Source organism: Hippoglossus stenolepis, chromosome 18, assembly GCF_022539355.2.
Source record: "Hippoglossus stenolepis isolate QCI-W04-F060 chromosome 18, HSTE1.2, whole genome shotgun sequence".
In the NCBI taxonomy this organism is placed as follows: Eukaryota; Metazoa; Chordata; class Actinopteri; order Pleuronectiformes; family Pleuronectidae; genus Hippoglossus; species Hippoglossus stenolepis.
In genome coordinates, this window is record NC_061500.1 from 9014588 (window position 1) to 9588525 (window position 573938).

General features: G+C 42.8%; 25 protein-coding genes and 1 long non-coding RNA gene across 59 annotated transcripts in view; 18 read left to right on the forward strand and 8 right to left on the reverse strand.

Annotated features, from left to right (window-relative positions):
• myo1hb (myosin IHb) overlaps positions 1–6863 on the forward strand; it is an 8852-nt gene extending 1989 nt beyond the window's left edge. Inside the window, exons 5-32 of the mRNA XM_035184214.2 lie at positions 72–152; positions 251–430; positions 515–613; positions 703–816; positions 1008–1079; positions 1169–1288; positions 1471–1538; positions 1637–1742; positions 1837–1917; positions 2012–2103; positions 2233–2327; positions 2631–2677; positions 2894–2974; positions 3063–3168; positions 3286–3403; positions 3570–3683; positions 3776–3852; positions 3945–4013; positions 4119–4203; positions 4285–4447; positions 4532–4615; positions 4916–5009; positions 5318–5373; positions 5452–5587; positions 5694–5764; positions 6056–6153; positions 6243–6342; positions 6412–6863. Coding sequence (XP_035040105.1) covers positions 72–152; positions 251–430; positions 515–613; positions 703–816; positions 1008–1079; positions 1169–1288; positions 1471–1538; positions 1637–1742; positions 1837–1917; positions 2012–2103; positions 2233–2327; positions 2631–2677; positions 2894–2974; positions 3063–3168; positions 3286–3403; positions 3570–3683; positions 3776–3852; positions 3945–4013; positions 4119–4203; positions 4285–4447; positions 4532–4615; positions 4916–5009; positions 5318–5373; positions 5452–5587; positions 5694–5764; positions 6056–6153; positions 6243–6342; positions 6412–6441 — 2637 coding nt within the window. The 3' untranslated portion in view covers positions 6442–6863. The remainder of the gene's footprint in view (positions 1–71; positions 153–250; positions 431–514; positions 614–702; positions 817–1007; positions 1080–1168; positions 1289–1470; positions 1539–1636; positions 1743–1836; positions 1918–2011; positions 2104–2232; positions 2328–2630; positions 2678–2893; positions 2975–3062; positions 3169–3285; positions 3404–3569; positions 3684–3775; positions 3853–3944; positions 4014–4118; positions 4204–4284; positions 4448–4531; positions 4616–4915; positions 5010–5317; positions 5374–5451; positions 5588–5693; positions 5765–6055; positions 6154–6242; positions 6343–6411) is intronic.
• Positions 6864–7797: 934 nt separating this feature from the next.
• LOC118098178 (sushi domain-containing protein 2) lies at positions 7798–18185 on the forward strand. 2 transcript variants are annotated; one of them, XM_035141737.2, is made up of 17 exons: positions 7798–8161; positions 9355–9469; positions 9840–10038; positions 10375–10526; positions 10617–10784; positions 10871–11045; positions 11232–11433; positions 12790–12875; positions 13538–13806; positions 13898–14032; positions 14129–14284; positions 15037–15285; positions 15601–15784; positions 16238–16332; positions 16418–16597; positions 17411–17507; positions 17610–18185. In XM_035141737.2, exons 2-17 carry the CDS (start codon positions 9409–9411, stop codon positions 17653–17655), a joined length of 2454 nt encoding a protein of 817 aa, XP_034997628.1. In that variant the 5' UTR covers positions 7798–8161; positions 9355–9408; the 3' UTR covers positions 17656–18185. The 2 variants fall into 2 exon arrangements, with proteins under 2 accessions (XP_034997628.1, XP_047200479.1); XM_047344523.1 differs by lacking the exon at positions 7798–8161 and adding an exon at positions 8262–8353.
• An 818-nt stretch (positions 18186–19003) lies between these two features.
• Positions 19004–20588, forward strand: LOC118125928 (heat shock protein beta-1). Its single transcript, XM_035185012.2, has 3 exons — positions 19004–19615; positions 19753–19816; positions 19950–20588. Exons 1-3 carry the CDS (start codon positions 19243–19245, stop codon positions 20107–20109), a joined length of 597 nt encoding a protein of 198 aa, XP_035040903.1. The 5' UTR covers positions 19004–19242; the 3' UTR covers positions 20110–20588.
• Positions 20589–22643: 2055 nt separating this feature from the next.
• On the forward strand, positions 22644–30549 carry taok3b (TAO kinase 3b). Of its 3 annotated transcripts, none has more exons than XM_047344355.1 (9): positions 22644–23029; positions 23214–23514; positions 24809–25105; positions 25231–25359; positions 25474–25677; positions 25989–26228; positions 26859–27071; positions 27313–27495; positions 28718–30549. In XM_047344355.1, exons 3-9 carry the CDS (start codon positions 24920–24922, stop codon positions 28877–28879), a joined length of 1317 nt encoding a protein of 438 aa, XP_047200311.1. In that variant the 5' UTR covers positions 22644–23029; positions 23214–23514; positions 24809–24919; the 3' UTR covers positions 28880–30549. The 3 variants fall into 3 exon arrangements, with proteins under 3 accessions (XP_047200311.1, XP_047200312.1, XP_047200310.1); XM_047344356.1 differs by having other exon boundaries at positions 25477–25677; XM_047344354.1 differs by having other exon boundaries at positions 24869–25105.
• A 2482-nt stretch (positions 30550–33031) lies between these two features.
• m17 (IL-6 subfamily cytokine M17) lies at positions 33032–34781 on the forward strand. Of its 2 annotated transcripts, none has more exons than XM_035184912.1 (3): positions 33032–33131; positions 33614–33762; positions 33897–34781. In XM_035184912.1, the coding sequence occupies exons 1-3, from the start codon at positions 33077–33079 to the stop codon at positions 34359–34361; spliced, it is 669 nt and encodes a 222-aa protein (XP_035040803.1). In that variant the 5' UTR covers positions 33032–33076; the 3' UTR covers positions 34362–34781. The 2 variants fall into 2 exon arrangements, with proteins under 2 accessions (XP_035040803.1, XP_035040804.1); XM_035184913.1 differs by having other exon boundaries at positions 33900–34781.
• Positions 34782–36940: 2159 nt separating this feature from the next.
• tescb (tescalcin b) lies at positions 36941–40254 on the reverse strand. 2 transcript variants are annotated; one of them, XM_035184750.2, is made up of 8 exons: positions 39993–40232; positions 39144–39213; positions 38855–38935; positions 38630–38769; positions 38483–38544; positions 37779–37886; positions 37654–37701; positions 36941–37548 (listed from the first exon to the last, which is right to left on the reverse strand). In XM_035184750.2, exons 1-8 carry the CDS (start codon positions 40054–40056, stop codon positions 37471–37473), a joined length of 651 nt encoding a protein of 216 aa, XP_035040641.1. In that variant the 5' UTR covers positions 40057–40232; the 3' UTR covers positions 36941–37470. The 2 variants fall into 2 exon arrangements, with proteins under 2 accessions (XP_035040641.1, XP_035040642.1); XM_035184751.2 differs by lacking the exon at positions 38855–38935 and having other exon boundaries at positions 38630–38808; positions 39993–40254.
• Positions 40255–40945: 691 nt separating this feature from the next.
• On the forward strand, positions 40946–51974 carry LOC118125439. Of its 2 annotated transcripts, XR_004698848.2 has the most exons (5): positions 40946–40989; positions 42076–42211; positions 42429–42482; positions 46305–46354; positions 48874–51974. It is a non-coding gene; the product is annotated as an uncharacterized LOC118125439 (long non-coding RNA). The 2 variants fall into 2 exon arrangements; XR_004698847.2 differs by lacking the exon at positions 46305–46354.
• A 27306-nt stretch (positions 51975–79280) lies between these two features.
• Positions 79281–95648, forward strand: cabp7b (calcium binding protein 7b). Its single transcript, XM_035185120.2, has 5 exons — positions 79281–80158; positions 91271–91414; positions 91517–91629; positions 92287–92434; positions 92529–95648. Exons 1-5 carry the CDS (start codon positions 80050–80052, stop codon positions 92654–92656), a joined length of 642 nt encoding a protein of 213 aa, XP_035041011.1. The 5' UTR covers positions 79281–80049; the 3' UTR covers positions 92657–95648.
• Positions 95649–96001: 353 nt separating this feature from the next.
• On the reverse strand, positions 96002–98647 carry zmat5 (zinc finger, matrin-type 5). The gene is made up of 6 exons (XM_035185121.2): positions 98489–98647; positions 97568–97738; positions 97272–97334; positions 97091–97171; positions 96749–96857; positions 96002–96640 (listed from the first exon to the last, which is right to left on the reverse strand). The coding sequence occupies exons 2-6, from the start codon at positions 97692–97694 to the stop codon at positions 96493–96495; spliced, it is 528 nt and encodes a 175-aa protein (XP_035041012.1). The 5' UTR covers positions 97695–97738; positions 98489–98647; the 3' UTR covers positions 96002–96492.
• LOC118125999 (cytochrome b-c1 complex subunit 9) lies at positions 98636–99343 on the forward strand. Its single transcript, XM_035185122.2, has 2 exons — positions 98636–98807; positions 99008–99343. Exons 1-2 carry the CDS (start codon positions 98667–98669, stop codon positions 99056–99058), a joined length of 192 nt encoding a protein of 63 aa, XP_035041013.1. The 5' UTR covers positions 98636–98666; the 3' UTR covers positions 99059–99343.
• A 525-nt stretch (positions 99344–99868) lies between these two features.
• On the reverse strand, positions 99869–102300 carry gal3st1b (galactose-3-O-sulfotransferase 1b). The gene is made up of 2 exons (XM_035184905.2): positions 102173–102300; positions 99869–101743 (listed from the first exon to the last, which is right to left on the reverse strand). Exons 1-2 carry the CDS (start codon positions 102292–102294, stop codon positions 100576–100578), a joined length of 1290 nt encoding a protein of 429 aa, XP_035040796.1. The 5' UTR covers positions 102295–102300; the 3' UTR covers positions 99869–100575.
• Positions 102301–105693: 3393 nt separating this feature from the next.
• Positions 105694–113581, reverse strand: prodha (proline dehydrogenase (oxidase) 1a). The gene is made up of 14 exons (XM_035184456.2): positions 113158–113581; positions 112642–112850; positions 111246–111280; positions 110354–110503; positions 110099–110163; positions 109603–109719; positions 109370–109449; positions 109008–109089; positions 108697–108789; positions 108403–108549; positions 108068–108243; positions 107882–107980; positions 107526–107614; positions 105694–106777 (listed from the first exon to the last, which is right to left on the reverse strand). Exons 1-14 carry the CDS (start codon positions 113479–113481, stop codon positions 106587–106589), a joined length of 1857 nt encoding a protein of 618 aa, XP_035040347.1. The 5' UTR covers positions 113482–113581; the 3' UTR covers positions 105694–106586.
• Positions 113582–115066: 1485 nt separating this feature from the next.
• Positions 115067–119881, forward strand: srsf9 (serine and arginine rich splicing factor 9). 5 transcript variants are annotated; one of them, XM_035184758.2, is made up of 5 exons: positions 115067–115214; positions 116397–116807; positions 116996–117264; positions 118689–118861; positions 118951–119881. In XM_035184758.2, exons 2-5 carry the CDS (start codon positions 116650–116652, stop codon positions 119227–119229), a joined length of 879 nt encoding a protein of 292 aa, XP_035040649.1. In that variant the 5' UTR covers positions 115067–115214; positions 116397–116649; the 3' UTR covers positions 119230–119881. The 5 variants fall into 5 exon arrangements, with proteins under 5 accessions (XP_035040649.1, XP_035040650.1, XP_035040651.1 ...); XM_035184759.2 differs by having other exon boundaries at positions 115068–115214; positions 116607–116807; XM_035184760.2 differs by having other exon boundaries at positions 115076–115214; positions 116630–116807.
• Positions 119882–120489: 608 nt separating this feature from the next.
• sgsm1b (small G protein signaling modulator 1b) lies at positions 120490–133157 on the reverse strand. The gene is made up of 25 exons (XM_035184755.2): positions 132983–133157; positions 132831–132874; positions 130832–130907; positions 129916–130078; positions 129601–129753; positions 129256–129323; positions 129007–129149; positions 128764–128895; positions 128456–128580; positions 128301–128368; positions 128051–128214; positions 127799–127928; positions 127422–127548; positions 127272–127336; positions 127028–127173; positions 126796–126924; positions 126545–126718; positions 126325–126393; positions 124285–125496; positions 124074–124198; positions 123918–124000; positions 123689–123798; positions 123507–123603; positions 123230–123397; positions 120490–122704 (listed from the first exon to the last, which is right to left on the reverse strand). The coding sequence occupies exons 1-25, from the start codon at positions 133119–133121 to the stop codon at positions 122616–122618; spliced, it is 3999 nt and encodes a 1332-aa protein (XP_035040646.2). The 5' UTR covers positions 133122–133157; the 3' UTR covers positions 120490–122615.
• Positions 133158–134492: 1335 nt separating this feature from the next.
• git2b (G protein-coupled receptor kinase interacting ArfGAP 2b) lies at positions 134493–149992 on the forward strand. Of its 9 annotated transcripts, none has more exons than XM_035184691.2 (21): positions 134494–134743; positions 135548–135681; positions 135969–136081; positions 137594–137699; positions 138483–138569; positions 138663–138793; positions 139875–139969; positions 140062–140107; positions 140328–140333; positions 140420–140471; positions 140589–140661; positions 140746–140843; positions 140936–141047; positions 141460–141617; positions 141713–141865; positions 144174–144383; positions 144547–144636; positions 145212–145294; positions 145787–145942; positions 146860–146923; positions 147219–149992. In XM_035184691.2, the coding sequence occupies exons 1-21, from the start codon at positions 134692–134694 to the stop codon at positions 147426–147428; spliced, it is 2229 nt and encodes a 742-aa protein (XP_035040582.1). In that variant the 5' UTR covers positions 134494–134691; the 3' UTR covers positions 147429–149992. The 9 variants fall into 9 exon arrangements, with proteins under 9 accessions (XP_035040591.1, XP_035040582.1, XP_035040583.1 ...); XM_035184692.2 differs by having other exon boundaries at positions 140423–140471; XM_035184693.2 differs by having other exon boundaries at positions 134495–134743; positions 141460–141611.
• A 76-nt stretch (positions 149993–150068) lies between these two features.
• LOC118125756 (glycolipid transfer protein) lies at positions 150069–153617 on the forward strand. The gene is made up of 5 exons (XM_035184701.2): positions 150069–150322; positions 150647–150705; positions 151364–151497; positions 151595–151745; positions 152764–153617. Exons 1-5 carry the CDS (start codon positions 150220–150222, stop codon positions 152944–152946), a joined length of 630 nt encoding a protein of 209 aa, XP_035040592.1. The 5' UTR covers positions 150069–150219; the 3' UTR covers positions 152947–153617.
• A 1586-nt stretch (positions 153618–155203) lies between these two features.
• Positions 155204–176053, reverse strand: LOC118125387 (protein FAM222A). 2 transcript variants are annotated; one of them, XM_035183893.2, is made up of 3 exons: positions 175602–176053; positions 166344–166509; positions 155204–157778 (listed from the first exon to the last, which is right to left on the reverse strand). In XM_035183893.2, exons 2-3 carry the CDS (start codon positions 166471–166473, stop codon positions 156370–156372), a joined length of 1539 nt encoding a protein of 512 aa, XP_035039784.2. In that variant the 5' UTR covers positions 166474–166509; positions 175602–176053; the 3' UTR covers positions 155204–156369. The 2 variants fall into 2 exon arrangements, with proteins under 2 accessions (XP_035039784.2, XP_035039783.2); XM_035183892.2 differs by having other exon boundaries at positions 166344–166512; positions 175602–176013.
• A 6432-nt stretch (positions 176054–182485) lies between these two features.
• On the forward strand, positions 182486–200809 carry cplane1 (ciliogenesis and planar polarity effector 1). The gene is made up of 50 exons (XM_035141698.2): positions 182486–182694; positions 183019–183172; positions 183259–183394; positions 183488–183607; positions 183918–184150; positions 184273–184376; positions 184458–184614; positions 184727–184830; positions 185008–185190; positions 185442–185691; positions 185812–186012; positions 186123–186913; positions 187069–187259; positions 187525–187605; positions 187695–187859; positions 188064–188231; positions 188307–188538; positions 188654–188790; positions 188875–189092; positions 189180–189344; positions 189614–189761; positions 189849–189958; positions 190053–190202; positions 190299–190410; positions 191004–191319; positions 191405–192514; positions 192855–193006; positions 193094–193167; positions 193256–193317; positions 193647–193902; positions 193993–194367; positions 194466–195140; positions 195234–195415; positions 195507–195594; positions 195690–195774; positions 196021–196155; positions 196303–196365; positions 196473–196543; positions 196961–197210; positions 197319–197569; positions 197720–197819; positions 197991–198155; positions 198541–198583; positions 198678–198809; positions 198895–199075; positions 199178–199233; positions 199315–199482; positions 199676–199818; positions 199955–200193; positions 200329–200809. Exons 2-50 carry the CDS (start codon positions 183092–183094, stop codon positions 200482–200484), a joined length of 9765 nt encoding a protein of 3254 aa, XP_034997589.2. The 5' UTR covers positions 182486–182694; positions 183019–183091; the 3' UTR covers positions 200485–200809.
• A 598-nt stretch (positions 200810–201407) lies between these two features.
• LOC118125419 (WD repeat-containing protein 70) lies at positions 201408–236725 on the forward strand. The gene is made up of 18 exons (XM_035183950.2): positions 201408–201476; positions 202266–202325; positions 202433–202516; positions 202600–202690; positions 202807–203011; positions 203779–203838; positions 204288–204421; positions 205698–205851; positions 208744–208820; positions 215370–215544; positions 222688–222787; positions 223151–223235; positions 223333–223471; positions 230277–230377; positions 231443–231522; positions 233178–233294; positions 235098–235260; positions 235896–236725. Exons 1-18 carry the CDS (start codon positions 201452–201454, stop codon positions 235981–235983), a joined length of 1938 nt encoding a protein of 645 aa, XP_035039841.2. The 5' UTR covers positions 201408–201451; the 3' UTR covers positions 235984–236725.
• Positions 236726–238833: 2108 nt separating this feature from the next.
• Positions 238834–246506, reverse strand: gdnfa (glial cell derived neurotrophic factor a). Its single transcript, XM_035183964.2, has 3 exons — positions 245482–246506; positions 244341–244571; positions 238834–241623 (listed from the first exon to the last, which is right to left on the reverse strand). Exons 2-3 carry the CDS (start codon positions 244543–244545, stop codon positions 241064–241066), a joined length of 765 nt encoding a protein of 254 aa, XP_035039855.1. The 5' UTR covers positions 244546–244571; positions 245482–246506; the 3' UTR covers positions 238834–241063.
• Positions 246507–264343: 17837 nt separating this feature from the next.
• On the forward strand, positions 264344–275486 carry opn4xa (opsin 4xa). Of its 3 annotated transcripts, XM_035183963.2 has the most exons (10): positions 264344–264620; positions 268153–268288; positions 272049–272182; positions 272519–272722; positions 272810–272981; positions 273128–273289; positions 273836–273943; positions 274036–274210; positions 274438–274586; positions 274704–275486. In XM_035183963.2, exons 2-10 carry the CDS (start codon positions 268155–268157, stop codon positions 274735–274737), a joined length of 1272 nt encoding a protein of 423 aa, XP_035039854.1. In that variant the 5' UTR covers positions 264344–264620; positions 268153–268154; the 3' UTR covers positions 274738–275486. The 3 variants fall into 3 exon arrangements, with proteins under 3 accessions (XP_035039854.1, XP_035039851.1, XP_035039853.1); XM_035183960.2 differs by lacking the exon at positions 264344–264620 and having other exon boundaries at positions 268092–268288; XM_035183962.2 differs by lacking the exon at positions 264344–264620 and having other exon boundaries at positions 268092–268288; positions 274438–274581.
• Positions 275487–279238: 3752 nt separating this feature from the next.
• On the forward strand, positions 279239–315943 carry pdlim5b (PDZ and LIM domain 5b). 9 transcript variants are annotated; one of them, XM_035183954.2, is made up of 16 exons: positions 279240–279418; positions 284077–284182; positions 294435–294586; positions 302636–302669; positions 302964–303113; positions 305613–305635; positions 306447–306470; positions 306593–306619; positions 307270–307424; positions 308777–308804; positions 311204–311367; positions 313736–313916; positions 314015–314195; positions 314301–314421; positions 314518–314633; positions 314735–315943. In XM_035183954.2, exons 2-16 carry the CDS (start codon positions 284084–284086, stop codon positions 314822–314824), a joined length of 1545 nt encoding a protein of 514 aa, XP_035039845.2. In that variant the 5' UTR covers positions 279240–279418; positions 284077–284083; the 3' UTR covers positions 314825–315943. The 9 variants fall into 9 exon arrangements, with proteins under 9 accessions (XP_035039842.2, XP_035039843.2, XP_035039844.2 ...); XM_035183955.2 differs by having other exon boundaries at positions 306450–306470; XM_035183951.2 differs by lacking the exon at positions 305613–305635 and having other exon boundaries at positions 279239–279418; positions 302964–303448.
• A 748-nt stretch (positions 315944–316691) lies between these two features.
• Positions 316692–363876, forward strand: bmpr1bb (bone morphogenetic protein receptor, type IBb). Its single transcript, XM_047344425.1, has 15 exons — positions 316692–316802; positions 320574–320643; positions 323110–323275; positions 347249–347337; positions 347749–348143; positions 357610–357775; positions 358438–358540; positions 358876–358978; positions 360420–360516; positions 360605–360749; positions 361080–361272; positions 361423–361720; positions 361832–362007; positions 362119–362249; positions 362347–363876. The coding sequence occupies exons 5-15, from the start codon at positions 348053–348055 to the stop codon at positions 362470–362472; spliced, it is 1629 nt and encodes a 542-aa protein (XP_047200381.1). The 5' UTR covers positions 316692–316802; positions 320574–320643; positions 323110–323275; positions 347249–347337; positions 347749–348052; the 3' UTR covers positions 362473–363876.
• Positions 363877–364468: 592 nt separating this feature from the next.
• unc5cb (unc-5 netrin receptor Cb) lies at positions 364469–485118 on the reverse strand. 3 transcript variants are annotated; one of them, XM_035184516.2, is made up of 17 exons: positions 484463–485118; positions 418765–418995; positions 408982–409125; positions 403459–403562; positions 391073–391253; positions 388471–388638; positions 388031–388195; positions 384407–384463; positions 381571–381762; positions 379306–379668; positions 376355–376442; positions 376034–376205; positions 370539–370772; positions 369797–369946; positions 369533–369697; positions 367673–367851; positions 364469–365799 (listed from the first exon to the last, which is right to left on the reverse strand). In XM_035184516.2, exons 1-17 carry the CDS (start codon positions 484590–484592, stop codon positions 365640–365642), a joined length of 2883 nt encoding a protein of 960 aa, XP_035040407.2. In that variant the 5' UTR covers positions 484593–485118; the 3' UTR covers positions 364469–365639. The 3 variants fall into 3 exon arrangements, with proteins under 3 accessions (XP_035040407.2, XP_035040408.2, XP_035040410.1); XM_035184517.2 differs by lacking the exon at positions 384407–384463; XM_035184519.2 differs by lacking the exons at positions 384407–384463; positions 388031–388195.
• Positions 485119–543161: 58043 nt separating this feature from the next.
• glis3 (GLIS family zinc finger 3) lies at positions 543162–558436 on the forward strand. The gene is made up of 10 exons (XM_035184339.2): positions 543162–543590; positions 544143–544281; positions 544368–545496; positions 550694–550855; positions 550977–551087; positions 553302–553440; positions 553608–553680; positions 556231–556388; positions 556928–557101; positions 557248–558436. The coding sequence occupies exons 1-10, from the start codon at positions 543224–543226 to the stop codon at positions 557367–557369; spliced, it is 2574 nt and encodes an 857-aa protein (XP_035040230.1). The 5' UTR covers positions 543162–543223; the 3' UTR covers positions 557370–558436.
• A 2741-nt stretch (positions 558437–561177) lies between these two features.
• The window catches only part of rfx3 (regulatory factor X, 3 (influences HLA class II expression)), a 17209-nt gene continuing 4448 nt past the window's right edge, over positions 561178–573938 (forward strand). The window contains exons 1-17 of one of the 3 annotated variants that reach the window (XM_035184343.2): positions 561178–561326; positions 565904–566016; positions 566149–566237; positions 567143–567401; positions 568684–568758; positions 569049–569230; positions 569352–569471; positions 569568–569692; positions 569812–569927; positions 570646–570761; positions 570887–571041; positions 571144–571241; positions 571393–571542; positions 571710–571918; positions 572004–572157; positions 572356–572398; positions 572901–573938. The exon at positions 572901–573938 is cut by the window's right edge and continues 4448 nt beyond it. In XM_035184343.2, the coding sequence (XP_035040234.1) occupies positions 565909–566016; positions 566149–566237; positions 567143–567401; positions 568684–568758; positions 569049–569230; positions 569352–569471; positions 569568–569692; positions 569812–569927; positions 570646–570761; positions 570887–571041; positions 571144–571241; positions 571393–571542; positions 571710–571918; positions 572004–572157; positions 572356–572398; positions 572901–573181 (2280 nt within the window). In that variant the 5' untranslated portion in view covers positions 561178–561326; positions 565904–565908 and the 3' untranslated portion in view covers positions 573182–573938. Of the gene's footprint in view, positions 561455–565903; positions 566017–566148; positions 566238–567142; positions 567402–568683; positions 568759–569048; positions 569231–569351; positions 569472–569567; positions 569693–569811; positions 569928–570645; positions 570762–570886; positions 571042–571143; positions 571242–571392; positions 571543–571709; positions 571919–572003; positions 572158–572355; positions 572399–572900 lie in introns of all 3 variants that reach the window. The other 2 variants (XM_035184341.2, XM_035184342.2) reach the window with 2 other exon arrangements.

Sequence of the window (573938 nt, forward strand, 5' to 3'; positions counted from 1 at the left end):
GTTGCTGCCGTGTAAATCCAGTTCTGAGAAAAATGTCATTTTAAAAATCGATTGTGTTTTATATCTTCCAGGCTTTCGGAAATGCCAAAACCTTGAAGAATGACAACTCAAGCCGCTTTGGGAAATACATGGATATCCAGTTTGACCACCAGGTGGACTGATTTACCGTCTTTACATTACATTACATTGCACAATCACAAACTTGGTATATAACACAGACCGGGGGTTAAAGATGATCTTTCTTCCTCAGGGTGGTGCGGTCGGTGGCCACATCCTCAGTTACCTGTTGGAGAAATCCCGAGTGGTCCACCAGAACCACGGAGAGAGAAACTTCCACATCTTCTATCAGCTGGTGGACGGAGGAGAGGAAGATCTGCTCCTCTGGCTCGGCCTGCAGAGAAACTGCCAGCACTACAGTTATCTGGTGCAGGTCGGAGTGAAAACAAAAATACTTGTTATGTATCTGGTGACAAAAAACTTGAGTCTGACCTTTTGTTTTTTTTATCTTCTTCAGGGAAATTGTGCCAAAGTTAGCTCCATCAATGATAAAAGTGACTGGAGGACAGTGCGGAAAGCTCTCTCTGTCATAGAGTTCAGTGAGAGTGATATTGAGGTGATAAATTACTTTACACACTAACGCTGGACAAAACCTCACGTAAAACCATGTCTAATAAACTGGGTTTCTCTCTGGGTGTAATGCAGCACCTGTTTGGAATCATTGCCAGTGTGCTCCACCTGGGTAACATCCGGTTTGAAGCAGACGGTCGAGGGTACGCCTCTCTCAACACCAACCAGGAGATGCACTGGGTGTCAAAGGTGAGTCCCAGACAGACAACAGAGAGTTTAGATCGTAGACTGTCTGTCGGCAAAGATAAACGACCTGTCTCCACTACCTCGTCATCCATCTTTACATGCGTTCTTATGGTTTATAACTTTCATCTAAACCTCCTGATGTAAAACAACAAAAGCTATTTCATGTCCGGTTTTGTTTTGCCTTTGCTGTGCAGTTGCTGGGGATTCCTGCTCAGGTGCTACAACAGGGCTTAACCCACAGGAAGATTGAAGCCAAAACGGAGGAGGTGACTTTATTCTTTATAAAGTGTAAAATCTGTTGGACTGTTTATTATTGTGTTAGTGTTAAATCATCTCCCTCGTCCTAATGTTGAAGGTGCTCACTCCCTTCTCTGTGGACCACGCAGTGTATGCCAGGGATGCCCTTGCCAAAGCCATCTATGGCCGCACTTTCAACTGGCTGGTCAACAAGATCAATGAATCGTTAGCCAACAAGGTGGGTGGGAAAAAAAGATCAACAACTACTGTCTTTTTTTAAACTCCCCTTAACCTGAGCGATCTCATTAATCTCACTGGAATCGGGAGACAGTTAGTTTACAAGACTTTAGCAAATTTTGTACAATCTACAGTTAAAAACCAGAAAGCCTGATTTTTTTCCCCCTTGTAAACTAAATCCAGGATTCCTCCAGAAAGACAGTGATCGGTCTGCTGGACATCTACGGGTTTGAGGTTTTCAATGTGAACAGGTGAGACCAGCAAAAAAAAGAATCTGATCATTAATAACTTAACAGAAAAAGTGTGAAACGAGGAATCTGGATACTGACGCGCTCGTGTTTCATTTCAGCTTTGAGCAGTTTTGCATCAACTACTGCAACGAGAAGCTGCAGCAGCTTTTCATCCAGCTGACCCTCAAATCAGAGCAGGAGGAGTACGATATGGAAGGGATTGAAGTATGAACATCAGTTTTCCTCATATTTTTCACTACATTAATGACTCACACTGCTACAAAACACGATAACACTTTTATCATATTTCTATGCTCAGTGGGAACCGGTGCCATATTTCAACAACAAGATCATATGTGACCTCGTGGAGGAGAAATACAGAGGAATCATCTCTCAGTTGGTAAAGCTGGGACTGAGTTATGGTCATTTGAAAAATGTCGACAATGCTGTGGCACAACAACAAAGTAAAACATGATGCTCGTCCTCTCACACAGGACGAGGAATGTTTACGTCCGGGAGAAGCCACAGATCTCACCTTCCTGGAGAAGATGGAGGAAAAGATGGGCGGCCACCCGCATTTCGTCACGTGAGTCCAGCACCTTTTGATTTACAGGAAATGCACACGGTTAAAAGGTGACCCAGCAATCAAGCCAGCACATCCCATAACCATAAACATCCTAATTACCTACACTGACTCTCCCTGTCCTCCATGCAGACATAAACTCGCAGACCAAAAGACGAGGAAAACATTGGACAGAGGAGACTTCCGCCTCCTGCACTACGCAGGGGAAGTTACCTACTGTGTTGTTGGTGAGAGATGAAATACTTTATTTTTGTTCACGTCTTTTCTATAAAAATCCCATTAAATGAGCCTATGAATGAAATGTAGTACAACAGTAGCAGAAGTAGAGAAAGGTTCATATGCTATGCACCATATGCTACTAGTTATTCTGTCATTTTAGGTAGTTTCACACTAAATAATGTTATAGTTCTCATTTTTACAGCAAGTTTGGTTTTCAATAGTCACTATTGATTGCATGTTATCTATGAGAATAGGAATGTGTCGTGTTCTCGTAAAATTTAAAATATTTTCTTTGCTCTTTAAACTTTCAGGATTCTTGGACAAAAACAATGATCTCTTGTATCGTAATGGGAAAGAGGTAATTTCATTTCATCTGAATCCTCTGACACCAGGAGTTTGAACAAGTGTATTACACAAATGCAGAATTCTTTCTAAATGTGCTCAATGACTTCTAATGTTCTCCACTTCAACACCAACGTAACTGACAATATATTGAGATTAAAAGAGCAGAACTCTTTTCTCTTACATTAAGGGACATGTTGGCTGATGGTACATATTTCCTGTTCCTCCTCAGGTCATGAGACAATCCAAGAACACCATCATCAAGCTCTGTTTTCCTTCTACTGAGCCGGACACTAAGAGGAGACCTGAGACTGTAAGATGATGATTTGAAATGACCTATTTACAAAGGAAAAATAAACAAACTTTTAGTCCTCATATCCCGTTTCCCTGTTACTCCTTAGGTGGTGACTCAGTTTAAAAGCAGCCTCGTGGGCTTGACAGAGATCCTAATGTCCAAAGAGCCCTGGTACGTCCGCTGCATTAAACCCAATGAAGCCAAGCAGCCAGGTGAGACCAGGTGTCCCATAACACCTCCGACCTTAGATACCTCAGAGTCTTAGTTAAATGTGCACTGTAAGTTAGGAGGAGACACTTGAACTCTTAGCACTGCGGTGTCCCCTGCAGGACGCTTTGATGACGTGTTGGTGCGGCATCAGGTGAAGTACCTGGGGCTGATGGAGCACCTGAGGGTCAGGCGCGCCGGGTTTGCTTACCGCCGCAAATATGAGATCTTCCTCCAGAGGTATCAAGCACCCATTCAATTTCACTGCTCTTGTTTGCATTCAAAATACACATGGTGTTACTAATTTTCTTGCAGATGACATTGGATGCATTCCCTTATTTTAATGGCCACATAAACTGCTTCTGCTGCTGGTATCAAATGTTTCTGTGTGTTCCTCTGTGCTCAGGTATAAACCTCTGTGTCCTGAAACCTGGCCCAACTGGAAAGGGACGGCAGCAGAGGGGGTGCGGTGCCTCGTCAAACACTTGGGCTACAAATCTAATGAGTACAAGATGGGCAGGTACAAACAGACGCTAATGGATGGCTGTCACAGACTCTCTATGGTGGATTCAGGAATTACAGTAATGAGTGTTTCATCGTCTTTTCCCGAAGGACAAAAATCTTCATCCGCCATCCCAGAACTCTGTTTGCAACAGAAGACGCCTTTCAGGTCTGCAAACATAAGCTAGGTGAGATGTTGTTCTGTAGATAGGTTTTTATTGACGGAGTAAAAGCATCAAAAAGCTAAACGGGGTGAAGCTACTGACTGTTTCTGTTTCAGCGACAAGGATTCAGGCCAAGTACAAAGGCTACAGGGTGAAAGGAAACTACATGAAACAGAGAGACGCTGGTGAGAGGCAGCATTTGTCGTCATGAGCACAAACTATAATTTCACTCTTGACTGAATGTTTTATATGATGATTTGACCTTTTGTTTACTTGTCTGATCTAAACAGCCACTAAGATTGAGAACTGCTGGAGAGGCATCATGGCCAGAAAGGAGCGAGAAAAGAGATCATGGGCTGTCAAGGTCATCAAGAAGTAAGTTGATCTTATGTGAGTGTGGCAGTGAGGATACATTTGTTTAGAGTCTGTGCTGTGACGTCTGTTGATCTCTTCCAGGTTCATCAAAGGCTTCATGACCAGGAATCAGCCGGCCTGCGTTGACAACAGCGAGTACCTGGCGTACGTGAGGCAGAACTACCTCACGCGGCTGAAAGACAACCTTCCCAGAACAGTCCTGGAGAAAGACGCTTGGCTCACGCCTCCGCCTGTAATGCAGGAGGTGGGTTGTTTCTCCAAAAGGCTGCATGCACCAGTACACAGGCTGGAAATCAAACAGCTCATTTGATTTCTTTTTTTTGTGCAGGCGTCCCAGCTCTTGAAGCAGCTCTACATCCGCCACATGGTACAGAAGTACGTTGGAGGAATTACTCCACAGAGGAGAGCACAGGTACGATCCACACTCTGTCACACACGAGGGTAAAACACGTCATATTAGTATGAAGGGTGTTCAGTCACATTTGCAATAACCCATCATTCCCATGTATGTCTGCATTAATGGAATAGTAAGATATTAACATTCACTTTTATACAAACAGTTGGGTTTTTGTATTTTATTTCTTGAAGCAGTTTGTGGAAAACACAAAACCAGGAAAAATTTCCCAAATGAATAAAGTTACATTATACAGTACATATGCAGTATATTACTATAATCTTACTTTATGTATTAACATATTTTCCCTGTTTGCAGCTTCTGTTAAAATTACAGACGAGCTCCATGTTTAAAGGAAAGAAAGAAAACTACTCATTCAGTGTCTGCAGACCGTTCCTGGACACCAGGATCAGTAAGACTGCAGAATTGTTTCATAGCCTCTGAATGTACTAACATGAATATTGTCTTTAAACATTTTACTTTTATTATTTTATGTATAACTACGACACAGCAGCACTGTACATTCGATTTTTTAGCAGATGTAGAGTGTTTCCAAATAATAAAAAACTAATAATGGCATATTTTCATTCACAAATTAAATGACCAAATTTTAATATGCATGTTAAAATACTGTCAATTGGCTTCTATCCATACTATAGTATCCAATTAGTGTGGAACCCTCTCTCATGGATTCTCAAAATCTTTTCTTATTTTCTTAAGGTACAGACGACATTCACATCAAAGTGCTTCAGATGATACGACAGGAGCAAGTCAAGGTAAACTGACATTATTTTAACTTTGCATTAACATGTTTTTTTTCATCCCCTCTCACCTCGTGCACTTTCTACCCACAGTACAGCGTTCCAGTCGTGAAGTACGACAGGAACGGCTTCAGGCCTCGTGTCCGGCAGCTCATCTTCACCCTGGAAGCCGCCTACCTGGTGGAAGAGGCCAGGATCAAGCAGCGGATAGATTACAGCTCTCTGAAAGGTAACGAGTGAGGAGACAAAGTGAGCGACACACACAGACACACACTTGAAACCTGCATTTGTTGTGTGATTCATGCTTTAAAAAAGGTTGCCCTTTTTTAAAACAGGCGTATCCGTGAGCAACCTGAGCGACAACTTCCTGATCCTTCATGTTACAAGTGATGACATCAAGAAAAAGGTACCGTAGAGCTATCAACAGGCTGGTGTCTGTGGTAGATAACGATGTTTAACACAATCACAGAATCATGTAAATCACGCTTCTTAAGACAAGTAGTGGATTTGTGAATTCTTCAGAATAAATTTCAGAATTGATTTTAATCTTAATAACATTTAAGGCTCACACCGTGCAGATCAGACTGGCTAACTCCTGGATCAGACGTGAATCAGACCTGGATCAGACCACAGACGTGACTAAATGGGTTTGTAAAAATCACAAGACGGATCAGTTGATTGACCTTTGTTCTTTCAGGGGGATCTGGTGCTGCAGTGTGACTTCCTGTTTGAGGCCCTGATCAAGCTGAGTGTTATTGCCAACAAGCAGAACTGCATCAAAGTGGTGCAGGGCAGGTACAGGATCCAGAGTTATACGTGTATATCTAAATGGTAAAAGACCAGTGAGTTTATTCTAATGTGAAATGGTTATTGCCATTTTGCAGTGTGCGATTCGACATCCAGCCAGGCCGAGAGGGCTTTGTGGACTTTAAGAGTGGTCAGGAGTTCATTGTCTACAGGGCAAAGAATGGCCACCTGATGGTGGTGAGTACAGACACTGTTAAATTATCATCAAAGCCGCCAACAAGTGACCAAGCTCTTTATGTTTTTCAGGAATCGACGAGAACCAAGACGAGATTATGATGCGAGTACGATGCTGAGTCTCAGAGCTGCAATAGCCATGATTGTTCTAATAATAATCCTGCTGCAAATAAAAGTAACATTTTTTGCATTTTGCATCCGAAACACTTAAGTTGTAGATGCTACTATTGCATAATTACTGCCAATACCTCGACTGTAAAGAGAAAAAAACATGTTTATAGCAGAGCCCAATGTACAGAATATCAGTGGCTCTGCTTGTTCTTAATATTTGGAGTTTAAAACCATCTAAATGTGAACAAACTAAACCATCCCTAATATGAAGAGAAGCACTTTTTGTATTAAATGTATCAGAAATGTTAGATTACACCAGTAGAGAGACATAGTACATGTGTGCAACCATTAGTGTATTCTTGTTTATAATACCTCACAGATGCTGTAACTTTACATTAAAACATGTTAAACCACCACTGACTCTGTATCAACATCAGTACTGGAAATATCAGCATCGTTTGAAGTGGGTGTTTGACATAATATTCACTAAGAGCCTTTGAGACAGTGTTGATGATTTCTGAGGCAGCAGCTCCACCTACTGGCCTTTTTTATTATATCAATACTATGGATCAGTGGTGGAGGTACTCAAACATTTTATTTGAGTAAAAATACAAATACATAGTGAACAATTAAATAAAGTAAAAGTAAGCACTTGAATAAAAGTACATACTTGCTTTTAAATATACTTAAAAGAGTGTGACCTATTCCCAGATGCAATGGTCTACTACTACATCAGTTCCTGTGCTTAATGTATAGTTGGTTTAATACAATAGAGACTCTGTCATATCAATAACTAATGTTGCAGATGATGCTGTATTTTTCATGGCTGAGACTTGGTGAATCCATTTCAGGTGATTCTTCACCACTGAGTCCTCGTGATGCAGGAGGCGGGGTCTACGAATACCCTGCCCTGCTCTGATTGGATCAGTGGAGCAATTACCCCCTAATTTTTTAATACTTTTTGATTTGGTTATGTCACACAATGCTCAAAATGCAATGGAGTAGAGAGTAAGTTCTTGCTTAGCTAATAACCCCCCCCCCCCTTCGTCGCCCTTCATTCCTCAGGTCATGACTCAGCAGTTTACTTACACGTGAAGGATCAGGGACACTTCCTTGATGACGTCACGTGCATGTTTTAGTGGATAGGTGAGGACACGTGGTTTGAGAGCAGCGTGGAGGAGAAGAGGAAGCGTTCCTTAAAGGGATAGTTCACCCGAAAATCTAAATTCCCTCACCACTATGTCGATGGAGGGGTGGGAACTGTTTGAGTCCCCAGAACACTTCTGGAGTTTCTGGGGTAAACAGCGTTGCAGCCAAATCCAATTCAATTGAAGGAAATGGTGACCACTTATTCAAGCGTAAAAAAACAAACAGAACATTGTTGTCCTCTTAGGCCGGAGCCAAGTTTTGTTTGTGCACAGACACACACACCGCACAAGCTCTCCCCTCGAGCTTCAGGACAAGAGGATGATTTAAAACATGATTTAAATGAAGACGTTTCGAGTCAATTTAAATGCCGGGGCTTACGGACACCACAGGAGCAGTGTGGAGGCATGTTGTGTGTTTTTTCTGTTGTTTTATTACGTCTGAAGGAGGAGTCCCCATATCCTTCAATTGTATTGGATTTGGCAGCAACGCTGTTTACCACTGAAACTCCAAAAGTGTTTTTCGGACTCTAAGACTTCACCCACCCTCCTCCATCGGCACAGTGGTGAGTAGATATTGAGTGAATTTTCATTTTTTTAACGATATCTCAAAGACCGGAGGAGGCTCTGTCCTCTTCATCCCATCTCTCTGACAACAGTCACCATAACGTCTCCAACATTACAAACAGCCAGGAGCACTGTAACCAACCAGGTGACATCACCTGGTCACCAGCTGAAGTGGCCACTATACTCCTCAGGTACATTTGCTTTCTCACATACTTCTCTTTTCAAAGAAACTCTGGAGAATCCCAGAGTTCCGTGCATGTCTGAAAGCAGCATGTGATAAGTTTTCAAACTAAAACGTTGTGTGGATGTAGCCACTTCACCTCTGAGCTCTTAAAAGAGTGTGACCTATTTCCAAATGCAATGGTCTACTACTACTACTCAGTTCCTGTGCTTAATGTATAGTTGGTTTAATACAATAGAGACTCTGTCATATCAATAACGAATGTTGCAGATGATGCTGTATTGTTCATGGCTGAGACTTGGTGAATCCATTTTAGTTGATTCTTCACCACTGAGTCCTAGTGATGGAGGAGGCGGGGTCTAATAAGACCTGCCCTGCTCTGATTGGATCAGTGAATATATCAATATATTCTTATTCCAATAGAAGAAAACGTTCAATTGCTCCCGCATGCAATGTGACACACTGACGCCAAATCTGTTCCAAATATTATTATTATTATTATTATTATTATTATTATTATTATTATTATAACCTGGAAAATAGCTCACACGTCAGTTTATTGGATTTTAGTATGACTCTATTTTATATGAATATGAATATGTATATATAGTTATATATTTAATAGCTTCATGTGACATACTGATTACAAATCAATGCTGAGTTTTATTATTACCTAATTTAATTGGATTTAATATCATAGCCTATATTATATTCTATATTGGTATAGGAGAAGCACTGAAATCCTCCTCGTCTGCTGCTACATCCGGTGTAAATGTCTGTCGAACATCCAACCTAAAAATAGCTTGACTGTGTCGTTGCACCAGGTTCAAACTTGGGTTGTCTGTGTCAAGATGAGCCTGAGATGGTGACAGATGATAGGGGAAACAGGGCATGTAGAGCTGGACTCCTGGCTGATGATTAAACCAGTGTTAGTAAATGCATGTGATAAAAGGGCCAAGGTTTGTAAAACTGCTGAGTGTACTCTAACCAGCTGAGTTGTTGAAGACGCAGGCTGCAGAGGAGCGTGGAGCAGAAGCCTTGGACAGACAGAGTCACTGTGGCACGATGGAAAGATTCCCAGCAGTAATATTTGTCCTGCTGGTTTCATGTGTCTGCAGGACATCAGGTTAGTACCTGCACACCTCTGAGATGTTAAAACTCTATTGTGTCTAATGTCTTACATTGTATTGTTTTGCTGTCTAATCAGAGTGAGAGGAGGATCAAAACAGAGACAGGAAACACACTCATTGACTTAAAGCAATCACAAAACAGAAAATCTAAATGATAAGGCAAGAGATACCTCAATTACGTGGTGAAACATTATATAAAGATGGATAACGTCAATTAATGAATTTTAAAGATTCAATAAATGATACATTTTCAGCTGCGAAATTAAAAGTCTAATTTAAAATATTTTTAGGTGTAGTCATTAAATGCTAATTAAATAATAATACAATGTATTGATCGTCACCTAAAACCTCTATTTCATTGGACAGGGCAGACATGTGAGAGAAACTGTGGAAACAAATTCGAAGTCTGTTCGTGTCACCCGACGTGCACGTCTCTGAAGACCTGTTGCACGGACTATAAAGAGTTCTGTGTGGAAATCTCTCCGTATTCTGGGACCTCGTTCGGTGGGACGGATTTTATCATCCTTGATGCAACTTTCAATCAAAGTTCCCAGGTTGTATGCAGGTAACATTTTCTTTTATAGCATTTATATGTCACTAAACCTATGATACCTTTTTTAATTGACTGATTTTGGTAAAGTGTAATGCAGACAATGACTTCATGGGCATTTGTCACAGAGCAAAACAACCATGATAGTATAAGTTCCACTCCAGTAGCTTAGTACAGCCCCTTAAACTCTTCTTCATTCCCAAAATGACATGTTCAAAAGGGTTGTCATGAAAAAAGCCTCCTAATGACCTCACAGTGGCTTAAACTTTCATTTAAAATGCAGAAAAAAGCATGGAAACTTAATTATTAAATATTCTATAAATGATAATAATAATTCTTTTGAAATGGCAGGTTCACCATGCATACCGAAACTGTGGGGTATGTGGATGAAAACAGTCGTGGACACTGTATCTCCCCATTGCTCTACCAAACAGGATGGACCCCTCTGCACATCTCCTCAGATAATGGCACCACATTCAATAGAGTTGGAGCCTGGCTTTCAGGTACTGTGATTATCATAGTAATTTAATACACTTGCTCAGAATTTAAACACAATTAACACAAAGTATGTTTTTTTGTATGTGTTGCTACAGTACACACTGGCAAGTTAGATTCTATGTTCAAGGCGACTCTGGTCAACTCGACCAAATGGCAGTACTACGGCACGCCTGGTGTCGGAGGCTCTCTGGAGATGACATGGAACACGTCTCTGGTCAGAGCTGCGAGGGTCAACGTAGAGCTGTGGGGATACAGGGAGACCGGTGAGTACGACTGTATTGTGCATAAACACCTGAGCTAACTCATAGACATAGAAAACCCTGAGCATCTGTGTAATGCCTCTCTACAGGAGAGCCTTACTCAGCCAACTGGCAGGGTGAATGGAAATATCTGTACTCGCTCGCAAGGGATCAACCCAACAATGGATCCTTCAGCTTTTTGCCCAAACCAGCAGAGAACGGCTTCTCCAGCTGGGAGCTCGGCTCTGTGCGCATCAGCTCCAGTAACTACACCGATGGCATGTGGTATGACTGAAAGAAATATTCTTCTTCTTGCTATTTAATAATGGTTTCATAACATTCAAATACTCCAATATGTACTTTTAGGAAAAAACAATTATTTACATCTCATATTTCCTCAAAAATGCTCCTGTCAATACAAACAATTGCTGAATATAAAAAGTATTTAATAGCTGTATTTGTTTCATTTAGGAACGTGCAAGCTGCGTGGACTGAGGATCACGCTCTTGCTTGGCACCTGGAGGAGACGTTCAGGCAGAACTCAACAGTTTGGGCCCTGGACAAGTGTGTAGCCTGGGACCAGCTGGAGAACAAGCTGCCCAACTTCCTCAGTGAGGTCATCGACTGCCCCTGCACCCTGGCTCAGGCCAGAGCCGACACGGGGAGGTTTCATGTGAGTGTGAAGAGCAGCACAGTTTCTATATCTACCTGCAACCAATTTGAAACAGCTTTGCGATAAAGACACTTATTTTAAATGAAATCATCATGGGATGCTCCGAATGAACTCACACACACAAAAACAATAAAGTACCGTAAGAGAGACAAACAGATGCTGTGCTGGGCTGTAAATGTGCTGGAGCCAAAATATAATCAATATTATAAATCAAATATAAAAAGATAAAGATACCATCGTAATAAACTTGTGAGTCAGGTGTTTGGTGGCTTTTGAAAAATGGCTTGGGTTGCCTGATCAACTAATCAGAAACTAGAATAGTACTCGGTCGAGATCTGTGCCAAATACCCCCCCCCATGAAACCAATTTTTTTAAATCCATTAGATCCAGATTTTTATTATCTGCACTAAATTTCGTAATCCTGCTCACAGACTAAAGGTCAGGGGTGAAAACATAACCTCTCCGACCGAGGCAGTTAAATGTGCGTGGACCCAGATGCTCACATGGATCCACACCACACCCACTTTATCTTTCTTTATGTTACTGATTCAAGATAAAAGTGTTTAATTACTTTATGCGTTTATGAGGATTGTACTTAAGTTGCTGTGGCCTCCTGCTAATACTCACATCTTATGTCAGTTCAAAGTCAAGAAGTCTCTTCTCTAGCATTTACATGTTTCATCACAGACCTTATATGACCTTTTTTTTTATCTTAGTCATTTACAGTGAGGGACAGGCAAAGACATTAGTGTTACAGACAGGTGAAGGAGAAACATGGTGTTAATAAACCACTCGTCGTTAAAATCATGGACGAGCAAACAGAATAACAGCGCGCACACTAAGTTTGCTTGTAAAGTTACATTTTAATTCAGTTTACACCATTAAACCTAACTTAGTCAAGCCTCTTAAATCTAAACTGGTGTCGTGGCCCAAATCTGAGAACACGTCACACATATCACATAAATGTTCTACTGGGACACAGTGTTCAGCTGTCCTCACTTTCCCCCGATGGCCTCAAGCATTAGGACGCAACAAAACCAGAACGCACACAAGCCGAGGCCCCGGGGCCGTCACCCTGCCGATATGTTTTCTTAAGCCGATGTTAGTTCAGCTACGCAACAGTTTAAACGTTAAAAGTCTGTGTGTAAATAATTAGTGAGTTCAAACGAGTTTGTTTGGCGCAACATGTTTTTATTTTAGTCATTTTGTAATCTATCTCCACTGAGCAAACAGTTAAGGTGCATCAAGGCTGCATTTTATGAGCCGGTGCAACCAGTTCCTGAACACGAGTTTAAACATTATTACAGTGAAGTGTACGATCGTCCGCCTGCTCACAGACTCTCTCTCTCTCCTCAGACGGATTATGGCTGTGACATAGAGAGAGGGAGTGTCTGCACCTACCACCCCGGGAGTGTTCACTGTGTGAGGGCCATACAAGCCAGGTGAGCGCTCCACTGACACTGTGAACACACCCTCAACCTCACAGCTCAACATGTTGTTCTGTATACGTTTATAGGATGGAGGGAACTGGTACCCACCAGTGTCTGTGTCATTTAGCAAAGACGCCAAACCTATAGTGTCCACTGATTCAGATTAAATTAGAGATGTGCCGACCAACTGTCTATCAGCAGAGCAAAAGATAAGCTCTGTCTTAACGTGCTAAAAAAGATTCACAACTGGCAAACACTTTGAGTTTTCTTTTTTTTATTGCAATACTATTAAAATTAAGAAAAAGCAAACAAAAACAATTCTTATACTTGCCGACTTTCTGCTCCCTTAATAAAATTGTACTCTTATCTATTACCATCAAAGACATTGCGATACCTGACCATTAATACATTACCTTGACAGTAAGTAGCAGTAAATTCCCTCCTTATCCTGCTACTCTGATGGGGCCAATCCCAGCAGACATTGGGTGAAAGGTTGCGTACACAGGTCGGCAGTTGTGGCCGTGTGATGGGTTTGACACTGACCATGGGTTCCGGCCCCCCCGCCTCTGTTCAATTTCAGCTAGGATTGGCTCCAGCCCCTTAAACACTAGAGCGGACGGATATTTGCTTTATCATTGTAAACTCAACATTGTGTTTTGTAAACCCACCCACAGTCCCATGTACGGGGCGGGACAACAGTGTTGCTATGATAGCACCGGTGCCCAGGTCCTGACGGCGGACTCCATCGGGGGGAGCACTCCGGACCGAGCACACGACTGGGGCTCGCCTTACTACCAGAGACCCCCTCGCATCCCTGGACAGTCCCACTGGGTGTATGACGTGCTCAGCTTCTACTACTGCTGCCTGTGGTCGGACAACTGCCACTACTACTTCAAGCACCGGCCCTCCAGCGACTGCAGACGCTACCACTCACCCAGCTCGGGTCAGTGACTCACTCACCGCGGAACAGTTTACGAGTTTGTTTTCAAGAAAAGTGTCCTGTGGCATGACATAATGGTTTGTGTGTGAAACAGCTGTGGTGTTTGGAGATCCCCACTTCATAACGTTCGATGGCATCAGCTACACCTTCAATGGTAAAGGGGAATACACTCTGGTGACCTCAACAGAGAAGAACCTGACAATCCAAGGGAGAACAGAATCTGTGAATGGTGAGTGACTGAAGAGCCTGAGCCTTTAGACCTGACTGTTGTTTCTGAATATAAAATACACACCTATAGTCACTGATCTGCTTCTTTCATGATTAGGAACCATAAAAGCGACCCAGTTAACATCCGTGGCCATGAAAGAAGCATTCTCTGATGTTATTGAGGTGCGTCTCGCCACGGGACACAACGAGCTCCAAGTGCTGCGGAACCAAAGAACCATGTCCTTCACTGAGCAGAGCTGGATGGACCTGCACGGTGAGATTCACCCGACTGCATCTGATCATTTATTTTACTGATCCTGCTGACATCTTCTGAAATACTTTCTTGAGTTAATTTTTGGGGAGAATTTGAACACAATCCTCATATTTGGGACATCATGATTCTCACTTTGTGGTCAACCGTTGGATTTGTGACTGATAACAGAGTGTAAATAAAGCAAAAACTGAGAATTTATACCTCAGTTGAGATGGTAAACCAGACGCTTGGAGGCTTTTTGACTACAGAGAAGTGTTCTGCCCTGAAACAAGGTTGTTGTGACATCCTAAAGCCCCAAAACACATCTCTTGACCACATTAAGGGACTGCGTTACAATTATTCAGGTGGAAAATCCTGTATTAAATTATCCACACCTATATTATCCCAATTATGAATATTTCCTTTATCATTATCTGTTTGACTTAGAAAATAAATAGTAATACCTGCTTTCCTTGACTTAAATATGACCCAATACATTTATGGGTGTGTGGCCAAGATCCATCCATTCATCCATCAATCCAACAGTATATAAAGATGTTAAAATCACCTTCACCCTGACCAACTACAACAGTAAAGTACTATGATAGGCGCTTATTGAGGCCAATAATACTTCTACTGTTTTCGTGCTGCTGTGAGGAAACTAGAAACTGTGATTTCATATCACATCCCCATGGCTAATAAATACATTTTCTTTCATGGCCTTACAATCAAGTTCTTAAGTTCTTATTACTTTCACCGAATCTCTCTTGCAGGCGTGTTTGTGTTTTCTCCTGCCTCGACGAGCGTGACCGTGATGTTCCCGACCGGAGCCGGGGTGGAGTTGCGACTGATAGGGGGAACCATGACAACCACCGTGCTCCTGCCAGAGGCGTTCAACGACTCTACCCTCGGCCTGTTGGGAAAGATGAACGGTGACGCCGCGGACGACCTCGTCCTCAGCAACGGTCAACTTGTGCGGGACCACAGCAATGCAGAGGAGCTGTTCAGCTTCGGGGCGAGCTGTAAGAAACCAATGAAATCAATGAAACCTTTGATTATTGGTCAGAATTCCTGTGATGGTTGCATCCGATGTGAATCTGTTTTTATAACAGTTGCATATGTTACACTCTTCATGCTCCAAAAAAGAGAAAACATGAGATATTTATGTATTAGACGTCTAATGTACAAATAGTAAACTGTATATATTCTTCTCTCACAGAAAAAATGATGCTCTTTTATGAAACATCAGTGGATAATGTTACTTTATGTTTCTACCTTGATTCCAACATTTTTACTATTTGTATTAACTGTGCATCTTTCTTTTCTTTTTCTTACAGGGGCCGTATACAACGCGTCTGCCTTGTTCACATATGACACAGAGCATCTTTTGGACACATACTACCACGTTCCGAGACACGACCACACTTTTATTCCAGAGTTTTCTGTCCCTGTGAGTCCAGACGATCCGTTAGGTGAACAGGCGTCTGAGATTTGCTCTGGAGAGGGAGCTCGGTTCTGCAGGTGCACAAAGAAAATATATATTTACTCATTATAATACCCACAAAATTTGGAAGTACAGTGGAAATGATTGATGATAAACAATTAACTGTTTTAGTCAAGGAAAAATATACCCATTATTCTGTGATCATCTTTAGTTGTACTGTCCGAAAAATATATATTGAATATTTAAAATTTATGAATATATAATTGACATCTGACAAAATAATCCTGATATTGCCATGGGGATGTCATCAGGGTTATTATGACCTGGACTACAACAACCTGTTATAAACTGGAGATATGACTTTTGAAAGAAATGGCCATTAAGCATGTTGTATTTTTAGCCCATAAAGGGACTAAAAGTCATGATAATTTGATTTCTGGTGATTCACCTTTCAACTTGACAGGAATTTCTATTGTCTGTTAAATAATGTTACAGCAGATCAATTCCTGATCACTTCCTCTGCCCCACAGGTTCGATATCCTGGTGGGTCGCAGTCCAAGGATGGGAAACGCCACTAAAGTGTCTTACCAGAGTCACATCTCTCTTGTTGGGGATCTGAAGCCAGGTCAGTGTTCACATGATGAAGACGTCTAAGTGTGGCATGTTTAGAAACATTTATAAGGTGTAATAGTTTCTGTCACACTCTGCAGTGACATCCTGTGGCTGGCTCTCACCACCGGACAACGGTCAAAAGGAGGGGACCACGTATTTACAAGGAGCGAAGGTTCTGCTCTCCTGCAACGACGGCTACACTCTCAAAGGCTCAGCAGAGCGCGTGTGCCAGGAGGGCGGCCAGTGGTCCGGAAAGCAGACGAGCTGCGTGGTTCCCAGTATGAATAAACTATGAAATCAGTCTTCTCCATTGATTTTTATCTTTATAAATCATGTGTGAATGTGATCCATGGAATCAGCTCTGTGATTGAAGTGTTGAATGGAGAAAAAATAAATCTCTTTCATGACCTTTGATTTTGAGTCGAATAAAATGCACACAACAAATTGGAAATATGAAAGAAATTGAAGAAGTCCATCTGTCATCTAATCGCTATGAGGAGGAGACTTATGAAATGCAGAAAAGTGACAAAATTCTAGGGACATAAATTTAGTTTTTTGGTGTTATACGAATATCACATAAAATTTGGTCAATTTTGCATTTGATAACTTCCCTCCTTTCTCCTCTCGTATCATCACTGGACTTTTCGTAAGTTTTCGTTCAATAGTTTTTTACTTTCATCCTCAAAAACGGAAAGCTCGACCAAATTAAATAATTGATCCCTTGTTTCTTTTAGAAATTTTGTTTAGTTTTTAAAAAGAGGGCCTCAGGTTCACAGCGTAAGGATATATAATATATATATAATCTCTGCTGCTTGGTTCCTCACCACTAGAACCACCATTTTCCATAAGAGACAGAAGTAACACACTCATGTGCTTTGTGCCACTTGAACAAGAAAACAATGGAGCTTGATTCAGTGTATGTGTTGAAACAAATGTTGGGGGATCCTGGTGACCTTTGCCCTCTGTCTTTCCATCCAAACCTATATAGTTAAAATAAAATGAATGCATTTAATCAAACCCACTTCATCTTATGAAATATTGTTGCTTCTGTTGAGAGCCTCTGGTTCAAATGCATCTTTGTCATATTTCAGGTAATGTCGCAGGAATTGTGGCCGGTTCAGTCATCGGAGCTCTGGCGCTGATTGTTATCATAACCACAATCGTACTCAGCTCCAGGAAACAGAAAAGGTGCGGTACAGTATCGAAAATCGTATGAATGAATTAACTCTATACGCTTTGAATTGACAGATGTGTATTGTAGTTCAATGAAAGTGAATTTTCTAATTTCAGGAAAGATGCAAGTGCAAATCTAACTGTGACGAGTGAGGCCTTCTAACCACAGTTTGTGCTTCACTGTGGCCTACATGTTCATATCTCCACCTACTGATACGATAACAACTTAATTTGGTACATAAATACCTTCTTATATAATATAGATGAATATATCATCAGACTGAACAAAGGGAGCAGCACAGGTAATACTCCACACAACATCCTCCATGGCAGAAAAGTATGCCATGGAGGATGTGTTGCACTTTTTTTTTTAACCTCACCCAACACTACACGGCACTCTAAGCTAAAAACTACAGATTTATTTTTTAACATAAAGCAACTTACCTCCTGCAGCTGTTTGAACACTCCATTTAAGTCAGGAAGTAAAAATATCCATAGAGCTTTAAGTGTTTGGGCTCCTGATGAAATAGTCTTGTTTACATCCATGTATTTTGCAGAAAACAGAAGTAACAACTGTAAAGTTAATTGTATTGTGCGTGCGTTGTTTGTGTATCGTCCTCAAACGCTGATCAATATTATTTAACTGTTTATTATTCAAAATTGTCTGACAATAAAGTTATTCTCATACACTAATACTGTGCAGCTTGAATCTCTTTGTATGACTCACAGAAGCTGTTCCTATTAAAAGGAGACTCCTGTAGTTAATGTAGCAGATACAGACTAAGATTTTTCTTTACAGGACACAAATCAGTATTAGCTCCAATCTATATAATTCTTTGGTTTAAAAACAAGGTCATTTGAATTGATGGTGTCTGATTGCATTATGTATTAACAACCTCAAAACACGATGTCATCCCTGTTATTGTGTTTATCTGGTTAATACCTGTGACTCATGGGTGCTGATGGAAAAGTTACAGATATTGCCTCATTAATAAATATCATTCCTCTCTGATGGCGAAGAGCTCATTGATTTATTCCTCCAAAGCTCCTTTCATTATTTGTACGACATAACATGAGGATGCTGCAGATGTCAAATTCCTCAGCTCCACTTCACCGCGTCAGTCTCTCAGCCCGTCACTTTGTGCTGGACGTGAACACAACCTATCATCATCATATAGAATTATTTTACCTATATATATATTCATCGAGTAGTAATGTTTGTTTGGTCTTGAGTTTTTAATTTTTTTACTTCAGTGTTGGGTTTGGAAACAGGGTTTAACTCGGTTGTTTACTGTGTGACTGGATGTACGCGCTGTTCCCTCACATAACACAAAGCTGTGATTTCTATGGACAAAGAGCACCGGTATGTGACAAGACTGTAGAGGCCACCGCTTGAATAAACTGTCCCGAGTCATTCGCCAACAACTTGCCACGGACACTCCAGAGATATAAATACAAATAATTTGCATTTTCCTACCCAGGCTCCGGGGGAACGGAGGAGTAACCTCCCAGCTGAGGACATACCGAAAGCTTCTCATCACCTAGATCCCACTCGCTGCTGGACAAGTGTTAAAATGAGTCAGCCGGGTATATATGCCAAATCAGGCCCCTGCTCACCCAGAGAGTAAATATACAGCTGCTCTATTGTTCGGTGTGCAGGTCATCAATTCAGACTTGTTTGTCAGGGTGGAGCTACGGGCTTTGCAGTTTCAACAACCCTCTCATCCACTCTGAGCTTGTTTTCTGGGATATGGGCGAACAAAATAAAATGCTATCCCGTCCCATTTTCCGCCGGGATGTCAGCTGGGAACCGTTCCCAAACTGGACGCAGCCGAACCGCGTCTTCGCGCAGGATTTTGGCCTCCCTCCTTTCCTGGAGCCCGGCGATGTGGACTGGATAGACTGGGCAAAGAGGAGGCTGGCCTCGTTCTCCTGGCCCGGCAACACACAGACTCCACTCCTGCCTCCGCTCGGTGGTCAAGCGAAGGGCCCGAGACCACTGACGAGTGGGGTGTCGGAGGTCCGCACGGGGCAGGACAGCTGGAAGATTGACCTGGACGTCAACCACTTCTCCCCTGAAGAGATCACAATCACAACCAAGGAGGGCTACCTGCAGATATCAGGTGCTGCCTGTGCTTCTTTCATTGAATCGTGTGATGGAAACTAAGTAAAAGCATCATTTGCAAGTTGTGAATGGACGGATATGTTGAGCACTGTTTTTGTATCGTGTTTTTCTTACCACTTGTTTTGTTATTTGAAGGAAATCATGAAGAAAAGCAAGATCAGCATGGATCGGTTACAAGATGCTTCAACAGGAAATACAAGTCAGTTAAATAAATCTGTATGATTTCACATCTCTGGGTGATTTCCATTGCAGTGTGTTGTATCAGAAATCAACAAAAGGTCATTAAAAAGACATGATTTTGAGGACTCAGAGGTTTGCTTCCTCTCTTCCAGGCTGCCGCAGGGGGTGGACCTGCAGCACATCAGCTCGTCCCTGTCTGGTGATGGAGTCCTGTCAGTGGAGGCTCCCGTTCCCGGGACGTCCGTCAGCGAGCCGCCCAGTGAGCTCGTCATACCTGTTCAGATCCGACAGAGGCAGGACGGAGACAAGTGAAACCAGCCAGCAGAACGAGATGTAGCCCAAGTCGTGCGTAGCGACACTAGTAGCACTGAAGAAGAAGTTTGTTACAGCTTAGTAAATGTGATTTATATGAGGTACTATCTGCTACTATAATGCACCATCACCACTACAGTAACAAATTAATGCAAACTCATCCATGTAAAAAAAGGAACTGATTTTGAGTCTTAGCATGACGGCATTTTCTAATTGAACATATGTATTAGTGATTTATGCATTTCCAGTGTTGCCATGTCCTCTACAGGGCAGAATAGCTGAATATAGAAATGACTTGGTTTGAGTTTTAATTTGCTTTTAAGGCAGAGAATCACTGGAAAAGCTGCAATCTTCAATTCTGATTTTAATATTGTTTTCAAATGTATTAAACAGCTCCTTCCATAAGAATAATAAAGAATGTATTTTTCCCTTTCATTGCTGATGCATCTATTAGCAGATTAAAAGAATAGAAGGAACCAGTTCATTCTGTTTTATTTCATCCATTGCTCATCTATTTCTAAAGGTAAATGGTCGACTGAAGGTGACCCCTGAAACCCTGTTTACTCTGATAATCAGCCATGTATTTCCTCTATATGAGAAGTTCAATGTAGATTTGAATCAGCTGTTCGTGGTTTATCACAAGAAAAATAAACAATCAGCTTCATCCCTGAGAGACACCGAGTCTGTCTGATGAAGACCGAGTCATTCAAAAGTGAACAGTGACATCTAGTGTTTGGAGTATTATATGATAGAAGTTATTGTTCAGCCGTTTTCAGACATGACCTGCGGATCAAGTGTCCTGTATGACATCACAGGGATTAATGTACTAATTGAAAATAAAGAAGGTAAAGTAAAATAATTATTGAACAGAATATCAATATGCACACAAATATAACTTATTATGATTACTTGATTGGCTTCTTGACTATTTGTTTACAATCCGACCAGGGGTCAGCTATAAAGAGTGAATTCTAATTTGTTTGTGTTTTTTAGAAAACAGCAACATTGTATTGTCGCCCATTTCACAGTGTGTGTACACTTTGGTCTGCGACAATATCTCTAAGCTGAATAGGGGTTTGTGCAGGTTGTACTACAGTGATTTTAAATGTGTAATTTATTAAAGCATACCTGAACCGCACAACATTGTATCACTGTGACATCTGAAACAATTGTTGTACATCAGTTCTACCAACTGCAGCACAAACAAGAAAAGTAAAAAACTAACTTCAGAGGAAATTTCAAGCACACCCTCTTTCTGCGGGATATGAGTTTTACTAACGTTTAGTTCAAAAAATGCGATTGATACGGGGCTTCTATACGGGTGGTGGCTATATGTATAATTTTGTATGTCACTATATGTTCTCTGTGTTTAGTTGAGTTGCTATAGGGTCAGTAGTAGTCAGTAGTATTTTTAGTCTCTGGCATTGTAAAGTAGCTGCTAGCTGTTCTGCGAGGTTGCTAGAGTTGTACTAGGTGCTTGTTAAAGGTTCAGTGTATAGAATTTAGTGACATCTAGTGGTTAATTTGCATGTTGCAGCTGAATACCTCTCACCTCACTCTCCCCTTCCAAACATGAAAGAGAACCTGTGGTAACCTTCAGATGTCATAAAAACTCAAAAGGTTTAGTTTTGTCCAGTTTGGGCTACTGTACAAAACATGGCAGCCTCCATAGAGAGATGTAAAAATTAGGTATCTAGATATAAAGGCCCCATTCTAGGGTAAAGAAAACAACAAGAAAACATCACTAGGATTATTTTATACTCAATTTCTGCCAGTAGATCCTTTCCCCCTAAATCGAACACACTGGACCTTTAAGTGTTGCACTATGCAATACTCCCAGCAGCCACAGGGAAGCCACTGAGCTGATATTAATAATGCTGTACATAGCAGCAGAAGTAATGACAGTATACATTTGATAGAGATATATTCAGAAGCAGAGAGACTGTATTTGAATATTTGTCTGTTGCCTCATGAATCAACGATAGGAATGATAAGAGAGGTACAAATAGTCATGTTTATGGTCTCCGCTTTATTACTGCAAATGAATTTTTTATCTGAGTGTTGGTAGCATGGGTCTTATGCTACCAAGTTTCTTTTTTTTAAGTTTATTTATTTTTACACTTAGCATTTACATTTAGCATTTATATTTAACATAGAGATATATATTTAACATTTATATTTACATTTAATATTTACATTTAGCACTTACATTAAGCATTTACATTTAACCTTTAAATATATATTTGCCATTTACCTGTATGGGTTAACATTTATATTTAAATTCAACATTTACATTCAACACTTACATTTATAGTGTGAGATAAGATATCATTTTATAATTTTTACTTTTTACATTACTCTCGGGAAAATGCATTGAATGATTTTGTGACAGTTGAAATCACTTTTTTAAATCTGGCATTGCTCAAATGTGTTTAAACTGGGAAACGAAGATGATATTTTACAAACATCATATATATATAAAAAGGGGAAACTGTTCTTCCCACAGTCACACCTGATTACTGACGGGTGTTCTTCCCCCGACCTGTGATGTAGAAGTTTGGTCCTGCTGAGGGGAGGCTGTAGTATTGCGGTGTCTCTTTAAAGGAAGGGGGAGTGTAGCAGGGGACAGAGGAACGAGATGAATAGAAGGCACCAGAACCACCTACCATGACCAAGTGCGCTGTAAATGTAGGACAGAAATTCGAGTGGAACACAAGCGGATCGTCGGGCGACAGATTCGGGGAAATAAAAACATGTTCGGATGCGCCTCACCGTCTGACTCCAGCGTTTTCACCCGCGGCACCACATGCGATCATGGGCGCACAGGAGAAGTCTTTATCCTCCCAAACATTTCTTGCGTTTTGAGGCGGAAGAGAAGAGTGGCAGCAGAACACGTCCCCGTGCTCTCCGATTATCAATGGTAGGCATTGCATAATTCACCCTTATCCACCGGAGCCATTTGGTTCCTCCTCTGTGGGAAGAGAGGGGGGGACGCCAGAAAGCAAAAAAAAAAAAAAAAGAAAACCCGACTCCATCCTGTGGCTGCCTCTTTTTTTTTGGTGCTGCCTTGCACAATTGTTTGGCAATGCCCTCTTCTCTCTTAGGAAGGACTTGCAGACAGTAGCCGGGGGGGATGATGCATTTGACGCTGGATGTGTGCTGCATTCAGGGAGATTCGCCAGTGATCGCGGCTCAGGCAGGAACAGCGAGTGCGGAGGGCCTGGGAAGCACCCAGCCCCACGATCTCCCCCTTTTCCTCCCCCCCTGCAGGACCATGCTTGCGTGAGGGATGAGGCTGTGCACGGGGACACCAGGCCAGAGCTGCGGCCTACTTCTCACAAGAGCCGGTCTCCCGACTGCAAGACCCGTGAACACATCGCCACCACCATCGAATCAGCATCTTTGGTACGCAGCTCCCCTCTCCCTGCATGGAAAATAGGGCTACGTGTGCGAGTGCACGCGGACGGGGCGCGCGCGTGTGTGTGAGCCAGTGTGTGCGTGCGTGCGTGCGTGCGTGCTGGTGGAGGGGTGGGGGGCTGGGGGTGAGGTGGATGAGGGGAGGGAAGGGGGTGTCTGTGTTCTCAGCTGTACATCTGTAGTCATGGCAACCGTATCCTGTTAATGGATGTCATTTTTCCATCCTCAGCTTCCCTCTCTCTGCCTCTGCCTTTATGCATTCGTACGTACGTCCATGTGCAAATCGCCGCTCGCCGTCTGCCGCTAATGGGATTTAGTTTGTGTCAGAGATGGTGTTAGAAGGTGCTTTTCCACACGTCGTCTCAGGTTGTCGGGTCACGGATCCTGATGTTTGAAATGGTGTGGATATTCCTTGCTGATTGGGAAGCACACTGTGGAGGGTAATTGACTGATCGGTGTAGAATTTTAAATGGGATCTAATAAACTTTATTTATGTGGCACCTCTCACAACAGAGTCACAAGGTGCTTTGCAAGTTCAAGTTGGAAAAATTTAAGGCAAACAAGGAAACGGATACAAAAGCAAACAATAAGAAACAGTTTAAAAGCAACATACAGAAATGGAGAAAAGGTTACAGATGAGAAAAGAGGAAAAACGAGATGTTGCCAGAAAAGAGCCAGTCACCTCTGGAGGTCATGTGTGGTGTCAAAAGAAATGAACTTGGGTGCAAGTCCAGAACGGTCCTTAAAAGTCTGCAATCAAATCTTAAAACTATTCTAAAATTCCCTGGAAGCCAATGAAGAGAAGCTAGAGTCGGAGTAATATGCTCTGTTTCAGCAGATTTGGTGAGGAGTCTGGACGAGCTGTAATTTATGTGGACTCTGTTGGCTCAGGCAGGTGAAGGGAGAATTTCAATAATCCAAACAAGAGGGAATGAAGGCATGAATGACAAATCTCTAAATTTCTTCTGGATCAAAACACGCTGATCTTTTGAAAGTTTCCTGAGCTGCAGGAACATGACAGGACGACTGGGTTTTTGTTGTCAATGGGATTGAAGCAGTAGATCCTTTTTTTCATTGATTACACTATAAGTGAGACGTCTGTATCACCTTTTAAAGTCTTCAGTTATCGTGGATGTGTAGTAATCTGACGACTCATTACTTTTCTTTGAAAGAGCTCTTCTTTGCCTCTGTGGTGCATGTGGTCTGTTTTTAGGCCACAGCCTCTGACTTATCAGCTGTCCCTCTTCCTTCCCTCCCCCCCCCCCTGTCTCCTCCATGGCAGTTGTGTCTCTCTGCCTGCTCTGTGTCTTTTACTTCCCGCCTCCTGTGTTCCTCTGTCTAGGTCATCAGGTAGATCCAGGAGCATGAGCAGGACTTTGAGCTGCGGGAGCAGATGTCTGGGTATAAGCGCATGCGGCGGCAGCACCAGAAGCAGCTGATCGCCCTGGAGAACAGGCTAAAGGCCGAGATGGATGAGCATAGGCTCCGGCTGCAGAAAGAACTAGAGACACATGCGAACAACACTTACATTGAGCTGGAAAGACTGGCCAAGCGGCACGCTGCTCAAACGGACAAAGAGGTACAGCCCTCTAGGTGTTTCTTGTGAATGAGGTGGAAACTACACAGTGATTCAGTTTGAGCTAAAAACAATATTTGTCAAGGCATTTTGGGTGAAATGTTCACTTTTTAAATGTCTCCTCACAGATGAAGTCAGTTGCATCAGAAGAGAGGAGGATCCAGCAACAGATTGTTGCTCAGCAGAAGAAAGAGCTGACGTCTTTCTTAGACAGCCAGAAAAAGGAGTACAGGCTTTGCAAAGACAAGATCAAAGAAGTAAATATCAAGAACAAAGTTTATGAACCTACTCGTCAGACACACGTTCTCGGAGGATTTAATTGTGTTTTGTTTGTGTCTTTTCTGTGTATCTGTGTTTCTGTTTCCGTTAAGGAGATGAGTGAAGACCCTTGCACACCCAAGGAGGAGAAGCAGGAGCGTCTGTCCAGGCACAAAGAAACAATGCAGCGCTCTCAGGCTGAGGAGGAAGCTCACCTGCTGGCCCAGCAGAGGCTGGTCTACGACCGGAGCTGCAGGGCCCTCAAACGCCGGAGTCTGTTCAGGAAGCACGAGTTTGAACAGGAGCAACTGAGAGAGGTAGTGAATTTATAGTGAATTTTAGGATGATTATTGGTGTTTTCACAAGGTGTGTGGACATTTAAAAAAAAGACCATTAAATAGTAGCAAACCTCCAAATCTTCTCAATCTGTTTGGACGTCGATCATTCCCTCTGACATTGCAGCTATTTTTTAGAATGGAATCTTGTATGTCATCTGCATAGTGCATACCAAAAACAATGATGTGAAGTTAAATAGGAGAGGACACTAAAATGATGATGCTCCCATGAAGCAAAACAAGTTTTAAGATTTCTAAGTAAAAGAATCAAATGAATCAACGTCTTGTTCCAGGAGCTGAACAAGAAGAGGACCCAGAAGGAGATGGAGCATGCCCTGATGATCCGGCAGGACGAGTCCACACAGGACCTGGAGCGCAGGCAGCTGCAGATGCTGCAGAAGCTGCGCATTGAACTCATGCGGCTGCAGCATCAGACGGAGCTGGAGAACCAGGAGGAGTACAACGGCCGGCGGCAGAGGGAGCTGCACAGGAAACACAGTCTGGAGCAGCGGCAGCAGCCCAGAAACCTCAAGGTGCCTGAAGAGTTTTCTTTACCAGTGTTTTTGGTTATTTAGTGATTTATTATCCAGTTAACTTCATGCCAACACAGGTTGGCTTATAAAAGGAAAAGGACATGGTTCATGACAAAAGGGGATTACATTTTAGGTTTAAAGTGGACGCTCCACAGGTACTGTACATCTGCCCTGCACGTCTACCATTGGTTAATGTACCTTGTATCTTATTGTAAAGTTCCAAATAGAAAACTATTATTTCTAATTAAGTTGTCATGAGAACTGCATTTTTCCAAATGTGAATGTTTCCACTTTCTCAACCTACCAATTGACAATATTGTTCAGTTTGAGCAGCTGCACAGTGAAGAGGTCAAAGCACATCTGTGCCACCTGAAATATTCAAGGTCACTGCAAACAAATAAATGAATTACTGAATTAATTGTTATTACGATAACACTTCAAAAGCATTTGCTCCACATTGGGGGTAGATTCAGTGTGGAACTAATGAAATCAGTCAAATTAAGAGACATATTGAACAAAAACAATTTTTTCCATCTTTTTTTCCATATTTTTATGAGTTTTGTGTTTTACCATCTGAATGTACAACACGAAAGAACAGGACACTAAACTGCTTTCTGTCTCCCTCTGCAGGCGCTGGAGATGCAGATCAAGAAACAGTTCCAGGACACTTGCAAGGTGCAGAACAAGCAGTACAAAGCTCTTCGGAACCATCAGCTGGAGGTCTGTCCCAAGGGCGACCACAAGAACATCCTGAAATGCCTGAAAGAGGAGCAGACGCGCAAGCTGGCCGTGCTGGCCGAGCAGTACGAGCAGAGCATCAACGAGATGATGGCGTCACAAGCGGTACGAGGATCCTGAAGCCTCTTGTCATGAGTTGCAAACGTGGACCTCAATCATCATTTGTATGTTGCATATTCATCATGACCACCATATGTGCATCAGTTGTTTCCAGCTTCATCTTGAATTTAAAAATCGAAAGTGCTGTCAACAGTTTTGCCGAAATCTCGTCGTTTTGATAAAAGTGGCCCGGCTTAGGCTCGCGGCTGATATGATTGTGACCGCTTCTGTCTCGCTGCGTCTCTAGATGCGACTGGATGAGGAGCAGGACGCCGAGTGCCAAGCTCTGAAGCAGCAGCTGAAGCAGGAGATGGAGCTGCTGGACGCCTACCAGAGAAAAACCAAGTCGCAGATGGAGGCCCAACACGAGCGAGAGCAGCAGAAACTGGAGCAGAAGGTCTCCATACGCAGAGCGCACCTTGAACAGAAGGTAGGTTTGAGATGGACACCGTTCTGAAACACCAAGCTACATGAAAGAATGACCTCAGCATAGGTAGCAGACAGATAAATGTGCAGAAGGAGATTTATTGCTCCTGTGGTGGCAGTTGAAGAAGATTTGAATGGCCCCTAGAGGCTGCAGTGTTCATTACAACCCCAGATATAAAAGTCCCAACAAACCCACAACTTTACTAGTCTGACTGTACCGGTAGTGTAGCTACAATACAAATGTTGGTTCCAGTTAATTCTAACCTGGATATGTTTTGGCTGACATTGGTGGTTTGCTGGGATATCTGCTGATTATATCTGTCCATTATGTAAAATGTGGTGTGCAAAGCTTCATTTTGTTTGTCCTAAAGGTGACAGTGCAGAAAAAACCAAAAGTACATAAAAAATGAATAGGGAACATCCTCCAGGGGGCATGAGCAAGCAAGCAAAGAGTATCATAGTAATCTTCTAATTGGAAAGATTGGTACAAGTTGAAATGTCAGTTTGAGGTGGCTAACAATGCAACTAACATGTTTTAATAATGATAAATGATAAATGGTCTGAATTTATATGGTGCTTTTCTCTCAAAGTGCTTGACAGTACAGTGTTTACCCATTCACACACATATTCATGCAGTGCAGCTATGGGCAGCACTCGCTCTGTGAGAACAGCACAGCCATCAGGGGCAATTTGGGGTTGCTAAAGGTCAGGAGAGCTACCCCTGACTGTTTTAAGTTTAATCCTTAAAGAACCATGAATATCCACAATAATTATCATGGCAACCTGTATGATTTCTTACTGTTAAAGTCACTGGCAACAGTACTGACATGCCAGTGGGACGAAACCATAGACTGTAAAAAAGGATGGACGACGTGTCTTCATTATCCAGAATTAAGCCAAAATATTCAAGATACGAGAGCTGCCATCTTGCATCAATAGGAGCCGGAGTTTTCACGCTAGCAAACCGAGGATGAAGCCATGAGGTCAAAATTTATTTGTCATCTATTGAGATTTATTTTTGTTTGGTCCGTGTCCCAGCCACTAACATGGAGGAGACGGTGTTTATGACCTATACTGCTGCCAGCCACTAGGCTTCGATCAAGGCGCTTTGGGCTTCACTATTGGGAAGCTGTCATGTTTTCCGTGTTAATATGTAGTCGATGGGCCAAACACAAGTCAAATTTCCACTTGATGAAATATCTGCCGTGATATTTTTCGATTTGCAGATTGAGGAGGAACTGGCCGCACTTCAGAAGGAACGTACTGAGAGGATCAAGCACTTGTTGGAACGTCAGGACAGAGAAATGAACACCTTTGACTCAGAAAGTAGAAGTCTCGGCTTCGGAAGCCTGGGATCTCTGGACTTCGCCAAAGAAGACAACAGATGAAAGTGGACTTATCTCTGGAGGAGAACATATCCACGCCCCCTTTTCACGTCCACCCCGCCGCTGGTCGCGCCCCACGGTGACGAAGCTGGATAACTTTCTCTTATTGCTTTTTCTTCTCTCGCAGATATTGCATCTTTGAATCGAGGTGTCTCGTGCAATGAGAACTTCTTTTGTGAAACTTGAAGGGGGAAAGTAAAACAAAAGAAGCAACAACAACAACAACAACATGTCAATAAAAATCAAACCTAGTCAGTGTAACTCAAAACCTACGTGTTCAAAACAAACAACAGACTCTTTTTTCTTTTGGTTTTCCTCCATGCCATTTCCTCCTTTTGGTATGAAATGAATAAATCAGGAAATTTTAGTAAAATGGGCACTTTGATATGTTTAAGTAGAAACCCATCATGTTCATATGATGCTAAATGTGTGTGTTACATGGAGGGACATTGTGGAATGTGAGCTGCGGACTCCCCCGTGGTGTTAAGCTGCTTTGTCTTTTAATTTACGAGGTTAATTTCATTTAGTTTTATTTATTTTATGCTCTGAATGTGGATAATATTACTGTATGGGGTCACTGGATAAAGTCAGAGTTTATTCATTATTTTTATTTTTTTTACATTTTCTTCGGTCATACTTCCATATTGTGCTTATGCATACAGTATACTGTGGTCCCTCACTTTTCTAGGCAACAGTTTTTTTTATTTGATATGTAGGATCGATTGGCATCAGCTTGATCAGCCCGTTTCTCTTTATCACAATTCAAGATCCCACTTGGTAAAACTGCTTATTATTGCATGCACTTTAAGGACAAATTCAGGTTGTGAAGTGAAGCATGAATCTGTCAGAGATTTTAGCTGTTTGTAAATAAAAGTGGTCATAGCATTTTTTTTTTTTTCAGTTTTCGTTTAAAGCCTATGGGTACTGGACATGAGCTCCATATTTGATATGATAATTTCACAAATGCCTTTATTTAAGTTGTGCCTGAAGCAGATTTGAGTTTTTTTGTGTTTCTCTATGTTTTATTTCCTGAGGCCGGCACCATTTTTTGTTTTGGTTTCATCTAAACTTTGTGAATCATTTAATGTTCACTAATCAAAGTTCTTGTAAAGGAAAAATGGTGAGAATTGTGCTGTATAACTTTTGATATCAATATTTGTACATGAGAATAATAGCTAGGACACACAGAGACACTGGTCTATTACCGATAGCAGAGCTTAACGATAAAGGTTTTTGCTTCGTTTTTGTTTTATAACATGAAGATACGGTCAAACGATAGCTCAGTATATTGCTAAGTGGAAATCACTAGACTCTCAGATTGTATAAATGCTGGTGAATGGAACCACAGACTTCTTGTAATATCATTCCGATTGATCTTTTATCGATCAGCGGTTCTAGAAAAAGGAAAAAAAACACAACACTTGAATCCAGATTGCATTTGAGTGATTTGTGTCTAATGATCAGATTTACATATTTTTTTGCCATGTTCATTAAGGTCATTGAACAGGTTGCACAATGTTTCCATTTATACCGAATGGGACGATAATTGTTTGGTGCTTAATTTCTAATACCACATTTAGCCTTGTAGTTTTGTGTCTTGGAGAGAGACGATTGATTTTTACAAAATGTGAACATGAAGCATTTTGAAGCCCCCCCTCCTCCCTCCCTCCCTCCCCCCCCCGAGTCAAAACACTACTAAGTTTTTTCAGACACTCATGACATATTTAGAGTACCCCATGCAGTGAAACCCTCTAAAAATGAAGTATATGTATGAAAAAATAAATACTATTTTATCACGGGTCAGTTTTTTGAAACATTGTTTAATTAATGTCTTGAATGCAACCCTGTTATGTTTGGACAGGTATTTCCTGTTTCTTTTGATTTCGTAGCCGCGGCTTGTATTGATGTTCAGTCGTATTCCTCACACGATGAAAGGCGGAAGACGTCCCCTGAATTAACACAGTATTTTAAACAGAGGAATATATTGAGTATCATTTCTGATGGAAATCGTTTTACAGACAGAAATCTAATTTCTGAACTTGTTGTGTTTGACCAGAATGTGCTGATGAAGTTGAATGGCTCCTCGAGATTTTTCAGCCTTTTACATTTTCATAAAAGTTTTTGGAAATTTGATGAAAAAGTTTCTCATATGCAGTAAGGCCTTTTTGTCTGGTCACATATGAACTGAAGCCTTGTGGACGAACCCGTTCCAGTGGGAAAATAAATAAAGTGCTACTGGGCTGCTGGAGTAAGGTTTGTCTTGAGAACAGTGATGAACCTTAACAATTTGTGTGAATTTTAAGTTGCCAGAAAGATGTATTTAGTTAGAATAAAAGGGGACTTTCCTGAACAACCGTTTCCTGTGCAGATAAAAGACAAAATAAAAGAGATTCTGTTGAAAAGAAAGTCTCAGTCAACATCCTGCATCTTATGACTTTGCATTTCATATTGTTTGTGGTTGAGTTTCCTTGTAATGCTTTGTTGTGGGGTTCAGGACTTGTTACTTTTGCTTTTCTTTGGTACCACATCACCGCCGTGACCCACATTGTGTCAAACACTTTCATTTTAAGTCACTGTAAATCTACAGGCAATTGCAGGTCAATGACGACTTGTGAAAACCCCATCTTTGAAATGGGAACAGGAGGTGAGAGGGAAGTTAAACAGCGTAGGCCTGTGCTGGGTTTTATAGGCCACTTTTAAGTTTCGGGTAAACTTGAATCTTGCTCGATTTAGGTGTTGATTGGTGTCTTTTTTTGGGGCACGTCTGCTGGCAGGAATCCGGCTGTAGTTTCCTTGAACCTTCGACGTCTGTGGCTCCATCTGCAGCAGTTGCCTGCCTCACCACAACCCCCCTATTATCCCCTGGGGCAAGTGGAAAGCCCCGAGGGCAGCAGAGAAGGTGGTTTTGCCTTTACCTGAAGTAATGCTGACAGGGTTGTGGTGCGTCGAGTTCCCCTTGGCTTTTCTCAAGCAGTCGGTGGTTTTTGATAACAATACAGCATCGAGTGTGGACGCTTGATACCGAGACATGAAAAAAAGGAGATCATGTCAGTGAGCTGTGGCATTGACCTCTCACCAACCCTGTGATGCAGACGGCTGACTAAACACATCATAGCGTGTCTCCAAGCAGAAGTGACCTCAATTCCTAGAGGTTAGTGTTAGTGAGACAACACATGAAAAACCCCAGTTTATCTTCATATTTCCCCCCAACAATCACTGGAACTGAGGACGCAACACCTCATGATGTCAGGATGAAATCATCCCCTGAGTTACATGCACTCAGTCAGTCAGAAGCTTCAGCTTGGTGGCGTCGTGAAGCATGCTTGAGTGACGCGGTCCCGCCCCTTTACGCACATGTAAAACTTTCTGATTGAGAAATGCGTTTCCTGTGACCTCGCCAACTTCCTGCACAGTGCCCACATGAGAATATTGCTGCAAAAACACGAGCACTGATTCAATTTAAATTGTAAAAATACAGTTATATTGATAAATGTTCAGTAAAAGCAGGAGAAATGGATGAAAATATGAAGATAAAGTTTTAAAAACTTTGCTTCTAAGAATGCAACTTGTACTTTCCAGTTACTTTTGGATGAGTATTAGGTGTATTAATGTGGCTCTGTTGTTAGTTTGTCATTTAAATCAGTAGAACCACTGATCTTTCCACACTTATCCCTCCGATTAGTTCATTAGAGGATGAATGCCTCAAATTGAGCTTTGCAGGTTTCTTAAGGTACATTTTTAATAATGGAAATCACCACTATCAAAGGGGGGGCTGAACCCGGTGCTTAAATTTATTTCCATGCATGTCTGACACTAGTTTCTAAATGTTGCAGGTTTATCTTCCTCAAGCGATTTAAATATATCACAAGTGTGACTAGTTTCCATGCAAAATAGAAAGGAAGTGCTTTTCAAGTGTCAAAAAGATTTAAGTTCACACCTGTGACAACAAGTGGGCAACGTCCCAACATGTCTGTGCACTGAGGCAGGCATGTGGGGACGTTGACCACTTGTTTGATGCAGAAGAAAAAAAAATGCACATGTGAAAAAAAAAGGAGGAAATTCTGGGAAATTTGGTTGCCTCACAAAGTGCACGTCATTTCCTCCTATGACAAATGTGTGGTTTCTGTCTTTTAAAAAAAAGTTTTAAAGCGGTGTGATTATGACAAGTCCGTGCAATTTGCCTGAGATACCGAGGAGAGAATGAATGGTCATGTAAAGAGAATGAGTTTTCAACAATATATGGAACTGACAACAAGTAAGTTTTTTTTTCAAATCTCTTCTTTTCTATTGGAATATCACACAGCAATTAAACATTGTCACATCTTTTCTTGCCATTGTGCATGTTTTGGATATTTTTTGTACCTGTTTCATATTCAATTTTAGTGCTTCACAGTGTTATATTTATAAGTTTTACAGCCTTACAGTCTATTATAAACTTACAAATTCAAGATTTATTCCTGCATGAGTAAATTTAATCAGTTTGTAAAGAGTTTGGAGAATCTGACCTTTGTTTAAAGAGACAAGTATGATGACAGGTCAGCATAAGTACATGAATTAAATGTGTAAAATCTCAGAACTGATAACATGACAGACCTGTCGTGTTCCTTCCTCGACTTGCTGGATGTTTTCCAGTCTATTTTTACCTCCTCTGCTCGCCGCTTGTGGCTTTAACGCCAAAGTTCCCCCTCGTTGATGTGATGTAGGATCATGGTAACTGACCGGTTCCTTTCTCCTCAGCGCTACTCTCTCTCCTGCTGGTTATGGCTGTTGATTCAACGAGGACTGTGGCAGCCAGCAGAAGCCAGCAGTGTGGGAATTCTCTGCAGCAGACTTTGAAGCTCGCCAGACTCGCACAGAAGGAATCCGTCGACCTCATCAAAACATATGTGAGTACGGGCGCAAAAGTGCTGCAGTTTGTTTTGCTGTGTTAAAATCCCCATGTGCTCGTGCAGTGTTTTATATAGCACATGGTGACTGTTCATGTTCCTCTTTGGGCTAATTGAATTATCTTTTTCTGCAGAAGGCCGCTCAAGGAGAGATGTCAGAGCTCTTCTGCAAGGTGTCGGTCAACAACGTCCCTGACCCCAACATCTCCGGCCTGGAGCCCTCAGAGAGGATAGCGAGCATCTACACGCACCTCCAAACCTTCATGGCACATTTCAAACGGGTGTACGAGCAGCAGACGGACTTGCAGTTACCATCGAGCCCGCTGCTGGCTGAGCTCACCGGTGTCAGCGGCCGCAGCAGGGGCCTGGCCGCTCTCATAAACGGCTTCTACCAGAGCCTCTTCCCGAACCTGCCCATGCCGGAGCCGGCGGGGGGTCCCACGACGCTACCTCCACCTCAGAACGTCTTCCAGCAGAAGGTCTACGGCTGTGTGGTCCTCAAGACCTACAAGGAGTTCCTGTCGAACGTCTCCCGAGAACTGAGAACCCTAAAGGGCAAAGTCTGCAGGAGGAGGATAGAGATGAACACCTTCTACTGAGGATGACCTAAGGCTGGCCTTAGACAGTCAGTTTCCAACAACACCTGTTCTCACCGGGTTTTGATAAAGACTTGTAAAGAAGTTTGAAGGTGGCTGGTACATCAGGGTAATTGATACTATTTATGGTATTTAATATTTATTTTCTTTTGTGTTCCCGATAAAATGGAGTCATGTTACAAATGAAGGGTGTGAAATCTCTATGAAAGTCACGTATATTTAATACATTTGATGTTATATAAGGATTTATTTTGCTGATGTAAACTTATTTACTGCCTATGGAATTATTAAAAGCAAATTTACAGCTGGACTTCTTTGTGATTGTTGATTTTCTACGTGTTGTTGCACAATTTGAGCGACACAGCAACACAAGTGTCTGGAAAAATGAGGATCTCTAAAGAGTAAACAGATTTTCATGCATTACACTTGTCTTCCCATTTGTTGAACTCATTTAAAGTGACACTATATCTGATTCTACATTGTTAGAAAGTTGAGAGAAACAGTTTAACTCATGTTTGAGGCGTAGTGTTTTCTGCACAGAATCACTCCATCAAAAGGAGTTAAAAGAAAATCAGGAAGCTGCTGAGACGCTGACCGAGCTGATATCAGCTCAGAATGACGCATGTGTTTGACACAAGGCTGCATCAGATAGGAAAGATTTCATGACACTGGCGGGACGTCTGGCCGGTCACAAGGTGCGGGTGAGAATACTGTACGTGTTAAACGCTTGCATCTTCATCAAGATGGAGGTGCAAGCGTGTGAAGGGTTGGTCGGAGAAAACAAGAGCAAAGTTGAAATTATGCAGAAAACCCTTATTTTAGTTGATGAGTAGAAGCGTGTAAACGTATCACATGTAAATCACAGATACTAGAAGTTTTGGTTGAAATGAAGTGATGCCAACTTAACTTTCCTAAAATCACAAGCTCTCAGGAAACTGGAAGTAGATGTGGGGGATTCACTCTAGGTCATGAATCAAGTTCCTCGTTATAACTCTGCTTTATTTAAAGCACAAACACAGAGGGTACGTTAGGACAACGCCAATTCTTCAGTCTAGGTTATTTATTCCTTCTCACTTCACAGGACCTGATCTTGGGGTGAAGTCTGCTGACATGCAGAGGCTCCTCAGACTGGTCATGTAAGGCCTCATGTAAAACAGATAACCTGAACAAGCCCGGACCCTTTACAGGTCCTTTAACCACTGACCCACCTGCCATCAGTCTACTGCACATTACTATGAGAGTGTGTTGACTTCTGCTCAGCACAGGTCGGTAATCTCATTTCTGAAGGGAGGAGGGATGCAACAAATTATTTCTCATTTGGACAATCAGCTTTTCATTTGGATTTGCACCAAATTGCAGTCCCCCAAATATGCCTGATCTATATTTTTCATCAAGACCCATGAATTATTCTCTGAGAAATCAAGGAAAATGTTGAAAACAAAAATCCCTTAAAAACTACTATTCTCTGAGCCGTTTGCTTTCAATTTGCACATGCAACTGCTTTAGGGATTTATAGTAGGATCCAAAGGTTTGAGGCCACTTCCCCATTTGTGGCTTCCCGCAGTTTAAAAAACAAAATGATATCATGTCATGGGCCGTGACAAACGTAAACATTAAAATAGTGAAGAACCAGGAAGAAAATGACTCAAAGTGTATCATGTTTAAAACCACTGCATCACAGATTTCACATAATCTGAAATTACACCCAAAAAGAATCAGGTGCAAGTTCATCACGCTTTAACTTGCTTTCCATCTTTTGTCCTGCAGAGGGCAGTACACTGCAGAGCTGGGCTGGAGTCTGACGTCACAGTGCATGAGCAGTGCTGCTGGCTATTTTCCATTCTCTACATTTATAGCTCGACTAAACAGACAACGTTTAGTTAACGTGCGAGTATTAAAGCAACAAACAACACAGATGCATCAACACAGTACAGTCACAGGAAAAGCATGTGGAGTCAGTGCAGGCCAGTGGAACAGCAGATCTCCATGAAAGGAAAAGAGTATGGAAGATTAGGGGAACTGCTCCTGATCACACTTTTATAACTCACCTGCATTTATTATTTCTGTCTTTGCCCCTTCTACCCTCCTGTAAATGATTTTGATTCCAGTGGGATTTCAGTCCTCAAAGTTTTTAAGGAATAGGAAGTAATTAGAGTAACAGGATTAAAAATAGCTCTTGAGACTTCTGATATGATGAATATGTAAACGCTTTGCTCACACTTGTGTTAAATGTTGAAATAAAAAGGATCTGGTTAATTGTAGGATTTACGATAAAGAAATATCACGAGGGAGGATATTCTCTAAATCACCTTGTGTTGTGACTTCTCTGCATTCTTCAAGAGACGTTTCTAATTTTAAAATGTTGTAATTAGATCATATACCACAGATCGCACATTTAACTTAGTGTGCGACTAGTTCAAGTCACACTCACACACGGACTTTTCTGAGAAAGCAAAGTGTGACCTGCTGAAAGTTCTTAGAACTAATCAGATTGTGCCGTTTAGCATTTTTAATCTCGCATGAATGCACACTCCCGTTTCCTTTTTATCAGAAATGCACATCATCAAATAGAGTCAGGCCTGTTTTCATGGGGGTTTTTTTATTGTGCAAATGTCGTGTGCATAGCATGAGCCATGTTAAATATGCTGCAGTGTCAGCGTGAAGGCATTTCTTATTGTTGTCCTATTATTTCTAGACATATACATTTAAAGACAAACTCTTTTATCCCTGATTATTGGGTGCTATTGATAAATGGCATTAACAGTTATAGCATCCATATTCGCATGCATAGTCGTACCGTCTGTTACTCCAGACATGGATATTTGATTATTGCTTTGTCCAACTACTAACAGGCTGGTTATTATATCATGTAGTGCCTCATATTATTGCTTACAGTCAAATAAAAATAATCCTAAAACATAAATAATATAATATATAATAATATATATATTTTTTTCTTTGGATCTGCATAGTTATTCCAACATGAGTAAGGCATAAAGTCAGTGCAAGCGACAAACGTTGGTGTAGGAAACAGGCGAGAGTTGCTGTTATCATGAAAACAACGATGTGTGTCCTCAGAGTCTTCGCCGAGTCACCGACTAACGTACCAGCGTCACTTACACAGGGTCGACGTGTCCATGTTCAAAAAGCGAATGTTCATTTTGGATTCAATTTCAAAGCCATGCAGCAGCTGCAAAAAGAGTTTGACTTTAGTTCCACATGACAATTTAAACTATACTTGTATGTATTGGAAATGGTATTATAGTGTATTATAGTGTATGTTCTGGTTACCAACCTTGAGGAAATGCTCAAATGTGATCCCCTCATAGAATTCATCAGGCTCCTGCGTAGGACAAAGAGTTTACAGACACTGTGCAGACAAACTTGGATTTAAAACTTGTCATCTTATAGCTTACGCACCATGTGACCCATTGAAATGCTGGCCACCTCCAACATGGCTGCATCGGCAATGCTTTTGGCCGTCTCCTTCTCCAAAGCCCCGCTCCGAGATAACAGCTCCTCCACCACCTGGACAGATGTAGAAATACAACAGTTGAAATACTAGAAGGGCACTTAGTAGAGCGTACACTCCACCAAGGCCCAACAGTCCGCTATAACTCAAATGTAATGGATTCTTCCTTGACCCACACTGCCTCTTTCCACCAGGTTTTGTGTAAATCAGTATATAGTTATTTTTGTGGAATCTTGCTCACAAACAAGAAAACAAACAAACCTCCTTAGCGGAAGTCATAACATTACTACATTGAGTTCTATGACACTCCGATCTCCGGGCTGGAGGAAATGACACCCCTCCTCCCTTCACTCATTATCTGCCAATCAAGTACATTGCAGGAAGTCAGTTGACTCTTGAGCGGTAGAGTGTAGATGTCCGATAACCAGAAGTGGAGTTATATATATATATATATATATATATATATATATATACTGTAAAACATAAAGAAGACTTTGTTCTGCTTTGCTGAATCAGCATCTTAAATTATAATAATAATAATCAGGACTCAGGAAGATTTTCCCCAAACTGTGCACAAACATTCTTGTAATTTTCAGTTAAGTTTATTTAAAAGTTTTAACAGGGCATGAGTGGAGCATTTTTTTTGTCTTACGTGTCTGTATTCCTCCAGGGTTATTGTCCCATCGTTGTCTGTGTCGTGCATGTTGAATAAAACTGTGGAGAAGAACACAACCATCAGCTGCGTCTCGGTCACAGATAACTTCGAGCACATGATCGTGTGGTTTGTGCTCAGACGCACATCTCAGTTTCTCCCTCCTGACGTTCTCACGCTGCTCGTCTGTCATGTGCAGAGACGGGGGCCTGAAATGGGACATGACCACCAGGAACTCCTCAAAGCCGATCTCCTGGACCGTGCCCTCGCCGTTCTGATGGTAGTTTCTATAGAAATGCACGGTGATCCCATTAAAACCCTGACATCTACAGGAGAGATAAGTTTCAGACTCAAAAGGTATGGTCACTGCACCTTCTGTCAAAGAAAGCCTCTACGATCTGTGCACGGATGGGGTTGCACGCGAGATCTGGGATCTCATTGAAGTGATCTCTCCTGAGGAAAGAAGGCTTTTAAAGGAGTGGCACAAGGTGTCACACAAGACATCAACAGAGGTCACGTGCTACAGGCAGCCTGTGGCCACATGGAGCCTGTTAGGCAGGTTTCCATTTCCAAGGAAGAAGGTGGAACAGCGAGCCATTTTATTAGGAAAAGTTGCTTAAAAAAATAAATAAATGAAAATTACACCACAAGGTCAACTTACCGCAGAGTTTCTTCATGGTGGCTCAGCTGTTTGAATCTTTTATGCAGGACTTTGATCTGTTCAAATGAAACTGAAAGAAGCAACGTTAGGTCTAATTCTAATTTGAACGAATGAATCATTTTGACATTTTAAAAAGGTCCAGTGTGTAAGAAATTGAATATAAAATAATCCTAGTGATGTTTTCACGAGTGTGTTTCATCTAAATTGTACGAATTGTTGTTGTCTTTACTCTTTATATTTAAATACTTTATATTTACATCGTGAGTGGCTCCTCTCTACGGAGGCCGCCATGTTTTTTACAGTAGCCCAGACTGGACAAACTAAACCTTTTGAGTTGTTATGACAACTGAAGGCTACCACAGGTTCTCTCTCATGTTTTAAAGGGGAGGGTGAGGTGAGGGGTATTCAGCTGTAGCATGCAACTTCACCACTAGGTGTCACTAAACTCTACACACTGAACCTTTAACTATGCAATGTGTTTGTTCTCAATGAACAAGCTCTTTAAGTTCTACAGGAAACTTTCATGGCAACAGATTTGTATATTCATATTTTATGTAAAACATTCTGGTTTTGCCTGCTGCTATCCCCCATCCCTGAAACGTACACTCCTGTGAACTTGAATTATTCATCGGTGCTGCAGCAGACCAGCAGCTTCAACCTGACACACATAGAGAGGCTGGACATGTGTGTTTATATGATAAAGACAAATAACAGGCCTGATCACCTTTCTGCTCAACAAATGTCAGACACTGGATTTCAAGATAAAACTGGATTAAACCTGTAATTCCAACAGTGACCTCATGTTTTTCCTGATGTCATTTCAAAAGTCAAACACACATTAACACTCACATCCCGTCTTCTCCGCCAGACCAACGTATTCTGGATGACCGGACGCAGACTGGAGAGCACCCATTCCTCCACAAGCCTCCCGACCCGTCCACCTCCAGACGGGACGTGTCCGGGGTCGGATCTCAGAGGATCGTGTTCCGGGGATCCTCCATCTCCACCGGGCTGTGAGGGAAACACAGCTGAGCTCCTCCACCGCCTCCTCCTCCTCCTCCTCCTGCTCCTGCAGGTCCCATCCTCTGCAAACACCAGCGACCACTTCCTGGTGACGACACACCGCCACGGGAACAACAGGCTGCACTTTGAATTATTCATCCTCACTCTGTTTATTATGTGTTATTTATTCAGAGGCTGCGACCGGTGACTGTGTGTTTGTTTACTGCAAAGAAAGATGAGGAGAGACACAAACATGGTTCTCAAATATCAGTGTACAGGATTAAATGACTGAGACGTGAGGGATGTTGTTTCAAACACTAAAGAAAGTGTTTGAATTTTACATATTTTAACATGAATTATGAGAATACCAATGAACTAGTTCCACAGGTGGGACATTTTCTTATGTACAAATACTTCAAACATTGACACACTGACAACTGTTTCTTCTAAACAATGTTTTAAATGCTTTTATTTTGTTGATACGTACGTTTCTACGTGTTCTCCCTGTTAATAGGGTTCTTCTGGTAGTTTTTCCTGACTCTTGTTGAGGGTTAAGAACAGTTATTAACAATTATTCAAATGAACAACAATAACCTGAAGCATGACCATACATATCTTTAACTAACACGACAGGCCACTAAAAACTAATGAATCAACAATTTCAAAACCACCATTGTGAAAAAGATAATGACAAAAAAAGAGTTAACTGGAAACATCCCCCCCTCCCCACGATGCAGCAGGAACATGGTACGGTCCAATTAGCAAACATATTTAAGCAGGTCTGACACAGCTGAGCCTCCTTTTGCTGATCAGCCAGGGAACACAGCTACAACCCACAGAACTGGTGAGTCAAAGAAAACTGATTCAAATAAAAAATGTAATGTCAAATTTCTGCTAATAAAATTGACTATCTTATATGAAACCAGTATCTGTGTGAAGTTATTTTGTTTGTGCATTTCTAAGTGTTGTGCTTAAAAAAAACAAGAGTTGCCTCCATGCTGTTTCATTGTGGCTGTAGAAGCAGCCGTCAGCTAAACACAGATCGTACACATACAAAATCTAACTTTTAATTTGTGGACATGTCAAGGCTTTCAGACTTTTGACTGTGGCATCCTTATAAAATAAGATGTGTCCGTGTGAAATGATTTGTGTGTAACCATAAAAGCACAGTTTGATGGATGTATGTTCATAGAATATTGGGATAAGAAAACAAGCCCTAAATTTATTAACTGTTGTGGAGCTTTAAATTATTTAGCGTAAAACATTTCTCAGGGCTTTGGTTGTTTGTGTGTGAATGTTTTATTGTGAATAATATATTTCATGTGTGTGCTGAAGGGTTAATCTATTGGTGTGGAGTATTTGTTCTCTTGAGCTTGTCTGTTTCACTGTAAAGCACACGGCGTGTACCTCTGTATGAAATGTACTTTATAAATGAAATAGTTTCACATCCTATGGTCTTCATCAGGTGTATCAATGTTATTTTTACAAGGCCACATCACTTGGTCTTCAATTGTGGGGACGTGTAATATAATATGTTAGGTTTTAAAATTCATTAATTATTATCTTAAAACCTGCAGTTACCCTGTTTATACATATGTATTCTGTATGGGGGGCTGTAAAGTTATTCTATTGGTGTTGAGTATTTAAATCGATTGATTGTTGTTTTGCATGTTTTACTGTAAAGCATGTGGAGTCTGCCTCTGTATGAAATTTACTGGTCTTCATCAGGTGTATCAATGTTTAAAGTATTTGTATAAAAGTAAATATCTGACAGAGATAGCAGTATGGCCAGTAATGGTCAAATGTCAATGATAGCTGGATGATCAGTAGTAAATGTGGGCAGGCATATTGTGTGATAAGCAAAATGTCTGCAATAATAGTCCACCACGATCCTGCTCTCTCTAAAAGTTTCTTCTCTCTTGTCCATCAGTGTCTTCGTCAGTGTCTTTCAACAGCACCAGTTCGTTTCCAGGATCTAAACTGGGCGCAGTGTCAGTCTGACAACAACTTTTATCACGCCTCTTCATGGTTTGATGCTTTCCAACAATGTGTCACTGTTAGTTTGTGTGAGTGAAAGCTTCAGTGTGAATAATGTACTGCATTTAATGTGTGCTCTAAGTTTATTGTATTGGTCTGGAGTATTTTCTGTTTAACTGTAAAGCACATGGAGTCTGCCTCTGTATGAAATGTGCTATATAAATTGATTTATATCCAACTGTCTTCATCAGGTGTTTGTCTAATTGTTACAGAATGAAAGTAATTAATTTGTATTTTTTCTCCTAGGATTTTAACACCAATGATTGAAGGCTCCAGAAAAGCTTCTAAATGGATCTTGAGGTGAGAATTTATAATTTTTTGAAAGAGTAAACTTTGAACCTCACTGATAAAAGTTGGTCATACACTGCGGGGGGTTTATTGTGGCCCGTACTGCCAAACTGATGGAGCGTGACTTTTTTGCATCTTTGCTAGTAGTTGAAATATTTGTGGTGGTTATTAGAAGTTGGAAATTTAAACTTCTGACCTCGGCTACTGAGTTGACATCCACCAGAGCAACAACACACATATTGTGAGACATAAATGAGGCCTTCCAGTTCCCACTGGCTTTGTTTCATCATTTTTTAACAAATTAAGTAATAACTGTAGTTGCTTACAAATGAAAGCTTTGTCGGTGGGTTAACGGTTAGACCATCAGGCGTGTTGCAATTCGAGTTATTGTGACATCACTTCTGGGGGCGTGGCCTTGAAGTCAAAACATGTCAAACCCCAGATCGGTCAGCAGAAAATTTGCTGAAGAGCCTGAACTACTCAGAGAACCTATTGAGACACAACATGGAGGGACTGTTATACCCTCACATGTTTCATCAGGATCTTAAATGAGCTCACTGTCATTTGTCGTCGAGCCCAGTCAGCATTTGTTGAGACCGTCATGTGATTGCATTCAAAGCCTGTTGTGTTTTTACAGACCTGCAACGTGATGATGCAAATAAAGATGTGATCCAAACAGTTCCTGGTGACTGAAATGTTTTCATCAGTGATCTCTCCTCACCGACACTAGTCCTGGTTCGGCTTTGAGAGGAAACCTACTCGTGAACATTTTGTCACTGGATTGATCAAAGTGACAAACTAAATGATGTATTGATCAAAACTTTGTAGTGCTCACGTACACCACATGGTGGCAGCATTTTATAAAGAAAAGGGTGGGCATTGGTTCCTGACTAAAGAAACATCAGTTATTCTTGATGTCAGTTTGATTTGTTTTCATTTGGGCCGAGGTATAAAACTTCACGTGTAGCACTTGTGGTTCTATATTGTCATCCTCTCTGTTAATATACAGGGTTCTCGTTTTCAGTATTGTAGCAACGCTCTCCCTTCTCCTCCCTCACCATTCATACGCCTTTGTATGGGTTCTCATCAAATTACTGTAAGCCGATCCCAACCTTTCCTGTTTTCCATCCAGTCCTGAAGAACTGGTTTCATCGCTGCTAATGTTAAATCAACAGGCTCATTAAACACAACTGACCGGCTTAGAAAACAAGATGGCAATCAAACCATTTTCTCCTGGTATGTCAACCTACTTTTCTTTTACATGCTAGCTGAATGAATGACTGAATGAATTATTTCTTTTTGGGGCATTTTAGACAAAACAAAAAGATTTAAGTGCATATTTCTGTCCAAAAGGAGAAGGAATAAAGTGAGAACTTAACTGACAAAGGATGTAAACTAAGAAATTTGTCATTCTCTACATGTGTACACGGTTGGTCTCAGAAATCCACTCGGAACGAGTCCAATCAGACTCAAATGTGAGCAACTGTCCTTAAAGAGTTTATGGAAATTGGGAGTTTTTAAGTTGAAGCGCTCAACCTTTTTTTCACGCAGACGATTGGCAAATCTGAAAGCCTCATTATGGCACCAGTCGATTATGAAGTAAATTAAGGTGCAGTCGCAGAATGTCATGAGCACTGGGAAATTTCCTTGGGCTCTTTCTTCTTGTTTCAATATAAGTGGTCTGATTGGTCCCACTCCATCCCCTCAAGCCACAATCAACTGCTTGTGAGCTTTTTCAGGTCTGTGTGCCACGATTGTGTGAATCTGATGAAGTGAAACCTGAGTCAAAGCATTAGACCTTAACCCATGACCAGACTAACAAGTTGGGGGGGGCCCTGAAGGTTTTGTTGACACTGTTGCTAACCCCTCCCCACACAAACCAACAAACACTCCCACACTGGACTTGACCCCGTGAGATGGCTTTATTTTAAATTACCAATATACAATGTATGAGCACAATAGAAATTCCAAAACCAACATTTTGATACAAGATTAAAACAATACAGGGCACTCTGTGGATAATGTACTTGAGTGGTGCAAATTTCTACCTAAATTTTAAATAAATCAATTTACAAATAACCAGTTTAACTGAGTCTCGAGGGGAATCTGGTCCCCAGGGTGAGAAATCCAGTCATCTACAGCCCGAAGTTACTATTCTTCATAAGCCCTGAGAATGTTAGATTATAAGACTATAGCCTCTGTCAATGACAAGTAATGAAACAAAGAATATTTAAAATATAAAGTATGTACACACAGGAGATCCATCACTGTCTGTTAGGGGCCCACAGGGTCTCAGTCAGTGTCTGACAACAGCACCAGTTTATTTCCAGGATCTAACCTGGGAACAGTGTTGTGAGTCTGACTAACTTTGCGTCTCATGGTTTGACCACTTCTAATAACATGCTACTGGACCTGGTGAGGTGTGGATGACGGAGGGATGTAGAACCACAGGAATAGTTTCTGATGAACACGCTGTCACCTTGTAAGAACGTTTTCTGTTTGCGTCACGGGTGTTTTTCTGTTAGATTTGATTTCCCTTCTGTCACGAGCTCGTCAAGTCGGAGCCGAGTCTCTGTGACATCCTCAGCTCTGCAGTCGACAGGATGCTCGTCACATGGGGTTTGATGTGATAACCGAGCGGGTATCTTGACAACCTGGTTTGCACTTTATCACCTTTCATTATTGTCATTCCCTCCATGAAGGTCTGAGCCTCCCTCTCTGTCAGTAGTTAGACGATTGGGTGCAACGGTGCTGACCTCACATTTCACAAAACATTCTGACTCGTCAACAACTATAATTTGGCATTTGGGAAATAGGCTCAGTTGTCTGATACCAACAGTTTGGTTGGACAGTTTGTAGCCTGTGATGTGGTCGTCTTTGCTCCAGCTGAATCCTGGACGACTCCACTCATGGGTGTGATGGTGCAGGAGGTTATGACTTGTGATGTTTTTGTCTTTTTCCACATCCTGATTGATTCCTAATCACCACACATGAGATCCAGCAGGTCGCTCTTGACGTGTTGTGTGGATTTGTAGTAACTTGAATATTCTATCGGTGTGAGTGTAGCATCTCTTGAGTGCATTTCTAATTCTCGCTTGTCTCCCAACAGCTTTTCTACCTGTTGCAGAACATGCATTCAAGCTTTGCACAGTGTAGTATCGCCCCCTAGTGGAACTCTTTATTAGTGCCTTTATTCTATGCAAGGCACACAAATGCAGTATTTACTCAAAGTTGACACTATTCAATTCCCATTATAATTTTCATCATTAATGCAATTGTTACTATTACCAACCATTATCATTGCTACTATTATTAGTTGGTTCTATCATTAATATCAATATCTTTAAAGTTCCATTGTGTAAGCTCTAGATAAATGGGATCTATTGGCAGAAATTGAATATAAAATAATCCTAGTGACGTTTTCACTAGTGTTTCAACTAAACGGTACGAATTGTTTTCTTCAACGTAGAATTGGCCCTTTTATATTTAAATACTTTATATTTACATCAGGAGCAGGACCTCTCTACGGAGGCCGCCATGTTTTTTTTACAGTAGCCCAAACTAAACACCTTTTTGAGTTTTTATGACAACTCAAGGCTGCCACAGGTTCTCTTTCATGTTTGGGAGGGTGAGGGGTATTCAGCTGCAACATGCAACTTCACCACTAGATGTCACTCAATTCTACACACTGAACCTTTAAGTATCATTTTTGTTTTCATCACAAGATCCTGTTCATGCTTAAATACGATTGGAGACTCTGGTCCTTTTCTCTCCTCTCCCCCTTTCCAAAATACTTCTCTCTTTCGCCCCACATTTTTTTCCTCTCACCCAAAGGGTCAAGGCAGATGTTTGCCCACACGGAGTCGGAGGATTCTCCCAGTTAAGTGCGTTGTTTTGTTTTTTCTCTCTCCACCATCTCAAAGTGTTTGCTCGCTGTGGGTTTCTCTGTTATTAGGTCTCAACCTTAAAGCACCTTGAGATGTTTGTTTTGATTTGGCGCTATACAAATGAAATCCCAGATACGATACAGATGTAGGCTACTCCATACAATGATACAGCACTTCTTACCTTCTTGTGGCCTGGACAAAATGGATGTGAGCCTAAAGTGATCCACTTGTAAAATAGCAAATGTGGCCCAAACATCCTTAAACAAATGTGAGCCTTTTTGTTGGCAAACATGTGGTGCTCTAGACAAGGTGTAATCTGGACGGAACCTAAAGTGGCCCATGGTGAATATGGCCCAAATTGCATAAAACAAATTCGGGCCCCCCCTTTGGTTGACATGAAGTATTGCTATGGCTTAGTTATGGCCCAGATGAAAAAGGAGCAGGCCGCCCAAGTGCCATCATTCCGTGTGGTGTGGGGGCCGGGTGTGGGATGTACGCCAAATCTGGGCAGAAACAATTTTGTTATGTGGGATGAAGTTGAATTAAATCACAAGCATTATTGACAGAGGCATGTATAACAGCATCAGCAGGTCAGAGTTTTTATAAGTTAACAGGCTTTAATGGCGTGGTTACAACACAGTTACTGGCCCCTGGCGTTTCAGAATAAAATTATTTTTCAGTGGTTGAAAGAGCTCGACCAAATGAGACCATGCTCATTTATTTTCTCTGTGCAGAGGAATTGATGCGTCTGCTCCTACAGAATCAATCTGGTCTGAAAAAACAATACATTTTCTTTTCTTTATCACTCTCTGCCCTTGAGATGCTCTTTCTCATAAAATTGGCTCACTTGCTGCGTGTGTGTGTGTAAACCATTACCGAGCGCACTACGTCTGATGGCTGGGAATTGATTTGAATAAAGACTCGGCTTCGGAGAGAGAGAAGGGGGGCCAGAGTAAATATAAGGAGGTGCCGGTTATTTACAAACACAAAAAAATAGGGGGCGGAATAAGCGTGGCCAAGGAGAGAGGGCAGCCTGAGCCTGCTTTGCATGCATGGGGGCTTGTGTGGGAGAGGGGAGTTGACAGGGCGACGCAGTGCTGCCTCCAGCTCTCAGACAACAGCTGCTCAGAAAGAGGAGACGTCCTGAGGGTGCTGCGACATGTCTCGCTCTCTCTCTCTCCATCTCACTTCACCTGTCTGCCTCTTCCTTTCTCACACACACACACACACACACACACACACACACACACACCTTTCTCAATGATGCACACACACTGGGGCAAGTGTGTTGTGAGATTCATAAGAAATTGGCAGGCTGCCTGCGCTCAAACAAAACACTCCACAATAAACCATGAGGCTGAATTTCTGATGGAATCTCTTGTTTGTTCTTGTTATTCAGAAAGATGTTTATAAAGAGTAATTACCTGCAGTTTAATGGAAATGAAATCGTCTCCCTCCGCTGCTGTCCAAGCTGCTGATGAGACGTTTGAGCAGACGAGCGTTTGTCTTGACTTCGAAAACAAGACTTTTCAAAATTTGCATCAGTGTAATTTGGTTAATTTTCTGTGTTTTGATCTATTTTATTCTGCAAAGAATAGAAAACCAATTTATGCTGAGTAATTTTATTCAGGACCACACACACACACACACACACCACACTAACACTGAAGATTGTTTGATGTGACAGCTCCTGTTTTTATGAAAGTTTTCTCCCCCATTAAAGAGAGAATCGCTTCAAAGTTCTTCGTCTCACATGAAAACTTGAGAGATCATTTAATCACCAACTAATCCAAATGAGTGCATGACAAATTAATGAATAGTCGCCCTGCATCGATAAAGCAGACTGTACATTAATATAAATGGAGCTGAAATGAGACCGAAAAGCCACTTTTTGTTTTGAGTATAGTTTTAATTACTTTCATCAATTTGGAGGTGAAAACATCCAGAAAGGACGATCGGGGGGGCTGAGGATTGAGTGAGAAATAATCCTGTCATGAGGGACACTCGCTGAAAATACCTTCTGTCTGAGGCTAAAAGACAAAATGTATAGAAAATGTATTTTTGTTTAAATTTAGCATCGAACGGTGAGGAGGAATTTCAACGCTTAATTAAACTTATTAGTCTGTCTCATGCAGTACATCAGGAAAGTCGTTTCATTTCTCTTTTTTTCCAGTTTGCTCATGTATTGATGGCATAAAAAGGGACAAAGAACTGTACCTTTAGCTTGTTGCCCTTGGTTTGTCAATAGAGAAAAGCAGAAGGGATTGCAGAGGCATGGACGGGGCAGGGTTTGATCTCCAGACAGAGAGCAATCAATTTTCAGAGTACAAGCGGTTCAGACGCGGACAAAGACGATGCTAGGTTACACTACGAGACAGTATGCTTGTCGGAAAACGTTTTTAAGTGAAGTTGGGAATCATTAGTTATTAAAATCAAGATCAGGAAGACTTATTCAACCTGTTATTTTCAAGTGATGTAGAAATAGTAATATTCTTTCCTGTGTCAACTTCCTCCAGAGTCTCTGTGGGATCCCTCATCTTTCCCAGGGGCCAGATGGACGATGTAATCCCTCCAGTGTGTCCTTGGTCTGTTCTGGGGTGTCGTCCCAGTTGGTCATGCCTCAGGACGTCTCCGAACCGAGGAGTGTGGCCTTTTCAACCACGCCTGTTGGCTCCTCGCACAGCGAAAGGAGCGGTGATTCAGCGTCGAGGTTTTTCAGAATCACTGAAGCTCAGTTTAACAGGCAGACACCAGCCAGCCGGCGGAGAAACCTCATTACAGCCGCTCCTACCTGCGATCTCATTCTCTCTGTCACTATTCAACGAGGACGTGAACCAGGGCCGACGGTTCAATTGAGAGTTTTACTCTTTGGGCTCGGCTCCTGACTTTCCCCACCGCATTGTGATGCAAAGCCTCGCCGGCCAGTGGCCCTAACCGACCATCAATCTCACAGCCCCCTCCGTTGCTCCACAGTACGCCGCCGCTCTGTGTGGCAGCTGCTCCCTCCTCGAGGAGAATGAGAAATCTACGCCCCAAACCTCCCAAATCCCCAACACTCCACTTCCCATTTCAGTGAAGCCAACAGGAGAAAATCCTCCTCCAAAAGTAGAAATGCCTCCACAGATGTCAAATGCCCCCCCCCACCCCCGAGGTACATTTACATGTAATTTGCTCAGTGTATTAAGTTAACTATTAAGACAGATAGAGTTGAACTGACTGTTCAGTGTTCCCCACTTTCCTTTAGTTGAGTTAATTAATCTTGATAACTGATAAACGGTAGCACTGTAAGAAGGGTCAGAGTTTGAATTCCGATTTGCCCGGGGTCTTTCTGTGTGGTCGTTGCAAAGCTCTCGTGACCCTTGACATCCAATATTGAATCTGTTCATGAGTCCAAATTTCCTCGAGGCATTACTGAATGTCACGGGACCAAAAACGTGTTTTGTGAAGCCACCTTGACCTTTAACCTTCCTCCAGCCCAATCATTTCAATGAAACCATAAGCCTGAGTAAACATTTGGGCTGAATTTGAAGAAATTACCTCAAGGCATTCTTGCAATTTCATGTTCACAAAAATAGGACAGATGATGGACAGACGACCATAAAACGTCGTCAGCTCGACATCCTAAAACTCATGTGATTAACCAAGGTATAATTATCTCTATAGTGACATTGAGCCAGAGTGAGTGTTTTAATTTGACCTAATTAAAACTTTCTATTGCAGTATTCCTACTTGTTCAGACTAAACAAATCAGACGCATCACCTTATGGGACGCTATGTCGTCTGAAACATTGTCTGTCTGAAGGTCGGTGTCGCTGTTAAGCAGACTTCTCGTAACCAGTGTCCTCCAGTCACGCTCGGGGCTTTTTAGTGAAGTCTTATTTATCTAAATACCAAATGCAGAAAATGTTTAATGTAGCTTAAGTGGCTGAAAATGGAGTTTCCAGAGATTTATTGGCGAGGGAATAATGATATTGAAAAGGTCTTATGTGGGGAAACTGATGGTCCATTAGGAACCTTGCAGTTGTAGATGTTATGGATTCAGGGCCACGACTGTGACCTTACATGTAATCAAAGTCTATCACCGAAGAGTTTACGACCTCTAGGCTGTGAATGCCAACACATTAACTTTGCCTCGACGTTAATTTAGGACTTGGATGCTTTAACCTATTTATCCTCATAGACCAACCGGCGGTCTCATTAGAAATCCAAATGATCAGCCCAGACTTTGTGCAAGTCTACTGAACTTAAATGTCAAAGCAAGTCATCAACCCAGTGATTGATGCAAAATAAGCCCCACAAAATAACAAGGAAATAAACATAAAATAATGACAACGCATCAAATTTTCCACCCGAAGTGATGGTACAGCTAAAATAAAATGGCATATTGGATTTCACTGAGCAGATACAGTACGTGATATGCATGGATTTTTTTTTTTAATGAAAAAGCAAGGACAGCCGTCCAAGCCTGAAGATGGAATGTTGAGTAGATGTGGGGCGTCACAGAGGTGGTCGACTGTACACTGCAGATGAATATGTGATTATGTCTCCCTGACTTATTTTAAAAGAGACCACAGCTTTTTGTCCGTCAGGTTGTTTTTAAAAATACATCAGTCTTCCTCTGGTCTGATGTGAGCCCCCCCCCCAAAAAAATTGCATCTGAAGTAAAAATAAAACCACAGATGAAAATAAAAGACTAGAAATTTCTCAAACCATATTGTTTTCTAAAAGAGCTTTGAACCACCCTGCATGAACATTTATGATCAAGGACGTGCACAAATATTCTGGAGGAAAAGAACAAAACAATTAAACAGTAAAAGTTGTGAGAAAAATTCTGGAAAATTGCAAAAACAAAACAGGAAAATATGGTATTTTTAATTTCCCCAAAAAGTGATTAGGAAAAACACTAGAAAAACTGAGGAGAAAATTCCTACAATCTCGGAAAAATCCCCCCCAAATTTCAGAAAATGCTGTCACTTTTATTGTTGGTAAAACCTGAAGGACAATTTACTCATGAGAATATGCATCTATTTATCCTCCGGGACACGAGACCTTGACTTGACAAGACTGGATCATGCAAACGGCTCTGGATCATGGTTCCATGTTTAATAAACATCACCATCACCACTCAGGCCAAACACAGAACTGTTTACTGCAGCGTAAACAAACAGGGACTCTGGGATCCGTGGATCAGGAGTCAGAATTTCTGTTAACTGTGGCACCAAGGTCAGAATCCTGACAGGTGATTGTTGTTGATGAGCTTTAACTTAAACCGTTGTTTCCTCCACCACTTTCTCACACAGATGTAATCAAAGTGTTTTTCATGACGTTTGCTGTCAGTCAGTCCTCAGGAGATGAATCTTAATGATGCTGGTTGAACCTCTGAAGTTTGTTTTCTTTTTACCCAGAGCTGCGTCATGGTCCAAGTGGCAGATTTAATACGTTCAGCAATAAATATTTTTGTTGCAGATTTTTAAAGCCATTTTTATTCGACTGTTACTGTGAAAATACGTTGTCGTACACGTTTGCAAAAGGTGATTCATTTCCCTTAATCCATTTCATTACAATTTGATTTACAAACATAAAAGGCCATCGTAAAAAATAAACATAATTAATTGTATTATCAGTGTAACATCCCATTGCTCTTCTTAAACACACACACACCGTGTTGTCTCGGTTTGAGCACCACTGCTCTTTGTATCTGACCACACAAAGTAAACAACACACTCGTGTACGCCGACTTAAAAAATGCACCGGCATGAGCCAAGGTCGGCGCCGTGTTAGTAATCACTCCCCAGACATATCTGTCTGTAAATTGTGGTTCTACAGGAATATAGAAGCAAAAAGGATGCTGCGTTTCAGACATGAGGCAAAATATGCCAAGTTGGGGTTATTTTTAAAAACTCTCAAACAAAAGCTACAGCAAAAACATTACTGTACATTATTATTATTAAGAACAAAGTACTACAAATATCCTAAATCATCGCTGTAATTTATTCAGCGCTGGTTTAAGCGGATGTGACCTGAAGTTAACGTCGTCTTTCTTCATCCTGATCGATTCCAACACGTGCGTCTCCCCGAGGCCTCGAGAGGAAGCTTCAAACGAGGTTCTACCGTTGAGGGAGTTTTACCCCGACTCGTTCTCGCCTTCCTGTTCCTCCCGGTTTTTTTTTGTTGCACGTCGACGAGGGATCGTTCCGCAGGGATGGCAGCTTTGTAGTTTGAAAGGGTCTGTGAATGATATTCAAATCAAATGAGAAATAATCAGTATATTTTTATCCTCTTACTTTTCTCAACTTTTCCTGGCTTTAGACGCTGTAAAAGTAAAACCTGTCGTGAAGTCGAGAAACTCTGTGAAAGAGCTTTGGTTTTTGGTTTAAATAAAAGGATGATAAACAGGTCTTTACTCTGGTTATTTCTTGGGGCCTTGAAAATAGATGTGTGCCCGGTTAATACGCGGTCTGTGGAGAACAGATGCTGCTTTGTATTCTCACCTGGAAGAAATTCTTGGACCGGCTACAGACAGTGAAATTGGTTCAGCTAAAAGATGCTGACTCGCTGAGAAGAGTTGAGAAGAATCTCCTTTTCTCTCCCGGCACAGCGGCGTGGTCCCGCTGCGTCCCAGCATCTTTCTTCGTGACCCCGAGTCTCCTCCATTTTCCTTCCATTTGCTCTCCTGTCCTTTGAAGACGGCTTGACAGTCAGTTCTAAGAAGGACGGGCTCCTCAAGCAGTTATATTATGTGACCTGCAGCTCAGTCTCTTCCCAGGTCTCCGCTTCACACTCTAGCACCTGTTGTGTTGAGATGAGGGCCTGAGTCACGCTGTGCCGGGGCGTGGCACCGATCAGCCGATGCTCACCTGCTGCGTTAAAGTCAAGGTCAGAGGATGCGAAGCCTGTGGCCCAATTTGCTGGGATCAGGGTGAGGCTGTGAATTGTTATCGCACTGACACCAGCTTGTATTGGTTATTTCACCCTCCGCTGCGGACTACAGGGATTTAGTGTTGTTTCTCAGTGATTCTCCTGCAGGGTGACCATCAATCAAACTTGACAGAAAGTGTCATATCCGTGAAAACAATTTTACTCCCCAGCAGCAGCAACGAGACGCTCCCTTCATAAATTCTCCTTCGGAATATGGTTTCAGCGTCCTGGCCGTCAGTTGGCTCACATTCCTGCACAGCACGTTCTTGTGAAAGCAGCTCGCCGGGCTCCCAATATTTGCCGAAACTTAATCAGACTTAACTTGATCAAAGTGTATTTGTCCTTGAAACTCAAAGCATGTTTCCAGCTGCAATGATGCTTGAGATTTACCTTTTTCATTACTGTGAACCCATCCCCGTCTTGGAAAGCTTGATACTTTGCATCTACTTTTAATTTCTTGATAGTTGCCATGATGGGCGGTTGTTATACCTAAAGGTCAATCATGGAGTCATCATTTTGAAATGGCAATGAATTATAAAACATGCCATTCCTAATATAATCGATCATCAATTTCCTTTATGGAGGATCAATAAAGGTAAAACTCTTTATGTAGCTTGTTTAAAACCCAGTTGATGGGGCACGTGATCTTCATGGCAGGAGTAATGCTCGGCAATTACACATGACAGCTATGTGTGTTTTTTTGTTCACCCTGACCGTTAACAGGCTCGAGTGTGACTCAGGCAGCAAATTCCAAATGTCAAAGCCCAAGAGAAAACTAACGAGCCCGACCTGAACCCAACAGTGTGATGTTTTCCCAGAAAAAAAATCAAGTAGATAGCCGAGCAGACATCATTTCAAAGTCTGGCTTGTGTCAGGTATCCAAACTCTGTTTAAGGCATACGACTAGAGCGCACCACCCTGAAGGTCGTTGGTCTGCTATCTTATTTTATTATATTTCCTATTTTATCCACACCTGAGGTCTCCCACCCAGAGAGCTATTTAAGTCTATCTATGTCTGAGATGTGTATAATGTTACACACTTTAAACTTAACAACACTCCTAAAACCATCATCTCTGGTCACCTCAGTGTGTACATGCAAACTATGGGATGCAGAAAACACGAGGAATCGGGTCGGTGACCTTCGCTGTCATTGCTGTCTGACATCTGTCGGGTTCTTGCCGCAAATACAGATTTTAATTGTTTATCAGGGTCATTATCATTGAGTCACAGACTGTGACGCTGGCAGTAGATCCATAATAAAGTAGCAGTTGGGTAATCAATCACACTGAGTCGGGCAGCAACACTTGACTCGTGACATCTAAACTCCAAAAGCGCGACAGCCCCATAAACACATCTCTGCCTCTTTGAAGCTTTTCCAAATTAGTTTCAAGAAGAAGCTTCAAGGAGAAAATTTGCAGTGATCTTCAAATCACAGCTCTCTTTCATATGGCATCGCATCTGGCTGATCTGATTCAGGCTCCAGGTTTATAGATGCAAATACAAACTTTGGAAAACTGTCACACTCCTCACATCCCCACTCCTCCCAGAAAAGAAAGTTTACAGAATAGTTTTATTCCCAGAAAGTTTTATACATATAAATATTACCACATTGATCATTCACACAAGAAAACAGAATTATAAAACTTGAATAATTTTTTTAAATTTACATTTATTTATCAAGAAATGCACTAAGTACCTGTTTACAATTCAGGCCACATTTTCACCTGCATGTATCAGAGTCCTGCTCTATAATAAGCAGAATAAGAAATAGAATATTTACTTTTAGATGTTTTATCTGATTATTTACTCCACCACTCTGTTGTCCCAACCATCATTTAATGTGATTCATATTGTGGTGCAACATTGCGCCGATTAAATATATTGATTTTAATTCAGAGTTGCACTGAATGTAACAATTCATTAGTTGAGTGCCATTGCACATGTGATGCTCTGTCAGATCACATTGTAGAATGTTACATCCGAACAGATGGAACATTATCAACATGGGAAGAAGAGGGTGTCTGTTTGTGTCCGTATAAGCACATCCACAAACTCTGCAATCATTCATTATTCATTCGGCAGTTCACTCCTGCAGGGTGTTGGACAAAGATTGGACAAACTATCCCATAATGCAACGTGTGGTGAGCAGTTGTTTGTCACATAAAAGATGTTTGTTTCTATCTAAAGAGTCCAAATGGTCTGAGACTTGTGGATTCATCAGAGGTCGTTTGTGCGTCTGTCAACCAATCAAGTTGCTGTTTACAAAAGGTGGTCAGTGTATTATTTTCATAAATAGTGTGTTAATTCTTGAGCTGGGCCAAAAACAAATTGTGTGGTCACTGTGACCTTAGACCTTTTTACCACAAAAATCAAATCGTATCACTCGACTCTTAGTGAACATTTATTTCGAGCTGTTCCTGAGTTTGACCTTTGACCAAGAAAACCGATTGCACACACATGTCTGGAGTCAAGGATGAAGGCAAAGTTTTAAGAAATTCCCCTAAGATATTGCATTTAGGAGAATGGGACAGACGGACAACTCAAAAACATTATACATCCGGCCACAGCTGCCCATCTCTGGCACGGATGAATAACTCGATGGCTGCCAGATATGAAGAATCACCTGAGTAGTGTGACATTGCTTTGATCTTACCAAATGACATAGTATAGTCCTCTATATATAGTTTACCCCATACTGTGCAGTGTATGGTCCATGGGCCAAAGCAGGACACAGAACTGTCTGTGATGATAAAGCAAGACCAAGAGTTGTTGTGCGTTAGTCTGCTTACTGTTGTCTGTCATTAGAGAATCTTGTAGTCTACCCATAAAGCCAAGTTGTAATATTTTTTGACAATACGTTTAAGCAACAGCTAGAAAGTTTGACGCCTGTGACGCTGCGTCACATCAAAATGATTTAAAAGGGAAAATCAGCTGGTGGATTATTGAATACGAGTGTTGTGCTGCTGTGCGTTTGCCGCCCAGTCAAACAGGTGGCGGAGGAGGATTTCCTCCACAGTCTGTTATCTCCACACGGTGTCATTTTGCGTCTGTTTTTAGTTTTCCAAGAAAAGCAGAGAGATCGGGCCGTTCCACCGTGCAGCTGCAGCAGATTGTAGGTTGAGACACAGCAGGTCGTTTTATATACGTCAGGTTTCAGTCTGGATTAACACCTGCTGCTGAGTGAGACAGGTCTCTTTGTGGCGTATTTAATGGGACTCATGAATAATTTGTCATTCCTTTCCTCAAGGTGAGGAATTCTTTCAGATAAAAGCAGTCGTGCAGGAGCGTGACTGAAAGAAGAAAATAAGAAAAGTTTCTCTGTCATCAGAATTAGAAATGCTTTGTTGGTCAAACTAATTTGTTTAATGCAAGATGGGATTTCCCTCAAGTATCATGAAATCAGTGAGGAGGATATAATATCTCTTGATAACTCGCACATGGGCTGCACCGCATCAACAGAGGAGCGGCCGTCTAACTGCTCACCTAATGCATTTAAATGTACGCCGTGGTTAGTGTGGAAATATCAGCGCAGGAATTATACATTCACATCCAGCGAGAGAGGCTGGAAGTTTAATTCAACTAATGCAGGTAATTTCTCCCTGTTAACCTTCCTGTGGTTGGTTAATAAGCTACGTGATCAGCAGCAGACGCCAGGATCAAGGTCGAGTCCTGTTTCCCAATTTTGTAAAAAGGACACAATGTCGCCGACAGGATGTGTCAACATGTTTGTCTGAGGCTCGAGTCTGCGTCTGGAAAAATGTAACATTGTTGAAAATACTGATGACATTTGACGTCATAGCTGTGTAAACACCTGAAGCTGAAGGGCAAATGTTAAATCCAGAAAACAGAATACGACACAAATGCAGACGAGAGTTTCTCAACACTTAAATGAGACGCATGGGTTCGAAAAGGCATGGTGATAAAAAACAAAGGGAATAGAAGACTGAGCAAAAGAGAACAGACTAAATACACAAAGTAAACTAGACACAGGTTGGGACAAGTAATCAGCATTGAGGGAAAGACGACAATGACGGGAAGCAAAGACAAAGAGGCAAACGAGGGAAGAAGCTACAAAGTCAACGTGAAATTCGGATATAAAATGGATATAAATCCAAAACGCAAACAGACATACATTTGTTTGACGGAGGTCCAACACTGGGGCTGAATTGTGACAGTAGCAAGGTTCAGTATTAAGGTTGTTGGTTTGAATCTCCATTCAACCTGGGCCTTTCTGTGTGGAGTTTGCATGTTCTGTTCGTGTCTGCGTGGGTTTTCTTCAGGTACTCCGGTTTCTTTACACAGTCCAAAGACATGCAAATTGTCCGTCAGTGTGAGCGTGAATTGTTTGGCGCTGGCGTGTGTCACCCCCATCCAATGTCCGCTTGGATTGGCTCACCCCCCTTGCAACACTTAAAAGTAAAGAATAGATAAAGGATGGATAAAGGGAATCAATGTGTGCATAATATTATTTAAGAGTACAATACGAGTTTATATCTGCACACTTTTGAATTACCATACTGCAAAAATAGGCAATTCTTCTACATGTCTGTTGTTTGATACTGAAACATGCACACACATTTGAGTCTAAAAGGAACTGCAGCTTGTGCATCCAATCATATCTTTCCAGATCATTGTTTGCACTAACTTTAGCTGATGCTCTACGGTCTCACCTTTACATTTTAAGCCCAGTTAAAGTGGCAGTATCCCGACTGTGAAGAGAAATTGATGGGACGCCATGCAGACGATGCTACATGGTCAAAATCTTGATTTTTGCCATAATGTAATGATTGAAAAGTGTTGTTTTTTTTTATGACAACTGTTGAGATAAATGTGCAAACTTCATAATCGGTTCCATTCTGCAATAAGGCACAAGCGCAGGGACAAAACACAGGGAGGCTCAACACAATGTGCAGGTTGACACATAATCTGCAATTCAAATTCTGAGTAGAATTTGAATTTCTCTGAATATGTCATTGGAGTTTTAAGTATATTTGACGTAGGTGACTAATGCCCAGTTTGGAACCGTCATCCCCACATGATGAATATAAACCAGCCAGAGGTATTTAATAATATTCAAGCGTGTAAATAGGCTGCGGTGGCAGCGAAGCAACCCGCACCTGTAAACATGACAGATGGACTGAGAGGGGGAGCAGTGACCCCCGCGCTTGTTTGGAGGGGAACCACACTAATGTGGCAGGAAACAGATATTTTGAGAGACAGTTTATGATTAAATTAGTGGGCAGAGCAGAGGCAGGAAGAGGCAGGAAGCAGAAAACACAGACTGGATGTTATCGATGCTGGAAGCAAAACCAAACACTGCATCAGACTCTCTGCATTTCATCCCTGTGTTTGTAAATCTCTGTTGTCGCCTCAGAGTTTGTCATTATTGTTTTTCCTATAGAGGATTTTAATTAGTAATTTAATGCTGATGAATGCATCCATTTAGGATGATGAGGTGGTTCTGTCCGAAGGAATAAGTGTTATGTGCTTTATGAGGACAAATGAAACAGCCCCTTCACAGAAAGTGGAAATTAAATAGAGGATTTTTGTATTGTGATTTTCTTTTCATGATTTTTTTATCTTAGATTGCTTCTGCATCGGTGGTGTCATCTTGCATGAGCCTAAAGCTTCTGATTTCAGGGGAGGAAAATGGAGAATCTGAATTAGCTGCATCACTCTGACTCAGGTTTTTCATCACTTCAAAATAAACAATGCTTTCTTTTTTTTTTTTTATCGGTCGACTCTTGAAACTTTAATGTCCTCGTTTCAAGTCACTTTCAGAAATGGCCAAAAAAACATTGACCTCAGGTAACAGTGTTTAAACACAATACAAGATGTGAAATCCAGCTACGCACATGCCATCTACATGACAGCAACACACACATCTGCGAGGATTACATGAGCGGCCGCTCTCGGAAAACTAATCTCCCTATGTGATGTCTGGGATAATGTGCGTCGAGGAGCTTAACATGGCAATTGTGTTGAAATACCAGGCTATTCATGAGAAGTGGACTAATAGCCCTGATGTATCTAAATCGCACGGCCGCTGTCTGCACATAAATCTTGCGATGCCACGCCGTAATTGGCAGCGGTAGTACGAGGGGAATATAATCACCTGCAGGATGCGTGGTTGAAAACTATGGGATGTTCGGACAAGTGAACGTGAGTGTGAGAGCAGTTTAAGGATTTACATCTTAAAGTTGGTGAGATATGATAAAGGTAGAAATAAGGGATGAAGCAGATGGACGGGGATGTTGGAGTAAAGTCATGAAAAGCAAAAAGAAAGGGGGGGAAATAAAGAGGAAATTATTGACGGAGAGATATAATGGATTATTCAGGATGGAGTTTCACCATTGTTATTCATAGAATTGCATGCTCGGATTAGGAGAGGTTTCTCACCCACATAACATTCTCAAGGCCTGAAATTACCACAATGATGGTTCAAAGAGATCGGGAATGATTAGAAGAGACGGCACTCACAATGAGCTGGATGGAGCTAAGGAAGAAGATAAGCATATTTTAATTCAATTAAATCTTTGTCACATTTAACTTTGGTTTCTGAAATGCAACTTGTATTTCTTTAATATTTGTCTGCTTTTTTTGTAAGTAGAAGTGGGCACAGCCTGGAAACACTAGGGGAGAAGAGATTACCGCAAAGTACCTGGACCACATTCAAACCCATGTCACAGCTTCATGGTTTGTATTTCAGCCCAGTGAGCAGCCAGGACACAATAATCTCTTCCCTCACACACTTCCCCTCGAAATAAAAAAAAACACTGCCATCATCAGCTGCCAGAGCAAACACACTTCTCCAAATCCACTGACAGTTAAATCGTATTTAATGCATCTTTAATGATTTCTTAATTCTTTAATGATCCTTCTCCTGATGCACGATTGACGTCTCAATATTTGACCCTGTGAAGCGAGCACATTCCAGAGGGAGGATGTGTTATTGTGGACATTTTAAATCTAGTATTTGCATTGAAAAGGTTTTAGTTTGGGTAAGTCTGTCTCTGTTGGCTGCAAAGTATATCAGAGGAAGGGTAACGGCAGCTCTGTTCATTTGAAAAAGGACATTTGAGCTTTTTATCCTCACGTTTCTGCACATCCACCTCAGCCCAGCTCTCAGAAATAAATCTCTGTATCAATCAAACACGGTCTTGCAACTTTTGATGCCACTGATCGGTGTTCGAGTCGATCCAGGGACTTATGAGAGCGAGTCTGTAAATCTCAAACGCAGCCAGATAATCTTCACTGACCCCCCCTTCCCCTCCCGCCACCACCACCTCCCCCTTGTGGGTACCGATGGCCGGCGTCCTATCAGGAGCAGTCCTTGTCCGGAGGCATGTTCCAGAGATAAGGGAGCAGGAGACAAAGGCCGATGAAAAGGTCTGGGAGGAGCTGAATATACACTGAACTCAATAATATTGAATTTGCTGAACAAACTCTGCATCTGTGAGAAACCTTATAACACATGCAAGAACTGTGCATGAACAGAAATCATGATTCAAGAGCTGAACAAACGATTTTTTTTATTATTGACCAGTATCGTCTGCGTTCAAAATGATCATAACATGTTGGTGACTCTGCAGAAAACTATTATCCTTCCTGGCAAATGCATAAAATTTAATGAACAAAAGGGGGAAATTCCTGTAGCAAAAGGCAAATGGAAAAAAAATACTCTATTTACATAGTTTATCCAGAGAAATGTTTTTACTCTACAAAAATACAAAGGACACAAAAATGTCCTGGGGCAGAATTTAAATCCACAGTTTTTCTCCGAGTCTGCGGCAAATATAAATTTATATGCAAAAACAGCAACTTAAGACTTGGCTCTAAATCGAACACATAAAAAACATTCATGCATAAATGCATAAACGCATGAATAAATGAAACTATAAATTGACTCCAGTCTTCCTCTAAAGTAATCTTCATACAAATAAGTGTTCAACCTGACACCCCAGCTCAATCCCGGCTGATGTATCACCCTCCAGTTCATGGAGTAACTACGTCTCGTTTGCGACGCGCGTGCGTCTGCTTCGTCCGTGAGCCTGCTGGCTGCACCGGCGCTGTCGGGATTTCCCATCCTGCCTCGCTGTGGTAATTGAAACTGTGCAGGTGTGAGGCTCGGTGCACTGGGACTTCATTAGTAAAGAGAGAGGTTTTACTTGACCCATTTTCCCGAGACCCGGAGAGCTGCACGGAGCTTTTCTGACATCCCAACTGCCGCTTTGACGGAAAAAGAGGAAAGGCAATTAATGTAGTGCTTTGGCATGTTTGATCCGCAAGAGAAAGTCTCCGGGGTAATTTCTAGATCTGGAGTCCTAGAGGTGTGAAAGGCCAAGGTCTGTCGGACTGGTGATCAATCATGTTAAATTCACGTTACTGCTTATATCGATGACATTTGGTGTTTGTTCTAAAAAAAAAAAACCCAGAGACAGATGCAGATTGTTCCGAGATCTCCCTGCTGATGGATTAATGCAGATGAGCGATGGAATCGTCTAGTTTGGAAATCACTTTGCTGCGAGCTGACTGTCCGCTCGCTGGAAGGCATGAGCGGAATATCAAGTGTTGCACAGAGAGATGGGAATCACCGCTGCTCTTGTGCGAATAGCATCTTATGAAATTGAAATCAAGGAAATTATACAGGTATTTTTCGTGAATACATAAGAACTCCACTGACGGGATAAAATGAGTTGCTGTTTATCGTCAGAGAGGAATAAATTGACAACTCGAATAACTCACCCCTCTGCCTTATCTTGCGATGTCAAAGAAAATTTATTAAAAAATATATATATATGACGGATACGTCCCTTTGTCCTTTTATATACGGATCTGGGCCAAAATATGACTGTAAAGCAGCTGAAAAAACCCCAATCAAACCACATTTAAATCTGTGAGATCCAAACTTTTTCAGGCCCTTAAATATGCTGGATTTTTCTCATCATGGTATCTGCAAAATTGGTGAAAATATGCACATGAGCCCTGATATAACCCTCTGTTGTCCGGATGTGAGTCAACATCTAGTGGCTTCTTTTATTGTCCCATGTCTCATCCTTCCTCCGAGTTTCATGGAAATCCTTTTAGTGTTTTTTGCGTAAAACCTGCTGACAAAACAACAAACAAACCAAAGCACAGTGGTGACAACATAACCCCCTTGGCAGAGGTTTTCCACCCGGGTGGAGGTAACCTGATAAGATTTCCACTAACTGAATAACTGGAGTTATCATTTAGCTGCAGAGGGGAATAAATCAATTGACAATGACCTTGGGGCTCGATCTTACTCCAGTGCGAAGCGACTGGGGACTCATAAGAGCTCAAGTGCATTCGCTATCTAAATAACATGCACGCTGGGAAGGAACATTACAGAATGCAAAAATAGCAAAGACACCTGTGTGGTGCTCGGCGGTGGCGTGACAAGAAGCCATAACTCATCCCGGAGAGAAGAGACACATCAAAGAAGTCGATTTCATTTGTTTCTTTGGTTAATGTGAAGGAGGACGACGCTCTATGACAGCATGTCGCGGAGATAGAGCTGTGCATATTACAGGTGTGTTTGCAAGCTCCAAAATAATATGATTAACTGAAAATCACCCAGTTTCAGACAGTAACTGTCAACGGTGACTAACATCTGAGGCTTGTGACTTGTTTTGTGAGGCGGCGAACACGATGCCGCCTCCTCCTCCTCCTCCTCTCTGTCCTGCAGTGGTGTGTCCAAACCTTAATGAGCCTGGAGTTGACAACACGGCTCTGCAGACATAACGGGTCACGAGGAGATTATTTCACTCTGTGTCGACCAGGGAGGCAGATTTTAATTCATCCCAAATCTCCATACTCCATTTGCATTTCAAAAGGCAGCAATCCTTTAATTTCCATGAAATTGGGTGTCTATTAGAGGATGACTTGGATACATGGAATACAGGAGTCACTCCAATAGGATTGTGACTTGAAGAATATCACGCGTGGGAAATTACCATGGTGATTATTGATGCGCATGAGTTTTTTTTTTTTTAAACCATCAAGCAACTTTATCCTCCAAGTATTCATAACCAATAGATTTTCAGACAAATGAATATTTAAACATACTGATACTGTCTTTTTCACAACCATCTAATCAAAGCCAGGTGCTCTGTGCTGCAGAGCTGGAAACTATTAGATACAGAGAGAGAAAAAATAATCATCTTATCTGTTGTTTTTGTTACATTCTGGTTTTTGCAGGAGCCTTCAGTGGCTGGATTACGGTTTTAATAGTCGCTGAAATATTTAACACAGCATAATGTTATATTGCCTTTTACTTCTGTTGCCCTGGGATCTGAGTCCATTATGTAACTCCTCATTCTGCTCAGACGGATCATGCTCTCAATTTCCCTGGGCAAGGCGGAAATATTTTGTGACCTAATTCAGAGCTGGTGGATCCGCGTGTGTAGGTAAACTTTCATGTGTCAGTTCTTGGCTGCAGAAAATAGGAGAAAAATATAAATTTTGCATTAATAGGAAACTGACGGCCCCGATTGAGTTTTCAGAAAACAAAAGTATGATAATCAGGATCAATCAAGCACATGAACTGTCTGTAATATCACTGACCCAGGAGCTTGTAACCAGATGTAATGTTTTTTGATTTCTTTGTTTCTCACATGACATGACCTCCCACACAAGTTCCTCTTTCTTTCCCTCCGAGACACTGTCACCACAAAACTGCTCTGAGAGGTCACAGATTTAGTTCACCCCTGTGTCCTGTCACATTGCATTTCATTTAGCGCGTGATCTTGTTGAGTCTAAAAATATTTATATCCATCTCTTAACTCCTGTCAGGGACGGTTGTGTCCAATCATCTGTTTTGCTATTTTAAAGACAAATGTCCCTTGTTGAGATTGTTGAAAAGTTGAGTTTCCCAACATCAACCGTACGCAGTGCGAGCAAAAGACACACAAGGAAGTTGGGCAGCACAAGCAAATCAAGGATATTAAAATGATACTGTCAGAGAATCAAAGACGGACTTCGTCACGTTTCCATAAGGTGCATATTGCACATGCTGGGTTAAGACACGTGGTTTTCAATTTATTGTCAATGTCCAGACCCTCTCAACTCCTATCTCCAAAAACATCATATCACAAAAGACCTGATTTGGATTCAAAAGAGCGACTTTGCCTAAAAAGGTGACCAGCACCCCTTTTAAAAGCTCAGACAGGTTTTCTAAGATTTGTGAGTGGACTTATGGGCGTTTATTTATGCTGGAGACCATGACGTCACAGTGAAATTAAGAATATGTCCCTTTCACCTCCCACTGTGACTTTGCCTTGTGTCTCCCTCTGTGTCTCCCCTTCAACTAACCCTCACAGTATGTGCTGACCGTCTCCTCCACGTTCCTTCATATTTAGCATACTAATCTGGGCCACATTTTCGTCTATTGTCTCAACTGGTTGAGCTGAAGAAAAGTTAAGAGAAACAATCGCGTTTGTTGTAGAAGTTTTTCAGGGCCTGATTGGCGGAAAAACACTGATGACGAAAGATAAGAGAGCAGCGCAAACTGGAAACAATCGCTTGAAGGGCAGAGGATGGTGGAGAGAGATTGAAAACAGTGACAGTTCCAGGAGAGGGAGTTTCTGCTTAATAGACAGAAGAGGTTAATTAAACAGAGGAGGTTAATCAAAACACACAATAACATCTTCGTGGAGATTCCCCGTGTGTGAATCTAAACAATGTTTAATTTTTCCAATTAAATCCCTTTGACGAAGACGAGGGACGCTGAGACGGAAACAAAGACTGCTTCGGAGAAGAAGGATAAAAGAAAGCAAAAGTACGCAATTCTACAAGTTTGTTTTTAAAAAAAAAAAGGAAAATTAAAACCCTTAGTTTGAAAGGTCATCCGTAGCTGCAAACCTTTCACTCATGACAGAGCTTTCCATCTATTGCTGTTAGACGTCTTCCTCCTCCTAACGTATTTTGAGACAAACCATCAAAACCGCGCCTGCGGGCAGAGGAGTCGCAGGTGTTTCTGTTCACATCAGTCAGAGATCTGGAGAAAAATATCAGTGGGGAAGAAGTCATCACAGTCCAAAGGCCACATTCGCTATAAAGAATGGGCCTTATAATGGTTTTGGTTGTTTTCCTGTCATTGGGACAAAAATACGAGGGTTTGTTGTTCATGTTGCAACAAGAAAATAATATTATCCTCATCCTTGTTGTACAGACACGTCAAATTTTTTAAAACCTGTTTTCCTTGATGGTATCTGATGAGTAAAACTTTTAAGTCAGTGTCCTTCAGAGAGAGTTCTTGTCTCTTGATGAGATCTGCATGAAGAGGACGTGATTACTGATTATGATAAGAGGTCAAATTTAAATATGGGGAGCGTCCTTGTCTGGCCAAACAGCCGAGCCAACCTCAGCACTGAGAGACAGCGGGATCCTCGTAACCTCAGAGGGCAGATTCATGTTTTATGACTCATTTACGGACAATCGTTAAAGTGAAATAATTCAAAGTACATTTTTAATCATCATTTAAAAGCGTTTTAATTGAAACGTATCCTTCAGCTTCCTTTGGTTCTTTGAGTTGCTCAAAAACAGGAAATTGAATTATGCTGAGTCAGAAATGATTTCACTCAATGCCCACAAATATTTGATGCTGGAAAAAAAAGTTTTTCTATCAGAAGTTGCACTGATGCTTCATAACAGGTTTTTTTTAGGTTGAAGGATTTTTTGCTGCCTATTTGCTTCACTGCTCAAAAATAGATTTATCTGAAGAATCATCCTGCAGGTGAAAACACACTCAAGTCTTTCAAACACAAGAAGAGTCCACATTGCATATGGCTTCTGCTCCTAGTTTTTGCAGTCAGTAAATTCAAATGCTAATGTACATCAAACTTTATTATTCTAATACGACAAAGACTTTTCATTCTGAGGCAGTTTGAAGTTGCAGTTTGATTTGAATAGGAAATACTAGTAAACTTGTGAATTATAAAGATGATACACTGAAAGAAATTACTAAGAGTGATATCTGTACTCTCTACAAATCTTCACAGCTCCTCTTACAATAATCTTTGCACCCTCAGCTCTGTCCCTGTGCTGCAGCTTGGTTCCACCTCAGCACACCGTGAGGGTAGAGACGAGCTCGACCATGTCCAGGTAGCTCTGGATGTCCTGCACGTCTCCCCAGTGACGTAAGACCAAAGCCCAGTTTCAGGAACCCTGGGTGCATTGGACCAAACACTGCTGTTCCTCTCCCTGCAGGTCACGAGGCTGCAGCCAGTCAGAGGTGGGTCACCACTCTGGAGACCTGGCGATGAGCTTGAGTGAGCCAGACAACACAGTTCATTATGTCACTGAGGCACACGGCTGTAAGGTGTCCAGTCTGAGAGGACTCCTTGACCCACCTTGAACTGAGATAAACACACAAGCGGAAAGATATAGCTCAGCTACTTTTTGACCTTTTAAATACTCTTAAACTGTTTTTTGTGAATTGAAAAATTGACGACATCTACACAAGTCTGTGGCGATCCCTTTCAACTGCTATAGTCATATCGACTGACCTATGCTATCGTTATATTGACCTTTTTTATGTCGGTCAGCGGCTACCCTGCCAGTCACCTGATTACCACAACTCCCTGCACACCGGCTCTTCATTCTTAAATGATAAATCCCTTCCCTCTATGGTCCCATCAGTGTGTCAGGTTGTTTATTGCACCTCCAACGCTGTCTTGTCTCTTGCCTGCTTTAGCTTTGACTGCTGCCTCTCTGCGTTCGCCCCGTTGGACCTGTGTGTTTTATCCCCCCTTGTTTCTGCTTGTTCACTTAATCATAACATCGACTCAGTACATTTTACTACAAGTGTTCTCCCTATGAGTTGTGCTTTTGGGTCCACACCTTGCCAAGATAGTTACACAGATACTGTCACACACTAAGAAAAGGCTGCTGACACCCAAAGTAACTTTTAAAGTTTTGCTCTGCTGGAAATTGAGGCCAACGCACAACACTCTTTTCCTGTTATCTACCTACAGGGCCAATGTTGTAGCAATATTATCTCTCTGTGTGTGTGTGTGTGTGTGTGTGTGTGTGTGTGTGTGTGTGTGTGTGTGTGTGTGTGTGTGTGTGTGTGTGTGTGTGTACAGATATATTTGTGAGGACCATTTTGAGCCTACAACCTACAGAGTGAGGACATCCCGGCCAGCTCTCACTTTCCGACCTGCTTTAAATTGGTTGATTCGGGGTTAATACTTGGTTTTGTGGCTAGGATTAGAACTAGGTTTAGATTAGGGTGACAAGTCCCTTGATCCGCTCCTGACTTGCGAGAAAAGTTTCTTCATACATTATATTGGAATTCACATTGTTTCGTGTTCACTTTCAGGAAGAAGAACTGCAACTGAGACTCTGAAACCAAATCGCACAGAGGTGACTTCACTCTCAGTTCCAGTTTGGCCATGAGTTGGCATTTCTCGAGAAACAAAACATTAGATCATAAGTCTTGCTCCTTTTAGATGGAAATTTAAAAAAAGAGGAACAAGGAAAAAGTTGCAAAACTGACAAAAAAAATTACATCACATCATCCTTTTGATGGGAATAAGCAACCGGGAGGAAGTTTCCCAAAGTGCTTAGTTCTCTAAAAATTTCAATTACAGCCTTCAATTTTCTATTTATCGAAAAGTGCAGTCGTGCTCATTTGTATGCAACATTATCAAATACTATTCAAAGTAAGGGAATTGCATTTTACTCCATGGAGTGCGGCTGAAAGAAGGGGATCAAAAGTGTGTGATTAAATGGGAGGTGAGGGAGTTTATAAGAAAACAGCCTTTTGTGTCCTGTCCACATAACATTACCAACTTTAAATCAGCCTCCATCCTTCCTGTGCTCGTCAGACAGCGTCTCGTCTGAAACACGCCACACACTTAATTCTACATTTCACCCCCGGGACCAATCTGTAAGTGCATGAGGGTGGTATTTGGGCAATGGGTTGTTTGTTCTAATAAAAGTCATCAGCCTGGAAAGGCATCGCGATGAAATCCCGTATCCGAGCGTCGTCCCTGCAGTTTGCTGTTGTCACTTTGGACATCTTGACGGGAGGAAAGCAGTTTATCGCAGCTTCCTGGGTCGTAGCAACCGATTCAAATTGGATGGGAGCATCTGCTGCTTCATTAAGAAATTCTGCCAGAGGATGTTCATTCTGTGAAATGAAGAAGCACCAGGGCTTATCTTGCAGAAAATTCTTTCTAAACAAAGACTGGTTTGTTTCAGTTCAGTGGTTCCTCAGCAAATATGTTGTGTCCTCGAGGCCATATTCACATATTCATTTCATTTCCAATCTGATAAAACATTTGTTAAGCCTTTGTTTCCCGCAGTGTTTACATCTGCTTGTGGTTTTTTTCTTATTTTCATTTCCTATTGGACGGCTTCAGAGAGATGATAGTAAATCTGCCCCGTGCTTGTGATGTGCATGTACATCTTCGTGCATGCAAACAATACAAAGAACCACCAGTGATCTTTTAACCTCCCACTGCCAAAATCCAATTTGACGCAGCTCGGGGTCACCTTCTTCGTTTTCCAAGGACAACCTCCGGCGTGTCATCTGCGCCCCGTGTTTATGATTGGCCGTCTGCTGACTCCACAAACGAGCTGCGTGACATGAGGGCAAAGAGGACGAACAGGCCGGCGACCGACCCGCTGCAAAAGAAACCATCTGCTCAAACGAAACCTCGCTTTAATAGACACTGCTTACTCGGCAAAATTAAATCAAGAGCTGGTACCTCATCACAAACACACTCCTCAGATTATCTTCTGGAAAAGGGAAAGGGGAAAATAAAGGGAAAATCAGAAACTTGGCAATTACAATTGGATTTAAATTGACATTTCCGCACATACGGTACATTTCCTGAAAGCCGCTGAGATCTGTCTGATCAAGTGCAGACCAGAACGTGTTGACATGCCCACAGGATGATCAAACACGTCGCCTTAATATTTCCACCAGTGGCTGCACAGCGACAACTGGGGGTGGAGAAAACAGCTTCATTACACTAGAGGCAACCAAGCCTAAGAACTGTAAAATTGGTCACAGAAATGGTATTGATCTGGTATTTCAAAGCGCTGCTGTGACCAGACTCATAATGCTCCTCTTGTTAATGCTCCCGCTCTGCTCTGTCTTTAAGTGAATCCACGAGATATCATGTTGCAGTGTGTGAGAAAGAAGGATTTTGATTGACACGCAGAGTATTAATTAATTTGCAAAAGTTTAATTCAACCTCAAAAAAAGAGAAGGACAAGTCTTTGGGTTTACACATAGAAACCTTGATAACATCAGCCAATTTAAGAGCTTGTCAGTGAAGGAGAACACGTTTGCCAAGATTAAAAGTTTTCATCATTGATCCTGAGTCATGCATCGGTAAATGTTCCGTACATGGGACTGCCCATTCAGAGCAGGGTGACCTTGTCAGAAGCAGCAATGGTCCTTACCCACAACCACCTGGGTTGCAGGGTAATGAAATGGGAGATGGGGAGGATGAGCCAGTGCGACCAGCCTGTGCAAGACAATGACTGATTGTCTGGGGAATGCTACCCAACATAATGCATTACCCCCACGTAATAGACTTTAGTGCAGGACAAGATCCCCAGAGGACTAACAAGGTCACGGGTTTTTGGGAAGAAAGCGACGCGAGTGTACGAAGGTTTGTGTCATGACCAGGTGGACAAAAGAAGTGGAAAACACATGGGTCCATTATCCTTAACCTTGCTTACAGCAGCTTGAATAGAAAAAAGCACGTTTACCTGCATCTCACGACAACAAGCCTGACCTTCTATTCAAGAGCTTCTCCGAGGCTGTGATATTTAATTTCCAGGGGAATATCAATCTTTACAGGATAGCCAAGAGATTGTTCCGAACATAAAGTAATGCAGAAAGACATAAATAAATTCCTGCCATATGATTAGTCCATCAGGAAATATGGCGGCGGAAGCTGCTCCTGACATTTAATGAGGCCCGCTGACTGAGTCTGGCTTCAGTCTCTGGCCAAGCGACAGCATATTTAGTGCCATCACCCATCAAGCATCTGTCAGTCCGCTGTGCCTCTTACCCTGATGGATGGTCACCCCCTGGTGTATAGCCATCCGACCACGGTGTCACCATCGGTGGTTAATGACCCGCTCGGAGGCTTCCATGACGGAAGTGAGAGCGGAAGTTTTGACCAGTAACACGCGTGTCCAGAAGGAACATGTGAAGAAATGGTACAACAACTAAATATGATTATATAAGGTCAGGGGGTATTCACTTGAAATTCAGGTCCAGATAGAGAAGTATCACAATCCCAACACCATAATCTTAGATGTTACATATTAGCATTATCAACACCTGACAGTCTAATCAAAGAAAGTATAACGCAATAATATGTTACAGTTTTCACATTGAACTGCATGGAGGGATTATAATCAAGTATTCTAATAAAAAATAAATGTCAAGCAAAAAAACAAATACAGAAAGTTTTTTTTACAGTGCTTGATTTTTTTGAGAAAATTACATAAAAAGTGTAATTTAAGTTAAACTTTTTCTTTGTTCTTGTCTATTCTCTCTCATCCCGTTTAGGGCTCAGCCACACACACGTTGATTCAACCTTCGCCTCCCGTTTACTTCCAATCTGTGTGAGTGAGGACACAAACAAAACCCTCACTTCCTGTCAGCAAATCAGCAAGTGTGGCTTCGCCTGTAGTTCAACTTTGGTAAACTTTGACGTTTGCCTGCAGGCGTGATGCGTGACCATTGCACTTATGCGGGTCTGCCCACCGACTCACTGGTCTGATTGGCTGAGCGGCGTCATGTGAGATGATTTTAAAAGCCGTGCAGTTGGTCCTGTTGGCTGTAAAGGCAAGAAAAAGGTGCGCCTGTTATAAAATAGGTCGTCTGTGTGAAACTATCTTCTCCAGCACTGAGGCGTATCCTGGCATTTAATCCTGGGATTAGTCAGTGGCACAATAAATCGAGCAGGAGGTGGATTCCTGTATTTATTTCTGTGAAGTAAAAGCCAGACAGCTCCGTGTGTGGGCTCGTGATGGATGTGCACTTAATGCTCATTCTTGGTGAAGGTTATTAGCTGCTATCAATGTTTCAATGCTTGATGCGGTGGGTTATGAAGATAGACAGCCGCTCACTCGTGTCCAATAACTTGTCTCGCTGGTAAAATGTTTATCAACGGAATGATCCGTGCCGTCCTTTGCTTGTTGTGAGGGACGCAGACATTACGCTTCAGCAGCGACCCATGAGGAAAGAACAGTGGTGATGTTTTAGTCTGATTGTCACACTATAAACGTGGAGGAGGAGGATTAAAGTTTTACTAGAATGTGACGAGAGGAATCGGTCTTAAATCATCTGTAAAACGAGCTCAGATCCTTAATCCCTGTTTGGTGAAACCTGTGACTGTCCCAGGAATGAAGAGCAGGAGCTCTCATTGGATATTGGAGTTAAGTAGGAAAATGATTTTCACTCACATGGAAAGTCAGATATAAGTCATATTGTTTCCATTTAAATGAGATCAATGTCAGAGAAGTGGAGGCGTACCAGCTTAAAGATTATGTTTTATACTGATGAGTTATTCATAAGAGTGAAATACAAGTACGAGATTTAATAACCGAGCTGAGAGGCGGCTCTTCCTTACCCAGGTGTTCTCTCCTTATGTTTCCCCAGACGTGTGTCTCGCGTCAGGGCCTTGCTATTGAACATGAAGGTCCCCTTAGAGCTGTTTTCCACCTGTCAGGCTGTGTTTAGGTCTGCTGGCGGGGCAGCTGCCATGTTCTCCTGATTGCCGGATTAAAGGGACGAGAGTAAGGATGCCAGCCGAGAGAGATAGCATCGACACTCAGCAACAACATGGTGGCAGCTGACGGGTGAGGCGCGGGGACTTCTTCATTTCTTTCCCGCCAGACTGCTCCGATGTATAAACCGTTGATTGGACAGAGGAGACGGGAGGGAGTACACTCAACCCTGTCGGAATCCAATTCAGCAGGGAGGCCAGACGTCTCACACAGTAGAACACCGAACACATCGCTCCCTTGAATGTGTGTGTGATTGTTTAAACTGCTGGTAAAGGATCTTTGACATTATTTACTGAATTGACTCTTAAGGCATTTTATTAATACATACATCAGGTGCAGGAATAAGCATTTAAAGAAGCATAGATCCAGTCTAGTCATTGTATTGAACCATAGACTGTTTATAGACGTGAGAAGATGTGTCTTCACTTTCCTCTTGTGGTGTCATTTTGAGCCGGAGTCTGCTCAGTCGTGGTTGTGATGTGGAGCCACAATATATTCTTATATATTTTTATACAATCAGAAAAAAATCTTATGAATTAAACTTTATAAATAGTAATTGCAGGAAAAATACTTTATTCATCTGTAATGGATACTTATACTGTAGATTATGTTTGGACCAATAATGTAGATTTTCTTACAAATCTCAATGAATAAATTGTATATTTTGATATTTAAGTAAGACCTCAGTGTGTTTCTAGACTGAAGTGAAATTTTGTCGTCGTCATGGCCATCAACCAATCACAACTCTGGATTTTAAAGGTTGCATCAGTGGCCAATCAGATTTCCACGCCGCACCTTCGTCAGTCCTCAGACAGGCCTCAGGCGGTCAGAGATATTCAGAAGGGTACAGCATGATGTCCTCGTTATATTTTAATACATCACTTGAATACGTGATGATTTAAAAATTCAATTAGAACTCCTTGGCGCTCTTCTCGCCCCCGTTCGGCTCTCACAGGGGCGCGAGAAGAAATGAATTACGTCACTAATGGTCACGAAGATTCGCGATTAATATTTCATCGGGATGCCAGGGAGTTGTCGCGACTGCTGGTAATGACAAAGCGGGCCATCTGCCGCAGCAACAGGTAATTCCGGGAATCCATCATAATCTCAGAATGATACAGTAACACGGCAGACCGGCTGCAGACGACGCCCAAATGTCTGGTTTGTCTGTTCTCTGACAACGAGCCAGAAGTTTAATTCCTGCACTTCAGATGTTGTTGCAGTCGGGTCTGAGGTCTTCCAGCAGTGGCAAGTGGAAAAAAAAAAACGCATGAATAAAACATTCAAGAGCTGAATTTTTTACATCTCATTTTCATTGAACCCTATGTTCTAAAGCATGATGACATCATAACCTTCCTCATTGAATTGGACCCCCGGTTCACGTATGAGCGGGAGCGTGGCACAGCCTGACCCCCGCCAAGGACAAATTAGTATTAGTTAGTTGTCCGAGCCAGAGCAGGGTACTCGTGGTGCATGTGAATTGCGATAAAGGGTTTATTCCATCAAATATTCATGAATCGCCGTGCATTAGAGCCCGTGACGTACGCCGCCGATGTCTAATTGCCAATTACACCTGCAGCTCTCGGAGCACGATGGTGAAAAGTGATAGTGAGCGCGACAACACAAAAGAAACTACTGTCGGGTCGGTTCTTAATGCGTTTCTCATTAAAAAAACGTGAACAATAAAAAATAATAAATATCCTAATAATCGTGCTTTGAAGGACAGTGAAGGATCTGTGTTGTGAGAAGATAAGTGTGGGAAGGTGACCTCAGGAGGAATTAAATAGAGAGTGCCACGTCCAGGACAAACACCAGCCATGGAGATTAGGAGATATAACATCTATACTGATGTTTTAACAGACGACTTTATACTGGTGAAACAAGTAATCACATAACCCTTCTTCGTGTGTGTGTATCCAGGACAATTTTACACCCTATACTTCATGAGTACTCCTCGGCCAGAGGGTACTTAAATCGTGCCCTTAAATTAAGAGTACCTTACATTTATCCTGAACAAATGGTCAGGAAGAGATTTAAAGCACAGGTGACGTCAGAAAACATGCAGGTCATTTAACTGATTGACTGAGCTATGAAAACCGTTCATCATCTGGTGTCAGGTTTTCAACATTTACTTATTTACTACTGGTTGTCTTTACATGACCACAATATAATAAAGTATACAACTCATGGACAAACTTGATAGAAAATTGTGTTTTAAGTCAAAAGTCAAGGTCTCACAAATCACATTTTTGCCTTGTGAGCACAATATCTGAAGAACACTTCAGGGAAAATCTTCAAATATCCTTCAAATGTTCACTTGGACCCACAGATGAACCGATTAGTATTAACTGGTTGAAGGTCAAAGGTCAAGGTCACGATAACGTCACATATTACCAACAGCCACAGAGAGTTTCATTACATCTTGTACAGGACTCAAGGATGATTTGAATTTGGAGGTCAAAGGTCAAAGTCACTGTGATATAACAAAACCCGTCTTGCTTCATGAATGTGTTCTTTTAAGAACGCCGTGAGAATTCTTTCAAATTTGGCAAAAACGTTGGTCATAGATCAAGGTCACGTTGACCTTGCAAAACATTTGTTTAGCCTCTTGGACATGATATCTCAAATCTGACTTTGGGTACTTTCTTCAATTTGATCAGTTGTCACAGAGATGAATTAGAATCAGATTGCAGGGGTCAAAGGTCACTGTGACCAGATATGAATCTAAATAAAATCTTAGGTAGACTGAAACTGAACTGGTTGTCAGAGACACATAATTCCAGTAATTCAGGTTTTCTGTCTGTGTGACATATGTATATGCAGAGGGATTCCTCCTGTGTTGCTCTCCCTGACGTTTCTTCCCTTTTCAAGTTAATGTGCAGCTTTTTTCATCCTGTTTGATTTCAGATTTTGACGGATCGCTCAGTCACAAGTGTATCACAGTGATTACTCAAACCTCTCTTTGAGCCAAGCCTCTTTACGCCCAGATGAAGTAAAAGGGTGCAAGGAAATAAAACAATAAATATCTGAGACATTTCCTTTGTGCACATCGGGGGAGCTGTTTCAATTCTGAGCACATAAAAGCTCTCCGTGGTGTAACCTTGTATCGTCAATTTCAAAATCCCAAATGAATCTTTGACGGTAAGCTGTTTGGATGTGGGGCCATTGATGAGATGTTTGGAACTTCTTTATGGGCCGTTAGTTTAATAGATTGCATTTTCCATGCAGGGAAAACCCTGTAGGTTTAAAAAAAACAATTGACCTGTGTTTCCTTAAGATAAACATGAATCTCATCACAAGAGTGTTTGATAGACTTCACCTCAACACTTACAAAGAAGTGGACTAAATAACATGCAACAGCATCTGAATAGCAAGTAGAGGTGCCTGTGGGGTTTGGTGCAGGTTTTGTACCTAAATGCATGAACCTCGTGAGATAAGACACCAAGTGATATAAATCCAATGAGATGTGTAATCACCTCCAACATATTTCACAGCAGGAGATGCAAAGACTTGGACTGTCGCTTAGATCAAACCAGTTTTCAGACTAAAGGGAAGCGTCTAAATTAATTAACTGCACAAAGCTGTCCTCTTCTTTTACCAAGTGAAACTTCAAGTAACTGGAATTTCAGCTCAGTTCTGAACAGTAGCAGAACCACAGACTGTATATATACTATTATCATTATTCATTCATAAGCCTGTATTTGACCAGTTTAGTCCCATTGAGATCAAACAAACACTCAGATAAATAACATTAAAACTTGATCATAGTAAACACTTGCACACAGACGACCTGGGCTCAAGAGATTTTACCAAAGTTTTAAAATGATTCAATGTTACAAGGCGCTAAAGCTGAAAAGCATTCTGTAAATAATTCCGTGCTTTAGGTGCTAAAAACAACAAATTGTAAAAAGGTGCAAAGAATGAACATCATGTCTTCAATGATTCTAGTTTTAGAGAGAAGATAAATAGGTAGGAATTTGACCTATTTTTTTGTATGCGTCACCACGACTTTTGATGTCATCTGAAGCCAGAGTCAGTGCAGTAGTGGTGCTGGGGTATTGATGTCTTGCTGACTCATACCCTTGACAAACATCACAGTGATAAGAACAACCTAGAGTGAGAGAAATCATCTTTGAGAAATATGTATTTAAAAGTGTACTTTGATATTTCTAGATTGGCCCATGTCCCCATCTGCCAACATGGATGTATAACTTATACTGCAGCCAGCCACCGGGAGGCAATCAAGATGATTTGGCTTCACGTTTGGGGATCTGTCGCGTTGTCCGTCTTTATGTACAGTCTGTGGGTGAGACTGACTTCAAACAGAGACAGTGTCCTCACTGCTGTACATTTCCAACAGATTAATTTGGTCTCTATAAACTCATTTCTCGCTCCACAACTCCACAATACAACAGAAATTATGAGCCATGTTATGCTCTTTTTTTGTCTCTTTGCTCAACAGGTCGGCTCGTGTCACAAATGTTACCATGGAAACAAGGCTCTCTTTGGCCTGGGGATAAGGCTGCTAACTCTGAAAGCTTAGAACTAAGTTTCTTTAGTCTTTTTTCTGAGACTTGTAAAAGACGTGTAGGAGCAAATACAAGTATCCTCGTGAAATCCGCCGCAGCCAACAGACACTCTTTATTTTATATCATAGTCTTAAAGTGCAGCTTTACTGATCCTGTGGTAAATGATCCTCACCCAGTCGACCTTGTTTTTCTGAGACTGTGGTCATGACTGGACGTCGGGAGGAATTTACAACAGTTTTCCTCAAGCTCGACCTCCTGGACGTCAGCAGCCGTGGGTTCGATGTCTCTTTCCTCCCTATACTTTCAGGTCTGTTGCCTCTGTAGACGACCCTCCGCCCCCCCTTGATGTTTAATTTGATGATGAGAGGATGGATGTCAGGACCGAGGTCCTCTCCACCAGTAGAAGCCCCCAAGCTGGGGCGATCTCGCTCTCTGTGATCCCCCCATGAATGACCGTCATGTCTTCTTTTGAACCCTGGGAGGCTTATATAGTGTTAGCTCTATACTTATAGTTGCAACTGCACAGGCTTCCATAGCAATACAGAGGTGACTCACACTTCTCCTATCTCATGAAATAGTCTGGTTTGAGTTTGACAAGTCTGAAAGTGACTCAGACATTTTTTCTGCACAGCATGAAGAGTAAAGGTTTTTTCTGATTCAATTTCAACAATTTTTACAGTTTGTTTTTCGTAGATTATTGTGTAATAAAATACTTTAAATTGAGGAAGCTGTGTTGGTTTTAATAATCTTTTAAGTGATGAAATGTTTAATAAAAGCTCTGAGTTGTGTAGTCACATTTAAAAGCAGTGCAAGTGTATTCATAGGCCTGGAGCAACATCCAGACAAAAAGCAATTCAAACAACATCGCCTGGCTACACAATTACTGGATATCTATGCTTCTCCTCGCCGTGTGGTTCCAGAGTTTTGTAGTCTGCGTTAAAATGATTAAAGTCTTAGAATCTGAGTCATCACAATGCCATCATATTGCCGAGGAGAAAGAACAAAGCCTGCTATTCAGGTTTTAAGTAGTGTGTCTGTGTGAGCACGGAGCCAGCGGGAGGCTCAGGTGCAGCAGAAAGAGACAATTCCTTCACATTCCGAGGGGAATAGACCTGTCATTCCCGTAAACCCCTCGAAGAACCAACCAGTGGAACCACATGCAGCGCTCTCAGCACACGTCACACTTATCTGACGTGTACCAGGCTGGAGAGATACCAAAGCGGGGGGGGAATCATTATGCAAGATGCAAGAATTGTGGGATGTTTGTGTTTTCAGAGGGTTGACTGTGTTAGTGAACACACATCACATTTCAGCCTCAGAGTCGTAGAAACACAAAGCTGAGGGGGTGTGCTGCTGCTTGGTTTTGGGGTTTAAATAAAGTCTGCAGTCTGTAACACTCTCTCTTGGCTCACTCACTTTCCACGATATATGTCATGAGCAAATTCAGATTTCGCCCCTAAACCACAATCATTTTTAAAAGACATTTGTGTGTCATATCTACAATAAATCTGTGGCCTTCACGAGATTCCTAGAAAATAAAAAAACTGCATTGTTCCCATGGGAAATTCTGCCTGCAGGGATGAGTGAGCAACAAGGTAGTTTGCTTTGGGTGGTATGCTGCCTTCCACTTCCTCTGAGTAGTTCAGGTTATTTTTTCATATTAATAAGTCCCGGCATCAATACTGTATAAAAGGAATTGATTGACATTTTTGCGAAATATGCTTATTGACTTTCTCGTAGAGAAATAGATGAAAAGATTGACACTTGTGTCCGCAGGGTAAATATGAAGCTACAGCTGCACCTGTAATATAAAGTAATTATAAAAGACCAAGATGCTGACGCCCAAATGGCTTTAAAAGCACCATATACAATAAATACAGCCCCAAAAAAATGATCAGCTTAGCTTTGATCTTCTCTTTGTTGGTGTGTTGAGTAAACATCTCAAATCCACGGATTCAATTTTATATGTGATTGAATTCTTGTTTGCCCGTGAACCGTTAATTAAATGCCCGAAATACGCTTCACATGCACTAGCCCTAGGCTTAAGTTAATTTTGTTTCAGTCATCCAAATGTAGTAGTCTAGTGTCAATATTGCAGCCAAACTAAAAGCAAAAAGCCCAAAATGGTCTGTATCTATTACACTTTTCTAGTCTTGATGACCACTCAAAGTGCTTTACACTACCGTTTTTGCCATCCACCCATTCACACCCATTCACACCCATTCACACAGTGCATCTATGTGCAGCACTTTCTCTACCACACATCATTCATGCACTGGCGGCGCTGTCAGGGGCAATTTGGGGTTCAGTATCTTGCCCAAGGACACTTGGGATCAAACTGCCAACCTTTGGTTAGAGGACAACCCGCTCTACCCCCTGAGCCACAGTCGCCAAAACCAATAACTGGCCTCAAGAGCATCACTTGTTGCTGCATTCACACATTTCTGCGCCATTAAACGCTGCCAGCCGACTCTCTGTATTATGATCCAACAGGCTTTTGACTTGGAGAAAATCTCATTACAGGTTTTGAGAGAGTGTGTGTGTGTGTGTGTGTGTGAGAGAGAGAGAGAGAGAGAGAGAGAGAGAGAGAGAGAGAGAGAGAGGGGGTGAGTGAGTGAGAGAGAGAGGTGTGTGTTAGAGCGAGAGAGAGGGAGAGAGAGAACATCAGTGTCTCCTGCAGCGTGTCGTCTGTATCAGATGAGAAGGGGGGGTCATCTAGGAATCCCTTGAATCTGCTCTCAAGGAAAAATCTCCAGATTTTATTTCCCTCTCTCTCTCTCTCTTTCTCTCTCTGGATAGAATCAGCTCGTGCGCGCTGCTGCTTTATTTTCTATATCATCGATTCGTTCTTTTCCATTTTTTTTTTTAAGAAGATGCCGAAACGGGAAAGAAAAGTGATGCAGAAAATATCGGGAATCGACCGTTTGACAGCACAAGACTCGCAGTAGGAATCAATCATCGATTTGTTGCAAATATTTTTACTTCATCTACATTTTTTAGATTCTTTTTTATCGTTATTTTATTTTTACCTCGTGGGATTAAGATTTTTGAATACGAGCTAATCGAGCCGTGACTGGTCAGTGAAGGCATCATCACCGACAGTGTGGAGCTTTGCGCATCGGGCTGCACGAGAGTAAAAAGTTTTTAAGATGTCATTTTTATAAGATCGCCTGTTCGCTTCACGTCCTGCTCCCAGTCGGCTGCTGCAGGCTATGCATTGAAAACCAGAGGCGATTGACAAGCTGCACTACTGATCAAACACGAAGGAGATTTTCTTTTCTTTTTTTTGGACGATATCCTAAAACGCGACGAGGGGTTTGAAGTTTGCTGAGGGTTTTGCTGTGTTTTTGCTCGAACTCTTCTTTTAAATTGAGGACAATAGCAAAGGGTCTCTGTTGCAAACTCTGGAGAGCCGGGCTATATGAAGATCGCCACACAGTTGTTGGTTTCCCCTCGCAGAAATGCCAGTGCGTGCTGTGACCACCAGGTTCATGTACAAGGGACTTTGCACTATTCCAGATATCCTCACCTACCGGACTCCTGTAATCCTGCCTGAGGATGAGGTGGAAGGTGAGTCTTTGTTGGTTGGTTGGATGGATGAATGGATGGATGTTAGGTCGGTTGGTTGGTTGGATTCTTGGTCGATCAGTTGGTCGGCTGGTTGGTTGGTTGGATGGATGGATGATTTGTTGGTTGGTTGGATGGTTGGATTATTGGTCTGTTGGATGGATGGTCGGTCAGTAGGTCGGCTGGTTGGTTGGTTGGATGGATGGATAATTTGTTGGTTGGTTGGATGGTTGGATGGTCGGTCTATCGCTTGGCCGGTTGGTCGTTTTCTTGGTTGGATAGTTGCAGTGTGATTTCAAGTTGTGAGTGACTTGCTGCATCAGAATCCAAGGTCCGGCTTGTGAACCAGTTCAGGACCCTGGAGAGATCCTGCCAGTGTGCACTTCTTTTCCTCATCTACACATCTGGGTGCACGGTGGGCTGTAGGTCTGCATGTAATAAAGCTTCAGTACTAACTTACATATGTTCCACATCATGGTGACAGTTCACATATTCCATAATATTCAGCACATTCTGCTTTATATGCTTTATGGTCACTGATTTATCTCTTCACCTGTCTATTTTTTTGATAATTTCTATTTCAGTTCAAAATTTCACATCATTCCCAAAGAATGCAGTAACTAATAACTAACAACACGCATCTATTGGTCCCCCATACATGACATGTTGTCTTAAACTTGTGCTTTCAGACAGTACAAACATAAAGCTATATTATGGCACCTGTGAGACCTGATTTCACCTGGTATCCCAACCTGTAGGTCATTTGTTTTATAAAAGACAAGGCTTCAAATTGGTCCTAAAAAAAGCGCAGCCTCAAATGGAGAAAAATGACTGTGATGAACGTCAGTTTAATAAGAAGCAGATGAACAATACCTCTTCAGGAAAATCTATGCCAAGATAAAAAGCAGTTATTAAGATGGAAGATTGATTCATTTCCAGACTTGAATTGTATCTTGATATTAATTAATAAAAAAGAAAGGACCCATCTAACACACAGCGCCGCACTTAAACCACATAAAAGATTCATGGGAGCATTAAAATCAATCTTGCCGTTATAAATGTGGTGCATAGCTGTTAAGATTGGACGTCTCGTTTTGGCAAATGGGCTCCACAGCGAGAGCGCAGCTGGCTGTGATTTGGAACAAAGCCAGGCAGACTAGAATAAAGAGATAACTCCATCAGATTCGATATCAAGAAAATCTTTTATGAGAAGGGAATTCCATTTCCCCTTTATCTGTCCGTAGGTTTACCCGGGCCCACAAGTGGCTGCGTGCCCTTGCTTTGAGCCACTTATTTGACATTGAAAATGCTATGACGGCATAAATTTAATTAAAAAAGGTTGGCAGTGGAAAAGCAGGAATTAGAGCAAGAGCGAAATGACAAGGGTGCTGTTGTGTTGCAGGAGAAGTTGCGTAGTCAATGATGACAGAGCTTTTCGGGTAATGAAGGAGTCAAAGAATGTAGCTGGCTAATTGAGTTGCATTAGATATTCAGGACATAGTGTGACAGAGCATCCAAGCGTGAATGTATTTATCCAGGGACGACTCGCCGAGCGCATAATTCACTGCTTCAATTACACGGCCTCGCACCTCAGCAGGGTAAACACCGCTCTACCTTGTTTTCCACCCAGCAGCTCCACCCACGCAGGTTTACTAAACAAGTTTCATTTACAGATCCGCAACCAGGCTGAGGGTTTGGATCAGCAACCTCCCACGTACAGGTCGTCTCCCCCTTTACAGCACTGCTGCTCCACCTCAACACGCAGTGTGGGAGCTGCAGGGCTGTTTAAATGCACATTGTTTGTCTGTGAAGTCTGCTGCAGTCCACTGTGTCTCCAGAGAGGTCTGAAAATCAACCTATACAAATTGTTTCATCTACAAAATACTTACAGTAATTACCTTGGGGCAGAAGCTCCTTTATATATATTTATTCATATATATATACACACATATATATATATATATATATACCCCTCTGAGAAATAGATTATAAACACATTACTGAACTGCAACACATTAAGCTTTGGAAAATGGCTGTAAAAATGACATTAGGAAAAAAGCACGGTAATGGCGGATGTTGTTTTTGAGAATCCATCATGAAGCGAAGACAAGTGTAGAGAAAGGGGAAAAGACAATAAAACCCCAAACACCAAATTTTGTGTCGGATGAGTTTCATCCCTGCACCATAAGGAAAATAACTGATTCAAAGAGCCAAACATCGTTATCCTCAACAAGCTCATTGATATTACACAAACACAATAATAGGAAATTAATGTTGTTTTTATTAGTTTTTATCAGTAAAGAAAATGGAAACACGAGCTATGTCAAATTTTCTCAGTGACATTGTTTCAGGGACTTTTACTCTGAAGTCCACACTGACAAACACAGAACATATCTTTTCTCTCTTTGGAATGTATAACAATCACTTGGATTCATTACTTAAATTATTATAACTACACATCTTTGTAAGAATATTCGTAACCCGGTCATCTGACGCCCTTCACTATCTTTAATCTGACGTTTAATAAAGATTATAATTTGATCTATTGACAGTGTCATGAAAACTGGACATCAGCTGCTGCTCTGTCTCGTACAACAAAGTGTGAGATTCAATTTAAATCAAAGAAACTCGGTTCACGATGCTAAAGTCTCCTTTGACAGGAATTGTTTTATTTGCAGTGATAACGGGACGACAGAAGCTTGCAGTGAATGGGAAGACATTGTTTATAGAGGGTGAGGTGTAGGCCGAGTTATTAAGTACCTCAGCTCCTAATGGATCTGCTTCCAGGGGGTGTTTTTTGAACAGATGGTTGCTTATAGCAGGCAGGTCAGTGGCGAGGCTTCTTTGCCCTTGCATCATGCAGTTGTCATAAACCCTCATATGTATTCAAACCAGTACTGCTGTAAAACCAACTCTTCTCCTGCTTCATCTAAAGCTTGTGGATTTAATATACTTCTCATTCAAAGCCTGATTTGTTGTGATTCAGTCTTTCACACTTTTAACTTTGGCTCTATCTCTTATTTCTCCGTGTTTCTGTGGCAGGGACAATCCATCACAAATTACCTCCACACCGACGCTACTTTAGCCATTCAGACTGTTTATGTCAATGACAGCAGTCGCCACATTATTCATGCCAGCACATCCATTAAACGTTTATGTGCGTAGTCAACCTGTGTGAAAGAGTTCGACCCACTGAGTTTGGTGAACGTCTATGTGGACGTTACGCTGTGCCAAGTGTCTCCCTGTGTCATGAGCGCCGTATTAAAACCAAGGTCCACAGCCAAGTTCAGCCCATTTACGCATGAACGACTGGGATTACCGAATACGGCCATGATACCTTGACTTACGAGCACTGACATTTGTCCATCACCTTTATAGAGTCCACTCTGAAATGTAATGCATGATCATGTGATGATATATATCTACGCTTTATATGAAATGAAAGACATCAATCTGTATTTAACACGATGCACTCGTCTCAGCTGTCAATCACGACTTTTCACACCATTCTTAGAACACTTTAAATAATTGATTTAAACCAAACTTACCAGAAAAACCCTTGATGTGTACTTTTACTTTTTGTTTCGGTCCACATCCCATCTGCTAACATGGAGAAGGCAGGGTTTATGACCTATACTGCAGAATCGATCCCATATGGGGAGCTGTCATGTCGTCCATCTTTATAAACAGTCCATGATGTTAAATTTGAAATAAGTCATTGATCATAATCACTAATCATTCAAATCATAATCATTCAAAATGTCCATAATTAGATCTTTAATGTAATTTAAATTTATTTATCTAATTCGATTTTTATGCTGACATCGACCCACGAGTCCGAAATAAAGCCTAACTTATATTTCTAATTACTTCCAGCCATTTCATTTCATTTTCATTCATGTCATCAAAAGTCAATCTCACCTTGTTAACATTACAAATGTACTTACAATAAACTGGCAGTCTCTTTCACCGCACACATGCTGAAACTGATAAGACCCGTGTTTTATGGCTCAACAGTCGCATCTTTCTGGCAGTTACACTCTTGGCGGTCGCTGCGAGCTCGTATCATATCCTCGGTGCATCCCTGACAGAGGATGTGAGCAGTGTTTGTGGATCATAGCCAGCAGGAGAATCCCCCAGAAACCAGGCATTATAGTGGAGTGTGCACCGGCTTCCACTTTGTAGCTGTCGTCTTTATGGCTTAAAAATGTAGCAGGATTCTGCAGCAGTATTGTAGCAGGTGGGTGTGTGTGGGGGTGTGTGCGTGTGTGTGTCAGGGATCTATAACTGCAAATATATTCTGCACACAAACAGAGGAATATTTGTCAGGCCAGATTTGCAATGGTTGGATGCACTGTTTTATTGAAAGGGCCACACTAGTCCAGTTGAGTTCAGTGAATATAAATGCGGAATATTCGCGTGTTCATCTTTGATTTTGAGCAAACCAACAACAGAAAGGTTACAAAAAGAAAAAGAAACTCTTCTCCAGACCCCTCGACACTCCATTATCTTTGTTTGATGCGTCTTCCTCTGTGGCCAAAGACAAATCACTGCTCATCACCGTTGTAGCCGCCGGGAGAGATTCACACTTTCAGATAACATTGTTTAACGTTATGAGAAGACGTTAATTATGAGACTGTGTCTTTTACTGTCCCCTCGTCCGTCCTTCTACATCCGCCATATTTTATTTACATCATCGCGCTGAGTCGGGACACAAAGCAAATGTTAACTGATGAAACTGGTGCAGATGAATATTTATGAATATACAAAATTCATGCAACTTCTACCCTTGAGTCTCCCTTAGAAGTGAGAACCCCTTCAGGTAATGTTCAACAAAGACTCGACTTAATGCGCTTTACTGTCTGAGGGGTCTGAAGTGCATTACTGAAGTCTGAGGGATCTAACTTGTCCTGTTTCATTGGAGAATTGATCGTATTCTCAACAGAACACATCGGTTATGTCATTGCCACATGTTTGTTTTCAAAGTAACCATTAATATATCTTGTAAAACGAAGAAAAAACAGCGTATGAGGGATGAAGTGGATACATTTCATTATAATCAAACAACAAAAGCCAGACAAACTAATTTATCTGATCTGTTTATATGAGCATGAGGTCATATGAATTATTATTCCTGCAAAATAGCAGCAGCAATATAAAGTCCTGCTCTAATTCATAATAGTAATAATTCTTAATAGTTCTTTCCCAAAATAATGGAGTCACGTAATTTAAGGTGTGTGTGTGTGTGTGTGTGTGTGTGTGTGTGTGTGTGTGTGTGTGTGTGTGTGTGTGTGTGTGTGTGTGTGTGTGTGTGTGTGTTAGAATATAATAACTGTAAATCTCCTGCAGCAAAGAAAGGTAGAGATGAAGTGTAAATGTGTCGACTGGTTATGGATTGCTTTGTGTGTGTGTGTGTGTGTGTGTGTGTGTGTGTGTGTGTGTGTGTGTGTGTGTGTGTGTGTGTGTGTGTGTGTGTGATAATAGGATTCTCCACATGGAAAATAAAGTATCATGTTCTGGTTCATCATATTTTAATTTGGACTAATTCAGTTACATATTGGTGACAGACATTGAAACTATGAACTACTCTGAATACACGTTTGTGGTTATTGTGTGTTTGCAGATCCCAACTGTGTAATTTAAATGGCACATTCAACATGTCGGAGACTTAAGCAACTTATGGAGCATCTGAGCTAAAGTTAAACCAGAAGTAATTAAAACAAAAACAATGTAACTTAAAGATAGCAGGTGACAAACCTACAAATCTCTATTACGCAAGTTCCTGTGTCAGATGTTGTCCTTATGACCTGAATGTTCCCTTCCACCCATGACCACTAGGGTAGGAAAAGACCCCTGTGTGGGCGTCAACTGGAACATGTACACAACTCTCACCGGACACAGAATGTGCAAAGTACCTTTTACGTTCCTGCCAGTGGGTTCTCTTAAGAGACGAGTGCGTGTGAATGTGACTGAGCTGTCTGCTGGATGATGCACTGATCTGAATTCTGTCAGAGCTGTGAAACAAACCCGGTTGTGAAAAGCATCTCAAGTTCTGTTGACTTAGAGAAACTTTGGAGACGGAGGACTGCAGCTTGTTATTATTCGATTCTCTTCACTTCACTTCCCGCAGAGCGAAGCGACCTCTTCATCTGCCTCCCGCTGTGTTGACTCTGTTACAGTTTCCTGTGCAAAGTCATGATCATGACTGGAAGGGGAGAGGGGTTTGGCAGTAAAGCTGGACAGTCACGGTGGGGAGCTCCCAGTGGTGGTAAACATGGTGGATGCCTTTTCTTCAAGGATACGGTTGTTTGGTTCCTGGTTCAGAAGAACAACAGGAGTTTATCCTCTATCTTTTCACAAAGTTTCCTGGAATTGTGGAGGAGATTTTTGCTGAAAAAAGAGCAAAGTCAACTGGTCGTTCTATAAGTTTAATTATTGGATCGAGGAATTTACAGGAAAGTATCTAATCTCCGGTGCATAGAAATCATAGGAACATGGGTTTTCTCAACATGTGATAGTCAGATGGAAATAAACACTGCGGCAACAATGGCGTTGATGTGACTTGTTGGTGATATTACAGTCAGTGGGATTTTACCAGTTGTGGGATGTAATGAGGTACTTTTACTTTTATTATATATTTTTCCTGTATCTGCACTTTTCTCAGGTAGATGTATTTACAGGTACTTGTTACTCAATTACACATATCAGCAAATATCTGTACTTTCTACTCCACTGCATTTTTATAATAGATTGCATTTTCTATTTATTTGTACTTTTACTGAAGTAAAATGTTTGAGTACTTTCTCCTTACAAACAAGTGGTAAATCAATGCAATACCCACTCTGCATTCTTGAAACAAATCCTCTCAGCTGCACTTGGAAAGGAACCAAATGTTGTTTATTACAGGGTTTGTCACAATAATTTAGCAAAAGGTATTTTTCAAAAATACATTTTAACACATGATAAATAAGATTTACTATACTCACACTAAAAAGTACACAGGTAAATGGGAAATTAACAGTTTTAATATAGCGCTCCTCTAGTATTATCGACCACTCAAAAAAAAAACACCTTGACCATTTCACACACACATCCCTACAGTGTTTCTATACACAGCATATACTGCAAGCAGGGGGGTTTGTTCAGTGTATTGCTCAAGGACACTTTGACATGCAGACTGAGGGAGCCAGAGATCGAACTACCAACCTCCTGGGTAGTGGATTATTTATTATATCACAGATGTTGCAGCTTCTTTGAAAAGAAATCTTGGTTCCATAGAAAAAGAATAATAACTCCCACATATGTTATAATTAATACCTCCTCTGTTTAGCCAAATCATGAATGTCTGGTTGTATGATTTTTAATCAAAAATGTAATATCATCCTCCTCTTTCACACAATCTTCTCTATCTCTCAGCCTTTATTTGGGATTTCCCTTGTTATTGAGAGGGGAAGGTGGCCTTTCTGCCAGAGGCACTGACACTTTGCCAGGGTGCAGCAGCTTCTTGGCATCAGACTTTCCGTTCATGGCAGTTTTCAGCTCCACCGACGACCAGCGTGATCCATCAGTGGGTCAGAAAAGTCGGGAGGATCTGCTGCACCTCATCCTCTGATCCGGGTCACTTGGAAGGTCAGCGGACTTTTAAGTGCTGGGTTCAGATCTGGAGGTTGGCAAAAAAAAAAAGACAAATCCGTATTACAAAGTGTACACAGGCTCCTGAAAGTACATCTCCTCACAGGGGAGGGATGAGGATGAGGTAATACGTGATTTACTGAGATGTTGACTGAAGGACAAAGGTGATAATCCAACTGTAGGTCAAATAACAAACAGCTCCACATCGAAGAATAAATAAACATCAACTGTCTTCTCAAGGAAACAATCAGCGGCATAATTCTTTTGGCAGCTGTTGGTCTAACCGTGAAATTGTCAGTCAATATTTCATTTTGTTCTTGCGTGGCAAAATCTGATGAAGTGGTGATATCACGTTTGTTTCCGTAAAATGCAACCGCTGCTCCATTTAAGGAAATTTGCTATTCTCCTTCTTGCCTCAAGTGACCCAGTCCTCTGACGTAGAGCGCACCACTTGCATGACAAGCATGGCTGGTAGGAAGAGAGCGACCCAAATAAGAAAAACAACACTAAAAACTAAATATTCTTGTGCCACAAAAAGCAATAAAATGCAAATGTTCTTTCTGTGGTCCCCAGAATCCTGTTTGAGATGCTGCAGCTCCTGTTTTGAGGAAGTGAAGTCTGCACACTGTCAGAAATAGAAAAGATTATTCATTGGCTTGAACACAGGCAGCCACACTCACGACTCAATGCGTTTGGACCATCCATAAACCAGCATTCAATAAACGGCGCTGTCAGCATTAGATTTGTATCTGACAGGGACTGTAGCTGGAGTGAATCACATTTGTTTCGCTATGGGAGTATTCTTTGTGTCCTTATAAGTGAGGACGTATCATCGGTTACACCATGGGTCTGTTTCTTTGAATTTCCCGGAGAGCATTTTTTCACATGAGTAAAAATAAGCGAATCATATTGTAAAATAACAAAAGGGAGAATGGACATTTGTTTGTGTTTGTGTTTTCTTCAATCCAAGCAGATTCTGTACTTTGGAATTTAAAAAAAGTTGGGTTATTTTTTTCTTCTTAAACCAGACGATAAATATAAGATCATAATGAACTCTTTCTTCACGGAGAAGTCGTAGTTGTGTGCTGTGGATGCGTCTGTACACGTTTCTAATATTCACTCTTGTGTGAAATAATCAGTAGTCCGGCCACTTCTCGGCTGGCTCGGTGAAATTCATTATTTGTCACGGGCACCGGAGGTCGCGACACTGACACCGGTGCTTGAGGAAGATTGTGGAGCCGGAGCCTGTTGCACGCCGGCTGTAATTTAGACAAACACGCTGTGTCTGATGTGTCAAGGTACAGTTCAGACAATGTCACATGTCGAGGAGGAGCTCAATTTATGCACCTCAGCGGTTTCTTATTGTCTGTGCATAGACGGCCACTGTTGACAAATCACTTGGAAACTTCGTGCACGCAAGATGGATGACCGGTGCCCGTCAACTTGCAAGGCTGCATGCAAATTTCAGGGGGGGCTCGCCCAATCGTGTTCTCGCATGCAAGGTACTTTTCTCCATTGTAGAAGCACTTAGTATAATGTCATGCTTTCAATGCATGAGGTTCAAATAAGGTTCTTACAAGCTGTTGAGTTTAATGTTAAAATAAAACATAGCTGAAGAAAGAGATGTTGAGAATGAATGACTGAATGTCTGAGCCTGCATAGACTTCAGTACAAGGAGGAGTGAGCGGTTTTGTTAATGTTTATTCTGTTGATTGCCGTTTAATTTAATTTGTTTTTTTTGATTTAATCACTGCTTCAAGTATAACAGGCAAATATTGCTCATGTATTGATTTACATTGTGTGATGAGATGATACCTGCTCGGCGGCTTGTCTCGATTTATCAAACATACATATCAGGCAACACTTGACTACTGAGACAGCATCTTCTTCTTCTTTGTTCGGTTTATTGGCGGGTGGCAACCAAGGTCAAACTGCATTACCGCCAGCCTCCAGATCTGCCTCTTCATCCTGGCTCTTCTTCGATACATATCGTTCCAACTCCCTGAGAAATCATGGAGGGGTTGTGTATATTTGAGGCTCTTCATCAAAAAGAGCCACCAACATTCAGCCTTTGATGTGCAACTGCTCTTTTTCCCCACTTCAAACAGAATCCAGTGATGCATGATGAGGGCGGGAGCCAAATGGTGATGTTTATGGATTATTTACCAAAAGTCGGAGTTAATTATAAACACATGAACCTGTGCACCGCTACCAATTGGGTTGTGGTCATGGCTATTAGTTCTGAAGGTGCCTGCTAGTATACAACTATACTGATCAAGGAATTTTCTCTTTTATAATCTTAGCTGAAAAAACATTTATACGATATTGATATAATAAGTCGGGCCAAGGAAAGATTTGTGGCCAAGCATCCAATTACTTTTGATGCCGAGCATCTTGGGAACTACGGGTTTTTTAGGACTGTCTCTCACACAGTTCTGTAATTATTGATGTAAACCCACTCAAATGATAGTATTAATGTACTATCAATTATTTTATTTGAAACTAAATGTACAACTGATGCGTCTATATTCAACCACCGTATCCCTGTCTCTATCCGTGGTGCTGAAACACTCAACTACAGTATTTCATCTCTCTTTCCATGGAATTCATCATATTCACTATGTCATGCACTATTTTCTTTACACCATTTTATTTGAGTTCAAATTCTGTGTCAATATATGCACTGTAATATGTCCTGAAAGTTTTTCTGTGTAAATTGAAAAGAAAATTGTGTCCATGGAAGGAAGGCCGGATTAGAGCAGATTTAAAAACAACTATGGGAAACTTAAGTCTCAGTTTTGTGTATATAAAAGAGAAAACTACAAACTTACTTCAATAAGTACCCATCCTTAAATCCCAACTTTAAAACTGCAAATTTAGATTAACTATTTTGACCTTTAACAAAGTGCTAAAACTGTTATTAGGGAAGAAGAGCAGGAGACCAAAACAAGTGCAATGACGTGGATCACTCTCTGGAGAGATACGGTACATTAATAAACTGGAGTAAATCCTGATTTGGCTGCTCAGATAATGTCAGGATCAAATTATTATCGGTCTGTGTCTTTTTTTAAGGAATTGTTGAAAATAGGAAAATGCAAAATATCCCCACACTTTTTAATAGGACCCTCTGTGCCTCTGCGGTATTTTGAAACTTCTCGTAGTCTATCAATTTTTCCTCTTCAAACACAAAAATATATTAAAATATGCTTCTCCTTTCTCAAAAGGAAGAATATCCCGATAATATCTAAGAAACAGCAATAACTATGAGTCAGACTAACTTTCTGAACACATTTATAAACTTTAAACTACTTTTCAGTTTTGCTATAAACACTTCAAACACACATTATAAATCAACACGTTCAACTGAGCCAGCTGTTGCTCTCAGTGGGAAAGTGATAAATCTGTATTCGCCTGTTTGCTGTTCCGTGCATCTCTCCTTTTTCCAAACTTTTCACTCAATCATCGCCCTCCTTCTTCCAACAGAGATTCGTGAGGCTTTCAAGGTATTTGACCGAGATGGGAACGGCTTTATCTCGAAGCAGGAGCTGGGGACGGCCATGCGCTCACTGGGCTACATGCCCAATGAGGTGGAGCTGGAGGTCATCATCCAAAGACTTGACATGGATGGTATGTTTCTTTCTCCTTCGCTCTCTGGTTCAGATCATGAGTGTTCAGGCTGCTGCATAAAATCCTGCAGTGACATGTCCGTGTGCTCTTCTGTCTCATCAGGTGACGGCCAGGTCGGCTTTGAAGAATTTGTCACTTTACTTGGACCTAAACTCTCCTCTGCTGGAATGCCCGATAAGTTCCACGGAGCAGACTTTGATTCAGTGTTTTGGAAGGTAAATCATCAGCAGCAGCATCAGTCAGGTCTAATCAAAGTCTGTACCTTCTCCCTTATCAGCGTAATGCAACTTCTTTCTTCTCTTTAGGACGTTTTACAGAAGGCTTCTCTGGGTTTTTTCAATAAAGAGCCATGTGATTTGATTTCGTGGGGCATGGTGGTGCAGTGGTTAGCTGCTCTCACCTCAAAGCAACTCTCTGCATGTCGGCCCTGTGATGAGCTGGTGATCTGTCCTCTCGCCTAATGTCCAATGGGATTGACTCCTGCCCCCACCCCCCACCCCCCAGAACCCTAAAGGATAAGTGATAGGAAAATTGCTGAAGTAGGATCTAATCATTTCAACATCAATAATGTTTTGCAGTATCATATTGACAGACAACACCTTGCTGAGTACTACACCACCTGCTGTATCTCCGTGCCTTGCATCCAGTTGCGTTATGAAATAATTTATTGCGGTGTCTGGTTTCAATGGAAATTATTGTCTGTTTTGACGGAACAGCCCAGTGAATACTTGCACTCTCTAACAAGCACTCATGACCGGGAGCCAACAATATTTATAGCTGATCTGCAGCTTGCGTGCGTCACTTTGGGAAATTGAGACGGAAGTTGTTGTTTTTTTCTCCTGTGTTAATTAACCCTTTTTTTCTCCTCCCAGTGCGACATGCAGAAACTGACTGTGGACGAGCTGAAGAGACTTCTTTACGACACCTTTCGTGACCACCTCACTATGAAGGACATCGAGAACATCATCATCACTGAGGAGAGCCACCTGAACAGCCCAGAGTCCCACGTGGACATTGACAGTACGCTGCATTTGAAAGATTTTATTTCACACATTGTTGATCAGACATTAGGACATTGGCTAATATTTCTTTTTTCTACAATTTTTTTCCACAGCAAGCCCAACGCAACAGGAAAAACACACGTGTGTGCGCAAAAGCCTGATTTGTGCCTTCGCCATTGCTTTCATCATCAGCGTTATGCTCATCGCAGCCAATCAAATGCTCCGCAGAGGGATGAAGTGAACGTGCCGCTGATTTCAATAAGGTCGGACTGAAAAAGCTAATGTTAACCCAAATACGTTTCTGTTATTGGTTTTGTTTCAGTGTTTTCAACGGCCGCAACGATGCTACAACAGCTTCTCTCCATAACGGATTACTTGATGTCATGCAGTGATTCTCTGTGACCACAGCGTAACATGGTAAAACAAAAAAAGAAACTCATTTCAAGGGCTGGTTAGTACCCTAAAGCAGTCAGACTCCAATCTCTGATGTTTGTAATGAATTAGATAGTGAAGCAGACTGTAGAACACGTCCATGTAGAGTATGTGCTGTAGTGATAGCTGTGCTGTGTCTAATATCTCAAAAACAATCAATGTTATGGATTCGAGCTCAATGCAATTTGGAATGCGCCTAATAACGATTATAGTGCTAAAGCAATACAAAGGTAGTGATGGGATCAATATTGATGTTTTAAATCACCTGCTTAAAACACAATGCAGTGTGTCTCTTTTATTTTAGTGTTGCTATATTGTGTGTGTGTGTGTGTGTGTGTGTGTGTTGTTGTGTGTGTGTGTGTGTGTGTGTACTTGTACAGATATCTTTGTGAGGACGAGTTAGAACCCTACAAATTTTGGCCACCTCCCACACACAAGCATTTAGTTGGGTAAGGGGTTAGGGAATGCATTATGCCAATGAGGGTCCTCACGAAGACAAAAGTACAAACGTGTGTGTGTGTTTATTTTTTATATTTTAATTTGTCCAATACTGTGACTAAATACCGGTGCAACCAAAAAAACATTCCCATATCTGTACTTTGTCTTTTGTGCTTGTACAATGCTTATACCTGCTAAACATCAGCATGTTAGCATTGTCAGTGTAAACTGTTATAGCTGAGTACTCACAGAGCCACTAGCTTGTCCAGGACAAAGTGCATGTAGTGTAGTTATATACAGCTTTAGGACTACACATGTGACATCACACAAATCTGTCAGATTGCACTGATTTGTCATTTTAGTGAAAGAACATTTTGTAAAGCATATATTGATGTAAAGAAGCAAAAGCATCAAAAGAAGAAAAGTGCATTGCCCAAGTTACTAAGTACAAAGAACCCAAGAATTTGAAAAGAGACTACGACCCTCAACCACATGCTGTGTTCTCCAGTCAGCCGTTCTGCAGAAAAACGCTGTCACGTAGCTCTAAGGATGTGACAGTCTTCTAAAAAAAGAAAAACCTAATTGGCTTGTTTTTTATGCTCAGAGTGAGACCTCTCAGCGGAGCAGCTGGGGATTCCTCTGTAAGTCACACAGCTGTTTACCGAGCTGAAAGGTGGAGAGCCGTCAGTTTAAGATGGCGGTAAACAATGAACTACAAATTAAAAGAATGACACCGAAGGCAAACATCAGATCCCTGAAATGTCAGACATGAGTGTGTATGTGGGTATTTATGCAAAGATTCCCAAGATTAACAGTAATCCCCTGCAACTGGTGAAACATGTTTCCATCTGCCTGTGATACTTCAAATGTTACATATTTCAAATATCTTTGCATCCAAGGCACCAAAATGAGAAGCTGTGTAACCTGGACAAGCAGCCGTGAGTAAAAACAAATCATAACACGCGTAGAGTCAAATTAAACTGTAATATTTATAGCAGACGAGTTAGTTCACACAACACACCTGCATGAACATTAAACCTGAACTAAATGTGTGTTCTATGTGTATGAGGTCAAATCTTGAATTCCAATGTACGTATTCAAATAATTATGCAATTTGTATAGTGGTCATTGAAGGAAATAAACTCAGTATATGACATTTTCCAGTAAATGTCGAATTATGTGGACGTGCAAACAAATACTCAACACTCTGCAGTATGCTGTGAACGATAATTTAACATATCATGAGAATGTTGTTTTCCGGCTTTTACATGGAACACCAAAACAACATATTGTTTAAAGTATAACATGGTTATATTTTCTTACTTGGAAAAGTGAAACGTTGAATCTAAGTGATTTTATTATGAATGTAAGCATAATGTTTTGTAAAAAAACAAACTATATCCATATATAATGTACAAAAAAATCAGGTTTCTGATGTATCATTTCCAGTTTAACTGGACATTCAAATACAAGTTGATGTGTGTATTAAGCCCATGCTCTTACATTCATTTTTCTGATTTGTTAAGATTCATTTTTCTGAATGTTTTCTTTTACAAATGTTTGTCAAATTAGACGAGTTTTACAAAATGCTATATATTTTTCTCACTCTTTATATCTTAAAGTTTATCGAAGCTCGACCGCAAGATGAGACAGTGGCAATAAAAGTGATATTTGATCTCATAGTAGCTGTTTATGTATGACATATTACATATTCAATCACATTACCTCTCCATGTGGACATATCACATAATGGGTTTGTGCAAATATAAAATATATTTAATGTGTCAAATCTTGTCTAAAGACATATAAGCAGATATTGTGTCCTATTCTGTGTTAGTGTTTTAATGAGTGGATTTCTGTAAACTCTGTTGATGGTTGTCTTAGTTCATTTGATTTAAACCGTTCGATATCTTCGGTTCTGTGCCTTTGTCATCTGGAGAATCAAAACCTGCATTCTCACGCCCTGTCTGATATTAACTTTAGAAGATTTTAGAAAGATGCAAAACACATTTAATAAAAATCCTGAATTCTAATCTAATGTTAAATGTATTTTTGAACTGTAAAATATTATGCAGTGGGATTACTAAACTGAATCGTTGGCTATGTGTATGAAGTATTTGGAGGAAGAGTTGCAAATGTCAAAGAAAAGGATGAAGAATGTGAATTCCAATAAGCTAAATAAGAGTCAGACATATTTTGAGCTTCTGAAATAATGTTCAAAAAAATATTTGTTGTATATCACCTTTTGTGTGCATGTAAAAAAAAAAAAAAGAACTACACTCACGCATCTGAATGTGTGAACAAGAAAAGTTCTCACGAATTCAAGTTTGTGGATGTGTAATAAAGTTTTGCAGCTGTAGAAATATTTTGTGTATGTGTTGTATATAAATGTACGCAGGAATATTTTCAACGGTGAGGTTTTACAAAGCCTTATTTAATTCCATGGACACTGGGCTATTGAACAAATTGGCCATATAGCTGTTTGACATGACTGCAGACTACATCAAATACTAAAGACTCCTGTGCTTAAGCATTTAATAGATTCTGACTGAGTAAACTAGTGCATGTTTTTTGTAAAAACTCATGTAATATTTTCCCACTTCCATTTATAGAGATTATACAAGTAAAAATACTGCTTCATAGTGCAACACGTAGTTAAATAGACATCACATGGTACCTTTAAGTAGCAGCAGAATGAGACACAGTATTGACAAAATTGTACCTCACACACAAAAACACATTTTAATGAGGATTTTGGTGTCAACACTGTATTGGGTAATGAATGTAGAAACAGTGTTAACATCTCAGCACAACCTCAGATAAGAGGAATACATAAAACTGATGTTTTTGAAAGGCAAATGCCATTTAGAAAAGCATAAATCCAACATATCTGCATGAGGCTTGTTGCAAAAAACGTATTAACAAGAAACTTTACGGGGCTGAATCTTATAATTTCCTGTTGCTGGTTTAAAGAATGAGGTCATGAAATCTGTTATTCCCCCAGTGACACAACACAGGATTAAGTAGAGTTAAAATAAAACAAAAAATAAATTTCCATCTGCTTAGCGATCCTGCATTCCTCTCAGGGCATCAATTGTTACCCCCGGAGAGGAGCCTTGTTTTAAAGATAGCTCTATAGAAACAGCTAGTCTCAGATTCTGTAGAAAGAAAAAAATTAAGTTTTATGCAAATACAAACTTTTAAGCATCAACCCCATTCAGTGTTCACTTTGACTTTCCATCCGCCCAGAGGAGGAGGAATAAGTGATGGTGGAAGGTCAGGAATGGAGAAGAGCTGTGGAGGTACGTCACTTTCTGATTGTTCTTCTTCACTGTCTTCCTTATGTTTCAGATCTCTGTAAAATATAAATAATTGAGCAGATGAATACTTCATCAACAGAAATAACCATTAATCATGTAAAACGGGTATGACCAAGTTCTGAAACCGAAAAGAGGATGATTACCCTTTGCTACCGAGGGCACTTCGCCTCTTCTCCCTCCTAGAGAGCCATTCTTCTACACTTCGCCCCTTCTTCCTTCTGTCCAGAGAATCCTCTCTGTGCTGTCTCTCATCTGAAAGACAGGAAAAATGTCACTCCCCTCAACATGGAGTTATTCACGCACTCATTTAGATCAAGTGGACTGATGATGAGGCTTGAATTTAACAGTTTAGCTATAAACTTTATTATAAATAACTATATATATATAAAGATATTAAAACTTAGCATAATTTCCGTTAATCATAATCTATTTCCAACACTTCTCAAACACGTGGTAGACTTCACTACACTTCGGTCACAGCTTACCTTCCACATGTCTTTTTAGGTTATACAGATCGTCTTCGGACATGTGAGAAAACCTGCAGTTTGGCCCAAAATCACAAATTCCTAAAAGAAAAGAAACCCAGGAAGTAATGAGGTTTATAAACATGCATTTCATAAAATGTGTTGGTTATAGCATAAATGTTTGGTTCGACTGTTCTTTTACCTTTTTGGAGAAACTTCCTGCATGGTTTCTTTGCTTGCTCATCATTCAGAATGGCTGCTGAATCTGTAAAAACAACAAAAATAGTGTGTCAATGCTTGTTTATCTAACCCTACACTGTGAAGGGAACAGGTGGGAAGCTGAGATGGCATATTAAAATGTAAGCACGCTTCATTCTCCAATCACGGTGTCATTAATTGGTTTAGATAGGAATCCTTTAACAGGGATTCTGTACACAAAACAAACAGAAGAGAACATCGTGTGTAATTTCATCAAAACACAACAAACACAGGTCTCACCTCTGAAATGATCATACCAGGCCTTCTTAGCTCTGTGATGCTGGACTCCATTCAGGTGTTTCTTCCTGTTGTGCATGTTGTCCTGAAAGGACCTGTCGCAGTAGTCACAGTAGTACCTCCTCCCCATGGTGCAGGTTCTGTGTTCCAACCACAATGTCACCTTTTAAACCTCTGAAACACCAAAAGCAGAAACAAAACAGCTTTAGACACAGTAGCTGCTCTGCCAACACATGGTGAGAGAGTAACCTTGCTCGTGTGAATACTTCTCATTATATCCAGTATTACATTTAAATGCTAATGTTGCCATACAAATAAGCTCTCTGATTGGAATCTATGCTTCAATGTTTTCGTAAGAGATGCCTGCAACAAACATATTTGTATCATAATCACTTGATTTATCAATTCTTTTCTCTGAAAGCTTTATTAACTGTTAATAAAATGTCAAAAATCCTCACCACAATTCCCTGAAGCTAAATAATTTGAATGCAGATCTGCCGTAAAAGTAGAAAATACAAAGTGGGAAGCACAAACCTCAACCAATCCAGTCTGCACTAACTAGAAGACATCACCAATATAATGTATACATATAAAACCATATATAAAGCTATGTTTATATTGAGTGTATTGGTTTGACTTTCGTTTGCTGCCATCTCCTGGTTTGTACTTGCCTTTTATTTTGAAAACCCCTGTATATGAGACTTCCTGTTTTCAGTGCGTTTCAGCCTTTAATCTGCCAATATGGAGTTTTAATATAAACACACTGATGGTGTAAACAAGGGATCTGATACAATTCACAGATTAACAAAACACTAACATCGCTGAATATCTGTGCGTAGCGATGATAAACAGCTGGACAGTTCAGCTCACGTGGCTACAACCAGTCAAATAAACCCCTACATTTAAACAGCGAAGATCTCGTACCATTAATAAAGCTGTGATGTCCTCCTCTGGGGTTTCATCTTTCTTCTTTAAAGCAAAGAAGACGGAAATCCCCGCTGTGTCCCTGCAGGATCTTTATTTACGTCTCCCGGCCACTTCCTGTGCCCGGAGCGGAAGTAGAGAGCCCGGACTTCCGGTCCTGCGCACTCTCTCGTCCGTCATGGCGCTGGCTAAGAACGTTTACAACCTGCTCTTCAGGAGAACGTCCACTTTCGCTGTAACCATCATGGTTGGAGCGGTTTTCTTCGAGCGACTATTCGACCAAGGCGGCGACGCGATCTTTGAGCAGATGAATAGCGGGGTGAGTGACTCCGGTGTTATCTTAGAGCCTGTTTAATTCTGACCTTGTAAACAGAGGGCGAAGCGGCCGGGGTGTTAGCTAAGTTAGCTCGTTTGTTAGCGTAGCCCAGCGTCCTTCCAGTGTCTGTAAACTGAACCTCGTACGTTGCTAAAACGTGTTGTCATGGAGCTAACCTCATCAAATCTGTGTTTTTACTGTAGAAACTATGGAAACACATCAAGCACAACTACGAGGTGAAGGAGGAGGAATAAGGACGTGACTCCGGTGTCATCTGAGGCTGACGTGCAGCTGTTGTCACACTTCCCATCATCCATTCTTCCTGGACTTCACACCTCGCACGCATCAGCAGTCAACATGGACAGTGAGCTCAGGGCTGGCGACCAGAGGAGCTGAGGGAGCTGATCCACTGTCCAGACCATCACGAAGCTGGAGCAATGGTTCCTGACACCTTCGCCCCCCCTCCATCCCAGTTGTTGTTTGTCATGTCTTTTCATCTTTCAAATTGTAAATGATTAAATTAAACATGTATTACAGTACACACTGTTTTGATTTGTTTTATCAAACATGGCCTGCATGTCTAAGTGCAATCGTTGGTGAAGTATAGTGATAAGATTTAGTCTTTTTCAAATGTAATATGACTAGTATTTTCATAGGTATAGTTGCATTAATGCCTATCAAACTATCAAACTATCCATATACACGTAAAATCAGTTGAGCGCTTACCGCCACAATCTTTCACGTGATTGTGTAGTTCCTTTATTAGAACTACAAAAGGAAAAAATGGAAGTGGACTGAAAAACTAAACTTGTCATACATTATGGTAAATGAAGTCTGCACCCACATTTCACTGACTTTTCTTTGACCCTCCACCAAGTTTGGTGTAGATCAGTTCACTTGTTTCTGTGTAGGAGAAAAGGATTTTCAAATATCTTGTTAAAGGGCATTGATATACAATGGATAGATAGTTGTGTCCTTGTCATAGAGCTGATTACATTTTTATTACATATTCCTGATATTTGATGCTGAAACAGAGGAGCATTTCAAAGAGGGCAGATGGTAAGTTGGTGTTCCAGGGCAAAACAGTGCTGTGTGTGATCTTTATTAAATACATAACAGTTTAGTAGACGTCATTGGGCTTTTCAGACAGAATTGAATGCTTCATTTGACACCTTTATTGAGGTGAGGTTTTTTGGAAAGCGGCCAAACTGAATATCTCATACCTGAATTTCAGTTTTTTGCTTTTTGTGTAACCAATAATACTGTAAACAATGATGATATATTAACCACAGCAACAGGGTCAAGCTAGACCACAACTATTCAAATGCAACACAAACGACTCCTAGAAAGTTTCAGGCCTTTACATGGCACACTAACGCTACTACACAGCAAACAGCCAGTGGCTAGGTGGTAGCTCTCACACCCTATTCTCAATGTTGGCTCAACATAAAATTTGCTCCATTAATGCAAAAAAACAAGTATGTTATATGCTATGAAATATATATACTTCAGTCAGAAACATTTAGACTTGTAGTGAACAACAAAGGTTAATTTTAAAATAATTCACAATTTCGAAATAGACAAACGAAAGGTGAGAAGCAGTTTAGGGTCAATAGATGATGAGTGAGGGTATCGGAGGTGATAATTAACATTATGGAGGTATCGTTCAGAAGAAAACTTGCAAACTGTACTAGAATAACAGGAAAACATTTGTTACAATAAGAATCATATGTACATGTTGCAGGATTACTGTAGTTTAGTTATAAATGTGTCAGTTCCAGTCAAATGTAAAAACAGCATCTTTTACCCAACCCCATAGTCGAGTGAGCCACAGACTCACACCCAGGTCTGACAGGTACTGGATCTCAGGTGTGAGCATTTTCTCACACAGTGTCCTGAATTTGGGATCGATATCTTTCTTCATGTTGTACCCCAGGATGGAAGACTCTCCGACCGGCTGCCAGGGCAGGAAGCGACTGTCCTGAATCTTCTGGGCTTCGACTGGATTCCCTCCCTCGATACAAATAGCCTCCATCTCTGCATTTCTTCTCCTCAGCTCATCTACCTCCTGTTTCATTCTCTCCCTCCCAAAGGACTCCACTCGGGCCCAGAAGGTGGCGTTGAAGTGCTGATAGAGTCTCCAGTCAGCCCCATTCCACTCCAACGCTTTGGCTCTGAACTCAGGGCTCAGTTTAGATACAGATGACCTCTTGCGAGAGTTGAGCTTAAAATATATAATGTCCTCTGTGCTCCAACACAGTTTGTGCTTCAACAGGATAAGAGACTCCTCAAAGTATTCTGTTATGAGGACCAAATGTAAATATTTGGATAAGTAATGAATACCCCTCATCACACTAGGATCATTAGCTTCAACGTTGTTATCAAGACCAAAGTCAAAGAAGAGCAGGTTTTTAAGGTAGAATGAGTTGTAGGCCTCCGGGCTGTAGAAGGCCTCAGGATTCTTCAGAAACTCCACCAGCTTGTTCTCTCCGGTGATTCTCCATGTGAGAGGAACCGCCCTGTGATAATAGTGGAAGGATGACTCGAAGAGATCCACCGGGTCTCGTAAGATGGTGATGTACGCAGCATCTGGAGGCAGCAGCTTGGATACTTCTCGGGGCTCAAAGCGCATGTGGTTGCAAACAATGTTGAAACAATCTCCAGGCCTGTAGTCCTTCACCTGGGAGCACTGGAAAGGCGATGGGTAGAGGAAGTCATTGCGCCCATTGGGGAAGGCAAACTTGAGCTCGTGCTTTTCTCCAAATCTGAAGAGGATGTTGAGTAAGGTGCTACTGGCAGTTTTATGGGTCTTCATGAACATGATGTTGACTGCAGGGTGGCACTCGTCTGACTTGGGTTTGCTGCGTTGAGAAGGCCTGGTCACATTTTCCTTTAATATTTTGACCATGCTGTTTGGACACGTGTCTTCTTGGGAGCCCCTGTAAATTAAGCACAGGCATAAGTAAAGGGAATAGAGCACGTACCTCCACCAAGGCCAAACAGTCCCCTTATGAAACCACATTTAGTTTTTATACAAGTATAATAATGTACATATTTATAAATATCAGTCCCCTAAACATGTTGTTTTTTTTCATCAAGATCCATGAATTTTCCCCTGAGAAATCAACAAAAATGTTTAAAAAATGTCCTATCTCGCAATGTTAATGAAAAAATGTAAACAATTCCTGGATCCATCCTCCTACTCCAGATCCTAACCTAAATTGAATGGTTATTTTCGGACCCATATCGCATCCTTCCATCAAGTTTTGTGGAAATCTGTTCCGTAGCCGACAAACAGAAAAGCACACAAACAAATTCATACAAAAGCATAACCTCTTTGTCAAAATCTTTGCTTTTGAAATATTTACCTCATCTTCACTTGGGTTGGCTTTGTCAAGCAGTAGAGCAGCAGCATGATGTTGGTCAATAAAACCCACAGAATCACCCTTCGTACTCCATGTGTGCACTTGTGTCCGATGATGCCAAACATGATTAAAACCTGGAAATGAAATCAATATTATGGAGGAAACCTTTACAGGGAAAACACCAGTGTGGCTGTGAAGGTTTGAAATACACCTGTCTACATTTTGTTGTGTTACCGTGGTGCTCTCATATAACCAATGAGCAGCTGAAATGCCCTCCAGCCATTCTCACACACAGGGCCACAAATGACTCCATATAGCCTCCCTCCATAGTACATATTATGCATTGGCTTTAGATTGAATGTAACCTACAGCACCGCTTAACAGGAGAGGTCAAAATCTATATAATAAACTGTATAAGGGATATATTCAAGCAAACTGCTGACTTTCGATCAAATAAAACACACAACCCCCATGTTTACACTGTAAACATGCTTACGGTTGTAGAACTGCTCCAAACACAGTTAAGGTACAAGCCGAAGTTAAAACAGCACAGTGTTCACACTGGGAAACAACAGAAGACTAAAAGAAAATGGCTCAGTTGTTCTTGAACGTTCTCAGAGAGGCATTGTATAGAGATAATATCATGTTGAAAGATATGCCCCTGAGAATACAAGCTGGGACTTCTTATCGCTGACAGTCATCTCCATTTGTCTCGTACAGTCGTTGCAGTGGATGACTAAGGAAATTCAATTAGTTTAAAGCCGACAAGAAATACATTTAGCTTGGAATAACAATTCTGTATAACTCAATATCAAAACATCAAAACAAAACAACATATAAATGACTTGGTGAGACAATGGCAGAATGAAAGAGCAATACACCTGTGGAAGAAATAGGAGAGGAGCGTTCCTCACCTGCAGAGGACAGCATGAGCAGGCCTGTGGTGCAGGAGAGCCCTTTGTTGTCCAGCAGTCTACAGAGTGTCTGAAGGTCCTGTCTCATTGGCTGTGAAGACTGAGGAAGGATCTGAACTCTCCTCCCACAGGGCCAGGAAACTAGATGGTTGAGTCTGATGGGAGACTGCTGGAAGGCTCAACTCCACAAAACTGTTTTAATAGATTTGAAATTTATTTAATCAGCTATACAAACATCAAGGAGACCTCTAAATCGAAATATATCCTGCTTAAGTATGTCGTTTTGTCAGGATTTAGATTGGGGTTCTGGTTTTGTCAGTTTTGGAGAAAGATAAATATGACTGTATGGTGATATTGGCTTACACACATGTATTGCATATTGGATGATGGTCCTTAGATTCAATTCAGAGAGATAGATAGATAGATAGATAGATAGATAGATAGATAGATAGATAGATAGATAGAAACATACATACATACATACATACATACATACATACATACATACATACATACATACATACATACATACATACATACATACATACATACATACATACATACACATACATACATATATACATACATACATACATACATACATACATACATACATACATACATACATACATACATACATACAATATATACACACACATACATAAACATATATACACATATACATATATACATACACATACACGTGTTTATATACTTCATATGCTGTGAAGGATCAGTGGTCTATTGTAAGATCTAACATGCACTGTTCCTCCAAATGAAAACACTTTCGATGTTCTGGCCATCATATCATACACATTACATATATATAGATATATGGATAGATGTTAACATACACACCCAGAGGGGTCTGCCTGCCTCCTCCCAGTTGTGTGCTGTGTTGTGTGGACTGGCGGGATGTCTCTCTTCAGTCTCCAGACACTTGGATGCAGGTGCTGTTGACTTTGCGCAGCTGCTGTTGACTTTGGCTGCGGCTGAATCATTCGTGTATGATTCAGTCGGTCCCATCGATTTGGCATTGGCAGCCCACCAGCTTCCTGTGTGACTGTGTGATTTTGTTTTGTTTTCCACACAGGAAACTGGAACCAGGGAGGATTGTATATCCACTTTGGAGTTTCTATAATCAGGAGGGAAGGTGAAGTTTTGTTAACTCTAAGGCAGCAACAGACTTGTCTTGTAATATCATGTCAGTCATGTTGTGTAACTTGTCATGTGTAACTTGTCATGTGTAACTTGTCATGTGTAACTTGTGTGTGTAAATGCTCCACAAACAAACATAACCTATGTTTAAATGTCAGTTTTGTTTGGGACTTGCAATATTCTCAACACGAGTTAAATAAAACAATTTTTTGTTTACAATAACTGCATTTTATTGTCAAATATTTTACAATTGTACAAAAACAGAATATATTGATAAACTAATCAAGAGGAAACCAAACCAACACAAAAGTAAATTCATCAAACTAAACAACAGATATGCTGCTTTTTTTAAAAGCTCTCTATTGAAAGAGAGCAAACATTTGTTTCTGTTAAAACTGGAGCTCAAACCACTCAGAGCTGTTATTGTAACTATCAACACTCCAGTCCAATACATGCAGCTTGTCTGTAGTCAGGTTTGTAGACAGGTTCTCAATTACCTGTAGTCAGGTAACCTACAGGCTTAATATGTGTGTATCTGTGTTTATGTAGCCTAACAAAATTCATGAAATACAAAATTACACACAACTTTGCCGGTGTTCATTATACAGATGAGGGATAGAAAAAACAATTTACCTTAAAATAGCAGCTTCAAAATCATTCTAATGGTAACGACTTGTAACAGGGAGAATGGCATCTCTTTCACCCCCATGCCGCACCCTATTCGTGCACCATTCCAACCATATGATTCTTATCGTCTGTCACTGCTGGTATCAGGCCCCAACAGTAATGTCGACCTGTAGATCAGATATAAAGAGCCAGAAGTCTAAGTAAAAATGTCTCTCTGCATTAAAACAGGTTCCCAAACCATTCAGACTGCTTATTTACCCATCAACCCTCCAGGCCCGTAAAGGCAGCTCGTTTATGGACCGTTGTCAGTGACAACATGGCAATGAGGCAGTTGACATACATTTGAATGAGTGACAGTGTCACATGAGGAGTTCATAAACACTGCTGTAAATACAAGCAACAACATTTTTTAATTATCCTCCAGCTGCAGTGAGAACCAACTCCATTCAAGGAGATGAACTTTTTTTAATTTACCCTGTGTATATTATAGTTTTACATGTTATAACTTGTTCGTTCAATCCCCCGGGCGACACCACTCACAGATGACTGAAAGGTCATGGACAGCATCGAAACCCGAGATACTGACACAACCAAATCGAATTCTCTACAATAATAAACTGAAGCGAGGGGCACTTTCTGCTCACATGCAGCTTATGCAACAGGGCAGGTGAAATCACAGCATGACTCACGGCTTTGTTTTTGGAACATGTCAGAGCAAAGAAAATAAGTTGCCTGACTTCTGCTTTGGAGATTTGTCGTCAGCGTTCGATGAGGAGAAGAGGTTCTTGATTTCAGGGAAAACTGAACAGACAGATTTCTGCTCAGTAGAGAGTGAAAGGAATTTAATCAGAAACAGACTGAATCAAACAAACCCTCCGAAGACACGTCAGGAGAGAAGGGATGGATGACTTTTATGCAAAAATCCACAGTTTACACATCATCTATTCTTTGCATCAATATACGTCATTAGAGAAGAACTGATTTTCTTGTTATTGCCGCAGTTGTTGTTGATATGCTGTTATGTCTTAAAACAAGACATATGAAGATACATTCAAACCATTTTTATATCATTAAAACCCTGGTGGTTTACAGTAATCGTCAAATGTTAACACATTTACATATAATTCCAGCAATAAACATGCTAAAATAATTTACAACCCTGCTGGAGGAGTGTACAGTGACGACAAGTTGTACAGTAGCTGATTGCTTTCAGTAAATCTCATGACAACCATCATAAGGCACTTTGAGTGACAACTATGACACAAATGAACACAACATCTTTCATCATCAAAGCACTTGAGTTATAAATATATACAAATAAGCCACATCTGGTAAACATACAATATCATTTTCTTAACCTCTACTTAATAATTCCTTGTTATGAGGATACATGTCTACAAAGGTCCATTAACAAAAGCAGGTTTTTATGCTTTTGCAGATTGAATCTGAGGATCACAGTTGCCGGGTTTAACTAAAATAAACTGGTGCTGAAATATCAACCACTTCTTAAAGGATCAGCAGTGTTTTTAACACTTTTGTAATTAGATATCCTAAAATAAATCCCATCACAGACGAAAAACATTCTTCAATACCTCGAACCCTAACCCTAATCTTCCTCTACTCAGAGCAGCTATCAGGTGGTGGTTCAGCTCAGCTCAGTTCAGACGCTGGAATGTTTACAGAGATGTACCCCTGTTAGCATGTTGCGGTGCTGTAACTCAGTAGACAGGCGTGTAGAAAATCTGGCCACACAGCAGCCTGCGTTTCAGCTCCTTCCACAGCAGGGTGCGCTCTCGCTGCGATCCCTTCATGAAGCCGCGGTTCTCCTGAGCGCGGCGGGACAGATAGGGAATGACCTCGTTGACTGGGCCATATGGAACATACTTGTAGACTGGGAAACCTGCCTGACCTGTTTTTATCAATGCAGAAAGAAGAGACCATTATTAAAAACAGGGGCCATTATCTCCACCATGAGTGTGTTTGCATGTCATGACTTTGTATGTAAAGTCTGATCACAGCTTTTAAATACAGATGTAGCAGAAATACAGTCAGGAAAAATTACCTGACTGCTTTTAGAGTTATAGTAGATTTATAACTGCAAGTTGGTGGGAAGAAGTGAATAAATATCGCGTTAAGATAACTGATATGTAAAATTTGCCTTTTGAGATTAGATATCAAGTGATATGACAAGGTCAAACTGGCCCTTCTGTTACGCTAGTGGAAAAAAGATTAGGTCTGTTACAGCATTAACTTCTTTTTACATGAGGATGAGTGTCTCACTTTTATCAGTGTGCCATGAATAATCTGGTTTCACCTCAGAGACAAACTATTGTTGTCTGACTATTGTTTCATGCTGTTACATAAAGAAAGTACAGAGCGATCCCAATTATCTCTCAGACAATATTGGTTGGTGATGTGTTTATCTTGATAGCGTGCATCCCGGCTGCAGCAAACACAAGAAAACGCTTAGTAACAGACAGGTAAGAACATTGAGAAACTGGAGTTGTTTGTTGCTAAGATATGTTAAATCATCTCTAAGGTCAGTGGCCACCTGAGTATTGAAAAGCTGACGTCTGAGTGCATACGTCGGGGGCCACGACTTTTGGAACCCGCCGTATGTTTTACTGGAACCTCACCATGTCGTGCGCACAACATACCTAGTGGGAAGCTGATCTGGTCACACATCCCCAGCAGCTGTCCAAAGTATACTTTATTCTCAGCGGGTGAAAGGCCCATCTCATTCATCCTGAAAACAAAAACAGAAAGGCAAGCAGGTTACATAAGGGGAGGTGCCGTGTGGTGTTTGTCCACTCATGTGGCAAATCCTCGAATTGCTCTGGCAAGTTGACAAAGACGACCTTTTGCTCAGAGAAATATCCAGAGCTTTGGTTTAAACCATTAGGAGTAATCCTTGCTGAATGAGGTGGTTTACAGCTTCCGTGTATGCTTAAACCAAATCTGGACTTAGTACATGTTGAGTGAAATCTTCATGCAGGCCTGAGACTGGACGTACTTTTCGAGGGTGAATTTCACCGTGTCCTCGTTGTGCGTTGCGACCATGACGTTGGCCTTCCTGTTGTGCTCGATCTCCTCCAGCATGTATTCCAAACACCTGCACAAACAGCGAGGCAGATGTTTAGGATTCAGTCATTATCTAACCGATCCACATGTGGCCTTAACAATACAACTCAGCGCTCACTTGTGATACATCCTGTTGGTGGCCTCATAGTCCGGGTTGATTGGGTCCTCGTAGCCAATCTCCTCGGCCCTGGCTCTCTCTTGGTACATGTAGGCTCCACGCACCAGCTTGGCACCGAAGTACCAGCCCTCCCGCCGTGACAGCTCGACATCCACAGTGAAATTGTCATAGGCATCCTAAAAGCATTGAGTTGTTCAAATACACACACACACAAGAGAATATGAGAGATCATCACACAGTTCCGGATACGTTTTGGTTGAGATAAAATTGCGGCTTTAAATAATCAGTGTTGAAAATTGTCACAATGCGCCGTCATGAGGAAATTGTAGTCTCACCTTGAGGTAACACTGGTAGGTGTTGAAAATGATTGGCTTTTCTTTGTTGAATATCCTCTGCATCTCCAGGGTCAGTCGACTAATGGCCGGCTGGAAGTACGTCTGCTCGGCGTCCACCATCAGCCTCACCCCGTTCTCCACAGCATGCTGGAGCACACAAGGTGTATTTACAGCTTTAACGACTGCCTGCATGTGACACTCATCACTGTGCAGAAGGGAAATCAGCAAATCCTACACGAAACAGGCATTTAATAATAATATGGCTGTTTCTTCGTCTTGTTTTGGTTTCCTCACCTTGGCCAGAACGTCCACCCTCTGCAACATTCTCTTCATCTGTCGCTCTTCCTCGTCTGTGAACATCTTCAACAACGGCTCCAGGTGGCCTGTCTGCACAACCACCACACAAAATATTCAATCATTTGGCTTATGCTTTCCTCGAGATCAGAATAAATATATTTATCTATAAGGTGCAAAGGTCTGACATGTAATTCTCATCACTCCTGGAGAAATGTCTCTTTAAAATACAATTTTCTTTGGAGAGCTCTGACTGTAAAAAACATTTCCAGCTACTACAAGTCTGAATTCTTGGAACCAGAAAGTCTCACCTCAATATTTGGCACCATGAGCAGATTGGAGATCTTAGTTGTGTCATTTATTAAACTGTTCCAGTCAAGCAGATCAATCGTTCTGAAAATAACATGTTGGAAAAGAAAATGCTTTAAATCAAATGCCCTCAGAATATTTTTATTGCGGATTAATTGGAGCTAGTTTCTGTGTAAAGACTAAACCACAGGCCTGTGGATACTTGTCTCTGTGTGACTAGAAGTTCAAACACGTTCTGTTTTCCTACTGATTTAACTGTGCGTCAAGAACTTAGGAACTCAGACTCTAGCGTATTTAACGTACATAATAAAAAAGTATGAATGTGTGTTGTTGTTATCATTGTTGCAATAAGCGACTATCTTACCCTGACAAACCCAGCTTCTCTCCAGTAAACCAGTTCTCTATGTCATCCTTGGCTCCAACACCCATCTGAGTCAAATTTTCCTTCAAGAGAAATATTTCACATGAATTGGGTGATAGGGCTCTAAATGTTGTAGAGATTAAAACAGGTAAAGTGCATTCAGGAAACCAGCCTGGCAGCAGTAAGTCATGGGCATGCATGGACCCTCTTTAGACTTTGGCGAAGGTGAAACACACCTTTAGTTGGTCCAGCTCCAGCTTTTGTTCCAAAAGAATCATTTCAGATTTTCCCTGTTGAGCGGCGAGGAAGTTGAAGAAGTGTCTCCATTGAACCAGGACTTCAGAGAACTGGAGCTGCTCAAACACAGAACAAGACATTAACATTTAGCTCCTGCACCTGAACCTGAACCCTATTGTGATGAACACTGAGGCGGGAATCTGACACAGTAAATATTGTTTTCCATAAACCAGTTTCATTCTTTTAATATTAGTCATGTCCCCTAAGGTTTGTACACAGTAAAGTGAATCTATGACCGTGCTTATCTTTTGGCATTGGCTTAAAACCATAAAGGTAAATAGATCATGTTTTATATCCTCATTATGATGACCTGGAGCCAATATGCAGGATTTATTAGTGTAACATCCGGAATCACTGTTGATGCCAAATAAAGCGAGTCGTGACTTTATCTAACATCTGTGGTTAACACGGTAGACACATGAAGATATTACTTACAAGGAACTGTGGACGTCCCAGAGCGGTTAATTTGATGGCAGAAAATCCATCAACAGAGGCTCCACCTTAAATTGACAACAAACTTTATTATGTCAGTCATAATTCTACACACATTTGATGTTGTTTAACTCAACGACAGATCTTTTACTTATTTCGTTCGCGATGCTGTTTGTAAAGTGACTATACAACAACAAGCTTCATCTAACTAGTAAAATTTTGTTTCTTAATTGCTTGTACAGGAACCTTCCTACTCACCGGAGGCTTTAATGCATTTGATGAATGTCTCCATCTGGTTGTCACATTTTGCTTCATCTGCGTAGAAATAGGTACGAGCACTGATGACGCCCCCGCGCCTGTCACCGAACTGTGGATGAGCTTTGTATTTCTTCTCACGGTGATCGGCCTCTGGAGTCAGAAGAAAAACAAAACATTAGACATGGAAAAAAGACAAAAAAGATTTTGTTGTTTTGATTTATTAATTGGGAGCTCACTGGAAGTTTCCCTTTTTTTAAAAGAATCATATTCCATCATATTCAGAAATTACCCTTAAAACTGAATTATTTAAATCCCACAAGCTTTTTGTTTTGAGTGCAGTAAATGTATTTAATTCTGCTACTATAAATGTATCACTAGCAAATGAGGTTAATGGGAACTTTCACATTTTCTTGATTATTCATTCAGCTGGCAGCCGTCCTGAAAATAACCTGAGGTAGTTGTCTAAACATGTGACTGCTCATAAATAATATAGTAGCACTGCTGTAATCCCTGTAAGGCATTGATGTAACTGCCAGTAACATTATAAGGTATTAAGGAAATATGTTTATTGTGATATAAGATTTATAAATAAGGCCAGAGACATCCCCTGTGAGTGATAAACCGGAGCGTCACATTTCTACCCTGTCACGCAAAACAAAGTTTCCTCTTACTGTACCAGCAGGGCAGAACATTTCAGACCCCACGGGATCCAGTTATAACCAGCACTATCCAGGCCTGACCACATGACTGAGACATACCAGTGCTGACACTTGAATAACACGTCCAGGGCACAGAGCAGCGAGTGTACCCCGGTCTTCTTCTTAACACGGCCTTTACTTGCATGTTAGTAATGTGGTGTATTACGTGGGATACAAATACAAGTTCAACACACCTGGACTTTCTTTCTCTGCTTCAGAAACACATGAACTGTAAAAGAAGGAAAGAGTAGAGCAATTATTATGATTTCCTCCACCTTAAGTAACTTTGCTTTTTCAGACAAGACAAATGGAAAATTGATTTTAGTGTCTGTACTTAAGACAAAAATACGCTTTCTATAAACAGGAAAACCGAAAGGTTCTTCTATCATGATCTAAAGAGAATTGAAAAATATTGAAAAAGAAAATTTAAAAGTTTGTTATAAACTTCAAATAATAATACATTTGTCATTTAAACCAGTCTAGCCGAGCCCATTTTAATGCAAATGCGATGACCTAATTCTGGACGTGTTGTGACACGAGTAAAGTATCTGTGAACAAACATGTTTGGTGAGTTGTCTTCTCCATGAAGATAAGAACCTTTAACGTCTGCAGATTCCAGAAAAGTCCTTTGATTTGTTTCAGCAAGCGTATGTTCGTGCTTCGTAACATAATCCCCAAAATAAGCTCATTTCCTCCGCAGGACGTTACATAACATGTCCATATGTGTGTGTGTGTGTGTGTGTGTGTGTGTGTGTGTGTGTGTGTGTGTGTGAGAGAGAGAGCCCTTTGAAGGGATCCACACATTGCTCTAAAAGGCTGGCAGCCTCCCTGAGAAATAACCGGCTCAACCAATCAGAGGAGATGGGTTTGTCCCAGCCGACCAATAGAGGACGAACACTGTTTTGCAATCGCACATTAAATAAACACATTGGATTCTGATATCTGTGTTTGTGTACTACTATGGATCACCTGACTCATGAATTAGATAAGAACCACAACAGAAGTCAGAATTACAGTGATAAGATAAGAATAAGTTGCTATGGATTCACAATATAACTCGATGGAATGTTTTCATTAAACTAAAGGGGTTTGACCTGAGACCAGAGATGTATGTTGTGAAAAGTGAATTACACGTTTACAGCACATTCCATACACCTGTAATGTGGTTGTACTAAGAGGGCCAAGGGCAAAATGATTACAGAGGCCCTATAATATCTATTTATCACAGACTGGCCTTTTGGTTCAGTACAAATCTGCTCACTGCAACGTTTTTTTAAATTCCGGCAATTGTCACTCTCAATTTGCAGCAAATTCTACAAGCAGACACGGGGGGAAGGGGGCTCTATTTTAATGGCCTCTTCCTGGAGATCAGGGGCTGGGTCGGGACCTTGCAGTCTGGTTACGCCTGTTGAAACACGACACTCTTACGCAACGCATTACAGCCCCTCCTGTGCTGCACATTTGGCATACATTAGAGCTGCTCTTGGTGCAGAGCCACACAGAAACATTTTGCAATGTTCCCTGAGCCGCAAAGTGGGGGAGGACAAAGGCCCTGTTGTTGTCACGGTCGGATGTAAACAGTAGACTCACTCCATTTCCTTCTTGACCGCCTCCTCCTGGGTCAGGTCCTCCTCGACACTGTAGTCCAGAACAGCCCCCACCCCGAAGGCCTGGTTCTTCTTGATTAAAGGTTTGATGGACTCGTGGTCCTCCCCTGCCACAAACTGGCCGTAGAAGGTCATCTTCATCATCTTCTCAAACAGCCACTGACCCAGCACCTTCCTACTCAGATCGATCAACTGACAACACAAACAACAACAAGGTCATTAGATGAGAGGCAAGGCGAGAAATTCAAAGTGCTTTACATAAAATATAAAGGGCACCATGACCAATTGTAAAAGCAACATAAGACAATACATGGAAGCATTTAAAGAGAAATTAAGTTACATAGAGAAAAAAAAAAGTTGTATATAAAGTGATAATTTGATTTAATAACAGGACCTAACGAACAGGAAAGTCATTGATTTAAAAGAACTAAGATCTTGAGGGCTCTGGATGGTTCCTGACTTGGCAGTGGATCAGAATCTGGGGTGAAAACCTCTTCACCTCTTTGTTCTTCTCCACCAGCAGGTCCACGGTGCAGAGCTTGAACACCAGCAGACTCCGGATCAGTTCGGTGTTGCCTTTACTCTCGTACGCTTCTTTGGTGTTGTCGAAGTCGATGTGGATTTTGCTGAGCGGCGTGTCTGCGGCGCTCCTGGTCTGAGAGATGAGCTCCACGGGCTGCGCCTCCACCACAGCGCAGCCGCTCGGCTCCTTCTCCTCCCGGCTCTTCGTGGACGCCGCCGTCGATCGACATCTTCCGCACGAGATGCGCAGTTTGCCCGAGTTCCCCCTGACGAGCGCAGACACCAACTTAGCGTACGACATGTTCTTTTTAAGACAGTCCACAGACCTCGGTGACCCGCCTCTTGGTCTGTGTTACCTCTGAATGGCTCGGATCACTGAGCCGCTGCTGGGACGATGCACGTGCTGGAAAGTCACCCTACTTAAAACACACCTCGCGCAGGGGGCGTGGCCTCACCCGTTATATCACGCTGGAATATCTTTCTGATTATATATCAAACATTAGGTTAGATAGATAGATAGATAGATAGATAGATAGATAGATAGATAGATAGATAGATAGATAGATAGATATTATTATAGTAGGAGTATAGTAAATGTTGGTGGTGAACAAGGAGGGGACATGCGGAAATCATACTCAACATTTTAACATTTCGTCTTTGGATCACAGTCCAGAATGGTACATGGCTGTGATCATTATCTGGCTTTGATCGTAAGAATTTGGATTGTGGACTAATAAGCTCAACATCCTTGTGGGGAAGTCATGGTCATTTACTTCACAGGCCCATTCATGATTTATATGCATTTAGATGTCTGCACACCACCTGGAAATTAACCTTGACAAGACTGAACTACTTTTCCTTCCAGGGAAAGACTCTCCCACCCATGACCTGACTATTAACTTTGACAACTCCGTGTTAACCTCAGACTGCTAGGAACCTGGGTGTGACACTCGACAGCCAACTCTCCCTTACTGCCAACATTACTGTAACAACACGTTCCTGTAGATTCATGCTGTACAACATCAGGAGAATACGCCACCTTCTCACTCAGAAGGCGGTGCAGGTTCTGGTCCAGGCCCTGGTCATCTCATGCCTAGACTATTGTAACTCCCTCCTGGCAGGTCTACCTGCTAGTGCCATCCGACCTCTGCAGCTCATTCAGAATGCAGCAGCTTGACCTTTTTAACCTACCTAAATTCACTCACACTACTCCGCTCCCTTCACTTGTTACCGGTGGCTGCCCGCATCCGTTTCAAAACATTAGTACTTGCGTACTGTGCTGCGAACGGATCGGGTCCAGTCTACATCCAGGACATGGTCAAACGTGACACCCCAGCCCGTTCATTCCGCTCTGCTTCGGCCAATCGGCTTGTTGCTCCCTCACTGCGAGCTAAACACTCATCAAAACCACGACTGTTTGCTGTCCTGGCTCCTAAATGGTGGAATGATCTCCCCATTGACATCCGGACATCAGAAAGTTCACACCTCTTCCGACTATACCTTGAATAACATTTTCAAACTAACAATTTAGTAGCACTTAAATGGCACTTACTTACAGCACTTTGTAGTTTTGCTTTTTTTTGAAGAAATTGTACTTTCTCAATTCTTGTTGTTCTGGGTTTGTACCCTCATGGTTGAATGCACTTATTGTATGTCGCTTTGGATAAAAGCGTCAGCTAAATGAAATGTAATATACTGCTATACCTGATCAAGCTCTGAATGTTAAAGTTGTATAAATATATAAAGGTTATAAACTAGCCCTGATGGTTACATAAATAGATCATTTGTATACAGTCATATATACAGTATTTATGTACAGCACAAATACTTTTTATATACAGTCTATGGTTACTACTGGGTAATACTCCTCTTTAACCCACAGGGGGCAGCAGAGATCTCACCAGCCGGATGATTTCCCTGAAATCGGAAGTAGAAGAAGACACCGGGTCGCTCGTTGCTAAATGACGCTAGCATAGCGCGCTAGTCGGCAGCATTAAATCTACACAAAAAAGCGAATTCACTTGCTCCTGAAAGGTAATAGCACAATTTTTTATTCAAGTGTTAATTTCTGCATGTATTTCACGTCCCTTTCCCAACCCCGCATATCTTCGAGCGCGAGGAATATTCGTGCGTTTCAGCCCGAAACAGACGCTCGACAGCGCGACTGGCCGAACAGACGTTATTAACAAAGACACTGAAGTGAAACCGTCATGGCTGGTGGGCACAGCGGCTTGTTGTCGGTTACATCTCCAGCAGCAGGCGTCGACCTCAATCTCACATTTAACACATTTACTGTTGCGTGGTTTTGAAAGTTGTACAATACATTGTTTAAAAAAAAAAAAAAAAAAGCGATTCGTTAATTCGAAATAGCCGATGGTGGCTAATGTTAGCCTAGAAATGAATGTTTTGAAATGCTACGATCGTGTGCCGCCGTGAAACAAGTGTTAAAACGAATGTGTTGACCAGGATTTAACTTTAATATGGAAGTGAATCAGTAAACCTGTGGATATGAATGTTTAACTGGCAGAGAGTGATCAGGTTTGGCCGGTTTACTCTCTCTCTCTCTCTCTCTCATACATGTCAATGATAAGCCACTGAGCGATCACAACGGTTATTTATAAAACTGGTTTCTCCAGCCATCATAGTTTATATGACGGTTACTTCTAATGTAACTGTTACTAATGTTGTGTTTGTGTGGGAAAGATTTAATTGTCAGATATGTATCATTCATCTTTTATTTTTTATTTTTATTACATTGAACACAGTGTAAATCAGGTACATAACATAATTCTTGCCCTTTCTCTTCATATGACTTAACAATATTGTGCTTGGTGCTGCGCTTTACTTTTGTAAATGCTGGTAAATGCATGTTTCTAGTTAACACACACTGGTGACAAATTAAATGATATATCCAAACAAATGAGCAGATTATGCCTATCAGTTGTAAATTAAAGATAGACTGAAACCCAACCAGGTCACATGAAATCGGTGTCAAATGTAGATGCCTCCAAAAAACAAGATAGACTTAAAATGAGAATAGTGTGAATCCATTAAATATCTTGGTTTTCCCCTTAATTTGTCACCCATCTATACATACAACACACACACATGCAGATGGAAGCAATATATGTTTCTCCACATGATAATTTTAAGCAGAATGATACTGTGACTATTTCTTGGTGGATGCTGGACATTCATTACCCTGTGTTTTTAAAGTTTTCAGATTTGGATCCAAGGTCCTGTGCCATTTGTCTTGAGTTCATCATTTACTACTATGATGCAAGCATCTCTGCTTTAGAGTTGTACTTTAATCTAAATTAAGACATTTGATGTGGATGGACTAAGTTTTGGATTGGGACTAGGATTAGGATCAGGACCACCTCCACAGCCCTTTGTGAAAACAAGAAGTGATCTTAAAGTCCGCAGGTGCCTCCATTCTGTGTCAGCAGTGCCACTCAAATCAACCACCATGTCAGATGGCCGGATCTATGTGGGGAACCTTCCCGTGGATGTCCAGGAGAGAGACATCGAGGATCTCTTCTACAAATATGGAAAAATCCGCGACATTGAATTGAAGAACAATAGAGGCACTATCCCTTTTGCCTTTGTTCGATTTGAAGACCCACGGTGAGTTTTTGGGATGGTCTTTGCCAAGTCGAATCACATTCCCCTTGCATCATACCTTAATTTTTGTGATATGATATCATCTCCACTGACTGCCAGCAGGGAATGGATGGAGATGGCAATTCCAGGTCAATGTCCACTAGTGCATACGCCTGTTTCAGTGTAAGGGGTTCTTTGCTCTCTTCTCATAGGGATGCGGATGATGCCGTCTATGGAAGGAATGGATATGGGTATGGAGACTCCAAACTGCGTGTTGAGTATCCTCGCTCTACTGGTGCTAAATTTGGTCCCATGGGAGGAGGAGGAGGAGGTGGTGGTGGTGGAGGAGGTGGTGGAGCAGGAGGAGGAGGTGGTGGAGCAGGAGGAGGAGGAGGAGGTGGAGCAGGAGGAGCAGGAGGAGCACCTAGGGGAAGGTTTGGACCCCCAACTCGAAGATCCGAATTCCGCGTCATAGTGACTGGTAGGTGGACGTCATGAGTCATAGCCAGATATTATTTATCTCTTTCACTGCAACCCGGAAGTCAAAGAGACTGGTAGGAAGGTGGACTTAAGTCATAGGCAGACATGTTTTTCTCTCTCTCTCTCTCTCATGGCGGATTTGAGGACAAAGGGGACTATTAGAGGACATCATGAGTCATAGGCAGATGTTTCTCTCTTTCTGTCTTCTGGCGGATTGGAGGACAAAGGGACTAGTAAAAGGACGTCATGAGTCGTAGGCATAAACATTTCTCTCTCTATGGCGGATTGGAGGACAAGGAAACTAGTAGATGACATCATGAGTCATAGGCAGATATGTTTCTCTCGCTCTATCTCATGGCGGATTGGAGGACAAAGGGACTAGTAGAGGACATCATGAATCATAAGCAGATATGTTTCTCTATCTCATGGCGGATTGGAGGACAAGGGGACTAGTAGAGGACGTCATGAGGCATAGGCAGATATGTTTCTTTCTATCTCTTGTGGCGGATTGGAGGACAAGAGGACTAGTAGAGGACATCAGGAGTCATAGGCAGATATGTTTCTCTATCTCATGGCGGATTGGAGGACAAGGGGACTAGTAGAGGACGTCATGAGGCATAGGCAGATATGTTTCTATCTCTTGTGGCGGATTGGAGGACAAGAGGACTAGTAGAGGACCTCCGGAGTCCTCCTAGGCAGATATAGTTCTCTCTCATGGCGGACTGGAAATCAAAAAGGACTAAGTGGATGAGGTCAAGTCAGCTCCTTAAGTCATGAAAAACAAAACAGTAACTCGAAACCAATCATGTTGGCTGCATAATCCCAAACACCAACTTTAGTGACTGGTAGGTGACATTTTGTCATTCTTTATGATTAATGATTTGTTAATGTACTACATTAATATTATATGTATACAAGCATGTTTATACCAGCTAGAAAAATGGGACTCTTTTGTATAAGACGAACCACACAAATAAAACGATTTTATAGTTAAGAAGTACAACACAGTGAGGGCCTGGTCTAAACACTTTGGGGTTTTCTGAAAATTTAACAGAAAACTTTAATCTGCACTAGTATATCTGCATATATAGTTAAAGTGACTGTCCACTAAGCATTTCCAACTTTTGGTTTGACATTAACTTTGGGTTTAACATTGGATTGGGGAAAAAAATTAACATGTATTTTCCGTAAGCAAAAGAGTTAAGTTAAGAGTTAAGAAAACTACAATTCCCAGAGAATTCACATCTAGCTTTTAAATATCCGTGCCTATGACTTAATAAAAGGTGTAGTTTAGCTCAAAGGGTTTATGCTTTATGCAAAAGATTAAACTTGTCCCTGCAATGATTTTGGTTTTAAAAGGGCAGGTAAATTATAACAAGTTCTTGTCCCCAACTCCCTATCACATGTATCTTTTTCTTATGTCAGGGTTACCACCAAGTGGGAGTTGGCAGGATCTGAAGGATCACATGCGCGAGGCAGGAGATGTTTGTTTTGCTGATGTGCAGCGAGACGGAGAGGGTGTCGTGGAGTTTCTCCGCAGGGAGGACATGGAGTATGCTTTACGCAGACTGGATCGGACCGAGTTCCGTTCACATCAAGTAAGTGCCGGTGATGATGAGATTTATTTGTCCTTTTTACTTATAGAAGGTTAAAGAAACCAATGTATTTTTAAAAATTCCTTTTATAGGGTGAAACTACTTACATCCGTGTCTATGAGGAGAGGGGGGAGAGAGGAGAGAGGGCGGAGAGAGGAGAGAGGGGGGAGAGGGGCACTCCCAACTGGAGTCGCTCCCGTTCCCGCTCCCGCTCCAGATCCAGAGGCCGCTATTCATCCCCCTACAACAACAGAGGATCTCCTCCTCCACGCTACCAGTCGCCTCCACGCCACGCCATGGCACGCCATAGTCCACCCCCCAGGAGGCACCCTCCACAGCACCATAGCCCACCACCACGTCATTATCGGTAGAAAGACCCGTCATTTACCGAGGAATTGGGGAAAGTGTTTTGTAATTCTACTTTTAATTTTAATTTTTTTTTACCCCAGTCCTCCTCATAGGATTCCCCAATGTTACTTCTTGCTACATACATTCCACAGTCAGGATCCCCTGAACACCATGCTCCTTCCCACAGCCTTAAAATACATTTTCCCATTTATTTGAAAAACAATCATATGTTTTGTGGAAGCAGGATTTATTTTTTCCCTCGACTTGGTGAGATAAGAGGTAATTGTATAACATTGGAAGTTTCTGATGGTGAGACTGTCAGGAACCGAAGAAGAAATGTTGTATCATCCAAAACAAATTGCACAGTTCTGCAGCTATCATTCTAAAGTTCGTATTGTTTTCTTAAAACTCTTTGTGTGTGTGACAATTCTGCAGCTTGAATTTTAAAGTTTTTTTTTTTTTTTTGCCAAACTACAAACCTGTGAAGCTGATCAACATCCTCCTTAGTTCGCCTGTTGGACCAGTGACACATTGACTGTGAGCCTCACTTGTCAGTTTCTTTTTTTAAATGAAGTGTGAAAAGCTGACTGAGGTGGCCTGTAGGTGGACTTAAATTTGTATCCATCTCAGATGGGGTTTTTTTCTTTACCAATAAAATGCAAACTTTTACTGTGATTTTTTTTCGTTCTTTCATTTCTTCCTGATGCAACTTTAATTCACCTGTGGTATTTAAATTTTGTCCAGTAAGAAATATTTGTAATGATTATTGCTCCAATAATGGCCAACCCTGGGCAGGTTACCGGTCTATCATAGGGCCAACAGAGATCATTCATACCCACATTCAGAGTCCCCAATTAAGCTGTGCAGCATGTCTGGACTGTGGGAGGAAGCTGCAGAAAAACCAACGCTGACGTAGAGAGAACAATTCTCCCTTTGTGTTTCCCCCGACAATCTTTCAGGGCCGTGGTGAAGAGATAAAATGGGAATTTTCTACACAAAAGATTTAAACCCATTGATTTCCATGTATTCCATTGCAATCACATCAGAAAGAAAAGGGTCCTGCGTGCTGAAGGGGGGGTAATTAAACCACCACATCTTTCACAGTGTGCAAGTGTGAATGAAAGTGTTTGTAGATAGATTAGAGAAACAGAAATGCTTTTCTAAGTCCGAGATATTTTGTAGGAACAGAGAACTTAAATGTAGTCGACCCTATGTCTAGAGTAACTTGTATTCTTACCTATCCCTTGAAATGAGATAGGAGATAGAAATACACACAAGGCACATGAGATGCAAAATATAATATTTTTAATTCACAATAAATCAATTATACCAGGTGACCATTTGAGAACACAGAAAAAAATAAATAAAAATTTTACTTTTATCTTTTTCATTCTCATCAGATAAAGCCCATATACTGTACAGACATGGTATTGCATTTAATAAATATGTACTAGCTTATTTTTTTTTGTACAATAAATCCATTTCTTTTTAACACACAGTAAATCCTCTGACAACAAACACAGCAATACACAAACAGCAATACTCAGGCATGTTTCTGGAGATCATATGGAGACACGTTAGCGGTGATATCGAAGCACTGGACTCGAAGCCACATGAACCACGGTGTGTTTTGGCTACTTTGCAACTGTGAGCGGCAGCGTTAAAACAAATGTGACTCGTGTCCGTTGGTGTAAACACATGGAGATAGTTGTTTTTCATCTGCTGACACTTTAACAAATCCTTCCATCAGATTCACTTCACGTGGATCTCACAGGGATTGCTCTACCAAAAAAAATCCTGTCACAATATAAAGGCTCGTTGCCATTATATGTAAAAAAAAAACTGTCAACATTTGGAATAAAGTATTAGTTGGGGTGCTGCAGATTTTTATCTTAAATTTACACACACAAAACAAAGATTATATCCATAGCTACATACCACTGATTAGCTTTCACTGAACTGACCCTTGAAATGTAAACACTTCAGGTACTTTACAAGGCTGTGGAGAGCTGAAGAACAAGCAGTTGCGGGCCGCCTGAGTAGAAACTCCTGAGTGCGGCGTTGTTTCGTCCACTCAAGCTAAGAGGGGGGGGGGCAGTAGTCAACCTGGTGACTCCTCCACAGGAATGCACTGCTTCAGATCCAATAGAGCAGCGACAACTTGACTGCCTTCTCAAATGAATAATCGAAAGGCGTCCTCTGCAGGACAAGAAATGTAACTGAGGGAGTGTGACAAATGGCCAAAGTGGCGCAGCGGCTGTCAGCCTCAGAGGAAGGAGTTTATTTTTTAATCGGTTTGAAGAAGGAGATCTTGAGGTAATAGTGAAGAGAAAATGCACAATTACTCCAGAACAGCTATCCTAAAACTTTTTGCCAGTTCGAGCAAGAAACTAGATAGAGGAGGCAAAGTAGATCTGCAGGGCAAGACAGAGGCTATGAAACTCTTTAGGGGAAGTGAAAAGGAAGCACGCTGCCTTCACTGCACGCCACCAGCTCAAAATGAACCACTCTCATGAAGCTGCAAGGAAGCACAACCTGTCTGCACTGATCCGTCTTGGCGTTAAAGCTGAATTCTCCAGCCCGAGTGAAATGCTGTTAGTCCAGCAGAAGAAAGGTACTGAACATCTGCATTAACCACTTGTGTTGATTCTGGAGAAACATTGGTCTGCACGGAAATAAAAGCTAGGATAGGTATCAAAGGATGAAGGATCATTATAGAAGCAGCACACAGTATAAGGAACAGAGGAAATGGTGCAACTCCATATGCAAAATATGTGAAATCAGTGTGCACAGAGTTTTCAGTTTCAATCTTGATATCCTGCCAGCTTGTGTGCGTCGAAGGCAAATCAGAGAAAAAGCCTCAGAAAGGCCAGCGAGTGGTGCTCAGAGACAAACCAGTGACCACACATTGCACTTGAACACAACCTAGTAGCTTCGTCTGTAGCACCTCTACTGTCCACACAACCAAACCATCGTACAATGTCAGATAATATCACTGGAAACATATTCAAGTGTATCACAAATTGTAAACGTATATGGCAGGTAGAACTTAACGGGAGAAGGGCAATGCAGTGGAGAATTTGGTCGCTGTATCCCTGCAAAAATAGTTTAAGGCAAAATAAAGAACATCCTGAAGCAGTTTCAACAAGGGTCAATCCACTAGGTGAACAACAACACTTCCAAAATAAATGTACAGGCAACACTTGCATTTCCTGAATGTGGAGAGGAGCAAGTGCAGATGAGTTGTTTTACAACTATCTTGCAACAAAGAGCAGTTTTAACGACCGATTCAAATTTTTTCAGCACTTGCAAATCATTTACACTGATTCCTTTCCTCTTGATTACAGAACTATGTGGTTGTGTCAGTATCTTGAATCGATTTAGCACAAAGAATTGTGGGAGTCGCGCATCACTTGTTTTCTATGAGAGTCTGCACCTTCTGGACCAGGTCTCGAGCCATCGTCAGGACCTGGGAGACGTCGTGTCGCTCGGCCATTTCTGAGGAGAGAGTTTGAAAATCATTTTGTCTCATAAGAGGTTAAAAACCAAAAAATATTTGCGGACCAAACCTTATTGAAAACACGCACACTGTCTTACTTGCAGTGATACTTTTATTTGCAACGTTTCGGTTCCCTACCTGTTGCCGGATGAAGGTCTAGCACCAAATCGTCTCAAATAAATATATCACTGCAAGTACGATGGTGAAAGGCCACTTACTTAAAGAGGTAAGTAATGGAACTCCTCTCTTTATACTTAATAATGAGATAATTTAAGCATGCAATGAGAAAATGTCATGCAAAATTCACATTTGTAAAAATCTTAGTCTATTTGGAAATACTTCTACATTGCATATTCGACATTTCATACATTCTACATTAAGCTGAAATAAAACCTTAACCAATTGATTTTGTTAGCTTAAACAGATTTTTGGAATTGTATATTAATCTTGTAGGATTCCATCTAAACTCTGGTAATTGTTTTTCAGCACTAATTCTACTATATTATAGCCCTTGTATTTCTTACCATTGAAGAACTTGATGATGTCCGTGAAGTCCATGTTATTCTCCAGGATGATGTCTCGATACATCTCCACAAGCGCCAGAGCGATGAAGAGCACAAAGTGCTCGGAGGACGTGTGTTTGGCCACCCAGATGGTTTCCCACACAGAGAACACATCATCGTACACCATTTCTATTTGCAAAAAAAACAGAAATAAATCAGATTTCATTCAGCATCATGTTGTGGCAAATGAGTAATGATTCATTCAGGCAGATATCATGATGCCTGCGTTTCCCATCACCTCTTTTAAAGTCCAGTAGAAACCAGCGATAGCAGAAGTAGAAGTGGGTGTAGTCTCCATTCTGCTGCATCAGTTCAAACAGCTCAGAGTCCAGGATCTGGACGTATAAAAAACAAAATGCCATCACTTTCACCCTACAGCTTGTTTGACAATGCATCTGTGCACATACATGTAAATTATACCTGGATGAGAGAACGCATGTTGGCGAAGTGAGAGTCCATGGCACGTCCGTGAGGAAAATTATGGTTCATCCTCTTCATCAGTTCAGTGAAGCAGCTGAATGCCATGACCTCTGGGAAAGGCACACACACACACACACACACACACACACACACACCGTTAACAAGTCGTTCATTTGGCCTTTAATGTGCACTTGCAAAGCTGATATTGACTGAATAAAGATTCACTGACCATTGTCCAGAATCACCAGCAGGGGCGCCAGCAGATCACACATGCCCTGGACGTAACCTATGTCCAGATGCTGCCACACGTAACTATGAAGACAGTCACAGTGTTTATTTCAGTTGGGACAAACCTTAGACGTATTTAGTCTGGCTCAGCATTTACCTGCACATGATGTTACGCAGCTTCTCCAGGTTCTCAGGGGTGAAGTAACAATATGTTCTGTCACAACGTCTGACATCTTTGTCAATGCGATGTAAGTTGATCAAGTACATATCCAGAATTTCTTGCTGCAAAAATAAAAGTGAATTCATTTATTGTTAATCTTCTAATAGAAGACGTACAGGTATGTCTAGTTGTCATATTTAATACTTACAGAATAGGTTTGTTCTTCTGAGGATTCATCGTGTTTGGCGTCTTCTACCACCTCCGCAGCCTCCGCCTCAGTGAGCACATTGTCCATCTCAGGCTCCTCCTCCGAAAGGCCCGGGTCGGTGCCCTCAGGACTGGTGTTACAAGCCGTGTCCAGATGGTGATCTAGGACGAGCCCCATCCTTTCTCGTTGTGCCGGAGACATCGGCGGTGCGGAGAGGCCTGCGAAAGGCCTGCACTTAATATGTTCAGAGGTCACATATGTTATCCCTGCAGGGATGTCCTCCATTTCCAGCGCAGAGGGAGAGTCGTCTGAATCTGCCGTGTCTGGGGACCTCCGGGAGTGGGACGTTAACGTAAGGCTCCCCCTCGACGCCGTCTGAAGAGCATTCAGCACTTGCCTGACAGGTGAATTTGAATCGGGTTTCTCAAATGGAATTTCTGCTGGTTTGTCCTTTTTGGTTTCAGCCAGGTCACAAAGTGTTGCTTCTGCTTCCTTTCTCTCCGACTCCGTGGTCTTGATTGTTTGTGATGATATTTCAGGAGGAGTTTCAGAGGACTCTGGCTTTATTTCTGCTGCAGGTGGACATAAAGGCACCACTTCCACGTCTTTGCTCTTGTGTGCTTGAAAAGTCAAGGTCTGCCCAAGTGGAGGAGCTTGGAAATATTCGTTGTGAATCTCCGTTTCTAACTTTAGAACATTGGTGTTCTCTGGTGCAGATCTTATATTCATATTTGTGTCTACTGCTTTGAAATCTTTAGATGGCTCATTTGTTGCTAAATCTTTTTCTTCTACTTCAGGTTTTTTCTCAGCCTCAGACGTCTCTTTAGACTCACTGACCTCTTTGTCTTCAACAACCTCCTTTTGTGAAACTGTCTCCATCTTTTCCATCTCTGACACCTTGTCCTTGGCAACTGGCTCCACAACATCTGTCCCTCCTGGCTGGGATCCAGCTTTGATATTCTCATTTAAGACATCAGATGCTGCAGCTGTGGAATGTGCTGTTTTAGATCCATCAGCTGACTCTGTGACAAGAGGCCTGTTTTCCAAACCTGGATTTGACAGACCTGGGGAGGAGGCGTTGAAGGAGGGAAGTTGTGGAGAGGCGGCAGTGGTGCTCGTGTTGTCCTTCACTGGACTGCAGTGCTGCACGTCTCCTTCCTCAGGCCTGGGCTCAGACGCAATCTGATCCACTGCCTCAACCGATTCGAAGACCTGGCAACCCAAGTACAGCAAAGCACATGCAATGCATTTAGGATCAAACAGCACTGAGAAAGTTAAATGGATTACGCCAGCCATTTTGAATGTGTTAGTCCATTAGTAACAAATCACATACTTTTCATTAGTACATTTCAAAAGTACAGTACGTTCCAACCCTCCAGGCAGCCTATGGTCTCATTTGTTTCATTACCTCATACAAATAAATTTGAGGTTTGAAACATGCATAAGATGTAATGTGTATTTTATCACAATGAACATTTGGTCAAAGTTCCATTAATACAATTGCAAAATATTGCTTTTAATCCCTGCCTCCTTTAACTGAGTCCACTGAAAACAACTTAGCACAATCACTGGATTGATTCTCATAATATTTGGCTTGTTCCCCAAGGATGGCAACTAGAGACTTCCCTGACCTTTCCTCTAGCACCACCTGCAGGCCAAAGGTATTTATTTTCCTGTGATATGATATTCATGGTTAAAGAAAAACACATTCATTTGATGGATCCCTGACTTCATATATTATTTGATGGATTACCATTGGATTATATTCACACATTCCTGTCACCCTATGGTTGATTCAATTTGGTGGCTCTGACTTTTCATCTAGTTTAAAACTGACTATATGTCTGTTGCAAGGAAGTTAACTCGATTTTAATCATGCTTTTGGAAATAACGGGAGGCCCATGTCTACCATCCTAAATGTCATAGATGCTCTGGAACCTGTTATCTCCAAATAAGATTTAATAATTGGACTAAAACACACAAAACACTGGGTTGCTCTATTATTAGAGCTACAGTAACTGTTATGATGTTGATGTCTACCTGTGCACTACTGCTGGAATCATTCTGTGAGCTGGCATTCTGTTGATCTGAGCTGCTGCTTAGAGACGACTGCAGTGACACACAGGAGACAAACAGCAGAAGCGTAAGACATTTAGAAATGTAATCAGAACACTATAAAATGTTTACTATCGTGTTGGGTCTGTTCTGATTTTGGTTTTCCACAACGATGCACATTTATATAAGAAATCGTCCAACTTGCATCCGTGCTGATGGTGGAGTCTCGCTGCACTGGTGCCCTTTCCACACTGGCCCCGGACGAACACCTGGCGATGGCCTCGGCGTGTTTCTCGCTCTCCCTCTGAAGGACGATGGCCTCGCAGCCCTGCCACTCCTTCATAGTCTGCTCATACATGACCCGCATCTGTTCATCGATCTGGAAGAGAAAACTTAGAATAAATATTGAATCATACACACTACAAAACTTTGACGGACCAACAGGAATAGAAATACCTCCAGCCTGGATTTCTCAGTCATGGTGAACTGGTAGTGTCCCAACAGGAAGGGCCAGACCTCTTTGCGTAGTGAAGGGGCCACGCCACCAAAATACACAAGCCTGTGTATCTCCTTCTCCTCGTAGGCCTGACCAGGATGAGATGGTTATTTATTAACTCACACTAGAATAGGACAATTTAATATAACAATGAGTACTTTTTATGGCCTGTTGCTCAATTCTTATTCTTACAGAGCTTTCTTTGAGGAACCTGTTCCAGACCTCCACAGAGAGGCCTGCCCGGGCCCCACAGGGCTCATCATGATCAACTATGGTGGTGTTCACCAGAGCAGAAAGGTGGGTGCGGACTGTTGACAGGTGACGGCAGTATGCAAGCCCTGTAGAGGAAAGATAAACATTTCATATTGAATATTAAGAGCGATTGTTTCACTGAGAACAATCATTTTGAATGAAACCCTGAGTGGTTGGTACTCACATCCATAGAAAGCGCGGGAGATTATCTGGTACTTCATGGTGTCACAGAGGAGCCTTAAGGGAGCCCTGGAAGAAACGTGGAAAATGGCAAAGTTAGTCGAGTGGAATAATCTGAATCTGGATTTGAGGCCGTCCCTGTGGAAACAATTACCTTTCTTGATTGCAGCCATTAGGCAGAGAGCCATCAGAGGAGCCATTTTGTGAGCAAGAGGAGCACGAGGACTTTCTGGGGGTTGGCTGCCACATGTTCACGCCCTGGTCCATCAGCTCTAGAGCCACTAAACAGCATAATACCCCCGATCATTACAGTTATTGCGACAATCAGCATAATAAGCAAATAAAAAACAATAAATGGGCAAAAAAAATACAAATAAATGAATCTAACTGAATCTATACCTATAGCTAATCGTATTGATCTAAACTGAAGTTGTTAAGAGTGTAAAGTATAGATGTAATCAGATGTAATCTCTCATGATAATTCAATGGCTTATCTGAGGGAGGCAGAACAGGAAGATTGAAGACACTTACTGAATTCCATCTGAATCCCAGGAAAGAGGATTCGAAACACATAATCGGTTGCTTCATCATCCTCCTTATCCGAGACAGAATCACATGAGCTGTGCGGACTCCTGTTTCGCAACTTGGGGAAAACCTTTCCCTGTGAGTGGAGAGACCACTGCATCTTAGCAAAGCACAGACTCATACAATACCACTAAAACACAGTATCACTGCATTGATTATTGAGAATGTAAGGTGCAGAAAGTATTTCACCGCGCCCACCTTTCCCCTCTGATTCCAGAGCGGCGGGTCCAGCTGTCCGTGAGGTAGCAGGCCGGTCTCCAGGCAAGTGAGAAACTGGAGGAGGTGGCCACCTTTGGGGAAATGTAGAGGGGGTCTCTGGATCCCATCCTGGCTCACCAAAACTACTGTCCCACCACTGTTCACTGGAGAGATAAACACAGACGAACAGGACAAATAACTCTTCAAGCTCCTCCGTTGGGTGAGGTAATAAAATGGGGTGTTAGTGTACCTTGCTGGTGACAGTGGAGATACACGATCTCTTCCAAACGAATTGTCATGGCGTAGTCCCAATAAACACTGAAGGAAAGATATGAAACCATTGAGTAAACTGTGTAAAAGCGAGACCTTCCTCTTATGAGACTGGGTTCTAATAGTCTTACAGACCTTTTCTCTGAGTCTAACTCCCCCACGTTTCCATTCATCAGCTGATTGGGTGTCCATTTCAGTGTCATGACATCTGCAGTTTGATGCAGAGACAGATAGCCTGGGATGGCCTCCATGTCATCTCTCTGCAGACACATATAACAGCTTGTCTGATTGCAACGCTCTTTATATAACCAGAGTTTAAATCAGCTAACAGAGGCAGCAAGTTCCCTATTATGTGAATAATGCTTTATTAATAGTCACTCTCTTAGAGCAGACACTAGATTTGTATGATTTTTCTTTTTAAATAGGAAATAAAATACACGCACCGGCTGCACCAGCACATTGTTCTTCCCAAACAGCAGCGTGGCTCTGGAGTTTTGGTGGAGCGACTCAACGTACTCCCTCACCCACATGAGAGGGCGGTCGTCCATGCTGCCGCTGGACTGTCTCTTCTGGATCTGATACAGATGAACATGTGGTCACAAGCGTTACACGTCTGATATCACACACACACAGTGGTTTATAGCTTATTGTTTCGGGGAAATCAATGAAGTTCTCCACTGTCTAACCAGGGCAGGTCGTCTGGAGGGAGAATCCTGCCGACAGTGGCCGCTGTGGATGCGGTGTCGCTGCACCAGCTCGTCAGCGGAGGGGTCCGTCCAGAAGTGGTCGGCGGTCTTGACTTTGGTGTACTCCAGCGCACAGGGTCCAACTGTAAGACAAGTTGAACTGGTTTAAAGTTATACAGATGTTGTCAAATAGGGCAGAGTAAAGGGTTGTAGTCACACCGTGTGCAGATTAGTGAGGTTTATAAATACCCAATAGAGATGCAAGAATTGGTCCATCCACTGGGTCCATCAGCATGGCTTCTCTCTCATAGAAGGCACTGCAGAATTCAAATTGAGAGACTTTAGAGCATTTTAGGATTTCAAAAGGATAACTGATTTTGTGTTTGCATATCAATACTGTCCAGGAGATCTGTAAAATAACTGCATATTATGGGATGAAAAATTTTATGTTAGAACAATTTAAATCATCTGCGATATCCGTAAAAGGAATTGTTTCTTTCAGAGAACTGTTCAAGGTAGAATGACGGTACCGAAATAGGATTATCTGAGGAGTTAATGTACTGAGGCCACAGATTTAATGATGTGTACAAATACCTGCTGTTCTCTACCAAGTACAAGATAATCTTGTCCAGCAGCTTCTCCATCAGTGCAGTTCGGATCCACAGGTGTTTCAGCGCCTGAGGAGGGAGGCTGCCAAACTTCGACTGCCGATTGCGGTCGTTACTCAGTGAGGAATTGTTCTGTTTGCTGGAAAACAGAAAATAAGCCTGACAGATGAGATGTCTGTGTAGAAGCTCATTAGTATGCAATGTGGCACACACAGTAGAAAGCAAAGGGAAAAGATAAACAAGACTAAAAGAGAAAGAATGCGTAGTCACTGGCCTCTTATTTGCAGAATGTAGATTTCACCTGTTTTCTATGATCTGCTCCAGCTCCTGGACCTTGTGGCAGAGATCTTCAGCAGGTGAAAAGCTTTTTGCCACCTTCATAAAAAGTGCTGCAACCTTGTTACTGCACAGCAGGCCTGCAATACGGCGTTTCAGCCCATGAAGCATGCAGGACTCCACCACAGCTGCACACAAACACACAGAGTATTAGTATATTCATTTGGCACCCATTTTGGGGTTTCGATTTTTTTTAACATTTCAGTTCATGCATTTGAGGTGAGATATGTATTTTATTTGGCATGAGCACACTATCATTTGCTCTCTGTGAAAACCTCACACCTTTATAGTTTCTACAAAAAAAACAAACAGGTGAGAGGGAAGCACAGGTGGCACAAGTAGAAATAGACTCGAATCTGTCCGACACTGACTACTGTTGCTAGGATATGAGGGATGTGAATCACACATGCATCACTCCTGGTTAGTATCAACACCTTTGAAGGGTGTTCTACTTTAATGCAGTGCATCTTATCCACTCTATTAAATATAAACACACATGGCTTATAACATTATGAACATTAGAAAAACATTAGAATAAAATGTTAGGATTTACATGGCTTGAATTGAACAGAATGTAAAGGAGCATTTTGCACAGTGGGGATGAACACGTGGGAGTTGACAGTCATGTCAACCATCAGTCTGTGCTGTGCATGTGTGACCAATACTGTGACCTCCGCTATCAGATACAGTATGTTCTGTGCAATAATCTCAGAAATTAGCACTAATAGACTGAACTATTTTAGGGGGGAAGACTATTTTCTCTACGATGCACGAAACAAAATTATTCCACAAAATTCTCAATATCTCTAATATTTATATATATAATAAATGACTTAGTGTGCAGTGAAATCACGATAGATTTAATAGAGAAACTCATTTACCACAGAAAGATATGATGTGGCTGCTGTCCATATGCACAAACTTCCTTGTTACTGCCTCCTCCATGATTTGTTTCACCTACGAGAGAAGGGTACATGGTGAGACAAGACTTAGTCTGTCTGACATGAGAGTAAATATGATGCAAGAGGCAATGATGAAGTAGCAAGACAACATCCTCCCTTCAGTATCTTCCTGCGCAACCATCAGCAAACACAGTTTTCTGGAGGGAGGAGGGTAAATCCAGCAGTTTACGTCAATAAGGTCGGAAAACCCTCAAGAATCGTCACTATTGAAGCCTCAGATGTCTATATGCAGATCTTTAGACTTCCTCCAATGGATCTTGTTTACGTCGCAGTAGGAGATCCCCCTTCCATGTTAATATACACATCTTAATAGCATGTTTATAAGGCAGGTACCTCAAAGACAATATAACCCTGATGACGCTTGTTTTCTCAGACCTGATAAAACTCCCACAGAGCCACAGAAGACAATATATATGCTGCTTTTACAGGCTGAGGAAATGCTCCCTTATATGACTTTGATGTGTAAAATCAGCGGAGTGCCCCTGTAAGTTAACTCAGCGTAACCATATTGAGTAGTCAATTATTCACCTTCATAATATATTAACTTTAAAAAATAATTTCTGTCATTATATTCGGTCAAAACATTCATTGGGAGTGCAGCAAGTATGAATATGCTATATTATGAAGGGCTGACATAATAACTAGGCTTTTCTGTGTTCTGAAAAGGAACCCACTCTATTATTTATGTTTCCTACAAGCAGTTATTATTATAATAATAATAATTATTTGTAAAGCTGACTGAATCTGACATGATATGCAGTGCTGTGTACCCACAGAACGAGGGAATAATGTACTGAAACTGTCCAGTCATGGAACAAGATGGGATTTTACTGCCTTATTTAAAAATGTATGTATTGTATGTAAAGCTATACTGCAGACGAGAGGCACACAGAAGGAGCACAGGATTATGTATGTGTCTGTCTGCAACATCTGCTTTGTAAAACACCTATAACACGATGATCTGGACATTTCAAAACAAAACCCATCGTTCCAATTCAACGCATGGATTTCAAACCCACAGCTCGCAGCCTTGCCCCTCCTTGCTGCAGGATCTGGTACCAGAGACATGGATGTTTGAGAGGCAATGAGTCACAGGTGAGGGGGAGCACGGGCACGATGAGCCCTGAAGTGCCGGGGCTTTTCTCAGCAATGAATAAAACATCCTGTTTTTCTCTCCCCGGGGAGTCGTGGAGTCACCGAGCAGTTCGGAAGGGTCTGCAGTGTGCTCCCTTCCAATTCCTGTGCAGATTCATAATCCAAATGGTTCCTCGCTGAGCAACACATCACCCGGCTTTGGTTGGAGTGTTTTGCATTTAATGGTTGATGGAGCACAGACATAATAGAGATGTGCCAAGGTCACACCTTTAAGTTGTGAAGAATAAGATGGTGTGTTACAGAAAGGCCAGTTTAACCCCAGAGAGAGAGAGAGAGAGAGAGAGAGAGAGAGAGAGAGAGAGAGACTACTGCAGGATATGAAAAATAATCTGGTTTTGCATGGATGGGAGCAAATTAACCTGCAGGTGCATTGGTGGTCCCCACCACTCCTGATATAACATCATCAACACCACCACCATCATCATCATCACTATTATCGTCATCATCACCCCCAGCATCATCGTCATCATCATCTTACACCAGCAATCCCCAGGATATAAAACCACAGCCATCTTACATGCATCCACCGTCATTATGGTGTCAAATAAATGATAATTTCTTTATGATAAACAGGCCCGTGTGGCGTAGTCGTGGCTCACAGCCCATAGAACCACACACACACACACACACACACACACACACACACACACACACACACACACACACACACAAATCTACACATGCACACACACGCACACACACGCACACATGCACACATGCAACGAGGAAATCAGAGGAAAAAAGATAAATGAATGCATCGAACCTCTTTCTTCACATTGCGCAGCAGTTTCTGGCGCGTCTCGGCCTCTGTCACGGGAGAAAACATCATGATTAAACCGATCAGATGCTGAGGCTGTGTCGGAAATGAACGATGACAGGCTCACGACGACAGGGGGAAAATAATAACAGCGGTACCTCCCATCGCTTCCCCGGGGCAGGATGCGGCGGCTGACACGCACGGCTTCTCGGGTGGATGTCCAGAAAACGAGCAGGAGGACGCACAGCCGCGGGTCTGTGAGGTGGAGAGGAGCCGAGATGTGCGATGTGTTCTCATTAAACCTATCTGCTACCTCTCAGTGAACCAACACCCCTTTAAAGTCACAGTAGCCTGTACAATAACCCTGACAACACATATACACTCACTCAAGATATCAGAAATGTCCCTGAAACTGTAAATACCGTTAGTTTTTGGTTTCTTGTCATTTGTTCCTGAACATTTTCTGAGCCTGGTTAGTATTTCCTCTCATGTGCAGAACACATGGATGAAGATAAAGAGCCTCTGGTCAATTTAATCAAAATCTCATTAGATTAATCATCACAATTAGACTCCTGACAGAAGTAATGCATTAACATACAAACAGTCCTATTCATCTTCAATCATAATAAACAGACTATAAAGTGGTGTTCATCCCTAATTTGCTTCATTTTTGAAATTTAATTGACTGCAGATCTCGCACAACCTGCTTTGGCGATACAACATATTATTGTAATTATGCTCTAGGCTCGTTTTTTATGTCTTCTTGAGAATACTGTGGAGTTTTGGATGACGTGTTGGTTCAAGTCTTTGAGGCCTCAGCTTGTGGTCTCATATACATTTAACGACAGCAAGTTTCGCCCATGGCATACACTTTATATGCTTTAAATGACATATGGCATACTATTTATGCTATAAATGGCATATATTCTCTATATGGATTATATATGCCACACTGTAGATGCTCTAAATGGCATGTGCCACAATTTATTTGCTCTATGTGACATATGCCGTACTGTATACGTTAAAAAACATGTGCCATACTGTATATGCTTTAAATGGCATATGCCACAATATATTTGCTCTGTTAGACATATGTTGTTGAATAGTTTAATCTTATGCAACATTTTTTCTAAGATTATCATATGCAGCTAAATGTCATAGAGTAAAACATCTATGTGATAAGAACTACCTCCAATCTTTGAGAAAAAACTATTTAATTAGTACTTTTACTTTTTAGCTTGGACCAGGTCCCATCTGTTAACGTGGAGGAAGTGGGATAGATGACCTGTACTGTAGCCAGCCACCAGGTGGTGATAGAGACGCTTTGGGTTCACTCTATGATAGATAGATAGATAGATAGATAGAGAGAGAGAGAGAGAGAGAGAGAGAGAGAGATAGATACTTTATTGATCCCAAGGAACATTTGTTATAATAAAGTAGCACAAAATTGTAATACTCAAGGTAAGTACATCAACTGCACTTAAGTAGGCTACATCACTCAAATACTTAAAAGTAAAGTTTAATGTACAACTTCTTATTGTTATGAGAGACATCATTAACACATGTGATCTCTCATCAGGTCCTTGGTGGTGTTGAGTTTGAACGATGTGGGCTTGTGTAATATGAAGGGGGGTGGGGGCAAGGAAGCAGGGAAGGAAGCAGACGAGGAGGCGGTGTGAGTGTTGGGACGGGACACCGCTTTGTTCGGCAGTAGGGGAGGGGAGACCGACACTGTGGCTCTGCTAGGAGCGTTAGATCCGATCTGCTGGGGCGGACGACCCTGTCTCATCTCTACCCGGCTGTGGTTTGAACGCGCGGCTCAGACATTCGCCTTCCTCGCCCGGACTCTGAGGATCTCCGTCCAGGGATGTCAAAGCGGGTCCGAAGCAGGGAGGTCTGCGCTGATTGCAGCGCTCCGGGTAGGGATGGCACACACAGCTAGCTTCTAACGTTAGCTGCCTGGCTAACCACAGCTAGCCCCGACTACAACTCAACGTCCAGTTAGCTAATAGCCTGGTTAACGTTACCGAAACGCACTGCAGTCAATTAGCGGTTTGCTAGCTACGTGGCTAATTGTGGCTAAGTGTGTATGGCTTCTCGTGGGAACGTTTGTTGTCGCGTTTGTGTTGTCACAACAAGTTGAAACTCTTAACCTGTAATATCTGCTATGTTGTCTAATTAACGTTGGGTTAGCTCAATTAGCTAGTTTGCTAACTCACCCACATCTGTTTTGCATCTGTGACTGATCATATCTTGGATATGGGGAAGCGAAGCTGGTGGGTGTTTATCTGTGGCTGTCAGTTAGCATACATCATCGTCTGGGTGGAGTTCAGGAAATATCAAGATGCTTTAGTTTATTGTTGTGTTTATCATCAGTATTTACACTGAGGCGTTAAAGGTTCAGTTTGTAGAATTTAGTGACATCTAGTGGTGAAGTTGCATGTTGCAGCTGAATACCCTCACCCTCCCTTTCCAAACATGAAAGAGAACCTGTGGTAGCCTTTTAGTTGTCATAGAAACTCAAAAGGTGTTAAGTTTGTCCAGTCTGGGCTACTTTAAAAAACGTGGCTGCCTCCGTAGAGAGGACCCGCTCCCGGTGTAAAGATAAAGTATTTAAATATAAAGGGCCCATTCTAGGGTAAAAGAAAATTATTTTATATTCAATTTCACCTAATTCTTACACAGTGAACCTTTTAACTAAAACATCTCGCATCTTCATCCAGAGCCACGCTGGGCCTCCGTTAACAGGGGTGTGTTGATCTGCGATGAGTGCTGCAGCATCCATCGAGGTCTGGGGCGACACAGCTCCCAAGTCCGACACCTCACCCACTCTCCGTGGCCACCGTCCCAGTTACAGGTGAGGAGACACGGACTCAACTCACACACACACTCAACATCACGATGCAAATGGGTAGAAACATTTATCATTTATAATATCCAATAATATCCAAGTGCTAAAAACAGGTCAACTGGACTTGGTTGAGTATCTGGAAGACGTTTCATGTCTCATCCAAAGGGGTTGTTCAGTTCTTCAGTATTTTATAATAATAGTGACGTGCAATGTAGATGTTACACAACCAGTGAGGCACTGGGGCTAATGTAATAATAACTCATGTGATCTGTTTTGTGGTTTCCATGTTTTAGATGGTGCAGACGCTGTACGGCAATGGAGCTAATTCCATATGGGAGCATAGCCTTCTGGACCCTTCCTCCTCAGTGAGTGGGAAGCGTAAAGCAAATCCCCAGGACAGAGTTCAGTAAGTGCTTTTAAGGATTTTGAAGTGTCAGTCCTGATTTGGGCATGCTTGTTTGCACTTTGAGATGAATAATTGGCCCTCTGTGCCATGAACATGACTCATGGCCAGTCCGTCAGTCCACAGTGACTTGAAGAAGTTAAGGAGGTTTGATCTGTTGACGTTCAGATCGGGAAATACACAACAAAATGAACCAGAATGGCAGTCAGTAGAGTGCCATGCCTGTGGCAAGGCCCCAGCACTTATGAAACCACTTGAAATTCACTACATCCAGATTTTTATTTGGATTTGGAGCAAATTACACACACTCATGAATATCTGTCCCTTATACATGCCTGTTCTTTTTTTAATGGTTCAATGAAAGTGTTGAAAAATGCCCTATATCAGTGTTAAAGAAAGAAACCCCATCCTTCCACGTAGTTTGGTGTAAATCTGTTAAGTGTTTTTTGTGTAATCCTGCTAACAAACCAACGCAAATGAAAACATAACCTACTTGATAGACGGAATGATCAGTTTTGATGCAATAGGGGTAATATCCTAATCGTGTCAACCAAATGGAATCAATTTGGTAATTTGGTTGATTGACTGAATGACGATGCAAACAAGTACTTTTAAAGCGTTTATGCAGCTTTTAACTCTCAGAATGTACTGTAGCCTTAGAAGACAATAAAAAATCCATAAGGCTGAGTTGTTATGAAGTCATCCACTGCCAAGTATAAACACTGTGTCGGTACTGTGTCTGGCTGATGGAGTAAAGATAAATAGTCGGCCACATATAAACACAACCATGCCAGAGCAAATGCATTCAGTCACCAGACAGATGCAGACAGAGAGTTTGCAGGGCAGCAAGCAGGAGGCGGCTATCCTCTATCTCAAATACAATGTTCAAGATAAATGCTATTTTATCTACTGCATTGATAAAAGAAACTTTCCCAGGGTACAAAGAGTCTTTAGAGGAACTAAACCTGTGTTTCAACTGGAGGCAACAGGACCAAAATGAGTTCCTTTAGGAAAGCTCCAGTCTATTTATTCTGAGGGTTCAGGAACTGTTAGTGTGGAGTTTGCTAATTGGACAACACCGACTCTGCAGCTGCTTCAACTTCTGTACTGATTCAGTCACAAAACAAGGAAGTATTCTGCAATTGATGAAATTTACTTAGGTTTTTTTACTTTAAAAAGAAAGTTACATTTTGTTGTTAGCTTCCCCATCCGTTTGCTGTAGTATACTGTACTTTACTCTATTTGTACACGGCTATAGTTGCTCACATGACAGTGAGAATAGAGTTTTAGATGTGAATTTGCAACTCTAATCTTAAAAGCTGTCTTCCTTTTAGAATCCTGTGTTGTGGTATGTCAGAATGTGGAATTGAGGACATCCTTTTTTGAAAGAAATGTGTTCTATGTTGTTTATCTTAGATAAATATGTGTGATTGCTTCTGTGATATGGTCGTCAATCATGGACCGTATTTTCAATGTTCTTGGTTTTGATATATGAGCATCTGTTGTTGTTTTCAGTCCCAACAAGACAGAGTTCATCAAGGCCAAATATCAAATGCTGGCGTATGTCCATAAAATGCCTTGTCGGGAGGATGATAGTGTTACCGCAAAAGACCTCAGCAAGGTGAGAAATAAATCTGTTGTTTCTTCTTTATTCAACAACATTTAAGTGATGTGAGACTAACCCAACATGCAAATAAGCTTTTAGGGAACAGTAAACCCAATGGTGATGTGTTAAACGGCTGCATATTACTCCAATGATTGACCACAGCAGAGGAAGTGCCTTTTTCATTTTTAGTCTTTGATACCGGAGCACTCTTGTAATTTCATAAGTGACGTGGTCTTTTTACATATCGATTCTTAAAATTTAGTGCTGCTCTGTCATGGTGCTACTCACATTTTTTGGAACTTGTCATGCTTTTGCTGTAACTAGACAGCCTGTCTGACCTCAACTCTTGGAGCAGCTGCCACTATTTCACACTTCATTGGATTTGCGTACTGAATTCATAATTTCCACTCAATACAAATAATTTACAAAGGTTACAAAGGTTTTTGTATATGAATATTATTCATATACAAAAACTGTTTTAACGAGTAAAGTTTATGAACATATCAAATAAATGTTTATGGCTGTTTTTGAATTTAAACGTATACATTTTTATAATATTTTGTATATCTTATATGTCTCTTTTATAGATATATAAGATAATATATATATAGATGGTGAATACTGTAATATAGATAGTGAATACTTGTTTTATATATTTCCAGCAGCATTATGTGTATTTATTGCATATATTTCCAGCTGGATCATATCAATCAGTTCTTTGCAGATGTCTTGAGTGTAGCCAACCCTGTTTGTGTTCACCATCAAATCAAAGCAAACCTCCTGTCGACCTCTTTTCAGCAACTACACTCCAGTGTTCGGACTGGAAACCTGGAGACCTGCCTTAGGCTCTTATCTCTGGGAGCACAGGCCAACTTCTTCCATCCAGTAAGTCTAGAAGAATATAAACGGGGGAAAAAATGTTTTTGTAAGTTGACATCATATTAATCCTTCATCATTACATTGTTTTTGGAATCACAGGAGAAGGGAAACACCCCACTACACATAGCAGCAAAAGCAGGTCAGGTGTTGCAAGCAGAGCTGTTGGCAGTTTATGGAGCTGATCCCGGAGCTCTGGACTCCAGCGGAAAGACCCCCATTGATTATGCAAGGTAAAAAATTGGTCTACATTTTCCGTTTAACATTTTATTAATGGTATAAGCATTGTAAAGTCTAAACAACACTATATAATGCTTTTAACATATAAAAGTTTATAAGAAGTCACAATATGGAACTAATTATTTCCAGGCCTTGAATTGTATTGTAATTCATAGTTAAGTACATGGGCTACTTCTGTCTCCTATTTGTTTCTAGCTCTGTAATCAGAGCTCAGTGCTGGTTCCACAGAAAAGATCTAGTTCAAATGAACTAGAACTATGTTTCTGTGTATGTTAACATTTGCTGTGGTTAACATGATTTAGATGGTAGTGTAGCTTGAAGCTCCACTGAATCACATGTGGCCCAACTCACTGGTGACTGTGCTACAGGAAATGACACACATCCTTTGGAGATTTAAACAAGTGAAAAAAACCGATGTGTTTATAATGTGTACTATGTATAAACTGACGTGTCAATGACGATATTGCACATTTTCAATAAAGGAAAAATTAACCGTTAGAAACAGGAAATAACACAGTTGCCGGCTGAAATGGCTACAATATTTAGCAAGCTTTGCACTACAATGAACACTAGACAGGCCCAGTGGGATTTTGTCAGTGTCTAATTCAATAAGGGTATGACTAATGGAGACGGGAGAGGAAGGAACGATTCTTTAGTAAAGTATGCTAGCTGAGTCAGCTCAGAAGTTAAAAACAAAGACTTGGAAATAAAATAGGAAGACGGAAAATAAAAGATACTTCAGCTGATGGTAATGTGTCACGTCACATTGTACAAATAATTTAAAGTCAGAGTCAAAATTGTATACTTTATTGGCATAGCAGAGACTTAGTGGTGTGTTCTCCCTCTGTCATCATGGCCAGCCGACACTCGTAGACGTTCTGTAATCATATGCTCGATATTACTATGTATTACTTGGAGCTACCAAACCACCTTTGTACCCTAATTGAGAAACATACTGTATTTTTCTGTGACCTTCATAGACAGATATAATAGTTTAAAAGTATATCTCCTGAGGTATTCTTCAGCCTCAGTATTTCTGAAATATGACCTTTTTGTTATTCCTAATCTGTGCAGACAAGCTGGGCACCAGGAGCTGGCAGAGCGGCTTGTGGAGATCCAGTATGAACTCACTGACCGGTTAACATTTTACCTTTGTGGTAGAAGACCGGGTAAGTACAGTATGTACATTATGCATGACTGTATGGCATTCGAGAGCAAACATCTGTGCTAATGACTCTGTCATCCCCTTGTTTTGTCGTAGATCACAGAAATGGGCAACACTTCATCATTCCTCAGATGGCAGACAGGTAAGAGCTATGATCCAATTTGAAACATCTATTATTTATAAAAGTTGGGATGTTGTAAAGCACAGAAATCAATACCAAGTGATATTATCATCTCCAACAGCCCCCTAGCGGCTAGTTAATACAATATAGTTTACTTTTAATTGTATATTATAGACAGCATGATAGTCATTCACAATATAATTACAATCCTATTTCTCCTGTGCTGCATTGGATGGATAAGAAATAAGTAAGTATGTCTGTTACTTTTGCCTTTTGTTTCTTTTTCTTTGTTTGCAGGAAAATAATTATTTATGTTTTTTTTTTTGTTCAAAGCAGTCTGGATTTGTCGGAGTTTGCAAAAGCTGCAAAGAAGAAGCTGCAGTCGGTGAGACAATCTTACTTTGATTAGTTTCCTGGCGGTTCCAAAGTGTAATCTCTCTTTTTCACTGACTCTTCAGTTGCTCTAAAACTGAAGCAGGAATTCTGCTTTATTTTGTTATAGCTAAGTAACCATCAGTTTGAAGAACTTGCCATGGATGTTTATGATGAAGTCGACAGGAGGGAAACAGATGCCGGTAAGATTGTAAGAATTGGAAATCGTGTATGTAACACTTTGTATGCATGTGTTTTTAATTGCTAGTATAATGTTTCTTTTTCAGTGTGGTTGGTCACTCAGAACCACAGCACACTTGTAACCGACACCACGGTTGTACCTTTTCTGCCGGTCAACCCAGAGTACTCATCTACCAGAAACCAGGTAAGCATGTGTTGCCTCTTAGTCAAACTTTAATTTGAAGTCTGCCCTGTGTTCTCTTTTTTATGTTTTGAAACACTTGTTTGTTTTTTCAGGGTCGCCAAAAATTGGCAAGGTTCAGTGCTCATGAATTTGCCACCCTGGTGATCGATATCCTAACTGATGCTAAACGGCGGCAGTGGGGTAATTCCTGTGACAGTCCCAAAGGTAGAATATTTCCCTACTCTGTACTTTTGTTTGGATTTTATTATTGTTTATTGCAGTAAGTGTACTTGTTGTTTGGTAAGTACTTATTTGCAGAAAGTCAGTAAATGTGAACCATCTTAGCTGTTTTAATGGGCTACAATTGTGGACCATGTGTGCGGATGTAAATGTGGAAAAGCTGCATTAAAAAAACGTTTGCATTCTGCAAATTATCGAGAACCACATCACAGCCTGTTTTCTTTCGGGTGTTTACTCAAAGACAAAAGATTGTTGGTATATTAAAGACGAGTGAGTCCTGATTTCTGGATTCAGTTAAAATAAAATTAGTTCCTTTGCCGTTTAAATTAGACAGCTGCCTTTAGCTAGCAGGGTTTGTTTTAATCATCAATCTTTTGATCTGGTGGTCTTTCTTCAGAGAATGTGGAGCTGATCCTTCAGGGAATAGACAGTCGCCACAACAGTGATAGCCAGGACAATGATCAGCCAGATTACGACAGTGTTGCATCAGACGAGGATCCAGTACACGAGGCCACTTGTGGGGACAGCTGCAACGATGGAAGGACCAAGGTTAATGTTTGTGGGACCCGGCTTCAATTTCAGATATTTAAACACATCATGTTGCTTTACTGTTAAATTCATGCGGTCCAATGTCACATGATGTCCTGCAGAGCTCGGAGTCGTCGGACCTCTCTGATGGACCAATCACAGTGCAGGAATTCATGGAGGTGAAGAGCGCCCTCACTGCGTCAGAAGCCAAAATACAGCAGCTTCTCAAAGTCAACTGTCACCTCAGTGAAGAGCTGCGGTCGATGCAGAGCAAGGTTGGTGAATCCACATCTAATTAATAATCAAAGTTTACAGGGGATTTCCAATTTTTAATCAGATGGAAGTACATAATAATTTTCTTTTTTAAAGTCTATAATAACAGGTCGGTTGAATAGTATTTATGATATTTACATCCTTTCTGATTCTCAATGCTCACTTCCAGTTGCATTAGGATTATCACTGATATGCCTTTTGTGACTCTATTACAAAGGCTTATTATTGATCACATCGCTGTATTCATTTCACCCGCATCTGCTTTGTGACTCTCAAACAGTCTTGTGTTGCGTGTGCAGAATCCTCCTTTGTGTTACCAGAGACATTAAGTTATTTGATATCCTATGTAGGAATCACAATATGTATGTATGTATGTATGTATGTGTGTGTGTGTGTGTGTTGCCAGGAAGACTAGAATTCTACATGAAATATAAAATTCAATAGGGATTCTACACCACGAGAGAAAATGGATGCTGTGTTTCAGAAGGAGTGGAATTCCTGTGGCGATAATTAACTATCACCACAGGAATCTGCTATGCTGCGCAGTTTAACAGCCAAACAGGATTTAGTGTAATAGTTCTTTGTGATCTGAAACGGAGGATTCATACAGAGCCTCAAGTCAGATGACAGAAGTATTTATTCACAAAACACAGCTTTACAGAGAATATTATGATCTTCTATCGCAAATCTGCAGAAGCATCAAATAGCCACAAGTCACAAACCACTTACATGTGATCATTAGTCTTGACGTGTGGGTGAATCACTAGATCTATCAGCTTGGCACTCACCAAAATGTAAATGATCTGGGTCCACAACTGTTATAATTTTTAAGTATCAAGTATTTTGTATTCTACTAGCTTCCTTATTGCTTAATATGACTCACCAGTAGATTTCCATATCAGCCACAGTGTTATAAATTCAGATCTGCACATAGTTTCAGTTTTTTTTTGGCAAGGTTTTGAGGAGCCTCCCCATTCTTTGCAAAATTTTCCACCCACCACCACTTAAAGACATTGTTGAAACTATCCTGGTTATTCAGCAAAAACATAACCAGGGTGTGGGCAGTTTTTTTCATTTTTTTTTTCAATCATTCTCATTTCATTCACTTGGACCCAATCAAAATGAGGCTTTGTCACTTACGCACTCATTTCTCAATATGGCAGCATTTCATTCTGTTTTCCTCAATGGCTCAATGTTTCACACTTTATCTCCACACTTGACTGAGAGACAGTGTACTGACAATGACAGTGTGCTGCCTCCTGCTGGTTTATTTTGTCCTTAACGTCTCTGCTCTTCTCTGGTGACACAGATTGATCTTATTTCATTTCCAAACATAACAGCTAATTTTTTGAAATCTCCCTTATAAATATTGCATATTCTAAGACAAATGAAAAAGACAAAAGCTCTGTTAAGAACTACAGGTAACAGTATTCATTATTTTATGTTAGACTGGGAATATTCAGCTCTTTACCTTATCGGATATAATATAAACTGATATCCGAAATATATATTCTGTACCTTTTTTATATGATAATATTCATTACTAGAATACCACTCAGTAGATAGAATACCTCAGACAAGGCCCAACAATCCACTTCAATCAGGCCACACCAAATTGTGTATACTCATCAGTCCCCTGAATGTGCCTGATTTCTTTTCATCAAGATCCTTGAATTATTCCTTGGTAAATTGGTGAAAATATCAAAATACACAATGTTATAAACAGGATAAAATAAATTGTGTGGATCTCCCCATTTTTGGGATCTGTGCCTCAAACGTAATGACTTCTTTCTTGGCCCATGTCCCATCATCCTTCCACTGAGCTTTGTAGAAATCCATCTAGTAGCTTTTGAGTAATCCTGCTGACAAACAAACAAACCAACCAACAATCAAACAAATGGACAGGAGCCAAAACATAACCCCCTTGTTAGAGGTAATAATATTGACAGGAAGCTGAGCAAGTCATGTTTCTTATCTACCGTTTTGAAAGGAGCTCTGAAATGCTGTTGATGTAAATAAGGGCGACCACTGGTGCAGCAGTTTCTCGGTGGGGTCAAACTTCAGTTGTAGCTGTCAACACACAGTGTCAGCATTTCATTTGTCAAAGAAACAAACCTTCTGTTGTGAGGAAAACTTTGAAGGGAAACTAAAAACAAAACAGAGGTGAAGATGAACCCCCCCATTGAATTATTTCTTTTCTCCTGGAGGCTTTGCTGCATTCTACTCTATTATTGATGTCTGGCCGAGCTTTTGTAAGGAGATCGGCCCCCCCAGCTAAAGTTGCATTGAAAGGTATTTTGTTCTCTACAGTTGAGCACCCTGCAGACTGAAAACACAACCCTGCGATGGCAGACCCCCAGCGGACAGCAAAACACCCAGGGGCCCCTTGGTCGACACCCACCCCGCGGGGGTCGCGCCATGTCGATGTATGAGACAGGATCTAATCCGAAGCACTTCTCCCACCGAGCCGAAACAGCCAAGCACGAGGATGGAGTCGTTTTACAACCTTTCCCAACCAATGTAAGCACAGAGGCACCAATGATCCTGCTGGATTTGTCCTCACAAGACAAAATAATGATGCCTGGCTTGGGGCTGGTGTTGGTTATTCATTCGTTCATTCAATCATTCAATCATTCATTACATCTCAATAGAGTATGCTCAACTTGGTTTGACCCCTTTCCAGATTGGGAGGGGTCCTTTGGGGACGGCTGCGTCCTCCCTCCCTACCTTCCCCTCCTCCCTGTCCTGGTCGAGGGACGAGAGATCTCGAAGGGTTAAGTACCAGAGTTCCCCTCGGTTTAGAGGCAGCCCCAGGGGACAGTGAAAACCGTCCCCCTGCTTGACCCCACAGTCTTCTCTCTCCTGACCTGTGTCTTTTTGAACTGCTTTTTATCAGCATCGCGTGCCTGCATGCACCACAGTGCCTCTGCTGCCATTCAGTTACCAGCTTTCTCTCTACGCTGAACCTCCACCTGAGCCGCTGTTTGAATGATCCGACAGGAGCGTTCAATATCCAAGAAAGACAAATGAAATGGCTCATCACAACGCGCTTATTAGCCATAACCACTGATAAGAGAACACACGGTTTACATTGGGATTTCATTGCATCTACTAATTGCATCCCCTGCCGTATGCACTGTTATATCACAATGACATTGTTGTGTGTTTCCTCTTTTTTCTCTTTATCTGCTTAAAAACAAAATGTCTGAAGGTGTGATTATGGCTTTGTTTTCAGAAATGCATGATTCTGACTTGTGCTCACAGTAGCTCCTGTGATAACTCTCTGCCAATCATATACACTACATACTATGTATATATTATGATGCTAATCCCCCGATTTCTCTGCAGGGCTGTAGTTTAGAGGGACGGAGCACCATGCTGGAGAGTGACAACGACACTACACCCAACCACTCTGAAATGGAGGAGATTGGGTAAAGGCCTTTTTAAGTACATTCTTTACCTTCCAGTCTAAAGTGACAATGACTTCAGGACTCATGCAGGATTAACTGAATTAACGTGCTGTTCAGAGAAGACAAAGAGATGGAATTAGAAATGTCGGCAATTAAGTCTAAAATTAAATAAGTGGGGAAAATGTTTCTTGCTTCTGGTGCTACAGATTCAATTATCATTGTAGCAAAAGCTTCCATATTTTAAAGTCACATGGGTAGTCATTTTAGTTTGGGTAGATTTTTTAAAAGATACCTTTATTGGTACGAGTTAACAAATTGAATCAGTTGGTTTTGGCTCTGAATTGTGACAGCCAGCCTCAAATTGAATTGAATTTAAATAAAATCACACTTGTTATAGACTGGATTATCATCTGCAATTTACATCTTTCCCCCCCAAAGCTGGATAAACCAATGCATTGCAGTGCTTGGCGCAGAGAGCAGTGATAAATGCATTTTCTTCTTTTGCATTTCTAGAAGTCCTCCTTCAGCCTCTGATACGATGGAGTCGGAGGCGGAGGGTGAGGAAGATGCCACCCTGCCGTGCACAGAGGACGTCATCTGTAAGACAGAGCAGATCACCAAGAACATACAGGAGCTTCTCAGGGCTGCTCAGGAGACTAAACATGAAAGGTACTTTGTGATTATGTATAATTAATAAACATAAAACGTTTTAGTCTAAAACATCAAGTATATTCCAAGTTAAGATCAACAGAGCCCGGTGTTTTTGTAAATGCTGTAATCTCTGATTCAGCTTCTTCTAGGTCAGTGGTTCTCAATAGTCCTCCTCTGAGCCCAGGGCCCTGCTGGTTTTCGTTCAGTCTAGCTGGCTAACTGGTAACTGATTATCATGGTGAATGAACTCAGTCGCTTAATATATAAAACCAGCAACGCTCTGGTTCCAGAGACTTTGATTCACTGGTTCTGAGCCTTGTAGACCGGCCTCTGTCCCGGTGTCCTAGAAACTCTCCATCTGCTGGGGCAGCAGGCCGTGTCATTTAATGCAGCTGACAGGAAACAAACATCACATGAGCGTGTTCCCCTGTGACCTGCAAAATCCCCCACGACTTACTTTGGTTACTGTGGTTTCCTGTATTCGTTCATGTGTTAATATTGTGCATCTTTACTGTTAGACACTACTGCTCTTCATTTTCCTCTGAGAATTTTAACCATTTTTGTCATGTACATTTTTTAATATATGGAGATGAACAGTGTATCATCAGGTTAAAGCTCTCGGTGTTAATATGATGTTGTGAAGAGTATTTCTTTCTAGTATGTCGCTGGTCTAATGAAGGCTTTCACTGCTTCATTATTTCCTTGTGTGCATTCGTTGGCATAACAAGCAGTCAAATCCCATTACCTAGGACTACTGTAAGAGGTGTAAACAACTGTAAATAACATGTGAATGAAATGTGCGGCGTTAAAAAGTTATTCATTGTTGCTTCAAGGAATTTGACCTCAGACTGTTTTGTTTGAGTGCTCTTGACAGGGGAATGTTTGCGGTGGCACACGAGCGGTTGATCAACCTTTTTGTCTCCCACCCACACCAGCTTTCTGCCCTGCTCTGAGAAGATCTGCGTGGCCGTGAAGGAGATGGCCGCCCTGTTTCCCAAGGTAAGATGACTCCCACCAACAGCCTGGTGTCCCCTCCCCCAAGTAATTAAAGGATTTGTTGTTTGTTTGAAAACGGCCAAAGGTAATCTAAACTGACTCGTCTACATGATGGGCCTCGTTCATTGCATTACTTAGTTTTATGTTTGCAATTCATTGGATTACTTGGTTTGTTGTTCACACACACACACACACAGTGCCCGTGGGGCTACTGACCACAACGAGAGTGAATTTATAGGCATTGTCAAATTTTTTTTTTTTTAATCAAGTCTTCATCATCCCTCTTCCCCCCCAACAGAGGCCGTCCTCTGACACCGTGCGAGGGTCTCTGTGTCTGCTCACTTCGAGTGCCAGCCGGCTGCACGGAGAGTGCCACAAGGCCGCCGATCACAGCCCGTGCCCGTCGGACATCCAGCTGGTCACTCAGCAGGTCATCCAGTGCGCCTATGACATTGCCAAAGCCGCCAAGCAACTTGTCACTGTGACAACCAAAGAAAATAACAACTAACTAAAAAACCCAAAGACCTTTCTAACCCGCCTAAAATACAGTTGATCAATGATTTTGCTCATTTCAGCTTAATCGGTTGACACCATTTTTCTGTTTTCCAATATGAATTAATCAGTGGGATCATTTCAATACATTCCTTGAGATGAGGAAAATCTGTACAAAACATATACAATGCAAAATCATGGATCATTCAACAGCTTTATTTACTTGATTGTTGTTGTACCGTGACACTATGGAGAAAACAAATATTACAAAACCGGTTATATTCTTAACCTCACCTCATTAGTGTAATCTACACAATTTCCAAAAGTGCAATGTGTGGTTAAGTGTATATAAAACAATCAGCAAAACAAGTAGTTGAGCTTTCTACATTGTACTAAAGTAAACACCAGAGGTCATCAGTTGTGCTCCTTGAGTCATGTTTCTGGCATCAAGTAACAGAACAGATTTACTTTACAATTTACTTTCACCATTTCAGTTTTTTTTTTTATTTCTTAAGATGCAACAACAGTGTTTAAATCTTGAATATCGATGCCACTTGCTTAGATGTGAGTTTGTGTATTAAGCAGACTGGTTAGGAAACCTAGTGTCGGTGCATTGAGCAGCATGTGAGTACGGAGTGTGTGAACTTCAATTCCATCCAGTCCCTTCGCTGTGGTTGAAGGTGTGTAAGTAAAGTTTCAGTCCTTTTTTTTTTAGTTCTAATGTTACAGCTATATTTCTGGTGTTTGTGTGAGTGCGTGTGTGTGTGTGTGTGTGTCACAGAGACGGCCCGTGTGAAATCCATTTTGAATCAATTTTAATAGCATTATGCAAATATATAAGATGTATGTATCCATGTAATTCTCTATCAAAATAACCCAAATGCTATTATATTTATAAAAGTGTATGTCATACCTCTAAGAAAATATCAATGTTTATTTTCATAAGCTTTTGTTTAACATGATGCTCCTCGCAGGCTAACGTGTGTTCTGAGGTCTGGGACGTCTCAGCCAGCAGTTGGTTACAAGACGACTTGTGATCTCTTTGTTTTCTTCGGTGTGGTGCTGTAACTCTGGTGTGTCAGACGCCGCCTGTGGTCAAACGCGTACCGCCATGTCTTACAATCAGTGATAACGTAAATGTGCCCTCTGAGTTAGAGAACCCGTCGTGGAACTCGGGTTCCAATGTGTCACTCATTGTTGTGTAGCCAGGTGCGTTTGAGCGAGGGGTGGAAAGACGACTAGAATACCGTGCACGAGAGGAGCTACCTGTGTCTGAATGTATCTGTAAAATATCTCTTTCAAAAAGATGTACACATCGGTTACTAATGTGGTCAAAGAGCCAGTGGTGCATCCTGACTATAACCCCTGAAATATAAAAATGTATTCAGCCCCTTCACTTAAGCAAATTCTCTCAAATTCAGTGAACAACTTTTCAGAACTCTGCATGGAGAAGAAAAAAGAGGTTCAAAGTACAGAATATATCATTAAAGGAGCGTTTTGTTTGTACGTTTTGTTATTGCGAAAGCCAACCCACTGTTTACTGTTCAGCAGGTTTAACCACGAGCTTTGGCTAACATACACAATACATGAGGTTTTAATCCGTACAGAGACAATAAGAGTTAATATTTGCTTTAGGCTTCACACGAGTAAAAGATTAAATGGTGATGCTGTATTTGCGGCGTTTCTTTCAAATGGCTCCTTTTAATAATGTCTGTTAATTACAAAAGTATTAAGTGATCCTTCTCTTTCTGTACTCGAGGTCCTCGAGGTACGAGCTTTTCATGAGCTTTCAGCAGCAGCTCACAGTTTTTAGTAATTATTTTTCCAAATATCTCCAGTATTTGTTCGCGTGTACATCTGCATGTACAACTCCTGACGATACCGTGCCACGATGACTGAGAATCCTAACAGATGTATTTTTTTGTACGTTTTGAAAAAGATATTTATTTTCTTCCTGTTCTTTTTTTTTTTTCTTGTATGTCCTGTGATGAGAGATGTGTTTTATCATTAAGCACAAGTCATTTTCGCTTTCCTTCCCTTTTCTTTTTTTAAAGTGATGCAACCAGTGTTATTTTCATTTTAATAAACTTTAAAACGTCATAGGAGAATTTAAAAGCAAGACCGTGTGACGTTTGATGAACTGTGGCCATAACTAACAGGATGAAATGTGAAGCTGATGTAAATGTGGATCAAGAATAGTGTAACATCTTACTGCCAGTGAAGCTAGTGGCCATTTAAAGCCAATGGAGGTAATTAAATGATGATTATTTCATTGCTCTAATTTCAAAATGTCATTTGTAAGAGGAGGAATGTTTTACTTTCAGTTTGCAAAGTCAGCTGTTTTTTTACTTTGAATCATTAATCAGAACAAACACAAACTAACTGGGTCTTGACAACATTAACTCTAATAACTTAACAACGTAGTTTTTTAGACGGTAGATGAATTGTGAAGTGTTCAGTATTCAGTTGCTCTCCACTCCTGGTTCCAGCCCTGACATTGAATTCCCTGTAGTCTGCCACTGTCCCTGTGGTTGAAAACACTCCCTGCCTTAGCTATAATAAAGTATAACTCGTACCTCAGCTCTTTGTGGTGTTTTTGTGTTGTGTGTAGTGTGTGTTGTGTGTGTGTGTGTTCCCTTCACACCGACGTGTTGAATTCTCCACCTGTTGGAGGATGGTCTGGGGCTGGTGTTGCTCCCCCACCCATCTGACAAGAGCTCAGTTCCGGGTTCTTTCCAGCCCGAGAGCTACCGCCTCACCACCACCACCACCGCCGCCGCTGCTGCCGCTGCCTCGCACCCGGGATCATGTCGCTTTTACTGGACAACCAGTTCAAGGAGCTGCCCCCTGACAAGTCCGTGGACACCAAGTTGTTCCTGGAGGCCGTTTCCCACCTCCCGCATTTCTTCGGTGAGTAGAAAACCTTTTAGCTGAAGTCGATCAAAGCAACATAAAGTCACTTCCACTGACGCTGTCACGGTTCATACTCTGTTCCTCATGACATGTCCACGCTCACACATGATTCTTCTGAGGCAAAGAGCGGAGCGGGACGTGGCTATTTGCTGGAGAACCGCACCGTGGGGTCTCGGTTTCAGCAGATAGAGAAACTCTTTGTGGACTCGTTGAACACTGAAACATTCATTTTCTCCTCCTTCCTATTTGTATGCATCCTCCCCACGTGAGAGCCGCGGACGAGTCAGTCACATTTCACTGATCTCTCTCTCTCTCTTTCAGACTGTTTGGGATCAACAGTGTTTTCAGTCATCAAATCTGACATTAATGGAAATATAACGGTGAGATACACATCTGCCTGGAAGCCCTTTCAGTTTCTGGCCTCTGCTGCTTCACTGGTGTGTTTTCATAGTGGGGAACTTAAATGGGAGCTGGGGTTCAAATGCTGGAGCTCCTATTAGGTGATAAATCCAAACTATGAGTTAATAAGTCGTTATTTTGAGCTAGTGAGTCATTTCCCTGAAAAACTAACTCATGTTTTTCATGTTTTTAAAAGTCTTAATTTTGATTAAAAGTCATTGTTTTGAGATCTTGTCATTATTTTTGAGTCAGTAAGACACATTATTCTGAGTTACTAACTTATCACATTTAGGTACTAATTCATTATTATGAGCTAGTGAGTCATTTTCCTGACATACTAGCTCATTATTTTGAGAAACTTAGTCTCAATTTTGATTAAAAGTCATTATTTTGAGATCTTGGCATTATTTTTGAGTTGGTAAGAGATCATTTTCAGTAAAAGTCATTATTTTTGAGTTAGTAGAACATTATTCTGAGTAACTAACTTAGTACATGTAGGTACTAAGTTATTATTTGGAGCTAGTGAGTCATTTTCCTGAAATACTAGCTCATGATTTTGATTTGGGGAAACTAAGTCATTATAACAAGTAATTATTTTTGAATTCTTGTCATTATTTTGTGATATATGTGCACTTTCAGAAAATTCGAGCCGTCTACCTCAAGGATCCTGCGAAGTACGTCACCCTGCAGGACATCCTGGAGGTAGAGCGTGAAGCCCATGGAGCAGAATGGCCCAAAGTTGGAGCAACGTTAGCTCTGATGTGGCTGAAAAGGTGAGCGCTCCCTAAACTCAACGTTATGACACACTGTGAGTTGAACGCTCTGCTATCGCGGGCTCATTTTCTAAGAAATACCAGGTCTCTCCTGCAGGGGTCTCCGTTTCATTCAGATCCTGCTGCAGAGTTTGGTGGACGGAGAGAGAGATGAGAACAACCCCAACCTGATACGGATCAATATCACCAAAGCCTACGAGCAGGCACTGAAGAGATACCACGGCTGGATCGTGCAAAAGATTTTCAGTGTGAGGAAAATGTTCTTTTTAAGTGTTAACTGTTTTTTAACCAGTTATAGTAATTATAATAGAAAATAGGAATTTGACCTTTGTGAAACAGTTATTTCAGATAAGGTGATTTTATCTTTATATCTCTTTTCTCCTCATTTTAGTATATTTTTATTGTTTTTCTTTCACACAGTGTATTGTGAGATTATTTATTTACATGTATTTACTGGCAGCCGGTGCTTTTCTGACTTAGAAGTGAATGCCTACAACCGAGCTTCAGTACAGCAGGAGACCTCGGAGTGAGAACTAAGTAATAAATCTGGCCAAGACGACAAAGTGCAAGGACATCTGGCAAAGTTACATAATAACGCTGCTAGGGGAAGAGGGGCCCCTGGACGATATGAGCCTTTCAGAGATAATTCAAGATAAAGAGAGACGGCCCTGCTCTTTTAGCGTTTGCTCACCATCAAGGAAGCACAAGTGAGAACAGTCTGGACTGTGAGTTCCCTGTGTGCAGGGATGGGGACGCCAGACGGCGTTCATTGGAGGGACATAGTGGCCAAGAAGGAGCATAAGCCTGTGTGATTGAGTTCAAGTAGATGGGTTCAGACCCAGAGGTCGCTCTGCAGGCGAGCATTAGAGACTTGAATTTGATTCGGGCGGCCACCGTTTAGCCAGTGGAGGTCGATGTGCAGCGGAGTGACATGTGCCCTTTAAGGTTGATGGAAAAGCAGAGCCGTCATCTGTGAGGGTTCTGCCGCGCGTGAAAGGAGAACTGTTGGAGGGGCATTGAATTAGAGGAGGCGGGAGAAGATAGGGGCCTGTATCAAGAGCTGGGTGGTATACTGAGGCAGGAGAGGCTGGGTTTCTCTCATGTTGTTATCGTGCAAAGAACTGGATGATCGACACAAGATGGTCAGAGGAGGATGGTTGGTGATTGAACATGACACCCAGGTTAGGGTGAGAGATGAAGAACTCAGTCTTGAGCATATTTATTCAAACCCATTTCTAATTTTGTTGTTTTTTTTGTCCATTATAGACGGCGTTATACGCAGCTCCCTACAAATCCAACTTCCTCAAGGCGCTGTCAAAGGGAGAGGAAGTGAAAGAGGAGGACTGTCTGTCAAACGTGCATCACTTCCTGGTTAATTACACCGCCACTGTAGACGCCATCTACGAGATGTTCACAAATCTAAACGCAGAGCTGGACTACACCGTTTGACGTGACTGGGACCTGGAGGAGCGTCCTGAATCACCGTCTCGTCTGTCAGCCCTCTCCCAGCTGTCAGACGAGGTGACTTTATTTGTGTTGTTGTAATTTTTTTGTTCAGTTTGGTATTTATTACATTAATTATAGCTTAAAACATATTAATACTGCAAAATCCTTGGATTCAAGCTGAAGGTTATGTATTTTTGTGCTTGTATATGATTTCAAGTAATAGCAAGATTGTTATCGCAGCGGTGCAGCTCTCACACTTTATGAAGGATCGTGTTGTTGTGTGGGCGGTTGCTTTGTGTGTGTTGAGTGTTGGCCTTCACCTGTTCCATTGAGAGAAGACTATTTCACTGTAAACACTGTTATCTCTGCAAAAACCTTTCTGTTGGTTTGTGGTGTTCACTGTGTCCTGAGCCCTGGGGGGGGGGAGTCACCTCCGCTATTAACCTGGGAGCAGTTGTACAGTTTGTTCTCAGCGCTCTCATGGTGTCACTGAACAAGTGTTTTCAGAAGAAGCCCCGAATTAATTAATTAATTTGCCAGTAATTCAGTTTTAAAGAGGGAATTAGTTTATTCTTTTGAACTTTTGCTTCTTTCAAGTTTGTGTTGGTGTTCATGCTGTGTGTTGTTTTGTTTCCTATTTATGTATAAATTAAACTTAATTCTTTTTACGTCAACATTTTACATCTAAATATCTTTTTTCTCATTTTAGGAAAAAACATGGCATGTACGCATTTATTAAGAATTTATACCTATTTAGGATTATACAAATTTGATGTAGGAATACTCAAAAATAAGTATCAAGTAAATGTTAAATTGAACCAGTGAACTCACACCTACATTCAGTTCAATACATGTACTCTAGGTGGCGATGTTTGCTTGTCTTAGTTTTCTCTTTTAATCACATTAGTGGTGCAGCTGCTGCATCAAAGATTTGAAGCTGTTACGGATAAAACCCCAAATCAAACAATCTGCAACACAAATCTAGTTTCAGTCTCAGTCAAATTGGATTTTAAATGGCTCTTTAAAAAACAGTTTTTGTTGATGTTTGTTCATCTGTAAGAGCCGGTTTGTGAAAATCTCTTTTTAGTCCTCAACATGAACATGTTTCCAAGGCCGACTGCTGACAGAAATGTTTTTCCCTCCCCACACAAACATCAGCAGTGGGGAAAATCCCTTCTCTTTTTCATGTCTCCTAATCCCTCAAATCGACCAACCTCTTCCTCTGCCCAGTCTTACTTATCTGAAGAGTGTCCCAGAGGCCACAGTGGCTCTGGTTCCTCTCCCAGAGGAGCCCGGGCCTGAGCTAATCGTCTCTGAGCGAGAGCGAGGCGAGCATGTCTGTAATCCTGTAGGTTTATCAGAAGAGTGGCCTGGCCTGTCCTGACTGATAGATAGGGCGGAAAAGCTCCGAGCGAAGCCGGGGACACAATGGGCTAAAGGCAGGAAATCATTTACAGCCCAGCCTCAATGACAAAGCCACTGACCTTTCCCTCTGAAATATGTATCTGCAATGTAGTCATCAATTGAATATTGCAGCATTATTCACAACACTGCATCTGATGCCGCTATCGACGCCACCAAGGTTATTTGTTTGGTAATAGGCTACTTAAAGTGGGCGTGCATTTTTATGTCTGTGGTGATCTAAACTGCATTACAGCTATAGCATCCAATTTGGCGGGACAAATGAAGCAACATAAAAGGTGCATGCAGGCGCACCAGTTTAAGATTAGCAATTCAGTAGATGGGGAGTTGCAAGGCCACTTCTAAATAATGCGACCAGCAGTTTCCTCATGGATTTATCAGGAATAAATGTAATTTTAATGCACAAGCGTAATATCTTAAGGAGGGCTGCTACGTTTTATTTGTATTTTTAAGTATTCCGTGTCTTCAGCCTCAAGCGGTGGCCATCCGTCTCCCCCGACGTAATTCACTGTAACAAAATTAGTGCTTTCAACTTGCATCATTTATCGAGGAACCAGTCCAATGTGTTTTAGCTCAGGACGGACTCACATCTTATTATAAAGCCGAGATCGACCGGTGGAAAAAAGATAGATCTTAATAAAATGAGATCTATGGCTTGCCAAAAAACAGAGAGACATGCCCGGTGGTTAAGCTATAAATCCCTTTGCAATAAAACCAGAAAAATGTCTCCTTTCCTTTCCACAACTATTTTATCATTCATGAATATAATCAAACCGTCTCCTCAGCTCCACGTTGGACGGATAATAAATAATCTTATTTAATAACACAAACTCTGGGCTGGGTTTAGAAAATTTCATTTACTTGACAATCCTTATTAAGAAGAGGCCAAAAAGGGGGGGTGAGGGATTGGGGTCATACATTGCAAAATGTAGTTATTTCAACATCATACTTCATGGAGAGCGTTCACATGTCCATATAGAATAATTGCACTTTATAATTATAGAGACAGTTTGCTATGTAACTCAACAGGCCGACATAAATAAATAGTTTTACAGAACCAGTGCCGACACACAGAGATCTACTCAGTCACACGTCTCACGCCATCAGAGATCATATAGCCCTAAAAAGAAGAGGAGTGTAAATGATTCAGGCGGCCGGCTCTCCACAACATGGCACTCCATCATTCCCAGGTGTCGTGTTACGCTGCCACAACAACTGTCACATCCAAACACACCCCTCTTTTAGAAATTTAAAATCTTAACAAAAACACAACCAAACTGCACATCTTGCTTGGCCTGATTCGCCACAGTGTTGATTTGGATATGCAACAGTCCATAATATGCTGAGCTGAGCGTGACTACATCAAAACAAGTCCGATGCTAAGTTACATCACTTTTGTCTATAACTGCATGACAAAACACATTTTTTAAAAATTCATACGCAAATGATCAAAAAAGATGTTCACCGGCCCGGAGGATCGGCATCATACTGCTGAAGCACATGTCTGTTAGCACTGAAAAACTAAATTCACATTAAAGTAACAGACGAACATAATTTGAGTTAATAATCAAGAAGCGTTCCCTCTCAAATATGGAAAAAAACCCATAATATATTCACATAAACTGTCAGATTCAAGTGTTTTTAGACGAGTACCAATGATTATTTCAGTTTCGCAGGTTTCCCATGTTTGTAAAGGCCGACAGAGAAAAGCAGACAGTGTTTACATGTTAAAATAAGATCATGATTGGGTGCTCAGCATCAGTATTAAACGGAGAACAGCCATTTAAGATATAAAAATAAAAACAGAAAAAAGTCCATAAGATAAACCTATATCTTAAGTCATGATTATCATTTACCTTCGGGCTTCTAACACCAAGCCGTCTTCAGATACAGTACATGCACGAACGTAAAAAGGCATGTCTCATTCCCGCAGACGTCTGAACCGACACGCTTCCGCTGTCAGGCTTGTCACCTCTGCGCCCCGCTGTGCGCCAGCGCCTCGTCTTATCTGTAGACGGGGAGTTGGATGTGGGCTGTCTGGTGGTGCTCCAGCAGCTGAGGCATTCCCATGGCTTGGTACCCACGGCCCAGCATGCGCTCTTTGATGCAGGGAGGGTGGATGTCACTGATGAGGCACTCCAGAGACTGCAGGCTGCTGCTGAGCACTGCAGCGTGGCACAGGCTGGAAGTAGGCAGCCCACAACAGAGGTTTTGGTCTGTGCTGTAGGCCTGCATGTGAGGGGGGAGAGGAGGGTGCAGCTGAGGCTGATGATGCTGAGGGAGGTGGTGGCGTTGATGGCAGTTTGGGTGGAGGTGGGGGTGGGAGAACCCCATGTCTCTAGGCCTGGCCGTACATGTACCCGTTGCCAGCACCTGAGAGGTATAACAGTCGCTGTTGGGGGTGGCCAGGACACCGTCCCAGAGAGGAGCGAAGTACTGTCCGACGGCGCGCTCGCCCTGCATGGCAGCACAGCTCAGAGACGAGCTGCTGACTCGCTCCTGCCCAGCACCCACGCTGGGAGGAGGCGGCCTGTAGGCCAGCTGAGAGGAGCACGCCAAAGGGAGGCAGGTTTCAGGAGACTGGCCAACCCCGGCCTGTGCTGCTCGATGCCCCTGAGCACCGTTACTCACGCTGTACATCCTCACTGCTACCTGCTGATATGACGGATGCTGCTGCTGAATTGGATGCTTGTGCTGCCACACTGTGTAGTCTCCTTTCTCCAGGTAGCCAGCTTTGGCGATGTCTGCACTCTGCGTGGGCAGCATCGCTCCTGTGAATGCCAGGCTGCTCTGGGGCGGCACTCCCAGGACAAAGTCGGAGTCAGAGTGTGCCACCGCGGCCACGGCCTGCACGGAGGGGCTGGCTCGCGCCTCCCCCCCCAGCTGCAGGGCCTGGCTGTGGGGAACTCGGCTCATCTGCCTCATCAGGCTTTGAACCTCCGCCAGCTCCGACCGGGGAAGCACGCTCTGATCTCCGGAGGTCATCCCCGCACCGGAACAGAGTGTCTCAATGGGTACATCAGAGAGCTTACATGCGCTTATATGATAGGCCTTGTGCCCATGTCTGACAGCGTAGCCATTATTCAGAGGATTATTATACGGTGCCACAGAGGCCGGCTGGTTGTTTGCATGTTTAGTCCTCCTGCCCTCAGAGTTCTTCACCCCACCTCTGACCACCTCGGAGGTTTTGATGGCCAGCAAGCCCTGGGGGCCTCCTGAGCCTGGGTACGGGCTGTAGCGGTGGGTGCCTGTGGTGTCTAAGCCGTTGACGGTTTTGTTAAGCTGCTTGTGCTGCGGCACCCGTACTTCAGAGGGGAAGATTTTGATGGACAGCGGACTGTTGGCGTTCCGCTGGGCAAAAGCATCCAACTCTGCAGGAGAGGGGTACCGGGAAATCACGGTGGCCAGCTCGCCTGAGGAGAAAGAAGATGAAAATAAGTGATTTGTCTCAAAGAAGCTCTGCTGTTTTTTTTACCCTTCAAGCTCAGAACTATTAATGGAATGATGGAAGACATCAACATAATTTCGATGCTTTCTAAAACTTAGATTTTGTTCAATGTTACGCAGGGAAATTAGAGGAAGAGCAAGAGGAGAGGAGCTAAATCAGATGCAGTGGCTCCAATGAGATTCATTTGAAGATATTAAGGTGTTGGAGGATCGAATGAAAAAAAGCTTTAAAGTCATTTTTGTTGCTGACTACACAACTGATATTTCAGCAATTCGCTTAAATACTAAATTATTTTTAGTTGATCCACTTTTCATTTTTGGCCGTTCCTCAATAACTCTGAAATCACTCAAGCATCGCTGCTTCCCGTCAATGAAGGTTTGTTCCACTTAATGCTTTTATGAACCTGAACCGATCCCACTGTAAAAACCCTGGAGTCCACGTTGAGAAGGAGAAGTTGTTGCAGATGGGGACAAAAAGAGCAATCACACAAAGAGCACTTCTGATTGAATTGTGTGTGTGGGAAAGCTAACGGGACAAACTAAGATTGGATTTAAACACTATTATTCAGGCAATTTCATGGCTGCTTAACTCCTTGCAACAAAGGTGAGGTGGAAAACGGTGGGAGCCATTTAAAAACAATAAATCACCTGTTTGAAATTACAGCCACCTTTCAGGCCGACACTTTTATGGAGTTTCTGACATAAAACAGAAAAGGCGCTGAAATTAACCTACATAAGTCGGTGGAAATCATCACGGGCGAAATAACAAGCCTGTAATCTGCCACAAAAAGCTTCTAAAAATAAGGATAAAAAAACAAAACACTTCATTTCATTTTCAATAACAAAACCAATTCCAGCGATGCGGGGGAGAGGCTCACTTGTTGTTCCCATTTGAAATTGATTTGGGAGTTCATTTCATTTCAGGCCTACAGTGAGCCTCCCGACTGTGAAAATGATTCAATCTACAAGATCCATCTCATGAAAGAAATAAATTGGGTGTTTAAAATGGAGGAAGGAGGTAAGGTGGAGCGTTCAATCCATCCAGAAATCTCCTGGCGAGGCAGAAGGAGCGGCGGCACCGTGGTGCCGGCAGCGTGAATGAATTCTACAGAGAAATACAACAAAGCAAAACACTGCTTATTATGTATCGCGGCGTAGTGCTGCTATAGAAAACAATGACATCTGGGATGTTGGAGAGGTGTTTATACTGTATACAGCATCAAGATGTGAGCTCTCGCTTCTCTGGTTTCACATAATCCTGCTCACGGAGTCGGAGGTAACAGGAAAAACCAGCTGCAATAACAATTTCTGGCCTTTGGCTAAAAAAAAAAAAGCTTTTATTTATGACCATAAATGATAAGTAGAGGAGGATCATAACCACCCTGGAAGAAGCTTAGGTAATGGGGAGTGATAGAAAAGATTAAATGAATCTTTGCGATACCACAGAACTAAACGTGTCTCTTGTTTCTGCCTTCAAATTGCTCAGTTACCTGAGAGAGATCATTTAGTGAGGCGCTTCAGTCGTCTCTCGCTTGGTTAAATGTCAGCGTTAAGCCCTGCATGCTGCGATTGGCTCGCTGTTCCACAAACATTTCAAACACTTTGAATGCTAACACGTCTTCGCAGGGTGTCTGATATTGTTAGTCCAGAGATTACAGCCCTGTCAGAGCCATGGAGACACAACACAGCTGCACTTCCCCACTGTGGCTGCCTTAATGTGCCGCTATGGAAACCTCATTAGCAAATAGGCCTTTTCCCCCCACTCTGCATTCACATATTTGTCATCCGAGGACCACTCCTGCGTGGCATATGCATGAGAAAAAGGGGGATCATTTTCGGCTGATCCCCCGACAGGAGCGCGACTACTGGATAATGGGAAAGTCAAAGTGAGGACAGTAACAGCACGACCAGCATTAACGCTAAGCTCTAAATTACAACCAGAGGTAATTGTTTCAATCTTGAGGACTTTATTACCAATCACGGGTGTTAAACTGCAGCCCAGCACGTCATGTTTACCAGTCAGCTGCATCGTTTTTTGCTCATCTCACAAGGCTTTTCCTCCGAAACACACCCAATTTAAAAAAAATAAATAAAAAAGGACCAACAATGTGTGCTTCATTAATTACAATCTGGCTCCACGACAGCTCAAGTCTCCCTCTGAAGGTGCCAAGAAAGCATGAGCCTCCTTTGTGGAGGCTGCTGTCTCGTCCTCACTCTCAACACCGGGGCCATATATATATATACACATGAAAGTGATAATTGATGGTGTGCATAAAGTATCGTTTATCGCTCTGCAGGCGTCGTTTGCACTTTCCAGAATCGGAGCAAGGTTTTTCTTTTAAGTTAGTGGTTTTGCTTTGCTGGTCCATTTCAAAGTCTGATGCTTCCAGATCATTGATCCTGAAAACAAGCAAAAGTAGGCAACGCTCGTTCTATTCAGAGGATTGTTTAGCTCTTTTAAAACCGAGGTGTTTCAACTGCAGCTCAAAAATGTGTGAGGGAGAAACCTACCAGGTGAAACGTCTGAGCAGCAGAGCAGCTTTTAGCTTCATCCCGGCTATGTTGCCTTTTAGGAGATGAGATTCTTCATGTTCTTCCATTAATGCATGTTTAATGTTTAGTGGTTCGGCAATGTACCTAATGTACCAAAGACCAACTGAAAGTGGTTCAAAGTAATGTACATTTTCTTTATTTCTCTCTAACTGTACTTCTCTCTACTTCCATCTCTGCTCCAACCAGTGGCTTTACAGTTTAATTCAATGGAAAATATATTTTTTAAAGGTTAAAGCACATTATCTGTAGTAATCTTTTGTAAGTTAATCTCAAAAGTCTCCTTCATGGGTGTCAACCATGCATTTCACCCTGACATGTTTTCCTGGGTTTCTCCCCCTGTAGCCACGGCGAAAGGGGAGAAAAAATTAAGACGAGAAATGAAAAACAAATACGAGGTCGTTCGCATGACAACCGGGGAAATGGCAGCTACGTGTTGTCAGGTGAGGAATGGCGGGGAGATAATTAGCAGTCTGACCTTAAGCACTTCATCACCGTTAACCTGCAGGCTGCACGCGGCTCCTCAGCCCTGACACAGAGCAGAGGCACCGAGAGAGAGAGAGAGAGAGACGAGAAACAGCCCAGAAAAACATCAGCCTCTTTTCACGAGCAGGCCCCGGCCGCGGCATCACGCAGTGTTTACACGTTTAAATTCTTTGACCTTTTAACAGCCCCCCCCTCCCTACTTGTCCTCAGACACAGCTGATTAAAGTGGGCCGTGCTGGATTAAAAAAAAAGCTTTGTTTGTCATTTTCCGTGCCTCAAAAAGAATCTGCATAATGACACTGATGTACGATGCATCCGAGGCTCTCGATTGATCCCTCTAATGGTCCCACTAGTCATGCTAGAAGGTGTTGTTGGTTAGGAGGGCACGCCGCGCGTTAAACGTGCCGTGTGCAAGTGTTGTGGCGCCACGCTGAGAGAAGCTGGCACACTTTCATAGGAAACACCTAATCCTGATTTCCTCTTTACATGCAGGAGACTCGCTTGGAAAGAAACAGTCGGGGGTTGAGAGAGAGAGAAAGGAGATTGGTGTAATGTGTGTGTTTGTGATTTGAAAGAAGACGGAAAATGTTTGCACAGGAATAATCTGCAAATATACAAAACCTTGCGTTTTTTATAATCACGCCACGGTGCAATTTGTGGTCTTTCACAACCTTGATTCCAACCCCCATACAATTCTGCCACTTTAAAAAAAAACTCAAAACGGGCTAATCTTTTTCCCGTGGTCACACTTGAAGCCCCCAGATTAGAGCGCAGTCCTCATTGTTTTGGAGCAGTTAAAGTTAATCACTAATTTATGGGCAAAACAAGCCCCAGAGGCAGGGATGAAATAAAGAGGCGGGCGAGCACTTTGCATTTCCAGAAACCACTCCTCCTGACTGTTACATCCCCGGAGGCCCGACATGAGGAATGGGAATGACCGCTAGGTAATTATTCCTTATTAATATCCAAACAGGTTGGCTTGAAATGTCAGATCTTATGGTGGGGACTCCTCCTGAACACATTAGTGAGATAGCATCAGAGACCTGACAGTTGATGACAGGGCTCCTCAGCAGGCATAAAAATTTGTTTAGCGCCACACCGATTATTTCTGGTATTCAAAATACTCCTCGACCCACCTTCGCAAACCAGGGCCTGACCACATTCACGACAAATGTAAAACCTATGTCTCTGTTCCCATGACAACCCCCCCCACTTTTTTTTAGCCCAATTGGCCCAATAAGCCTATAGTCATTAGAACCATGTAATTAATTGGCCCTGCCTCCATTCATCAGAAGTTAGACAGAGCGATAACACCAAAAATTATAGCTGCTCTGCGCTCCCTCCATATTCAAGCCCAAAAATATAATTATACAGTTTTTCCGTTTTGGATAATGATTCTATCTACAACTTATATTTATTGGTGATGGATAACTTCAGTCTGTAGATTTTCAACTTCAGTCTGGGGCCTAACGTGTCAAAACAAACACAGAGATGCACAGCGACCACAAGATGGATGATTTATGAAGTGGTTATTGAGTTTCCATGGTGTCAGAGCAGATTGTGGGTGCTTCACATTCACAGTGTCCGTGGCTGATGGACACACAACTCTCCCGGTTGAATTAGTGCTAAATGTGAACTGTGGTGGAAAATAACTTGGGTTAAAAAATTAAAGTGTAAATAAAAACATAAGATGAGAATTGAACTACGACTCCCAAGGTGCTTTTCAGTAAGAAACATCCAGTCATTCTCATACATGTGGCTTACGACGCTAGGCTGAGAAAACTGCTAATAGATACAGCTAATACGATCATAGTGCTACTTGCTGCTAATGCTAATGCCACTCTGCTTAGCAGCCCGGATCAGTAGCCTCCCTCTGGCTCATGGGTAATGTAGTGTTTAGAGCCATCTGTCATGTCAAACTGACAAAACGGACACAAAGTTTAAATTATTTAAACCAGTGACCAAGACATGCATGTAAAGGGTTTTCAGTTTATCCAGAGGACTGTCATGATTCTTTCTTGAGTGACTTTGTATATAATTAAAACATAAACCGGAAAAATGGGAATTTTTAAAAGGCAAATGATGTTTGTTATTTAAAACGAAGTGCTGAGAAAAGACAAACACAGCTGAAAGTTAATTCTCCCATTTGTCACTGAATGACCCCTTTCATATTAGTCATATGATTGAAAAATAATGAAAATATTAATTAATAGAGGCTTAAAGAGTACGGTGCATTGTCAGCAGTTTTCACCATGTACCACGAGTACTAAATTGAAAAGACATTAACATTTAGAGGTTGACAGAGGGATGCCAGTTAAGGCCTCTGTGTAGTTGAACCAACCTAGCAACCATCTGCTCTTACATCTAACGTCTCTATTCTCAACCTTCATCCATAAACACACTAAAATAATTTCCCATGCATCCCTCATTCCTCGTCAGCAGGTTGTACGTGAAGGGTGCCGGAGTAACCTCGGGGTTGAACACTTAGTTATGTGTGCTGGAGGAGGCTCTGGCGAATACTCCTTTGCACCAGTGTCACTCCTCATTTGTTTCTGTGCCGCTTGGCCCAGCTTGGGCAAAGTTTCCCCTCTAAAAGCCGACCCGAGCACAGGCCAGCAGCGTGGGAAAAAAAAGAAGCGTTTCCAGCCCCCTGCTTTCAAGCTGAGATAGCAGAGAGGAGAGAGAGGAGCGCGGCTCGCATTCACTCTCGTCACATAATTCCTCACACTGGTTTTCTCAGAAATCTTTCGCATGGGTTTGTGGGGCTGAGAGCTTTTATGTCCTGTGCCTTCCATTTATTGATAGCTAAAAATGGAAATGGCTTTTCAAAAGCGCAGCAGCGACCGGCGTCTGTCCCCATTTAACATGATCCAACAGCGACTCATTTAATGAAGGAGCCCGGACCCACACAGACTGAGCTCCCATCAGCAGTCTATTCCCTGTGGTTGTGCTTGAAATGTCAGGCTTCAGCTGAAGGGTGCTGCACCACGCCACGCACAGTCGCAGTACATAAAACTAATGGGGAGGGAGAGGGGGGGGGGTCGAAAACAGGATGAGGAACGCACCCCTGGTTCTGCCTGAGGCAAACTAGGCCCTTCTGTTCCAATGTTTAGCAGACAAGTGCTCCACTGATTCCTAATTAATATTTAATAACAAAATAGACAAAGAGGTATTTCACCCGGGGAGAGAGATGAGGAGATGAGGAGATGAGGAGACAGAGCTTAAAAGGGGGGAAGGAAACACAGCATTTGGTTTTGAGTATGTAATTCTAAAAATAAGTCTGTTGCAGAACCACACAGGTCTTTCCTCTTCATTTGGCTGATTTGACCTCTTCATATATATAGTACATGAAGTGTATATGAAGTATATGAAGTGTGTATGAAGTATATGGAGTTTGGTGAGCTGAGAAAACCCCCTGGCGTGGCTCCACCCAGCTTCAACCCGAGAAGAGGTCAAATTATTTAGAATATGTGAAACCCCCCCCGTGTGTGCATGTGCAGGTGTCGGGTTTACACCTTCATTGAAATCTGATAATTACAAACACAATTAGGGTGAAATTAGACTGTGTAATGGTGCGGTGCGTGATGCGTGAGCAGAGATAGCCTTTGTGAGGAAGCACAGGCCCATGCAAATGAACAGAAACATTTACTGGCAACAGGACCAGTCAGATAAGATCATCCTGACCACCGCCCTGCTCTCCAGGCATAAAAAAGGTGCGCATGTGACTTATCAGCTCACCAAACACTGATAGTCAAATGATTGCGATTCACTCGGAGGAAGATCTGAACGTACACGCTGTTACTGGTCACAATTTGCATACTCGTGCTTTCTCGGACACTTCCTGTTTTGCAGCACAGTAGCAGTTCATGCATGGGTCTAAATAAAACACATTAAATATATATGTGACAGCTCAGGCTCACTATAATGATGCTGCAACAGCTACAGGAAAAAACAAAACATCTCCAAAGGACCTAATAAGTCAACGTGTTTCATGGCTAAGTGTATTAATAAAACTGCAATACACCCAGCTGAACCATTAAACTGTGAGCAATTATAGATCTTCAATATAACTCCAAACCAGACCCAGCACAGAAATATAAGGCATCAGCAGTTTTTAAAATCGAAATGAAAAAAAAAAAAAAAGGAAAGCACAGCAGAATAACTTCATTTGCAGTTCTGTGATCTCATTATCTGAATCTAGACTATCGAGAAAGAAGAAGAAGAAGAAGAAAATGTATTCAGAGCACTGCACAAATCCCACAGATGTAGAGCAACATACAAAACACAGAGGAATCCGACCAAGGACTAATTCTGCAGACATGTCACATCTAACCAATTAACTGGAAGGAATCTAATTACAAATGTCAATCCAGGTTAGTCCCGGAGATACCGGCTCAACCTTTCAGTGAACGCGGCATAATCAGTCAAGATGAAGGTCACTGACATTGGGGGCGCTCTCTGAAATGTGAACGTTATTAGTAACCCTGTGTGGGAGAGTTGATTAACTCCGTAATTTCAGACTCCACTTTGACCATTGGCACCGCAGGAGCACAGTGATTAGCAACCCAATTAAAAGGCATCATCATCATCATCAGGATTGGCCATTATTTTAATTCTAAGAGCTTAACGGCAGCTGACGGCTTAACGCGCTGTTGTAAGGTTAACTAGGTAAGTAACATATTGAACTTGATTAATGTTGGTGTTCAACTTTTTCCGTTTGCACAATGGGAGGAAATAAGTATCTCGCTTACATATACGTGGACATTTTGGACATCTCTAATTTCCACTCTAGTCTGTCTTGGCCTGGTTCAGACCACTGCCAAACTAAACCAGTTCCCTGTCCATGTGGGCTCCTCTTCTGGTCGCCTTGCTGAGGGAATGTGCCGCGTGTGGTATCGATGGAGGGAGGGTTACGACGTGTTTGGCAGAAAATGCTGCTTTTGTGCAGTAGTGACAACATTTACTCTTCCACTGTGTTTTACTACTATAAACGAATAATGTGTATCTGTGTAGCAGATAGATTGCTCCTAGAAGTCAATGAATTTACTAGTGATTTCCTGGAGTAGGACAAGCTGCAGTTTATAAAGACATCCAGGAGTTCAGAGCATGCAGGCACGAGCAGCTGCTTCCACTGGATTTAACTTAAAGGGCCATAGCCCTGGTGCAGAGGTGCTTTCTTGTTTTCATGATTTTCTTAATTTCTCTCATTCTTGTTGTTCCTTTTCAGTTTTCTGTGCACAGTAAATATGCTGCACCTTATCCAATGTTTAAAAATACTTTAAATACTTTTATTTTTGCTTTGCCAATAAGATATATGGTCTTTAAGTGCACTTGAAGGTGACATGGTCAAGCTGAACATGATTGATTAAAAAGTCACTCAGGAACAAGAACCCTTCCAGTTACTATTAACTTCCAAAACCGGTCTATGCCATTGATAAATGTGCAGAGTGCCTGTTGTCTGCCCTCTGTGTTACCTGTGTGCCATCATGACTCACCTTTGCGGGTGCAGGGCTGCAGCGGCAGCACCGGCAGCAGTAATGGCGGCGGAGCAACATCGAGGCTTTTGGGAGTGCAGGCCAGACGCTGCGACGGGAGGTTCGGTCGTCTCTGGATACAGGCCAGCATGATCGTTCACGACGGCTGCTCACAGCCTGGGTTAACCTGCTGGAATAAAGATAAAACAACAGATTTGTTCACTTTATCGCAATACCAGTTAACACCAAATAAAATGTCAAACTGAGAAATAGACATTTTAAAACGACAATGGTAACCTAGTGCTGGTAATAAAGATAAAGTCAGAGGATCAACAAAGTCAGCAGGTTTCATTCTCTTGAGAACCATGGATGGCTACGAGAGGTTTTCAAGGCAATTCACCCGGTGGCTGTTGAGATATTTCAGGCAGGACCAAGATGAATGAATCCCCGACCAGTTCTGTTGTCATAACTTTTGATTTTAAATGTTTTTCTCATTTCATGGTTTGGTCACATAACCATCATTGGAAAGAAAGCAGATGCCAACTTAACGTTTGGAGAGTAAAAAAAATATAACGATGGGCATTACATTCAATCATCACTTTGATGTCGGAGTAAAAAACTGCCGGCGCGCACGCTACAAACTCTCCTCTTTCAAAAACATCTCCACTTCACTCCGGCAGCTGACATGTCTTAAAACTCTTCAACGTCTCGGGTCCTTTTTACCACATTAAAATTCAGGAGCCCGGCTTTGAACTGCGGAGGCTGCACATTTAAGGAAGTAATCTCATTTAATAACGACGCCATCTCCTCCCGCTGCTTAGTTGTTATGATGGTTCTTCGCTGTTATCAACCTTGGTCTGTCAGCTGCAATCACACAGATCATTTACAAGGACTCCTGCAGCCTCGGGGTGCGTTTCAGTTTGCTACTATCCCCGAGACCTGGGTTTCTTGTTCTATGAATTTATGGCTGTATTGATCAGCGGTGAAAGCGAAAAGCGGCTCACTCCCCGGAATAGGCCGCGCTGTTTGCAGGGTTAAGTATTGTCAGAGGAAATGAGCGGCGCGGTCGGAAGAAGAAGGCGCCTCTCCACGACTGTGCTGATTGAAGCAATCATTCTGAAAAGAAAGCCAGGCATTGAGGGAATATTTCAGTGATAACGGTGTTTGACTTTCACTTTGATTATCTGAGGGAGTCAGCAAATCTGTATGCTAGCTCTGCAAAACTAAAAAAACCCGGGGCTACTGCACAAACTTCTTACTGATTTAGGTATCTCGTATACCCGCAACAAACTATCTGAGACGTACAGTATATACCGTTAATCCAGCAACTGCAATAGTCCCCAAAAAAAAGGCAGCCAGCAGCATCCAGCTGTCACATTGCCTCTTTTTCTTTCTCGGGTTTTTCGGTTCCTTTGGATTTTGCCTTGATTTCTCCCTCAGGGTCCGCGGAGCAGCTAAAGAGAGTCAACCACAGAACAGAATGTTCAGTGATGAGCTGCGGAAGCGTGATTACCTTCGCCTCAAAAGGAAGAAGAGACAGAGAGTGGCTTTCATTTTACTCAGGTGCCAGCCCTCACTCTTCCCTTCCTCCCCCTCCTCCGCTCAACATCTGTCCCTCGGTGACAAGCCCACTTCAAACTGCTCAGAGCAACCTGTCTCATCTGAGCACACACTCACACACACATACACACGTACATCTGAAGCGCTAAAAGCCCGAGTATGGTCAGATTCCATTTTGAAAATAATAGCAGTTTCACAACAACCCCTCCATTACCACACATTTGTCAAGAGGGAGGTGCCGAAAAACGCAGAAGGAACACAAGAGAGGGAAAGTATCTCAGGGGAAATCCCTTCACTAGCAGAAAATGAGACATGAATTGGAATACCTTCCATTACCCCCATAATTTGCAGATGGAAAAAAATACATCAAGGAGGTCATTATGATTCAAAGAGGCCAGCAGTGGCTTAAAGAAAAAGAAAGTTTCGCTGAGAGCAGAGAAGGGAGCCAGATATGATCCATAAAGTGCGAGTAATGACGGTTTCTTTCATCCTGCCATCTAAATTTTAAATTTAAAGAGATTTTGTGAAAATTTGACTTCCTTCCTGAATCTCGAGAAGAATTACCTGAAAGCCGAGGAGACATAAGAGATAAAAGCGACCCCAGAATTTGTGATGTTATCTCGGCTCAATTCTCGAGCAATATGGTTTCTCCAGCCCCTTCATTTCATGTTCTGCTCAACAAAAAGTTTTGCCTGTGGCTTTGTTGATGTCATGTCGAGATATCTCACGACTGACAACTGCAAAGTAACTGTCAGCAATCTTAGAAATGCCAGACGTTATCGTAGTTCAACTCAGCTTCCACAAACAAGGTCAAAGATCGTTGTCATTACTAAGATGTTCAGTGTTTCTTCAATCAGCAGACACATATTGTGGTTATTGTTATAAACCAGACGTCTCACTTCTCATATTTACTCTTCTACTTCGAGTTCATTTCTTCAAATGACCTCTGTAACATGCTTATTAGGGAACAGGACAAAGTTTAAGCTGCAAGGACGTCTAATCCTCGCCACTCTCCTGCAACATCCGTGTAGCTGATAAGCAGCACGACGTGGTCCGCTGAGGGGCGTGCCAGCGAGATAAAGGCCTTGTGCTTTGCAGTCCATCTAACTGTCCCCCGTGGTTTTCTGATAAGGGCATTTTGGCGGACGAGTTTATTTTTCAAGCCTCTTCCTTCATCGCAGACGGGACATGAAAGGCCCCGTTTTTCTGATGTCATCTCTCCCGGGACGGGGACGGGGCTTTTTTTCCCCGAGAAGATATGGTCAGCTGAGGGGCCAAGGGGGAAGCGAGGGAGGGACTTAATGATGGCTGCTGCAGGCACAGAGATGATTTGTTATCTTAAACGTACAAAACATAAGTTTGGCCGCTAACGGTCTCTAATTTAAAACAATGACAAAAGACCTACTTTGATGATGTTGTGAAGCAATGTGGGATCATGGAAGTTTATGTATTTAGTTTGTTTATTATTGTATATTAGTTTTATTCACATCACGCAGCAAACAGCAAGGGAATAATCGTTATCCTTTACGAGTGACAAAGAGTGGAAGGACAAAACAGGGTAACTGGCTAGCAGTGTTTATTTTCCTCATAAGTCAGTGGCCACAGAAGTTATAGCAGAAACGGACAGGTAAAGTGGATATGACCCAATTTAAAGGCGACCAAAAGAAATCATCCCATTGCCTTTTATAAAATTGGGAATTTCTCAGGGTTTCGATATTGTCGGAAACATTTTGGATAATGTCAATGAAATATAGAAGTCTAGTTTTTTTTAGACGTGTAAAAAAACTATTCTAACAGCATCTGTTCAACAAAAATATTCCCTCTGGCTAATTTTCTCGAGACAACTACGCATTGTCATCAAATTAGCACCAATGAGGAAGAAATGAGGACAGATGTACGCATATTCCTTAAGATTGTTAAGTAGGGTATGCATGATTACCCAGAAAATACACTGGGCCATGCCTAACGTTTTACCTGTCAGGCTGCACAACAACAGCTGCAGCACAGGAACAACCATCAAAGCGGGAAAAAAGCCCTTCATTATACACGAGCATGTGTCTGACCTTCTGGAGTCTTTTATGAGTCTGTGCAGCATCAAGGGTCAGAGAGAAGATAGAAGCAAATTGCGAAGAGAGCCGCCCTCTCAGCAAACATGAAATGCACAGGGATACACACCGGCTCTACACAAACACACACACTCAAACTGTCACTTACACACACACACACACACACACACACACACTCAAACTGCCACTTACACACACACACACACTCACCCCTCCCTACCCAAACCATCTCAGCTCCTGTTAGCGGTTCTCAGAATCTGCTGTTAATAATTAGATGATAATGAAAAAGGTTTAGGACGAGCACCCTTTTCACTCTCTGGCTGGATTAGCATGTGAGTGCTATGCTAATGTCCCCCCCCCTTCCTTCCACACAGAAACTGCAGGACAAAAATAGAGAAAAGGAAAGAACACAAAAGCTAAAAAAAAAACGAGGTGAACGTATAGAAATAAATAGATGATTAACAAAGAGGAAATGGTTATTACAGAAGAGGAAGAGCAGCGTCTCCCTCGTTGAATGAACAAGACGTGGCCCATGAATAACAATCCACTTGCTGTATAATTAATAGTATATTATGCATGGCTTTCATACTGTCTTTAAGGTAGGCACTGCAGGAACCTGTTTAAGTAATGGAGACTAGACAAGTAGTCTGACATACAGGGCTGCTGCAGCTGCTGGATTCATCTCTATAAAGCCCTCCTTACACACACACACACACACACACACACACACACACACACACACACACACACACACACACACACACACACACACACACACACACACACACACACACACACACACACACACACACACACACACACACACACACACACACACACACACACACACATCCCAACCCCCTCATACATTTTTAATAGAATCTATTACTTCTGGATTAGCCGATAAGAGCTGCCCTGGTTAAATTCTATAATAGTTTGCATAATTGGTATCAGAGCCGCATATAAGAAAGACCCAGATTTCTCTCTTCTCCTTCTCTGTGGAGAAAGAAGAAAAAAGGACACAAAGGTTCAAATGCAGGAAAACCAAACAACCCGGAGTCACTCTGCTCCACGCTAAAAGAACACTCGAGGCCCGAGGCCGATAACAATGAGGCTCATTTCCATTGAGATTAGCTCCTGTAAAAGGTATTACAACGGTTTTACGAAACAGAAAAGAAGCATTTCCTATACAACTTGCGTGCAAGCACAAAATTTATGTAAATGCAAACGCCGGGCAATGCTCAGACAGATGTCCACGGCTTTCAGATGGATGTAAATCATGCAGCGTTAATGGCTGGTTGCCTGGGATGAACATAAACGTCACAATTTCTCCCGTGCACAGCGTCATGTGGCCGCCGCTAAGCAGTTGTGTTACAATGAAAGCTGAGGATGAAGAAGTCTGATGGATCTGTAACAACAGCCAATCATCCACTGACAAGGAACAGTCTGTCCACCACATAATCTTCCACATATTGCTTCACTATTGCAAAGACGTAAATATGAGTGAAACGTCTGCTGCATGTATAAATCAAATATAAACCTGCACATTTTTGTTGGACTACCTAAGTTTTATTCATGTTTTTCCGCAGTTTAACCCAACAAACCCTGAGCTTTTATATTCCTGTTTTTACTTCTCCTAGGTAACCTCTTTGTGGGAGGCTGTGGCTCAGGAGGTAGAGCGAGTTGTCTGGGAACCAGATGGTCGGTGGGTGTGATCCCCAGTTCATCCATTCTGCATGCCCAAGTGTCCCGGTGCAAGACGTTGAATGCCAAATTGCTCCTGATGGCTGTGCCGGCAGTGTGTGAGTGATGTGTGATAGAGAAAGTTGCAACTTTACTTTTGGTGTCTTACAAACCCGCGAGGGATCAGCGCTTCTGTGTGTATGAAGAACAAATCTAATAAAATCATAGATGTATTTTATGGTTTGTTCATCAAGACCAGGAAAGCTCTATATTAATACAATCCCACTATAGGTCGACTGTGCAAAGCAACATTGGCAATTCACCTTCTAACTGGAGGGATTTGAAAATGCAAATAAACTAAATATTAAAATGAAAAGTCTTAATGAGACTGATCTCAATTAAAAAGTCAGAGCATGTACCTGCGGAGAAACCCTACAGTCCCACATTTCACCCTCTGTCTGTTTCCCTCCCCACTACCTGAAAGTGAAAAAAAAATACATCAGTTCGCAGTCTGCAAATCTCAAACAGTATTTTACAGGATTTTAATATTTAAACATCTAAACTGCGGCAAACAAATGGTTTGAAATGAATGACAGTCCAGCTCCGTGGGATCAGAGCCTGCACCATTAACTCCGGCAGCAGCCGCAGCTACTGCCAGCGTGATGTATTTGTCTTTGAGGTTTACAGTTCTGACAAACAATTACTCGTTTACTTTGGAGTTAATGCAGGCCATTTGTGTGAGTCAGTCTTTCAAAACAGCCTTGGTATGACGATTAATGTGTCATATATAAACAATATAATCACTATTTTTGTAGTTTGTTGAATAAATGGCATCTTCTTTGCTTATTTGTTCAAATGTATCCATGGCACTTTCTCAAGTTTGGTTGAGAAACACAAGTGAACTTTATCACTGGATTTGGTCTTTGGAAAAGTACTACCTCGGACATTTTTCATTTAAAACAGATTGCCCGGCACAAATTTGTCGATTAATCCAAAACTGCACAATTAAATCTTATCTCCGAGAACAGCTTTGGTCGGCAGTAGAAAGCTCGGACTGACCCAAATCTGCCCTTGCGCGCGTCTACGGTGCCAAGGTAAAAGAAACTCACCGCATGGGGTAAAGTCTGGCCAATGCCAAGGTAGCATTAGAGGGTAAACAGAGCCTTATCTTATCCTTATCCCAGTGTGCACGCCGAGACACGCTGTCAAAGAGCTATGGGTATGCTGTCCAGCCTTTAGAAAACGTTGACTAAAGATAACAGATTGGAAGTGGAAGAGTACGCTGAAAAGTTTTTGCAGGGAAAAGAAGGGGAACTATGGTTTCAGTTTTGACGTTGACATTTTGTTGGGCCGACTCCTTTGTAGAGTTTTATGAAGGAGAAAACTAAAAAAGACGATAACAAGCATGAACTCAATCCCTCCAAACCCCCTTCCTGAGCCCTGTCATCTTTTTGTTTGGCGTACTGTTACACTGTTAAGGGTCACCGATTCCTTCTAGTCATTAAAATCTTGAAGCAAACAAAAAACTCATTAAATACCGTGGAGAGAAACGCTGCCTGCATGGCTCTTACTTGAGCTATAACCTAATGATAAGCTCCCTACCCGGCATCGTGGAAATATTCAGGACAAAAAAAAAAAAGAAGAAGCCTTTTGATCTCTGGACCAAACAAAGATGTCATCATCTCAGCTTCCATCTCTTAAATGATAAAGCATCAGTTGCAATTTGGCGGTCTTGATCATTAATTCGAAGTAATGACCGAGCACCGTCCTGTAGACAAAATAAAGATTACCGGAGCTCCACATAACCCCCCTCAGTCCCTCCCCCCTCCCCGTTGACCCCAGAGGCCCAGTCCTTAACCTCCCACCCTTAACCCCAGTTTCACTACTCCATCATCCTATTAGAGTGAAAAGACCAATTAGACAGATTTCAAAAGACGGCCGGCTGCCTGTAATTACACATGACATCTCTTAGCAGATAAAAAGGTGACTACAAAGGGTGCACGGGAGAAAAGGGCGAAGCGACTGTGCCAGCTACATTATCCATGTATGATGGGAAGAGCGGCTGGGCGCATATGTAGATACGATCAAAGTCATTTTGCATCATCTCATCGTTCAGTCTCCCAACGAGAGACTGATGCACAACGGAAATCTCCCCGTGCACATAACAAGTCTTAAATGTGAATCAACGGATGACACGGCAGAAAAAGACGTGACCTTAATCAGTCCTTGTTCTGGTCTGCGTAATAATCGTCCAAGAAAAGGTCACTGTCGTGGAGAGCCGTTTCCTCCATTCAGTAACTCAGTGGGCCCGGAGATTGAGCGAGCCTGGGGAAACTTCACAATAGATCAGAGCTCAGCTTCGCTCCTGAGATAGCAAAGGGAAGCAGGCAGCCAAATGACAAATCCCCCTCTCTCTTCACGGAGTTGGAATTACTGCCGGGGTGTGATGTGAGATCAGAGGGAAACCCCCACGGGATACCTGCACACCGACTGCTCATGATACCGCGCAATTTACAATCAGCTCAGGAGAGCTCCAGGGCCGGGCAGAGCAAGTTTCAAGCAAACAACCGCAACATGAATATTTGTCATTGTGTAATTAGTGACATGTAACCGTCTAAAACTGAAGAACGCAGCTGCTAAAGCCCAAGCAAAATGACAGCGTGTGATGTGTAAGCCCGCAGCACTGAGTGCTCACTGGGGGAAAGGGTTTTAGTGTGAGAAGCAGATTTATGGATCGAATGCCAAACCAATATACTTTATGATGAAAAGGGGACAAGCTACTAAAATTTTTATTACAGCTGTGCGGTACATCAAAGGCAACAGTGGCATGGTTTTGAATATGCTTATAGGAAATCATAAGAAAGACAGATACGCCTGTTCCTGATCACCACATGCCTCAAAAGGAAAGAATTAACCCAGGGGAGTTGACATACTTTTCTCTTTTTGGTCAGAAAATAGCTTGAACAACAACACACTCAAAAGAAGAGGAAGAAGAAGAAGAAGAAGAGGACAATGATTGACACCAAATTGCAGCTTTTTCTTCTTCTCTGCCTCTGGTGAGAAGCTGTGACATTTACGTCTCTCTGGGTAATAAAGGATCTGGCAACAAGCAGGAAGAGCATGCAGGCTAGAATTTCACACCTGGCCAATAATCTATAGGCCCCCTCTGCTGCGGCTATAACCTTCAACCCCGGCTGCCACCGGTGCAGTGAGGTGCGATGATCCCACCTCCGGCTTCCAGACAATAGAAATGGAAACCTTCAGAGGCAGGCAGCCCTCAATGACCGATAATATACTTCAAAGCACTTCCCGTTTCCACTGAGACGCTGACATTATAAAAGCGCCTTCTCGGTGCGCGCATGCACAGAACAGCATCCAACTCACACATGCACCGCACACAGCTGATGAGAGTGGAAAAACGCCCCTGGCGCACGAAACAACAGTTTTTATAGAAGAGAAAAAAAACTCCAGAAACTTACACATCATCATTACGCAAACGTTTCTCATCCATATTATCACCAAATTACGCACATTTCCCATATTTATAAAAATAACCAGGGACTATTTTTTTTACCATTAAATGAATCATTCTCTATGGTGGATATAAATTACAGTGCTTATAGCTGCATATAAAAACACATTAAGCAACAGCAGGACACTGATGTACAGTGAGGGCGAGACACTCCTATCCATGAGTGCGCACCGGGCATCTTTCACCACTTTAGCGCTGTCGACCTGGAATCAATGCGGGGCAGGATCCCGGAGCATCTTTACAACCAGACATGTTTTATTCTCACTCTGTCATCGTGCGGGCAACACACACACACACACGCACGCACACACGCACGCACACACGCACACATACAGCGACCATTCACACCTATGGAGCTGCAGAGGGAAAAAAAACCAGAGAAACATTTGCCACACACACATACTTTGAGCGTTATAGTGTAAATAAAAGAAGTCTTACAGAGTTTGGTCTTATCATAAGGCTTGTTTATCTTTGGTGGGCCACGGCTGATTGGTCGCTCCCCTGCTCGGAAGGCGTATTTCCTCCGCAAAAAGCAATCTCGCCTCGGATTCCGCGGTGCGCACTGGAGACCTCCGGGGATACATCCATGGATGACGCCGGCTCCATTAGCTGAACTTCCACAGCATCTTCAGCGCGAGTGTAACAAGGAGGAAATGTCACCGGTTGTTTTGTTTCTTCCGTTGCAGCAGCTTGTCGCTCATCCCGGGAGCTGACAAAAGCAGAGAGTGTGTGTGTGTGTGTGAGTGTGTGTGTGTGTGTGTGTATGCCACAGAGAGAGAGCGAGCGAGAGAGTGATGTCGGAATGGCAATGAGTCCTCTGCACTGTTGAAACCGGCTCCGGGCCAATCAATCAAGGGTACATTTGAATATTCCCACGGCTCGGCCAATCGTGTGCGAGGGAAGGCGGCCGCTGCCGTGACGCCGGAGCCGTCAAAGTGAGCACGTTGCTGTGTTTTAAAGGAGAAGAGCCTCTGATGTGACGGCGCCGGAACAGATGCAAGTTTTTTGGGGGGTCGATGTTGATCCCTGCACGTCTGATCGATTATGATATCTGCATCTCAGCCAATCAGAGGAGCCCCATTAAACAGAAAATGACCATGAAAAACCTGCATCACCTCAGGGACTGGGAGCAACGATGGAATAAAAGTATAGAAGGTATAGAAATAAAAAAAACCCCACCACATTGTAAAGAAAAACCCAATTACAAATGTTCTGCATGTATGTCAAAATCTATCTGTCTGTCTGTCTGTCTGTCTGTCTGTCTGTCTGTCTGTCTGTCTGTCTGTCTGTCTGTCTATCTATCTATCTTGTATGATTGTTATTTGTGATGTATTAAAGATGCACTTGTTTTAAAAGTTGTTTATGTTTTGCAATTGAAATCTGAATCTGTTCAGCTATACTCTCTAAACTAATATGGTACTCAGTAGAGCGCATACCTCCGCCAAGGTCTCCTTCAATTCAATAAAGCTTCACCAAATTTCATACACTCATTAATAACAGTTTCCTAAATGATTTAAGATCCATTAATTATTTCTTGGGGAAATGGTGGAAAACGCTCTATCTTGCAAAGTTAATGAAAGTTGGGAAAAAGAAAATCCTCGATTAGCAGCCAATATTTACCAAGTTTCGTGTTAATCCGTCCAGTAGTTTTCGTGTATTCTTGCTTGCAAACAAACAAACAAACCAAGGTACAGACAAAAGGACACAGGTGAAAACATGGGCGTAGGTAGAAGAGGGAGTATAAGTTATGATCATGTTGTGAAAGCAGAGTAAAATGAAAAGTAGAGCAGTGCACATACCTGAAAACTGTACTTAAGCACAGTGTTTACAGATACAGCTCCTAGTTGTGAGAGCAGGATGTCGTTACAGAGACTAGACCTCAGTGGTGTTGAATCAGCACCTGTTTGATACAGTGAATACACTCATTATGAATCTGTCTTTTCAGCAGAGGCATGTTGATCCTAAAGAAACATCTGTGAATAAGAACAGGTTGAACGCAGAGAGCATCACAAACAGAAAGTGAGGATCTAAAAAGTGCGTGAAAACCTTTTTCCAATGCAAGCGACTCTTGTCTGAAACAAAATCGAGAACCAACCTGACTATAAATGATGTCTCTCGGGTTAAACGTCTCAGGATGAGAGCTTGTCACGATCTGCTGCTGGAAATAATTTAGTGTGCCATTTCCCCGGCAGACAGCCTGACTTGTCATAGGATGGAAGCCACGGGCGCAATTAATCTCCGTGCCAGCAGCGTCTTCCAGTTTGAGTATCCTGGTATTGTGCTGGTTGGCTCGCTGTGACTCTCACATGGAATGGAGCCATCATTAATGTGCTATGTCCAAGTCAAAAGGAAAAAGGTGTGTTGTGTGTTTAACCAACACCAACAGAATCATAATTTAATTAAACAAGTTCATCCTGTCCTCAAAATGTATTATAGTTTTTTTAATGATGCGGTGACAGTGTGTGTTTCTGTGGTGAAATCGTGAATTATACATGTTCTGCTCCCTGAGTTGGTTTACACCCAAATGTTGAGCACTTATCAATATAATTGTCGACTGTCCTTTGAGGGCATGAGGTGTTTGACACATTCAGATAGTAATGACAGTGTATGCTTGACTACTCACCCATCTTAAATCTAATAATAGTTCCCCGTGGCTGTCAAAATGTACATGTTGTAAGTCTAATGGCATCACAGCATGAGGTGACTGCATAATGCATATTTGGGGGTGACTGTGAATCTTTGTCTGTGCATGTGTTTGTGTGTGTGTGTGTGTGTGGGGGGGGGCTCATTTCCTGAGCCAGTGGGCTTCCTCTGCAGGTCTTTTCTCTGTTGACACTTTGACATGTCCCAGGATGAAAAGTACAAGTGTTAATAGTGAAATGAATGATGGCTGAATTCTCTTTGGTCACATTATCTTGACTCACAGGGACAGTTGAATGGAACGGAGCCATCATTGATGTTGTTAGGAACACCAGTGCTAAAACCTTAGAATTCCAATACCATTCACAATATGTATGATGCAGGGGCGCTGCAACAGGGCAGGCACAAAGCTGGGGCCTCACGCTGAGAGGGGGCTCCTTAGAGCTGCCACAGAAATGTCAATTTTGCAAGAGCGCCCTACATTTTCGGATCAGCCTTGTGCTGACAACAACAACATACCAAAAAAGCTTTGTTATTTTAGAAGTTTGGTTGAAGACTAGAATGGTTCCATGTAGGTCCCCCCTGGTCCCTTTTGCCTGGGGCTCCCGAAGTCCGGTGCAAAGCCCTTGGTATTATGAGCTAACAGCTGCACTCACCTCTGCTCTTTGAGGAATAGACATTTTGGGAACTTGTTGCAGCTGCAGGAGAGAAGGCCGATCCCAACAACACGTCCAGGTGTTTAAACCGGTCAGAGCTGCCGTTCTGGTTGTGCTCCTCTATTTTTCATAGTCTTGTTTGAGTTTATAGCATACACCGTATTGTTATGGTTCGCTGTTTCCATTTCACACTGGACGTTGTCCCCAGCACAAATGCTAAGCAAGGTCTGGACTTCCTTGTTGGTCAATCATTCATACCTTTTCTTCAAGTTCATCATGACCTGAGGCTCAAAAGTGTTAACAGTTGGTTTGCAGCTTCGGGTTTCTAAAAATGGTGGGTGAAATAAAATGCAGAGAGTGTTCCGACTAATCAGAAAGGTTCAGCTTTGCAAGACCCATCCCCTTTCACATTTTCAAGGTGAAAAGATTTACCTGGAACTTTATGTAGTCCCTGGTCCTTATGGCTCCTAGTTCTGGTGGAAAGTTCCTGCGGTCGAAATTCTGCTTGATTTGCGTATATGTCCTTGTGAGGTGGTTAGCTTAGCTTAGCTTAGCATAAATAGTGGAAAAACCTGCATCCTTGTAGTTATGGGACAGATATCTCATTCATAACAAGACACACTGATAAATATTCCCAATAATGTTGTAAATGTGACGATGGAAATCAACCACACTCACCGCAAACCCCTGCAAACACAGGTGTTATTATGTTGTTTTCTGTGAAAGCTAATCGGCCGCACGCCAAGCAGCGAGACCTGAAGGAGACAGACTGAGAAAGAATATTGAATTGTTTCTTGACAGCTCCCTGCGTGTCATTTTTCAACTTGAATGAGGCCTGCAGATGGCAAATGAGGTTGCTATGCACCAATGTCCCTCTATTGAACACGGAGGATATGGATGGAAAATACTTCTCTAGTTAATCACATGTTGTTGGAATAATGGCTCTACAGAAAGTGAAAGGGGTCCACTGTTGGCACAGGAGCTTAATGCAAACACAACACTGGTCCTCTGTTGTTGAAATCTCAAAAAAATCCACAAGTAGTAATTATTCAGTTTGCATGAGGAGCCTTTAGAAAAGTCTAACCCTACAGTAAAGACCTATTTCATATTTTAACAGTTTTTAATAATATGATGTAAAATGGTGCCGAGTGATTCACAGACATCCCTCGGTCGTAACCTGATTATGTGTTATGATCTGTGTACAGTGTGTTTCCATGCCGTGATGCTGTTATCTAGTCACATTTATGCAAAGTCAATCATTTTCTGTCTTGCGTTGCCTTTTTATTAGAAATGTATTTTCAATACATCAGAATTATCCATGAAAAGATTTATAAATTGCTGTTATTTCACCTGTGAGATGCCGTGTGCATTTGGTTATTTAGAATCTCATGTTTTTTTAACACACACAAGCATTTTGAAATTTTATGCGTAAGCTTTTGCATTGTGTGTTCCTGCCTCCATATCTTCCTTCATTATGCCACGTTTGCCCGTATAAATCATACAATGAATGATAATCAAATTCATGACCATGGCTATATTTATGTAAATAAACATGCACGGGGACTAAAACGTCCCAGCAATAGGATCATGCTATGCACATATAGAGCACATATTTTTTGTATGCACATATGGAAGCATTTGTAAACATGTATGCAAAAAAAATCCTTATTTAGAAAGATTCCAAGGGATGCAAATAAAACGTACAGGCTCATAAGCATGACTATAACATTGTGGTTGTCTCGGCAATAATGAAACAACAGAGCAAATCCTTGACGAAAGAATAAGCTCATATTATGAATGCACACTCTGTCTAGGGCTGTAGTGACTCTCATCCTGATAATCATTCTGTTTTGGCCACGTCCTCGTGTGCTGTTGAGCTCGCCCTCTTTAGACAGCCTTCATCAGACCAAAATGAACCTGGCACTGACAGTAATAAAGTGCTCCATCTGCGCCTGGCAAGCCGAGGCAAATGAACCAATTAAGGCCCGGTGAAGTCTCCTCCTTCACCTACTGGTGATGGCGGCCGTCATCTCCATCATGATGAAAAGGAGAGAGTGCAAGGGTAATTAAATACCAGCAGGGGCCAGGGGGGCAAACCTAATAACTCTCTGTAACAAGCCAATAAAATGCCTTATTGCTCGAGGGTTCACACAACCCAGAGCGTGGTAATGGTGAAGGGGACCACTTACTGCACACAGCCATTCATATATGTTCACAACATTCAGAGAAGAATGACCTTGTGGGGAGATTTCAGCATTAGCTCGCAGACAAAGTGCAAAAACCTCTCATGGCACCTTGTGTCTGCCACAGGGATATTTCCTGCTTGAGTCAGAAGTGTCTTTCATGTGAAGTCAAAAATACTTGGCTGTCCTGGGTGCAGACTATAAACGGTGCAGTAATCCCTGTTGTAGCATGTTGCCATCTGCTGGCAAAAAAGTACTTGTACAACTGTATTCAGCAGCATCTGTGTATGAGTCATAAGAGTCTTTACAGGATTTTATGTTTGAATTGTTACTATGTATCTTTGAATGAGACACTTTGAATGTGAATATTCCAGTGGCTGGTTTGATTTTAGGCCGACACAACTTTTAACTGTCTTTGTTGTGTTTGTGTATCCCGCCCTCGTGATTGCCCTGACACATTTGCCACTGATTGTGTGTGTGTGTGTGTGTGTGTGTGTGTCTGTGTCACCGGCTCCTATTTAAAATCAATTCATGAATAAAAAAGCAACAAAGCATCTTTCAACAGCGTTCCTGTAGCAAATTATCAATTTAAATAGAAACTATGCTTTTGTTTCACTGGCATGAGGCGGAAAATCTTCCCATCTGTGAGACAAAGGTTTTTTGGCACTCCCTGATTTAATGTGTTTTTATTTCCTGCTTGGTTTCAGACAATGAGATGCCACTGACTAATGTGGATGGTATTGACAGTTATTAGGGGGAGTTGTTTTTTTGTCAAACGTTAAATAGTTAGTAGTTTTTTCCAGAAATGTATTTAAGAAAGTTGTTGTAGGTTTAATGTATGTGAACTTTAACACAGGAACAAAGGAAGAGAGAGATAACTTACCAATTCCTTCAACGCATACTTTATTTCACACCACTTATCTCATTTACACCAGATATTCAAGAGAATTCCATTGCAGAAGTTGTAATTATATTTCCCCAGATTTGTCCAACACACAAGATAAATCTCTAGGTGGCAAGGGGAAATGTCTTTTTTTGCAGGTCTTACACTTTTATTAATTCGTACTGATCCATTGACTGCAACCATGTCCAATTTTGTTAGGAGTGGCCTCAATACATTATTGATGAAGTCTTATCAAAACTGTGAATTTTCGTCAAACACCATGTTAGTGGCATGGCGTCAAATTTCAACATTATGCATTATTCCCATCTATTAGCTATGTCTGCATGACTGTTCTTCTTCCTTACATGTATGATAATATATATATGTCAAAAGCTATTACACAACCAAGATATTAGGCATCAATCTTATTTTGGCGTTGATCTTGCCTTTGATCATTATTTTGCTAGTAAATCACATGCAATATTCCATTAAAACACGCCAAAAAAAGTGTAACAATTTAAAAAAGAGGTTGTGCAATTGAAAAGGGAAGTAGGGCTGTTGAGGGAAAGAAATGAGGAGTTAATAGAGGAGGTACGCCTACTCAGAGAAAGTAATGAAGTGATAAAGGAAAAAATTTATAGATTTTTTGTGAAATTAACTTAAGATCTGTATTGAGCAATTAGCTTGCTTTTCATTTGTGAAAAGGACGTTTTTTTATTAAACTCCACTGTGCATTGTTCAGTCAGCACCAAAATCCTCACTTATGATCAGAGTCCCAGCCTGAACAGCTCCATATGTTAATATCAACTCAGGGTCATAGCGCCACCTAGTTTTTATGTGGATTTATAATTCTTAATCTAACACTGGACTGGGTTAAACTTGTCGGAGTGAGGGCTGCGGTCACATATCCTGGATTATACCGCAGTAAATCCATCATAAAGACGATAAATAAATAAATAAACATCCCGTTAGTTTCCACGGGGCGTCCCTCGCCCTGCAGCTGCGTTCCTACGGCAACGCGTGGAAGCTTCCTCCAGGAGGATCATGGGAAGGAATTTCGGCTACAGAAGCGGAGGGAGTTTCGAATTATTTCACGATTAGCTTCGGTTTAACATGCGATTCCACGCTCGTGTTACGTTTTTCTCCAACACCCGACGTGAACACAACACGTGAGTAGAGTCCGAGCATCTCAAATATTCAAGTTAGTCTTTTCTGGAGCAGTTTTCCTCGCTGCAAGCAGAGTTAGCTCGGTGGCTAACGACGGTTAACGCTTTGAAAACAAAGGGAAAGAACGGACAATAATCTTTTTATACACAGTCTGTGTTAATAACACGGCGCCATAACATTGTAGACACCTCTTAATATCGTGGATATGTACTTTAATCGCGTATTTACTGGTACCAGCTATGGAGCTAACCAGAATGTGTACTGGCGACACATAGACGTGATGCTTTCCCACTAACCCATAGATTTCTATCGTCCTGCTTGTCCAGAGGGATTCTGTCTTTTCTAATAACCCTCCCTGGAGACACAATCCCCACGAAGAACTGATGCTGGCATCCAAACATGGAGCTGAAGCTGGAGGTTGTTCTGTCGACCAGCATCAAACGGAAGAAACCATGGCCCAGATTCTGCTGGCTCGGTCAGGTGAGGAGAGAGAAGTGAAAACACACTTAACCTGATGTGCATGAGGGACAAATGACTGTGAGCCCTCTGCTGTGTCATCCCTCCAGGAGAAGGAGTCTGTGTTCCTGTTAGATGACAAACGGATCAGTGAGATCAACATGGTCTCCGGTCGCACGAAGAAGAGGACCCCGAAACTCCATCCTTTGCTCAACAGTGTGGTGACAATGGCCTCATCCCGCAGCGGTGAGTTTGCTGTATAAACTCGAAGTAAAACACTTCCCTGTCAAGTCTGTGAATACATTAATACACTGGTTGATTGGTTGTGGTTTTTTGTAGGTGTGTGGCTTTGTGGGATTTTGGTCTCGGGAGAACTCTTTCTGTGGAACAGGGATAAGGACTTGTTGAAGACTGCTGCAGCTGCCCCAGAAGTAGTTCAAGTCATTACTTCTGGTCAAGGTATATGCACAATAAGAGGCAAATACATCAGCATTTTTCTTTAACTACTCAAAAAGCAGCAGGTGATATTTCAGAAGATATCTGCAATATCATCCAAGTACTGCTGTGAGGATTAGATCTGTACAAGTAGTTATTTGCAGACATATCTGATCCTAGTTATTAAAGTAGCTGTACACTGTTAATTGGTGTTTATAAGGAGATGTTCAATGATTCTTTGTTCGGCACATCCTCTGTCCCAAATCCCACCATTTATTTTATATTTTGACAAGTTGTTAAATCCTAAATGATGGTTCTCTGTGTGTTTTCACAGGAAATACCCCACGGTTTTCTCTTCAGGTTTCAAGGGATGGAATGCGTGTGCTTCTGGTAGCCATAACCGGACACGTCTTCCTGTGGGAGTGTGTGGATGTCAGGGATTTGACAGGAGTTCGAGATGGCACAGTCAAGGGACGTTGGGCCCATATCAAGCCCCTTGAGGATACCGTTCTGCCTTCTCTACTTGACAAAGAAGCATGCCAACACTCAATATTTGTAAAGACAGAAGTATGTACTTGCAATAAGAGTATATGTTTAATATCATGTTTCACTATTTTACAGACCTGCCCTACAATTCTAATTTTATTCAGGCTTTAAATCTTATTTTATCTCTCTCAAAACTCTCTCAGGCTGTGGGTGATGCCTGCTTATCAGCCCTTGTTTTCACATCCGGGAAGAAGCTTATAATCACCTGTTTGAAAATTCAGTGGGAGGAAGGCAACATGAGAGTGGGGTGAGTGAGAGGGTCGATGTAACAGTCAGGGCTTTCACTGGATATTACAATAGCAAAACAAAATCACAGTTTTCTTTGCAGTTCTGTGGGATATAGCATACAGTGGGCCACCAAGACATACCCCATGTCTCATCTCACCCCAACCTGCCAACCAGTCAAGTCTAGAGGGGCCATGGTGCCAGCCTTCTCCCCAGATGGCCAACTGTTAGCCATCGTCCTGAACCAGAGACATCCAAAGGTGAGCATCTGGCCCCTCCTATCTCTATTCTTCACATCTCCGTGTGTTTCCTTTCGCAGGTTCATCTGTAGAAATGTGAATCAAGTTTTGTATTTCCTGTTTTTCAAACCAGGCTACACAGGTCCTGTATGTGAGCACACAGAATTTTGTCTCAGTATCAAGCAGCCTTGGAGGATGTGGAATGAAGACGTTAGAGATTCCCTCCAAATACATAAGGTACAGCATTCATACATACGTGCACGAGTTCAGCATCATTTCCAGAACGTCTTGATAGAAAATGTACCAGAAAGGGAGGGACCACTTCCCACCTTATCAGCAAAATGTCTACCTTACAATCTGTGATGAACAGTGTGTATTTATTTAGGAATAAAGTGAACATATCTTCTCTTTTAGGTCGTACTGGGTGGGCAGTGTGAGCTGGTCCCCCAGCAGCCTTTTCCTGGCATGTGTCCTCAAGAGGGGCTCCCTTCTTGTGTTGGCTCGGCTCGGGGGCCTTCTCAGTCTAACAAGCTCCGGTTGTAACGTGGACTTTGGGCCGGCGCACTTCCTACCACTGCATCCCCTCGTCACTTACCGGTATACATTTGAGTCATTTTGCTTTTTATTTATGAGCCCTTTGTTTCAAGTTATTGATTTGTTTGAGCTGATCTTGATTATTGTTTCATCTCTCTCAAATCTGGTCACCTGTTCTACCGATTTCTTCACTTTTTATCTAAGAGTCATGCATCTCTCTTATTATTTTATTTTAAGCATGAATAAGGTAGAAACTCTGTGTCAAATGGGATGATTTAACATATATAATGTTTGTCTTATTTGTTTCTCTGCAGGCCACCAGTGTCTGCAGGGTCAGTGGAGGCCAATATGTCCAGTTCTAGCCTGTCGGTGCGGGACATTCTGAGGCAGCGATATTCCGTGACCTGGCATCCTCGGCTGTTGTATCTCATTGTGTCTGATGGCTACATGGCCACCGTAATGAGGGTACTCGACAGGCCTTCTCCTGCCATGTTGCTGAAATCACTTTTAAAGGACACCAGCAGGGATCTGGAAAAGGCCAGTCTGAAGCTGGAACAATCAAAGGTGGTAAACCAGGGACTTCTAGAAGTGGGAAAAGTGATCCTACTCAGTCTTAGCTTTTGCTTATACTTTATGCATTGCTATTCTTGACAATATGCCTTTCCTCACACTCATTATTTTCAGATTCACGTGAGGGCATGGTTGGAGTCAGTATCTTGCCTAAATCTTGACAGCAGCCTTGAGGCACTCAGTCCCATTGTTACACGTGGTCCCAACTCTGCAGACTCTGTCTTCTCGGGACCCACAGGTGGATCCACTTTGCCACTTTTCCTGCAGGACCAAGGGACGTTGAGTGGAACCAAGGGGCTTTTTGAAAAAGTGCAGGTCAGTCACATGCATGTAATCGCACTGTGTTAGAATGTGGCATGACTGTAATATACATTCCTTGATCCACTGAGCTGTCTTTGAGTTGCTGTTTGACTGTGTTTTTCTAGACTTTCCTTGATGACGACTCTGATTTCGACGGACCTCCTGCTGGTTCTCACATGGAGAATGTCGGTCGTTTGGAGTTTGCCTCAATGTTTGACACTCTACATGCCCATGACACACAAACTGACACTCTACTTACTACTGGTCCAAATTATGAAAAGGACTTTGCTGAACCAGAGAGGAAGACTCCTCTTCTTCATCGTGAACTCGGGAAAATTCGGACTAAGCTGCTAACAGCCTGGGCGTTTGGCCTGTCTCTAGGAAATGAGGTGGAACATAGAGCGTGTCTGCTGAAGCATACCCTCCTTTGTGTGGTGCGATTTGCTGCTTTGGTCCATTTGATCTCCAGCTCCACGGACCACACAGGAAAAAAGAATACCTCAGTCTCTACCCGGCTCCTCCATCTTATCAAAACCCTGTTATCTTTTCTTCCCTGGGATAGCACTCACTCAAATGGGCCATGCTGCCAGGGCCTGGTGGTAGAGCTCAGTAAACGACTGATACGCCTCCTGCTGACTCCTCACCCTGAGTCCTACCAGACCGGTCACTGTCAGCCATCATCTCAACTTCTGTCCACCGTCCTGCACATTTTGCAGCTGGTCTCGGATTCTCTTGACCACACATACAGCCTGCAGCAAAAAACTGTGTGGTCCTCTGCAAAGAAGGAATCTGTTGCCCAGTCACAACAGCTCTGGCCTTCAGATGTTTACCATGTACCTCTGCTACAGGATGAGAAGAAAAAGAAACTCACCTCGCTGGATCAGGGATGTCCTGTTCCCCAGCGACCATCTAGCAGGTAGAGATAGTCTCTTATGGATTTTTATGTGCCACTGTTTATGAACAAATTTGTTGTTGTGGATGCCAGTATTAGTAATTGCACATCATGCTCTACCTGACAGTTCAGAGGATTTCAAAGTCAAAAGACACTGGAGATATTCTTTTTTCCCCCAGATTGTTCGGAGTGTGGCAGTGGGTGTACAAGGTCACCCAGAAGTATCTGGAAGAACTGAAGAACTATGAAGGCTGCGACGGCTGGGAGGAGGAGCAGCAGCAGTTGACTTTCCTCACGTCCCAGATTCAAGCAGCCCTGCAGGCCACAGGAGCAAAGCTCGAGCAGGGCCCTGCACTGATGAGTTACCCAGGTCTGAAAAACATCTGAGATTTATTATTTATATCTATGGTTATTGTACCAACTACAGGAAGTAAAGACAATGTAGATTTTCTACATAGTTCAGTTGTGTTTAAATGGACAAAATTAACCTTGTATTTTCAAAAATCTTGCATCATATTGAGCAACTAGTTCATCTTAAATAATGAAGTTATTTATCTGTGGCTCAGATCAATTAGAATAATAGTTATTTGTGAATAATTACTGTTGTTATTTAGCATTCGACTCGTCTCCCCCAGGTGAACATCTTTTCCTGTGTGGCTTGTATCCAAAGAGTGCCGAGGCCTGGCGGTCACAAATTTGTGACGAGAGTAACAAAAGTAAGCCTCATTGCTTCAGTTTTTCAAAACTAAGTAGACCACATATTCACGTTCAGTCTGAAATGGTAATTCCATATATTTGTTATTAGTTTGTGATCGCAGGGTCTTCCAGGAGGAACGGCTCTGTCTGGCACTCCTCTACAGTCTTCTGTCCCAGTACCGTCTAAGGGAAGCCCAAGAGTTGGGCGACCACATGGCACGTCTCATCCTGCACAGGGCTGGACATCAGAAGGACAACAGAAAATCCAAAACAGGTCAGAAAGAGTTTTCATATGCAAGTCAGTTTATGTCATCAAGTTGTATATAGCCAACATCCCAGCCTTTCCAGTATGATTCATTTAAATGCATTATTAAGATATGACACCCTGTCTAAAAGGTCAAGCTATAGAGCAGCAGAGGAAATCTGACTTTGAAAGTAAGAAGTGTTAGTTATCAGTCTTGCCTTTTGTTTCTTGCAGCAGATTCTTTTCCTTGCACGTGGCTCCCAGTCGATCTTCACAGTGATGCAGCCTTTGCAGTGGTTCAGAGTCTGGGGAGAGTCATGGCCTCTTACTTCGCCAACCAACCCCTCCACATCCTGCCCCCTCACAATGTGGCCGTCTTGCCTCCTCTACATTTACCTCATGGTGCGTTTCCAAAAATTTGTCATCAGTTCAAAATGGTAATTTCTTAATAATATTAATCATTATGTCTTTTCTCAGGCCCAAGTGTTGGGCGCTTGGTGCCTCTATGCCAAGAGGAGGTGGCAACAGCAGTTCGACGACAGCATCTGTCAGAGGTGTGGACAGTGGACTACGCCCAGGACCTGCTCCTTCTCGGGGGTCTGCTGCCTGAGGCTGTGTGGTTGGCTTCCCACCTCGGGGACTGGAAGACAGCGGTTTCTCTGAGTCTGGCTTACACAAGCTACTGCACTGACCACTGCGACTTTGCTCGGTCAGTGTAAAAGAAAGTGGACAGTATAATCAGGGAGAAGTTTTCTGTTACTGTTGGCATTTTATTTTATCATATATTTGATTCATGATCATGCCAATAACATCTTTCATGACAGGCTGAGAAGGAGAGAGCTCCACCTCCCAACAGATATGGAAGCAGAAAGCATTTTTCAGGCTGAGTTGGAGAGTCTTCTTGGGAATAAGCCGGACTCCCAGGGGCACAGGGACAAGGAATATGACAAGAGCTTGACAGGTATGTGAGACCTGACAACTGTAAGATAACCCGGACAAACATAAAACCTTTTAATCAATGCCTTGTGTCACCTCCTTTTACTAGACCCTTTGGAAGGAGAGGACTGGGATTTATTACTAGTTTCCATGCAGGAGATTCTGAGAGCATCAGTCATGGCTGGAGTGAATGTTATGTCCTCACCCTTGTCTTCCTTGCTGGACACAGCCAAAGACTTGTGTTCCTGTTTACCTCTGTTGGTGCCCAGTGGACTGTATCTCCCCTCCCCACCTCTTTATTGCCCTCAGCCTTCCCCGAACACACAGGTACATGAGAAGAGAAGATCAACTTGTAAAACAATGTTCACACAAACATGTAATTAAATGTTGTTGTTCTGTGTGTCTGGTTCTCAGGACCCGATAGGAACAGCAGGGCAGTTTGCAGAGGTTGCATCACGTCACAAGGTGTCTGCGGTTCTCCAAAGATTGCTTTTACTTCTGAGATCTGCCCGTTGTTGCCAACCTGCTGCCCAGTGGTACATCACCCATCTGCGCCGGGCCAGACACCTACTACACAAGGTACTTCACACAAGGACCAGAGGGTTTTTGTCTGGTTTAATAAGAGGATTAAATGTCTCTATGTTTTAAGAAGTTTTAAGTCTTAATGAATGAAAAAGGTACGTTTTTAAAGGTCATTTTGTCTTGGAACAAAACGAGAAAAAACCAAGACTTTCCAATTACTACACCTTCATTGGTTCATCAACACAGTGTTCAAGAGTTGGTGATTATACTTAGTTATGAAATGCCATGCCATCTGAGAGAGTGTAAATATCTGATGTTGTTTTCAGATCAAAAAGAAGTACTCATATCCAGCAGCTACTGAAGAAGAGAAAGCTTTCCCAGAAGGGCTGATGAAGTTTGTCACGCGCAGTGGATTCTTCAGACTGGGCCCTAACAAAGATGGTCATTTGGACTCTGACACGATCCAAACTATTAGTAAGATGCCACTCAAAGTGCAATGTGGATGTTAAAATCAATAATCAGTTTTCATATGGAACTTACCAATCGTATTTCTGCTACAAGTCTGTTTCAGGGAGCTGTGTGGTTTATGCTGGATGTTGCATGTCAGGGACCAACTCTCCATTTCCTGCAGGAAGTATCAGGCTGCCAGGCAGCATTGCAGAGATAAACAGGTATTATATTTGTGTTTGAGAGGATGACATATTTCTGTAAATATTCTCAGCTATTGATGCCCCATGAGAATGCCTTTGTATTGTTGTCCCATAGATCCCTGGTGATTCAGATGTGAGATCTAGCTGCGCTGAAGCTCTCCGCTGGGCCCGTCGCTTTCTGCCTTTCTCTCGCTACCTCAATGCTGAAGAAATTCTCCAGGACGTACTGCTCAGCCTCGTGTCTGAACTGCCTCCGGTCTCTTTGGTGAAATTGCTTTTTCTTGCCTTTTATTACATAAGCAGGGTTTGTTAAAGTAGAACAGAGTGAGTAAATGTCTCATCCTTGCCGGCTCCTTCTTAGGTTGCAGACACGCTGGTACAAGCCTTCCCGGGGGAGGAAGAGTCTGTCAGAGTCCCGCTGAGAGAAAAGTATAACTCACTGCTACAGAGACTGAGGCAATGCAATGTCCTTGGTATGAACCCTTCTTTTTCATTAACAAGTTCCTTTGAAATGCTACACAACACTGAAATGGTTTATATATTTAACTTTACATTTAAATATATTTTGTTTAACTTACCTGATGGCCTACATTTTATTCTTGATTCTTTTTTTTTTGTTTACTATTAGAATATATATAGAATGTAGGACATGAATGGGTACACCCTGAACAGATCGCTAGTCCGTAGCAGGACAAACAACCAGCTCAGAGTCTTACATTAAGGACAATTTAGAGTCTCCAATTAACCTTTGTATTGTGGGAGGAAGTCCATGTTCCCTGAGGAAACCCAAGCAGGAACAGAAAGAATATAGACATTCCTCAGAGAATTGCCCCAGCCGGTCTGTGTGTTCAAACCCAGAACCTTCTTGCTGTGAGGCAAAAGGGCTATTATCTCTCTTGGTTAGCCTTTCGATAATTTTAATGTTTATTTGTTTTATATGCTGCCCCTTTTACGATCTAACCTGCACCTTTTAACAAAACAAATTACTAGTATTCATTATTCATCACTTCTTAAAATTATGCGATGTATTTTTAAACCTTCATTTCTGTCTCTTCTCTGTCTCTAGAAGGTGAAAGGGATGAGGCAAATGAGTTGATGATGGTTCTGATTCAGGACAAACACAGGCAGAGGAGAAAACATCTTGGGCGTTTGCGGAGGCACCTGGCTCCCCCTGAGCTCCACCTGTGGGAGAAGGAGGAGGAAGAGGAGGACAGGGGAAACAAACATGGGATGGCAATGATGAGGCAACTCTCACTGGGTACAAGTCTGAGCACCAGCACTTTAACCGACTGCGGGTTTCCCCCAGTGTGCAGTGATGGAGACACAGCAGAGAACACATCTGAGGCCATCTCCCCTGAACAGCATTGCCGAGCCATGTCCAGGTAGCCAGTGAAACAGTAGCACTGCTATTTCTCTGAATTATCATCTATGTTGTGGCTTATTTTGTGCTGTTTCTTTTCTTTTCAGGGACAAAAAAGTACATAAAGTAAGAGACAGAGAAAATGCTGTTAAGATTGAAAGCGCCATTCAGGAGGAGACTCAAGTAGACGGTACCAAGGGGAATGAGAAGTCCCCCTTACCAGTGGTTGGCACCTGGGAGTTTGAGTTGGAAGACGAAGAATATTTGAACTTCCTGGAGCTCTTCATCAGCTACGAGCTAGAGAAGGATGTGGCTGATGGAGGGGACCCGGGCAGTGAACTTCCTTTGCTGAAGAGCTTCTCCTCCAAGCTGAGGGAGAGAGAGTTGCACTCGCTCACTTTTGATGTGCTCACAACGATACATCGGCGTCAAAGAGACGGGCACCATCCAGGGAGGAAACCTTGGAGCAGCGACCCTCCAGTGTTCAGAGCTGGGTGCTGCTACAAGCCCATTAAGCAAGGCCCGACACCTGAACCTCAATCGTCCGCCGTCTGGAATGAAGCCTCCATATCCAGAGCCAGTCTTTCAGTCAGTTCTCTTCCTGGGCCGAGAACTGGCAAGATGAAAGGTTTGTTTGGCCTCCGAAAGCAAAGCAGTGTGCATTTAGCCCAAAGGAAGAATAGGGGTCACTGTGGTTCTGAATCTAGCCCTATTAAAAGTACCTTTCCCATTGGGCAGCCATCAGAGAGCTTGATGTTTGCCTCCCCAACTTCAGTGGAAGCTGTGACTGAACTGCAGCAGGGCCTGGTCCCTAAATTAGAGGCTCAGTTTCCAGAGCTGGGCCGGCTGCTGGAGTGGATGGTGCGCTGGGCTGATAGGAGGGTGCTTCTTCATCATAGAAGAAAGAAGAAAGAGAGGGGAGGAGGGGTCGGAGGACCAGCTGACGAAGGAGTAGTGATTCGTGTCAAAGCCTCAGCGCCTGCTGTCCTCACCTCCCTCAGCTTACTAGAGTGGAGGTACACGGCTCTATTTGGGACGGAGCGCTACAGCACCCACATCCAAGTTCCAGAAACACAGTGGACTGTGGCCCCTGTGGTGCAACCTGCGGTGGACGGGAACCCGGAGAGAGAGAGCAGTATTGATACAGGCTACCCCGGATCTGCCAACACTCCCATCACTGGTCCGGATCACAATCTACAGCAAGGGGAACTCTCCATGTGAGTGCCCGATGTTTTTATTTACACATTCTTGTAACTGGGCAAGCTGGACCTACATTCTGTTGCTTTTAAAGCCAGTTTGTGCCATAAACTTCAGAGTGTAGTTGACCAGTAGTTTGGGAATTTGGTCTTTGAGAAATGTTTTGTATAAAAACTGGGTTGTGGTCAATATGTGTGATGTTTATTGAAGGATTTGAGATATAATAACGATTCAAGAACAACAAACTAAAATAAAAATGTACACATATATTGATTTTGTATTTTATATGTATTATTCTTTTATTTTTACTGTTTAGATGAATACTATACTGTTTTTGATATACTATTTGCTTCCCTGCAGCAGCTCTTGCACAGATGAACCAGAGGAACTGACACGTCACAGGAAGCCTCTTTCTAATGACCAGGACCAACAGACCTTTCATGCTCAGCGGGCACAGTCCAGTTCACAACAACCATATCTCGATGACTTAGATTTTGCATCTGAAAAAGAAGGTATGGTGCTAAGTTATATTGGATCATACATTTTTTTTGTAATATACACCTTTATAACTGAGAGTATGAATGTGTTTGTATTTGTAGGTAAAAGTAGTGGCAGTGAGCGGTTGGAGATGTCATCCCTTGAAATCTGTGAAAACATCTGCACACTTGAAACGGTGAGTATTACCATTCAGGATTCCTTTTCCTCATATGTATCATCAGTGTTCTCAAAACAGATATAATTAACGTTCTTGTCATTTCCAGAGTTTGAAGCTTGCAGACTTGGACTCAGAAAACACTGAAGATACGTTCACTTCCACCTCTCTGTGAGTTTTGAATTATTAATAATTTTATTTAAATAATTTATTTTGAAAGGACAACTGAATGGTTACAAATATGTATAAGCATTACTGTAATAAGTTGGTGCCACGATTATATGAGATTTAGACTTTTAAGTCTCTAATGTTATGTTTTCTTTAGTTATGTTGACAGTAATTCATCAACATTGCATCTACTACTATAAATGTATAATGTAAGATTGTTATTGTTGAGTTATTGTTGTATGTTTATGTTTATTTGGTGATAGAACCAAAATTTAAAGGCTGACAATGTCTCTTTAGTGTCTCAAACTACTATTTGTTTTCTTCCATCCTAGAAGTGTACAAGCTCCCCTACACCCAGAGCCCCAAGCTCTTCCTCCTGTGCAGCCCAAGGCCTCGGTTCACACAGATGTCACGGATACAGTTGGTGGGCTGTTCCCCGATACACCTGTAGATCCTCCCAACCTTCAGCCACAAAGCTCCATGGCTGGTGCACCCACTCCTGTTTCTGCAGCACCCGATCAGCCATTATCCAATCAGCCCCCACAGATGAGACAGCGACTGGGTGAAGACTTATTTAGATTAGTTCAGGTAAGAAAGAATTGCCTGAAAGGAAAGGTTTGCATTCTGTTGTCTCTTATGATTGACTCTCACCTAAAGAATTGTTGGCCTTTGTTGCAGAATATCAACTACATGAGCATGATGGAGGTTTTGGGAGCTTCCTTTTCCAGCCTGGAACTTGCCCAGCAGAACTCTTCTTTGGCTCAGTCTAGCATGAACTCCTCACACCCTAATGTGCCATCATCCCATGTAACCAACTTCATCCCTCAACCAAATGTCTTACCTGTTCAAACCTCAGTTTCTGTGGCACCCCAGACACAGGCAAGTGTGCCACCTTCAGGATCCAACTATCCTCACCCCAGTCAGACCACCGCATGTATGTTTGCAGACCAGGCTGCTGTACAAAGTTCAGGGAAAACCTCTCGACCAGATCGCCAGCATCAAATCCCCAGGAATCTATCCTCCACTACTGGTGGAGCAGGTGTAAATGATCAGGTATTGGTCAAATGTATTGTAAAGATGTGAAATATTGTCTACTATCTATATTTACACCACAGTGGAATTAAGCTAAATACAGTTTCTCTTTTCTTCAGGAAATGCATCCACTCTCTGTCCTCGTGGGGTCCCCAGAAATCCAGTTTAAACAGAGTAGGAGTTTGATCCTGTCCTCCAAGGGGCTTCTGGTCACTGCTGACATTAGACAGGCTGTTCCCAGTACTCCTGTGGCACTGCCTTCTAATGTTAGCCTACAAAACGACCCTGCTCCCCAGGTCTTGAAGTTACTACAGGCTCGGTGTCCGCCATTGCATCAGGAGAGAGCCCCACACTATCCTCCAGCCCAAGAGTCCCAGACGCGACACACTGAAAACCCTGCATTTCTCGAATCCCATCAGCCCCAGCGCAAACACAGTTACCAAGCCGCCTCAGAGAGGGCAGAAGAAAAAAGAACCGGATCTTCAGTTCTAAGAAGACAACTCAGTTTTAATAATTCACAGGATCCACCTCCCTGCAGCTCTGAACCCCGGATCCAGATGTCAGAGGGTTCCAGGGGGCAGGAGTTCCCATTACTTCCTCCTCCTTTTCCAGCTCAGACACCTGCTCGAATGCAGGACCCTCGCCTGCTGCATCTTCAGCCTAGTGCACCCAGCAACATCACGTTCCCTAAACTACCCATGCCAGTTTTATCCAGGCCCTCTACTGTCATGTCAGCTCCAATGGGAGGAATACCTGTGACCAAGCTTTTACATATACAGCCTGGACCAAAAATGGCAAGCGATACTTCTATTACTTCCAGATGTTGAAGTTAGGCATCATGAAACCTTGAAGTGTAATTTATGTACGGATATTTGTCTCTGTCACAGATGTCGCCCATGGCAGCTCCTTCCACACAAATGACCTCCCTCATCTCCAGGGAGGATTTGACAAGTTCAGTGATCAGGAGGCAGAATGTGGAAGAGGTTCAACAGCGGTTGCTCAGAGTAGACCCACCTAATGAGAGCACCAGAGCAGCTCCGACTTCTCCCAGCTCAAACTCCAGCAAAAGGCAATCATGAGCTTCATTAATGCTGTTACTGATTTTAATTTGCATTATGCTGACTATTTAATTCACTGTGCTTGTTCTGTGTTGTTTATAGGCAGAGGAGGAGAGAGGAAAAGACGTGCGGGGAAAGAAAAACGGCGGTCACATTTAAACCAAATGAGTCCATCATCCCTATGCAGACGGTTAGACAATATTTATTTTATAAGAAGTACTTTCTATTATTAACAATGTTAAATTGTTATTCCACTATGATTTATTTGTTTCTATATGTCTACAGCCAGCAGATGAGCCTGTAAAGCCTGTAATTGAAGAGCCTGCAGTATCAGAGATCACTCCTGGACACAGCTTTGCGATTCCTCTCGGTAAGTCTCAGATGCATTTCCTGATTGATACAAAAAGGATTTTTATACAAAAAGTAACAAAGGAAAAATTTAAATAAGGATTTGTGATGATCAAAAACATGTTAATTAGGGAATACCTGAAATACTGAATGATGAAATTCATTCAATGCAAAGATATAGAAAAAAAAGGGTTAACCAGATATGTGGGTATATTATGATGCTGTGTTTACAATTCTGTTGATCTGTTTAATTAACTTCAACTCCCAGGATCCTTTGACTCTCTGCTGACTGGTCAGACATTGTTGGACAAGGCTGAGTCCACTTCAGCTGAGCTACACGCTTTTGCTTCCACGTGTAAAAAACCTCCAGAGTGTCATGATGCGTTCACCAACACAGAGCCAGGTGAGTGAGGATTTATAATGTTAACATTGTAATATTGCACAGTTGTTATGTTATCACCCAGTTGTTGTATTTGAATTTGAATGAAAATATTGTGTTAATACCTTCTGGCTTGTTTTTTAAGTAACATGTTGACATGTCTTCTTTCAGCTTGTCCTCCCACGCTTGTGGATAAATCTGTGTCTGCCTCTGTCACCACTAGTAGCCCTGAATGTAAGTTGATCTGAATTCGAACCTACAAGGACAACACCCTGATATTTATTTTTTGTGGATACAATGACGAGTCAAAAATTGTGTGTATGTGTGTTTTCTCAATGCAGCACAAGGTTCACAGAATCTTCATCTTGTTCAAAACATAGAGGAGAACCGAAAGAAACCAGAGAGGGTACAGGTGAGAGACCAGATGTGGAGGTTGACTCAGCACTGTACAATTAATGGAGCAGAATGACTTTTAGGGCCTGAGAATGTTTCTTGCACACTTAAAATTTATGTCTAAATAGATCATTCCATTGTATGATGACCACAGTACAAAACACTAGTTCCCATTATTCATTATGTAGGATGCAATGTCCTGTCTGCCTTCTAATTTCTAGAAAATACCCCAACAAGATAAAGACTTGTGTCATGTTTTTTAATGTACTGACCCTGGTCTATACCCTGTATACTTCATGTTTTCCCACATATATGCACATTCATTCCTTTGTATATCAAATATGATGCAAGAGGTTATTTTAATTAATGTTTATTATAATATAAGATATAATATATATATGATACACTTCTCTGTGTTTCTCTGTCTTTTTCTCAGGACGTGCACCGCCACCAGTTCATAAGTGTCTTGGATCTGGAAGACAATGCCCTGCACCACAATTTGCCGTGGTGTCTCAGCCCAGGAACACAGGATGTTCCTTCCGTACGCCCTTCATCACCAACTTCTGCTCAGCTTCATGTTCTTGCAACTTCTGTTATTAGGAGTCATGCTGCTGCTGCTGCTGCTTCTGATCCTCAACCATCAATCACAATCACAGACAATCTGCTCAAACCCAACACTCATCCAGGTCCTTATTTTGACCGTCTAATACATTTATGTCTTTACATTTAAAATGATTAGGCCTGAGGTGAAGTATTCAAAATGCTTTAAACATCTCTTTAACTGTGTATTCCAGATACCCCTGAGGATTCTCAGTTACACAGTCACGAGTCCAGTCCAGAGAGAGTGACTCTACAAGACACGGCAGATCCCTCTGACTCTCAGATCTGTCAGGCCATTAAGACGCTGAGTGTCGGACCTCACAGAGCTTCCTTCTCACCTCCTACAGTCCTGTTCTCCTCTCGCCTGTCAGAGCTGGATGCTCAGGTGGCTTCACTGCAGAGAATTGCAGACAATCTGGAGATGGACTTCTCCAACTCCAGGATGGTAATATTTCTATTACATAAGCAGGATGTTTTTTGTATTCATTCCATCTATATTTTAATGACCCTTAGATTTAAAAATTGGCTTCTAAGCCTCACACATTTATGTTTGTAATAAATATTTCCTTGCTTGTCCTACATTGTCTTTGTGTAGCTTGTGAGCACCATCGAAAATCTCACCCCTGGCTTTGGTCCTAATATGAAGAGTCCCGGGGCAGTGAAGAAAAACGTCAGACTGTCCGTCCCAAAGGAAGGTTTGTCCCCAAACACTAAGATTGCTTAGCATTTAAGCCAACTTGCAAGTTTTTGAAACCCATAAGCAAAAGTTGTAGCTTTAACAAAGTAACTTATAACATAGTGACATTGTTTATAAAAAAACCATAAGCCTCTGTTAATGTCAGCTTTGTGTTCTCCTTCTGTGACAGCATGGACGCCACGATTAGAGGTTTTAACTGAACCAAACGCCTACGAAGAGGAAGAGGAAGAGGAACGTCAGGACGACCAATATGTGCATCACAGTGACTCCTTCCGTCATTTCACTCCTTCTCACAGTCAAAGAGCCGGTCCTTCCTACGCTCACACCCCTCGAAGTAAAGATGCAATTTATTCAAACCTATTCTGAAAAAAACCACTTGAAATAACTCACTGAATTAATAGTTAATAGCGTGATCTTTAAAAATGTATCTTAAATTTAACGGCAATGTCGGCTTTACACATCTTCCAGGTATGTTACAGTAATACTCCTAAATGACAACTGCAAACTAAAAGAAAGATAAACATTTTTAATTGTCACCTAATGATGCAAATGGTATTATAGTAGCTTTTGTATTTGGTTTTTAATAATATTAGAAAATCAAAAAAATTGTGACTTTATGTCGGAAGTTGGACTGTTTAAGTTGATTTAAATGTTCAAAGTGCAGTCAAAATGTTTTAAGTTACTATTTCATCTGTTCAATGTTTGTGTTTCTTCCACAGAAGTAAAAGATCCCTCTCCTGAAGCATCTGGAATATCCCATGTGTAAGTTTAAGTTTAAGTTTAATCTGAAGACGTGCATTTTCAATGATCGATCTCCTATTTCACACCAATCTGCCCTCTACCTATCAACCTCTAGATGGGAAGAGGAGAATCTGGGTCAGACTGGGCTATCGGATACAGCGGAAATGTTAGAGGAGCTGGTTAGGGAAGGGTATTTATCCCGAACTGACCTGGATTTGTCCACTTCACAGCCTGCACACCACAGCAGGTATTGCACCAAAAACGACTGCAAAACAAACGGCTCCTTTTACAAATATGAGTATTCCTGAGCTGAGAAGTAATGTGACCCACAGCAGGCCGGAGCGGCGGGACAACAGCTGGGTGTCGCCGAGTAGCGTCTTCCCAGATGACGAGAGGAGAGAGCTGAGGATCTGGATGAAAGGGAAACAGAGGGAAAGGCTTGCTGTTTATCAAAAACACAGAGAAAGTCTGAGGGAGAGGGAGCTAGACCCTTTTCCTGTCCCTGGAAAAGTGGTGAGATCTGTTTGCCTTTTTATTGGAATTGATATAAATTTTGTCCTTTTATAAAATTACATCCACATCATCGTTTAGGTGCTGTACCCCTTCCTTCCACAGAAATCCACAAACAGAAATCAAGTGACCGTTTGGAAAACTAGAGAGGAAAAAGAAAAGTATGTACCTTCTTGCTTTGTGCGTGTAAAGGAGATGTTAATGTGCAGGAACGTAACTGTTATTTTAATTTGGTTTAATAGGTTCATGCTGATGGAGCAATACAACCAGAGGACCCTTGAAGCTTGTTCTTTGGCCAGGGGCTTCCCCGCCTCCCCTCCAGTCCTACGCAGTTCTTCCCAGCCTGAAGGTCCTCCGCTGCCCGCCCCCTCACAGTCCACATCCGCTCCTCTTTTCGGAAGCACTCACAGGTATTGTCTGCCACTGTAATCTGACCAGGCTCTCGTCCCATTAAATAGTAATTTTACTCTTCTCCCATTCAAACTAATCAGTAGTTATTCCACAGTGATCAGAATCTGTAAATACCCAATTCTTTTGTTCATGTTCATTTGAAACACCTGGAATTTTCTACCTTTGGTAATGGAGGTAATTTCTTTTTTTCAGGGTTTACAGGACATCTTCCAATGACAAAAGAAATCTTAAATCCCCGTCAGGACCATCTCAGCCCCTCGCTCGTCCATGGACTGCTGAGGGGCAGGGACGACCTACGGGGGATCACAGCAGGAGACTGGGACTACATAGACCAGGTATTATAATGATATTCAACTAAGTTGCCTGTGAAAAATAAGTACCATGCTAATCATGGTATATTATTTTTGTCATGAAGGATGATATTAAATTAGTCAAAACATTTTTATGCTGTGTGATTTCTTTTGGTATTAGTTACCTCTTTGCCAAGGGACCGTCTGTCTCAGGTGACCAGACGTGGCATGGTCACCGACACAAAGAGCCACATGAAAAGACACATGGCCAACCAGATTGAGGATCATCAAGTTGGATATGAGAGAAAGATGCAGTTCAACAAAAGGCCCTCAGGAGGGACTGCTGTTGGAAGAGGAATCCAGAGGGAGCAGACGAAGACAGAAGACGAAGAAATGAAGAGGCGAGAGGAGTCCAACACAGTAAGAATCTCATATTTCATAACATATTTCCCCTTTATCTTTCTGTGTCATTTACAGTGATGTTACTTCCGTGTCAAGTACTTCTTTGTTGATAGATTTCACATCTAGTTTCATATGTCGCTGTATATTTATCAGGTTTTGACCAGGCTGTCGGATGAGCAGGATGATGGAGCCGCAGCTGGTGCGTCAGAGATGGACTGGCTGGACAACCTGTCTGACAGCGCCGGCAGCTGCCTCAGCAAAATCGACTGGGCTGCTATCGAGAGGATGGTGGCTGCAGACGGAGACTGAGCTCAAGTGTCTCAAGGAAAAGAAAACGTGCCTTTTAAATCCTTTTGTAAACTGTGATAATAGATGTTATTCAGATAATATTTAATAAAAAAAGATATAATCATCAATGATATAAAATATATTATATCACAATAAAACAGGTTTAGTATTTTGTTTGAAAAGCAGGCCTACAATAAATCGCATGTGATGTAATCACTTTCATAAATAATTTTGTATCTCACTGACTGATTCTTTAAGATGGAGGTTTGTGCCATTTGAGTCTTCTAGATATATATATATTTTTTGTACAGAGTTGACTCCCCTACTAATAAATATCTGAAGTTTATAAGCTGTTTGCTCTCATTTTGTTGTCTTGAGTTTTCCACCAGATGCACAAAAGCATCTTAACATTTAATGTTAGATTTTAGTTTCAGCTCAGATTGACATGTTCTCACAATATTTAGTGTTCACAGGAAACACGTACTGTTCTGCTTAACGGCAAAGGTTGTTAAACCCACAGAGGTCCAGAGTTTCTCTCCTGAAAATATTATCATGCAGCAGTGAGTTATTACTGTGAATATGTGCCTATCAAGTAACTATACACACAGATTCTCTATCTTTCCTATTCCAGTCTATTAAAGAGAATGTCATTCACCACCACCTACAATTCTCATACTAGTTCTTCTTCAGTGTTGAACATCGGTCATTAAAATAAACTCATATTGTCGACTACTTAAAAACAAAATCAAATGATGTGTGTTCATGTGTGTCAAAAATAAAATAAAATAAAAGATTAAATAAAATTATTTTCTATTTTAAACAAAGAATCGTCATGTGTGTTTTTAAACATTTTATTAATATTCACAAATATTTATATCAACAAAAAAAAAAAAATCCTGTACCGAGCAGCTGCGGCGCTGCGAGCACCAGAAGAAGAAGAAGAAGAAGAACTTCCGGGGGTCAGAGGTAAGCGTCGCAGTTTGAAAACATGGATCCCAGCAGAGTGGAAGAAGGTAGCTGCTGTTTGCTCTCACACGTCTATAAGTTTAGTGTTTTAACTTTAAACAAGTTAAATGTGTGAGCCGGTGTAATATGCGGCATTTCCTGTTTGTGTAACATGAACTAGCTGTAAACCGTTAGCTAGAAAATGATATAAAACAGACAGAAGCTAGCTGTTAGTGCTAGCTCCTATGTTAGCAAAAAGTTTTTACCAACATAGACTCTTTAACTGTATTTAACTTTAGCTCTAATCGTCTTAAAGGTGTTTTATGCTTGTACCGTCCATATTTAATTGATATCTGCGTGGCTAGCTGACAGGTACAGGTTAATATTCCATCGTTTTATGACATGCTTCTAGTTTTAAAGCTACTTGGACGGATGTGAAGCGTTTTGGGGGATGTGTTGTTTTATAACCTATAAAGTGTGTCGGTGCTTTGTGTTATGAAGTTATCTGTATTTAAAACACTGTTTTCTCTCTGTACTTGTAACTGTAGCACACTTAGCTACATGAAGCTAATGACCATGTGTACCCTGTTGTTATATTGTTATGTATGGCTGTCGTTGTTTAAAATGTCATTTATGAGTTTTTATCCTCTTCATACTCAGTACTTTTACAAGCTGTAGAGTTCACATGACTCAGGAAACCAATGAATGACAAACAACACAATCAAACTGCATTCTGTATTTTGAGTGTTCATCTTGTTTACAAACAAACAGGGGGCACTTAACCTTCTTGGTTATAGTAATATATAATGATATAAACCAGGTTGTGATAACTACTGTTCTTCGATTTCTTTTTGCAGCATCAGACAAGATGAGCGATGATGGAGAGATTGCATCGGTCATGGGATTCTCTGGGTTTGGTATGTGCAGCTGATCACATATAGTCAAATATTTCATGTGCTTGTTTTATTACTCGTGTTTGTATTCATTGACAATATGAGTCATCGTAGTCATTGTTCCCTTCCAGGTAAGAAAGCCCGCACATTTGACCTGGATGCCATTTTTGAGCAGACCCGACGAACTGCCGTTGAAAGGAGTCAGCGTGTGTTAGGTGGGTTTATCGACAAGTATGATAATGACAAGCTGTGTAGTGATATCAGTGAGTGTGTAATCGTGATTTGGCGCATCCCTTAGAGGAGAGAGAGAAGGAGACTGACATGGAGGAGGAAGGGGAGAGCTCCAAGTCGGTCAAGCCACCAGTCAAAGCTGCAGCTACTGCTTCCAGGTAACCAGTTATTTCTAACCTGTTTGAATGAACACTGAATTACAGTTTAGTCAGGCTGCCACTGTCATTCAAGTGTAAGACAGGTTTTTGCTCTTTTTGATTGATTACTTTTTCAGTAAACAGGAGAGTGACAGCAGCAGTGACAGTGGTTCAGACTCTGACTCAGACTCTGAGGTTATTGGGCCGCCAGTGCCTCGTCAACATGAGGATGATGATGAGCTTGTGGGACCGCCTCTTCCTCCAGGTTACACAGGCAGCACGGCTCACAGTGATGATGATGATGATGATGATGATCAGGAGGCAGATGATGACGATGAGGACGTAAGTCGGAAATGACCCATTTAACAGAATGCATTTCATGAAAAATCACAATCGTCGAGTCCTCGGCTTGAATCTCTTTTAGATTTAATATGTTATGACTAAAACCTTCCATCTTTCCTCCTGCTCCTTCACACAGGCCTTTTACATTGTAAAGCGCAAGTGTTAGAAACAACATTAATAATGCTCTATTACATTGAAGTGTCCAGTACATTGACAGTGAGCCAGCACGTACAATGCCACAACCCTTAAAATGAAGCTTCTTAACAGAATTCAGCCATGATTGATTTTCTTAATTACACTTGTGATTTTCCTTCTGTGACATTTAAAAATGTCTCCTGTCGAATAGACTTGTAAAGGCAACAGTTTGTCCGGTATTGTGCTGTGATTTTAGGAGTCCACCACTAGATGGCAGCACAAGAAAATATATTTGCAATACTCAAAGACTGCATATAAAAAGTTTCTCTATAAATGAAGACACAACTACCATGTGCTGCTTACAAGTAATTCTAATGTGTATTTGTTATTTTATTTCAAATGTAAATATTTTCCTAGCAGCTAATATGTATCGGCATGTAAAATATAGCGTTACTCAGAAGTGTGGCGATTCGTTGGTATAGGTTGCAGGCTGCAAGCGTGAATCTTTCTAGTCAGTAATTGTCAGCTTTTTTGTCACAGAACCAACTAAAGTTAAATTGTTGTGTGTAATTGAATCGCTGAGTGAAAAGCTGAACTGTAACCACGCACCTAATCTGTACTTTCTGCCACAGAATCCAGTGAAGAAAATTCCAGACACTCATGAGATCACTCTGCAGCACGGCACCAGGACAGTAAGAACTTCTTTCTTTCAGCACTCAAGTCATTATAATTGTGTCTTGCTGATCTGAATCAGTTACTGGAATTTTACCCAAGGTGACCGAACTTTGCACAGGATTTCAGTAACAAGATTAGCATCAGTCTGTTTTTCTTCCTTGTGTCAGTGAGTTGTCTTTGTCCTCATTAAAGAGACAATGTGGTTCCCAGATCCAGTGCTGAGTGGAGTTTAGATATTTAACGTAATCACTCATTACAAAAAACAACTTTCAATATTTGCTTTTATTTGTGCAATATCTATTCTGCTGCCTTTCCAGGAATTGTTATTATTACACTGTGAAAAAACGTGTTGCAGCTTAACCAACCCTCTGCAGCTGGTTGGGTTCTTTCAAATGATAATTTACAAATGAAAGTAGCAGGTTTATTAGTTGTCGTTAAGTTGTAAATAACACAACTGACTCCTCAGGTATCGGCTCTTGCCTTGGACCCGTCTGGAGCTCGTTTGGTGACGGGCGGATATGATTATGATGTTCGTTTCTGGGATTTTGCTGGGATGGACCAGGCTCTGCAGGCCTTCAGGTCCCTGCAGCCCTGTGAGTGGTGAGTCAGTTTCTGAGAACGCAACATGCAACATCAACACAGTTGCTTAACATGTGGCTAATTACTTTCATGCAAACATCCAGTACACTCAGCGTGCCAAAGTGTACACACATACACAAACACACATTTGGTGAGCTTCATTGAGCCTCATGTTAACTCTGTGACATCCTCTCTTTTCATTCAAAATGAGCCTTTCAGAAGCAGATGGTTCAGATATGTGGGTGTTTGTGTGATTCTCTGTGTTTATTCTGTGTTTCACTGAAGCCATCATCAAAGATTAGATTCTTATTTGATTTTGGGAACTGGAGGGCTGAGCTGGAGCAGGCTTCCCCTTATTAACAAAAATACACGCTAAATTTAATGTGATTACAATGAGATCCAGTAGCCTGTTTGGTTTACTAACAAGCTGGGATTCATATAGAAACCTGCGCTGTTGAGGTCACTCTTCCTTTCCGGACTCAAAAAGGCAACGATTGAACTCAGTTTGTCTAAAATAATAAAGAATCTGAGAATTTGGGCTATGTGATGAGTATCCAAAGAAGCCATAATCTCACAGTTAAAAACAGCATAGCCTTACTTTCATTTCAGCGATGGAACTTTTTGCTCTCTGCACGGAAATCCTCGTGCCTCATCTACCCCCTGCTGTGTTAATGCTATTTGATATTGACCTGAATTGCTAATCTCACTCTGGTTAAGTGGTCCAGATAGTTATCTGTCTCTTCACTTGCATGCACTGCTGTGCAATGTAGAATGACAAGAGTGTTATTCAGTGTATAAATTGAAAACATTGAACTCGCATTCATCATGAAAAGCACGAAATACACCTTAAATGTGCATGCCATATGTTTTTTAGCGTGATACATATCTGTAACAGATTTTTATTTTGTTTATATTATCTAAATGTAACTTGTTTCGTAGAGTGTGTTGTTGTTATTCGTTCCCTTTCTTAGTTTAAAATGCCTGGATCCTCCGTTCTGCGTTAGTGTGTTTATGTATTGCTTGTCGTAGATCAAAAAGACCAATCATCAGATGAACATCAGATGTTGTGCTGTTTTGTTCCTATAGCTACTTGTATCTAGTGTTTGTCCTTGATTCTTGTATAACAACGTTTTTTTTCTCATGCAGAAGTCTTGTACAATTACAGCTCACAGATGGTTCGCAAACAAAACCCAAAACACTTATCAGAATTTATCAGCACCACAGAAAACCAATCTAAAATAATTATCTGTGTCTTGGATGTCCTTTACATATGTATCCTGTCTGTGCTTCCACTCAGCCATCAGATCAAGTCTCTGCAGTACAGTGTGACCGGTGATGTCATCCTGGTGATATCTGGTAACGCGCAGGCCAAGGTGTTGGACCGTGACGGCTTTAATGTGATAGAGTGTGTGAAGGGAGACCAGTACATTGTGGATATGGCTAACACCAAGGTATGCCAATACATTAATATAATAAGTTTGTCAATAGTGCTCACATATAATTGGGATTCATTATTCCTTGGGTCTGATTTCATAGTTTTGTCAATTGTTTGCATTGATTACAAATCACAGCGTCATCACTACAACCACAGGGCCAATAAACATGAGTAAAATCAAGATGTTAGTCTTTAAACTGAGATGAATGTTTACAACAGACAGCTTGGGTAATAATTTCACTGTTTCTCATTCTGCTTCTCTTGTAAATATGTTAAACTAAACTGGGGTTTGTTTAGTTTAAAACTTGTTTGATATTTCTTAAATTGTCCGACTTTCGCTGGATGTCGGTGTATACCCAGACTTCAGGAGTGTTACCTATCGAAATTATGTCCTCAACTATAAAAAATATGGCCAAGGTTTGTAATAACCTGGAAGTAATCTTAAAGATGTGAGATGTATATCATTTTTATTGCAACAGCAGCCTGCCCAAGAGCAACTGCTAAATCTAAATGCAGGCTGGATCTCCGCTCTCCTGCTCTGTGGGTTAAACCTGCCAACAAATAATGGTAGCAAGGTGTAGCTGTGAGCTGCTCTGTTGTATGTGATGATAATGGTCTGTGCTATGTGACCAGCCAGAGGCAGCTTCAGGGGGAGAGGACCACCACGTGCTTTCAGGCCTGTTGCGGTTCATCTCTTGCTTGTACCTGCATCTACAAAGGAGAATCTTAATTAAGTGTCCATGTTTGGGTTTTCGTAGAGTTTAAGAAAGCTATATTGGTGGTCACTAACCATCTGTGTCAGCTGCAGCGCATTTAGACATGGTTTATACCACCCATATGAATCACTGAAAGTGAAGGCCCATTGATTGCAAGTAGTGTTTTCCTGGTTGTCCCAAATTCTTGTACTGCTCAGTTCCAGCTGGTGCAGAAGGCCGAGTTTGGTTCAATGAAAATGCGTTTTGGCAGGCTGACAGCGTCCCAGGTGATCATTTGTGTCTCGTGTGATAATTAAGTCCGTGCCCTTACTCAGTCTCTGTTGACAGACAATTACTTGCCTCCCACTCATCACACTGTGCGGAGTGATTTGCCACACATATGCACGCAGTGAGGTATTTCTTGGTAAACAGTCAAAAATCAAGACAGAGGGAAAATCCTTGAAAAGCAGCAAAAGCACAAAAAAATTCCAAGGCAACTAGTTTGACTCGGCCAAATTGAGACGAGGATCTCAACTCAGAACTTCACCACGAAGCAACAGAAAGATACCACCCAGCGTTCTGTTGACAGGGTCTGACTATGAAGGGATTAAGTTGTTATCGCTGGCACTAAATTATAGGATTACTCCATAATCAACACCTGCTCCACACTAAATGAACACTATATAGAAGTGATCCTATTTGCAATGTGATTTTTATATTTTCAGTACATTTCCCTGTTATATTCTCACTCTTCTATATCTTCACGAGAGTCTTAAGAAGTTTCCAGCATCTGTTATTGCAAGTTTTCTTTAGAATGAACAGAAGCAGCTTTTGGATTTGATTGGTTTCTCTCTGCACTGTGGGAAATATTATGATTTCAGCTAACTGAAGAAGAATGGTAGCAAGTGATCTGCTCTTTCAAGTTGGAATTCATTCCTTGATGACTCATTTGATTCATTGACTGTGCAGCTCCAAATTGTATTTGATCAGCTGATCCTTTCAGTGCTCCTGAACTAAAACTTGACAATTACAGAAACCTTTGTAGCCTTATACTCAATGCAGTTTCCATGAACACAAACAGAGCATGCCAGTATTAGCCTCACTTAGTCTGTTTTTGTTATCAGGAAGGACTCTATTCTTGGCTTTGTTTGTCATTAATATGCTCCTTATGTGTTTACTGTTGGTATGAGTGTCAGTCTGCTTCTCTTTAGTCATTGGCAATTTGTTGCCCTAAACTGTTGAGGAAAAGGAATCGGATTTGTTCAGGAATGCTGCAGCTCCTTTAACTTAATCATGGTGCTCCTGTTTTTATACTGATGTTACTGCTAAGAGCGGAGACACAGCAGAGCCATTTTCAGCCCATATAGATAGTGTGTTTTACCATAAAATTTAACTACTAGCAATTTATTATGAATCCATTTTAGTCATTAAAAGGCAACTTAGGTAGTTCCTATTTATTGATCATTGAAGTGGTGTGTTTAAAGTATTTGACAGTGAACAGGCAGGCCACTCTTCCCGATGCACACATACCAATGGCATTCGGTTTGACTTCTGCTCATGCAAGGCTGTGCTTTCTTAAGCATCCTGTCAAATAGCAGTATGTCATGTCTGAAGGCTCTTCCTCTCTGACCTGGCAGTCAGTGGGGGAGGCCTCTCTCTGGGTTGTTCCACTCTGAAGTCATTTGTTATGAGTAATTCTCCACAGGACTTCTCTAGAAGAGGAAATGTCTAAAAGTCACTCGTTTTCTGTTTGAAGCTGTGATGCAGCACTGCTCCAGGGTTCAGTCGTTCAGTTGAAAGGTGACCTATGTCAATGAAAGCCAAAAGTCAAGGTCACAAAATGATCAAATTAAATGTCATTTCCTGATGGAAGAGTCCTTTAGGGTCAATTCAAATGAATAAAAATAATTGTTTCTCCCTGGGAACTATTTAATCTGACTCTGAATACAGGCCTCACAGTTGCCTTGTATTCCACACAACAGAATCATTTAAATGTATTGTCACAAAAATGTTTTAATGCATCAGTCTTGGTTAAAAATTTAACAATGAAGAACAGTTTCCTTTTTTGCCCATTAATCTTTATTAATTCGCCTTCATTGGATCCTCCTGGTGGCCAATTCTTAGTAATTTCGTCTAAAGTTGGAAAAACATTTTAGGTCAAATGGCAACTCTGAATGGGAGCAGATTTCTAATGTCCACTCTGCTCTTTTCAGGGCCATACAGCTATGCTGAACTGTGGCTGCTGGCATCCAAAGATGAAAGAGGAGTTCATGACCTGCTCCAATGACGGGTGAGTTTGATATAAGCGTAATCACCAGACTGTAACAATTTACCTCTGTCTTCCTACTAACTACTAACCTAGATAATCATGGTTTAATCCTATAAACCTTCTGAAGGGGAAACAGTCATGACAACGGCCTCAAGAGGCACAGGCACATCTGTGTGTTTGCTGGTCGTCACCATTAAAATGTGTTGACGACCAATAATAATTATTTAGGAAATCTGTAAGGTACGGAAACAGTATCTACCTCATGAAAGAGGAGATGCTGTGTTTACAAGTTACTATCAGAAAAATCTATATGCTGCCCCGTGCTATCTACATATGTACATCTGTTTCTGTAAATAATTGATTTAGTTGCATTACCCCATACGAATTAGCATGATGTGTTACAATGACACTTTAAATATTCCGCTGTAGTGAATCTATTTATCTCAGCAGGTGAAAGGTGTTTTATTTTTGTTTTGCTCTGTGGCATATTTAACAATTACATTCATAGACACACCTCCTGAATATTAAGATTTACTTGTCAAACATTTATTTGGAATTGGACTATAACTCGTGTGTGCCTTGTCCGAGGTAATATACTGACTGAACAGACTTTACTTTGCCCTCCTCTCTGTCACCAGCCTCTCATCCAGACTCTGGAGACAGTAGCTTGGCTTCACAGCCTCGATACAGGTCACATTTTATTACGGACATCGTCCAAGTACTGCCATTCAGTTTAGTTCGGAGCAGCACTGCAGGATGTCGCTCACACACACGCGCGCTCTTTTCTGTTCCCCTTAGCAAAGTTTTCTGTCTCACTAAAAACAGCACTCAACCAGTTTGGCTGCGGAAGCTATAACCCTTTGCTGTGTGTACAGGTGTGTGTGAATATTTGCGAGTGAGAGCGCAGTGATGAGTGTAAGTGAGTGTGACAGGCAGCAGTGCAGAAATCCAGGGCTATCATCATTAAGTGGAAACAAGGGCCCGACTTTGCGGGCAGGCCTCAGCCCAGTGTTTACCAGTGTTCCCGCTCTCCCAGATGTGTAGGCTGGTTTATTTAGCTCTTACTGAGGCTCTGGAAATCCTCCCCTGGCACATTAGCTCTGGGTGTTGCCCCTGGCCAGCTCACAGGAGGGGAGCGCACAGGGAGCCATTCACAGGCAGAGCAGCTGCATGTGAGGAAGGTTCACAGCAGCCGAGCAGGTCAGCAGGAACCTCAGCGATAGAACGAGGGAGTGATGAAGAGAGGGAATGCCTGTAGTGATTAACAGGTGGAAGAGGTTTGTCTTTTATCTAACCATTATTTAATCTACCAAATAGCACATGTACTGATGCGTAATAATGTGCACTTCAGTACAGGGGTTACCCCAATAAAGTGATTTACTTTGCTTTGTTGGTGGTCCCACTGCCCCACAAACTTCTCACGTCTTCAGTCCCCCTTATTCCCCCAATGCCGACAAAATGTAGCTTCCAGGGTTTGAACAGGTGCCAAACTTACAGATCATGTTACTAAAATCCTTGTTTCTGTCATGTGGTGAGGGCCTGGCCACAGCAATGTTGATTATAATGTTCAGAATTTTAGCATGCATAGGTTTTTGTTTAGTTGCATCAAGGACAGACCCTGCGTCTGTATGTGAAGCCAGACAAAATGCAATAGGCTGTGGGCCGATTCCATCCAAGATATGTGGGGTTTCTGGATTTTACTCAGCAGAAATATTCTGCGTCTTGAAACAGGGCCCAGGACTTGAAGTGATTCAAAAAATCTTAAATTAAAAGAATTATATGGTCCAATTTCTCATTTCAGTTTTAGTAAAGTGGGGCTTTGTTGAGTGTCAGTCTATCACATTCAGAAGTGACAGTTGCTCACTCCTCCTCAACAATAACAGCTTCCCCCTTGTTTTCCCACAGAAATGTGGCTTCTGGCTTCAGTAACTAGCTAGAATGTCAGCAGTGGTATCCAAGTCCAAATACTCCATTTAGAAAGTCATGAGTAGCATAATTTTTTGTGAAGCACAACTTTTTAGTGCATTTAAATTGTGTTGGTGCAGCTGAAAAAATATGGTGCAGCAGCGAGTGCAACTAATGTAAAAAGTTAATCTACAGCCCGGAACTACTGTCTATTGGGAACAAAATGGCCTCGTCACCACTTTGTGTGCTGGTCCATCCACTTCGGGGCCATCGTTTGAATAGGTATGTTGTCTGCTGAGGCCTCTTGAGAACAGACCAGCAGTCGGCCAATAGCACCAGCGGGTGCCTGCTACTGGCTGCGTCAGCTTAAACATCAGCCCAACACCTCTGCCTTTCTTCTGTGTCAGCCTAGTTAGAGATTCTTTGTTGTGTTTATGTGAATGGGTTATTAAGCATGATCACTGGACCGCCCAGCTCCTTAATTAAAGATCCCCCCAGTTGTGTGGAATCTCATTCAGAAGAACTGCCTCCCAGCTTGTTGAAGGATTTCATTAACCCTGACATTTTTCTCTGAGAGGACTTGGATGAGCGGGAAGTACTGATGAAGCAGTTTGAAAATGCAGCAGCAGGGTGGTGGTGATTGTCTGTGCACACTAAAGGGTTGAAAGGGGCTGGAGCAGAATTGGACTTGAGTCTGTGAAAAGCATTTACTGCTCAGGGCGGTGTGAATGTGTCAACATTTCACATTCTTCTGAAATTCTGTTCCTAGAGTTTGTGCGATTGTAAAACAGCACAGTGTTTTCCAACAATATTCATCCAGGGCTGCCAAGTGTGTAATAAGCATAGAGCCACTATAACCGGGTCTTTGCTGAAAGACTGGACACCTGTTTGAAAAGCGCAGCTTTATTTCTCAGAAAGTGAAGGCATTCTGTGCCGAGTCTAGTCCCTGTGGAACTATTTCTTTGGCAGGATTAAACTTGAAGTAAACTGAAATATGACTGAGACTTTGTGTCAATGGTGTATTTTGGGACCTGCAGCCTTTTCTAATGAACGGAATTTTAAACACCAGGCTCTCAAAAATCCTTTAAAATTTGGTTAAGAAACACACTGGCAATGTAATAACAAATCAAACTATCTTTGAGGAAAACTTTGCAATACTGACTTTAAGTACATGACATCGCTGATCCTTGGTTTGTCATGATGCCTCAGGAGAACATCCAAAAATTCACGTTCTGTTCTTTTTGTGGCTGAAATTTCTGCCACTGCAGCAAAGGAGCGGACAAACGGCGACTTTCTAATTGGGCACACATGTTACTTCTGTTGAGGCTTGGGACACACTTGCGCATGTGCACACACAAAAACACACTATTAGAAGAATGTATCCAGGAGGTTTGAATGCCAGGGATTCCCTCCATGTTGGCCTGCTGTCAGCGCTGCAGCTGGACTTGGATGTGTTGCTGTATGCAAGGAGACCCAGAGAACAACATGGCAGGTCCTCTTTACTGATGAGGAAAAAACTGTTTGTCTTTGTCATGTGCTCCAACCAAACACATGATGTGACACATGTGGTACATTCCGGAATTGTCTTTGGAGAGTATCCACAGCAATAGGAAAAGACAAACAGAGAAGAGTGTGAATAAATCCCAGTATTCAATGATTCTCTTTTGCACAGGGGTAGTTCGCTTCTGCGTTTTAAGTGTTGTTAAACTTTATATATATCAGAATTTTATACAGTTCTCATCTTATGTATCCTGTGTGTCCTAATTCGTTATTTCTGACATACTGTGATATCAAGTTAGTAGATTATCTGTTTCTTTAGTTAAAATTTTTTTTGAAGAGAAAGGGCGTCACTGCCGTGAGCTGCATGACAGAGCAAGGATGAAGAGTGAGGACAGACACTACAAACTGTGTGCGAGCATGTTGGGGCGATTCACATTATTTTGAAACATCAGGTTCATCCACAGTCCAGCGCATCTCTGTTGCCGGCCTTACAATGCAACCGTTGCATATCCTGCCCAAGAATGCACATACCATACCTTTTAAGGAGTGCATTTACTCTTCTTCAACTTACAGTCATGACTGAATTTTTGACTGACACTAACGTCTGGCTCTTAGGTGTGTGTGCGGGTTTCTTATCTAATTGGACTGAAAATCAGGCCACCTCCTTGTGGAGCCATTGCTTGATTAAATCTGAAGAGCTGTCTTGACTTCTTGTCCTCAAGCATTTTCTTTAACCTGTACTGTACTGTGTGGTCTCACCTGTGCTGCTACTTGGAGCCACAGTAATAATGTTGTGAATTTGCTTGAATCAGCATCACTGTGTATCCACAGTGCATGACCCCAGTGTTTCTTGCTTGAATGCCACCGTTCAGCCTTCTCCCAAATCCCCTTGTTATTTCCCCACTTTGTCCTCTTCAGCTGCGAAGGAAGATGGAGCATCTTTTCTCCTAATCCGCTTTTCCCATAACAGAGCCCCAGTTAGTCAGTCAACCGGCCATTGGGCAACACAAACTATAGCTCCATTCCTGGAATTTGACCAATAAACAACCTTGTTCAAAACTTGTACCCCTTTCTTTTCCCTCTTTCTTCCTTATCTCGTCATCTGGGAAAATGAGCCTAAAGCAACCATCACCCCCACTAGGCCTATAACCTGAGAGACAGATAAAATCTGGGGCCTGGGAAGTTGTCACTCCTCAGTTGATGTGTGAACGACAGTGCTACCTCGTAAAGTGCACATGCATGACTGAGGCTGTATGGGTCTCATTTTTATTACATTCACCCCACAGTCTGAAGTGTATGTGCAGGGAAAAGGGGGGCTGCTGATTGAAGGGAAAACAGGGTTGCAAGGAAGAAAGGAGGAAGGTGTTGCCCTTGAATGTTTTTGGATGGTTTCTTTATGCTGCATATGAATATTTTGACATCTCATGCGTTCTCATAATTACCTTCCCAAAACACCCACCTCCTGTGAGGGAGTAAGTTGTGAGACTGCCCCAGATGTTTCCCTCTGGAAGAAAAGGTCAAACCTTTATTGGGTGAAGCTGCACTTAATTTTTTTATTATTGAGTTTTGTTACTCTAATGGGAGATGTAACGTTTTACACAACCAAATTAGAGGATCACATATTGGTGCTGACAGTTTCTCCCTCCCCACCCTCGTCCCTCTGTTCTGACAGGTTGAGAGTGTGCAGCCTTCATCCCGGTGGGCTTCGTCCTTTCGGCTTTATTCCACTGACAGCCCTCAATGCCATGTTTTGGAAAGAGCCCTTACGATAAATAGCATTCCACGTTTTGTTGAAAGGTTATGTTGTCTTCATTGTCTTGACAGGTGCCCACAGTCTTCAGTAAACAAAATGGAGATGTCTGTGTGAGGCAGCAGGTGGACCAGTTTGTCATCCAGTCTGTGGCTACCACAGAGTATTATTCACACTCGCATATCTGCTTATTTAAACATTTAACTGTACAACATAGAGGCCCTTATGTTGTTCTGGGGAACTTTCTTTATATACGTGGCCTTCGCAGTGTTTCCCAGAGAGAGGTTTTTTGATTTATGAACAGCTTTGGTTTGTGTGGATTTATACACAACTAGGCATCAAACAGAGTTTTATTTGACCCTTGCCAGTTCTCGCTCAAACCATATGTCTTCAGCTGGCATTTGTATCACATTGTTAGACTTATCCAAACACAGTTGAGTGTGTGTCTGTGACTTTGTATGCAGCCGTGTAGGAATCCTTGCCTGGCTGTTAGTAGCAGCCCTGCCTGTGTGTTTATACCCCTCTGCTGACCTTGTGACCTGAAGGTCATGATGGTCACGAAAGCAAGCAGCGGGTCACAGACTCATTTGGACACACTCTGTCTGGCATGAGTGTTGGTTGTAGGTATGTGAGAGGTTGGCTAAACATTTTTGTGTCTAGCCATGCATTTACAATAAATTAATGTGGAGCTTTCCATATTTTAAAAGTGATGTCTGGTACCACTATGCACCTAAATTTGTTTTTACATTTATTTTTATTTTTGATTACCACTGAATCAAATTTTTGGTTTTCTGGTGATTTCACAAAGGTTTAAAATGACAACTGCTTGTAATAGTCGAAATCATCTTCTTCCTCCAATGTTTTTATTGTCCTTCACCTCCTTATTTTAACAGTTCACGCAAAAATGTTGTTGTGCTTTACTCTGCGTAAGATAGAAGACTTGGCCATACTACATGCCCTAATTGTGCAAGTGTAAATTGCACAATTATTGTTTACACACAAATTTTCAGTGTTTGAAATAAAAATCGTTGTGGGTACATTTGCTGACGGTTTGGAATTTTTTATTTGCACATATATGAAAAGTCTACACTTAAAGTCCTTGCTCTCAGTCGCCCAGCTTGTGTAATGTGTTCAACAGATGTATGAGAGAAAATCAGAATTTCATGGAAGCTTCAGACATGCCTGTCAGACTGATCTACTGTTCTGCTGTTTGCTAACCCCTCACCCTGCAACACATAGCTGCCTAACCTCATGTTCAGATGAGGTGAACATGACTGGGTCTCACTGTATCTCTATATGATTCTGATTTATTACAGTGACTGATAGTGTTAATGACCAAATATGTTTTGAGGGACTGATATTTCATGACTGATTCATGGCAGTTGGTTAAGGATAAATTCTCTGCCTGTCCACAGCACTGTGCGCACATGGGACGTGAACTCTGAGAAGAAGCACAAGGCCGTGTTCAAACCGCGCACCTTCCAGGGAAAGAAGGTCACACCCACATGTTGCACCTACAGCCGTGATGGGAAGCTGATAGCAGCCGGCTGCCAAGATGGCAGCATCCAGATCTGGGACAGAAACCTCAGCGTGAGTCTGAAAACAAACACACGCACGCACGCGCACGCACGCACGCACGCACACACACACACACGCGCGCACACACACGCACACACATACACATACCAACCACCACAATGTGTAAACAGCGTGGTTGTAAACGTAGGATGTTGCTGTGGCCTTGGCTACAGAGTCATGGGATGCAGGTCATCTGGTCACAGGCCAGAGAGGTCAGAGGTCAACAAGTCACTAACACTGACCAGAATTCAAATACCTGGCTTATATTGTCCCTGTTACCACACTGTCCAGGTACATGGCACTGAGCTGTGTTCAGAGTCTCTTTTGTGGTTTTGTAACTCTTAAGAAACAGAATACAACCACGTCAGAGGCTCTGTGAGGCCGGCCTTGGTGTTTCAAAGCTAAATGTGAACATTTGGATGTTTACAGTACTATTTCGTGTTTTCACAATCTAAGTTACGTGTGATAGGAGGCCAGTATTCACTAACTGGCACCTATCAAAAAGTACTGCTCAGGCTGATGGTATTGTCATTAGTGTTGTTGGTATAGATCTTAACTACAATACAAATAAGGATTTTTATCTGATGATGACACTAGAGAAGAAGATCAGGGAACAAATGTTGCAAATTTAATGGAAATTATTCAGCATTTACTGAGACGACTTAAAATCAGGGGGTCACTGAAGTGGTGGACAAACCGACAGAATCACTGTCCCTAGAGCTACATCACTAGCATGACACAGCCGATTATGTAACCGAATTAACTGACGTGTGATGATTGAGTTCAGTTGCACAAAAGTTGGTGGGAGGCCCGATAACAATTTCCCTCTGCAGATTTTCCACTATTAGTTAATGAGGCATTTGAGTGATCAAAGTGTTTAGTCCATTTTTCAAGGTTCATTGTTGAGGTAATAGTTGATCTTGGCTCATTGGAAGCATTTTTCTCTCTCATTTGGCTGTTTTCACTTGAGTTACTTGACAAATCTTCATTGTGGAAATAAATGACTTCCATTGCCCTCAGGAGAACGCATTTTGTCATGGCGATTTTCTGAAGAACTAAACGTTACATCACTGACGGTTGGTCCTTAACCAACGCTTGCCTGTCTACCCATGAGTCTGTCTTCTTGATGGCTGTCACAGTGACAGGGTAATGGCAATAGAGGGATATCACTTGCATTTGTTTCCTGATCATCTTTTACAGACGAGGTTTGATAGTTTATTGCTCACCTGCTTTTTAACTCACAAGACACACCTCTACAACAGATGGAAAGAGGAGGACAAACAGCTGGATGAATGTGTTTCTGTTAAAGAGCGTGTTTTGGGGATTTGCAGCAGTCAAAGAAGATATATTGCAGGTGCCATTCCAGTGAGGTATTGTCTTACATTATGGCTCGCTCTTTTGTAAATATGGTTTCAAACTTACTCACCTGGGAGAAAACACTATGGACCAACATTTGAATATGAAAAATAAAATTACAAACGCATATCACATAATACTGTCCGAGACAATCAGGAATATATTGACAATTAGGTGTGAGTGTAGCTTAATGAAGTTCTTCTGGCCTCAGTGCTTTGGCACATTTCTACCCTCATTCATTTGTTCCACTTCATATCTTTTCATCTGTCCAGCACCATATGTGGACAAGGTTGAATGCTTCTGTTATTCCAGATGAGAATAGAGACAGTGACAATAAAGCTGCCGTTAGTGAGTTGGAACCGACAGAAAGAGGGGCTTATCCAGATTAGTCAAATGAGAAGTAGGTTACACGATAATTACTCCCAACAGTCAACTTTCAAATCACAGAACTCGAAATGCAGTTAGATTCGGGGGTGGTTGTTTTTTCCGCTGCAACTGTGTATACGCTTGAATAGACTCCCATCTCCACTCACCCATCTTTCTACCCCAGGGCTGCTCGTAGCGGCAGACTCCAAGTGATTGGGTTGAAGCTTTCAAAATATATTTCCCCTCCTTCTCCAAGCTAAATATTTACCCTGCGTCCCATAGCAGCTTACAATAGTCATGTCTCTTGCCTGACCACTGGAGCCTGTCTTGTCTGAATGGCTCAAGAATTTAGTCAGTGCCCGCTGCCCTAATCAGCAACCTGTGCCGCTGACTCAAATTCAGCCACAACCCTAAAAAGGAGTTGACCTCTCTGTGGTTTCACTGCAAGCTCCCTCCCCGACTCAAACGAAGCCTATCTCCTGTTGTATCGCCGCTATTACTCACGGCCAGAATATGCAGGCGGATCAATCACGATCAATCACGTACATGACCTTGATCTCGAGCTCAGCCTGAAGAGAAGCTATTGAGGACGACACATCGTGCTCTTGAACCCTGACACCGGTTGATTGATCCTGCGATGGGAGTCAAGTACGGCTCTTTTAGTGGACTGCCACAGAGAGTGATTGCATGCTCATTCTCTGACCAGAGGGGTCGGTGCCAGAATTACAAGACTGCATTTAAATGGATGCCAGGTAATGTGCACTCCGCATTGTGCATTGAGGGTGCAGGTCTCCGTTCCAAAACATTACCACAGAGACCTGAGGAATGCTATGATGTCATTGGTGGACTTAGATGTTTCCAGACTTCAAAGTGGGAACCCAGAAGCAGTGGTTTTGATAAACTACACAGTGGGAGAGTGTTATCACGAGAGGACATGTCAATCTCTTTCTTGTTTTCTCTATATGCTCTGTAATCGATACTTAATCATGAGCAGAAACACAGATCCCCATGAAGTTTTATGTGTTTTCTGAAAACTTTATCTTGATCTTTTTTGATATTCTATGATTCTTCCTTTGGGTTAATTTTAATGAATTAATCAATAATGCAGAATACTTTTTTCTCCACTCTAGCACTGCTTCTTGCTCCAGTCAAACATAAATTATTGTCGCCTGCATAAACTGATCACCAGCACATCAGTTAGTCACCGGCCTAAAAGGATCCTCTAATGCGACTCTGCTCAGTATCACCGTCAACTCTGCGGGTCATAAAAGATGGGGCTGTGGGAGATTAAAACACACACAGAAGAAAAGTCCAATGAAAATGTTTAGGATTTGATAACCAGCTAGAGTACATGCACACCATGAATCTGTCTTTGTGGAAGCATTCAAAGAGCAATTAAACTGGTCCACCATGCTATCTGAAGGCAGCTTGATCATAAACATTTACAACAGACCTCAGTCCAGCAGAAGATTATTTCTCCCATCATTCCTTTCCACATGTGGAGTCACTGAAGGACAATGAAAAGATGCTTTTCATCAAGGTGTTCTTCAGCTTTTAGCTCGTACTCATTCCTTTCCTGAACAAAGACCCGGAAACAACAAGACTAGAGAATCGCATTTTCTACACAGTGCGTAACTTAGACATAGAGATATACAGTTCCTTTAATATAGCCCACTATTGAATTATCCGGACACTTAATCCAATGTGATCCTCTAACACACGGCTTTACATCCCATCGCCACTTGTTGATTTCCATGAAAGATCAGAGCAGCTGCTGTGGACTGCGGTTTGGCCACTTGATTCTCAGAACGAAACAAAGGTCAGAGTGAGATGTTACGACTGACTTTACTGTGGGCATCACAAAGTCTTTCAGGTGTGCGGCTGTAAAAATATAGAAGTAGGAGACATGCAGAGCCGTGCAGTATTTATATTGCGATACTCGGTGTGGTCAGGAACAGTTGGCCCTGCGGTAGATTGCTGTCATAGTCTGCTGAGGATGAAACCCAATGCTGTGTTCTTTCAGCTATTTATCAACTCCTGCTGCTGAATGTGTGTAGATCAGGTGCAAGTGTGTGTCAGTTTGCATATGCATGTATGTGTGTGTATATACAATTTTACATAAAGTGCTATACATGCACACCTGTTTAAAACATTCTAACACAATTATGACGATTTATCCGGAGACTTTTTGGCCGGAGTGAAGGGCACAGCTCACAGAGGATGTCACAAGGCGTGAGAGAAGTTTCAAACAGTGTACGAGAGTCTGGTTTCACAAACCGGCTGTGTAGATTATCACAGGAAGCAAACACCATGGCATCTGCCAATGCCAGCCAACATCAGGATAGTAAGTAAACACTCAGGCTTTCCCAACTGCAGTATATGATCTAGAAATAGCTGAAGTCGGTGTATGTTTGCAATACGCAGCTAGAATTACCACAAGCTACTGAGTAAAGGCACTACTTTCGATGTGTATCGGCCCTCCCATTTATTTGGTATTTCTATATTCTATATATTTCTATACTCCCTTGCGTCATCAGTTTTTTTCTTTTCAATCATTTCCTCTGGGCCAGGGTAATGTCTACTCCTCACTCAGTTTGTCTGTGAGCAGGATATGTTCTTAAATATGTACTGTAAAAGCACACTACATTCATCTTCAGTGCAAAAGAGCCAGATTGAACACAGTGTAGTGCAGCATAACAATAAAACAGGGGTTAAAACGTGGCATGTGTTATAAGCAGATGGTCTCAATCTTACAAATAAAGACACCAGATGAAAAGAGAAACAATTAAGTAGAATGATTCATCAGGAGACGAACTAGAGCTCATAACTTTTCTTACTAGATGACCTGAGGAAACTTGTGACTATGATTATAAAGAAGTTGTTTTAGAGAAACAAAGGCACTCTGGCCCTGCAGAGAGTTCCTCTCAGAAACTCGCATTTTCTTACAAACTAGAAACTGGACTGTCCTCTCCGCTACACCCATTCTTTGATTTGCTTCTGAACTCCATGCAAAGCACATAAGAAAAGACAATTACAAGATAATTGTTCATTAGCTTAACCTTTTGGTCATAGTTCGTTGACCCAATCTACTTGTGCCTACCATATATGGATTCGTCCACTGTTCTTTGAATGGTAATGTTATGTTTGCATAAGCTATAATTAAACGGCAGTGGCAGTAGTCACTGTGACTGCATGATTGGTGTCTTTGTTTTAGCCCAGTCATAGAAAGCCAGACTGTTCTCTAAGCTCAGCCTTTCACATTATACTTTAGCAGCTACTCATTTGGCCTGAGATAGCCTATGGCCCAACTATTCCACATGATTAGAAAATGTACTTTTTTACTTTAAATTGACCTTTTGACTTTCTTAACCAACTCAATTTTAGCACAGCAAATAAAAGAACAGGTAGATAATCAGAGATAACAAATGAGGAAAGTGGAATTGAGTCAAAGGTAGTATACGATTAAAATGCTGATGAAACGAAGCAGAAAATTATCCCCGCTGAGACTGTAGAGGCTTAGTGGCTAAGGCCTGAAAACCTCGAATCCACGTTATCAAGGTAACGGTGTTATCTGTCTCGTCCAAGTTATTAACTCCCCTGCATTTACTTTGGAAGTGAGGTATGGCCTCGTTTCCTTCTTGTATCATGACGACACATCAGTCATTCACCTTATGCGCCACTCTCCCCTTCTCCTTTTCTGCCAGCGTTTCTCTATTTTGCTCTATCTTATCTGTCTTCTGCGCTCATGTGCTCACTTAAGATACCTTATCCTCCTTTCTTGGTCAAGTGTTGCTGCAATTCCCCTTTTCAGTGATTTATTTGCATTCCGTTGAGAATTAATGAAAGTGTAGCTGTATAAGCCAAGGTTATGTTTGTTTGAGTGTTAGCCAGCCTACTTTTCAGGCTCTTGCTTCACCAGCGTCTAGTAATGGTCGATCTCTGGCTCTACTCTGCTCAGGTAAAACTGCATGAGGCACTGGGGTGTAAATGTGGAAGAGAAGACACTGACAACAAGCCATTCAAATTGTGCTGAAACAATTAGCTGATTAATGCATTTTTGACAGTTGATTTAAACATTAAGTTAATTTATCAAGCAAAACTACAGAAAATATATTTCCAGTTTGAACTGTTTGCGGGACGAATCAAGCAATTTAAAAACAGCATCATTGGCTCTTGAAGATGTGATGCATTTTATCAAATGTATGAGATGAATCAGCAATGAAAATAAGTAGTTGCTTCCCTGAAATCCAGAGTAAAACACTAAAATAAAATATCAAATTCTATCATTCCTTTTGACTTGTATATACATTATTTTTGTATATAAACCTAGCTGGAGTAACATGAACTTAAACATCATTTATTTGCTTGTTATCTTCTCCTTCACTGCTGTTTATTGTTCACAAATTGCTTGTACTTTTACACAGCTTCTTTTTTTGACCATTTCTTTGTGTCTGTGTAAGAAAATGATTGATGATCAGGAGCTGGATTATTACCTGCAGACTTGGCTCTCGCAAATCTGTGCCACAGGAGAACTCCTCTTACATTTAATGGCAGTGTGTATCAAAAACAGCTGTTTGGATGAGTAATGGAAATGCTGGTTTCTGCAGAGGATACCCGGCTGCAGTAAACTTTTATGCCATAGAAACTGAGGAATTTAGCATTGTCATTTTCATTGATCTCTTGAGAACAATTCAGGAATTTTGATGAAGAAAGTCAGACATGTTTAGGGGACATTTGTCACAGATTTAAATAAAAATCTGGATCTAGTGAATTTAAATATATTCTCATAAGTGGACTTTTGGGGGAAGAAATGCAACTATGTGACATTCTCGTTAAAAATATAGCATCTTGTAGATAAAGAGAATGGAAACTGTGTTGTTATGAAGACGGAACGAAAAGGTCATTCAGTTACTGCAGTGACAGACTGAAATGTCTGCTACTGAAGCAAAACATTGGCAGTTTCATAGTATAATTCATCAGGAGATTGTAAACTATTTTTTAATATTAATTATGTGTAGTAAGCACAGCAGCGTGTTTATGGAAACTGCAGTAGAAGCCAGGACTGCACTAGTTAATCGCTTTCATGTGTTATTAATGATCAATTTCATCAGGTTATTTTTTTCTGTCCCTGTAATGCCCTTTCAGAGTTGCTTGTTATGAATATCAACAGCATATAAATAAACTTGAAACTGTATTTGCTCAAGCATGTCTATTTTTGTCACTTGCACAACTCTATAATTAGACATAAACAGGAGTGACCCCTGTACTAGACTTTCACTTTCATGCACATTAGGCAGGACCTGGATCTGAGACTGCGGCTGTGTTACACATAACTCCTGAACCATCAAGCACCAACCTACACCAGACCCTGATATACAAATATCACTACAAATCAAAGTGTTTAATCCATTATTTTCTCTTTTTCCCCCCTAGGTCCATACAAAGTTCCACTGTCGGCAAGCACACACTCCAGGATCAGACCCCTCCTGCCTCGCTTTTTCCTATGATGGCGTGACTCTGGCTTCACGTGGGGGTAAGACAATGCCTCACAGCAGCTCTTCTGCTCAGGTCTAATGGTTTATCTAATGGCTGATCAGCGAAGCGATGAATTTTAAGCAGAGAATGAGCTCATCTCCTTCCTGATTGTTCAAATAAACAAGAACAAACGCCATCAGATCATTTCTGAAGACATGCATATAAACAAAAACACCAGAATTTCTCACATAATCTAGTCCAGAGGTTTCTAACACAAAGATAAACAGGAATAACTCAGTACTGTCTGTGTAGTAAGGAAAAGTAGGCACACATATTTTAAAGAAATTAATCTTTAATAAAGTTACACACTCTTTAAACTAAATCTCGCTGATCACATTTCATCTATTTATATCTTTTCTAGGTGATGACACTCTGAAGACGTGGGATATACGCAACTTCAGGAAGCCAGTGAATGTAGCTACTGGATTACCCAACAACTTTACAATGTAAGACTCATGTCATTTTATTCACAATCTGCCTGTCTGTTGTTATAAGGGTGTGGATTATGAACTGATGTTGTATGTGGGTAAATGTCTCTATTAGGACCGACTGCTGTTTCAGCCCAGACGACAAGCTTATTCTAACCGGGACGTCGGTGAAGAAAGATCAGGGCAGCGGGAAGCTGGTCTTCTTTGACCGAACCTCCTTCCTGAAAGTCTATGAAATAGAAGTCACCAACGCAGTAAGTTTTTCCTCGATCCCCACAACCACAAATACTCTCATTACTAGATATTTTTCAGATGTTTGATTTGTTGTTTATACAGCAAAACAACCAAAAAGTCATACACAATGGAAAAGACACATAATGAATCCACATGTGCAAGTTATTTATTCCCAATGCAACTAGTTTGGTCTCAAACACAAACGCCTTGAGATATTTTATATGATTATATCTTTACGATACAACAGTAGTCTAACGTCTTATTTTGACAGCCGTTAACATTAGACTATTCTGATTCAACCTCCTATTTGACCCAAAACAGACCTATTCACTGGATTATTTACTTCAGCTGATATTCAAACATGTGGAAGTAAAAACATACAGTAAAGATGTAGAGTTTTGTACACCAGAGGAAAATGGAGAGACATATCCAGAACTATGCAATTAGCAGCCTTTGTCATTTATATTTATATAATAATGTCTATAAAATTGATATCAGGTCAGTCAGAAAGATAAATTAGTTTTTCTTGTCTCTACAATTGAAATCAAATATCAAACTTTACTCTGGCACATACTAGACTTATTTTCCTTTTAAATCACTATGTCTCTGAGGAAACTTCTGGCAACACAGCAAAATACGAATTTTCTCAATATTAATCCAGGATGATAAATTAACAGCAGCACGATTTGCGGGAAAATGCAGAAGACGTTGACGGAGTTATTGACGGGAAGTGAAGGTAAAAGAGGAAACTTACAAAATGGTTTGAGGCAAATTCGGAGAAAGTGGAATAATGTGACCTTTCCTTACAGAAAGTAAGTCCCACAAACCTTTGGCAGGACGGTGTTTGCCGCTTTTACGTGTTTGGCCTTTAAGTTATATTTGAAATTAAATTATCTACTGACACAATAAGCATGTTCCATTCACTTCACATGTACAGACAGCGCTGCCACACACTTTAGCATAATATGTAATTTAGACTATCCCTGCTTTCCCAGAAATCCATTTGGTAAGGGCAACCAGCCATAGGTGCTGAAAAGAAGGGCAGAGGTGCTCTCCTCAGACAGAGGAGGAGCTCCCTGCTCCTCCTCCCACTCCGTCTTCAAGTTGGTTTCATCAGATTTAGCCTCTGTGTATCTGTAGTCATAACAGTGAGGTCCGACAGAGGCTAATGGCTTCTTACTTGGTCCCTCTACCTCAGGCAGGACACTTTCACATAGGCCATGTGAGTGAACATGTTTGAGAGAGGGGAAAGAGACAAATGTTGGGATTGTGTGCTATGTATCCTCCTGCTATGCCAGCCAGCTGCTGTTCGCTTGCAAACCTTGGCACAGCATCCACACAAAGTTCACACACCACTGCACAGTTGCACTAGCTGAGAGGAGGGGAGGGCGGGCTGTGTTTTGGTCGACCCAATTTATTCGAGTGAAAATGTAATTAAAAAATAATTTGCTTTTAGTTATTGTCACTTTTTTAATCCAAATATGACCTGAATTCCCCTTCAGAGATCTTGGATTAAAACATTAGCTACTGGATTACACTAACTTTAATATATTAATGTGTTTAAAATTAAATAAAAGGATTACTGTTAGATTCAAGCCTGAGTGTAAACTTTCAATTTTGTGCACAATTTCTAACTAGGAGAGCTTCATTCCCTTGTCAGTGCTGACACTTGAAGAAAAATGACACTACGCTGAAACTGAATTGACTGATTTCTCTATTTCTGTTGTTACTCTGACTGAAGGTAGCATTTCAACATCACTGTCATCCATCACTGCCAAATGTTTGAAAATACTTTAGTGTGCTTTGCTGAGACAGCAACCCCTGTGTCGCACTAAGGTCTTAATCTACTGTTTGTGCAAGTGAAACCACATAAAAACATGCCAGAGCTAAACTGTGTTTTCCAGGTAAAGCACACTTGAATTTAAAGTGTTCAGTTCAACTTGTGTCACTCAACGACAGTGAGTTAACGTTTGCTCTCACTTTTACTGTGGTGAGGATATTGCTATAGAGACCATCAAAGAGAGACCCCAGACACTTTGGGTCAGAGAGTCTATTTAGAACTTAACAACCCACCTCCTCTCATGCATCAATCCGTGGACGTTTGTCTTCTCTTTCACTTTAATGAAGAGGGTAAACATTCGGGAAGGGATTTTTCCATTGGCCTTTCACTCGTTCCACCATCTGCCATTGTGAGAAATTGTGAGAAAGCTTCAGCTCGGTGTAGCTGGAAGGAGGGAAAAACCTCCTCCTGTCTGCTCAGCCGTTGTGCTTAAGAGAAATCCAGCCGATTTTCCACAAATTCCAAGCCAGTGTTACAAAGATCTGTGCATTCTAGAAACTAGTAAAAGCTGCCAGTCGTCTTGGCAACAGCTTATTTGGGTTAATTGTACTTGCCTATTAAAATGTATATGGTAATGATTTAAAGTACCTAAGTTACGCTTTTGGTCTTCTAAACTTCAACCGATTTAGTTTATGAAAATTACCCTTAAAGACATTTAATTATCCATGCAGTTTCCTGCAAGAATATAACAACATTTACATAAATTCCTTTTGTATCTATTAAAGCTATAGTTATAGCGTCAACATTTTCGTGTTGAGTGGCCACATGAACAGAGAAGGGGAATAGAAAATATGTTATGTTGGAGCTTAATACTATTTGTGCTAGAACTTCTAAGTGGCAGTTTTCATCAGTTGTTGAAAGCTGAAATAAATTACTGCAATACCATAAAATTGCATAGAAATATTTGTTTATTTTTCTGTATTTTGACATTAATGGAACATAGAGAATCAGAGAGTGGTTTAGAGAAGCATGGAACAAAGAAAGGGTGGGACCACATCCTGCAGACTGGACTGTTTTCATTTCCTAGACTTTTGGATTGATGCATTTAAGGATTTTGGCTGTTTACTTTTTCCATAAAATTCATCCTCGATATGCCGTCTTTGATCCAAACTTTCTATTACTCTAACAATCTGAGTGAAATGACCCATGTCACAGTATATCGATACCTTTACTCCATTTTCAAAACTAATTTTGATAGAGAATTTTTTGTTTTTGCCGCAGATCAGTTGATATGGTTGACGTGCACTCAGTGAACCTGATGAATGTGCTATTTACTATGTTTACATCAACCACCTGCCTCTCAGATGGCCCAAGAATTTAAGTGCAGTCTTTATAAAGTGTCGTACCAGGCAGTAGAGTGAGAGGAAGGGCCACCAATCATTTCTAACTAAACAGTCTACATAACCCCGGACCTGGATGCTGGGCTGTGCATGGGAGCGCAGGCTGTTTTAGGCCCATTCAGTAAATACTTCAGACACTCTCAAGCTTATCTTAGTCCATCAAAAAGGGCATGAACCAGGTGAGACCCTGCTGACTATCAAAGCACTGAGCTTTCGGCTGGATTTCAAATGGAGACCCAGTGAAACCTGCAGCCCCCCCTGCATTTTCTGTGTATGCATTCACATTTCAGATAACACATCAGGTAATTACAGCATCACTGATGTGATATACTTAAGCTTGGTATTGATATTCTGTTTTACTCACAGGTGAAAAAATCTATAAAATTAAAAGGGCTTTTTAAATACACAAAAAAAACTGAATAACTCTTTTATACTAAAATATTACAAAATGTCAAGATTGCAACTCAAATATGATTTTATGCTGCATAGACAGTGATTTTTGTTGGTGAAAAACTACTTTGCAACCTTCAACCATCGCTTCTATTTGCCCTTTCTACACCTGCTATCATGCTTGATCAACTTTTACTTACCAAGTGAATCTCTGAAGATTGTAAACACCAGTTGTTCCAGTAAGGTATTCATAGTAATTACAGACTTCCTGGACATGTTCCCACTCAGTGTGTCGCTGAAGTGCTAACGGTGGCATTTTCCTACCCTACTGCATTCACTTGGCCTGTGTAACTGTGCCAGTCTGTCAGAAGCAGTGTACATTTGGATCCACTCACCAGAGACTAAACAAGGCACACAGCTGTTGTGTCCCATTAGTGCTGCATAACTTTATTTCATAATCAGCATACATACTGGGTGAGTGGCTGTTGTCTTATTTATTCCCAATCAGCCTTTGGTATTTTTATCCGATGGCGTATAGGAGGCTGCTACTGAAGAACTGACTGATTAAAGTTTCCTTCTTCACAATGTGATGTAATTTTGTGGACGTGAAGCATAAACAGGGCTTCCTAGAGTATAAACATGCTGCTCTGAATATCTGGAAAGCAGTCTTACTATTGGACTGGACTGGGCTGTACTTGGATGTGGATATCTCAGTGGATCCAGCTGGGGGTGGGCCCCACTTAACTGGCCTGTTTGAGGCTGCTCTGCTCTCTCTGGTTTGCTTGTTCCACCGTTGACAGAATGATTTGTTTGGTCTGAACAGGCAGTTTTCTGAACTTAACTGGGCTGCAGTTGCCTGGCTGTGTTGTCACTTTTATTTTGGTTTTGCTGCCTGATTTGGGGCCGTTCTGTGCCGTGTTGCTGAGCACCGGATGAATTCCTCCAGCTTTGACAGTACCTGCGGAGTGTAACAGAATTCCTTACTGTCGTCTCTGCTTCACTTGCATGTGGGGCTGTCCAGGTTGCTAAAGCAACCATGACAGGCATATTCATAACCCATTACACTTTTACCCTGAAGCACATCCACAAACCGAAGACTCCAATTGGTCATGATACAAACATGTTAATGCATTTTTTTAGCTTCCTATGGGACAGAAAATCGGCAGGTTTCACAGTTCAGGGTAATTTATTAAAGGAGACGCATTATGTTCATATTCAGGTTCATACCTATTAATTTTAAGTCATTATTTTAAGAGGTTTAAATTTTGTAATGTTCAGAAAACACATCACTTGGCTCATACTGTAAATTGCTGCAGCTCCTCTTTTCAGTCTCTGTTTGAAACGTTTGGTTTTAACTCCTGTCTCTTTAAGATCTAAGCCCAATCTGCTCTGATTGACCAGCTAGTCCACTCTGTTGTGATTGGTCAACCGCTTCCAGCCTATGCTCTTGCTTTACCTGACTTTGTGAGGGGCCTTGCCAGACAAACCGCTAGACGTGCATTATGTAAGGCATCATGATGTCATGTGACATCCAGATTCCCCTGAAATATTGACCAGACAACTGACAAAATGTTTCTGGAGGAATGTTTTCTGTGGAGGAGAGGAGCTCCTTTCCTGCAGGCTTTTAACTTTGCAGAACTTTGAAAAAAATGCATAAGAAAGAGCATCATCATTCTCCTTTAATCAACTGGAGGTTATATAACGCTGCGATGATACAGTGCAACATCCACAGTGCAAATTTATTTAAATTTGTGGTCATTAAGTACTTTATTTGAATCATTTATATGTTATCGTCTATCTGCTTATATATAAATTCCATATATGAGGCGGATGTTAAGCACTTCCTGATCTTTCTATCAATTACAGCTGGCTCATGATCTGGTTGAGCAGATTAACCCTGTTCTGTCCCACGAGCCACACACGACCACTGAGCTGCTGCTGGCCTTATAGTGGAGAAATATACTGGTAATGTTACTGGAGCCAATTGTGCTGATAGTGAATTCAAGTAATTCACAGACAAAGTTATTTAATTGATTTGCATCCTTGCGTGAAAATATAGAACAAAATTATGTAAAGTAATTTTATTTATGTTATGCTTTTCTTGGATCTAATATTTTATATGATCACTTCTAGTTTTAAAACACAAACTAGCCATACTTTGATTTTGTGTGTGTGTGTGTGTGTGTGTGTGTGTGTGTGTGTGTGTGTGTGTGTGTGTGTGTGTGTGTGTGTGTGTGTGTGTGTGTGTGTGTGTGTGTGTGTGTGTGTGTGTGTGTGTGTGAGATTGAGACTCCTTCCTCTGGTATCATGGTGGGAAGCTGAACAGCTGGGCGCTAAGCAGCTTTCACCATCACAGAATCTGGATGTCCCAGTCATCGTCCTACCCCCACCCTCGATCCTGCGCTCCTGTCCTAGACCCCCACCCCCCAGATAGCCCTCTCTGTTTCGCATAAAGTCGCAGAAAACCCTCAATCACTCAATTCTCTCCAACTGCAGAACATATACCCACACCACATATTCAGTGGGGGTCCAAAGTAAGACCATGTTCTCATTCTCATAAAAGAGAGCAGGAAAAGGGTCTCAGACTTTTGAGCCGACTGAATATAGATGTGTGTTAATGATGACACCCTTTAAGATGAGTAGTGACAGAAGGTTGTGATACTTCAGTAATGTGTGTAAAGAAAGACGGGACGACAGCAGGCAGACAAGCTCTTTACTATAAACTTCTAAATCACAGACTGAGCAGAGACTTTATCTCTGTCCAACAACTGTGGTTGTATTTCTCTCTCTGCCCCTCTCACACACACACACACACACACACACACACACACACACACACACACACACACACACACACACACACACACACACACACACACACACACACACACACACCTCTGATAAATGTGGTCACATTTGCCTGTTGGCACTGGGCCATCTGTCACACACAGACTGAGGGATCCAGCCCTCATCCCAACAACCAAATATAGTCAACTAGAGCAGCAGAGCACGCTCGGACTGATCCCCGCTGTACCACAGCCAACCCAGGTCACACACTCACAATACTTATAGGACAATAAAACACGATGGCTACCTTTTGTTGGCGAGAAGCAGAAATACCCTCGTTAATCCGACCCACAGTAGAGAAAGTTGCTCTCTACCTGATCTGAGCTGCTATTCCAAAGCATGACGTTCTTCAGTTATTGTGCAGTAACTGTATTTTGACGTTTCTGTCTTTCTCTGTGTGTGTTCCAGAGTGCCGTCCGCTGCCTGTGGCATCCAAAACTGAACCAGATAATGGTGGGAACTGCGAATGGACTGGCCAAGGTCTACTACGATCCTTTCAAAAGCCACAGGTATGTGCTATTTAGACCTTCAGGGGAATGTTTAGTGTAATGTTCTTTATACTGATCACCAAAACCACCAACTGTCACTTGGAATCTCTTCTAACCACCAAAACAATGGATGTATTCTACTGAGCAGTACTGTCTCTGTAGCCTTAGCTGTGCCATAGAACTCTATAGAGGAATTATCTACACAGGAAGTGTTGCAGAGACAGGACATCTGCCCAACTGCACCACTAACTCACATTAAAAATGCTGTTGTGAAGTTGGCAGAGAAAAAAATATTTGACCCAAATGTTTCAAGATATTTCTCAAGTTCAACATCTGCTTCTGTTTGTCAAACTAAATACCAGGACTGGATCCTTCATTGCTCTTCCCAATCACTAACATGTCACTCAGTGCATCCCTATGCATCACTCTATTACTTATTTTTCATGCTTTTTGGACAACAATTGAGTTAATCTGCATGATTGTACAAATAATATTAGGCTGAGTTTGCCTACACCTGTTAGTGTGATGAATTTAAATTAGTATTATTATTATTTTTTGTTTTAGTCCTGTGTCACACATCCTTGTTAGTTTGTATAATATTTAGTAAAGCTCATCCTTTTTAATGTATACTATAGTATACTTAATAGAATTAATTTCAAATTCTGGGAAGAATTCAGGTTATATTGAAAATCTATCTATCCAGTCAAGGTTAGTTGTATTCTTACCAGTAGTTTAATGCCTCTTTTCTTTCTTCTTGTTTCTTCCTCCAAAGCACTGATATTATCAGTGTTAACTTCTATTAAATTACTCCAAGTCCTCACAAGTTTTTATATTTTATTTAATATTTTATCTTGTCTTTATATATCTCATGTTGAGATATTTAGTGTGTAATGACGTTGAGTCTGTATCGTCTTTGTCATGGAAGAAAGGTTGTTGAAGAACATAATTAGTTGTAGTTTTCCTTAACAAAATCAACTCTAGTTTTAGTCTCTTCAGGTGAATATAAAAAGGGCTTATCCCTAATGTCTTGTTTTCTATGTGACACCTTCAAACAGCATCTTTTGTAACCAACTGGCTCTTTTCTAGAGGGGCGAAGCTGTGTGTGGTGAAGAGCCAGCGGAAAGAGAAGCACACCGAGATCCTAACACAAGATTACATCATCACACGTAAGTTGTTGGTTGTCTGCACTTGCACACACACACACACACACACACACACACACACACACACACACACACACACACACAATTTTATACTTACAGTACCTTCCCAGGATAACAGTTTGCCACTTAATGAACTTTGATCCTAATTCTTTGCTCTCTTGTCTTTTCGTGCATGGCATGGCACATCACCTTTTAATCAGTAAACAATCAGTGAAGTGTCTTCTTCAAAGCCCTGCAGCAGCTAAGTTCACCTTGAGCCACTAACCCACAGTGCTCTCCACATGCCAGCCGCCTTCCAAGTCCATGACATGACCAGCAGAGCATATTCTAGCGTGTTTCTCCAAACACGCTACCTCTTTGTGTCTTCACTCTCTTTTTCACACACAAACATGCAAACACACTACCTCACACTGGCTTTGTGAGGAGAGTGTTCAGAGCTTTCACGGGCACATTAGCTGATGGAGTGGAGTGTGGATGAGCGGATCGACAGCCGCAGGGCGACGTGCCACGCAACGGCCATGAGGTCCATGTGTTCTGCAGTCACGGCAGATCACGCTAAGGGCAGCCACCTCTCCCACCTCTGCTGCGTGATCTCCTGCTAGTCCACACACACATACACACACACTACACCCCAATCCGTCATCCTGTCATATTACCAACACACGAGGCCGCCATCTCTTCTGTGCGTGCCTCATAGTGCTTTGTCCCCACGCTGAAGTCATGAACCTACAGGAACCGGACAACTGCCAACACGTCGTCCCTGATTGGCTGCTCAGACCCAATTCAGACACCATTTATTGTTTGGTCTGCTGCAGCCGTTTCAAACGCATCATGTGATTTCATCGCCATGCCAACAGGGTGTGAAGAAGGCAGACATTTTGACTGACACAAGCAGTGAGTGACGCACTTGATGCCCTGGCACTGGAAAATTAGAGGGGACAGGAAACAAGTGATGGCCCATTGAGAAAAGCGAGGGAATCTGTTAACAGTAACCTTTTTGCTTAATGTAGCGTGGAGGAGAAGAATTAACACTGAACAGCGACAGGGCTCCTGAATGGAAAATCACTTTATCTAGCCCTTTTTAAAAAAAAAGTGTCTCTTTGTAACCCCCGAGGATAAGAGCTGAGCGCACACTCGCTTTACACAAACGGCCATGCACACACACACACTCACTCTCACACACCTTTTGAGGGCAGTCATTCACACTTACTCATGCACGCGTTCACTCGCACACTCGTGGGTTTAAGTGCTGCGGGCCTTTATTGCGATAGTGTTCACAAAAGTGTGAGGAGTAATTGTCTGAATCTAAACATGCGGGACATAATGAATATGTTGGTGTGCACTATGGCAGAAAGAGTACACAAATGGAGAGACACTGCCAGAGATCAGCAGGTGTGTGTGTGTATTTTGGTGCAAACCCAAGCACCTCTTTCGTGAGGTGTAGTAGTAGGTGAGATTGGGCCGGTGAGTCTTGGCGCCTTCTGAAAACACACGCAGCTTTGCATTACTGTCATCGTCCGGGGTTGCTTACATGGGCTGCAAACACCGAACATATTTTCAGATGCCCTGCCCGCTTATTTGCGCGGCTGTGTGATTTGATCTTGCAGTTTAGTAACCTAAGCAACTTGATTATCCGTGTTTACTTTGTGCTTCTCCAGCTCATGCGTTACCCATGTTCCGAGAGGCCCGACAGCGGAGTACACGGAAACAGCTGGAGAAGGACAGACTTGACCCCAAGAAGTCGCACAAGCCCGAGCCTCCAGTGTCGGGACCAGGTAACCTATTTTTTTATTTGTTTGTTTTTACTTTGCTTTTATTGGTGCATAACATTTAAAACAATATACCATAAAAAGGAAAATATAAAGGATATCGTATCTATATCCCTAGTCGACAAGGCATGTAATGTGCAAAAACTAAATACGGTCATTTTAACATGAATAAACTAAATGGTTTCGGTTCTGTAACTGTTCTTTAAAACATATTCTAAGTCATGTTCATTGGCAGATGTAGGCATGATTCTGTTTGAGGCAAATGTACAAATCCACACTTGTTGATGTGTTCAGCATGATGCAACCCAGCTGAAGTGGAGAGCTTTCACAGCACTGCTCCCACTTGGCCCCTCTAAGATTCATTGTGGCCTGCTGTTGCCTCATATTTCTTAACTGCTGGGACATAATGATGCATTGTCGACTTTCTCTGGAACCCGTTTTCAGTGTGTATGTATTTTTACACCAATACACAAGTCCACAAATACCACCCCCATGCATATTCATGATAACAAATCAAGCTTCATTCCAATAGGCAAAAGAGCCAGACAGCGTTCCTTGATTTATTGTGTTCCAGCTGGCTTATATCTTTTCACTTTCACTGTTTCTTTTCCCACTTAGTCCCTCAGTACTATGTACTTACAACAGTCCCATGGTTCCACAGTGCAATAAAGTGCAAGTTTTTGTTTCTCCGATTGAACAACGCTGTTTAAACTGTCTCCTTGGGCAAATAAAATGTTAAGCAGGTCCCTGTCATGAAAATAAGTTTGACCGCTTGATAGCATGCCAATGGTCTTTAGATGACAGGCTGTATTTATATTGTTTATCCTCAGTGTGAATTAACTCGCATAAGTGCAAGGTAATGCTCGGTGGTTGGCAGAATGCTTACAAGCATTGGAGAGAGGTGCCTCTTGATCCCCAAACAACCCCACGGCCCCAGTACAGCAGGAAATCCCTGCGTGTTAGAGTCTGTGAATGTACAGTATTGATATGTGCATGTGTGCGTGTCCCTGTCCCAGCCTTGACCTTTTTAAGACGACCATAATAATGTCCTCTCTGGAAAGCAGGACATTTTTTACCCCCTGAGGCTCCATTAACTGTAGTAAAGTTCAGCCAGCAGCATAGACGCGCTCCAGCTACAGCAGAGCTCACTGCAGCTCTTTGTGAAACAAGAATGGAGCAAATGCACAAAATCGACCCAAAGTCATAAAAAGCTCAAAATGTGATAAACTGCTCATAATTACAAAACTGTTTATAACCGTTTTTGTGCACATCTTATTCTGGTATGAATTATTTGTATCTTTTTATATGAAAAATATAATCCAGTGTTTAATGACCTGAAATATAATATACCAGCATGCTTCAGTTTTGTATTTACAAACACTATTAATGCATTTATTGTTATCTGTCCATGTGATTACACAGTTGAATGAATCTGATGCTAAGTGATACATAGAGATTATGGTAGATTAACACGTGATGACGTCATCTGGTAGCAACGACCGGCCAATAGCAGGCTGCCATGTCAGTCCTCACTTCATTAGTAAATGTCAGGCCTTTGGGTAAATTCAATTTTTACTTTATTACATCATGTGGGTTTTAAGAGGTACAGCAGTGTGAATTTCTGACTGTCAATGTGGTCGTAACTGTAGGGGGCGCCAAAGTTGGGAATTTTAAATTGTGTTTTTCAAAATATAAAATGATTGATGTATGTAACAAGCAAGCAAACCAACAAATTCTGTAATCCAACATTCAAAAGTTGTGTTCCTTTTCCATATATGTGTCTAACTCGGTGATCCTGTGTGGTGACAGGTCGTGGAGGCAGAGTCGCAGCTCACGGTGGCACGCTGTCGTCGTTCATCGTGAAGAACATCGCTTTAGACAAAACGGATGACAGTGACCCACGAGCAGCCATCCTACGTCACGCCAAGGAAGCTTCAGAGAACCCTTACTGGGTCGCCCCGGCGTACACACAGTGAGAATAACTGCTATTTTCATTTGTAAACCTTCACACCCCAAACATCAACCTCATTGTGTCTCAGTCACTCATCTTCTCTTGTTTCTTCATTAGCAGTCAGTGTAAGCTGAATACTCTGAGTTCCTCTCAGGGTATTGTGATAGTTCTTGGGTTTCTTCCTACTGGTGTGACACATGAATGTTTAAAGAGCTGAACAGTTTTACAGTAATGGGCAGCTTCAGATCACTATCGCACTCAGACAGCGACAGTATGGAAGTGTGGAACAAAGCTGCGAGCCAAATCAAACAGATTCACGTACAGTGCTGCAGGGAAACGGTCTTTTGCTAAATACTAGTGATGTAGACATCAGGTGACATACTCCACTAGCAACTCGTTCTTTCACAGGCATTAAGGTGAATAGTCTCAAGTTGATTCTTCAGAAGAGCAGCACAGTGAAAAGCAGGTCTCTACTGGCTCTGAGTTACCGTCCAGTCCACTGCTTCATGTCACATCTGAAGCCCAAACTTTCTTCAGCCTCAATTGGCCTGAATAGTAGAAATAATTTGTCTGAGGCACTACAATTTAATTAATCGTGGTTGTTTTCTTTAATCTTCACTTCACTGCTTTGCCCTTGTGTTTGTGAATCCCTTCAGGACCCAGCCCGAGCCTTTGTTTGCAGAGGAATCGGAGGAGGATGAGGAAGCTGAGAACGAGCCAGAGTGGAAGAAACGCAAGATCTGAGAGGTTTCGACTGCACTTCATTTTATATCGGATAGTTAACAGGGTGAGCTTGTGGTTTGGTTTACTGCACCACAGCCGCAAGGTTTCAGGATCAATCCTATAAAATTGAGTTACTGTCAGAAACTGTGCATATGAGCATCAGTTAAATGACTAAATTGTACAGCGTCTGTCCTCCCTCCTGGTTTTTGATTTTAACAGTGTATGTTTGCTTCTGTTTTGAGCGTCAGCACATAAATGTGCAGGCATCTGAACTTGGCAAGCGTCATATAATCTTAAACAGGTTTATTTTCCTTTCATTTAAATTCATCAGCTTTTGGAAGAAATTGGATTTTTGTGTCTGTTTTGATTGTACGGACTTTATTTTCTATCGTTTCTATTGTCCTCACACGTCTCCAGAGTTGGCTAATGCCTCTTGAACCAGCTCCAGATTTTGTGGTCTGGTTCTGTTCATGAACTATGAAGAACAGTCTCCCACAAAAGTTTGCAAAATACAAATAAATCAGTTTTACTTTGGAGTATTTTTTTAAAGGTTTACTGTTTTGTTGAACGTGATACACAGAAGTTCATCCAGGTATCTGATAGTTTGGGGTTTTCTACATACTGTATTCCACCTCGATATAAGGAAAGAAGTATTCTCTTGTTTAACAGTGATACATTTTATCCAGAGTGAAATCTGAAATGGAGTCTAGTTGCTTTCATGCCTAAGTTTTTAACATTAAAAGTAGGTGTGGCCACAACTATACATTATGTGTTTGTTGCATTATTGTTGCAAAAACATAATGATGTGGAATTTCTCTTTCTGTTCAAATGCCTCGAATGCCTTGCACAGTGTGTGTCTTAACTGAGGGAGAAGTCCGCCCGCAACATGCAGACCTAATGAAACCAATGTTTGAGTTCTTTACACATCTCTCTGGAATGAAACCTCTACCCATAACGTGCCAGTGTTTAAAACACAGCATGAGTCACATTGTTCATGTGACTCATTGAATTTTGACTTGCGTGACGACAGGAGCTCCCTGTGACATCTGATGTTACCTTTCAATGTTAAGACGTGGAGAGTCTCAACACTCTGTCATCGAGCTGGTGTTTGTACTCTGCGACTAACAATAGGAGAAACTGTAGAATGATCCCGTGTCATTCCCCGGCCCACCAAAATTACAAGCAGACAACCGAATGTCTGTGTCCTGGCAGACGTCCGCTGGCCATAAAATCTCGATGAGGCAAAGAAATACCAGGACAAGAAATATGGGAGTGAGTGCAGTGAAAGTAGAAAGAGGGAGACTGGTCTTAATGAGGGAGAAGATCCTCTCCACCATTTAATCGCCCAGTTGGCATCAGGAGAGCTTGACCTCCACTGACACTAAAGATGCAGCTCAGACTTATTAAAGGCAGGGATGCAAGGAACAGAATCTCTGTTGCAAAGCCGTATTATGTGTGCTTTTACTTTTTGCAGATTTTTTAAAAAAAAACAATTTCACTTCAGTATATTTCTAACTTAAATATTTAACTTAATTTTATTTAAATTCTGTTTCGTTAGAGTAAAAACAAGCACCACACGATGACGTTATGATTAAACGTTGGAGAACACAACCTATGAAAATGAAATCAGCAGCTGCGTCAGAGAACAAGCTCCTGATTTGATGATGCACCGCGCGGCGACCACGCCCCAAATCAAACACACCTGCCGTGTTGCGTAACACACAGGTGCATGCTGGGACTGACAAAACGCTGAGACCCTCACGCTGTGTCCTTCAGCAGGACGTAGTGGAGACTTGAGGACATATTGACGTTCAGACGGGTGTGAGCAGCTAATGACTTCAACTCACTGTATAGAGGAGAGCGTCATTAACTTCTGCGTTGCTTAGCGATGTAGTGTTCTGCCTTATACATAAAGGTATGTGGACACACTGTGCTGTCCATGGACTCTCACTTAAATATATTATATGCACAGGCTACAAAGTGCATGACTTGAATTTATTGGTTGCTTTTGGTGCAGTTCTAACCTGGAACTACTTATCTGCATTGTAACAGTAATGTACATCCACCTGGTAGCCTTATATCACTATTATCACTATATAACAAGTTTAAACCCCCCACTATAAAGATGTAAACAATTAATTTTACTTCTGCTTAAGAAAAAAGACATGTTGAAATATTTTAACTTGTGCAGTTTTCCAGTTCTACCTCCCAGTTTAACCGAATTACACAAGATTTTCTCACATCCTAAAACAAATGGGCTCCGTGGTTTTCAGCACTTAACACCTTTTCTTTAAGTCGTTAAAATGAGGATGAAAACAAGTCTTCAGAATTGAAACAACTTGTTCTCAGTGATGCAAGAAAACGTTAAGACATGTTGAAATACTGCATTATTCTAATTGTCAGTACTTTGAGGCCTAAAGATTTGCAAATGGACATATGGACTTTTTTTCTATGACAAGAATAGAAATGGACTTTCCCCTATATAGCTCTTGTAGAGCCTCATCTATACATCGCATACACACCTTGAGCCCCTGCTCACTGACTCACTGTCTGCACCTCTGCTGCCGTTTTCTCATCAGCATTTACATATCTTTCTCGCACAGTGGAAACATTCGCGAGCGCTTTGATTTACAGCTCAGTGGCGCTTTCCCGCTCGCTTTTGTTTACTGTACGACCCTGGGCTGGCGTTCAGGAATGCAGAACAGGAGGGGACGGCCGCAGCGTACAGGCCATCGCTCAAACCATCCTCCATTTAACCCACATTTTCACCCCCAATTTTGCACAATGCTCGTGTAAACACGTCCCGGGCAAAATTAGCCCCATCTGGCACCGGAGCCAGTGTTGTGCATGGCAGGATACCAGGAGACACAGTCATTTAATAGAAACAAGTTTAATTCTGTAAAAAGTTATAAAATGAATATTGTACAAAAATAAAGTTTGCCGAGAGCTTTGGTTCTGTAACACAAAACAAGTGAGACGACATGACAGGTTTCTTTCTTTTCTTTTCCCCACAGAGGTGTTAAAACACATTAAGGAGCGAACACAGAGGAAATCCCTTCTTCTTATATTAACACTGAGGATTCCTTCGCATCTTCATCTTTTTTTGCTTGTTAACCCTTGCGTGAAAACGAAAAGGACTAATCGCAGAGGAGCAGTTGAGCGAAAACAAAGTGGTGACGATGAGAGGACGGCTGGTCACAGTTTACACACTTTAACGTATGGTACGTCGAGGAGTGGCGAGGTGCTCCGAGGCTTCTGGGAAATCTCCTAACTGCACATTCTCATCTGGAAAGGCTTACGCACAAATCAGTTGTTAAAGGGGAAGATGATCCAATTGATGAGGTATGCTGCGATAAAAGCTGGAGTGTTTTTTTTCTCCCTCTATGTAGTATTTGGCCTAAATTCAGCCTGATGCAGTGGATTTGTTCTGTTTGCAGGGGGATTACACAGTAAAGCTGGCTTGCTTGCTGCTGGGTGGGCACAGATACCTTGGTCCCTAATCCGTGCTAACATCAAGACCTACCCGAGGGCTCTCTTTGTTCCACTTAAAACCACGGGTCTCGATGGGCACAGCAACATGCTTTTAAAGAGCCTCCTGTTTTCCTGGATGTGTATTTCTGCTCGAGTTTGGGCATAAACTCGACTCGAGTTCTGTAGAAAGAAACTGAGCCGACCCATTGTCTTCATATTCTCCTGTGAAAACGTCTGCTCTTCAGATATTTACATCAGTTTACAGTAGCTAGATCGTCCTTAAACTGCTGTCACCAAAAATGCCTCTGCCGACGGGGATATTTGGTTAAGACTCAAATGAGAGGATCGCTTTCAAATCCCCTTTTCAGGGAGTAAGACCTGTCTGTCAGAGCCGAGACAGAAACACAGGCCGCCCCGTGAACTTTAAAGCCTATCGGGACGGCAACCGCTGCAAAGCCTTTGCTGAGACTTGGTGCGAGGCCAGAGTGAGGTTTCGGGTAACGGACGCTGATGGGCAGCTATTCTAGCAGCTTCTGTACTCCGTGACTCAAAGGATAGTTCCTGAAAGGCACCTGCAGATCCTCAGAGAGACGACTGGTGTGACATTGGATCTATCCTGGATTATTTCATTCGGATGACTTTGCAAATAAACAGCAGCCTCCTTGTAAACATACAGTAAAACGATGTGGATGATGAGAGAGTCCCCCGACTTCACGTGTGGGTGAAAATGAGGTGAATTGTCTCTAAATAAAATAAAAAAAACTACCCTGCCGTCCCTAAGAACACTCCACAACAACAGATCACTTCAATCTACATCTTCTATTGGTCCCTTCCTCCGTCTCTTTCTACACTCCTTTAACTTTTCCTATTTTAGACTAATTCTATTTTCTGGACTCACGAATTGAGAAACCCTGGAATCTAAGTGAAGCCAAGAAGCCTTTTTAGGATTGTGTGTGTTTAGCAGTTATGGAGTAAGATAGTTGTCATGAGAAATTGCTCCACTTTGGCACCGTCCAGGACAAACAAAGCGTTTAAATAAATAGGAAAACTGACATTTTCTTTCATAAAATGGTTTGAAATAAATAACAATAAGTTAATTCCATCTTAATAAATATACCTCTTACACACACGTGTATATATATATATTTATATATATATGACTGGATTTTATCTGAATGCGTTGCACCAAAAAGTCTTTGCTGAAACCCGGTGCGGTATTTCTCTTATCACTTGGCTGTGAATGTAAATGTCGATAGCCAGACTGAGCAGTGGAGGTAAATCTGACTGCAGCTGACCAGCAAATATTTGACTCCTCAAATCTCTGCGTCCGTCCGCAGTCTTTGGAGGAGGTGAAGGAAAACTTTCACTGTAAAATGAATTCTTCAGGAAAACGAGCCAAAGAAAGTCATTCGATTTTCTCCCGTCTTTAGTGTAACAGTACTGATTCTTCTGCGTTCTTCTGGTGAACAGCTGATTCATGTCTGCTTGTGTCTGAACAGTCACACACTGCTCAGGGCATCTGGACGACTGAGTGTGAAGAGACGATTCCCTTCCTCTTCCATCCCTCTCTTTGTAAAGGTGATCCTTGGTTCACTGACGCTAAGTGTCTGTCATTGTCGGTGAGGCCTCCTCAGACACAGCCACACTTCCTTGCAGAGTGCTTCTTCAGTGTGTGATACACAACGTTGTCGTCCAGGAAAGACAAGTCGTCGTCGAACGAGATCGGTCGACAGCAGGTGCGGGAGGGCGTGTCCTTGTCCAGCTTCTTGTTGTGCGTGAGGTTGTTCAGGATCTTGTCGTAGTTGGTCTCGGCCTCGACGCAGGGGCCGCTGCAGTAGCGGAAGATCAGCTCCTCCTTAGTCTGGTAGCCCAGCCCCAAGTCCGTCACATTGAGATGGACCTCCTTCAGCAAGCAGCCTCGGGTCTGCACCGATATCCTCTCCCGTCCCCTCTCGCCTCGGCCCCCTTTGCCACCTCGGCTGCCCCCTCGCCCCCGGCCCCGCCTCCTGTCGCCGTGTCCTCTCCCCTCGCCCCTGGCGCCGCCCGTGTTTGCTGCTCCCCTCTGTCTCTGCTCCTTCCGGCCCCTGGAGCCGCCACTGGGATCCGACGATCTCCGGAGTCGGCCGATGGTAGCCTCGATAAAATCCATTACGTCGTCAAACTTCTCTGGATAGAGACCCGCGATGTCATCTGGAAGATACAGAAGATACAATAATTTTGTATTACATTTTAGTAAAGTTGGACATATACACAATATACAAAAACATTTTTTTTCTCTAGTGTCTTTGTTTTGTCTTTTGTATTATTGCAGAATGGCATCATGTACTCAGTCATTCATTCAAAATTTAAATATCAGTTTAAATATATGAAATAATACAAGTATTCACTTAATGGAATAGCTTTTTTTTAAGGAAATTTGATTATTTGCTTCATGGCAGAGAATTCGCTGAGAAGGTTTACACCATTCATCTGTGCCAACAGCCCATTAGCTTAGCTTAGCACAAAGACTGTAATCAAAGGTAAATGACTAGCCTGGCTCAGAGTACAGTTGAAAAACCATCTGCCTACCAACAACTCTAAAGATAACTGATTATATCTCATTTGTTTAATCCGTACAAAAACCCAAGTGAAAAAAATCACAGCTGCTCATTCTTATGTTGAATGGAAACATAAGACACAACTATTGATCTTTGCATAATAATTCTTTGCCAGAAAGTGAATTTGCGCATTTCCCAAAAAGTACAAAGGCAGATGTGTGCATTGCATGTAGAACTACAAAAACGCAGTAAAGAATACTGTACGTTGTTGTTGTTGACTCAACATACTCGTGGTCAGCCAGCATGTGGACGGTAAAGTGTCCAAACACATGCACGGACATATATACAGATAATGTCTATAAATACTCAGAAATGTGCAGATCAGCAACCGTGCACGATGATTTATAGATAAGTCTCGAGCGGAGGAATGCACAAAGAGTCCAGGGTAGTTCTAGTAAAGGTGCACGTGCCCTGATTTAACTCCTCTCTCTCCTCTGAGACAACTCTGGGGAGGATGATTAGGAGGGTGAAGGTCAGAGGGTGTTGTCAGTTCAATTTTCAGATTTGCCATAAGCCAGAAAGAAAGGAAATATATGCGTGTGAAATAACTACTTCATCAGGTTTCTGTTTCAGTCTATTAAAGCAGTTTCACACATAGCGGTTGCCTGTATTGATAAAGTACACACAGGCCAATTAAACCACCAAGAGAGATGCAGTGTGACATCGTACTTCAAGTCATTTCAATCTATGACGGATGCACATTTAGAAAGCGGAGACTTCAAAGTCTGAATAAAAAAAGGAATCACGTGCTTTGAGTCGTTTAGACGGAGCAGATTGTAGCCTGCCTGAAACTCAAAACATGCAGCGGCACAGCTCTGCACCATCTGCTCCGAGCAGGACTGACAGAAAGCCTTGGACCCTCCTTTGTTACATGTTGATTCCATTAAGGAGATACGTCGCTCCGACTCCGACGCCCGCAGGTCTGGCAACGATAAACTATGTATGAAGCTCATGAAGACGTATTGTTCTGAGATTAAGTCAATTACCCGGAGTCTAATTACATTAGCGTTGTGCGTGCACGTGTGTGTGAGTGAGTCAGTATACGGTTGTGCGTCGTCGTGCCGTATGTGTGTCAGCAGGGTGTGATGTCTGGCAGGTGGCGTTGTGGTCGACGCCGGCCCCTTTGTTGCAGTGTCACCTATCTCTTCTCTCTTACCTGTTCTGTTCTGGCCGAGCGCCGGCCTATTGTGTGTCACCTGACAGGCAGGGTGGCTACAGTGTACACCTGCTGACGGGCCGGACTGGTGGCAGCAGACAGAGGGAACTCGTGATGCAACTTGTGCATAGTAAATACTTGTTTTTTAAATTATCTCTAACACGTTCATTGCCTATTTGTGCAACTGTTGTCGTAGATTTTGTGTGAAGTCGTAACCGCGTTCTGACTTTACACGCAAAAACTAAAGACCCCGTCCCCACTTGGAGCCACAGTGTTGTTTACACTATTAGTGCATAGTTAATGGTCTTGGGTTACACAGCAGATCAGTGATGTCACCGCGGCTCCAAACAGAAGATGAGGTGGCGGGACAAACATTCGTCTAAATGTTCCATTCCTTATCTAGTTCTTGGCAGCATTTACATCTGCGTGAAGATGATACAACGTCGCACTGATCCAAACAAAATAAATTCCTGCCCACTGTCGCTGTTGAAATGAACATAAACACAGAACTCTCTCTCGATGTGTGAAACTCCCCCGGTGTTGTCCAGCCACTGCCCTGAAAGTCCCTGCGACCTGCTTCGCTTCCAAACACGCCATGATTCCTGACTTTCTGACAGACGGGTAAACATCGGGGGGGTCTCTCCAGTCGCAGAGGTGAGCGTAAACACAGGGAGAAGGGAAAACACTTGGAGCTGGTCCTACTTTAATTCATTGTCGCTGGCTTGTTTTGACACCACTCTATGTAAACCACAGCAGCAATAAAACACAAATTAAGATCTTCCTACTGATAACCTGCCCGACTGAGAGCGTTATCAATGAGGGACTCTCCACTGGTGGCTAACCCCAGGTGCATATCACTTTACACGCTGTTTCTCAAGTGTAATTAGTCCAGGAAGGGCCAAATTACTTGTCCCGCAAAGCAACTGTGTTACAGTCTGAGCTGCCCTGGTTTAAAATATACGTGGTGTCAAGAATCAACACATAGCTGTGAATGACAATAAGACAAAACAAATGTGAGATTTCCCTTCTCCCCTGACGTTTGAATGGTTCGGTGCATGTTTTTCGCACAAGCCAATTACCAACCATTCAAGTGCCTCTCACAGGGACATCACACCACAAAAGATAGCTGTCAAAACACAACCGTGGAGCCTTACATTGATTCTCCATGGAGATCTCCTGCAGGTTGTGGTCTTCGCGCTGGAACGCTGGCTCTTCGTCCTCCACAGACAGGGACGTGGAATCACTGTAGCTGCTGGGGAAGTAAGTCCTCTTGGCGGGCTGAGTGTTTTGGTAGAGAGGCCGTGTAGCAGCAGAGCTCAGGAGCAACAAACACGTGGCCAAAACATCCCATAACTTCATCTTAGACTCAGTTCCTGTGAAGAAAGCTGTGAAAAATAAATCAGAGGGGATGTTTTATTGGAAACAAAGTGATAAAACTAACTGGTTAGAAACAAACTAAACATTAGAACCAAAAAAATTCCTAGCGTGCTCTGGGTGCAGGCCAACTTTTGTTTGTAATGAAGTCATCAAAGTGATGTGGCCAGAGCGCCACTGACTCATTCTATATTAATAACTATGTGCCATCATGTCAAGAGACTTTGATCCACACTTTGTTCTGTAGTGTTGCTGTAAACATGAATATCAGTGTGAACCTACTATAAAGAATGAATCAAAAAATTACTTTAATGTGCATTATGAAGTCAAGATATCCTCAAAATATAGAAGCAGAAAATGGAGAGAATGATAAAACTAATGCGTAAAACTGCGTAAAAGTGCCGCATTTTCCTGAAAAATTACAAAGATTTATGATTAATCAGCAGCTCGCTATGTACTTGATTGTTTATTTATTTATTTGTCAGACTGTGGGATTATAAGATGATACATTCCTGCTGCTGTGATATCAGGAGGGTGCGCCTCTAACACACACACATACATACACACACGAAATGCGTTGGTTAAAGCACGCACCAAAAAGATTGGCACCGATAGCCTAAATAATGGTGCGAGTTGGCCAGATGGCGATCCCCAAAGCTTACGTGACTCCGTCTAATGGCATGTTGAGTCTGCAGTAAACCTAAACAGCCATGCATGGATAAATACTGGGCTTTAACATGCAACGCAAAAAGTCCCAGCAACTGACATACACAAGCACAAGTTGCATTTTCCGTGTCGGTTTGTTATTTCAGCGAGAACCACTGGAAGTGAAGCGCCTTTTTTTTTTTTTGTACTTTACGCACAAGATAATCGAAGGATATGAAAAATGTGAAATTGTGCAAACATTAAGGCTTCGCTTACTTTAAATACGGCCCATGCAGCCCTGGAACTCGCTCGGCTGTTGGCGTTAAAATCCAAACAGTAAACGCGACTCATTGAGTGTCCCGAGCTGATTCAGCTGCAATGAATCGTTTCAGCGGCCGCAATCCAAAACTAAAAGTTCCTCGAAACGTGTTGAAATTCAGTCTGTGTCCGGGAATAGGGAAAGGGAAATAAAGCTGAGACGGTGCGCCAGGTGTGGGTTGCGTGTACTCCGATCCAGCGCACCGACCGAACCATGCGTCTGTCCACACGTTCGGAGTCCAAAGGTAGGTGTTGAAGAGCGCCCACCGAGTGCCACTGCGCCTCGCTGGCTCCAGTTGCAGTCGCTGATTAATTGGATGCTACGTTTCCACGTTGGAAATCCGAGAGAGATCCACCATCTCCCAGTGAAAGGAGTCCAATGAAGACATCAGCGTCTCCAGGCGCATGAGCGAGGCGCAAAAAGGTGTCCGCTTTCCCAGAGGGAAACAAACTCTTCTCTGCAAGCAGCAGCAGCAGCAGCGTGGATATATCCAGGAGTGCGTTAGAAACTCATAATCGCCAACAGTTTGCGGTATCTCGACAGGGTTCACAGCACAGATGGGGGTGTTTATTCTCCATTTTTCTCTCCAGGTCAGGTAGTGTCTATGCAGCTCGAAGGGTTTCCACACGCGTCCTCCTCCTCATGCTGGACTGAAGCGGGACAGATGTCTGCGCATAACAACGCACCGCGCGCAGAGGGCGGTTTGGAGAGATTTATAGTTGTGCGCTCTGACGTTCGGGGGCAGTTGGTGTCCGCCCCTCTTTTATAGATTCCCCCTGCAAGAGCAAACAGTGAATAACAAGAGGTCCGCATGTCTGTCCCGAACCACCCCTGGAGCCCCCGTTTGGAGGAGCGCGGTTTTCAGATGTCTTGGGGATTATGTCACACATCCTGATGTCCTCGGGTTAGATTTCAGTATGCGGAATGCGATTTGGAGATGTTCTGTTGCGATGCGTGTTTCCAACCCGATCCGCGCGCTCTGTGCACACCGGTGTCAGGTTCCGTCTGATGGCTGCACACATCTCAGATACGAGAGTCCCACTTCACCTGCTATTTACCACAACGTGTTCAAACCCCGGGCGAGGAGGCTCCCGGAGGACACCGTGGTTTGTTGTAATAACCCCGTTTGCAATGCGCTCCACTCCAAACGCATTAAAAGCTCACGCGCAACTTGGATCGAGAGCTCGTTCAATGCGCAGGTTCTTGTCAAGGTGAGCCCGAGGCGACACCTGCACGCGCGAGCACACACACACACACACACACACACACACACACACACACACACACACACACACACACACACACACGCAGCAGCTAAAGCCTCTCCATCACCCCTCATGATTCACAAAGCTTTCATCTTCCGCACAACTGAATTCCACACGTCACCCAGTCCTTTAACTATTAAAGTCATTTTTTGTGCTCGGTGCCAGAAGAGAGCTCGGGCTCCTTCCAACAAACTTTTCCAAGAAAGAGCTCTGGTTTTAATTTAACACGAGAAAATGCTGCTAGATGGCTGTTGGATAAAAGGATGGAAATCCCAGCACTGACACTTTAAATCCACGCGGACTTATCTGTTATCCTCTGCTATTAAGGCTCCTTAGTTGTTTTCTTTTGGGCCTAAACGTCTTGTCAATACACGTCTTTTCTTTCATGCATTTTCTACACGCCCTGCCCCATTCTTAAAGAATGTGCACGGTCCTGAGCCAAGTTCTTATTGTATGGATTCCTCTTTGTCATGTCCTCACATGCGTTTTCATTGTATCGACTGACAATCATCAATGTTTCATTTTGTCGTGATGCAACCACCTGAATCCGTCTCCTGTCTGTTGGAAACTTGATGGAAACTTAGTCCTGACTCACACTGTCTCTTCATTACTTCCACAGGGTGACACAGATTTGACCTTGAGTGTTTGACAGTACAGTCTCAGTAAAGCTGAAACTGCCTCCTGCCATGATCCCAGTGTTAAAGGAGCATATACTCCCTGTATAATGGGACCAAATAACCAATGTGTTGAGCCAGAAATGCTCTAATGATTACAATCTTGGAGACCATTGGCTAAGATCTGATGACAAATTAATCTCTGGTTGCAATGGCTGTTATTTTGGGGCATGTTGACAGCGCATATCTGGGACAAGACCCCGTCCTCAGTTCCCCGTTTGCACTCTAATTTCTTGGAGTGCAAATTTCTTTTATCACACAGGTCAAACGTTTCTCCACACAAAACAAAAGCGATACTTTTTGTAGGTGTTTTAGGTCCAGGCAACATTTTCGCTAATCTGTATTTATAGCTATCTGCATATGAATGCATTTTAAAGCCGATAGCCGATGCATTTCGGTCAATATGGTCCGCCTCTTTTCCTCTCGCTAACCGAAGCCTGCTCAGACGTGATTGGTCAAACTAGAAACATCAACCAGAAGACATCCGGCCCCAAAAATCTTGTCCCTCTGCAACAGATTCTGCATTTTCACATTTAGAGTCTGTTTCCACCTTATATGTTTATCTCTTCTTCCTCCCTTGATAATTTCCACACGAAAAGCTCTTAACATAATATGAAGAAAGCATTGACGACAAGCTTTTACTTGTGATATTAAGATATGACTTGAATGATCTTTCTCTTTCGCTGTACCTCCTTAATCTCTTACTCCGAAAAATTAATTCTGTCTCTCTGTGATGTTTCGCCCACCAGCGCATGCTGGGATAGCCTCCAGTGTCCCATTAGCTCGGGCAAGAATAAACTGGTCAAGAGAATTAGCGGAAAGGAAATCGCTGCTTATGTAAACAGGCTCAAAGCATGAATGTAATGTGAACGGGCATATGGCCGATTATATTCAAAGACTGCTGTTTTAAAGGCAGCAGCCCTGTGGTTCTTCAAGGTTGTTCTAAGTTCACTGGGAGATGAGGAGGTTATATTCTGTGGATTTTGTGTGTTCAATATTGTATGACTAGTGTCAAATGTACTTTCATTTACAATCACGTATTATCTACCTACACGAAATGAATTGGTAAAGAACACAATGCCAGGTCATGTTCTTTCCTTTGTAAGTGTTTCATATTTCAAACCATTAAGAAATAAGTACTATACTGTATATGTATCAAACATGTGAAAAGCTGTAATCTCTCTAATAAGGTGATGATAATACAGCAATTATTGACAGATTAAAATTGCAAATGTTTGAAAATCACACTATATGTAAATATTTATACGTATGTATTTTAATATTGGCTTTGGCCCCCTCCCGCCACCCTCAAAGGAAGAGCATGATGTGGAGGATATATTGTAATTATGCTGCATTTGCTGTGTTAATTTGACTGATCTCTTGTTTTTGTAAAGGAAAATCACAGAGTTAGTATTTTCAGTCTTTGCCCCAATTTGTTTGTTTTTCTGCAGGATTACGCAAAACCTCCTGCAAGGATTTCAAAATAAATTGGTGTAAGACAAGAAATAAACCATCAGTTGTTGGAGCTGATCTGCACAAAGACAGATCCAGGATTTCTTTTTTCTCACTTTCTTTAACACTTCCAGGGTGTTTTTTTGGGGGGGGGGGATATTCACCAATTTCTTAGAGAATAATTCATGGATCTTGATGAAAACAATCAGGCAATTTTAGGGAACTAATATCTATCAGTGAGTGGAATTTAATGGGACATTTTAATTAAAATACAAATTTCAATTTTAGTTTTAAAAATGCTTGAAATGAATTGGCTTTTACTCGTCTTCTACTGTAACAGACTGAACATTTTGAGCTGTGTCATCACCTGTAGCTCAGGGAAATATTACACTATCTCACTTATAGACCTATAGACATAATGGGCAGAACATCTCATAATTAAAACAATCCTTACTTACCGGCAGCCATAAGTAATACCTCGGCCACATCTCTGTAATAGTAGATGCATCTCCTCATTCCCCATAGCGGTTTCTTACTTATGACAATTTACTTGGCACCATAAAATGTATTAGATGTCTGGTTAACTGTGGGACGTTTCACATAGGAGATATTTTTATGTCAGTGCATATGACACGGCACGTCAGGCTAGTTTAGGACACAGCCTGCTCAGAGCCATGTCAGACAGAGGCCATATTGTTTATGGATATCTCCAGCAGACTCACCACAGGATTCCTCTGTGACCCTCCTCTGTCTCATGCAGCCGGAGTTGTGAAGATAATGGTCACTGAAAATAGAACAATCTCAGAGAGCTCCTTTATGTGCGAGCGCTGCTCAGGCCACAGGGTGTCACAGGTCCCTGCGGGCCTGAATACTTCAGCGACTATAATAAATATTAATTTGTTTGCAGGAGTAACGTGAGTAAGCCGAGTGAATCACCACCACATGGGGTGTGAGGAAGACACTCGTCACCCGCGCGAGAAGAGCGTTCTTTCATTATTTGTGCGGCTTGACGGGGCCGGAGTCTCCATTTTTGATGTCAGGACTCTGCAGAGCGCTGACAGGGCACTCAGAGGAAAATAACAATGACTCCCCTCAGAGTTTATATGAACATATAACAACACTCGCACAAACAATCCAGATCACTGCAGCTGCTTTCGCTTTAATAGAGAATTGTAAAAGATTAATAGGAAACAAATGTCACGCACGGCTAATCTCTTTTTCTCCCTAGACATCTTCGGCGAATCCCGTCCCCCTGTGTGTGTTACATCCCTTGATAATGACTTGTGTTTAAATCATCGTATTTAAGATCCCAGTGATATGTTAACACTTGGCAACCTGTTTGTGGTTTGGTTCATGTGCTTTCTGCCTCCTCAGTCTGAGTCACTGTTGCGTGTGAAATGCAGTAAGAGCCAGACATCTGTAGGCTTGTTTCAAATGTTTCATTCCAGCTTAACAATGTGTTTTTTAATGAAGTGCAACGCACAATGTCCACAAAGATGATGCAACACTCAGTGAGCAAATCGATGGAAAACAAACAGCAACTGAAATATGACAATACTACCTTCGCCAAGGAGGTTATGTTTTCACCCGTGTCCATTTGTTTGTTGGTTTGTTGGTTTGTTTGTCAGCAGGATTACGCAAGAACTACTCAACGGATTTCCATGAAACTTGGTGGAAAGATGAACATGGGCCAAGAAAGTACCCGTTCAATTTTGGCGGGGATCCCCGACAAAGGCTTTTTTGTTTTCTCTTTCTGTAACATTGTGAGATGGAACATTTTCTATACATTTACACCGACTTCTCAGAAAACAATTCATGCTTCTTGATGGAAAATAATAATACATTTTGGTGCACATTGATTGATTTTAGTTGATTGAGTGTTTGGCCCTTGGCCAGTGTATTGAGAGCCATTCCATTTTTCTGGTTTGACTGATTAGTGTTTTTAAACTTGTGTCTGACCCACAAACACGACTTGAATCAGGGATACGATTGATACAATGTCGTCGGTAGTTAGCTTGACAGTTTATTTAGAAAATCTAATTTCACAACAAAGGCCCAGTTGCAGAAATAGAATAATGGATGGCTGACAGCAGCAGAGCATGCTGGGTAGTCTCCTCTCAGCCTGATGTTTCTGTTGTGACACGCTGATGACAGGCTAAGATTAAAACAGCGTGCACTGTGCCGGGTGGTGGTGTCGGTGTGTTTGCCTGTGTAAGTTTGGGCCGATTAGAACAGAGTGGGCCTCGTTTTAAACATAATACATACAAAATGTAGATGTTGTCATGAGCACACCTCGTGTCAAAACAACTCAGGGAAAAGGACAGTGACTTTGTTTTAGTGTGTAGCCCTCTGCACAGTTCAGTTTGAAAAAGCAGCAGGAACTCAGCTTTTTGTGGTTATTATCGTAAAATATTGACCATGATCCACATTAGACATTTCCAGTATTTTGCTGAACTCTTGCTCAAAAAGAAACAAAAAACAAACCACTTATACTGAACAGGTTCTGTTTATTACCTCGGCCAAGTACCTTTGTTTGTTTGATGGTTTTCAGGATTACTCAAAATCTACCAGACTGATCAAGGGGCGGAAACAGGATCTTTCTTTTATTTTAATTAACGTTGTGAGATAGAGTCATTTTTTCAACATTTTGGTTGATTTCTCAAAGAATAATTGATGGATGGAAATAATCAGGCATGTTTGGGGAACTGATATCTGTGCCTGTGTGCAATTTGGTGCAGCTTGATTGAATTTAAGGGGACTGGGCTTTGGCGGAGGTATGCGCTCTAATGAGTGCCATTCTAGTTGGTTGGTTAGATTTTTTTTGTTTGTTTGTTGTACGGATTTCCACAAAACTTTAGGGGGCCGGACGGGCCAAGAAAGAACCCATTAGATTTTGGGATGGATCTGGAAAAAGAAGTGGATAAAGGAATTTTTATCACATTCTTTAACATTGCGAGAAAAGGATTTTTCCCATTTGGTTCTTCATAAAAAACAAAAAGAAATCTGGCATACTTTTGCTATATTGTTATTTAAATGTTCATTAATGTATGTTGTCCTTATAAATAAATCAATGAAATGAAGGGACTGTTGGGCCCTGGTGGAGATATGTGCTCTGGTATATGTGGCGGGAAAAAAAATCAATCCCAGCAAAGCAGGAGCTCACCCCGTGTTGCTTGTTGTTGATTTTGTTTCGGACTCTAGTATTTGACAGTGTGGGGATGTAATTAAGTACATTTACTCAGTCAGAAGTGCCGGTTGTTTGCCAGAGTGAGCTCGGCTGTCAGCGGGCACTGAGCCCCGGATCAGCCCTGGCACAGAGCTGCAGAGGCAGAGAGCAGGTAGTCGGGGCCGATACTGAAGGATTCACATAGCTTTCAGCTGATCCATTAGGACATGCTACAATTCAGCCGTGGCCCGCTGCCAAAATGCTCGGCTATTGTGGCGCCCGGTGCGGTTATTTCCATCTGTTTCACTCATTGCACAAACATTTTATGAGTATTTGTTGGCATCATTCGCACATAGATTGTATGTGTGCAAAATATGTGGTCGCGACAGCGTGTGTGTGTGTGTGTGTAACTGTGCCTGTGGGTGAGTGTGTGCAATGTGTGTGTGTAAATGAGATCACTTGGTACTATCAAAGTGCAGCAGGACTATGACACTCTTATAAATAGAAGGGAGGAAGTGAGGAAGGTTAAACACAGATACTAAAAGTGTACAAGGAGCCATTTAAAAACCACATGTCCTTTCAGACCCATGATGGCACTATATATAATTACATTATGCCCATTTTATGGTGTGCTCTCCTCCAGAGTGGACGGTGGACTGATGTAACCATAATAACTCAACTTCATGGTCTGATTTGAACCGTTATGAAATTAAAATGATTCTTAAAGACTATTAAAGCTAAATGCACGCCTGTTCATACATAGCTATAGCTTCATGTTGTAGACAACTTATTAATAGTCAAGGTTGAATTATCACCACATGAGTAAATGAGAATCCAATAAGGCTACAGATCACTGACGATAGAAATGACTAATTTAAGGTCCTTCGACTGGACGTGGCTGCTGTTAAAGTTATTGATGTGCTGAGCATTTACAACAGTGCTGTTCAGAAATAATGATGTAGGATTTGGGGAATATTTTTCCCCGAGTGTGAAGGGCTGGACAGGTGGGAAACATGCATGAACTCCCTGAGATGCACTTGGGACGGCTTGGCCTCTGCCCAAACCCTGAAAACCTCCAGAAGAGCCTGTGCTCAGCTGTCCGCGCCACAAAAGACGAATTGAAACGAGGAATTTCTGCAGAAATGCATGTGTGTATTTTACATTGTGTGGTTGGCCATATGTCCAAACACACACACAGCCCTGCGGCTGCAGACGCAGCATGAGCGTCTGCGGTCGGACTGATAGAGTTGCTCGAATCCCTTGCTTCAGCCCCTCTTTCGTCAGCTGTCAGTGGCGCCGCTTATCGAAGAGGAGACATGTGAGTTACCAGCGCTCCTCCCCAAGGTGGCACAATGTCAGACTCTATGCTGGCTTTACGCTTTTTAACATTCAAAGAGTGTCCGCCAGGGGCCCCCTGCTACTGTGTTACAAAACAAACAGGGCTGGATAAGTGCTGATCACGACCACTGGGCAAAGATGAAAAGCCCCCTGGGGAAGGGGCACGGTTACGTCGCTTGTTGTCTGTTTTTTTTTATGTGTCCGTATCAGCTTACAGATTCAAACTGAGCTATTTTGATGATAACCTCTAGCCTTCAAGGCTGCGAGCACGCCAGCCCGGCTACAAGCGCGGTGCACGAAGCCGGCTCTGGACTCCCACAAAGCTTTCCTCGTCTCCGATGAAACAAGGTCACTCTAATTGGAGGAGGAAGTGTTGAGGATGTCTGTGGGAAGGAGCGGCAGGGTTAGGGAGTGACAGCAGAGAGGGTCGGATCCTGTTTCTGCTCTGGTTCCCCGTTCTAATCCAGCCTGGTATGTGTCGAGATCAGAGCAGGTCCCTTTCACTGCAGCCATCCGGTGGCCTCGCGGTGGGTCTTGCTAAGTTCGCTGCCCGATCACTGAGGAGAGAAGCAGAGGAAAAACCTGCAGGGTACAGGTTCACCCAAGATAAATCAGAATGAAGCGACTGAACAGGAAGAGTCCCACGGTTTATCTCAGGTCTTACACCCTGAGAAACACGGCACTAGACAGCTGTGTGTTCCCCTTGATGTATTTCTGTTAGCCGCTTGCATAAATATGCCTTGACACACATTCACACTCATACATTAGACCTGTGAGTGAGGGGGCACACTCACACAGGCACTGTGACACACACAAGTGTACAGTAACACACACACACACCCACACACATATCATGCTCCCTGTCAGTAATACCCACAGGATATTGTATCTCTCTCTCAGAAGACTGGACGGTTGATCAGAGGAGAATGAGCACGTGGTCCCTTTGATGTAAATCACATCGAGCAGTCACCTTGAAAACTGCTCTAATTGTAAATATGAGACAGGAGCCAGTTGCATAACAGACTCAAACCTGATTCATCTGCAGGACAAGATCTCATTTAGGATTCTACACATTAATTGGACGATGTAAATATATAGCCGACTGGTTTAAAGAGCACTTATTATTAGAACGCGACTGATTTATAATATCATTTTCAACGATATATTGTGTCTCTGTTTACATTTGCTGATATGAACAATGAAAAAACTTTTATTTTACGGAATAAACGATACAGAAAAGATGTGCTTTTATGATTGAATTTCACATTTTAAAGTTAATTTTCTTAATTCAACTTCTATGTATCTGGTTGCATTTGTGTTTTCTTTATACTTCTAGTTATTTATCATAAAGTTTATGGTTAAACTATAAAATAATAATCGTCATAATTACTTAATAATGACATCTTAGGAATCATTACCTAAATTAATATATTTATATCTATGTACCGATTTATCAGTAATCAGGAATATTTTACTCCCTATATTGGCCCCAAACATCCACATCGGTCGGGTTCTAGTGATGATCTTATTATCATAAGATGATATAATTACAACAGTGGATACAGTTGTTACATTTGTAAATTATATTCCCTCAAAGTAATTGAATGTGACTTTCACATATCCAGGTTAGGAAGGATATAGTTAAACAATACACAGTAAAACTAAACATTGATTATGAATTCTGCACGAGAAGTCATAGCAATGTGGTTCTAGTTGACTCGGCCCTGCTTTAACACAACAGTTAGTATTGGATGACCGTGTTATAATTCTGTAATGTACCTTAAAGTTTACAAACACACAGAGTTAGTCACAGTCACGCTCCAGCGCCCGTGAGCTGACTCCAGATAAACGCACACCTCCGTGAGCAGAACGCAGGCCTCACACCGCCAGGGTTGGAAGTTCAGGTTTTAACTGGGGCCACCCATGATAAAATGTATAAACTCCTGGTGCGGCCTCGGCGGTCTGAGTCCATTAAGGACAGATGTGGATCGAAAAAGGGAGGCGAACTTTTCCAGCCCTGAGAAATATGACTCATGATTATGCTGAACGGGATGTGGCGTTTCCCCCACCCATGTTTGATTAAATTACATTACCACTTCGACAAGCTAAAGACCCGCGGAGCATTAGCACTTATTGTTGCCGTCACACCACAGACAAATACTCGCTCCCGCAATGAAAAGAGAGGTGAAGGGAGCGCGGCGGCAACCTTGAACTTTGTTTCATGCCGAGCACATAACAAGTGGCTTCTAATAACAAACAGGCCCGGAGCGTACATGGAGACAATTGGATGTAATGCCACGATAATCTAATCAGTTCACTTCGGGAGTAGAGGTTATGGGAAAGTAGACGTGCAGTGTCAATTTACTTCCAAGGTCAAATAAATTAGTAGCAGCTCCTGGTTGGATACAATAGGTGGATCCTCGGATGCCGAGTTAAATCAGATGTAATGCAAAATCAGATGTGAACTAATGTAACAGCACAGTTTAATCCTGGTGGATATAAAAAAAGAGAGTAAACAGCAGTGAACCTGTGTGTGCGTGCGTGCGTGTGTGTGTGTGTGTGTGTGTGTGTGCGTGTGCGTGTGCGTGTGCGTGTGCATGTGAGTGTGTGATCTAACAGGGATTAGTGACTACACTGTCGAGTGTGAACTGCTGATTAAAGAGCAGACGATTAGGAAAAGAGATGCTGGGATAATCATGTTTGTTATCGTCTTTATCAGAGAATGGAGGTCAGGTTCATTCAATAATCACCGAGGCGTTTACCTCCAAGGCCAAGAAACAAGAAAGTGAGTCATTCGGGGCCAGAGAGACTCTTTTTTCACGAGCTGTTTTTGAGTCTGACTGATAGCTGAAGTATCTGGAGACAAACACGCGGGTTCACAGATCAAGGGTCAGGTGTCAGATGTTGAATTGCTCCGGGGCGAAACTTTTTGTCTGGCGTCAAAGCGCAAAATAAAAAGTGGAGTTTCGTAGAATGCAAACTGACACATTTTTGAAAGATGAGTGAAGAAATGTAGTCGTCAAACCTAAAGGAAGGAAGTTGACGAGCGATCAGTCGTCTCAGGCGACAACAGATGAACTTTATCAGGACTGGAACAAGATAATCAGGCCTGGTATCGCGCATCGCTCCCATTCCAAGACACTTTATCAGTTTGAGCCCAGAGTCTGAAACCACTCCAGCTGTCTTTTTGACCTGTGACAGGCGAGCCGGCTGCAGGTTAGGATGCTGAGTCGGTTCAGGTTACCAACAATTGGCATTGGCGAGTTTGTGTGCAGAATCACCGGCAGCAGCGTTGACGCGCCCCGGCAGCTGAGAACACTGCGGATGAATGGCAGGATGTGACAGATAGATGGAGATGGATGTGTGTGTGGGCAGACAGGTGATGGATGGAGAGCCAGACGGTGACAAGTGAATATAAAGATAATGGTTGAATATTTCAGACTGTAAGAGTTCTGTCTGTAAATGTGCGAAAAAAGGCTCAGTTTCACAAACGTTCAGCGTCAAACCCTTTTGTGGTAAATTAAAGGTCAGCTGAGGGGTCAATTATCTGACTCTTAGTGAGGATCAACACACTCATGCATTCCTTTAGAACAGTTTTTTTCTCCTCTTTAAAACAAAATACTGTTTTCACCAGGGGGACAAGGGCGCAGGGGCCACGATCGTATTTCCAGCGCGTTTCTTCTGAGAACAGAGGAACTTTGGTACCTGTCGCAAATGTAAAACACAGAGGTGTCAGGAGTGAAACGCGATCGGGCACGTCTGACAAAAGGGGGAGAGCGCTGTGAGGGATCAGTTCAGAGAGACACAGACCGGGGACCCCACAGCAGATGGAAGCTTCATCGTTACAGCCGCGGGGAAGAGCGGGCCACAGGAGAGCGACGCGAGACCACAATAAAGGTTTGGCGACGCGGCTGGACTGTGACACATGTCCCACTGCGGAGGGGGATTTTGCTCACCTGGCCTTTGGTGTGTCATCATGTTACCAGTCCTGTCATGGGCCTCCACCCTCGTCCGCCTGCACCGCATTGTTCTGCAATGCATGCGGACAAGGGAATAAAAGAGGATGGATAGGGAAGAAGAGAAGGAGTTAGGCAGTGGGAGTGAGCCAGGGTTTGGCCCATTGTCGGCACTGTATCTTTCTTTCTTTATTTGAAAAACGCAACTAAAGTGAGGGATGAAGCTGATCAAAGGGGGTTGCATGTGATTGCTGAGGTGGGTGTTGAGGGTCATTAGTTGCTGGGGCAGTGAGAGTGAATAGGATGGGCGGGGGGGGGGGGGTCTGCGGTGCCATGTAGGAGGAACAAATGGTGGAGAGGACCAAGCAGCTCGTCCACAAAGATATCAAACTACACGTAGATCTTGAAAAGACGCACCTGAGGACTGAATGCCACACCTGGGCCCTGTTTTTGTACCTTCGAGTGTCTGTCAACATGCGTCTCATTCACAGTAGCTGCACACTAAATCTCCCACTTGTGTGTGGGACATCGGGACGTTTCAGAGCTCCCATGACAACTTTTGTTTTGCGCTTTCACATAACGCAGGAGAAAGAGAGAGAGAGAAAGGGAGAAGGAGAGAGAGAAAGGGAGAAGGAGAGAGAGAAAGGGAGAAGGAGAGAGAGAAAGGGAGAAGGAGAGAGAGAAAAGGGAGAAGGAGAGAGAGAAAGGGAGAAGGAGAGAGAGAAAAGGAGAAAGAGAGAGTGTTTAGTGATCTGTGATGTAATAGTGTCTTGGTCATAACACACCCCATGTGTGCAAAATGAGCAACAGCTCCAGACTCTTTTACTGTGACGAGTCCTTTTTATACTGATGTAAAGACGAGTGTTTACCTGCACTGTGCAGAAAGATGTACAGAATGAAAGCAGGGGGCACAGAAGAACTGACAAGGTGCACTTTACAACATTTTGTATTAATGTAAACCATGGTAGTTTATTACAATTTCAAGGAAATATTGATTGGAATTAGTCTTTTTTAACTCGGCTTAATGGGATGGTTCACCCAAAAATGAAAATCCCCTCATTATCTACTCGCCAACAGCGTTCCAGCCAAATACGATTGAACTGAATAGTGACCACAGCTGCAAAGCTGTTTACCCCTGAAACTCAAGTGTTTTGTGGACACTTCACCCACTTCTCCATCGGCCTAGTGGTGAGTAGATAATGGATGAATTTTCATTTTTGGGTGAACTTCCCCTTTAGTCTTAAAGGGGAGTCAGTAGCTTCCTTTAAATCAAATCTTAAACATACTTTTATCATATTAAATTCCCTGATTGGAGTCTTTATTATTGTAATGGGTGGTCAGGCTTCAATTTCTGTCACAAGTTTAGTGTTTTCATTCTTTCTTGACTGCGTTTTTTATTTGTTTTTGTGTATTTTTTTTATTTGCGAAGGACGTTGTAACTTGAGAAGTGCTACATGAATAAATATATTACTATTATATCATTATAAGAAATGCAATACAAAAGCACGACAGCTGAAACATATAAAAAAGTACCAACGTCCGCATATAAAACACTAATCACTAATATAATCTAGCTGCATGTATGTCAACTTCGAATATGACCATGACGTTCTGACTGAGGTATTTATAACGTAAACAAACTGTAACATAGAAGTACATAAAAGTAACACTTGCATTGATGAGACACTTTGTTCTCAGAAATGAGTAACACACAGTCCCAAAGACCTCCACCTCAAATACCTTTGTAATTGGAGCTGTTTTTCTAAAAATGACCACGTACACACACACACACACACACACACAAACACACAAATGTATTTCTGTGTGTGTGCATGATAAAGTGGACCTTGAGGTTCTTTACGGGGAGAGTGAGGGAGAGAGCTGGGTGGCTGGAGGTGCTGCGAGATCAAGAACAGTCCACCCCCAGGTGGTAAAGCTAGGCTTTCAGGGGTCAGGGGTCGCAGACACCAGAGTGGTCACACACGTGTCAGAACACTATTTACAACTGGAGAGGCCCACCTCAGACCACCTACAGCTGCTCCTCCAGTACAGTACTGTACCTCTGCAGGAGGTGCCGCGCCTCAGAATCCACTAGGTGGTGATAAAGCTCCACGTTTACTCCATATCTCTTGATCATGACATCCAGACGTGAAGGACTCTTATCATCAGTGAAGTGATAGTATATCTGTAATATGTCTGAACCCTGAACCTCTAATATACAATCAGAGAAGCATGAAGGGACCAGAGGACACACACACATTTCTTTGCTGCTGAAATGAAACCATAAGTGTGGTCGGATACAAACGCATTATTGGGCATGTGAGTGCATAACTATGTCCTTAATTTGAAACGGGTCCATAACCTTTGGGCTCTTGTTCAAGGTCAGGTCAGAGTCGGAGCACCGGGTAACGATATTGGAATGCAACGCCGGTTGTCCCCGGCAATGAGGCAGACTTACTAAATTTATTATTCAAATATTTAAAATAGAACAAAACTCTATATGCAACACGAGAGCATAATCTGTCATTGCAGCGCCACGAATATCTGTGAGCCCTGATCTGTATCCAGTGATCAGACCCAATTACACTCTGCACCACAACTTCCACGTCGTGAAGTCACAGCCACAAGCCAACACTCAAATTATGAATTAAAAAATGTTTATCATTCATATTTTATTATAACAAATCAAAGTGACAGAGGTTAAGCTGAAATTTAACACAGCCTTTCAGCAGACATTCACTGGACTGATGAACATCAATTCAATCCTGTTCCCATTTGTAAATAATCATCATTATTTCTGATAACTAATAACATTTTGAATTTATAGATTTGCATTATGGTGGGGGTGTAATGAAAAAAGCTGAACAGTGTGTGAGACAGATTACAAAAAGCAATTTGTTGATTCATAGCTTCAGCCCTAATTCCCGTTAATTAGTCTGTTGTCCATTCATCCTTAAATATCAATCAGATAGACACTTATATGAAGTTGTTCCGAATTAAAAAACAATTTGTCCTGCTGCAACTCCAAAACTGAAAGTACAAGAAAGTACAAAATAGTTTGCAAACCAGTTGCATGTGTGAATTACTAAATTGTTATTATCAATTTGGGACCAGAGGAATTTTTGCAAACACATCAGAAATTGAAGTGTTCCTCTGCTGCTGGGTGTGTATGTGTGGAGGATGAGAATTCAACATGTCGCCCTCTGGTGGTTACATATGTCAGAGGAATATACTAATATTGCTATAGCCTCTCTCTCTCTCTCTCTCTCTCTCTCTCTCTCTCTCTCTCTCTCTCTCTCTCTCTCTCTCTCAGATACACACACACACACACACACACACACACACACACACACACACACACACACACACACACACACACACACACACACACACACAGTCAAAAATATTACATTGACTGGATTTCCTGGGGACCCTAACCCTAAACCATCTAAATATGGAGATTCATACAAGTGCAAAAGAGTTGATCAGTCATAGTACTTCATTTGTGATGAAGACAAGAAGCACTGGCGCTGCTGGTGATCACCAAGAGGGACACGTGAGATACACTAGATGTTATTATTATTAGTATAGATTACAGTACAGCAGGGTTGTGGAATTCTTGGCATAAACAAGTGTGCCTGAAACAATACCACGGCGATAGAGAACAGGAAGAGGAAGAGGAAGAGGACGTGGAGCAAATGCATCATTAAGTGTCAAAACACTTTTAAACTAATGAGGAACAATGCATGCACTGTGAACGTGTGAGGTGGTGGGAGCTTAGCGTTTAGCCGTCGGGACTCATTACTGGAGCCACCTCTGATGAGCCGTCATCACCTCGGCCTCGCCACACATGTCCCCCGGCTACGACGACCACAAGTCTTCACCATATTGAGTCGGACTGAAGATTTGGTCGTGTTAACGGTTAAAACGAGCTGGTTTTACCACGTTATGATTGTGATTTTCATGCCAGATTGAAACGGCAGAGACTGAAGTGTTTTTTAAAGCTGCACTGTACATGAGGCAATTTGAGTTATTTCACGAGCCGTATGATCTTCAGTGTAAAAGTAAATGTTCGATTAACGTTTCCCTAAAGCTCTGACATGGCATGTGTCACTCAGGTAAGCTTTACTGGTCATTTCTCATTCCTGTGAGTGCCACTATCTGTAACTTACTCTGGAGTAATCCTCACACACACAGGTCTGCAGGAGCATTTAATATAAGTGAGTAGGTGATCCTCTTGTGTCACCAGATAGAACCTCTGACCATCCTCGGCCTCACATGCAGCCGCTGCTGAGACGCTTATGTAACGGGGGAAAAAACAATCAATATAGAGGACATTGAAAAATGAAGAGGAGCACACTGTGGAGGTGACTAGTCATTCGTTTACCCTTTGTCACTTGGTGGAGACACTAGAAGAATGAATCCATCTCAATGTACCGCCTGTGCTGCTGAGAGGGTCAGCGGAGGTGAAGAGGTCTTCACCGACGGCAAAATAAGAGAAATTCTTTGTAAATATATTAACCTTCATCAACCCGAAAAGGCGATGAGAGACTTAAACTTTGAAGAGGTCAGAGGTTTATATTATAAGACCAAGTGTTTTAGTCATAGCACTAGAATCGAGGAAGACTCTTGAAATACTGTGGTCATTGATAGAAGGGTTTTGAATGTCAGGTCCAGAAGAGTCATGTTTGACCGGAGATATCGCTGCCTTTTTAATGAACGACATTTACAAGCCACATATTTACATTTGTCTAAAAATGTACAAACCATCTGTGTATGTATCTGGTTGAGATAAACAATTTACTGTGCAAGCTTGATAAGCAACTTTACATGTAATTTATATATTATATGTTTTATGCAATCTGGATGTATTTCTCACCTATTGTGATAAACAAAGCAATTTACCAAAAAATTACTCGTAATGTCTTCTCTTCATGCAGTAACATGGGACTGGGCAATAAAACAATATCAATTATTATAATACATTATACATATACATTAAAAAATATTATTTTCATCAATGGCAATATAACAAAAGGCTAATATATATATCGATACAATACTTATGCATTGGGATGAGGAGCGAGGAGACACACTGCTGATCTTTAATGTTTTGTCGTTATTCTGCTCATGTTTTGTCGAGTTGAAAACCTCAACCTTCACTCAGAAGCAAAAATCTGCCTTTAAATTGAGAATAAAATTTGATTTATTATGATAATTGATATCAACTGACATGAACATGACCTTTTTGGCCAGGGTCCAGTTTTATTATATCATCAGCCTAATGTCTAGTCATGTTAACCCTAACCCCCTGGGACATTTTGTCAAATCCAAAAATATTTTTCAACTTAAAATTGTGCATGGATTGATGTTGCTAATTTATGTTTATTTCCTTTTTTGTTGGATTTTCAGATACTCCTGCACAATGTGATCCACAGCTCCTCTAAAAATGTTGTTCTCTCTAGACCGCGCTTGTCTCTTGAACCCCAGATTAACTCTCCAGAGGGTTTTGCAGAATGGATTTTGTCCTCTTCACACCTCACAAGGGGTTGCAGAGGTGACAGACCATTTTGACAGTAATTGGACAGTTGATTGCTGTGGTGGTGGTGGTGGGGGGGGGGCACTTCAGGCAAAAAGAAGCAGACGTACTCCCTCGTCCACTCTTCTGGCCTGACTACAACAGGTGACATTAGTAGGCGGCCTTGCTGTCGTGGAGCCGCCAATGTTTTTAACATCCTGCGTAACTGTGATGCACCATTTGGCACAACTGACCTCTCTCTGGTCCAACAAGGGAAAACTCCTTGTTTGGACCTGACCAAAAATGTCCAAAGAGTCAAGTTGACACCTCTGAGATTACAAAGATCTTTGAGCACCGTTGCATTAAATTACGCGTTTATCAAATTGAGTTCATCGTCTGTAGATTCCTCCCTTGAAGGCGTCCCCAGGTTTTTCTTTTATGATGAAACATACAGACGTGGTGAAAGCTCTCTTTGTCTTGAGCTACATACAGAACACAGATAAGCCTTGTACCCATGATGCCAAACGCTCGCCCACTGAATCAGGTGCTAATCACAATGTTGTTGTATGACCCAGTAAACGACAGAAGAAGATAAAAAAAAAAAAACTATGCATGACCTAGAGCACAAGAAAAAAAGCAACAAACAACTGACATCCCATATGTCAGATGTATTAAAGCAAGTACAGCTGGTTGGAAACAAATGTATGTTGATAGGCCTGTTTCCTTTGGAAGTGCAGTGACCCATAAGTGCAAAGGCTTATCTGGCAAGGATGGGAGCCTTGTTTCATAAGTATCTGCATCTTTCTGACCTGTGTTGAATCCGCACAACCCGGCCAGGTGATATCAGTCAAACAAAGAAGTCCAGTTTGGGGCATAAAGGGAAATACTAATCCCTGTAGATGAGGCGCTGCGGCTGCTGCCTGCTCGGTTGTGCATGAGATGATAAACATCGCGAGGCTTTTACCTGAGTGCTTTTCTCAACATTCTCCTCACACACGGATGAGCAGGGACAAGTCTGATACCATGTAAAAAGGCTTTTGGTGCATTTGAAAAACCACAAGACTTCCCCGGTGGAATGCAGAAACCAGGGTGTCGCTCTCTCACCTCGCATGAAACCTGCAAGCGACATCTGGTCGGCTGCAGTTGTGCCACTGGCAATGGGTATGAGATACACAGAAATCAATGCTTGATGAGAATTACTTTGCAGGATTTGATTCAGTAAGGGAAGCCGCCTGCAATTTGTTTCTCCGAAGCAAGGCATTTTACAAGTTATTACCATAAACACATATTTATTGTATTCAAACCAGCTTCCCACACAAACAAACCAGCAGTACCACAGCCTCATGCACACACACACACACACCACACACTGGTTTGATCGATGTGTTGAGCCATAGGAGAGCTGTGTGTGATGGGTGGCCAGCAGGGGGATGGGTCAATGTGCTGCTGCTGTTTGCCTCTCTATCTGTCTTCATGTGTTTTCTCATAGTCTCCCAAGCGCTGATAGCGGGAGCTTACCGCTGCTGCCGTGCGTGAGAGAATCTCCTCCTGACTTGGTGGATTAGAGAATCAAGCGTCAATCCGTTCAAAACCGTGGGCGTGTTGGATTTTTCACACCGGTTTCACATGCTGCGCTGCCTCAGTGTCTCTGAACCTCTTCCCCACTTAGGCTTTGCAAACACAGACGTGCCCTGGAGAGGAAAAGGGGGCTTCACTCTCTGGATAAGGTAAAGTAACTCTTTATTAATAGAACAGCAACACACTAGAGGTCAGCTTGACTTGATGGGAACCTCTTTCTGTATCTTTTGCTTTTGAACATTCATAAACAATAACATGTTTTAGCCTAAATCAATTTAAAAATGACAGTGTGGTGTAGTGTGTGTCAGAGTTTTCAAGAATGTGTTTCATCTCGTAATTGTATTTTGTGTGATTTAAACTAAGAATCTGGAGAAACATGAGGTTTCTGTTCAGTTTCTTGTTTGTCGTACCACTTTCATGTTTGTATCTTAATCAGGGGACTTTCCTTCTTAGATTTAAAACAAGACAATGTATCCCTTTAAAAAGGAAGAAAATCCCAGGCACAAACGCACTTGTTGATTCAAACCGTGCTTTGTGTGATGCATCCCAGTGCCTTTGTCAAGTTAATGTCTTTAAAATATCGTCCAAAAGATCTGCAGCTTCTTAAATCTGAAATCTTTTAATTGCAACATTATAAATTAAAATAATTCCCATAGAGCAGACAGGGCAGGTTCTCCTCTATCAAAGGTTACTCATCGTCTTCGATCCTCTTGTTTTTCCACGAACATCAACTTCACATTAGCAATTTCTCAATGAACACGCACACATTCCGTGCACCTGCAGGCCACTGTTACGAGATGTTCACGAAAAAGACAGTGCAGGGTGCACGTCACCTCCGTGCATCAGACATGCATTTGATTTGTTTGACTTTATGAGACAGTGCCTTGACGCCCAATGAGGGGGGAGCAGGAGGTGATTGAGAGTTCCTCTGACTCACAAGGCTTCACTGAGCACAGCAAGAGCTCCCTGTGTGGACCTGGCACACTGCATGTCCATGTGCGCTTCACCCACTGAGCTGTGCTGTACATGTGCCTTGACTTTTTCACACCATCGCCGACAAATGCTGCGCTATCAATGATGCAAGTAAACGACATAAAGAAAAGACTCCACACGTGAGGCAGGACAACGTGCTCCTGCACGTGCACGTATTATGAGTCAGATCCACTAGTGCTCTGCTGGATTATGCACAGTATAATCACTCAGCCTAATTTTAGACCAGGGTATTCAGCGTCATGATTTATGACATGTTTCTGTTCGAGTACAGACAAATTATTAATGCGATACGCGACAGATGTTTTCCGGGCGTCTTGTGAAATTGATGTGACACGGCATTGTGGCGCCTGCAACTCCGCTCTGCAGGGGCGGACAGGAAGCGGGTTTACAAAGGATAAACACGCTTAATAATTTGTGACTTAATGCGCCTTCCTGATTCCATCACATTAACACAAGAGAGAAATCCTCTTCAATCAATCCTGTTCACCGCCGCTGCTGAGCAGAGGCCACATGCACCAGCAAAGTCCAGACAGCCATTTTCATTATCAAAAATAAATCGACTTAATCACCTCTTTATTACACAAGTATTCCCCCTGCACCTTTAGCCATCTTACCTGTCCTCCAGTTTACCTTGTTTGAGTTGTTATGTCATTTTTTTCCGGCTCTCCTTAGATTGACCTCGTAAAAAACTCTCACAGCGCTTCAGCTCAATAATACAGAGTGAGGCTCTTCTCTCTTATTGGGATTAATGCTGTGGTCAAAATATTTTCACCATTTGCAAGGGTTAATGATTGGTATTAAAGGGCTGAGTGTCATAATCCCTCTGATTCGAGGTGGAACACATGTCATTCATTAAAACCGCAGGGAAAAGTAAAATCGCTCTTAATCCATCATGTCGGTGTGCAAGAGGAAGACTTCTGGGAGCAGTGTGGAGAAAGTTTAAAGTTCCCTGAAAAAAGAATAAGATGTTTCCAGTTGTCAGACTTTGGGAAAGCAAATACTTGTCTCGTATAAATCCATATAATCCAAAACCTTACCTTACATAATAGACTCTACTTGTTCCCCTCGGTGCAAAAGTAGAAGACTTGAAGAACCGAAAAGCTTAAACAGGCTAAAACGCCTCAAGGTGCCATGCAGCCGACTAAAGAAAAAGCAAACGGCAGATGAGAACAACACAGGTTCTGATCACACAGTAACATGCATGTGCAGTTTTTTGGGGACTTCAATCACGGCTAAGATATGTCACGAGTCTCGTTTTCCCTGTGTCCACATCGAGACTCGAATCCATTCCTGTCCCATTCTTTCAACCAGTCAATGAAAAAGATCCTCCAGTTGTACAGATTTGACTGCATCACGAGGATCTCTCCGAAAAAACAGCCGTGACCATCACTAATTCATTAGCTGTGAAATCATTATTAGACAGGACTTTAAACAGGAAATTAAATTATTTAGTTGAATGCGCTCACGGTGAAACATATTTTTAAAACTGCTGAACTGCTTTGCAATTAAGGATAAAACATAAAACAACAAGAAAATAGTGACACCATCGATACAAATAATGATAGAATTGATCACAGCAAAGTAAATAATCAAAATTTATTTTTTAAACATGCATTCTTAATTAGTGTTTTACAAATCACAGTGTTGACTGCAGACCTCTGTGTGTATTTATCTATGTGCAAATACCCAGGCCGAGCCAACGTTGTTTATTATATCTACCATCATAGTTTAAAGTCTTAGCATGATAACATTTGCTCATATGAACTAAATAAAGTACAAATGACATTGATGGAAATGTCATCATAAATTTTTCAGGTATTATTATTATAATTCTGATAGTGGAAAAGAAAAGGGGTCGTCTACTTTATAATAACTGATCTAGAGGAGAAAAAAAAAAATTCATCCACCAGCTGTCGAGCCATTTCACTGAAAACCACATTTGTGGAACTCACGGTGGAGCTGGTTGAAAAGTCAGAGGAGAACCGGAGTCATAAGATTCATCCTTTAAAACGACCATAACTGTTTGTGCAGAAATGACAAAGGGTATCATTCAATAGCTGAAAGTGCTGAAGTGTACAGTTGTTAGCCATTTCAGTCATTTCTATACACACCTATAGCTCAACAGATGATGAAACCAGTCCAACCAACTGTGCACACATGCAGTGGTGTAGGTTAGAATAACAACACTGACTTTACCTCAAAACCTACAGATTCGCTTCCCCGATTTGTTACGGTTCCCAACATCGGCTCCCAAAACCCCAAAATTTCCTGTTTGGAATCTCCACAAATTCTCAAAGCATCTGAGTCTCACAACATTGACTGAGAGCTGAGAGGAAATGTGTGGATTTCCTCAGATTTCCAAAAGGGGAATACGGATGTGTTCAAAATGCCAAGCAATGAACGGGTACATTTCCAAATTATGAAAAAAATCAAAAACATCAACAAATGGATTTGATTAAAAAAAAACTGATAGAAAATGTAAAAATCGAATGTAATGTAAAAACTTGAGCTTGACTCTCCACAAGGAAATCACAACTGAAGCAAATTAATTCACAAGATATGAAGTAATGGTAACTGAAGGGTGCAGCCTTTCTATATGCAGACCTGAGGCTATTTTCCACCCTCTTATGCTGACAAATTTCCCCTTAAGGATCAATAAAGTATTCTATCGTCTCTCTATTTTCACAGAAATGGATGTGGATCGTGGATTCTATCGGCAGGTGGATGTCAAGGAACACGCTCACTACATCGTGGCCTTCTTTGTCTTCGTGATTGGGACAGTAGGGGTCACCGGGAATGCCTTGGTCATGTACGCCTTCTTCTGGTAAGGGGCTGATGGTGAAGAACGTCTGTATTTGTCAAGTTTAGAGCTGCGATATTCAGCGGTCAAATTACTTGCCTTTCCTATTTTTCTGGTTAAGACAAAAAACTTTGTTGGAATGCACCTATATTTGACAATGCACCCGGCCCAGCTTTGCCCATCACGTTTCTGCATGTGAACTGATCTTAAGAGCAGCTTCTGGGAAGTCACACATGCGGGCACAGTTAAGACCGAGGGAGCACAGTGCTCCACTGTTCAAGGTCTGCTGGAAATCCAAAGCGAGCGAGTACACAAAAGCCTTTTGCCTTTATCGCTCTACAACACACATTAAAAACAGCAAATTACAATATCAAATACATATATGTCGGCATGAAGGGAAGGAATCCCTTCAATCTAACTGAATATATGGATTATAGTATCAGAGCATATCTTTATAGAATAGTAGAACAATAAGACTTAAATCAGTGGTATACTGTACTTTCAGCTCTGTACAGTACACACTACAGTGGTTGGGGGTTGCACAGATTCCATGCGCTGAACAGGGAAACTGTTTGCTCTTGCATTACTAAGTACAGATGTCACAAGCGCAGGCAGAGCGGGCTTCACAGCAGCCTGCAGCCATTCAATACCGCGCAGCAGCTGCTTAGCGATTTTCTAACTGTGCTGGATAAATCAATGACTGGATTCAATTATTCCGTCAGCTACTTGCTTATCTACAGAGAGTCAACACTGGGCTACTATCTAAGACCACATGAAGAGGGCGAGCTTAAATAAAAAAGCAAAGCGGCTCAGCGTCGACAATACAATACCGCGTGTCCCACCGGGTACAGTACTGACGTCACACGATTCCACTGCATTATAACTGAAGACCAGAGGAAAAATGAAAGCTACTACTTAATGTATCTCAGCCTTTCGTACTTAATATGCAGGCCTGGTGCTTGTGTGATGACTCAGGCTTTGACACTGCCGGGAGCAACGGTTAGGTCTCCTGTCCGCTGAAGATACGAATGATTCAGCTGAAAAACTATTTCGTTTTTTGAATATTGATTCGTTCATTTCGAGTGTGTTCCTTCCAGCTAAATATTTCAGATTTCATCAATTTCAAAGAAACCTCCATCCGAGGCCCAGCAGTCCCCATATGAAGCCACATTTAAATTCACTAGATCTGGAGTTTTCTCTCGATCTGCACGTAATTGCACACACTCATAAATATCAGTCTCCTAAACACGCCTGATTTCTTTCTTCAACAGCCATTATCTCAGCTAATGTAGATTGCTATTTGGATCTAGATCGGTCCGCCAGATAAAAAAAAATGTAACTGTGCATTGTTCTCTGGGAAATAAAAAAAAACTATCTTAAATGTTAAAGAAAGTGATACAAAAATTATTGAATTGGCCTCTTTATCTGAACCTATGTTAAAATGTAATGGGTTCTGACTTTGCTCATGTCTCATGATCTTCCACCAAGTTTCATGGAAATCCGTTGTTTAGTTTTTGTGTAATCCTGCAAACAAACAAACAACAATCTTTCTTCATACTTTTTAAATTTGAAACAATATGAAAACCATACAATTCAAATGACAGACTCAGAAGCCAACACACACACACACACCTGTGTGTGTGCAGCACACAGTTAAAACACTATGGCCACTCCTGGGTATATACTATGCCACTAAATGCAGCAGAGAACCAAGTGTTAGATACAATCCTGGCTCGGACATGATTTCTGCATTAAGGTCACCTCCAGTGACACAGAGCTACGGATCTCAGATCGATCTCTCCTCCAGTCACACCATCATCTCGCCTGCATGTCAACACACTATACACTCAACTAATCTGTCTGTGCAGTGTTTACTCTTTTTGCCCCTTTTACTGTCGGTGGACAAAACGGCAAAGACAATGCCCGACGGCTGTCAGGGCTAAAATGGAGCTGATGTAAGGGTTAAAGTAAATATTTATGTAAATAGTCCACAATCAAGTGGAGCATATCATCGTATTCAGTTCAGTTTGACTACTTTTTCGTCTGACATCTGTGTCCCTTGAACTCCATGTACCTTTAGCGCTGCAGTAAGTGAGTATTGGATAATAAATGAGAGGGTAAAATGCTCACTGACACAGATCACGCCGACACTTCACAGATGAGAGACATGAAAGGTTGCGATAAAGTCCGACGCCTGCGTTTAGACAAGCTGGAGCTCATCGGATTTCATTTAAGGAAACGGAGACAATCACGTGCACTGGTAGTTCTGTGCAAAGTCCACAGAGACTTGATTCAGTGGCTCTAGATATGATTTGTGTGTGCACTGAGCTGTGGCATGTTCAGGAAAGGTTATCAAGTGCACACCGACACCGTGCGTTACAACACGACCATCTGTGCCCACCGGCAGCCTCAGAGAAACCAAACATCTGCTGAGGCCCCCACATGGGCCACTGTAGTTCCAGACTCATTATTGTTACGTATGTGTTGTGTTCAGTAAGTGAGAACATGTAAATAGCAACATGTTCAGGTTGTCCCACACAGTTAGCTACTTGTTAGCTGGTAGCTGAAGCAGATTTCACAGAATGGATCTTATTTGCTTTCTCTTCTCGGGGAACGGTTTCCACCTCAGATTTTTAGCAAGAATTGATTTGGGACAAAAGCGGAAAAGATTTGATGTCATGATGACGTGAAATTCTTTCTCCCCAAACCTATTCACCCTCTCAGAGTCAATAAGTGAATATACTTCCGACTCGATAATTGGAAATCCTCTGAGTGTCCCTGATGTTGTTCTTCTGTTGTCCCCCTAACAATGCATCTCAGTGTAAAGGGCATTTATAATTGGATTCTTGACCTTTGGTGATGAAGTTTTCTCTTTGACGGACTTTTCTTCAATATAGCCGCTAGCTTCAGCTTCACTGACTGTGTGTGGAGCTACTGAAAGGTTTTTTTCATCCAATCCATTTGTGTTGTATTTGCATTCCTTCGTTTTAATGTGAAGAGGACGGCACTTATGTGTTTATTTATAATCTTGTGATTCTTTTTTGATCCAAACCCTCTTAAACAGAGAGACAGTGTTGGAATGACAAGAGTATGAATGAAAGCCACTGTTAAGGAGTTCCATTACTATTGATTTCCATGAAACAAGAAGTGGACTTGCACTCAGAAGGTTATCGATTTGAGAGTTATTGATTGGATTTTGATTTGGCTGCATCGGGAACACTCTGAAAAAAAAACTTTACAAATTAAATTTAAGGGACAATAATTCTATGAAACCTCCCTTTGGATTTTAATTGACACACAAAACCATTTAAATACAATCTTTACAGTTATTAACTTAACATACCGTGGATAATGATGTACTGAGTATTAATCAGCTGATGGAATTTTTACAGGTTCCTGTTAGCAATTAAAAGCAGTACACTTAAATGTTTTGTAGGCCCATATGGTTCCCATGTGCTGTCACAAATTATAGAAACAAGCTGCTACAACTAGTGAACATACATCAGGCAACATCCAGTGATGTCGGCAAAAGTAAAGAATATGTTATGGTGCAGGTTTTCATAAAGGCAGTGGGAGTATTATGCACAAACACTTTAAACCGTAGCAACTAAATCCTAAGGAGGAACAGCTGAAGCTCTGCAGCACAAACAGTCGTTTGTCATCTTCATTGAATCAATTCTGCAAACTTTCTGTGTGTAAGAATGTGAATGTCAACAACAACAAATTGCTCCGTGAGGTCCCGACCACTGTTGACCTGAGACGTCTCAATTATCATGTGTTTCAGCAACAAGAATCTGCGGACGCCGCCCAACTTTTTCATCATGAATCTGGCCGTCAGTGACTTCCTCATGGCGATCACACAGTCGCCCATCTTCTTCGTTAACTCCCTGTACAAAGGCTGGATTTTTGGTGAAACAGGTATTTTTGTCTTATCTTTAATAATACTGCAATACTGCATTCACTTTATTTAATTTTTTTTACGTTTATATCTGTATTATATTCAATATAGGAACATCTGTTTTTACCATGCAATATAAAAACAATCAAATGTTTATTCATGATGCAGGAAATATCATTATAATATTTAATGGATTCATATTAAATACAATTGCCAACACTGACGACTTCTTCATGGACAGCAATATTCAGACCTTATTCTGAATAAGCCATTATTTCAATTATGATTTTTACTTGAGTTGCTAATAGAATATTCCCTTTAAATAAAAATACGTCTTTCTTTATTTTCCTCCACAGGGTGTAAAATGTATGCCTTCTGTGGAGCTTTATTTGGAATCACCTCCATGATAAACCTCCTGGCAATCTCCATCGACCGCTACATCGTCATCACCAAGCCTCTGCAGGCGCTTCGATGGACCTCGAAGAGACGCACCTGCATCTTTATTGCCCTGGTGTGGCTCTACTCATTAGCTTGGAGCCTTGCACCACTTTTGGGTTGGAGTAAGTAACCTATCTTTCTTACACTTTCAATGCAAGTGCACTCTTGTTATACTTTTACTCATTTGACTGTCGCGTATTTTTCCCAAGGTTCGTACATTCCCGAGGGCCTGATGACCTCGTGCACGTGGGACTATGTGACATCGACTCCAGCCAATAAAAGTTACACTTTGATGTTATGCTGCTTTGTATTCTTCATCCCTCTGGGAATCATATCCTACTGTTATCTGTGCATGTTCCTGGCCATCCGCCGTGCAAGCAGGTGAGGGAATTAGCATAGGTGACGATACAGTATGCATTAAAAACAAGTTGTACTTTAGTGGTATTTGTTTTCACAAGTTTAGCCTCTGTACAGGCTCATGTAGATATTGACTTCCATCCGTTTGTTGCTTCTCTGTGTCCTGACAGAGATGTGGAGAAGTGGGGGTCCCAGGTGAGGAAGTCCACCCTGATCCAGCAGCAGTCCATCAAGACTGAATGGAAGCTGGCCAAGATTGCCTTTGTGGTCATCATAGTGTTTGTGCTTTCCTGGTCGCCCTATGCATGCGTCACCCTCATCGCCTGGGCTGGGTAAATATATGCAGTACCACAGGGGCCCTGTATGGTCCCTTCAGGTTTTTCAGTAGCATTAGCTGTAGCCTGGCATAAGGCGTAGAACATAAAGGATGCTTGCTTGCACACTGCAATTCACTTTTGCTATTAATCATGACTCATGTTCCATAGTCTTGTAAGAATATAAACAGTATGATGAAAAATGCTATGCGGGTCGACCGGTAGTAGCCCCTTTCAACTATAATTTGAGATGGATCACATTGCTCTGATCACAATGACTGTAGTTATGCACATAAGGCAGAAAAACAGACTTGAAGCCATGCAACTAAAAGAAGAATATTTTAGTCAAGAGTAGGGAAACCCCTGCTTTGACTGCAAAACGGTAGAAGCAAAATGTAGCCTGTGTCCCTCATAGCATCCCTATTAGAGCCAAGCTCAGCTGGTACTGACATTCCTATTAGTGCCGATCAATAGAACAAACCAGGAATCGGTCGACCCCTATTACATTACAATCCCAGTATCACCATTGATTATGTGAACAGTTCTACTCTTTACAACTTTCAGATATGGACATGTCCTCAATCCGTACTCCAAAGCTGTCCCTGCTGTTATAGCCAAGGCATCAGCCATCTACAACCCGTTTATCTACGCCATCATCCACGCCAAATACCGGTGAGTGAGCAGTGATCCAACTCTTTGCTAAACTGAACCTGAACGTGAAAATTACATAGAAATGTATTCAGATTTTATTTTTCCCCCAACAGGGACACACTTGCAGAAAAGGTTCCCTGTCTATACTTCTTAAACCGGGCCTCCAGGAGGGACTGCATATCGGTGTCACACAGCGAGTCCTCCTTCAGGGACTCCATGCTGAGCAGACAGTCCTCAGTGTCCAGGACCAAGTTTCACAGAGTCTCCTCCATGTCCACGACAGACACAGTGAGTTTCATGGGCTTTTAAAGAGGGGAGTCAAACACAGGTCAAGCAGTAGCATCAGCAGTGGGCTTAAAGAAACTGTTTGTTTTGAACCCATAATGGCAGAGCTCATATCTTTTGGCTTATAAAGTCTAAAGCGTTATAGGATTTTAATTAGTCTCTTTGCATAGGGACTCTATAAATGCACAACTTGATACTAAACTTGATATTCATGTGCGTCTCCCATGTAGCAGGTTTGGAGTGACGTGGAGATGGACCCTATGGACAAGAGCCATTGTTTGAAGTCAAGCTATTCCCTCGGAGCCCTGAGGGACAAAGAGTACAAATCATTGGCTGAACTGACCAATGAAAAGGGAAGTCAAAGCCAGGAACAGGTCAGGTGGGCGCTCATCAGTGTATCAGTTGATTTTTATAAACCAACCATCTTGAAATCAAAGGTTTTAAAGATGTTAACACAGTCAAGCTTTTCTAAATGTGCCTTTTTATTTGAATTCAGTTCCAGACTTCAATCCCACAGTGAGGCCCACTGAGCGGATTTGACCACAACCTATCGCCTGAGTCCGTCAACATGGGGAAGCCCTCGGCCCCGGGGGAGGAAAAAGGGAGGAGAGCCCTGAGAGCTGGATTAAAGGGAGGGAACAGGGAGATGAGCGAGAGAGAGAGATAACTTGAACAGAGAGAGAGAGACACACACACAAGTACAGATGGAGGAAGATGAAAAGGAGTTGTGTGTCTTACTCCAGTCAGACTCTCTGGATGTTAATGTACGTACATCTCTCCCAGGCCATCATCAGACCTGATTCAGAGAAAAGGCCCCTCAGCGCTTTGGCTGTTGTGAGGAAAAAGAAAAACCTCAAACCACAGAGACTAACAACCGCTGGACTGTTGAGCTCAACTATCAAAGTTTCTCTCCCCGACACCAGGAAGATAAATGTTGAATAGTTTATTTATCTACATGGCTTTGGGTTACTGTAACACAGCAAAGTAAACAAGTAGTTTTTTTTGTCTAAGAACGTTAAAGGTTATGTTTGAATGCAATTCAACCAAATACATTTGTTTTCTATGTTTTGTTTGTGCAACTGTGACTACAGAACTCAATATATTGTATTTATTACGCAGTATAACAGTGTTTATCATGTTGAGTAAGTTGTAAATTATATGTTGTCTCATGACAAAGCACAATTCAGAAATTATGCAACACAATCTAAGATTTTCCATCACTGCATCTACTTTGGGAACTGTGTTATAAATTTCTTTTATAAAGAATTTTGCAAACCAATGTGTGTGAACATTTTGTGTGTGAACACCAGAGAAGGTAATTGACACACCGTTTGTGTTTCGGGGGAAATAAACTTTTCACGAGGTTGTCAACAAATAAAAACCTCAGCAAGAACCTGCAGAATGAAAATAATATGTTGCTGAGACTGTTTGCAAATCGGTGCTGTCAAGAAGCAGATAGAGGTGGATTTATTTTCCCATAATTCTACTTTAATCACCCAAATCCCTCTTATTTACTAATTTGTTGTCAGGATTTTTGCACACATTGGAACAGCAGAGAAAATGGAGATGAAGAGAGGGGAGGATGAGGAGCGGATGGGATCCAGTAGATGTCCTTCATTAGATTAAAAACCAGGACACTTTAATGCATGTCTCCATCTGAGCCACCATCATAATCAACGCCCATGTTAATAATGTATCTGAACATGAGCAGCGGTTCACTGCATTACAATGTACATTCTCTTCTCTTTTTTACTATCTGTTCATCACATGGTACAGTTGCCTCAAGTGTTCAGGGCATTTATCTAGAGAAACTTTAAACGTGTTCTTCATTCAGATTCAAACACCCAGAAAGGACCTTTTTGAACTGTCTTTGAACATTAACTCCAGGATTTCCTGAGCGCTTTGCTCATCCAGTTATGTAAAGAGGATCTAAAGGCACATACCTTACATAAAGGACTAACACACTTCAGTGGTTCAATGGAGCAGCACTGGGGGATGTTGCTCCTGGGCTTCCCTTCCGTTCGCAACCATATATTGACATGACACACGTGTAGCTGAACGAAAGCCCAGCTGACCGCTGAGGCACAGAACGAACATCTAACAGCATCTGGCTGCGGAACAGTTAATGGTAATCTGTAGAATGGGCCAGGCCTTTTTCATATGTAACATGCAGTAGATCAATGTGTGTTTATTTAAAATAACACAGTGGGAAAAAAAGGATGCACTACACATATGAGAGCTGAAATAGACAGTAATGTTGTTTTCTTAGACATGAACTCTAGAATATGTTTAGAAAATCTGGTCTGGAGTTTGCTTTTCTCAAATGAAGAGCGCAGGAGGAGATTGTCCGGGTCAGACGTTTTTTACAACAACAGGAAAATGTCAAGAACATTTATGTGAGAGGGCGGTGCCTGGGGAGAACATGCAGGAGGCAGAACATGATGTATAAATTATGCTGCAAAAAGCACAATGTTCTTTTTTACAACTGCATCGCCACCAGCAACAAGCTCTCGAGTCCTAATGGTTTTTCCAAGTTGACATTGTCGTCTGCATTTTCTTCTTGATCGACTCCGTCCTTTTATCCTGAGATAATTGTATTCTCCCAGTCTTGTGTCCGTTGTGTGTTTTATCAACACGCGCGCTGTGAATTTTCCAGAAATGTTCTTGCTGTATTCTGAGATGGGCTCACTCAGAAATGTTGCTTTGGAAGTTCAATTAATTAACCAAAGCAACTGACTCAGACATTTGCGTTCTGACATACACGCACATACGGAACATTTCCAGACTTCAGTGCATGTCTGAAAACAGCTTTATACTGTAATAATAATAATAATAATAATAATAATAATAATAATAATAATATTAATAATGAGTCATTATTAAATAAGATATTGGTAGTAGGACACATTGACTTGCTGTAATAAAACACTTTTTTAAAATCAAAATACAATGTTGACTCTCATTCCTGTTTGAAACTGGATTATAGTCATATTTTAATTATACTAATACATTTATGGCCAAATACATATGCAGTGCACAGGTAAATGTGATAAATACTGTTGAACAATGACTTTCACTTACTATCAGCACTGTTGTCTATATGTTTGTGCAACTCATTGTTTTATATTGTTCTCTATTCGTATTGCCTTGAGTTGCTTGACGAAAACCTGAGCCTCAGGCTAGATGCTCTGTACACAAGACGAGATGAGTGACACATGTTGAGCTGTGGATCTGCCCACGTGCAGAGGAAGACAGGATTAACAATAACCCCCGAGGCCATTCATTGTATAGAGGCCTCCAAAGTGTTGAGCATGCACTTTCTTTGCTGACCACTAGAGAGCGTACCAACCCCATACCACTAGGATCAGAGTAAACCCTGAAACCTGCTGCTCTGTCACTGCCACTGTCTCAGTAACCGTACAATTTATATCATGAAATAATGAATGATAAAAAAGTGATAATGTCAAACAAAACTATGCTTTATAATAAATAAGAAAACCTTTGTGAATGTGTCAAACTGTGTGTAATTAAACACCTTTAGGATATAATATGTCAAAGCAGAAATAACCACACTGGAGTAATTGTATTTCACATTCTACCTATTTGATCAGTGTTTAAAAATTGCTGTGCTGGTGGATAAAAGACTGGTACATTTAACATGTCTGACCTGCAGCCTACACATGAGGCGTTCAGAATGCATGCAGTGGAAAGAATGGCCCATTGATGCGACAGGGCAAGCTGCTGCCCTGTCACATGTTCAAATATTTCTTTGCTAACATCATGCAAATATGTCCTTAATATAGGGCTGTTCACCACCACAGACTAACAGCTCCCTTTCTTGATTTACATCACTTTATGTGACCCAGAAATACCAACGAGAGAGGGTTTAACAAAGTTTAGAGCTTATCCAGATGGTGGTAGTTACAGGTTTCTAGTATTTGTTACCATACAGTGGCTGAAAAAAAGCTTCCACTACTATGAAAAGACAATCAAATCCAAAGGATAGTGATATTTTTCATCGGGAAAAATGCCCAACTCACAAAATATTTGATTCAAATTCCTGGAAAAATTCCTGGATGTATGACACAATTTAATGGGATATTTCTTGGCTCATGTTCCATCCTTCCTCTAAGTTTCATATAAAACCATTCAGTAGTTTTTGTGTTATTCAACCAACCAACCAACCAACAGACTGACCAGCCAACCAACTAAACAACAAATCAACCAACCTACCAAACAACCAACCGACTGACCAACCAAACAAACAACCAACCAACCAACCAACCAACCAACCAACAGACTGACCAACCAACCAACTACCAACCATAATCAACCATTCAACCAACCAACCAAACAACCAACTGACTGAACAGCCAACCAACTAAACAATAAACAACCATCCAACCAACCAACAACCAACTGACTGAACAGCAGCAAACCAACTAAACAACAAATCAACCAACCAACCAAACAACCAACCAACCAAACAACCAACCAGCCGACTGAACAGACAACAAAATGTAACATCCTTAACTTTGGTAATAAAGTGATAGAATACCTTGTGTTTATTTCCTCTAGTAAATGCAAACAGTTGAACAGAAGAATAAACCTACAAACCATGAGCCAATAGAAGTGAGCTACACCTGCACATCACACACCAGTCACTGTGGGTGAGGAGGTGGGAGGTTTTACTGGGTTTGTCATTTCTGGTTTTATATGTCATGAGTTTTACCATCAGTCTCCCTGGGAACAGCTCAGCTCCACTTTGTACTTTTAAAAACGGTTTTACTGAAACTCACCTGTGCTGTCGCAAGTTTATCAAGTCTGCACCTGCAACTGCTGCAGTGTTGCCTCCAGTCAAAGGCGCGAACCCTCCCACCAGCGCGCACACACGTGCACACCCCCCCACACTCTCTCTCTCTATCACACACACACACACACACACACACTCTCTCTCTCTCTCTCTCTCTCTCTCTCTCTCTCTCTCTCTCTCTCTCTCTCTCTCTCTCTCTCTCTCTCTCACTCTCACACACACACACACACACACACACACACACACACACACACACACACACACACCCTCGTGGGGCTGGCTTATATGCGGAAGCCTCAGTTCCGCTCTCTCCACTCCTCTTGGAAACTGACAAGCCACGGACCAAAGTCTCGCTCCTCACCCAGAGCCCGAGCACCGGACCCGGCTTCACGAGCGAGGTGAGTCCCGACAGCTGAACACTGACTGGAACTCATCGTCTCTGGTCGCTTTACTGCTTCAGGTTTACGACCCTGTCACAGACTTTCATTTTCGATCTCATCATAAAAAACTTCCTTGTGTACCTTTCCTCTAATAAACTCTTTATTATAGCACCACCACCACCACAGATGTCCACACTTTAACTTGACTTCTAACCAGTAGCAACCAGGCTGAGAGTGTGTTAGAATAAAGTCAGGCATGTGGTTTAATGTCACACCCACTGGAACACAGAGTAAAGACAAGTTAATGCTCAGTTTCCGTGAGAAGAAATGAGCAGTGCAGGGAGGGACAGGTTCTGCAAACAGGAAAATGAATGACGAAAACCTGGGTAATTATTGATCTGCCCCATGACTTCAACTGTTATTTTTGTGAGAATAAATTATCGTTGTATTTCAGTCATATTATTAAAGGTAAGACATGTGAAAGTAGGAATTTCATCATATTCTACTGAAGGTATAGTTTTTTTCATTTGTGACAAGGACACTTGCTTTAAACAATCATGTAACCAGCATGTGGACAAAGTGTCCCATAAAGTCAGGCTGGAACAAGTCCACCTGATTTTAAGTTGGTAAAGTGCATTGGTGCAGCTAATGACCTCACACTGAGAATCAACCTCCCTCTGTGAGTCAACATGTCCTGTCGATGATGATGATGATGTCACCAGCACCATTGTCTCCTGAAGCATTGAGACATGAGCATGACAAACATGTAGTCATGATAAACCCTGTTGACCCGTGTGTGATTTCCAATTATGAAAGCTTTTTTACAATGATTATTATTATTATACAGTAATTGTGCAAACTTTTAACCCCAATGTCACATTTAATCCTGTTTACTTCCACCTGGCAGGTCCCATTCACTGTAAACCGGTTCCATTTAAATTCAGCATCAGACTATTTAGATATTGCACGTACTAAGCGAGTTAAAATAACATCTACTACAGGAACGTGTGCATGTCTGAGCCAGTAGATAACTTGGTCAGCAGTTCTCCTGTGTCCTGTGCTGAAAGGATTGTGTTTTAATCTGGCTTCTGGTGTGAAAGTGTTGAAACATTTGACAGAATAAAGCGCCGTTATGACAGGAACTGGAACGATAAGGCCCAGAGTGACAAATGACCAGAATTAAGCTCTAAATAGCCCCGAAAAAAAAAGAGGTTAATGTGGTTGCTGCTGATAAAATGTTTCGTACACAGCCCGACTGTTTGCCTTTGTTTGGGAACACTGAGAAGGTGTGTCTGCTCATGTCTATGCATGATATCATAAGGGACTGGAAAACAGGCAGTGACACGAGATGAGACCAGCCTTATGTTTGTTTTCTCCATATTAGGAAGAGAAATGCGGTTGATATGTGGGTCCAGCATAACTTTGAGACAGCGTGAGCCAAAATTCCAGCTATTTGCCTTCCACCAAACATGTCACGCACCTTTTTACTGAGACGTCGGCTGGGAAATCCAATACGGAAGGAATCTGATGTACTTGTGACACAGCAATTCAATGCGGTGCATTCCTCGAGGGTTTGGTGGTTTAACAATGGCAGCGTGTCCTCTAGCTGGGACTTTTGGATCAAAGAGTGTTGAATAAAATCTACAGTGTTGATGTCCATTGTGTTTTGTGTCACTTGAGAAAATTGATGTTTGCAACCGTTTCCTGGAACAGTGTGAAAGTTGTGGTTGTGGCATCAGCAGCTTTCGTGACGTTAGAGTTCAGCTGCATTGTGCTGTAGTAAATCTCAAAAAACTTTATTATTTATACATAAAAGTATGTATTCATATGTTCTATAGCAGTTTTTTTAATACAGTGTTGTTACTCAGACAATGCCAGTGTATGCATGGGTTGAATTTCATGGTGACAATGTATGGAACAACATTCCATAGTGTATCCCGCCTCTTGCCCAATGTCAGCTGGGATTGGCCCATCCATGACCCTCAAAGGATAAGTGTTATCCTTTGAGGGGTAATAGATGGAACATCTTATTGTTTAGGCCTTTTCATTTCCCCAGCTCAACTCCAAGTCACCTTGAAGAGGCAGGCTGCTGTCTTCAATTGCTTTCTGTCTCATTATAGACTTGCATATTCTGCGTATGTGTGTTTGAGAATATCCACTTGATTGTGAAAGTGCATAGCATAAATACTAGAGCTATTCATGCCCTGCTGCGTTCCAGGTGTTCGGCTCCTCCCTGTCACTTTCACATGCGATTTTTTACTTCTTCTCCTCCACCTCCCCGCACACTTTTATGTCTGCTCGGCTTTAAAGAGGCCTGTTCCCCTCCGGGCGTGCCGGCGATGAGACAGCGTGCAGGCATGAGCCTCCGATTTGATTTGTGTCTCGTACGACTGACCAGGTGACGGGCTGCAGCAGGTGGTGCTGTGGCCCTGAGGGGATTTGTGATGGAAGCATGACTTGCAATGTCGAAATGACATGCCTCTGGGATTACAAGGTGTTATTACACATGAAATACTCACTGGGAAAGTATGTTGACTCTGCACTGCCCAGCACACATGAACATATACAGTGCATGTCTTTTGATGGTTAATTTCAAGGCAGGGGTTGAAATGTGTAGTTTCTTAGTTTTAAGAAGTTACATACACATCCATCACTGCCCTTTAAGGGTTGTGGAGGGGGGGGGCTGGATCCAATCCCAGCTGACATTGGGTGAGAGGCGGGGTTCACCCTCGACAGGTTGCCAGTGTCAATTAGAATATGTATTTGGCAAAGTTCTCCAAAGCCCAAAAAACTTTTAAATTAAACATTAACTTTAAACCTTTAATTTCATTACAAATGGATAGAAGTTATTTATCTATCCACCTCCAGTTTCCTTCACCACCCTTTCCAACATGAAGTCTTGGCCTCCTCTGGGTCTCGGTTGCTTTACGAGTAAATTCTGATAACTATTATCAATGCTTCCATCTGTTCAAAGTCAGACTCAGCTTTACCTCTGTACTTCCCCCTCTTTCTTGTAATTGCAGTGCACGGTACATGGCGTGTAATGCTCATGAGCGAGTCTTTTGATGTCGTGTTTTCATGTCAACATCCTCTCTTTGCATTGGGCAGCTCAAAGGGGACGTCATGTATTTCCACGTGATCTGGGGTTTTTGCTGAAACTGTGCACAGCAGCAGCTTCCTCTCTTTCTTATTGGACAGTAAAGTGTATTCTGCAAATATGGTATAACCAATATCCCCAGTCATCAACCTAATGAATTAGATAATGCTCTAAATCTCCACATGTGACTGCACTTAACTTGGGTCTCGCTTCCAATAAATAGCTTGCAGCTTCAGTTTTTCAGGGGAAAAGGAATGCATGACAGGCAGGGCTTCAACCAGTGAAAATCAACTGTGCATGAACTATTTTATGGCCTCAAATCCTCTTTTCGGTGTCTCATTTTCTGGAACTGTCTATTTAATTTGCATGCACGTTACTATAATCAGGATATGATCCACCCATGAGGAAATGTATGTAATGTAGGCTGCAATTGCCATTTGTGGCAACAATGAAACTCTGAGCCGGCAGAAGTGAAGCTGAGCTCCAGCAAGTCTCCAGACATCCAGGGTGTTGCCTTCGTCGCTAATTTGTCAGTGTTCGGGCCGAGCAGCACGACAGTTGTCTTAGGAAAGAGCTCCATATTCTTATATTCATATTATAAGAATATTGATGATCTCAGATTGGTTTAGTTTTGTTCGAGCGTTATTCAGCAGCCGGTTCAGTGAGAGGACACTGAGATGATAGAAACTCTGATCTGAGATTCTTTGTAGCTAAACAAACGATTATCTGTGTTTATGTGTCACATATTTCCGACTGTTCCCTCGTTCTTTTTTGCAAACATCACTTCCAATGCGCTGGAAGAAGAAGAAGAACGCCATATCGCACTCTAAAGGGTTTTCTGACAGTCCTACATGAAAAAAGTTGAACCTTGCTTCATGGTAAAGATATAAAAGCTCTTTCATGGTGGTTCTTTGACTTCCAGCTCCTCGTTAAACCCTCCAGTTCTCACCCCTTTCCAGATCTGTCCTGCTCTCGAGAGGATTCACTGTAAACGATATATTACAGGCTCGATCCTTTACCCAGACATGCTCCAGAGCTGCAGAGCTGGCATCTTAAATACTGAGAACTCATATTAGAAAGTTGCACTTGAATTTAACTTCTGTATGATAAAAGTCAAGCAAAGTCTTAAGACGTTGACTGTACATCATATCTGTAAAACATGTGTGAAGAGATATTGTGACGGACAGGAAAGAGGGAACATTCTTTAGTGTTTCAGATGTAAGATAATTATTATCGCTAGGAAAAGGATGGAAAAACAAGCAGCGGCATACACAACCTTTAATTTCTTTTCAAGGAATGCTGCTGTTTGGGTTTTAGCAGAATGGGCAGATTACAGTGCTCTACATTGATAACAGTAATCTTTACCAAATGTCAGTGTAGGCTGCACAGCGCACGTATACAACCTAATGCATGAATACACATTTTCTTTATTCCTGTTATTATCTTCTGTTTTTATTGTCTGTCGTATCTGAATATTTGTTGCATCTCTGTGGAGAATCGACATCTTGTTATATTATATCTCTTTTTAATATGGATTCGTGCACAGTGAGTATAAAACGATGTGTTGTTCTGTCTCCAGGTGAATCATGAGCAGCAGCTACAGCGTCTCCCTGGCTGGCCCCGCCCCCTGGGGCTTCAGACTGCAAGGAGGGAAGGACTTCTGTCTGCCCCTCACCATCTCACGGGTCAGTGACACACACACACACACACACACACACACACACACACACACACACACACACACACACACACACACACACACACACACACACACACACACACACACACACCACTTGCGTAGCCTTTACTTCATGACACCTCTGAGGAATGCTACTCACGCTCACTATGCCATTTGCCTAGTCAGTGATAAAGTTCATGTCCCATTCATCTCCTGTGTGACACTCATTTCTGGATTTAGACACCTTCTCTAACAGTTCGTGGCCCCTGTTATTCCGCACCCCCTCGGTCTTGACCTAACCCCTGTCAAGACTGTGACTATTGTCATAATAATGTTACATAACTGAGCCGTGACCCCAACATCCGTCAATTTAAGAAGAAAAAAAAAAAAGAAAAGCCACCCTCCCTTGAATTTCCTCCGACGGCCTTTCAGGATATATTTGGAGGATTAAGCCGGTGGCTGTTAACGCCTGCTGTCATTTGGAGGCGGGATAGTGCGAAGTGCCCTGGCCTTTCTCCCTGGCATTAGTTCTGATGTGAAACACAGGGGAGACGATGTGTGCTGGGTTCTGCAGTGGAAGCATCAGGACCTGTCCTTAAACAGCCCATTAGAATGAAACTCTAGAAAGCCACAGTGGTTCTGTAATAACTATCTGTGTGCCACATAAATTCCAGAGTGGGCTGACGAGGTTCTGTCGAGGCCTGAGCCCGGGGGGGAGGTTTCTGCTGGAAGAGCCGTGCACTGTTTGACAATCAGGCCTGTTTATCTGACAGGTCCATCCTCGGCATAAACATAGTTATAGTTACAGCGTTTATCTTCATATTGTTGCACTCATTTTAAGAAGTGCGGAGGAGTTTAATGTTGGTCTTTGGTGGATTCGAACCCAGGGCCGTCTGAAGTGTCTCAATTATACTAACATGCCTCTTGTCAAACAGGATTAGAAGTAGTCAGCTTGTCTTCTACCAGTGTGGCCTGTGCTGTGAAAATAACTGTCTGCTGCAGACTGAGCCGTGTTATTCACCTCTAACTGCTTCCTGTTATGTAATCGCGATCTCAGTGTCAGGTCCAAGGTCAGTTACAGTGTTTATTTGCTGGCGGGATCGGTTACAACATTTTGAAAGTTATGTGCCGAGAAGTGAAGTGACTTTGTGTCAGGACATAATTACTCCAAAGGGTACGAAAAGGCCAGCATAGCTGCTCCGACTATTTTTATGCCTTGCCACTGTGATAATAATGGTACCTGGCACGTGTCGTACACGTGCACGTAGCTGTCGGCACACATCCTGTCATCATATCTCAAAAACAATACGTGACTGAAGGAGCTCCACACTCGTCACCTGATTAGATATTGGATTACATTCAAGTATTAAAATGTATAAAAATAGAAGAAAAATCGAAATCTTTCCAGAGGTGAAGTTGAAAATGAATATATTGAATATTTTCAACAGCTTAATGCAGTTTCACTTCAATTCTTAAGGGTCAAGAGGACATGTATCCTACTTTCATATAGATTTTTGGTATTATATCAAAAATGGTATTGGTATTATTAGATTTGGTATTTGCCGTGTCATGTTTTCATGGTATAAAGAGGATTAAAACAAAATGAGACAGGTGACCCGACAGGAACTTTGCATCTATTCAAATCTGGAGTGCATGTGAAGTGGTAGGTCTGACGAGTCATTTTTTTGTGGGTCATGGTTGCGGTTTAGCTCTGGACCATAAAAGTGTGTCCACCAGCCGCCCTGTGCTGACTCATCAGCGGTCAGGAGCTGCAGAGCGACGCTCCCTTTATTCGATTTTCAGAGTGAACGGCTTAGATTTCCTGTTATTGTGCCAGGGATCATTTTTCCATTTGTCTATTAATACCAGAATCCTATTGTCACATCAGGCCAACACAATGCAGGCTGTAGTAGTATAGCTAAGGGTTCATACATCCATTTATTTACATACTTTTTTACTAAATATTGCAGATGTCAGTTTTATCCATCTACTGTATCTGTATCAACCAACTGTATTTACCAAGGGAAGAGTTAGTCAGCAGAAGGTACGTATATGTATGGAAACATCTGCCAACAGTTTAACCATTACTTCAGCTCGGCCATTAGATGAATTAGTAGAAAATTGAGCCGACCACAGGCCTATTTTCAGGTTCATTAGACATCGACAATGTTAAATAGACTTTTCTGTAAAGAATAACCATCTGTTGGTATCACATTAGATCTCGTATTGTTTTGCTTTGATGGATACGATAACTGGAATAATGATGTAATGACTCGACATATGCGTCCCATATGTAACTGATCCTCAGATTATGTACATAATTTAAGGCCGGTTCCTCACGACGAGACGACCGCAGCCTGTTTTCCTTGTTCCTTTTAAGGAGTATCTGGCCGTTGTAAAAGCACTAAATAAAAATGTGAGTGGGTGGACAGTATATGCTGTGCCATAAATATTCATTGTGCAATATTCAGTTGGGTGTCTGAATACTAACAAAAAATTCCCAAAATGCACAAAAGACGCCCATTACAACAGTAACTATATTTGGGGGAGAAGGATGTACGCACATCGATACCTGTGACCTGCACCCATTGGATGATACTAACTGTCAGTCACACAGTATCCATGACCCAAATGCATACCAAGCTTTAACATCTATTTTACTCTAAATGGGACGATAGTTTACTAAATGAACATCATGCTGTGTTGAAGAAGACTCGAAACTAATGATTGAGACCATGAACTCCTTAGGTAAATGTTTACTAATGTTATACATTTCTCATTGACTTCTATACAAAGACTTCTTATAGCAACAGGTGGAGTCGTCCTCTGCTGGTCATTCGAGAGAATGCAGGCTTCAGGCACAAGTCCATTTTGTACATATGGTGAAATTCCCTCCGTGAATATTTTAGTGCAGTGACGTTGAATTGGAGAGCGTAACTGTGAGCTCTGAAATGGTTTTGTGTTCGAAAGGTTAGCATGAACCCTTTCATCAAAAAAACTAGCATGTTGTACGAATGTATATACAAGTTGTGTTTTGTTATGTTAATTCTGTGTTGTTGACTCAACTTTTAACAAAGCAACTAACCGTCAGAAGTGAGACCACCCAGTATTGTATAGACGTGTAATGGAGGAAGGACTTAGTTCTGTACATTTTGTGTGCGGATGCCTGTTCCTCCAGACTCTTTCCATCCTTGTTGTCTGTGGTTAGTCCAGCTCCTTTTTCAGGAATTTCTTGACAGGCCTCCACATGGAAAGACTTCCACTGGCAACTTCTATTGATTTGAGTGGACGCGCTATTATAGCACTACTTATGATTACTTATATGGTTATAAAATCTGTAAAAAAACCTTCACCCCATCATGCATGCCTGTGTTCATCATTGTCTGGTTCCCGTGGGTCAGGACGAGGGCAGCACAGTGAAATTGTTCCCGTCTTTTTCCATTGACCCCTCACTTCCCCTACTTGCCCTTCGTATCCTTTTGTTTGCTGTTTTAGTGGCCTGCGATACTTGGAGGGAATATTTGCACAAGCTAATTTTAGCTCTTTGTTTGCATTAGAGCTCTGTCCCTCCAGATGTATCCTTTTAATGCAACTACCTTTATTTTTTTCATATGATGAAGCTACTTCAAGATAATCTTTTAAATTTGTTGCGAAGATAACCATCAGTCGTATTTAATGACCTATAGATATAGATAGATATAGATAGATATTGGAACTTTCATACTTAAAATGTCAGAATATGCCCCTTTTTATGGTTTAATATTTAAAGGATCACCTAGATAACATATAACGCATTAAAAAGACATATTGCAGTGATTAGCATTGTAGCGTAACAAAGTTTTCATATCGTAAAGGCTCAGATCCAGAAAAAATCTAATCAGGTGGAGAGAGACTCTGGCTGAAATCGGCGAGGCAGCAAGCGTGTGGTCTGCAACCGCGGAGCTGCCAAAGTGTTTGTTTCTGTCTCTTCTATTAAATCTCCCGAACATTTTAACATGGAAAGCGAGATTTAGTAGAGACCGTTTTGAATCTTTTCAGTTTTTTATCATCTTCACGGACAATAATCTAATAAACTGTGATTTTACGCAGGCTCCTAAAGACGTGTTCAGGTTACATGTGTGTTTTAGTAGAAAAATGTCATCTGCAGTATGTGTTTGATCCCCGGCTGAGCTCTCTGGTGTCTGTCTCGAGCTGTATCGCGGCATCTGCTTTCAATCTCCCCAATGCAATATGGCAGAGTTATAAAGAATAACTTGATTTTGATTTAGATCGCTCACTCTATTATTTTTTGATGGAATCCTCTTTGTCTCCGCTTGCTGCTTAGAAGAGAATGAGCCCATGTGGTATAAATTCAAAGACGTGCAAAAAAGCCCTGCAGACTTTGTGGTTTGCAGCTTGAACTACAACCCACAATTACTGCAGTGGGACAGCGATAACAGTGATAGTGACTCGCTCTTGATAACAGACATCTCCTGATATAAAGCACTGTCAAGCGTTTGCACAGCTCTCAAGTTGCAAGTCCATTTATACGTTTACCACAGTCGCTGAAAGTGAAACTCATTTCCCCACACCAAGTATCCATTAGTGTTCAAGTGCCTTCTTGAGTTATGTTGTTGTACCTTTGAATGAACCCACGTTTTTTAACGTCTTAGCTGCTGTAAAGCGCAGAAACCGTATATTCTTAAGATTTAACCTGTGATAAAGTATTTCCATACCCATATGCAGCCAGAACACGTTGCCATCCAGAAAGTAGGTGAAACTTAACAATGATCTTGGGCATTTTGGTTGGTAGAAAGCCAAAAGAGTTGGAGTGAGTTGGAATTGAGTTACAAACTCAATCTGGTGCATGAATTAGGCTCCATCATGTCTAAATACCTGTTCAAAGCAAAGCTACGGGAATTTTACTGAGCAACAGCGCCCTCTGCAGCCACACATGGTCTCTAATTCTGTTTGGCTCAGTGTCCAAGCGTGAAAAACAAAGTCCATCAATGTGTTGAGCTCTCACATGTGTAGTCTCACTCACTGAACTGAAACTTAACTGTACACTGGATATTACCATGATCCTATACTTCCTGAATCAGAAGAGCTGCTGCTGCAACAAATACACCAAACTTTCTGTAGAATTCTTGATATTTTAATTTTTGGCTCTGAATATTTGAGATAAACGCAGGTATTTAATTACTTCTAATTCTTTTTAAGTGATCTAAAGTTTGGTTTGATTCTGGCAGTTCCACACTTCTCTCAGGAGATCGTACATGAACATGTGTTCAGGGTGAGGATTGGAAATGAAAGCGGCACCATTCTCTCTATTCCAAATCCAACTGAAGTTGAAGTTGCTATTTTAAGGTAAAAAACGTTGCTCTGCCATGATCTGCTTGAGCAGCGCTTGTCAGCCGGGCTTGTTTCTGACCTGACTAAAGCGCATTCACTATTCATCGAGGGCTTGGTGCCGCTTTGTGCTGTTTTGTTTGTGTTGTCATGGCGATTTGACTGAGAGCACCCGTGTAGGTCCGCCTGGCATCTCGTGTTTTCCAGCCGCCTGATTGATGTAGCAAGAGACGGGGGTCAAACCATGACAACCACCACCGTACCGCTGCTCGAGTGCGCTTAATTGGGATGTTTGGCTTGGAGGAAAAGGGTACTTTGCCATTTTGTACCCCTCCCCGACTGCTGTCTTCTCCATTAACATGCACTCTTCTCCCTGTTGAAACAGTTTGTGCCAAGTGTAGCAGGTGTGTAACCATACAGCGCTTAGTGGAGGGTTACTTATTTTAATTAGACAGTCGGAGTGAGTCAATCCGCTGCAGCCTGGAGGACATAACGTTGGTACCAAGCCTTTTCCATATAAGGTCCTCTGTCTTACGTCTTCCCTACACAGACATGACATGCGTCTCACAGGCCTTCAGCTCCCACCACAAGACTCTTCCTGTAACATGACTTCTGAAACGTAAAAATGACCACAACCCTTTTCCTTCCACCATAATTTCGACATTAAAGACAGGAAATTACAAACCTACCAGGAGGGAACACGATTAGTATCCTAATAATAACGTATGCGTGATCTTAAACATACTACCTTTCCCCAAGTGTATCTGTTTTTTAAAGCATGTACTGTAAATGTTTTGCCCATACTGAGTGTTGTGTGAAATTTTAAATGTTTGGCGTTGTCACTGTGGTGTAAATCAGTGGTTTGAATGGTATTTGGAGTTTTGGCAGCAGCTTTACTCCACTGAGCAGAGACTTTATTTGCACCATATCAACTTTTTAACAAAGCTGTTTTCTCTTTCAACACAATCTCTGACTCCTGTTCCCATCAAGAACAAATCAAAGTTTTAAAGTAAAACATTTAAAACAGTTTTGAGAATGAACCAGATTTTTTTTAAATTTGCTTTAATGACTTTATTTGATTGTATCTAAATAAACGATTGATTAAACACACAGGGAAGAAAAGGACTGTTCATTTTCAAAGCTTCTGTTGAACTTTGTATGGTTTTATAGTCTGTACACCCTCTTTTTACATATAACATATACATATACATACAGTGTACATATACTATTTCTTATTTCTGTACAGGAATTACAAGACACCCCTTATTTAAAAAAATGACATCTTCTTTCTGTATTAGATATACAGAACATGTGGAAAAAAGAGAAACATTTAAATCTAAAATGAAGTATTGAATATCAGAACTATTGCATATCAAGTTGACTCAATAAAGATAATTTTCTCTTCCCCCAGGTTTTCTCCAGATAAATGTGCTCATCTTTTTACAGTCGGACAAAGATGAGAGTTCTTCCATAAAAAACATTTGCTGCAGAGATAAATCATGGAGCCTTTTAGTGAGGAATAATCATACCCTCCAGTGTAGGACACTAAGTATTGTGCATTATGTTGCTTTCAAGGTATATTTTAGAGGCACTTACATGAGCAGCGCGGACCCACCAGTAACTGCACAGCAGTAAAATCAGCCGTGTGGAGAGGACCACAGCAGCGTAGCAGCCGCACCATTGTGAGGCTGGAATCCCATTCATGTAAACGCAGTTGGAAAGACATTCGAAAAACGTCTTTCTCATCTGCCAAACAAACACAAAGACTCCCGGCACCTTTTTTTTACTCTTTACACTAAGTTGTAAAACTCCCTCCTCCTTTTTTTTATTTAACCTAGAAAAGTTTGAAATAGGAACTTGTTCTTTGATCGAGTGCACACATTACATACTACAAAGCGGTCGGGAGTATTCGTTAAAATCACATTGCAAAAACATCCTGCTCTCTTGCTGGAGCTGGAGTAGCACAGCCAAGGTTCCTGTTCATTACTTATCTGCTCTCTGCCATGAGTGCGTCAGACCTTGATTTATATTTATAGATGGTGGATTCCAGGGATTCCTACTGTAACATCTATTTATTTTTTTCTCCTCGTGAGTGAGGCAGCGTGTGAGTCGGGGGTTATAAAGTGCTCTCTGTCTGCTGCAGACGAGAGCGTCAAACATTAAAACACATCTTTCTGGGAATGTTACAAGAGTCCGCTTCTCTCTTCACCTCTAGAAATAGGACATGTTTGAGGAATTGCCATAGAGCTATGTACAGTCCTCTCTCACATCCCTACAAGGAGAGAGCTTGTCCTTTCCATTCTCTCTCTTTCTCTCCGACACACACACACACACACACACACACACACACACATTAACACACACACAGACGTCCAGAGAGAGGGAGACATTGAGGGATGGAGAGACATGTCCCAGGGACATGTTCATTCAACAATCCCCCCCCTACTTCCCCCTGCTGTTGACCTCTGGAGCTGTAGTGTCGACAATATCGGCAAAAATTTGTCTTTCATATACAGATCAGCATCTGCATTTATGTTTAACATGTGCCCATATATTTTTCGTTTGTAGATAATGTTTGGATGAAAACTGCATTTTCTTTTTTTTTCTTATTTCATGTTCTATAAATTTGATTATAATTGTGTTTTATTTTTAAACTCAGAAGGCGCCTACCTCTGCCAAGGCCAATGTCCTATCTCACCAAGTTTCAATCACTTCTGTGGTTTTTTGCATAATCCTGCTTAGTAACTAACAAACACAGATGAAAACATAACCTCCGTGGTGGAGGTAAATATCAGGCCTCGATTAAATTTCTTTGTCGAAAGGGTTTAACAACACCATTGACATTATTTTATTCAACGTATATATATTGGCAGACTCTGTAGTATCAAAAACGTCTAACTTGCAAATATCCGTATTATTGTCTGCACACCGGTTGGGCTCTGTAGAGTAAGACGGGGCCAGTGGATACCAGTGATCTGTGCTCACTCTCTCTTTATTGGCCTCCACACTGAACACTAATGATTTGTTTTACTGACAGTGACTGAGTCAGGTCAGACGCAGTAAACGCTGACAGGTGCGAGTCTGTGTCAGACGTCCAGAGGGCAAGTGAGTCAGCTGAAGCTTTACGTGCCCGTACGGCGAGCGCCCCCTGCTCTTTGTGAGTCACACTGAGCATGCTGCTGCACTGCAGGTCTCCTCGATGCCGGCATGCATACATCCGTCGCAGCTACACATTCTACATTCTTCTGATCCTCTCGATAAGGAGGCAGGGAAAGAAGCCCAGCTCCGGAGAAATGTGTGGGTCACTGCCGCCACCGCTTTGTCACTTCCTCATTCTTTCTCGTCCTCCCTCCCACTCCTTTCCCTAGTTTGTCAGTATGAGGGTCAACACAATGGGACATTGTTTATGTCTCAGCTTAAAACCGGGAAAAGGTTCTTTGCGGTTATCGAACCTGAGCACATTCTTTATGAGTGGGTAATGGGAATATCTTGTTCTGCGTTTATCTGTCTAATCAGGGCGGGTTTATGTAAATAACAAAGCTGATTGGAAAGCGACGAGGCTTTTCTTTGGCATGCAGAGATTTGATTTTGATTTATAGACAGCAGAGGTGAAGGTGTTATTTGACATTTACTCTGAGTCCCAATTTTATGTTCCACACATCGATGGAGTCAACTGACAAAATCACTTTCCTTCCCGACTAAGAGAACACAGAGTGCATGCAAACACAAGTGGGCAGTGAGTGAGTGATAAGGTGTGCAGAGCCTTGTGCAATCACTGGTCGATCACCGCTCCTCCTGGTAGAGACTCATCCCGTCGTCATGGTTTTATTATGTTGATTCCTGTTTGTTAAATGCGTGTCTCAGCATGAAAGCAACAGAAGAGCTGACTAACCTTCACCCTGCTTCTCACTGATAGACAGATGGTTGAAGAGCTTGAAGCTATTAAGCCTGAGTCAACGTTACCAAGTATTAAATTAATCTCTCTCTGAGAACTTTTACAAGCTTTTACCCACTTTTTGTTGCTTTGGAAAATATACAAACCCCTGTATTTGTTAAAATAGGTTTCATTCACTATATATAAAAAAATGCACAACGAAAAATATGGGTCAGACCACACATCCTGTTCACCAGCACCTGTAAGCACCACAGTAACAGACAAATCCTTAAATAGACGCATGTAGCAAAACCTATGGATGTGGCCCATGAAAATCTCAGGGTACAACTGTAGATTTAAATTTCCCAAATGCAGTTGTGCTCAGCTGAAAGAGACGCAAAACAACTGCAGCTGAAGCCGTCGTCATTGGCAGTCATCCACCTTTATGTGTGTAAATTAGAAATCTGCATTTGTAATTTTTTGTATTGCAAAGTACAGAGTTTATCATTTTTTTATATTTACTTACCAGCATCAATACTATATTTGTAATTGAAACACACATCACACACTTGTGACTATAATTTAAACATTGGGAAATCATGTGGTCTGGATTTGTGGTCAGTGGTTATTTGGTTGCTGAGTCATCCCAGTGGGAATGCTTTGGATTTTTTTTATGGGCAGATCTTTTTTTTTTTAGGTGCATGTAGAATCCTGTCCCGTGTTGTCAGGAGAATAAGAAGTTTATCTTATCTGACTAAAGTTTCATAAGACGGGAAACTGGAAGGAGAGACACGTTGCTTGGTGATTCCAAACAACAAAATCAACACTAAAGTACTTACACAGAATTTTATCTTTATTCTTCTTTCTGAGAATGCGTGATGTAAAACCCTAAAGTTTCAAATGTACACACAGAAAAAAAAATAGTAACGGGTGTTAATGAACATTTCACTTCTGACAGAATGAATCTTTCTCTTCAATAAGAGGCAGAGTTGGTGTAACTCTTCTGCAATATGTGCATTATTGAGCGTCTTTTCTTGTTTGCATGTTTATATTGCAGCTCACTGATGGAGGCAAGGCGATCCGAGCCAAGATGAGCGTCGGAGACATCATTCTCTCCATCAACGGCATTGCCACAAACGGCATGAATCACCTCGAGGCCCAGAACAAGATCAAGGCCTGCACAGGCAATCTCAGCCTCTCTCTACAGAGGTAACACATGCACACACGAGCGCACCTTCTGATATATAATCTATGAACTTTATAGTTCATCAATGAAATGCATACTTTGTCCATTTGCCTGCACCACCTGTGTGTATCCCAGCCTACGAGTGGAACTTTTGCAATGTGCTTTTAAAGCATCTTTCACATTCTGACAAACATGTTTATGCAGCAACAGGAAGCTTGATTGCTATATTTGGTTTATTCGACCTGCATTCAATTTGCCTTTTCATCATTTGAAACAGAGGAGCTCCCGTTGTGCTAATTTGAAACAGCTCTGCCTCTGCAGGTCCTGCAGCCACTTTGCAAGCATTAGACCAGATTAAGCTTAGTGTTGGTTTATGCAGCGAATCAGTTCATCTGCATCGTAATTAGAGTTGACAACCGTGGTATTGGATTCATAGCGGGCCTGAAAAGTTAATTTAAAGAGAAATCTGCACTTTAGCATCAAGATTTAGACTTAATTCAACACATTTAATGCAGATTAGTTGACTTGACATAAACTGAGGGCCCAGGGTCGGAAATCCTGTGCTAAAGTATTAACTAAAATACCTCATTAGAAAGGTACCAGTACTGTTTTACATAGTAATGCTGCACAGCCCACACAGAAGAAATTTAGAACCACCTGAATTCTGTGTTATTACTGTGATGCTCTTAGCAATCTACACATGTTCCTCCTGGCTGTGTGGTGTATGGCACGGTGTCTGCAGAAGTCATCAGATCAGGCTTCGGCCTTGGTTTTTTTATCTGATCATGCTGAGTTCATCAGCTGCTCCTCTGCTCTTGTCATTAGCAAGGAGAATACCTAGTATTCTGGGGCCCTTGAGTGTATTAAGGCCATTGGAGAGCTTCAAAATGAAAGCTCTTAATCCCCCTTTTCCCCTTAATATATGCTTTAAAGAAAGGAGAGCCGGGATCCAGCAGAGGCTGTCATTATATTTGTCCAGAGAGAGGAGGTTTCAGTAAGCAGATGCACCAAACAACTTTTCTAGTTCAAGAAGTTTCATTTATACTGACACTCTGCCAAACTATGCTGGAATATTAGGGCAATTTAAAGGGAAAAAGTCATAAATTTACTGGAATAAAGTCATAATATTATGACAAGGAAGATAATTTAAAGCTAAGTGTCATGTTAGAGGGGAAATATCAGAAGATCAGCTTGTCGCCTGCGTTCAGATGTGGAGCATCTTGTTAAATTAAACTTTCGTGTGTGTTTCGCACAGAAACATTTAATCTTTTGACACATCAGCACCACATTATCCTAAGTATCAGGACTTTGAAAAGATTGAGAAAGAAACTGTGTCTTTTCTGAAGAAAGATCCACACAGACTTCGAGGAAATTGCCTCTTTTGCGTAAGAGGAAATGTTTGGTAGCGGTCAACTACAATCTGCATAACGATGAGATTGGAAATCAAGACTTTAGAACCAGAGGGAGAAGAACTCCTGCGAGCACGGGATCTACTCGCTGTTTATTAACTAAAAAAGTTGCTTTTTTTCCCTTTATCCTCATAATATAAGAATGTATTTTATGACATTATGGCTTTTTCTTGTTGAATTATGACTTTATTCTAAAAATATGACAACAATATCCTCAACAAATTTGTTTCTTCAATATGTCTCCATCAAACTGAACACAAGCTAACAAGTGGCTCAAATGATTTCACAGGCAATGCAAACAGTTTAAGATCAGTTTACCAGCTCTGCAGTTGTTGCGCGGATCGTCCGTTTTATTTCATTTTAAAGACCATGAATCCCCAAAACTAAAGTTACAAAGAACGATCCCTTCACATGAATCGGAGCCGAGCACTTTACCAAACACAGACCAGCTTCTTGCAGCCAAGTGTGAAGAAGAGCAGCTTTAGTGTCACAAACAAGCGGCGAAGCACGCACACTTTCCGAGCTGTAAAACATGTTGACAGAAAAACTCGGGGCCTGGTTTGCGTGTCCTGTCATTCTGTCGCCACATCAAAGCAAGAGAGCGCCTCTGTGCTTTTAATCGTGGGAATATCGGCCTAAAATAGCCCCGTGTCCAACAGCTGTATGTAATCTACTGAGATTAATGGATGCACCAGGGAACATCAAACAATCTGGTCTCATCGTACATGTAAACTACAGCAGAAATTGCCCCCTGAACAACTAGAATGATAAATGGTTGTAGTTTGCTTCACGTCTACTGTTATTCTTCAAAGCCGGCTTTGTGGTGGGGTGTTAGAAAGCGTATTTACCTTGTTACTGTGCTTAAGAAAAATGTTCATGTATCTGTACTTTACTCAAGTAGATTCAGTTTCGGTACTTCTCGCTTTTACTCCACTGCATATGTCAGCATATTCGACTTCACTACATTTGTACAATGTGTTGCATTACATGTACACATTAGTTTTTATACCTTTAAAAGTAATCAATAACGAGAGGGGAATTGATCCACCGATCCAATCAGAGCAGGCAGGTAACATTAGACCCCGCCTCCTGCAGCAGCAGCATCACTGGTGATGAAGAAACACATGAAATGGATTCAGCCATTAATTAATCTGGCAATGTGCGTGTTTTCAGTATCTGCAACATTCTTTAGTAATACAACAGAGACTGTGTTATTCTTGTTTTAGACATAATATACAGCGACAGTTAATGATGTAGTTGACCATAGGGAAAAGGCTACACTCTGCAAGTACTTTTATACTGTAAGTGTATTTAAAGCAATTATTACTTTCTTCAACTCAAAGAGAAAAGTTGATGTGGTACTTTTACTTGAGTTCACGTTTCTCTGTTTATTTGTACTCGAAGTGAAGTAAAACGTTTGAGTACTTTCTCCACCACTGGGAGTCTGTCCATTGTTTATTCAAACTGGAATCACACAGTAACACGCCATGTAAACACTGCAGTCCATCTACAGTTCAGTTGCACAAGTGGGAATAAAATGGAAATGGTTATAAAGTTAGTCACATGCCGTCACACGCAATTTCTTCGAGTTAAGAAATATGAGATAAACATCCAATGAAAACCATTTAGGTTTTATACCGTGCATCATTTCAGTGCATCGTCCTGCCAACACACGACTATTGGTGCCAATATGTTTAGGTTATGTCCCTGTTGCTAGGAGAGGGGGAGCATGTTTTCATGAGCGAGGTAATGAGCTCCCTCCTCGGCCTGTTGTTCCATTAAACAGTAAATCAAAACAAATCGGACTGGATGCGTCCAAATGAGCAAAGAGTTGTTATGTGTTTTTGTGACTGGGAGAAAAAAAAAAGTTTTTCTTTCCAAGACTGCGGTTTTAGGACAAGATGTCAAAACAGAGTTTGTTTGCCTGTTGAGGGAAATATCACTGCCAGAGTAAAACATGTTTACTATTCGTGTTAGTGTAGTTGTTTGTGCCGAGGATCCAGGCTTTTATTTTGACAAGGCAAAGCTATCAACTCTTGAGTTTGTATCGTCAGCAGTTATCAGTGGATTTTATGGGTCTGCACTTTCTGTGCTGCCATCATGTGTAGTTGCAGAGCAACTAACAGTCACCAGGGAGCTGTGGGAAGTAGCCTGAGGAAAGTATGATAATTGATGTTTATTTATTGTCATTGAAATATGCAGCACAGCCCAATGAAACACTGCTCCCCAGAGGCTGTGGCTGGCTGCACCTGGTTCCAAAACCTCAAACATATTACAGATCAACACAGCAAGCATTTCCACTATTTTCCACTTGTGTATATGTTTTTGTTGTGCTTTTCTTTGTGTGTGTGTGTGTGTGTGTGTGTGTGTGTGTGTGTGTGTGTGTGTGTGTGTGTGTGTGTGTGTGTGTGTGTGTGTGTGTGTGTGTGTGTGCGCGCCTGGAACATGTGCAGTTTTAGAAGGAACAGGAAAGCAAGAAGTTACACACCTGTACATCCACATATTACACATTTTATGCATCTGCACCGGCAACAGCCATTGGCCAGAGGCGTTGTGTTTCCAGGTTGTCCGTCCGTCCCATTCTTGTGAACACAATATCTAAAAAACGCCTGGAGGGAATTTCTCAAATTCTGGTACAAACGTTCACTTGGACTCATGAGTGAACCGATTAGAATTTGTTGGTCAAAGGTCAAAAGTCACTGTGACCTCAGAAACACATTACTGCCACTTACTGTAGCTAAATACAGATCAGCTGGAGAGCAGTGGGTTAAATCTGCATGGGCCAAATCATACATGGCCAACCCATCAAATCTTATGCTATGATTATACCAGGGTGAAGCAGAGGACGGGCCGATGTAGTGTTGAGCCCCCTGACTGACTCTTGGCTGCCTCAGCCAGTTGCGGTGCGGTGGTCGGAAGAGACATAAGAAGGCATGAGGGACCAGTTCATACAAAAAATAAATAAATAAGAAATATAATTGCAGTTTATTCTGTCGTAGATGCACTGTCCAGAAATCTGACCTCAAGAAGAAATCCCTCATTCGGCTACTTACTTTATTCATTAAGCTTGTCTTGATAAAATGTCCATATCTTGGTGCAATTAAATGCAAATCTGCATATCTTTTGTCTGGTCCTGCACATTGTATTCTATAATTTACTTGAGCAGGGGGTAGTCACCCACGTGTTGAGCAGTGCTGTACAGAGAAGTGTGTGTCAAGGCGCATGGAGATGAAGGGTATGAACGTACACCTTCACTTCAATGTAAGTGGCTGGTGATGTGGGAAAGTGCACGGGGGTTCTCACTCGACACAGATGCACCACACATGCAGACATGAGGATTAACCATGATAGTGAAGTGTTCGTGCAGCTGACAGCAGCAACTGTCCCGTTACGCGTTTCTCGGCTTTAACTCACGTTAGCGCTCACATTTCTGTCGCTCTGACTCTTCCCACTAAAATGTGTAAAAGGAATCCCTCCTCCGAGATGCTCGTTCCTGGTTAATGGGAGCGAGCCGTGTGATGAGGAGGGTTGTGGACGGATCAGAGAGGCCAGACTCAAGCTGTGAGTTTTGCCACTGAACGGAAAAGCCTGGCTGCATAGAAAAACAGGAACACAGAGAAAAAACAAGATTATTTTCCCGCACCCGCTCGTACCACCTCCCTCCGCTGGCGTTTTTGTTTTGCTTTCCTTTGCTTTTTCCCCCTCTTTGTTTTCTTACTTCTTCATGGTTTTTCTTCAGGTTTTCATGCATGTGGTCGAGCTGAAAAAACATCGCTCGCCAGGTCTCACGCAGAGTTTTAACATTCATCACACAAGTTAAATATAGGAGGGCAGATGTTTTGGCGTAGCTTGACTTGAGCCTGACATCAATAGGTTGTATGAAATATATTCTATACCGTGCCCTATACTCCCTCATATATCATGTCATATTATATCTGTACCCAGTTATGATTCCCAGTCCTGCTTTGAGATCAGAGTAAACAAAACTGAACCGCGAATAGAGGAAAAGTCAGATACTTTGAGTTTCACTTATTCAAATAATGTGCCCTCTCTGTTAATGTAAGGTGGTAAGGGTTGTGTGTGTGTGTGTGTGTGTGTGTGTGTGTGTGTGTGTGTGTGTGTGGTGAGAAAGCTGTGTATATTAGCTGCTCCATCACTCAGTCAAATGCCAGATTGTTTCTGTTGGCCCTCAAAGAGACACAGGGCAGGATGGAAATGCTTCATTCCGCTGTGCCCTCACACTTATTTCTCTGGTTAACCTCCTCATTCTCATGTTCTGGACCTGTGTGTGTGTGTGTGAGATATAGAGAGAGAGAGAGAACTTTTTTTTCTTTTCCAATTAAACTGAACTGTTTTCGTAGCTTATATATATTAAAGAGGTTTTATTTTGTTATAAAGTCTAAATTTAGCCCAAAGTGATTTGTAGATATCAGCAGCGGTGATCTAATGAAACAAGGCACCCTGATCAGATTAGGAGGAACCAACTGAAGCACGTCTGAGGCTGAGCGAAGCCATGACCCAGGTCGTTAACAGGAGCGATATTTAATAATACACAAACAACCCAAACTGTGGTGATATGACCCATGAAAATCAGTCTGATACATTACAGGGGTCAACATTGCCTCTGATTAAGATCTTTTGTATTTATGGGCAAGTTTAGTAAAGACAAAACCATAAAATGTCACATTTCCACAGCTTTACAGAGTTTAACACAGTTACATTTATACTTATTTACCTCATGTTCTTTAGGAGAAATGATGACATCTCTGAAAAGACGACCCGCTGCAACCTTCTTAGCCACAACCGCTCTTATGTTCTTTACGTTATGCCCACATAACTTTTCCTTAACGACATCACACGTTATATTCACAAGTGTGTCTATGTGGTATCATTGCTTTTCTCATGGAGCAGCTTGAAATATAACAAACTATAAATGATTTCACAGTTGTTTTAGTTTGAGTATTTAAACAGGGAGTGTTTCGCAGCATTAAAAATCTTAAATTGAGGTCCCACACCACCAAGAAGACAACGGGCATTTGAGCCGTAGTCTGACCCACACGTGTGCCCACACACTCACACTGGGTTTGTCTCTTGGTAACGGCAGAACAAAGTAGATCCAGCCAGGCCGGCAGCAGGACGGCAGAGAGGGGCCGGGCAGAGCAGATGTTTGCGGGACCACCTCAGCCGGTGTTTTTTCAGTTTGCACTTGGGAAAAAGACAGATAGCGAATCCACCCAGCTGTCCCACTCTGATACACACGGCTTCATCGTGGGCTGGGTCCTGCCTCTCTGATCTTTAGACCTTTTTCCTGCTGTCCTTGGCACAACATGGATTTTTGTTCCATAAGCAAATCCACTAATAATGTACATTGGAAAACAAGCATACTTTATATTAACAGCTAAGTGGAAATTGTACATTCCAGTCTGGGCACAGATGACATCAACATCTGGCCGGAGGGTGGGGCTCTGTCGTAACCCAGTGCCAGGCTCGGCTGGTGCGTGTCTGCTCAGTCAGGGAGGAAATGCGTGAGAGTTTGTTGACCGTTCTCCTAATATGGCAGAGGAAAGAAAAGCGGAAATACCGTAGCTCATGGTGCGGAACCAGCCTTGCTGACTCACTGTCTGTTTTTGTGTTTTGTTTTTTTATGAGGAATACGGGACGTGGTGTCTGCATGTCAGGACCAAATATAGGACACATTGTTGTAAAAAGGCCTCTGTCTGAGTTTCAATGCCTCACTAGCAGAGACGTTTTGAGACAGGGACTAACAAGTGTCTCGTTGGACATGGAAGACGTGGTGTATTGCACATATGACACACATTAATACACAACACATGCTGAAAGAATAGATTTTTTAAGGGTGGAGGTTTAATAGAAAAGAAAAAGAGAATATCGAGAGTGAAAACAAAAAGGAGATGATAGTTTATTGGATATTCGGTGGTCTCTGTCAGAAACATCTCAGGAGAGGAGACAAACAGACCACCCTCTTCTCCCATCGGTGATAAAACTGTGGGAGCTCCCTCCACAGCAAATGTAAATCAGATGGACGCCACACTTCAACACCAGTGTGCATGTAGACACACCCTGAAGTACACTGGGTTCACACATAATAGTGGTTTTGCATGTTATAGCACCTCTGCTCCAAATTACAGATAATTATCATCATCCATTTTCCGGAGCACATATTTCCTACTTTCCATCTGGCCATTTGTTTCCTTTCATTTCATTATACGATAAAAAGTTCATTTCCAGAGATTGAACCTTGTTTAAGAGAGACATAACATTACTGGCAACATTTAGTAGTAGTATTATTTTTCACTATTTTAAAATCAAAGTTATTGTTATTGTAACTCACTTTTTGGAGCCTTTGAAAGACCAAAACACATTTCAAAGCTCAGGACTAATGTTTTCTCCAATTTTAGATTCTTTCCACACTTGCATAAACTTGAGGTTGACATGAAACTGCAAACTTTCAAAACAAAAGCTAAAAATTAAATTACAATATTTAGTTCAACCTCTTTTTGACCCTATTTGAGTCCATGTACTAACCCAAATCTGCAGTTTGATCCTAAGAGCTGTTCAGTCATGTGTTTTGCAGAAATGAAACATTATTGATTTATTGTTTTTGTGCACAGTGATTTTATAATCGTCCTTTTGTCTTCACAGAGCCTCCAGTGTCCCTAAAAATGGAGCGCCTAAGGTACAGTCAAACATTCACTTCAAACTTTTATATTTATTCAAATGTATCTGAATTCTGTTATTATATTCCATATTACTTTGCCCCTCTGAGATTATGTCAGGGCACAAATTGGTTGAAACACATTGCATAGCACCTCTTGTATGGCACAGGCATGACTTTCATTCATACAGCCGTGTGTGGACACTGTTGATTTCCATGCTGTGCAGTGCACCTTGGGAATGCGTGTTTTTACATGCATGAGTTCATTGTGGATTTGCCGTGTGTGCATGTTGTGTGTCTTCACCTTCTATCCAGGATGAACCTCAGGAAATCATTAAGCCTGTCCCGATCACTCACCCTGCCCCGAGCTCCACGTACACCAAGCCAACGATTCAGCCCAACCCCGCCTACAACAAGACGGCTCGGCCATTCGGGGGGGGCACCTCTTCCCCGGCCGCCTCCAAAGTAGCCTCCATTCCATCCGAATCGTCCGCTTTCACGCCTGCCGCCCCTTCCCAGCCACCGCAGCCTCCGTTTCCACTCAAGTCCAGCCACCTTGCTCCGAACTCAGCTCCAGGGGTTCGCGTCACCCTCACCTCCCCAACTGCCTCTTCCTCCTCCTCGTCTAACTCCTCATCCCCTGCCAGAGTGACAGCCCCCTCCTCCAATCCCACTGTCCCGCAGCCCTCCGTCTATAACACGCCTATCAGCCTCTACTCTAACGCCAATGCCTGCGAGGTGGCTATGGGCCAGAGACGAGGTCTTTTGGAGAGCCAGGGTCTGTCAGAGCACTTCAACGGGTAGGTACCATCCATCAGATGCAGTTATATGTTTTTCCTATATTTTCTCCCCCTCTTTATGTGGAGGGTAAACTGAAGCCTTAAACAAACAAAACGTTTAGACCACTTCACCTAAATTCTAACATTCAATAACCCACAATGGCAAAGGAAAGAACATTTTCCAGATGTATTAAACGTCAAAAACTGAAATCTCGTATTTACAAACACATGCAGACCCGCATGAATTCAGCACTTTGTTGAAGCCCCTTTTACAGCAGTTTTATCCTCAAATCTTCTTGGTTAAGCGTCAGTAAGCTTTGTGCAGATGGGTTTGGCGATTTCATCCCATTCCTCCTGGCAAATCCTCCTGGATGGGAAACGTCTCCGAGCTGCCATCAGGTCCGTCCACAGATGTTTTATGGGTTTTAAGTCGGAGCGTTGGCCGGGAGACTCAAGGACATTCAGAGACTTGTCCTGATGCGGCTCCAGCTTTTACGTGGCTGTATGCTTCGGGTCATCGTTGTGCTGACAGGTCAACATTTCTCCCAGTTTCAGATTACGTGAACTCTGGAGCACAATGTCTTTAAGGGCCTCAGGATTCATCTTTCCCGTAATTCCTGTCTGTGTGTCACTGCCGCTAAGAAACAAACACTGCAGCCACCAGGCCTCAGGGAAGGTTCACAAACATTTTTTCTGTCTAAATAATTTGCAAAACGGTTTCACTTTGTCACTGTGGGTTATTGAGTTTAGATTTACGGACAAAAATGGCAGTTTTATCCTTTTTATATTCAATCTCCAACACAAGCACGTTCAAAAAGTGAAGGGGTCTGAATACTTTCTGAGGCCTCTGCAGCATATGTACAGGATTCTCTCTATTTATGTTGGTGACGGTGCAAAAATGGATGGAGTGATTTAGAACCACACTGTGTGAGCAGGTCCAGAAGGAATCACGATCCACAGAGGCCACGGATTAGTTGACAGTCTTGCTATCTGATGGAATGTACGTATATTACAGAAAATGAAATACTCTTATATTACTTCATGCCCTGTTTTACCTCAAAATATGTGTCTCATTTCGAGAGCTCCGACCGAAACCGTCCGTCACCTTAAGTCTTCGCACAGCTGCACGCGGGAGAAAATCCAAAGCACGCCGCACATCTTGTTTAAATTTTCCACCGACCGGGCAACTGGAAAAGGACCAGAGTCTAGACAACATGCGAACCAGTGCTACTGCCTATCATTAACTGACAGTGGGGCTGGTTCGCAGCTCGCCGTCTGCCCAACAGGCCGCGCTGCTGTGACACTTGTTTCTAATTAGAAATCCTCTCAGCTCTGAGCTGCTGAGTTTGGCAGCGCCGGGCTCCGTCAGCAGGGCTTTCTGGCTCACTGGGTGGGTCACACAAGGCTGAATATAGGTTTCACTTCTTTTTTTATTCAGTCTCACCTGAAAAAAATAGGTCAGATACGTGTTTTCGTTGGCTTTAAGTGAGCGGAACGTGTTTCTTCACACTTCAATTCATCTGTGAAACCGACCTGCAGAGTGAACAGTTGTTCATTCATGAATTATTATATTTTATTCTCTGTTTGGCCAGAAAATGTATCTAACCTTAACCCGAAAAGTGAGGAACAGAGCAAAAACAATTTACTGTAATAAAGAATATCAGCTCTTTAATTCGTGGGTGGCTGTGGCTCAGGAGGTAGGAGCGGGTCGTCCACTAACCTGAAGGTTGGCGGTTCGATCCCTGTCTCCCCATTTCTGCATGTGCCGACAGTGTGTGATTGATGTGTGATAGAGATGCACCGTTTGAATGTGTGCGTCAATGACAAAACTGAAATTTTTAGTGCTCATCAAGACTAGAAAAGTGTTATATGAAAACAGACTATTTAATTTGGATTGTTTCATGTCATCTTTCTGTCACATGAAACCTCACACTGTCATTTTTAAGGTGGAGTGCGCTTGTCCCTGCATGTGTGTGTGTGTGTGTGTGTGTTTGTGTCCTGACCTGCATGCTTTCTTTGTTCACTTTCTTGTGTTTCTTATTTTCCTCTACCCGCTCATTCTCTCAGAAGGGCCTTTCATGTGTTGGCACTGTGCTCTCCTCCTCTTTTTTTCCTCTCCATCTGGTCTTGTCACGCTCTCTCTCCACTTCATCTCTTTTCCCGTTGACCTCTCCTCTGCCAACAGGAGGAAGACGACACAGACATCAAGTTAGTGCTGCGACTGATAATATACTGGCTCCGTAACCGTGTGGAATGTGATTGCAGCCTTCAGCGTCGCTCTTGCTTTATGATTACCGAGAAGGCGTGCTCGCTCCCCTTTGACCTGTAACCTCCTCGCAAACCTCACATGCACGCTCCTCATCCGCTCACAGCACGTGCTTATTTCATGGTCCAAACACGGGGGGGGTCAACTCATGCCGTCCATTCATTTTTCTCGTTAGCTAATGTATTTAGACCCGGAGCAGTCGGGCCTGTCAGCGCCCCCTCAGCTGAAGTCACCCAGCTCTGTGCGCCTCTATCTGCTGCCAGCGTCAGTATGTTTACTCGAGGCATTTAAATCACTGCCAAGTACATTCAGCTTCGGCTAAGAATAAACTGGACTTGTGCTGTGTTCCATCATCTCTCACCTCACCCGTGCACACAGGTTAACACACACTGAGAAAAAAAATCGGAAATACTTCTGCTTTTGACGTGTTATTGATTCAGCAGCACTTGAACTAAACTGTGCACATAAACACTCGACATAAATATTATTGAATTCTAGAGAACCGTCAAGTGACATTTGGAAGAGGGGGGGCAGTTTTTCCTACTTTCAAAGCACACTCCCTCCACCTTGTGGTGAGAGATGGTCACTGTCAGGCTGTTGTCTCGAGCACTGGCTGGTATCACTGTGTAGGGGATGTGAATTTCACCGCATCACTATCAATAATCTAATATCTCTTCACCTTCTTCCTATCGTTGATAAATATCCACTCGTTTTACTACCTCGCTGACTTTCTCTCTGTGGTTTCCTCTCTAATAGCGAGCCTCAGAGAAGTCTTAAGTAAGTATAGGTCAGAACTGTTTCCTGCATCAACAGTGCGTAGCAGATTATACTTCCACTAATGTGACTTTACGTTTCTTTCTGCCTTTGCACGTTTCTGCTCTCTGCCTTCTCACCTGTAGAACTCCGCCTCCACCTGCACCGAGGAGGTAATTGTGAGCAAAACAGATGTCAGGTCGCGGAGTCAAACGTGTATCTACAAGCTGCACTACTTAGCATATAGTATATGTGTAGTATGTGTGCTGCGTGGTTTGGTTGCTGTGAGTTTAAGGTGTTTGTGTGTATAAACAGGAACTTTGTTATCCTGTGGTATGGATGTTCTGGTATTAATAGTTAATATTAAATATTGTAACTAGAAATGCACTCAGTCCATTAATGAAATCACATTTAAATTCACTAGATCCATGTTTTTTATTTGGATCTGTACCAAATTAGAAACACTCATGAATGTCAGTCCCCTAAATATGACAGAGTTCAACAAAATTAGGATCCATGAATTATTCTCAGAGAAATTTAAAGAAAATGTTTAAAAATTGAAGGAATCTCGTAATGCTAAAGAAAGTAAAAAAGAAAAAACCTGGATCATGATACATAAAATTTAAACTAAATTGAATTGGTCGTGTCCCAACCCTCCACAAAACTTCACGGAAATCAGTCGCAGGCATAAACATAACCTCCTTGGTAGAGTTGATCATTGTTTTAACTGTTGATTTAGCAACCATCTCCTTTGTATACTTTGAAACACAAGTGCTTTCTGTGTCTGTAACATAATCATGTCTTGGTTGATCTGATCGTGCAGGAAACCTGTCGTAGAGGCCGAGATTCCCGTGTCCCCGCCGAGCGACTCCAGCAAGAAGCGTCTGATTGAGGACACGGAGGACTGGCACCCACGAACGGGCACCTCCCAGTCCCGCTCCTTCCGTATCCTGGCCCAGCTCACCGGCACTGAAAACGGTGGGTACCAACTCCAGGCCCTACATATACTGTATATAAATAATACAAATATATATGTTCAAGTGTTGATTATCATTAGGCTCATGTTGGTGCAGCTCTCAGTTCATTATAGCTCTTTTAAATCACTTTTGTCTGGAGCACTTAACATATTTATTTAATGTCTTAGCGTAATCTGTAATTTTCTTTTTTCATAACTGACTTTTACTACTTCCCTGTTTTACAATCCTAGTGTTTTATAATGAAAACGCTGTGTAGATCGTAGTGATTTTTATACTTCCTTTAAATAATACAATAAATCTTTCATCACCATTTGATTTTATGAATTTTTTTTACGGTTTAGACTGTAAGTGACCTTGACGGTTACACGAGACGACTGTGGCTTCGGGCCGCCGTCCATTGTGTGTGTGTGTGTGTGGGTGTGGGTCCGTGCCGCTGATGCAAAGTGACATTTACAGAAACTCGCTTATTAGAATGAAGTAAGACGAGAGATTTGAACGTCTCCTCTTCTTGATCACGTTGCCAGACCCTTGTTGAATATGCATTGTGCTTTTGATGCACAGTATATTCAGTGGGTCTGGTGTTTCTGCAGCTGTGAATAGTTGGAGATACGACCACACAACGTCCCGTCAGAGTATAGTTTGCAGGGATTTCACTACATACATTGAGTTATTTTGATGACAAGGTGAATGTAGAATAAGACTCCGTTCAGGCCTGGTATTAACGGAGCCTGAGTGATCTGATCACAAGTGGTTAGTGCTAAGTTTAGCTGGATCGGTGGTTCGATCCAAGATCCCTTTCTTTGGGCAAGATACTGAACCCTGAATTGAGTGCTAATCCGGCAGTGTGTGATGTATGAAAGAGAAAGTGCACATACTGTATCAATGTGTGTGTGTGTGTGTGTGTGCGTGTGTGTGTGTGAATGCTAAACTGTACTGTAAAGTTCTTTGAGTGGTCATCGAGACTTGAAAAATGCTATATAAATATTTACCATTTAAACAACCATCTGATGTGAGAACTCAGACCGGGTAGAAACAACACAATTTGGACTTTGCAAACAGAAAAGTGGTACATGATTATTTACATATTGAGCAGGGAAGTGAGGTCATAATTGGTCACAGGAAGACACACTCAACATGGATTTTAACATCAGGTGTGACCAGATGACGTTAGTGCTGAGCACTTGTGATTGGATCTCTCAGGACGGACGTTAGAACCAGGTCTGAACGGGGCCTAAATTGGAGCCGAGAAAAATCTGCAAACCAGATTCTCTGCTTCGTATTCCTATTCACCATTTTTTTAAACACATTTTGCATTTATATTAATTGTTTTTTCTTTTTGCTTTATTGTTGCAGAGGAAGTTCCGGAGAACAATGGAAAGAAGTGAGTGGTTTGTGGTTCATAAATTCTGTGTGTTTCTGAATGTTCGTTCCCTCTCTGTCTGTCTGTGAGTACTTTTCTCTGTGTAATGCATCTGCTTCAGCTAAGGCTGTTGTTGCAATTAAAATAATTTTCGGGTTATAGGGGTTTCAAATTTGGATTTGGCCTTCAAAGTCCCCGTGTAAGCACGTCTATTAGTCTGCAATTCAGATTTAACCCCGATTTCCTCATCTTGCGATCCCACACATCACACTTCATTTGAGGCTAAATTTGAAGCGACCACACCGAGTAAGAGGGTCTGACCATGGACTCATCAGACGCTGTAATGACTTCTGCTCCTCTCAGTCCTTAAGTCGATTTTCTCTGCAGTAAACATAGCTTGTCCTCCATACCAGATCTCCAACCAATCAGTGTGTCACTCTCTGGAAACTGTGGGTAATTAAGTGGGGTTGTGGGTAAAAGCTGCGCTGCCAGAAGGAGATTCCTGTTTTCTTTCTGTTAGTGGGATTTTATTCAGGGAGCTTTCCTTACAGAGAGAGAGTAGATATATATCTCCCTCGGTTCGTAATTCAACAAACATCTGCAAAAGCAAAGTCTCTTTTCTGTATTTGTTTCCAACTGTGTGTTTTCTGCAACTTGCTATTTTCCTTCTTTTACTTCAGTGCTTCCTTGTCTTTTTACTTTTGATCTTCTTTCTACCTTCTTCTCTTCTCTTCCTATCTTGTCTTATGGGAAATCAGAGTAAACAAGTTGGACCCAGAAGTTGTAGGACGCCAGTACAACAAGCTGAGAGATCGGCATCATGACATTTCAGCACGAGCGCTAAATATGTAGTAGAAGAAAGTGTGCTTTGTTTTGTTTAGTGTTTTATTTATTTCACTTTGACCATTATTAAACGTGCATTTTGCATATTGCACCATTATTTGGCACATTAGTCATTAAAGTTTGAGCAAGAGCAGAAACAATGTTTTCTGAGGTTATCTTATAGTTATATGTAATGATATTTCATGATATACGTTAAAAGCATTCATGTGTATTAACACGTGTGCTTTAAATTGCAACATTACATCATATTGTAATGTGCACATTGTTTTTCTTCCATAATGTTTATTTCTGAGCCTCCACTTTCCTCTTTCTTCCATCTGTCATCTTATGCTTTATTTCTCAGTGCATGTCTATATCTGTTTTCTATACTAAGCGAAGTAGCTTAATTTATTAACCTTTGATGATTTTTCTTCAATAAACCTTATTTCCTTACTGCTGATGTTTACCTCTCTCATTCATTCTTTTCTTCTTTCCCGGCGTTTACAAGTCAACCTGCTCATTTCCAGTAGGCGGAGGCCAATGATGAGAATGAATCAGTTCTGTAAGAATAGAAGAAGATTAAAAAATATCAGTTTTTATAATAAATAATAGGTAAATATTAAGTGTAGTGTAGGGTAGAGCAACAAGACAAAAACTTACATTATTCTAAATGCAAATTGTAGGCAACAGTTCTCAAGGCACTGGATTCTTTACCTATATGAACCAGTGTATAATTATTTCATAAATAGTCATTTAAAAATCAGTCATATCTGTAAACGGTTCAAACAGTATCATTGTAAAAATACAGTCAGAGTAATTAGAATATTCTTGGGTTGCAAAAAAAGACTTGTGCTCCAGGATATGACGACGGATGTTTGTCACTGTGATGTTTTACAGACATAAAGTTTTATTTGAGGAAACAACCGGAAAATTAATTCCCAATTGACGATCAAATAATGAAACGACAATACACCAGCTTTCCGCCTCCCCGCTGTCCGGACACTTTGCTGCCCACAGGAGGTCGTTCAGCTTGAAGTGAAAGCACTTAAGTTTTATAAGGAGTGGTGAACAGAAACACTAGCTCTTCTCATTCTCTCCTTAAAAATATACTGTGCCTCTTAAAGTTTTATACTGCCATGGGAAAAGACGGCAGCGCTGCCTCAAAGTGTCCCAGCCTCTGCTGTTTCAGGAGAATAAAAGAAAAATAAACCGCTTCCTGAGATGATACTAGTTATCTCCTGCTGCTAAACGATCGAATGAAGGGTGTACAGAAGATACACAGGAGGCAGCGCCTGTAATTGTTCCCTTGTGCGGGTAGTTGGACAGTGGGCAGCGATGCAAAGCCCGACTACAAAGTGCCTCCATAGTTGTCTTGATTGTTTGCATGTGTCACTGAGAGTTCAGACCACTGATTTGTAAATGAGGAGGTCACACTGAGGAGCAGTGTCTGGAGGCTCAGTTTGATGCAATTCTTCCCAAAAATGGAGGATGGGAGGAGGAAGCTTTGACCATGACGCTTCCTCCAAAACCAGAGTGAAAGGCATCTGTATCAGTGTGTTGCTGTGATTTATACAAAAGTGTGTATGTCTGTTTCTCAGCGAGGCCTTCGACAATGCCACTCCCGCTGTGCACACGTCGCCGGCGGCAAAAACATTTTCCAAATCTGCAGCAGCTCCCAGGAACGGCAACATTGGCCCTGCGTCCACATTCAAGAGCCCTGCATCCATGAACAAGCCCTTGCACCAGACTGGAGCTTCACCAGGTACAGTCACATATATACACTTTACTTTACTGACACTTCACTGTTGGTATGTAAAATGATGGTGTAGTTGCTGCTGCGAGCCTGTAGGAGGCAGCCTCTGTCTTCTAAACGCCCCTGCTGCTCAGCTCTAACATTAATTACAGGTTTGAAACTCAGCCATTCGAGATTATGAGCTCTATAAAAACCCAAGGTATTCCGTTAATGAGCTCAAATTATTAGCTTTTCAGATTGCCTTCGCTAAATAGATTGTGAAATTGAGTATTATTCATTCATTTGGTGTGTGAGGGCTTCTGCTGCAATCCCTGCCACGAGACCCCGAGGTGGTCGGGATAAATATTTGCTGAAAGACATCAGGCATGGGGGGGGGGGTCATTATTAGCAGCTCCTGGAGAAACAGCTATTCACTTATACATGAACAGATACACTTTGTTCCCCTAACAGGTTTCCCCAGAGGCCCTTTTTAAAGAGCGACTGTTTTTTAAAGTGGAACAGGCCGAGAGCAGGGGAAGCCACAGTCGGTTCTCTGTGGGCCTTGTTGTTCATTAGATTAACACACACTTGAGGTTCAGGTAAACAAGCGCGTGTCTCACCGTGGCCATGTGGAGCACAGCTGTACCTGCTATGTGCTGCGTGACCTCTACTTAAAGATACAGGAAGGGATGTGGATATTTTTAAAGATGATACAATCACAGTACATTTGTCTTTATACTATATATATGTGTAGTGATCACAGTGACTTCTTTACATTACTGTCCATCACTGTTTCTGAATGTATAGAGTGACAGAACGGACACATTGAGATTCGCTGTCCTGTTGTTTTCCAAGTCTGACATTTTATATATTTTCAAATTCTCTGCATCAATATTATGTGATTAGAAGGTTGATTCAAAATCCTGATACATACATGTTCATTTATATGTGGCAATTTTAAAGGATGATCATTGATGAGGTCAGTTTGTGGCTTTAAAGGTTATTTATATCTAGAGCAGCTCTTTTTTTTTTAATATTAAAACAAAATAGAAATGTTCTTTTAGCCAATAATCATCAACCACTAAAATATATCAGAGAATCTCCTTTTTTCTTTCTCTCCATCTGGAGGCCACATCTCTCCACAGCCCAGCCTCTTTTTCTTCTGAGTAACCCGTCCCCACCCCCTCTCGCTCCCCTGCCAATGCCCCTCTCTGTTTATTCCGTCCGTTTGCTCGCTGCTACAAGGACATTTTGGGAGCACTTGTCCTTTGACCTCCCAAGGGTTTAATAATGGGGCTTTCTTTCAATAGTGTCTCTGTCCCCCTGCTCCCCCATAGTCCCTCTGTGGGGGACCAGCACTGACCTCCGTCCTGGAGGTTTCTTTACACTGCAAGAGAGAGAGAGAGAGAGAGAGAGAGAGAAGGACATACTGTGCCTCCTCTCCACATGTTATGAGATGAGAGGAGGGGGATTCTTTTTTGTTTTTGTGGGTGTCTCTGTCAATGGGAATGTGTTGTCCCCCCAGTGGGAGAAATCAGCCCCTGTTTCTGTGCAGGGGTGGGGTGGCTCTGTCCATGTGTCATGCTTCAGGAATGAAGGTTAGAGATCATCAAATTATTCCCATTCGCACACACACACACACACACACACACACACACACCTCAAACATGGACATACAGTATGTTCCCTACAGAAGTCAGTGGAGAAGGTGGTGAAGCAGTGGAAGAAAACTATACCACTGTTTATCTAACAAGTAGTGTGTGAAGAAGTATCACCTCTGTAAACTGGTTTGTGTTGGTCCATTACACGGGGGTACGTTTTTGCCCTTCTCCATTGGTTTGTTTGTTTCCAGCAGAATTCAAGGATTAAAGAACCCTTCAAAGTTTGGCTTTGTTCTGGACAAAGGGACGGATCTACGTTTTTTTCTCTTTTCTTTAACATTGCAAGAAATGGCTTTTCCATTTGGAATATTTCATTGGTCTTGATGAAACAACTCAGGCACATTTGGGCATTGGCGGAAATATACGCTCTACTGACAATATCCTTTATGTACACTCACTTATCTTGGGAGAGTTCAAACATATACACATTATATATAAACAGCTCATTAAATGTACACTCCTTGGGTCTACAGCAAGAGTCTGTAGGGTTGACGCCTTAACTACACCGTCCTGAATAACTTAGCATCACAGCTAATCAGGTAGCGACACCTACAATCTAACTAAAATGTCAAACAGTTAAGCTAACAAAACTATTATTTAAGCAGTTTATTTGTGGTTTGTTTGATCTTTTACTCGTGTTCAGTTTCAGGAAATATAATTTGGTTAAATGCTTCATTGCTGGGCCAGGTATTTTTTCCATTTGAATATTGACCCTTTATCTTTCCCTGCTGGTTCAGGTTTTCCAAAGGGTGGAGCCGCTCCTTCGTTTGGCAAAGTGACCACTCAGGCTCCCAAGGGTCCCGACCGCCCCACCCCCCAGCCACATCCAGAGGACCTCAACCCTCTGGTGCAGCGGGCCGAGCACATCCCGGCCGGTACACGCACCCCGATGTGCAACAAGTGCAACAAAGTCATCAGGTAACGAGGATGAAACGGTGAAAACTCTGGAATTCATCATCTATACCACTCGTTCTTTGAATAATTTTCCCTGGAATCCCCTTCATCGTTCTCACCAGGGGCCCGTTCCTCGTGGCCATGGGCATGTCGTGGCACCCCGAGGAATTCAACTGTGCTCACTGCCACTCCTCCCTGGTAGACCGAGGCTTTGTGGAGGAGAAGGACCATGTGTACTGCGCACACTGCTATGAGCAATTCTTCGCCCCCACCTGCTCCCGCTGCAGCCAGAAGATTTTGGGGGTTAGACATATATATATATAAAAAAAACGGTTGATCATATTTGGAATATGGCGCATTAACCTCAACAAATTGTTCCTCATTGGTTTTTTTATGTTCTCTCTGCAGGAGGTCATGAATGCCCTGAAACAGACCTGGCACGTGTCCTGTTTCGTCTGCACTGCCTGCCAGCAGCCGATCAGGGGCAACACGTTTCACATGGAGGATGGACAGCCGTACTGCGAAAGAGGTACAGCAGTAAAGTCCGTGCAAGATCTAGTGAAAAACAAACCGTGTGCAGCCTGACTAACATGTTGTCAATGCAATATTTACTCCCTCTCTATAGACTTCTATAACCTGTTTGGGACCAACTGCCACGGCTGCGATTTTCCCATCGAGGCCGGCGACAAGTTCCTGGAAGCTGTAGGACACACCTGGCACGACACCTGCTTTGTGTGCACGGTAGGCCGAGCACCTGACTTCAGAAGGGAGAAAGGAAGAAGTACATTTGGAAGAATATTTTCTGTTGCACTGCTCTTCATATCTTTTTGCTCTTTCCACAGGTGTGCTCCGCTAATCTGGAAGGTCAGGCGTTCTTCTCCAAGAAGGACAAGCCCCTGTGCAAGAAACACGCCCACACGGTCAACCTCTGACCTGCCTCTGTGCACATGAGCAGGACAGGACACTGGCCTCAGTTTACAGCAATTTATAGTCCAGCCAGATGTTAAATATTTTCAGAACTAAAACTGATTCATCTGTTTTTATCCTGTTAGAATATCATTGGGTCAGAGGTCCCACTGTAAGCTTTTTGATTTTTTGCTCTGGTATTGTTCTCATTTTCTTTTTCAGTCAAGTTTATCGGATGATATTGCAGGTGTATATTTGAAAACACTGTTTGCCCCGAACACCAGCTCTTTATCAAGTAGATTCTTATCACATGTGTTTTGAGCTGGACTTTTTTTATTTGTATGGGTGGTTTGTTTTAAGCTCTTGATGTCATTTTCTTTTTGTTTAATAACACAGAATAGAATACATGTATTTTACTGCAATGATCTACTGAGCCCCTCAGGGGTCACATATTTGAAAAGCATTTCACGTGTCTTTCCACGTGCGAGATTTAGAAATTAGGATTATTTAAGGGAAAAAAGATATTTATTATCAATGTGTTGTGGCAACAAAAAGACAAAAGAAGCCATTAGAATAAAAAATGGTAAATTATATTGGGCTACAATTCTTTTTTTACTGTTTTAAATGAATATGTATATTAATAATTCCCAGTAAATGAAAACACAAATTAGTATTTTGTAATTAAAAGACCAATCAAGTTGTTAATGTAAATTTTCTAATCCAGGATCAACAAGGTTAGCGAGTGTGCTTGTAGTGAAGAGCCACATGAAAATGTACTTGCTCACATTACAATGCAATTAATTTAAATTCAGTATTGATCTGAGCTAATGTCTTATTGAATGTTGTTGTTTTTTACTTTGAGGACATGAACCCTCCACTTTGGACGCGTGTTCACCACACAGGAACTTGTCGTGTTGTATTCACTCTCACTGATTATGTTTTTCGTGTTAGAATTCAGTCAATTAACACAAAACTATTTTTAATATATAGCTGCTGTCAGCTTTCATTTTGTCTTGCACAATTTCTATCTGTAGTAAAAAAAAAATGGGTATGGATATTTTCTCTCTGGACACTGCATAAATAAGCACTTCTCTTCTTAATTTTGCTTTAAATAAAAGTGGTCAACAGTGGACATCACCATCAAAGCTCTTGACTATTATTTCATCCCGTTCTGAAACAGAGGAACTCTTCCTGCTCGTGTGCATGTTTGTCAATGCATAGAAAGATGTGACGCAGCTCGGCTTCTATGTTCATTATAAATCTGCAGCTGTGAGAGTAACTTTCCAGAGGTGTTTTACAGGCAGGTAGACAAGCACCAGCAGGAGATGCCTCATACACTTCACCTGCAGGAAGAGGGAAACGTCTCCATAGGGACACGAGAGAAAACACACAAAAACACAGACAAACACACACATACTCACATAATTTAGAAATAACAGGAAACACACTCTGGAGTTTATTATGTGGGTGTTATTGTAGGGGTATTGATGATTCATACATGCTTCCAAATGTAAAATTATAAATGCAAAACAATATCTATCCATTTTCAACTTTTCCATTTAAAATTTCTGTGTTTTCATCGTGGCTTTATTTTCATTTGCTTTTTGATTTTTGATTTGCTTTTTCAATTTCATTTTTCTTTTTAACTTTAATCATGGCCTCATTATAGTATAAATATGAATATAAATTTGATCAAAACAACAATCTTTTAGATTTGAGCTCTTCTAATTGGCTATCTGGACTTAAATATTATTATTATTACATTATGACCACACACATCCTCCACGTTGATGTGCACTTCTCCAAGACGTCGCAGGTGGGAGCTGTGCGCAGGTCGACACGAGTTTAACCAGGCGGGCAGGGGGGGGGACAGAAACACAATCCCCGTGGTTCAGTTGGTAAAGTCACAGGACAGAGACAGACACATGGAAATGAGAGAGCTCAGGTGATGTGCTGCAGCGGAGACGAACCGGGATCATGAGGGTTTAGAGCGAGGAGGAGACGGTGAGTTGACTTTAACTTCACCGGGACAGAGACGAGGGTCCGTGCGCGTTGTGATTTGATGTCGGTGCGGCTGATCGTCGAGATTCAGACTCTGAGGAGCTGGTTGTTGGCAGCAGTTTGCAGAGTTACTGGAGGATGATGAGGATGATGATGAAGGTGATGATGATGGTGATGGTAATGATGATGATGATGAGTATCTGGTGCCATGCTCGCCTCTGTGCATCCTAATGTCTGATCTACAGCTGAGATGGATACAGTTGAGTTTATAGACGTTTTAATTGAAAGACTTTATTGAGCTGTGGACAGATGAGCTGCAGTTAAAGTACTGAAGGTCTGTGCAGGTAAATTCAACATGTGCTGCTGATTCAGGGATTGGTTATTTATTATTTATTATATTTATAGTATTTTTGAGGGTAAAACATTTTGATCAGGTTGATTAAACAGTCACATCCCAAACTCCCCCTTTTTGCTCTTTATTTTGCTCTTTCGACTAAAGGACATAATCTTCATCAGATGCATTAATCAACTTTTCATTTAGTTGTTTTTTTAATTTTCACTTCTTCTTCTTCTTCTTCTTCTTATGTTAACTTAAAAATTAAACTGTCTAGTCAATAATAAACTGGGTAAACTCCAGGGGCAGCTCCAGGGGCAGGGCCAGGGGGGGCACTGGCCCCTGCTGAAACCTGATTGGCCCCTGAAGTGCCCCTGTCCTTGTCACTTACTAATAATACTAACAGTAAAAGCTCATCCACACATACGTGAATCTGAATATGGCGGGTCAAAGTTCACCAAAGTTTTACTCCACGTGAAGCCACGATGCGATTGGCTACGCAACAAAAAGCACATTATTATTTACCTGCTCGCTCGTGCTTCGTGATTGGAAGTGAACAGGAGGCGAAGGTTCTCCTGGATACTTTCACGAATGTGTGACCTGGCCCTAAATATGACAAATTGTTATTTTATTTTACACTTTTCATTTTTGAAGTACACAATGTGGTTGAACAAGGAACAACTTCATAATCTACTCAATGATGTGTGCTCAAAGTTTGAGCGCTGACAGTAAACAAGGCTTATGTCCACCTTATGGAACCAGGAATTGTCCATCTGTGTAAAGTGTGGCCCCTTTATGGCCCCTGATTTAGCAAAATCCTATATCCGCCACTGGTAAATGAAGAAGTTGTCGTATGTGTAAAAGCTACTAAATGGAGCTTGTAGTGTTTATTATGTTCCGCAGGTCATGATTGAACTTTAAACCCCCAGATGCTTTATATGGCTGCTGTGCTCACTTGTCAGTAAGTGTAGAGTGAGTTATAAACAGCTCAGGAACTAAATGTAATGGGGTGTATCATTTTTCTACCCTTTAAACGTGTGTGCTAATGTCTGGCAGTGACACCATCGCCTGTCAGTGTACAGTGGCGTTGAGTCAATGGTAATATTTGACTGTTGAATGCCCGACACAGAACCTCTCTGTGCTCCGCAGCTGATCAGCGGGTGTGAACCTGTGAACTGGAGCTGACGTCCGTGACATCACTGACGTCCTGATGTTTGCATCAGCATCCCAGCGGCCGTGCTCGCCGTGCACCGCACACCTCACGCAGGTCTGTGGTGTTATCTTTGAACGAGCCAACACAACCCTCTATAACTCTGCGCAGGACAGAGAGGCTCATTGAGGCAGAGCTGAGTGAGCATTTTCTCGGTCATATTAAACACGCCGCCCACCGCCCAGGCCTTGCCCTGGCTGGGCTCCTGGCAGGAGGAGGAACGCCTGTCGCTCGGCTCACACGATGAGGACGACATGGCACTGTGGTGCTTTGTGGTCTACCGCAGACTCAAGCTTCAAGTGTTTCTGCTTGAAGGACTCTGGCACTGATGGCATTTATGTAAAGTCTACCAGCGGCCGTTTTGCACTGCCCAGTATGATGGCAGGACTCTGAGCTGGAGTTCTCACAGAGATCTGGTTGTAGCATATTGTTGAGCCTGACCAATTTATGGATCGGCCAATAAAATGAGCCAATACAAGCCTTTCCCAGACATAAAGGTATCGGTTTTTTCGATATGTGTTGGTATGAAAACCTATGCAGAAAAAAATTATTTAATTCTCGCTCTTTATATTTGATTATATTTACTTTATATTTTATTTGTATTGATTTTTATAAAATAACTGTATGGTTTAACTGTAAGATTAATAGTATGATATTATAATCTGAATAATTATTAGGCTATATATCTGTTTATCGGTATCTGCATCAGCCCCAAAAATCCACATTGGTCAGGCTCTTTTTAAAAGTTTAAGTCTGTGCATTTATTTATGACCTGGTGAATGGATATGGAAATATGTGGGTTTAACGGCTGCAGACAAATCACGCAAAACCCTCAACGATACTAGCCTGAGTCTGTGTTCGTCCACAGGGCGAAACTTTGCAAGCTGTGACCCCCTCACCTCAGTTTCCTCCCTCATAATTGCAGGAAGCGAGGCCGGCCAATCAGAGCGGAGATATGTGGCCGCATATTAACACCCTCAGTGGGAGAAAGTATTTCAGGATGAGACGAGTGTTGTTTGCAGGAGCGGCTGCAGGAGGCTTCTGTTTGAAGATGGAGGAGAAGTATCCCTTGAAGTTTTTCACCTCACACTCGTGCTTCAGTTTAATCATGTAACGTGACACTGTGACGACCAGACAGAGAAAATGGTGAAACTTGAGTGAATCGACAGACAAACTGTCAGAGATTCAGCCACAGACGGATATCGCTTGATGTCTTTTCCAGCTGCCAGGACCTTCTATGTTTTCATGGTTTCCTTTTAGTTATTTTTCTTCCACACACACACATATACACACACACACACACACAGTGCTCGATGTGCATCTCATGTCAAGGCTTTCCACAGGTATGGCTTTCCCATCTGCCAGTCGCAGCGGTTCTGCTGACAGATGCTGCTGGTCCTCCCACACACCAGCAGTCTGCACCGCGCCTCCCGTGTGCGCCGATGCCAAAGGGAAGACACGGAGCCAAACAGAGTTATTTACTTTGTAACAACAACAACACTATCAACACAGATGCTTCCTGGGATGCAGGCCCGTGCTTGCATTTGTTCCAGACAGACTCATCACTCTCTGGATAAGATGGAGATGATCATCTTGTGGCTCGCACCCCAGAGTTCCTCACTTTAACTAAGTGTGAGATAAAAAGTCGTTATGATCAATGGTAGTTCTGTGCCTTGCCTCCTCCGACACCCATCAGATACTGGTTCTGATCCAGTTCCATTTCTTTCAGAGAGTATATGACACCCTCACGCATCCACACGAGAAGTGCCGAAAACCAGATGACAGGAAATGGTGGGAGTCCAAACTGGTGTGCGAACATTACTTGTCTTCTTGTTGCTCTTGCTTTTTTGACGATTCATTCAGCGCCCAGAGAAATTGATAGACGCCACGCCCACCGCTTCATCAATAGTCGCCGATCAGGGAGAAATGCAGGGAAACGGAATCACTCAAAGCCGCAAACTTCTCTGTTCTTCACCTGGAAGGTCAGAAACCATGTGATAGAAAACCAACATCCTGTTTTTAGAGAAAAAGAAGGGACAGAAAACAAAGAGGGAGAAGGAGGTACAGGACGATTGAAGATCGAAGAACGGGGCTATACTTTGCATGATCATGTGAAAGTCAAATTGTGGGGGGGGGGGAAATAACCTGAGCTTGAAATTTAGTCTCAGACCTTTCAGTTATAGATGGCAGACACATGAGCTCCTAATAACTCAACCTCTTTTCCTTCCAGAGAGAGAAAAGTGCTGGAGCTGTGGCTGGGAGCGGAGACAGGATGTTTTCTGATCTCATGTGTCTTGATGGTGAGTCAAACTCTCGAGCACTCTGCGTCTGTTTGACTGAATATTTTCCCTTTTCAGCTTTGGACATATTCTTTACAAAATTAATTGACGCAAAACACATTTATCTGCACTTCATTTAATATAAAACTGAGATATTTTGATAAATGCAAACTCTGAAAATGTAATTTCCAGCCGTGTCACTTGATGCTTCAAACCGATAATACAGTGAAGGGAGTGAAATCCAAAGCTAAAAGCTGTATTGATCAGGATGGACTTGAGTGTTGATTGATCCTGCAGCAGAAGTAGTATGGCTCATCCTACGTGTGTGTTCGTGTGTGTGTGTATGTGTGTGTGATTGTTTGTGCGTTTCGAGATTGTAATGCCCTCTCGGCAGCAATTTGCCTGCAAAGTGCCAAGCTAATTGACTTTCTGCTGAGCACATGGACAGGCTATGTAAAATAAACCACACTGACGATAATAGAATCCCGTTTTCTCGACTGAAGCATCAGGCGAGACGCGGCCTCGGTCTGCCGAGCGGACCGCCGGATATGAACGAGATCAGCCCCCCCGGTAGAGCTTAGTAAATTTTAGAAACTCTCCGAAGCTTTAATTTCACCTGAGTGATTCAGCAGAGCTCGAGGATAGTCTTATTTTGTCGTTTTTATGATGTAACTCATACCACAATTTTTGACAGACTTATGTTTTTATGATTTTAGGTAATTGTTACTGTCAAAAACGTAGAAGTCGTGAAATATTGCGGCTCAAAGAATCTCAGACGTGGATTCACTTCATATTTTTTGCCTCTTGATTTCAACAGTGAGCGTTCTGCGTCGTTTCATTGAGATTCCTTCCACATTAGGCAATGAACCTGCCACTAAAGGAGCCGTCATCAACAGCAGAATATGCTGACACGGCTCCAACGCAGAGAGCCTGGGTCGAGAGTAGAGAGTCAAAACCACGTATGCTGTGGAAAACCCTGCAAATAGCTGCTTTCAGACATGCACCAAACTCCGGAGATCCTCTGGACATTCTTAGGAGGGGCTTGTAAATGTGAATGCTAATGTGCGACTGAGCCTCCAGACTCTCTGCGACTTTCTCTGGCCAGCACCTTAGTAAAAAGTCAGCAGAATGAAAAAAAAACACAAGGAAAAGAAATATCTCCGCATGAAAAACAGAGCCATACATCTCGAACCGACAAATGTCAAGAGAGCTTTTGGTGATAAGGGCAGACTCTGGTGTCGATGTGCTGTCACAAAAATCACATGATCTCTGCAGAAGAATTTATACGTTACGCATCTGCCTGCTGCACCACCCCCGGAGCACCTGGATGCTCACCGGAGATTTATTGTGAATGCACCTGAGCGGAGACTCTCTCCCGCTGCCTTGTGCACGTGGGAAAAGCTCGGAGCTTCTTCTGTGACGGTGACCTGCCGGCAGGAGAGTGAAGCTTCGCCCGGGCCCAGCACCAGTTTGCGTCGGAGGAGAGAGTAACTCACACCGGTGAAGAATGTCAAGAATCCTTGTGTTAAAGTTCACACTGTATGTGCGGCTGGATCCTGGCAAACAAGAGACAGCTGTGTGTGTGTGTGTGGGGGTGTGCATGTGAGCATGTGTTTTTTAAGAGTGTGAAAAATTGTAGATTTTCCGAAAAGCTAAAGAATACACTCAAACAAGTGTTTTTACTGCATCATCACGTATGTCCAGTCCAAAATTACAATCTGCGTTTGTTATAAACACATTCCGTCTCACTCTCTCTCTCTCACACACACACACACACACACACACACACACACACACACACACACACACACACACACACACACACACACATCTGACTGGCAGGTAGCAGGCAGGACGTCAACCCATAATTACACCCTTAAGTTAGCAGTTTATTAAAAGACGGGTCAGCCAGACCACCCAGACTCCCAGCATAAGTCACCTGTTTCATCCACAGAAAGGGGAAAGTCCGGGGCCCAACACTCCTGGCTGTGTTTCGGCAGCGCACCCAGCTGTGACTCAGTGTTATTCTGCTGATCAAATATTGGCTCACAGTTGGAGGAATATGTTTTACGACACTGGCTCTTCTCATTTTCTGGGATATTTTAAAGTTCACAATTCTGAAAGAAGGGGCGCTCTGTATTTCACCGCACTGGAAACACGTCAGCGTGATCTCCTCTGACGGCTTGATGATTCTGCAGACTAATCTGAAAAGCTTTGTTTTCGAATTTTCCAGCGTGTCTGTCCTACTGTAGACCTCAACGCCACCGCTGCACCATAGCTGATTCTGCGTTTGAAATCCGTGCTTGTCGGCTCAATGGCAAGTGACAGCGTGTGCCACTACGAGACTGCCAGAGGAGATTGGGGGGGGGGAGGAACAGATGAAATCAATTTCATCCTTGTTTCGTGTTTTTCCATCGTTTTTGATGACAGATTGTAAAATGGGTTTCATATGTATTTTTTAAATGTTTTCTTTTCCCCCCCCCATAGATTCAGAAGAGGGCAGCGAGCGTTTAGTGTCGTACATGTGAGGCCGTCCGCGCGGAAATGTGCCGACTTCAGCGCTTCTGAGATTTAAACCCACGGGACCGAGGAAGACGAGGAGGATGCTGCAGTGACAGAACAGAAGGAGCTGGGTTTGCAGAGATCGTATCAGGTGAGTCGGTCCTTAGAGTGATATCTCTCTCTTATCAGTGTAACAGTAACCTGGTAAATTAAAGATTCAGTCACGGGGGGGAACGCTGCGTGTGGCAAATTATAACCGACCCCATCATGGTGAATAATCACAGGAACGCTTACTGGGATATTAGTGTCGCATATTTGTCAGCTGTCGGGTTTTTTTGAGCAACCAGATGATCATGTGAGTGTGTTTTGGCATCTGATGTGATGTTTGGCTCCCAATGGCATGCCGCTTTATCTGGAAACACACACACACACACACACACACACACACACACACACACAATACTCCATCACATCGCAATCCCTGTTTGGTTCTGGCTTTGGTCGTTGGATTAGTGAGTCGGCCAAAACAGGTGACAGGTGACGTTCCCATGTCAACACTTCATGAGACTGACTTTAACTTTGGATTAACTCAATTGCAACAGCAAACAAAAGGTGAGTCATGTTACTGTAGCCTGCATGTCAGTTTTCCGCCGCGGTTCTCGAACCCCGTGTTTGCCGCACATGCCCGTCACGTCCCCGCCGGTGGGAAGCTTCAGCTCGTGACAGCTGCTGTTCTTTGTTGAAGCGATTTGTGTTTTTGGCACAAGTCATTATGATTTTCCAGACGTTTCCCCCGGTGACATCTCCGAATGGTTTTTTCGGGTTATTTTTTACGACCTGCTCCCCTGCAGCTATGGGCTTTGTATTATTGCTGCTCCATAAGGTGTCTCGTGTTACTTTTGACAAATATCCCACTGATGGTTTACTTCTCTTTTAGAGAAATACTGCTGCTGTACTCACTGGCCTCCAGCCTAATGTGAGCTGTATTAGCTGTGGCTGTGATTAAGTCGCTTTAATCATCTGATTTGTTTGTGGTTCAGAGGACTGATGGATCCACTGAAAGAAAAGTCTCAGACTTCCTTGAATAAATCGGCCAGTGTTGTGTTGGGTTTGGCCTCGAATGACCATGTCCGGGAAAAATCCAGCGCATCAAACTTGACCAACTGCCTTTGAAGTCTTTAAAGTGACTTTTAACCATATTGATTTCAGCTGTATTATTCCTCCCAGCAGCTCAAACCGCTGCCGTCAACTTGATTCAGACGTGCGTAACATTCGGGTGAGAAAAACAAGTTAGTCGCTCGTCTTTATTCCGGTTCGTTCCGGTCTGGGAAGAGATGGCCTCTCCTCTCCTCGTCCGTCCAGGTCTGAGAGCTTCACGCGGAGCGGAGAGTCACGTTACAATAAAAAGAAAGACAGAGAGAGACACAGTCAGCTAACCTGCCGCAGCCCGGCTTGTTATTGCAGGTGCTCGGGAGCAGACACATCTGTCAATTACCCCGACGTGGCTGCACATGTGGAGCTGCAGTCACACATGAGCGGCCTCATGTGCACGTTGGCATGCCAGGATACACAGATTAGGATTTGAGCATCAGAGGAAAGGTTCAGTGGATGAAATGCCTCCTCGGTTCATAGTATCCAATGAGTGAATCTGGAGTTTGGCCTTTTTTAGCTACATGTATACACGTGTATCATTACCTGCACTAAGGAGGTTATGTGATCACCCCTGTTCGTTTGTTCGTTGGTTTTACCAAAACAAGAACACCTGAACCGAACTTTCTCGAAACCTGATGGAAGGATGTGGTGTGGATCAAGGAAGGACTGATTACATTTTTATTTTGATAGGATGTTTTTCACCATTTTCCCAGGGAATAATTCATGGATATAATAATTAAGCACATTGAGGGAACTGATTTCTATGAGGCTGAAATTAGTCTGTTTTCGACTTGTACAATGAAATTAAATAGCAACCTTTTTTGTGCATTGACACAAATCAGATCGAATCAGGTATAAAGAGAAGAGAAATAAAAAAATATAATGTATACAATTAAACTATAGCAATATGTGTCGGTGTAACTCATGAAAACAATGATATGGCTTATTGCTAAAATGGACAACTTATTTGGTTAAATAAAGTGCATTAAAAACATGTAAAGTTCTCCTGATTGTAAACATGGAGATGGAATTCATGCATACATTTAAGGTGGTTATTATTATTATGTTGGATGTCAATCTGGAAAATATACATGGATTTTAGTTTATTTATTTGATTTTTTGCTTGGATTGCAGATAGATGGACACGTTAAACTCTGCACAGTGGACATATTTGCGTGTCCATTTAATCAGTCTCAGACAAGTGTCAGACAGACGTGAGAGACAGCGACCGGAGTAGAGCTGATCTCCGTCTGTCTGAGTGAGAAATGCTGCTGCGGCCACATCCCTCAACTGTCATCGCACATCAATCTCATCGTGTGCAGAAACTGTACGGAGAGGGTGATGAATATTCACTGTCACTACACACAATCTATAGACTCTGAATAGAACTTCAGATTGATTCTTATTTGAGGGATTTTATCTTCACGTTAAAACAACATCTCAAGCTGTAGTTTTGCAGGTTTAAACACCCATTTATCCCAAGCACATCTCCGTTTTAGTGTTTGTGCACACTCCCTAACATTTTACGAGGTGTGTGCATGTGTGTGGGGGATTGTGCTCGCATCTGTGTTCGCGAACAGCCGCTCCTTCTTCCTCTGCACCTGCACACATGTGACTACGAGCAGTGGTCTCACACTCGGAGCACAAAGAAACGCTCCCTTGCAGGAAATTGACAGATAAGTGACTTCAACTGCCCACGTCTCTCTCGCTGCTCTATTGGTTTCCTGATTCCATTTGAGCTGAAAAGTCCTCGTTTCAGACGCACATGCAGACGCTCAGTCACGCAGCTCTTTCTACAATTAAGAGCTTGTTTCTGGTCTGGACACAAAATGGTCAAGGTGCTTGGTGTTCCCCCCATCCTTTTAAAAAACCCTATGTTTATTTTAGTTTTTTGAAAGCTCTGCAAATTAAGCGGTAAGTAACCTTGGGTGGACTGTTCCATGGGAGCAGCAAGTGGGAGAGAGGGAAGGGGGTGGGAGGGAGAAGAAGGGAGCTGAGAAAAAACAAAAAACCCTCAAATGTGAAAACGACTGGAACTCCCATGGTTTTCAAAACAGAGCTCAAGATTTCATTACACATACCTGGACAGCTGAGGGCATGGAAAAACCTCTCCCTGTGTGCGCACATGTACACACACACACACACACACACACACACACACACGTGTACACTCAACGGCAGGGTTGTTCAGAGGAATAATAAGAATAATGTTTAACTAAATAAAGCAGGGACGACTCCCAGCCAACAGAGCCAGCGCGTCGGCTTCACAAATGCGCAGAAGTGCAGTCATCAATCAAAGACAGGAGGGCCGCAGTCTCGCTGACAGGCCTCGGACAGAGAAGAGGCAGAGATTTGGCCGCTCTCTGTGTGTGGAGGGGCCGGTGGCGGCTCTGTTCCCAGACCTGATTATAGCTTCACGGGCAAAGCTCGGTGGGGATTTTGTCCAAGGCGCGTTCAAGTCTGACTGATGATGAGGCATCACATCGAAACCAGCGTCAGCAACGCAGTAAAGCTAATGCTCTTGTCAATAAGGCGGGCTGGCAGCATTCGTGTAGGTCCTGCTCAGTGTTGTTTTATTCGGTTTTCGGTGCCGGTGTAAGCTGCAGATCGTGAAAACCATCTATGTGAGTGCGTGGTGGGAATATTCTCATGGTGGCTTGACAGTCGACTGGTAACGGTTTGACTGGAGGCAGTAAATTGGCCTAAACTAAGGAAAACATTGCAAAGGGAGACAGACGGACCCGAGGAGCCGAGCTGGAGTTTAGTCCCTTAAATTGGACCTTCACTGGGTTCAGGAGGACACGGGTGGATGGGGGGGGATGTAGGGATATAAGAAGGGGGTCGATCCTCTGGCAAAGACAAAACCCCCAAGGTTTCGGCTGTGAGATCTAACTTGGTCTGTGTAAACATGTCTGGAATGACACTCAGTGTGTGTGTGTGTGTGTATCAAGTGTGCTTCATGTGAAGCCCGTGGAGTGTATGTATCTGAGAAAAGCGAGAAAAGAACATTTTTCTTCCTTTTTATGTGACATGACAAATATTTTCAGCCTCTTTTTGACATTTTGATAATAAATAAAAATTCCTCCATTTATACAACAAGTGCAGTGCGTGTTCTAAACCTTCCTGTTTGGATTGGGCTGTTTGCTGAAACTGTAAAAGGGACCTGCAGTAATTGAACTGCAACATGTAAAGACCGGCTGCAGAAACGTTCACCTGTTTATTCAAAGCTCGACTCAGTAGCAGAACCCCAAACTGGAGAATCAGTTGTCGTTGCCGTTGTTGTGAACGAGCCGATTGCACCAAATTCAACACTGCACTTCCTCCTGCCAAGTGTGAAGCCAATAAGATCTGCCGTTCTCGAGAATCTCAATATCTGGAATCATTATATAGATAGATGTGTGACCATGTAACTGATAATCCATGTTACAGATAACCAAGGGCTGAAGTTTCCTGCCACAATATGTCAGTTTGTCCTTAAAATCATATTGTATCATATAATACATTTTTTTTGCATGAACCTGATTGTGAAGGTACAGCCCTTGAACTGCTCTGGAAATCGCTCTTTGATTTGATATGTTACCATAGAAACCCGAGCAGGCTGCGTTTCTCTCATCACCCAGTGCACACAGAGTTCATCATCGTCTCCATGTTCCCCCGTCAATTTGAATCGATGTCTCACTGCGTCCAATCGTTTCTTCACCCCGCTGTCTGTCTACATTAGGCTCAGAGTGACAGGACAGCTGCCTTCGGTGCCTTATCTCGGTCGATGTACGCAAACACAAGGATTCATGTGCCTTTGCAATGGATCTGCCATCACAAATTAATGTTACATGGCTTGTTTGACTGAGTATGCTGTCTCCCTGCTCGGGCGTCTGATCCTGACATCGGACCCAGAAAGGGGGAATCATCAAGGAGGAATTTGGCAGACTTTGATCACAGGGCGGTCCAGTGGGGGGGGGGCAGGGTTAATGTTAGTGTGTGAAGAGGAAAGCGTGACACATTCATTTTTTTTTTTTGTGACACAAATCTACAAAGCTTATCATCCAGACAGCGAATGTGCTCCGTCAGCCGGACAAGGGTAAAATGACCCTCGGTGGTAAATTGTCAATCAAATGCCGGATCACAATTTCCTGTTTTGTATCACGATGAACAAATTAACAGCTGTGACATCATCGTCAAGGCCAACAACCAGGGATGGCCGTCATAAACGAACCATAATGTGCTTTTTCATGACTGTTTACATTCCTGCATCGTGGCAATAGTACCTGCTCGGCTTTGTTTTCGTCGTGCTTTGAGAAATGCATGACGGCCATTCACCGTGTCCTTGTGAGGACAGTTAGTCTCCACATTCACTCCTCCGCAGGCTGGAAAACACTTTGATCCTCCTTTCAAGTGATGGGAAATGTAAGAAGAGAACTTACAGATGCAGTCCGTCATGAATCACAGGAAGAAAAAAAGAAATAGATCACAAGCTTCTCCACAGATCATGTGCCACGATATTATTGTGATCTCACTGATGAGCTTCTCCTCTGAGGTTAAAGACGAGGTCATCACTGAAGTCACAGGTCAAATCTAAAGCCGTTTTCAGACGTGACCTGTGGGCGAAGTCCGGAGAATCGGGTCCGGACTTCGCCCACAGTCTGCCTTTCACATACAGACATATTCACACCGGTGTCAGCTCTTATCACCACAAACTCTCCTGACATCTTCGTCGGTGTCTTCTACGTGTACGACACCTCATTTTCACCGGGAGATATTTGTTTTCTTCTTTGTTTTTTTCATTTATGCATCTGGCGCATCATCAACCCCCCAACTCGCTTGCTGTGAATCCAGCGGAGGATCCCCTGCTGTGTTCACACATCGTATTCTCCTGGATTTCTACGGATAATATACCAGGAGGCCAGGTGGAGAGCGTCTCACTCTGACATTTGCGCTCATGCACCTCCTCCGGAGAAAATAGGGAGTTCAGTGCATGTCGGAAAGCAGCTTACACGTAGGTTAGAAGTTAATCCTGCAGACTCTCAGCCATGTTCAACACTTGTACCGCTTTAGATTTTTATCGCTCAAAACTAAAAACATTTCAAACAGCCAGTGTAGTTGAATGTAAAATACATGTCAAGGCAACTTTCCTCCCACGAACCTCCCTCTTTACGTCTCCTTGCACTTGTAGCGGACTTTATCGGTGAAACCCCTTAATCCACCACAGCTGCTCCACTGTAAATACAATTAACCCCAGTAATTGTGTGATGTTGACTTTGGGTTTTGTGCACTTTCTCACTAACTGCCGGTAGCCCGTGCTCTCTCAGGATGACATCATGGGTTTCAGGTTGCCCACCGTGGCTCCGGTTCCCAGGGGGGTGTTTGGGGGGGGGGGAGCACAGACCCGGAGAGCAGATCCACACTGTGAAGAGACAATCTCTCTCTCCTTCTTCGGCTCACACACACACACACACACACACACACACACACACACGCAGTGGACTGACCTCTCTGCCACCTCGATCCTGAGCTCAGAGTTTGTTATTGGCTCAGTTATGATGTGTTGACAGATGAGGCAGATGTGTGTTCCCAGCGTATAGATGGTCTGTCGGCGCTGCTCTCAAAGTTGAAAAGATCTGGAAGGAGTTGAGTGAAGACAGTCGTGTTGCTTCATGGCAATCTGGTAGATGTTGGTGATACTTGAAAATCTGTGTTGTCAATTAAGGAACACTGGGACACTATGTTTTGTCTGGTGTGTGGGTGTGTTATTTTTAAAGGGCATAGGGTGTAAAGCTACTCACATATGTATTATCATGGCTTCCATAGCTGCTTTCAGACATGCACTGAACCCCTGAGATTGTCCTGAAATGTTCTGTAAGGGCTGTATGTGAGAACGCAAATATCAGAGTCAGTTGCTCCAGACATTTCCTGGAAGTTTTCCTGTCAGCCCCCAAGTAAAATGTCCGTAAAATGTCCGAGTGAGCCCATGTGAGAATACAGCAGGAACATTCACAGGGAGCAAGCAGGCGTTTCGCTGATGTTTCTAACACATGATGGACGCATGAGGGAAAAAATTAAAACAATTCAAATAACTCAGAATGATAAAGAGATGCCGTAGACGTAGAAGACGCCGTCTGCCACCTGCATGCTTTACCAAGGTGCCACCGCTCGCCTGAATGTTCCAGACATTTTACTGTTGTCATCTGACCCGGACAATATCCTGCTGCATTCTTAATATGGAAAGGTCCAGAAAATGTCCTGACCCAATGTCCTGAGTTCATGTCTGAAAACGTGTAATTTGGGTGACCTTTTGGTTCCTCTGAGACAGATGACATGCTTTTTGTGTAACTGCGTGCGAGATTTGGATTTTCGAAGACAAAAAAATCAATCACCCAAGCCACATAAAACACCGTGTAGGTCTCTCTGGTCGGCATGTTTTAAAAGTCACCTAAACTCTGAACAACACAGTGATTCAGATCAAAACTCAGCACAAGGACAATGCCCACATTTGTTTTGTGACCATTTAAAAACCACAGAGGCAGTGAGGCAGGAATTCTCTGCTCAGGATCAGTTCCCTGTAACATTGGCAGTATTATTGAAAACATCAAGACCATGTAGCTCATTGTGGGTTGGTCTTGTGAAGCTTTCCCAGGCACTGCAGACCAACGCTCTCCGTTTACCTCAGCAAATGTCAGTCATTCTGTCAATCACCTGTTTTACTCATTTAGAATAACCTCAAATACGCAGTGTGGGCCAGTTCCCCGTTTTATTTTTCCACTGTCTGCATGGACACACCTGGAGCACACACACACACACACACACACACACACACACACACACACACACACACACACACACACACACACACACACACACACACACACACACACACACACACACACACACACACACACACACACACACACTGATCCATAACTAAGGCACCTACAAGGAAGCACTAATTGCAAAAGCTTAATTCTGCTTTCTTTCTTCTGCCTGGTAGCTTTAAGGTAAAACGTGATGGATAGAAGCAGAAGGTTTATGTATTTGCTTGTCCTACGGCCAAACTGGAAGGTTTTGGAATCACCTGGCTTCATGAGGGTAAACTTTTAACACTTGAGGATTGTACACACTTAAAACCGAGGTCTGAAGGGAAGGATTTGTCCATAATCCTGTATTGATCCTTCCTAGACAGGCTGTCTGGTGGACTGACACTCTCCCATACCTACAGGCACATAGCCACCCTGGCCGCGTGCCTCACCACATCTAACTATAGAAGCAAACACAACCCCAGGCCAATTTGTAGCTGATTTAATGGCTCGTCCAGGAGTTTTTACGTCGGGGCCAAGAAAGACAGAATTGCCCGTTTTGTTTTCCAGTTTAAATGTCAGTCCCAGAAGTCTATGCGTTATTACCTTGTTGTTCACAAAGGTTGTGCATTGTGGATATTTTACTCCTGCTGGCGACCACACAGCATCCATCTCTCCTGATTAAACTAAACTAGACTATAGGGACTCAGCTGGAAAAGCTGCCAGCCAAGGTTCAGAGATGGGGAGTTATGAAGAAACTCGCGTTGGGTTTGTTTTGCTGTTCGTAAGTAGATGGTAAATATTAATTGAAGCTGGCATCTGTAATGATTGTAATAGTTTTTAAGTGTCCTAAAGCAAGTTAGATTTACCATGATTGGCCTTCAGCCAGTAAACAAACAAACACGCAACCATAGCAGAGGTTTTATCTACTTGTTTTATCTACCTATCCTGAATCAAAGGCAGAGCTTCATCGCTTGAATAATAGTTCAATAACCGTAATCGAGGTAAAGGTTTAAAATAATCCTGATATTGATTTGAAGTCATATCGCCCAGGACATACAGTCAGGATATCTCAGTCTCAGCCTCATGACTCCCTGGAGCAGTCCTTTGAATAAGTGTAGTACAGTAAGACTATATTAGTAAACAGGTGGTCACTGATGAAATGGTAGAGGCAGCCTGCTTGTTTGAAGCACCTGTCTGTGGGACAGCAGTTAGCCCAAACCCCCCATCAGTCAGTTTGAGGAACTCAGGCCTTGAAGACCAACTGGGGTTCACCACTGCCTCACAGGAGAAATGTATGGAGGGCATGAAGGGCTGCAGGTCTCACAATACACAAAACTCAAATATATAACATCTGTGGAAAAAAGAGGAAAAAAGGTCAAACAAGAACTGAAGATGGATTAAAAACATGTATCCGTGCTTTGCATCTCAGGCTGTATCCGTCAAACAGAAGAAGAAAAGGTAGAGAAAGGTAGAATGTGTGTGTGTGTGTGAGTGAGAGAGAGAGAGGGAGGACAATGGCTGGAGTGTGACTGCCTCAGCCAGCCGAAACGTGTGGTTGCATTCTCGCTTTGTTCCATGAGATCACAGTTGTGGCAGATGCAGGATTCGACTGGGAGCAGCTGTTTTGCTCCGCGTTCTCCAGTTACAGACGCTGGCACTGCCTGCACTCTGGGGATGGGCAGAGGGGCACGCTGTCAAGTCTTAATAGTGTTTGTTCTCTGAGGGTGGGCACAAAGAGTCCTCAGACCCCCGCAGTACTCCAGCCAGTGCTCTTGGCATCGGAAGAGAGGGACGCGGCCGAAGGTGTTAAACAGAACGGGACTGGTGACAAGACGGAACACGCAGCTGGTCCCGCTCTCACAGGACCCGTGGCGCCATTAATAACGCTGACTGTGGAGGTTATAGCAAACTCAAAAGATTGTTGGAGAATACACTTGTTTATTCTTCCTCGTTGTCAAAGTGAGATCAGAGAATAAAAAAATCACTTTGACAAACGTAGTGCACCCAGCTGCCCGACTGACTTGTACTCATAAGTTCTTCAAGGTTGAGTGGAGGTTTTAGTGGCATCTAGTGGAGAGGTGGCAGACTGCAGCCAACTGAATCCCCCCCCTCTGCTCACCCCTCCTTGTGTGTAAGAGAAAACCCATGGTGGCCCTCAGGGTAACATAAAAACCTCTCTAGCACCAGTGTTTGCTTTGTCCATTCAACATGGTGGACTTTGTATAGTAAATATATTACCCCTGCCTATTCGAGCTGCAACCATAATTCAAATAATTGATTAGTAGATTGAAAATAAATCACAGACTTATTTGTTTTATGGTTTAAGTCGTTTTTAAGCAAAAGTCCCAAAGATTTGATAGTTTCAAGTCCTCAAAAAAATCTGAAAAGTTTCTAACATTATAGTAAATTGAAATATTTTACTGTTGTTGGCTGGTTGGACAAAACATGGAATTTTTTGATGCCATCTTTTGCTTTAGGATATTTATATGTTTAACTGTTTTCTGATATTTCAAAGATATTCAAGAAAGAATTAAAGTACAGCGTGTTTAATTTTATTATGTCTGCTCAAAACTAAAACAAAGCACCATCTGCTTAATCTACAATAATGGCATCTCTGTTTAGCTCCAATGTGGTGCTCTCCTTTATTTATTTTTGTAAGTAACATTTGTAATTGCCCTTATTTTTCAAACGTGCACAGATGCCTCATAACATTGCGAAACGCACGGTGAGAGCAGTAGATTTGGGAACAATGAGAACAACAACTGCCAACAAGTTTCCAGTCGTAACAGCCAAACCCTGAGTCAAGAGGGAAGAAAACAAACGAATACGACTATTTGCTGAAAATCCACACTTTTCCATGGAGTCACGTTCACATTCAGTGGATTTAACAAGTGACTGGAAGCATCTGTTGTTGTGAGAGAAGTCGCGCATCTTGGCCTGAAGTGTTGACCACAGTTAGACTTCTTCTTTCTCACCAGGTCTGAGCAAGACTGAACTGAGTCCTGGTGTGTGAGTCATAGATTAATTGATCCCAGCCACTTTCTCTTCGCTGTTACTAAGCGATATCATGAGTCAGCCCAGTTTCTCACAGCATATGTTTTTCCAACATGTCACATATGTCCCACAGGCCGACTGAAGAATGTAGATACATCACATGGTAAATAAATCAGAAGTCTCAAAAAAAGCAAAGCAGTGGAAGTCCTCAACTGCAACAACAAAGCAACAGAAGTGAGACTGGGGAATTGTTGGTTTCAGAAAATTAGCATTATGTTAATTAAAAAAAAGATGTTAAATTATTTTATATATTTTTGATTCTTATTAACTATAGTATGGAGAATATTATTAGACCAATTATTATTATTTCTTGGACTAAAGGTCAAAGGTCAATGTCCTGTGCTTATGAAAGCGATTTGCTACAGGCCATTTATCAATAATTGATGTTCATTTTTAAAATAAACATTTGGAATGCTATTGTCTATTTTATTCTTTCAAATTCTTCACTTACATGTATGAGTATGGACGGGGATGGATTAAAATGGACTCTTGACATGTCAAGGCTGTAATACTAGTTCAGCCTAATATTGATATTTGGGAGTTTAAAAAAGATGAAATGATATATCAGTTCAGTTAATTAAGACTCATTCGTTACAGTTATATTATATTGTATTATATTATATTTTTAAGAAGTCAAAGACTCTGTCCCTACACACGCAACATCAACTGACCATGCACTTTGTTCCAATATAGTTTTGATATGTTGGAAGCGATGCTCCTGACAACCTGCATCATTTATTTATTTGGTGTTTTTGTACAAACTCTTATATCAATTTGAGAGACTAAAATTAGTTCTCCTTGGCAGTGGACCAGCTCACATGGATTAGTGGTATTTATTACAACCCTCAAGTAACAAAAACCAGGACTAAAACCAAGAGATGTGTCAATTACAGACAATATGAGGAGAAAACTGCCACTTATCATACTTTGTCCTTAAAGCAGCTTTCTCTCTTACACCGGCTCATATTTTACAAACACGAGCCCGAATTCAGACATGCCGTCTGTACACTGCAATTTTAGCAGTGAAACCTGTGTATGTGGTTGCGTCTGAAGATGCTCGGTCATGAGTCGGCCTGCCGGGTGTTGTCTTGCTCCCTGTCAGCAGTGTGGGGATGGTGCCCGCAGTGATGTGCACTTACAGTAAGTGAAGGAGTGATGTTTCAGAGATGGATAGCGTTTCCAGTATTTATCGACTGCTGTGGGGCTGCGAGGCTGCGAGGCCCGGGATGACACTGCATTCAGATACATTAGCGGAGGAGGGAGTCTTGACGGCCTGTCAGAGGGAGAGAGGGGGTTGAGAAGTGTGGAGGGCAGCTGTTAAGACATCACCAAGCTTATGGTCGGACGCAGGGGCATCGATCGCTCTCCGAGCCGCTTCCTGTGTTTTCATTTCGCTATCATGGGAAGAGAGCAAACAACAACGTCAGGGGGAAAGGCTGAGCTCCATATCTAATGGGCCCCGATCTCCAGGGACAGAGATTTACATGCACCGGGATGCCTCATAATGTATGTCTGGGTGGCACTGAAGCTTTTACTGACGGAATGAGAGTGGTAATACTCACAATAAACTTTCTCACAACACAATTATATTGTGCGCACAGTTTATTGCCCAGGAGAGGGTTCATTTTTAACAATGTCTAAGGGCGTCCTCACACCTGGAGGTCTGAACCCAGGGGCCGTGTCTCGATGTTGATTTCATTGCCATTGTAATATCGTGGTATTCATTCCAGCGTAACGTAATTCAGGTGCAGTACTTCACACTAGTTTCAGTGCACCTCCACGTGACGTTAGATTGTCGGGGGTGAGGTAACAGTCAGTCAGAACTATCCTAAATATGGGTTTTCACTCTGCAAACGAACCGAACAATGGTTCAGTTTGATCCAGAGCAGGACCACATCCTTAAGTCGGACTAAATTTAGGTCCGTTGATCCCGACGTGGTCCGAGGCATCTTTCACACTTGTTATTTTTGTTCCGACCAAACAAGGTTGGTGTGAAACTCTCCTAAAAAAACTTATTTTAAATAATACCAGCCCTAAGTAGTTCCATTTATATCACAGTCATTGTATCTCTATTAGCACTGCAGCTAATGTCACGTTGAGAAAAATGCTCAGCAGCTTAACCCGTTTTTAACCTTATAAACCGACTGGAGAGTTTGAAATAAATCATTGTGTCTGGTTCATGTCCAAAGCTCCTTGTAACTTTACACAGACGTGAACTTTTAATACAAACTATTGTCTCATGTGCCACTTGACAGTCCATCACAAAAACATCAAGCGTGTCTGTTGTTATTCTAACACTGAGGACATGAATATTTCAAATTATATCAGATTCATATTACAGGATATTTTATTATGACTACATTCTTTTACCTCAAAAATAATAAATACTCCAAATGCAGACACGCGTATTTTCATTTGCACTAAAGGAATGTAAAGTACTTTTTGTACAAATTAAATATACAAAACAAAAAGACAATCTGTCATTTTTACATTTTGGCTCGAAGCTGTGAATTTCATTATGCAGCCAAAACGGGTGTCAGTTTTCCAATATGTGTGTATTATCAGGAGCTAGATAAATGAGAAGGGAACGCAGACGGAGAGTTGTAAACCAACTTGCTTTTTCCCGCTGAATTAAATGTTTATGTTGAGGCTCAAGCCGAGCCGTTGGCCTGTTTCTCCTAATTAAGAGAAAAGGGGCCTGATTGACAGATGAGCTCCGGGTCAGTCAGCCAACCAGAGAGGTTTCCCTGCCAAGGCTGCACGGCCTCTGGGTTTCCCATCAGCCCCGCGAGCAGATGGTTTTCACACTCGCTCAAATGCTCCTGTAGGAAAACAGGGAAGTCTCATCTGTTTTTGTTGAAGCTGAGGGATTAACATGCAGCAGCCTCTTGGAGGGGAACCAGCTTACTAAAGGGAGATGGTAGATTGGTTATTGTTTTCGTTGATTGATTGATAACTTATTGGATTTACTCTCTGGTTTCTGAGCTTGCAGCCAATGTGCACGGGGTGAGGATTTGATTTTGCACTTGACTACACTTCACTTGACCTCAAAACTCTTCAGACTTGACTTTTGATCACTGACTTGTGTGAGCATCAATGTACTTGTATCGCTGAATTGCATTGCTGGACTGTTTATATTTAAAAAACAATTATCTGCATGTAACTCGTAAATATCTGTGCTGTAGCCTTGATGCTTCAAAAAAGAAAAAGAGAATAAATGAGCCTTTACAAGGATCATTTTTTACTTTTTCCCCAAAAGTTGAAAGTTTGAGGTAGTTTGTAGGTGTAAGCCAAACTAGATGTGTGAAAGAAGCACAAAGTAATTATATCCTTGCCGGTGTCGGCTTAGGATCAGACGAATCGCTGTGTTCCTGAAATTGCAGTGTGATACCCAATTTGTACGTCTGGTCGCAGATGGAAAAACAATCCACCACAGCAAAAGGTCACTGTGCCTGATTCGCTCCAGCCCGGAATCTCACAGCTGCGAGATTCACCCGCAGCTATTGTGAGTCCTCGTCCGTCCAGAAAACCAACACCTCGTTTCATTTGCTCGTGTAGGCATTTACTTAATTGAATAAGCGACAGTCATGTGCTCAGGCAGGCAATTATGGGATCTGGAATCTTTTAATCTCAGTTCATCTTGACCCTTATCGTCAAGTGCAGGTTAATGCTGGTGTATTTCTGGAATTAAAAACCGTTTCCTAGCATCTCTTTCTGAATTCCTCCTTCAGATGGAATAAGTAGCTACAGAGATTAGAGGCAATTTTGCCATTAAACGGTTTCGAGCGACCACACGGTGAAAGGAGCTGAGGTGTGTGCCGTATCACTGTCGCCTTCACACCGCTGACCAACACACAAAAGAGCTTTCAGCACTGGAGCCAAAGGAGGGGTGTGGGTGCAACACGGAAAGTATGCACAGAAGACTCCCTCCCTCCCTGCTGCTCCTGCCCTGCTCGCTCAATCACTCCCCAACAACACAGAGCAGGTAGTTTGACCAGAGGCAGCGGAGCAGCTCCTGCTATTGATTCCCTCTGAATTTGAAGTCGTAAAACTAAATGTATCCAAACAACATTAATCACAATGGCCAGGGGCGTTTTTTTTATTATAATGAACAGATTCTTCCTGGGGGCATCTACGGCCACTTAATTTGCCTTTAAAAGCCCACCTGTCTGTGTCAACTAGTCCGTAGAGAGGTGCACAAATGGAGTCCAGAGGCCGTTCCAAGGGTTGGGTTGTGTACATTCCTTCATGTGTTGCTACAGTCGGGGACAGGGAGCGAGGTGAAAAAGGATACAGTGTGCAAAAAGCTGTAAAGAATGATGTACAGACGAAGATATGCTGCCGTTACATGGAGCCAAACGTTCTTATTTCCACTCTCAACATATAACGCAGGTAGTAGTTTTTATTCCATAAACAAAGTGGTGCTTTTTGCTTTTTTTTGCTTTTAGGCTTTCTCGAAATTAAATAATTTTCTGTATTTCCATGGCAACGAAATTTGACATCACACAGCGTTCTGCAAAGTGCGACACAGCAGAAGCTGTTGCTCTCCTGCTCTGATGCCGGCCAAAGGCTTAACATTCAATAACTTAGATGCAAAGAAAGCGGGACCCAAGCAGAAATGAATTGTATATGTCAAGAATTTTAATAATTCCCCAAATTGGGATCAATAAAGTGCATCTATCTCTATCTATCTAACTTCCATGAGGAAAACACAGTTCAAGGGGGTGGTTTTTAACATAGTCAGCTACATTTTCCCTCCTGTTCCCTTATCTTCATGTGCCCTTGAAGAAGCACAGTGTTGTGGCAAAGTGCATCGCTTATGGCTTTTGTCACACAGACAGAATTAAGAAGCACTAAGCGACCACCCTGTTTGCTACGTGGCCACAGCCTCGTCACATCAGACTCACACCTCACACCGCTTCATATTGTTTTTGACAGATTTGACACAAACCATGTCGTTCAAGCTGCTCTCTCTTCATGAAACACTTCCTGCAGCTCCGGTACGACATTCCTACACGCGCTCCGTGCACACACACAATTAGCACTTGTTAAAGAGCATGTGATATGGTAAATACGCCGGTGTTTTTTCCCATGATTACAGCGTCCTGTGAACCTTAGAGGAAGCTAGTGCTCTGGGTGACTTACTCCACGTCTGTCTGAGAGCTCTAAACCGACACAATGCTTTGTCCTTTTCTCCTACAAAAAAAAAAAAAATCCTCTGTCTTTTTAACCGAAACTTAAAGGTCAAACTATTGTCTCTGCTCAGCCTCTGTCCCCTCGGCACAAACGGACACACACGGACAGTCCACTGAGTTCGTCCAGTTCTAGCAGCAGGACTAATTGGAGCGAGAGACAGGTGGAGGCACTCTCTGGTAATCAGTCTTGTTAGAGGACGGGGCCGCGGCTCACACTGCGATCTTTTTGTTTTTGCAGTGTGAACGGTGGAAGGAGGGCATGAACTTTTGACACACTCGCATATGGGGCCCCTTTGTAGCCTGCCAGGCTTCGGTTATTGGAGGTAACGTCAAGGTACTCTGTGTAGCTCCATTAAAAACACGTCGCTCTATGCATGTGCTTTGGAAAAGGAAAAGAAAAGAGAAATTCATGCCACTTTTTCTCCAAAACGTATGAACATACAATGCTTTGCTCTGCCCCTGAATTTCATTTCCCATGCTGCATTTATCCCCGCACGTCCCGGTGTGATCACATATCCATAGGTCCACTTGTCCCTTTCGTTCACTTCCCCTCTCCGTGTGTCGGCGTGTGTGTGGTAAGTACCGGCTCGGTAATGATGTGTCAGTGCGAGCATGTCCACTGTGTGCAGACAAGTTGCAGTATAATGCAACCAGGCAGGTGTGAGGGTCACAGCCAGTTTGTGGGCCAGCGTTTTGACCCCTGCTGTCTGCTTTGTCTGACCGTCAGAGGAACCCCTTAATTAGACCCTTTGGTTTGCAGCGTACACCCGACGCAGCCCAGCGGACACTCAGCAACAATCCCTTCATTAAATGCTCCTGGTTGACTTGGCAAGAAGAGCCTCAGGTTCCCAATTCTTGCTGCACAAAGGCCATGTTAAGAAAATCTCCTGTAATTTTTCACTTTGAACTCAGAGCAAGTGTTTATGCTTTTTCCTTTTTATTGAGAAATGACTGCATAATCTCTAACAGAATATTTAGATTTACCAAATTACCATGGCTGGATGGAGACACTTCTCTAAATTGCATTTTCTTTCTCATTTTAGTTTTTCCGATTTTCTGTGCTGTGCTTCCTCTAACGTAAACTATACTGTATTTACGTGGTGTCGGAATAATCGCAAGAAGTAGTTAGCGACTGGGAAAATTCACGTGAAAGTCAACAACTTGGAAAGCTGGCGGTAACATGAGCTGCTGACGTCATTGCTTATAAACCAATTGACATCCTTTTACACTCAGCTCTAAACACGTAAGTACAACACAGTTTGTTCATAGCGTCCATGTTTTATCCACATGAAGAATTTAAACCACATGAAGACACAGCTCAGGAAATGGGACCTTCTGAGGACCATGTGAATTCACAGTTTGTGCAACGTGCCTCTGGAAAAGCTGTCGTTAATCAAGCAACACACATCCGGTTTAAATACATTTTCATTGGGCCAATTCACTGTATAGTTGACAAATCTGTAAAATATTGCTCTACATACTTTTTCTCCCCCAAAACATTTGGTCCTAACAGCCCAGAATGATTAATTGTTGAATTACTCACTGGTGCACGGTGTTATTTCAACAAGATGTTGCCTGTGGTTTGTGCATGTCTGCAATGTGAGTACAGTCTATTATGCCAGAGTGGAGTGATCAAGTGGCCAGAAAATGAATGGGAGCAGAGCTGTGAAGGAATGAGGTGAAGTATGGCTCGCTGACAAAAAACAAGGAGACTCACTCCAGCAGGGATTCAAAGAGACTCGTCTTACTGACCTTCAACAGGAAAGAGGGAGAGAGGAAGGATTTCATTCTACTGTTTTTGGCCGATCCACGTTTTGTCGAAGAGGTCCATGGAAAATCTGTGGGGCACTTTGTTAAGTCACGTCTGTCAGGGTTGTGTGACTGTGTTTGTGACCACTGTGCCCACGGGTGAAACCTGAGCCACAGGTGTGTTTGAGGTGCAGTCACCGGTTGGGCCACAGGAAACAAAACAAAAAAGCCTGATGCCTTGTTGTAATCGCAGCCGTTCAGTTGGCGTCAGTGTTAGTGGTCAAATACAAAGAGATTACATTTTTGTCCCAAGTAATTTGATAAAGGTTCTAATTAGGAAGCTACATCGGTGGGTGGAAAAAACCAAGATATGCGGAAATCGGAGCTGGTTCTTTGCAGCTGACCTGAAATTTTAGCTTCAACTTTTGTTGTGATCAACCAGCTGTAGCTGCTAAGCTCTGTGTAACAACAGAGTATGATGATGTAAAAAAAAACGTACATTGCATAACAAATGAATAAAATGAATAAAACAGTCTGTTTTATTACCCCCTGTTTATTAAATAGTCTAAAAAATAAAACTATGTTGTCTTTGGGATTTTCTAAGCAATAATTACAATTACAATAACTATAAAGGTTTAATAATTACAATAACACTTTGCCGGTAAAGTAAAACTTAGCATGTTTGGGCCCAAATGCAGACACAGTTGGTAACCATGGATCAAACGGCTTTAATAAGGTGGGAAAGGATGAAGTGTTGGAGTGATGGCGAGGGAGAGAGGAAGTCAGGCAGACGGGTGGTTGGAATGACAGTGTGACAGGTGGCTGTATAGTTTGGCGTGGTCTTGCAGGTGAGTGGGTTTGTGGTGTTAGAACTGGCGTCCTAGGACACAGGAGACAGCAGGTGTAGCGAGGGGCCGGAGAAATAACATGAGGAATTACCTCAGCAGTATAAGAGAGTGGATGTGTCCCACTGAGCTGGCAGAGCAATCTGGAGATGGAGTGGAGGGAGAGCCGGGGGTACCTGAGCTGAGCCCTATGAGGTGGTTGCAGACGGATTTAGAGATGAGCCCAGAAGCAAGGTGAGGTACACAGAGGGAGGGCGGGAGACAGGGGAAACACAGGGATACAGATGTGAAGCTGTTTTCAGACATGCACTGATCGTCGCAGATTCTCCATATTTTCTGCGGAGGAGGTGCATGTGTGAACGCAAATGTCCGAATTAGACGCTCCGGATTATCTGCGGACTTGCTCCGCCTGGCGTCCTTCTCTATTGTCCGTAGAAAGTGAAAGAGTGAAAAATCTGGACATAATCCAGATATCATATTCAAAGAGGTGATGGTGGAACCTTAATAACCTAAATTACTCCGCTGATAATGTGCTATATTTTGTATTTTTACTTTTAAGATTTGATAACCCTAATGTTAATGGAAGGATTCCTTCTATAATCCTTGGTTTGAATCATTTATTTGATGCTATAAAAAGCTGTTTGAATTAATGATTGACCGTTGAGACTGAGTCATGATTGGTCAGGAACAGTGGGACCTCAACACCACGGCTCCACCCCCCCCGATCGCAACTGAGCAGACTCTTGCTCCAAGCGACACTGTCGGCACAAGATGGCAGCGTTTGTATTTGGGATTATTTTGGCCAGATTGTGGAAAGAAGTGGACTCATGTCGTGAGTTTTATGCGAGTGCTAGCTTCACATGCTACCATGCTGGCTAATGCTACTGACACTGAGGTGCTGCAACCAATATTGTTAACGTAGCACATGACAAGTGTACCTGTATGTCCCTGGTTTGTGTAAAGTTAAGTGTTTGCCACCTTATATATTACAGGGCTTGACATTTTGAGTATCTAAAATGCTTTGACATTTACGACCTGATTCCGATCATCGCCTGACGGAAAACTATGTGGCAGCGAGAGATTTAATTATTACATGCACGCCACGATGTCTGTGCACGAATCAAGTGCACGAATCAATGCAGTAAATCAAATGTGTGGACACATCATGTTCTTGCCTCGTTAAGTTTACAAGGACTGCCTTCTTCCATCTGACATGTTTAAGCATATATTCTTATAGGAGCACTTCATTTTGTGTTTGAAACTCAAAACAAAGGAGTTTAAAGCCCCCTGTGACCTCCGAGACAGAACAGAGCCGATCATGTTTCGGTGCTTTTCAATATCTCACTACGACGTCACATCATGACAGAGGAGGACAGTGAGACGGGGGGCCGAGCGAGAGAATGAGACAGCGTGACAGACGGCGGGAGGGGAAGGAGGGAGGAGAATCTTGCTGCGACAGCCTTTTCACCCTTTATGAATGACGTTTTTTTCTTCCCCCCCCTCAGCATTCCCCGGCCACTTCAAAGTGTCAATCTCAGCAGAGCGACTTGGCCTCCCTATTGTGTGAATCTTGAATATTCATCAGGGTCTTTCTTGTCCTCGAGGGGCTGGAGACTCAGCTGGGGATCTGCTGGGATCTCATGATGTATTGCTGTTATATGTAACTGGTGGATACGGATTGAGTCGGATGTCTCGTGTGAGCATGGGTTAATTTATGATGGATGGATGCTCTCCAGTAAATAACTTTTAGGCGCAACTTTTGGAACTCCTTCAAACTCCTTTTTCATTGTGCATCTAGAGTTTAAAAAAATCACAACATTATTAGCTTGTTAGATAAAGGTTTTTTCACAAAGCACTTTCCTAGCAATTTCTTGGCATATTGCCTAAACTATTTTTCAAGTACACATTTTGAGTAATTGCTGTTCTCCCCTTTGTATCTATCTATTAATTCCAGAAAGTCTCTCTCTGTTTGTTGCATATCACGAGAAGTGTTGATTATATCGGCTTCACACTTGGCATGTGTTTTGTTAAGGGCTCAATTTGTTGGATTTGGTGAGATTTCTCTAACGGCGGCGGCTCGGACTCAGCGACATAAGTTTCGATACTTTCACGACAACAGCGCGTTCACAGCAACGGCAACTGCGTCTCTAGTTTTGTGGTTCTGCGTCCTGAGTCAAGCTTTCACTGAACTTTGAGCAGCAGCAGTTGTGCAGCTTCAGGGTTCTGTGGACTGAGTCCTGCAGACGGTCTGTAGTTACCGTGGCTCAATTACTGCAGAAAATTGCAACCAGCATCACTGAAGGCCGAGCAAACAGCTCATTCCAAACAGGCACCATCTTCAATTCAACATCTTTGGGGTTTTGGTCTGTTGGAATCCGAGGATCACCTCAGGTTATTGTTATTGAGATTGATTAATCTGCTACCCTGACAAACTCATTATGAAAGTAATTCAAAAAATAAAAGTTGTAAGTTCTGCTCCTGGTACAAAATTTACTATGAAATCCTTGTCTTATAAATCAAAGAAGAGAGAAAAACAAACCCATGTGTTGCTGGATGATGAAGATGGTGGACCCCATTTGGGCGGGACAGCTGTGTTGCCACGGTAATCAACTGCTCTCCAGTATTCTGTGACAGCAGTTTTAACGCTGATCTGCCGAAAATCCTCCCAATTTCACAGAGCCCAGGGTCAGCTTGGCTCCGGCCGGAACATCGCTCACGATACGCATTCCTTCTCTGCCTGCACTTAATTTCCTCATCTGTGTTCGGTCGGGGGCTTTTTGTTTCACAGGTTAACGGTGATTTTTCACAGTCATCCGTCCCGCTCCTCTCGCTGTGCGATGAAAGCTGCATTTACTCCGTTTAAAGTCCCTCTGTGAAATAATAAACGTGGCTCGTTTTCATGGTGCATTGTAACACTACTGCGAGTATTAATGTAAGGTCTCAATTTCATAAGCAAAATCTTTGCTGCCTGAAATGGAGACAGATTATTGCAAACAATCAAGCTAATTGATCGCCGAGCGCCGGAGGGCAAAATGCAGGGGGGACACACAGTCTGCAAAACAAATTGAAAATGATCCCACAGCTAAACACGTCTCCACGTCGGCCTCCCAGTCCGTCCCCAATCAAAACTCAATGTTCACTGTGCCAAGAGGTCAGCGCCTGAAGTGGAGCACCATGGATGATAATGAATATTGTACTGTTTCTCATTCTAGTTGCAACAAACATCGTGGTTCCACCTAATGACGGAGGCGCTGACGGAGCGTTTTTTTTCTCCGCATCAATCATCCTGTTCACGTGTGTGATGATAGATGAGGTTCTGCCCTTTAAATTCTAACTAAATAGAGGGAGGGGAAGAAGAAGAAGAAAAGAAGAAGAAGGGAAGTGAAGAGTTAATTCCACTGAGAGCAGGTCTTCCAACCGGTCTGCCCCACTTTCAATCCCTTTATGCGGTGGAGTGACCCCCACCTACAGAGCCGCTCACTCGCCTGGACCCCCTCATCCGTGTGGGCTGAGCGGGCCGTCTGAGAATACGGGGAGGCTCCGTGCTGTGCGTTTGATGGAGCGCAGAAGGGTGTGTGAGGTGCACTGACCCGTTCACATCGCTCCCCATGCACTCGTGCTCCAGCAAGGGCCGACTTATTACGTGTAACACACGGCGCTGCACAAATCAGGAGTGACAGCTATAGGGCTGGCGGAGCACTGTAGGGGAGAAGTGGCTTCTGGGAGCTGCTGTTCCCACCCAGTCAGATTTTAACGGGGGGGACAGGTGTTGGGTGGAGAGGGCCCATTTGGCCTCGCGTTGTTTTTTTTGCCCTCCTCCGTCACCGCTTCAACACCACAGGAACTATTTCTCTATCTCTTACAAAACCTTACATGGGGACGACTGCAGAAATCCAGTCATCTCGGAGATGTTTATGATTTCTGTAGGTGCTGTAGTGGACCTGATGTAATCTGTCTAATAGCTCTGTTAATCCTCTTAACTTGTAACCCATATAAATCTTTCACCATCGGAATGTGTCCCTATTGTTATCAGTTTTTTTTCTCCTCTCCTGTTGGTATTGCATGTTTTGCGTGTGTGTCTACGGGCTGGATTAGTGCGAAGTTGTAAAGTTGTGGTGGTGCCGGGAGGTGTGAGCTCTAATCACCTCTAATCACCTGACGTGCGATGGCCTGATCCCTGTTGTGTTTACACCCCTTTCACACACAGGCTCACATGAGGAGCTGAATGAGGTTCGGCCCATGTCTGAATCTTAATACCACACTCTTGGTTTCAGATTAATGCCCATGCAGTGTTTGCCATTCACACAACACCTGTGTCTGCAGCTGTAGTCCCACACACACTGTTTCAAGACAGGGTGGACATTTTGTATAGACTTTGATTTTTCCTGTGGTCGTGGTGGGGTAGAGGTTTTGTAGTTCAAGGAGGCTGGTTGTGAGTTTCTGCCTTATACTTTCATCCTTGCAATTAATCTAAGTATGTAGAATTTGTCCCCTTTTACAAAGTGGTGTTAAAACTGTCGGACCTCACACTTGTTTTACACTTGACCTATTTTCTTTTTCTTTTTTTGTGTCTGTTGTATATATTGTTGTGGATTAGGATTAACATTCCATGTAGCAAATAGAATGGTACTTAGAGCAGATACCTCCACCAAGGCCCAACAGTCCCCTTCGATTCAATCAAGCTGCACCAACTTGCACTTATAATATATCCTCTAAACATGCCGGATTTTTTAAATCAAGATCAATAAATTATTCCCTGAAAATGTCGTAACCTCCTTGGCGGTAGCTAGAATATAAAGAAAAAACTGGTTTTGTTCAGGGGGTAATATCTGTTTTAAAAAACCTGACAGAATTTCTGATAAATTTAATTCAATAACTTATTTTCTAAACAAATTAAACAAAAATCTGAATATTTATTTTTAAATAGATGTTCACCTACAATGAATTTCCTTTGGTGTTTGGTGCATAACAAACATAGTGAAAATAAAGATAGGGAGGAAAAGTACTGCAACACAGAGAGAACTAAGAGCAATAGGTGAACAAAATACGATCAAATTAAATATATATATATGAAGAAAAATTATGCATATGTCACATAATGCCGAGCTTTTCACACCGAAGCTAAGCAGTGTTGGGACACACACACACACACACCCACACACACACACACACACACACACACACACACACACACACACACACACACACACACACACACACACACACACACACACACACCACGGTGTTGCTGAGCCAGGATGGATAACATGCATCGATTCGCTCATGCCAACCATTAACACACCTCTTGTTCTGTGTTTTGTTTGGTTCCTTCTCGCAGTGCATCATTCCACCCTGAGCGGGGACTTGCTCGCCCTTCGCAGGATTTCATACCAGATGGTCTCACCAGAGTAAATGTTCCTGTCCCCTGTAAGTTTATTCTCTTTAGATCTGATCGTGGTGTCTGAGTGTCCCTCTTGGCATGCTGTGTGTTTGTGTGCCTGTGGCAACAGTTCATAAGGCTTCCCCACACCTCATTCAACCCCTATACTCACACATCCATGGCCCTGGTTCACCCCCTTTATCGTCTATTCTGCTCTCTGTGTTTGAGTGATGTGAGAATCTGTAGTGTGTGTGCATGTGTGTGTGTGTGTGTGTGAGAGAAAGAGAGGGAGGCTGTGTGTGGATTCAGAGAGACTCAGCTGTTCCCTCTGTAGTGGAGCGGTCATAGAGAGGGCCGGACAAATAACACACTGAGAGGGCAACTGAGTAACACCCTCCTCCTCCCCCCTTCTCTTCTCCCCCCCCCTCTCCTTCTCCCTCCATGTCTGTCTCTCCCAGGCTGTCAGTGTGGAGTAGTGCTGGAGGCTGCGGGGCGGCTGTGTGCTGTGTGAAGTTCCTACGAGTGCAGCGGAGTGGCAGTCGCTGACAGAGACACACTTGTACAGAAGGAGGAGAGGACTGGCGCTCTTTTTTTCACAGGAGGATATATAGATATATGTATATATATATGTATATATATATATAAATTAAAAAAGAAAAAACGCAGTCTCACCCCTTTGCTGCCCTGCACGGTTGCGTCGGTTGTGGCAGCACCTCTGGGATTGGAAGGAGGCGGGCTGCTGCTGCTGCTGCTGCTGGCGTGATGGTGGTGGTGGCGTGGTCGCCCCGGGAGCGGGCCTGGCAGGCTGTTCTCCTGGTGACTGGACTGGCATCTCTGAGCCGTGGGTCTGATGGTGAGTACCGTGCTGGACTCTGTGTGTTTGGATGCTTGTGCTGTCGCACTTCCTACATGTTCCAAGTCACTGTGGGACTGATGAAGCTGAGGCCTCCTTGTGATTGTTTGTCCTTTATTGGCTAAACTGTGTGAAATAATTCTGCAAGCAGCAAATTGAAGAGATTGAATCTGTTTCTTTTTTATTTTGGTATTTTGCTTCATAGATTTCTATAGTTATGCTTAAAGCTGGGAGACCGATTTTGTTGTTAGTAAGGTGACAGGTTGGTTTGCTCTTGCTGTGATGTTGTCTATTTCTTGCCCTGTGGTATTTATGATGAGCAAAACGCTATAATCACCTCCACAGGGGCCACCATGAGAACGGGCGTGCATTTATCTGCCCCGTCCTCTCCCTTCCCCAACTCCCCCGTGACACCCCCGCCAAACCCCTCCGCTCGTGTTTTGAATTGTTTGAAGATGTCCAAGATGGACAGCCAGTTGTCTTTTTACGATGAATGCCGACAGTGTCGCGGTGCCCCCCGTCAGGTTGTGACAGGCTGGGAGGGCCGGCGAGCTCCCAGCCTCACTGAAGATGACACTCGTGCATTTGTTGTTTCTGGTCAGAAAAAGTAGAGAGAGAGAGAGAGTTTGTTGATGGAATAATGTTGTCACTCTGCTTTTGGCTCTTTCTGTTGTTTCTATGTACACATATTAAAATGGCTCAATTGTCTTCACACTTCAATTTACCTGTTTACAAAACATTTATCATTATTTGTCTTATGCGATACCAAAGAGAATATCTTTTGGTACTGGACTCTTATTTTGTTGATTTCCCGTCAGGCTTCTTTTTTTTTTTTTTTTACAATTTTGACACACTCACACACACAGTGAGTGTGTGGTGTGTATATACCTATTGGAAAATTTCAGCTAACACTTACTGGATTTCCCTTTAAATGATTAATGGCGTGTCAGTTCTTTAGGGACCTATCTGTGCTCTTCTAGTCTCCTCTTTGTATTCCTTCGTCAGAATGAACTCAGGGTGTGTGACGCACATTGTGATGTTCACAATGTGCGTCATGTGTGTTTGCATTTGATGTAGATTCATCAAACTTCTGGTAAAATGCAAAAAAGTTCTTACATCCAATTCTACACCAGAGTGAATTAAACAACGATCTGATTGGGAAAAAAGCCGCTAAATATAATCAACTTCACGCCGAAACACAAACCGCTTCAGATTTTAATCCGGCTACAAAGAAAATTCTTGACCGAAATTGTGTCAAAAGTAAAGAGCAGCTGTGAAATCCCTTCCTGACTGAGGGGCTCAGAGCTCGCTGCAACTTTCACACTCGGTCATGAAATACCTCGGCCGCTGGATGAATGTTTCCTCAGAGAATTTCCTTTACACGTATCTGTGCGGACTGAGCGAGGTGTTTAATTTCTCATCCAATATTAGTCCAGAGGGTTTGACCGTTTGGCAGGGCTGTGGGAAGATGGAGTGAAATTCAGACGGAGGAGTTTTTCGTTCTTCCAACTGTCTGACTCTGAGCTGACAAGAGGCCAAAGTCTCTGCTCGCTGCTGTCACTGCAGGACTGATGAATAGGAGGTGAGATGAAGCTGTGAGCGCTCTCGGACAGATTTCCTTCTACAAAGCCTTTTCAGCATTGTTGGAAAGGCTCAGTCAATAATTCAACCACCAGTTGCCTTTTCTGTTTCTTCTGCGATCTGATCTTTGAGAGGTCGCCCGCAATGAGGAAAACATGTGGGAGGTTGCTCGTAAATCTTAGTGGCCCGCTCGGTTTGCCACCTGTTTCGGGCTGGTGAGGTTCACAGGGAATAGATTGACCCACAGCCTTGTTCCTTTAGTCGCAGACCATTCAAAACAAATCAGTCAAGTTATAACAGTTACACCTTTTTTATTTATATATTGGTTATGGCTTATTTCCTCCATCAACCTTTTGGATTGGCTGTCTCATGTTTGTACCATAAAACCACAGAGTGACCCTGAAAACCCCACATGTCTGTGTCATAACAGCAACCAGTCCATAGAGAGTAATGAATCTTTTTAGGTTTCGTGAGAACAAGAGATGCCACCCCTATCTACTTATAATGAAAAAATGAATGATGTCAAATGTGGAGAATTCAGAGAACAATCATAAAACCGCCCCCCTGGTCTCTCCTAGACTTTCTGAGGGGTCGTTATCCAAGTGTTTTCATTCAGAGCAATCTCCAAATACCTGAAAATGTCAGTGTGTCTCTGTTGGAACGTTCAGAGGAGGTTCTGTCTTTATCAACAGCCGTTTCTTTTCTGGAGCTTCAGTTGAGCTAATACTAAACTTCTAACGATCTTTTCTCGTATGAATTTGGGATAATTTTTATGTTCTTTAGAGGTTATTTTATTGGTACTTTAAATGAAATGTGTTTTATTTTATTAAGAACTTGTTTTTTGTTTTTAGATTATGGGAATAATTTAAGTTGAGCTTCAAATCTTTCAGATTTTAAAAGGAGATGTGACCTATTTGGGCTCCTCGTTGGTGGTTGATGTGATTAGCATTGTGTTTTATTTTATCTTTATTCAATCAGGCAGTCTCATCGAGATTTCAAATCTCTTTTTCAAAGGAGACCTGAGAACAGAGACATTCACAATCAGCAAAGTTGAAACAGTTATAAAATAAAAGCAACACAACAAGGACTTAATGCCTGAACCCAGCTCTGCCAACATTAGTGTGAGTGTAGGGGATCTGAGGTGATGTAGTTACTGGATTGTGTACGATAGTGACTAGTTTTAAATAAGAGAAGAGAAGTGATGTAGTTTGGAAGCTTCTACAGAGCTTTACAAAATAAGGTGACTGTTTCTTCTTGAGTGTAAATGCCTCCATTATTATTCCTGGTTGTAAGAACCCTATTTATCCACACACTTCCAGTTGGCAGGAATACACAGAAAGAGTTTTGTACCTCACGCTCTTTGAACGACATCTGTGGAGTGTTGTGGAATAAGGGCAGGGTCGTGTGAGTGTGGTGTCGCAGCGGAGCAACGGTACAAAGCGGGCAGCGGTCCGGGCTCCTCCAGCCCTCTGTGCACTGCTTCCTGTCAGGATGTGGATACGGTTCCTCGACACAGAATTTGATCCCCAGGCAGATGTGCTGCTCCAGTGGTCAGGCCTGGGAGCGTTTGGCCCCGTGTGTCTGTGTGCGTTTGTGCAATAGTTGTGTTCGTGTGCACCGCATGAGTGCGTCTGCCTGGTGAGCTTTGGGAGATCAGAGGGAGAAATAAAGAGTCCGTAGAGGGCAAATGTCGTCTAGTTCAAGTATTCTGTGAAAAATGAAGGAAAGGTTCAATGTTTTAGGGAAATGAGCTCATGCGTTTCCTCGCTATGAGTTATTGTAGCTGAGAAGATTGAAAAATAATGTGTTTCTTAGTGAACTTACGAGAGGTGGTGGTAGGTGGAGTTTGTTGTGTTTGTTGTTGAAGCCATTATCTGCCGCTCATATTACAATACGAGAGTGGTATTGATCATCCCCTCGAAACCTTTTGCGAGAACGTGAATAAACGTCAAACTTATTCCTTTCACAATTTAAGTTTTTTTGTCGAGTGCAAGCGATTCTTAAACGTCTGCTCGTACGTTTCACAGAGACCTTGAATGACCTTGAGTCAAAACAGAAGCTCCAATCCTCCGAGTAACATCGGGACATATTATGCTCTCTCAACTATCTGTAATGGAGCCCTGCATTACTGTGTGGCTTGTGGCTTTTTTCCAGTAAATCCAGACCACATGCATTGATAGTGGAGCAGTGAGATGCATTGGTGGGAAATGTAGAGGGAAACAAAACAAAAAATCTCTCCCTGACAAGTGCAGATTTCAAGTCCAAAGGAGTAAATAAGAGAAGATTGCATTTAGGCAGTTTGTTGGAAAAAGAGGAAAAACACATGCACAAAGTCACACGGTGATCGAAAGCCTTGGTTTTATAGCACGCCAGCTTCTACACCTGTTGTGTGTCCGTCAGTGTGTGTATCAGAAGAAATGTACAGAGAATTATCCAGCTCTGCTTTCTGTAGAGTAATATCATGCATGTGTTGTAGTGTATTAAACGTGGATATAACACTTTCACGCATGAATCTCACATCTACAAATATCCCTGAGAAGTGTATACTGTTTTTAATGGAAATCCAAGCCAATGGTTCAGAGAATTATCTTCCACAATCATTGTTTTCATTACTTCCCTTTCAAGATCATTCATTCCCAAGCTTCTCTGTGACATATCACAAGACTACGAGTAAATCTCTGTACGCAAAACCTTTTTCCTCTGTGATAGAAGTGTGCGTGTGTTACTCTCTGTTCTCGGCATTTCTCGATATAAAGCAAACGTCGGGTTGTCTCCGTCTGCGTATGCGTCTGTCTGAGTTAGAGTATTTTGTTGTGGATATAGCAGCTCTCTGCTGTATTCGCACCCGTGTGTAACGTTTTCTCTGTGACAGTGGAGCTAGTTTTTCTCAGCACGACCCTGGAGAACCGTGAGGAGCTGGCTGCAGAAGCAGGCCTTCCTCTGTGACTGTGGTGTGGTGTTTTGTTTTTGCTGCGGGTGGTGGGAGCCTCGGAGTGACCATCTCATTCCTCCAACAAAGAGGCGGCCTGGTCACGCCTGGCAAACGCGGAACAGGTTGTTGGAAGCGGAGGACCCGATGTCGGTGCGGCGATGGAGGAGCGAGCGAGGAATGCGCCCCTCAGACACATTCTTGCGCCCGTGCATGTGCACATGTGCGAGTGGTTCGTGTGGCAGGGGCCTTTGAAGCATGTAGGGGGTTAAGAGGGATGATGGTGGGGTGGCAGGGTGGAGGAGGATGTATGGCCCCTCTGCAGGTTGGTTGTGACCCCTCCAGGGTCAGAGTGCACTCGGGAGACACCGGGGAAGATGTCTCCTTTGAGGGAGTGATTTATCACGGCCACCTGGAGAAACTTATCTCCCTTCTCTCTCATGTCTGCCCGTGATAAAGAGTCTGTGTGAACGTCTCGGCTCAGAGATTAAATAGTGTGAAATCAGGGCTTGTGAAACAACTGTGTTAATCGGAACATTTTAAACAACTTTTTTTTTTCCAGTTTGATGGAAATGAAATTCCCCTGTCAACATTTCTCTCTAATCTCATTACTGGTAACAGCAGTAATTCTATCTTGCATTGATTTCCATTTATCTCCTGATGGAAAAATAAAAGCCATTATTATAACAGTGTTTTTATTGATCGCCTGCGTCTTTCCAGTGAAGAACAACTTTAGTTACATTCAAGGGAGGCTTCCCACACATCTGTGCCCTGAAATGCCCAACACTTGACTCATCACTGTCTGCTGTGGTGTGACCAGCTACTGTCAAACATCTCCTCTCCCTCTTCCTCCCTTTTGCTGATGGGGACAAGCTCCGCAAGTTCAGTAAAAAGTTTTGTTAATGTAACTTTTAAGTGTGTGTGTGTTTGTAGTATTGTGTCAGCGTGTAATACACTGATTCTCAGTGTGTGTGTGTGTGTGTGTGTGTGTGTGTGTGTGTTATAGGTTGAGGAGCAGCCTGTGGAATGTGTGGGGGATGCAGATCAGATTTCGGGGTGACCTTGAGTGTGCCCTGTAGCTGACACAGCAAGTCTGTTTGGTGTGTGTGTGTGTGTTTGTGTAAGTTAGACAAAGAGACAGGAAAAACAAAGTGTGTACAATAATACATACATGTGTGTGACAGATAATGGACTTGTGTGATGTATTTATAATGATAAAAAGGTTTTTTCTTATATCCCCACATTATTAATTGAGGTCTACTGGTTGTATTAGGTCTTTTTGGTTCTTATCAATGCGGTGAAGAAAAACACAGATCTGTTAGAACTTAACGAACACAGATGGCCTTTCCCTCAAGACTCCCGCTAACTTTACATCCTTCGGCCTCTTTAATAGTCTGTTGGACACAGTGAGTCTGTAGTCAACCTGCTTTTATGAACCAAGCATGACAAACTCAATCCACACACACACTTAGTTTTCTCTGACTACAGCACAGTCTTGATGTCAGAGAGGGAAAACCACAAACTGCGCATTCACAACACAATTCATCCACAGACATTTAAAAAATTCTTTTAGTTATTGTACAAAGTTGTGTACATCATTGCTACTGTACGTGAAAGTTGGGCACTGAGCAAATAAACCAAAAAGTAAATAAATAAAACTCTCTTTCATCCTTTTAATACTATCGTAAACCTGCTGTTTAGAGGATATAATCAATCTTTTCTTCATCTAATTCTGGCTATAAATATTTTTTGGGGTTGTAGTTTTATGTTATAATAGATACAATTATTTTACTCCAAACAAAGTTTCTTTTGTAGTTGTAGTTTGAGTTTAAAACCAGCGTGCCGTCTCCACTGCTCTACAAACGTGTGACACTTTCACCAATCTTTGCGTTGGAGGTAGATATTAAATATGTGTCATGTGTCGATTGTGAAAGATTTGTCAACCACAGTTTGTGGTGTAGCCATATCACTTTTTTATTTCCTCCACCAAAGGAGGTGGTGTTTTTGCCAGCATTTGTTTGTTTGACCATTCGCGGCACACTGCATCAGGTTGGAACCTATCAAAATGTTGGTGCAAATCCACATCAGAGGATGATGCAGGATTTGGGGAGTTTTAATTTCACTTTCTTTAACTTTGTGAGAAATGGGCATTTTTCTACATTTTCCTTGATTTCTCAGAGAATTATTCATGGCTCTTAATGAAATCAGGCATGTTTAGGTGACTGTGAGTGTTCACAATCTAAAAGTTGTTCTAGGTTGATTTTTTAATATAGCTGTCAATTAAATTAGTTCACATTGGAAGACGAAGGCAGTACTTCTGACAGATTTTAGTGTTCAGTGTGACGTCTCTATGAGGCTGCAGCTCATACGCCCGGTCCTCTCCTGCTCTGATCCCTGAAGCTGGACCCTCTGTCTCCTCACATCAGGTTTTTCTCTTACGCTTCTCTCTTCTCTCTGAGTTGACCTGCATCTGTCTTCTTTGCTCACTCGCTGCCTTTGAAAAAGAAAAACCAAACAGAGCCGAGCTGATTCGGACGGAGTGTATCTGAGAGACTGACGAGTTCATGTAACATTCCTGCCTTGTGTTTTTTTAGGCACACTTGCAGAGCAGATGTGATAGACGAACCAAGGCCGCTGTGAGGGAGGATCAGAACACCTCCACAAACTTCCCCTCTGACAGAGACAGTCGTAGATTAGGCTGGAAGGACACGGAGTACCACTTAAAGAATAGCCAGTCTGTGTTCAACACCTTTGATTCAGCCTTTTGATCGCAGCTGGAGATTTGGGTGTGTTCCTTTTTCCAATGGCTAGTTGCATAAACAGCTTAGGTCCACTTGTAAATGCTATAATGAAACCCCAAACTTGCCTTTTTATACGATAAAGGATATGATTTCAGTGATTTGAGTATTTCTACCTCAACGCTGCTGTAAACAAACGCCAGCCTGAAAAACAAGAGAATCTCACAGCCAGGGTTTGTTGTGATGTCACAAACCTAAGAAACCAATCCTGTCAGCTTGTGGGTGGGGCCCCCTGCAGGTGGAGCTGTGAGAGTGACATTTTAGCCATTTTAAGGCCACGAGGGGAATTTTCTTCATGATAAACCTTGTGAATATGTTATGGTGGTTGTGGCACAGGAGGTAGAGCAGGTTGTTCACTAACCAGAAGGTCAGTGGTTGGATCCCTGTCTGGAAAGTGTTGCACGTATAGTTGTACTTTATGAAAGAGTGGCAGAACTGTACTGTGAAGCACTTCGAGTGGTTGTTAAGACTAGATAAGTGCTAAATAAATATGGACCATTATCCACTTTAGGGGGTGTAAAAGCTGCTGGAGTGGGACTTTAAAGTCTTGGTTAAAGTTGCGTGGGATCGTCACGGTCATGCAGTAAGAAAATGGCTCGGTCAGTTGTCCACTTGTTATTGTAATATAGGGAGCAGAGGAAGAAAGGAAGAGAGATGGAATGGGAATCAGACAGATGGGGAGAGGAAGACGTCCATCTCATGTGGCACAACACTGTTCAGCTATATCTGACCACAGAGGCCTTCAGGGACGAGCTGCTGTCAGATCAGATTTTATTCCCTACTGGTAACACAGTGTGAACCTTCAGTCACTTCATGATGAATGTTTTAAAATCCCATCTGATGTCTACTTACACAGCGGCTTCTGAATCAAAATATACTGTAATTTTACTATTCTGGAAGATAAACAATGTACTTGATCAAAACTGGATCAGATTTTTACATGAAATCCATTTATGAATGTGTTTTGGTTAATTTCCCTGTTTATTTACTTGACTGTAATAACATAAACTGTTGTCCGCCTTTTTTCCCCCTCAAACTCCACATTCAATTCAGTCACATTAACTACAAAATTAAAGTAATAACTACAAAATACCTAAATACAAAAGCACAACCTTGGATTTTTGACAGCGGCAGAAGTTGACACTTTTAAAGACATGGCAAGTCCAGAGCAATAATATTTAATCTTCTCTTAGTTTATGTGAATACATCTGTATCGTATCACTTCACTTGGCCCGACTCCAATGGAAACATTATCCTCCTCTGAGAAGATATACCCAGTACTAAAGACTCACCTACATCCAGTTAGCAGTAACTTATACACTCGTAATGAGCTTTCTGGCTGTGCCTGTCACCAAATAAGGGATTTCTGTCATCATATGTGAGACAGGAGGGATGGGAATCATCACTACTGTGCAGATTTAGAGGTGGAAGGTAAACAAGGATTACTAACAAGTTATAGTAGACCTCTACTAGACAAGTAGTTTTATCAACATTTTAATATTTTAGGTTGATTTTCAGCTCAGTTGACTGTAATGATAAATATAAATAATGTTGTCAATGGAGGTTTTTGAATTTTTCTGTCTATACAGAATATGATGAATAGATGATTTTGAATATTGCAGCAATGTACTTCAGGCTACTGCACAGTGTAAATCAAAATCAAATAGCACTTGTAGACACACGCACACGCACACGCACACACACACACACACACACACACACACACACACACACACACACACACACACACACACACACACACGCAGCACAAAGAGTTCTCTCTGTGTTTCTCTGGTTCCAGACTGGTACATTGATTCCAGTCCAGGACAGCAGGGTTGCTTTCAGCACCACATTTTCACACTTTCAGTGGATTGCATTGCCATGGTAACAGTGCCAAGGCAGGCTGAACTGATTCATTTTTATATATATATATATATATAATGTATATATTTCAAAACACCCATTCAGAATGAGCTGAAATGTTGTTTGGATCTTTTGATTTATTCAATCTTTAATTTTCCTGAGGTATGTGTACTTATGTTTTACTGCTCCGGCCTCACTTGAACCAGTGGAGTGTCCAGATGTTTGGGTTCTGCCCTTCAGCTAAACCCACTCTCCCTCTCTCTCCCTCTCTCTCCCTCTCTCTCTCTCTGCTCAGCCAACATGTTGGACACCATGCTTCTGAAGAACGGATGGAAGGGGGGGTCGGAGCGAAAGGCGGAGGAGAGCAGCAGCAGCAGCACGGCCACTGTTTCAGCTCAGAACATGCTCTGGTGCTACTGCAACCACCTCTGCCCAGAAAACTCCGTCAACAACACCTGCATGTACGATGAAGCGAATAAATATAGCACCGTAAAAATAACTGTCTCCATCAAAGCTGTTAAAACACAACACAGCCTCTAATTACCTGATCGGAGGAGCACCGGTGTTTACCTGGGCTTCCTCCATCAGGCACCTGCATTAGACACTTACACTGGAGAGCTTCATATTCAAAGTGTATACACTACAAGTGTTCTATGTTACAGGAATGTAGGTGCATATGATACATATATTAATATTCTATCATTATATTACCATCAATGGTAATTATTTTAAAATGTGTATAAATATATATACATATTAGGTGACATGTTCAAATAGTTTTTCACACTTTAAACGTCCCAAACTCTCCAATGTGCAATGATAAAAAAGTTTGAGTCAGGAAGATTTTTTGTTATAAGTGACTGAAATGATTGATTCGTTCAAAAATCCATTCACTGATTAATCCTCACAGCAATATCTGGATGCATTTTGTTAAACCTTGATTCATTAAAGTCAAAAATAATTAATTCAGTTTCAGTTCTTGACTATTTGCAGTTATTTTTTAGATTTTAAAATTATTTAGTCTCAATAAGTTGACTTTGTTCTGGAATCAGATTCAATAAAATACAATTCAGCCCCAACCCCAACAGCCATAGTGACGGATACAATGTTTGTGTTTTTGCAGCACCAACGGTTTCTGCTTCACCATGGTGGAGGAGGAGGAGGGGGGAGTGGCTGTACTCACCTCAGGTTGTTTAGGACTCGCTGGTTCTGAGTTCCAGTGTCGGGTAAGTCGGCTCTGTGTGTATTTCTTACAGTGTGTTTCTTACTGAATGAAAAGTTACACATGCCGCTGTGTGTGTGATTGTGTGTGTGTGTCCTCCTTCATGAACCATTACGTCTTTATGAGTTTTCCTTGACCGACTGCAACTATTTACGAGATCTGTTTAAACCATACTTGTCAAACCTGCCATCTTTACACCCAGTGGAGAAACCTCTGGTTTATCGTTAAACGCTCTCATGAGTGTGGCTGTAAATATTTGTTACGCTTGTGTCTTCATTAGTGTGTGGAAAAGCATGAGGTTTACACTCATGTGTGTGTGTGTGTGTGTTTGTGTGTCAGGACACGTGGAATGCTCGTTCCAGGAGAGCTCTGGAGTGCTGCACCGATCAGGACTACTGCAACCGAGATTTGCATCCCACTCTTCCTCCGATCGTGACGTCAGGTGAGACACGAGGACACAGACACGCACGTTTGTTCACTCGCTGAAGTCCTGCGCCGCTCCCGAAGTGTGAGTGGCTTTTAGAACGGGCTAATTCCGGCCGAGCTGGGCGATGATGGGTAGTGACAGTTTAAACTGTTACAAACCACAGTGTGGTGCTGGACTAAAGTGGCACATGCTGCTCGAGGGGGAGAGAGAGAGAGAGAGAGAGAGAGAGAGAGAGAGAGAGAGAGAGAGAGAGAGAGGCAGGTGAAACAGAGCCTGCAGGCTTGGCTTGTTCTCTCACCCTCTAATGAAAAGGACAGCCTCTCCCCAGGGCCTGCTTGAGTTTCTTGCCCCGGTACGGATGTGAGATATCTGTCCATCTGTCCCTCTGGAGCACACACACACACACACACACACACACACACACACACACACACACACACACACACACACACACACACACACACACACACACACACATTCCCTATCTCTCTTGCTCCCAGTCTCTGTCACACTGACTCACCATTACACTTTTACACAGCCTCACTTACTTCATTATGACCTTCAAGCAAACTGCAATAAACTGATTTGTCAAGTGAGTTGGACAGAGAAAGATAAAGGATTCCGCTGTTTTTCTCCAACTTGGACGCAAACTGACAATTGGGTGCGGACATTTTCCGGAGTTTGCTTCTCACAGATGTAGAACGCAGCAGAAGATTGTCCGAGTCAGACGCATTCACAGCAACTGGAACATTACCAGAGCATTCAGGCGAGGGGTAGCAGGCGAGTTAGAAAGAGTCACCTTTTAGGAATTTCCCAGTTTGGGATCAATAGAGTATATCTATCTATCTATCTTTCTAAATGGGCCTGCAGGGAGCACATAAGACTCTGTTGCCCGCCCAGTTTTTCTTTGTCCACTAGTGCTTCTCCCTGTGTGTGTGTGTGTGTGTGTGTGTGTGTGTGTGTGTGTGTGTGTGTGTGTGTGTGTGTGTGTGTGTGTGTGTGTGTGTGTGTGTGTGTGTGTGTGTGTGTGTGTGTGGTTCTCTGCACACCCCGAAGTATCTCCTGTGCTCATGCGTCCTCTGTGTTTGTGTGTGCGTGTGATTGACGGGAGCACGGCAGAAAGGTTAGAGCCCCAGAGCTGCTTTGGGCCTCGGGGGGGTGGGGGGTGGGGTGGAGGGGGGGCTTCTGCAGCGACGTCAGTGTGACACCCGATATGTGGGATTCAGGAAGGGGATGTGATCGATCACACGCTGGGACAAGAGGGTGCAGGGTTAGAGGGAGGAAGGGGAAAAGGAGCTTGTCCCTGCCAATGAAAATTAGAAATCTGGTAACAGTGAACAAACGACCGTCACCGGTTATTCTTCAGTTCTGATTTCACAAGACTTTCCTTCTCGTTCAGACCAGGATCATTCATGTTGAGGAAAGATTAAATAATCACTGTTTTTCTTTTTTTTAGATTATGTGGACAGCAGCATCCAGTACATGGCTCTGTTCATTTCCATCACAGTCTGCACCATCATCCTCGGCCTCTGCCTCGTCTTCTTCTACTTCAGGTGAGAACCTTGACGACTTCCTGAACCTCGTCAACAAATCTACCCTCCCTGACGTGCACTTAACATTTGCGTCCCTTCTCTGTGGCAGATATAAGCGGCAGGAGTCACAGCCGCGCTACAGCATCGACCTGGAGCAGGAAGAGACCTACATCCCCCCCGGGGAGTCTCTCAAAGATCTCATAGAGCATTCCAGGAGCACAGGGTCTGGCTCAGGGTCAGGACTCCCTCTACTGGTAAGAAGAGAGCGATGCACGTGTGCCTCAACACCTTAAAGGACCAGTGTGTGGTATCTAGTGACATCTAGTGCTGAGGTTGTGGATTGCAACCAACTGAAAACCCACTAACTCTTCCCTTTCCAAACATAAAGGAAAACTTACAGCCAGTGTTTATTTGTCCATTCTCAATATCATCATATATCACACTCTGTTGGCTCAGTGCAATGAAAGACAAAATATAGAAGGTTAACAAAGTGATTGGAATTAAGATGTTGTTGTTACCGACAAGATTTAAAAGGGAAATGGCAAATGAAAACTCACACGTGTTTTACCATCATGTGTTGCCAGGTGCAGCGAACCATCGCCAAGCAAATTCAGATGGTGAAGCAGATCGGAAAAGGGCGATACGGAGAGGTGTGGATGGGCAAGTGGAGAGGAGAGAGAGTGGCGGTGAAAGTCTTCTTCACCACAGAGGAAGAGAGCTGGTTCAGAGAGACGGAGATTTATCAGACCTTCCTGATGAGACACGACAACATCCTGGGTAAGAGAAAATGAGCAAAAACACGGACTGACTGAAGTGTTGGTCTGAGTGTGATTGTGTGTGTGTGTGTGTGTGTGTGTGTAGAGTTTAATCAATCTGAACACATGCCTGCATCTCTAAGTCCTCTCACCGCCTCTCTCCGACCCCCAGGATTCATAGCGGCCGACATTAAAGGAACCGGCTCGTGGACTCAGCTCTACCTGATCACCGACTACCACGAGAACGGCTCCTTGTACGACTACCTCAAGTCCAACACGTTAGACGTCAAGTCTCTGCTCAAACTGGCCTACTCCTCCATATCGGGCCTGTGCCACCTGCACACCGAGATCTACGGCACGCAGGGCAAACCGGCCATCGCACACAGGGACCTGAAGAGCAAAAACATCCTGGTGAAAAAGAACGGATCCTGTTGCATAGCAGACCTGGGGCTGGCTGTCAAATTCAACAGGTACAATGTTGCATTTTTAACTATTTAACGTCAAATTAGAGGTATCTCACACATTAATAAAACCATGCAGACGTTTTCTGTTGCTGACTTTTGTTCTTCTCCTCGTCTCAGTGACACTAATGAGGTGGACATCCCTCCCAACCTCCGCGTGGGCACGAAGCGCTACATGCCGCCCGAGGTGTTGGATGAGACGCTGAACAGGAGCTACTTCCAGTCCTTCATAATGGCCGACATGTACAGTTTCGGCCTCATCGTCTGGGAGATGGTGCGACGTTGCATCTCCGGAGGTCAGCGGAAAAACTCTTAAAAGTCTTAATTTTCATTTACACACGATCTTTATGTGTGTAGATGTTTTCCTAATGATCCTGCTGACGCATTTGTGTTTTTTTTTCCTGCAGGCATTGTGGAGGAGTATCAGCTGCCCTATCATGACCTCGTGCCCACTGATCCCTCCTATGAGGACATGAGGGAAGTCGTGTGCATCAAGAAACAAAGACCTTCCTTCGCTAATCGCTGGAGCAGTGATGAGGTATTTTAAATGTTTTTCAATAACAAATCGAGAAATGAATGTACAGTTTGTTATAGTATTCCTATATACTTATGTATTGGTACGCATGTGTCCTCAGTGTCTACGACAGATGGGAAAGCTGATGTCTGAGTGCTGGGCTCACAACCCGGCGTCTCGCCTCACAGCCCTGAGGGTGAAGAAGACCCTGGCGAAGATGTTAGAGTCCCAAGACATCAAGATGTGACAGAGAATCAAGAGAGATGCTCTCATCACCCAGAGACTTGTCACAGCCAGTGGTGCGGCGCCGCTCACACTGGCCAATGGACGAAAGGGAAAAAAAGAGAGAGAGGAGGCTGTGAACGATGGGACAAGCCGACAGGGAACAAGAGTGATGGACGTAATAGTCGACTGGGAGCCCGAAGAATGAGAGGCGGAAGATTGATTATGTCAGGGGGAGATGTGACGTCCCGTTGTCTGAGTAACCTCGGACAAAAGTGTTCAGGTTGTGCTTTCTGTGAAAGCTTGAGTGGTCGTCGGGGTCCGGACGGGGACCCTCGCAGCTGAGGAGCTCGGTACAGAGGCATCTCCTGCTCTGCTCTTCTAAAGCCATATAGCAGTATTCCATGTGCAGTCTTTTGTACCGTCACAGCTGCCTTAATATATGTTGTTTTTGACTGCATGCTGTGATGTCATAGCAATTTCACTGTCAATTCCCTCCATAGTGACCGTCATCCATCCCAGGAAGAGGCTTATTCGTGCCCAGTGACCTCTTTGTCAATTGTGTTATTATTATTATTGCAGAGTAAAACTAAATTAATTATATTATGTATTTTAAAGTACAGTTTATTTCAATATTAAAAGAAGCTCTCTGGGTAAAAAGTGTTACATCACTGATGGATTTGTGATTCTTCCAGCCTCCAGAGCTCAGACTTGGGCCTCCTCCTTCCTCATTGTCTCCTCTATGGTGCCATATTGTAGCATTATATTTTTGTCTGTGTGTGTGTGTGTGTAGAGAGAGTTGTGTAACTTTATCTCAAGCTGTGTACACATTATCATATTTGTAAATGTGTAAAGGATTCTGCAAATGCGTGGTCAAATTTGAAAACGCGTACGGGAATCTGCAAATGTGTATTTTAGGATCCGTTTGTGCATAATCACATTTGTAAACATGGTGATGAGATTTACACACGTGTGGACAAATCTGCAAATGCATGCATGTGTAGATAAATCTTTAAATACAATGTATGTATCTACCATGTTTTTTTCTGATATTCCTGTTTGCATTTATACACGGATATTTGCGGATTATTTTAGAAGTGTACAAATCTGATTCTGCACACACGGATTGAGATACAGTTACACAACTCCCCCCCCCCCCACACACACACAAGTAATACTGCTACAATACTGGCCCTATACACTTCTTTCCACTTTACACAACTCATTTGTAAGTTGATGAGCTGGAATCTATTGATAATTATCACCTTGCCGGATGTTAAACTATGTTTTTGATGATGTGTGTGTACAGAATACGTCCCGTCCACTCTACCACTGCGGCATGTGCCTTATTTAATCTGTACATATGTGATCACGAGAGTGTACGAGTGGACCGGGGGAACATTCCCTAATAAAACGACTGTGTCTCGAAGGCACTCTTGTGTGTCTTAATCTCACAATTCAAACAAAACAGCTGCTGGTGCTTCCTTTCCAATGTTGCATATAAATATAATTTATTATTAGTCTTAAAAATTCTTTCTTACACTTTGTACAGTAACTGGACAGACGAGATGCAAGCAGTTGCGAAGGACATGGTGAGTGCCAGAGACAGACAGGCTACATTCTCACTATTACACATTAATACTCATGAAGCCGAAGGACAACTGGGGAAATGCAAAAGGCTGTAGCCCACTGAGAATGTAAGGATTGTTTCAAAAAAAGATGCAGAGTTTGCATAGACCTTTTTTTTTTTCTTCTTTTTTACGAAAACTGGGACAATCGCCATTAAAAAAAGAAATCAATTAAGACCACTTGGACAATCACGAGTGCTGCTGAATCGAAGGAATGTTGCATTTACAGCTATTTTTTTTTTATGCACAGAGTCAGTGTCGTAATATCGATGGCTTCCGTCATTAATGTACAACCACAGGAATCCAAGTGAAGATCGCCGTTCTCCTTCCGAAACCACACGTGAAGGTGGAAAACGTCTCTTTTTTGAAATGACAGTTGACATTTAGATGATCACCTTGTGTATTAAATTTAATCTCACACACTGTATGTCAAGTTTTTTGGTACAAAGCAGTTGTATTCAGTTGCATTGGTCCTACAAAAATATACTTATTTGATTCCCTCCTCCACAGTTTCCACCTCTCATCTCTGCCTGGTCTCGGTCATGTCACTTGAACAACACACATATCGTCACCGTTAGTCGTGAGTTCGAGTCCGTTTGGGAATGTGATGTTGATTGCCTTCTATTCACGGGTTATAGACTGGTGGAATCTGTCAAATGACCTGATTAAAAAAATTTAAAAAACACACACAACAAAAAAAAATAAAAACAAAGAAAAAAAAAATCAATTTCAACTTAAAGACGATATTTTTAAAGACTTGCAAATAAAACGATGTACACATACTTGAAAATCAATAATTATACATAACGTGAATAATGAATCATGATTAGTTACAACAGCAACACTAAAATGGTAAAAATGGTTACATCATCGACTTCCTTCTGTACATGGAAAATGTGGCTGGCAGGATGAGTCGTTACTGCGAGAGTCCACCAGGGGGTGCTATGATACAGTCAAACATAATGGAATAAAGAAACTTAAAACAAAAAAAAGTGAGGACACTACAAAGTATTCCCTAACAGGCAGCATAAAATACAATAAAAAAAAAAGGATATGTATAAATAGACATATTATTAAATACAATGTTATCACAGAACACATACTCCGCGGAGTTGCTATGGAGACGGGGTTTACGGAGAGTGAGAGATGCTTCGTTTGATCGGAGCCGTTTGCTCTTCGGATCCTTTGACCTCTGCTCGTGTGTCAGAGCGTCGGCCGGGGGCGTCGGCCGGGGGGCGTCGTCCGGACAGCGGATCCCAACGAGACGAGAGCCAAAAATATCAAGTCGTTCTACCAGCGAGAGGAACAGCCAGAGAGAAGTGACTGGCACAGATTCTTGTTTACCCTTCCAAGTTTTTACACCCTTTGTTGCCAATGTTAAACTGGGTCATGGCTGAGTAGACCTAGCTGTTTTTATCTTCTTTGAGTGTACACACACACACAGTGTCTGGGAGCGTGTGCGTGCATTTGACTCTCTCCTGCTTTCGGGCGTCCCCCCCCCACCCTTATTTTCTGTTTATGTCTTCTTCCTCCCTGGAATTTCACAGTCCCTGGTGGGCAGATGTCAGTGCTCAGTCATTGCGGGAAAAAGGCTGTCATGACGTCCCATCTCCTCCAGTACCTGAGCGAGGCGACCGAGATTGCCATCGGGGAAATGCTGGGCTTCCCACAGATCCAGGATCACTCCCGTAGGACTGGATTTGGTGGCGAAGTAGTTGAGATACCTGCAAGAGAGATAGTGACAGAACAGAGATGGATGGGTTAGAAAAAATAAGGTGGATGGTTATCAGAGAGGAATGAGGACGCAGGTGCTGACACCATCGGTACAGGACAGGTGTCTTAACATGTCTCCCTGTGCTCACTAAGCTTCTGTCTTAAATAAAGACATAACCGAGGCTGTGGCTGAAATCACTCTCTACTCACTGAATACTGAGTTTGCTATTTTGTAGTGCTTCCGAATGTTGAGCGAGAATTTTAGTTACCCTACACAGTGGACTCATTGTATCCCACAATGCATCATGAAAAGTAGTTTAGAACCGAAGGTCACTTACCGAGCACCACATACCATCATGCATTGCGCTCATCTGAATGAAAGAACTAGATTGACCTCTAACCAGGCATACCTCTTATTTCTAGATTCATATGAGGTCACGATGACCTTTGACCAGTGAACTGATCAAATTATCAAAATGTGAAGAAATTCCCTGAAAAGCAGACTTGAGATTTCTGTTCAAGAGACCAAAAGAGATGAATAACGGCAAACGGCAAAAAGCCTTGATGGAAAAGAGATAGAAGTTGGAGCAGACACTTAACATTTTCTATTTATTCATGTGGAAAAATACCGAGCACAATATGTACTGACCATCCTTGACAAGAAATGTTTTAATTGTGCGGCAACGGTGCCGAGAAAATTACCCGAGCGGTGTCTAAAAGTGTCCATGGAACCCCCGACACAGAAGATAGAGAGGACTAAATAAGTGAGTGATTTTGAACACAACTCTTGTCACAACAGGAGAAAGTATATTAAAGAGCACAGGTTGACGTTATATGCTTATATTTGTTTTTGGCGTCAGAATCAATGGTCATCATCTTTTTTTTTTTGACCAAGTTGTTAACATTTTCTTTAAGTGGTCAGTTTAAGCTGATTTCATGGTTCCTGCAACAACACGGGGTTGATTGTGACAAGCACAGAAAAATAATCCACCTCATAGAAAGTCAAGAAGAAAAATGCAAATGAGCAACTGTCCCTTTAAGTAATAAACATGAACTAAAGGTCGACTGTGTTAAGTGCTCGCGCTGCGGTTGATATTTCCCAAAATCCTATTTTTCACACCGATGTTTTTTTTTTATGTAAATTCGAGTTCATGATATTCAAAAACAAACACTTGAGTTCTCGTTGTTTTTGAACATTCAAACCGAAAAAATAATGAGCTGAATAATGAATAAGCTACTGTTCTGTGTGAATCGTCGGTGAATGAGCTGGAATCAGGCGGCTCCCTCCCCTGTCTCTCCCTTCATTCACGCCACACTGTCAGTGGTCTCGTCAATCTGCAGCTGCTGCTTGTGATAAGGCCGCCCCACTGAGCTGGGACCTTATAAACGGACACACGCTGAACCACCGTCACACACACACACACACACACACACACACACACACACACACACACACACACTATCAAAGACACACGGGTGACGTTTTTTGTTCCATCTTCCTCTCTCTCCCTCTGCCTCAGCTCCGTCCAGTTCAATTAATCTCAAGTCAACAGATGCTTATCTGTACGAGGCACATTCCTGAGGAACAATCACAATCAAATAAAGGGAGATTAGTTATCTACAGTTTTTATTTCCCATGTTTCGCCTCCTTCTAATGAAAAGGAAAAAAAAAAGAAAAATGCCACTTAAAATTCACATCGACTTCAAGACGATGAGGATTTTCCAAAACAAGTCAAGTCTTATTTCCTCTCTTTCGTTTACCCTTCTTGAGAACATGAGAGAGCCTAGTGACGGTTCTTGTGGCCAAGCCGTGACCACTAAAGGGGCTTAAGTCTGAGTCACCGTCTCACTCCTCTCCTCTCTCGGGCTCTTCCTCTAACCCACCTGTCAAGATTAAGTTTGTGGGCCAACATCCTCCAGTCGTTGCCCCTGGTCGCTGGTGCGTCCAGGCTGCCACACAGCTTCTGCCGGATGGACACGGGGATGCGGAAGGCGTTGGGCCCCACGAGTGTGGTGATGTTACTGGCGGGGTCCAGCAGGGACGTGTCAATGCTCTGGGAATCCTTCAAGACAGAGGGAGATGGAGAGAGAGAGTGAGGATGAGGTGGAAGGAGAAACATGGGCTGTAGCAGTGGTTCATTTATTCAGGCTACAGGGGGCATGAACATTATTTAACATCGTCTAACAAAACGAAACATAATGTAGCACAAATGGATTTGTTGCACAGCAAATTTCTGCTTCTGGGTTCTATAAAAAAAAACCAGTGAAAAATCATTCATTTCATTGCCATCCATTTATTGATGCGAGCTGAGTGATTTTCAAATATGTTGCATCTGCAGGATTAAGTGCTGCAGGTCTGGCTACAGAGACGAGAGCAAGACCCGGAGACAAATGAACCGAGGCCAGGCGGGGACACGGCTCCGCACTGCATGTACTGTAATTCATCTCATTACCGAGCACAAAGCCCGAGTGCTCCACCATCCCTCAAGCTCTATTCTCCTGGCCAGATGGCCTTTGTGAAGCAAGAACAGCCCGACTGCCGGGTGATTATTCCCCCTCCGCTCCTCGCCGGTCTGTCATACACAGACCTGCATGAGGGCTGCAGGGGTCGAGACTTCCTATCTTCCACCCTGTGGGTCTTTAGCTGCTTTCAGACATGCACCGAGCTCCGGATATTCTCCTGATATTAACCTGGAGGGGCTACACTTGAGAATGTCCGAGTCACTTCATTCTGTGGGAGTGAGCCCATGTGAGAATACAGGATGATGTCCTGTGACTTCAACGTGAGCGATTGGTCGCATTGATGGCATTTCCACAGATACACACAGTTGCAAAACTGAGGAAAAAACAACAAAAGAACACAAATATCTACATGATAGAAACCAGGAGCCATGCACGTAGAAGACTGAGAGAAAGATGTCAACTTTAAAAGACAATGAGATTCGAGAGCTTTTGCAGATAAGGGACGTCTTTGGTGTCGATGTGCTGTAAATAAAAACACGTGATTTCGCGAGCGGAATTTATACGTCATGCCCTGCCTCCTTCTGCTTGCTCTACCAAGACGCCACCCCTCGCTTCAATGCTTCCTGTTGATGTGAACACACGTCTGATTTTGAACCCCATGCTGGGTTCTTCATTTGTGAAAGGCAAACTGTGGAAAATGTTCGGACAATTGGGTTCTTGTCTAAAAAAGAGCGAAAAGTGGTAAGTGGAGGAAATGTGGCATCTCTGAATGCAAAATTGAGGTGACAGGAGGGTTCAAAGGTCACACTAATCTTTCAAGACTCTGGTGATGCAAAAAGTCCCAACACAAGCCATCTCAGAAAAAAATCTTCAGCAGTAACTATCTTTGTAGTTCAATGCTTCCAAAGTTCCATCACCACTGACGAGTAGCAGACTTCAATAACTTCACAAAGCATTGAACTACAGCCAGGTTTATCACTTTCTTGGGTCCCCTGGAAACATTTCCATTTGCATTTTGCAGCCTGTATTTGCATGGGTTTTGATTTTTTGCAGCGCACGTCAAATCGATGAAAAGGTTTTCTTAATTTGCATGTGTTTTCTATTTGCATGTGTCTTCCTAATTTGCAGTGCGTTGAGCTCCCTCGGCCGCCGTAAAAGTCACTGCAGGTGTGAATGTTGTTTGTCTCTGTCGCCTTTCGCTCCCCCCTTCACCCTCAGAGGGGTATGTGGTATAGAGAATGGACAGACAAATAGACGGAAGAGCTAATTGCGAGACCTCACCTCTGACAGTGTAGTGTCCAGCTGAAAAATCTGTCCTTCCCCCTCCACTTGCCGCACGCAGATCTTACAGGCCAGGTCCACCGTGCAGGAGGAGAACCGCTCCAGGGTGAAGCAGCAGTGGAGGTTCCTCTGTGAGCCGCTCCACACTTGCTGGAAGGAGAGCTCCTGCAAACAATCACGCCAGGAAGGCAGAGGACGTTACTTGGCTGCTCGGGGAGTTTGCGTGACACAGTTTAAAGCCTTCTTTTGAAGGAGCAGATTTACCTGATACTTGGCCAGCAGCTTGCTCTTCCACAGCGTGTGGGGGACGTCGTGGATGGAGAGTCTCAGATTGTGAGTGCTGTCTTTAAAGTTGAGAGTCTTTGGTTCGTCCAGCAGCTTCCCGCCCATCTGCTTCTCCATCTGCAGGACCTCCTGAACACACAAACACACACTTGGTTTAAAACAACTTTTACTTTTCTACTTTTGTGCTGCCATAACATTTACATTTTTTTCTGCAAATTTTCATATGAAATGTGATTTTGTTTTCACTTTCCCTCAGGCCTTTATGAATCTGCATGTGCCATCTGAAAGCAGCTTCGGTGTCCTTGCAGCAGGATCACTATCACTTCTCATTACCCATTCCCAAACTTAATAACCGTGTTCAATATCCCTGCTCGCTATAATAATCCTTCCTTATCTTTCCGCCACGTAGGTAGATGGAGGTATTAAACAGAAGTGAGGTGTGGAGACAACAGTGGAGTACATGGGGATAAATTTGGCTTATTTTGCGTTAGCGCACATCTTTCTAGCAGGAGCAGCTATTCAAATTCGAGCTCCTCTCTCCCCTCGTTGTGCAACGGCAACACAAAAGATTTGTCATTCAACCTCCCACACCTCATCTGCTCGCTGTGCCTACACAGCAAACATTAACAATTCAGGCAAAAACGACAAACGCAGAAAAAAACATCATTAACAAACAACACAAACACATCCAACTTCTGCTACACAACCTCCGCACAGTTACCTTGAGTGAGTCCTGCGTGTCGTCCAGGCAGTACACTCTGATGTGATACTCCATGCCGGGGCAGGTGACGGGGCCGAAGATGGCGAGCTTGAGGCGCTTGATGGTGGAGGCACTGAGAGTTTGGCCCACGAGGCAGTAGGTGCCCAGCGTCTCCGTCAGGATGTGGCAGGCCTCGTCATCCATCTGGATGTAGCACGGCGTGGTGAAGTTCTCTTCCCCGACCACGACCACATCCTACGGAACGGACAGAGAGAGAGAGAGAGAGAGAGAGAAAGACAAAGTGTGGGTGATAAAGCGCTTAAAGAGCCAGAAACAGGGTTTTGTCATAATTGTGTTGGAATAATGCCATTATGAAGTGGAAAAAGATGAAAACAAACAGGAACATGATTAATGGAATCTTTAAATAGACCAAATCTGTTATTCTGGCTCCGTCCCACCTACGTTTCTATGTAGGTTTACATTTGTCGGAAAGGAAGGCTGAAGTTTAACTAGTAGTCAAAGAGAGTAAAATCTGAATTCAATGCTACTTTCTGGGTCCCATTATCAAACTTTTGTTGTCCAACATTTCTTTTGATCCTTTTGTTTCATTCCTAGAAATGGGATTTGAATCTAAAACACTACAAAAAAGGACATTTCATGTATTAACGATTCAGTGGAGATGATCAGACTTATGATCAGTCTCCTACAACCCCACCCATTGTTCCCTGATTTAAATGTTTTGACACAGAGCAGAATGAAAGTTGACAAAAATTGATCTAGTGACTTAAAAACCTTTAAAGCTAGGGTTGGTAATCCTGGAAAATGGAAACGTTTTCAAGAGCCTGTTAAACTAAAGAAAAACGCAACCAACACATCCCATCCCATTGGCCCTCGTGGAAGCCACGCCCCCAAAACACATGAGCTACTAGAGGACGACTTTTCTGAGATTCGCTCGCTAACTTTTTTTGCAGACGACTTTATTTATTGATGGCTATCAGGACGTGAAGAGGATTTCAACGAATGAGATAAAAAGTGTTTCAGAAACAACTTCCTAGCTCTATGGGAAATCAGTAGTTTTTGGCTGATGTGCGATAAAAAAAAAATACTGGTTTATGAAGCTTTTTCAATTCAGGGAATGGAAAGTGAACTGAATTTAAATGTCGCTTTAACAAAGAAAGTACAACCAGGGGTCGTGGCCTCCTCGCATAAGCTGTGTCCCTTAGATATTACACGTAGTATGTGTGTATTACTAATGTCTGACACCGTGCCATCGTGTATGTGAGGTAATGGAAGAGTGAGTAACAAGGCCATTTGCAGTTGACCCTTGTAAAAGGCACTAATGCCGGGACATATTTCTCTTTAATTAAGACTGTCGGGTCGGTTTGGGGCTCATGTGACCCTCTCTCTCTCTCTCCCCCTCTCTCTCTCTCTCTCCATCTCTCTTGATCTCGCTTGCTCTCGCTCGCTCTGCGTCTTCCCCCTCTCTAATCCAAACACTCCTGTGAGCAGCGCATTGGCATTAATTCAGCCTATTATGAGAGACAGAAGAGGAATTACAGTATTTTATTGTGAGCTAGGCCGTTTAACAGCAGTATTATGGCTGATCATTAGACTCTTTAACTGCTCCTGGGGAAATGGCACTGGGGCTCCTTATTGGGGGCATAATTAGAAAACACAGTGGAAAAGTAAGCTTTCGCTTTCATACACATGTACACCGACCAACACAAACAAACAAACACACACACTTGCTCGCACACGCTCACACACAGCGTAATATATTCACAAATTTCTGACTGCAGTCATCAGCTGATTTTTTTTTTTTCTTTCCTCAGAGGCGCAGGAGGATAAATCTCTGTTTGGAGTTACTGAAGCAGAAAGTCCCACATGTTCCTCATTATTTGACCTCATGTCTTCATCATCATCGCGGCGCCATGTTTTTTGAACGACACCTCGTGTGCACGTGTGACTTGATGACTCTAATATCCATGAATTACTTCGAAAGGAGCTCATCTCTCCTGTTTTCCGCCGCGCTGATGAATACACGTCTTGACGGGGCATGTCGCACGCAGCGATGTGTCACACGTGCGCCACGAAAGCTGGCCCTCGGCGGGAAGAGGAGCTCATATAAAAGGTGTGGCAATCGACCTTGCCACGGGGCTCTCCCACACACAGCCAGAGACGGAAGTGTTCCTCTTAAACATTCTTTATTAATCAAATAACATAAATTCACACTATAAACGTAAAGCGGACTGGCTTTGCAGCCCAGTCCTCCACTCAGTGTCTGGGAGTCTCTGGAGCCTCAGTCTTTCTGAGCTCCTTCCTGTGTTCTGAGTCCTGAGGCAGCTCACACGCTGCCTTTTAAGCATGAGGACCAATCAGCTAACAGCTCTCACCTGTGCTGATTGATCCTCTATAGCAGGTGAGGGTGCTCTCCCAGCCCCCTCACCTCCACATACCTCCATCGCAAATTTCAGGCCAGGGATTTATCCCGGCCTGACCTACTCCCCCCCCCAACGGACCAGGAGAGGAAGCCCATCCCCTGCGGCTCTCCGGAGGTCGAGCAGGTGGGCGACGACGTACGCAGCGTCTCTCCGGAGGCCGGCCCGGTGGGCGACGCCGCCCGGGCGCCCCGGCAAAAGGTACCGGGCCTGCCGGCGTCGGCCTCTCCGCCGACAGGGGACCTGGGACAGGGGCTGCAGGCGTCGGTCTCTCCGCCGACGCAGGAACTGCAGGGGACGCTGGCTGTACCGCCAGCCTGGGTGCGGGGACAGGGGACGCTGGCTTCACCGCCAGCCTGGGTGCGGGGACAGGGGACGCTGGCTTCACCGCCAGCCTGGGTGCGGGACAGGGACGCTGGCTTCACCGCCAGCCTGGGTGCGGGGACAGGGGACGCTGGCTTCACCGCCAGCCTGGGTCCGGGCCCGGGACGCTGGCTTCACCGCCAGTCTGGGTCCGGGGCCCGGGGACGCTGGCTTCACCGCCAGTCTGGGTGCCGGAACAGGGGACGCCGGCTTCACCACCAGCCTAGGTGCAGGGACAGGGGGCGCCGGCTTCACCGCCAGCCTAGGTGCAGGGACAGGGGACGCTGGCTTCACCGCCAGCCTGGGTGCAGGGACAGGGGACGCTGGCTTCACCGCCAGCCTAGGTGCAGGGACAGGGGACGCTGGCTTCACCGCCAGTCTGGGTCCGGGGCCGGGGACGCTGGCTTCACCGCCAGTCTGGGTCCGGGGCCCGGGGACGCTGGCTCCGCCAGTCTGGGTGCCTGAACAGGGCACGCTGGCTTCACCGCCAGCCTAGGTGCAGGGACAGGGGACGCTGGCTTCACCGCCAGCCTGGGTGCAGGGACAGGGGGCGCCGGCTTCACCGCCAGCCTAGGTGCAGGGACAGGGGACGCTGGCTTCACCGCCAGCCTGGGTGCAGGGACAGGGGACGCTGGCTTCACCACCAGCCTAGGTGCAGGGACAGGGGACGTCGTCTTCACCGCCGACCTTGGTGCGGGTAGGGATGCTGGCTTTACCGCCAGCCTTGGTGCAGGGGCCGGAAGGGGGTTGGAGACCGGAGCATCCGTCGACGTCATCGCCTCCATCTTCACCTGCCTCAGGAGCGCCTCCAGCTCTTGCCTGGTCCTCGCGCTCTCCTCCCGGTACGCAGTCACCAGGTCCCCCATCCTCGGTACCAGTTCCCATACCGCCTGCTGGTCCACGTCTGTGGCCGTGTGGAGCCCCACGTTGGGCGCCAGTGTGGCAATCGACCTTGCCACGGGGCTCTCCCACACACAGCCAGAGACGGAAGTGTTCCTCTTAAACATTCTTTATTAATCAAATAACATAAATTCACACTATAAACGTAAAGCGGACTGGCTTTGCAGCCCAGTCCTCCACTCAGTGTCTGGGAGTCTCTGGAGCCTCAGTCTTTCTGAGCTCCTTCCTGTGTTCTGAGTCCTGAGGCAGCTCACACGCTGCCTTTTAAGCATGAGGACCAATCAGCTAACAGCTCTCACCTGTGCTGATTGATCCTCTATAGCAGGTGAGGTGCTCTCCAGCCCCTCACCTCCACAAAAGGAAGCTGCCATCACCTTGGATATTGCCGTCTGCACTTCTGACAGGTCAGAGATGTAATCAATAGTTATTTCTTCCTGAAAATTATTTAGTTTACACCGAGCTTTATTGGCTGCCCCCGAGTAATTCATCAATGTCAGAAAAAGGTATGTGGGGCCTGTCTGGCGGCTCTTCCTGCGCCATAAGTCATATCGTCACATCGGCAGTGGAGATAGTGCAAAGACTTCCTGGGAATGATGTTACCGAGCTGGATTCTCAATATGTACATTTCACCAGATATCCTCAACAAATAAAGCCCTCTTTAAATTGCTACCTCATAATTTAGGCTATAATCTTACAGTATATAGACTTAAATCCCAATTTACAGGAGAACTAGAATTTTACACACTCATAGATATCAGTCAACTAAATATGCCAGCTTTTTTTTCATCGAGATTCGTCAATTATTCCCTGGGAAATTGGTGAAAATGTAAAAAAGAAAAAGGAGGAAAAATGTTCTTGGATCTATTCTCTGATTTGGGTCCACACCAAAAAATGTAATTGGTTTTTCCCTGACCCATTTCCCATGTTTCCACCGAGTTTCATAGAAATCTGTTTGGTTGTTTTTGTGTAATCTTTCTTACAAATAAACCAACAAACAGAAAAGGGGTGAAAACATAATCTCCTTTGCAGACGTGAAGATATGTTCGTTTCTCTACTGTTTTTCATTCTGCTCGGGCTGCTATGCAAATTATTAAGTTTAATTTCTTCATATTTATATATTTCCAGCAGCTTTCCTTTTAAAAAGGTCTCAACAAACTCCTGCCTGTAAAAAAAAATCATTAAATTCCACATTGAAGTAAAACTGTACTCAGGGACGCTCTCCTGACGGGTGAGATGAAGTTGCCAGAAACAAGGTTTGCCGTGTTATTAGCTGGGGTCTGGAGGACTGGACCATTTCTGACAAGTTTAAAGCCATTTTTGTAATAAAAGGTGGAGGCACGCTTTCTCTACAAATTATTTCCTTGTGGTAAATCGTCTGTTTCTGTGTGTGTGTGTGTGAGAGAGAGAGACACACCAGAAAAGGGAATAAGGGAAGAAGAGAGGGCAAAGTCACAGTGCTGCCCTCAGCGACTCAACTTATCTTCATCATCAGCCCTGTTAATGATGGAGCCTGCAGGCACAAGGCTTCCAAAAAACAGACAGATACACACAAACAAAAATAGGCATTCATAAAACAGTCCTGGGGAAAAAAACAGTCCCAGCCTGTCCCCTGCTATCAGAGGGTTACTGTTCCAGCACCTGTTACAAAAGGGGGTTTCCTTTTTCACAATAACTTTGCCGAGTTGAATCAAATGCAGCGTGGATTATCAAATAATACAGTGAATCTGCTTGACTGTCACACTGGCACATTTTCTAATTCATGGTGATAGACACTGGAGTCTTTCTGCAGTTTTCATCACGCATCCCACATCTCACCTCCCACTGGTTGTGCGGCGACTGGTTCTTGAGCTGGATCAGCCAGTCCTGTTGGCCGTCGAACACGGCGCAGTGGTGCATGGTGATGATGACGGGCCGAGTCAACAGGGCCCCGGGTGGCCCGCAGCTCACCACGGGGCCCAGCACAGTTTGACCATCATCCACCGCGGGCCTGGAGGTGCACAGAGAATAACACACTTACACATGCACGCAGAATAAGATGCCGTTTAGTGATGATGTGACAGTAGCCTTGGCGTGTGTGAGAGCTGACAGGGGTAAACACGGCTCTGGGGCGTGGATGTGGCAGGCGGCGCCGCGTACCTCATGTTGTCCTTCCTCTGAACCGTCACATACATCTCATATAGTCTGCCCTGAGGAATGGCCCCCGCTGGAATTAGCAGGCTCACCCCTGGGGAGAACGAGAAACAGAGAGAGACAAAAACAGGCAGATGTAAGAAAAAAAACTGGGGGATATAAGAGTTGTGAAATGTCAGGTAGACTCGAGAAGGCTTCACTGCTGCTTGTGCTGTCGATACATGTCATCAATCTCAGTTTAATTGTTATTTTGGCAATTATTTCAGTCAATGAGATCATAGAGAAAAACATCAGGCCAGGATAATAACAAGAAATCTAAATATTTGTACGATATATTATAAATACTAGAATGACTCTCTGCCAAAGACCAACAGTCCCCTTATGAAACCGTTACGTTTACAAGATCCAGATTTTCATTTGGATCTGCACCAAATTGCACACACTCATAAATATCAGCTCACTCAACCTGCATTTGTTTATTCATCTAAATCCATAAATTATTCCCTGAGAAATCTAAATAATCAATAAATCCAAATATTGAAAAATCTCAGAATACTAAAGAACGTGAACGTAGTTTTTGCGTTATCTTGCTCTTACAAACAAAGCAGCAAATAAACGGACAGGAGTGAAAACAAAACCTCCTCGATGGAGATAATTATTTATTTCGAGTAAAGGGGAAAGTCCTCTGAAACAATTGGACCCCAAGGCTCACACGGTGAATCTCAGTTACAAACCCACTGAGATATTCAATATAAAAGCTCCTTAATGCTTTAATGTTTCATGACTGTATTTGTAACGTGCATTTCTTAATGTAGTACAACACCAGTAAAGAGCAGTTAAAGCCTCAGCGAGAAGTAATAATTATTTTTCTTAGAGAAAAAAACAGTAATAATCCGAACTCCCCCTCGGTCCCACACATAAAAACTCTGGCACTTTACTGCCTGTTCCCTGATGATGTGACATTTCATTTCTAGAATCAATGCTCTCCCTCCTCGTCACACAATCCTCATATTGCTGCAGCCGGCGTGATTTACATTTTTCCATCTCAGATTGATTTGATATGTCCTGTCCGATATGTATTTTAGGAGCCCACCCCCCACCACCCCCCACATTCCCTCATGCACACGCACACACACACAGAGTTTCCTGTCTGGAGAGGGTTTCTCAGATCAGCTCATTGATTTCCCATGTCCTTGTACTGAAGTTTTCAAAAAGGTAACAGACAGATTCCCTTGCTAGGTAGCAACATCACAACTCTGCACCGGGGACGTCTCGCTCGCTGCCACTCTCCCTCGCAGCGAAGCTCCAAAAGAGATCGGAAATGCATTTTAAACATGCAAAATACCAAACAGCCGCACTGCCACTGCCACCAAATATTTCATTACCCAGACACATGAACGGATCAAATATCAAATGTGCTCTTTCCTCTCCCTATGTAACACGATGAGGTGGCCGAGCGCAAGCAGCAGCAGCTGAGATTTTTTTTTTTACTGGAATTAATACAAAAAAATGGGAAAAAAACTTCAGAAACCTAAGAAGTCGGTGTATCCTTTAATGTCGCTGCGAGTTTGTCTGAGCCTGTCAACACGCATCTGTGGCGTGTTACAAGCAGCCCGCGTGGTTTTGATGTGAGGATAGCGTGGCTAATGTAAGCCGACTGAAACAGTACACCTCTGCTCCACACACACACACACACACACACACCTAAAGGTATCCATCAGCTCTTTCTGTGTGCGGTCAATATGCTGATGGGTCACATATGGTTTTGCGTATATTGTTTCAAAGCCGTGTCTCTGTGCGTTACTGTTACACTGGTGGACGTGGCAACATGCCGCAGTGCAGATCTCATACATGCAAGTTTACACTGTGCACATTCAATATCGGATTTTATTCCACGCACTGTTTTAGCACATGCATTTGATTCTGTTTATTATTGAATCGTCTTGTTTGACAAATGATACTTAAAAGGTGTTTTTCAGTAAAGCAAAACTATTTGAAGTTGTAATCTGTCCTTATCTCCATTATTTACTGAGCAGGTAACAATCTACAAACTGATCAAACAAACTAAACCTTCTTGGAAACGTGTCTAAACCTTATCAAACACAAGGTAGGCCGTGTTGTGAAGGGCGGGGAACAGTCGTCCATGCTTTTGTTGCCTCTTGGCTGGATTATTGTAATTCCCTGCATGTGGTGTTGACCCTGACCTATTCACGCTTTAACAGCAAAGGTGACCAGGTTATTGGCACCAGGTTTTCTGTTGCTGCTTCCAGGCTTCTTCCTTCCCACGTGAACTTGTTACCTTTCCTACCATTGATAGGTTTTAAATCAATCTTTTAGCCACCATCCTTTTTCTTTATCTTGCATTTATTCATTCTGAGATTCTGTTTATTTATTTCCATCTGCATTGATTTTTTTCCCTACTACTGCTTTATTTATATATACCTAATGTGCTAATTCATCTGCTGCCATTTGGGTCAACTCCTGTTGTTTTTAAAAGTGCTATAAGAAGCTAGTGCACCCGGCCAAGAAATAGTCTGGAAAGTCAGTCAAAATGTTTTCACTTCTTTAAAATGACCTCACTCTGTATGGTCTGACTGAAAATGGTCCCCACAAAGACAGAAGTACACACACACTCTGTCTGGCTCTCTCTCCCTCACACACAATGACATATTCTTACATGTAATGTGGAACCCACTGAGAAGATGAAAAACCCGCGGCTCCATTTACAACAGACAAAAGACGGCTAATGAGTTTTAAGATGAACTACGAGAGAATGTGCAGGAACTAGCAGATCCCTCTTCCATGAATCACAACTCATTTATTCCTCTGTTCAACTATGTTCTTTTCTCGCATATTTTCAGACGTGCAACCCGGATGCCTGTTTAAAAAATATGAATATGAAACAAATGACACAACAAAAACACGAAGACAATTCCTCTCATCGCCTGGTAGCGTACCTGAGTTGGGCACAATGAGGTGCCCCCCCTGGGAGCTGAAGGAGCCCAGAGCGCTGCAGGACGGATCCCTGGTGCGGAGCAGCGTCTGGGTCTGCGTACGACGACCCATCGTGCTGTCGCTGTTGTCCAGGAGGCAGTGCGGCAGCTTAGGGGACAGTTTGGAGGAGAACTCCCCTCCCAGGTCGTCCTGTGGAGTCACTAATCCCGAGGAGTTGTACACCTTAATCTTCAGGTTGGGGAGCGGGTCGAGCAGAGGGGAGTTGGTCATGGGGATTTTGTCGGCCACATCATGGAGGGCATAGACGGGGCCGCGGTACATGGCAGCTGCTGATGTCAGGTCAGGGGCCGCTGTCAGGAGCTCAGCTGGAAAGGAAAATGGACATCAGTCAAGCAGAGTAAATGTTCTAGTGATCACCAACTCGTTCTGTAAAATGCGGAACACTTGAAACCAAAATAACAACGAGGAAACGAAGTGTTGGCAGCAATCAGCGAGACGGCAGCCTGGCTTTACTCATTTTGTTTTTCACTCTATAGGGAAGTCCACTTCACCACCCGGAAAAATCAGTCAGTCGGCAAAGGTATGGGCGCAGCTGTGATTCATCAGCGACAGATGGCGTCGCTAACACTCGGTTTACCCGGTAGGTACGAGTCTGAATGTTCAATAGCCGGACTGAGTGGGTGGAGCGAGGGCAGCGGGAGCTCTCTCCGTCCTCCAGCTTCTCCGACAACACTTAGTTTCTAAACGAGGCCGATGTCAATGAAAGTAGGAAAAAAAGTTGTTTTCGGAGATGAGAGAGGAGGCAGAATAATGAGTCACTGTCTTCACCATCACGGCTGGTGGTAGTATTTTTGTCCATGACCACCTTGTTTACACTACATGGGGTTTGATGTATATTCAGATACTGTTTATAGTCATCAGATTTTTGCAGTAAAAAAAAAGTAAAAATCGTTTTTAATCGTTTTAATCGTTTTTTACCTGTTTAATCAAGGTAAATTAAGCATATTAATTATTACATATGTGTGTATGTGCTTGTGAAACCTTTCTTAATTGGCTTGGTGCTGGATTTGCAAATATATACGAGAGAACAAGCGCTTTTATTCAAGATTTTGGCTTTAAATCCCAATTGAACGTTTGCTACCCAAGTTATTATTCATGGGAAGCATCCTTTTGAATGTTACAGTACAAATTCTGCCTTCCCTTCTATTCTATTTGTATATTTTGTATTCTTTTTTCCCCAATCCCCACTCTATTTACGACACAGTCCCTGTGATCTGCGTGTTTCCCTGCTGTCTTGTTGCCCAGCTCGCTGCCACCTCTCCTCTTCCCTGCGGTCTCACTTTTAAGTTCCGCATCATCAGCCCAAATCTAATTACAGTTTAATATGCGACATACAGAGTGGCCTTATTACGGCTTAATTACGGAGCATAGGCATCACACCGACGTGCATTTTAATAGTTTTGACCGCACAAGCATGCTGCCTGTGTTTCCTACAGTCCTACAGTCACAGAGGCAACGCGGAGGCATGTAACACACACGTGCTTCCAGAGCCTGAGTGTCATCACGTTAATGCTATGGATGCTCAAGTGAGACTGAAAACTGTTTGTAGCACTGAACATTGAAAACAGGAGCAGGTCCAATGTGTGGACAGATTAGTCATGTACTTTATTTATTCTTTAATCAGATATGAATCATGAATTTACTTATTTAGTTTAGCTTTTTTATTTAGTGTTAAAAAGGCTTTTTAGAGAAAGATGTTTAAAAATATTTTAGCATCTGTTGCCTCATGAAACTCAAGTGATGTATTATAATTATCAAGTATTTGACATTTGTTAAATGTTGCCCAGGTAGGATGAGACCATATGGCAAAAAAATTATATCAAGATAAAAATGTGCATGTCAGTCGATATCCATTGTCATCACGATAAATGTCACGTGATTATTTTTTTTAAGTTTAAAGTTACGTTTGCCAAATAGCAAAACATTTTACAAATCTGAGGTAGATCACCTATGTGTTATCTCACCTCACTGTGATTGCACGATGCATAGGAGATAAATCAATATATATATATATATATATACTTGACCTTTATTATATTGCTATTGATTAATATTATATTGCTATAGTTATTAATATCGTTTTATTGCCCGGCCCTAGAGGGATCAGCTGTTCACTAGCTGACTCACAGGTGATGTAAAAGCCACTCGAACCCCCACAAGCAAGGCAAACACATCTCATGTTATATCACATCTCTCCTGTACCACACCTTTACGGGACGTCTTGATGCTGACTGGCTGGAAGCCGCCGTTCAGGGCGGAGGAATCGATGATGTCGGAGTCGAAGTCCCGGTGGTTCTTCCTGTAGATGAAGAGCGCCACGACCACAGAGATGACCAGGCACATGATCACCGCTATGACAATACCCACGTACAGAGCTACGTCGTCTGTACTGGGGGCCACTGGAGGAGGAGGAAGAGGAGGAGGAGGAAGAGGGTCGAGGGGTGGCATAGGAACAGAGACAAAACACAAGAGAAAAAAAAAATATTATATTTTAAGATCTCATAGGGTTTTATCAACAGTGTTAACCCTTCTTTATTAGTATGCAGGAGTTGTGATAAAGACTAATATCCTGGTTTAAGATTGAGCCGGATATTAATAACCATCTATTGGGAAAATAAGTGCTGACCTGCTGTGGCAATCAGTCTGTGTGTTGACGGAATAAAACGGGACATTCCTAATTGTCAAAAGTAAAAAGGCATAATGATGCATATGTCGTAAATTGCTTTGGGTCATTTTCACCTTTAGCTTTGACATTCAACGTTGAATCGACTTTATTTTGAAAAGTGCACACAAACGCTCAAACACACACAGACACACACAGCTCCCACTCACAAACAGTCGTAACTTCTGCATCCATGTCAGTGACTCATGGTTAATATGTCTCGTTAGAAGCTATATATTGTGTGTGTGTGTGTGTGTGTGTGTGTGTGTGTGTGTGTGTGTGTGTGTGTGTGTGTGTGTGTGTGTGTGTGTGTGTGTGTGTGTGTGCGCGCACAGTGCATGATCAAGGTAACGGTACGCAACAACATAAACCATAACGATGCTAATGATGCTAAACCCTGTGGACAATGGTACAATTAATAAGGAAGGCTCCTCCGGTGCAACCCAATGACACACTGTCCTAACAAGCAGGCTCAGAAGCCAGATCCAAAGTTCTGAAGACGGAGATATAGACGTTTTTCATCTTTAAATTACCGTGGTCTGTGTTGGAGCTCAGAGTCTGTCTCCGGCTTTGTTCTTACACAGTGCAGATACGATCTAGATTCTCAAATTGTCTTTCATCTCCCTCCCAGGGTCTTTCTGTCCACTTTCCAGCTGGAGAAACCTCTGTGATTACCAGGCCTGGCATGGGACGCGGCTGCTAGAGACGCAGACTCCGACAGGCACTCATTACAGATCAGACCTTTTAATGGATGCCTACTGACGGTTTGAACTCTCGGTGGCGTTCGGTAAGAAAAATGTCCTTCGCCCGTCACCGAGCTGACAAATGGGGCGGGGGGACTCTCTTGTGAGGACATGTGTGAGCTTGTGTAGGGAAAAATACACACTGCACATGTCAGGGGAGTGAACAAAAAAGTTAAAAAAACAAAGTACAGTATGAGTATAGTAACCTAATAAGGGAATATTTCAGTTTTTGAGATGATTTGAGTATGCAAATGGCGCGGAACGTCCACCAGTAGATGGCAGCATCAGACATTAATCCCCGCACAGCACTTTGAGGACGTTCATGATGGCCAAGCATTTGTGTAAATTAGCCTTGTGTGTCTCAGCCGTGCAGATGGCACTCAATCTGTCTCCTGCACAAAGAAGGAGGAAGAGCAAGAGCAGAGTACTTCTGTGGCGAGCAAAAGACACAAGTTGTGTAATTTTTTTTAATCACACACTCGAGATAGTAAGTGCGTACTCTCCCTTTTCTCCGGTTATGACTCGATTTTTCCATGTAAATAGGCTTTTAAATGTGTTTTATCTGTGCATCTGTTTAAAATCCATTACATTTCATGCTTTTAGAGAATCCCTACTAAGCTGAAATTGGGTATGACCTTCCTAACAATGACATTATAAACACAGTGATTTAAAAAAAGTAGATCCTCTCTTATGTTTAAGATGTACTGAATGGCCGCAGTTAAATGGGGCGGGGGGAAGATTTAATGCTGCACAGTCATTTCAAAGAATATTTCCCTTCAGCTCCGAGGAAAGACGTGACCGGGAGTTCTATTTCCAGCCCTAACGGAGACATCAGACTAAGGAGGAGTGTCAAGATACATCCTCATATATGTTCGACCCCTCTAATCCTTCCTCTGGCACAGACACCAGCAGAAAACAGAGCTCGGCACCAATGATGAAAGTCAGGAAATGTAATTTCATTGTGCTCCCTCTGCCGAGCTCCCCTGCAGATATTTAACATATATCCCCCTCAGTTCGAACAATCTCCCGTCCACACTTTGATGATAAAGGCGGCAACCTGCTAAGTGTACGCATTCAAACGTATTGCTTAGATTAATACATCCTTTTGAACATGAGCCATTGTCGGGAAAGGGAAAAAAAGTACAAGAAGTGGAAATGGAAAAGGGATTATTGAACATTTCATTCTCTGTGAGATTTACAGAGCGAGGCGGAGATACAGAGACACAGGCCAAGTGTCGGGATGAAGTCCATGAGGAGCAACATGGTAAAGGGCAGTGTCAGGTCGGACTTACAGCGCGGTAACGTGGCTGTGATCAGGCGGCAGCCATGCTAGCAGAGAAACTTTATGAGAGAGGACAGCGTAGGAATGAAAAAAGAAAATCCACTGAGGTGGGATTTCGTACGGAAGAAAAACGAGGGAGTGACGAAACATACACGGACAAGAAAAGAACAACGGCAAACATGTATCTTCCTTCTGTTACAAAATCTTTTTCATAACAGAATGAAAATACATGTCGATTTATCTTTCCGTGCAAAAAACATTAAATGAAGCCATAGATTGGAGACAATCAAAGACGAGAACCAATGAAAGAAGGTATGCAAAATGACAAATGATAAAAATAAAAAACAACAACTCACATGAATTCCCCAAATCACTCTTGTCTTTTGCCTCTGAGGACTTCTGATAAAAGGAACCTTGAGGAGAGGAAGGGATGTGGAAGAGAGAGGGAGGGAGAGGGTAGGGGAGAGATGGTGGGAGACGGATGATGAAAATCAAATTTAAGCCAACAGAAAAACAAACTCAACAAATGAGACAGCAACAAACTCATGAGTAGGAGTAATGACACGGGGAAGTGATCTTTCTTGATTTGGCCCCCCTCCTCTCCAGATCTGTGCATAGCGTATAGAGATGGATGAGACGAGCAGGGGGGGGAACATGGAGGTTCTGTGAGGGAGTGGCGTGATCCATCAACTGGGCTTAGTGCCTCCGCCGCAGCAGCCGCGGCAGCAGCAGCAGCAGCAGGACTGATGCTGGCAGGTGAGGGGGAATGGAGGAGCTGATAAAGTGTGGGCTCCAGCAGAGTCAATAGAAGCTATGCAGCCTTGCATCTGTCACTCGAAGGCGGATGGAGAGGGTGGTGCGTGGAATAAAAGGAACAATTATGTTAGGAAAGAAAGGGATTGGAAAAAAGGGACAGAGATTTGGGGGAAAAATGCTTTTCAGGCCCAAATGGGGCTTCACTTGGCTTTGTTGTGGACAGTTAATATGTTGAATTGAAGAGGAGAGCGGGCTACGATGGCAGCCGGGGATGGCGCACTATAGTACACATAATATTCAGTCTCCCTGGGACATCCATAAACAACTATACAAACAATGAAGTCCTTATTGGAGAGGGGGAGAGCCACAGGCAGACAAGTGGAGCGACAGGAAAATCAATGGCTTGATAGATGGGGCTGGTGTGTACATGTAATCAGGCAACAGGGAGGCCGGGCCGGAGCAGGGGGAGGTGACTGTCAGGGTCAGTCTAACTGATGGCCCGTCCGAACCCATCCTGGAGAGTTTCTGTTCATCCTGACCGAGCCCTCTACAGCGGAGCGGGGTAAGAGCATGCTTCAGTGGGTGGGCTGCAAGGAGGAAACCTCCGAGAAAGACAAAATGATTCCTGTGCTGACAGCGCGGGGCCTCGGAGGAAAGGGGATGCGTACAGGAAATCACTGTCTGTGTTTGAGTCATAAATTATTTGAATATGGCAGGAACCCAACCTCTGGGAATCCGCTGTCGTCTGGCAGAACTGATGTCATCATTCCAAGAGCTACAAGTTAATTCGGGTATTTACTTCGAAATCCATACGACTGAAAATGATGATGCTATCAGTCTGCATTCGATCGAATCTTGTCGACCACTTGTAAGTAACTTCCTGTTGAGGTGAACCCTGGAGTCGGGATTCTCCGCTGTTTGCCTTTGCCGGGGTGTGTGCGTGCTCCTTCGTCCAGATCAATACGTCAAGACAATGTCAAGTCGGAAAGAGCAACTTACCAAACGCTGGGAAAACAACATCAGAATCAAAGAGGGAGTGCAAGTGTCAGAGTTGTGAAAGTGCAAGCTCTCCGTATCAATCTGTAGATACTTAACTTTGTGAAATCCAACCCCAAACTCCCCCCCACCCCCCGAATGTCTAAATGCGATGAACAAGCTACAAAGTAAATTACAACGCAACTCTTTCCTTTTTGATGCGGGTCGGCTGAGTTTTTTACAGCGCGCCTGCAAATGGAGAAACACCAGGAGCTCTGTTTCCAGCCCTGGTCATATCGCATTCCTCCGCCAGATTTCTGAGATGGATGGCAATTGAGATGATTTAAATAAATTCAAACAACCGAAAATGAGATCAAGCTGCAACGGAATCCACGGACACGTGTTTGCTCAGACCCCAGCGCTGCACTGGAGGGAGCAGCTCAGCGGTCCAAGGTGAGTTCAGATTGCACACAACTTCCATTCCCAATCATATTTGCTATAATGTGAGCTTTCAGATAATGGGCCGGTCTCCTAAATGCTAGTGGAAATGGTCATTAGCATTGACATAAGTGGCTTCACCCTCTTAGCTTCCAAAAAAAAATCAATCTCTGAAACGATCCTAAATCTATATCATTACGGCTTTATATTCTCTGCAAACTGGCCATCAATCCGGCAAGAAGTAATGCTTCTGCGATAGGCTGAGTTACGGAGGGCGTGCGGCGGGGGAGTGAATGTATGCTTGTGCCGCAGAGGGAAATAAAACAAGATGAATAAAGACGTTAAATGAAATCACCGCACGCTGAAGTCATAGTTTCCTGTCATTCCTCGGTACATATGTGAGTACAGTGCGGTGTGTGTTTACTTTGGACGGACGCATGCAGATCCCTCAGCCAGCTGCATTTAAGATGCGTATCGACTGCCAATGAGTGCATCATGTCAGCAGCGCGCTGTAGGTAGCAGTTTACAACCTCGCAGGGCAGAAAGGCTCAGATCAGCGGCACACAGTGACGACCAGCTGCATCAAATTGCAGACATCCAGCAGCAGAGTCCTTTCATATTGTTGGTGTCAGTGTCACAATCACCATCTGCAGCAGGTTATGCATACAATGGAGGCATCTGTGATTACGTGTGGCTCTAACACCTTCAAAGATGTTAATTGGAGAGGAATGGAGAATGAATCAGCTCCTGTGTGCGGCGCAGTGTTTTCAGCCATTTCACTCTTGTCCTCTTTCTCTGGTTATTACGGAACCTGTACTGGCACGAAGGCAAAGACAGAATGAGTAGATGAAAACTCAAGTGTTTAAAATAGTTTACCCTTTAACTTCTCAGCACGCGCGATGCACACATGCAGCAGGATTCCAATCTGTGAATGTGTTATAAGGGAGAGGGGGCAGCACTGTGGGCCGGACTGAACGGAGAGGCTGTTTTTAACTTGATGGAAGAAAGAGAAGCAGAAAACAATCGGCCGCCTGCAGAAAAAATATCTGGCAGCCCCTCAGACTGGCTTCGGCTCTTTTGTTGTGAACAACAATACAAATAAATCCAGTAGAAGAATTGTGATTTCTTTTCTACGGGAGGGGAAATTCTGCTGCAACCTGGAGACTCTGCTTCAAATGGTTATGTACAATACATGTTCACTTCCCGACACGTGTAATTGGCAGCTCAGTGAAAAGGAGCAAGCCTTCACTTGTACCACTGTGGGTTCGTGATTCCTCTCATTTGACCGAAGGAATCCACAGTTTGAAAATTAAGGTAGTAATCAGAGCAGCTTGGAATCCGTGACCTCCCTTATGTAATTACAACATAATCACTTATTATTATTTTAAATATAACTCCCGACTGCTTGGCTTGTGACATGGATAACTACTTAGAGTGTTTCCCTTTGTGGCCGGCTCTTTCTTTGACATGTGCTTAAATTTTAAGCAAAAGCTGACACAGGGAAAGACGTGCAGTGGTTTTCTGCTTTTATGTCACTTTTCTCCAGCAGCTTTGGTGTATTATGCATGTGCAAATAAAGAGAAACAGATCGAGTGCGGAGGACAGAGAGAAAGCATTTTAGCATGTCTTATTGTTTATGTATGAGTGAAGTGAAACAGAGTGAGCGAGAGACGGGGGGTGAAAGTGTTATGTGGGGATGTGAAACACAGCGTGGTGATGAAAGAGCCGAGGGAAACTCATGGTCAAAGGCTAAAGAAATTTCTTTGGTTGGCGGGTCAGAGAGAGTAGCAGAGGATTAGTCGAGTACTCACTCTGCATGCACAGCCCATCGGTGCAGTTCTTGGACTGGAGCACCATGCCCTCACAGTCCTTCCCCCCGTTTTTTGGTGCCGGGACGTTGCATTCTCTCCTCCTCCAGTGGGTGCACTCTGTCCCACAGGTGGACCACTTACTCCACTCTGTCCACAGGCCATCCACTACCACACAACAAACAGGACAGACCAGGACAGAGTGAATGAGATGGCAAATGAGGAGATGGAGACAAATCGTGTGCGGGAGTGGGTGCGAGGACACGTGATCGAGGCGGCGAGGGATATACGTGGGAGAGGGACACACATAGAGGCGGAGGCACAAACAGAGCGAAATATGCAAACACAGAGTTGCATCATATTTTTCGGTGTATTTAGCATTTGCACACCCAAGCCTCTCTCTACCCACTAACATGTGGGTGTATTGAAATTTTGTGTCATACCTGGGCAGAGAGGGTTGCACGCCAGCTTCTGGATGCCTTGCCCCTCACAGATGGCACCGCCGTTGAGGGGCGCCGGGTTGGTACAGCTGCGTGTGCGTTTCTGGTAACCGCGGCCACAGCGGCTGTTACACACCGACCACTCCGTCCACGTGGACCATCCACCATTCACTGGAATACAGGGTTAAAAAACATGTTATATGCTTTCTCAGCTCTCACTCAGATGCTTTACCAAAAGGGAAATTATATTTAAAAACAAGTTATAAAGTTACGAAGGGGCATAAAGCAAATAGAAAATGTTGACTGAGGTGAAATAAAATACATTAAAACATAAGATGACTTTTAACAAATGAAACAAAAATTAAAAAAACATTAAAAGCATGAATACAAATACATTATCAATAACATTTAGATTTTGGTTCGTCGTTAGTGAGAATTATCGGAACATCGTTAACTGTTATTTGAATCTTGGACACATCAATTTACAGTCATTTGCCCACTGTTAAATATACAGTGCAAGTTTTATTTTGTTGCGTTTTGACTCTGAAATCTCAGGTCGTTACTGTGCCATGCAGCCAGACAGTAAATTCTGGTCCGATTGCTGCGCATTTTCCATTCACTGATTCCTCCTAATGCCTCCCTTCCTCTCTCATCCATCTCTGTCAGCGACTAAATCCAGTGGAGAGTGACACCAGGGCTTGTGGCTGAGAACAAGTCTGTGGCATTTTGAGATGGTGGAGCCGGGCCCCCCCCAGAGCCTCTGACTTTCAAATGTGACGTGCTTACGAGTGAAGCCCGAAATATTGAACTCGTGGGGAAGACCGCCAAAACCCCCCCACTTCCTTACTGTCTGCTCTCTTTTCCTCTGTGGATTATGGCTCTATCTTTTCTCTCCCTCTTTCCGTGTCTCGTTTTTCCTCCTTTTTCTTGCCAGCTCGTGCTCCTGTTTCCAGTGTCCTTGCCGTGGCTCGGGCTGGAAACCACTGGGCTAAAAACACACTGCCTATCTGTCTCACCGTTTTATGACTAGCATCAGACACAAGTCTTACTTATTCTTTTGGGCTTCTCATACGGCTTTGTGGGGATGTGCTTTTTCACATACGGCTCAGCAGCACATACATTTTGGGAAAAGGGGGGATAAAGAAGCAAGGACAGCACAAACAGATGAGCTTGTGGCTTGAGTTACTTTTTCTCAAGAATGAGTCAACATCAGAGCAGGTTTTTTTAAAACTAAGTTGTCATACACTGTGTTCCTGACAGTGAAAACCTTGAAGACGGCGATCCTTGTCCCTGAAATCAACTTTCTTAAATGTACAACTTGTGTTAATGCATCACTCTTGCATTGATTCCCCAATAGCCACATTATCCTCAGTGCTCAGTTAAATTCAACCGAAAGTGCTACTGCACACTTAAATTTGTTTTTTTGAGCTGTAAACTAAATTATGTGACTGTTTTTTGATGAAACACATTAACGCCCGTGTTAAAATCACATTTGTTACCTAATCTAATTTCAAAATCCACATTTATGGGTTGAAAACGCCCCCATCTAGCATTTCAAACCATCTTGGACCTTGCAGGGGCCAATGCTTAGGTCGAGTTAACATTTTGGGACGTCTCCACTTCATGACATTTATTGTTTTGTTAGAGGTGGGCCACGAGTGGGAATCTGGAAAAATGCTCTCATTTTCAAATCCATGCTGAAACTAAATCCCAAAACCACCACATCATCTATTCAGAGACGTCTCCCATCCTCTCACACACACACACACACACCGTTCCAGAGCCAGTGATTCGAACAGCTCGGTAGGTGTGTCTGAGCCCTGCTGCCCAGCACCGCGTTCCAAAGGCATTTCTGAGTTTCCAGGGAGAGGCATTTGGTGGGTGAAGTTCCACTTTAGCTAACAACAAACAAAACAAGGTATTTGCACTTCATCCAGTCTGACTGAGCTGTTCATAAACCCCGATGTGGTTGTGATCTTACTTAATCCCCCAAAAAGTAAATCCGCAGTATCATGAGGCGTCCTATCAGGCACAGGATGCACTCCACGCTGGCCTCAGTTAACTGAACTATGGAGACGAGTAGTCGCTCCGTACAGGAAAAACAATCTCCCAGGTTTAAAGGAGCATGTGTTTCATGTGTCACTTCTCCTGTCTCGAGTAGCCTCCAGCAGACGTGGAAGTTTTAACTTCACAGCCGCGCTGCGCAGTGACAGTCGTGTTCGGTTGATGTTGGGGAGACAGTGGGTGAGTATGTGTGAATCCACAGCGGGGGTTGCCTTTAAGTACGGCTCAGCCACATCAGCACCTTGCTAGCGTTTCAGAAAAAAAAATCACAAATCTCCAACTCCTTCGCACACCTTCCGGCAGGAACAAAATGAGGCGATGTTGCATGCCAGGGGAGGGAGGAGAGAGAGAGAGAGAGAGAGAGAGAGAGAGAGAGAGAGAGAGGGGTTCACTTCATGCAGAGTGACTTTGAAATTTGTTTCATTCGGAGTTGAGCCGACTTCTGATACTTATCTCTCATGTGGCCAATAGGGAGGATCAGTGTTTTTTGGGTCATGAGATGTGAGACCTACTGGATGTTCAGTGTGATATTATATTTTACCGTAGACAATGACTGTGGCGGTGGTGCTGCGTCTCTTGGCCACAATGTTCTTCGCCACACAGGTGTAGTTGGCCGTGTCGGAGAGACGCGCCTGCTTGATGATCAGGTTGTGGTCGATGGTGATGTAGAAGTTTCTGTCGTCCGCGGGATCAATAACCTCTTCGTTCTTTAGCCACTCCACCTGAGAAGAAGAAGAAGAAGAAGAAGAAGAGCACGACGTGAAGAAGATGAAACACAGACGGCCACAGCGACAACAGGATAGACGATGTGAGAGTCGACATAAGACAGGCCGACCTCATTAAAGTGTAAAGTGTTTAAACAGCTACAGTTTTTCTTGTGTCTTTCTAACTTCTGAAATAGTGAGGGCCAGGATTAGAGCACAGTCTCTGAGGTCCTGCTACAAAGAGTCAATAGCAATCATGCTCTTTTTATTCTCCCCCTAGAACAAAGCACAACAGTCACGGCAGCATCGTCCGGCGGCAGAGAAATAAAACTCCACACTTCCTGAAGCAGAGAGGCTCTCTGACCTTTCCTTACGAGTTCCACATCCCTAAATGATACCGATACTGAACTCCTGGCACCATCACAGAACAGGGGACATTTAAAGCCGTAAATCACCCCAAATCCTTTTTCCTCCCCCTCCTCGCTTCAGCTTTACAAAAAGAATCGCACGTCTCACACCTCTGCAGCCGCTTTGATTTAAGAGAAATATGTCCTGCTTCTCTGGTTTTCTTCAAAGAAGCTGTCCAGTCATGAGGAGGCCTGGCAAACAGCGAACGTCCTGTGTATTGTGAAATCCAATGAGGAGCACGGCCTGATAAGAGATAAGACACCAAGGAGCAGCACAGGCACAGATAAGAGGGATGTTTATAAAGGCTCTTTCCCACGAGAGATAAAGTATCTAAAAAAAATAAAAAAGTGGGGCAATAACCTGATATGAGTCCTGCCAAGACAAAACAGTCCCCGTTCACTATTGTTCACTGTTGGATTGCTTGTGAAACAGCACAGGAATAGTGTAGTGGTGCAGACATGTACAAAGCACCGGCCAAGACCAGGGGAAGTTTCTCAAAGGGGAAGATGGGGCTGATTGTGACACACACTGGCCTGTATGCATCACCAGCTCCTCCAGTATCTGTGTTAGCCGTTAGCTCGACAGGGCAGATATCAAAGATGCCCCTCAGTGTCACAACTCGGCAAAGGCTGCCTGCTCTCTTATCCAGTGGGAACACACTGAAGAGGCCAAGAATAAAATATGATCAGTGCTTGGCTTAAAAATAAATTCACATTTAACCTCTTCCAGCACGGCCCCGCCTTCAGATCAGCTCATACGACACCAACGCGCGTGACGGAACTTATATCTGAGCAAACACTGCATGCAAAACTTAATATGAGCACAGCTTCACCCTGCGCGAGTGTGATGTGTGTCCTCTGCCGATTGGGTTCTTATGAGTGTTTCCCTCCATAAACATGGATCAGCTGAATTAATCGCACAGAGCCGGGAGGGAGAGGATTCCCTCAGCAGCCGTATACGCGAGCTGAAATTAAACCGCTCTCTCACACGAGCACAATGCAATAAGTGTAAAAGTGCAGCACGACATCAGTTTTTCTATGTAGAGGAGATGCATCACATCTGCGGAGCGCTTTGTAGAAACGTACACATTCCTCCACAAAAAGAACTCGACCCTTGACTGAAGCAGATTTATTATTAGCAAAGTCCATTAAAACCTCTGTGTGCAGACAACAAAATTATCTAATCTGCGTTAGTAGCAGTTGTGTTGGAATGCAGAGGTAACATGCATAGGTGAAATTTAAAATTCTCAGTCTCAGATTAAGAATATAGAGCATTTTAATGGTTACTGCAGATATTTATAGTAAAGCGTGTTCATTTTATAACATGTGTACATATTTATGTACTTCAGTACTTTCCTATGGAATTGGCTTCTGTTTTAATTGTATTACAGGCTCATCTGTTTTGATATCTGTTGTCACGACGTTTTAGAAATTGATAAATCCTCAGAACTGTATTCAATTACCAACTAGAAAGACAATAAATAGAGTGGATACCAGCGCCAACGCTCAACAGTCCCCTTAAATTCAAGCCGCACCAAATTGCACACACTCAAATAAAAGTTTCCTCAATATGACAGGTTTTTTCCATTAAGAATTTGTGAAAATGTCACAAAATGTCTTTGTCTTTTTCCAGATCCACACCAAACATTTGACGGGTTCTGTCTTGGCCAATGTCCCATCCTTCCGTCAAGTTTTGGCGAAATCTATTCAATAGTTTTTGCGTAATCCTGTTGATAAACGAACAAAGTAACCAACAAACAAACATGCGAATGGGGGGAAATCATGACCAGGGAGCACCACCCATGTGTGTACATTTGACCACGTTCTTAACACCAGGTTGTGTATTTTTTTGCTCCCTTTTGTCGAGCCAAAAAAAACAAGGGAACACAACTCCACTAAAACAAATAAAGATGATGCAAACAGGAGAAACGGTTGCTTTGTTGACACGATAAATATTTTGTCTTTCACCGCTCACAGCAGCGAGTGCGGGGCATGTGGCACTGTGAAGTGAAAGGTCTGATCTCCGAATGGAGATTGACAGGGATACAAAAAGGCGGTTATCCAATTTTCGCACCAATCACAGAGGCGGCGTCTCCAAACGTGCTGCGTTCAGATGTCAAGAGCACTTTTAAATGAGAAGGTAATTAAAAATTGAACAAAAGAGCTTTTCAGCGCAGATGGAGGGGCGGGAGGGAGACGGAGTGACGAGGGATAGAATGTGGTAGAAACTCGTGTCAGAAGTGGGGACGTGTGAGTGCGAGAGCAAAAGTGAGCAGCAGTTCACCCATCATTTATTCTGCAGCGACTATAATTAGGGCTCATTAATAAAACCAGAGATGAAAAGGTAAGCCAATCTCTACACCATCCTTGTGAGAAGATTTCAGATGATTAAAAGTCAGCAGAAGAAGACTGCATCTCATGCTGCACTTGTCCAACTTTCTCTCAACAGACTCGAGCATGTACACAGAGATGCACACACACACACACGCGCAAACACACACACACACACAACCACACACAAGCACTCACAGCTTGTTAGCGTCTGATTGGCAGTGAAACATCCGGAGAGGTAATTGGCACATTTCTTGTCATTAACAAAGCGAAATTGCCACATGTCAGCTGTCATAAAGAGAAGGAGTCATCCTAGCTTGTTGGAGACGGGCGGGTGACAGAGAGAAAGACGGTGTGATAGACACCTATAGGGAGGAAGAGGAGGATAGGGACACACACACACAGACAGACAGGTGGACAGGAGACGGACAGGAGACGACGAATGAGTGAGAAGGAAACGGTTGCACGGGCAGAAGGACAGTAACCTAGGTATCAAAATATAAAATATATACGAGACGTCATCGCTGAAGACTGACAAGAGAGAATACATATGGGGGAATAAAGGGAGAAGTTTATAAAGAGGTGACTTTGTCTTGAAGAGGTGAAGACTGAACGAGGGGAGAGAGGGAAAGACTGAAGCGAGAGGTAAACAAAGAAGAAAGAGATCCAACTGAGAAGAGACAGTTTCTTCATCTCCTGAGCTCTGGAAAATCCATAGGGCCGGGATATATTGGATGGTACGTCGAAAAAGAAAAAGACAGGCAAGAAGAAAGAAAAGAAGCGTGTAAAGAGAGATGCTGTACAGTGTGTAGGAGGGTGGCGTGTATCAATGGTGGTGATGAATCAGTGACATACGTGTGCGTGTAGTGTTGGCATAGCTACGACATCTGTACATACATCACAGAAACCCATGTGTGTACTGGTGCCCTGATTCATTACGGTGGTCACACAGACAGAGCAGCTCCGGAGAAGCTCGTCGGTTTCTTTTGCTGCAGTGGATTGTGGGAGGTTTTTTATGATTCTGGAGATTTGAGATGATTTTGCACATTGTTTAAATTAAATAGAAATTTGGCTGCGCAGAATGAGGTCACCACTGAAGAGAATTTTGGTGAGCCATTTTAAAAAAACTTTATCCCCTTACGTTTTAATGTTGATATGGGAAACCTGTTCATGATTGGTTGCTTATCTACACATCCATCATTCATTTGGAGTCATGTTGTGTCCACCTAAGTCAAAAAAGTTGGCCAAATCTTTTGCTCTGTTTTTGGGTTCCTCCAACTCCTATGGGATATATCTGCACGTTTAGCTCACCAGGTTGCTGCCAGCATTATCTTTCTGTTGTTTGTATTTTATTTGAGTATTTTTGACACATTATCCCCTCATATTAAAAGGCCAATAAAGCAAACCTTATGGTTGGTAGCTTATTTACACATCTAGCAGATGTTGATCAGCATTAGCATTCACTTGGAGTCATGTTTGTGTCCACCTGACACATGTAAGACCAGAATTTGCTATATTTTTATCTTGGGTTTTGGGCTCCACCAACTGCTGAGAAAGACATATGCCTCCTTCTAGCTGCTAAATGCTCAGCTGTGTTCACCAGGATGTTGCTCACTTTGTCTTTCTGTTACTTGGAGCTGGGCTGGCAGCACAAATCATGTTTTTTTTGTTTTTTTTTAGCTAAAGCAGCTGCTTGCTGTGGCCAAGAACGACACTGACGACAGTAATGGAAGTCATCCAAAACAAAGTTTCACCATAACAACGGGCTTAAAGCCTCAGTAAAGCTGAGGAGAACTGCAAAGTCTGCTGTCAATCCCCCCATGAATTAAATCATGTGATCCATGGTTATTATTTAAAAAAGATCAATTACAGATGACTTAATCCATTTCCTTTTTTATTTTAATCATATGTCTCACATCACATCCTGAGCTGTAAACTGGATCTGGGCGAGTGCCTTGTGATTAAGATGGAAAATTAAAGCACACATTTATCCCTCTGCGCTTTTGAAGGACCCCAGCATGGTGGCCTATATATTTTAACCAATCCAGAACTGGGCCGCAGCATCAGTGTCCTACACCAGTGTCACTTACTCTCCCGCTGGCAAACGTCACTGGCTGCAGACCTGGCTGTAGCAGCGACGTGGGAGTAGCCCCTGAGTGGGATGTTCCTGTGTGCTGCCAGGGTGTGTCGGCACTAATCAGCCCAATATACTGAAAAGACTGTATATACGATCCACTCACTTGTTGGCGAAACCATTTATTACTCATCCCTGTTGTGTCAAAAATAGAATGTACAGCAGAGTATGGGGGTGGAAAGGGTGTGAAAAGCAACAAACAGGGAAGGGGGAATGCTCCATGCACAGCAATAGGAGATTCCTCTACAGAGAAGTCATTATGAGCTCTCCTGCTTCTCCACGTGAAGTCTAACTATCTACCCGGCGTAATTTATTCATTTCCCTTTTTTCCCACAGCACACATCCGCTCGGGGCTTGAATGACACACCTGGAGAACGAGCCACAAAAGGTTACAAACTGATTATTCAATCATTCACTATGAGACAACAAACCATATGCTCCGCATCTGCCTGCACGGCAAGAATGGAAGTGGGAGCTGTATAAATATTAACAAGCCGGAATGCACAACGCTGTGATCGTCTTGAGATGTGATCTGAAGAATGTTTTGTACGAGTGTACGTGTTGAGTGTGTTGTGAGGGGGAACTGCAACGGGAGGAGGTTAGGTAACTGGGGTGGAGTTGGAGCGGTTACTTCAGTAGGTGTCCACACAGATGACGGATCACTGAGTCTCCAGCCAGGAGTAATAACCTCACCAGGCTCACTGCTGCCCAAAGCTCTACACAGTGTGCTGAGGGAGAACAGCCATTTCTTAAACTCGCTCCAAGGACTGGGAGACACTTCACTTCTGAAACACAGCTCTCTCTGTTTTTCGATTGCTCACTTCATACCCCTCTTATAAAATATGATTCCTACAATCCCTCAAAACCAGTACAAGTGTCGGGGGAGGGTATATATTTACCCACTCTCTGTTTTGTCTATTTGTTAAGATTATTTTTTTAATATACATTTTATCGTTTAAACTTAAGTGTAGAAAACATCGCTGATAAAAGATATATTTTGAGCTATTATTCTCATACTCAGGTTCATCGTTTTAATTTGGATTATTTGGGTTTAATGTTCAGAAAACACATCACTTTCCTCAAACTGTCCATTGCTGCAGCTCCTCTTTTCAGCCTCTGCCTGAAACACTTGGTTTTAGATCCTGTCTCTTTAAGGCCCTCCTCCCAATAAAGCCTAGTCCACTCTGATTGGCCAGCAGGCCTACTCTATTCTGATTGGTTCACTGCTCCTGGCGTGTGAAGGAAATGTCAGCCTCTGCTTTCGCATTGTTAGAGGGTACGCTAGGACTATGACAAAGAGTTTCAGGAGCTAGGATTTTAAGAGTTTGGGCTTTTTGACTTTGCAGAACATACACAAAAAAACTATTTAACACACCAGAGGAAAGAGAAAAACATCAACTTTCTGCTTTAAGCCAAATTTTGGGGATATATTCGTGTGTGGGTGGACTTATTTACAACCTGACTGCAGAGAAGTGTGGGCCTCACATGCTATTTTATATAAAGTTATAAATAATAAACTGGTCTATGCCATTGTTGAGGTTTCACAGGATGGAGAACTGTGCGATCCACTCTGTGCGCACATTCCTCGGCCTCCCTGAGTCTCCCCTGGCCTTTAGAAAAGCTCTCACCAAGTGGGAGGCGATAGAGGTCAGAACTCTGCCGATATACAACACAACCTTGAGCAGAGAGGATGAAAACGCTGGAACAGATTCACGCCGTCAGTGCGAACAGCTCATAAACCGAATTTCAAATTGATAAAGAGATCGTTTTTTCCCCCCAAATCGAGGACTCTCTCATTTCATGTCTCATCCCATCATGTTAAATGAAACCACCACCTGGCACACAGATTCCAGGTAGCTTAGAGAAACGTGATTTGATCACTTTATGCTCTTTTTGTAACTGTAAACAAATAAGGTTTGTTTGCCAAGGGCTTTGGAGAAAACTCACATAATAGCAAAGGGGGTTTGAGTAAATCTGTTTGTCTTGTAGCCCAAATGGATCATGTAGTAGCTCCTTAGTTTGGTTTTCTTGTCATTTTTCTTTAATTTCTTTGGTTTGCTTCGCTTGTTTGTAAAGCCCTGAGTTATTTGAGGTAACAGTAGAGGCCCGTGACTTAGCACAGAGGACAGGAGCGCCCGCGAATGTTGGGCTATTAGAGTAAATCACAGCCTTTGCACAGGAGAGCTGCGGTGATTGACAGGTGAGTGCCTGAAGGGCAGTCTTTGGTTGGTTGCCAGAGGGATTTGGTCTGGCCTCCTGACACCTTCCTTCCCATGGGTAACCGTAATGAAAACACACTTCCTGTTCCGCTGGGCACTGAAGTGTTGTTTCTCTTGACATTCCTAGCCTTGCTCAAAAATACACTGCGCACCTTTTTTCTTTTTTTGGACGGGGAGGAAGCACTCAGCTATTTCTTGACAAGGTGACCCGACGCGCCGCTGTTTGCACTTTGCCTTTACTTCGCCTATGAAGTGGAACTGGGCCTGAAATCACCAGTAATCACTGACATTTACATGCTGACGTGTGGACCAGGCGGATGCCGGAGCTCCAGAAAGTGCCACGGTTAAGATATTTGAGCTTTATTCGATTTTATACCGTAACGCTCGATAATAAGAGTCATTATCGCTACATTTAGCCAATAATAAAGAGCGTAATAGCAGAACCTCCCTGCTGGACTATATATGTGAAATGTGCTTGGCTCCTGCTCCAGCTGTCTGAATTCATCTGACTCCGTTTTCTCACTTCTCTGGATGAGGGAGCGTGGAGTAAGGATCTTTTTGTCTCCCGGCTTTCTTCTCCGTAAAGCCAATGGACTTAATCACAGCAGCAGGGCCCCTTCCCCTGCAGAGCATCAATGACTCGTTACCCATGATAACACGGCAGGACCCTGGCTGACTGAGGAGATGCCTGAATTAAAATCCTGCTTCCATGGAAACCGGCTCAGCAGCTCACGGCGCTGCATCACCTCTGAACCCTTGTATTTCTCTCAAGGCTGTGACAAGTGCTGTGAAGTGGAGCTGGAGATGGAGGGCATGGCAGGAGAAAGGAGAGAGGAACAATAACGCCGCAATCTTTTACAAAGGAGATTCAAGTCCATTTTATGAGCTTGCCACATATTCTAGAGTATGAAAAGAGGCCACTGTTACCTCTGTAGAGGCCCTTTAGTTGTTGATGAAAGAGCGTCATGGAGTTATTCAAAGCAGAGGATGCACGCTGAGCTGATGGAAAGTCCTCCATCCTCATCTTTACTTTTATTACTCTGTCTTTGGTCAGCACTCGCCAAGTATGAGCCCACATAACGCACAAACAGTGCAGAAAGCCTTTGCTGCTCAATCATTCCTTCTCCCCTCTGCCTGGAATAGCCTCCACAGTTACATGTTCCATCTGCTCTTGATTACGTATACATACATCCAATATTCATGGCTATGAAAACGTGTTACAATGACTTCTAGGAAGGCCTGGTAATTGTCTAATGTATTCAGGCCGTACAAGACTTTTAGATGACTGAATCCTTGTGCTATTTCAGAAACCTCACTCGGAGCGTTTCAGTCGCCCCAAGGCCAAAGTTCCAGTGGTAATGGCCACAAGGAGAGCCAAAATAAATGCCTGCTGCTTGTTTTCTTTGTGTGTGCGTGTGTGTATGTGTGTGTTCCTCCTCTCAGGGACTGTGTAGTTCTGAAAAATCAATGCACCAACATAACTTGTAGAAAGAATAAGGGCTAGGAAAAGCTCAGATGCCTGATGGGAACCGTTTCATGTGATCCGTTATGAAAACTTGCTGCATCATCACACAAAGCAAATCCTGATTATTCAGCATCACGTGCAGTTTTTCAGGGCGACTGCCCCCGCGGAAAGCCAACAAAGACTCCAAACCACTCAAACAGACTCGCAGGATGTCATTACTGTGGTAAACCGTCACGACAACCTATAATGTAAATCATCTGAAGAGTGGAAAGACAAAGACGGAACACAAACAGCACAGTGCCACTTTGTAATCCGAGATTGGAGCTAATTGTGATTGACTGAACTCTGATTCTGCACAACGTGGGTTTTTTGTTCTGAAATTCTCTTTGGTAACTCGGCATCTTAAACAGCTGCAAAAATGTTGCTTTGAAAAGTGAAGTAAAAATACAAACAACCTAGAAATATTACAAACCTTTACTCTGATGTCGGCTGGGAAGTCGTTCTAATGTAAAATGTTGTTTTTTGTGCTATCAACAGTGACAATAGGAGACGTTAATAGCTCCCTGCACTCGTGTTAAGTCTGGGGAGCTGTCAAAACCTAAATCACAGATTTAAACACCTATATTCCAGCAAAGGGGAAGCACAAAAGTCTGATTGCCTCTTCCACTTCATCGGCAGTGAATTCGATTTCTGCCAGTAGGTTAGAAACATTCATAACCTGTGTCTCAATTCAGGGGCTGTTTCCTTCGGAGGCTGCATTTGCAGACTGATTGCGTCACAGCGGTGCAACTACACTAGTCCCATTCCAAGATGACAAGATGACCGATGCTTAAGTGTCAGGTTTCAACTCAACCGAACAGCTACCGGTGCACACGGTAAAAAACGAAGGGGCATTAAAACGTCCTCGTTTTGCTGAGCTGCAGCATCGGAAGCTAGGCGACAGCAGTACGGGCGGGACAGGCTGGTGACGCAGATCATGGAAATCCTCTGTTGACCAAACTGCCTCATTTTGGCCCACGAAGTCTCCGTCCCTCCCTTCCTTGGTACACAGCTATAGTGTTAGTGTTAGAATAACTGAATAGAGTAACAGTGTTTCCTTTGAATTGTTGGCAGCCTGTTGTCATGTGTGTGGAAGTGTGGATGTGTGACAGTTTACAGCCACAACAGAAAAGTGCTGTGTCCTGCTCGTCCTCTCCATAAAAGAACAGCCTTGGAACCCAGTCAGAGAGCACAATGTCCAACACATGCAGTCTCCATGCTTTGACAAAAGTACTGTAAGAGTTATGGGTTTTATGGCTCAGCCACTTCCTGCCATCTCACCAGCCTCCACCTCGCTATAGGCAAAAGCCTGTAAAGGAGCGAGCTGACATCCCGCTGGAGGCCTGACAACAACCCACTGGATCCAACCCCAACAAACCTCAACAGCTCTTCTCCTTCTGCCTTCAGCCGCTCGCATCCTCACTCTCTTTTTTCCCGATTTTTTGGTCGTCGAGTGGGTGAAATATGACAGATCTTTCCTTCACAATGGCTGCTACACATTTCTCCCCTGTTTCATATGTAACCACAGAGCCCATCTGCTTTTTCCGAAAGCTTTTTCTCTGGCGGGCTCTTGTGAGAAAAGGACCTGACAGACACAGATGAGAATAAAAAAAACAAGGATAAAGTTTTGTCCCTTTTTTCCCACCGAGGCAGCTGTGTTTGAGTTCAGGAAAAAATAGAGGGAGAGAAAAAATACTTGTGGAAAGAAAGGGTGTCCTTTTTTTCGTGGCCATGAGGTAAGTGTGAGTAATTAATGGGGCTGAGAGTGTGCTTCAGTACATGAAGGATAGTCAACGCAATCGTTCGGGGAAAATTATAGCACAGAAAATGACATATGCAGGGAGAATTCAAAAAAAAATAAATCTATCAAGTGTTTTTTACCCCTAGAGAAAACTCCACTTGATGTGGTGAAGCTTAACCAAATATTTTGGGCTTCTCACTTTTGAATAGATGGCTACTTTGGTGATGGAAACAGATTTGTGCGCATGTAAATGTGAAGAATCTGTAGGCGAGGGACAAGACTTTGGGGCCGGAAACTTTTCGGTTTCGGTTTCCAGTTTGATTTATCAGGTTTGAGCAGGCTTTGGTCGCCCGCAGGTAAACAGTTCGGGTGGAGAGCAAAAGAGGCGGAACACATTGACCGAAACGCATCGGCTATCGGCTTTTTCATTTATCTAAATTCATATGCAGATAGCTAGAGATTGGCAAAAATATCGTCTGGACCTAAAACACCTACAAACAGTATTGCAGTTTGTGTTTTGTGTGGAGAGATGTTTAATTTGTGTAAATATAAAGCGTTCAGGGCAAATGTCTGATGGAGTGTTGGTCCGAAATATCTGCTGTCGACACCGGACGCACCAAAATATCCGCCACTACCACAGAAGCTAATTTGTCATCGGATGAAAGCCAACGGGCTCCGAGATGGGGTGATGGGTAACTATACAAAAAGATTTGCTTATCTTTACCCAGACTGGAAACACCATTAATTTAAAATCTTTTCAAAGTCCTCATCTGGGTTGCCACAGCAACTCCATATCTCATGATTGGAGTCCAGCTGAGTCTTTAATCGTTGTACTGAACCAATCCCGGGATTGAAACACAGACCTCGGACAGGGGGTTAGAATCACCAACACTGTACGGCTGTTAGTGCAACACTGTCTCTCTGAATCCTGGGTTGTGTGAGGAGAGGCTGCCGAGTGCCGGTCCCAAAACTTTCGTCCATTTAGCCTGTCAGCACTTTCAGCGGGGATAAATGCTGTGCAGTTCCACTCACTTAACTCAGCTTTTCCAGGTCAATCACAAGCCTTTGCAGAGTTCAGTCCCTACACCACCAGCTAGGGGAAAAAAAACACCAACACCCCCCCCTCACCATCAAACCACCCCTTTCATCCTCTATTTATGTTCCTGCAATCTCAACTGAGCCTTTTCAAATACAGCTGTAACAGTGTTCTACTGTAGGGCAGGGGGGAAGTGGAGCATGCAGGAGATTTTGTCTGAGCTCAGGTAACACAGGGACACAACTGCTCTTCTTTTTTTTGCTCTAAAGATAATTACCATTATTATTCTCCTCGGACCAAAGTGCACTGACTAGCCAGCGATGTTCAGGAAATACCCAAACTGTTTAAAATAGCTCAGACAGTGGTGGTAAAATGCCCTTCCCTGTGCACAGATGTGTCATGTTCATTCAGAGTTATGTCATTACAGCCTCTAAAATGGGCGGAGTTCACGACGGAGGCCAAGTCTGCAATCAACAGTGTTCACTTTTTAATTTGGCATGAAGGAACAAACCCAACGACTGGCAACACCTAAAAATATATATATAAATACACATGCTAAAAATACCAATACGTGGGAATTGGTCATTGTAGTTCCCCGTTTTATACTTAAAGAACTAGAATCAGGCGTGGTGGTGACATGTCGGTGAAAAACAGCCCTGAGAAGTCAGTCAGCCAGTTTATTGGATTTAAGATGAGGGCTTTTGTTTGGGTTTATGTATAATCACAAATGGATGCATGTCTATGGAAAACATGTTGAAGTACATATAAGAACTTATCCCTTCACACAAATAATTTAATTTTCCCATCAACTGCACTGTTGTGGCTCGGTAAAATAACTTTTTGGACCTTACCTCAGCAGCTGGGATGCCTTCAGGCGGCCGACATTGGAGCAACACTTCTTGTTCGAGCGACACTTCCTTCCCAAGAGGCTCCTGGTCGAACGTCTTCCTCAAGTCTACAATGAATAAGGACAAAGCACACCATGCATCAGTATTCAATTTGTGCAACAGTAATCAATTATCATCGATATTTGTACCACCGGTTGGTAGATGTGAGGGCTGAGAGGTATATTTAAGATGATATGCTGAGTAAATCAATACTTGTACTCGTAGACTAAGAATAAATCTTTAAGGGGGGGGCAGCAGGGCAACTCAACAATAGTACTTCCCCTTTTACTACAGCAATACACAACAGTGTGTATTAAAATTGAAGAAACAGTGACAGAGATGTATTCCTTCTTTCTGTGTCTCTAACCTTCAGCGCTCACTCAAAGATAAATTGTCTGAAAGTAGATGGAAGGAAGATAGGGGGTGGGGGGGGGATCACTTGCCCTCCAATGAAAAACCAATATTTTTGTGGTGTGAGAGCCCTGATGGAGTGGTGCGGGGCAGGGATAGAGGAGCTGACAGGGCAGGATTACTGGAGGTGTCATGCTACACTGGAACCCAAAGCCCATTAGACATATTTCATCACCTGCTGCACTGACGGAGGCAGGAGAGGAGAGGAGAGGAGAGGAACTTTGCGGAGCCATTGGAGCATCAAATCTACAATCATACCTCCAGACTCCATAACGTCTCCACAGTCCTTGAAATATTCCTCACATACGTACTCTTTAGCTCTTTCAGTGACATAATTAGTCAAAAGCAGTGACCAGTCAATACAGGCTCCCAAATCAAGGTCTAAGGTTTCCCTTCCGACATGTACACATCTAATATTCTGACATCAGAATGTGTGTTGTCGACGGAGTCACATTTGTACATGAGACAATCCTTTGTTAGTCCCACAATGGGGACATTAGCTGTGTTGCAAAGAGGACAGTCAAAAAATAGACATCGGTGACGGTAATACATAAACATGCAGTATAAACACAAAAATATATACAAATTTATGTAGAACAGAAATAATATATAGACAGTGTAAACAGAATTTATATAGTGTGCGGAAAACAAACAACTTTGAACTCCTCCATTCAGTCTGACATGACGTTTTTTTGTTTAACTAATATATATTGGTCTTTAGCGCACTGTTATTTTTGTCAAGCAACAGTCGAAAATGAACGAACCAAACTTGCACAACTGTGACAAACAGTCAAATAAAATGCTTATAATTTATTTGGTAAACCGCGTCGCGCTTTACAGGAGTAGCCAGGCATGTCAAAATTCGCCTCAGAGTTATTTGTTATTTCATGCCATTTATTTATTCTCTGCAATAGTCTATGAACTGCTAAAGGGAACTCAAGAGCCTGGTATGACGTGAAACCATTAAATAAAACCAGTCCTGATTGCAAAGGCCCTGAAAGGAGGAGACAAACTGAGCTGAAAATTATACCTGTTCCATAATTACAAGCCAGACAGAAATATACATGTTAAAGGGCTGTGTGATATTTCAACCACTCGGCTCTGAGAAAAGAAAGGTGCAAACAGTGGGAGGGGGTGTTGAGAGCCTGCCTCTACTTTACTTCAAAAGTTCCTGATGAAAGAAACACCAAGACTTCCGATTTATCTTTCTACCTCCACCTTAGTGTGTCCATGGAAACAAACCCAGACATGACCCCTCAGGTTGCCGCGACTCAATCTGTGGACAGGATATGGTAAAATGCCTCCATAGAACACTGTTAATGTAGAAATGGATTGCTATTGACATCGCGTGCTGAGATAAAAAAAGAAAAGATGTATTATATTTGATAGCTCTACAACAGTGTACCGGTTTTGAGTTCTCGGCTGAAAGCACCCGCACGTGTACGAGGACACCGATTGCACGGTAGAAATTTCTACATCAGAAGACGAAGCACGCCGGACATAATAAGTCTTAATGCTCTTGGGAGCAGCGGTTGTGGAAGTGTAATAGGACTCTGCGCCCATACTGTATCTATCATAGTAAATAAATGCTCTGCAGCGTCCCGGGGAGATTTAAGTATGTGTATGAATTTATATACAGTGTAAGTACGAGTAGTAAGGGCAGAGGATTCAGTAATTCTCACAAATCCATTTTCTCATCGACATTATCACCTGCGATAAAGAGAGACATCCCCGGAATTTACAGATTTCATCACTTGCTTCCTTATTTTTTTTTTTATTTCAAGAGAAGACATAATATTTAAATAGAGACATTTCATAGTTCGGCTAACTGTTCCAAATCCCCTTCAGGAGAAACTAGATCATGTTCCCATTACAGAATACACCATCAGACTACACCCAGACGCCCTGAAGATATCCATCAGGATTTTAAGGTTCTTCTTTTTTTTTGAAAAATGAACCTTAAAATAACAAATTAAATGAGAGTTTGTCCCGGTGCTACCTGAGAGTGTGTGTCTGTGTGTCTTCAGGGGGATATGCCATAACTCCCCATATTTTTAATGTATTATAAAAGCTGAGAGGGGGGACTGTTGAATTGAAAGTAGTTTCCATAAATGTCTGGTATGAAATTAAAAGGCAGAATGACTGGAGGGACATATTCTGGGACATAGCTTTGTGGATTGTGATTCAAGGACAAAACGATTGTTTTGAGAGGAAAGGAAAGGTAAGAACTTGGCATGGAAAGAAAAGTAAAAGGAAAGGAAATGGAAATTGTAAGAATAGAATATATGAGTCATTCTTCTGTTGCTCTGCTGTCACTAGTGTTCATTGTAACGGTCGTGGCAGGTTCTTCTTTTGCTCCAAACATGTTTAACAATGGGGAAAAGAGAAAACTCTGACTTAAGCTTGACTTAAACCTTAATCCACTTGTAAACAGGAAAATAACACCATACTTTGTCTTCTGTCTCTAAAAGAGGAGTTACATTCTTTAGTGTTAACCTCAGCCTGTTACCTAAGAATCACTGAATAGCCTGAATTACACTGATAATAGCACAGGCCATTGTTTGTTTGTTTGTTTGTTTGTGAGTTCACTGTAAATATTGATGCCGTTGTTACTCAACCTCTTGTAGATCAACTCGTTACGCTCACACTCAACACTTGCTAATTGCATTGTTTAGTTTTTTTTTCTTACGTCAGGATTTCGCAAACATGCAAGTGATTATTTTGCTCAGCTTATTTTTTTTTTTATTGGATGTGGGTTGTTTTTTTTAAATCATGCGTGTCTGTCCTCTCCTCACTTCTCGTAAAGCTAAACGGTTCTGTGGGACACTGCAGGGCGTGGGACCAGCTGAGGTGACATTCCTGCGGGAGCCACACCATTCCCTCCTCGGCACACAAACGCTTCCAGCCGCGCACACACACACACACCCCCCAGAAAGAGACACACACATGACAACCATTATCTTAAGCGGACATGTTTGGCTACTTGCTGGCAACAGTTACCAGCACTGGTGGAAAGCTGGATTAGGAATGAAGAGTTGCCAAATTTGGGTTTAAATAATTACAAAAGTGAGACATTTTTAATTCAGGTTGTACTTATTACCCTGTGTGTGTGTGTGTGTGTGTGTGTGTGTGTGTGTGTGTGTGTGTGTGTGTGTGTGTGTGTGTGTGTGTGTGTGTGTGTGTGTGTGTGTGTGTGTGAGAACTACTAAAAGGTTCCAAAACAAACCAGATAATGAATTTCAAGCTTTTTAAGTAAACATTACCTTGCAGCAATCTTTGGAAATGCATTTCCGCTGATTTGATTCATTTATTTAATTTCCTTCGTTGCACAGACTTTTATTGTTCCTCTTTGGCAAGCAATCACTGCTGCCCCCTCAATGGGGGCCAATTAAAGCCGTTTTGTGGAGGTCACATGAAGGAAAGAACATCATAAGGAATTTTACGCATTCTCTCTTTTTCCTCCAACAAGCGCACGGAGAGACCCTGACAGCACCTTCAGCCCGTCCGCGAGCCAACTCCTCAACACAACAACCTCTTAACTCGCCAGCGCTGGCTCTGACTCACCGCCTGATTAAACTGAAACTATATGTTTTGATTATGGGAGAGGAGAGGAAAACAAGCCCAGTTTCCATTAGCCTAACGGGATGGAGTCTGGCTCTGACAAGAAGCTCTGCTCGGGGAGAGAGAAGCCAGTCGAGGAGCTAATCCATTCAGCGGAGGCTAATGGGAGGGGAAGAGGGGTCCATTGTGATTTGAGGAATAGGTTAGTGCTGGCAGGCTGCTCATCATGGATGATTATAGGAGGTGGAGCAGCGGGAGTGGGCTCGGTGGGAGACTGAGAGGCATGATTCTGATTCACCGGCCTATAGTGCAACAGCAGCAGTCGTGAGAGGGGCTGCTGGTGTTTGAAATAAATTACATACGCTGAATTTAGAGGGAAACTGATCGGAAAACATGGGGAATTCAGGACGAGAGGGAGTTAAGAGAGACGTCGATATTAAAGAAAATGCCAAAGAAGAGAATTAGGTGAGAGAAAAAACTCAAGAGGGACGTGATTGTTAATGCTGAGCGCCTCTAAATATAGTCGATTAGGTGGAAACAACGGATATTGACTCCACAATGTGCGACTCTGCTGTACAGTGGACTTTAACAGTAGCCAGTCAAACTGAATAATAATATTTCCATCCATTTTTAACACACACACACACACACACACACACACACACACACACACACACACACACACACACACACACACACACACACACACACACACACACACAAGTGGGTGCTTTTCTCCCTGTTTGCCACGAGTCAAAACACGACAGCTAAACCGGGCAGGACGTGTCAGTCACAATGTTTTTAAATGACTTCGACAGGAGCTGAGAGTGTGATGATCTTAATGATACTATAAAAGATTTCCCTTCAGGTGGAAAGTTTGATAACAACGTGTGAACCGTTATGCAACGCGCGTTGTGTTGCCGAAGCGGCGCCTTGATGTCGAGCTACGCTCCTGCAACTCTGCTTCGTCCTCTGGGGGGTCGATACTACAGAGTTTTTGATTGGCACATCCTTCAGGGAACGGTTAAAAATGAGCGCAAACTTTAGAAGCAACGCGGCGCTTCTCATTACTTGGAAGCGATTGTGTTGCGTTTTTCAGTAGGAGGACAAACACACAGGCAGAGAACAAATGAGGACCACCTACAAGAAGAGGAGGGAAGGCTGGCTTAAACATATGCCGTATCCTCTCTGCTGTGTATACACTGCCACAGCTCTCCCCTGCCTCCGCACTGCTTCTCAAGGTTTCTACTGTACACAAGGAGACCGATTCAGATTTTAAAGGCTTTTCTCCAACTCAAGTTCAAAGGGACATTTGTGTCCCATGTGAGTTTAAAAAAAAAAAAAGAAGCTTTTTTCACTGCTTCCATCTCCAGAATCTATAAATCTGTCATCATACACGAGTCGCTCTTTGAGACACATTTTCTTGGCAGCCGGGAGATTTTGTTTGGGGGAGACACAAAGATGGGAGAAGATAAAGGCTGAATAATGGGTTGAAGGGACGGGGAGAACACTCACAGGCGATGCGGACGTGGGCTTTGCGACTCTTGGTGGTCCCCGCGGAGCTCCAGGCCACACACTGACACCAGAAGTCCTCCGGCCCAAACAGCTCCTCCACCTGCTGCCGAGTGATCTCTATGCTGGCCTCCCTCACCACCAGGCCTGCGGTGAAACAGACAGAAAGGATGCAAGGAGAGAGAGAGAGAGGAGAAGGATGGCAATAAAATATATATAGAGAAGAGGATAAAAAAAAAAAAATTTAACGAGGAGAAATGAAGGGGGAAGAGGAGAAAGTGAAGGAGAATGACAAAAAAAATCATATTAGTACACACACAAAAAAAGGATCCTTTATATCATATACACATTAAAGTGTGATGCGAATCCAATCAAACAAATCAGTATAATTTACATCAATCACATCACATGCTTTTGACACTGATGTGTGAGTTTCTGTCGGCCTGGCCCCCGATTCTGCAGCCAGCGATGAGCAGTTTGGGTCCGGGCCCCTGTGGGGGGAGGATTCTCTGCATCTCATGGCTAATACAATCCTGTTTGCTAACTCCTCTGATTACTGCTCATCTGGGTGCCAGGACTCAAACAAACAAATCATCCCCAAAACAAATGCCTCTACCCACAGCTTCCCCTCCAGAGCAGATTATGCGGCTGCTACACTGTGTGTGTGCGTGTATGTGCCTCCGCGTGTCTGTATATGTGCATGTGTGAGAGCGTATGAATTGAGCGAATGAATATGTATAATGCGGTGTGCGAGAGCATTCACTGAAGATATAAAAAATGTTTCCCATGCAGTATCGCGCCTTGTTTCAGTTCTCAAATCCATCATCGCATTTGACTGGATGGGATATTTGCAGAAACAATGGTGGTATCATGAAGGACTTATGAGAACAGAAATGTACTAGAGTGAGACATTATGAGACACTCTGGACTGTATGAGAAGATGGACGGCACGTCTCCACTTGTTCCCACTATCCAGAAATGATTCTAAAAGATCCTGGATACCAACGCTGATATCTTGCACATTTTGAAACAAGAGTCTGTGCAGCTCCCATCCAGGGACGGAGCCACGGTATCTGGGTCCTGCCGATACACGCGTTTGACCAATTGCGAATCTTTGCTATCAAATAACTAATCAAACCAAATTTATTGGAAAAATTTGCACTTGAGCATACATCAGTGTGATAAGAACTAAGTAAAATTTCAAAAATATACGTACCCTTACTCTATTTTGGTCAATTCAATTGTATTTGTATAGCGCCAAATCATAATATACATTATCTCAAGGCACTTTACATAGAAGGTCAAGACCTTAAACATTATAGAGAAACCCAACAGTTCCCACAGTGAGCAGCACTTTCGGCAACTGTGAAGAGAAAAAACCTCAAGCAGAACCAGACTGAATAACGTTATTGTCGTCCATCTTTATATACGGTCATGTTTTTAACCTAAAACTAGCTGGATGGATGACAGAAGTGGATAACTCCTATACGTCCACTGTTCCAGGTGGACGCTGCTCGCCTCCAGACGAACCGGAATTTCGGTACAAATTGATTCATGGTGGAAAACGTTTTACCGTTTTACACATTGACTCAATGGCGCTGCAACAGCTTGCCCGACTCTTCAGAAGAACGTGCTGTGAATAGCCTCCACCACCTCATTCCCAAAGTGCTGCTCTATTAGGCTCAGATATGGGACCTGTGCAGCACACTGGAAAAACTGTCACGCTCATGTACGTGGCCGGCAACGGCTTGAAAGTGGACCATTCAAACGATGCCTATTTGCTATTAAAGGAGCTTTTGTGTTGCCTGTGAAACATCCACCACCTTATTACACCGCCATCACCCGGCCCAAACCATTAAAACCATGTTGTTTGTGTACCAAAGTCAGACCCTGTCATCAGCCTCCAAACCACTTATTCATCAGACCTGACAACTTTTTTTGTTTTGTTATTCAACCGCTTATTAAATTTGTTGGTTATTTGTGTTGCTAGCTGACAGCATGACAGAAACTGGGAGACCGTTGTGGTTGTCACACATGCAATTCAAAGTTGAATGAGTCGTGCACACAGATCTTGCACTCAGTGGGTAATGTGGATAGTAATTGCCTGCATGTAATTTTGACCAAATTTTGAAATTGTTTCCTCATATGACTGCTTCAATCTAAATGTATCAACAAGCTTTTACCCCAATGGCAAGATGACTCACTACAGACAGCTAGAGTGAAAAATATCATTAAACATGACTGTTATTAAACATGATAAAGTGGTTGGTTTTTCTTACCTCACGACGTATGACATATAAATAGTGATTAGTTCTGAGGAATATCCACACACATCAACATAAATAATAATTTAGGAACGATCCAGAGTATTTGACCCCCTTCCTATTGACAAACCAGGGATGTCAATCAATCAATAAATGAATTAAATTTGATTTGTATAGCCCATATTCACAAATCACAATTTGTCTCAAAGGGCTCAACAAGGTGTGACATCCTCTGTCCCCTTTCCCAGGACAAACATAAGTTGCAATAGATGCCGTGTACATCTTATTATTGCTACACATATATATATTCTAAGGGTTTCGCAGATTTTAATGCATGAAGATTTACAAAAATGTTTTATATACAGGATGCATTCTCCAGTATCCGCAGCACCCCGTTAATGCAGAAATAATAGTGAGGCCGGTGTCTCTTGCTGAGACACAAATTAAAAATGCTGCACCGAGTGCATGCTAATTAAAACGGGACAGTGGTGGAATAAATGATGTGGCAGCACTGTCAAAAGGCCAAAGCTGTACGTTCCTGATGAAGCTTTTCCACAGGTACACATACATTTTGCCTTGCGAGCTACCTTAAGCTTCTCTTACCCTACAGGTGTTGATAATCAACCATAAAACCAACATTTATCTGGTCTTTTTTAAGCATCTCTCTTATTCCTGCAGTTTAAAGTATATAAATAATACAATAGAGGAAAGAGGAAGCTTTAACAACAAACCCTCCGGTGTTACATGGTGAAATACTGTATGTTGATAACATTAAAAACACACCATCCAGTTTCCGTTGCCAATGATTCTCAGCATTTATAAATAGGATTCTCTTATTTTACCCTTATTAACTGAGCTTACCTGAGAGAGTCCGTGTGTTGGTGATGTGATGTCATTATCTGCCCCACTGCCTGGAAATGGCGTCACAGGTCGTTGACTCATCCTCCTCCCTACACTCCCACACTCGGTTACCTTATCTTTGATACAAATCTAATTCATTACAGCGTGATTCACCATCTACTCAGCTAGAGACAAAACACGCCGGTCTCAAATGGGGTAAGACTAACAAACAACTGCTGCTGTCACGCTCCTTTGATCTATTAAAGATTTCAATTTCCATGAATGCGGTATCATTTTCGTTTCTTCTCCGTCACACAAATCAGACTAATGAATCATGTAAAAAATCAATAAAAACTATTTCTATCCGCACCAGAATGAAAATATCGTAGTAATCAATATTTATATTTGTCTCGTCCTTCTTATGTTGATAATCCTCTACTTTTCCCTCTCAATAACGACCATGTATATCGTGTTTTACGACCTTTGGTGCAGTCTGAGGTTCACACGGTGCGTCTGAATAAAAAATGCAAAGAGAGCGGCTGGTTAAAAAAAATCAACATGCCCATGTTACTGCAGGTTCAGTGCATTCACACAGCCTCCGTGTTCTGGTGAACACAGCAGGCACAGTGACATCCCACATACCAGCTTAGCCCTCATGTAAAATTTACACCGTGTGCCGACAGGCAGCGACGTCTGTGGTGTGAGCTTTTGTCTATGCATGCATGTGTGTGTCTGCTGCATGCGCCAGTCGGACGGTGTGTGCGACTGTCTGTCCTGCACGTCTCTATCCGTCTGTCTGTTTGTCTGAGAGCCTGTGTTTTGTTGGTTTGAGAATGGGAGGGCTGGATGTGATATTGGGAGAACATCTAACACAAAGTAGTGGAGAGAAAAATCAATAGTGGAAACAATAAGTAGATATGAATCCTCGGAGGGTGTAAAACACACGCCAGAATCAGTTTTTCTTTTCTGTCTGCGCTCTAGATCGTTTCTGAAGAACTGTACCAGTGGTGAATTATCCGTCTGATGTTGTTACAACGGGCCGTCTGTAATGTCAGATCGCCTAAAGTGACGATGACGCCCGGCTGTGCGTCGGCTTTAAGAGTCATTCATGATTTCGTAGCCGTTACTGAAGCTGGATTAAACTCTTCCTGACGTGTTGCACTTCAAACACATCCCTCCGCTCACTCTGGTGGAAGTGAACTGAGCCGGCTGATCTCATCCTGTGACTTCATATGTTTACTCAGCCAGCAGCTCTTAGTGCACTCTGTGTAGCTTAACAATGATAACAACACAACACAACACCCCTCCACTCAATTTGCAATGGAGAGGAGCGAAGCGAGCGGCGACCGCGTCAGGGCCCGGGCGACGAGGGGCTACTTCACACCCGCCAATGTGGCCATTAGCCGCAGGAATGATTCTACAATATGTCCCCATTAATAGGCGGCTGAAGTAGGGCGCCTCATTGGAGATGATTCATTATTCATGTGGTCATTAAAGGGAGCTAGGCTCGCTCCTTAGTGTTTGCGCTGGCTAACGTTATTGATCAGACAGGTCAGGCGGTGGAGGAAGGCATTGGTCATCGGAGGAGAGCCGGAGGAAGAGGAGGAGGGAGTAAGTGCTGTGATTATCAGGCCAGATGGAGAGCACTCCTGCTTGATCTCCTAACTCGTATCTACCGAGAGAGTGACAAGCTGTCTCCAGTGTATATAACACTAGCTGTGCCTACTCATAATTAATTTGCTGCTCATTTGCTCAGATCAATGCTCCCTTTCGCTCACAGGAGACTTTAACCTGCCCTCGACACCGGGAGGTAAACGTCGGTAGTGTTCTGGTGACGGCGGGGATGAGGAAACGCTGCCATCGCACTTTGTTCCCTCCTTCCTAACGCTTTCTCATCCTTGCTAAGAAACATTAGCTGCACATGAATCTGAATCTACGGCTTCTCTTCATGTGCGTCCCCATTATTTCATGCAAAACAGGTCCCAGTTTGCATCAGAGAATCATCAGTGGTAAAATCCACGTCTCCCCTCCTGCTGCCCGGCCGCACATTAACAACAACACAACCTAAACACAGCGACAACCCAACTCTCACCTGTGGAAATGGAGCCATTTGTCCATTTGTCATGTTTTCCTGTTTCATGATGACAATGACAATTTTAAAAGAAACTTGATTTTCTTTTTTGTATCACAAAAAAAGTATAAAAACAAACTGGACACAAATAAAGGCCCATTTTTTATAGTTCACATCTGAAGCAAAAACTACCAGAGACTGTAATGATTTCTACAGCTTGAAAGCGTATTAACGATGATAAGTTATCCGAAGCCTAATGTTGATGAACGACTGGAGATATGAGACTGGATTTAGTTTTTTGAAGAAAAGTTTCTAAAAAAAGAAAAATCAAATAACTAAAGGACACACAGAGCCTTTTCCTTTAATTTGATATTTCATTAACTTGTTGGGGGAAAAGCTCCTATTTTCTCTGATGTTAATTGTGTTAACTGGCTGCGTCTCCAAGAATAATCACATGGAAGCAAATGGCCTGTTATTGTTTTAATGTAATTACCTGCTCCTTAGGAAATGATGCTGCTCGATTACACCACTTGAGACGGTAATCACTCAACAATATTTACTTTTGTGTCAAGTGCTTGTGTGTCGGACAGGCACCACGTGGCCCAGTGCGTGTCACATCCTACATGTGGTGTGGTGTGTGTGAAAAGCAAGTGCCAGTGAAGGGGAAAGTCCATCAGGGAGTCAAGTCCAATCTCGCTGGTTACACTGCGACCTTTTGATGGCGCACACATTTTGCTTTTAGCAGGTAACTATCCAAGCTTCTTGTAGCGGACCTGAATCTCCCGTGTGCCTCCTGGTGAACTGTAGACAAGATGTCATGTGAGTGTTATTGTCAGAGCGATAAAGCCGCGACCGGTGAAGCACTTGGGCGTCTGCTGTTGTGCAGGATATACACAGTCTGTCCAGTATGAGCGCTTCAAGCTTGTAACTCCCTCAGAACTGCAACAGCTCTACTGATGGCTTTGATGGCTTGTCTTTTTGTTTTTCTCTTGCACGCTATCTCAGGGCATCATTTAAGGACAGGCTCTGGGCTGAATTACAACTGTGCTATACGCTTTCTTATCCACTGATTTAACCGTACGATTTTATTGTATCCGTCCCCTAACTTGTTCTTTTATTCACCTTTGCTTCGAGTTGGTGTAGGTGGTTTGCCACCAAACTAAAGAAAACCAACTCAAAAAACCAACAATTGGGATGGAATAGATGCAGCCTAAATAACACCAACATCTGCAGCTCGGTCCTCAACCTCTCTCCGCCTCTTGCGCTCCCCTTAATATAATTCTCTCCTATTTCGTCTTAGTTTCTCAGGGATCACGAGTCCACGCCAACATGGAAGTGAGACAGAGAGAGGAGAGAAAAATGGAGAAACAAAGGATAAAGGGCGGAGAGGGAGAGATCTCATTTCTTTGGGCTACACTATCAGTGGTATTGACCAGGCTGGCCGGTTTCTATCGTGTTCCTTTTCCGTCAATCTGGGGAAATCAGAGAGCAATGGAGTGGGCCGAGAGAGGCTGCACACATCCACATGGGCTCGAGTGGTGCCGTGCTCGTGCATGTGCGTGTGCATGAGGGGTGCAAGAGCATAAATGAGGGAATATGTGCGCAGTAAATAGCCTGTGGATCTGGCTGTGTGGAGCGGGTTTGTGTATGATGTGTGGGCTGTTTTCCATGTTGGTGCGTTTTGAACGAAAACCTTTTCACACAAAGGCAAAGAGCCAGTGCTACTTTAATCGATTTGTCAAAATGAGAGTATTTCATGTTGAGATTCAGGTTGATTTTTAAATACTACATTTAGATTTGTTCTGGCTGTAACTCTCCCCTTGCACAGTACATTCAGAAAGGCTTCAGACCCCTGTTGACATTTTATGTTGCAGACTCTTTCTTTTTATTTTTTGAATCTAAACCAAGGGCGATACTTTGTGTTGAAAAGCAGAGGCGGGCAGGAAGGCTCAGATGGAAAAACTAGTTTCAAACAGTCTTTAACATATAGGACTTTAGGCGATGTAATTGGGGATTGGTATGAGGGTAGACTAGATAATTACAGCGGGGGGGAAAACACTGCATAATTGTGAAACCGGCGTAGTCTAGGCAACTATGACGTCAATGGTGCGTAAACACTATGCATAAAACTCAAAACAACATTGACTGCTTGAGCACTCATCCATATGCATCATAACCAAACTGCAACACCACCAGCCCGTATCAAATCTATAATAGAAAGCTCAAATGATCAATAACAATATCTGCCTTAAAATATGACAAAACCCAAATAGCTGAAGGAATAAGTCTGTTATATTTATTTTAGCTAATGTTGAATTTATTCCCCCGGTGCCGTGTTGTTTCGATGTGGAATTTCTAATGTTAGAGACACGGAGTTAACAAGAACTCATGAGTCATGTTTAACAAATTCTGAGTCTAAGCAAAAGATATAAATATTGATACGTGGGAACACTGTTATCTTTTCCAAGGTTTTTAGTCTGAACCATAGTTGTGAGTGATTTAGATTAATTCAGCCCAGCTCGTTACTGGTGACGGGCCTCATTGCTCAGGACAGTTCTGCTGATTGAGGATGATAGTGAGATGTAGTGGTGGCGTTCAGGAATTTCTCCTCTGCAGCAGAGAACACCATGCATGACCTTCGAACACTGTTCTGATGCAACCTGAGCTTATTCATTCACTGACTCTCTACATGTAGCACGGACATTACTGTGCTGTAAGTGTTCTGTTACTTAACAACTTGTGTTTCAGAACATTTTAGACTAATTATTAAACAAAAGAGGGAAAACCAGAAATATCCCACTGATGGAAGCTGACTCTTTGCTTCGACACTTTCAACTCAGTCGCCTGCAATTTCTCTCGATAATCTTTGAGATGTTTCTGCCTCTGGATCAGAGTTAAACTTCTTTTAGCGAAGTCACACGCCTTCCCAAGACTCTCCTCAGTAGAAGACTGTGAGAAACAAGATTCTCTGGTCTGATGAAACCGAGATTGAACTAGTTGACCTCAATATTAAGTGTCATGTCTTGAGGAAACCAGGCTCCGCTCTCACACTATCCCGACTGTGAAGCATGGTGGAGTCAGCTTTATGCCGTGAGTTTTTGTTTTTTCTGCAGCAGGGACAGGGAGACTGGTCAGGGTTGAGGGAAAGTGAAATGGACCGGGATCATTAATGATAAACCTGTTCCAGAGAGCTCAGGACCTCATATTGAGCAGCAGGTTCACCATCCAGCAGCACAATGACGCTCAGGAAACAGACAAGGCAACGCAGGAGTGGCTTGAAAACAAATCTGTGAATATCCTTGAGTGGCTCGGCAAGGGGCCTGACTCAAACTTAATGAAACATCTCTGGAGAGACGTGAATATGGTGATGCACCAACGGTCCCCATCCAAACTGACAGAGGGAGACGATCTGCAGAGAAGAATGGTGGAAAATCCTGGATGTGTCACACCTAAGAAAGCTCAAGGCTGTAATATATATATATATATATATATAAGATGCTGTAAATAGTAAAGGGTGTGATATTTCACTTTATCCTTTTAGATACATTTGCAAAAAGATTAAATCTAAACTGATAGTTTCTTTGTAGGATAATGAGTAACAAGTGACTAGGGGAAAAAAACTACTCATTTTAACACTAAAGAGGTATTTGTACTAAATACCTCAGATTCAGCTTGAAAAAAAACTGCTCCCTGATCATTCGAGTATGTTTTTGTGTGTTTACGTGCAGAAGCATTGGCATTTTAGTGAAGAAACAGCTGTCAGTGTGTCTGTGTGTGACCATGCAGACCTGTGTAGCAAAACAGTGGGATGAAAAGGGTAAATGTGATGTGATTGGTACCTGTGGGCGACAGAAGGAACTCAATTTCCAATACAGCCGCTGAATGCAGCCAATCAGTGCTGGGCTGTTGTGTGTAATGGCTCTGGTGCCTTCAGGGGCTGAATTCTGTCGAAAACAACCCTGCTGGAGCTTCACTGCCTGCACTTCCTCTAGATGCTCGCAAACATGTACATTAACACATACCTACACACTCTGAGGCACACGTACCCACTGAGGCGGCGGCGCTGGTGTGCTGAAATAAAGGTGAGCCTCTCCTCGTCATAGTCAATTCTGCAAACACGGTGATGCCGGTAGATGATTATAGATACTGACCTCTAAAACTGATCAGCAGACAAGCCACTATGCGTAGGTACACAGTTAAGTGAGCATATACTACGAGTGTATAGTCTTTGATGAATCTTACCGCCTAAAAAATTATTATTGAACGATTGAATGTTTGCACAAGTTTCTGTATCTCATGCTTCAAATGTGCTTTGACTTGATAATATTTCAAAGGCCATGAGGTTTCACTAACCAACTGCTGTGTGTAACATAACCATACAATGGGAGTGATATTGGGGGGGAAACAATATAAATCCTCTAAAAAACATTTTGGAGCATGGCAGCGAACATTTTCCAAGATAAACATCTCCTTGTTATATTGTTAAAAACCCAATCTGGTCAGCATACACAATACATTTTTGCAAATGCAAAGTGGTTGTATACATGAATAATTTTCTATGACACAGGGTTTGTTTACTTGAATATGCATCTAGCTGACGTGTTTACTGACCGGAGTTCTCGTCAACCCGCTCCTCCACGGTGTGCTCCTTCTGGTGAACCCACTCGCTGTTGCACTTGAAGTAGATCTGGGTGGCGGGTGTGGCCTTGCAGTATAAGTTGACCGGCTTGTTCTTGACAATGTAGGCCTCCTCCGGTTCCATCAAAAACACGGGCAGGGGCTCCGGCGGGTCCGAAGGGAAGGTTTCCGGCAGATCACCAAGACCGATGAAGTCATCGTCAACTGTGAAAAGGGAGAGATGACGAACAGATTGAGGGATGAAGAGATGAAAGGGAAAAGGAAGGGAAAGAGAGAGGAGGCAGAAAGCCCCAGAAAGAAAGAGAAAGAGAAGGAAAAGATGGGGTTGGGAGGGAAAGGAGAGCAGACAAGAGACAGTGGGACAGTGAATTAGAACCACAGTCTTTGCATGGGATTATCCATTCGCACAGTACACAGTGAAATCCCTATCATTTGATATTGTGGAATGTTTACACAAGTGTATTTTGGAGAGCAGGAAATTCTGGATTCCTCTCAGGCAATAAGGCTGCATGGGTTTAGGGGAACCAGGCCTTTGCTCGGTCTAACCACAACCAGCTACTGCTGAGAAACCAGAGAGAGGCAGAGCCAATAATGAGAAGCAGAGTTCAGAGGTTGACTCTGAGGAACTGAAGTTATAAGCTGATCTCTCTCTCTGTCTTCCATTTTCTCTCTCTTTACATTTGTCTCTCTCACTCACACACACACACACACACACACACCCTCTCACCAGCTTACAGACACATGCACGCATGCACACACACATGCAGCACATCTAATGACCTCAGGCTTTTGGCCCACTTTGTGCCATTCCTCGGATACTTCTGCAGTAGACAGATACGCTTCCCTGTAATTACAGCTCCCTTTCATCTCCCTGTCTTAAATCACACACACACAAAAAACTTCATGTGTACGCGAGCACACACACACACACACACATATACACACGCAAACATGAACAAATGCTCACAGTGGCACAAAACATCACAAGCACACAAATACATGGGCATACACGCCCACGAGCAAGCGCGGCTAACTTTCCAACTCTTTGAAGAGAGGAGGATGAGGCCTATCCGCCACCCCATTTGTCACCTCCAGAACTGTTCTATTCTTACCATCGAAACCGGTAGACATCAATTATTCACAAGTGTGAAAGAAAGAAGGCAGAGTAATAGAGACAGAGATACGGTGGGAAACAGAAGGTGAGAGAGGAGAGAGACGGAGGAAGAACAGGGGGGGAGAGAGAGAGAGAGAGAGAAGAGAGAGAGAGAGAGAGAGAGAGAGAGAGAGAGAGAGAGAGAGAGAGAGAGAGAGAGAGAGGCGGCGAAAGTAACTCAGCTCGGCAGACAGAGATTGAGACATCGAAATGGAGTTGGGGCTGAAACACAGCACAGGAGAACAGACGCGGGAAAGGAAGGGCTGTTGAGATAACGAAAGGGTTTATCAGCCCATCAGTAATTCGTCCATGTCCTTCCATCTACCCGCCTCCCTGTCCTGTGTGGACACGCCGGAGCCTCGTTGTCTGACAGAGGTTGCCTCCTGGATGCTTCGGGAGCACTAAATAACGTCCCGGCTGTGCGGATATCTCCCCGTGATGTCTCTCTAATGTTATCGCTCCCTCCATACCTGCCGCAGATTGGAGCCGATTGCTCGGAAATGAAAGGGCAGCAGGAGCCAATCAGAGAGTGACCAAAAGCCACCCTTCACCAGGAGGGGTTTGTCTGTGGTGTGTTGTGAAAGTGTCGTGCCGAGTGTGTGTGTGTGTGTAAAAAAGTTCAGACTTGTTCGTCTCTTTCCTTGGCTCCTAATTTGCCGCTAATTGAAGAGACGCATTTAAGCCTCAAGTGACCTCTGACTTTTAAGAGAAAGCGCCTCTACATAGTTTGTGTGGGTGCGATGAAGAGCTGGAACAACATCATTAGCTGATCAACTTTCATCTGCCGCTGTCTAAACAAGAAAGAAAAACAACTTTGAAACAGTGTCAAGCTTTTTCATCCTTTATGTCTTTATGTAGGTGATGACTCTTTAATGTCGAAGTCTATTTCAGCAGACCTTGGCTAACTCTCGTTCTTCCCTGCTCCACAGTCCTCCACCCACATCCTCAGCCAGGGGACCCTGACCCAGAAACAGGCAAAGAGAGCCAAGGAAACTCATTAAAGATTGTGTTAGCCTTCTTTCACCCTCCATTCCCATTATCTCTCCATCTCTCTCTCCCTCTCTCTCTCCCTCCTGGCTCCCTCGCTCTGTCGAACTGTGAGGCGGAGAGATCTGAAACAGCCATGAAAGCGTGGCTCGCTCGCTCGCTCACTCTCACACACACACACACACACACACACACACTCGCGGAGGCAGCATTAATGCGCGCAGGGGGGCGCACACAAGCTCGCTCACAGATATTCGAATTCATCAACTTCCTCAGCGCGAGAAATAATACATTCAAGTGAATGGAAGTAGCCCTCCAGTGGAAGGAGAAAAAAAAAAAATCAGAACCAGAAATGAAAAAAACAACCCTCATGACAAAATGAAAGACCCTGACTCTTACCAATCACGCTGCCACCCTCCCTCCCTCCCCCCCCCCGACTCCTCAGCACCTCCCTCCCTGGTGAACAGAATACCAAGAGCAACGCGGAGCTCAAAGAGAAACATTACTTTTCTCCTGGTCTCCCCTGCCTCCCAAAACATGCCATGAGAGAAATGATAAAACAGTTTAGGGATTGCCGTGTTCAACATGATGCGATCATGCAGATAAACACGGATACGATGTCGCGAAAACCCCCTAATGCTCAACAAGTGCAGGAACGTGCAGAGTTCATGCATATGAAACACTTTCCCGCCTCCGCTGTTTGATGAGCAATATGGATTTTTATCAGCATTTGCAATTCTGCGGCTCGATTTTAATCAGAAACATTTCTCAACTGCCTCCATGTTAAGTGTTTAAACTTTAATGAAATATGTCCTTGCAGCACTTTTATTCAAATGGTATTTTGCTCTGTAATTGGGGTGAGTTTTCTTAATTCATATTGTAGCTCTTATTAGTGAATATTTTAAGACTCAAATTGAATATTAGTTGAATTTTATATCAGTTCCACATCCTGAAACAAAAGAAGTTTTGCAGATAAATGAGTTGCATGCTGCTCTCATAATAAAAGCACTGAATGCAATTTGCCATCGTCAGGTACGGGACAAAAAGGGCAATTTAAAGAAGGGATCAGAAATAATGGCCTTAATCCAAGCATGGCAAGTGGGAGTAAAGAGAGGTATGAGAAGGTCTTGGCAATCAGTCCCTCTTTGGCCCGAGTCAACCCCCGCAGCAGTGGGAGTAGAGCAATATTAAGGAATGATTATGTTTTGACGCGAGCAAATCAAAGACAAACCAGGCTAATGAAACTGGCACAGCTACGCATTACAGCACAGTGTGAGAGATAAGACGTGCAGAACACCTAAAAGACACACACACACACACGCACAAAGAGGAACATCAGCTAAAAACCGGTTGGTGTTACATAAATACATGCAACCCCCACATCAGACACACAACACAAACACACACATCAACTCGTCAGTATGGGGTAAAGCTCGCCATGATCACAATTAACTATTCAATTAACTCAAAGTCTGACTTTCCAGTGCTCCTTATATTGACAGTTTGTATTGACACCATTTTCCTTTAATGTTGTCACCTCACTGATGTTGTCACCTCACATTATGCCCTCGCACAACGAGGGCATAATGATGAGCTTGCGTCAATAGTTTCCATCGGTAATAAGCACTGTGGCCGGCTGCATACGGAATCATCCGGCAAATGCAGTTCAAGCACCTTGAAGGGAGCTACAGTAAAACCTCCTAAATCACTCCTCAACTCTGCAATCACCACCATTACCGAGCTGTCATTTCATTAGTCACATTAATGAGGTCTGTTGTGCTGACATCCACAGTACATTAAACATCGAGTCTCCGTCCAAGCCGGGCTGTGATATGTCCTGGGCCACTGCAGCTCCTCCATCACACCTTTTCACAAATTCCCACCCACCATTAATGCTCCGTGCTCTCTGCACGTTGACAATATGCAACATCCGGGAGCCAAGGTTGATTTTCCATGAAAGATCCTGTGGAAACGTGCTGGTATCTAGATGTAGAAAGATATCTGTGAATCGTCCTATACGCGGAGACTGCAGTGAAGAGAAGAGGCAAAGCACACGAGTGAAGATTTTTAAACGCACTTAGCCGACAACAACGTGAATCCAGCTCACGTGTTACGATGAAGATCACGGAGGAAAAAAATCATTCAAATCCATCCAATCTATCAGAACCATCCAGATATGAAGCATTTTGTGTTGCTTTAGAAGCTGTTTCTGTAATTTTAGACATGTCAACACTATTAAAGACACTGTAAACGGTGTGTTTTGCTGATATTGGTGTCGGAGTTGGACAAAAACAGTGCAGTACAGGCATTTAGAGAGCCTATACACGTACAAAAATAAGATTTTATATACCTTCCTTGGAAACCTTTCAGAACAGCACCATTAACCTGTCAACACTGTCAACATAAGACTGACATGACCAATCACACAATGGACAACACGGTCACACAGGAATTAGTCTTTGACAGTGGCACACAGTACAGAACACTGCAGCACACTGTACACCCTACACTGTATATAAAGATGGACGACATGACAGCTCGTTAAAAGCCAAATCGTCCTTATTGTCCCCTGGCGGCTGGCTAGGTTTATCCTCTGCCTACTCCATGTTAGTGGATGGAACAGTGACCAAACTAGAAAGTAAAAATACACGTCATGGTATCTGACATTTGAGAAAGTTCTTGTCTGACGTTTATATATGCAAATGTGGCTTCAATTAGTTATTTGATTCTATAAAAACAGTGTGAGACGTCATGATTGACAGTTCAGACTGGCTCACGATTGGTTGAGCCAAAGTCGCCACTGCACAGACAAGATGGCAGCGTTCTTATCCAGGATATTTTTCCTTTTCTTCCTTTCTGGATGGTGGGAGGAGGTGGGGACGCCCAGTCTGTGATCGACACCATAGACTGATAATAACCACTTAAAAAGGCACATTGTTAATCCAAAGTAAGAAGAAGATCAAAGCTTCACAAGTTAATAGAAAACCAAACGGATACAGAGGGCTACATGTGATATTGAAATGCATTCTCACAGTATATACTGATGAAACACTATACGTCCTATATAACCTATATATATATGTGATGCTATAGTGGACCCGTCACCTGTCTCCCTATGTTATACTCCTCTGCCTGATACTTGTCTGACTCATATCGTATATTGAGAGTGTCGGACGATAACAGCTTTTGAATGCTAGCCACTGACACCACTGTGCAAGATAAGCTCTCTCTATTCTATCTGTACTAAAGCATATTTATTGTCCCGGTGAAAGCACTGTATCACCAGGGCCAATGTTTCCCTTCCATCAGGGGAGAGTCAAGCATGAATAAGGACGAGCGCCGGCATAAATCTCCTCCCTCTTCACTCCTGTTTTATTCTTTTATTTGTCCTCTTCACCTTCCCTCTCTTTCACGTTTCCCTCCACTCATCCTTCTTGCATATACAGTCCCGCTCCAGCATGGGGACGAAAAAAACTGGTAAGTGGTTCGGTTAAATAGTTAAGAGGACAGGGGAGTTTTACTGGGGGGAATGTTTTTTTTCGCCGCGCCGCTCTGGGGAAGGACAAGAGGTGGTTTGCAGCTGAGTGGTCAAGCAGAATAAAAAAAACACTCAGCTGTCATGTCAATTGAAGCAGGATAAATAGACTGTCAATCAGACCTACCAATAAATGAGCTTTGAGCACACCTACCCATTATATTGAGTGAACATAAATCAATGGTAACGACTTTCACCAGTCAATACTTGTTAGTATTGGATTAAGTAGAAGACCCATACATCCCCGTGGCTTAAATCAATATGTATGGCTGTTGTTTTAAAAGCAAAATCCCTTAGAAGCTCCACGAGAAACAGACAAAATGAGCACAGGCTTTCTTCCGATCTAATGTTTCTTTCCAGCAGAGTGCTTTATACACACTAATGCGTCTGCACACGTTCTCTGCAGGGTCCTATCTAACACTTGGCTGCAGCAGGTACTTATTGATTACGGTTAGGGGCCAGTGACCCCTCCTTTGCCCCGTTCTATCTGAGCATCGCTGCCGGGGTGTGCCAAAGCAAACTCATATTTCATCTCGAGGGAATCCTGTAACATCACACATCACATCACATCACCTTAGCAGGAGGGGGGGGAGGAGAAATCAAGAAAAACAAGCTGACACTCCCTCAAGTTACAAGTCAACAGCTCAGTCATTCCATCGCAGGGCAGAATCCCCACGACCAGGAGAGACCTCACGCACACGCTAAAGCCATCAAATAAACCGAATGAATAATTAAATCAGGCCATTATAGAAAGGTCCAATTCACTGGTCTTATCTTAACCAGAGAATGTGATGTAATTGGAAAAGATTTATCTGCACAAATTGATTTACCCCCGCGAAGTAAAGTGCAAACAGGCAGTTGCAGACCTGAAGAGTGGGTCTGCAGATAAGCATTTAAACTCCCTCTACTGAGAAATGGACGTTGCACGTGATACAAAGTGCCCCGTGTTTCCCTGTCACCTGCGCTATCTCCCTCTTAGTTTATTAAGTGGACGGAAAAGAGGAGAATCCAATACAACCCCGACAACGTACTTAGTAAAAGCAGTCATTAAGTTGTGTAATCAATTCCAGTGCACGGACGTGTTTCTGTCTCTCCCCGTCATTGCACGCACGGCCATGTCTTTCTCACTGGGGGTGTTTACATGTTCCTTATGCCTGACCTTCAGTCAGCCCTCTCTGGCTGGACGCTGGCAGGAGGCAGCTGGTGGTCATGCTAGGCCTTGGCCACTGTCTGTCCCGCCGCATCACAGTGCCAGGAAAAGACAAGGTCGAAGCACCATGGATGTTAAGGCTCATTATTTTTATTTCTTACCTATTTTCACCCCCAAAATACCCAACCGGATCTTTTTTATTCGATTTAAGATTGTGGGAGTGAACATAAACAGTTCAGAAAAGAGACCCATGTTGCCATTGAAACAGTACAGAGGAGTAACTGGTTGAGAAAGGTCACTATATACTATAACACAAATGTAACCTTTCATATCAGAGCTAAGGTCACATTGCATTGATGCACAAACAAGTATTTATCATCTGCATTTGTGTGTTTTACACTATTTAACTTTTGTCCCTTTACACTGTTTGTGTGTGTGTAGGTGTATATTGGTAAATCGGCCATTAATTGAAAGCTTTTTAATGCAAAACCAAAGGAAATATTTGATCTATTTTTCTCACTCTTTTCTCACACATCACAATCTCTTTGTCTCCTTTTTTTTCTTCCTCACTCTCCGGCAGTTATGGTTTTCCAACATTCCCTTTCTACTGTATATTCCCATCATCGTCTCCCCTCCCGTCACCTCCCCATACACCCCCATTTGCTCCCTCCTGGATGAAAAGCCATTTTGGTGGTTGATTGGAGAATGATGCTGCTACTTAGAGAGTCACTCCTTCGGCACCCAGAGAGGAGAGGGGAGCGCAAGGAGAGAGAGAGAGAGAGAGAGAGAAAAGCTCAGGAGGAGTAGTGGCTCCCTGGAGTGCTGTAGCTGTGATGGGTGAGCTGTCAAACGCCCCATTGTCCAAATTACCCAGCAAGCACCGTGTCACCACCCGGGACTAATTTACGGTGCAGGGCGGCGCAGACATCGCTCTCGGAGTAGAGTCTGCAGAAGAGACAATGGTGTAAAGAGGGACGAGGGGGTTGTGGCGGGGGCGCCAAGCAACACCTTCCAAAGAGATACAACAAGGCTTTTAACACACACAGTGCAAACCCTGATTAACTTCACGCAGCTTTAACGTTTGCAGTCTTTCTGCTTCACAGCCTCAATGACAGGTGTCAATATGAATATGTGTCACGCTCCGGTGGCGCCCCGCCCACCCACCGCCGGCCGGACATACACATTCATTGATGCACAAACACTTAAATACGTTTTTTAAGGCTGCCATTGCTCCCACGAAGCCCCGTGCTTGACTTCACTTGCTTCCATAACGACTGGTGCTTTTAGCACAAGCCGCCGTGCCCGCTCACTTGTCACATGTCACACCCCTGGGTGCCCAGAGCCAGACGGGGCCATCACCGAACGCCACACCGCCCGCTGGGCCCTGGAGTGGAGCGGCCCTTGTCAGCGGAGACGTGGCGCTCTGACCCCTCACTGTGCCCACTAGCTTGATGCAATGCCTCCACTTTGGCTAATTGGCTCAGATCAGCGGGCAGCCCCGTTCTGCCATCAGCGAAAGGCCAAAGGACGACAGTGCAAAACATACAGTGCAAAACCTACAATCACACAGAGCTACATCACTATTATACCAACAGAATAAACTCTAAGAAAAACAACTTGTATCTGTAAAAAAGTGCCTGGTTTACAATAACACACGATTGCATTCATATTCAGAGAAGATACTGGAAAAAGAAGCACTATACGCTGAAAGAAAAGCTCAAAATGGTTTACCAGCACACCTGCGTCGAGCACAAGAGCTGTTTTGAAAAACCTTATTACATTACAGCGTCTGCATTGAAAGAGACAAAGAAATAGATTGAAAGAGACAGCGGGATCAGTCTCTCACCAGTTCTTATGCCATTCAACACCACTGTGAGCACTTTGAAAGCTGGAGGAGGGCTAAATATCAAAGAAAATGAATGGTAACTAATTCATTTTCGGTGCCAAACTACAGCCCTCGAAAAGAAGCGAGAGTCGCCAAGGCTGCCGATCTGATCAGCCTTCGTTACACAAGCCTGCATGGGTGTTAGGTACAGTACAACATGTGCAAGATTCCTTATACGGTGCTGCATTATGCAAGAAATACCAAAAGCTCAATAACCTGCTGTGCAAACTTTATCTCAAAAGTCTCAAAAGGCCAATGTGGAAGGAGTTGCAGATTAACCTCCATGGTCAGTCTGCAGCTTCACATAACTTTATAGTCAGTTTTATCTAATTGTTATAGTTGTATAACCCATAACTTTAATATTTTGGTTCACTCATACTCTCTTTCGTCCACAGCAGGAAGCTGTTATCAGCATAAAAAGCAGTTTGAAAATGTTTTGTCCCGATGAACATAGCAGCGAGACAGAAACATAATTAAATTACACATTTTTATAACCAAATGCAATGATAGGAAAGATATTATATGACTATATATATGTATTATGATGATGCTGATTCCCAGCGCAAATGACAGCAAGAAAAGTCTGTCACGCAGACATCCGCGGTGACTTCTCGAAACAAGAATGACATTATGCAGGAGGGGATGTACCACCACCCACTCGTGTGCACACACCTCGCACATATATATCCTGAAGCACTCAGATGTCCAACTCTGCTCGCACAAAAATCCCTGGCAGCACTTTATCTGAAGGACACTGCAAACTGGGAGTGTGTCAGAATGTGTGAGACACAGTCCCCAGAGCACAGTCTATTCTCCATGTCTGTCACTGAATCTGGCCGCCTGCGTATTCCCCTGAGACGCGCACACGCACGCGCACACGCACACGCACACACACACACAAATCTACCCTCCATTCCACCATGTATCGTTTTCTAAATCTCTTAAATCTCATTTTTTGTCATCTCATCAATCAAATTGCAAGGTGAGAAACCAGGAGAAGCTTCACTGTGATTTAGAAAGTTCTCCTTCCTCTTTAAATGTTCTCTCCAGTGGCGTTTTACTGTTCGCCATAATACACCAAATGTGGCTTTATGTCCTAATGCTGGCTGTGATGGTGTAACCGTGGTGTGTGTGTGTGTTGGGGGGTGAGGTATGTGCTTGCGTGTGTGTGTGTACATGTGTCTGTGTGTGATGGCTGAATTAATGTGACAAGGCAGATGTAATGCAGAATCATAAATCTTAGCCCCGGGATCAGTGGAGGGAGAGCAGGAGGTGATATTATAAAGGGCACACACACACACACACAGAACCGTTATGATGCTGATAATAAAAACAAGACCACAGCCGCAATAGCCAGCTAATAGACATGGTTCTATATGTGGCCCTCAGGGTTATGACACACACACACACAAACACACACACACACAACCACACATCCCCATGCACGCACACACATGGCAACGCCAACATACAAATCCACACAAAACACAAACTCTATCCACTTTTCCAGCAATTTATTATGCTGCTTTGAGCCCAGCAGCTCGAGTGTTAGATATGGCTGTAATGCCGTTAAAATCTTAATACTGTTACACAAGCGCTCTGTTGTACAACATGCTAATTCTTTACTCACAGTGGAGAGCGTTGGATGGGGCTCTGGAGAGAAGCAAAAAAAACAGGATGGGGATGATTTCTGTTGAGGAGGCTGTAGCGTAAACACAGATGAAGCTCGCTGGTGTTAATGGAAAAAAGGCTCGCTGTCAAAACCGCCCTGACCGGCTGATCAGTGACCGTCTCTCTGACAGACTGCTCAGCAGACACTGGCAGCTGCCACCATATAATCAGATGCTCTTTCCCTGTTAATTTACTAATACTGCCATTTTTATTGTCCTCCCACAAACCGGATTGTTGCTTCTAATGGTGACTGCTGTCATCCTATTACTACGGTGGCCCTGAAGCGCAAAACACAATGACAAATAAGAAAACACAGCAACAAGTTACTAAATACTACATTACCTTTCAATGGAAAAGGTACCTATCAACAAGACTCATTGCTGATTGCATTGATGCACTATCCGTATATTACTACGCAAGCTGCACGTCTAAACAGGTACCTTCCGTTTCCTATAAACTCAATTCTATGGGTTTCTGTGCACTTTGGCATGCACATTATTAGGAATTCATGCTGCTGGCCTTCATCTCAGCAGAGAGTTATCACACTCGCACACATGCGTCAGGCTGAGCTGGTTTAGCAGCAGCCATAATTTCCTGTGAATTAAAACAATAATTTATGCCGCTCCTCGCACCGAATCTGCATTTCTGAGAACATTCATGAATCATAAACATTCGTCTTGCTGGGCCTTCATCCTGTGAAATACTTACTAACAACATGTCATGGCTACCACACAGTAGTTTTTTGGGAGTAGAAGTGTCTCGATACCACTGCATCTCACTGCTGTTCCTTCCTGCATGTTTATTCAGAGATGGCCAGGATGCTTGCTGGGCTCATGCATGAAATGAAGAGGTGTTTTTTTTTTCAGCATTCAAGGAGAGTAGCAACGTGTTGGTTGACAAACATAGGCTACAGTAGGTGCATGTACAATCGCAGTCAGGTCTTGGCTTTGTTGTTTTGAGGTGCATCAACACCCGACCTGCTAACTCAGAATTTGGAGGAAGGGACACGAGTTTGCATGCACTTGGTTCATTCCCATATTATCTGCCTGGTCTGTCTCCAGAACCGCTCATGTACACTAGGCATGCCTGAAGCATTATAAAGAGGAAGGCATGCGCTTCCCGCTGGACACGGTAATTGTTACGGATTGCTCGAACAACACCTTGTCTCCTAAGCATGTAAGCAGTTGTAAAATGCAGAATTTTTAATTAATCATCCACGTTGCGTTCTACACTGGTTGCCGAGGCTGATGCCATTTGTTTTCTTCCAAAAGGGGGTCATGTGATATGGAGCCTGATGAATCAGCGAAGGCTACATCGTGACCGAGACCACGATCGTTTCCAAACATCACAGTTTCTTCCCGTTCAGACTGAAATGCAGGCCTGGAGTTTTCAAACTAAAACGCGACGCGTCGAAACTTCTCCACTTTAGCAGCTCTAAAACTCAGCAGTAGTGTGGACACCATGGCGTACTTGTAGCAGAGTTGATGCGTTTTCAAACAAAAACATAGTAGTGTTGTAACATAGCAGTTGGTCTTTACTTGCAGTGGCTCAATTACTGCAGGTAACTTTTAGAGTTTCTGAAAGAAACCTGGAACCAGCATCACCACATGCCAAACAAATAGCCCATTCAAAACAGGCAGGTTAAGAATGAGCACTGCACATAAATATATACCTGTCAAATAATTACAAGTCCAGCACCTCACACTGTATTATTGAGGCAGTTTTAGCAAAGTATCACGCCTCTTGTACCGACCTCAACAGGAATAAGAAGAAAGCTGTTCTCAGCCTATTTCACACAATTCCTCTCCGTTGTAGTATCAGTAATAACATGGCTGCTATTACGCTTTGGATGGGCACATTGGCTCTTATACAGAAGGTCAACATATCATTACCAGCTTGGATGATCAACTGCGTCCTTGCTAAACCAAATAGCCACTGCTCCTTGATATCACAGCCCTTTTTTTTGCCTCTGGCTCATACAGTGGTTGTATTGATGGGAGTGGAGCTTCCACAACAGAGCGGTGCTGTTGTTACGTGCAGTAACTGTGCTGCCTCTTTATGGTGTAATAAACACTGATGAAAGTGGACATAAGGCATGTCTACACAGCAGCACTGATATTGTCACTGTGACCCCCGCTCAGACAGCACTATCAGAGCATCAGATATATCCGGACTGTTCCTCTCGGCGGCTGAGGCAGTTCATAGCTGCAGCCAGAGTGCATCTCACATATATATCTGGAGTGACCACTTATGGACAGATTCTGCCGCCCATATTGTTTTTATACTGGTTTAAACAAGCCACAAAAGCATTCAAAAACAACAAAGGACCAGTTGGAAACAATAGTATACTCTTACAAGTAAGTGCAACAGAGAGAGGGGCGAAAAAAAAAAAATACAGGATGGAAACTCGCCGAAGGTACAGACTTTTGTTTTTGTGTTTGGGAGCTTTGTCTTGCCACACAAATCCAGAAAAGATGAGGCCATTCTTCATATGTGGTCCCATGCATCCCTAACCATGTCATAATTGGGAAGGCTATGGCTCAGGGGGTAGAACGGGTCGTTAGGTTCGAACTCCCGTTCAGCAGGGGCCTCTCTTTGCGGCGTTTGCATATTTCCCAACCACTCCAATCCGCATGTCCAAGTGGCCTTAGGCAAGAAATAGAACCCCCAATGGCTGATTATCAGTATGTGAATGGGCTGTATGTATACAAGCATAGCATAAGGGCCTTGAAGACCTCTCCATTTCTATATAAAGCACCAAAGAGTGATCACCTTTTGGAAGGAGGCTGTTGAAACTCTTCTTATATGCTGTGGTGACCCTACATCTGTCCACTATAACTCCTTCCATTGTCATCCATCTGTATATACGTGGCAGTTATGGGAAACACATGCTCATTTGTTTCACAATCCATCCATCCAACCATTAGCTTTAACGCTTATCTTTTTTTGGGGGTCGCACAAAGGCTGCAGCCGGTCCCAGAGGACACTGGGTGAGAGGCGGGGTACGCCCTGGACGGGGGGCCCGTCTATCACATGGCTGACACATAGACACAAACAACCATTCACGCTTATATTCACACCTACGGGCGATTTAAAGTGGCAAGTAAACCATCATCACAGTTTGAACCCAAAACATTTTACTGTGAGGCAACCGTACTAACCGATGAAATATAAAGCAATACTAATAGAGGAAGTACGACATTGACGGTGCCAGTGTATCACAAGAGAACGTATTACAAAATATATGGTGTCTGCAGTGTTGCCGTATTGATTAACGGTCAGACACCAAATAGACAGAGAAACACACAAACCATCTCACACCTGTTAATGGATGTGTTAAGAGGAAAAGATACTCGGTGGGATGGAGGGCAGAGTGTGTGAGTGTGTGAGTGTGTGTGTGTGTTTGTGTGTGAGAGAGACTGCATTAGGGAATCACACACCCAGCTCCACTCACCAGGGGACCTCTGTCAGCCTGTGATTTTGCCCTGTACCCCTCCCAGTTTTCTGCTGCTCACTGCCGAAATAGGTCAACCACATATAATGAAGGGGGCAACGAGGGGCAAGTATGCGCCCCCCTCCGCACACCTCCCTGTCCCTCTGCGCGCTCACACCCGTTACCTCTACCGTCCAACAACAGAGAAGCAAGCCATGACCCCCCATGGTCACACAGGGGCAGGCTGAGCAGAGACAGGCACAGCCAGCCACAACATGCCAACCTCCAGCCACAACAGCCATTTACACAGCCACGCTTGAGTAGAGCGGATTCCAGGGTCTCATATGGAATGTGCACACCTACAAGACAAATTCGTACCATCGGCTTAAAACGCTCAGCTCCCACAAAATTAAATGAGAAGGGGGAGGGAAATTGGAGAAATTTAATAATGGATATTGTGTGTATTGTGTGGAACAGTTTGCAATCACAAAATTGTTCATCACTGTCGTCCTCCTGGGGAGCGCAAGATGGAGGAGGAGAGAGGTGGAGGAAAGCTAAGAAACCTGTTTACAGGGACTGCGACGCCCAAACGTTAAAGGGGCACTCCACCAATTTTGAATGTTAAAGTCAATTTAATTTGAGCAGAGAGAAGTACACAGGCAGCAACAAGGTTACATGATGTCTTTTGTAATATCCTCCAGGTAAATCAACTTAAACTCAGACATCAAATTCTCAGGCTACAGCCATACTACGTTTTCAAAGTAAAACGATCTCTGTCCACCCAAGTTCCATAATGTATATCACGTGACCACTCAACGCACACTGGGCATGAGTCTGCTGGTGTAGGAAGGACCTGCTAGAACAATAGCTTCTGTCCCTGTAAGCAGTTTTATCATTTTAAAATAAAGAATTCAACTGCACAACAGCTGTTAGCAAAGACAACAGGGTCAGTAGTGCTTGTAATTGATCATCCATGTTGCCTTTTACACTGGTAGTCAAGACTAATCATGACCAAAAAGACCCAATCAGCAGCGTCTACGTTATCGTTTCCAAGTAGCTCAGTTTCCAGAATAGAATCCTGTGCCAGAGTTTTCAAACTAAAACAGGTCCATTTTTAAACCTCTCTCGTTCTAGCGGCTCTTTAACTCTGGAGTTACGTGGAACGCCAGGTGTATCCATAGCCGAGTTGATCCGTTTTCAAACGAAAATGTAATAATGTGGAAGTAGCCGAACGGAGGGTCAAACCAAAGACACCCTTGTGTTGCATTATGGGATGTGTAGGATCTGCTGTTTTTGAAGCAAAGCCAGGAGTCCTTACTGCATCAAGTATGTCCCCAGCTCAGTCTCTTGCATTTATCGCAACTTTGGGAAGTTCACTGAACTGAACTAGAACTGAACTAAAACGCTGGAGTAGATTTTTTATTTTTTTTAACCAAAGCCTTAATGACATTTAACACATGTAGACTCCTTTATCCTCTGGGAAGAGATGAAACTCTGCATCTCTTCAGTTGTTTTGTCATTTAAGGGAACTCTCAAGTAAAAACATCCTGCGTGTTCATGATGGTGCTTTTCCCAGGGGCAGCACCTCTGTGCATGCTTCACTGGAATTTACTCTTATGTGTTGTGCAGCTATAAAAAGAATTGTTCAAAGCAATGTGCAAAATGTGCATGACAACACCTACCATGATAAACAAAACACACAACAGATATGTAAAGAAGCAACAAACCTTTTATGGAAATATCAAGGAAGATTTTTATGGAACATTGTTAATATATGGTAGCCTAATTAAAAACTGTCTTGTTTAAAATAAAGTATATCATTAGCTTGGTTTCCTGCAGACCACGTAGATGGAGTTATTGATTCAAAAGGGAGATCAAATGTGCTGCTGCCTCCCATCTCCTCCACTCACGTCCGATGCTGAAGCATGCGTTCAAATACACACATGCACCCAAGTGTGCAAAGACACGCCATCAGCACACTTCACGATTCCTCCCTAGTCCAGTTTTCTATCCTCCCTCTCTAGTTATCCTACGTATCCTTTGCATCTCCCATCACTCTCCACTCATGTTGCCTCTCCTCTGCAGTCTCCACTGGCTGTGACCTTTTCTCCAGTGGAACAGGATACTGCCCATCTCCATCTCCCTCATGCATTAATGATCTGTGGTAAGCTGAGGGCATCTGTCTGACTCCCAGCCTGTCCGCTGCTCACCCACTTCCAAGGACGGCGCACAGCCAGAGCCCAGCCCAGCCACATTCCCTGTCACCCACAGGGAAATGCAGATAAATAGCAACGGATCGCGAGAGCTCCACAGTCGAAAAAAGTGGAGGCTGCCTCCTCTCATCTACAGAGCATATATCTTTTTGACACTCCCCACTGGCAGATATCTAAAATACTAGAGCAGGGAGATGACAGTAGGCAACAGACATAAAGAAACTCAGCCAATTATCCTGGTTTCATACTGAACCTCATTGCAGATACAAGCCGCTGAAATAAAGTTCCACCATTGGGTGTAGCAATGCAGATTGTTCTCTTTCATAACTTCTATTTGTCAGCTTTTAACATATGATAATTAGAGAGAAGATTTTGCCATGTGCCCTTTTTCAAGCTGCCCTCACGTCCCTTTTCCCGGCATATCTGTGCAGCTATTCCTGAAAGTGCTCTTCTGGCAAAGCCTCAGTCTTGTCAAGTTCAGGGATTTCTAAAAAGAAAAATAAATTTTGTAAGGTAAAGCAATTTTGTAAATCCTGACGCAACCCATCCTGCTGGCAGTACACTTGAAAATGGCTCCACAGTTAGTCATCGAGTTCACCCATAATGCAATTTCATTGTTTAGAAAGACTTTTCGAAACCTGCGCTGAAGACGTCTGTGAAACTGATAAGAGAGATCATGTCCAACTTCTTGGCTGCGATCAACTTTTTTTCGAGTCGCTACCTAAAGTTTCTGTCTTCACCCCATTCGTCAGACATCTCTCATCCTTCATTGCTGCTGCCGATACACCAACCTAACAAGGTTCCTCACTCTCACCAGTCAATAAAGGTGCCGCCTTACATTGAAGACACTCCTGTTATTCCTCTCCAAGAGAAAGAAACAGCTACCAAGCCCTCAGGTGGATTCATGAAAACTCTCCTCTTCACTTTCCCTGAAAGAACCCAGAGCTTATCGTGTTATTATCTAACTACAATTCAGAGAAAAGGTAAAAAGGTGAAATATCAAGAACTCTACAAAATGACTCCTCTTCAAGTCTAACGTTTAGAACACTTCAAGGTAAAGCTGGGGAAGTAAACAATAATAATGAGCCCAATATCATTTTTAGCAATGTATATTGATAGTGAGGAGGTAAACACATTGATCTACCACGGATTTATAAAATGTAATTCTCTGCCCATAAATAAGATATTAAACCACAACCTTCACTCAGGAGCAAAAATCTGACTTCAAATTATAATAATAATGTGACATTTATTGTGATAATTATCAATATTGACTAATATGTAAATGTAATTAATATAAATTTGGGCCGTATCACGCAGCCCTATTTGAAAGTGAATCTGTGCTCAAAATATACTGGTATTATTGTCATTAATATAGATATAGATATTTTCAGTGCTCTCTACTTTCCTGGTTTGTTTTACATTAGGTATTTTAATCCAATTTGTTTTCTACATTGCTGTACAATACATTGTTGTAACGGTCCGTCTTCTCTACAGTGCAAATGATACAGACTTAACATTCAGTGGGATTTACAGAAGCTGAAGTTTAAAATTCAGTGATATTTCCCTATAGGACCACAATGGTGAACTGCATGGACCGACCGAGGGATATTGTAATTGGCCTCTTTGGTGTATATGTATTTCATCCTGTCGACTGCCTGGACTCATTCGCCAAAACCCTAAGATGCATTTTGACAGCTGCAGAAATCCTCATCTAGGGGGGGAAGGAATGAAGACGAAGAAGGAAAAAAAATTCTTCTGTGCACCTCCCCACTGCTCCATATCCAAATATTTGACTTTGCCTCTGATCCACAGCCCTTGAAGGCTTCTGTTGGGCTTTTCCACACGACTGATCTCTGTTTTCAAAGCAGGTGTTTAAAACACGACTGACACAGAAGCCTCACTGGTAGAGCAGAACGAGAAAAAAGTCCGGGAGAGAGGAACGGTGATAGAGAATTTTTTTTAAAAGCTTTGGATTTTTCACATATGACTTTACCGTATCACATAATGGGGGTTTTCGATTTTTAGATTCCGTGAAAAAAAAAACGAGACTCAGAGGTGAAATTGGACATGACAATCACATCAGAAAGTGGCGTGTCTGGCAGCTGATGCAACTCCCTGGGGTGCCCCATCTATGGCCAGCCCTTGATGTCACTGTTACACGCCCCTGTAGACATGGCCCTCGGACAAAAAGTAAGAAATTGCACGCTAACACACATGCATACTGCACATGCATGCCCACCAAGGAGCACGCATTCAATGGCTCGCACTAATGCAGACGCACGATACATCGGCAGAAGCTTCACATGGTAATCAAGCTGACAGATCAAAGAGTAACACACACACACACACACACACACACACACACACACACACACACACACACACACACACACACACACACACACACACACACACACACACACACACACACACACACACACACACACACACACACAGGGATGAACCTTAAAGAACGTTTGAAAATCTACCAAAGAATGTTTTCCTTAAAAAAAACATTATCCCTGCGGTTGTGTTAAAAGAAGTGACCACTGCTGTTTACGGTTCATATCAGGATTCCACAGAACATACAGTTTTTTTTTATTTTTATTCCTGGCCCATTTCCTGACCGAAAGAAAGGAATCCGTTCAAAAATACGTTTTCTCTTTGTTTTCAGCTGTCAAAACTTAGAGGTAATTACATGACAGCCCATCATGTAAGACACAAGCCGCACATTTCAAGTCGTTTTTAGTTTGGTGACTAAGTTGTTTTTTTGAAATTTCAGTTTATCTAATTGGTTCTGAAATGGATTTGTGAATCAGGGGTGAGGACATCTTACTCATCCCATTAAAGAGCATGTAATCCTCGAACTGAATTTAAAAACATGAAAGGTTTTCACTCGACGGCTGCATTGACGAGCGGCTACAGTGACATTTACTGTCAGATCGAATTAGTCACTAATCACAGGAAAGCAAGAAACTCTCAAATTGCTGGAAGTTAAATGCCAAGCCTGCACAGCAGAGTCACATGCACATAAGAGACATCAAACTCTGGATGATTTGTACTAAAATCAGGTTCAAGACCATATTTACCTTTTTCTATACAACTTAAACTTTTGTATTAACATTACCAGTGTGGCTCTATGACAGTGTGGCTCTGTCAGTGGTTGCACTACTTTGGTCCAGACTCAAATATCTCACCAACTATTGGCTACATTCATGAACAGTGAATTCCAATACCTTAATACCTACTGTGTCCTGATGTTTAGGCATCTCTGTCTCTCTTAAGATGAACTCTGGCCTCGGCGATCACCTGATTCCTCAGCTGCCACCATCAGCGGTTTGTCCATCACTTTGATGTATGAACTATATACATTCAAACCTATCAACCTAAACTGTTCTTTCGGTTTAGTGCTGATTAGCAAATGTTAGTATGCTAGCACACGAAATTATCTGCTACACTTGTTAGCATTTTCACTGTGAACATGCTGGTATTTAGCTAAAAGGACAAGTAATTGGAGTCTGACAGAGTTGATATTGTCTTGTTTGATGACATGACTGCTCCCAAAAGTGAAGCCAAAGCATATTGATCGCCCCCTGGTGGCTGGCTTCAGTAAATCATAAATTCTGTCTTCTCCATGTTAGTGTTTGGGACATGGACCAACAAATTCAAATTTGCACGTTTAATAAATGATTCTTATGGTAGTTCTTATCACATTGATGCATGTTCGATTGTTAATTTTTACGGCTTTGAGTTTGGTTTAAATTTCTAATTTGATGCTATAAAAATGTGTAACGATTGTACACTGAGACTGACTCACAATTGGCCAAGCTCAGGATCTCGCTCCAGCGACTTCACCCCCGAATGCTGCCCCTTAGAGTCTGGCTCCAAATGCGCCAGATGGCAGTGTTTGAATCTGGGACAGTTTGGCTTCATTTCTGGATAGTGGGAGGAAGTGGAGACCCATCTTCATACAAAATCTGCTTTAAAATTACTTATTTAAATTACGACCATTCAAAGACACTGTGCTGCGGGGCTGATTGGTTGTATTGTTACTTTATAGACTTTGATTGAAAACTGTGATATGAGTAAATTTATCTACACACTGGTGCCCACATGGCATTTGCTACACACATACAAACACAGTTCCACTTCAAAATTCAATACATCCTATCTCCACATGTCATGTGCAGCCCAACACTCGGCTGTGTGAGTGACAGAAGATACACACCAGGGGGTGAACATGGTGCCTTAATAGAGGGGATGAAAACACGACTGGTAAGAGGGAAGAAGGTGACAGAGAGAAACAGACTGTTACCTACTGAGGGGAGTTGGCGTGTTATGGGAGGGGGATGATGAAGGGTGGGGTGGGAGGGGGACTTCTCCACAGGCTAGTAGTTCAGCTCACATCACCTTGCCAAACTGTCACTGCCCCCTACACAGACCCCCCTCTGAACCGCCCTCCTCTCCAGCCCTCCCTCGACAGAATGATTAATGGCGTTTCTGGGGATGCGAGCACCAATGTCCCTGACTCCGCTAAACATTATCATAACTTTTTTTGGCGTAATAACCGGGACTATGAAAAGCCTCCATGAATCACATTAAAAAAAAAAAAAAAACACATTTCCCTGAGGTTTTGTATTGTGTCTATTTGTCTATCAATGTGTTGATAATAGGATGAATAAAGCATGTACGCTCAGATTGATGACACAGCTCTGGAGGGAAGACAGAGATACAATCAGCATCGTATCACATCCTATCTGCTTCATGCTGAAATAATCTAAAACTATTAAACTCCTAAAATGATCTTCCATGTACTGACAAGGCGACTGCGGCTCAGCGCTGAGCCTCACTCAGCGCCTGGGTCATATTTTCCTAATGCCTTTTTAATATAGTCATGTCATCTTCCTGCTGTTCCTCTAAACATTCTTGCCCATCATGTGCTGTGCAGTGTGTCAACAGCGCCATATTAAAGGCAATATACCATGAGAGCGGCCCGCGAGTTTCATCTCAGCTCTGTATACCCACAGGATCCATTACTGTTTATAGGACTGTACATTAGCCTCTGTCTGCTGCCATTATCTCCTACACATTGCTGGGGACATACTCATAATAGCACACTCCACGTGGAGAGCTCTTCACATTATACAGACATGCAAACAAACACACGCACACACACACACATCTTCAGGGCTACGACTGCACACAGATGTGCACACACGTCAACACCGGCATCACAGAGAGCAGAGGAGTCCTTAAGCATTCAGAGCATGGTGGTGGTGTGAAGTGTGTCGAGCTCTGATGTGTTGTGCGGTAAAAATGCAATTTAGATGCGTGGCCTTTCCAGAGAGAACTGCAGAGATTTTGTGCTTCATCGGAAGAATCTGGTTTTCGGTCTTCGCTGAGGTTCAGTTAGGGTTACTCTAATCAGTGAAGGAGGACGAATACCATGCACTCTGTCCTTACATATGGAAAAAGCTATATTTAAAGCCTGTATTATAGCTCTGTGTGGACGCGTCACAATAATGTGAGTGCCAAAAGAGTATAGAAAATAATTTATCGTTCTGGGTCCTTCACCTTTTCGTTATTCTCACTAAAAAATAACGCAAGTGCATTCACTTCTTAAGAAAAGCCCACGGTAACAGCCTGTACAATCTCACATACTCAATGTGTGATGGAGTGGCAGCAATGAAAAGAGAAATTCTTCACTGGGAATTACTTTTGCGATGAAAGGAAAATTTGCCAGAAATCTTGAGAAGGAGGCGGAACAAAAGAAAGGTTCTTGTCCACAAACTGAGGCAAAGCCAAGCAAAGCCAAGCAAAGCATGTACAGTGAAGAAAAGCCGGTACACAGAGGTGTAAATCTCCCTTTGTAAGCAGTAAAGAGTATTTCTCAGAGCTTAATAGGGGATAAGAAAGCATTAATGAAAGGTTGCTGTGACAATACATAAGCCATAAAGAGAGACAAGGTGGAGGAGGAGGCAAGATAAAGAAAGGATTCCCAGGAAATACACAGTGCCAAACAAATCCATATAAATCCATTTTCCCAAATACATCTGTAAGGAGAGCAACTTAAAAAGGCAAATTAGCATTCATCTAACCACACAGAAGCAGTATAGCATTGTTTACTCCTTTCAAGAATAGGCCCAAGCATTATAAATTCGCTAAGGGGAATGAGCCGAGCCAAGGACGTGCATCTCTTGGTGATAATCATCATCCCATTGATAGAAAAATAATGCCTCTCGGGTGATGTATTTGACAAATTCTATATGCGTTAATCTGGATGATCTGAGGCCCGATGTGTCTCCTGTGCGAGATCACAAAATGTAACACGTCTCGGCGCTGCAGCAGCGACAGAGGAGCTTGCGTCCTTTGCTGCCAAGCTCCTGACGTAACCCGGAGACCCTGCGCATTTCAGGTGCTGTCCAGGACCTGACGCGACACCGCAGCGTCCCGAGGGCCAGGGCCAACCACGCGCTCAGAGAGAAATATCCGTGTCATCTGCTGGACAGGAGTTAAAACACACACGCATGAAAACTGCAGCCAGAGCCCACTGCATGGTTTCATCCGCTGGGAACACGAAAAACATCTTTTTGTAGAGGAGGTTTGTATTTATTCAGAACACATTCAGAATAAAAATAATTAGCTGGAAGGCTAATGTGGAGTCACCCAATTAACAGTTAAAGAAAAGTCTTGTGAAGCTAATTCGAGGGGTTATGTTATTACTTCACCTACAAAGTCTAATTTAACAACATTTCCAGTCAAATAAATAAATCTGGAGCTTTCAAATTGGATTTTGTGTGTAATACAGTGAACGTTAGACCTTTTCCTTCAACTCCAACTAGGCCCAGTAGGTATTCACAAGCCATGCCTGAGGCATCCATCACCGAGTTCTGGGGTCGCGGCCTTCAAAGAACACTTCAGGCATCACCACGCAGGGGTCAGATAAGAGGTCAGGGAATATGTCACCAGCCTTCATCCTCCAACAACACATCCATCCTCATTTCCCACATCTCACCTCTCCGTCTTCCTCACCCTGTCTGAACCGGGCACACGGTGCACGTCTCCGCTGCCTCTTCAGTTCTACTAACTGTGAGAAGGGGCCGCGCTCCTGCAACATGCATCGTGAATGAAAAACAACAACAACTTTATTTCCCTCCTCAGCACACGCAGATGACGCACTCCACAACTTCTAATTGCGCTACTGATTAGGCTCGTCCCACTGCATATCTCCGCCACTTGACAAAGCTCATCAGGCACATCTGTTCCCAACAAAGCCAAACAAGAGGAGCATTAACAAACAAATAGATAACAATTAGTCACATTTGAAGTCCCCAGTTCCATCTGACAGAAAGCCGAGGGACTGTTGGCTGCAAGGATGCACGAATGGCAAAGCTTCAGTTTGGGGCTTCCTGGAAATCAGCATTTTGCATCCTGATGACAATGCATTTAAATTATAAGAATGGGAGAAAAAACGAAAGGCACAATGCAAAATGGAAAAAAAATTAAAAGTAAGATTGCAGATGGCTGATAAAACTCATCAATCCATCCACTCATTGCTCAAATCTGTTTACATTCACACAAAATCCGAGTTGCACTTTCGGTTCACTGGAGACGCAGACGTAAGAATGTGAAGCGCCGCTGAGCTGTCAGTCACACCGCATTAAGAGATGACTCAGGACACGGCTGGGAGTCAGAGGTTAAAGCCATTACGAGCTGGGTGGCTCCACTTTCTGACCTTTGACCCCGTTTCACTACACTCCATCTATCTTTCCTTCTTCTTCTTCTTCTTCAGTAGCTCCACTTGAAACGGACCCGGTTTGTCAGCAGGTGTTACGAGAGTCCAAGGCTCCGATTTTTTAAAAACCACATATTGTGACTTGGAGCATACAGCCTTATTTTAATCAGTTTTTCAAAATAATTATTTTAATCCTCTTTTCTAATTATTCACTCTTATGCTTGTGTTTTTGCCGCTTGTTCCCCCTGCTGTTTTGCTCTAGCCGTTATAAAAACCCTTTCTCGGCTCCCCTCTCCCTTTTTTCCATCTTCCAAATACTTTACAGTTGCTGTCCTTTTATTTTTGATGAGAGAGGGGAACAGGAGGTCTCACCCAGTGCACTCCCAGCCTTATGTTTTAATATTTAATGGAGATGTGCAGTAATACCAGCGCTACACACACACACACACACACACACACACACACACACACACACACACACACACACACACACACACACACACACACACACACACACACACACACACACACACACACACACACACACACACACACACACACACACACACACACACACACAAGAACTGCGCGCTGCTGCTGGTGAGAGCAGGTGTCGGTGGCGAATGCTAATTGAACTGGTCCATGGGTCAGTGAGTCTTCCTGTTCTCCCCCGAGCGGCAGCGCACAGATACATTCTGGCAGAGCGGAAACGCTCGTTGCTGGAGGACACACTTCTGCCTCCCACCGTACGACAGCTGAGCTACTCTCAGCCTTTACAACAAACTGGAGAGGAACCTCCGAGCCCTGTGATTGCAAGGATTATGGAGAGTGGCAATTTGTTTTGTCTTTCACTTACTCGGCGCGCTGCAGGTTAGGTTGACTCACTCGCGATAAAGAAGTCGATCTTTTCCTCCTTCAAATGTAGCCTTTGATTTATGATGAAGCGAGCGCATGCACGCACACACACATACTCACACACACACACACACATTCCATCTCGCTGAATAGACCTATTACAGATGAAATTGTCCCCGACGCAGACATTGAAATATAAATGAGAAAGTGCCAGTGACTCAGAGTGATACATGCCATGCAGGGGCAGGCTCATGTAGGCCAATCCCTACATTAAGTTAGTAGCCAGCCAGTGCTCATTAGTCTGGGCTTTCCAGTTACGTAAGCTCAGCCACCAAAGTGATGGCTTCTGGTGCATGCGTGTAACATTCACACTCGTGAACTCCGCAGATGCAGATGACTGGAACCGTACGGACGAGTGATAACGTGGCAGAAATTTTAGAATACGCTTACCTAAATGAAGTGGAGTCGCCAGGCGCAGGAACACGTGAGAACGGCGAGGGAGAGAAAAAAAGGGAGAGAAATATAAATTAGGACAAATATAATTTTACCAAACAAACTGCGGTGCATCAAAACAACACATTATTATAATTCGTATTCTTTTTAACATGATTAAAATGACATAAATGGAGGATTTTGGCAGCATATTGGGAGGAACGATTCTACACAACACAACGCTTGAAGAGATTAAATAATGTGCGAGTGCCGCACCAGCCCCCCCCCCCCTGTGCACCCACACATGGCTCTGTTTCAGAGATGGAGGAATTCGGGAGGAACACATGTTTCCGGGAGCACCATCAACTATGTCGAGCACAGCAGAGTTTACAGAGCAGAGGGACCGGCTTTAATTAGAGTCGAGCGGACCTGGTTCTATTTGTTTTCATTTGCGTGATTTATCCCCTTTCATTTGGCAGCTGGCTAACATGTCCCAGACCATCGGACCAACTTCGCCCGAGGTAAAAGGATACGGCCGGCCTTTGGAGTGGAGGCGGGAGCTTTTCGGTGGGGGGGGGGAAGGGGAAGACAAGCAGTCTTGCAGAGTTTATTGGGCCACAGTTGGGGCCACCTGTCGTGTAGATATACTTGCAGGGGTACATGAATACCAATGGAGGTGGTTCAGCTGCGAGATTGCATGTGACCCTGCATATTTTCCTTTGGGTAACCACATTTTCTCTGATTCAAGGCCTCAGGGGGGGAAAGGAGATATGAGTAGGATGAAGGTGGGATGTAGCCTAAAGACCAAAGATGGGTTATTAGATATTTGGACAAGCACTTCAGACTACATAAAGCTCTATGCGCCTCAGGGGGGATCTACTGATGGTTTTAAGGCTTTAGTCCATCTCTGGATTGCAAACAGTCAGGAACACAGAGCGAGCATCTGCGAGATGCTCCATCGCAAAGAGGAAATCAATCAAAAGCTAACATCTGCCGCAGAAAATACGTTTTTTTTTTTACTGCGGTAGAATCTACAAACCATAAACTCCAATATGGAAGAGGAAATGATCCGAGACGTGTGATCTAGATGCCTGTCATTGTTCACTCGCAACTGCTGCTCGTACACACTTTCCTCCCTCTTTTCTCATTTTTGCCCATTTAATTCTCACTCATATTGCAGTGAATGGGCCTCATAAGATTACAGCTAATGTGTATGTCTCTTAGCTTTGCGATCAGATTACCCCATCGCCACTGAGACTGATGTTTTTGACGCAGACACTCGAGGGTTGAATTCAGCTGTGGCTTGTCACGGAAAGTGTGCTCACAAAAAGCAACAAAAAATAACAAAAAAGGAGCCTCGAGCTAAAACAAATTAGATGCAGATATAAGGGATCACCAGTGGAGTCAAGTACTTTTCCTCGTTTTAACTTTCATGTCATTGTGTAAAGTGGCAAACCGCAAAATGTTCAGTATGTCCCATCTCGAGTGGCAGCAGACATCAGACGGCAGCGGCCTTAAACCAGAACAAAGGGCTCGCAGAGGGGAAAAACACATCAGTGTTCAGTTTTTGACAAATGGTTACGCTTAGTTTTTTTTTTTCTTTTTGTCTAATGACCAGGCCTGCCTTCAGTCAAAGCCTCCCTGTGAGCAGCTGATCAAGCCCAGGTAGTAGATTTACAGTCCAGCCAGCCTGTGGGCAGCAGAGGGGTCTCGGAACATCAATAAAGGGTTAACCAGCGCCGTTAAGATTTAAAGGGGCAGTAAGTGGCTCCATTAGCCCGGCTGACTGCAGCGGCCGTAAGGGGTGGAGGTGAAGGCAGGGTTGATGAAGGAGCGGGAGATACAGGAGATGAGGTGCCCCTGAGACATCAGTCCAGGATGGAGGAGGAAAGAAGGGCTGCAGGGCAAAGTTAAAGACCGCTGCATCAAATCCAAGCTTCTGCTTCGCCGTCCAAGACTAAGGCAGCGGGGAAGGAGCAGGAAACACCACAGGAAATGAGAACGAGACCAAGAAGGGGTTTATTACCACTGGGTCTTTGTACAGCTTCACAGTTTGAACATCTGAGTGTGATCAATAATCAGCGCAGGTAGTCAACTGTTGGTCAAACCTGCTTTCTGAGTGTATGAGCGGATTCAACAATTAATCAGGTGCATTTCCTGCTCCGCTGCCTCTCTACACTTAACTGGATGGTAGAGATTCTCCAATCTGGTTCATGAATGAATGTTTATAAAGGCGACTGTTACTCCACACTTAATGCACTGTCAGGGGAGTTCTTAATTAGCTGCCTGTGTGAGAATGTGATTGGCCAGTTTGCCTGAGGGTTTAAACTTGTGTTCACGCATTCAGCCGTGTTTACTCCTTCCCTACAATCGCTAGCACTCGCTTTGCCCGAACTAGACTGACAACTAATTTATTATTCAGTCTAGTACAAAATTCAAAGACGGCAAAGTAAAGACCTGCTGCAGGACTCAATCCAAAGAACCTTGAAGCCACCGCTGCTGCACAAAGAGCTGTTCAACCGTTTATTCAAAGTTTTGGTGCCATTGTCGTGAAAGCACCTGTTGTCACTGGAATCAATGGAGTCCCAACCACCGCTACTACAGAGCGCTGTTTATTCAAAGTTTATTATCATTGCATGTATGGCGGGCCCTTAACAATACACATGGCAATTGGGAAGCCGATTAGGTGAACGGTGCTCCCGATATGCGAGCCACTGTCAGACAGACAGAGATATTTTGGGATTTTTTGGATTAGTAGATGGGCAATGAAATGTGTAACAACGACAGAAAATGAAACATTATACAGAATCCTTCAAACTAGGACCTTTGCTTTTCCCTCCAGCATGTCTTTCAGTGTGACTTTCTTTGAAGTGACAAACGACGACAGCAGTGACTTCTTGTGCGACTTTGCAAAGACACTCACAAAAACAAGTGGTGAACTGCTCTCAAGATCACTTAGGCAGACAATAAATAACATGTCAAGACTATTATATGTAAGCAATAACAGTGCTAGTCGTATAAACTCACACTGTTTCTAGTAGTGTGTGTTTCAATGGTGTCCACAGCCCCTCTGCATAAATACTTGGATGATACGAGTGATGATACCCTCCTTTTAATTTTCCAACCTTTTAATTCGCTAATCTGCCACTTTGATTTCAATTTGTTCTATTACAAAAACACTATAACACCCAATCCAGGCTCAGCACTTCTGCCCGGTAATAAGTGGAGGTCTCAACCTGGCACTTTAATAAATGTGTTAATTCCGGAGCTCACCAGGCAGAAACAATGCCAGCGCGGGAGATAAATTCCCCTGCGTTCATTTCCTCTGTCTGTCTTATGGCTGATGTCGAGCTGGAGACGGCCCACGGGGGGGGAATGAAGATCATACATCACACCGAGGCATCTGTGAGACTCGAACACGGCTGCGTCTCCGCGCCGAGTCTCTTCATGTGTGTTTGCCGTGCCGCTATACCATGAGGCCCTTTATACTATATGTGATGTGATTTGGTGGCAGAGGAATTCTGTGCGTAATGACTTTTTCAAAAGTTGATTTTACATCTAGATGTGGATGTTGGAGGATTTCTCTCCGTGTGCATATGTGTGTTTATGTGTATGTGTGTGTGTGTGTGTGTGTTAGTCTCCACTGCATTCTGACGGGGGCTTTTTATTACTAAACGAAGCCCTGTGGAAAGGCTGCTTCTACTCAACCTGAACGTTTCTATTATTAACTCGCAGCACTGCAAAATCCTCAAGGCGAGTGTTCCGCGGGTCTGCCGGGGAAAACATCTTTACTGGGTAATAGCCCTTCTTCTAATTACAATGCCAACCATCACAAACACAAACACACACACACACACAGAACGAGGACGAAGGAAAGGTTGCGTGGATCATACACCGTACACGACTCTATGATGGACTGTGTTTGTTTTGGCCACAGTTTGTTGCAGCAGCGGTAGGTTGCGCTCATTAGTGCGGGCTGGCACTTTATAAAGAAGCTTCAATCAGATGCTACACAGTGAATCACTGCTGCAAAAACCAGTTACTGCACTGGAAACAGCTTGGTATGTGCCAATCACTATTATATCTGTGTGTGCACAGCCCAGAGAAGTAAACACATTTATTGGCCTGGGAGTGGAAACAAAACGGCTGATTCATTGGGTATGAGTGGAGGTGAATCATCAAGTTAAACACAGTTAACAATGAAGCTGCAGTCCAGGACTTTCCCTGAGGTATTTTTAAGTCGTCCGTTTGCTCCTCCTCGTATTCCCCGCCTCCTGAATCTGTGTTTGCGATCTGTGATTGAGCGCAGTACACAGAGGTCAAAGGTTAAGTTGCCGGCGTCTGGGATTCTTCAGAAAGCGCCTCATTCTTGACTGAACTGCACCGTAAACACAGGAGCCCTGTAATCGTCTCCCCTTTGCCACATAAACACACATATAAACAAAAAAACGGCTTAAGTTCCAGGCCATTGATAAAACTGCACACCACCCCTCTTCTGTCACTCACTTCCCCTCCCCGTTCCCTTTTAATAGCTTTTTGAAAGGGGACTGAAAGCTTTTCTCCTGTCGCTCGCCCCCAGTTTGTTTAAACAAGTTAATTGCTGCAGTTGATCTGATGGGACTCCGGTGCCTCGGAGAGTCTGTCACAGAGTCTGTGCTGCAGGTCGGGGGACAAAGAGACACTAATCCCAAGCTCGTGTGACTGGCTGCCTGGATGTAGCGACACGATGAGACTACCCTCGACTAAACGTACTGCTGAGTAAGAAGAGCATCCAGAAGAAAGAAAAAAACAATAAATCAAAGATTGATACATCTGGAAAGAGAAAAAGTGCAGAAACCTAAAAATCCATTTTTGTGTCCTCTACCTCATGTTCTCCTCGGGCAGCAGAGATATCAGTATTGACATCATCATTGTAAAACTCCGATTTTAAAGCTCTCATTTTATGGATCAGAGGACTCATTAGCATGCATGAACTATTACGTCCGATCAATATATCACTAATGGCAACTCTTTCTGCTTGGTGAGAGCACTAATTATTGATCAGAGAGAAAATAAAAATGGACCTGTAAGTTGGCTCCTCAGCAGAAGCACCGCAGTTTGTTACTTAGAAACTGTGCTTTTAGTGGGCCGAGCTGTGAGAACTGCAGGAATAAATCATAAAAAAATGTTTCTTAAGTGCTTTGAATGAAATTCATTTTGCTCAAGAGCTGCCTGGGATGCTATGTACTGTATAGCCCCTTTTCCGCAAGTCAAAAAACCCACTTACATCTGGCTTTTGTCTGCAATGGGAATGGATGGATTCGGCAGCACTCGGGTCAAATGACTCTGCAGTGGATACAGGTTTTCATCAGCTCAGGCTCCAAGCGGCAGTGATGAAAACATGACACTCAGGTCAATGCACTGATTTCTTCTTCTGTAATTTGACTGTGTAGACACTAAAGCAGCCCCTTTTTCCAGTGTGACGTTATGACTCCCATTGAACTTCCAGGTGTTGGCACGTTAACAACCATTAACATCTGTGGTCTCATGTTTTTTATACATCTTGGGAATATTGTTCGGATTTTTTCTACGCATCGTGCAAGATGAAATGATAGCGAGGCAAAAGGTTTCCGATGACTTGGTTTCAGACACATTTGTAACGTTGAACATGAAAAAAACCAGAAAGGCTTACTCCATAAGAAAGGAGTCAATCGTCTTTTTAGCAGATATAACCACGTTTATAAAACCTGCATACTATCGCTAATTTTAGCGTGAAAGAGGCACATCGAATACGATACATAAATCCATGATCTTGCCAGAGAAGATGTCACAGTAATCAAAGTCTTCAAACAACCCCTGTTTGTTACTGATCGCTGGCCAAGACAAGACAATCAGATGACCATGCAATTTCTCTCTTATTAAGCTTGAGAGGAGATTCGACTCGATAGAGAATTAGAGGGACAAGAGCGATGAAGAGATACCATAGGTGAGGATAAGGAAAACAGAAAAAAAAAGAGGTGCGTGGAGAGGTCACGTCTCTGGAGAGATGGGAGTCAAATAAGAAAACGGCTCCGTGTGAGGAAAGGCTGTCTGACATCCTCTTCAAAGGGGGGAAATGAAGAATGCTGAGAAGAGCTGGGGGTTATTGATTAAGAGAGCAGGAGAGTGCGAGAGGAGACAGCCCAGCAAGGGAGAGAAAGGTAGAGTTAAGAAGGTGTGATGAAAAGGACGAGTTAAACATAAGGGGAAGAGCAACAAGGGGAGTTGAAAGCAGGTTCAGGCTCAATCAGCAGGTACAGGCGAGAGAGCGGGTATCGCAAGTAAGACACAATTATACCGGCACATCTCTAAAGTAAGCCTCTGGTGGCTGATGGGGGGATGAAAGAGAGCAAGAGAGAGAGTGATAGTGAGAGAGTTAACATGTTCCCAGCTATCCCAGGCACCCCTGCTGTCCCTGCCAGTCAGCAGGAATCCTGCTCTCCTCCTAATGAGTTGTTTACATCCACCGCAGCAGATCAAACCCTCACCTCCCAGTCATGGTTGGCAGCGTCAATACGATACATTTAAGAAAGGTCCCATATTTAACACTTTGACACTTCCGGTGTTTCATTTCAAGTGTTGATATCGTCAGATTTTTTTTTTTAACGGTTCAACGCCCAGAACTCTGTTCATCTCGTCTTTCCTCTCGCTTCTCTGTGGAGCTCTAGCGAGGACGGGAGGGCGGGGGGGGGGATGTGTTGGTCAGACATTGAGAAGAGAGGCCTGTCTTCGACCAGGACTAACATCAATCCTGAGAGATCGGGTCATGAGCGGAAGGCTTTAGGTTCGTCAGCTCACACATGACATCAAAACGCATCCGGAATGGGTCTCCTGTGACCACTTCCCCCGCTCCACATGCAAATATACATGTAGGTCATTTGTGTTCGCCGACAGCCAACGATGTTGTTTCAAACCAGTCTGAGTTTACAGATGTGTCCGATGACAATGTTTGTGCCTGTGTGTGTTTGTGTATGTGTGTGTGTGGGTGTATCGGCAACAGCAAGACTTTGCCCATAAATGGGCACTGAGAAGCAAAATATGTTTGATCCGCGGTGAAACTGCAGCAGGTCAGAGGTCGGCAGCGGACGAGGCGGTCCATCACATTTGCATTCACACAACGGAAAGAATGTGGCCTCACGTGTGTCCAAGACCACCTCGGAGTTGTGATCAGATCTGTACACTCAGGACGGATCAGGAAACCTTGGTTATGCCCGGCCAGGCCAAGTGCCGGTTACTGATTGCAGTGTTACTAATGTTTCTAGTAAATGCAAATGCTGATGGTCGAGATAAAAGTGATCCAGCGAACGATAAAAGAAAAGCGTGAAGCGAGAAAAAAGACAAATGCTGAAAAGACCATTGGAAAGGCTGAACTCAGCAATAATGAGACTTTATAGTGAACAAAAATAAATATAGGAGATTTCAGGTAAACAAACAAAGTCCTGACCCCTCATTTAAAGACTCAGTGGGTTGAGCGTTTTCAAAAGACATGGAAATCTCCCTTTTCCACAATATGGGACCTTTCAGAACCTTTGAATTTTTTGCAACGTCTCTCAATTTGGAAATCAGGGGCAAAGACACAATAACAGATATAATAACTTCTTCTCCCTCAGTTCATCCCTAATTCCTTCGACTCGGGTGCCTGGGGATTGTGTATCAGTCTTCTTTAATGACCAAGATTAATGTTAAGTAGCATTATGGTAATGGAGGTACCAGGCCTATTCCACTTTATTAAATAAAGCTGCCTGAAAATGAATACGATTATGGATTCTTGTGTTGTTAATGGAGCGTGGCAGAGAACAATGTTGACTTTTCTTTCTCATTATTGTTTTGATATGATGATCAGGATGTGTTCTGCTTTATTCCGCTTCATGTGCGCACACACACACACACACACACACACACACAAACTCACACAAGGAGACTCAGACGTAGGCTTTAATCTTTATCTAGTATCGTGCGATATATCAAAACAGCAGGGACCTTCTGTGTGTGTGTGTGTGTGTGTGTGTGTGTGTGTGTGTACGTGCATGTATAAAAGCGCAGCGCAAGAGGCAAAGTAAGAGACGGCAAGAGCTACTGTACACTACACTGCATCCCCAGCGCCTTCCTTTAAATTTCACCGACAACAGAATCATACAGCGCTTTGAAAAAGTCTGGAGAGGGACCTCGTGAAGATGTGCAGACCCAGAAATCAAATCCTCTGCTGTGAGAATTTATAAAAAATGTACAAACTTCAACTGGATCACAATAGTCAGTAGTATTACGCCCCCCATCTGAGAGGAGCCTGGGCATCTTTACAGATAGAAACATGAGAGCTGTCTGGATTAGTTGAGCTTTTGTTTGAGGCTCACCACCTGTATATGTGCGTGCCTGTGTGTGTTATCTGTGTGAACATGTGTGTGTGTGTGTGTGGCACAGAGGCCAAACTCATGAAACCTCACCCTGGCTTTAAGGTCTCCCCTCCTGGGATGATCTTTCACTTGTCCTCCGTCTCCCTCTCCTCCCACCCTCAATTTCCCCCTGAACACACTCCTCCCTTTTTTCCTCTTCTCCTCATGTCCCCCGAGTCGCAGACACCAGAGCACTTAACCTCAACAGCACCCCCCTCCATATTCAGTCTGCCCCCGACACAGACGCAGCGTCACATCAGTTCGGCTCATATTTAGCCCGGGATATGAAATATTAATGTAGAAGAGAGGGGGGGGGACAGAGGCTCTCTCTCGCTCCTCGAGTCAGGGAGCTCTTGCTTGTGCTCCTCTGGAACCGTAAGGGGTCTGTAGTTTTAGCTGAAGCGCTGAAAGGAAGACGGCATCATGCCGAGCTTTCCGCCCCGGTGTCACTTTCAGTTTACCTTCCCCTGCTGAGAATCCTCCACCAATTATTTGGGCTGTAGCGCGCACTTGCTTTGCTTCCTGCAACAAACAATGACATCAAATACTGCGTCTTCTGGGATCTCCAAAGGAAAAAAAAGTTGTTTGGATTATGGACAGCTTTCCATTAAGAGCGAGAGAGCAGCGTCTAAATTGAATTGTGATACCTGTCCTACAATAAGTGTTGATTTAATGTGTAGAGAAACTGTCGATAAACATTTAGGAGGCTTCTTCCTATGAAAAGATGTAGCCTTGACTAAGGTTACAAAGGAAATACAATTGGATCAAAAAAAGATAATTCAATGACATAGATAAGTAGATTACGCTGCAGCACCATCTATTTCTTTAAGTGATGTAAAGTCTCTTTACAGTGTCTGACCTGCAGACACAGTAAGAGAGGAGGAGAGGAGGAGGAGAGGAGGAGGACCATCCTGATGAAAAACACACACTAAGCTCCTCTCAGCACATCAAATATTAAGAGCCAATATTAGCCCCGTCTTTGTCACCCCATCACCATGCTGGAAACATCCTTATCGTGTGTGTGTGTGTGTGTGTGTGTGTGTGTGTGTGTGTGTGTGTGTGTGTGTGTGTGTGTGTGTGTGTGTGTGTGTGTGTGTGTGTGTGTGTGTGTGTGTGTGTGTGTGTGTGTGTGTGTGTGCGTGTGTGTACAGTAGCTGTGAAGAGGTCACTCACAGGGCACTTCCTCATTTTCGTGCTTTCTTGGGAGCTGAGGTTGAAAGGGTTTTTTGCAAAGTGAATATTTGTACTGCATGATTTCAGCACTCAGTTTGTGTGCGTGTGTGTGTGTTTGTGTGTGTTGGGGGGTTGTTGACCTCATCTAGCACAGTCAGTGCTGGTGATACCACCCATATGAAAGTCTTTCTGTATACGCCCTCCCTTCGCACTCCGGTGTCAGAAGTTCAAATCTGTTACGTTTCGTCTGCATGAATGAATGTGCTACTTTTTTACTTTTTTGTGCCCACATGTAAGCAAAACGCCCCCTAAAAGCCAGTGGAGGGTGGTGCAGACAGCAGAATGCTCCCAGAGGGTCGGGGGTAGTTAATTCTAAGTATTTGCCCCACAGAATAACTTCTCGCTCTTTCCGCAGCAACAGTCAAGGTTGCGGGAGTGTTTCACGCTCTCACTCTTCCCAAGGGCCCCGTGTTCGCATGTTCGGCAATTCACCAACACCACTTCCATCAGCCTTGCAAGATGCTTGTTTTGTCAAATATAACAGAATTTAAATTTGCCGGGAGCACTTGTTATCGGAGTGGCCACTTTGTCCAAAAGCAAAGTGGCACTCGGCCTCACCCGAGGCGTAGGGTAGGATGAGGTCGGTATTTGGCTGTGAGGTGTGGCCCGCTATATGCTGCTCCCAATATTACTTAATACACCTCTTTAACACCAAATGTAGGCATACAATGTTTTTTTGTTGCCAGTCGAGGAGTTTACCTTACTGTGTCTTTTCCCAGTGAGTCACGTTTGACGTCATGAAAGCGCTGGAAACCGAGACGCTCGCTCACCTCGCTGTCTTTCCGGCGTTGCATTTTTCATGACACGAGGAATTAAAGAATCACTGTTTCACGTTGTTCCCCAGAAAAAGACGAGAAGTACACAAACGCTCACGGCTATTTATGCACCAAGTGCAGCGTCACCGTCTAGACTGACAAAATGAAGAATACGAAGAAATTAGTGTGTTCCCTCAGGTGTCATGTTTCCATCACTGCCGATCGGAGTCGTAGCTGATAGAAGAGTCTTCTGCAGAGTCATTTCACTCTGGAGTGAATGACGATTTTATCCATTCCCATCGCAAACAAAAGCCAGATGTTAGTGGGTGCTAATGTGATTTTTGACCAGTGGAAAAAGGGGCTTTATAGAGCTACTCAGGTTTTGTAAATACGTGATTATATGAAAACCTGAACCACAGCAGCCTCACTTAACAGCTAGCAGGTCTTTTTTATTATTTTTTTAGGCACAAATACCAGTTTTCACTTCAGCATAGCAACCTCAAGGCAACATGAACCTGAAAAAACACACATTTCTTCAACCATCTCCCAGTAGAAGCTATAGTTCTTTAATCTCTGGACACAGACCCTTATTCATTATTCAGGCAACACGGGACTAAATTGATTTCCTGCCCTCATCCCTCACCTCTCACCTGCCTCCTCTTGCTCTCAGATCAACATTCCAAACAGAGTGCAAAGGGCCCGGCCGCACGAGCGAGTCTTCGGGGGTATTTGGAGGAATAGCCTGCATTTGAGCGGGTTTAGGATTTCACATAAACACACCTTGATCCCTAAATCTCTGCTAAGCCTGTTTCAGTTTCGAACAGCAGGAGAGAGGGCCTGCTCGAACACTTAGCCAGGCAGGCAGCTGAGTAGATTATGTACAATACAGAGGCCGTACACATCCATACATCTGGCGGAGGGGGAGACCATCTGAATGTAAATGTCTCCAAATGAATTAGTATCGCTCGTGCATGTGGACAGTGTTTGAATATCCAGGGCTCGACATGTACGTGTGTGTGGTGTGTGGCGATAACCCCGTGCAAGCAGCGGAACCTCCCTACAGGGATCTGCTCCTTCAGACACATTTTCACCTCATCTGCGTTTAAGGGCATTAATATTGCACCAGCCGCAGTGGCAGGGTTAAATGGATGACTGGGGGGCAAGAGGGGGGCTGAATGTCAAATGCAATCCTTCCACTCCGCCTTCCTTCCTTCCTTCCTTCCTTCCTTCTTTCTTTTTTTTGGGTCGTAGCTCTGATTGGCTCCGACGTGAGGAGTTCGGGGGGGGGGCTGCTGTAGCCGTCTATCCGCAGAGACAAGATCCAGAAGCCACAGCACCAGCATGTGTTCTGTGTTTAGAGGAATATATAATCCTTTTCATCTGCATTTACATTAGCGGCTCCTGCTGTTCCTGCTCTCTCCTCCCCCTGTCGCTCACCATCCATCTATATGAATCTGCGAAATCTAACAAAGGGAACGAAAGAAAGCGAGGATAGTTTCGGGGCTGTGCTGCAGACCTTCAAATGTTACCACTCAAAGAAACGCCGGCCTGATCACTGTTAATGTCAGCAGGAATTTTAAAGATTAAAAGGAAAATATTTACAAGCTTGTTCCTGTCTTGTGTCCCTAGAGACCAGGTTTGCAAGTGGGGCAAAAAAGACATTGTCCAAGATGTTGCTTTCCTATGAATCTGCCCTGCTGGGACTATCATGCTATGCAAAGACGGAGAGGCCTTTCATGTCTGTTCTGTAATTAAATCCCATTCCTATTGTTGAATTCATCTCCGACACGTTTTGCGGGCTGGTTGAGAAGAGGAAGAGGAAAATAGGGGGCGGCGTTGGGTTGGTCCGGGGAGACCGACATCAGCGAGGTCACCCGGAGGTTAAGTTAACAGGCATACGAGCTCCTGAAAAATTAAAAGCCTGAGCTCACGGAAGCAGCACTCTGAGCGCAAGTGACATGATGTGCAGGAGTTGTGAAAAGAGCGCAGTGTAGCCGGGCGTGCAGGCACACGTCGTGCGCGCACACACACACACGCACAGCACTGGTGTTAATGCACTTGGTGTGTTGATCGGCTTCCACATGGGTAACCGTGCAACACACACATCGCGACCCACCCTCATTCCTCCTGCTCAGAGTCAAGACGGAGAAATTCGCTCAAACCCTTCCCAGTGATTGAGTGCTCAGTGGAGTGAGCACCTGCAGGTCCGCACCAACAGGACAGATGCCCTGACAACGCTCCTGATGGACAGATCATATCTCTTTCCCTCTGTTATTCTCTGTCTTTTTCTCCCCGTCTCCGTCCACACAGGCAGGCACGCACACACACACACACACACACACACACACACACACACACACACACACACACACACACACACACACACACACACACACACACACACACACACACACACACACACACACACACACACACACACACAGACCCATCCAGCGGTGGTTGTGCTTGGTGAAGTGTGAGGTATAAAGCGTTGTTATGCAGGGTCACGGGGGCAAGGTGTCAGTACTTCATCTCTGAAGTGTTAGAATACCAATTACAAAGTGTTAGAATGCCAATTACCCAGAGTCTTGGTGTGCATCACTGGCACAGCTAAGTCGGCAAATTCAGTTTCAGAGAATGGAGGGCACAGAGATGTCAGTGGTTTTACTGCAACAAAAAAAACATTTCCCTGCCTAGTGTACATTTTGTTTTCAAATTTATCAAACTGCACACAATGGTCGATTTGGTTATTGTGTTTTCCATAAATAAAAATATAATCTGAAAGAGGAAAGAATAAAAAAAGTTTTTCATGCATATAGGGAATTTGATAATTTCTAGCAGCTGTCAATGTACACACAAAAAATGCATAAACAGCGCACACATCCAGCAAACCATGCAGATTCAGGTCAGTGAGCTTCAGGTCAGCGAACATCAGAACGAAGAAAAAATGGGATCTTTGGCAGTGGCATGATTATTGATGCTGGTTTGCATATATCTGAAGCTGCTTCTCCTGAGACTGTTGCACGTCGTGGTGGTGCCAAAAAAAAAAAGAAAAAAGTGAGCAGCAGTTCTACAAACAGAAAAACACCTTTCTGAAGAGAGAGGCGAGATTAGAATGGCCAGACTGGTTGGAGCTGACAGAGAGGCCACGGTCACTCAGATAACCACCCTGTGGCGAGCAGAAGAGCATCTCAGAATGCACATCACGTCGAACCTTGAGGGAGATGGGCTTTGTTGTCAGGTTCCACTCCTGTCAGGCAGGAACAGAAAACTGAGGCTGCAGTGGACAACACTGGACAGCTGAAGACTGAAAAAAAAAACACCCGGTTGGAAGAGTCTGGATTTCTGCTGAGGCTGCAGGTGGTAGGGTCAGAATCTGACGTCAGCAGCGTGACTCCATGGACCCAACCGGCCTTGTGTCAACAGTGCAGACAGGTAGCAGTGGAGTAATGGGGAGGGGGATGCTTTCTTTGTTTTCCTAATGCCAATAAGCCATTGTTTGAATGCCGCAGTCTACCTAGTACTAATACTGCTGCCGTCTTCTTCCAGTACGATACAACGCACCTTTCCACAAAGCAAAAGTCATGTCAATCAAAAACGCTCAGTTCACTTCAGTGACCTCCCCAGTCATCAAATCTGAATTCGGCAGAACCCCTTTGGGATGTGGTAAAACGAGAGGTTCACGACAAGAGAGTGCAGCTGACACATCTGCAGAATTATGTGATGCAGTCATGTCAACGTGGATCAGGATTTTGAAACGTTATTTCTGATATCAGGTGGAATCCGAGCTACTCTTATTATGGTGTTCCTAATAAAGTGCTAAGTGAATATAATCATCTCGAAAAAATATTTTCTCCCAAAGTAAAACATGGGCAGAGCAGCTTGATATCCAAACTTACATGTACTGTTCTTAACTCACAACAACAACATACACAGAAGGTTGTGCAAACTGAAAAGCATTAATATGTGGAGTTAAACATGTCCTTGTTGCTTTATCCTTGATGAAATAATGTTAGCTGCTGTATTTCTTATTAAAAGCCTTTCTCATCTGTCAGCAGTGGTCTGGCTGTAAACATGTTTTGACAGCAGACATCCGATGAGTTGATACAGAATAATGAGTTAGTTAGCAAGGGAGGGGGAAAAAAAACCACAAGCTGCCAAGCCCGTCTTCCCGTATTGACTATCTGCCTCCGCTGACTGTACAAGCTCTTTTGTCCATCTCTATTCAGAGACTTCTCCTTAGAACAGTTAGTAAACACAAAAGGGATTTCCACAGATTGTCAGAGTATATGCGCGTGCGAGCTCCAAAGTACGAGAGAGGGTGAAAAAAATGCATTCACACTCCAAACATTTGAGCTCAAGTTTTAGTTGCGGTGTACGTCCTTGGGGTACCTGTCGAAATATTTTGGGAAATTTCAGATTTTCTTGACGCGTTGGACACGGCGGAATAAATTGTGGCATTCGTCATTCAAACGCTATCCGAGCTGCTACTCCCCAAACCGTACGCCATCTCATTTGATACACGTTGTTAAAAATGAATGAGACGGTTCAGTTATTCATCTCCTGTCGCACTATTTTGGGGGTTTTCAATAAGGAGGCTGTCATTACTGTTGAGGTGAAGGGGAAAACTACACACAGAGAGTTGGATCCTACAGGGGTATACGAGCATCGCTGTGGTTCGCTTTGCTCAGATGTGACTGTGTTGTCCTCGCTTCCCCCCCCACCCGAATAAATGACGCACAGACGGACTCATTTGCTTAGTGTGCACTGCTGAGCCTGTGCAGATGTGACACAGACGGTTGCAGATGTGGAACAAAGCAAACACAACATACAGTAAATCTATTCAGTTGGATGATTCGGTGGATGAAAGAAGCATTTTGGTGTCTGTGTTCATAAAAGTGTGAAAACAAACTAGAGGGGGAGGGAGGTTTTGGAGATGATGAAATATTTTATTTTGTAGATAGAATGCTAGTTGATGACATAACAGCCCCTGAAAAATGCTTAATGAGGCACAAACCTTAATTTTCTGCTAAGATGAGGGAAAATCGGAGGTTTGAAATCAAACAAAATGAACAGCGTGCCTGTTTCTTTTTTCGTTTAATCAAACAAAATCCATCAGAGCAACCGAAAAATCATCAACCAAAGCCTGATTTTCACTCTCTCCCCGTACATCACTCTCTCCCCTGTGCATGGATTTGAGAGGAGGGGGAAACCGCAGGCGAGTGAAGGAGACAAGTGCGCCACTTATCCTTCCTCCTCCAGGTTAATTGACAAGATAATTACGAGACTGAGGCAAAGGTTGAAAACCGGCGGTTGGGGGCACACGCTTGCCCGTGAGTGCATTTTTCGGACTTAAGGGCACACGGGTTCTCGAACATGTGCACATGCTCTGAAGTGCAATTCATTACGCTGCCAGCTGTATTTGTTTATTTGTAATGAGCAGCTAACATGGGTCATCTTTTTTCACAGATCTACTGATCTACTTGTTGTTTTTCCACACAACCACAGTGACCTATTGTTTCACAGAGAGAAGGTAATCACATAACAAGCCAAGAAACCAACCAAAAAAGGGAAATGACTTTATATTCTAATAATGCAGGCATCTAGATATTGTCGGGAGTCAGCCCCCTGGTAAAACACATGATTTCCTGCGATGTATACGTCATGTCCTGCCTCCGTCATCTTCTACCCAGGCACCAACTCTCACCTGAACGCTCCAGAGACTTTCCTGTTTTTGTGAATGCGTCCTGGATAGACACCTGCTACGTGCTACGTATGTGAAGGGCAAAGTCCGGATAGTGTTTGGACAATTGTTTAAGGAGCATCTGTGGCTCAGGGGTTAGAGCGGTCGTTCTCTAACCAAAGTGTAAGCCGAAGTGCCAATTGTCCTCTAACCAGAAGGTCGGCAGTTAGATCCCAGTCTTTCCTAGTCCGCATGCCGAAATGTCCTTGGGCAAGATACTTAACCCCAAATTGCCCCTTCTCATAGAGAAAGTGATGCACATAGATGCACTGTATGAATGGAAAGCTGAACTGTAAAGCACTTTGAGTGGTCATCAGGACTACAAAAGCGCTATATAAATACAGACCATAAATACAGACCATTCATGTCTGAAAACTGCTTATGATACCTACAAGTGCGACAATGTTTGGTGACCATCACTGTCAGTCAAGTACCATAAAATCCATAATCATGTCTTTTGAGCAGCCGGGGCTCAGGATAGAGCAGGTCATCAACAAACCAAACTTCTCCAGCCAACATACTGAAGTGTTCTTAAGCCAGAAACTGACGCCTACATTGCCCCCCCACGGCTGTGCCAGCTGTGTGAATGATAAGTGATAGAAAAAGAGCCGAGTACAGAAGCACAGTATGAATGTAAGTGCAACTTTACTGTGAAGCTCTTTGAGTGGTCAGTAAGACTAGAAAAGTGCTGGATAAATGCAGTACATTTACCATTCTTCTCCACTGAGAACTTTTCAGCACACAAAGCAGACCCTATTGGTCAAGGTCTTTGATTTCATAGCAACACGGCAATCAAATGTGCTTTTGTAAGAAGAGGAAAGATATTTCAAGATGGCCATAACCTTTCAAATGTATTTGTGATGAAGCATATGCATCCTTTTATTTTTCCAGAGTTCTGACACCTGACAGGTGGTGTCAATTCCTGCTGTTTAATTGCTGTGAATTGCTATTTGTTGACTGACAGATATGGGCCCTGTGATGGGCCGACAGGTCCTCTCAAGCAGACAAGTAAATAATAGGGATGGTGATGGGAGGCTGAGCCCTTGAGAATATTTTTCCATGGCAACACTTGAGATTGAGATTCTCTCTTTAGTCAGCCTTATTTCACAAGTTTTTTTTTTATGCTTGGTGCAGTCTTTAAAAAATGAGTGTGGCCCTGTTCTGCATTTCAAAGATAAGTGGTGTTTATCTTCTGCATAACACATCCTCAATGGTCCCTAAAAATACCCTGAGATATGAATGTAAAGCCCAGGTAATGTTGTACATTAGAAGGTCCAGTGAGTATTAGCATAAAAGTCTGGTACAAAGAACTGAAAGATAAATGTGGTAATAAATGCGGTGGAATGAAAGTTTTTTTTATTCCTCAAGCTTTGTACCGAACAACCAGACTTCTGAGGCTAGAATGTCAGTGAGTCATTCATTTGGCCCCCAGGGACTACATTCAAGCTTTCTCATCTCTAGCGTCCATTCTTTCTGTGCCCCTCGCTTTCTTTCTAGTGCTACGGCTTTCTTCCTCCCTTGTTCAACAGCTGTGGAGCAGGGTTAGGGTCAAGGGAATCTCACACACACCCACAGTTGCACGCACACACACACAAGGATTGTGCTACTGTTAGGCTTGAATGCAGCTGAGGGTGTGGAGGCACAGGGCTGGATTTTCCCATGCCAATAGTTAACTGCTGGCTGTATTTGAAACTGCGGGGAGACCTTCGCTGCCCTCTGGATCCCTCCCCTGGCCCCTGGCCCAGAGGCTATGCCTTTCCCCCTGCTGGGACACTCAATGGACTCTATGTGTGTGTGCGCTGTGTGTGTTAATGGCCAATCTCAGGAGGGGTTCTGTCATTCAGTCATCAGCCATTCAGCCACCAGCCTCAACATTGCGAGCCGCCAGCCCCTCGCCTTGGGCAAGTCATCTGTCTTTAAATGACAACAAACCCTCCACCCTCAAAACTCTGCTTATTTCCCTAATGCTCCCTTTTTCTTCCAAGTCCCCAATTCATTTTCTCTAAGTCGCTGTCTCGGTAAATATATCTTTCTGCTTGTTTTTTTGCCCCCTCCTGTGATTTTAGGCACACAGAATTACTGTTTGCCTTGCTCCGTCCCTCCTTCCTTCCGTCCTCGCTGAAATCCATCCAGTCCCAGGGTTTGTGTAGGACAACTCCTGCAGAGTGGGTTGAAAGCATTCCTCTGTCTCCCCTGTCATCATGGCTTATTTAATAACTATCCCAATAAAGTCAACAACAAGGCCCACGATGCAACCCCCCCCTTCCCACAGTGGGCCCCCAACTCTCGCCCTCAGGTCTGATGAATGGGGCCATCAGGCATGCCAGCTGCCCCGGAGGTGAGCAGGCTGCCCCCGCCGGGCAGCCAGGCCACCAAGCCAGGGGGAGGAAGTGGAGCAGAGTAGAGAGGGGCAGGGCAGGGCCGGAATGCCAGAACTCACACTAGGCAAAGCTTGGATGGAAAGAACTAGTGGAAATATGGAGAAACATAGGGAGGGCCGGTGAAGCAGAGGGGTACAGGATGCACACGCAAACAGGGGGCCAGCCTGGGCGCCAGCAACACAGTGGGCAGTGTGGATACACACACAACATGTTTTTCGTTCGCGCTGCTTGCTCAGGACTTTCCACTTCTCTTGACAACAGTTGTTTCACATTATAGGTAGTAATTCCCTTGGTAACAGTCGGAAAATTCAGGAAAACAAAATGGAAACAGTCCAATTCAGCACATTTGCATTTGTCAAATGTGTTTTGCATTAATGAGGGAAAAATGTAAATCTTTTTCGTGACGGTAACTAAGCCTATCATGTAGTAATGAAGTTGTTTATGGTCTATTTTGGCACAAACATGCAGCTTTGTATGTGTGAGAGAGACAAAAGGGGGATAAGGGGGTAAGAGTGAAGGAGCCACATTATGAATCCTTGATTAGGCAAACAAACACTTGGCATGTAGACGTATGCATCAATCTGCAAGGCCACGCTCATGAATTAAGTACAGGTTGATTATTAGAGCTGGCTACGCGCGGCCATGCAGCGTCAGGGCTGCCAAATGGGAAATGTTGAAGTATCGTGCCAGAGGCTTAAAATTATTGTATTTCCAGGGAAATTATTGTACGCGGCGAGACAACGGATGGGAAGCTCAATACCAGAGTTTCGAAGCTCTGTCGAGATTACGAAGCAATTTAGTGTTTTCCGAAACGATCCTTTTCAAGGCACAAGGCTCTTATTTTGAAGCATGAGATAGGAAGGACTTTGTGGTCACGTTCATCATCACAAGGATGATTGGCTGAAAAGAAGTCACGTGAGAAGAGATGCGTAACCACAGACGTGATCCATATTCTACTTTCCAGAATAAAACTGTATAATACTAAGTGTCACAAGTTGATAAAATGATCGTACATCATGCATTATTGATCGTACATTGTACAGAAGGCAAAATTATCGCACACATATGATAATTATCGTACATCTGGCAACACCGTGCAGCATAATCACATACAAGTGACAACTGCTCCACAGCTGGCTGTTCAATACTAAACCAGAACTGTGCAGGAAACATGATGAGCGCTGATCATTGGCAGGTCAAGGCTGTTTCCACACTACCTGTCATAATTCTCGACTCTACCCACTTTAACGGCATATGTGTATCCCCTCCCATCAGCTCCTGCCAAACAGCTAGCCAGGCCCTCTATTCATTACACGGCAGTCTCCCTGTGCCACTCATATTGCTGCTGCCAGCCTCAGTGTGTGTTGTGCAGACACACTGAGATGGTAACTTGGTAAAAGCAACAAAGCTGGCTGAGACAAATCTTGACAGAGTGAGAGAGAAGAAGCTGAATGTTTCCTCATCGCACATGAATCTTAAAAGTGAAACGGGAAGCCATCCAGGATGAGGGGAATGCTGCTCAACTGGGAGTCTACAACAAACCTGCATCAGACATATGGAGGAGGCAAAGAAGATGACAATTTTTCTTAATCTAAGCTTCTATGGAGCGACTGGATAGATTTACTCAAGGATAGTTTGCCCGCTAGAGTCTTTACAGTACCACTACCTTTGATTTTCTGTTGAGTTCCTGCTATATTCCCCAGCAGCCTCTGAGTTATCTGCTTTCCTACCTGTTAAAAATTATTTTATCACCATCCAGCTCAATTTCTCTCTTTACATTCCCATCCCTCACCATCGGGGAGATCCTTATTTACGTGTCCAAGCAAACATTTTTATAAATGCAAACAGGCTCTCTGAAGACAGCTTCAGAGGCGAGACCTGCCCTGTACCTGAAAGCATATATAGCAGCGTGTCTCTCCTGGACCCGGCCCTCGGAGTAAGCACAGCTGTGTTGAATATTTCCCTCACTCTTCAGTTCATTTGAGGGTGATCTGAGCCCAGTTAGCCCTGAGGACATGGGGCGGTAAACAGACCTGACTATCAAAGCAAAGCAGCCCAGTCAGAAAGACTGGAATATGAGCCTCTGACCACTGAAGCTGCGGATGCAGGCACACGGGTAGGCAGCAGCTGGGAAGAGCTCAAAGGCTGCATGACAGCAGCTGACTAGACCCAGTGCTCACAGGCTGAGAAAACAAGATTCCCTAAATCATCAGTGGGCAGCAGAAGGATTGTATGTCCACTGCTGCCATTACTGTAATCCCTGCACTCTAAGTGGGAAATAAAATCACCCAGACGCTAATTGATTATGCGTTGCAAAATTAAAATTGTTGGAGGGGTTTTTTTTTCTGAGAAATTCTGCAAAGTAAAAAAATATTGTGTGAGCTGGTCCATCCATCATCGATACTAATTATTCTTTTTGGAGGGTCAAGGGGGGGAAGCTGGGGCCAATCCCAGCTGCCATTAGGCAAGACACGGGGTCTCCAGCTTATCACAGGGTCGACATACAAAACCAACCACACTCACATTCGCACCATGGATAATTTAGAGTCTCCAATTAACCTGACCCCAATCTGAATGTCTTTTGGACTGTAGTAGGAAGCTGGAAAAAACCCACACAGACAGAATATGCCAACTCCAAAACGAGATTCAAACTGGGAATCTTTCTGCTGTGAGGCGACAGTGCTAACCACCGTACCACCCTGTTTGAGCTGGTGTTCACGAAACGGCAACAGCAGTAATAACTGCATTAAATGACAACAGCAAAACTTTAGTAGAAATGTCCCAAAGCTGCTCAAATACACTATTGCATATGCTGCACAATTTCCCAAAAAAGTTACAAAGAGAGTGTTACTGTACAACTCTCTCTGTGGAGCCTCTTACAATATCTAAGAAGTGATATAGCCAGAATCTCTCTCTCCCCCCCCCACCTCAACAAGTATTTCAACATGCACAACTCCACAAAATCTAAGCAACTGCAGAGACAGAAAGGCAGGTGGAGTGAAGCAGCCTGGTTATTAAAATGCTGGAAGGCTCAATGGGAAGTTAAATTTCACTATCAGGAGAAAAGTACCTTCCTTAAAATCAAATCGACTCTGGGTACAACTCTTCATCTGGCTCTGCTGATACTCAGGTTAGCTTTTTGGGGCTGAGGCTTGACCGCACAAGTCGTTCACCGAGGTTGAAAAAAAACAAAAAACAACAAACATCCGATTTAATGGCCCGACGTCCACGTGGCAGAGAGGCCCGAAGAAGCAGGCGGGAAAAAGGCACCAAAGTAGCCGTACTCCAACTGCCCACATCCTCAGCTCAGCCCATCACCTAAACACAGACTCGTGCTCCAGGGGGAAATGACTGGATGCATTTAGCTCGCCTCATCACAGAGTACTATTCATCTTCAGGAAATAGCATGCTCTGTGAGATGTGTTTAAGTTGCGCACGTCAGAGGAGACGGAGGTAGCGAGCTAACCACTGGCCTCTTGCTGGTTTTCGAAGAGAAGTCGGCAGAAAGAAAGAAAGGGAATGAAAAAACTAGAAAGAGTTGCTCTGTTTAACATGAATTTGAAGCATGCATCTACTTCTTAGAGAAGTTAACTGGTGTATATTCAAAGAAGCATAATAAACCCCAGGTCAGTGTCATCATGGCACTTCCATGTATTGTCATTACAGCTCAGAGGAGGCCACAGCCCTGAGGAGAGATCTTCACCTCTGTCAAGTTGTGTCAACCTCCATAAAATGTCTCTGCCCACAGCACACGCACGCAGCGCCGAGTCTCTGCCCGTAGCACACAGCGCATTGCCGGAGAGCCGATGCTAATTAATGCTAACAGGTCCGTCACAGCATGACCAGAGTAAACACAGATTGAGTTCAGAAAATTTATGTTCAGCCGGCCCGACGCACATCTGGAAACATCATTTGTCAGCGCGAATCAACGTTCAACTCTTTTCACACGTGGTGCGTTGAAGCAACACATGTTTGATATAACCGTCCGCTTTTGTAAGCTGTCGAGAAGCACGGAGTGAAAAAAATTAAAAGAATAAAAAGCCACACGGAAACACTGAGTTCATGTGTTTCTTTCGCACACAGCTGGACATGTTTTGCCGAGTATGTCACCAAAATTTGCGCCGATGTCAGTGATGGATGTCCCTTGGCAGGCCCGTACCTCAGAACCTCCCTTCAGAGGACTTATTGAGTGTTTGAGCATCCATCTGGAGTGGACTTCATTTATAGACCAGACACTTAAAGCACGGTCATTGTGACACGGGATAGATTTTAAATATTGTTCGGCGTAAAAAAATCCCTTCATGTCAAAGGAAGGCCGGAAAGAAGGAAGTATTTTGTGAGAACAAATGGAAGAAGAAAATATGTGAGTGGGCATTTAACAAATCCACCGTCTTATGGGTCCCTCAGGCCCCCGACCCATTCAAATCTCCTCTGTACTCAGCTAAATATCCTTTAGTTTCTCTGGTGTTTTCAATGTAATTTTCTGCAGACGACTTAACAGGATCGCTGAGCTTCATTTGCTCTGCTGGGAAAAAGCAGAATGAACATCTCTCACCGAATCCGATGCACTCTTTATTTTTATTTCGCTCAATCCATCTGACAACTCTCTCCTCTTCCTTTTACACTCCCTCTTCTCTTTCCAGCTAAAGTGCCACTCTTTTTTTTTTTTGTGAATGGGCACAAAAACGCTACAGTAAAATAAACTGTGAAGACTACAGAGGAAGTAACAGAGAGAGAGAGAGAGAGAGAGAGACACTGAATAAGTGTGCGTTCTTGCTAAGCTCCTCAGAGGTGGTTGAGGGCTGTGAAAGGCCACATTGTTGATGCCAAGACCCGTCAGCATCAAAGGGCTGATTCAGGTTGTGAGGGGAGACTCTCTTTTTCGCTCTCTCGCTCTCTCTCCCGCTCTTTTTTACACACACTCGCTGTTCCAGTCAGTTCCCTGAAGACCCCAGAAACATCATGGCTTGCTGTTCCACCTCGTAGCCGAAGAATAATATTTGGAAATGATGTGTAGACTCAGTGAGGTCAAGGGGGCACACAGTAGCATGATTCAGAGTGAGAGTGAAAAATAAAGTGAGGTGTTACATATTCCCAAAATTTCTATCTATCCATCCATCATCTGTATCGCTCATTCTTTAAGGATGGAGCAAATCCTAGCTGACAATAGGCGAGAGGTAAGGTAAACCCTGGACAGGTATAGCCAGCGTATCTTAGGACTGACACACAAAGACAAAAAGAACATTGCACTCTCTAATTAACCTAAACCCAATCTGCATAACTTAAGACTGTGGGAGGAAGCTGACGTACCCAGAGAAAACCGGCACAGCCACAGGGAGAATATGCAAACTCCTTAAGAAAGGCCCTGGGTGAACCAGAATTCAAACCTCCTACTGCCAGGCAACCGCTGCACTTCCATACCACCCTCCCTAAACTTCAACTTTACCGAAATACACACATCTCCCATGGCGCAAACATCATTCTTGAATGAAGCGTTGTACATTTTACGAGGCTTCTTTTTCTCAAATTCCCACTCGTGCAAGGTGTGCACGAGAGCGAGTGATTGTGTTTCGGTATGTAAATGATATTGTACACAAAATCCTTGTACGCCATTTTTTTCAAACTGAGAAGTCGGGAAAACCTCAGGGCTTATTGAGAGCTTTAATTACACCCGACCAAGGCACAATATACTGGTGACTTCTGTGTGTGAGTGTGTATGTATCAATGAAAGTGTGTATGTGTGTGCACGTGTGTATTAGTGTCTGAATTAGTAAAGTTAGACACCAGGAGCCGCGCCACCGTGTCAGGATGCGACTTAACGAGCTTTAATAACGAGCTTTAATGAGCTTAATTAGGAATCCATGCAATCCCCATGGAAACGCCTCAACCCCACAGAACCCGACTCCGGGTCTGAGGAACTTTCAATTGGATTACTGTGGCTAATGTCACTGAGACAACAAGGGTGGAAACAAACAGAGTGCTGGAGAGGAGAGCGGGGTGAGGAGGAGGTGGGATGAACGAGAGAAGGAAGAGGGGGTGTCAGAGAAGGACCTTTGGCAGTGGGGAAATACCTGCTGAGGGATGATGGGAGGAGAAGGGAGGAGGGAGAACCAGCAGAACCAGTAGGATTAGTGTCGCTCAGAGATTTGACTTGTGCAGTAGACCAATGAGAACAAGCTCCTACATTTACACCTCACTGATAACTGCGCTTCGAAACCTAAATGAACCCTTCGTAAGCTCACGCGTGTATTTTTGACATATTTCCCCAATTTATTTAGCATTTCGTTATTTCCACCCAATACGTGGAGTTCCACTCAACTACTTTTTCATTTATTGTGAAAATTTGAACATGCACAAAAAAAGGAAACGAGAAAAGTGACAGTGTTTTTCTAGTTTAATTTGCAGATATGTGGATGTACACTGATATAAAGATTCATAGGAAAATCAGCAGAGGAGTTACAGGTGCATTTTACCATCGCCAAGGACGTTGGTTGTTTTTTTTGTTTTCAAGCAAGATTACGCAAAAACAACTGGACAGATGATAACAAAACTTCCCATGGAATCTTGTTGATGGAAGTATACTCTCATTTTGGCAACTTATGGACATGTGCTACGAACTGCTGCAGTATTTTAGAGGCGTATCCCTTATGTCTTTCAGCCCCTCGTCCATCTCACTGAGATCAGTTGCCTTGCGGTCACAACAGGGAGGCTCGGTAAAGTGCAGCCCGACAATGACGGAGTGACCTTTCAGATAAGCATGATAAAGCTGCCCATCCCAGCTCTTCCCTGTCCCTCCCCTGTAATGCGCACTACACACACACACACACACACACGTGACACACGCACGGGCAGACATATCTGATGACCTCCTCTCTGACAAGTCCTCCCCAAGGGATTTTTTTTTTTTTACCCATGCACACAAACTTGACATCTTCTCAGGCAAAGGATCATGGGGTGTCATCTGGCAGGTAGGATATCTGTGGACCCTGTGAACTGGGAACGTTGGGGGTTGCGTGACCTTAGCGGTTACTTAAAGGTCACAAAGGTCTCTCGGACAACACAGTGCATCTATACATGCGGCGAGGTCATCTTTCACCATCTATCTGCTGCATTCTCTCATGCCTAAAGCAAGTCCCCTCTTGGTCTCCCTATATATAGTTCCCTCGCTTCCCTGGATTCTTTGTGATGTCCTGCTGTGCCGGAGAGAGTCTGGGGCTCATCATTATAAATCAGCCTGTTAGAAGGAATACAATTTTAAAGAGCTTCTCCCTGGATTCAAACTGAAGTCTCCATTAGTGGGGCCGGAGCAAATGGTTGCTTGCATGGCAACACATGGCAAATCAACACAACAACCCCTTTAATCACCCTCTCTCGGCCCTTTTGTTCTCCTCCCCTGTCTTCCTCCCCTCCTCCGTGCCGTCTGATAAAGTTCACTAAAGTCTTTAAGGAGGAAAAATAGTCTGAATGGTGTTTACTACAGCCACGTGATCAAAATTTATTGTTCATTACATCTCCATCCACTGATTACATCTACAACTCCCCCCCCCCTTATCTACCGGAGATCCTTCGCAGAGATTTACTGTCCTAACCTTGCGTACGTCAGCATAGGTCAAGGTAGATTAGTGGGCAGGTCGGACGGGAGAGTGAAACCTTGTCGTATCGCACCGCGGTCCCTCTGCTGACAGGGCCGCAGATCGCAGGCAGTGGGGATGCGGGATGAAGCAGGAACAGAAACAGGGCCACACAGCAGGAGTGCCCAGAAAGGCACTGATTAGAAGGCAGAGAGGCAGATGCAGACAGTACGACAACAGAGGATCCACTGCAATACACCACTTTCAGAACGCACATGCATACACACACACACACAGAGAGAGAGAGAGAGACACAGTCTATGACATTATTTCATGTCAGCCTTGAGGGAGAGCTGAACTCCTCGCCTCATCATCCTCCTCCTCCATCGCTCTGTTCTTGGCCTGCCGCACGCCTCCGGGGCCAGCGAAGGCAGCGATTAACGACAACAGGGAGAGTGTGCAGAAGTGTGTAAGTGTGTGTAAGGCCCTGATCGTTAGAGCGGCCAACTTGTGTAATACAATTACAGAGGCTGCAGAGAAACTGCTAATGTGCACACAGGCAGCTCTGTCAGATGGATCAGGTATTGAGTTTTCTATGCTTAATTCACTTTCCGGCACACACATGGGTGCATTAGTTAGATTAGAGTGGCGGGGTGGGCTGGGGGACGGGGAGGTGGGGGTCGGTGTACCGCCGAGCCGAGCAGATTTGTTTAGTGGTGGTTGTCAATTACAACCCTGACCCTTGCGCTAAATGGCTGCTCATCCAGCGGGGAGGGAAAAAAGACAGAAGAAAGCAGACAAAAGCCAGACGAAATTGGTAAAGACGTGGCCATTTGCTGCGGAAGAGAACAAGTGGCATGTTGTGGAGTAAACAATGGTCGAAATGGTGCGCGTAATGCTACACCAATAAAGCAGAGTGCTGGGGCCTGAAAAAAGCGACGTGACCATCAGTAAGACCAGCGAGGCCCCGTTATCACCCGAACGCTGCGGTAATGCAACGGTACAAGGCCAGTGGTAGATGGGTACTTAAAAATATGAAATGGAAAACAAATGATTCGATTTGTCCTTTGGAAAAGTCTTGTGCAGTTTAAGAGACTGATTGTGGATGCAATCACTCATAACTACTAACCCCTTGTACTTTTTATGGATTGCATAAAAGCACTGAATTCGACACACTGTGGATCAAATACACAAAACTCTGAACAACTTATTTTGATTAAAAAAAGAAAAAGGAGAGCTATTTCAGGTATTTGCTTTAAATTGTTTCTCTCATACAAACATATTCATCCCTGTGTCCTTGCGTCTACGCGGAGTTGTTTTTCCCACTAAAGCCGGAGCCACTCGTCTCAAGGGAATTGGACTCGGGACGGCACAATCACAACGGTGGTAAAGAGCGGCATTGTTACTCTCTTCCAGATGATGATAAATAAATGAAATCTCACAGCAGCTCTTTTCCTCCAGTAGCTAAATGAGCAGCGGGAGGGGGGCTGCAGTTTCCACAGTAAACACCTCCCTCCCATGTAAACACGTATAATCACAACAAGATGGCCAGTGCAGCTCCGCTCGTAATTGTATCACTGAAGTGAGATGAGTGAGTTTTTAGGAGGAGGGGGTGGGGGTGGGGGGCATTATTGCTGTTGCAGCTGATTGAATTAAAATGTCTGCTTCACTCCCGAGAGACCACCCGGATACAAAGGACAGAGATGTCTGCCTCTGACTTGAGGCCGTGCAGCAACAAATAAACTTGGAAGCATTTACAAAAACTCTTGTAAATGCTTCTAGGCTGTGCTTCTAGGTTTTTTCTGTCTGACACCCAGCTTCTTCTAAGAGTGGGGGGGGGAACAGGGCCAAAGGGAAAGGAGAAATGAAGAGTCAAGTTGGATGAGACGGGCTGTGCCAAGAAAACATTTAACCACTGATGGATGTTAGACAGCTACATCCCCTCATTGTGACACATCCATCACAGTGCTGATCACTTTTGTCCTCCCACATGTCCGGCGCTTGTTACAGGCCCCTGTGCATGTCAGAAGGGCTTTGACCAACTCGCTCGACTCCGCATGACCACTGACTTTAGACAGAGCAGCGTGTGTCAAGGGAGCGACCGCTGACGCTCCCTGGATCTGACACGGCCCCGCTGAAATTCCTCAGACAGCGTACACTGCATTCTGTCAAGCTCTTATTAAAACAAACTACGGCCAAAATGGAAGCTACAGTGTAAATATCCCAACTCGACTTTCTCATGGCCTCGCCCTCAAATTCAATCAACTTGGAAACAACATGCCAACGAGAAAAATGGAAGGGGCGAAACCAAAACCAGGTTGCGCTGGTATCTGGCGTTTCACAAGAGCTGCAACACAATAAGGTTCGGATTAAACCGTCAAATTTCACAAAAAAAATTTGCAGAGGGATTGAAACGCGCATCGCAGCCGGTAACGCTCAAAGCTGCCCAATCCTTACAACACATTGGTGTGTTCAACATTGTTGCATTTGTTTACCAGATTCCTGCCTCTTTTCCATGAACAAAAAGCCACACAAAGCCGCCCAGAATAGCTGTGGGTTAATGTGCCTCGAATGTGGATGCTCTCAGTTTGTTCATCCTGTGGGTAAAAGCCACGCAGCTTAGGAGTGGCTCCTCTATCTCCGTCTCATTCCTATTCCTTGTCTCAGCCTCTTCTTCTGGCCGGTATCACTGCCTCTGTTGGTACAGGTCTTGTGCGGGGAGCAGGCTGCTAAATAAAACATTTGGCGTGGTAAAACAGCGATAGCAAAAAAAACAACGGGCAGCTCGGGAAGTCTTTGCAGACTTGTAAAAACCAGAATACCGTGATTTAGTAACGGGCAGCTTTCTAAATGAGAGGCGCGAGGAATGCGTGCAGTCGGATTTTAAACAAGCAGCTACTGAAGGGAACTCATCAGGAGGTATGATTTACCAGTGCACTGCTCCTTCCTTTAAGCGGCAGAGGTTACCCTGTGTTGGCCTAACCCTCCGCATCTCAACCCCCCCTCCTCGTCAGCTTTTACCTGACAGATCGGTTTACCTCACGTCAGCCTAAAAACCATGGGAACCCCTATGCATGGTGTGTCACCGCTGAATTATCGGTTTCCGCTGCACATGGTCCGGCATATCTGCAGCAAGCCATTACGGTGTATCGGCTTACAGCGAGCGTGCTGACGCCATGTGCAGCTGGTACTGTATGGGGTCATAGTTTACCGAGGCCTGGAATTAGTGAAACAAGTCTGTCATCTTACTGAGCGTGGTCACTTTTTCCAAACGGATCGAATTTCTCCATCAACTTGACTTCGGGGGGCAAAATCCTCAATTCTTTAAGAGCAATGCTCCCCACCACACTGCTGGCCATGTGTGTCGGCACAATCCCAATGGATTCCCAATAAAACTAATAAAAAGAACATGTATACAAAAATACTAACAATTCATCATCCCCCATATTACTACTTGCAAGTCATAAAAATGAATCCATACGCTTGAGCAGAAATTGATCCTTCCTGTTGCGATACTGCTGAGGGCATGTTCTAATCTGTAGGCAGCACGGTGAGGTCGGGTATTGGCATACATGCTGCAGTAAGTGTCTGTACCAGCATTGCGGGTTCCATGCCTGAACAGATTGGGAGCCTGGGGAGGTTAAACAGCAAACAAGACTTGTGTGTTTACTGTAGGAATTTGGAGCAAGAACGCTCCTCTGTATACAAAATAGGGCCAATTCAGACATTTGACCTGGTTTAGGAAAGAACTCCTGCATTTTTTTTTTTTCTTCTTCCTCTTTCTGCATCTCGGAGCAATCATCACAACAACATCCATTATTCACCTTCTGCCTACTGTTTGGTTAACTCCTTGAAAGGGGCAAACGCACAGCTGGAGGCTCCCGTCAACTGCCAATCCCCGACACGACTTGGAGGATTTGCATTCATTGCAGTGTACATGTCTCCTAATGCAACACTCTCAGCCGACGAAGACACAGAAATATTGTGAAGGCGAGGGCAGCTGCACTTGATTTTTTTTTCTTTTTTTCTTCAATCCTTTATAGAACATCATGTCGGACAAGCTCGGGACCGACACTCTGAGCTCGTTAATAATTCTGACATTTAAAGCGGTGAACTTTCAGAGCGGCGCAGGCTGCTTTCTGCCATTATCAACCTCATCTCCGCAGGAATCATTAAATGAAGAATGCATACAAATCAAAGACAACACAGACACTTAGCCTCGGCATGGAACCCTCTAATTTGGGGGATTTTCGAGAGGAGGGAAAAGAGGACGAAGGGGGGAAAAGAAGCAGAAGGAGAACAAGAAGGAGGAGGAGGAGGAGGAGGAGGAGGAGGAGGAGGAGGAGGAGGGGATGAAGAAAAAGCAGACGGATCGTAGCAGCTTCGACAGTGTGCTTTACATGTTAGGAGTCATAAAGTAACTCTTCACTGTGGGGCTTCTGTCTGGGCCCCATTTAAATTAGACCCATTGAGTTTGCCCCAGTTAAACACTGTCTGCCAGTACTTTAGGTCACCAGGGACTGATCGTGGAGATATGGAAAACACACACACACACACACACACACACACACACACACACACACACACACACACACACACACACACACACACACACACACACACACACACACACACACATCCACGCTCACAAAAACACACTGTGCAAACACAGGAAAGTGCTAACACCCACCAGCAATCTCGAGTTGCAAACTATTACTGGACTCACAGTAACAAAGCCCCAAATGAAGAAAAGAGGTCAACGAGTATGGGTGTTTGGGTTGAGGGGTGTTGGGAGGTATCGTGGCGGCGGCGGCGGGGGTTGGGTGGTTCACAGGACGTTTTCCACGATGCTGGTCATGAATTCCACAGTGTTTGCTGAGACTTGCACGAAGTAATTACCCAAAAAGACGTCAAAGATGCCTGCGACAGTCAAGCGTGATTTCAGTAGCGCAGCGTAACTCTTAACACACATTTTGACTCTTCCCGTCTCTTGTAAGCAGGGGTACATGGAGGGTTTGATGAGAAGGGGGTTAATCATACAACGGCGCATACCAATTGTGAAGCTTTAATTTAGCACCTCATTTAACTCAGTAAAAACAACAACTTTACAGGCTGGCATTGTGACACACATTTAATTCTGCCCTCTGGTAATGGTCTGCTCTGTTTAAAAGTCTGGCAGCTCGGTAGATAACAGATGGAAGAAAAATGAAGGGAATTATGAGAAAGATTGATTTCCTGGGGATGAATGGTCTGGTTTTCGCATAGATTTATCTGAAAGAGACTTGGTTATTGTTGAACAAACACACACAGACACACACACAGACCACGGATAGACAACACGCGCGCACAAAAGACACACACCTACACAACATTGCGGTCGTATGGAAAGCAAAGAAAACAGAAGCGCGCTGAATTATGCGAGTCAAAAGGAAAATATTATACGAGGTGATAAGAGCAGAAAGAGTGTGAAATGTCCAGAACACAACAATGACTTTCCCTTCAAAAAGAATATGACTTCTCATCCCTCAGATCTTAATGAATGGATGTCTTTGCAAGTAATTATTTCTTGCAGAATAAACACAAATGTTGCTGGAACTAAACAAACCCGCCTTCTCTGTTGCCCTTTCCCTACTGTCTAGTAAAAAAAAACTTTTGAAAAACAAGTACAAGCATTGTCCTTTTAGACTTCCCGAGCCCATCTTTAAGGAACCGTAATGTAAACCAGAGGCCATAACTTCTCTTGTGGCATCTCAAAGCAGACACAGGAATGGAGGAAGAAAAAAAGAATGACGGAGGAGGGGGGTGGCGGGCGGATAAAGTCCCTCATTTGAGCCCCATAAAGTACAAGGAGGAACAAACATTTATCTGTGGCAAGCCTTTCACTGGATGCTTTAAGAGCACAGAAATAACACAGAGCAAGATGCTGATAAAGTGGAGACAGGAAATGGGGAGCGTGGGTCTCCGGCTCTCATGTTTCAGCCAGGACCTGTGGTCCCCCCCCCCCACCTCCCTCTCTCCCTCTCTCCCTCTCTGTTCTGCTGACATACATAGACCACAACCCTCCCCAACCAGACATTAGTGCAGCGTCTGGAAACCACCACCCTTCTTCACAATGCAGAGATGTGACACACTCAACAGCAAAATGAAGCAAGCGCGTCAGTCTGCAGGTATATGAGATGTGCGGCTGTATCCACTCGAGGGCTTAACGAAATAGACGGCAGCTCGCAAAATGACTTATTACAGATGAATATTGTTCCTATTCTTCAGGAGGGTATTCATAGATTTGCTTTAGTCCCATTCCACTAGTGGAGCTGCGGCTCTGAGCACAAGACAGGGCAAAGCCAGGATTAAGGGTTTAGCTTTGTCAATCAGAGTCAGAACAGAGGGGAAGACAGCAGCTGGATTTCCATTCTGGAGAGTGTGCGCTTGATTTCCGTGGAGGCATGAAAATTCAGGTGATTGCCAAAACCTCGGCGCTGCGCGTGTGACTCAGGTGTTGTGAGTCACCTCTGATATCATCTCGCTCATTACCGCCTCAGTGGTATGTTGGCCTTTCTCATCAGACCTGAACATATAGCCTGGCTTTAACATCAAAAGGTGTCCCGGCGGCGACTGAGCAGAGGATTGAAAAAAGAACCCTGCAATGAGGATATTCGTACTCTGGACTGTTTTTCTAAACTCTCAAAAGTCAGTCTCTGAACGATCCAATCAGCTACTGAAACTATAATGTTCTCATTTAAAGGAACAGCATGTTTATGGAGATTTTACTTCTAACCAATGGATTGTGGATGCTGTTTTAATACCCCTGTGCGCAGTTTGAGTGTGTGCGTATGTATGTACCAATAATACATTTTATTATTATTCTTATTGTGCTGTTGGGATTAGCTCAGTTTCAGTTAATTATTGGAAAGTGGACAGGATCGCTGAAGCCAGACCTTTTTTTTCCTACATTTTTACCATTGCATGCAAACGTCAACTACAGTAAAAATTGTTCTCAAGTGTGTTTACAACACTGGCTGTGGGAACGAAACAGGACGTGGTTTAAATGTTTGATCTATAGCAATTTAAATTCTTTGTAAACAGCGCACTTGGAAACTTTGTATAAATTGTAAATTATAAGGTGTAGTTCAGGACCAACCGTCCATTTTGCAGGAATTCAAACGGATGGTTTTCCCCAACTTTGACTGGAGCTTCTACCCGGTCCAATTGAAATCCAACAGGGGAGTTAAGCTGGGATCATCTCACACCTTCGTACCGCACGCAGGGCACGTGTGTCCTAAATTTGCAGTGCACCGTCGGAGCTTCTCTGAACTCGCTGTGCCATATTAGGTCTGTGCTTGCCACGATACCAAGGCTGCTCGGTGCTCCACGCTGGGCTGGGGGGAACCGAGACTGCAGGGAACACGGTTAGAGGACATTGGGGAAATAACAGCATTCCCACCGACTCTGCCTTTTACCGCTCATCAGCACTTTGAGCTTTTAATAGTGTCTGTGTGCATGCATAAGAGCAGCAGCGCTGCAGCAGCGTCTCAAATCCCTAACTCTGTCTATTTTGCACCCTAATCCTCTTTACTAGGTAGAATAGCATGTATGGCAACAGTACAGGACATTGCTGTGTCCACGGATGGTTACATCAGCTAAAGTACGGGGGGGGGGAAATGCTGACGTTTATCACACAATTATAGAACGAACAAGAAGAAAAGCAGATAAGAAATATGGACTTTATTACTAAACTAGAATATCACTCTGAAGAGAGAAAACCCCCAGCACCACAGTCCCTTCAAATTCAATCAAGGTGCAGCAAATTGTACAGACTCATAGGTATCAGTCCTCTAATTACGCCGGATTTTTGCCAACTAAATCCATTATTCCCTGAAAAAAACGTGATGTGTAACCCCACAAGGTAATTATACGGAGGCGTAATAAAAAAAATAAACTTCATTCCCCCCCTTCCACTATCTTTTATTTATTCTTTTTTACCTGTGTTTGTAATGACACGTCCTTGACTGATTGACATGTTAGGAACACAAAAATGCAGGAAGACATTAGCGGTTACGCACCGGGGGGGGGAGGCCATGGTGCCAAATTAAAGGGCAGGAGTGGAGTATGTACTTATACTCACTCATGATGTGCTCTGTCAGCCCTGCTGCTTATAATGGCATGAGAAGGGCCACTTAACTCGTAATCACTTCTCTCTCTCCCCCTTTGGCTCTGTCCTCCTCTCTAGTGCGCCCCCTGACCAGCGCCGCCACCCACCCACCCAGCCACTCGTCCAAATTTTCCGGCTCTGATCTCTAATCATAAATGAACTGTAGATCAAGAGCAGGGACAGTGGTCCACACCCCCCTGTCCCCCTCCTCTGGCTGGGATCCCGTAATCACAGGGCTCTCGGGGCGAGTAAGAGGCCAACGAGCCTTTTGAATGACAAATGACTGCACCTCTAATGCATCAGCCGCCTCAACTTTGAAGAGCCATTTTCTGGTGGAGGGGGATATCGCAGGTAGGAAATCAGGTCACCGCCACTATCATCACCCTCACAGTCATTATGTCCCATCTCCTCCTGCCGCGTACTTGTAAGTGGGACTTTTTATGCAATCATTTTCATTTGCGGTCTATGGCCTAAAAAGCACAAATTTCTGACATTGTGATATAGTAAATAAAGCCGCTGGTGCACTTTGACTCACCCTGCTCTCAGAAAAATTATAAGCAAGCCTTCACACGCACACACACGTAGACACTCTCTCTATCTAGGTGGTGCAGTACACACGGGTCAGACATTCTGGCACAGGCCTGCCTGTCAAGTGTTGCTACTTGTGCCGGGCTCTGCTAATGGACTGCTAATAGAAGTGAATGTTGCACTGTGAAGCTCCCCTGTAGTTGAGCGTGTCACACAGGGTGATTAATGACACACTCTCCGTCCCTCCCCTGTCCATCGCCGTCCTCACTCCATATCTTGCTTTCATCCCTCTCTCTCGCTCTCTCTCTCTCTCTCTCAGTCGTTCACTCTCACCCCCTCTCCTACCTCCCTCTCACCACTAATCTTTCTGTCCCATTTGCTTCTCTTGTGTCCTTGCGATCACCCTCTTCTCAGTCTTATCATCACTCCTCTTTTCCCGTGTTTTTTTTTTCTTTTGTCTTCAGCTCTGGAAGGACGGGAGAGTATGGCACACGGGAATCTGGAGTCATCATTACATTACCCTCAAAGTTTGCTTACTTTGAAACGCCTGCAATACGAGAGCAACACATAAAAATGAAAAGGAAACCACGGACAAAAACTTAAAAATGTTACATTGCTGGAACAGTCACTGTTCCACTATGCTGGTTAGAGACATACTCTATACTTTATAAAGATGGACGACTCATCTCCACTTCCTCTTGTTGTGCAAAAATGAATCCAAATCATCCCAGATACAGGAGCCGCCAGTATCGAGGTCCCACTGATACACGCTCTCGATCGATCATGAATCAATCTCAGCTGTCGATCATGACTCTGTTTTTATAGCATGAAATAACTAATTAAAGAAATCTAACTTCTAACGAACTCTTGGATATACATCAATAACAGCTATCTAAAATTACAGAAAAATTATGGAGAAACATTAATTTAACGTGCACTTTAAATTTTTGTTTGGTCCATGCTCCATCCTCTAACATGGAGGAGGGAGGGTCTGTGACCTATGCGACAGCCAACCACCAGGGGGCAATCAAGACGATTTGGCCTCTCTTTTGGGGACCATTTGGGGATCATAACTATGCCTAACAAACACACACGCATTAGATACTGTGAATTTGGGAGTTTTAAAAAGCCTGCGGAGAAGTTTACACAGGGTCATTAAATACCCAAATTAAACATGATGCATTCTGGGGAACAGTTACATTAAAATATCTTTAAAGTTGACTGAGGCATTAAATGAGCCTCAGATATGACATAGTGATTTAAAATGTGTCCATCAGGGAGAACAAAGAGAGAAAAGTGAGACAGAGAATTTTAATAAATATAATTTGTAAATAAGAAAAGAAAGGTGTAGTTGCACTACAGGAATTTGGCCTCACGACCTCAGTCACAACTAAAATCCTGGTTTACGATGACGGTAACAATATTTGCTTCCAGATGATCCTCACGAACTGTTTCCCAGCCCCGAAAATAGCCACAGTGTGTATATTTGGCTTTTCAATAACAATAGTATACGACATCAAGCGGAGCAGGGACTCAAACTCAGCAGCCACTTTTCACAGTAATTATCACTCACCACCACGTCTGCGGCTCAGCTACTAACCAGCATGCACCTCTGCTCCCCCTCAGCAGAGTCGGACCATACTGTACAGTCTGTTTGCTTTGCCCTCTCCCTTCACCTGCACATGGGCGAGTTTGTTACCGAATCTTAATTTCCTTCAATTACATCAAATTGCCTCGACTTTAAGGGGTGTTGTAATGCTGGCACTGGCAAAAGGCTATCATAGGAGGTAATTTCTAACTACTGCTCCTTCAACACAATGTGCTCATTGTGCGTACATGGGCCCTGTTTATAGAATGACCGCAGTGGCTGTGAAATTAGTGGCCCCAAAGGAGCCAGTTGTCAGGCCACATGGAAGCCTGTTAGAATAATAACGATAGAAATAACATTGGCGTTTACCTGCGCTCTTAAGGCGGCGCTCAGATCGGCCGGAGAGAGAGTGTGTTGCACGCACAACGTCTTACTGTGCGCTGAGTCACAACATTTCAGAAACCGTATAAATATATATTAGAAGAGACTTCAACTTTTCCCTCCATAAACAAGCCTCGGAGGACACATCATCAGAAAGTGGAGAGACGGGAACACGGAGGGAGAGTAAGAAAAGGAAGAGGGAGAAAAGAAAAGCTTCATTGTGGAAAAGCTGAACTTATCCCGGGAAGGCCAGCACCCATGGGCTTAGCTTTATGAATGAAGTCCGCTGCCTGACACGAAGACACACTATGAAAACGTCAGTGTTAACGTGTGTAGCGTGTCGGCCATGAAAAGAAATAAGGAATCGATGAAAGAAAACAACTTCCTCTTCCCCTCTTCATACATTCAACATCTTGAACCAGCACTCAGAGCACATGCGTCTGCCAAGAGCCAACCGTCCACTTACATTCAATCAAGCTGAACCACATATTACACACTCATAGATATACCACTGTAAATTCCAACATTGAGTTTAATTTAAAAGAAATACTTTGTGTACCCAACTCTGTTTTTATCAGCCTGTTATTAAAACTAGTCTTAAATAAGATACTTGTTCTTAGGGGTAAAAAAAACTTTTTCTAAGTTCATTAAACTCAGTGTGCTTGAGTTTAATGAACTTAGAAAAACCAAGTCCTTGGAAAAGTGTTTTTTTTCAGTGGTGGAATTTAACTAAGGACATTTACTCTTGTACTTAAGCAGCCTACACATTGGAGGATAATTACTTTACTTTGAGCTACTTCTTTTTATCCTACTTTCTACTTCTTCTTTTATGAGGAAAATAGTGAATATACTTTTTACTGCACTTCATTTATCACTAGAATATCATCGTTAAAAGCAGTTTTTGTAAATGCGACTGTTCTTTTCCCTCAAGATCCATGAATTATTCCCTGAGAAATCAAGGAGAATGTTGAAAAACACCCCATCTCACAATGTTAAAAGAAAGTGAAAAAATAAATTCCCTGATCCACCCCCTGCTCACCATCCACACCAAAATGTAATGGGTTCTCCCCTGACCCATACCGCTTTCTTCCACCCACTTCCGCAGTAATCTGTCCATTAATTTTTGTAACATCTTGCTCACAAACAAACAAACCAATAAGCAGAGAAAGCATAACCTCCTGGGCAGAGGTCATGATTTTCAGTGGTGGTTTAGAAATCCTCTTTGAACCCATCTCATCTCGGAGGCAGATTTATTATGTGAAATCGATAAAAGAAAGTGTAGCTACATGGTCAGTCTGTTTCATGGATAGAATAAATCCTAATATTTAAAATCCACCAATTAGGAGCAACGTTTTTTACAATCTTCTTTTTCCCCACACGAGGAAAACACGCTGCAAACATCTCCTGCAGTTTGTTTCCACATATGACCCTTTCTTCAAGAGGGAGGCATTCCCATCACAACTCTGCACCTTTTTTAAAAAAAAACAACATGCACATAGGACACAGACACAGAAACATAACAGCTCTGCCTCTGTGCTGCGAAGTACAGAAGTTCATCTGTTCTTGCACCGACGGTTTCCAATCAAGCTACTGTCACAGAGCTCTCAGCTACCTCTCTGGCAGCTCCCAGCTTATATCTGTCTCAACCTGTCTCCTTTGTCAAGAGTTCAGCAGGTTAATGAGCGCTCTCATTTCCCCAGCGCTCACTCTCCGTGTGTGTGTGTGTGTGTGTGTGTGTGTGTGTGTGTGTGTGTGTATGTTAAGAGCAAGTCCTCTTAAGGCAAAGTCAAAAGGTAAAAAACAAGCAGCAGCAGCAGCCACATGATATGTACGGAAAATACGTTTCAAATACGCAGGGAAAATAAGGGGGGGGGGGGATGACGTTATGAGGAGCGTCTCGGGGTAAGCGAGCCACTTTAATCACCAGTAGTTTCACACTGAAGAAGTGACTCTCCGGCGATTCGGAAAGCGTGTGGAGCTCATCAGAGCCCAAAAATAGCGAGGGCCCATTAATTAGTCTCAAACAATGTTCTCCTGCTGTATCGACCTCTTAATGGACAGAGGAGGACCTTGTTCGTATTCCCATCCAGTCAATGACACAGGGCTCTCGGGGGGTTTAGGAATGGGTATTATGTCATCTCACCCTTCCCTTCAGAAACCGGACCTGTGCTGTTTTCTCCCCCCACTCTTCCTCTCCTCTTGCTTTTTTTTGCTCATTAACTATGTAGGAGAGAGATGGAGGTCTGGGGCGGCTAGATAAGGTTGCTCGCAGACCCTCATCCCTGTCTCGGCTATGTGCTCGGACCGCAAATTTGAGCGTTGTGTGTTGCTCTTGCATGAGCAGCAAAGCCTTAACCGGAAAATATATTAGGCCACGGAGAAAAACCTCTACCTAAGGTGTTTCCGTGGAGAAGTCTGTCGTCTGCAGTCCCCCCCCAAAAAATCTCCTCAATCCACTCCACACCCATCTCGACATGTTAGTCAGCCTCAGCTCATTCCAAAAAAGAAGCAGTGCAGAGACCACCTACGTTCAACTCCAGCAGCACATACGCACACTTGGCATCTGACACACATGCACAAACACATCATAATGCGCATCCACCCCTCACGCACATGGGTTCCTCCTAGCTGCCTTTGTTTGACAGACAATCCCACTCAGGAGAGAGCAGATTAAGTGAATGGCTTCAGGTGCCGTGGCATTATCTCGGCGCTTTCCATAACTGACGGCAACTCCAGGGTTCACAGAAAATATCTTTCAACGCACGTCTGAGGAAAAAGGCTGAGGACACACCGAGGGTTTAAAATGTGCTTACTGACTGACGCTGACAAATTTTAAAGTCGTTTGAATGAGAAGTGCCGTGTTGAAAGCGAAAATGGATAATTCCTACGTTTCACCGCTTCATATTTCAGACATGTTATTCAGACGACTTCTCGGAACAAAGGTCAGGACAATAACATCTTGCATGTAGCTTGAATCTGATATCAGAGGAGGGTGTGCTTACTCCCAGACAATGAAAATCACATTTGTAGAGTTATACTATTCATTTATACGTCATTTCAGGCCACAGCAATGCTTAATTAATGTGTTATTGTTATTGTTTCGCCATGGAAACTGAAGATCTGAGTGAATGAATGAAACTTCAGCCTCTCATCCTGTGACCTCCTGGTGGAATTACAGTTAAAAACTGGCCAACTTGAATTTAAATTTTGTAGATAATGATAATTATGTGCATGTTATATTTTATATCCTATAGCTTTTCCCCCATCATGTCAGTGCAGAGCAGTATTTGAGGTTGGAATAAGATGGGGTACATTTCATTTTGACCTGAGAAGCTCTGTATAGAGCAGCACTTTGTTTCCTTGGAGAAACAGATATATGACGGATATGCTTCTGTTTACAAAATGCTCGTTGTGCTTTTCAAATGAGCAGTATTGAATTTCTTGAATGAAACAGTGGCCACATCTTTTCTGGGTTTTTAAATTATGTTCACATCCCCTAAACATGGCTGGGTCCACTCTGGTTAATGAATTTAAACATGATAAATATGATTTTTTTTTTCAGGGAACCTTTCGTTTACACTTTGACACTGAGTCGTGTATTTATATCATTTAACTGTGAGGGTGTATTAGTCTGCAGTAGGCCCACTTGTTTTGATGCATGCAGGCTACAGGCTGGATTTATCCTCTAATCTTTATGAAAGCCTTTGGCCAAAATGGATGGAAAAACTATTTCTCTGACACGTCTGTGACTAAACTCAGCTCAGGTGGTTCTCTCCATGAGCACCAACCCCACTGCTGAAGCTCACAGGAGTTTACACAACTTTTTCTTTTTGTAGAGAGAGTGCACGATTCCAAGTTCACGGGTCAAGAAAGTGCGTTTACCTTGAGCCACTGTGAGATCCACAAGGAGAAGCAGCAAAAGCCAGGACGCGGTCCGCATCTCAGGAGAGGGTCCGGGCACTTTCCCTCCGTGTGCGTGAGTCCGTGCGCCGCCGCCGCCGCCGCACCTCATGACGGGGAGTCAAACTCCGCTCAGAGCCAATAAGTCCGACTCTCACTGGGAAAAATGCGCTCAAACACGCGTCGTCGTTGCGCGCCGCAGCCAAATATTCACCCCGGCGCACCAAAAAAAAAGAAAGCAGCTCTGCGTAAAAATGGATCCAGCGCTGTGTCTTCTTACGCACATGCGAAGTGTGACAGTTTACTACGGATCAAGAGGCGGGTGCATCGCCCTCCGTGCGGAGAAGATGTGGCATTAAAACCTGCCTCCGTCCGCTTTCCCCCTGGACGCTGCACTTGGTCTGTGGAGAAGTGTGGATCGATGCCTTAATGGCAAATTCATGCTCCGGTCAGTCCCGCACACACTAAAGCCAAAGTCCTCCGGTGTGTCCCCCCCTCTGTGGCACCTTTCACGCGTGCCGTGTGTGGGAGAGTGTGTGTGTGTGAGTGAGAGGAACATGTGTGTGTGTGCGCGCCGCTCCTTGCGCTCCACTGACAGGACCGAGCAGGAGGAGGAAGGAGCCGTCTCTGCGGGCTACCTTTCTCCTTCAGCCAATCCAAGTGCTCCGGCAAGTGGCGGCGCTGTATCAAAACCTGGCCCGGAGAGCAGCGAGGAACGGATGGTGTTGTGTTACTTCTCCGTGATGAGTGGGAGGCTTTGGATCCAACGCGTGTGACAATCACTGATGCTCCGGGGATGATCCTGCAGTCACCTATTTGATTTACTCTCCTATACGAATTCATGAATAGAAACAAAATCTCATCAAACATATTTTAAATGAGATGTATTTATTGCAGGGTTCGTTCTTGAAAGGGATCTATTGGAAGAAATTGAATTTAAAATAATCCTATAGCGATGTTTCCACTAGTTTGTTTCACCTAAATTGTAAGAACAATTTTTTCTTTTCCCTTGAATGAGCCCTTTATATTTAAATAATTTACATCAGGAGAGGGTCCTTTCTACGGAGGCTGCCATGTTTTTTTTTTACAGTTGTCCAAACTAGACAAACTAAACCTTTTGAGTTTTTATGACAACTGAAGGCTACCACAGGTTCTCTTTCATGTTTGGAATGGGGAGGGTGAGGTGAGGGGTATTCAGCTGCAACACGCAACTTCACCACTAGAGGTCACTAAATTCTACACACTGAACCTTTAAGAAACATTTATTCTCATGGCTCCCATGCACCCTCTAGAGCGGTCTTCCCTTAGTAATAAAAAATGCAGAGTCCGTCAACAGTTTTCAGAGGTCGTTAAAAATGAATCTGTTTCGTAAATATTTTAACTTGGTGTGGTCCTTATGGTTCCATAGTTTTAGTTTGCCCTCTGCGTAGCTTTTATTCTTCTATTGTGTGTGTTTCACTCTGATATTTTCAGTTTTTTATCTCAATGTCTGTTTTGTACAGCCTCTTGTAACTTTGGTTCTGAAAGGTGCTTTATGAATAAAATTTACTTACTTACTTAGTCTAAAGTACCACTACCACAATGTAAAATTACTCCAGTACAAGTATAAGTGCTGCACTCGAAATCCCATCAGTTGAAGTGCAAAAGCATCATCTGCCAAAAGTAGCCCATTTAAAGTATAAAAAGTCAAATTTGAATATCTGCAGTAAAATGTCCATAAACATTATTATATAAGCCCAAAAAACAAAAGCAGCTTTTCACTGTGGTACCAGGTTAGAGGTGTTTTCGGTAAACAGGTTTTAGTGTAATCCAGTGGCTGCCATTGAAAACAAAATAGTGGTGGAACCCCTGCAAAGAGTCACAAATCTGAGGGTCATCTGAAGACCATCTTCTTCTCACTTGCTTTTAATTGGAGTTGAGTTTGAGACATTGTTTGTTTGCTCCTGCTATTGGGCAATATCTTAACTCTCAAATATTTATGATGTTTAAAATTGTATTGCTTTTTGTTTTTTTGGATTTATACCCTGTTTGCTCTTTTATTTTCTTATTTGAGCCTCTTCAGTACTTTGGTCAGCTGTGGTTGTTTTAAACATGATCTATTAATAAACTTTGACTTGACAAGATGAACTTGAAGAGGAAGGGAGATAAATCGATATTCTAATTCATATACACACACAAAAAAATCAGCTTCTCTCATATTCCTGACTCTTTTTATTCCGTGAGTTATTTGACTAAACCCATTAATTTCATTTGAAGTTGAAAGGGCAAACGTCTCCTGGGCAGAATCGTTAACATCTCATGTATGAAACATGAGCCCAAAACTGTACCAGCGTAACAAATGAAGTGAAGTGGGAAGTAAATATTTCTCTTTAAAATGTTGTATGGTCTCAGAAATTGAAAAACTGTTAACAGATGCTTCCGCTTCCGGATCCCTCTGTGTATTTTGAAAACATAAATTGTCATTAATTTAGTTCAGCCACTGCGACAGGAAGGCATAAATTATCTGCCTGGGTCCTGCCCTGGCCCTTCTTTCAGCCACTCTAATTGTTATTTAGAAGTAGTAATAGCATGTCACAGTGCCTGATCAATAATGAGTTCACCCTAACGGCCATACAATTTCCCACACACACACACACACACACACACACACACACACACACACACACACACACACACACACACACACAACTTTTGCTTTGCAAGGGGAAATTTGTTTCAGTGATTCCGATAAAAGGCTGATGAGTGATTACATATTCATGACAGATGTCGAGGCAATGCCCCCGACACGGCGTGATTAATGTGAAATATGAGCTTGACACTATCTCCGCACCAAAATGAAACACGATAACTAAAAATATGAATCTAATTGAAGAAAAATGATTTTCTCCTCCCCTCCATCACCGTGTTTTTTAATGTACGCTGATGTCAATGGGCAGCTGTCGTCTTGCTGGCATTTCAATTACAGGTGGGATATGCAGGAAATTGCTTTTATTCTTGACTCAAACTCTTCCAGGACGGGGGGTTGTGGTTTGGTTCAGGTCGCCCCTTTGGTGCCTTATCTTGTGTCACGGCGAAGGCCACATCACGATGCCGTCACCAGCTGGTCACATCACAAACCAGGAGTTCTCACATCGTGCTTTCTTCCTCCGCTCCTCAGTCATGCAGTCCTGGTGATGACTCACATATAGAGCTCCATTCTCTTCTTCTTTGCTGACTGGAGTGGAAAGTGGCGAGCAGCCCTCTGCTACTGCTGCTGCTGCCGCTGCAGCCCATCCAATTCAAGGTTAAATGATGTGTGCTTTCTGAAATATCCTCCTGCACACGGCTGTTGTACTGAGTTGTCATTGATTTGCTGCCTGTTAACTTGAACAAGTTTTGCCATTTCCCTCTGATATCTTACATCAGCCTCTGCGGTGCAGACTTTGAAAACGGGGAACAGCAACGTGGCTTCTCAAAAAACATCATAATCTCTGTCTCATTTTAGTTGAGAATTTTTCTGTAGAGCATAAACGCAGATAGATAATTTTTAACATGAACTGTTTTCAGCTAATTATGGGCTTTGACATATCTTCTTTTAAATTAGTCGCAGTACAAAACCCTCATAATCACATAGAACTCAATCAACGTACATATTTTATATTCATTCTGTATCGTCTCTTGTTTGCTCTGAAGCTGCGAGGTTTGAAATTGTGTTTACATTTCTTATTAATGCCTCCCAATGCAACTGACTGGCACATATGGCAGCTCCTATCTGAAGGAGTCAGAGATATTTTCCCTCACAGAATGAAGGAGAGAAGGAGAAAAGATGTCCTCTGTTTTTTATGGAGGAGAGGAAAACACTCCTGTAACCTCAAACATCCTTCGCTCACCCCGTGGGAGGGGACATGGCAAGTGCATCAGGAGTGAGGATATCACAGAAATCCTGAGGTGTTAATGCCCCAAAGATTGTTAACAGGCCCCTTTCAGCAAATAACTCTCCTCACATGCACAACTTTGTCGGGGGGGGGGAAGCATTTCTGCCCACAGGTCGGCTGCTAGATGGATGTTTGAGTCTCGCAGGAAACTTGACACTGCGGCGCAGGACAACCCCAAGAGGGCAGGCGGTTCTGAGATGCTGCTGGAAGTGGAGCGTCTGGACCACAGAGCTGCCGCTTAAATCCAACATCTTACCCGTTTGAGCTTTCATCTTAACTGCACCCCTGAAACTAGGCCTTATTTACACATGACTCACTGTCTGAGTCACTTATCTGTTCGCAAAAATAAGAAGGAACCTTAAAAGATAAACACAGAGAGGGAACAAATTTCGTCTTCTTCCAAAAATCACAGGTTCATCCTCGTGAACTTATAAATGTGTGAAAAGCATTCAAATCTGTGTCCCATTTTTGCAAGACTGGTAAAAATGTGGACTTGTGTTTTCAGCTGAAAGTGGGAAGCTGAACTGTCGGGAGCCAATCAGGGGATCGACAAGTAAAAAGCTGTGTCAGAGTGTAGGGAGATAGCACATATCTCACTGATGTACTCTTACCAACCTTTACTGGCATGGATCCGAATGCTTGAAGACATTAGTGATAGTGTGAATCTCCACCTACACCCACTAACATCTGGCTTCTATCTACAATGGGTGAAATGACTCTGCAGTAGTTGTGGGTTTTTATTGACTCTGGCTCCAATCAGCAGTGATGGAAACATGAGACCTGGGTGAATGTGCTAATTTCTTCTTCCTCTTAGGGCTGCTGCACACTAGAGGATATTTAACTCCATTTTTTTTTTTTTAAACCTGGGAGACCACAGACATAATGAAAGATTTTACCGATTATTAATCTTAGAATCTTCAGAACACACACTTCTCCTTCCTCAGTTTTGTTATGGCGGTTGGCAAACAACTTTTAGGCACATTAGTGCCACCTTCTGAGCTGGAGTGTGAAGAACTCACGGGATTAAACGTGACTTCAGAAGAAAAACATACAACACGTATGCATTTTGCAACGCGAGCTAGAGGTGAGTTGGAAATGTATTGTTGTTTTTAGTCGCAGCTGTAAAAGTGCGCAACATCTCTCGCTATTGCGGGTTTCTGTTTAGTGTGTTTCCCCCTTTTGTGATCCCCTGACTTTGCCACAAATGCCATCATCAAGTCTGATTCTTACATTGTTAATTTCGATGATTTATGGCCAAAATACCAACAAAACCTGTTCCCAGCTGTACGTCACATTTTCTGCAACTCAGCAAACGTTATCACGTTGTCATGTTCATCTAAGATGTCGACCTAATCTACACGTTAGCACACGGATGTCAGCCTTCAGCCTCACAGAGCTGCTGGCTTGTCTGTCGACTCTGGTCTTGTCCAAAATATACATTTAATTATTCGTCAAATGATATGTTTCTCAGCACAGCACATGTGAGACATTGCATATTTCCTGGCGAGCGCTCACTGGCACTCTCCCATCAGGCCGCTGATCAATTAGACAGAGCGACAGGCAGTCACACAGATTGATAGGCAGACAAACAAACAGCGTGATATGCCGGCAGACTGATGATAATGCAGAGGCAACATAATGCAGCTTCTGTGTGGGACCCACTCCCCAACGCTGACCCATCCCCCTTCCCATCGCCGCTCCACATACACACAACCGGGCCTCGGCTTCTTTCTAATTTTAAAGATAAACATCACCGGGTGAAAATGGAATTGGAAATTAATCACAGCTATAAATTAAGTCACCTTTAGGGGCTATCCTTCGTCCTCATCCGCAGAGTTACAGGTAGACGGCTGAAGCTGCTCCATGTGCAGGGCTGCAGGATAGAGGGGATTTCGAATGGTGACAAATGGCATAATATGATTTGCACACAAAGCAGGGGTTTGGGGGCTGATTTTTCTTACAACAGTGAGCCACAGAGAGACAGTGACTGCTGGTGTATGTGGCAGTATGTGCCACACAATAAAGCTGCTTTCCGTCGCTTTGGGCACATTTTACTGCTGCTCTTGATATCAGTATTAAAAGTGATTTGTAGCTCCATATGTGGCAAGGAATCAAAACTTAATTTAGGCAGATAAAGATGCCATTTGGGAAGGAGATAAAGTGCTGCATCATGGGAGATGTGTTCCCCAGCCTGCTCTCAGCTCCTCACCCGTACAGCGCCCTCAGATTTACTAGCTCTTTTTTCCTGCTCCATAAAACAGCAAATCTGCTCGCCAGGCGACACAGGCAAATGTTAATGGATTCATTTGTCAAGAACCTTCCACTTATTTACAGTCCTCTTCCATTACCGCTGCTCCTCCTCTAAGAGAAAAAAAACAGTGGCCAAAGTCAAAATATCGATTTTCCTGTCCGTCACGACCGTGAGTCATCCTGTAAAACACACCGAGCCAAAGACACTGCTGCCACCAGGGGTGTGTTTCAACATGACAGTTACACAATCAGCACACAGGCTTTTTTCTGGTGTCTCCCATTGCTGCAGTTATGCAAGATAACGAGACTGAAATAAGAAATGCATCATATTTGCAATCGTTGAATAAAAAACATCATATATTGAGTTTAATTCTCCATTATCTGCAGGTCACTTGATGAAAGCAGGTAAGTGAATTTTCTCTCCATACTTGTGTGTCGTGACGTAATTTGCTGGCCTTTTAAATGTAATGAACTTTACACAACCACTGAACATGTCAAAATGGAGAATGTTTCATTTATTCATAATCTTTTTGTTTTAGATCGTGCTCAGAGTGAGGCATGGGGTTTTAAATATTTTACATAGGACTTATTTTACTGAGACAATGGTTCAGGGCCAAAATGGAAATTAAACACAATATACCAAAATCACCTGAGTGGTGGTTGTCAAAACTGTTTTACTTTAAATTTCCAAAGTTCTTTTGGGCTTCCGTGATGAGGGCTCACTAATGTTGTTTGTCCTTATACCACATGTACAATACTGCGGCTGATTATACTGACGTGCTGCAGCTCATTAGACCACCAGGGTTACTCCAACGTGACTGCAGACGCAAGCCAGACACTGAGCCTGTGCACCAGGCGCTGATAGTTGGACAGATTTCACATTCACCTCAGACCAGATATGGTCCTCAACAACACATATCTTCTCCACTGCTCACGGTTTGTCTTTGTTGTAGATGAAACTCTCCTCGATCATACCAGTACTAGGAAGTAAAAAAAGTACTTTTACTTTGGTACGGTACTCAAGTACATCTTACATGTATCTTTGCTTGACTTAACTAGATTTATATTACTTTTCACTTTTACTCCATATATCAGGAAAAAACTGATTTAGTTGACCATTGCATCAGGCGATAATTTAAATATATCTCAAAGCAAATACTGGCTTTAACTCAAGTAGAAAGGTTAATTTGGTACTTTTACTTGTGTATATTTTTGTCTATTTATTTGTGCTTTTACTTATTATTAGTAGTACTTCCTCCACCACTGCATATATGATAATATGAGCAGAGATATGGTCAGATGATCCACATCAGTTTACTGATGTAGTAGCAGAAGTCTCACTTGTTGTGGTCGGAGAAGAAACACATCATTAATCCCTCCCGGGTAAATGTCTTTATCACTGGAACATCAAAAGCGACGCAAGGCAAACATAGTGCCAAACATAAGCAGGTCACACACAAGCCAATGGCTCATACATATGCACAGCCAATTTACTCATTCTAGATACTACCCGGTATATCTTGAAAAAATACGCTTGTGCAACATTCCTTTTTCTTGGGGAGAAATAACGATAAATCAGTTGTTTGTAATCTAACTGTTTTCTCACATCCCATGGAACTATTTTGCATAATATGCAGCAGGATACGTTCATGTTTGCTCCACTTCCTCTGCACAGTTTCCCTGTCGGTGGTTTTCACCGGGAAACTTAAGTTCATCACGGCTCTCTCTTTCGATTACGGTTACTCAAACCAAACAGTTGTACAGCAGCTGCTGGCACTTCAACAGGGAAGCAGAGCGACAGTATCCTCAAGGCGGTCGTATGTGATTCATTGTTTAATAAACACATGTGCATCCTTGAAGAGAAGTATTTGCTCTCTCTCCACTGAACGCTGTGACTCCGATCCGCAGAGGTTCCTGTTTGGCCTTTGCTAACTATATAAGAGCTCCTGATTACCGCTGGCTCGCCCGGGCTCAGAGGCCACACTCGCGTGGCACCGGCGGCGCCGCAGCCTCCCACAGGCTCCCGTCCATACATCTGCTTCATCCCTCCTCGTCTCCTATTTCCTTCCCGTTCTCTTTCCTCTTCCACGGTCCCCTCCTCCCATCTGGGGAGATGGTTTGGCCTTTCTGAAGTAAACAGGCATTAATCACTCCTTGAGAGGGAATTGTCTGAGGGACAGCCCACGGCATTTGAAGGGGGCCACGCGGCGGCACGTGGGAGCGGGAGATAGATGCAGTAGGGGTGCGGGGTGTTGCGGCCCCCTATGGGACGTGTACAGCACCAGCTGATGGGGTCAGCGTGTCCACCTTGGGTAAGTGTGTCAAGGACAGTGAGAGGAGGAGGTGGGACTTTGGCTCTGGGTGAAACACGCCGCTGTAAATTGGAGCAGTGGGCTGACAGCGAAATCTTTGTTTCTTCTTCTTCTCCTTCTTTTTGAAGAATAAAGGGAGATCACACTTGTGGATAAGCATAAATTAATGAGTGATCTATCATGAATATGAGAGATGAGACAGAAAGAAAAAAGAACATCACACACTCGCTGATAAATGTCAGCAATAGATCCGCTGTGTTCTCCATGCAGAACGAAGACGTGGATGTGGGTTTGTGTTTTGTGACTTTTTCAGATCTTTGATATTTGGCGCCAAACCTACTTTTGGCAGAAAGTTTGAGGGTAGAGATTGAAAATAATGTAAACCACCCCCCACTGAGAAAATGAGGACACATATTTATGATTTCTCCATTTTTTATGTATTATAGTCATTATTAGCTGGGAGACAGATGAACAACACGATCTAACACGATTTATGAACCATGAATGGAAAGTGCAATTACCATTTGAATCAGAATGACTTCTTCTCAACTAATGAAACTAAAAACGTCTTTTCAAAGTGCTTTTTGATTCAGGCAAAAATATTACATATCATACTCTGTGCTGAAAAACAGAAGGATATTGTTGCTTTTGTATATTTATAATAATAGCATGTGTGTTTTAACATGGATTATACATGTAAAATTGTTCAATGTATTATTCTAATACATTTAATCGCACCTAATTCAAAACTAAAGTGTGTTACATGTGTCATTATACCTTTATTAGAACCTAAAATATGGCTGAAGGATGACAAAGAGCTTTTTCAAATAATGGTAATATAGCTCAACTTGTGATTTTTGTTGCAAAATATAAGTATAATGTTGTTTTAGTATATTCATACTAATAACATACATGTTTTAGAATGAATTATATACGTATAATGTATCATTGTATTATTCCTATACATCTAATGGCATCTCGTCATTAAACCTCTATTGAATCCCAAAATACGACTGAGGGTTAATAAAGTCAAGTATATTCTGACACTAAACAGATATCCCCTTCATCTGCAATCTCAGCTAATTAGTCCAAGTATATCAGGACATGTTTTATGAAACGCGGTGGCATAAAGACATCGCTCACACACAACCACCAGACTCTGTCATCAATTACCATCATCTGCTATTTAATTAGAATCACCAGCGTTGATGTACTGTACGTCACCTCCAGTGTTGTGCGAATTATTTATGAAGGTGCCATTTTTACTGGCAAAGAATAGACGAGAAAGATGTGGAGCAGAAACGCATCAAAAATAATAAAGTAAAGTACCAGGGTGCAAAAATACCACAGCAATTTTCTTACTTTTTTCTATTTTCTTATCATTGTTGATGTTGGAGTTGACAGAGAAAACGGAGGAATGTTAGTCGGCTAATGAAAAAATATCTTCTGCTTTGTAAACTCTGATCGAAATGACCTGAGAGGACGTGTCTGCGCTTGAATTCTTTTCATTTTAAGTCTAGAGAGCGGCCGCAGCTTGAGTGGCTCTTTGCAAACAATTTTCATTCTCCAGCTCAACAAATGAGCTCATCTCCCCGAGCCTCATAAACACGCAGAAGTGGGGTCATTATTTTCGTCTCACTTTTTCCAAAACAAAAACTCCCCTTAATGCACTGTAGGTAAGTGTTTAACCAAGATGGCTCTGCAGACGGCAAAGTCTGCTTGTCTGGCACCAAAAGGAAGAAGAACCCTCTGACGCTGGTGATCATCTGACTTTTATTCAAAGGCTAAAGCTTCAACTAATCCCACAATTACCTGATGGATTGGCAGAACATTTTATACAGTCTTAAAAATTACAGTGATTTCTTTGGAGATCCATTGACTTTGCCCATATAGCGCCACCCTGAGGTTGACATTTTTTTCTTATGAATCACCTCAAGGAAAAATTAAGGGATTGTCAATAAGGATGAATCATTTTTGTCTCTATGCTGTTAATCAGGTCTGCGCAGAAAGACAACTTTAAAGGGCAGTTCCACACTTTTTCAACAGTTTGTTAAAACAACCCTTACATTTTATTTATCTATTAGTTATTATTTTATGTCATTTACCTGTTTATACCTGTATTTACATCTTACAGTCTTAAACAAACCTCCCCAATGTGACTAAATGGGGGCAAACTCTTTTTCTCTACTTCCTGTCCTGTGAAGTTCAGCTGAAGCAGATGCAGAGCTAAAGTCGATATCCTGCAAAATTGTAATTATAGTGTCTCCATGCTGAGCTGCAGCAGAGGCATACTTAGACATAGTGGGAAATTTGTACTACAAAGACTCAGGCTGCATCACATTAACTTCAACTGCATTTTTGGACCGAATGAAGACGGCAGATTTTGTCCCCCTTCCACGAAATAGCATTAGGAAAGGTTAATACACGTGTAATTGTTGTTGTAAGACGGACTTGTATCTTTAAATAAATTATTTACACTGTTTATTGTTTGTGCTTTGTTACGTTTGGTGAGTTTTCACTCGACGGGCTCGTTTCATGTGTTAAAGCCGTTCCAGCTTGTGCCGCTCTCTCCAGCTCGTTACGACAGCAGCACTCAGGCAGCAGGGAGACATATGCTGCTCATCTCAAGTGGTGCTTTAAAAGGTATTGATGGTTTAAAAGCGGCTCGTAAGTGATCAGCGAGGAGACCTCAGTCTGTTTCATCGTCATGGTGGACAATGATTAACCAAACAGAAACTCTACTAACTCACTACAAGTGTACGCAGGCACATTTCAAACTGAGCCACATAATCCAGCCTCAAACCGCACTTCACTAGTGCTGCTATTTATAGAGGTGATTATAAATTAGTTTATGCCATTAGATCCCATATCACACACGTATTATTTGCCAAATAAAATCATTGTGGAAGTTATCAGCTTTAAAGGTCTTCTTAAGTGACAATTGGGTAACAATTGGAGCGTTGGCAGAGCAAGAGCAACACATTACAATCAGCCAGATGGCTGCCAAGAAATGTTTGGAGATAACTGCAAAGGAGAGAAAAAACAGATTTCGTACTCAAAGTTTATCTTTCATGTCTTTAATAACCCGAAGCTCCATAAAGCTGCCAGTATTTCAAACTTTTTTATCTTTCAGTTTTTAAAAAAAAAGTGTCTAATGTTTATGTAGAACAAAAGCCACCTTGCTAGAAAACCAATGCAGTGCACACCCGTAGACTTCATATAGAGATGGACGACATGACAGCTTCTTCAAAAGTGAGGTTAAAACAGTTTGATCGCCACCTGGTGGCTGGCTGCAGTATGGGGCATTAATTCCGCCTCTTCCATGTTAGTGGTTGGGATGTGGACCAAACTAGACAAAGTATACGTCAAATACATTTTTCCCGAAGATGGTTTCTGTCATTTTAGGTAGTTCTTATCACACTGAAATATGTCGAAGTGTTCATTTGTTTAAGAATGTTTGGTTTTAATTACAAATGAAACTGACTCCTGATTGGTTGAGCGCTTGTATTGACGAGGCCTCGCTATCACGGCTCCACCTCCCGATCACTTCTGCGCAGACTCTGACTGCAAACGTGGAAAATTGTTGCGTTCGTATCTGGGATATTTTAGCTTAATTTCAATATAGTGGGAGGAAGTGAGGACACGTCTTCTATCCTTATATACAATGTTTGTGCACATCCAAATATATGTTGGTAAAGAATCTCAACACTCCACAACATATCGGTTTGGGTTGTTCTTTTAATCATTGATTTCCAAAAATATTTGGCTTGTTTTTATATCGTAACATATTTTTTTGGTGTAGCTGCTGTCCCGTCCTTCTCGCCAACCCTCTAATTAACAGTTTAGCAGAAGTCTGAATCACTCTCATTTGGCAGGATGTTGCAAAAAAAATCCAAATTCCTGGTAGATGAAAGAGCAAAGGGGCTGCGTAATGTTCTGAAGCGTAAGAGCTCTCCACTTACGCTAAGGCGCTTTCATCTGGCTTGGGCGGAAAGTCACTCCTGTTGTCCTTTGTTAGGGGTGTGAGTTTCAGCTGTGTTTTGAACTGACGCGACACAGCCAGAGATGTTTGTACATCCAGCGTTTGAGTTACGGAGAAGTAAAGGCCTGCGTGGTGATGTATGAGTGGGATGTCAGCTCTGTCTGTTAACAATGATTTATGAACGCTCGAGGGGTGAGCAATGCCAGGTTATGGTAATGGAGTCAGACTGAGTGAGCTACTGTAAACACAGTGTATGACACCTAATGAAGGCTCACACAGGAATCCATTACACCCTCTCACATTCCACTCTTTATGATATTGCATGAGAAACTGTCTCATTCCCGGACAAAAAAAAGGGCCAAAGAACTTAATCTGAACATCTTAGAGAAACATTGCTCCACTGACGAACTACTTCCTGGCTGCATAGGTGAACGGCCTCATGGTAGAAAAAGAAATCCAAGAAGAGAAGCATCTGTACGATCAAGAAAATGTAGCCATAGCGGACTGTAAATCTCCTCTCTTACGAGGCTCGGACAAACAAGACGGAGTCATCCCGAGCCCGGTGGAAAGTGCAGATCATGTTCTTCCGTAACCCGAGACTCGGGCTCATCAAAGAAATTCCAATAAGCAGTAGAGACATTTCCCAGAGTGCATCCTGTGGGGTTCCTGGTGGCCAGCAGCACTGATGGGTGGGGTCAGTGTGTCAAACTCCAATCCTGGCTCATCACTCAGCACAGGTCCCATTAATGTATCAGCCATCTGATCTGCACAGCTGCAGAGCAGAGGGGGGGTGGTGGACGAGGACATGTAAACACAAAGAGCGAGGAAATCAAAGGGAGAGTGAGGCGGACACGGAGAGCTGGGTTTTACACCCCTTGTTGCACAAAGCGCGAGTCACATCTAGGCCTGACTGCCGCACCGCAGACGCGGACGCCGAGTGTCAGCGCAAGGTCAAACGAATCGAAGAGCAGCTGATTTACTTTGCACTCTCCGAAGGTCATGAATGACTGAGGAGATGCACGGAGAGCGAGCCGGAGTGTGTTTCTGCATGTGCGTGAGGCGAGATGTGTGTCTTTGAGCAGTTGTGCGACGGTGAGTGCACTCAACAACAGGAGGGAGAAAAAAAAGGGCAAAAAGCGTGTGTCTTTTCATGTGCAGTCGCATGGTAAGCATCCTTTGCTGGGAATGACCTGCTTGTCTCATTAATGGGTTGTTGCCAGAGGGGAACAATATGCAAACCAAGCAGGAAAAAATGGAAATCAAAATATCCCCCCCTCACACACAAACACACACACACATCGTCACACACAACACACTCACTGACACAACACACATAAACACACACAGTCACAGTGCATTACATTATTCAGCTCATAAAGCACTTACAGTCCTGATAGGTACGGGTTTTAATTTGTAAATAAACATTTGCTACCAACAGAGAGACAAGACCCATTTAATCATATTTCTTTGGCACGTATTGTGAGTCGTCCGCGCCGCCCCAGTCATGTGAAAGTAAGTAATCGTTAATGGAAAATTTTGCACATTAGGCCACGATTTATTTTTGTACCTTGCACATATGGTCTATTGTTCCATAAATCTGTTTTAGTGCTCGGTTTTAATGCATAGCAATGAGTCAACACTATTCTTACTCGCTGGGGTAATGAACAACTTTCAAAAAAAGCCAGAAAAAGTAAAAAGCTAATGTTCTTTAATCTCATTTGTACAAGCGATTAGGCAGAACATTTTCCAACAGCATTTAAAGAAAATAAACGTGCAGAGAAAATGCACCTGGGTAACTTTTGGTTTGTGTATTAATAACTGAACTGCAGGGCAGAAGGAAACCAGCATTAGGTTGAAAAGCTACAGCAGAATATCATGTTATCGATCCTGCTGCGCTGAGAGTTAAAAACCAGACGTGCGAGTGGGTGTTGATGAAAAAACAAAAGCAGGTCCTTAAAGACATTATTGTTGCTCCTCTGCTCCAGATTGGAGCCTGGAGAGCTTTGCACCGGACCCCTGCTGAGGTGGGCTGTGGCGGGATCGCTCAGACTTTCAGGCAGACTACACTTGGGGCTCAGAAACAGGGGAAGAGGGGATCTGGTGTGGGTCCCTTCTAGGCAGGGGGTGGCTGATATCTAAGGACCCCTGCTCTGTTTGTGCTCCAGGTTAGAGGGTCCTCCCCTTCCAGATCCTGAAGGGTCTCCTTACCCTCCGGTTGAACCGCAATTAAAAAAAAGCATCAAATGCAGATACACATCAACCAGCCCTGAAAAGGACAGCAGAGACAAGGAGTTACATCCAAAACATGTGCCAACTGCATATTCTAGTGATTTGAGGATTTATTTCATTACATTTTTTCAAACTATAGAAACTACACCTGCCAACACACACACTGTTGTTTTGTGTAATGGATCTAATTTATCTGCATCATATGGTTTAATTCAAACTTTGCCTCAATAGTTATGATAATAATGTTGGAAATAATCTCACAGGCACTTTTTCCAACAGTTTTTCCATTCCAAAAGCACAAGTGCCAATTTCTTTGCAAAAATATTTAAAATGCAAATCTATGCTTGTTTGCAAGATTTTCAAATAAATAATTTGAAATTTTGTCAGTCTGGCACTTAGAAATTTTCCTGCAGGGACAATATTGCAGCTTTAACTCTCTTTTTTTCCCTTCCCACACCTCCTCCTATACTGTTGGGGGTAGCGATCTTGTAGTAACAATGCAAACACTACGGGTCTCGATTTCATTGACATTGTTGCTACACTTAAGTGCAGTAACCTAATCCCTGCTGAAACAGAAGGGTTTCAACCTTCGCCAGCGGGCTGCAAGGGGAGGAGAGCTGAGTGGAAGTGGAGGAGGGTGTTGTCCCCGCACTTTACAGCACCGTGGCGTACTGTAGAAGTGGCAGGGGCCTCGGGGTAATTTAGATAGGGTTCCTCTGGCCCGAGGTGTTAAATTTAAAACCACATTTATTATCACAAAAAATGCTTTTCTTTCAGCGTCTGCTCACTTAACTTTAATTATAGCTTCCTTTCACGGGGGGGGGGGAGAGCCATTAAGCCTGGGTGTGTCCTCAGCTCTCTCTCCTCTCAGCGCAGTGTTGAGGCCTGCAGTGTCACGGCTGCTGTGATGGAGAGGGGGAATTTATTTCCTTTTTTTGAAGTTATGTCTGAGATCTATAATCCTGAAGGATTGAGACATGAGTTTTTTTAGAACCAACTTTAAAAGAAAAAAAGTAAGAGGTGATATGAGCTGTAAATGCAACCCATGTATTTCAGATTAAACCCGTGTGCTGGTTTACATGTAGCTACTTGGACGCACACGTGTGTACTTTTGTTTGTGCCTGTATGCGTTCATCCTTCTACAGGCCTGGTTCACTTGGCCCATTTTTCCTCATTGTGCCGTGAGTACCCCACTGGGGAGGAAGACGAGGGAGATTAACTATGTTTCCTGTTGGAGAGGCTTTGATGTTAAGTCCTGGGGGAAACGCTGCTCAGTCACATTTTCCCTTCATCTGCTGCATGTCATTCAACGTGTACAAACACCTCCAAAGTCACCGAGCCCTTCATGCTGTTAGCCGCCTGCACTTAGAGACATCAGTCATGTTGTAGGAGCAGCTCATAAGTATGACCTCAACTTTTGTTTACTGGTTTGAGGAGCATTAGTGAAACAGTAACACAAGAACCGTGGATACAATCAGTGCACAGGAGTTCTGCGGACCTGCCTGCGCATGTCGCTGGACATACTGTAATAATATACCATTGATGTACAGAATGCAGAATTGATCTCATGGCCTTGCTCCATATGAAAGTTGATCTTCATTTGAGGATTTATTTATTTTTGTAATGTTTATTTTTGGCACAATGCATGGAAGAATGCAAGATAACGCAGTGTATATAATGTAAGCTGGTTTGCCATGTCCCTGGATGGGCCTTTGCGGTCAACAAGAAAATATAAACTAAAGAAAACAAGCTGCATCTTCTGAGAAAAATTAAGTGCCAAAAACTGCAGTTCACTGAGTGGCCACTTGGGGCTGGCTCCAAAAGCGAGCATCAGAACATTCAGGACGACACGACTGATCCTTCTTTAAGAGTTTTCCACCGATTTGGCATTGAACTCTAAAAGTGTCGGACTCACAATGGAAAGTTAAAAAAGGATCAAAATAGAACAAAATACATCTTGTTTCTGTATCCCGTAATAGAGGGCCTCAAATAGAGATGAGGAGTGGGCTTCTTCTTTCTGACTTCCCACCTGCAATGGTTCAACCCCCAAAGCTTTTTCAACTTAAAATTATTTCACTTTGAATATCAGTCCTGTAAAAGCCAGAATAGAATTCAAAATCCTTCTCCCAAAGCCCCTAATGACCCCTTAAGTCCTCTCTTGTCTTTAAGAGCATAGTGCCATATTATCCCAAAAGTACCCAATTCTCTCCTTTCAAAATGGTCACACCCTACTGGAGTTTTTTTTTTTTTCAAGGAAATTTCCCCCCCATTGTTGCCACGTGCTTGCTCATTGTGGGAACTGTTAGGTTTCTCTTCTTTCTTCTGAATGGTCTCATTTTTACTCTTTTTGCCATTGGATAAAATGTACTGTGATCTGGCACTATACAAATGGAATTGGTAACGCGTTCCATATTTATCCCAAAACAAAAGAAAAAGATATTTGTCCATCGTGATATAGAATACGTCCCTTTATCATTATGCTACACAATGGCTCACCAAGCTTACCCAGTGAGGTCGACCCTGAACACCTCAGGGAACCTTCAGGGCATCTTTTAAATTACGTTGGCAAATTCAATGAGGTGATACAAAAATTTACATATTCCGTTGCTTAACAATATGTCATCATATGGTGCACTGTTATCAGCTCCCTGTCCTGATTAGGCCTGACTTACTAACGTACATAATGTTATATTCATGTTGTGTGGTTAGAGCTCTGATTAAAAGTTTAGGATATCCACAGGAGCGTGAAGAAAGTTAGTCAGCACCCCACAGAGATAATACCTGCCTTTGCCTCCATCGCAGATTAAGTGCTTGCCGTAAAGCTGTAAAGTAACTGTTCTTCTTTGTTAATGAAGCATGTCGCGAATATAGTTATTTTTTTTACAAGAAAGTCTCCTGAGCATTTCTTGTTAGAGCTTGTTGACACCATCAGTGGATACTTAAGGTGAGTGTGGGGACCAAAGAATGAAGACGTGGTGGCACAGCTACAAAGGGTTCGGATCGGGTGAGCATACTTTATTTATAGTATGTGTGTGTGTGTGTGTGTGTGTGTGTGTGTGTGTGTGTGTGTGTGTGTGTGTGTGTGTGTGTGTGTGTGTGTGTGTGTGTGTGTGTGTGTGTGTGTGTGAGTATCCTATGTAATCCTATCCTTTCCTAATGCTGTTTATAAAAACGAAATAACAGCATATACTTTGTATTAATACACTTTGCAGCATTTTCTCTTCCTTTTGTTTATTTCCGACTATTCATTTTGGTAATGAACTCCTCGTGATAGGCTCACTATTACTTATAATAAGCAGAATAAGCGGTAAATTTAGGGTTATAACTATAAAGCATTTGGCTCCCATGGCAGCTGGAGCCCTCTCTGGAGCTGTCACTGTGATTGACGATCGAGACAGAGCATGAATTTCAAATCGGAGACGACCGTACGTCGCAGGCGACAAACAGGTACAAAACTTCAGTAATGGGACTAAAAAAAGTAGGCAATTAAAAGCCGTAAATGTAAATGAGCCTCATGTGCTAAACTCCCACGTTTTCCACCCTTCGCATGCTGGTGAACTGTGGGGACCCCCCACCCCCCTCCTCCCTTCCTCTCATTTGTCCAGTTCTCCCACTGCAGTCGGCGTCACAAAAAAAAAAAAGGAAACAGGGCTCGCTTTGCACCCTTTCGCATTCAATTATGGGTCATGTTTAAATCTCCCAAGCCTAAAATGAGAGAAATCCAGGATGGTGGCCAGCCAACGCAGTCAGATAGACAGACACAGGCACACACATACACACTCTGTTTGGATATCTGAGCGCTGGAGTGAAGCCAAGCACGGCTGCGATCGCCTCTTTTCACACATCAGAAAACATTTTTCTCCTGCATGAATATTGACTTCATGTTCAGCAGCTACTCCCGAATACACGTTTTGTGCCTCGAGTATCTAATAGAGCGCCTCTGTTGCATTTTCACAAGAGATTCACCAAAACAAAAAGGACGATGACATGGAATTAATCATTTTGAAGCAACGCGTCATGACTCCTCGTTTCCGCGTTCATTCATTTTTACAATCTGCTCAATATCATTTTAAGATCGTACCCTCTAGTCAAAGGAGCGTATTGATGTAATTTTTTGAGGGACTCCAGATTGGACGGAGTTGATTAGAGGACTACGATTTACCAGATGGCACATTGTGTGTTCTTGTTTCTTGGCAGTGTGTGACCCTGCTGAATATTGAGATGAGAGACCAGCTTGGATTTTCTGGGGAAAAAGTGAAATTTCTTGGACTGTCTGTTTTTTCCGATCTGTCCCCTTCTGTACTGGACTGATGGTGGATGTTGTATTGTTATTGCGGAGCTGTGTGTTTGGTTAGCGAGGAGTTATGGCTAAATTAGCATGAAATCATTCACATGCTCACTTGAAGGAGCCAGTTTGATGGTCGCACATTTCAATGGAGCGTGTGAGCTTCTGTATTTACGTCGATATGAGAATGATTTGCTGAGCCCGAAGTATAAAGAGATCCGGGCTCCAACATCACACGTTATTCAGTGGCCACGCAGGCATCAATCACGTTCAAATCATTATCAAGCATCCTGTTTAAAAAGGGACAATCAGTTCCTCTATTTAAAACCGATGCATCACCATTACAAATCCTCTTTATGGATGGCTCAAAGGCCTGCTTAAGGTCCTGCGCGAGCTAATAAGCCCCAGCACAGGTTGTATCTTTTCATCATGGGCCCTGGACCCTTTCATTAACCTCCTCCAACAGTGTAGGAGACAGCAGGCAGCTGGACTGCATTTGGGGACAGATTGGGACCAGCCATGTGTTTGGTTTGGCCGGGAGTTGCAGGGTTGCAAGAGAACTCTTGAGGATGTGGAGAGAAGAAAAGAAGTGCCCCAAAAATAAAACACTTGCCACTTAACTTGAGCGCTGCAGACTCGGCTTTACAGCGGCTAATCCAGCTGACGCTCCAGGGACACACTGCTGATGTTGGGAACAGGAAAAGGAAAACAGATTTTGGTCAGGAAATGGACATGCACTCCACCAAACTGTCTTGTTAAGAGCGGTGATTCAGCGTGTGTGTGTTGGCAGAAGGAGATTTGAGTGTTTAGGAGACGTTCTCAGTGGGAAGTATGAGGCAGTGGCTGGGCTGCCACCTTGAGGTTTACAGATGTACTTAAATTTATTCTGTCATATCTGATGATGTGAGAAACAACAGAAAGTGTTGAGATAATTGGAATATATATAGAATAGACATTGACACTCCTTTGGTGCAGGAGTATGATAGTAAACATCAGAATTAGCTCAAATAAAAGTGGGAGGAATGAGAGGAACCTTTGCTCCCACCTTTAATAACTCAGTGACTTTGCTTGTTACGGTTCTGGCTATAAGAAGACAGAGAGCACCCACGGCATCATGCACCAGAGATGTACTGCACCGTCATCTGTGCCAGACGCAGTGAGGGCTGATGGGAGAAAAAGGCGGGCTGTATGTCACAGTTAAAGGCAGCGGAATTGCATCGGCGGGTCATCCTCCAACTGAACAGGACACACGCTGGCAAATTTATAGAAGTATTAAACATTAAATGCTCTAATGCAATTGCGATTTCATGACAGGGAAATGGGATAGTTAATAACTGTCTCGGCGAGCGGCTCTCCAGCTCGAGATGAGCCACAATTAGGTCAAACTAGCGGGTGCATTAGCGGAAGGACAAGAGACAGTTTCAGGACTTTTCTTCTTTGGGATAGGTGAATCGTGGCATTAATCACAGTAATGTTGCTGCAGCGGCGGCGTAGACAGCCCCTGACGCCTTCTCTGCATAATATCTTAAAGTGAGCACTGCATTCTCCTGCTAATTTATGTACTGCTACCAGGGCTGTACAGTAAAGCCTTCTGAAGATGCTTATTGCTCTATAGCTCACGGAAAAAGATGAGGATACCGCATAGAAACTTTTACTGTATTGTTTCCTGCTGTAGTTTTTATACCTGCAGACTCTGATGAAGTCTGCAGTGCATCAACTGCAGTGTCACAGCTTCTGGAAGTGTGGGACAGCCGGAGTTAGAAGTGTCCTGAGCTGTTGTGGATCACCAGGAGATATAAAATGTAATGTACGATCTGACCCTGCACCACAACTGCAGGGTGGAGGAGGAAACTCCCAACTTTCTTTCTTCAACTGTCCTGCTGCGAATGTCCTTCATGCTATTATTATTGTCTCTTTCACTTTAGTATAATCTAGCAAACTAAAGGATGTTAGAGAAGGGTTTTTCTTTTCAAATGGAAGAAAGTATGAACGATCTAAATAAATGTATTCATGTAATTAACATCACAAAATGTTCAAATGCAAAACTAAAACATTTTGACACTATATTTTGTATAGTCAATAGTATACGTAGTATATATAGTCATTATTATTACTGGCTATTGATAACATTGGTCTCAAAATAAATGTAATCATGTAATACACATTGTAAAATGTTCATATGCAAAACTAAATAATTAAAATTGTATATGAACACGAAAGTGATGCAAATTTGCATTTACAAGAACTCAACCGACAATTAATGTTGAAATCCCAAATCTAAAGCTGCTGCACATCTTTAAAGTTGCATGTTATTAATAATACAATCCTGCAGCAAACATTGTGTGGGTCTGATTGCTTCAGCTACAAGCTACATGTGAGACAGCACGAACACACGATGATGTAGATAGAATACCAGCTCCAATAATCTGTTCTGTGAGAAACACAAAACTGTGCAAGAGAAAGTTCCTCAGGAAAAAAAGATGCTTTCCTTCTCTGCACATCTGCATGAGGGACGGCTTTTTTCTGTCCTATCCATCAGATCTGCTGAAGCAGCATTATACCCCTCAATGCTTCCCATTCCCCATGCTGACAGTTGCCCTGATATGGGAACCAGCAAGCAGGAGAGAATCAATTAGTTGCTCCGTACGTTTGAATGACAGCAGGGATGGAGGATATTTATAGAGCAGGGCTTGAAATATGCTCTGTTCTCCAGAAATTGTCAGTAAAGCAAAACTAATGGAGATCAGATGGATTCTGATCTCTGGTCTAATCAGTGTCAAGAATCTTTCAAATGCGCACACGCACACACAAAACACACACACACACACACACACACACACACACACACACACACACACACACACACACACACACACAAACACACACACTTATTCCTAACCTCAACCATGACTAATTTATATAAGCCTAACCATAACTCAACCACATTTCACATCTTACCACTAACTTTAACCAGAACCTCAGAAATGTTGGTCTACTGGTCCTGACACACAAACACACACACACACACACACACACACACACACACACACACACACACACACACACACACACACACACACACACACACACACACTTCTAAAGTGTACAACAAGTAGCTGCACTCTGCATGAAGATCTAACTCTGGTGAAGGTGACGCTGCACAAACTGGCAGCAATGTTACTTTAAATCTGAAAGGCACTGAGGAGAGTGAATTAATGCACAATGATGTAATGACATTTTTATCATATCCTTTTTTATTGCTAGATGAATTACAAAGAAACAAAGCTGAGGTTAAACAGATCATAAATACATCTCGTTTTTCCAAGCAAGCTATTCATTAATTCAAAGTGAGAAAACGAGCTAATGTAAAGGAAACAATGCAAAGATAAAAACAATCATTTTTATATATATTTATGAAAATTAACGAAGCTCAGGTTCACCGGATCAAGAGCACATTGTATAACAGTTTGATGTAAAACCATGAAGAAGAAAAGAAGAAGAGAAAACCAGTAAGCCAATCATTGCTAATTAAACGTTAAAAAAACAACATATGAATGTAAACAAATGACAAAGATTAATTAAAACTTTCCATTATACCATAAACATTCTGTATTTAAAAGCTTTTCAAATCAACACACGGTTTTCTCTTGTTCAGTTAATAAACTAATTACAGTAAATGATATTCTGTGTTATTAAAGGAAACCCATATATATTATATCATGTTATTAAGAGAAAAAGATTGAGTAGAAGACACTGGTGCATTTAACAATGTCCATCCTGCTCTTATTAAGTACTGTGGATGGTGCACTGTGTTTACTTTCTAATCTACTGTTGTTGTAGAAAGGAAACTGTTTCACTTTAAGGGGGCCCAGTCCCAGCTGACTTCGGGTGGGAGACGAGGGGAAACGCTGGACTGGTCACCAGTCGATCGCAGGACTGACACATTTACACAAAACAACAACCATTCCCATCTACATTCACACCCACGGACAACTCAGTCTGCAATTAATCATGTCCTGCATGTGTGTGGTGGGACTGAGCACCCAGAGGACACTCAGGCACATGATCAACATGCAAACTCTGATTCTTATTGAGCACGAATGGATACAAACCTAGTTGTTGATTAGAGAGTACACCGTCAATAGTTGTTCTACAATGCAGATGTGATGTAGAAAACCTCCACAGTTTAAACTGCACCTCTAAAAACCGATGGAAACGATTGTGCAACACTAAACAACACGCGATGACGTCGTGCACGGATTGAAGAAAATGTCGCTGGTGCAACATTCAATCACCTGCGTCACTCTCTGCATTAGCTTTCAGAGTAATTCCCCCTTCTAACTGTACAGGAATTTTAAAAGGGCAAATGTTTATTTCCATTTGATGACAAAATGCTGACTGGCCGTCACGCGATGCATTGTAATGTGCTGCCCACAAAGGCTCTATAAAAGCATTTACTGCTCAGTAAATCTCTTTAATAGATGAAAAAGTAGAGGGGGAAATCAATACCAAAACAAATACAAATTAGTGAGTGTTTCTCAACCATGCACGTAGATAGTCCATGGACTCTATTTGCTGAAGCTAAGTGTAATTCATTAACAGATAAAAGCTTTGGAAGCTTCAGGCCTGTTGGATTCTTTATGGAAGACAAATTGATGACAAAAATGCTGTGTGGATTTTTTCGGTAATAGGCTAATTATGAGGCACACACCCACACACACACACACACACACACACACACACACACACACACACAGCCCTTCACGCACACTTTACGCAGTCACATTAACACAAATTATCATACTGTATTCTGTATATTGTCATCATCATAACCTTGTAGGGAGTTCATTGTTCTAATGAGAGGAGAAAAAAACGAAACTATTCCTTACACATATAATCAAATATAGTTGAGAGCTCTGGAAAAAAAAAGCGTATACGTCGAGTTCCGATTATTTAGTCAAACTATTGTGTAAATTACCATTAAATTAATTTCCCATGAATAAATTACATTTTGCACTTGTAGAAATTACTTTATGTTACGATTACATCAGTGTGGCGGGAGATGATCTCAGTATTAAATCTAATATCACACTCACTGAAGCTCATTTCACAAACTTTGGTGAGATGAAGACAAATTTGTTCGATTTAAAACATTGATTTCATTACCGAGGCTTTCTATATTTTCCCTAAAGATATCAGCACACGGGCAAATGAGAGGAAAACAAACAATGTTATTGATGTAGCTGTGATACGACACGTTTGGGAATAAAACCATAAATGATGACATCTGATAAAACCTCATTGGCAGAAAGACTGTGCACAGGAAGTGTTCTGGTGGGCCGTCAACATGGCTGACATACAAAGGGTTTATCTCGACTGCCCTGACATTCTCTGAATGCCCGATGGAATAACATAGATGGATGCACAGATGCTTGAAAAGTTGCCATACCTGTAATAATATCCCAGAGACGAAAAGAGCAGTTGTTATCGATGAGGTTTTGTGCAGGAGAGTCAAGAAAAAGACACATATACACACAGATAGCCTTCTGCCATTTTATGCAGATGAGCTGGGGCATTGGTGTCTGAATAGCTAATGTGTTTATTGTATTTGTCAATTAGAGCCGCTCATTGGGGAGGGCCGAGCAGATGGGAATACAGCTGTGTAAAGTCAGAAAATAATCTTTTTAATTATTATTATTATTATCTGCAGGGCACACTCTGGTCCTGTGATGTACACAACACATACAAGCGACCCAAACTAAATCCATTACAGCATTATTGTCATTGATTCCTTAAAGGTCAACTGTAGCGGGGGTGGGTTTTTTTCCCAGTTAAATAAAAATGAAACTCTCTCCTCTCCTCAGATATGCATTTTCTGCGTCTGTCTCTTCTGTCATGTCCATGCAGAGACACGCTCTGCTGGTCTGAGCCACACACAAGATAAGGCTCCATTACCGAGAAGACTGTCCCGACCGCACTCGCCCCGTCTTTGTTTTATGCATGAAAAGGAAAAAAAACACACAAATGCAACTCGGCTCAAATTTAAGCGCAAAGGGGGAAAAAAACCATTTAATCATAAATAAACAAGCCACAATTTCATTAGAGGAAGGAATTAAAATGCACTGGGGTCGGAGTTGGAAAGTATTTGATCAGATCGGAATCTCTGATTGAATCTCATTAAAGGAGGACAGACAGTCAGACAGAGATATCGGGATTTATTCGGAACCTGCGTGCAAACACGGCATCGTTTAATAGTCTAATATATGTGTAGAGTACTTAGCCATGTGTATTTGAAGACAGGTTAAAAATAGGCCCGAGCTGTTATCATACCAGTGAGATGCAAATCAATGGTGATTTTATTACAATGTTTTTTTTTTATGACCTCTATTTCACAAAGTTTACTAATGCATCATATCATTTCCTGTGCCATTAAGTGCGGTTTAAGGCAAGTGCGGAGGCGCCAGTGCCGAGTAAGCGTGTATGTGGTTTACATGCTAATGCCGAGGGGATGGCTCAGCATCTTAAAGGACCGTACCAGTGTTTTGTGCACGTTATGGCCAATTTACATAAAAAATAGATACACTGGCAACCATTAGTGTATTAATTTCCACTGGTTTATTAGAAACACAAAACGTCAGGGAATCAAACCCAAGGAAATTCTTACATTTACTCTCTTGTCTGTCGAATATAATTGTCTGTAATATTAGACTGTCAGTATTTTTGACATATGATTCGCATTAACTGGGCTTAAACATGTCGTGTGAAGTCACTGGTCCTCTGCAGTGGATGAATGCTGAATGTGGATAAAGCTTTTATCTCCATTGTCTTAAAATTACATTTTGGTTCCCGAGCTGCTGCTCTCATCTGTAATGGGACACGTCTTCATATCTGTGGACACCATGACATTACCAGAATGCTTTTGGATTAAAAAGGGACTGATTATGTTGATGTGCAGCTCTATATTTGTATTCCGGGACTATACTAGAATAGCATAGCATGACTCACAGATTCAGAACAAAGTCCTGATTCATCTCAAACTGCCTGTTATGCTCAGGCCTTGTAAAAGCCCACTTTCTTCTGATTGGACGAACAACAGGCAGCGCAGGCAGAGGTTGTGAGAAGCGATTCATCCTCTTACCTGAGGTTCAGAAAACATCAATGACTGGAAATGGCAACTTCTCAAATCTACCCGTACATGTTCTGGAAAATGTGTGAACATCTGCAGAAAATGAGATTACAGCGGGATTTCTTTGTCCGGGAAGTACAACTGCTCATTGTTCAAATTAACTCTTTAAATCAGAATCCACATATAAATATTTCTCTACATGTGCCTCTGTTTATAGTCGTACAGGGAAATGTGCTAAAATGTGAACTAAAGTGAAACATATCTGTTGGCAGGAAATAACATTGCTGATAAAATGTTACCCTGCTTTCAGCAAACTGCTGCAGCGTCAGTTATTTGTGTGCTGGAGCACATTTAATGCCTTTAATACCACTCAAGTTGACTGTTTTGGGAAAACAAGCTGAGATTGTATTGCATGACTTTATAAAGAGCAGTTTGGAATTCTATGGCACCAGAGTTCAAAGTGGTCTGACGCCTGAGCCTTTGTCTCACAGGGATTAATTTACCTCTTTATTTGAAACTCTGGCCTTGTAAAATATGGATATTGGACATTGTTGCATTACACTCTCGGAGTTCAGTGTGAACGCTTTTAAGACACTTTCATCCGTTTGGTTGGAATGATTCATTCCCCCCCCCCCCACACACACACACACTCATCGTTCCTCTCTGATAGGACCCGCATGTTTTCCATTCCTTCACTGAGTGCTGGAACTTTGGATTCCTCCACAGAGTTCTTCGGGGAGCGGGGCTAAGACAGCCGTGCTCTCCTTGCTCTACAAGACGGGGGTGAAATCCGCTAATCGGCTTTTGTGGCCAAACGTGATAAAGCCGCAGCCAGGATCAGGCCAATTTGCAGCGCGGCGGCTCTGTGTGTCCTGTGTGAGCTGCGTATCCACAGAGCAGCAGCGGCAGCAGCTCAGCGTCCTCCTCTTAAAAACGGTTTCATTACTATTAGGCCTGGATTGGCAGAATCTTGTGGAATTGTCCCATTGTGAAGAGCCTGCCTCACTCATTTCTGCAGCTGGTGGCTCAGTGGATGTGGAGAGCTGAGATGGAGCTTCATACACTGTCTCAGTGTGGGGTCCCTCCAGCAGCACCGCACATTAGCAGAGCCAACTGCGTGTGTCACAACACATATGTGCAGATGTTGGCTGGTCATCAAACAGCAGAGCTCTGGATAAAGTGTGTTTATGTGGTAAAAATTACTACACAACTCTTCAGCATCCTTTGATAAACAGTCTAAAAGTAAAAGGAAACTATAAAGTTAAATAACATTTCGTAGAAATTGTAGCTGCATATATTTTTATGGATTTCTGTGAGGTACTGGTCTGGTGTTTTTATTTATATGATAATCATTGTTTGACTTTTTACAACTGCTTAGCCATAACCCAGGACTACAAACAATATATTTAACACAGACCTGCATCAATACTTCCTGGTCAGATGGAGAAAAGTCTCCTACTTTGAAATCAACATGAGTCATGTGAAGTTGAGCCACCAGAGGCAGCACTGAGGTGTTGTTGTAGATGTGGATCAGACACTGAGCGAGAAAGAATTGCAACAGAGTCGGCATAGCAGCCAATTGCTTGAGGCAGAGAATGGTTGATTATGTTAGTCCACAGCAACGACAATTTCGTAAGAACCCCATTAAATTCTACGATCGGCAATAGACATGAGACTGCAACGACATCGCGGTCAGAAAGGCCAAATGCCGCTGACTTCCTGCCAAAAGATTCTTTGTTTTCGAGGTTTGGTTAAAGTCTACTACGTCTAAATGCATGTGGATGATGTGCCTGGGATGCCGGTGAGCACGAAGGGTTAGAAACAGCTGTGATTTTTTTGCTTAGACTTACTCGAGACTCCCAATTACATTTTATTTGACAAATTTCACCAATAGAAAATTAAACAAGAAGGGGCGCAGGGAGAGCACACACCCCCGCCAAGGCCAACATCAAATCTAGCCAAGATAATGAAAGTGAAAAAGTATTCCTGGATCCATCAGCTTAATGGAAGCAGCTCTGAAAGAAAACGGCTTCTTCCTTGGCCCATAGAGGACCCTTCAATCAAGTTTCAATAAAATCACTTGTTTTTGTGTAATCCCGAACACAGACAAAGAAACGTCAAGGAAAACATAACGTCCTCGGCAGAGGTAAAAAGTTTTGATTCTGTACCAATGAGATTAAACAGCAATGAGCAGACATAGCATTGAACACATTACATATCTAATTTGTAAGCCTTTGCAATGAGAGACCATGGTCAAAATATGAAAGGAACATTTTAACCATCAGAATTCAGAGAGCTGAAACACTTTCATTTCAATAACCTGGCGTCACTCTGAGACTCAGCTGTGTTTCTCCCCCAATGCTTCATTATCAAGTCCAATACCTGACACACAATATCTTATACACACACATACACGTTACTTATCAGAGCCAATTATGTACCTGGGCTGTTTGACTTACCCAGAGCAACGTGCTGTTTAACACTGTGAGAAAATAAACCAGTGCAGGGATGTACCTGAGATTTTAATCAAGGGGAAACCACAAAACCTCAGAACCGACATATACACAGAGAGTCACAGATGAGTTGATATAGAAGGTATAGATCAATATTTCATTATTTGAACCTTTAAAATCCACATGAGTGGAGGAGAACAGTTGATCCCAGGCTTAATTGTCGCTCTTTGGGCTCATGCAATTCAGAATACTGCTGTCATTATTTTTGAATTGTTCCTCATTTTTAGTTCCTCGTTTTTTCCTCAAAGCCCTTTTGCAGAAAGCAGTTATCCAGCGACAATGGGCTGCAGAGCACACTGAAGCCGCTCAGGTGCTGGATTTAGGGAAAGGGCAGAAGGTGCCTGCTCCGGCTCAGATAAGGTGACGCCTCAACAAATATCCTCAAAGACAATGAACCTGTAAGTCCTGTAAGTCCAAAAATAATTACAAATGTGTGACATTGTTACATCCACTGCTCTCGAAGGACCGTGCCCCCTGTAAAGTCGTACCAGCTGGTGTAGTGGAGAAGCTGAACATATTTGTGTTCCTATAATCTGACTTTTCTCTATATACTAACAATTTTATTCGTATAAAAGTGTAGGGAAACATTTATTGAAAAACCCCTTTTGAGGAAATAAGGGGTTTAAAAGCTGGTTTGCAAACCACCATTAAAACAAAGCCCGCCCCAGGCTCTACAGATACGTGAATCACTTTTGCGTCAGCGGGACTTGTAATTTGTGACAGAGAAAACAGCATTTTAGACGCATAGCGGCCGATTCAAGCAGGTGTCGTTGTCGACTTGTTGGGTTCATGGAGTCCCGCCCTCCACGGCATTATTAACACACTCAGCGAACACACCCACGACGAGGGCAGAGGACAGTGACCTGACCTGAGAGCACAGGAGCAGCATGAGCGCAAGGAGAAGAGCTGAAGCTGGAGAACGGCAGGAAATCCATCAGAGCAAGAAAATATCTGAGTGCAAGCAAACTGTTGGAGCACAAGCAGAGCAAATCCAAGCACAAGCGAGAACTGTGAGCGCAATCGCAGGGTTTATTATTTATTGAGAGCGTTAAAACATTTGAATGTGAAATCCAAGATAGAAAAGAAAAATATATGTTTTGCACCATATTTACTGCAGCAACTGTGGCAAAATGTGAGAATGAATGTGTTTCATAGGATTGTATGGTACGTGAACAGAAGGGCTCCATGGCGTTGACATCATTTTTCACGTGGCGCTCCAGCTCTGCCCAGATTTGTGTCCGGCCCCGGAGCTCAAACACCACATGTGTAGATGCGAGGACCCCGTGCTCTGTGGGTGAATACACCATAAGACCAGACTGCACGTCATTAGCCACAACGCGGCCAGTGATGTCCACTCTGATGTCCTCTGGGGAAATAATAAGACCGTTAACGCTGGACGTTTTACTTGGCTGTGAATTAGTGTTGTTTTTTTCCTCATTATGGAACGAGCTTCAGCGTTGTTACACTGTGAACTGTCACATGCTGGTTTGATAAACATTCCCACACCAAAAAAAATACCAATTAGATTTCATGATCTTGATGATTAATCACCGGCGGAACGGGAAGAATAATTAAACTGAAAGAAGTTTTCACATCGCAGACATCAATTTTTCAGTTTTGTATACTGTGCTAAATAAAATAAATGATGGATTGAGTTGGGTGTTGTTTTTTTGTTTTTTTAGCGGTGGCAGTTATGATTGCTGCCTGGAAAGTAATTCTGCCGTCTGTCTTTATAATCGCTGGCATCACAAATTTAACAACACAAAGTAACCACAAATTTAACAGACGTGAAACTTTGCAGTCATAAGAATCAAATGAAAAATCACGGTGTCCATAATAACAGTCCTGCCTCTTTTCTCTACCTCCATCCCTGTTTTCCTCTAAATAGCCTCCACCTGTTATCAGTTCTCCTGTGTCTCATGCTGCCTCCTCACTAATTTTAATGATCTCCTTCAGTGTCATTGCCACCGTGACCTCTCATGACTACCAGCCATTCGCAAAGGCATCGGGGGTCGAGGCTCGGGGCCGTCCTCTTTGTCATTGACGCCGATGACCTTCACGTTCGCCCCCTGGCACCGGGTCAATTATTCACTGCACGGGAACCACACCTGTGTCCCCGGTGAATCTCCCCCCCGACAACCAGCCGGCAGAAAAAAATGAGTCTATTACCATGGTGGTGCCAGGTGATGGATTTCATGTTCGCTCGTGGAGTGCAGGTAAAAACCTGGAGGAAGCGGCTGAAGGTGACCTTCACAGCCAAAGTATCCTTTACCAGTCGTGCGTGCAAACACACAGACTCCCATGAGGAAGTATCAAAGGGGAGAGTGGAGCTCCCTGGTTCCGGTGTCAGACTTGTTTTGTTTGTCGTAGGTTATTGTTGTGTACGCTGTAAACCTGAATAACCTTGAGCGGCAAATTCCTCCATAAGACGCTCCCTGGTGGACCATAACGCCCGTGTAACATCTACTAGACCAATAAAAACATAGTTCACTGCCTGTTTGCATGGGACGTGCTCAGTGCTATCTGACCTGTGACACAATAAAACAAGTGTCGCGGAATCTTTGTGTTGTTCCGTCTGACCTGGAGGATTTGTTTCCTTTTTAACCGTAACTATTACTTCACGATCAACATAAAAGACCGTGGTGAGCTGTTAAAACATTTATTTTAGCGCCGGGGTCGCGCTCGCAGTCAAATATCACCTTTCGCAACACATTCTCCGTACCCACTAGTGAGGTGGCATCTGCAGCGCTCAAGGCAGGATGGCAGCCATGTAGGGTAGCACCAAGCCAAGCTGTTAGGCCTGCTGTCTGCTAATCCATTCCAGTGTGGCGGCACAGTCTGTGAACCCCATGCGAGCAGCGCTTCAGGTCAACAGATATGGTCAATACATGTGTTCAGAACATGTGGTCAGGACAACAGTGCTGTCGGACCATGACTAACAGACTCTACGAAGGCCGTTTCTTCCACCCTGTGTCTGTTTGTGTGCTGCCCCCCCCCCCCTCCCCTGCCGGATTGTCTGCAGCTATATGTTCCCTACATGTGTGTACGTTCGAGCCTGTACATCCTTTTGTCTTTGTGCACTTATGCGTGCCAGGAGACTTGGCTGCGTGCACGGGAGACAGGTGAGACGTGTAGAGGGGACGGGCAGGTTTTTGGAACGGACTCACCTCTCTGTATCTTTGGACGGTTGATGTGCCCGTCTTAATACCAGCGTGTGTCAGCTGTCCTCAGCGTGAGGAGGCACTGGCGTGTACAGCTCCAGTCTGCTGCTCCTCGGCCTCACTTGTTTCCCAGTCGCTCCCGGGGCCTGCCAACCAACCAGGCCAGACATGGCACCAGAGGGAAGAGGAGCGCCACACGACACATGGTCACCCGGTTTTTGCTTTTGGTCAAAAATTAAAAAACCTGTTCTTGCTTTTGCTCAAAAACTAAGCATAGATGATATCATTATCTAATTCCCCGTGACCGTGCATCTTGTTGGGGAATTTAAAAGGAGTTTGTTTTACGATATCTGGGGTCAAAATGCAAACGATTCCAATTTACTGGTCAGTTTAGAATTTGCTGTGGAAACGACACCAGCAGGTTATGAACTACATATAGTGGAGGCTTGAGAAAAACAACTGTAAAACCTTTATAGTACGCTTAGTGTTTTATGAGAGGTTTTATTGCACATCTGCCATTGGCACGTTTATAAGTACTTGAATTTACTGATATCTGTGAAACTCTTATTGAAATATAATTAATTGTAGATTCGGTATAGTTAAAATATTTGCTCCTCTTTGTATTTAATCACGGTGAAGATCCAACACAGCACTATGCTGTAATCTACGCACAATTTGTATAATCTCTACGCCACACACACACTGACAAATACAAATAGAGGAGATGATATAAATGCTCTTACACACTAAATACGCAAAAATCCTCCTCTAATCTTGTCATGGTTAATGCTGTTTGATTTGAGCATGGGACTTATAACTAATGGACGTGGCCATTAATGAGACAATCAGCCTACACGCAGTATTTCCCTCATCAATCACAAAGACCGATGTCACGTGATCTTGTTTTAATCTTTCTTTTTTTTTTTGCAAGAATCTACATTTTAAAACATCCTCATTGTGACAGATACTCTTGTAGAAATGTATCCTGATATATTGTAATGTTGCGTCAGTCACCTCTTCTCTATAGCACCCCCTAAAGGCACAAAGATGAACTATGCATCCCACTCAGACAAAGCATGTCTCTGCACAGGAGCCACAGCGCCGCACACCCACAGCTCAGGGTCATTTATCTGATGTCAAAGTGACGACTGGGGGGTAAGAATGGAAATGTGTTTTTTTGGTGGTTTTTGAGAACTGATCCTTTAACAACATTAATATGTCTGTTGTCGATTGTTGTTTGGTGGTGACGGTGGATCCCACTCCTCTGTTTTGAACGCTGGCGGACAGGTGTTGCCCTCCTATTTACATTTGGATCACAGATTGGACCTTTCAAGCCTCGTCCCCAGAGTCCTGGTAATGAACTTATGTGTTACGACATTTAAACAGGCAGGCCCGGACAGCCTCTCATAACTCAGGAAAAGGTTTTTCCTCTGGCAGCAGATATAGATAAATGTCAGCGACGTCGCAGAGGCTTCACTGAAATAGAGCAGAGATGACGCTCGCCGCTGATATTTGCACAGCAGAGCCAAGTCTGAAGGATGGGGGGACATGGCCTGCTGACAAACACTGGTTCCCACAGTAATTATTGTCGTGATGGAGACTGATACCAGAAACAAATGATCTACTCATATGTAAATCAGGAGGATCTGAATCTTAAATGTTTTCACAATACATCACGCAAATAAGCGCAACAGGTTCATCCGGATTGCATCGTAACCGAATGCTTAATGTCGATATCGATGAATAGAAGTTTGACTAATTTGATTCGCTCAGTTCTTGTACTTGGTCGCCCTCTCTGAGTCGCAGTGACACGGGTTGTGGACCAGAACTCACCCCGGGTCCGTGGTCATTAATCCAGCTGAACCCGAGGCGCGTCTCGGCGCCCCACTCAGAACTCCAATGAGGGATCGGAGGAGTTAAAAAATGAGGCGAGAAGAAGGCCAATTTGTGTGTTAGCCCCAGCAGCAGGACAGGCAGGCACTTAATTCTGCGGTAGCGCATCATTATATGCACCATTTACCAGATGCCCATTTAACATGCAATAATTAGATCAGTCAGTTTGGAGAGAGAGTGGGGGACAGCGACGGCGTGGGCTACTTAAATAGGGTCCCTTGCCATAACATTAGAAACCCCCTACAGGGTCACTTGTCAAAACTGTTTGAGAGATTAATTCTTTGCAGTGTCAAGGAGAAAAGAAAATGTATAGACAGACTTTTTTTTTTTTTGTTTCTCCCCTTTGTTCTCTGTCTGACAGTTTTCCACTGAAATGAGATGCACAGAGCAGTATGGCATTTTAAAGTGGAATTTATCAAATAATAAACATCAGATGCTTCCAATCTGTGTGGTTATGATTGACAAAATAATGAATAATAATGAGAACCAAATTCTCTTTTTATGATCAAAGAGGCGGAGAGAAGAGGGAGTTCATGAAATGCTGCATTTGACCAATGTGAGGCATTTAAAATGATTTCTGGAAGTATGTTTATCGATCTTTTATTTTTAAGTCTAACAAATCCTGTAATTGGGTTCTCTAACATTAAACTGTTCTAAATCTTTCTAAACCTCTTTAATCTCGCTATGAACCTGTCTATCCATTACTCACAGTGTGTGACTTTTAAGATGCAAACCAGACACAATCCCTCTCCCTTCAACTCCTCTCTATTTGGTTTGTGCTAATAATGCCAATCCCCCTCCAGAGGGAGAATCATTGCATTTCTCGAAGACGCAACTTTCCCTCGTTTGCAGCCACCGCACCGAGTCCCTCCTCTCCACCAGGAAGCAGATGATAAAGCGAGGAGTGGGGCCAGACCCGGTCGCCTCCGAGTGCGATGGGCCAAAACCTGTGTGCTCTGTTAGCTCTGAGAAGCAGATGTTGAGTCCTCTGCTTTTACTGTTGCTGTTATATGGAGATGTTAATGGAGTGATTTATGGGCGGTATAAAGTGAAATAGGTCATCATCAGCTCTCAGCCCTTTCATTGTCGGCGAGTGTGCAGTGTGCGCGGCCGTGCTCGTTTCAGCCGAGGGCAGCCATGGAGCGCCGGTACATCCCCATGGCGGGAGGAGAGTGAGCGGTACCTGAAGAGTCAAATGGCCTGAGGAGGACACGGTCCACCATGCGTGTATTCTGCACAGCTCTAGAGAGCAGACTAACACAATGGAAGAGGAAAGGGCGTACTTCATTTGCGGCCGGAAAATGTGTGTACTGAGGCTAGAGTTGTGCCCTGACATCCTACTGCAATATGTATGTATATACTGTATTTATGTACCCTATGTATAATATATAAATATAGGGTGCAGTGGATATTCAAGTAACACAGCAATGCATCCAAAAGCTGGGATGTTGCAAAATGTAACTTTATTCCAATAACAACCTTTTTATCCTCTTTGACATTGTTTTAGTTCAAAGCTGCATTCTGTTCCATACCATAGCACCCTCTGTATTTATAAATAATAATTAATATTAATTCATTCATTCATTTACTGTTACTACTACTACTACTATGAAAAGCAAACCAGCATCTGTTACAGGGACTGACAGTGAGTCATCTCTTCTTCACCTGGAAATTAAAGGTGTTTTGCAGGGGTAATGCAGCCATTGTCATCCGAACTGTCAGTGTCAGCCGGAGATGATTTATCCATTTAATAATAGAAAGAGCTTTTATTTGTGACCCAGGGATTGGCAGACTTTGATTGGCTTGAAGACCATTTCACTTTGCAGATAAAATGAAACTACCTTCAACGTAATTTATAGACGCAATTTTGCAAGACGGTTCTTATAGCTCATATTCAATGTGACAATGCGTACGTTTGTGTGTGTGTGTGTGTGTGTGTGTGTGTGTGTGTGTGTGTGTGTGTGTGTGTGTGTGTGTGTATGTGTGTGTGTGTGTGTGTGTGTGTGTGTGTGCACGTCCACATGGACGAGCGTAATAAATAGGAAGATTGTATTTTAAGCCAGCTGGAATTTTTGTTTTTGTCTGCTTGATCTGTAAGAACCTGATTCAACCTGAGCCAGTTGAACCTTCTGATAGATAATTTCACAGTAGAGTCACACACAGTAAAAAACACTTCATCTCTTTGAGTCCCTGCTACTATAGTCTCTCCTTTTTGTCTCCTATGTATCAGCCAGTAGAAATGACTCTACTAGGAATATTCAGAATCTGACAGTTTGGCCAATCAGGTTTGAGCAGGCTGTGGTTGCCTGCAGGTAAACAGAGGCAAACACATTGACTGAAACGAATCGTCTATCAGCTTTTTAATATATCTGCATTCATATGTATATAGCTGTGAATAAAGATTAGCCAAAATGTCATCTGGACCTAAAACAAATACAAGAAGTATTGTTGTTTTGTATGAAGAAACGTTCGACTGTAAACATTGAACGGCGAAGCGAAGACGGAGCCTGGATATCCGCTGTTTCCCCCCCGAAGGCTAATTCATCGTCTGACCTGACCTTCCACAAAACCCTGATCCTTCTACAGTCACCCATCAAAAAACACTCCCACATGATCTAATCACAGATTAAATCAGAGGCCATTTTTCAACATTACTTGAAGCTTTAAGTAACAGATTCCCGTGTAATCTTTCTTGTCTGAGCGGTAATGAAGAAAAAGGGACGACAAGATCTCGATCCGTTGTGTGGCCAGAAAACAAACGAGCGTGAAAACACCGGCTCCGTCCAGAAACTTACATCTGACATTTCATGCCAGCGTATTAAAACGCCATAGAATGATATTGCCACATATGAACAAGCAATGTAAAGTAATAATGTATCTGCAGGTGGTGGAGAGCAGCAGCCTCTGAGCACTGACGCTTCTTATGTGATCCATTAAAGTTCAGTAGGCCCTGCGCCGGTCTCAAATCAAGGGGGAGGAAACTGACCACAATATCTGTGAGGCGGAGGAATTCATCATCTGAGGATAAGAGGTGTTCTCTCAATATGGCCGTAATGTTTTACAGCCGCTCTGAGGGGGCTTTAGAGTCCACAAAGTCTGGTTCACCACTGGCAGGAACTGGTCACTATGAAGCCATCCATTTGTTTTATACACGAGGGTCATAATATCCACCCCCGCCACTCCACCACGGGGGCATCCGGTAATGTACCCACATGCAAAGTCCTCCCTGCATTAAACCTGCTGCCAGCATGTGAACAGATCCTATATAAAATAATCTATTATGTGAACAATAACTCGCAAATAACATGGATTTGACACTAACATGCTGGTCTCCAAGGTGACGTGACAGCGCGGCTCTCTTCAGAGACTGTGCCCCGTGGACCAAAGGGTCTTATTACTTAAATGAGCTCTATTAGTGTCTCTGTGGGGACTGCTGTGACGAGCAAACTCACAAACCTGCTCGCAAACAGCTTCTGCTATGCCGCCCCTCGATTGCCCTCCAGTTTCTCACTGATTTACATACAAATTGATCTTGAGGTAAATCAGATGTCACTTTTCTCTGGGTCACGGCGAACACGCTGAGATAATGAAATCAGGGTCCGCTGAGTGCTACACTCGCACCGGCAACCAGATGGGTCTCTGCGTTAATGCAACGCCTCGGTCTGTGCGTGGGTTCGGGTGGGTGCGCGCACACACACACACACACACACACATGTTGGTGTGAGCGCATGTACCTGTGTGTAGGCGTGTGTGTGTGTTTGCGTATGGAAAAATGACTTAACATCTTCTATTTATTTCGCCAATAAAAAAGTAAATGTGTTTGCTCATGTGTGATCATTCATTTGACAGCTCTGTATAGAATACATGCTTCCCCTGTGACTTTGGGGGATTGCTCTGATTTGCTCTGTGAATAAATTTCAGCTCCTATCTGCCCTTGCTTCAGAGAGAAAATACGAAAATTGTCAACACTGGCCTGTGGCATTTTTTATATAAATGCACAAAAGGTTAGATGTGTTTGTGCTGCTTGGTGGTCTCTTTTCTCAATATACAGTGGGGTCCAAAAGTCTGAGACCCTTCCCTTCCACTTGACTTTGCTATATATTCTGTCTTAAAGCTGTATGTTAGTCTAGCATATAGAATACTTCATGACAGACCAGTAAATCAATCCTGGAATGGACACCTCCAGGCTTCCTCCTCAGAATAGATGACAGACAGAAGAAGGAGGGACCAGAGAGGTGACAATTAGAAGGACAAGAACCTGATGGACCATCACGTCCCATTAATGTTGTCTGGGGACATATTAAAGGAACACGGCATCGTGTGCCATGTTTCTGTCATGGGACGGTCTAACATTGGGGACAGTGTGGGTGTGATGGATGATAAAGGTTGATGAAAACCAAAGATTGAATGTATGCATTTGTATTCAGCACTTATTCTAAAGACGAGCAAATTGTGAGTATTTACAAAATTTAAAGTTTGAAAAGACGATACCAGTGTTTTAGCATATTTTAATGAATTATATATAAAATATGTCATTTCCAATAGAATACTACTTTGCAAGTATTGCTTCAACATTCCAGGCTGCCAACTTCATCAGTTAATTTACTTGAGGTAAAACACTTGTTTTTTCTTAAGTTTTGTTGCACATAAAAGCAAATAAAAAGATAAATATGAAAAAGTATGGAAACTGATCCTTCTATTTATTTCTAAAAAAATCACATATTTCAACAACAAAAAAACATTCAAAACTACAGACAAATAATTAGTTGTACTTAAACTAAATGTTCAAGGTTTATCCTTAAAAAAAACAAATGCAATCAAGAAAAAAGCTAATTAAATGCACTCCTGAGTATATGAGTATATATAGTCCACAAAGGGCTTCCAGACTTTCTCTATCGATGTAGTATTATTTAGATGTTATCTTATAATTACAAATCCTCTTAACAAAACCCTAACTAGTTATTTTTTGTGTAATTTTTTGCCAAATCTGAGATGTCAGGGCTTCCAGCAGGTGTTTGAATCCACCACACATGCAAACGTTTGAAATCACTGCAGGACCACACAGAGTTAACGGAGCTCTGAGGAAAAACACAACTAGAAATAAAGTTCATTGTCAAGGATTTATCCATCTCAAAGCAAGCTTCAAGGCTTTGATTTTCATAAGGTAACTTTACCGACATGCGTGAAAAGCAACCTGGAGGATAGTTTGGACAAAGCTTGAAAGTTGTATAAAGTTGTAAAGAAATGGGTTTACTTGTATGACCCTTTGTTGTGTTATTGCATTGTTCAAATCCACACGTCCTTCAGAGGAGAAAGAAGTAACCAACTGCAGTCAGTCAAACGAGGAAATAAATGCAGGAGACGGCGCGGACCTTCTGTGTTGTAATTCCTCTACTTCAAATCATAAATACAATGAAAAGAAAGAGAGGAACGATGTGAGGCCCAGAAGTCATCAGTCAGACTGACAGCCTTGAAATGGAACAATACCACAGTCTCCTCCTCCTCCTCCTCCTCCTCCTCCTCCTGGGCTGCAGACTGTTTTACTATTTGTTAAATAACTCTGGTATTCATGAGGCTGCTTCCGAAGCACCGTCTCTGAAGCTGCGATCAAAAAGGAAACGTGAAAAAATTACAGCTGATGTGTTCATTTCAGGATCCAAAATACTGGCCCATTACTTGTGAGGGCAGGAGTAAAATAAATACATAAACGTGTCGTATGATTGATGTAGACGTTGTGGAAATATATGCTGAAGTTATAACGGGATGAATATTTAATGGGGGTATATTACACTTTATAAGAAACTGAGATAAAAAAATATTACAGTTCATCATGTCTTTATCAACTGGCATTTTTACTGATACATTTTTGCAATCAGATGAGCGAGTTTGTTCAGCTGAATGAGGATCAGTATATTTCCCTCCTTCATAACCCTGTCATCAGAGGATAAGAGAGCTCATAATGGAGCAGTAGTTTATTTTACTCTCAGTGGGCAGCGGGGGCAGTCTCTGGCCAGCTTCCACGCTATGAAGGAAATAAATCAAACGGAACAATAACAAAAATGACCAGAGACCTCTCAGGGGCCGGGCGGAACTACTCGGGGTGATAGAGGTGAGGCCTGACGAGCTCCGAGCCAATGGCGGCGCAGCCTCGGCATAATAAATTTCACACAAATTGCCTGCTTTAATTGGGTTCGTGATCTGTGGACTGGAGTGTCAGGAGACTCCAGTAAAAAGTGGCTGACGAATGGGACACACAGATTTCCAGCGCCGTTTAATGCTGTTATAAAGATTGAGAAAATATTGGAGATGTCTGTGGATGGAGACGGAGTTGGTGCCAGGTTCTGTATCACCTGGATGGAGAAGACCAGGGGGGACTCTTCACGTGTGGAGAACAGGAACCTCACATGTACAGTCTAAAAACTTGCCTATTCGATAATAATTTACTCACTATGCCATGAAACAAAAGCCTTATCACTAAATGATTATCATGGCCAAAATAATTCACAATAACGATATTATCAGGATACATAAAGTACAAAATGATGCTATCCGTCAATTTTGCCTTTTGCATTGTTCATTGCGTGTTTAATCTCATTTTTGGCAAATGAATCATACTCAGAATATAAGTAAATACTGCAAAATACCTTTTATACAGATAAGTAAATATCTAAGTGATGGTCAGAACGATCATTGATAGACCAATTATCCCATTAATGTATTAAATTATCATTTCTATTACTTGTAGTAGCAGCAGCATTAAATTGAATAAATAGCCATCAGCTGAAAGTTATAGTTATTTTTTGATTAAATAAAGTAAAGTCCACAATAGAAGGAGCAGAAGTCATAAAATACTCACAATATTCAACTGTAGGAAAAGCCTGGTCACATTATAGATAAAATGTCTGAACACTTTTCATCACTTTGTCCTTGACTGGTCGGCACCTTTGCAAAACAAAGTAATTCTATGTGGTGGTTTGTGTGAAAGAGCTCTTACATTCTTAGTGAGAGGAATGAAAAACCTGTTTTAAAGGAACTCCGACTGCCTGGACGAGTCAGCAGGAGCACAATCACACAACATCTGGAGTCATGAGGGAGAGAGTGTGTACGCCCACGCCTCCAACCAGCAGGACGACTGTGATACAGACGCACACAAACCAGCAGCCAGTTACGCACAGCTGGCTGCACACAAAAGGTCAACTCAATCAAGATGTAGAAAAGTTAGGGAGGAAGAAACTCGGTGGAAGGTTTTGTCCGTGCAGCTTTAATTAGGAATGTAAATGATGAATATAAATATATATGGTGCTTCAATCGCGTCTGAGGATTTGGCAGAGGGAGATTGTTTGAATGCTTTGAGCAGCGCAGACAAAAATTCTATACAATTTAGTTGTTGGTGGAAGAAATCTCCGTATATATTTCTGAGTTTTGGGAGAAAGTGAAAATATAAATCTGTAAATCAGAATAACAGCAATTTTTTAATCTTACTGCACAGCAAGGTTACGATGAATGAACAACACAAAAACGCAAAATGCTCGTCTGCAAATATTTCCCGTGGAAATCATTCATGTCTGTAGTGGTGCCAATTTTATAGGTTTATAGGTTTTGTATATTCTATAGAGATTGGCTGATACCTTTATTTTCAGTGTGAAAGACCAGTGGTTTCACAGACAGCACTTAGCACTGTTACGGCACAGTAATTAAATTTAAACACCCTAAGAGAGAGCTGACTTTACAATAATGATTTGATTAGTTATTACTCCCCATTGCAGATGATATCGAGTCTATTAATCCAGTCAGACGTCCACTTCAAACTGGCTGAGCAGAGATTCATCTTTGATCCACCCCCCCCCCCCCCAATGAAGTCAGACCCACACACAGAGGAATGTAACCAGCAGTGGTCCTTTGCCCTGAGGGGCCGGCTCAATGTCAGTTTCACTCAACAACACACACACATACACACCTGCAGACACAACACACAAACACACACAAAATCTGGACGCGGGGTCCTTGGGGGGGGGAGAGGGATGTGATATGGAAATCCCTGTCCACTGATATCTTCCTCTGATAACTATGTGTGAAGGTCGTTTGTCCCCTGGTTTGGCACGACTGTATATAAATCACTGTGGAATTGGCATGATGGGTATTCGCCATGGCAGCTACTGCCTCCTGGTCTTTCGCGCCCCCCGACCACCACATCTTCTCCTTGTCCCCCGTAACCCAAGTAGATGTGTAAAATAAACAATGGCACATGTGGACAATTTCATCCATTACAGTACACTTGGAGCAGACAACATCTTAGCGGAGATCTCAATGTTTTTCTCAGCGTAACAGAATGTTGACATTTCAGTTTACTAAGTTATCCAGGTCGGAGTTTACAGCAGCAGCGGATCCTGGTTCTGAAAATAAGGAAATTAGATGTTTATTAGTATTTTTAAGGTCAAATATGAAGCAGAGCTCTTAAAGTCATCCTCACCTCCAGGCCACATTACAAAAATATAACGTGTGCACATGTGCCCGTTGTCTAAAGATTTTCTTTCATACCATAGATACAGTTTGGTGTCCTTTGATTTCACTTATTATTTATTTAATATCTTATATTCTGTGACAATCGTGACATCTGTTATCTCCGGTGGCTCATTAGAAACCAGAGGTTTGACCTTTTTGTGTCCTAGTGTCTGGAAACGTACGCTGATTGTGACGCCACAGCTCCTGATCTAAAAAAAAATCGAACACTACAGCTCTGAATACATTTTGAAGAAATATCAATCTAAAAATAGTATTTTGTACATTTTCCAAAATGCTTTAATCATTTAAAGCAAATCTATTAGAATTTAATCGATGGATAACAATAGAATCTTAAATCATCCCTTTATTTAACCTCTGTACTACCATAGTTATGTCCTGTGTTGTTTCACACACAACACAGAGACACACCAATGGAATGCAACCATGCTGAACTGAAATGGGTTTCTCACATTCTCATGCAGATGGCAGACCGCTATGTGTGTTGTTCATGCACATGTGCACGCATCTGTCTCTCCCCCTATATGTGTGTGCGTGTGGGCGGGCGGGCGCGGGGGGGTGCTACTTCTGAGAGCAGCAGGTTTGGCCCCCGAGGCGATGACAAAGCGATCAAACTCTATGTGTCACATATAAATTGCTTTGACCTTTTTTTTCCTCCCAGACTCATGGCTCGATGGCAACGAGGGACATTTTACCCAACTGGAAAGAGTGCTCAAGTCCGCAAAACACGAGGAAATGGCAAGCGAGGAAATTAACGGCGGTAAGTGTTTGTCCTCTACGGGGTCGAAACGCGCCACTTTGTTCCCTCGTGTTTATGCTTTGCCAATTTCCCCAAAGACTTCTAGGGGGGGAAAAAAACATTGAGCGTTTATTTGAACGCTGCGGGTTCCTAAAGAAAATTGAATTTGCTTTATGGTATCGGCAAAGTGCGATTGTTGAAACAAAATGTTGCTCTGTCTCATAGAAATTCTTGCTGGAACAAGCAGACAGGTCAGCAGTGTTAATTCATGTGCGGCGAGCTGCCCACTCATGTAGCATTTACCATTTTACCTCTTAACCCTATTAAGTAAAGTGGCCATTTTGTTTGGGGGCTCTCAGTTGTCACACTCTTGACCAATTTAATACATTTGGATTCTTGATGGCTGCATAAGTGGACTTTGCAAATGAACCTGTTGTCTGTAGTGGCCATCTGGCCAGAAGTCATGTATATAAATGGACCTCCAGACACTTGACTTCTGTAGCTATCTGCCGTGATTACTCTCCTGGCCTAATACAATATTCATGCATTAGAGTAGGCATGCATTACCTTCTCTCTCCTCCTCATGCTGCCGTCGGTAATTGAAATTCCTGAAGTGCGGCATGTTTAATAATGGAATTAATTTCCCGTGGACGTGTATATGATTGACCATGCACAGGGAACAGAGGGAACAGACTGCATGTTCAAAGAGGAGGAGAAAATAGCAGGTTGTGAGCCATATTGTTGGATTCATGAATTTATTATGGAAATAATGGTAATAACATTATTTAAGATGATATTTATGATTATCCTTGAATCATATTGTTCTGTATATACTATATAGTACATTAAATGGCTTTACTACGGCAACAAATTTGCCAGATAGGTCTTCTCTTGTACATAGAAAACCAATTCTTCCTTGCAATAAACTGTTATTATAGCAAAGACAGCACGTGTGACCATTTTTCCAACACATGCAATACGGCCGCCATGAATCCTGGGAGGGTGTAAATGTCGTTGTGGGGATTGGGAGGGCGGGCACAGAAATATGCAAAGAGCCCTTTAAAGGTGGGAGGGAGACTGAGCCAATGATCAAGCCGCTTTCACCTCTCATGCAGTTAATGCTGAACAGACTGCTCCTGGCAACCCAAGTCCAGATGACATCAGATCACAGGACATCACAGGGAAAGAACAAAGGCTCTCACAAAAACAGCACTCACCATGTTTTATGAGGGCAGTGAATAAAGGGCAGCAGAGCAGGGACATATGCCCAGCCCTAAAAGAAACTTCTTTCCAGCTGCGCTCAGACATGCACTTAAGTCCGGGCATTTTCCTGTGATTTTCTGGTGGCGCTGCGTGAGAACGCAAATGTCGGACTCAGAGGCTCGTCACATTTTCTTGAACTTTTCCCGCCAACCTAATAGGAAAATGTCAGAAAATGTTAGAATGTTGGAACATTCACAGCAAGCGAGAGGCCGTGTTGACTAGAATAATACAAATACCTCAGGAACACTTCATATACATGTGGAAGATGCCAACAAAGGTGTCAACTTGATTGGAAAGACGGGATTCAAGAGCATTTGGCAATAAGCTAGAGGGATAAATCATGTCCTGCCTCCTGCAGACATTTTCCTGTTATGAACGCATCTGACTCGGCATTTGACCCAGACAGGAAGTGAGAGCCGTTCTGTTCTGAAGACGTTTCAAAGCTTTGTGTAACAATCACACATGATCAGAGAGACGACTTGTCCAATAACCATGTCATATCTGTTCCAGCAACCTTTTATATAAATCAAAAAAGAAAAAAATGACGACTACCCTCAGTGCATCAAGCCCAAAATGAGAAAAATGAAAATGTGAATACGCACGGATCAAAATCAGGAAATGATCCAACTCTCATAGGTTAATTAGTGAAAGAAGCGTAAGACAAACACACGATTCATTTTCAGCCGACAACAGGGAGTGAGGTTATCGAGGAGGGGGAGGGGTTGTGCAATGGGAGTGTGATGAAAACAGTGGGCTCAGCACAATAACAGCATATGTCCCAGCCAAGACATATTAGCCTAATGAAATGTTCACAGGCTGTAATTGTGGTAATGAGTGGATGGACTCTGCGGAAGGACGCGAGTGATACGGCAGCAGTCAAGCAGCGTAGAGAAGACGTCAGAGGGAGGACGCGCACCCGCAAAAGATAAATGTGATCTCACAGACATTTTCAAGAGAATCATCTTGTTTAGTGTTTTGTACTCTTTTTGTGTTCATATCAAAAGCCATTCAACCACGAGGCTGTTTTTGCTTTTTATATTCACTTTCATCTGAATTCCAAACATACCCCCCCATACTTTGTGAAAGCAAGAAAGTCTCTAGCTTTGAACACAAAAACACCCCATACTTCTGTTCATAAAATAGATAAATAGCCAGGTTAACCAGTAGAAGCTACAGTTTGGGTAATTTTCGATAAATAGCCTGAGTCCTTTCAACTATAAAAGGTGCCACCCACGTATTCTCTGACGACGCCGCGGTTCAGAAATGAACACAGATCAAGAACAACACTAACACATCATAAAACGCGAGGATGCGGCAAAGAAGGCAAATAATTCAAAAGGGGAACGAGTGGGCGGCGGGAGAGGGAGAAATAAAGTGAACAGGGGAGAAACACAGGAAAGGTGAGAACACATCCGAGGATGACAAGAGCCGAGAGAGGGAGTTACAGAGAGACATTTACGGGAGAACTGAGTCGAATTCAAATACCCAATGATTACATCTCTTAACGTGTCAAGTACATTTCCATTTAAAGTGCTTGCTTAAACACCCATGAAGAGGTGTTCTGCGGCTGCTATGCACACAGTAATGACTGGGGAGTCTCCTAAGATCCTCAAGCCGTGCAATTGTCACTTTGTTCCTCAGTGCATTGGATCATCAGCCCCATCTTTGAATTTACTACTGCACTACACTGTGGTGGGCACCAGCGCACGACGGAAGGACAACGATGTGAATGGGCTGAAGTTACACGGACTACAGCATTTTTCCAGCAGCATTATTGAAAATCGATGGTTTCAGAATACTTCGCAAGATGCTACAGTCAAATAGAAGCAGCAATAATTGACTGTGGCTACTTGGGGCCAGTGGAATTAACTGTAGACAAAATGAACTTCACTTTGTCTACAGTTAAGAGCTTATTGAAATAATAAGCTCTTCTTGTAGCTCTATTTTGGTCTCCTCCAACTCTGGCTCTGTAGCTGCTTAATTCTCCAGTTGGCTCACCAGCTTCAGTTTCAGTGACTTACTGATGAGAGCTCCAAGAATGTACATGAACAGTAAAGTTGTGAGGTCATGAAGAGCAATGCTTGAACAGTGCTTAGCTACAAGTGATGATTACGGGATAATGATAATTCCTACATTTTAGTATATTAGCACAAATACAGTAGAGAAGAGAAGCCATTGAACTGACTCTGATGCTATTGGGTACACAGCAATATTGCTAACAGTAGTTGATCATAGAAAGCTACCGAAGCTGCAGCCATTCCATTATCTATACCACTTATTATCTGACAGTCTCAGGGGGCTGGAGTCAATCCAGGCTGACTCTATAGAGGTGGGGTACATCACCAGTCCTTCACAGGGCTGATATACTGAGACAAACAACCATTCACACCTACCAGTCTCCAATCAATCTAACCTGCAAGTCTATCAGGAGTATCGGGAGCAAACCAACACAGGCACGGGGTGAACATAGAAAGGCCTCGGTTGAACCATGTGTTCAAACCCTGGAGCTTCTTGCTATGTGAGCCATCCACTGCACCACCGTGCTGCTGCTGTATGGCTGACAGGTGTATTCATTCGAGCAAGGACAGCTTTCATTTATGTATTTTGTAGTTTGTGTATTTAACTTTGTATGCATAAGCATACTCTATTTTGCCTTTAAAAAGGTGAAATGCCTTAAAGACATAAATACAGAAACATGAACGGCAGCCAAATTCCCATTCACGTGGGCACAATGACAAATATGACATCTTGGAGTCAACTTCCTCATTCTGAGCCACCTTCACCTAAACATCCTGCTGACTGCATCCAGCATTGATAATCCTGTCACTCCCTAGAGGTCCATGTATTAAAATGCAGTGCCGTTGTTTGCCTCTGTGAAAGGCCTTTATTATTAAAGTGCCCTCACCTGCTAACACATTACAGCCCGTAAACAACATGAATGATGTGCCGAGCGCTGCAGCCTAACACACATTTATTAAATTACACTTTTCCGCCACACATCAGCTTTCCCCTTTGATTCATTCCCTTTAATGAGTTTGCTGATGTAGACTGGCATGCTGTAATGAAAAGGTAAAGACAAGCAAGCAGGAGAGCCATAAATAAGTCTCGGAGCATGAGGAATAATGACAGGAGTTTAGTGTCCAATTAGATTAAAAGGCTCTCTGACACAAAAGCAGGATGCTGAGTGCACTGCTCAATGAGCCTGTGAGTGACATTGATTAACGCTAAACGGATCTATTACTCTCATCCGAGGTTCTGATCAACAGTTCTACCTGCCACTTCTCTAACACTGGTTTTAGGGGGTGGCACCTACTGTATATCTATTCATGCAGACGTGTCTACCCGTTAACTAGGTTACAGATTAACAGAGCTGGGTGTCCGGATGTTCAAGGATGTTCGGATTATTTTGTGTTTTCACCTGTTAATGCTTATTAATCTAATTCGCAAACAACGTTTTTTACCTGTAATGTATGAGATATCTGTGTCAGGCATCGGTGAGTACTCAAAACTATGTACCGATCCGATATCAGATCTATAAAGTATATTAGTTTCAACCAGATAAAACTACAATCTCTTCCTGGAAATTACTTCTCCTTCTTTGCTGCTCCAAAACAGCAGTTGTCCTGTGCTGCCAATGGTGAGAACTGTTTTTAGAGCAGCGAATAAGATGTGATTTCTGGTAGTGCCGCGCAAAAAATGTCAGCAATTTGGTCATATTTCATTCTGAAAGGTTAAACGACGATGAGCAGAGTGTGCAAGACTTCAATTATGAGGGGTGGCACTGGTGTTGCCAATCAAAACCCTAATAGAACAATAATAGCAATTATCACTTCCTAACAGGGTTAGTAGCACATGACTGTTATTTTTTTAAATGCACTGTATCAGATCGGTAGTCAGGATCATCCAGTATAAGAATCTGTGTCCGGAAGGGAAAAATGATATCAAAACATCTCTAAAAATATCTAATAGCAGGACAACATGTCCTTCTATCACTTGTCATACGCTTCAGCTTGCATCGTCCATTTGAGCTGAACATTAGAGATTTGGTTCGCGGAGGAGTTTGAATCTGCTTTGCTGCAGGGGAGCGAAACTACCTTTTGGATGTGGCTGCTCATTATTCTGCTGACAGAGCTTTATGGATCGCTCCTCTGTTGAGGAGAAATAGATGGGATGATGAGAGATGTCCTCCAGTGGAGGAGTATGTCAACACGTTTGACATATAACACAGCTTACATTAACATTCACAGTTCACAGGATCTGCAGTGCACCGCCAAGACCAAAGAGGTGATGTTATGTAACCGACTCTATTGTATGAGCATAATTTGTCGTGGGTTTTTTTTAACCTCGGGTCTGAGGTCCCCATCTGAAATCCGTGCACTATTTATTACAGGCCAGAATCCATGAGTGACTCATCAATAACATACATGGAAGAAAAAAAAGGTTAGCTGTCCGCGTCCGATTTTTTCTTATTTTATTACAGTGGAAATGTGCTCTAAATCTTGAAAGAATGGCATAATCCTCAGTGTTCTCAGGCTGCTTTTCTGATAAATACCGCGCGTGTCATGTCTCATTTTCACAATTCATGCACTGAGGGAATATTTTTCCCACACAGTTGTTACACTAAACATCAAGCAGGAAAAAAAAACATTATGCTGTCTGTCAAATCCAAAATGACAAGGTCTTGAACTTGAGTGGCACACTGATTTATAATGGGGGGGGGGACTGAACTGGGACTGAGGAAAAAATTACAAAGAATAACAAGTCACTGTTAGTATAGTCTTACTGTCAGAGCCTGTCGCTGCTAGTAAAACAGACGGGAGGAGGTTCACTTCCTGTCTGGCTGATGGGTGGTCCTCTCCGGACCTATAGTTAAGTATAAGCTAAGTATAAGATTTGTAGCCTCATTTCCGTAATGGGATCCAGATTCCACACTCAATGTATTCAAATTGTTACGCCTTATATTTATATAGGTTAAAAAAAATACTTGTCGAGCAGTTACTTGTAATGTAAGAACACCAACTTGACCGACTTTAATGGAGCCGTTTGCAGAAGTAAAAGCTAAATGGGCTGAAATAAAAAATACACGATCACAGGTGTGGGGGGTGACTAGAGATTTTCAACGGCAGCGTGGCAGAGGTGAGACATCGACCTCGGTCTCCTTGACAAGCATCTGCCGCGTGCAGTAAAAATGGATGATGCCTTATCAGTGATTTTTCCACAGAGAAAAGAAGAGACAGATTTGAAAAATGATGCAACCGATGTGGGGGAAGCAGATAAGTCATGGCTCTACTTTCTTCGGCACAAAGGACCACGTCCAATCATACATCTTATAGGCCTGCGAAGGTAGATACAAGCTACCTACCCAATATGGACAAGGTATAGACAATAGATGTGACAGAAATGAGTAATTTGTGATGTAAATTGGTGTAAAATTGCAGAGAATATTCATGGAACACACAGTTTGCATTTACATTCGGAACATGTGCACTCATTTACATTGTCCATTGTCATATTTAACATCGGGTCCTCATGTCTGTGTCCTTTGGGGGATCTGTTTCAGGAGCACTGCAGACACTATTGCACTTTTGTGTCTGTCTAACTGGAGCATAAAAGCCGCGTCCATACCTCAGGGAGGCTCGTCTTTCGTGGATGTTGGATGTTGGCCAAGCTCATGCTTTTTCAAGCTTCTCTGTTTATGATTTTCATGGACAGAAATTTTATTTCAAGAAAAATCCACACCCACCGTGCTATATCGATTTCGAGCTGACTATTTGCACCCGAAAAAGGCTGCATTAATTGATTTATGGCGACGAGGGGGGACATTAAAAATAAGCCGACAGACACAACCTGATGACTTACGATTATCCGAGTTGTGTGGAGTTCACATTCAGGTCTTTAGTCGGCTCAAGATGTTCAGCTTTCCTCGGCAGCGAGTCGTTTTGTGTGTCATTAGCTGCTAAGCAGGTAGCACACAGAAGATTTATCAGAGCTTATTTTCTGGAAATGGTTGCTTGCTGCTGCCGATAAAGGGGTTGATGGGTGCAGTAAAACCATTCAGTCATGATGGGGGAGAAAAAGAGGCTGAATGGCTCCATAGCGCTGCAGAGGTCAGTGATAATTCAGTATGCAAATGTGTCCATGTTGTTTGAATATGCTTTAAACAAACAATGCACAATCTCTTGCACATTTCACCAGCATGCAATTCTTTATGTTTAATTCTGGGGAGGTTTTCAAAAAGCCAACATGAGATCTCTGTGAGTTTGTCCGCCTCCTTTCAAGGTGAACATAATTCTGGACCTTCCGCGTTCGTTTAATTTCTTTCACATATGAAAAACTCAACTCCCTGCAAACTTAGGACTCCCACATGCCAGGAACACACTTTGCAAGGCCATGCTTCTCACCTTGTGGAGCCCGAGCATTGAGCGATTCTTCTCTGTTGCAGCAGAAAAACCATTCAGCTCCATTTTTCCATATGGGGTTTTGAATCAATTTGTGTTTTCTCTCTTCCTAAACGTTATCGTTCAATTTATTTCTTTGCAGTGGATAAAGTCACACCCACACATCTGTATATCTGGATCTTCCCTTCCACCTCTTCATTGCATTCAAACTCCACATCACCAAGACAACTCCACTGCAAAGTTCATGTGCTCAGCAAAGTTTCTTTCACTTTCTTTCGAGACTTTTTTTTTTTCTTTTACTTTTACTGAGAGACTCATGTCTGGTGGAGAGACCATGTTCTATTCATGGCACGTCATCTTGTCTTTTGAAGTAAGAGTCCTATAAATGAATAAACACCACTGATGTGTATGTATAATGTTGGTGATGTGTTCCATATAAGTGAGGCATCATATAAAGAAGGAGTAATGTCAATCAAATCCTCAGTGGCAGCAGAGAATCATTTTAGTGCAGCAGTTAAATTACAAGTTAACTCGTTCTAATGGCAGAAAAAACTTAATTAACTAGGTGAGCCCCAGGGGCTCGAACAAAATGCCTCCCCAAGCAACGGCATAGAGCAAGAATGACCCCCAGCTACCACAGACCTGCTTACTGATACAGAAAATATGATTGCTTTTCATATTCCAGTGAATTTTCAACATTTTTACATTTTACCTCGGGACACAGTCTCTCAGAGCACATTAGAGAAGGTGCGTCGCAGGAAAAGGGGCAGTGCATGTGGGCGTTATTAGCTAAATGAAATTTTAATAAATAACACTGAAACATAATGAAACATAAGACAATGTGAAAGACGGAATTAAATGCTTGTTGAAGTATGCGAGACAGATAATGAGATACAGTAATGAAACAGATGAGTTTAAGGAGGTGCGTATTACGGCGTGTTCAATTTATATGTTAATCAATCCACCTAATGGAATGACCTCGACCGGGTGCCAGAGGATAGGAAAACGATCCCACCCAAAAGCGTTTTTTTTGAATTTTGAAATCTCATGAGCTTATACGGGAGCAGGGTGTGTGCCTGGTGCTACAATAACCCATTAGAGAACAGGCTAATGAGGTGATTTATTCGAGTTACGCAGCAGCACCCACAACAGAACCACGCGATACACATTCAGGAGTCGGTCTGCACAGGGTGCGCGTGAACAGGTGCCTCCAGCAGGGAGCAAGTGGCCTTTTCACCTCCGTGCGTGTGAGCATGAGGGGGATGGATGGGTGACAAACGTGCCATTACTATCCGCCGCGGCTCCACGTCACCTTTCTGTCCCGAAACAGAGATGCTGGATGTCTGTCACGCTGACCCTCCTTGTTAGAGAGACAGCAGAGGATAATAAGGAGCGAACAAATGATGTGCTTCAAACCCCCCCGCCGTGTGACCTTTGACCATGTACGCACTGTACCCAGGGTTCCCTGCCTCCCTGGGGTCTGTGGCGTGCTGCAACTACTGTACAGATGAAAAGCAGAAAGTATAGAATCAGAAGATTTTAAGCTTATTTCCGCAGCTGTTTAATGAAGTTTTTTCTCCCCCGCGTCAAAAAGCTGTATGTGGGCGTGTTCTGTGGAGTCAGAAGTCGCTGTAGTTGGACTGTCTATCAGTCACTAATGGTGTGGAGCAGTGGAAGGCCAGGACACCTGCGTCTGCTGCCTGATAATGAATATGATGAAGATGGATAATACTCCACCCCGTCTGAAACCGTGCTCTCGGCTAGGGAGTGATTACTGCAGTAATTGGGATCCACGGTGGCTGCCGCTGGAGATACTGATCACGAGGCCGCCTCGACTGAAATGTAGATAACATTGACATTACTCATAATGGACCCCAGAGTGACAACTTCACAAATCTTCCCTGACAGGCTCAAAGTCAAGTCTGTGGAGTTTCGCCGTGGATTTGTGCTGCGTGTTTTTTTTATAATTTAGCGACTAGACAAAGAAGAGATGAGCTTTCCAGATGCAGGGTTGAGATATGTTCGGGGTTCAGGATCACGAAGGCTCTCATTTGATTTGCTCGTCCCTTCACAAAGTCTCGCTGTAATGCGAAGCAACAGGACATGAGCGACAGTGACATCCTGTGTTTGTCAACCGCGGCTGACGACTGACCCTGTCCTCATGTGTCCCCGACCACACCTGTCTGAACAACAGTCTGCGCTCAAACACAATTAACATGGCAGTCACGTGAAAGACACAGGAACAAAAGCCCCTCAAAAGGAAACAGAGCAGGAAAGCACTGGTGACATTAATCACTTTTTTGGGGGGGAGGGGGGGTTATTAGTATCCGATGTGTCACTTTGACCGACCCTATCTCGTGCCACAGGGTTCGACATATTGATTACTCTGCTACGTGGCCCATCTCCATACTCCATGCTGTTATTTTGAAGAATTTCCAAAAGAGAGATTTATGAAGACCCCAGAGTGATCATTACCAGGAGGCCTTGTCGGGCACCACTTCTTCTTCTCTGGCGAGGTTTTCTGGGATTCCTGAGGGACGTCGGGTGTCCTCTAGGTAATGTCCTAGTGCATGGAGGGTGTCAGAACTGCAGAGCAGGGGTGCTGTTAATGACCATCTGCTCAGAGAGCAACCTTTTTAATGAAGACGGATGTTGGGAGGATCTTACCGGGGGAGGTTTCAGGCGGGGGTCTAATGACACACCCTCCCATGTCTGGACCTTGGAGGTTGTTCTACGCGCCCTGCGGTCCTCACCACCTCAGCTGACACCAAGACATTCAGACAGGCCTCCGGAAGTTGCATCAAGGTTCTCACACACACCCACAAGCGCGCTGCACGAGACAAGTGTAACTGCAAATGAGGACGACACCCACCCTAAGCTGTATTTAAGTTTTGTTAAATAAGACCACGCTCACACACTTTTTGACAAAAAAAAACTAGAAACTGTCATAATGAAGCATGAGGTGCATTCCCAAGTAAAATGCATTGCAATGATTAATGTTTTCATCTCTTAAAACACTCTGATTACTCCACATCTTATATTCATATTTCATTTTAGTCATATTACTTCCTTTAACTTTCTTTAACTGCAAACAACTTCTGCAAGTTTGCACACTTGACTCTTAGTAGGTACAGTTTCTAGTACATTTTATGTTTGTCACATTCAATAAGAGTTATTTTAATTCTTCTTATCTGTTTTATTGCTACTACCCTCGATGTGCAATGCCCTTGACATGCTGCTGTAACACAATCATTTCTCAATTTGAGATCAATAAAGTACATCTGTCCATCTATCTATCTATCTATCTATCTATCTATCTATCTATCTATCTTCAAGCATAAATCACAGATGTGTCATCCTGAAAACTTGAGTTTTCAATGCAAAGCAGATACAGTATCAAATCCGTAGTTCACATTAGGAGCTCATCAGAGGAGTGGGTTCTTGCGTGGCCACGTGAGGAGCCTCGTGGTCGTGTGCATGAATGTTTTACATGCTCTCCTCCGCAAACGTTATATTAAGCTGGGTCATTATTATTCCCTTATGCTTCGTCATTGAGCCACATCATGCTCCGCTTGAGTAACTCCGATTTAATTGGATTTCAGTTTCTTAAATTAAATTTCCTTTTCAGTCCTGATCCACATCCTTTGTTGCCTGAGCTCCTTTTCACTCTTTGTGTTCATACACTGAAGTCTTGGGAAATGTTTTTTTTTTTTTTTTTCTGTTGATTTGCCAGACTCAGAGTTAAGTCCTGTGATTCTGCTCCAGCGCTCAGGCCTCATCGTCATCCTCCTAGATGTGATTCCAGAGCCGCCGTGTTCATAATATCCAAAAAGGAAAGAGGGAGCTCACAGCACGCACGCCCTCAGGCTTCACCCCGAATCCGCGCTCAAATTAAAAACAAGCCTGTGGCCTATAACGGCGGCTTTAAACGCGGGGGCTGTTGTGTCAGCAAACTTTTATTAGAGTCATCCTGTTCGAAAACACAGCAGGGAAGAGGAGGAGAACAGAGCCTGCCGGAGAGAAGACATGAGAGCCTGTGTTCACTGCTGCCCCTTTGCCTTTTCTCTTTTTTTCATAAGCCACCACTTCTCTGTAAAGGTTATTAGAGAAGTCCACTAAGATTGATGGATGGAGGGCAGAACACGCTCAGAATCCAATTTCTCTCACACTCATCTTCATCTGGGTTCTGGTCCTGACAGGAGAGGGCCAGAGGAGGAGATAGATGGATGGATGGGTCTTCTCTCTGAGCTGTACTCCATGCACAGTGGGTAGTGCTGGAGCGACATATTTATTTCCTTTTTGTTTCAGCTGAGACACCTTTGCAAAAACAATGATTTACCACAAACAACATGAGTAATTTGAATGTTTATGGGAAACTTTGAATGCACTGTCGGATATTGGGCATGTATTTATCTATCAATATGCTGAAAGTATGTATGTGAGGTGCCGCGGGCTAATAGCAGCCGTTATAATGAGGGATGGTACCGATAAATTGATATCTCCGACACTCGCCACAGTCGTCTCTATACAGCTGCAGTTAAAAGGACTGAGTCAGCCTCCACTAACCTTGTGTTTGACTTGAACTGTCATTAGCAAATCAAAAGCAGATTAATTAATCACAGGTCCTAAGGGGTGTGCATTACTTTAAGTGACTATTGTAATATAACACGCAGAGAAAGCACCCATGATTCCTCATCTTGACACCAGGACGAATGCGTTTCTACTTCCAGGAGTGCTGATGCTGTCATCAACAGAGGGAAAATGGATTCTGTAAGTGCCGGAGAGTCTATTAGAGCATTAATTCCACGACGAACGGAGCTCTTCGCGAACGGTCAACGCTCAGATCTCGTCTGGTCGCCTTTTCCACTCTGCTGCGTCGATTATACTCAAGATCATTTCCCTTAACACATGCTGTGCTCTGAGGAGGAAGAGGAAAAGTTGAGGTGACAGGTTTTAGTGTAAATGTGATCTGGTGTAAGCGTGTACGCGGGAAACACTGCTGAGCGCCAGCGTTTGCGGCGTGAGCGGAATAAGAGCAAGTGGCTGCATCTGTGCTGTTGTTCCGCCTCGAGCTCAGACGCCTCACCGTCCTGTTACACTCTGACATTTGGAAGCATGCTGTGACTCACTCAGTCAAGGGAAGGAGACGCCGAATGGCCACAGTGGGGCCGGTGGATCGCTGCTCAAAGCCAGCGAGCTCCAGAGGAGCCGTTGAGTACTATTTTCCTCTTTCTTACACATTTACTGACTCATTTTCCTGCTTCTTTTTCTTTACTTAAAAATGTATGCCCCCCCACTCTGTATTATCCAGAGTGCAACCACCCCATTGGTGTACTAATAGTATCCCCTGCTGGCAAAAGAGGGAATATTTCACACACACAAAAAAAAAACTGATGGGTGTAGAAAAATCATCTGTTCTGGGGCACATCACTATTTTCAAAAAGACAATAATAAAGTTTTTTTATTTAAATGTCATATTAGGAATATGAAAGTGAGAAATAATATTATGATGAGTGCAGGGGACTGAAAACACTGTGGGCCCACAAACGTCCCCAGCTTGGGAGCATGGTGATTAATTGTTGCCTCTCTAAAGCCACCAGAGGTCACTACCACTTAATATTTAAAGTTTTGCTGTTACAAAAGTTCAAATCAAATCAATAACATGGCAAGTGTCTTTTTTGAAATAGCCAAACAAAAATTCAAAAAACAGTGAGAGCTAGAGCAATGGAATCGATGCATATTTTTAGTCTGGCTGCACGAAGCATCCTCTCTGTACACATATTTTCATTTTATACCAGCTGTCTGTCAAACTCTAAGTTTATTATTATAGCTTGCAGAGCAGAGCCCCTCCTCCTCCTCCTCCTTCACGTATGTGCCCAACCAACAGCTACCTTCACTCCTCCTGTCAACACGCTGGTTTCCATGCCAACCTGGAGCAGGATCGGCAGAGCAAACACTCCAGCAGCCAGCAGAGAAAGGGGTCTGAGCTGGTGGACGGTTAGTCAAGGAGGGATGTGTTATAGCGGGGAACAGAGCAGGTACGCAGACTCATGCAATGCAAAGCAAGGTTCAAATTATGAATAGAGAGGAATGGATAGTGCAAAGAATAGAAAGATCATGCACTGTAAAGACTTTATACCAAAAACACAAAAGAGAAGTTAAAGAATGTCAACAGTCCTGTAATCTAGGAAAGTGGTAAATAGATTGATGTAATTTCTCTTCCTCTTCAGAGTAGAATTTTAAAGACTTTTACAATTTCAGTTTTACTGAGAGGAAAATCAGTAAACGAATGAAATGAATCAAAGAACACGTGAACATGTTACTTAGGCTAAAGCTGAGCCACTGTGTTGCAGAAGGGTCACACTCATTCCCTACTGGGTCTCTGCTGCTCCACTGTGTGGATGTGGAACATGTTGAATATACTGGTGTATGCATTTCTTGTTTTATACTCAAAACTCTTTCACATGTCAGTACAGAGCTTTTTTTAAACAAATAGTCTGAAGCAAAGTTAAAAAATGTGACTTAAATTGTTGCTCTGTAACTTTTGACAAAAGTGGGATGTGCTCTTTTAAATAAAAGCTTTACATTTTTAATATAGAATCTTAATATTACTTCATACAACTTTGTAACAACTAAATAATGCAGATTGATTCCTATGTCACTCGTTAAAATTCACATGGTGACGTGATGGCGCGCGCGCTCACCTGAAGACTGCCTCCAATACGCACGCGCAAAAACGTTACAGGCGACAATAGGAGCAACCAACAAACCTGGGACTAAAAATAAAAACTCTTCAATTATTTACTGTTTAGTGCGAAAGTCCACACGAAGCCGGTGTGAAGGGCAAAAGGGCGCCGGGAGAAGAGAAAAGTAGTTCCTGGTAACAGAGAGGTGGAGGTGGATGTGGTGGTGGTGGTGAGGAGGAGGGGAGAGACGCTCAAACATTCCTCCTCTGAGGCTCAGTGAGAACCACCATCACCAAGTCTGCTCAGAACCAGACCACAGCTCATCTCCTGCAGCCAGAGACCCAGTCCCAGTCGCTGCTCCGCGCACTGACGCGCACACACGCGTCCCGACCTGACGCGCCACTCTGGAGAAAGTGTTGACGACAACTACAGCAGGTAAGAAGTTTACGCGTCGTCCTGGGATGAAAAAGTTGACTGTAAAGGTCATGTTTTTATTGTTTCATATAGTGGACTGTTCTGTGGTAGAACGTTTTTAAATATTAAATACAAAGCACAACTTTAATTCCTGCTTATTTATTTGTATTATATATAATTAAAATTCCAACTTTATTGACATAGTAATGAAGTATTGAACTTGATTTGTTAAAAAAAAGAGGCTTATGCTCTTCATGTTGTTTATTAAAGAAGAAGTTAACAAGTTAAGACATAATAAAATCTGTTTTCTTGTGGAGGTACTCCTTGAATGTTTTTTATTATTATATATTTTTATAATTTATTATACGATTATATCTATCACTATTTTCTAATAGACAATTTTTATCATAATACATTTTCTATTTTATTATAGTATCATATTTTTCACTATTATCTAATAGACTGTTATTATTGTTTTTATTTTATTATATTATCATAGTTGTTTTACAATTTTACTACAGACTGTCATAATTCTATCTATTTTTTTGTTTTGTTATATTAGTATATTTTTTACTATTTAATGACCAACTAATAGTTATCAATATGTTTAAACCTGAAGGATTTTGTTATGTTACGAGTTTGTTAAGTACAATGCACAGTTGCGCTGTTTGTGGTTGAGTGGTTCCTGAAGTTTCAAAGTATGAAGAAAGTGCATAGTGGGTTTAATAGTAATTAAAAAACAATGTAATCCCATGTTTTAGTTCAGTCATTCTTTATTTGTGCATTTTTATGCTTTTCATTCATCAACAGGTAGAGCTGTGTACTACCAGCTCCTGTGTAAAGCAAATTTAATGAATCGCGACAGTTCAGTTGTGATTTCCTCATGAGCGTAGAACCTCTGAGGAACTGGTTTCAGATCCTCTTAATTAACGCCCCGTATACTTTTATGATTTCTTGTCTTTGAATCATCAACAGGTATGAGCTACGTACCACCAGGTCCTGAGTAAAGCAACTTTTTTGATATGCAACTACAGTTCAACTGACAAAACATTTCAGCCATGAGCGGAAAGGGCTGCCAGCTCCTGGTGTCTCCATGCAACGTGTCCCCGTCACTGAGCATGATCGCGGGACACCAGTCCATCAGGATCCCCATGTCCCCCTCGCCGCGGCCCAATCTGAGTCCCTCCTCGGGAACGGAACAGCAAAAAAAAGGAGACGTTCACTCCCTGGCCTCTGGGAACCAGAGCAGGAGCCTCGTGGTTCTGCCAACCCTGAGCCTCCGCAGGCAGGTGCTGACTTACGGGAAACATCTAAACATGCCCACTGCATCGCCACAACAGCAAGTACCCACTCATCATCCTCCCACCACAACAGTGACAAGTACCACTCGGACGAAACTGTGCTCCTCAAACAGCAGCTTCAGAGGTAAAAACAAAAGTTACCCTCCGGATGAGTATTTTGACACCGCAGCGTTCAGCATGTAACTCAACACACCCATTGTCTGCATGTAATCAGCAAAATCAGGGCACTCATCTAATAAAATGATAAAGTCTGCCAGAGCGATGTGGTGGGCAGACTCAGCTCATTCCCAAGGTGCTCCTCAGAGCCTCGCCGTCTCCCTGCTCGGCTTCTCGGCCTCTTATTTATTGATAATTAACCAAGCATAAAGGCTGTCCTTAAATTTCTACCGAGGAAAAGTGGAAGGAGGTGAAAAGCTCATTTGTGATTAACAGAGCAGAAAGTGTCTCAGGCCGAGCTGCTCAGGTGGCCGGGGGGGAGGGGAATTCCACAATCTACTGTATAAACTTTTATTAAAGCAGAATACATTTGATGCTTTTAATTTTAATTAGAATTTAATATCTTTTCCCGAAACTTGTTTAATATTATGTTAACACTCTGAACTGATTCGTGGAGATTTGTTGAATGTGGATAAAAGCTGTGGCTCTGTTGTAACCTTATTCTGGTGTTTATGTCCAGCAGGTTGCCCTGTGTCTGAACACACCATGGAGGTATTTGGTCAAGCAGCTGCTTCTAACCTGACAGTGACTTCTGTCAAAGGCCAGACATTTCCTCCACCTAGTTTACATGGTGTAACGGTTCCCCACACTGACGCCAGGTGGGCCATATCAATTACAGTATATGATGATGAGCTCACTAAACCTTTACAGTGTTACTAAAGTGGATAACAACAATGTGTTTCAGGTCCTTACTGTCCAGAGAATCCCTGGCATCCACTACCCTCAGTCTGTTTGAAACACAGTCAGTGTTTAGTGGAAGACATGACTGGCCATATGGCTACCGTGTGCTCCCTCCGCTGGGACCACCTCAGTGCTCCACCCAGGCCAGCGAGGGAGGCGAGCAGCTCAGCGTCTCACCAGGCACGGCCATGTCTGGCACAACTGTATCAGGAGGCACGAGCACCTCTGCGTCCCTGCCTTCGTACCTGTTTGCAGCTGACGCTGGAAGCCCCAGGCCGTCTCGTGCCAAGAAAAGAGCTCTCTCCATGTCGCCTTTGTCGGATGTCATGGGAACTGATTTCAACTCAATCATACGCACGTCGCCCACCTCACTCGTGGCTTATATCAATGGTTCCCGCTGCTCTCCAGCCTCCCACTCCACACTCTCACCTGTCCAGTCTGAGGGTTATGGTCACTTCCTGGGTGTGAAAGGGCGCTGTATCCCCCACTCCCATCCTTACAGCATGCCGTGCTTTTCCAGGGCTATGGCCCCACAGACAGTGTGCGGCCGTATGCAGGTGCTCGAAGAGGCCGGGGGTCTGGAGAGCCAGATGGCTAATATGGTGGTGGAGCAGCAGTGCCTCCCAGAGGACGGTGGGGCGCTGGGGAGGACTTTAGAGAGCTGCAGCCAAACCTCCAACAACCTGCTGACACCTTCACAGTTACAGCCAGCTCTGCTGACCACAGCTCCACAGGGGCCTCCGCCACCTTACCACTCCCACCAGCATGTTCATCTCTCCAGCCGTCACTGCAGAGTAAAGCCCTCATCTCAGGACCCTCTCACACAGGCTCCCATGCTTCCTCCAAGGCACGGGATGGGCTTTTTACCCCAGGTCCCAATGCTGGAGGAAGAAGAAGGAGAGCTGGAGGACTATGAGGCCCTTTGCTGCAAGTGGTTGGACTGCAGTGCAGTGTATGACCGAAAGGAGGAGCTGGTGAGGCACATAGAGAAGCTGCATGTGGATCAGCGGAAGGCAGAGGATTTCACTTGCTATTGGTTGGGCTGCCCACGCAACTTCAAGCCCTTCAACGCCCGATACAAGCTTCTCATCCACATGAGGGTCCATTCAGGAGAGAAACCCAACAAGTGCACGGTACAGCATGCAATCACAACTGTCTCTTTTCATGCAACTGAAGTCAAATCTTTATTTTTTTATAATGCCTGACCTCTACATATCAGAAAAAATATTCCATATTGTATCTTACCTACACACAGCGTTTTCTCAATGAGATGAATATTATTACCCTTTTGTAAGAGGGCTGAGTGTATGCAGTGAAAGCAGGAACATAGAGGAGCTCACTGAGTTCAATTCTAAGTGTTCGATTCAGAGACACAATATAGAAAGCTAGGGGGGAAAAAAACCTTCATGCGCTTTCTATGACCAAGGTTTAGATCAGAAATATGGCCCCTCTTTTCTCTTAAGTTTGGCCATGGAGTAATTAGCGGAGCTCTGTGATAATTGACGTGGGAGTTGAGTCAATTATGTAGCTGTTAAATCTGCACAAAGGAGGCCTGGCACTTTAGATCTGGCACCGTGGCTCTCTAGTAGCCACTGAGCCTGTCAGCCGCAGCAGGGGACTCGCCCGGCCACCGTCTGAAGAACTTGGCTGTTGTTCTGGGAAGGTGATGCCCCACAGTCTGGCTCTCCACAGGTCTGTATCTGCGGCCAAAGAGTTGGCATTTATCCACGGGGCCTTGTTGTTGACGAACTGTTGGCTTTGTTTCTCCAAGATGGACCGGTCTAATTCTTTCATATGTGTTGCAACTTAATTAAATCTCTTTAGTTTGTATTTTGTTTTTGTTTGTGATGTGAAAGATTTTTTTAGTTTTGCGAAATCCTGCTGACAATACTTGACATGCTGCAGTGAAATCATTCATAACAACAGTTATAACCTACTGGTGACATTACATTAAATATCAGGTGATCACTGTAGAGATTAGAAATCTTCCTGAACCAAGCCATTAATATCTGTACCTGATTTCACAGTAATTTTAGCTGCTGTAAAATTTCACTAAAAGCCAAATGAGATACCAAACTTAACTTACCAAACCTAATATATCTGATGGGCAGTGTGGTCAGATGATATATAATCTGTGCCAATACATGCAGTTGATACATGCAGATATAAGTGAAAATCATAAAATCATCAAATTTATTGTCTGGGTAATCTATAAATCAAATTTCATGGCAATCCACCCTATCGTTATTTCAATTAAGTCCAAAATAACAACCTCATGGCAGTGCTCGAGGAAAAGTTATCAGGATTTATTGTCTGGAACCGAGAATGTCTGCTCTAAATTTCATGGAAATACATTTAATAGCTGTTGTATGTGGATTTTTTTTACAATTTACAACTTTTGGGCCATTTTTTGGTCTTTTTCTAACCCCCACTGGGAAAATACTTGAGAATTAGGTGAGCAATTGACAAACCACTTGCCAAACGCGCTTTGAACAAGTCAATTATTAACACCATGCATACCTGCAGTCAACCTTTTGCACCACGGTACTCACTTATTAGCTGAAGCCCACTCTGTTGCCATGGGGCCACATTTTGTTGGCTGCAGGTCTGTGTTGCGTGTCATCATTCAATAAAGGACGAAAGTATCCGTGGAAACAACCCGTGGCCAAAAATGGAAGTCAAATAAAGTGGGTACTTGTGTGGAACAATTATAGTACAGGCTGGTTTTAACTAAAGAGAGAAAATAAATAGAGACAGCACAAAAGACTAATCGCTCCCGTACTTTAATGAGAAACTTTTGATTTTGTGTGGATTTTCTTTAGGTCACGTCTGAGATTAATTTCACAGACACGAGCACGATTGTGTATTTTTACAGATTCTGAGTTTACACAGGGAAAACTCAACCCACCGCTCAGACTACACAACTGCACAAAGATATAGAGCCATAGGAAACGACTGGCAGGTGAGCAAACTGACGCCCGATAGAAGAAACGAGTGCGAGACGGCAACAGAACAATGAGGCGGCTCCTGTTACACAGTGAACGTAAAGGGCAGGCCCAGACTTGTACTTGTCATTTCACAATGTTTTAGTGATGATTGAACAGCGTGTTAACACGTCGTGATTTAAACACACAAGGTTTTAAAAAGCCTCTTTTGAACTCAGACCTCAAACAAAGCAGAATTCCACTATCATTGTGAGTCACCTTATCATTTATGATTTTTTTAAATAATTGATTACATGCTTCTGTGCTTTTACTATTGTGGTAATTGCGATTTACTTCGTACTTAATTAATAATGCTGTGTTCAACAAGAGCATTTGCATAAATGAGAATTAAAACCTTTATTCTTTTCTGATCCACTAAATTTCCATATTTGAGCTGCTTGTAATTCAAACCCTACTCATGTCAAGCCTGAGATTTCAGGTTTGACAACAATTTAGGCACTCGCTTGGTTTCGGCTCCGGGAACTTTTGCTCCAATACCTGGAATTCACTTTTACTATTATTCAGCTTCAGTAAACAAATCACTATGTTCCAAATTGAATCTAAATTATATTATGTTTATATTGTGTTTCATTAAGTTAATGGTCATGAATGAATCACGATTGTCCATAATTATATTACAGAGTATTGCAGTCACTGCTAAAGGCTTGTTCACGGTATCATTAAATTACATTATGCTTTTATTTATTTAAAAGATTGTATGACTTATTTTCTTTTCTGGTAACGCTGATGCATTTTTTTGGGTGTAATTTTAGGATGTCACAAAACTATACTTTCTCATTAATAACAGGGACGTAAAAGCAAAAAAAAAAATAGGGATAAGTATGGAGAAAAATTATATCAAGATGAAAATATTCACATTATTATTTATTTTAAGTTTTAAGGCTGATTTATGCTCCTGAGTGAAGGTTGTTGTTTTAAACTCTTCTTTATGAGCAAAGAATGACAAACTCTTGATAAACACCAAAACATTTAAAAAATCTGAGGTCGATCAAAAGAACTTTTGTTAAGTTGCTATTGATTGAAATTATACTGCGGTAATTACTGTTATTGCTTTATCACATAGTCCCACTGAAAATATACGGTTTGAGGAAACAGCTGAAACAAAAAAGAGCAGAGAAATGAGAGATATCAGCGGTGCAACAGAGAAGAGTGTGGTCCAGAGTGAACTGACCTCAGAGTAAGACTGGGCACTGGACGGACGGTGCTGGCACAGACCGTCGCTGTCGTCGCACAGCCAGGGCGTGAGTTTACCTGCCAGGGCCTGTCAGACGCTGGCTGTAACACTGATCTACACTGAGGAGCCGTGCTGCTTCTGTTTCAGCCCCAACGTCCCTTGCGACCAACTAAAGAGCCCTCCGTGCTTTATGAGCGCTTCACGAGAGAGAGAGAGTTACACAGTGACGTACCCCTGGCCGGTCCCGGAGTCCTGGCAGTATTTTAGATTCATGTTGGTTCTCGCTTGTGCTTCCACTTTGGTTCCGAGAGGCCATTTATCTCGGCCTGTGCCGGGGTTTTTTTTCTTGCCGAACTTCAGCCAAGAGGGTTTTCTGTTATTTCTTCTGTTTATATTAAGGATCGGTACTTTTCGAATGCATCGACCTCAACAGAATTGGAAAAGAGTGCTCAGATGGAAGATTTTGCTCTTGTGTGTGTGTGTGGGAAGGAAGGCCGAGAGGTTAAGAGAAGCATTTCTCGTTTTGTGTTACTCAACCGCTCAGTTTCCAATTTAGTCCGTTTGCTTTGACAAAATGTCAAGAACTCTTCATATTCACCGCCGATCAACCCGAGACCTTCTGCGATTGTGGCATTTCCGGAATACAACCGCAGTCCATTCATCATTCAAAAGATGATTGCCATGCTACTGACAATCGCTTTGCTGCAAACCAGGTTCAGCTAAAAGTGATGTGAAAAATCTTTACTGGCGAGTTCAATTTCAGAAACATCAGGGTTTTTTTTCGAGAATAGAGAAATTAGCCCTGTTGTGAGGAAGGGATGATAGGCACTTCTATGTGGAATGTAAATTAATGTTATAAGTGAATTATTAATGGGTCTGGCAGTGATGACCTGCAGGTATAAGAATGTGAGGAATCCAGTCTTGAAGGAAACATAACAGAATTGGACATGCTCTGTGTTTGTTTTTTCCTCCATAACATTTAGTGAGGAAATTCCGAACCCCCCTGAGAGCGGGAAGAGGGAGAGTAAGGTCCTGGCCTTAAAAAAGCTTGGATGACTCACATGTTTCTGCAGTGAAGTCACCGTCGTCGCATGGATAAAAAAAGAAACCTGGGATATTTGTGTTTTCTTGGTTCTCACGACACAGTGCGAGTGCCAGGTCTTCAGTATGATCCAGTTATTCTTTAATCTTAGATTCTATATGTATTAAAAATAGCTCACTTAAAGTGACAGTTACTTTTGTAACTGATACCAGCTGCTGTCAAGGTGATTGAGGATAAAGGATTGAAAACACAGAATGACAATACGTTGATGTGTGTATGAACACTGACCCCTGCTGGTGACACTAATGACCATCAGAGATGTGTTCCTGAAAGGCTGAGAAGACGTTTAGTATAGTGAATGTAAAAATGTGTATTTGAGACGGGAAAACGGGCCAAACGACAGTGTTGCCTTTTGGGAAAGTCTGCAGTTTTGAGTATGAAAGTGCAAAGCCTCATGATTCTATCTGTGTAAACAAGTTTTGCTTTGACATTGTTTTTTATTTTGTAGCAGGGGGACACAAAAAAGAGGAAAATAAGATAATAGGTGAGGAAAAGACAGATTTCCACCATGCATGTGCCTCTGTGCATCAGGTCCTGTATCACTTAAAATGAGTTACCTGGAAGAGGCCGGGACTGTAATCAAAAGGTCTCAAGATTCATGTAAAGTACAAATTCTCAAAATAATTCTTATCCAGTTAGGGATTAACTTTTTGTAAGAACAATGTCACTTTGTAATACAAATATAAAGACAAGTAATACAATACATTCAGCTCATGACTTGAATCCAGCATGTAAAACAAAAGACGGATCTGTCCCTACCAAATGTTTATCCCCCTCACGTCTTTGCTCCTCATAGCTGCTGCCTGTCAAACTTAAAACTAAAATCCTTTAACACATGCTGGAGTGTCAGTTCAGATTAAATCACCCAATTTGTTTCTATTGTAATGTCTATCTATAGGCTACATCGTCTTCCACTCCCTCCCACACACTGAGGTCAGCAGCCTTTTTGTCTGCAGTGATTCCAACTAATAAGTTCCCAGCTCTGCGAGTACGCGTGCAACGCTTGTGGGGCTCGTGTCGACTTTGACTGGGTTTGTATGTGGTTACAGTTCGAGGGCTGCAAGAAGGGTTTCTCTCGGCTGGAAAACCTGAAGATCCACCTGCGCAGCCACACGGGGGAGAAGCCCTACACGTGTCAGCACCCGGGCTGCCACAAGGCCTTCAGCAACTCCAGTGACCGCGCCAAACACCAGCGCACACACCTGGACACAGTGAGTGGCAGCCCAGCGCAGGCACACGTGCAAATATAGATGGTGTTGTACAGCTATGTGTGTGTGTGTCTTTGTCTCTATGTGGTCTCTAAGTTTTCATAATATCTGTGGTTGTACGCAGAAGCCGTATGCGTGCCAGGTGCCTGGCTGTGCCAAGCGTTACACTGATCCCAGCTCCTTGAGGAAACACGTGAAATCCCACTCCTCTAAAGAGCGACATTTACGGAAGAAGGTACACGATCTCTGCAAAACACAACTCACAATCTTCAGAGTTGGAGTCGTCTTTGAGAATAAACATTTTCATTCTTCAGAGAGTATTTTCAACTACTTCAAAACCCAAGTGATTATGGAAACATTGATCTGAATGTAACGGACAAAGGAAACAAAGAGTAAAAGACATGTAGCCAATGCATTGAGCCCTGTTTTAAAAAGAAAGTACAAAGACAAGAGTAAAAGGTGTAGTATTTATAAGTGGGTTTATGTAGATGCACGCATGCAAGCATGAAGTACAAAGGGGTTTGGTGAAGGTGAATCCAGATCGGATGGTGTGCTAATTAATACATTTACTGTGAGCCTGTCAAATCACTGTTCTGATCACAACTGAGCCAATCGCACTAACACACATGTCAACAACAGCTTAACAAATGGAAAAAGGCTTTTTTTTTTTAGGAAAATATACAATTGTGTGATTGCATTATCTGAACGCGTACAGCTCATGAAAGCTAATCCTAATCCCAAATCTGAGGCCAGGGGCAGATGTTGTGTGAGGGTTTTAATTTAAATTGTAAAATGATGGAAAAGAATGATTGCAAATCCTCATGAAGGCGTTTCTATGACCACATCAGACCATTTCCATTTTACTTCTCACAATGGCATAACATTGCATTTTAAGAATAACATGTGAAGTTTTTTAAAGAATATGACACAGGACTGATGCGTCGCTGTCATCCGACGTCTGGAATAACAGAGCACAGAGTGATCGCCCAGCAGACTTGATGTGTGTAGATTTGAATGGGCTCACTTTGCGGCAGCCTGATGTCATTTGCACATGACTTGATAAAGGTGAACACAGTGGACCGCTGTGCTCAGTGTGCTCTGACGCAGCACTTCTCAAATCCGAGGGTGCAGGCTTGTCGACGCACCGTGGGCTCCTTGTATCGATCAAAGCGGGGGTTTAAAATGAATTTCAAGGTCGGCAAATTGTCAGAGCCCTGCTCACGCCGGTCGCAGCCTCGCCAATGAAGACACAGCCCATTAGGTTCATTAGTTATAACTTGAGACCTTGAACCGGATCTCAGCAGTGATGTGCACGGCATCGCTTCAACATTACGATCATGTACAAAGCTGCATCGACACAGTTAATGTTTCATTTCATTGTGCTTTCATTTGTCAGCCGGTGATACTGAGTACATGCTCTCTTCATTCCACTCTGCTGAGCTCGGCAACTTAATTGCTCACAGAAAAATGTAATTAACTTTCATTAACTAACATCTCGGCGTGCACGCAGTCAGATGTAAATACCCACCTAGCTGTCTCGTCAGTTTATGCCGTACATCAAGCTGATGTTAACACACACAGAAGAGCTTGGTCGCACAGAAATACACACAATTAAGATTATTGTCACTCGCTTTACTTGCCACACAACGTGACTACATTTTCAGATCAGTCTCGTCGCCGCTGTAACAATTTTTGCAACACGTGTGTGAGAGATTCATGCTCTTTAGCTCTTACCGAGGGTTATGTCACCATAGATACAGACAAAGAGGTGGGAGTTTCTAAAAAAGCGACATTTTTACAAAGTCTCCCACACACACAGCTTCTTTCATTAAAAAACTCAAATAACAAATGTTGATTGTAATTGTGATTTCACTCGTGACTCTGTAGATGGAGTGAATGTTAGATGAACTCAAACTCCCAGCTATATTCTTTACATTGGTGTTTCATGTCTTGTCTCTTCACTGTATTTGATTGAAGGTAGTAGAGTAAAAGGAAATGTGGGTAGAAAGAGAGATAAAAGCTGTTTGGTTTTCCTGCAAGATCCCCATTTTAAAAGCCTAATCTCGCTGCCGTAGATTCATTTAGATTTGATTTTGTCATGATTTAATCTTTTTTTGCTTAATCTAATCAGAATTAATGGCTTTCTCATTGAATTTTATGTCCGAGGATCAGATCTAATGAAGATTTATTAACGTCTAACAATTCGTGTCCGAGGTGATTTGCCAGAGGAAGTGTGGTAATGAAGTCAGATGTGTAAGACTTTACTTTGTGATATCTTACAGATCAAAAATCATCTGCATAATACAAAAAACACAGGTCATTGTAAATATTATAATTAAAACTAAAAGTGCTATTTTACATTAGAATAATTAAAAGGAAAATATGCCAGAATCTAATAACTCATGCACGACATCGCTGTTTATCTTTATGTCCAATGTCATTTCTCTAGATGAGATCTGCAGCTGGTGTGACCCAGGACCCACTGACAGACTGTTTAACCATCCACGCTCTGCAGCCAAGCCTCTCTCCTCTGGCAAGGACAGACAACTTAAACCCGTCCCCTGGTGCATCCTATGAGTCATACTCTGGTATGTCTCTGGTCGGACTCTTTGCATTAATAAGTTTTATTTATATATAAAAAGAACTAGATGAATAAATCATATAGTATGATACAGTAGCCCCTCCCCCGCAACCATGTGCACATAATAGGCTTATCTATTAGATTTGTGAAGTGTCTGTCATCCCTGTTCCTCAGCTGCTCCACAAGGACAAGACTCCACCAGCAATCCTCACCTGACTCTGTTTGGCTCCTTACAAGATAATTACAGGTACTGAGGATTTTTTTTTATTGGGTTAAGTGTGAGGTGGTTTATATTCTTTAGCATATAATCCATATATAACGCAGTCGGTAGAGTGCAAAGCTCCATCCAAGGCCAAACAGTCCTACACATGATTGTCTAGTTCTTATAGTAGAAATCCTATTGAAAAAAGGAAAAATGGTGTGATGGTAGAAAGGATTTATCCGTCATGAAATATAGTGCTAACAAGTGGAAAATAGAGATCTGTGCGTTAGTTTATGATAAATTAATGAAAATGTTATTATGTGGAAGAAAATCCCCAGCTGCTTCAAAATGTATTGGGTTCATCCCGGGCCACATCCACCCACCAAGTTTGGTGTAAATCAGTTCAGTAGTTTTTGTGTGATCCTGCCAACAAATAAACCGACACACAAACAAACAGAAACAGGAGAAAACAACCTGTGGAGGAAATCATTGAATCCAATATAAAATCATTCAACTTATGTTATTATTCTTCAAATTATGCATAAAGTACGTTGTGTGATGGAATTCCAGGTAGTTTTTTTGCCGACGTAAAAATAGATACGGTGTTGGGATTCATATGCATATTCATTAGTAAAGAAATCCTTTTCATGTTTTGTCTATTTGAAATACTGGGGAGCTGAACATGTGCAGCAACATTAGAGTCAGCAGTTGGAGCAGTTAGCTATACTCTGCAAGCCAACTTGTTTTTTTTGTTTCCGTTTTGTTTTCCCACTGGCACCGTTAGAACTTCAAACCACGACTGATTTAAATGCCTCACAAATCTCCTTTTCTCTCTTTTCTTTCCTAACGAACTGAAACAATCAATTTAAACATCGGTTGTCATGGTTTCAAGGTTATAAGCTCATAATTAGAATCATTGGTTCAAAAAGAAGGAGAAAAAAAGCTCTATTTTGCACCCTGGGTGGAAAAAGAAAAAGTCTAAAGGGTTGGGATTTTGTGTTTTGTTGTTGTTCTTGTGTGTGTGTGATCGTGTGTGTGTGTGTGGGTGGGTGGGTGCTGCGGCTGGGAGTGAGAAGCATTCGAGTTTGGGGATGGCCAGCAACACATTTCCCTGGTCGACCCATAGGAAGGCGTCCCTTCATCTACACACTTCAAAGCATGTGATAGAGGATTTCTGCCGTTCTGAGCAGCCAGATGCTCACGGTTCCCTCACTGGCTGCGATTGTTCTCATATCAGCGGCAGGCCAGAGCATTCACCGCAGGATTCTGGGGAGACAATTGGGCTGTGAAAGCAGACCTCGCCTTGCCTCATTGGTCTCGACCGCCGGTATTAATGGATGCTATAGCCACCGACAGGAGCTGCTGAGGAATTCAATAAGTGAATCATAAAAAAACTAAACAAAAATACCATTTAAGGAGCAGTGGGAGAAGAAAGACAGTGTAATTACTTTCTTTTTTTTAGACGTTAAATCGATCGTAAAATCCTTGTTGCCATTTTCGTTTTTCTGGGATTCCTTTGGGTTCTGTCGTTCGGTACTTTGACAGCAAACTTTGGCTCCTTTAATATTCCTGTTGTTGGCAAGTAGACGTACAAATGTGTTACTTGGGCAAACCTAACAGCAGGGGTGTCAATATAATTTAAATCTACTACTTCAACAATGAGTTACATGAAGGAGTCTCTAACTTTTATTTTAGAGTATAACATGTTCAATTAGCTCTTCTATTCAGAGTGATTTTCTCTCCTAGCTGATTGCACTAAAGAAAGGAGGAGCAGCTTTGATCCATTATCTATATGAACAAGTGATGAGATAACAGATTGCAGGCAGAGACTTGCATTAAAGTGTCAGAAAACACTAAGAATGAGCTTGTGTCGCACAGCCCACATTGTGCATATAGACAACAATGCATCATAAAGTGCAGCTAGAGTGCCTCCCCCTGCCGCTTCTGTCAATTTCCAAGCGCAGACAATCAATCTTGTGGTCGTGATTGATGATTTATTTGTAGCCTAACTGGCCATTGTGCTTTTGTGTGAAACAAATACGGAGCTGGGTTAATAAAGGTGTTTGGTTGCCAGACATTGAGAACAATCGGGATCTTGGAGGTTTTTGATCTCAGTCACTGGTTTGAAAAAAGTACGAATGGATGTGATGGTGACGTTTTTGCATCAATTGATGTCATCACATACAGCTCGATACTATACGACGTTGAATCGTGTTCAGGGAAGAACGGGGCAATAAAAGCAACACCTCTAGAATGCGTTATATTTCAGTATTTAAGGCTTGCAGCACAAAATCCTTATTATATTATATATATTCAATATAGTGAGTAATCATTTTTAATATAGGAGAAATATATTTAATATATTTAATATATTTTTTCATATTTAAATATATGAATTGCACCTTAAAAGTGTCATAAAACCAAATCATGACACACCTAAAAATTCTCTATTGTTCTCAAAGTTGTTTTTGTACTATATGATTGTGTATGTTATAAACTAACTAATAATTATTGAGTTAATGATGAAGACAGACATATTGTTCTTTTTCTTAACATGTGGAACCAGAGTATTTAATTCAGTCTGAAATATTTCAGGTTTGTTGATCCTTCCCCTCACCAGCTCTTCCCTGGGGACCAGCGTGGCTCTTGCTCTTCCACCTGCCTCCCGCTTCCTCCCAATGGGGCATCCCTGCAGAACAGCCGGGATCTGAAGCAGCCGAGCAGGCCTCCTGATCTTGCAGATCACAATCCGGGTACTGGGATGAGTTTATTATCTCCGTATTTCCCAGATTTGTCAAAACAGCCTCTGCAAAGATGTAAATACAGTTGTGCTGGAGGGGGAGGGTCATCTGAAAGTGGTTTATGGTGCAAGTTTCACATCTGAGCCTATTAGCAAACGTGTGGGCGGTTTGACAATCTGTTTGAACAGATTTTCTCACATGCACATTAATTGTGCAGTATATCTTTACGATGTGAAGCAGGTGGCTGGTGATTTTCTAGTTAGACAGAATCAGGCAGCTTCACTCTATGCACCTTTAAATAGACATCACCTCTACACCTCCCCCAAGACTTGACAGCCACAGTGATGTTGACGACGTGTTCAGAAACACAAGGTTCAGTTTTAACTGCGAGATAAAGACGGGGTTTAAAAAGACCGGGATGCACAATTTGTTCCTTTTAATGAGGTCCGATGCCGCGCAATGTATAATTTAAGGGAGTGAAGCAATAGACCCTTTAATTGAACTGCTCTGTATAAGAATAAAAGAGTGAGGATTTCTCATTTACCCTGCAGAGCTCTCAGGGCAGATGAAGATGCTTTATTCTCCTCCACAATATGGCGGGATCACAGCAGAGACCAGTTCGAGTCAGCTGATGCAAGTTGATGCCTTTGGTGACAGCCTCGCTCCAGCAGTCAATAATCCCAGTGGGGTGGCAACCACACAAACGACTCTTCCCTGCATTGCAGGTAATGAAAATACAATCTAAACAAAATAGCCCCTTATTGCCATTGGATTTACCAGCATGCATATGTGGGTGTGCATGTCTATTCATTGGTGTGTGTGTGTCTGTGTGTCTGTGTGTCCGTGTGTCTGTGTCTGTGCGCGTGTGCAGAGTTTAATATCCCCAGCCAAGTGCACAATGTGACTCCTAATCAAGACTTTCATGGAGGAGATTTCTTCACTGGGGCCGACCACTTCACAAGTCAGGTCTCCTGCATCTACACAGAAGGATGATATTGCTCAATAGCGGGATTTTTTATTTGCTCCTTTGCACCATTTTGTGTCCCTGTTCCATTTATGTCAAATGGTCAATATAAGAAGAACAGCAGCAGCTTCATTCAGCGAAAAATAAAGAAAGATTTGATGATAAATAACAATCGAAGACGTGGCTCCCTGGGTTATATTGCACTGACGTTATTGACTCTCACATTCTAAATATAAGTTTGTCTCTCTCTTTGTGTCTCCCTCTTTGTCTAAATCTCTGTAAATGTACCATCTGACTCAACACTCTGGCTCCGTGATCGATGTATAGTAACGACTGAGCCGACCAGAATTTAATGTTTACTTTTTCTGTTTTTGTGCAGCTCGTGTGTGCTTCTGCTGACATTTTGCTAAATATTCAACACTGCAATCACAGCAAAGTATGCAAGGGATCATTTATCAAGTTTTCTTCTTAGAACCACGGCTTTGTAACTATAGTAACAAGACAGCCTTACCATTTCACTGTAATGCTCATAGACACAACCTGAATATACAGTAGCACTGTGCTATGAGGGCTGCTGTGCCTCCATCATTAGCCGCATTTTATTTTATTTTATTTGCTGTGAACTACTTTCTTTTCAGAGCTGACCCTTTTTGAAAGCGACAAAGTGCTGTACATTCTGCAGCCACTTATATTTATGTTACGTAAATGAACTTATGGAGACTGCAAAACTTGCTTGAGATCAGAAAACTGTAATGGTGATTATATCATTTATTCCATTGTTTTGCATTGCAGTGCACTTTTACTTCCAATCCATACTTGCAGCTGTATTACCATGCAACCTTCACACATACAAGTTTTTTAAAAAAAGGAGACTTGACGGTCACCAATAACCCGAAACGAAAGAAAAATGACCAACAGCAATATGTTTTATATGATGTGAGGTAAATGTTTTATAGTAAACTGACTAAATTATGCAAAAAATGCTGTTTGGCCTTCACTTTTGTATACATTTGTAATAGATCAGGAAAAGGAATTAAATCATTTTCCATTTTTTGTCAGTTGCCAGACCTTGTTTCTCTCAGTAATATGAAGTTGTACCAAACTCATTTTGGTACGTACGATTTTTCAAACATTACCACACAGAAAACTTTCAAGGTTCATTTCAATACTGCAAAGCACTGTGCAGTGAATGAAGAGGACATGCACTCACCTTTACATACTGAGAGAGCCGTGCCACTCCACAGGAAATGATTTCACTGAAAAATAAAAATTGAAGGCAAGAGTTTGCTTTATCTGATACTGATCTTTATACAGCAATTTATATTAGGCCTGGGTGATCTGGCCAAGAATAATATCAAGACATGAATGTTTATATCCGTTGATATTGATCACTATTAAGATAAATACTCTTTATTTAAAGCTTATAGATGGATTTTGGCTCCTGCGTGAAGGTTGTGGTGTTAAACATTTGATAAATAGCTCAATATTTTACAAATCTGAGGTAGATCAGTTTATACATCCTCGCTGTGCTTACACAATTCTTAAGAAATATATCAATATATATGGGACTTAAGTTATACTGCTACAGATGAAAATTATATCACGATAAATAGTGATATTGCTTTATTGGTCAGCCTCGATTTCCCACACTACAAAGCACATTTTCTCAGGCAAAAACAAAAATATTTAATTCTCCAAGTTGCCATCTCTCTACAGAGTTATTATCTCCATCTTTGTTTGTATTAAACAAAACAAGACAAAGTTTAAAGTGACAGCAGAGTGATACTTTGTGGTAGCAATACAAATTCTGAGTGCAATAACTTCCCGTAAAGCACAGATTTAATTAGCCACCACTGTGTCCGTTTAGTGCACGTCCAGCAGGCTCCAGTCTTCACAGGAGTGTTTTTCTTTCTTTTCTTTTTTTTTTTAAATTGAAAGGACAAACAGTTTTACTTAAAAATAATTCCTTTAGCAAAAGAGTGTCATGCTTCAGATGGGGTTTCACTAGTTGCTTAGCAACAACAACAGCTTTTCCAAAAAGCATCTGTCTAATACAGCTAACCAACAAAAAAAAAGTGCTGCGCAGTGGACACAGGTGGTTGGTTAAGCTTTGTATCCGGTAAGAAGCTTCTTAAAAAACGCTGGCTTTGTTTTACTCACTGCATCCTTTTTAGCCCGGCTCATGCTAGTTGGCAAAATACTTCAACTTGCAGCACTTTCATAGCTTGATTTATATTTAATATTTAAAATTTTAGGTTTCATATATATATATATATATATGACCCGTGTTTTATTATATCCATAATGTGCAAAAATAAGGCCTAATGTTAAGATGAGGTAAAATTTTATGTTTCAGAGAGAAAAATGCTTTCATTAACTTTAAAACTAAAGACAGTGAGATTAATGGCAAGATGAATAAAACCTAATGGCCTTAAAACACACAGCGGAGAAGAACAGCTAATAATGAGATTCACCCTTGGCCTAACAAGCCGTCTACAGATCATCTACATCTGTATCAGATTAAGTTAAGTCTCAGCACTTATTTTAAGTAATATAATGGCTGTTTTCTCCTCCAGGTCCTTTACTCTAGCCCTTCTTACACTGTGTGGAAATAGAAACATTAAAGAAGTGTGGTTTGGAGATGGGAACAAGGAATTCAATGGTAAACCACCGCTCTTTTTATTCACTTGAGCCAGATTTTGTGAGAGAAAAAGCTCCTCTCAACAGAAACATGAATGAAAAGGTGACACCCTGATGTTGTTGATGCTGAGAATAACACCTGAAACTTGATAGCAGATCTGTAATCTCTATTACAGACTTATTAACCATGTCTAAACCTATCACTGTCTCTTTGGTCAAAATGGGAATAGGATATAGTGCTCAAGAAAGAATTTTATTTCTAAATTCATATCTTATTTTTTCACATGGCCCATGTTGTCATGCCCGACAACTGTATTTGAGTTCAAATTTTTGCGAGACCACACAAATCCCTGCACCTCCCACTTGGACTTTTCTTATCCAAGCCACTACAGTTTAGGCCCTGCACTGCCTATTGGTCTAGACCAGGTAAATACAGAGTTTGAAATACTCTAAATGTGTTTGTCACTGTGTGTGTACATAGGCTACTAATGCACATCCTCGTGTGCGTATGGGTACTTAAAGGGATAGTTCACCCCAAAAAAAATGCACTTATTATCTAAAAAACATGGTGTAAATGACGCCGTTCCGAGTTGAATTTTAATTTTGGATTTTGTTCTGTTTACCCCTGAAACTCCAAAAGTGTTTTGTGGACTCAACCCACCCGTCCATCGGCTTAGTGGCGAGTAGATAATGAGTGAATCTTCATTTTTCTGGTGAACCAACCCCTTTAAGGAAATAAACGTGTGATTAAAATGCATGACTGTATGTAACTTAATTTCAATAAATTACTATGAGAGGGGTTTCTCTTTTTTCACTTGAGCACCTGACCCCCCCCCCAAACAAATCTGTGCACGGCCCTGATCATGAAGCAATCATCATTACAGGGAAAAATCATAATTGTGACAGTGTAAAAAATTTAAATTAGTCGTGGATCTTGATTAAGTGATGATAAAACTTTGAGTAAATGGGGAAAAAAACCTGCAGCATCCAGAGAACAACCCGCACCTTCACACTGATCCAATAACATGGGTGTTATCTTTGCACCTACAGGAAGCAGCACTTTGGTTCAACGTCCTTCACATGTTCATAAAAGTCTCCATATAAATCGATCTGATGGGTGTGATTTTTATTTTTTTATTTCTTCTGTATTTACTGCGCGTTAATCTCCTCCCACCTGCCTGATAAGGATGCGCGCTCCCGGGGAGTTTTATAGCAACTGTTGCCCGGTGAAGCAGCGCCATAGTCACCGTAGTCCTGGCGACTGTAACCCACCAACAACAACCTCTCGCTCCATCATTACCACCTCCTCCACCATCCTCATCTTCATCAACCAGTCCACGGCTCAGGTTTGGATCAATCCCTTTACTACCTTCGCCACCGTGAATTCAACTTCGAAGCGTCGCTGCCCGCGGGGGGAGATATTTACCGCGTCGGCGTGTGTTTTGTCCGCCGATGAATGAACGCTTTCCTCTCGGTGGGTAGCTTGGGGTACTTTGCTAGCGAGGGTGTTTCTTTGTAACGTGCTAGCATGCTCGGCTAACGCTCTGCCTGGGAGATACCCACAGATGTGAGGGGTCCGGCTCGCTAGCAGCGGCGAGAAACGTCCTCCCCGCGGGTTCGTTTTGTGGCTACAACTTCCCCCGCATGTAGTCCACCTGGCATTAAATAGTTTTTGGGGGGTAACCCGTGTGTTTAAACTTACCATGCTGGCTGAGCGGTAGCATCGGTGTGGGGCTAGCCGCTGATGCTAGCTGGGTCAGCTGGAGCAGGTGTCTGTTGTTGCTAGGTTGCTAACGCCAGCGTTGCCTTCTCACAATGCCTGTTGGTATCCCCCCCCTCCGTGTATTTTAAGCTAATGTGGCAGTGATATCGCAAGTTTTGTCAAACCGTGTCGGGGATACACAACCAGCAGCGTCGACCAGCAGTGAGCTAGCTTCTCCACACACACACCAAGTGCTTTTGACAATAGCTAAGCCATTACTTTCCCTTTTGTCTTAGGGGAAGCAAAGATAGCCTTCGCTAGCCCTCTTTGTGGCATCTGATGGCCACGATAAGCTAACACCTGACATACGGCGAAGTGTTGCAGCCTTGAGGGGGGTGAAACAAATATGCATCATTATCATCAAAACACCTTAATGTTGGTGCCCATTTTAATCCCGAATCCTTGCTTTATCCTGCCCTGCACTGTCTGTGTATCTGGGCTTGTGAACGTCAGGGTTCGTCCGCCCACTGCAGAATATATCTGTATTTAAAACCATTAAAATGATCTATTTAGTATTTTTGAGAATAAGATATGCACTCCATGTGTGCCTGTGCTTCAGGGAGCACAGACCATAGAGGAAGAAGGACTTGATTCAGTCTATAATCACACTGTAAAGGGGGGAGATGTGTAGTCCTGAGTTAACAGCTTATTATTGTGTAAGAACTGATTTATGCTCACTTTGATTTGGTGAAAGTGATCTCATCTATTTCGGTCAAATGTACATATTCCCTCGCCTCACTATAGAATAGTAAACTTGCTGTTATAGCCAGTTAATTTTGTGTGAGGGTCGTATAGGTAGAGACTTGGTTTCTTAATGTTGCATCACAATTATTCTTGGGTCCACTGGGTCTCCTGCACATCTGCGACCCCCCCCATTCCTGTTGGAGGAGATAGCAGGTGTGTGTGTGTGTGTGTGTGTGTGTGTGTGTGTGTGTGTGTGTGTGTGTGTGTGTGTGTGTGTGTGTGTGTGTGTGTGTGTGTTGTGAGGACAGGTGCACTTTCAGCGGTGATGGGACTCCTGACCATCGAGGCCTATGTGTGTGTATATATATATATATATATATGACAAGGTATTCAGCTAGGAAATAGAATTTAGTTGTCCATCACCATCCTTAAAATGAGTTTGTGTAATTGTATGTAATTCATCATCTGCGTGTATGTAACTACTGATGTAGAAGGCCTTTGAATGAGAAAGACCTGTTATTGATAAGCAAACGTGGCTTTGACTGCCTCAGATCAGGTCAAACACTAACAAAACCATATTTTCAAAATACTAAAGGCAAAGATCAAAATAATATACATTTATTGATGTATTGGCATATACCACACAATATGGGTCATGCACAGACACCCCTCCCAACACACACACACAAACAGGATGTTGGAAACTGCTAGTTATCAGATCATGTTACCACTTACCTGTAGTCCAGTAGGGCAGAAATAGTACCATGCCACCTGCCGCCTGGATCCTGTTGCATTTCCAATCACTTAAAGAGGGCCTGATTAATTCAATTATTCAGTCATCCATTTTCATGGATTAGCAGGATAGGGCATGTTTGGTTTGTTATTAGCCACGGCCGGCCAGAGATAATGTATGATGCTGATGAAAGGGGGGTGGCGTAAAGGTCCTTGTTTTTTACTTCCAAAACCCACATCTGGCAACTCGGCTCATCAGTGTAGATTTAGACGTTTTCTTAACCAGTGTCACGATGCGTTTTTCCTCTGTTTCTCATGATCCTGTCTTGAAATCAAATCAGGTCAAATGTCTGATGCTTTGTTGCTCTGATTCTAACTGGCAATAATAACAATATCCAGTTTATTAGTGCAAAAACACGTCAGTCGCTCCCCGTTTAGTTTCTAATTTAAAACCCGACTCCTAAACAAATAGTGCTTTGCATTCCTCCCCCCCTCTTCAGCTCCCACTTACATGTCCCTTCACCTGTTCGCCTGCTGTACTAGCGCCTAATCCTGCTCCTGTCTGGGGTTGAATGTGTGTGTGAAAAGGGGAGATATTGTGTATGGTGTACTTTTCAGGCTTGTTCACCAGCTCATATTTCTTTACACGGTGCATCAGACTCCACCGTTATCATACATGATCATTAGAGAACGGTGGTTCTGTGTTGTTTTTCCAGGAGCTGTGACTGTGAATATAGCAGTCTTTGCTATTTGTTGCTTGTAAGGTTAGCATGAGGAACTGGGAGGGGGGGGCGCGGTGAAAAACGTAGGGCAAAATGTTGCCCTCCTCTGTGGCTTTTGTTCCTCTGTGTCTTTGTAGGGCTTGCACTTGCTCAGTGGAGCAAAGCATTTAAGTGGGCCACAAGGGAGTGCCTGAATTGTGAGGCAGGAGGTGTGTGGTGTGTGTGTGTGTATTTGTGGAGGGGGTTGGGGTGAGGCAACAAGAGTGTGTTGTGATGCAGGGGCACTTTTCCTCGATTAGGTGGGCTCAGTTGGGCACATGTACTTTGGCTTTCAAACTGCAATGTGGAACATGAGTCTACATTCCCCGCTCTCCTCAAGTCCTTTTTTTTTTTTTTAGCAAAACAGTAGTAAGCTGAAGGCTCAAGTTTGACTGTGCAGAATGACATCTTCATCACTTGTGTTGTCTCCAACCAATGCCTGTCACACCTCAAGATAAAGGAGCTGCTCGCCATGTTGTGATTTTTTTTGTGAATTGTCCTAATTACCAGCATCTTTACAAAATCACAGAATATAAACATATGCCTCTCTTGATGGTAGTTCCTTCTTCCATCAGCCAGACCACAGCCCGTCTATCAACAGTCTGCTTACGTGTCTGACAGTGATAGTATATGCATACATCCCCCTTCCCCGGTGTTCAAAATAGTCATGCTGAAAGCAGATGGCTTCGCTTTAATGAATCTCAGTTCGCCTGGGTCTTTAAAGAAATAACAGATTTTTTATTTTTTCTGTCGCTTGACTTTTTCTCACAATCTCAGCGCACCAGGTAAGACTGACTCAGCTTTCCAATCCCAACTTTGACGTTCGTCACCCCAACACAAATAAAGTGATAATCACAGGAAAAGGGGCCAGTATGATACTGAAGATAAAGGGAAGGCTTGTCCCCAGAGAGAGACGAAGCTGTTTGGAGACCCAGCTTAATTAACCAAGAGAGGCTTGTTCATGGAAACTGTGATGGGGAGGAGGTGGCCTTCCCCTGGAAGGAATGAGTGATGTTAGCCGTACTATTATTAACTCACAAACACAGGTTCACCAACTGTCTCTCCTCTCCCTTTCTCCTTATCTTGAAAATAGATCACTTTCCCCTTAGTTAGCGAGTAGTGTAGACGAGGTCTCTCATGCACACTGCAGCTTTTTTTATTAGGAATAAGGATTCTTTCTGCTCGAGTCACACAAAACCTGCTTCTTTTTGTTTTCAGTACCTTTCATTCTGAAGTAAAATAGGACCTGTGAAAGTGCAGGACTGACAGAGCAACAAAAAGCAACATCTATTTGGAGTTTGTTAAATATTAACTTGTTTTATGGCTGTGAACATGGAGACACATCCATGTGTCACTGATGCATGAGGCTTTTAGTACATTGAGTACCACAAGGCAGAAACAGGTGCTTGGGTAGAATTGCTCGAGAGCAGATTTAGAAGCATTGATTTGATCTGTGACGAAACCTCGTGTTCACTGTTATGCCTTGATTAGTATCTCAATAAAGCATATTTTATGCCCTGGTATAACCGAATCAGGAGGATAAATATTGGATGTATTTTCCTCTATAATCTATAGGTTTTTTGATGGATGTGTCTGTTTGGTATTTCATGCTATGTTTTGGATACATGTTAAGGATAAGATTTATTTTGGGATACGTTAGCTGAGGTTCATGGCACTGATTTGAAGAGAGAATAAAAAAGTAATCTATGTGTTGTTCTTTTTCTATTATCAACTCAACTTAAAAACAATACAAGTATTTAGTAGAGCGTTTAGCAAATTTCCTCTTTGTCTAATTTAATTATTAATCTTTTACACCACATGGGTGTTGGCTCGATGTTGCATTAAGATGATAATGTTGTTGTTATTGAGTGGTAAAGTTGTCGTACCAGTTAGACCGGTAGGTTCAGACTGAGTGCTCTTTACTTTCACTTATTGTGGCTTTTACTTATCTACAGTAAGAGTGAGTATTCTCTGTCTTATTTAGGCGCCATGCAGACCCCTGAAGCAGGCGCTGACTCCACCTCCACTGTCCCTCTTCAGACCACCGTGCCTGTCCAGCCTACCGGCTCCACCCAGCAGGTGCCTGTCCAGCAACAGGTACATCCAGCCTGTCTGTCTGTGTGTGTATTTATGTCTGAATACCTGCATCATGCATGTCTCCCTGCTAACATGTGATTTTTAGTCTAAACTAAACCATTTATTTGCAACTTTTACAATTTGTGTTGCCAGGCCCAGACTGTTCAACAGGTTCAGCATGTTTACCCAGCACAGGTGCAGTATGTGGAGGAAAACAGTGGCGTCTACACCAACGGCAACATGTGAGTCACTCTGCTACTCAGCTCTGCTCTTACACCACTCAACAAATATTAGCGCTACGTCTCCGCAGCCTGTTCTTTCTCCTCTTAAGTCTCTTCACACCATCATTCATGTCACAAGCACATGATGTCGGTGGGAGAGCGTTGGGTCTCTTTGCGTTTGTTGTCTTTTCTGAGGGGTCTGCAGTCGTGCGTTTGATTGTGCTCAGTCACCTGAACATGACGAGAAGTAGGCCTGTCCTCTAAGTGCTGACGCTACGTGAGGGTCCCCTGGGTCTGGGGAGCGGGGGTTACATACACACTCCACTAACAAGCGCAAGCTGTGTTTGTTCTACTGTGATTCACGCGTACACACACACACACACACACACACACACACACACACACACACACACACACACACACACACACACACACACACACACACACACACACACACACACACTTACACGTGTATGTACAGAAACAAACACACTGTAGCTGTCTGACCTCAGCTACTGGTGGAAATACTAGAGACTACTTAGAAATACTTAATCATGTACCAAACAACAAGACACGTGGCCCGAGTATCAGGCTTGTAAAAACATATTGTGAAAGTTATATTTAAAGACCTGTCCAAATCACATGTGAGACATAAAGTCAATAACCAATAAAAAAACGTTTTATGATAATTACTTTTGACAGTATTTAATTTGAGTCTAGTGCATAAACAATAAAGAGGTTGTGTAATGTTTAATTTTTACCATCTACCCTTAACAGGTGACTCACATAATTAAGAAACCATACTTGAACTAAAGAAATGCAAATTAACCCAACAAATAAAAAATCTGCAATTATTATCTCTCAGTTTTATTTTCCGTCCCGGCACACTGTCTCATTGACTGACTGCTCACCTCTCCTCCGTACAGAAGAACCTACTCGTACTCGGAGCCGCAGCTGTACAGCCAGAACAGTGGAGGGAGCTACTTTGACACGCAGGGCAGCTCATCACAAGTGTCCACTGTGGTGACATCTCATGGCATGACCAACAACGGAGGAGGGGGCAGCGGAGGAATGAACATGGGTCTGGCGGGGGGTCAGGTAATCAGCAGCAGTTCGGGGGCGTACCTCATGGACAACACTGGACCGCACCCTGCCACCCAGACCGCACGAGCTTCCCCGGCGACTGTAAGTGCATAGCGCCCACGAATTGGGTTCCTCGCCCGCCTTCGCCTGACCTCTGTTGTGTGTTTTGTCGATCGACCATCTGACTAGTGTGTAGTCACATCCAAATCTTCCCTGTTTCCATCCACACAGCTTTTAGTTTGCTTACACTCTTCCAGTTGGAGTAGATGCTCTGTCTCTGCAATAATCCATACACTGATTTGATTGAAAATGTGGGATGTCAACTCTCCTAAGTAGAGTGTGTGTGTTTCTAAACTTTCAGTGTACACGCATTATGTTACATTATAGAGAGAGAACTTTTTTGTTCACCTCCTCCATGATTGTGTATATCTCTGGCGATGATCCTTGCTGATGCATGCGATGAACTGCGTAGGCTGCCCCCGAGTCTCTGTAGTGATACAACTACTGCCAGTTTCCATCCCTCATTTCATCTGAGCTGGTTTATTAGCACTCTTTGGTGAAGAGGAAGAAAGGAGGGGCTCAAACCTGAGAGACAGGTGCATTGAGCGAGGGAGGAGATGCACAGCTCCACAGACGCTCCCACTCCTCACGAGAGTTGTGTATCGTACAAAGGAGTTGCTCTGTAGCTACAATCTGAACGCCCCATTGACAATTTTCATGTAGTCCACTCTAATGGTGCCTTTTGGCAGAAACGTGGTAATGATGTGTTAACTGACATTACGTGTGGATGAATATGATGTGGATTTCAGTCGTGGGAGAGTTTAAAACCCCCTTATAATGAGTGGCAACATTAAATTGTTTTTTTATGTCTAAGAAATGTTTGCAGGCTTCGGAAGAATGCTACTAAGTGATGTGCTACTTGACTAGATGAATTGGTCCAGCAGTATGATTTTCTTTTCTCAATACAATTAAATACCAAGGAGAAGACTTGTTTTAAACCAATAATCCTTTCGGTAGAAAATGAGCTAAACACTGAGACACCAGGCTGCCAACAGGAAACACATCATGCTTAATTAACAATCCTTTAATAAGAGTGAGTTTAGCATCTTTTTAATACTTAGTCCAAACTGATATACTCATCCTGTAAATCGTGTGTTCCTGTTATATGGAACAGGCAAAGATTTCCCTGAAATGGCAGGCAGTCCTGCTCCGCTTGGGTTTAGTGGTGCTTGCTTTGGAATCTTTCCTAAATATATTTATTTTGCTAGTAGCCACTAATGTGTCTACATCAACTTTTGATTTTTCTTGCTTTTGTTTATTTCTTTATTTTTTGTTCATTTCCCTCCTCTTACATTTTGTTTTCCTGTGCTTCGTGGTTTATCAGATTGAAATGGCGATTGAGACGCTCCAAAAATCTGAGGGTTTATCCAGTCAGAGAAGCTCGCTGCTCAACAGCCATGTAAGTTGGTTTTTATAAATGCTTGCCCTCGTCTTACCTTGACTTCTGCTAAACTCAACTCTCTTGCCGTTCTGCCTCTCTCCACCCCTCTGTACATTTGAGTTTGGTGTGGTGCTTGCTATTGCTTCTTTTACTTGTTATTATTCATTTAAATTCACTGGCTGCATTAGAGATGCTTTTGCAGAGCTGAAACGTGGCAGTCTACTGACTGGCGGCCTGAGCGCTTTCCAGACAGTTTGCGTGGACCAGTGTGAATCTCTTGAGTAAAGCAGCATGTGTTACCCTTGTAGCTCCAGTGGCTGTTGGACAATTATGAGACAGCAGAGGGCGTAAGTCTACCACGATCCACCCTCTACAATCATTACCTACGGCACTGCCAGGAGCAGAAACTGGACCCTGTGAATGCAGCCTCGTTTGGCAAACTCATCCGCTCCATCTTCATGGGACTCCGTACAAGGCGTCTTGGGACAAGGTTCGCTTTTTCTAGCTTCCCTTCTCTCCCTCTCCGTAAACCAGTTTTTCATCCATGTGAACTTTTCACCTCTCCTTAAGACTCCGTCAATATGCGCTCACTTTTGTTTTTTGTTTTGCAGAGGCAACTCCAAATATCATTACTACGGTATACGTGTAAAACCAGATTCCCCACTCAATAGACTCCAAGAGGACATGCAGTATATGGCTCTCAGACAGCAGCCTGTTCAGCAGAAACAGAGGTACAAAGGCAGCCAGACATGCAGCCAGACATGCATGCAGACATGCGATACTTATCTCACCTTATATCAGTGCTGAGGTGAGCCCTTTGGTTTCAGGTTCAAGCCGGTGCAGAAGTTTGACAGCGGCGCTGGGGAGAATTACCCAGCCGGAGGCCAAAACCAACCTGGTGCAGAGGAGCAGACAGTCATCGCGCAGAGCCAGCACCACCAGCAGTTCTTAGGTTAGCAGCTTTTCCCTTTGTCTGAATGTCTGTGAAACAGAAAACATTCGAAATGCATTGATTTCTGCTTTGCCAGATTATTCCATAGTGGTGAATTCAATGTCTCATTATCCCAACAGACGCATCGCGAGCGCTCCCTGACTTTGTCGAGCTGGACCTGGGACAGAGCAATACAGAGAACATCAGTCCGGAGGATGTGAAAGCTCTCCAGTCCCTTTACAGAGAGCACTGTGAGGTTAGATAAAGGGCAGTCTTTTCATTTCCTCCACAAAATCACCGCAGCACACATAACTCCATTCAATATTGCAGCATTCATTGATACCATCCTGTCTCACTATGCAGGCATTTTGACAGTACATTTCCCTATTGATCTGACTGGACTAGCAACACATAAATCTATTTCACTTATTTTCTATTAAAAGTCTCACTCTCTCCGAGGGAAAACGTCCATGTTCTCCCTCATTGCTATCATCACAGACATTTAGTAGTTTAATCTACTGGTATTACATGTAAACTTTGGCAGGATTCAGAGGGTGGAAACTTTGGGAAAGGTCATGTGTGTTTACAGTGACAGAGATTCGTAAAATGCCATCCGCTGGCATTTAGGAACTGAATTTCCTCTTCATCTATTGAGGTTTTCAGTCACAGCTCTTCTAATGTCTGGAGAACAATGACCAATGGAAGAAAAAAATCATTCACACATTCCTCATGCACATCCAGAGCTTTTTTGAGATGTTCATGTGAGATTTCAGCCACATCAGTACGATGCAGGTAAATAGACTTTTATCTGTGCCCTTGAGAGCGCTGACAAAATACTTAATCTTAACAATGTCCTGGTTCCTCTGGATAAACCTCACACCTTGCTATCAACGGGCACTATTTCTTCTCCTCTTAGAAAGTAATTCAAGTGAAACCTATTAACCGCTTTTGTTTAATCTCTGCTTCTGTTGCAGGCTATCTTGGACGTGGTTGTCAACCTCCAGTTCAGTCTAATTGAGAAGCTGTGGCAGACATTCTGGCGTTACTCTCCCCCTGACTCGGTAGAGGGTGCCACTGTAACAGAAAACAGGTGATGAAGAATTCCAATGTTGATTTAACATTTTCAAAAAATATCAATTTGAATGCAAGTTATTATTTTAGGAATGAACTGATTTCAAAGGCAACTTTTAAAGTTTTGATGTGGTCGTTCTGCAGCAGCATTAGCGAGATCGAAGCGCGGCTCCCCCAATCACAACTACTGGCGCTGTGCAGAAACGAAGCTGTACTCAAGTGGATGAGCACCTGTGACCACCTAATGTACCAGGCCCTTGTGGAGATCCTCATCCCTGATGTCCTGAGACCCATTCCCAGTGAGTCACAGTCCCAGACACCTCTCGTGTTCCCCTGTGTGCTGTGCTGCTGGTATTGTTGTAATGAAGGTGCTGTTTTTGACATGTTGTTTGGTTTCGCAGGTGCCTTGACTCAAGCCATTCGCAACTTTGCCAAAAGCCTGGAAGGTTGGCTCAATAATGCTATGAACGCCAGTCCACAGAGAATGATCCAGACCAAGGTGCACCATTGCAGCATTCATAAGAGATTTTCAAAAACTCCCCTGTTCTAAATATACAACTAATACATGAGAGTAATTCAGTTTTTAAAGGTATGAACGATTTACTAGCTGTTGGTGACACCTGGGCCTTTTGTAATCATTGTTTTCACAGATTGCCGCTGTTAGTGCCTTTGCGCAAACACTGCGCAGATACACATCTCTGAACCACCTGGCTCAGGCGGCACGTGCTGTGTTGCAGAACACGTCACAGATCAACCAGATGCTGAGTGATCTCAACCGTGTTGACTTTGCCAACGTACAGGTCAGAACAGTTCTTTGTGTTTGAATACGCAGCAGCGGTGCTTTTGTAATGTCAACAGTAATATCACTTCTCTCTTATCAGTATGTCAAAAGAATATATACATATGTCTTGCTTTTCCTTTCACTGGACACGTGTGAACCTCCCGTTCTGCCTCTGTTGCTGTGTAGGAGCAGGCATCGTGGGTGTGCCAGTGTGAGGAAGGAGTGGTTCAGCACTTGGAGCAGGACTTCAAGGCCACACTACAGCAGCAAAGCTCTTTGGAGCAGTGGGCAGCCTGGCTGGAGAATGTGGTCACTCAGGTGCTCAAGCCCTACGAGCACCGGCCCAGTTTTCCCAGGGCGGCTCGACAGTTCCTGCTCAAATGGTCCTTCTACAGGTCTGCAAAAACAAACAGCCGCACTGAGACATGACCCTGTGTGTGTGCGACAGAACACTTAATGTTTTCTTTAATGTCTGTGCAGTTCAATGGTGATCAGGGACCTGACCCTGCGCAGTGCTGCCAGCTTCGGTTCCTTCCACCTGATTCGCCTGCTCTACGATGAGTACATGTTTTACTTAGTGGAGCATCGTGTGGCCCAAGCTACCGGAGAGACGCCCATCGGTGTCATGGGGGAGGTACAACTTTGCCACCACTCGTTTTGGTTTTCAGTTTCCTAGTATTTATAGTGCCACTGTGACACACTACAATATATGACAGATATGCCTGATATAAAAATTGACCTCCAAGCACAAATTTAGAATCTAGTATCTCATTTAGATACATGAAAGTTTATGTCTAATGGACCCTCTAATTATGATTTTTGTCTGTTTCAGTTCGACAGCCTCAACACCTTCTCCCTCAGTAACATCGATAAAGGTATGTGGCGCAATATTTATGCTAAAAGAGAGATTTTATTGTTGCCAACTGCAGTGGGACTACTGAGAAATATCGTTTTTGTTTTATACTCAAATGACTGTGTTTTTACAATCAGTCTAATTCTGAAGTCATTGAGGTCAGTGATTGGCAAGCATTGCAAAATGTGGTTAATGAGCTAAATTGAAGTATTTGTATACTTCAATTTAGCAAAGGTTAATTGAAGTATTTGTATACTTCATTTTATCTGTACGTAAAACATCTGTACGCTTGAATAGTGGAAAAAATATTTATCTATTAAACCAGCACCAACAGTGCAGCAAAAATGACATTTTGATGAAACACCAGAAGGTGCATCAACTAATCCTCTTGTGAAGAGAGTCCAAGATCATAGTGACATTATTTTAAAACAAATTTATGATTTATGATGGTAACACTTGGATTTTTGTGATGATCCAAACTCAAAGACAATTGTTCTATATACGTGTTGCTCTTTCTTGTCCAGATGAAACTAGTGGGATGGACAGTGACTTGGACGACGACGTGGAGGAGTCCGGGGAACCTCTCGCCAAGCGGGAGAAGTCGGAGCACGACGTGATCCAGGTGATCCAGGTCGGGGCGCTAGAGGACGGGTCCCACCCTGTGGTGGGCGTCGTCCAGCCAGGTGTCCTCCACTCGCTGCCCCAGCCCCCGCAGGATCACACGGAGCACATCCTCACCCCCTCAGCTGGTACTCCTAACATCCGCCACTGCAGCACCACAGGCAACACCTACGCCTCTGTTTGAGGGTCAGAGGGCACGGCCAACCGTGGCCGGCCTATTTACGCTGTCTCACTCTCTCCACATATCTTTCTCTCTGTCAGTCTTGATGTTTCCGTCTCTTTCATGCATTGTCTCCGTCTGTACCTGAATGGACTTGCACTCCTCTCCAGCCTGGTCAGTGGAGGAGTGCTGATGGCTGACAGTCTGGCCAAGTTGTGCTGTCCGTGTCTGACTGCTTAGATTCTGGATGTTCTGTCATCCCATAAGTCTGTGCTCTACCATAATGCGGCAGCTGGTGGAAGGGACCCGGAGGAAAAGGACTAATTTGACCCGTTAAAACATTTCCTGGTTATTCATGACTTAACAACAAACCCGTCTGTGTGTACAGACAAGCATAAGCTTGAAGGAAAATTACACTCCTTCATACTACTGATGTCTCAGAGCTCAAATCCACGTCACCAGTCCCAGAGGAGCAAAGTCATCGATTGACTCAAGACCTTCATCTATTGTACATAGATCTGCTGTACTTTGAATTGGTATTACCCAAACCTCATGGTGCTATCATTGTGTTTTGCTTTAACTTCCCGTTATCCCTCCTAACTTTAGTATGATTTACATTCCAACTGCTGACTAACTTTTGGCTGAACAAAACATGTTTGAGTGTTGTTTGTAGCTCAAAAGAAAGGGATGACTTTCTATGTGTGTATGACGTTTAAAAAAAGGATCAATGGGCAATTTTGTCTCTTAATTTGGTAGCCACCCACCGATGACCACTTACAGC

What these genes read in the sequence shown, in the direction of transcription:
- sgsm1b (XM_035184755.2), bottom strand. Translation starts at nt 133,121, where the DNA reads ATGAGAACACATCGCACATCTCGGCTCCTCTCCACCTCACAGACCCGC. An exon ending in GAGTTAGACTCAGAGAAAAG is followed by an intron (nt 128,369 to 128,455) that starts GTCTGTAAGACT and finishes TCTTTCCTTCAG; the next exon opens with TGTTTATTGGGACTACGCCA. An exon ending in CTCCCGCGCTTTCTATGGAT is followed by an intron (nt 127,174 to 127,271) that starts GTGAGTACCAAC and finishes TTTCCTCTACAG; the next exon opens with GGCTTGCATACTGCCGTCAC.
- glis3 (XM_035184339.2), top strand. Translation starts at nt 543,224, where the DNA reads ATGAGCGGAAAGGGCTGCCAGCTCCTGGTGTCTCCATGCAACGTGTCC. An exon ending in GTTCCCCACACTGACGCCAG is followed by an intron (nt 544,282 to 544,367) that starts GTGGGCCATATC and finishes AATGTGTTTCAG; the next exon opens with GTCCTTACTGTCCAGAGAAT. An exon ending in TCTTGCAGATCACAATCCGG is followed by an intron (nt 556,389 to 556,927) that starts GTACTGGGATGA and finishes TTTACCCTGCAG; the next exon opens with AGCTCTCAGGGCAGATGAAG.
- LOC118125928 (XM_035185012.2), top strand. Translation starts at nt 19,243, where the DNA reads ATGGGCGAACAAAATAAAATGCTATCCCGTCCCATTTTCCGCCGGGAT. An exon ending in GGGCTACCTGCAGATATCAG is followed by an intron (nt 19,616 to 19,752) that starts GTGCTGCCTGTG and finishes TGTTATTTGAAG; the next exon opens with GAAATCATGAAGAAAAGCAA. An exon ending in TGCTTCAACAGGAAATACAA is followed by an intron (nt 19,817 to 19,949) that starts GTCAGTTAAATA and finishes CCTCTCTTCCAG; the next exon opens with GCTGCCGCAGGGGGTGGACC.
- pdlim5b (XM_035183951.2), top strand. Translation starts at nt 284,084, where the DNA reads ATGAGCAGCAGCTACAGCGTCTCCCTGGCTGGCCCCGCCCCCTGGGGC. An exon ending in AAGTGCAACAAAGTCATCAG is followed by an intron (nt 313,917 to 314,014) that starts GTAACGAGGATG and finishes CGTTCTCACCAG; the next exon opens with GGGCCCGTTCCTCGTGGCCA. An exon ending in GCAGCCAGAAGATTTTGGGG is followed by an intron (nt 314,196 to 314,300) that starts GTTAGACATATA and finishes TTCTCTCTGCAG; the next exon opens with GAGGTCATGAATGCCCTGAA.
- LOC118125419 (XM_035183950.2), top strand. Translation starts at nt 201,452, where the DNA reads ATGGATCCCAGCAGAGTGGAAGAAG. An exon ending in TCCCTGCAGCCCTGTGAGTG is followed by an intron (nt 204,422 to 205,697) that starts GTGAGTCAGTTT and finishes GCTTCCACTCAG; the next exon opens with CCATCAGATCAAGTCTCTGC. An exon ending in TTACCCAACAACTTTACAAT is followed by an intron (nt 223,236 to 223,332) that starts GTAAGACTCATG and finishes TGTCTCTATTAG; the next exon opens with GACCGACTGCTGTTTCAGCC.
- git2b (XM_035184691.2), top strand. Translation starts at nt 134,692, where the DNA reads ATGTCAAAGCGGGTCCGAAGCAGGGAGGTCTGCGCTGATTGCAGCGCT. An exon ending in AGGCCAACTTCTTCCATCCA is followed by an intron (nt 138,570 to 138,662) that starts GTAAGTCTAGAA and finishes TTGGAATCACAG; the next exon opens with GAGAAGGGAAACACCCCACT. An exon ending in CAGGAGACTAAACATGAAAG is followed by an intron (nt 145,943 to 146,859) that starts GTACTTTGTGAT and finishes CACCCACACCAG; the next exon opens with CTTTCTGCCCTGCTCTGAGA.
- bmpr1bb (XM_047344425.1), top strand. Translation starts at nt 348,053, where the DNA reads ATGGTGGTGGTGGCGTGGTCGCCCCGGGAGCGGGCCTGGCAGGCTGTT. An exon ending in TCCTCCGATCGTGACGTCAG is followed by an intron (nt 358,979 to 360,419) that starts GTGAGACACGAG and finishes TCTTTTTTTTAG; the next exon opens with ATTATGTGGACAGCAGCATC. An exon ending in ATCGCTGGAGCAGTGATGAG is followed by an intron (nt 362,250 to 362,346) that starts GTATTTTAAATG and finishes ATGTGTCCTCAG; the next exon opens with TGTCTACGACAGATGGGAAA.
- cabp7b (XM_035185120.2), top strand. Translation starts at nt 80,050, where the DNA reads ATGCCAGTGCGTGCTGTGACCACCAGGTTCATGTACAAGGGACTTTGC. An exon ending in GCCTGAGGATGAGGTGGAAG is followed by an intron (nt 80,159 to 91,270) that starts GTGAGTCTTTGT and finishes TTCTTCCAACAG; the next exon opens with AGATTCGTGAGGCTTTCAAG. An exon ending in TTGATTCAGTGTTTTGGAAG is followed by an intron (nt 91,630 to 92,286) that starts GTAAATCATCAG and finishes TTCTCCTCCCAG; the next exon opens with TGCGACATGCAGAAACTGAC.
- tescb (XM_035184750.2), bottom strand. Translation starts at nt 40,056, where the DNA reads ATGGGTGCTCTCCAGTCTGCGTCCGGTCATCCAGAATACGTTGGTCTG. An exon ending in CCCTGGAGGAATACAGACAC is followed by an intron (nt 37,887 to 38,482) that starts GTAAGACAAAAA and finishes ACATCTGTCCAG; the next exon opens with GTGGTGGAGGAGCTGTTATC. An exon ending in CATTTGAGCATTTCCTCAAG is followed by an intron (nt 37,549 to 37,653) that starts GTTGGTAACCAG and finishes CTCTTTTTGCAG; the next exon opens with CTGCTGCATGGCTTTGAAAT.
- m17 (XM_035184912.1), top strand. Translation starts at nt 33,077, where the DNA reads ATGAATGGTCATGTAAAGAGAATGAGTTTTCAACAATATATGGAACTG. An exon ending in ATATATGGAACTGACAACAA is followed by an intron (nt 33,132 to 33,613) that starts GTAAGTTTTTTT and finishes CTTTCTCCTCAG; the next exon opens with CGCTACTCTCTCTCCTGCTG. An exon ending in TCGACCTCATCAAAACATAT is followed by an intron (nt 33,763 to 33,896) that starts GTGAGTACGGGC and finishes CTTTTTCTGCAG; the next exon opens with AAGGCCGCTCAAGGAGAGAT.
- LOC118125387 (XM_035183893.2), bottom strand. Translation starts at nt 166,473, where the DNA reads ATGCTGGCCTGTATCCAGAGACGACCGAACCTCCCGTCGCAGCGTCTG. An exon ending in GCAGCCCTGCACCCGCAAAG is followed by an intron (nt 157,779 to 166,343) that starts GTGAGTCATGAT and finishes CTTTCTCCTCAG; the next exon opens with GCGAGCTGGCCACCGTGATT.
- srsf9 (XM_035184758.2), top strand. Translation starts at nt 116,650, where the DNA reads ATGTCAGATGGCCGGATCTATGTGGGGAACCTTCCCGTGGATGTCCAG. An exon ending in GTTCGATTTGAAGACCCACG is followed by an intron (nt 116,808 to 116,995) that starts GTGAGTTTTTGG and finishes CTCTTCTCATAG; the next exon opens with GGATGCGGATGATGCCGTCT. An exon ending in CCGAGTTCCGTTCACATCAA is followed by an intron (nt 118,862 to 118,950) that starts GTAAGTGCCGGT and finishes TTCCTTTTATAG; the next exon opens with GGTGAAACTACTTACATCCG.
- gal3st1b (XM_035184905.2), bottom strand. Translation starts at nt 102,294, where the DNA reads ATGTTTGGCATCATCGGACACAAGTGCACACATGGAGTACGAAGGGTG. An exon ending in CCAACCCAAGTGAAGATGAG is followed by an intron (nt 101,744 to 102,172) that starts GTAAATATTTCA and finishes CTTAATTTACAG; the next exon opens with GGGCTCCCAAGAAGACACGT.
- opn4xa (XM_035183960.2), top strand. Translation starts at nt 268,092, where the DNA reads ATGCTGACAAATTTCCCCTTAAGGATCAATAAAGTATTCTATCGTCTC. An exon ending in GCCATCCGCCGTGCAAGCAG is followed by an intron (nt 272,982 to 273,127) that starts GTGAGGGAATTA and finishes GTGTCCTGACAG; the next exon opens with AGATGTGGAGAAGTGGGGGT. An exon ending in CAAAGCCAGGAACAGGTCAG is followed by an intron (nt 274,587 to 274,703) that starts GTGGGCGCTCAT and finishes ATTTGAATTCAG; the next exon opens with TTCCAGACTTCAATCCCACA.
- LOC118098178 (XM_035141737.2), top strand. Translation starts at nt 9,409, where the DNA reads ATGGAAAGATTCCCAGCAGTAATATTTGTCCTGCTGGTTTCATGTGTC. An exon ending in AGTTGGAGCCTGGCTTTCAG is followed by an intron (nt 10,527 to 10,616) that starts GTACTGTGATTA and finishes GTGTTGCTACAG; the next exon opens with TACACACTGGCAAGTTAGAT. An exon ending in TGTTGGGGATCTGAAGCCAG is followed by an intron (nt 16,333 to 16,417) that starts GTCAGTGTTCAC and finishes CACACTCTGCAG; the next exon opens with TGACATCCTGTGGCTGGCTC.
- LOC118125999 (XM_035185122.2), top strand. Translation starts at nt 98,667, where the DNA reads ATGGCGCTGGCTAAGAACGTTTACAACCTGCTCTTCAGGAGAACGTCC. An exon ending in TTGAGCAGATGAATAGCGGG is followed by an intron (nt 98,808 to 99,007) that starts GTGAGTGACTCC and finishes TTTTTACTGTAG; the next exon opens with AAACTATGGAAACACATCAA.
- prodha (XM_035184456.2), bottom strand. Translation starts at nt 113,481, where the DNA reads ATGTCGTACGCTAAGTTGGTGTCTGCGCTCGTCAGGGGGAACTCGGGC. An exon ending in AGCAGAGAAAGAAAGTCCAG is followed by an intron (nt 110,504 to 111,245) that starts GTGTGTTGAACT and finishes TTCTGACTCCAG; the next exon opens with AGGCCGATCACCGTGAGAAG. An exon ending in TGGGACGTCCACAGTTCCTT is followed by an intron (nt 109,720 to 110,098) that starts GTAAGTAATATC and finishes GTGTTTGAGCAG; the next exon opens with CTCCAGTTCTCTGAAGTCCT.
- taok3b (XM_047344355.1), top strand. Translation starts at nt 24,920, where the DNA reads ATGTCTGGGTATAAGCGCATGCGGCGGCAGCACCAGAAGCAGCTGATC. An exon ending in AGCAGCCCAGAAACCTCAAG is followed by an intron (nt 26,229 to 26,858) that starts GTGCCTGAAGAG and finishes CTCCCTCTGCAG; the next exon opens with GCGCTGGAGATGCAGATCAA. An exon ending in GAGCGCACCTTGAACAGAAG is followed by an intron (nt 27,496 to 28,717) that starts GTAGGTTTGAGA and finishes TTCGATTTGCAG; the next exon opens with ATTGAGGAGGAACTGGCCGC.
- cplane1 (XM_035141698.2), top strand. Translation starts at nt 183,092, where the DNA reads ATGGAGCTGAAGCTGGAGGTTGTTCTGTCGACCAGCATCAAACGGAAG. An exon ending in CAGCAAGGGGAACTCTCCAT is followed by an intron (nt 192,515 to 192,854) that starts GTGAGTGCCCGA and finishes GCTTCCCTGCAG; the next exon opens with CAGCTCTTGCACAGATGAAC. An exon ending in ACTGGGACTACATAGACCAG is followed by an intron (nt 199,819 to 199,954) that starts GTATTATAATGA and finishes TTTTGGTATTAG; the next exon opens with TTACCTCTTTGCCAAGGGAC.
- unc5cb (XM_035184516.2), bottom strand. Translation starts at nt 484,592, where the DNA reads ATGAGGTGCGGCGGCGGCGGCGGCGCACGGACTCACGCACACGGAGGG. An exon ending in GAGTGATTTGGGGAATTCAT is followed by an intron (nt 381,763 to 384,406) that starts GTGAGTTGTTGT and finishes CTCCTCCTCCAG; the next exon opens with TGGCCCCCAGTACAGACGAC. An exon ending in CAGAGGAAGGACAACATGAG is followed by an intron (nt 376,206 to 376,354) that starts GTACGCGGCGCC and finishes GTGCACCTCCAG; the next exon opens with GCCCGCGGTGGATGATGGTC.
- gdnfa (XM_035183964.2), bottom strand. Translation starts at nt 244,545, where the DNA reads ATGAAGTTATGGGATGTTTTGGCCACGTGTTTGTTGCTCCTGAGCTCT. An exon ending in GATCTCCATGGAGAATCAAT is followed by an intron (nt 241,624 to 244,340) that starts GTAAGGCTCCAC and finishes TGTATCTTCCAG; the next exon opens with ATGACATCGCGGGTCTCTAT.
- zmat5 (XM_035185121.2), bottom strand. Translation starts at nt 97,694, where the DNA reads ATGGGGAGGAGGTACTACTGTGACTACTGCGACAGGTCCTTTCAGGAC. An exon ending in CAGGAAGTTTCTCCAAAAAG is followed by an intron (nt 97,172 to 97,271) that starts GTAAAAGAACAG and finishes CTTTTCTTTTAG; the next exon opens with GAATTTGTGATTTTGGGCCA. An exon ending in AGTGCCCTCGGTAGCAAAGG is followed by an intron (nt 96,641 to 96,748) that starts GTAATCATCCTC and finishes TATATTTTACAG; the next exon opens with AGATCTGAAACATAAGGAAG.
- LOC118125756 (XM_035184701.2), top strand. Translation starts at nt 150,220, where the DNA reads ATGTCGCTTTTACTGGACAACCAGTTCAAGGAGCTGCCCCCTGACAAG. An exon ending in CCACCTCCCGCATTTCTTCG is followed by an intron (nt 150,323 to 150,646) that starts GTGAGTAGAAAA and finishes TCTCTCTTTCAG; the next exon opens with ACTGTTTGGGATCAACAGTG. An exon ending in TCGTGCAAAAGATTTTCAGT is followed by an intron (nt 151,746 to 152,763) that starts GTGAGGAAAATG and finishes TGTCCATTATAG; the next exon opens with ACGGCGTTATACGCAGCTCC.